Source organism: Neolamprologus brichardi, chromosome 11, assembly GCF_056152115.1.
Source record: "Neolamprologus brichardi isolate AB-2024 chromosome 11, ASM5615211v1, whole genome shotgun sequence".
NCBI lineage: Eukaryota > Metazoa > Chordata > Actinopteri > Cichliformes > Cichlidae > Neolamprologus > Neolamprologus brichardi.
In genome coordinates this window covers 22,586,589-23,111,953 of record NC_142114.1, presented here as the reverse complement: position 1 = coordinate 23,111,953, position 525,365 = coordinate 22,586,589, and the positions used below count along the sequence as shown (strand labels likewise).

Below are 525,365 nucleotides of genomic sequence, written 5' to 3'. Positions count from 1 at the left end.
GAAACTACTAATATTACTATACTGTTTTCTCGTGATTCCTACAAGTCAACCAAAACCATACTATAACTAGTAATGTATTAATATTTAGGTAAAAATGGTATGGACTCGTTTATCATGTCCATATTGCAAAACAAGAAAATAAGCCCGTTGGTCTCCTGGTTTGGTATTTCCAGTCAAGAGGTTTGGAAATGAGCAAACACTAACATTGGCTAAAAATTCCATTATGTAAACTGCAGGTTAGTCAGCGTGTCTCTTTGGAATACATGCACTGCAGATGTTCCACTGAACATGTATTACAGTGCCTAACATAATATTCTAACACAATATTGAAATTCTTTTTCAAGTTACAGCATTTTTCCATCATAGACTGAGTTTTAAAGTGTTGACTCTTACCCAAATGCAACAAACAAAGACGTTTGTTACATTTCCTGTCTTCAGTTTGATTAAACTCAACTAGTCCTATCACAATCAGAAGACTTGTAAGTTGGTAAGCTTCCAAAAAAAAGGTCTAAATGTAAACTTGCTGCTGTACAATCTTTACTGTGTACAGTCATATTTTATCGAACATGATATAACACACCGTCACACATGAAAATCAACTATCGTTTGTGGATCTTTAACATTCACATAATAAAACTCTGTTTTGACAATTTACTTTTCCCCCCCTGTTCATTTCCTGTGTGTCCTGTTTATCAGATCAAACCATGCCAATAACTGGCTTGAAAATCCTTAGTCTGCATGTCGTTTGCTGTTTCCTGTCTGCAGTAACGGCAGCGGCCCGTAGCAGTGTAATTTATCAGTGCTTCAAAGATTTCAAGTGACAAACAATCTAGTTCTTCACACACATTTTCCCCTCTGTTAGAGATTAAATCAGGCACGTGCGTGTTTGCCTCATGCAGGAAATCCCTCTGAAGTTTGCAAAAATGAGAACTTGTGTGCTTGTGTTCGTTTTATTATCATTCGTAAAAGCAAAATGAAAACTTTCTCAAGCCTTTGATCACAGACTGGAGGGGGAGAGGAAGCAAGTGAAATGACGTGAAGTGAAATGACATGCAGAATGAAATCAATTTAATATGTGAGCCCAAAAAAACCCAAAAAAGGCTCCCATCTGTGTTCAAGAACAGAGCTCGGTGCGGTATGAAGTTGTCCTGCGTTGTGACAACGGAAATTGAAGTGAAACCAGAAGTCTGTGGTTCTGTTCTGGTACAAGAATCTCAAAGAAAATACCATTGGCATTACTGAAGAACTAACTTTGAACAAAACCACAATAATGTGTATTGTGGCTTACTTCATTTTCATATGTTAAAATAGTACTTTCTTGAATAAAGTCCCATTTTTTTCTTGAATTTTAATTCTTCTTGAAATCTCCACTGAAAAATATTTCTCATTAGTCCTTGAAGTCTAGAAAATGGCATCTTCGTGGGACCTTCATGAATGAATGGATGGTAGTTGAAACCTGTCTGTGGTAACAACAGAAGGAGAAGACTGAGCACTGTGGAAGTTTAAAAATCTGAGTGTAGTGTAGTATTTTCCTGCAGAAAACCAGGGCACGTTAAGACATCTGGTCTCATATTTCAGAGTGCAGACTGAAGCGTACGGTCAGTTCAGTCTGCATGTATTTCAGCCTGAAACAAAGCAGCATTTCTTTCCCTTTTTTAAGCAATCACAAGCAGAATTTTTTGATCAGCTTGACATTCTTGTGTTTGCAATTTAGCTTAAGTTCTCTGAAGCTCATGTAGCAGTGAGCCACTGCTTCAGGTCTCAGTTTATTCGTGCTGATTTGCCTGTGCAGACTCGCATGCACTAGGGCGACACGATGGCTGCACATTCAAGTCAATCGGTCATGCTTCTTCAAGCCCTCTATCAGGAAACAACTAAAAAGAGGAACCTAATTTGAGTTACAAAAAAAAAGTCAAAACCTCACTGCACAAATCAGGTATAATGCTCACAGAGAACAACAACAAAAAAAAAATTGTATGAGTGGCTCAAACAGAGAGGCTAAAAGCTTGGAAATAGGCATGCAGCTCCACTGTTGATGTTCCCGTGCTGTGTCTTCAGTTGGTGGATAAAATATCACAGCAACATGTTGAGTTTATAAATGACGGATGGAACGTGGCTGAGCAGGTAAATCCTTCTTACACCTGTGTTAACATTAGTCATAGTTGATTGGATTGAAGGAGGTTGGTGCCAAATCCCCCTAAAATATTTCAGTCTTCCAAACCAGCCCAGCTTTAGAGAATGACAAGCAGTGCTGGCTTGCTTTTTGAAGAGACTTCTGTTGCAGTAAAGCAGAAGAGGTGTGACGGCTAATGATCTCAACCATCATGGACAAAGGACAAACCACAAACTTTATTTTAAAACCTTCAAATAAGTTGAAGTTTTGATCTTCAAACATCTCCTCGAAAACAAAATGTCCTAAATCTCAAAAATTTAGTTGTAGTTAGTTTTGACTAGCATAGGTCCTTTAACAGCACACATTCTTTCATCTGCATGATATTGTCAAAATTAGAAAAATCCTATCTCAGAGTGATGCTGAAAGTCCATCCATTTATTACTACATCTATTACTTGAGCTACTATAATTCATTATTATCAGGTTGGCATAAAAACTCCCAGAAATGTCTTCAGTTGATTTAAAATGCTGCAGAGAACATAGCTTCTATTCCTTGGCCCCCTGCTAATTCTAGAATTTAAATTCTTGAATTTAAAATCCTTCTCTTCATATACAAAGTCATGAATAATCAGGCCCCCTTCTTATCTTAGCTCCCAGTTTGGATTCAAGACACAGACACCCTTCCCACTGTTAAAATAAGGCATGAAAGGCATGAAAGACATGAAACAGCACATTTTTAGCAGATTTTATACAAAATTAAGAGTTTTGTAATTTATTTTGAAAAAAAAACTTGACTACATAACTAATGAGTTATTTTCCTCAGTGGCCGCAAAACTATTGTGGCATCACTGACTGCATCACTAGTTTGGTTAGTGCAGGGGTCTGCAACCTTTAACATTAAAGAGCCATTTGGACCCGGTTTCCACGCAAAAGAAAACACTGGGAGCCGCAAATACTTTTTGACATCTAAAATGAAGATATCACTGATGTAAACATTTTTATTTCTGCTGTTAGGTTGTTATAATTGGACATTTTCACATGTTTTAAATGAGACAAAATGTTCACACTTCAAATGTTTTGTTAAATTCAATTGTTTATTTGATTGGTTGATCGTAGTTTTTCATGGGTAAGATGTTATAATACCCTGGTTCACTCAGTGACTACTCCGTCTCCTAAAAATCTTCTTTAATTCAGTTCAATTCAGTCCAACAGTATTTACATACAAATGAATTGAATTGAACTGAACTAAAGAAAAAACCCAACAATCCCCTATGAGCAAGCAATTGGCGACAGTGGGGAGGAAAAACTACCTTTCAAAAGGTAGAAACCTCCGGCAGAACCAGGCTCAGGGAGGGGCGGCCATCTGCTGCGACCGGTTGGGGGTGGGGGGGGGTGGAGCCGACGACAAAGTTATACACAACTAAATATTAAAGCAAATATGCTTTAAAATGGGTGTTTTGGCACTGGAAGTGACTGATAATATTTAGTTGTATATTACTGTGATTTTATAGGGGACGGGGTGGAAGTCACTTAAGTGAAAAGTCTCCAAAACCAGTTGCGCTCCTTTTTCTTTTTTGGTTTTTCTTTTGGCACTTGGTCATCTCGGGCCTCTGGACTTTCTGGTTTGGTAGCGCTGGCCTCCTCTTTTTCTGGCTGATTCTCCTGGAGTGTCTCGTTTTGGGCTGGAGAATCTTCAGGATTGGCAACGTTGGACTGGTCTTCTTGCTTTTTTATTGTCTCTTGCAGAGACAGCAAAAACTCCTGAAGTGTGATCTTTTCTTCCTCTGTTTGCCCGAGTTGGTTGCGGATTGTTGTGTTCTCCAGGTTTTGCTCCACGATTTCCTGGTGGGAAGCTTTGTTTTTCTCCAGCTCTTCTTTTAAATTTTGCACCTTCAAATCATTTTTTTCACAAAGAGCCTCACTGGTGCTGAGTTTGTCTTTCAGCTCAGCAAGCTCACAGTTGGCTCTTTGTTCCTGATCTTTGCGCTTTGCAACTTCCTCTTCAAGATTCTTTTGAGTTTTGAGGAGCTGCTCACGGAGTTGTTCGATCTCTTCTTGCTGTTTTTTGCACTGGACCTCCAACTCAGCTTCTCGGACAGTTTTTACGTCTATAGAGTCTGTGTGTGGAGCTTCTGCAGTTTGTGTTGAAGCGTCCACACTCAGCTCTGCAGCTGTGACAGCTGCGTTGCTGTCTTCAACAGGAGCCTCACTTACCTCAGGGGTGAAGTTCTCCTCAGGTGTCTTTCTACGAGCCTCTTCCAGCTGTTTTTGGAGCTCAAGGATGGTTTTTTGAGCGTTTTGTCTGCAGCACTGTAGCTGCAGACGAACCCAATCATTCTGAGTTTTAGCTGCAGCAGCTTTGTGGTTTGCAGCTGTCATTTTATAAAGATTGGTTTTGCACATGTGCTGAGCCTCCTGCAGGTGGAATCTCAGCGCACCCAGTTCATCAGTCTCATTGTATGGACGACTGCCATCATTTGGTGTTAAGTGAGGCTGTGGCTGAGGTGGCCCATCGTTGGTGTTATGGTCAGGATGGGGCTGATGTGGCACAGGCCCTCGTTTTGGCAAAAACCATGGATTTTGCCAGTGTTGCCCAGGCCCATTATTGGGTTTAAAGTGGGCATTAGGCTGATGTTGCACAGGCCCTTGTTTTGGCAAAAACTGTGGATTTTGCCAGTGTTGCCCTGTCCCATTATTGGGTTTAAAGTGGGCATTGGGCTGATGTTGCACAGGCCCTTGTTTTGGCAAAAACTGTGGATTTTGCCAGTGTTGCCCAGGCCCATTATTGGGTTTAAAGTGGGCATTAGGCTGATGTTGCACAGGCCCTTGTTTTGGCAAAAACTGTGGATTTTGCCAGTGTTGCCCTGGCCCATTATTGGGTTTAAAGTGGGCATTGGGCTGATGTTGCACAGGCCCTCGATTGGGTCCAGGGTTTCTGGCTCTGGGGTTTGGGTTTGCATTTTTCTGCATCTTCTTCTTGTTTGCACCCTTTGGTTTGGCAGCATCAGATGGAGTCCCCTCATTTGGTGCCTTGTTTTTCCCTCTTGGGTTTGGGTTTTGCTGCTTAGGGCTAACAGCGGCCGATGAGGTCCCTTCCTGGGGATCAAGGTTTTGCTGCATATGTTGCATTTTTCTTGTCTTTTGTCTTACAATGTCGAATGATATGTTTTCTATTCGATCGGGGTTTGGGTTTGTGTTTTGTTACATACACTTAACGTGTCAAATCTTTGTCTAAAGGTTGGCTCGTGGTGTGTTCCTATACAGTTGCACAGTTCTGAGACATACTGAGAGCACGCTGGTGTCCTATTTAAGGACTTTTGAGAGAATGTTATTGCTCAATTTCCCTTTGATCCTTTGATCTGGAGTGTGATGTCAGGGAGTGCAAATGGAGTGTGATGTCATCCACTTGGAATGCAAAATGTGATGTCATCAACTTAGCAGAGAGTCTTGTTTTTCTTTGAAATAGAATTCTACCAAACTTAAATAAAAGTACGGAGCCCCGCAGGGGACATGGGAGAAAAAAAAATTAAGACGGACTTTTGCGAGATCTCGCAAAACTTTTGCGAGATCCCGAGTTAGTTTTGCGAGATCTCGCAAAACTTGTGCGAGATCTCCCAAAAGTCCGTCTTAATTTTTTTTTCTCCCATGTCCCCTGCGGGGCTCCGTATAAAAGTCTTTAACTTTGTACGAGATGTTAAATTCCCAATCGAAAGGCCAAATGTACCTGAGAACTTCAGGAGAAGATTACACAAATAGCTCAGAAGCTTCAATAAATGCTTCAGGATCAACATGTTTTCTATATACACCTTTGGGATGTTGTATCTTCAAAAAATAAAAATGAAATGACTGAGCCTCACACAGGCTTATTTCTGCTGCTTGTACCCGTGATCTCGTTCTTTCCATCTTTAAATCAAGCTTATGACCATAGGTGAAGATAAGGACGCAGCTCAGAGAGTAAATTGAGATCTTTGCTTTTAGACTCAGCTCTGTCTTCACTTCAAACTGGGAGTTTAAGATCTTCTGAACCAGGGCCTCTTTCAGATGTCTCCAGCTCAGCTCCTCTCCTCACCTGAGTGTCCAAACCATACAGCCGCAGATCCTGAAGCTGTTTATTGAGGTCAGTATCTCTCAACCCAAGATACTAACTCAGGCTCCCTCCACAGTGTCCCGAGAGGTGACATTTCATGTCCCACTCATCAGCCACTGATAGCTCTGACCACCGTCCGACAAACAATAATGTCATGAAAGCATATTTTAATAAAGGGCTTTGCAAATATAGCTATTAACTTTTCGACAGTCCCGCCAGGCACACGACCTGGCCACCCGTGTATCCGGCAGGGAAAGTACCTCCAGGACACTCAGGCCCACCCGAGCCCAGGCTTCTTGTTGAGAAGAGGGTGTCAATTGCATTCAGGGAACAGATGATGATCAAATTCATTATTGATGAGATAGCAGAGTAAAGTTACAGCAAATGGAAAGTGCTCTGTACAAAACCTGGAGCTGTATTCAACTACAATACTTTAGACTTTTTTTTCAAAAGGCATCAACAGCACAGACACAGTGGATATCATTCACAGAACAATGTTTTATATATTGTTTTTTTAATTTTATGCTTTGTGTGAACAACTAAGGTGTGTTGCTTATGAAATCCACGAAGTGCTACAGAGAAAATTACATTTTATGTATGTAATTAACACATTTTTAAGTCTTAAAAAAATATAATAAAAGGAAAGACACCCAGCTGAACTAAAATGATCCATGTAGCAAACAAAAACCGTTGTGAGCCGCCATCCTTATATCGCCTTTGGGCTTTTGGACCCTTGGCCTGACTTTTAAAAAATAATTGGAAAAAAAAGCACTATGCTGCTAAAAAAGAAAAATAGATATTTGAAAAATTCTGCCTAAATATGTATTTTACCTGGTTAATGTGTGTGGTGGGGCGTGGTCTGCTGCGCCGCTGCAGGGGAGGCGGACGCACCTGAGCGGCACCCGCAATCACGCCTTGCCGCCTTAACGTCTGTGCTATCTGTGCTGTTGTTGGTATGTGTCGGGCTGTGAGCTGAAAAGCTACAGCCGGCTGTATGCGTACAGCAACCGTGTGTGAAAAGCGGTCAATAAAGAGATGCTGAAAAGCATGTTCATGCAAACATCGTCGGGTCTGCCGTGGTATGTTTACAATGGGACTTCTGCTCCTGAACCTCTGCGCACAGCGTCTGCAAATCGGGGCTGTACGAAGTCACTTTCATCTTTACGCAGGACTGTAAGCTGTCATCTGTGAGGCGTGAGCAATGTTTGTTTGTAACATAGTTCACGGTGGAGAATAGCTGCTGACATAATGTGGATCCGAAGATCCATAATTGGCCTACCTGAGGTTGAAAGTCTCGATAAATGCATGGCGTTTCGGCAGGTACACCGGCTTCCGCAAGTGTGACGCTTATTTAGAGCGATGAAAAAATTATAGAATATAATTTTATTTTTATATGTCAATATCACAATAATCTTCCAATTTAGAACTACAAGTTAAAAAAAGAACTAACATAAATAAAATACACTTCAGCTAAATACGTCTAATTTATTTTCCCAAACCACGCAGAGCCGCACTATAAGGACTAAAGAGCCGCAGGTTGCCGACCCCTGGGTTAGTGGATGGAGCTCCCCCAGTAACGCTTGTTTTATTGTACAGCGGTCATGTCCATTTGCGTATGCATTTGCCTATGGAAAGCCTAGAGACAGGGGTTTTCAACCTATGCAAACATACTCTATGCAGCACTCCAAAACCCAAATCTGTGCAAAGGTTGAATGCTATTTGGTTAACAAGTGGGTTGGAAGGGGGAAGGGCGTGACATGCTTCTTCACCAGCAACAGTAGCGGCATGAAAAGCACAGACAGTGGCTGTAGCAGATACCTTTTATTGCTTTTAACAGTCAGTTTCCTTTCAGGTCCTTTTATGTTATAACTGCGCTCTTCTCCACGGTTGGCTGATGGTCCAGCAGCAGCACAGTCAGGAGTAGCATACAGGCTGCTTGTTCCTCGTACTTTGGACACTGCCTCCATCTGGCAGAACAAGGTCTCTGCCGGTAGACAGGCTCACTACCGTCTGTTAATGTAGTGTCAATGGAGAACCACGTTGTGCTGCTCTGGATCATTTGCTTAAAGATTTTCCCTGCTTAAACCTACCCACACTTACTAGACAATTTTCTGTGAGTTAGGTATTTTGGAAGTGGCAATGAGTTCACTGTGCCAAGTACATGTGGAGACCATCAGCTGCAGGTACACCTATCTGTTGCCAACAATCTAACCTCCAATCTAACTGTCCCATGTTTGAAATGTTGAATGAAATTATGTAATCTAAACAAGTCACTTTACGATTCATATCCATAGTTTCTATTTGACTAATAAGGCATAAACATTAGATCAGACACCTATAAGTATTTTTTATAGTACTTTTAATCAAAGACAGTGTAATATTACTGACTTTGTTTTGTAGAAGTTACCATTCACTTGTTTGTGACTTATATTTTGACTCAGGTTACTTCACAGAAGATGGCAGAGTCTGTGTCACTCTGTTCAGATTAACTTTAAATAGACATGTAAGTCATGTCATACTGCTGCTGCTTTCTGAGAGGCACAATCATTTACACCTGACCTGTGAAAATAGAAAAAAATGTCAAATACAAAAGCATCCAAAGTGGCCTTTCCCCTATTATGCTAATCCTCATCTCTCTGTTCCTGTTACACATATCTACACACAATAATGGTCGGGATTTTCAAAAGAAAAATTTAAATATCCTGGAGCTGGGTTTTGTGCACAGTTTAAAACTCTTGAGGTGCAATTTCAGTATACCAGCAGGAGGGCAGTGTCAGAAGCTGTGTAAAATACAGTAGGTTGTGTGACAAAAGAGCAAACAGCACATAATGGTGGGGGAAGGAGTTAAATCCACTGATTTCCTGTTCTTACATGTGGAGAGCACCTTTGACAGCATGTTTGTATTAATACTTATGCCGTCTTCTCAAAGACAGGACTCCAGCTGCATTCCTTTCTCATGGACTGGAACTGTGATTTAGACGTCCGTGGTGAATCTTTGTCGACACTACAACATAACCTACATAAGTTGCCAATACCATTATCACCATTTGTGCTTTTGTGTGGTGTCTTTATATGTTACTTTCCATTTCATATTATTATCTTACTGGGTGGATTACTTTATATTATAATTGTGGAAAACTACAGCATACGAGGAGCAGGAGGCAAATGTAAGGAAAGTTTGTTTTTGTTTGTTTGCTTTTTCCCCCCAGAGAGATATTAATGAGTATTAGGATTTCTGATCATGCCACAATAGGAAACTTAGTTATGGTTGTGACATAATGCCAATGTAGCAACCTATTATCTTGTTAATTTAACTGGGGGTAACTGTTAATTTAAATAGTACTGATCACATCATGTGGACCTATGCAAAAACAATACGGACATGTTCTCATTCACACATTCTTCATCTATATACTGATCTGCTTTGGTTTTAGTTTGTTGTTTTCCATTGAGTAATTAGTTCCTTCTCTAATTCTTCTCTCTAATAAGCAGCAACCAACCACCCAATCAACCCAGTGACATCATACTCTCTTACTTCAGTGCTACACTTAATACACATATTGTTAAATCCAGTTTTTCAAACAATGTTTAGTCTGTGACAGGAGTAGGTGTACATTAGGGTTAATACTTTACTTTACTATACTTTAGAGTAACAAGAATGTGTGTAAGAGGTGGGAACTCATAGCTTTTTGTGACTGACGCTGTTGCATTAATATTTCTGGGAGTTCCTTTCTCAAAGCCCAAATACAGGCAGAAGAATATTTAAATAAACTGCTGATTAACTATTGTTTGGGACAATTTACTGCTAATTGCATCAACAACACAGAAAAGAATTCTTCCTGTTAAAAGGGAGTTTTTCCTTCCCACTGTTGCCAAGTGCTTGTTTATTGTGGATCTTTTGATTGTTTGAGCTTTGCTTCTATTGTTACAGGGTCTTTACATAGCAATATAAATCATCCTGAGGTGACTATTGTTGTGAATAGGTACTACATAAACATAACTGAATTGAATTCAAGTTAATTTATGTAAAGGTGCTGACGCCTCTTCAGTACAATTTACCTTATTTTAGAGCACCGCCTCATTTTCTGTAAGTGCCCGCACATGTATGCATTTATTATAATTTTTTAAGTCCCTAAATATAAATGTAATGCCCTCATTAGGTTTAAGTTATATAAATATCTGAAGTAAAGTACAAAAGTTTTCTCAGATTTTCTAAAAAGGCTTGGTTTTCCAAAATTTGCAAAAACTTCCCATTGTTAGAGACCTGCCCATGTTCTACCCACGTTAAATTAGTTTCAGTATTTCAGTTGTTAAAGTTGCCCAGATTATGGAAGCAAGTTGGAAAAGGTTTAATAAACCAAGGTGTCTTTTATTCTGGTTAATTACCATCTCAGACTTTATGGGAAACTGTATAGTATTGTTCCATAACATGCCATAACAGGCCTTGGCTCAGTTACACTCACTGATGATATATGTTTTTACCCAGCGGCAGCTTTGCTAAATATACCCGTTGTACTACACGCACCTTGACAACCTGCGATCACACTGGGCTCATTTCATTATGCTGCATGATGGGATTTCACCACATGCAAACGGGTTTAATTAAGCCGAAAGTTATTAGTCAGTGGAGTGTGAGTGAATGGATATGTAAATGTGCAGTGGTGCAAAGAAAAATCTGATCGCATGTATAATTGGATGCAAGATAAAGAGGCTTAATAGCACAGTAGTGAGCTTGCAGTGTGTCATTAGCTGATAGATAGATACAATGTAAACATGATTGCCTACAAGTTTATTCAGACAGAAGTTATCGGATTATCTGAAATCATTTTCACAACAAGGTAAAGACAAAAGGCCAAAAAGTTAAAATAAAGATCTAGAATTAATAAGATATTTCATTTCAACAAGTTTCCTCTTAACCTGTAAAAAGTTCAGAATCACGTTATCGAGACTCTCCCTTGTTCTCTCCTGCCGAGGAGAGAGGAAAAAAGCGAGTGAGCTGTGATGAAAGAGTGGACTGAGTGGTTTTGACAGGACATTCGACACCGTCTTCTCCGTCACACTGCTTCACTGTAGGCCTTGACTGCGGTGATTTGGCTTCAGACAGCTGTCAAGTACAGAGTAAGAGGAAGGCGGAGGAGGAGTGGGTCGGAAAGGTGATGGTTTAAATCCCCAGACTGAATAGGGGAAAGGTAGAAAAGTGAAGGTCTCTAAAATCAAACTCCAGAACCTAATTTGGTTTGATAGACACATCAAATCAAACTGATGTGGTAATGCTAAACAGATGTGAATTGTTAAAAGAAGGTTCTAATAATTTGCATGATAGCAAATTAACAACCAGTTAACTATAGCTGATGATCATTTATTGCTTTACCAGATGCTTTGTAGCCCTCATGCAAGCTCCTACAAGCTTTCAGTTCTTGAGGGGAACAGACCAAGTATATGACAGTGATACTGACAGAGAGAACATTTTGTTTGCTCCACACTTTGGAGGGAAAAAAACATTATCGCTATGTACCTTGCATTTATTTATACACTGAGACATGCCTTCGGTATGATAAAGGGAGCCTAAATCGACAGAGGATCTTCATGAAGTGCACAACTGGTGCTGACTGATGCCTGACAAACTGTCAGCCTGGGTGTCAGACAGGACGGATCAGTTCTTCTGACCAGTGGACTAGTCAAGTATTTCCCTGGACATGGTGTTGTTCTGTTGCTGTTCGGTCCCACTGGTTTGCTTATAAGAGATCATCTGATTGTTGGGATTTTCTTTGTTTTCTTTGTATTATTGTAGGATCTTTACCTCACAATATAACATGCCTTGAAGCAACTGTTTGACTAACAAAATAAATAAATAAATAAATGGATAGATAAATAAAAAAATAAAAAACAGATAACAAACACAAGAATATATTTAATAAGTTTGCTTTGCCTCATTCCCTGTATTGAAATCTCCCAACCACACAGTCAGACATGATCATTAGTAGCACCAACACTCTTCCCTATTATCTCATGAAAGGTCATTGTTTATTTGTAAAATTTCTTTCATGAAGTTTTGTGCTAGGCTCATCATAGGACCGAGGAAGTTTTTAGAGAGGAGTCTCAGAGGTAATATTTTCTGGGAATAGAGCTTATGATATTCACGCAGATATGAACAAATGTGCACTTGATTTCAGCCAAATGGCAGAGAATGCCGATCACACAGATGGACTGAGGAGACCACCAGCAGCTTTGTTGGAGTTAGTGGGGCTCAACACATGTACAGTGATATGAATACCACAGCTATCACTTCCTGTGACCTACATAAATAGATACAAACATATCTAGATATCCATCCAGCTTTCTTTATTTTCTTTTTTTCTGTTCATTAACATAAATATCGAATCTGCCAGTCACATGACAATAGCTCCATATATTTGAGCATCCAGACATGGTCAAGGCAACCTGCTGAAGTTCAAACAGCAGGGGGAAGAAAGGTGATTTCAGTGACTTTATAGGTGCCATGGTTGCTGGTGCTGATGAGCTGGTCTGAGTATTTCAGGAACTACTGACCTACTGGAATTTATTTATTTATTTATTCATGGCGCGATATGGCAGCCTCGCTTCTGTCAGTCTGCCCCAGGGCAGCTGTGGCTACAACTGTAGCTTGCTTCCACCAGTGTGTGAATGTGAGAGTGAATGAATAGTGGAATTGTAAAGCGCTTTGGGTGCCTTGAAAAGCGCTATATAAATCCAATCCATTATTATTATTAGTATTATTATCATACTGGATGTCACAGCTGATAATATGAGAATGAGGTTACAATTTCCCTGGGTCATGGAAACTGAACAATAGAAGACTGGAAAAACACCTTGTACAGAACAGAGTAGGCATCAGTAACGACAGATGTGACATTGGTTGCCAGGTGGCTTGCAGAGCATAGCAATATTGTAGGCAGGTGGAGAGGGGTTAAATAAGTGCAGTGCATGTGAGACTTGATGATAGGATCAGGGTCCTTCAGCATTTACCTGGAATTAGGGAACCCAGAGCCACCCACCATTATATAACATGTAGTGGTATTGTAACAAGTTACTAAGTGCACTTACAGTATTGCTCAAAACAACAGGAAGTAATAGCTATACTTTAGTTATCATAGTGTATCTAGGTTATAATCATAAAAGCATAAAGTTTAAAAAATCTTGGTTTTTGTTAAATTACTTTTAAAATCTGCCACACTTGGAGATATGAGAGCAGTGGTAAAGTTAGCTTAGTGCCAGATCAGGCGCCAGTGAACCATTATGATCATCCACTCAGTCAGCACACATGGTTTAAATTAAGAAGAGGAAGACGACTAGGAGGAAGGTGAGTGACAGTCATCCTCCACCCTCCATCTGTCCAAAATGTCAGGCAGCAATCTGAGAACCATCAACCTGACGGACAAGTGAGGAACACGTGTGTGTGTGTGACCGTGTGTGTGTAGCAGATGAATTACAGGCTCCAAGTGACATTTTCAATTGAGTGGTATATCCCTGTAAGTACAAGGCTGAATCTCACTGCAGCAGGTGAGTGACGAGTTTCTGACAGTCACAAACTATGTAATTTCTACTCTCTTTCTTTCACACATACACACACACAGATGTGCACATGTGCGCGCGCACACACACACACACACACACACACAATTATGACTAGCAACAGTAATAATTATGGCTGATGAATGAATAAAAAAAGAGAAAACTGGCAGAGTAAAACACTTGATGTTGATGGCCATTTAACTCTTCAGTGTTGGAACAGAGCCAGCACACACACACACACACACACACACACACACACACACACACACACACACACACACACAGAGGATTCTTTGAAGCTATTTCTTCCCACCCTGTGTTAATAATGGTGTTTTTGAAAGTGCTGTCAATCAACTGGTGTTTGCGCTGTGCACCAACAGAAAGACGGGTATAGGATGTGAGATTTCGGTGTTAGTTTTGCATTCAAAAATAACTTTGGTGATTTGTTTAGACGGGCGAAATGGAAATGCAAAAATGTAAAAATAATTTACTCTGTCACTAAAAAGTTTTTACAACAACTTAAATTTGAAACAATGTTGAGAGTGTCAGAAAACTGGATTCAAACAATGCCTGATAGTCACTGTGGTACAATGGACCCACAGTGCATTTCTATGGATAAGCAGCTGCACTTGTGGATGCACTCACAAGATGGGAAAAATCTTTAATAGTTATTGAGATGATTCCATGATTTGAAAGTGAAAAGATATCCTCACCCCTCTTCTCTGGTAAAGCAGATATGCACTAGTTCATTGTTAATCTTTCTTTCAGAATTTTTTATTAATTGTAAAAACTGAAGGAAACAAATTTCCACCGTTTTTAGGGTTACATAAATCCTGTCATCTGGGGCACCTTCAGGCCACGTGCGGTGGAAGGGACCAGAAAGAGAAAGAAATGTCAAAAGTTGGATTAAGACAACAAGAAGTCAGATACCTGGTTTCCACTGACACAGTGACAGTGTGGAGACAGTTCTGCCTTAGCGCATTTTCAGAAGCAGCCCACATTCGTGTGTGTTTGAGTACCAAATGTTACCCAACATTACACAGCATTAGTTAGTTGGGATTATTTCATTGGCAAGAAAATTGTGGTGGACGGCATCTGTGGGCTGCATGTGAAAAACATTTGTCAGTTATCCACTGCAGCCCCACCCATTCCCACTGACATCAGTGGTTCAGCAGTGAAACCAGCAGTTTTGTGATTCAGAGCTGGTATTGTGAGACGAGCTTAGAGAATGTATTTCCCCCTTTTCCATTTTTACCTTTGGCTGGAAAGCACCGTGAAGCTCATCAGTCTCTCTACCAGAAACACAAGAAAGAAAATTTGGTAAAAGAATCAAAAACAACTTTTCAAAGTCACACTCCACAGTGCCACACTTGTTAGTATTCAATAGTTTGTTACACACTGTATCAGGTTGCTGTGCACTGTCAGCACTGTGACTTCGACATCAGCCTAAACCCTGAGCATCTGTAACATCTGAAGAGCAGGAAGTGCCCCTCCAATAAACAGTGAAGCGTGCAGAAAAACAGAGCTGCAGGCCCTCTCTTCTTTTTATGGGAGAAAAGTGACAGAGTCAGTAGATTCTATATTAAGGTCTTTTCCAGTCAGTGTTCCTACCCTGAGTCATCTCTCTCTCCTCTGCAGGCCATCCCGCTGCTGTCAACATGAGGCCAGGCTGAAATATCAGACTGATGGCTGTTTTTAAAAGTCTCACACCAGCCAATCAATCAGCTCCTGATATATTCTCGCACAATCTTTTTTTAAACATTTCTTACAAAATCACGCGTCAGGTTATTCTCATTCACTGTGAAAGCCAAAACATCACAGAAGAAGGTACTCTAGCCAGAAGAGTATTTGTCCGTCATGGTAGGAAAAAGCATGATTTTGGCAACACTGCTGCACCGTCTATAAGCTTGGAGAGCTGCAGGCTTAAAGTTTGCACTATATGGGAAAACCAGAAATGCATTTCCTCTGATAATGTAACATACTGTGCTCTATTAAAGTGAATTGTAACCTGTATATGATGGTTCCAGCATTTGAAATGGAAGGAATTATTATTCTATATTTTTGGTTTGTAACAAATGTTGTCAAGGTGTCTTTATAACTGTAACACAAATTTCTCCTGTTTTACAAAAACATCAGTTAATCAAGAAAATAACAGATCTCCTTAACAGAGCTGTTAAAATCTGCAAAAATAACCTTGTCTATGCTTACGCATGAGTAACAACAACATCTGTACAGGAGGTGACCGCTTTTAAGTTTTTTTTTAATCTTGAAATGTGTTATACAAGTGAAACTGTAAATACAGGTCTTTTATTAGTGATACGCAATTATTTTTTGCAGTGCGGCATTGTATTTGGGTAAAAGCTGTGAATACTTACATCAGAAAGAACACCCGGTGAGAATGAATCAGTACAATGTGGAGTGTTTTGATGGTAAACTCTGCATATTTATGCTTGTACAGTTCCGCTCTGCTATTTGTCAGATTTCTCTCAATAATCAGCTTTTTACCCTCAGACCCAGTTTTCAGCAGCGCTCAGCACCATGTGGAGCTGCAGAGCCCGCAGGAAGCTTAATGACCGTGGCCTCCTGCTCCCGGCGGCCGCTGTGACTGACGGCCTGACGGCTCTTGATGAATGATGTTCTCCGCCTCGACAGACTGAAACCAACGGCAGGCGGTGGGAGGTGATTCAGCTGCTAAACATCAACTCTCCATCCTCTGAGGCCCTGCCACTGTAATGAGCCTGCCGCTCGGTTCAGTGGAGGGCCAAGGGGGCCGAGGCCAAGAGATGAGGGCCGAGCGTGACAACGTGATGGAGCGCAAGCAGCAGAACTGGTAAGGAAATGAGGGAAAGGGGCATGTCACTGCTGTCAGGAGAAAAGCTAATTTCTCCAGGTTTCTCTTTCTAACCTTTAGCCACGGAAACTAGTTTAGCTCCATCTGTCTTCTCCTACTTTATATTCATACACCAGAGCTGCTTTCAGTGTTTCTGATATATCAACTAATTACACAGAGTTTCTTGAAAAAGAATTACAAGGAGCAAGCAAAATTGTGAATAATTCAGAAACGAACAAAGCTGCAAGTCAAATGAACTAGTTTGTTGTACTTTTCACCAAATGAGCCATTAACTATTCTTTATGTTACATTTTTAAACAGGTCAATACAGTTAAAAAATTCTATTGTGTGTTTCAGGACCTTAAATGTTGGGGAAATAGTGACCATCAGTGTGGACAGAATAAGCAGAGCATGCACTAATGGAAAAACTAAATGACCAAATGAAGAAGGGGTTTACCAATTCATAGAACAAATACCGTTCACAAGCTGTCATTCATAAGCTCAGGCCATGTTAGATATCTTATTTTTAGACACTACCTGGACCTCCATAATTCAATTCAATTCAATTTTATTTATATAGTGCCAAATCACAACAACAGTCGCCTCAAGGCGCTTTATATGATATCAACAAATGTATTTATTGGATGTTAAATGCTCTGTATTGACGCATATTCCTGTTTTTCTTGATGTAAGGACAGCTGCAGACCTCGGCCATTAGCCACAGTAGTCCTACAGTCCTGGCATGAAATATTTTCACCCTTGAGGACTGCTGAGCTATAAAACATTTCTGTTGTCGACGTATAGTGTCACTACTCAGACCATCAATTCTTCACCATCTGCCCTTGATTAGCTCAGATGCAGAAGTCTGTGACCTCTGAGAAGGAAGTCAAACTATTAAAACTCCACATGAGCAGATGCAAAACACCAACCTTTTCTTTCTGTCTTTCTGCCTCCTCACCTATTCGCCTTCAGAACTGATACTCAGAGAGCAGATTCAGATTTATTGAGTCTATGTTGATACAGTACTCACTCACTCCAATTATTCTTCCTCTCCATATAAGCTGTGAAAAAAAACTTCATGGTGACTAGATTGTATTTGCTTGCTAAGCCACAGAGGAGATATACATCCTTATAATTGCATAGGCTGGACAAGATCCAGGGTTGCTAAGATGAAGGTGTCAACATGAGCCTGCCTTTTATATACAGTCATGTGAAAAAGCAAGCACACTCTCCTTCAATTATAAGGTTTTTGGTATCAGGACCATAAAAGTCATCTGGTCCCAAAGGTTCTAAAACTATTTAAATACAAGCTCAGACTAAGCATAACAGCTGACATATTACACAATGTCATTTATTTGGAAAAGAACTAAACTAATGCCGTGATTCAGTATAGATCCACATATAGCAGAGACACATTCAGCAGCAATGACTTGAAATAATCATTTTTATCAGTCTCTCTCATCATTGTAGAGGAATTTCGGCCCATTCTTTATGAAGTTGCTACAGTTATTTGAGTTTTGCAGGCCTTTGTATATACACAGCTTTCCCGACTGGGACATTGTAACATTGCCCTCTTGCAATAACAAATTTTGGCAAATCTTGAGCTGTCAGACAGATGTCCTAACATTTAACACTAGAATATTTTGGTACACAGAGGAGTTCATGGTCGACTCAAAGACTGCAAGGTGCCTAGGTCCCATGGCTGTAGAACAAGCAAAAATCCTCACCCATCCAACACTTTGCTTGACATTTGGTATGAGATACTTGTGCTGATATGCTGCGTTTGGCTGGGGCCAAATGTAGTACAGTACATTATGTCCACCCATCTCTACTTTAGTTTAGTTTAGCCAAAAGACATTGTAACAGAAACGTTGAAACTTAATGACAACCCTTCCAAACAAGCCGTACATATTCAGCATTTTTCTAATTGATCTGTCATGAACTTTAACATTTAACCTGGAAACTGAGGCCTATAGAGTCTGAGATGACACAAATGAATGATCAAAACCAACAAAGTGCCCAAACCTTTGCTTTAATAGAGGTGCTCACACGTGCCAATGATCAATTAATCAAGCGCATTTTATTACCAGCAACTAGTTACATTTTAGTTGTGTTTTTTTATTCTCATTCTTGCATAAAAACACACTGATGAATTTGTGCTGATTGTTTCAAAGTACTGTACATTGTAATACATTTGAAGATTTGCTGGTAACCTAAATTCCATCCCTTATTTTTTGCCCATCAGTGCAGAGTTATTTGATCCACTGTTAATGTGAAAAGATATTGATTAGTGAAGCTTTAAATGCAGGACAGCATGAACGCCACACAACTAATAAATGTGGGCCCACCCAGGAGATAATCCATCTGTGACACTCTGCTGTTTGTCTTGGCTTTCCTCAGCTTACACTTAAACATCGACTTTTGTATGACCGGCTTAAAAAAAAGCACATAGCTCCCACACTAACACTCACATACAGATCTGGATAGAGTTACCTTCACTCTTAAGTTACAAATGTTGGCTTTGTGTGCCCTTAAGTCTTCTTTACAACACTTTCACAAATTACTGTGGTCAAACAGAAAAATCTGCAAAAAATGTGATGCAGTGTGGAAAAGGAATGTGGCTATTACAGCAGTGACTTTAGGGATACAAAGTGGAGGTTTTAACACCTTTCTGGGACTCGGGGATCATTAAATCCTCAATGGGTTAAATGGCTGAATGAAAAAGAAAAATACAGAAATTGCAGCTTCACTCTTTCCACTCTATTGTAGCTTATTATGTTTCCACTCTGTCACTGAACAGTGCAGCTGCGGAGGGTTTTTATTATCCCCTGTAATAAAAATGATAGCCTGTTATGTCCGAAAGAACCTCAGACATTCACGTTAAAAGCCTGAACAATCAAACGCGAGCGCTTTTCCGTCAATAACTCCCAACAAACCGGAGAAGGATTAATGTTCCTGCTTTATGGCTGCTGTGTTTGGAGTGTTTAGTTTTGCCATTACAGAGAGGTGGGTGGGTATTAGGGGGCTGAATTTAAAAGCACCTCGTGTGCCTGTGGACAATAAGAGTGATCACACAATTATGCTTTTGAGTTTAGTGGAAATTGGTTGTTGTGAGTTTAGCGATAAATGTGTTTGATGTTCCCAACCCAAGGCTGTTAAAATAGGAACTTCAATCACATAACATAAAGGGATTAAATGGAGAGCTGTTGGCTTCACTTTTTCATAGCGTCACACATCTATAGTGTGAAATTAATGGTGTATGCTTATGTTATAAGAGACTTTACAAATGTGTGCTTGTGTAGCTGTCCTCTCTAGCTTTTAATGTGACTTGTGCAAAGAGCAGTTTTGTCACTTCCCACCATTTTATTGCTGTCAGAATTTAGCATTGGACTACCGTAGAGTTCTTGTGGGGTGAGTAGGTATGCAACACAGGGAATGTGTTGCATACCTATCTATGGCTTTCTCAGTTATATTTCCAAATGACATGTTCAGAAGATATCTAGAAGTAACAGGTTTTACAATGGTGGTCTAGCGGTGGCAGGACACAAGTTATAGGCTACTTCAGATATACATGATCCTGTTGGATATGTAACCCATTAACAAGGTTCTCTTTAAGAGATTGTTGTCTATAAAGTGGAAACAGACAATGTTAAAAAGCAGTGCTTCTCAGTACCCATGTGCCACAAAAGAAACGAACTTTAAAGAGCATAGCATTAGCAAAAACATAGCATTTCTTTCTACTATGAAGTCTATTGTGTTTGTTGTTTGTTATAGCCACAGAAAAATTACACCATTAGCATTTAAATTAAATCTTCAGATTTGCTTTTTTCGCAAAGAGGAAGTACATGAGGATTTGTGCAAACATGAAACAGGAAGTGGAGATATCAGTGGATAGCTTTGGTTAGCCAGGATGGCAGATATATGAACCTTTGTGGAAAAGGACTACTTTATCAGATGAAGCAAAGAAGATTGGAGGGAGAGCGACAGAGGACAGGAGAAAGAGTTGACACTGATCAAAACAGACAGCCATCTGGTATTATTTAAACTCTATGACTAAATGACAACACCATCCAGCCTGTTAACCAGCTTAGTATTTTTATTTGAGTGTACGATTCCACTGAAATGTGTCATTAGATTTGAAAGGGCATTCTTAGGATTTTGAAATGTTTGTGGGCTACAGTATGAATGCTGTTAGCATTAACCATGTCGCTAGCTAGTGGCATTAGCATGAGTTTTAACCTGAAAACAAACAATAATTACATAACGTAATAAGAACATAATTACATCATTTCCTTAGGGATTAATGAAGGATTTTGATTCTAAAGAAATATCCACAAACAAACAATGAATGTCCTGTATTTATGAATTCAGTTTTTTAAGGGAATTTTGTAATAATTAGCCATGTCATTAGGAAAAATTACTGAATGGCTTAAATTACTTAAAAACACACGCAAATATTTGCTAATTAATTATTAAGATCATCATCAAAAAGTAAGAAAAATAAGGGGAAAAAACAAGCTGACATCTGAATATATGGGCATATGTGTGAAAAACCAACAGACAGTGTGTGTCTCAATATTTTGGGGGCAAAGCCATCAGCCTCTTAATCCCTCTGTCACTTTTTCCAACGGTCATATAGTGAAGCCATAAACTCCGTCTATTGTCTGTCCCAAACCTCCACCCCCACTACACCCACAAATAAACACACACACACGGAGTTTAAGCCTGTCAGTCTGTTTCCTGCTGCCCTTCAGTGTGTGCTTTGTATGAAAGTGAATCACCAACATATGTGAGACCTGAGCAACTGACAGGCTGTTAATCCTTCACCTCCTCCCTCCTTCTTCCTTCTCTTCCCCTCTCACCCTCCTCTCCCCATCTTTCAATTTCCATGCCTTTTTTTTCTCTCCCCTCCCAGCTTTTCCCTTTCACCTCCTTCTTCCAGCCATCACCTCTTTTGTAATCTAACCTTCCCAATCTATCTGGCCTGTCTTTGATCTCTCCTTCATCCTTTTCTTTTTCTTCTCCTTTATCTTCTCTTTTCCTTCTGTAGCTTTTTCATTCCTTGCTGCTTTTTATCAGGCTTCCTATTACTGCACCTTTCCTTTTGTCTCATTGTCCCATCCTCCGTCCCTTCTTCCCTTCCTTCCCGCTTCTCTCCTCTGTATCCTGAAAATAGATGCACCAAGCAGACAGAAAGTAAAGTGTTTAATCTCGAGAACTAAATGTTTTAACAGTCCACTTCCTGTTCAGCATCCACAGCTCTCACATCAAACAGAAGAAATAATTCACACTCATTCGCCTATAAATATAAAATCACACCATCTGATCTTCCTTCACCGTCTCCGCAGCTTATACCAGTGAATGCACCGCATGTGTTAATACGCCGTAATATGTTGAACAAGACACGGCCTTGTTAAACTCAGCTTTGAAGATGATGCAACACGATGGACAACTGAGACACTTTTCAAATGGGTGAATTCAGATTTTTTTTTAAATGCTCTCTGGCAGAAAATCACTCCAGATAGAAAAAGAAAGCTGAGGAGAATATTATATGAAACTAACATGTTTTTCAGAGGTACTCTGTATTTGCAGAACTTAATTTTTTGTAGAAATACTTCAGTGCTAAAGTATTTTTATGGACAATATTTTTTTTTTAAAAAAGTACCATAAAAAATAGGCCATGTTAGTACTGTGAAAATCGGCGACCTGTCCTGCCTCTCGCACAGTATTAGCTGAGATAGGATCTAGCACCCATGCGACCCTGAATTGGATAAGCATAAGACAATTGATGGGTGGATCATTTAAAAACTACATTTTGCGTTTACTCGGGTTATCTTTGTCTAACAGTAAAATGTCTATGATGATTTTGTGAAATGTTTTTTACAACTCTGTATCTGCACAAAATGCCTATACAAGCTATGACTGTACCACGCCATCTAAGACTGGTAGCTCTGCTGATAATTTAGTCTTCCACCCTTTGGCCAAAAATGATTACTTCTTGCTTTTTTTCTTCAAATGCACCCAAATATCGTGGTTCTGTGAAGTTTATATGAATCCTTAACTGCAAAAAAAAGCTGTCTCTGTTTTTGTTCATGCTTTTTTTTTTCTTTGCACTGTTTGAAAAATCAGTTTTAGCTTACAGCTTTAAGGTTTTCCAGTGTTTTTAATAAAAGCATGCATTTAGAGAATTAAAAAAAAAAGTAGTACTTTGCAGATTGTTTTTTCAGCTGCTGTCTTTTTTATATGAAAGCATAAACCCACACGGATGTCCTTGTCTGAGATTATAACGACTTTACTGCTTCATCACCATCATACGCCCATAATCGCATTAAAAATTGCCCTCTCTGGTGTTATTTCCATAATGTGCATGAGTTAAATGTGCCCTATTGTTCTGAGGCAGCCAGGTGGAAGAGCAGGGGCGTTTCTTTCACATTAAGACGATGCTGTGGGTGTTTGTGGGTGATGGAGCCACGTAGTACACCGACCTAGCTGACATGATGGGAGAGACAGGCAGGACACCAGCTCTGGGCCTAGTTACTCAAGCTCCATTAAGCTTCATGCTTAAATTATACCCTAATACCTGTTGTCACGGTGATGCACTGGACTGCAAGCGTTTATCCGGGCCACAGGGGCTAAAAACCGCCCACGCGTACATCACTGTTGGCACAGAGTACACAAATACACTTGCAAATGTTTCAGGCTTGCTGCCTCAAACATTTGCCTGAAACATTTCATCTATGTTACACCCTGCAGGTCTCACAAACACACACAAGCTGCTCTGAAAGCATACACAAACTTAAATACATTATCATTGACACATTATCCAAAACACCCTTTGAGACTTGCTCCCCTTTCCATTAATCTGACAGCAATTTAACATGTTTGCCTCATCTTCATATTGGTTACACTCATTTTTCATTGAAGGTCACAACAGGTCAGAACTACAGTCACGTGAAAAAGAAAGTTTTCTAAATACTGTGTGGCGTTCAATGAAAAACTAAGTAAACGCTTGGCGTTTCCATAGGAATTAAGAGGGTAATTGATCATCAGCACATGTGACCACCTCTAGAAAATCACAAGTTTTGGCAGATTGTCAGTCTAGAGCGCTGAGATGTATATTAACATAGTGGTACAATCTTCCCATGAGTGGATGTCCCAGCAAATTCATTCCAAGGTTAGGCCATGCAGTGCTCAGAGAAACTCAGAAAACCCATGGCTTTAAAGGTTTTAAGTAGCATGTTAAATGCTAAAGTTCATGACAGTCCAATTACATAATGACTGAATAATGTTTTCTTGTTTGGAGAAGTTGAATAAACCAAGACTTCTAGGACAATGTCCCTTGGACAGACAAGACAAAAGTAGAGTGTTTGGGCATAATGTGTCAAACACATACACAAAACCAGCCACAGCATATCAGCACAAACTTCCAATGCCACCTGCCAAGCACTTTGGTGGAGGGATAATGATTTGGACTTGTTTCGCAACCACAGGACTTGGGCACCTAAGCCATCATGAACATCCTCTGAATACCAAAGTACTGAGTCAAATCTGAGTCCATCTGTCCGACAGCTAAAACTTGACACAAATTTAGTCATGCAATATGACAATGATCCCAAACACAGCTGCAAACCTGTAAGAGAATGGTTGAAGAAAAGAGTCAAAGTCTTGCAATGGTCCAATAAAAGTTCAAATTGCATCAAAATAAAATTGGTCCTCCTTTATTGTCTAAATTCAGTGCATTGCTGAGAAAAATATAAATAAAACGAAATTCTGCCAAAATTTTACACAAAATGAAATCAATGGGGCACTGCTTTCAATTTTATGCTGTGGTAGTATACTATAAATAAATCTTTATAAATGATGACAAATAAGGTTTTTGTATTTAATGCATCTTAGTGGGTCTCCAAGAAGCAAAGTAAAGTCTTCATTCATTCAGTCATTCAATGCAGCTGCATGATGGATGTGGATAAAACTCCTAATTGTGAGATCCCTCGACATTTCTCCTGTGATGCTTTGCATACATGCAGGTTTTGGCACTTTGGAACAATGACTGTGGATGACCGGTTAAGATGACCATTTCCCCAAAGCCTTCGTTACTCACTTTTATTGGACACATATCTTTTACCAGTACACAATTGGATTGCAATGGCAATTTCAGTGTGTCTTTACCTTTTTCTTGGACTTCATTTGTCCATCACACTGCTGTTGTTGGATTTTTTGTTGTACAGCTGTCTTTTATCACAGTGTTAGACCTCTAGCAACTATAGATCAATAAAGCTTATGAGCTTTGGCAAAGAGTTGCTGAGACTAGTTTAAGAGAGAGAGGTCACAATCAGTGAGCACCAGTATGGCTTCATCTGCAGAAACAGCACCACAGATGTGATATTTGCTTTGAGAGTGTTGATGGAGAAGTACAGAGTTGCACCGTGTCTTTGTGTAACTAGAGAAAGGATATGATAGGGTGCCAAGAGAAGAACTGTGGTTTTGCATGAGGAAGTCAGGAGTGGTAGAGAATAATATGAGAGTGGCGCAAAACATGTGGGCATGGTGAGAAGTGCGGAGTTACAAATGGGTTTAAGATGACAGTGAGATTACATAAGAGGACTTCTCTGAGCCCCTTCTTGTTTGCAATGGTGATGAAGAGGTGGACAGATCAGGTCAGACAGGAGTCTCTGTGGCATCTAATGTTTGCAGATGACATTGTGGACAGTAGTGAGAGCAGAGAAGAGGTGAAAGAAACCCTGGAGAGGTGGAGGTATGCTCTGGAGAGAGGAAGAATTCGATAGGTGGAGAAATGAAATCCAGTAGCGAAACAGAACGTGTGTGTGTGAGTGAGAAGGAAGCAGGTGGAAAGGTGAAAATGCAAGAATTAGAGGTAGTGAAGGTGGATGAGTTTAAATATGTGGGGTCAAGCATGCAAATCAGTGGATGGGAATAGTGCATTGGGGGTAAGGCAGAGTGAAGGCACTGTGGAATGGGTGGAGATGAGTGCCAGAAGAATATGAGTAAGTCAAATGGAAGATTTACAGCAAGCTAGTGAGATCTGCTATGATCTATGGTTTGGGGGTGGCACCAAGAAAAAGACAGGCTACAGAGCTGGAGGTGGCAGAGTTGAAAATGTTACGATTTTCATTGGGATGGACAGAAATGAGGACATCAGGGTGACAGCTCAGGTTGAGCTGAGTTGTTTGGACATGTTCAGAAAAGGGAAACAATGGAGCTCACAGGTAGGAGGAAAAGAGAAATGGCACATAGCAAGTTTATGGATGCAGTGAAGGAGGACGTGCAGAGGCTTGTTGTAAAGGGAAAGGCATGTTTTGGATTGCAAAAAGGCACTGTTTAACAAAAATGTCTGAAAATTAATCTCATGCTCCACCTTTAAAATCAGGGTAAGATACCCAAAGAGCTACAATATACACAGCTTCCTGGGCTGTCTATTCTCACATGTTAAGCTCCATTAGAGTAGGATTTATTTCTCTAACAGCGGTGGGGCGATTTTAAAATTACCTGCCCCGGTCAGTGATTTTAATTCAGTCCAGAGTGTTTATGTGAGTAATTTTTCACTCTCTGCCCATAAAAGATGACAGCTGAAATTGCTTCCTGTTTTTCAGCTACCTTGCTGCTCCTCCTTTAATTTATTACGAACTTTACTTAATCAGGTAGTCTCATTACCAGCCATGACAGTGATCTTTGTATGGTTTTCACTCTTAGAGTGTGTGTAGTTGTGTCTGTGTGTACGTGTGTGTCTGTACATGGTTCATCATGGCAAAATGTTATCCTTGAAACTCGTACTGCAGTGGGAGCTAACCTGCAGGCATTTAAATGTCTGTTTACTTCTATGGACAGATATTGTCAGCACAATAACATCACAATGATTCAAGATGCATTCAGACAATATATTAAATTCAAATGAAGGCAGAGTTTGACATAGTGGAGTGAAGTTTGAGATCTCTTTTACTAAAGGGATTTGGAGTAGGAAACATTTATAATGTAAGAAGCAAACAGTGAAAATGTAGGCACAACACCTGAAGCCAGACAAGTCAATAATGGGCATTTACTAGAATCATAACAAAAACACGCACACGACAAATTTACAGAATGGGAAAGTGTGAGTTAAGTGAAAATGGTATATCCTAAGAAGTATAGTATTTAAATATGTGTGTGTGTGTGTGTGTCTGTGTGTGTGTGCTCGCTCTGACACTCAGCCAGTCTGTTTTATCAAAGCTCAGACTTTCATCTCTGCAGCAGAGCTGAATGCAGAAGACAGACTGGGTGACGCTGACACCAAGGGGTCCCATCAACTCCCGTCCTCTATAATTCAGCCAAAAAACCCTGAAATCTCTGGATACCAACATGACTTTCACACACACGCACTCGGAAAAACACACACGCATAAAAATACACACTCACTTTCATTTGTACAGATGAATCCATCGCAGATGTCGCACCCCGTTTCGTCACTTCAGATTCAGTCATCATACATTTCTGCATACCGATTTGATTTTTAATATATTTTTATGTGGCTGCCTAGTCTAACATATCAGCAGTAAAATTATATTCTGGCCTATGTAGCGATGACACTGGAGTGCGATCCTCCTGGTACCTTTAAAATCTCAGTACACTTCATTATTGTTCACAGTGCTACTTGTTTATTGCTAATAAAGCAAGGCAAAAAATAATCATCATTGTTACAAAATTGGAATTTTAAGTAAGAAAACACAATAATCTCGAGGCACTTTTTTTAGAAAGCTGGGCATGTAACAAAGTGTGACAACTACTACTTATGAAAGTACATTAAACTTACTGAACTTGCCTAACTGCTGTACTGCTGCTGATTGGTATTGATTGCTGACTGCTGTGCTCAGCAGTGAAAACCTCCTCACTTCTTGTAAACACTTGTGTTATAACTCATGAACTATTTATTGACTAAGCGAGGCAACACCATAGCCTTCATAGTTCAGGTTTTTTTTAAATTTTAAGTTGACATTCTCCAAGTTAAGACTCTGTGCTTCTCTTTTAATGGAGCAGAAAAGCACTTTGGAGGAGAATAATTTGGGGGCTCAGCTTGGCAGTTCAGCACATGAAGCCACCTGACTGCTCCGTGGTCGGCTCGGCATCAGTCTGACAGAGGGGAAGCGGGAGCCTCCATAAAGTGGGTCGCAGAGGGTAAAACTGCCGGAGGGCAGGTTGGCTGACACCCCACATCTAAATCAGCATGTTAAGCACCGGTGCACGACAAAGAATTACGGGGAAAAAATGCAAGAGTGGGGAAACTGCATGCATTATGTGTTTTAATATTCAGAGTTTGGAGAGTGGATGAGATCAGTGCTGTGGAGCAGAGCCATTTGGCTTCCCTTCAAAGCAACGGACGCATGAAGGGTGCCGACCTGCTCAGGTTCAAACAGAGCTGTTTTTCCGGTTCCAGATGAATCCTCACCTGAAGGTCGTCACTCAGTAATTGTTAAGCTGACAAAGGGTTTCAGGCTATTTGTTAAACTAAAAGCTAAAGTTAAACTCAGTCATTAAAGCCGCGTCATTTCTTAATTCAGTGGATTTTTTTTTACTTATTAGAGAGGATTCATAAATTAGGTTTCATAAACATAACCCACGGGATTAGTACTTTAAGCCAATTAACTAGCAAATGTAGAGTGTCAACCAAGCTGCCCTCCTCTGATACATTTAGTTTATTTTGTCTGTATTAAAGCACCTGTAATGCTAAGAGGTGATCACAGAATTTCACTGCCTTAATAACCCCCCCCCCCCGCCCCCCCCCCCCCCACCCCCTGCTCTTGTGCTCCTCTGCACTTTTAGTGAACTAGGTAGTGTTAGTGAAGAAGGTAGTGTTAGTGAACTGCTGCCTAGCCTCAGTACCAATAGCTGATTCACTAGCAAACAAGGCTCCACACTTCTCAAGCACAAAGGCTGTTTTATAACCTGTACTCTACCATCACACCAGCAGGGAATGACAAGGCTTTGACTTAATGTTTTTCAAAAATAATTTTAATTGTTGTGCATAAGAAAAATGAAAAATGAAGAGATTCAATTACTGGTCTTAATAAGGAAAACCAGATGCACCATTAACTCTCTATTTAGCTCACACTGAGCTGCTGCAGCCTTGACTTTAATCTGATGGCATTAACTTCAGACTTATTCCAAATGTAATGTTTGATCTGGTAAGAAATCACTTATTTGGAGTCTTATTTGAACAACAAACCAGAGTCTTAAACTGCCATTAGATCTATGCTGAAGGCTTTAGGTAATTTTTCCTGTTCTTGTAGGGAATGGTAGATGGACTGGTACTTATACACTGCTCTATTCAGAGCACTCAAAGTGCTTTTTTACTATAAGCCACACACAGTTATACAGCAACCTTCAAGCTGATGAACGGCCCACTTTACCTCTTTACCACAGCAATCCAAAATCACTGCTTCTGGTTGTCTCTGCATTCTTTTCTACATCCACAAATGGGCTAGAGTGAATCCATGGGCAGGGGGACAGGGTACTGTATTTTGTATTTATACCTACAGCCAACTCAGAATCATCTAGTTCAACATGCATGTCTGTGGACTGTGGAAGTAAGCCTCGCCGCCTGGAGAGAACCCACACAGCACAAGGAGAAGTTGCAAACCCCTCATAAAAAACAGGCTCAAGCTATCCTGCACCATCTCACTGCCTTGATATCTCTGTGAATTTATACAGTTACATATCAATAACAACAGTATGATACTAAATAACAATTTAAAAATGACTTACTCAACCCGATCTTGTAATTTTACCTAATTTTATCATATTTTTTATTTTTGTTATCCTAAGATAAGCCCAATTCACATTTTACAGAGTAACATCAACAAATGCATTGATTTCTCTTTCTTTGGCATACAGACTTACCTAAACATCAACCACACCATCACACTCAGTATTAGATTGAAGGAGGTGTGTGTTTTGAAAACGAGGTCAGCTGCACTGGTTCCAACACACTCCTCTCTGTCTCTGTCTAACCTTTAGAGAATCCTGCCGACACTCAGATTAACTCTCACTGAGGGTAAATCCTGGACGACAGCTCACACAGGCGCATGCAAAAGCAATGTAATACCTTACACATACGCACACAAATGCTTGACTTCTTGCTCAATCTCTCGCACGCACACACATACACACACACACACACTGAATAAAGTAAAATCTCAAGCACACACACAAGCTCTCAATCTGTCTTTAACTCTCTGGTGTGCACTTGCACACATACTGCTGCTCATGTACCATCACTTTGCAAATGTGCATACACAAGCTCTCTCTAGTTTCCATACACACACATACAGACACACACACACAGACCTGTCCTGAACTTTTGGGATCTGTGGGTAAAAAGCTGACTTGATGTGACGGGAGGTGTGCAGACTCGGCAGAACTGTGGTTTTGCAGATGGTTGATGTGAACCTGCAGCAGCTGTCAGATCTCTGTCAGAAACCGTCGCCGCGCTTTTTATTCTACAAGCTCTGCCTCTCTCCCCACCATCCACCCTCCACCCTGCCTCTCTCCACAGGAGTTTGTCAACCAATCCTCCATATGGGCCATAATAACATACCAAACATCTGCTTCAATGCTGCAACAGCGGCTCGTTCAATTAGAATCAAATTGGAGGCGTTGCAAATGTTTACAAAGAGTTTTTGACAATTAATTTGTTTAAAATCAGTTATTCTAGTTTAACAGAGGATCACGAGTACTTATGTGAAAAGTGTTGATTTTTGAATTCATTGAGGATTATCACTCTGCAGATTCTGGCCTTAACTGCGCTTTACCTACTCTGCACTAAACAGGAGACAGACACAGAAACTAAATGGAGTGGAAAGTGCAACAGCCAAATATTTGTTTTAATAATACGTGCTGACCAGAGGTAAAAGGAGACTAAATACTGGACCTAGACAGAAACCTATAAATTTATATTTTCCTACAATTATCCAAGTTCCCTATAGGGACACTTTAAACAGTTAAACCTCTTTGAATTAAAGCTGAAAGTCTGGGCTTCAATCAAATCTAAAAGATAAAGAAGATAGATAGATAGATAGATAGATAGATAGATAGATAGATAGATAGTAGGGGTGCAACAATACTCGTATCGATATTGAACCGTTTGATACAGTGCTTTCGGTTTGGTACGCATATGTATCAAACAATACAAAATTTTTAATTTATTTTATCAACTTTCCTTCTGACGGTGCTGTCTGTGTTGAGCGCTCAGTGAATCTGCGCTTGACAGTGCAGCCTAGGCAGAGTAGTCGAACGCAGATTCACTGAGCGCAGGGCAAGCTAGCAAGACAGAAGTCAAGCTCGTTGCAACATGGCAAATTGAACCTCCCCCACCCTCATTCAGATGTGGCGTTTGGAACTATTTTGGTTTTCATGTGAAGTATGACCCTGAAGGTAAGCTGTCATGGACAAAAGTAAAACAGTATGTTGGATGTGCCATGCAATGCTCAATTACATTGGTGGGAACTAGTCTGTTAGCAGGTTAGCTCGTTAATGTGTTGGCTGTCCAGCCCCACGCACAGGGCGATCTGCGGTAGCTCGTTAACAGTTGTGGCATTAACGTCATTTCAGATTAACGATGACAGCACTATTGGGAACACAACAAATATGACTGCACATTTACTCAGACATCATCCTAGTGCAAAGACAAGTGGAAGCAGACAAAAACAACAAGCACGCATGCTACAAACTTTACCCGAGTCATTTAGACAGCCGTTAGCACATGATTCTCCTTATGGGGACCTGATATGTTTAACCACTTAAGCCCCACGCCCAGGTATGGGGCAAAAAGGAGAAAGGAGGAGATCACCTCATATAAACCATTTCTACAACCACCAAACACACCGAAAACAAGCCGTGATTAAACGAGCAGTTACATAAATGCGCAGAAGTCAGCTAAACAAACAAACCAACCAGAAATTCTTCAGACTTCCTGTAACCGGCTAAAGATGGGCTGGTTAGCGTCCAGAGCTATCACTGACTCCACACACCAAGTTTCACCACGATCAGACCAAAATTCACTGAATGAGCCACAAAAGAAGACCACAAAAACACACAGCAGCACAAATGCGCTAAGACAGAAATTGGCTTACCTTCCCGATTTCCTCTGGTATTTTCGCTGGTAGCCGGTAGCCACGTGGTTAACAGTAGTTGCCATGCCTACCTAGCGCATCAGAGCAGTTTTCTGTCAACAACCTCCATTTTAGACCCACCTACAGACACGTGACTGAACAGACGCCACATGCAGTAAATTTGGGTCCACATGGGTTTTGGTATCCCAATGTCTGATTGGTTGAAGTGACCTGAACATGGCATTGTCACTGTGAATCTATTGGCTCAAACATTAAAAAGAGGTGTCAATCACGCAAATTGACCAAAAGAAACCAAAGTTACAGCCCCTCGGAGTTTAAAGGGCCAGAGGCCAATCAAACGCTCTATAGCTGCAGAAAAGGGCTGTTGCCATGTAAATGTGTGGTTAATTCTTCAAAAATATATTTTAAAAAAAAGCATGTTTAGGCCTGTTAATAAAATTTATTAATTTCTGCTCTTTAATACCTAAAAAAAATCAACTGGCATGGTGTCCAATTGTGTGCCGAAATTGGACATTTTTGTACAACGTCTGGATATTCATGTATTGACAGCGCTGTAATTTTTCACGATTTCACTTTAGAAACATAAATCTTTGCACAGATGATGTTTATATGTTGGTTACTGGATTTCTGGAACCAAATGTGATCTGAGGCATATTCTTCAAAGGGTTATATGCTAAAAATTAAAAAAAAAAAAAAAAATAGGCCAGGATCTACTTACTTTTTCTGTGTTCCAGTCTCAGTAACTTTGACACTGTAATATCTGATTCCATATTTACACCTCTGATGAAATTTCCCACGTGTTAGCTTTATTTTGATACCAAGATTGTAAGGACAGAGTTTGTAATTGCAGAGAAATAATCAATTAAATTTGGGCATTACATTTTCGAGCAGGAAGCTCAGAACCCCCCTTGGGGCTTAAGAGGTTAATATGCTGCTGAGAATATACCCCAGAAGAAGTGTATAGTATAGCTTTTATTTTGGAAAGAGCCATTTCTCTGTAATAAACTCTCTTTTCCAAAGATAAGTGATTCCTCAATCAGATATGAATTTTTTTTATTACTTTGTTGTTTCAGCAACATTAAATTTAAAAACTGTACTTTTGAGTTAAAATATATATTTATAATTTTAATAAATGACAAATTAAAAAAGCATGAACATTTTTTTTGTATTGAAAAAATATCGAACCGTGACACCAAAGTATCGAACCAAACCGAACCGTGAATTTTGTGTATCGTTGCACCCCTAATAGATACATAGATAGATCATTTTCTCCAACAATTGATCAACTAATTTGTGGAAATTTGTAGAAAGTCTCAGTTCTTCATCCAAAGAGCTGCCAGTTTTAAGTTAGTTGACCAACCAGTTATAGAGCTGAACTTAAATAAGCTGCTTGGTGGTTTAATATAAATGTATGCAAACATATACAAGTCTAAGTGTTTGCTCATAGGGGGCCATATGATAGTTGGGGTTTTCTGTTTTCTCTGTAATATTGCAGGGTTTTACCTATAAAGGGTTTTTAGCTATATAAATAAAATTGAATTAAATTAAATATCAAACGTGTTCTTTAACCTTTGTATAAAAAACAAATCTCAATATGTCCACTACACCTTTCACTGTAGTTGCCATGGCTTCTTAAAAAAAAAGACTTTGACTGTGAATTTTGTGGAACATGGAGACTGCAATGAAATGGGCTTCCAGCTGGCAAAATACTCAGATTCATTAAGATCAAACCCAAATGAAATGCTCATTATTTTACCTCCCGTTGTTATTTTTATTAGCACAGCCCAATTTTGATAACTTGCAGGTAATGTTAACAGCTTCTCATTTAGCTGGCACTAATTGTTGCTTTGTCTTATTGGAAATGTTGAAAAAATTCATAAATGCCTTTAAATGGAATTCAACTTTAGAAAAATGCTGTCAAACCTGCATCCTGCAATGATACGTTTATGAAACCATAGAGTGACCTGAGTTTATAGAGAGGCTGTTTACTGCACCAGAAAAGTTATGGACTTAAGTTTAGTTCAATGTCAAGCTCATTGCATTGCCATTGTGCCTTATATTCTTCCTTTCTATCAAGCCGGAGCTCCCTAGGTTCCATGTAATCCAATCCTGAGGCTTTAACACAAACCGTCCAACAACAATGATTCCAGTCACTAAAAACTCACATTAAAATGGCTGGATTTGAGAGATTTTCTTTTCTACAAAGTAATAACTTCTGGATGCCACCATGGGATTGTCAGACACTTTCGAATAACTACCTGGGTTCAGAAAAAAATGATGTTTCTGGATTGTTTTTGCTTTTTCCAACCACAATTCACGTAAAGGTTGCACAATTGCTGATATGCTTGAAATCAGACCTACAAAGCAAGAATTAACAATACAAAAAACTCCTCCACTGCTACTCAGTATCAATGAGCAAAATGTATTTTATTAATATTAGTGCAATCAGACCTCCAACGTGTTTCAATTCACCGTCCTCCTCCTCTTTGTCTTGATCTGATTATTCTAGTCGGCAGTGTGTCTGCTGCCTCTCGTCATTATAAAAACTGGATTTCTGTGTCAGAGGACTGGGATTTTCCAGCTCAGATTCCCACTGAGGAAGACGTGGGATATGTTTATCAACTGCAAACATACACACGATAAAGTGCCTTCATCACACACTGTGTATGAAAATGTAAATGTGCGGATATTCACACACGGAGGGGTAATATGATACCAGGGATTTTTCTCCTCAAAAATGCCTGTAAGAGGGCTGCAAATATCTTGCTAATACATACACACACACACACGGGTGTGCACACACACATGCATAAATTCACAACACATGTATACTGTACACACACATGCACACAAACACAAGGATTATTATTATTATCACATATGCACACAGACACACACATGTAGGAAGCTTAAAACTGTTTTTTTTTTTACTCACAGTCAGGTATCATGCCACACAAACACACACACATACACACACACACACATCTCCTGCATTGTCTAATCTCAGGAAAAGGGAAGCAGGCTGTGAAGCTAAAGCAGCAGCAGCTAATGTGGATTTACAGCATCTTCGTCCTCAACCACCTTCCTCACAGCATACACACACACACACACATACGTACACTCACATACTTACACACGTGTCAGCAGACTGGGTTTATTCAGCAGTGAAATAAATCTGGCTTCCATGTACGTCTGAATTATGGTCCTTCTGCGCTAGAAAATGTCAGGCATTCTGGAGTGAATCAATTTAAAGGTGTTTTTACACTTTTACTATTTAGTCCATTCAAAATGAACACTGGTTCATTTCCCCCCTTGGTGCAGTTCGTTTGTGCAGATGTGAACATGATAATCATACTCAGGTGTGGACCAAAATAACTCCTCTGAGACTCTTTGGAGGACGTGGTCTTGTGAAACCATAGGAAAAAGCTACAGCACATCTACTGATTCAGACCTGGGCAAATGAACTGTAGGTATGAGGACTGCCTTAAACTCTTAGATTTCTCCTCAAAACAAATATTGGTGCGCCCAGAATCAGACAAGATATTGCTTATAACCTTCAAGGCTGATGCTTGTGTGGTTTAACAGCACTTGACAGTACAGTGAGGACAGAATAGACCTTAAAACTGATGAATCGACTGCGAATACAGGACTTTTGAGATGCAGCGCGACCATTACACCCAGTGGTAACCAAAAGCTGTAGCAGTTACTGCAGATGTGGTACATTTTATTTAGCATTTTAGCTGATTGAAATTTTTAACAGTGACCACTTATGTAATTAAACATACTCCTTTTTTTGAAATGATTGAAAAATCTAGCAACATTAATCATGCCATGACACATGACATAACACAGCAACTTCCGATTTTTGTTATCCCAATACTGGGGTAACTAAATACTTTAAAGGCTGAATTACTCAATAAACTAATAAACCACTACTTGAAGAAGGGCTTAATATCCCGTTTTTATATTAACGTCAGAGATGGCTCTGATGAAAACATCCTCAGAAAACAAAAGACTTGCATGGTGTCAAGATTTAAAATGTAGAATATCCGTAGAGGAATGACAGCGAGCCTGATTGAAAGCCCAAACACAATCTGCCCAATGCCCAACTATAAATGGCTAATGAGAACATATGTCACTCAAACATTGCTAAACAAATTTGATTTTAATATCCCAGACATATGTGTTAAATGCAAGGCCAAAGGCACACTGATGGATTGCTTATGGGAATGTTCAGAAATTCAAAGTTTTTGGAAATAACTTTCTCTTTCTTTTGTGTACTTCTCTTTAAAACATCTGAAAAATCAATAAACACATTTTTGGCAAAAACAAGACAAAAAATTGCTTCTAATGCTGCACACTCTGTGGATAACCTTGGTGTGCTGATGTTCTTGCTAATCAAAAACAGTATTTGATCGAATTTTCAAAAACATACAACCTCCCTGGGACAATTATTTGTTTTAAGGGTTTAATGATGTCACCCCCAGCAAAAGAAAATGCGCCAAAAGGAAAGAGCTTTGGTTACAATTCTTTTGAATCTATACTGGCTTATACGTTTTAATATTCTATTATACCAATGGCATTTTGCCACTTATTGTGTACAGACTCAAATATCTGTAAAACTATCCATGAATCCATTTTCATTTTTTCTTCCGATTATCCAAATCAGGGTTGGTGGGACAGTGGGGGCTGTTCCAGCTTGCAGAGGGTGAAAGGCAGAGTACACCATGGACAGGTTGTTACTCCAACACAGATACATTCACACTCTCTTTCACACCTACAGCTAATTTAGAATCTCCAATTAACCCAACCCCATGCATGTCTTTGGATGGTGGTAGAAGGCCAGAGGAGTACCTGGAAAGAACCAATGCAGACAAGGGGAGAACATGCAAACCCCACAGAGAAAGGCCCGATCCAGGCTAAAACAGTTGATGGTGGATTTAAACCCAGGACCTTCGTGCTGTGAGGCAACCGTACTGCTCTTATCTGTAAGACTAAAAATTAATTATGAATTTTGTTTAGATATCTGCAAGTCCACCGAGGATGATCTTCACTTACTTTGTAATACCTCAGGTCAAAACCACTCAGTTTGGTCTCCTTTGCTTAATAATTACCGTCCCTTCTGGAAATGATAAAGGAAATCTAAAAGGTATCATCTCAATCATCCGAATACCCAAGGAGCTCCAACTGTCACTTATCTGTAACGTTGTCCAAGAAACAAACTTTTATTTCTGGATCAAGAGGTGCTTAAAATAGTTTTTTCCATTAAAATGTTGAAACTTCAACTTCTGAGTAAAAATGGCATTGCATGCTGCTAAAATCTTAATTGTTTTCCATTTATTGTATTTTTATCTCTATCTTCTCCTTTACTGCTTCTACAATGACTCAGGATTTGATAAAACTTTAATGATCCCTATGGGGAAATTGGGTCCCTGTGTCTTTTCTGAAGTTATATAATACAAAGAGCTTTTACGAAAATAACAAGGACCCACTTCATACTTGCTGCCAGTGAAAAGAAAAGAAATAGAAAGTTTCAGTTATTTAATCTTACTTTACTTTATTTAACTTAAATAACAAACCTCGTTTCTCTGAAATCTTCGGAAAGCTCTCAGATTTAACTGACAAACTAATTTCTGTTTCATCGTACCATAGTGTCAGTTTTAATCCACTTTTCTTCATATTTTAATTGTATTCAGCCACGTGTCCCAGCACACAGGCTCTTATCTCATTTTAATATGGATTTTAGCACAGTCTGTTGGTTTCAATGACTTCTTAACCAACAGATCCCAGAGGGTCTAGGTTAATATAACCGTGTCCACTAAGCTCTCATCTTCCACATGATTCCCTCAGGGCTGCGTGCTTTTACCACTATAATTCTTTTGCATGCCAACCGGTGTTATAGTAATCATGTATCAAGTCTGTTCTTCAGTATGCCAGTGGCTCTACAATTGTGAGATCTTCTGCAAGCCACGGAACAAGGTCAAATTTGTTCATTTTTCTTCCACCTAAATGTGACTGAGAGCAGAGAAGGACCAGAGGAGGCTATTTTCTGTGTTCCTGAACCTTGTCTTATTAAAGGTCAGCCAATGGCAGCAGTACAGATAATATTTGGGCCCCGTCCTACATGTGCTTAATCCTTATGAAATGCAGATGCTGTATGCAAATTTCCCCAAGGGACACTTTCATGACTGGCCTTTATTTATATTGAAAATTATGTTAAATTATGGTAACATATATAGAATTGCCATCACCAGTGAGATGTACATTGCTAGAACTGAGCTGGACCCCTTTTTGCCTTCAGAACTGTCTTTGTGTCATAAACTTAACAAGGTGCTGGAAACATTCCTCTGAGATCCATGCTGACATGATAGCATTGCATAGTTGCTGCAGATTTGTCAGCTGAACATCTATGATACAAATCTTGTGTTTCTCAAAGATTCTCTAATGAATTGAGATCTGGTGACCGTGGAGACTATTTGAGTACAGTGAACTCATTTTTATGTTCAAGAAACAAGTTTGAGATTATCTGAGCTTTGTGCAGGAAGCAGTCATTAGAATATGGTACACTGTCATCATGAAGAGTGAAGAGAGACTGTGGCATGTTAACAATGCTCAGAGGATAATAAAGGAGGCAAAGTATGCCAAGAAAATATCCCCCACACCCAATCAGAGGCATCCGGAACTGTTGATACAAGGCAGCATGAAATCGAGCTTTCATGTTGTTTATTCCAAATACCTGACCCTACGAAACTCATCAGACCAGGAGACACTTTTCCAAACATCTATTTTCTGATTATGGTGAGGCCCTGCGAACTGTAGCCATTGTAGCTGATCTACATCAAGGTGTCATGTATTCTGCATTCAGAGATGATTTTCCAATTATAGTGATTGTAGTAGGAACTTATTTGAGGTACTGTTGGCTTCCTTGACCTTTGGTATCAACAAGGCATTTATGGCCAAAGCAAAGACAGTGTGAAGTACTGAAGCAGATTACTCTTATAGTTTACCCAACAGACTCTTTGGTAGAAAAAAAGAAGAAAAAATTATAATTTCTTAGCAGCACTTTGCAACAAACAAACAAAAAATGACACTAATACATCTCCACCAGCTACATATAACCAAAATAAATAAATAAATTCAAGTGCAGCTGGTTAAGTTGCACAGAAGTAAATATCAGCACTCGACTCCCAGTCTCCTCAATGAAAGGGCATCTTTAAGAGCCTGCAGGAGAGATGTGAATGTAGCCTTTTGATAGGCTGGAAACCTGCAATACCACCCATTGTAGGATAGGCCTCCACTTCCTGTGACCCTGAACAGAATAAATGGGTAAAGAGAATTCATGTCTGAACGAAGTGAAGTGAAGTGAACTGAGTTTAATGATCACAGGAGCTGTCGACTGAGAACTAGAAAGACCAAACACACACACTCTGATATGCATGGCTGGACACACCACAGAGACTCTTTTAGAAAAATACCTAAGTCAGAGAGATGAGCTTCCTCTCCTTCCTTCTACTCTCTTCTCTCTCTCTTCTGTCTATGATTTAAAGCTCCAGTTTGTTGCCTTAAAGATTCAAAGCCTCAGCGCTCCCTCTAAACAGATGTGCAGTCTATATCGGCATTAAAAAAAAATCATCCAGGTGTTTTAAATTTAAGCTAGTGAAGTGTTAAACCTGCTGCCCAGGTGTTCTCAGCTCGTCTGGCCGATTGCTAACTGCAGCAGTTCAATGTTGTGTAATTTGGTTTTGCTTATGTGATTTTTTTGATCGTCATTAACTGTTTGAATGTCTGAAGCTGACACGAAACAGACCACATAATCTGATCCTTGACCAGCTCTTTCTTAACATTATTTTCAATGTCATATGCAGATAACACAAATTTAAGTCAGAAGGAGTGTGTGTGCCAAATGTGACCAGGAGAATCAATCACACAACTGACCTCTGATCAGTCTGAGCTCACACCCGTCAGTCATCTCCTGTCACCTTGGTAACAGGAGCCATACTGACCTTCAGCTGCTATAATCACAAACAGACTGCTGGTGTCAACCGTGTGTGTGTGTGTGTGTGTACCAATCCGAGTTTAGACCTTGGGAGTGAAGAGATTTCGACATTTGGCAAGTTTTCACACCTTCAAAGGGCCGTTTGAAGGTTGATACTTAGTTTTAGTGCTCAGCTTAAAAGCAGGTTTTGGGTTAGAGTTGGGGGTTAAAATATAACAATAATTTGTTTAATTTAGGTAATGCATTACCTCAGTGAGAGTCCTCACAAAGACTAGTGTGCAAATGTTTGTGTTAGCATTTTTTAGCAACTTATGGCTTCATTCAGGTTACAAATGGTTAGATTTTTACGCAGTGTGTTGACATCAGCTTCAGTGATAATGTGTGTGTGGGTCTGTGTACTGCTTTTGTTTCACCGTGATTTAGTTTTATTGTTATCCTAGGATGCAGAAGGAGGAACCATACTGACAGTAGGTACTACAGCTCCCCCTAGAGACAAAAAGTGAGAAGTGGAGATAGATGGCTCGACTTGTACTTGAAAAAGGGGACATGTTGCGCAGTAAAAGCGGGAATATGGGAATAAACTGATATATAACAAAAAAAATGTTGTTTTATTTTATATGTTATTTTATTTTAGTCAGTCTCCAGTGAATTGCTTTCACCATGAGAGAAAGATATGTTCTTGGTATATAACATCTCTTTTTAATGAAGACAAGATGCTTTAACACTGAATGTAATTATTATTTGTTAATGTCTTTGCAATCCAAACATATGGTGTATTTTGAGTTTGATAGTTCTACTAACCAGAACATATTATAATTATGTGATTAGGTAAGCTACTCCATGCAAAACAGTCATCTGAATTTTCAAAATATGTTCTTTCCTTTGTGTCTGAGCATTGCAGATTTTTTTTTCTCATACATGTTCCTCTTTTTGTTTTACACAGAAAAATATAAAAACTGGTGCTTTTAAAATCACCATCTGAAGGCAATTCGGTTTTTAGGCCCAAAAGTATTCACTGTCCATTTTCATTTAGACATTTAGAATATCTAAACATTTTGACCACCTTAGTGTTACACCATGTCAAAGAACATCTGATTTGGATAGCAAATACTGCTCATTTACACTAAAACTCAATTTAGACACAGAAATTTAATGTGTTGGGAAATATTGCACGCCTTTGCAGATTAACTTTAGTCTTTTTCTACGCATAAGTTGTTTTGAGAAGCGCATCGACAGCGGTGAGAACTTCAGAAATGTTTCCAGAAATATGCAAAAGTGATTAAGGAAGGCTGTCATTTTATTTGTTTACATGAATATTAAATCTTGTTTATGCTGTTTCTGAGTGAAGACTTTCATGCCATTCTCTTTTATCTGATAGCAGAGGTTGTTATGATGAGTCTATGGTAATGAATATGTCTCATGATGCCATTAGACTCATACCGATTGAACTTGTTATTTCTGACAGATAATCCAGTAGAACGAATCTAAATGTGATATTTTACTATCATATAATGCTATTTAAGTTGTGTCCAAAAAGCAACTGAAAAATTAGGATTCCCTATGACCTGGTTAGTGTTAAAATCATAAGTCAATTCTAGTAAAACATGGGCTGACTAACAGAGATGGGCAGTAACGCGTTACTGTAATCCAATTATGTTTTTGAAGTAACGAGTAAAGTAAGGGATTACTATTGCAAAAAAGGTCATTAGATTACTGTTACTTTCCCGTAAGCATGCTGCGTTACTGCGTTACTAAAGCCGTGATTTTTTTTGCGAGTGTCTCATGACAATGACGTAAGCGAGTGCGACGTTCGTGGCAACAGCTGTGTGCAGATCAACAATGGATAATATATCGAGTGCGGGAGAGAGTATGACCGTGCGGCGTTTAAAGCGTGGAAGTACTGACCTTACTTTGAGTTTGATTCTGTAAAAAGTGACAAAAACATTAGCGTCCGCTGCTCACTGCGTGGGAAGAAAACTTCTTTTTACAGCGAAAAAACCCCCTAAACTTCTGAGCAAGCACCGAGTGCGCTGCCAGGGAATGGGAAATTCACAGACAAACTCATGGATTCTTCCACTGACCGCTGCGACACACCTACACCAGGGTAAACCTCCGCCTGCCTCACTCCTGCTATACAGGTGAAAATAGAGCAACCGCTGAGTCTTTGATTTTATTTATTTTCTGCTGTGTTTCACTTGCATTTATTTGAAAGAGTGAGTGTAAACACAAAAACTTGTTTTATTTTATGTGCTGGAATGTGCAGAAAATAGGTTGAAATGTTAAACAAATTTCTTCCAGTCAGAGAATGTTGCATATAATTAAATTTTTGCTTGATGCATAAAGTTAAAAGATTAAAACTAATAAAACAAGTTTTAAAAAGAGACTTTTCCATTTGATTACATTTTGTATGATGGATTATGCAGAAAAAGTAGAATTGGGCTGGAAGATTTATTGCTTTATTACCTATTCAGGTTTAAATCATGTTTTTAAAAAGTAACTAAGTAACTAATTACTTTTGAAAATAAGTAATCAGTAAAGTAACGGGATTACTTTTTTGGGGAAGTAATCAGTAATTAATTACTGACCAACTTGACCAACACTGCTGACTAACAGTGCACCCTTACAAACATTCAGTTATGAAAAAACCTACATAGACACACTTCCACACAAAACATGAAGAGTAGTTACACACAAGCACACCCACTCAGCTCATCCGCACAAGTGTCACCTTAAGTCAGATGTTAGAAACAGACAGAAAAGAATCTATGAGCAGAAACGCCATATCTGTGCGATGAGAAGAGACAGACGGCTGGCGAGCGGCTCACAGTGACACACACACACACACGACTCATGCATCCCTAACTTACACATGTTTGTCACATCAGGTAAGTGAACTACACGCATGATCGCTTAACTGTGCTTGGATGCGAGTGCATGTTAGATGGACGCCGATGTGACACTTTCAAGCAGACGCAGCCAAATCAAACAAACATGTCAAATCAGCTGTGAACCTCATCCTGCGTGTATGCATATTTGTTTGTGTGTGTGTGTGTACGTGTGTGTGTGTGTGTGTGTGTGTGTGTGTGCAAGCTGTGCATAGCTTGTATTTTTTACCTATTCTTTCAATTATTTTCTTTGACTCGCTCATAAGTTTAAAGGCAAACATGAGCCTGGCTTGAGTTCTACAATATGGTCATTTCTTAAAATAGCCCTGGACATTGCATCTGCACAGTCATGTGCAGGTAAGACCATCCACATTTCGTCAACCGAGCATTTCTGTCTGGAGTTTGCATGATCTCCTTGTGTCTCTGTGGGTTCTCTCCAAGTTCTCTTCCTCACAAAAAATTATTAAAATTATATTAAATATTAATTTAGTTGTAGGTCTGTCAGCCTGTCCAAGGTGTAGCCCACCATTCACCCTAAGTGGGATAGGCAGAAGATGGATGGGTGGATGGATAGACGGTCTTCATCAGCTGCTTATAGCACTCTGCAGTAGATGAAAGCTTGGTTTTGCACCAATCACACTCCTTAATCCATCACCACTCTGTGAGACTTGATATTACAGGCTGACACACAACTGACTGACCCAAACCTTAGTCACCTCGTATACCAGCTGTACTGCTGAAGCTGGTTTGTCTTTGAGGTACCAAATCTTAGCTGAGATTTGGCCACACACTGCAGAATGCTTGATACATTCATCATAAAAGGTTCAATTGAATGTTAGTTTGTGGTTAGTTGTAACTGAGCATTCTTCAGTGTTTATGTTAAACACTGCTGGCCTTCTTTTTTTTTTTTCTTTAGGGTCTTTAATGACAGTTTCACCTATCATCTGAAAGACTACTGGTGGGAAATCACAGTTATTTAATGCCTTTTGGGACTGTCACCTTGGAGGTAGTGCAGAGAGTCACTGACCCAGCCTGTCATCATGTGAATCATTAAGGTCACATAGGTCAAGTATGAGTGAATTGCTTTGGAACAGATCTTAAAATGGCAAATTCAGGGCTATACTGTACGTGGACAGTTTTGAAATTCCTTCCAAGGCAATTCAACATCTACTCACACCATGACCCATGTTATCAGCTGGTGGCTCATGCAACCCTGTGAATTGACTCTTGTGTTTCTTTTTGCTTAAAAAAATCTGTTGTTGCTGTTGTCTTCTGTTGGTTAAATGAAGATGAAAAACTCTGATGGTACTGGGTTTTGCTCCTTCTCAGTATTTTCTGTATTCCACAGCTCCCATCTAGTTTTGCATTTAGAGCAACTGTGTAGGACTTAAAGAGCTATGAAACAGAGCAACATCATGTTCATGTAGATAATGTGTGGGTGCAGATTGGAGTAGGGTTGTACAAAAAAGAACCCAAAACAAAAAGTAAAAAAATTGATACTCAGATGCTAATTTATGGAGCAATTTAGATACTCATTTGTAACAGTATCAATACCAACAGTGCCTGTCTTCACATCCTCTACCTGAGGCACTTCACACAGTACTACTGGAGACAGGCAGGCATCATTATAAGTTAATTATATTATTCCAAGACTCTAGTTTTTATTTTTATTTTAGTAAATTAAAGTAATTATGGTTTACTGACACTAAACTAAAAATCTAGTTTATTTTGTAGTTCAGTTTAGTAAGCTATAGTAATTTTGCATTTCACCACACTGCAGCGTTTAGCTAGCACTAAGAGATAACAAAAAGGCATTAAGAGCACAAAGTCAGTGTAGAGCATTCGATTGTTTCCCTCTAGGGGCAAAATTTAAGTAGATTTTGTCTCTATAGAAGCAAAGGTCAAAGTTACAAAGAAAAAAAGAATAGTAATAATTTCAAATGGTGTAAAACTGCCAAATCAAAATGATGTAATAATATATTTGTATGCTAGCTACATGACGTTTGCTTGTCCAGTGTCATCTCAAACAGCTCTTTTTCAGGTGTTGTATAACACAACAAACTGGATGCATATGTTCAGTGTATCAATGAGTACTTTCTATGTTGTACTCATTTAAATAATGCTTCTTAATGTCAAATGATAATATTGACCAAAACTTTCTTTAGATGAAATATAATTCAGCATGCAAATCCAGTTCTTGATATACTTGCAAGCAAGTGTGGTTATATGTTATTTTTATGAATTTAGCAACTTGGAGCAACTTCAGCTGATAAACCATCTTTTCTCTCCATTTTCTCTGCACTTTCTTGTCATCTGATGTCAGTGGCACCAGAGGAGTGTGTTCACTGTGAACTGTGTTGAGCTGTGGAAGAATGGGAACTTGCTACCATGCCATCCAAACGAAAAATTGTAATAAAATTTTTATGCTTCTTTCTTTGCAAGAACTATTAAAATCTGGAAACAAGGAAACTCTTTCTTGGGTACTGGATTTGTATATATGTGTGTCTGCGTGCTAAAGGCTATTTTTAACAATGTGTGCATGTGAAGTTAGGTAATTGGCTTTGTTACTATGTCCATGTGGGAAGTTTGGATGTGGATGTGTGTGCGAATTACCCAGGGGAAAATTTTCAAAATGCATGAACCCAAGCATAAAGGTATTTATCTGTCACACCAAGACCTATGATTCTCCCCCTCGTTACCCATCAGCCCTATCACACAGCCGACCCGGCAATGGTTACACAGCTGACTGAGTGAGTGGAGCGGCCTTGTTGAGCGCTGCTTTTGAAGATGATGCAACACGATGGACAAGCAAGCTTTTGCTTTAAAAGAAATGAATCTGCTGTTTTATTAAAGAGCTCACTGCTTGTCATGCAGCGTGAAAAAATCCAGCCGGGGGATGGAAGTCTTGAGAAACACGATAAAAAACGGGATAAAATCACCTGAACACGACTTCAATATAGTGGCGGTACAGCAGTTGATCCTGGGGTTTTACAAAGGAAAGAGACTGTGAAGTGTAAATGAGCACGCATCACACCTTTCCTGAATGCTGATGTTTAGTACTGTAGACATTTAAACATGTAAACAACTTCAGGCTGACGAATCAAATCAATGTAAATGTATCAATTATTTTAAATTGCAACATCACATTTATGGAACTTGTATAACTCAAGCATCTAAAGACGTGGCATAATTGAAATAACCATGTGAGAATAGGCAGAGGCTAATATTTCACCTCAGTCCAGCTAAATTAAATGGCTATTCTATTCTATTCTATTCTATTATGGCTTAATTTACCAGTAACAAGTTTCTCCTGTATTTCTAAACCATTTCTAGCATTGCACCATTTTATTCTTTGTGGGGAAAGTGTCCTAGCTTGAAAGAGCTTCAGACAAGAAGCAGACAAGAATGATTAGCTTTCTTAGCTACACCTAGTTCAGCTGTTGCTGCTGTTTTACTTCAGCTCTCTTGGCTGAAAAGGCACAAAACATAACAAAACAAAGAGTTTTTCCTTCCCGCTGTCTCCAACTGCGTGCTCATAGAGGGTCGACTGATTGTTGGGGCTTTAAGTTGACTATTGTTGCGATTTGGCATTAAATAAATAAAGCTGAACTAAATTGAATGGGCCACTTTATTAGGTACACCTTGCTAGTACCTGTATTGGATCCCCTTTTACCTTCAGAACTGCCTTAATTTTTCATGCCATAGATTAAACAATGTGCTGGAAACCTTTTGTAGAGATTTTGATATATATTGACATAATAGCATATAACAGTGTAAATTTGTTGTTTGTCCCATTCTATCACATCTCAAAGATGTTCTATTTGATTGAGATCTGGTTTCTGCAGAGGACATTTGACTCACTGTTGTGTTAAAAAAAAGCACTGTGAGGGGATTTGTGATCTATCTTCATGGACAAAATACAGACAATATTGTGTTCAAAGGAGCTTGCAAAGAAAAGCGTCTGGACTTCTTTAAGTTACTTGAAGACATTTCACCTCTCATCCGAGAGGCTTCTTCAGTTCCAAGGTCAAATGGTGGAGAGTCCCAGATATAAACCTGGTGGGAGTGTCCCCCCACAGAGGGACAAAAGGACCCCCTGATGATCCTCTAATCGCCTGAGCCAAGGTGTGAAACTGGGTGTGGGTCCCAATCAGCCAGAGTTTCGGGTGAGTTCATTGTGAAACCTGGCCCCACCTTATCAATGCGAATTCCTGAGGTCAGATGGCCCAGGGTGTGAGTGGGCGTTAAGGCGTCTGGGAAGGGATCTCAAAACTGGATTATAGATGGCAGAGAGTTGGTGTCGTAAACCACCGCCTCTGTTCAAAGATGGTCGCTCACAGTGGACATAGATGTTTTCTTTCACTCCTCTTTCAAACCATCTGTCCTCTCTGTCCAAAATGTGAACATTGGCATCCTCGAAAGAGTGTCCTTTATCCTTAAGATGCAGATGGACAGCTGAGTCTTGTCCTGTGGAGGTGGCTCTTCTATGTTGTGCCATGCGCTTGTGGCTGTTTGGTCTCTCCAATGTAGAGGTCTGGGCATTCCTCGCTGCACTGTACAGCAAACACCACATTGTTAAGTCTGTGTTTTGGCGTTTTGTCTTTCGGGTGAACCAGTTTTTGTCTGAGTGTGTTGCTGGGTCTGAAGTACCGGGATGTCATGCTTGGAGAAAACTCTCCACCATTTGACCTTAGAACTGAAGAAGCCTCTCGGATGAGAGGTGAAACGTCTTCAAGTAACTTAAAGAAGTCCAGACGCTTTTCTTTGCAAGCTCCTTTGACTACGATGACCTGGATGACTGAGAACCTTCACAGACACAATATTGTGTTGACAGTGCGTAATGTAAATGGTCAAATTTAAATACAAAGTGCCATAAACTACCAAAAGCCTGTTTCTGGTAACCCAAAATAATATTCTGAAGAGGCGAGGCTGCCGGACACTGGCGCCACCGGGCCCTCTGACCACCACCAGCAGGTGAAGTGTCTTGCCCAAGGACACAATGACCGAGACTGTCCAAGCCAGGGCTCGAACCAGCAACCTTCCGATTACAAGGCGAACATTTTAGGTACAAGGTAACGTGTACCTAAAATTAATCCATCACTGAACACAGCTTACATGAAATAATAATGAGACTGGAAAAGCTGTCCAAATAATATATATATATATATATATATATATATATATATATATATATATATATATATATATATATATATATATATATATATATATAAACAAAGCCTTCCACATTTGAACAAACGTGTCTCTAGAGTGGATTGTCTTTGCATCACATTTCTACCTGAAAATATTTTATAGGCAGTATTATGTACTTTAAGACATGCAATGATTATTTTAATTGAAAATAGTAAGACACAATCACCTTATAGTCAAAAATCATTAACAGTCTCTCCCTGTCATTGGTTACTACTAAAACAGACAAATGCACTTATCCAAAAATCCAAAAGAGGGCATACTATAACCTCATGTGGCTGCCAAAGCAGTCACCGATACAGAGTGCATGTCCATACTAATCCAGTCTGTGGTGTGCTTGTGAAAAAAATTACATTTGAAATGAGATAACAGAAAATCTTAAAATTATAATAAATGTGATAATAATACCAAACCTAACTTTGTTTAACTCACCCACATCTTGCACCACATCATTATCTAAAATGGAGCTAAGAGGCAACAATACAAATATGCATTTAATGCTATATTTAAAAACACACGACTTACAGAACCAGGACTTAATACAACTTGTGTAATTCTTCACGAAGCATTGCTAATTCACATGACATTCTACATAAATAAAAGTTGTCAGTTGCTCAGCTTTACAAGGAAACCACACAACCCACTTCCTTGATCCATGTGGCTAAGATGGACTGCAGTGTTAACAGATGTAGAAACAACTGAAACCAAACGGCAGTTGTTGACCTAAGTTTATATTTAACCTCAAATCACTGATCCTTTACAGGTGGTCATCTAAACAGTGCCACGGTTTCAAGGAGGAAGCCATATGTGAAATGGTCCCAACAGTGACAGTAAATCAGTCTCAACTCAGAGCTTTCCGAGCCCATTCTCACTCCCGAGGCGTAACATGCCGACGTTTTGTCACGTCCCGCGGCGTTGGGCTTTCCCCTTCAAGCCGTGAAAAAAAAATCCACACAGACTGCTAAGAGCACATATAAACAATAAAAGCAACTTTAATGCTGATGTGTACAACTACATGAGATTGGAAGATGTACTTTATTACTGCAAGAGTAATTACAAAAAAATTAAACCAGGTTCTTCTTGTTCTTGTAAACGGGGTGTGGACTAACACATCACCTTTGTTCACTTTGAAGTGTAAAGAGCAGTGTAGCAAGAACTTCTGCAACACAATAGCATCAAATTAACCCAGCAACAAATAACTTGTTGGTTCCAGCAACTCAAAGATAAAGATTGCTGGATTTATTTGTCTTACTTTACAGTCATTTAAAAAAAACAAAAAAAAAAAAAAAAGATTATCAGACACAGGAGATTCTGATGCACAGTACAGCGTAACGATTAGATCACTAGTTAAAAAAAAAACAGCAGACATATTAAGTAGACAATACACCACAGACCCATTCTGTATACCACACCCACATTCCCTGCCCTTAATTTCTCACAGTCATTTATTTAACCAAAACTATCAAAACACATTTCATATGTAATCACCATTGCACATTTTAGCCAACAGAAAATATATATAACTATCAGTTTTTCAATTGGAGATAATCTCATTACAAGTCTCACTCACAGAGCTCACAGTGAGCATAATGCATACCAAAATCCATCACATCTAGGTTTGCATTTGAAATAGATATTTTTATAAATAAATTTGGAACTAAGCATACGCTAATGGAAAGTTTTCATTTGGAAATAACTCAAAACTAATCAATTCCTTAAAAAAAAATTATATCCTGCTACATTCCATGCAATGTCTACTGCACCTAAACTCAGTCTACTCTTTAAGCTGAGTGAACATACAACTATTTTGTAACTCTCCCAGATACTCTCATTTGCTGTTAAACTTGACATCATCAAACTTGACTATCTTTCCATCACGAGTCACCACCTCGGTCTGCTCCCATGAACCCATTTCCCCGTTTTTCTCCTCAAAACGCCGCACCACCACCCTCCCTGTTGTTGGCAGGTTGCAGGGAAGATCCTTGGCAGCTTCTTGTAACAACTTCATTTTCACGAGGTCCTGTGCGAGTTCTAATCCCCCTTTCGGCGACAGATTGAGATTTTTGTTCTTGTCCTCTGGCCTCTGCGGGGAAGGAGGAAGGTGCACTCCAGTTCGAGGCAAAGGTTTTATCTCTGGTCTAGGAGAACGTTCAAATATCCGCCCTGTAGGCTTATTCATAGGTGACTGATGTATGTCAAACTTGTTTAACGGTGATGGATCCCTGTTGTCAAACTTGTTTAACGGTGATGGATCCCTGTTAAGTGGAGAAACACCTCGGTTTATCGGTGATAAGTCCCTGATTAGCGGAGATGCAGCTCGATTGATTGGTGATGGGTCCCTGATTGGCAGATGTGCATCTCTGTTCGGAGGTGATGGAGACGGGTTTCTGGCATTAATGTGAGGTGTAGGTGGTTTAAGAAGCTCTTTTTGAATGGGTGTGTTGGTGACAATGCCCTTTCCTGCAGCTCTTCGAATATCACTAATGACCCCGCCCATAGAGGCCCTCAGAGATGGGTTCTGCTCCACCATCCTACACACAGCAGGGCAGTATGGTTGGTCCTTTAAAACATCCTTGATTTTCTCAGGAGAGACGCTGGGTGTGAACAGACGAATCCGGGCACAGAACTCAGCTATGATTTTTCCCATGGCCCAGACGTCTGAACGCTGATCTCTCTGGCTACCCCTCTGCAGCACCTCAGGAGCCGAGTAAGCCTCGTTCCCCATGTCCATTGCAGAGTTTAGACCACGTCTGAAGAACTTGGCCAGTCCCAGATCAATAATTACCGCTCTGTTCGTGTTATGCTCCACCTAAAGAACAAACATTGTTCAGCAAACATTAAATATTGAATAAAAAAATACACCTCATACAGCTTTATAAGATGGATAATGTACAACCAGCTTCTGCTCAGAGATAGTTTCTCTGAAGTGTCTGCACAGAATTACCAGCTTTTCTAGTTATTGATTTTTATCTGGTTCTGTTGATCTTTAGCTGACTGTCTTTTCAGATGCTTGTTTTGTTGTTAAAGCATTTTGTAATCTTGTGATTTTGAAAAGCGACAAAGAATATGGGATGTTGTTTTTTTGCCACGATCAGTTTTATGATACCAGCCACACGTATGTCTTTAAAGTTTTGAGACAAGTATATGCGTAACGAGACATGTGACAGACGCATGTGCTTTGCCCTACATTACTTAATCTCAGAGACAACCAAAGCTTGCGTAAGTTGACTTTGACATTGCAAATAAAAAAGAAAAAACAAACAAATGACAAAAACTTCTTTATCTACCAGAGGGATAAGACTTATTCAGAGTCACCATATGCTCAAATCTGCATGTTAAAAAGAAACATTGTGATAAAATATCTCAATTTCCACTCACCATAATGTTTTCAGGCTTGAGGTCTTGATGGACAATGTCTCTGGAGTGTAGATGAAGCAGCCCTTCACACATGCCGACAATGATTGTGCCTTTATTAGCTGGAGTCAACTGTGTGGTAAAAATAAATATGAGACCAGTTTTAGGACGACCAGGGTCACATTGACTTTCATGCTTACCTGAGTTGGAAATCTTTAAACTACTTATTAAAGTGTGAAATAAATTAGGCAATTGCATGCTAAAATACATAAAATGTTACACAACAGAAGATAATAGGTAATATTACAACAGCAATTGTTCTTTAAAAATTTGGTTTATACCCTACACAAAACACACAGCAAAGCAAAGGAGTGAGTCAAAGGGCAGTGGTGACCTGCAAACCATGTAAACAATTTTCTTAATGTCAACTTTCATTTCTTTTGTCTTTTTCCTAGTAACCTCACCGATATTTTAGACTTTGACGCCTTGAAGATGGTGGTCTCCAAGTCCTCTCCGAAGACAAACTCTAGTGGAATGATCCATTTTCCATCTTTAAGAGTTATTTTGCCCAGAAGCCTCACTATGTTGGGATGTTTTGACTTGCTGCAGATCAGTGGTAACAAGTCATGGAGAAAAGAAGATTTTGACAAAATCAAAACAAAATAAACTGGGCGTTTTCTTTTTCTAAAACATTCAAAACCACCTGGATCATCTAGCATCAAGTGATGGAATTCTGTGCAAACATTCAGGTTTTGATTCAGAGGCCACTAGATGACTCTCATGAAGTCTGTTTCTGGTTGTATTGATCAGATTGATTAATCAGAGACATTCACATCAGTGGCCTGCTGGAGATCATTTTGTAGGACTCTGGCAGTGCTCGTCCTGTTTCTCCTAGCACAAGAAAGAGCAGATGCCGGTCCTGGCGATGGGTTAAGGACTTTCTACGGCCATGTCCAGCTCTTCTAGGTATTGATGTGCCAATCTGTTCAACCTCTGTAGGGTCGAGGTATCGCCTCATGCTACCAGTAGTGACACTGACCCTAGCTAAATGCAAAACTTGTGAAAGAAAAATTGGTCAGAAAAGCTAAAGAGGAAAAAGATGTCAGTGTCCTCCACCTGTAAAACCACTCCTGATTTGGGTGTTATCTAATTGTTGCTCCTCTAGTAAAGCTGTTGTTAATGTCATTAATACTACAGCAGCTGAAACTGATTAACAACAACCTCTGCTACTTAACTGGCCATATCAATACCCCAGACGTTTAATTGACTTTATGCTGTACTCTTATTAAATAGTATTACTTTAATTTTTTAGCAGTTAATTAACACATAGTCAAGATCACCTGATGAAGATAAAACAGAGCATCAGAATAGAGAAGTTGATTAAAGTACATTTGAAAATGGTGTGGTTGGTTGATGGCAGTGTTTCAGAAACTGCTGATCTACCCCTTCTGTCAACAAGGCCTTGTTGATATCAGAGGCCTAAGGAAAATGGTTAGACTGGTTCAAGCTGGCAGGTAGGCAACAGAAATTCAAATAATGAGCTTGCTTTGAATAAGTACCTGGCAAGAGTGGGAAGGGAAAACTCCCTTTTAACAAGAAGAAACCTCATAATACTGCCTGAGTGAAGACATAACAATGTAGGTAGGTAGATAGATAGATACCCTTATGATGATCTAAAGAGTGACCAGAACTCATTTTTTTTTCTCAAAGCACCTCAAGGTTGTGGTGCAAAAGGAGATTTTGATCATGGAAGTACAGATCTGCAGCACATGTGTGAAGCTATGATGCCAATATCAACAAAAATCTCTGAGCAATGTTTCAAGCACTTTGTGGAGAGAGTTTAAGGCAGTTCTGAGAGTTGAAGGCCGACAAGTCTTGGCCAGTAGGTGTTTGTGCAATTCACATTTTTTAATATTATGGTTTACACCATGATGCTCTTTTGTTATAGCCCAGAAATGACAATGCTAATATGTAGTAAATAGAAGGTATGAAATAAATACTTACCGGGGACCCATGTAACCAGTTTTAAATCAATTATCAGTGATGTGACTGTTAATGCATAAAGAACATGCTTTTTGCCTATAAAAACATGCAGAATGATAGTTTTCTCTATTGAGCAATAAAAAGCATATGAGCATAAACAGTTACATTTAGTTAAAAGCAAGCAAAAAATTATTAAATGTCTGTCAGCAATTACACCGTCTGCCATATATTTTACACAACTATGTTTTGTAATAATGTCATATTGCTGTTTTTGTCTTTGAAAATATTAACCATGCTTAATATGCTTACTTGTACACTTCACTCTCTCTCTCCAGATCCTTCCAGCTGATGAGATGCTGAGGAACTTTCTTAATAGCAGCCCAGGTATCATTGTACTTCTCCTTGTACACTTTCCCAAAACAGCCCTCTGCAAGGGTGCTGGTGGAGTACGCCATCTAGGAGACGCTGTGAGAGCCTTAGAGTGAGGGGAGGGTCATTTTACTCACAAAACAAACAACGATAGAATTGATAACAAGGACATAATAGAAATACAGTTTCTGCAGTATATTCAGGTTTGGTGACAACTACAATGTTTAGTTATGATATAAGCTTGAGTAATTGTAATACAAGCCAGTAAATATTTATGTTTGGTGGAGAACGATTGTGAGTAATACCCTGTACTTTCAGTGCTTTTGATGATCTTGAAATCACTCTGTTTTGTTTCTGGTACTAGCTGCTGTGACTTTTAGTACTTTCCACTTTAGACATTGACAAAACAACAATTCAGCAAAGCAATTCAGGACAGCAAGGTTATTTTAAGGGCTATAAAATATGACTATAAAATATAAAATATGACCGTTTAAAGTTACTTTCGTTTCACTTGGATTTATCTTCCCGAATTCAGGGTTTAACATTATGCTTCTTAAACCACATTGTGAGTATCCTTAATGATCAAGATTAAATATAAAATATTAGTAGCTAACATAGCAGTAACTATCTGGAGATATATAGTTAGGTAGAAAATATTAATCCTTTTCTCCATCCAGCTTGATAAATAAAAGTAAAAGTAAGAAGCAAATAAACTCAGGTCATTTAAACAGCACTGACTATATTTATGTTTAGGGTATTGCCATTTTAACTTACAGTAAATAAAATGTGTTTACCTTTTTCATCTCACTGAGATTTCGAACTTAATCACAAACAAACTGAGACTGAAAAACTGCTCTCACTCACCTTTCAACCTAACATTCATTGGTGTCAGCAGACTGTCAGAGCAACATAAACATCAGTTAAAAAAAATATTCCCTGGAAGGGCGTTACCACTCTTGAGTAATACCGTAGATTCCTTACTGGAAAATTCTTAAGAAGAATGAAAATGTTCCACAGACTGATAATCTCACTGAACTACCATTTTGTTTCCCTCAAATAATAATTAATTAATTTAATTAGAAATACAGTTTGGGCAGTGAGCACCTGAATAGTAAAGTTCAGGCAGGCTGTTCTCAGTAACTCAGCTGTAACTGAAGCTGTTGTATAAATAAAGACACCAGGACCCTGATCTACAACCAAGCTTATCATTTCAAATATTCTGACAGCAGAGTGACTTGATGTCAGCATTATACAATGGGTTTTCAAAGAGACAGAGAGCTGTGTAGTCAAAACAGGAAGAAAATGTTGACAGGCTGGTCAGTCCATAAGAGAAGAGATTGAAGAAGGCAGTTTTTAACTTCAAAATAGTCCTTATTATCAAGAACATTTGCAGTCACCGTATCTGAAGGACTAAAGTTGATCACAGTATAGCAAATCATTTTCACTTAAGACAAACTCAATGTTTTACAAACATACATAAAAAGCTCCTCAGGAAACACACTTTTCAATTACTTAATTGTACTTAAATTTAAAACCATTCAAAGCTAATATATATATAATATATAATCTTTGATCTTTTTTGTTCTTGAATCTCTAAACCACAAAAGATTCTCTTCCTACCTTTGTGCTGTTGAGGGAATGCAGCTGTGTCAGGTCTGAACACGAGTTGACATAGTTATCTCTCTTTAAACCTGTTCCACACCTTCCTGAATCTGATTCATGGCCCCAAGCAAAGCCAGTCCTATCCTGTAGCACACTAATTACAAGTGAAGAAAGAAGCACAGCGTAAATACAAATGCAGGTATGAGATAATGTTTGATAAACAGGACACGTGCTGTCACAGTGGGAGAGAAGATAGAGCCAGAGACCAGGGTTTTAACATTTGGATGACCGTGTGGAAAACAAAATAGCAGCAACATCCATAATAAATATAACAGCAGTGCTAGTGGTTATATGTATACATATACATGTGTACATCTAAAAATGCTAAAATGAAAAAGAAGGGATGATGAAATATGCAGATACATCCTTATGCAAATTATTAACTGGTACAATTACCTACCAAAATACTTAGAATACCATCAGCCTTAGCTGTTTACACTGAAACTGCTGAATACAAGCTGAGCCAATGTGAGCACAAAAGCACGCTAGTGTTAGCAGGTTTTTAACTATTATTAGGTTTTTAACAAAACTATGAATGAACACATATGGAATTATCTAGTAAACAAAAAAGTGTGAAATTACTCAAAACATGTTTTATTCTTCAAAATAGCCACCCTTTGCTTTGATTACTGCTTTGCACACTCCTGGCATTCTCCCAATAAGCTTCATGAGGTATCTAATAAAACAGAAAATGGTTTTCCAACAGTCTTGAAGCAGTTCCCAGAGTTGCTGAGCACTTGTAGGCGGTTTTGCCTTCACTCTGCTGTGCATGTCACTCCAAACCATTTCAATTTGGTTTAGATCAGGTGAATGTGGAGGAAAGGCATCCATCACTCTCCTTCTTGCTCAAATAGCCCTTACACAGGCTGGTGGTTGTCTGTCTCTGTACGCTAACCTGTCCAGGGTGTACCCTGCCTCTTACCATAAGGTAAGAGGCAGGGTACACCCTGAGAAGTAAAGCAAGTGTGTAAGTTCATCTCTGAATGTTTGTAAAGCATTTCCATGTTAAGCTTAACAACCGATATATGGAGCGACTGCCTCTCTCTCTCCTGCTGCTACTTCAGTCATGACAATGATCAATGATCGGCTTTTCTGTCACAAGTCCGTCTCTCTTGTTTGTTTATCGCCCACTTTGCACCACAAAGAGGAAACAAGCAGCAAAACGACAGCAGCAGCACGTTTTTGATAAGCTGTTGTTAGAATTTATTTAATACTACTTTCTACACCAGGATCCTTTTCTACGCAACTGACAACTGGTAACTGTACACGGGCGAGTCTAGCAAAGCTTTCAGGTAGGGCAGTAACAGGGAAAAGGGGGGCATCAAAGACATACTTTTTTTTTTCTTATTCTCATTTAAAATGTCTAGCTTTAATAAATAATTATCTGAATCTTACAACCAAAGTTTTCATCTCATGCAAAATGTATAGAAGTCCATTATTGTATATAGCAACTATTAACTTTCTGGGGTCGATCGGCCACGTAGAACCCGAGTTATGATAAAAACAGTCAAAACAGTGGTGTTTACAGCGGAAAGAAAGAAAAATGGCATTTTCTAAGGACAGCGTTAGCAAACACTCTCCGCTTGCGAGTGAAAAAAGAAAAAGAAAAAACACCTCTTCCCTATTGGTGTAAAAGTGTACCTAGTCAACCAATCAAAAAATGGTATGGTAACATGTGGCATTTGGTTGTTTAGGAAGAGGGGGAAGTTTTAGGAGTGATGCCAGGAGAGAAAGCGGGCGAGTGAAAGTAAGAAAGAAAGAGAGAAAGTGCGTTTTCGTGAGACATTAGTGATGTTTAGCGTGTTTGGAGGCTATAGTTAGTGTGTGGTGTAGTCATTGTTTTGTTTTGTGTGTCAGTTACACTGATGGATGTCACGTTTGCGCCAAAAAAAGCCACCAAAGGCAAATTCCAGTGTAAACACCGTCTTCACATGTAAAACTGGACTGATACAGCTCCTGTTGACAGACCTGCAGGGTTTAGGCCAGTGGTATTCTCCTCTGTCTTATAGTGGACAGAAACATCTTTTTTGGAGTGGCACAAGTAATTTTTGTGCCTTCTTATTTGATGCAGAACACCTGATTGTTCTGTAAATAGATTTAAATGGTTATATAAAAACACCTGAGGCCTTGGCTGCATTTTTAGGTAAACAGTTCCATATAACTTTGTTGTTTGCAAAACGTGTGCATAATTTTTTAGAAATGTACAATTTCTATTTGCATTTTAAGTTATGAAAATGATTCGTTAAACATGTTTGTGGTTTTTACTGTAAAAAATATAACTTGTTTTCTACTTGGATTTTAATTTTGTTGTCTAAATTTACATTTTAATTGTGTAAATATAGTATGTCAAAATGAAAAAAATAACTCACATTTCAGATATTAGAGGTTGTGCTGAAAATAATGATACCAAATAAGGCAACATAAACAGTTTTTAAAGGTGAAACATAGAGGTAAAATCAAAAGTCGTCAAAAACGGCCAATTATGCCCTGGACGCCAGAGGGTTAAGTCTAATATATACCCTAGTAAGCTATATTTAACTTATTTTTTCCTTTGGGAAAAAAGCTTATTAGCTTGATCAGTATTGCTGAACTATGAAATATTTTGTGTGCAGTGTATTTTTAGCATACAGGCATATCAGAATAGTGGTAGTGTTTTGTTTTTTAAAACTTGAGTATGAACTTGTCAGGGTTGTGGTTCATTTTGACCCAGCATTTTCAGTTTCTTATGTTTTGGTATTCTTCTGTATTATGATTTATGTTCTGATTCTTTTGTTATCCTGTTTTCAATATTATTTTCTATGTTTCAGTTTATTCTGTTTAACGGTTTAGTTCAGCGTCAAGTCAGCTTCCTTGTTTTTGTTTCTTGTTTCCTGTTTTATAGTGAAGGTCCGTGTGTCATGTGAGTGTATTCAGTTTTGCTTCCCCTGTCTCGTCTTGTCAATTACTTCCTTCTGTGTTCCCCACCTGTGTGTAATCTCCCTGTGTTCTTCTGTGTGTATTTAAGTTGTTTCTACTTGTGTAATAATCGCTGGTCTATCTGTGAATTAAGTGTGTATTCTCTGTGTGTTTTCCCTGCCATCCACCTTCATATGTCTCTGCTCACCCTCCTTCATGTTCGTGTTCATGTTTGCTGTTTAGTAGTTTAGTTTTTCCCAGCTTAGATTATCTTTAGTTCCATTTTGCCATTTTTCACCTTGTGCTTTATTTTACAATAAACCACCTTCACATCTCAGCAAGTGCCTGCCTCATTTATTTTCTCCTCATAGCTCATCCCATTTGCCATGACAGAACTTTTACAAAATGCAGCAAGATATTAAAAAAGACAGTTTTATTGATTATAAAATACACTATATCTGATTCATATCGGTATCGGCAGACATCCAAATGTATGATATTGGTATCGGTATCGGACATAAAAAAGTGGTATCGTTATCGTGCCATCTCTAGTAGAAAGTAGTAAAAAATTAAGAAAAACATTAAATAAGAAGGCGTGTCCAAACTTTTGTGTCTGGAGATGGAGCAATACTGGAAGACCATATGGGAGAAGGCTGCAACACATAACAGTGGCTAGTGAATCTAAGAGCAGATCAGACAGACCTCCCTGAACAGGGTCCAGCAACCATCACAGTGGCAAAAAGGGTTCTTCATTATGGACAAGTTGGACACCACAAGGCCTCGACATAATTAACGTCTACTGGCTGAGGAAACTGACTGCACTCCATGAACATCTGGTAGTACAAATGAGCAGGCTGCTAATGGATGAAACACACCCAGAATGGCTAACTGCTCAGTCCTGATCCCCAAGAACCCCCAGAAGGGATTGGTTCCATCCAACTACCGGCCTATAACCTGCCCCAGTACCACATGGAAGTCCCTATCAGGCATCACAGCGCTAAGATGAATAGGCACATGACTCAATACACGAGTGGGGCACAGAAAGGAGTTGGCAGGAATACCAGAGGAGCAAAACACCAGTTCCTAGACAGAGCAGTCACCCAAGACTGCAAGACCAGACTGACCAACCTGTGCACTGCCCAGATTGAGAAGGCCTATAACTCAACGCCCCACATTTGAGTCGTGGAATGCCTAGAACAATACAAGATCAACAGGACCCTGAGAGCCTTCATCAAGAATTTGATGGGAATGTGGCAAACAACACTGGAGGCCAACTTCAAGCCTATAGCACAATACACCATCAAGTGCGGGATCTACCAAGGAGATGAGTTTTTCCTGCTGCTGTTCTGCATAGGCCTGAACGCAGGTGAATAGGAACCATGAAGAGGCCACTAAGAAAGCTGCAACCCCCAAGTACCTGCAGAGGGTCAGGCAAGTCCTAAGGAGTCAGCTGAATATTAGGAACGAGATCTGGGCTATCAACAGCTACTGCCTGCCAGTGATCAGGTACCCTGCTGGAATAATAAGCTGCCTAAAGAAGGAGATGGAAGCCAGTGACATCAAGACAAAGATGCTCCTGACTAAGCACGGAAGGTATCACCCCAGTTCAGCACCCTGAGAGTGTACGCTGAGTGTAAGGAATGATGCCTGGTACTGGTGAGTGTCAGAACCACTGTCCAGGATGAGACAATGAAGAGTTTTCTCATCCACGTACTCAGTGAACACCTCAGGCAACAGAAACCCAGTAAAGTAGAGTAGCAACTGGAGGAGCCATCATGGAAGGACAGGCCCCTGCACGGTAAGTACCACTGGCGGATAGAGGAAATGGCTGACATCTAGAAATCCTACCAGTGGCTGGACAAAGCTGGACTGAAAAACAGCACAGAGACACTAATCATGGCAGCACAGAAACAAGCTCTAAATACAAATTCCAGAAAAAACGTAACAACATAAGAAAACTTGTGTTGTGTTCACGCTTACTCTGAATTTTAAAGGCTCTGTTCTTGATCTTGTATCTAGTTGGCCTGTGTAACAGTAATAATAAAGCCATTTAATTTGTTCTCCATATTTTCAATTCTATTACAACCAATTTCTCATTCATTTGAAATATTTCTTTGTAAAAATGATTCTATAATTGAATGCTATGGTTACCATATGCATGTATACATATGAACATGTATATACTGTATATATGACTGTATGTATAAGCAGTCTATTGTAAAGATTTCAACATTTCTGGATTCAAACTTCATCCTACTGTTCTCTTGATGTCATATTTCAATAAGTTGCAGCTTAGAGAGTTTTGTAAAAATGTTGTAGGAGATTCAAAACATGGTTACTCGAGCATTTTACTTTCTATCTGCAGTTCACTTATTATTTTTCTTCATTTCACATTCATGGAGTCAACTTGAGACTTATTTAACTTATTTCTTTCAAATGTAAAACTATGAAAATGTTGTGGTTTTCTAACTAATGTGGTGACCCACCGGGTATACAACTCCTATTGAGTCAAATCATAAATATATGGTAGCAGAAATCCCTCTAGTATATATTCATACATCACACCGATACAAAATTGTGTACAAGCAAATAATGTACAAGCTCTCTACTGTAGTGTGTGCTGTCATTATAAAAGTAAAACACACTGATTATACTGGAATGACTGTATATAATGCATTGAGGATTTCCTTGCTGCTACTACTAAAAATCAGAAATATGTGGTGGGTTTCTGAAACTTTGGGTTTTAGCAAGGTGTATCACAAAAAAACCCCAAAAAAATGATTAAGAAGAAAAACCCTTTGTTGTTTATAGAGAACGATTTCTATACTACAGTCGATTCATACTTAATTGTTTTCAGGCTAACAAAAAAAATGTGTAAGAACTAGTTGGACTTTCATTCATTGCCTTTGTGAAGGAGAAAAACAACATTAACTGAATAAAAGATTGTTATATAATTTGAAACTTACTGGCGTTAACCACTTGTCCAATTCAGGGTAATTGGAAGAGAAGAGACACACGTCCAAGACAGGCAACTAGTCACACTCACAACAATTGCCATTTTAGCATTACCAGCTAATCTGTTATGAACTGTAGGAGGAAGCTACAGTACCCTGAGAGAGCCACAGCAAACCACACCCAAAGGCCTCAGCTGGCTTGCAAATTCAAATCAGGAACGTCTTGCTGTTAGACAATAGTGTTAGTCACTGCAGCAGTGCAACATTTTCACTGAATAATTATTTAAGTGTATATGGATTTCTATTTCACCTCTATACGTTTAAAATCCTGGCTGTAGCATTGGCTGTAGTTTTACGTACCGCACTAGAAGGTTTACAGCATTTCTTGTCAGTATTTCCTTTGTTCTGTTTCAAATTGATCTCAAATAAATCTCAAGGGAACACTTTTTTCAGGATGTTTCCTTGCACTTTACCTTTTGGTTAAATTTGTAATCTGTGATACAGAGGAAAAAGTGAGCAAAAAGGAAAGCGACAAAAAAGAAATGAAACTTTTTGGTTCATTGGTTTTTGTTTGGGTAAATTGTACAGCTTTAAACTAGTGGCTCTATAGTGTAATGATTAACACAAGTACCTAACATTTAAAAAAATCCCCTGCTTCATACCAGGGGAAAAGGGAGACGGCTGCATCAGGAAGGGCATCTTGTACATGCAGACTGAGCTCCTGTAGCGACTCCTTATGAATAAGAAAGAAGCTTAAAACAGTATAACTTTAAATGAAATACTCACCATTACATACGTTCTGTAACAATGCAGCACCAAGACAACATACTGCTGTGCTGAAATCCTGGGACAACCTTTGAGGAAGAAAAAAGAAAAAAAAACAGCATTGTTTTTGGTTGCATTATCAAATTATAAACTGGTCTCTCATGCTGTTATTTACTCATCTATTTTAATGTAAGTCTATACCAGCAGTAACACATTGTGTCTTGGCACTGTTGTTATGTACCAACACTAATATAGATATTTTCAATTAATCTCCCACCACTTTTGCTTTTGGTTTACGATACCTGGCAGGAATTCCTTCACAGAAACAAGAAGAAAAATGAAAGCTAACCAAAACTGAAAGCAATGACTAAAATTAGATCAGGGCGGGGTGGGAAGAAAAAGAGAAGAGAAGAGAAAAAAATCATTTTGAGAATTAAGTACAAAGGACTTTACAGAATACAATAAAATAGCTAACAATGAGGAAACCCATTAAAACGTGTGAGATATAGAATGCTAAACTAAACCAAATGTCTGCTTGCTCAGGCTTCACAATTAGAAGCAGGTATATGACTGAATCAAATGCTGTTGCTTAGGATTTCTTTAAGCCATCCTCTAAATACAAACTGACTGGCAGAAAAATCTGTCAACCCCCCCCCCCCCCCCCCCCCGAAAAAAAAAAAACAACAAAACAAAACAAAAAGCCATTGCGAAACAAGAAGACGGGCTATCTACTCATATACAGCAGTTCTCTAGCAATGAGCCCATAGTCCACATGCTGACGGCTGCTGTGTGAAGAATTCCAAGCATGGCCGCTTGGTTGCATTAAAAAACTGAAGACCAGACGTCCTTTAAGGTTTTGTTTAATTAGTTGTAACATTGTGAGTGAATAACAGCAGTGGCACGTTGTGGCTTTGGGACATGCTGTGCCATTGCTGTTATTTACACTAATTGTTTTTGTTAAAAGAGAAAGTTTGAGGTGTTAATAGTCCAGTTTAATTCATTAGGTGCCTAATGCCATATTTAAATTTAAAAACAGAATAAAATTTGAATAGATAGATATTTAAATTGGTATTGGACATTTACACCTTTCTGGTCACTATGTCCTATCCATTTTAATGGACTTCAGAGAATTACAGACTTATTAAAACTATAACATATATTTCTTTACAGTTATGTTTTCTTTTGTGTTCTGTAAAGCACTTTTTAACTACGTTTTTCAAAGCGGTAAATGATAAATAATATCATTATTATTATTACATGGATCAGTAAAGGTTCACTATGCAATCAACCTCAGTCTTTATACCACCATCTAGTGGCAAAAAAAATATATATATATTATGACGTACATTAGCAGTCATAGTCATTTCATTTCCTACAGCTCTCGTTTGAGGACAAAACCTGTACGGGGTTATCTGTGGAACTATTGCTCATCGTGAGAAAATGGTCTATCCGTCGGATTATTTGCCCCACTTTCAACCACGAGGTTAGTTTGTTTATTGACACGGCATTATTTAATATTTTTAAAATGGCGGCAAGACAGTTGTTTTTCCTCTTAGTGTGCTCATTTTTGAGGCTCTTCATTCATTCTCTCCAGCAAAATGGCTGTAGTTGCATTTCATTCCAGGCTTTCTGAGACTGAAATTTACAGGCTGCATCTGGTACTTTTACTCAGATCACCACTTTTATTCATTTTTACGGCACCGAAATTTGTTTTGTTAACTTTTTGCAGCTGAAGTTATTTTGTAAGAAATTACAAAGTAAGAACAGCACGTGCTGCTAATGTACTGCATTGGCAATCCAGGAAAACAATGTGCAGTGTTGCTATTTTACCATATTACCTAAGTGCTGCACATTATGCTGACTCATTAAAAGAATTTCCTTAAAAAGGAAAGAAAAATATGCTTGTATTTTGGTAGTTAAATATCTAAGGACTGTAAAATGAACTGTTTTGCATATGAAAACGATTTTCAGTAGACTAACTGTGTTATGTTTTCACTTAAAGATGGTGATAATCTACACACTCAGGAGAGCGGGTATGCTTTTGTCATGGTTTTTACAGTTCTTTAATAAAATATGTTTTTTACACTTATTGTAAAAATGGGAGAAAAAAGCAATATTTTTCCCCTCTATATTACAGTGATGCAGGTCTCTCTTCTGACATGGTGCACAAGTTTTGTTACAAGTATGAAGAAAGTGCCCTGCCTGTAACTGACACAGGGAGTTGTGTGAGGCCCATTCCTCACATGAAGCAGTTCCCCATGTTGACAAAAAGCAAGCCACACCCATACCCGCCTGAGTCAAGACCTATGACAGAGGGATTCTTAATCAAGTCCAGTTTGGCTGGGATGCAAAGTGAGCCGCAAAATAACTTCAATTGCCAGACATACACAGATCGTGAAGATAATAGCAAGGGAGAGGAAGTAGTCAAGCCTTTACCCGGAACATCAGCCATTACAGAGGCACTCATGGAAGATGTAGAAAATAAGGGTAACATCATGGATGCCAACACAGACGCCAAAGAAAACCCAGGAAGCGCCGCACCAGTGGAAGAAGTGACGGCCCAAAACCGCTACAAGAAAAGAGCTGTTGGGAAAAAATGGAAAGGTAATTAAATTTCCAATATGTATCTGTTAAAAACTGCCATGCATACATTTATTGCAAATATTACATTTTAAATCATAAAGATCGATATATTAAATGCCAAAAAATCTAGCATGTTTAACACTGAGGACATGGTTAAAGTTGTTGTTGTATTTTATTGCAGTTCTGCTGAGGCATGTTTCTTTAATGTTACATTTACATGCATGATTAGACAAAATACTGGAAAGTCTTATATGATGCAATCAGTGTAACTGCTGTACCTAAATAAGTGTATAATTTTATTTAAATTTCCATGTGGAGTAATTCATAGTGACTTTTTCCATGAGTAAGTCTGCCTCGTACTTTTTCTTTCCAGTCTACAATCTCTGTGTGGTGGCAGTTCTAATCATAAACTTTCCTGCCTGTAATGGATCTAATGGTATGTTGTACTTCATATGTATTTAAAGGTTTATTTATATCTAGTTTATATACATGTGCAGTTTTTTTAAACTATTAATTATATTTTTATATTTTTGATCAGTTTATTTATATAGTCTACAGCACATCTACAGTGTTAAAAACGTGAGTAAGCTAAGCTGTAGTAAGTTTTTATTCAAAAATTGGTAACACTTTGTAATACAACACCCCAACTGAGGACGTAATTACCCTGTAATTAAATCTGACTTTAAATGAGCCACTTTATTTGCAATTTTATTGTACCGGAAAGTGAATATACATTATATTTTCAAGTTACCATGAAAGTAATTTAATTACACTATAATTTATTTTTAGGTACACTGTAATTGTATGGTAATTAGCAGAAAAACAAATATTTTTCCATTTTACATCGTAGGTATGCCTTACTTTTTAGGGTGTGCATTGCAGGGTGACTTACAACAATGTTATAAAATGCAATACTAAGAATTATTTTAGGTCCCATCAGCATGTAATTTTAACTCGCATGCATTTACACCTGAAATCATGTTTATATTTATATTTTCCGTTTCTCTAAATGCAGATGGGCTAAACTGTGTGGTCTGCAAGGATCAGGACAAGTGCTCCAACCTCAACACAATATATGACGAATGTGACAATATCCTGTACCAGAGAGACAAGAGAGAGAAAGCTTTCCCAGAATGCTCTCAAATACCACCGCCTGTGCCTAAGACTCCTAAAACCTGCACAATATGCCAGTCCAATTTTGTCTTCATTACCTGCTCAAACGACACTAATGAAATCCAACCAGAAGCAAAGGGATCACTCATTCAAGACATCCATAAAACATGTATGTAGACCATTAAGGCGCCATTCTGCGCTGGCTTTGTTGAAATGCTGGTTAAAATATACCTGGACGTCAAGTTTCAAAGTAAAATTTAAATAGAATGTGCATGTTTAAAAATATTTAAATAACATACATCTAATACATTATAAAATCACTGTGAACTGTTAAGACAACTGTGTAGATGAGGTTAAAAAATCAGAATGGGAAACGACGATCAACACAATAGCGCCATTACTGTTGTCACTGTCGTTAGGGTGCTGCATGTTCCGCTGGTTTAAACTCAGCAAGCAGTATTAAATAAGGGTTGGGCGAAAAAGCCTCAAAAGGATACCACAATATTTCAAGAAAAAATTATGATAACAGTATTTCTGACGATATAGAAAAATATATATTATGCATCTAGCTTGAAGACAGCAGCATTTATAAATGTAAGAAAATGAATTTTCAAACCTTCTTTTCCAATGAGGAGTCTGGGTGTTGTTTCCCTGGACTTTTTAAGTATAAAATAACACTAAATTTAGAATAAACTAAATAACCATGTGACTCTGCAGGAGCCTGATCCAATATAGGCATATAATAAAGCTCAAAAATATTTTGTACCTGGGGTGTTACATAGAACATTTTAATTGGTTGTTTAAATCCACCATTTGCCTCTATTATCAGAAGGACCGCAACTGGTGAATACTCTTGCTCTTTGTTTAGTTGGGTCGCACATCACCAGCTGCAAGTTCCTCCTCCTGTTTTCTTGCATACTTTGCTGGGAACTGTGCTCTGCTGTCTATCGTCCCTTTTCTGTGTAACTCATCATCGAAGTCGGACGCTCAGCTCTAACTCATCTCTCAGACATGCCCGGACTTGTCTCTTTGTGGGAGGATAATGGGGGAGGGCATTATGGTCAATATGATATGGCACAGACTTACATTAAATGCACCTGTTTGAATCGGTACAGTCTAATGCAGTCTGGATACACTCTGTACATGCGAAATATTATTTTGGAGGCTGTAGATTTTATTGCTATTGAATTTCTACTGTGCTGTGTATCAAACTGGTTAAAAGGCATATATGTGCCATCTGTGCCATCATGAATTCACAGTAACGAGTCGTTCTATTTCTAATCAAAATATATGAATTATTTAAATGTAATTAGCTATTCATACAGAATTATGCTACTTAAATGTATTTTTTCCTCTTTAGGCATGCAGTATAAGACTTCTGACCCGATGCCCAGCAGAGGGACTTCCCATTACAGTATGTACTTTATTTTCACATAGAGAAAAAAAGGTTTTAGATAATCCTTTATGAGCTGGATAGCACAACAAGGACTACTGAGAACATCACAATATTGTGATGGAACTGAAACTAGTGGCGGTATCCACTACAGGTTGGGATGTTAGAGTAGGAGTTAAAGTAGATAACAGCATGTTAAATCAGTATTAGCGGATGTGGGCTCATTCCTAGTGGCAAAGCCTTATAATTTCGTATGATTTAGCACATTATATTGCGTATTAATATCATTTCACATAATGTATTTATTCCCAGTGGGTCTGCCAAATCGGATGGATCCTCATATTTGATTATTGAGCTGCAGATTTAACATTCTTGGTGACGCAACCCTCCGATTTTCCCATGCTGCACTTGTTCACTGAGACTGGGTTTGTCTCCTCCTGGTCTCAAATCGTAGATTTGCGAGTCAACAACATCCGACAAATTCATAACTGCGCAGTTTCGCAGCGGGTACTTAAAGGTCAGTTTTGCTACTGAAAAATGTAACGCCGTTTTTTGGCGATCCGCCTTTTTGTGATGATTAATATTTTTGTTATACAAATATATTTAAAAGTGAGAGAGAGGGCGAGAGAAGAATTACGCCCAAGTTACGTACCCAGAGATCGCCCCAATCCCATAATCGCAAACTTCAAAAAGAAAAGGCGCGCACTCACTCGCATTTCAGGAAGTGGCCACCCGGTGCGCGCGTTTACAAGCCTGTCAGCGCGATTAACAGATTTCTATTAGGTTGCCATAATCCCACCGCTTGGATCCTCGAACTTTGAGCCAACCACATAAACCCACCGTCTGACATCCCAGCTGTTCCTCCCTGAGAGCCCGGGCCCCACGTCCCATCAAGTCGGAGAGCAGCAGCGCTACCGATCCAGACAGTGAATGTAAGAGGGCAGCAGTGCACATAAATAATAGTGAGGCTGTAAAACTTGTAATCTGTCCTGCCACCATTTGTTAATCGCTACATAAGCCATATATACATGCATACAACTATTTAAATACCGGCAATCATTTGGGCAAATATCAGAAATCCCTTTTTGGCACAGCGAGTGCACAGCGAGCGCGCTCGTTGCAGTATTTCTTTAATAGAATGATAGATGTCGCTAGACAAAACCTCCACATCAACACGATTGGTAGAAGAAGTCATAACCGGAAGTAAAGGAACAGCAAAGTTTTGTTTTGAAAGGGGGCGTTCGAGTAGTCCAAAAAGCACGTACTTATAGGACTTTCCCTTTCAAGGGGGAAATATTTACGCTGCCGTGATTTCCAAAATTTGTAGTAGTTTGTAGTTGTGTTAGATGCTTCTAGGAGTGACTTTTTATTCAAACAGAGGGCAGATGATCAGAAAGGAACGCGTCACTGACGAACTGGAAAGCTTAAGTCTGTGAGCGCAGTCGCGGTTAACCCACGTTATAGCCGAGCCCCACTTATTTCTAGCAAAACTGGTATTTTGAATAAACAGCAGAAATGGTCCGAACGGAGTTTCCCCCGGAAATGTGCACACATTGAGCACAAACGAGCAACCTCTATTTGTTGAATCTGTAATAAAAGCCGAAGTTAAATGTTTGTCAAAATACAACTAATAATTAAACTGCTTTAGTGGATGAGATTATGAATGTAACAATACAGCTGGGGAAGAAAAGAAAATACACCAATGCGCGCTTTTATACACTTGGCACACTAAGAGTATCTTAATTATGACAGAGGTTTAGTGATATGATGATATCTTTCATGTTTATATGGTGAAACAGTTTGTAGCAATCCTGTGCTCTAGGTATAAAGGGCTCCATATACCCTCACATACAGTGACACACTCTCAAAGTGAAGTTATATCTGCTGACCCGAGTCACGCTTTGGTGTCCTTTCTGCTGGTCCTTCACCTCTCAGTTTTCTAACCTTGTTGCAACTTGGCAGATAGCGTGAATCTATTATTGTGTCATTTTTCAATTTCAATTATATATCAATACAGAAACTTAATTCCTAGATTATACAGAATTAGATGCTGCAACAGTTTGAATAGATCAGCCTTTCTGGAGACAGCATAAGCCAAGAAAAAGGTGCCAGTATACTCTTTGCATTGGTCACTTAACACACAGAGCTGATATATAAAGAGTCAAAACCATAGGCAAAGACATTGCTGGGTGTTTTCTTTTTTAAGTATTTTTCAACCCACAGAGTCTCACGTTTTCAAACTGTCTTAACCTCTCCCTCTGTATAATTTGTGAATCTCTAAACTTCTGTACTAATAGACCATATCACCAAAAGTTTTCACTCATCTGCCTTCACTTCCACTTTGTTATAATACCACTAGATTAACTAGAAAAGGAAAGGAAATTTCATGGCTGGACTTGTTGCACGGGTGGGGTCCTGTCATTCAGTCTGCATGACTAGGTGCCTTTTTTTACACTGGTGCCCACAGAAGTGACTGGAACACCTGAATTCAATGATTTGGATCGGTGAGTGGATACTTTGGGGAGTATGGTGTATATCATTAAAGTGGTGTTAAAAGCAAACACGATAGTAGCACATGTCAGGTTACAAAAATCAAGAGGTGCATGCCAGCAGATGTGACGCCATATTTGTATATATTTGTCGCACAGTGCCGTGCACTGGGTAAAAAGGCTACTTTACAGTCCAAGGCGGACACGAACAGCTGGGGACCCGATGGCCAAATTCCTGTTATACTTCTTTGACATAATGGATAACAACAATAATTATATTTTAGCATTAAATATATTTATGTAATTTATTTAATAATAATTAATACTGTTAATTTACTGCAGCTGCAGCATAAACCTTACACTGGGTGATGATCCAGTAAATTACTTGAGTACTGTACATACATAAATTTCTGTATTGATGTAAATGTATTAATACATTAAAGATGAAGGTACATTTAAAAAAAGATAAAATAAGATAAGACACTTAAATTCCTGATTCAATCTTAATTTGTCTTTTCAGATCCTGGCCGTGGACCTACTGGATTGATTTTAATGGCTGGTTTGTATAAATAATGATACTAACCTACAATAGTCACTTAACAATGAAGTTAAATTGCCAAGAGCCGGGTTTTGCTGACCTTGACTGAACAACAGCAGTCTGTAGGGTTTTTTTCTTCTTTTATTTCATAGTTCTCTTTCTGATTGCGATTGGAGCACTGTGATCTTCTGAGTAAGTGTGATTTTATTTTAACAAAACTTTCATCTTAGAAACACAACTTCCTTATATCAGGTCCCTTGAATAAGTTCATGAATGACTAAAGCTATAGACCAACCCCCCAAAAAATATTTCACACCATTTAATCCATTATACATTTTAATACAGTTCCCCAATCTTAAAATAGATGATTTTATTCTTTCCTTTTAGTGCTGTAAGAAAAGCTTTGTGATATATTTGAAAAAAAAAAAACAAAACATGAATTCTCAGTCCCAGTAAATCTTGAATTGGAGAATATTTTTAGTTCAAATATTGAAAAAATGGAAAGGGGCTACAAGCAGACTGTTTTGTGGTTCTTTTTTTTTTTTTTTGCTAAATGCATTTTCACTTAACACACTTCTCTCTTTTTTCAAACAGGACTTTGGATCTTCAACATTTATCCCTCAGCATGAAACATCACGCTGAAACATAATTTTTTTACTCATAGATACTTACTTTCTGTCTTAAAATGTTTTTAACTTTTTAACAGCAAAATGGCTAAATAGGATGTGTTTTATTGCATATGCTTAAGCCCAAAGAAGTCAACTTTTTTTTAGAAAAACAATTTCCATAATAACTGGTTATTTTTCTGTAAATCACCTTCATGCTTATTTGGCTTATCAGACTTCAGCTTTACTTGACAGCAAATAATTATGTTTGAAACTCATCTACATATCTGGCCTTAATTATAAACACATCTGCATATCAAGCTGCATATGGTTCATGTTCTTTTTCATAACAGACACTGGAACAGAATGTAATGTGCTCAGTTAATAATCAGAAGAGTGTACATCATGGGAAATCCCTCAGCTGCTAGGGCTTGCAGGATCAGTGCTGCCATTTCACTGTGGCAGATGTAGTGTATTTTGTGCCCATAACTATATTTTTGCTTAAAAAACTTTTAATGCACAGCTATATGAAAGGTTATTTTTTTTGTCAGAACGCCATAAAGACAAACATCTTCAATTTATGGTCTCTTTCAGTTAAACCTGGTAAATCAAATTTTAAGATTCCCATGGTCTGATAAGACCATGGAATGGTCTTATTATATGTATAGAAGCTCTCTGATCCACAAGCAAAACCTGGACTGTGAAAGTGAAGTGTGGAAAAACAGGGAACAATGAAGTCAAGATAAGAGTTGAGCCTTCAAAATGAAGTCAGTTGTAAGCAGTCACTTCTGACATTTATAGGTCTATTCCCAAGCAGTAAAGTTAAAGTTCTGTACAATGGTAGTGTAGAAACTAGACTTGTTTGTTTGTTTTTCTTTTCATACTATTAAGCTAATTTTAATGTTCTAAATCACATAAAAAGCGCCCGCCCCCACGAAATAGGTCACGCTCCCTCTCTCCCACAACCTGGGTTTAAAATTAACAAACAGCGCTTTCATGTCGTTTATCAGTTTCTAGACTGTACCATCTAGACGGTGGGTAAAACACGTAGCGTACTTCCTGGTTAAAATGTCACTTTAGCGAACACAAAATGGGCAAAGACGTAAAGAAAACGCCTTTTTTAAAAAATAAAAACTTGGCCATTTCTCACGACTAGGGTTCTGTAGCGAAATTAATGCGCCGTCAACCGAAAAATTCAGCAACCACCTGTAAAACAACGACTTACATACGTCCCCGTTTTTCGCAACCTGTCTCTCGGCATACACCTGCGGGGCGTTCGGGTCCTCCCAAGTCTACAACACACAAAGACACAAAATGGAGGTGTTACTATCTGTCTGAGGAAAATTACATGTACCTGAATACGTTTTTGTTTGTATATTTTACGAATTAAAAATACTTAAGTCTACCGAGACCGCGAGGAAGCAAGATTAAACATGTTCTGGACGATAATCTTCGCCGCTCTAATGGCGACAGGTAAGTTGGCCTGTATTTGTCAAACAGGGTGGGGGCCGGGAAAACTTTGATATACAAACCGCCTTTCTAAATACTCTAGCTTTTCCAAAATTATAACTTTTTGTGGGCATTTTTCTTGTACTGGTGGCTTGAGGTCTTTTAACGTTTGTGTTTTGGGGGAAAACGTTTTTTTAAAAAAAATTGACAACAAGGATTTTGAGACAACCTGTTGGGACATAAAATTAAAATGGCTCTTTCTTCTCGGTAGTTTTTAATATAATGCACTCACAGACAAACAAAAATAAAATAAAAAATAGATTAATGTGAATAAAACAATTTATGAATCCTATTTTCAAAGTAATTCTTTTGTTATTATTATTACTGATATTGTTATTATTCGACATATTTACAAAAAACAAACTTTTAGTTGAAAAAAATGCGGGTAGAAAAGGTTTTTTTTGTTTTTTTTTGTTGTTGTTTTTTGCTAAATACACCTTTTTGAAGCCTTGTGGGTTGATGTTGGTTTTATTTGTAAACTTTAAATATTGGGGAACTAAATTTGATTGAGAGGAAGCCGAATTAGTATCCAACGCATAGCCTTTGGATAAAATAATATAACTCATAATTAAGTGCAGTAGAAATGCAGATGAAAGCGGAGGGAGCTGAGTAGTTTTTGTATGATGTTGCATACTTATAAACAAAAACTTCCACTATAACTCATGTGTGGTGATTTAAGGGTTGTTGAGGGCTGCATCTGGGCCTTACGTAGGGCTGTATATAGTAAACCTGCTGATTGTGTGTTGAATTATAATGTTACTATCACTAACTAGTCAACATCTTCAAGTATTGCATACTTGGATAAAAAAGTATTTGTTTGTTTTTTTTAACTAACTGTAAAGACATGACACAGAGTTCAAAACTTCCTTTAATTGTAGTTCTGTGTTATTAGAACGTAGCCATCATAATCTAAAGCGGTAGTGGTTGGAGCTCATGCAGCCAGACTCATTACAGATGAGGTGACTCATTACATGTTCTCTCGGTGATACTAGAAGTGAAGAAATGGTGTTTGGCTCATGACACGCCTTAGTATTAGGGGAATACTAGAGCAGCGGTCCCCAACCTTTTTTGCGCCACGGACCGGTTTATGCCCGACAATATTTTCATGGACCGGCCTTTAAGGTGTCGCGGATAAATACAACAAAATAAAACTAGTACCAGTACCGAAAAAAAGAAAAGTTATTCATAACACACATGAAAAGACCCAGGAAAACCGAGTAAACGATAAAAACGATAACAAAATAACGCTGAAAACCAATAAAAACCCTGAAAACCATACATTTCACACCTGGTACCGGGCTGCGAGAGTTGAGGCTCGAGCCTCAACTCTCGCAGCCCGGTACCAAACGACTCACAGACCGGTACCGGTCAGAGGCCTGGGGGTTGGGGACCGCTGTACTAGAGGATGTAGGATGCCTTTTTTTAAATGTCAGAAACATGATCATGGTAATCACAGCAATAATACATAATTTGAGTCAATCTTCATTGTTAAGTTATATTTTTGTTTTCTTTCTAGAATCTACTATGGGTGTATCAGTTCAATGTCCTACCAAGAGGTATGTCGTCATTCTCTTCCAGCCTGTCACCCTTACCTGTCAGTATCAGACAACGGCCACTCAGCTCCCTATTGTAACGTGGAAGTATAAGTCTTACTGTCGGGACCCGGTTCAGGCTGCACTCAATCCCAGCAGTGCAGACAACATTCTGTCTCAAAACAACCCCAACTATAACCCCACCATTGAGTGTGCAGACAGTCAGAGGACAGTGCGAATAGTGGCCTCCAAGCAAGGCACTGCAGTTACCCTCGGCACTGAGTACCAGGGACGCAAGATCAGCATAGTCAACGGTAAGTTGATTAATTAATACATTGAAATCCTATTAAGACATGTAAGAGCCTTGGCACGACATGTTAGTCTGTCAGTAATACCAAAATGTTGATTCTGTTCACCTGAACATCACATTTTAAAAACTTGGATGAGTGATGAAATATTTCAGATCAACATTTTGGGATTTCCTTACCCAGATGATTGAGCTTGAATCAAGAGGTCTGTCAGTAATACCTTTTTCTGTTGTAATTAATCTGGAAAATGCGTAAACACTGCAAGGGGTGTACATTTAATTTTCCTAAGGGGCCACAAGAGAAATTGGGTCTGTTGTGGAAGGCCATACCAATAAGATTTAATAAGATGAATTAATATTGAGCAGAATTGAGTTCAGTTTAATGGTGGGGACCCTTCACAACAGTCCCAGTTTCTCATTTAGCCACTTGAGAAAATAAATTGCCTGTCTCTGCAGTAATTTCACATAGGGCTGTGCGATATGACCAGAATCTCATATCCCGATATAAGACATCTATCGTCCCGATAACGATATAAAGCACAAAAAAATTAACATTTTCTGTAAATTCTGTGAATCTCGGGCAGCTCGACTTGCGGGAAGTGTTTCCAGCTGGGCGTCATGTACCTGGAGTCGAGTGTTTGAACCGATGCATGAAACTATATATTTTTAGACTTAAGTCGTAACGGCCACCGTTTTCTTTGTGAGTATTTATTACATGGCGTGCTGCGGGGAAAAGCCTGTCCTAACGTTTGAGTCTAAGGTTTATTTTTTTGCACCTGGCAGCCCTTTTTTTTTCCTTCTGATCCGTAAATACTCTGCATACTCTTTCACGTGATTCAGTTTATTTTGAAAAGTCTCAACAGGATCTTGAGCTTTATTGTGAAAGGTTTATGTGGAAAATAAACAAGCGGACACACAATGGTTTTACCATCGTTGTTGCTAATGACAAAGCATAAAAACAGGCACTTGTCCATCCGTAGTGTGTTTAAATTAAATATACGAGAGAGAGAGAACTTTAAGAAATCAATATAGCCACTACAGTGACCATCAAAACGATGAAACATAAACGTTTATTTTGCAACACCACAAAACAAACGATAGCGTAAAATGAAACATAGATGTTTTTATATCGTCATCCGATATATATCGTTATATCGAACAGCCCCAGTTTCACATTACATGAGAGTTATATATGACTTTTTTCTATTATATGTTCTGTTCAGATGTACTGAATTTGTATGAGAAAAGAAAGAATACTCATGTAAAGAATCTTACTGTTCTGTAGTCTTAAGTCTTACTATTCAAAGATCTAGCCGTCCATGCATCCATCCATCCATCCATCCATCTTCTTCCACTTATCTGGGGCCGGGTCGCGGGGGCAGCAGCCCAAGCAGAGAAGCCCAGACCTCCCCCTTCCCAGCCACCTCCTCCATTTTTTCCAGGGGAACACCCAGGCAATCTGAGGCCAGCAGAGAGATATAATCTTTCCAGCGTGTCTTGGGTCTGCCCCGGGGTCTCCTCCCGGTGGGACATGCCTGGAACACCTCACCCAGGAGGCATCCTTGTCAGATGCCCGAACCACCTCAACTGGCTCCTTTCAATGGAGGAGGAGTGTCTCTACCCTGAGCCCCTCCCGGATGGCTGAACATCTCACCCTATCTCTAAGGGAGAGGCCAGTCACCCTTTGGAGGAAGCCCATTTCTGCCGCGATTTTGTTCTTTCGGTCACTACCCACAGCTAGTGACCATAGGTGAGGGTAGGGACATAGATAGACTGGTAAATTGAGAGCTTCACTTTTACACTCTGCTCTCTCTTCACCACAACAGACCGGTACAGTGTCCGCATCACTGCAGCTGCCGCACCAATCTGTCTGTCGAGCTCCCACTCCCTTCTTTCGTCACTTGTGTACAAGACCCCGAGATACTTAAACTCATCCACTTGGGGCAGGAACTCGTCCCTGACCCGGAGTGGGCACTCCACCAATTTTCTGGCTGAGGACCATGGCCTCAGATTTGGAGATGCTGATGCTGTGAACCATTCCAAGGCGAGCTGGAGGCCAACAAACCCACATCATCCGCAAAAAGCAGAGATGAGATCCTGAGACCACCCAACTGAAAGCCTTGCACCACTTGGCTTTGCCTAGAAATTCTGTCCATAAAAATTATGAACAGAATCGGTGACTTTGTCAAGGATCTATTTCACTCTTATTTTCAATACAAAAGGGATGGCATATTTCAGTCCAATTGTTTGTTTGTTTGTTTGTTTGTTTTTAAACTTATTTGAAACATTGCTATTTTTGATGGGCTCACTCATTTTCTCATAAGTTGAACAGTGCTGCTAGGTTACTGCTCTTTTTTTGATAAATCTCAGGGTAATGAATTGCTAATAACAATAGTCTGTAGCTGTACTGTTTATTTGCTGTACGTTAGAGTGTGCTGAAGTATGATGGGCACTGAGTAGATATAATTCTAGAAAAAAATCACAGTAAGGTGATGGATATGAATTCATTTCAGTTCAGGTTTATTTATATTGCAATAAATCACAAGGCAACTCAAGGTACTTTTAACTCCAAGATAAAGATCCCTAGGGCTGCTCAATTAATCGAATTTTAATCTCGATTACGATCTGGGCTTTCAACGATCATTAAAAATGACTGAACCGATTATTAGCCCCTCCCTCGTGCTTTACTCTCGCGCTGCTCCGTGTGGCAAATCGAGCGCACCTCTCTGTATTCCGAACACATGTCACAACAATTAAGAGCAGCGGTTTCCAACATTTTTTGCGCCACAGACCGGCATATGCCCGACAATATTTTCATGGACCGGTCTTTAAGGTGTCGCGGATAAATACAACAAAATAAAACTAGTACCGGTACCGAAAAAAAGAAAATTTATTCATAACACACGTGAAAAGACCAAGGAAAACCGAGTAAATGATAAAAACGATAACAAAATAACGCTGAAAACCGATAAAAACCCTGAAAACTATACATTTACACCTGAGCCTCAACTCTCACGGCCCGGTACCAAACGACTCACGGACCGGTACCGGTCCGAGGCCTGGGGGTTGGGGACCGCTGATTAAGAGAACCCGAGGGAAGCTCGGAAAGCTAAGCTAAGTTGGTTGAAAAGAGAGGTAAAAAAAAACTTCAGTGGTGTGGAAACATTATGGGTTCGCGGAGTCAGACGTGGATCAAGTAGACATAGTGTGTAAACTTTGCTACAGTGTCGTAGCTGCACCACAGAGCAACACTGCAAAGTTCACTAAACATAGATGTTTACATTTTTCATTTATTTTTTATATTGCAAACATTTGCACTGTTATCAGTATTTGCACATTATTTTATATTATTTTTGACAATCTTTAAAGTCATTATTCAATACATTGTTATTGTTAAATAAATATTGTCAAATAATCGAGATCTCAATTTCAGTGAAAATAATTGTGATTATCATTTTTGCCATAATCGAGTAGCCCTAAAGATCCCACACTATTCAGAAGAAAACCCTAAGAAACAGACAATCCTCTTTGGGCAACTACCTGATAACAAGTGAAAAACTTCCTTTTAAAAGAAAGAACCCACGAGCAGAACCAACCCAGCTGCCCTGCACGTGCCCTGTGCCACGACCAGTTGAGTGCTTAGTCATAGCTGGATACCTGACTTGCTGGGGCCTTCGAAATGAGCAATGGAGTCTTAAAAAATATTCAGTGGTTTAAAAAAAGTCAAACAACAATTCTAATGTTTTAATTGATTTGACTGAGTCAATTAAACCACATACCTCTTGAGGGTCAGCTTGAATTTGGTAGTGTATAGTTCATGTATTTGAGGGTCATCTGGTAGACCCACAGTTTTTGAATAACAACTATCGAAAAACAATGACAAAAAAATGTACTAATATTAATTGTTACCCATAGATGCAGACCTGAATATCGCACAGACTGCATGGGGAGACAGTGGTGTCTACTTCTGTTCTGTCATTTCTTCTCAAGATGTTACAGGAAATAGTGAAGACTACACAGAGCTCCTCGTACTGGGTAAGTTAATTCCATTTATAGCCACTGCATTCAGGTACAGGTATACTCTATGCAGACACTTCTTCCTTTTGCTTTCAATTTCTTTTTCCCCACCCACAATCTTGTGCTTACAAATTAGAATATTTGAGAACAAATGCACAAAACCATTGGCGTGACAGACTTTTGAAGTGGCTGAAAGGATAGGAGGGTATTTGTCACAGGTTGAGTTCTTAAAGGGTTTTTAGAGTCACAGGTTGCAGGTAACAAAAGCAGACCACATAAAAATAATTGTGGCTTTGTCTTTCTTTCACAGAGAGAAAGTCAAATTCTTCTGACCTCCTGCCTGGCATTGACTTACTGGTTATGGAAGGTAGTACAAGCCTCTTGATATAGCTCAGCCATGTTTCAGTCCCACAGTAGAGGCGTATGAACTATTAGGTTTAACCTAAAGAACAGGAGCGTAACAATGAGGTTGGAGTAATGAGTAATTCCTTGCAAGAGTACAATTGGCTTGTGTGCTTTTTTAAAAACGTAACCACTATTGACTCATTTTGCTAGAACAAATTATCTGACACATGATAAATTCCTTTTAAGGGCACACTCCAGAAGTGCCTTTATATATAGGAAGAAACTGTGACTCAATTTGAAAAAAGGCTGCTATATTTAAGGGTCAGGCATCATGTTGTGGGTAGAAATATAGGTTTATGCACTGCTCTGCTTGCTGTTTACTGGCATCCTTAATATCCCATATCCCATTATGCTGTTATCTGCCTTTGTTTCTTTCTTTAGTTCAATTCACATGTTTGTATATCTAACTTTCAGTGTGAGTACAGGCAGCCTGTTACCAAAGTACATTCAGCCCTCATTCCCTTTTCTGTGTACACAGCCCAATGTTTTTCACACTGCTAACACAGTTTGCATTTTAGTTGATTCATTTCCATATACAGTGTCTTCCTTCTCTGTTGTTTTTTTTATGAGCTGCATGTATAGACTTGTGAACCGGCTTTACCGGTTTAAACCTTCTAAAAGTCACTATGGTTGCCAACATGTGTTGTTTATGTAAATGACAAAATGGCATTTAAGTCTTATCTTGTGGAACTGACAAGTCACGCACGTGAACTGCTTTCTTTTTGACTGTTGTTGTTAAGAAGCATTTACATATACAGTATAGGTGTTTTCTGTTGTTGATGTAATACACAAATAAAGGAAATGTGGACCACTGTAACTGTAGTTCAGGTTCACATGAATTTCATGTGTTTTATTTTTTCTCCTGGACTATGTCAGCAATTGAAAAAGAAATGTCAAATCGTAAATCTTTAAATAAATGCATTTAATTGTTGGTCTTTTGCAGACTGGCTCCTGGTTGTTTTGGTGGTCCTTGGCTTCTTTCTGCTGGTCCTCTTGATTGGGATTTGCTGGTGCCAGTGTTGTCCACACACCTGCTGCTGTTATGTCAGTTGCCCCTGCTGCCCGGATCGCTGCTGCTGTCCACGAGCATGTAAGTATCAAACGGAAAAGCCAATAAAATTGTGCATAATTTTCTTTAACCACATTTATTATTACTGTTTAATCCCATTTTAGACTCAAACGTGTCTGTTCCATTGCGTATCAGTGCATTTTGAGATCATAATCTTAATAGTACAGCGTACCATTCACTATAGGGAAAGTTCTTGTACGCCAGCTTGCACAAATTTGTGTGTGGGTCTTTCTTTTTTTGAGGGGGGGGGGGGGGGGGGGTTGAATTTTTTTCATTGATGTATTGGTCACATTAATTTAGTAACAGTAATTTTATGTCACTTGGTTTCACTATGTCTGTTTCACACACATTACACACAGTTAGATGGTGGGAATTGGATGAGCATTCAGCTTTAAATTTATTATTATTATTATTAATTTCCATAACTATGTTTAAAATGTAAATATGAACCTAAAGCCAGGAAACTGTTCACTTTAGTTTGGTTTCCTATCGAGACAACCCTGTACAAACTGGAGGGGAAAAGTTTTGAGGGTGCCTCCTAGTCAATTTTGCCTGTTAGCAAAAGAAAAAAAAAATAAAAAAGAGAGAAAAGAAAATGACTGTGAGCTTATTTTGTGGTGGAAGCCTATACTAATAAATCGAACAGAGGAAACATTTTGACAACTTCTCTTTTAGTAGAGTGCGTGTAATGCTCAGCCAACAGCATCATCTTGTTAACATATTTTAAAAGCTAACTGGACTTCAGGTACTGAAATACTCAACTGGAAAAGTCATTTTCTTTTAGATTTTTTTGAAAAAACAAGTTTAAGGTAATGCATTACTGTTTCAGCCCTCATTTGCATGTCTGTAAGCCAGACTGTTTTCCCCTCCAGTGGGCATGGTTTTTAAAGCACTGAGTACACTGACTCAATGGGAAGTTGGGGTATTTCCTAAAAGGGTTAACAGAATACCTCTATTTATTTAATGGAAAGACAGTAAACTATTATCTGTTCTGTTTTAACTCTCAACAGAAAAATCACAGATTTTAAACTGCTAATAATTTTACAGTCTCCAGCAGTTGATGTCATCTTTCACCAACATGCTTAAAACCAACTCTGTTCCATTGTCTTGCAGTGTATGAGGCAGGAAAAGCAGTAAAGAAGGGTATGGGGAATCAATATGCTTCCACCCTCTATGCTCCAAGTATGTATGGTCAGCCACCATACATGCAGCCTGGTATGCCTCTACTTCCTGTACCTAATGGGGTTGGAGCCCAGCTGCCTCAGAGTGGTTACGGTCATGAATATGATGGTGCTAGCTCAGGTAGGTGATACAAATTACAAACCTGAAAGTTCACAATGATTACTTTCTGTTGCAGTTTTCATAATGTGTTGTACTTCTGCAGCCATGAGTAGGAAAATTCAGTTAACTGTTGAATATGAGTTTCATAATAACAACGCAGAGGTTTTTACTTTGTGCAGAGATTAGCTTTGTGGAGTGCTTGTTCAAATTTGCTTTGTTTTTGTTCTCTATGTAGTGGGACACGGCTCCCAGGTACCTTTGCTACGTGAGCAAGACCGAGGGGACAACAGTGAGTAGAGTGTGTGTGTGTTGGGGGGAGGAATTAACCCACCCACACCCAAACAGGTGTACAGTACACTGCGGTGTGAATGTTTTTTTTTGTTTGTTTTTTTTATGTGGGTGGGGTATTTTTTTCTTATCAGTATTATCTCTCAGATTTGAGGAATTCCCTCACTTGAATTGAACTCAAGTGAGAAGATACGTTTAAAACCTCACCTCACCTCACCTAAAAGAGATTCTTTGCATTCTTACTCTCATCTTACTTTGATGTGGTTATGTTCACATAACTAGTCGGATTCCACCCACAATATATGTGTGCATTTAAAAAAAACTGTATTTGTGTGACATATTTTATGACACAGCTGCTTAGTCTGTTCACATTTTTTGATATAGGTGGATATTTGTGTTTGAAGTTCTCTTTTAAATGTAAAATTGATTATTTGATTTTGTTGTATACATTTTTTAAACATTTTGTTATATTTTAGGATTTTATGCATCTACTTTTGGAAGAGCTCAAATATCTTTAAATCTGTAGAACACCTTTTGATGCATATTAGCTTAGCATGTTGCTAGGCCAGTATGCTTTATCTGCTTTGTTCAGGTCTCACTGTTGCATGACTGTCTTTATACATAAAGTTATATGTAAAGTAAAGATTAGCAGTGAATTGTGTGTAATGCAAATAATTTTGTTTTCTATGCGCTGAGAGCAGAATTGGGCTGTCAAAGCTTATATTTACTCTAATGTTGCAATACTGACAAAATTATAAAGATTTTATAGTTCTCTTAGTTCCTCTAATAGCATCGTGCTGACTCTGGTGTTTCTTCACCCAGAAAAAAATATCACTTTTGGTAAAAAAGTTTTGTAAACAAAACATCTTTGTTGATTATACTCTTAATCAAATCTCAATAATTTACAGCTTCTCATAAACAAAGCAGCGCATATGAAAGAAAAAAAAAACAATGTATTACAAGCCTGTGCAATAAAGGGATTTCAACTTGTCACAAATATGAAAGCATTTTTTGATGGTTTTGATAAGAGTATGCAAATATTGAAAGAAGCTGAAATCATTCACTATATTTGAACTTATTCTCCTCACTTCAGCTCGCAGTGGTTTTCGAATCCAGGTGGACCCTGACGGGAACGCAACGCGTGCCATTTACTATATGGAGAGGGAGCTTGCCAATATGGATCCATCCAGGCCTGGCAACTTTCAGCGCTGTGAGTAACTGATTGCTTCCTATTATTCCTGTGTGGCAGACTATATTAGATTTTGTGGCTGGAAGTCCTATATACATTGATTGGTTGAATTTTGGTTTAAGTGCAGTAATCTTTATTCAACAGGGATAATATATATTTTTACATGAATCAGAAAAATAAAAATAACTGCAGATAAAAATCTTAACTTCGGTTTTCGTCCTCATAATTTGGTTAAATAATACAGTAGATTATGGTCGTTGAAGCCAGTAATCGATAACAAGATTCAACTGAAAGTCAGATAAATACATAAAAGTATGTAAAATATGTCATCAACACTCATCAAGATTTTTGCTTTGTTAGAACAGACAGAGAGAGACTGATTGTCTTACTGTGGAATTGTGGTTTTGATGGGGAAAAACCAGTATGTGATGTCATGTGTTTCACTTTTCATTTGTCATTAACACTTTCTGCACTTGTGGTTTGTAGCTGTTAAATGTTACCCAGAAAACAATATGTTACAGGAACAAATTTTAACATTCTGCAGTCATGTACGTGAAAACTGACTGCATTTAGTAATACAAAATAAAATTACATAAATTACAACAATTGTTACTGATTGTGGCCCATTGGTAGCTGCAGAGCTTTCATGTTGTTACTTTTCAGATCCTTCTACTAAACTCAGTTTTATTTCCTCTGACCTGCATTTCTTTTTCAATTTTCCTGTCTCAGTGGACAACATGACTGAAGTCAGTTCCTTGCATGACAGTAGTGGATCTGAGCCTCGAAGCCGTGGAGGTCGTTCCCAGCCGCCGCATCTCCCCACAGTTTATGACCGTGATGAAGCTATGAGCACCATCAGCAGCGTTTCCCAGCAAGGCCGCCGCCATGATGATTACCCGCAGCAAAGAGGAGGTTACATGGAGAACCGCGTACGTTCTCGCTCGATGGACAATCTTGACGATATTGGACGGCGATACCCCAGAGACGACTACCAACCACAACGCCACCCAGATTCCAGAGGAGGAAGAGGGTGAGTGTTAGTTTCTCCAGTAACCTCCTTGTTGCCATCATCACATCATTTAGCAGAGTTTTTTTTTCAGCATAATCTGTACCATGTGCAGCATCATTGAAGTTTCACAGCAATTGTCTTAGTATAAAGATGAACCATGTACATACATCTCTCATTACAGGATCATTTATTTACCGTTTCAAAGTAAAGAGAGACATGTGCAAATTGTTTAACTGAAATGTTCAGTCACCCACACATAGTGTCAGTTCATCCGCAACCTTTCAGTATCACAATGTTATCACTTTATCAGACTTAAATATATAAGAATAAATTAGATATCTTGGCACAGAACTTCTAGCAGGTCTTGTGTCATTTTTGTCCAAACAATCAACTATGTCTGCCTAGTTAAGCCTTGGCTCAAGGTAATTTCCAAATGTGTTTCATCAGAGTGAAGGGAATTGTAAACTAATTTAGCCCGATGACAAAGTGCAGCTGACAAATTTGCCCTAGTTTGTTTTGTTTTTTTTTTGTTTTTTTTGCGGTTTACATCTTCGGTAATGCATGTACTTTCCACGCAAGCTCACTAAAGAAAGGATCCATATTAGCATATCACACCATTCACCTTTCGTAAATGGTGTGATATGCTAATATGGCTTGATGTTTGAAGATGTGTGCAGCAAGTCATTTAGTAAAGTTTCACAGAGATTTCAGACATCACTATTAGTCATAAGCTCAAAATTAATTTCTTTGTCGTGTTCTCAACACTCAACACCTTCAGCGCACTAATTGTTGTTGGGCCTTGGTACCCAATCTCAAACTTGATGTCCTTCCCCCCCACCCCCGTCCATAGCATTTGTGTTGTACCTCATTGATCTCTAGTTGTGATATCAGTTGCCTCTTCCAGATGTTGCACTGAACTACTAGTTGTTTCACAGTTAGTCTAGATGTCAGGTATAGAAGATTCCATAATTCCCACATCCTACACTTTTGCAGTTGGTCAGGGTTCCTCCTGCTGTATAAAAATACCGGCCTCATGTGGCGAACGTATGTAGACAGTTCCTGGACAATGAACTAATTGATACCATTGCCTGGCTCCACACTTGCCTGACTAAAATCAAAGATCATCGTCCTCAACATCTCAGTGACATTATGTTTCAATCCATTTGACGCCACCATTTTGCACGCCAGACTGTCCAGGAGCTCAGTGATGCCCTGGTCCAGATCTGGGACGAGATACCCCAGGACACCACCAGTCTCATTAGAAGCATCCCCTGAAATTCTCAGGCATACATACAAGCACATGGGGACCATACAAACTACTGAGTACCATTTTGTGTTGCTGCAATGAAATTTCAACAAAATGGACAAACAAAACTTTTTTGGGGTGTGTTTGAATTCAACCCTCTGTAGGTTGATAATCGTCATTTCCATCAAGCGATGTGGTTGGTATCGTTTCACTCCTAGCACATGATCCAGTCTAGTATGTATACCCAGTTCTGTATACAGATCTCAAGTTTTCCTTTAGTTTTTTTGTTTTTTTTAAGCAAAGAAGATATTTATATGTAATGTTGATAAGACATACGGACATTTGGGAACCATAACCTCCATCCCACGTAGAGTCTCAGTATCATGAGTAGTTAACCTGTTACCAATTACAGATGCAATGTTTGGTTGTAAACATCACCTGAACTTTAAAGTGAGACTCGGAACACGACAGTAGCTGAAAACCGTTCAGCAAATTCAATGTGCTGTTTTGTGTTTCTTTAGCTCTGATGATGGGTGGAGCAGCAGTGCCCGGAATGGCTATGATCGTGACTATGATGACCGCAGACGTCGTGACTACTCCCCCGATCGCCGGAGAGGAGAGGGTGGAGCCTATGGGGATCTCCCAGGACGGCGCAGCCACAGTCGTGACGATCTAATGGATCTGGAGAGGGATCGCCGGTATGGTGGTGGTGCGAGGGGCGGGCGCGAGGATTACGATGACAGTTTTCTACGAGAAGCCATGGAGAGGAAGAGGATGGGGGAGCAGCAGAGGGCGCGGAGCCAGGAGCGATTGGACAGCGAGAGCGACCGCTCAGATCGGGGGAGAGGGCCACGTGGGCCACCTCCACTACCTGTGAACCCACCCTCTGGAAACCCTGGCCGGCACAATGACTACCCGCCTCCACCACCACCGCCTTACAGTGAAGATGAAAAGAAAAGCAACCTCCGCAAGGTGAGTCACAGAAGTTGAGATTGCTGTAAGTGTATTGGTTTGATGATAATCTATGTTCTTACTACTTATGAAAAGGCCAAAGTCAATACTGAAATTACTCTATTAATACATCTTCAGGGCCAATGACACATTGCTTGTTTTTGATCAAAAGAGTCTGTTTTAGTTTATTGGGTGAGTTAATGAGTGTTCTTGTTTTGCAGAATGGAGCTGTGAGTCGGGAGAGCCTGGTTGTGTGAAATAAAAACCTAAAGAGAACAACCAAGTACAACAAGGATGCAGCATTGATCTTTAAACAAAACAAGAGAGCGACTGTAAATATTTATTGCACTGCTAATTTGTTATGTTGATTTAAAAATGTCATAATTAGTCCTAAATGTGATTGTATGCTTTTCAAACATGGAAGAGGTTTGCCTTTTCATGTACACAATATTTTGGCTGCCACAAGTGCCTTACAGTGTACATAATTTTATTTTTAGATAGTTAAAAATATCTCATCTCAACAATTAAACATATTCAGAAGTTTTATATAGTTTCATTTAGCTGATGCAGGTATTAATGCAGTTTTATGGATGTCTGTTGTTTTTGCATTTGTGAAAAGTAAATTGACTTTTTTATATAAATCTGTGTACATTTAAAGGAATTTGTCTAGCTTTTTTGTTATTTGTCGTATTATAGTGTTCACTCGTTTTAGATTCCTTGTGGAACAAAATACTCCAGAGACTTTCTAACACTAAATTACAATTTTAACCTTCAGTATGTTGTACATAGGCATCTGGAAAAACATATTAAAACTGCAAATATTCATTTTGATGTGTTGAAATCTAATTTTAAAATAAAGATCTTCTTGCCAGGCCACATTGTTTGAGCTAAAAGTGTTTCACCACTAGATGCCACCATCTTGTTAGTATGCTGAAGCAGTGATGCTGTTTTAATGCAGCATTTTCTCTGTCCAACAATTATTAATTCCTATTAGATTTAGAAATGTTAAGACTTTGATCAACCTTGCTTGTTGTTCAGTAAGAGATGATCAAATTGAGATTATTTATTTGTACCATTGTGAATTTAGTACTTTAAGTATTTTGGTTTCTCCCTCTTTTAGAAAAAGAAAAAATGTTAAAAACTATCTTCTTTGTCACTGTATTTGTTACGACATATTGCTACAAACAGAAGCAAAGGTACAGTGTAAACGAAACCATCATTTTCTTTTTTTAAAGAAAAAAGATATAGAAACATGATTTAAGATCATACCTGTGTGTGTGTGAGGGACCTATTCAAACATCACAAATCACAGTGTTGAATAATAATCCGGACTTGCCACTGCCTCCTTGGCTGTCTCAACATAATTGAAATGTAGACTTAATAAAGAAAGGATTTATTTCAGAGGTGTTGCGTCATCTTTTAGATATAGTATTATTTCAGTTGCCAGTGGCTCCTCTGACGGTTGCTAAATATAAGTAAGAATGCCTGACTTGTAGGGCCATACCATAGGTTTAACATAAGAAAAGTGTCAAGTTTCAGTAAGTTTCAGTGGTCCGCTCTTAAAGTGACGCAAGCTGGGGGGGGTTGTTTTTTTTTAAAGCCAGTCCACAGTCTTTGCCTCCTTCACCTAAAAAAAGATTTCACTACGAGTAACAGGTAAGAAGACCAAACCAACTTTTATGTCAGATCACCTGAATAGATTCTATAAAATAATCTTCCTGTTCTACAGGTTTCTGGATTTCTGCCACTTTGTGTTTGTCCCTACTTCATGGGTGATGTATCCTCCTCACACTACGTCCTCCTAGCTGTTCAGCAACACACTGAGGTTCCTTAAGGGTGTTTACAGTGGCCAAGGTTTGTGCAAATAATTCTCCTTTGATCACACAGTGTCAGATGTCAGAGTGGTTACGTGCTTGCGGCAAGAAGTCATGTTGAAATCTTTGTTGCCATATTTGGTCTCTTATCACTTAATGAGAAAATCTAATTCTGACAAGTAAACAATCTATCACTCTGAATGAGAAGTGGTGTTTTGATGCAAGTTTTGCCAGGCCTTCCAACTTGGTGCTAAAGTTAGACAAGATCCAAAGCCTCTATGTGTAGGGTTTGCGGTGCTTTTGCTTTTTGCTTGTCTTTTCCCCCCCAATTATTAGCTCTCTGTGACTGCATTATCAATGACTCAGCTGCTGCATTTTCTACAGATTTGGTAATTTAAAAGTATTTTAAAACTGTGAGAATACCTAACATGTGACTGAGAGGGAGGCAGGGGGAATGGTGAAGATGCCAGTTAGTAAAGCCAACGCACAGTGAATAGAGGTGAAGAAGTGAGTGCAGGTAAGATTGAGGGGGTTGAGGGCAGTGTCAGAATTAAGGATGCAAAGATTTTCAGTGGACGTGACCTCAATAGGCAGGGTGAGAAATGAGCATATCAGAGGGACAGCTCAGGTGAAGTGTTTTTGAGAGATAGTTAAGAAAGCAGGTGGTAGGGATAGAGTAAGATGGATAATCTGCTGTGGGCCCCCCCACACAGCTGAAAGAGGAAGTGCACATTCTAATGCGAAGGTGTTTTTTTGTTGTTGTTTTTAACTTAGCGAGGGAATCTTAAATCCAGAGAAAATCATGAATTACAGTTTTAAGGTAAGATCCTTTTCAGTAAACTCTTCTGACACAATTGAGACTGCTTGCCTTAAGCAGCTAATTGAGTAATACAAAGTAATTTACAGAAAAAAATATATATATATAAAATTGTAAAGTTTTTCATTCAATATAATAAACATCCTTACTTTTCAGACTTTTAATTATCTGCATAAACCATATTCAAACATCTGCCACCATTGCTTTAATTGGGATACACAAAACAGAACTACTTAAACTGCAAACCATATTACAGTTGTGATGGTACTCATGGTTTCTTTTCAATACTGAGATCCAGCTTTGAGAAAACCAGTTACATGCACAGTAATCTCAAGAGAAGCAGTTCAAGTTCATCAGATGGAGCCGCTGCATATTAGTAAAAGCACGCAATATAAATGTGTTATAACTTGTTTATTTAAGTACTGTGACAAAGATGGGTACAATGGAGGTAAGAAAAGAACAAAACATACATTTGCTAGCCAGGAAAACAAAACGTGTATATATATTACAACCCACAAGAAACAACATGTGGGCTAATTTATTGGTCAAAAAGTAATTCCTATGCAGAAAGTGCACAACTTACTTTGACTTTTCCGCTTTCTTTTTAGTGCATTTTAACATGTGTACTTTACATGTTTTAAATTATCTTGATATTCTTTCTCATATCTATGAAAAAGTGAGTGTTTTGTAGCCTGTTTTAAATGTTTTTCATGCTCTGCCTGTGTTCTGTATCTCCAGAGGTCTTCCAGAGGCAGTTGGCTGGCATTTTTGTCTAAATCCAATAAGCAGAATATTCATATTACACCCACATCAGGCACACTTGACATGGCAGTAACAAATGATGCTAATGTGCATTGTTTGTTATATGTACAAAATGCTCCGATGGAGAAAACTCTGAATTTTAATTTCCATTTATACCACTTCACTACCAGTTTAGTAATATTTGTTACACTGGACACTTTGGACACATCATTCAGTAAATATCTGGTCTTTATGAGTCCTGATAGATGATTAAAGGTAAAGACAGTAGCAATCATCCGTGCTACGCATCTGACACAACTCCTCTAAATAAAATAAGGCTCAGCTGGCTGGTTTGTGAATATTTGTGAATACAGTTGCAATCATTTAAGTCATTTAAGTTGCTTTGTAAGTTTTTGTTTTTTGTTGTTCTCTGGCCAACACCAGTAGGTGGTAGGGTAAAGTGTCTTGCCCAAGGACACAACGACCAGGACAGAGAGCCCGGGGATTGAACCGGCAACCTTCCGGTTACAGATGCGCTTCCCAACCCCCAGCGCCCCAGTCAGAGTTTGCTTGAAATAAACTAGTTCCCATGACACGTAGTCTCGCCAAAAGTGATGGAAACACAATGTGTGTGTGTGTGTGTGTGCGCGCGCGCGTGCGTGTGCATGGGGTTAGGGTCAAATGTTGGATATTTTGGTGTTTTATTGTTCTGTGAAATGTTTACATTGTTTATTTGTTGTGCATTTATTTGTTCATCCTTGTTGTACTAATACAACTTATTATAGAATAACTTGGCATTTTACTACCCTTGTCGCACAGTGTTGCCTTGAAGCAACAAACCAATATCTGTTTGGGGGGGGGGCATCAATCATAATAATATGATTGATATATTATTAGGGACCCTATTATTATTAGGGACCCTAAAGCTCCCCCAAAATTGAGAAAAATATTTTTCCCCCAAAATTCTGACAAAAAGTCATGCGGTAGAGGGTTAAGAAATCTATTTCACTGGCTACAGTGTTGTCATAATGATAGAAATGGCAGCCAAATTGTAAAAAATTAAAACGGAAAAAACAGAAACAATCTTAAATTAAATAAAATAATCCTCAGCTGGCCTCCCAATCACAGTTTTTCTGTGCCAAAGATCCAATCTGCTGACAGAGAGAGCGAAAGAGAGGAGGGAGGAGAGAGAGCAGTGGAGAAAGCAAATGTTGGAGAGAGACGAGTCTCCTCAGTGGCGTCTGATCAGCTGATAAGGTAAGAGCTCTGCTGTTCTCTGATCTACAATTGTGAGCAGTCAGATTAGGTTTTTCAACTATGTGATTACTCTTTTTGTCTTATATCATATGGATTTGAAATTCTCACTTAAAAGACTTGGCTTTGCAACAAAATACCAGACAGTGAACTACTGTGGCAACTCTGAAAGGATACGTGTACATTACAGCAGTGCTGTGTATTTGATTGCATGTTATAATTATTGCATTATAATTAAAGGTGACCCTGTCACATTTTAGCAGGTTATCTATTTACATCTAAGTATGATACACAGGGGAAATTGGTGATATGTTCTGTTTGATATCCTTGCATTGTGTATTTCAAACATTTTGACCAAAAGATAAAAGAAAAAAAAAATAAACCACTGAGCTTCCCTATGTTCTTAACAAATTATCAGCTAATTATCATTTAATGTTCAATGGTTTTTTTCACGTTGGAGCCATGCTGTCCTTTTGCCTTTCAGTCATTTTAAACACAGTTTTAACTATCTGTAGCGTCAAGTCGAAAGACAAATCCCGTTTAGGCGATTTCAACAGAACACAGACCCAAAAACAAGCTTCAAACAAACAGTGACAGGTCACAGGTTACTATTTCTCTTTTTAAATCAAAGTAGCTGTCAATAATATGTCCAGTTTGAAAAAGTTAAAATTTTAAATACGTGGATTTCCTAATGAGGGCCTGCATAGACACAAACTGAACATCAAGCACATTACAAATCCAAAGCCGCTCCATGACAGTTGGAGCACAAAATGGGAACTTAGGACAAATTTGAGATTAGGTGGACCTTTGGGAATAAAAATCCCTTGCAACACATGTTGCAGCTCTGTATCCAACCTCCTAAATAGGGTCAACATCCCTTTAAGAATTGCTCATTTTCATTCATTTGGCATTAATACCAAACCATATACTTTACTTTACTTTACTGGGAAATAAATGACAAGTTAAATTTGTGAGTTTCACCATCTTTCTGAGCAAGACTTTTTTCTCTTGGGACATTAACTTTGAAATTAAAATTCTTTCTGTTTATACAAATGAGAGGAAACTCAGTGCTTAAATACCTGAGCAGCTGGTACACTTTGTTTAAGCAATGCCAGTTTTAAAGTTAAATGCATTAATACCAGATATAAAACAACTTAGGTGAACATCTGCTAAGTGTAATAACAGAAACATGAAATCATCGTGTTTCACCAACTCTTCATCTATTTGCAAATGGTAGCTATCTGCTACTGTCCAGTGAAGCGAAGAGAGACACAATGGGTCCATTCTCAGAGGCTTATTCGGTTACTAGTCTCTGTCCAGTACAATCCCAGCCCACACACCCCCTCTATATCGCTCTCTTACCATGACACCCTCAATAGTTACACTAGAATGCTGTAAAAGTATGTCTTTGTGTGTTTGCATTATGTAGATTCTGGTGTTTTTTTACTCTTAACATTGCTAAAGAGTTAGAGCATGTGTGGATTAGACGTTTTGGCAGTAACACTGTCCACAAAAAGTGACTCAATTTTTGGTTGCACACCTACTTTTAATCCCAAACTAAACAAACCAGCCCAATCTTGAGCTGCTTCTCTATGAAATCTCCAGCTAAGAATAACATTTTAAAACCTTTAACATGCAGGTGTTTAGTTTCTATGGCTCAAGCTGAAGGTGGCAGAGCCTTTCGATTCTAATAAGAATAATAAATGTTTGATATGTCCAGACTCAAGAAATGTAACAGTAGAGTGAGTGAAGTGCATCTGTGCACACTTACAAAGCCCAGATAAGAAGTCCAATTAACCAAAACAATCATAATCGCCCGTGTGGTTTAAACATGGGTGTACAGGGCTTTTTTTATTAGTTCATTAAACAAGATGGTAAATCAAAGAGAACAAACCAGTTGTTGGAGGGAGATTATAACCATTATCAACCATTTACAAGTTAACTTGTTAAAGGAAAAAAGAATTCTTCACCATTTGTTGGGTGGCTTTTGTGAAACAGGCTCCAGGATTACAAAATAATAATAATAATGGATTGGATTTATATAGCGCTTTTCAAGGCACCCAAAGCGCTTTACAATTCCATTATTCATTCACTCTCACTCTCACACACTGGTGGAGGCAAGCTACAGTTGTAGCCACAGCTGCCCTGGGGCAGAAGCGAGGCTGCCATATCGCACCATTGGCCCCTCTGGCCAACACCAGTAGGTGGTAGGGTAAAGTGTCTTGCCCAAGGACACAACGACCAGGACAGAGAGCCCGGGGATTGAACCGGCAACCTTCCGGTTACAGATGCGCTTCCCAACCCCCAGTGCCACGGTCGCCCCAGTCAGAGTTTACTTGAAATAAACTAGTTCCCATGACACGTAGTCTCGCCATGTCTGAAATGTAAAAGTGCTCATAGCTGAGCAGTCACAGCTGAATGGAAGGTGAAATGGCAGACGTCCTTGAGACAAGAGACAGTAATCTTTCAAATGGAGATGAGCTTTCATACTTTCAGACAGTCTTTCTGCAAAGCCACTCTTGGTTTGCATTTGTTCATGCAAAAAGTAATCAGAATCATTTCATAAAAAGGTTTCAGGAAAGTTCAATTTCTGCCTCCACACATGGCCAAGTGCTGCATGCACCATGTGTGGATGTCTGACCTCATTTGAAGTGCTCACACCTCGACAACAAGCTTTTTGTTCCTGAGATGGAGACAATCATTATTTTCAATGCCTCGAGATAATACGTGTCCAGAAAACCTAAATTTCATCATTTTTATTTTTTTCATCATTTTTGAAAAAAACTGTTAAGGAATGAATAAAATTATATTAAGATTAGAACTCAGCTTTTGACACTTTAAATTTGAAACCATCAGTTTTTGTCCATTTTCAGCCCGGCTTGTGGCCAGTCAAACTCGCTGAAAGGCACAAGAATTACAACCAAGAGAGAACAGTCGAACAAGAGACAGAGACAAATGAGCGAGGGCAGAGAAAAGGGGATTGTTGTGATTAAAAGACAATTATCTGTGCACATCGACTTCCCAGTGTTGTGCGGTGTCAGGCTCGAGCTGAGCTTGTTCTGTCCCAGAAGGCTTTGGGAGACAATGGCTACTGTGTTAGGGGGAGGGAGGAGGTTTGTTTGCAAGTCTTGGGGCTTCATGACACGGTTACAGCACCATGCTACTGTCTAAACACTCGTAATTCCACATAGGCTTAATAATGCATTTTCTAGTAACAGCAAGGAAGGAGCAGTTGGCAGTTTTATAGGTCAGCTAGCATCACCATGCAGGTGTGCTTTCTAACTTGAAGCAACTTAAAGCAAGTTAACAGAAATGTGATGAACTGACTTTGGACAAAACTTAAGCAGCAATAAAATGCTAATGTCACAATTTAGTTACCCAGACTGTCTTTATGTTGCTGTTGCTTGTTATGTGTTAGGGTGGCTGAAAAGTTGCAAAGCAGAACTATTACACAGACTGCACAGGTAGAAAATGAATGCGTTCAAAAACCACTGCACAGTGACCTCAGATCACTGTGTGGCCCTTCTAAAGGATATAGAGGAGGAGTCTGCTGTGTCCTTACTCACCAAGGCAGAGGAGATGGTTCTCACACACAAATCATCAGCGTCAGCTCTATGGTAAGATGTAGGGGGAAAAAAGCCAAGCCCAATAATTCTAGGGAAAATCAACCATACTTTAAACAACGTAGACGAGTTATGATGTCATAATTACTGTTTAATTGGCCCTAGTGCTAATTTCATGCCATATCAGGAGCATTGTAATTCCCAGTTTCCAATTTGTTAAGTATCTTTTTTTATTAATAATAATGTATATTTTATTAATCCCCATGGGGAAATTGAACCCATTCGCTCAGTGAAGCAGTGGGGAGCCACCAATCTAGCACCCAGGGAGCAGTGTGTAGGGACAGTACCTTGCTCAGGGGTACCTCAGGGTAGCCGTTCAGTGGATTCGAACCCCTGACCTTCTGATCATGGGGCCACCACTGAGCTATCCCCATTCTTTTGTTAAGCTATTGCTTAACAAAACAGTAGCAGACCCTTTAACATCTAAATTGCCCTTATCTTAGACTCCATATATTCATTTTTGGACTTCATAGTTCAAAATAATCCTTGTGTTTCTTATACCCCCCCCCAAGCACAGCCCCATAGATCACATTTACGTCATTTCTAGCTCATTTTTTTCCTGACTGGCCGCCAACCAGCCACTCAAGCAAAAGGTTTGAACATCAAGTGGGTGGGGCTTCTGTACTTATAGCCAGCTGTGTGTGAAGACCATATTAGGGTATCGGTGATTGCTGACATCATACGCAATAGTAGGAAAAAACACTGTCTAAAACAGAGCCTGAATCCATAGCTTTTACCTCGTAGGGATTTCTTGTACATCCACTGATATTAGTGTTTGAAGCTTTGGCTCTGTGAAAAAGGAACATACACTATTCTAAGTGTATAGTTATTTATTTATGGGGTAAAGCATTCTTTATTTTTTCTAGCCTCTGATTCCTAGCGTTATTTGAGGTTTTTAGTCTCTATCAATGACAGGCTTTGAATGAGCCTCATAGGATTCCTTTCTCTTTTCACTCATACCCCTCTTATTCAGCCTCCCTCCCAAACTCATTTCCTGCCTTGTGCTACACTGACATCCAGAAAGAAGTGGATCGCCTCTCCATCAATCCAAAATGATCAAATATGCTCAGTTCCATCCAACCTAAACCAAGTCATCATGTTGGACAGAAAGGCCTTGGAGCTCAAAGTCTCACCCGTATTTGTCGGGGTGAGATGGAACAGAGTGGCCCTTTGTGGCCCCATGTGTATTTATGAATGGCTGAGCCTTGGGGCAAAGCTTGGGAACAATGCTGCTACACTGAAGGACTCATTTTGAGATGGGCGGGGGGTGGGGGGTGTTGTTGGTGATGATGGTTGTGATGGTGGTGGTGGTGGGCAGAGCACTTTATTTCCCACTGTTGGGGCTTGGTACAGAGGGTGGCGAGAGGTCTTGGTGGTGCGATGCTTTGCATGTGAGTGTGGCTGCTGAAGCTGCTCATACAGGAGCTATTGAACGTTTGGAGGTCGACTGTGGTCACCTACACAGGTGAGGAGCATTATTTGTGATTTTTATCCTCTTTTGAGGTTTTTATCTTTTCCTGAGAGAAAAAGCAACAGGATACAGATTTCTTCACATGGGGATTGAATTTTATTTAATCAGTCCATTAATCTGATTTTAACAATTTTGTTTTTTAAGGTCAAACACTTACGGACACGGTGAGTGAGCGCTTGCTTGCGTGAGCGTTCATAAATGATATGATGCGTGACCGAGGGTGTGAAAAAAGTGAGATGTGCTGTATGAATCACAAGTTAGACCAAGTTAGGTAATGAGTAAGTGTGTGTCTATGCATGTGTACACCTCTATGAGCGCTTGCGTGATTGAACGTGTTTGTGATGATGTGTAAGCGTGCATGGATGAGTGAGTGTGTGTGTTTTGAACATTAGCGGGGGATGCTAAAAGCCCAGCCAATTATTACTGGACAGATTTTACTGCCTGTGCCATTAGCACTGAGCTGTTCCTGCAAATGCCACAACATATTACGGTCTAATCAGACATGTGGTGCCAGGTAGAAGATTCTTCGATTACACACCAAGCAAAACATTTTTACAAGTCATTTAACAGTAGTTTGGATGTATATGCTTTCTGTAATGAGACTGCGAGGAGCTGGAGTGATTCCTTGAATCTCAAAGAGGATGTTTTGTTTTTTTAAAGAGAAAAGTGGAAACAATCATGTTTAACCAAATGTGTTTCTCGTATAATTCAGAGTGCTGCTTCAGGAGTTGAGGAGAGCATAATGTTGGTTAATTATATACCAATTAGTGATTTTTAAAGAAGATCGCAGAGCCACAAAGAGATATTAATTTATGCTAAATCACACCGGCTGTCAAGAAACATTTGAATTTCTCACCTTAAACTTTGTGACACTTCTAGGTTTAATGGATATGTGAAGAAAAATTTGTCCTTCCAATTAAACTGTCGCGATTTAGAAATTTTCTGATTAATCTAAACTAGCCTCACATTTCAACAATGGGAATACCTCCTATTTTTAGATTTTTACTAAATCCACACCTGGCATTTTATACACACTGTTTCAGGACATCAAGTCAAATGGAAGGTTTTAGGAAGCATTAAGATGGATCCACATATGCATTGTCTGTGTGGCTGAACAGGTGATGGCACTGTTTGTCGCCCCCTTTTGTTCAGAGCGGAAGGGAGAACGCTGTAAAGAGAGAGGGCCTGTGGCTTACCATCTGCACACAGGGATCGGGATTGCCAGTAGTTGGTTTTGCCAGGTAGCTGAGAAATATAAGCTATTGGTGCTCCTGGTCTCTTAGTATGTTGGTGGTCTGCCAAATAAAGCTTGCTTTAGTATCCTGTGGGTGTGTTTTGCTCTTGGTAAAAGCCTCCATTTATAATTATAATCTATCTCTGTGTGTTGTTTGAGATGAAAGTGATGGTACACACCCACAAACTCATGCAAATACCGGGAAAAACACAGGCCATCTTTCTGTGGTTTCTCACTTTTGGGTATATGATACTGCCAGCAGAAGATTCCTGCAAAAGACTTCAGATAAGAGTAAAGCATAGCTAAAATGTACCTAAACACTAAAATAAGTACATACATGATGAGCCTTATGTATGAGCCATACATACGTCCAGTCTTTTACTTATGCCAACACTCTGCAGTACCTTGGACAGAATGTGTGACTGGATGTTGGCATATCTCAGTGTTTATGTTTGTATCTTGTGCACATGAGTGTGTGTGTGTGTGTGTGTGTGGTGCGCTGGGCTCATCGCAGCTCAGCGCGCCATGTGTGGGAGGGGGAGCAGCCATGTTTTAAGACCATCTGCTCTTCTGAGTATTTTAGTGGGAGCCTTAGCTTGTGGCGGATCAACGCGCGTCACAGGCAAGCAGCAAAGCACAAGCTGTGAGCGGGCCTGTTCCGGAAAAATTCCTTCAGTTTCTCACTTGGACAATGAGCAGTGTTCTGCATACAAGGTTCCCATTCTTTTTCTCTCTGTCCAAGAGCTCTGGTGATGCTCGTATAGATGTGGTGCAGATGATATTCACAATGAAAATGTTCTTCTTGGCAAAGCGGGGTGTTCGTGTAAACCTTTTGGTTTGTGTGAGCAATTTCAGTAATATGAAATGACTCATCAAAGGTGTCGTGGCCTGATTTAGCAGAACTGATTGTTTAGATAGCATCTGTATCCCCGAAGTGTGATGGGGAATAAATGATTACGTTGAAGTTTGATTGCCTCAGATATTAGAAAAGGACCTTTTGCACAAGGCATCACACAGATTAGATGAAGCTAAACATGTTTGATTACTCAGAGTTATCTTTTACATTTAAACTATTTTTAATTGCTTCTCTGTAAAGTTCCCTCTGCTTCTTTTTTTGAGATAAAGGACCAGAGAAGAAATGTGATACATTTTAATAAGTTACCCTTTGAGTCTTTAATGTGCATGCACTGTATAGGCAATGATTAGAGTCCCAGCAGGACAATGGAGCATGCTCATCTTACAACCAGCACCAAGGGAAGCAGAGGAAGGTCGCATAGCTCCACACCCCACACTGTGGAGTGTGCTGGCATGCCTTATGCTGCATGTGTGTGTAGGGGTTATGGCATGCTGTGCATTCATTTGTACATAGCTCCATAGCATCAATGCAACACTGTCTTCTTCAGACTCTCTCCAGTCTGTTTCTAGAGGGATTCCCTTGAGGTTATCCACAACTCCTTCAATGCCATGACTTGGCCTGTGGCCTAATGGCTCTTGAACAGTGACTCACTCTACATATAATAATAAGGGTGAGAAAAAAAACTTCCTTACTGGAGAGACAACTTGCCTTTGTTATATTTATACGTCAGCTAAGTAGACCTCTGAGTGGATCCATGCTTGTACTACTGCCTACTAACATTCCTCAGTAGGGAAAATATTACTGCAGATTTGCATAAGGCTGGAAAGATCAGTGATCATGCCCCGAGGACTCTTAATTTCAGAAATTTAAATTCATTTAGACATGGTTTTCACAAATCTAATTGTGCGCTTTAGACTATTACTCTATGCTTTCCCACACACATCTGGAAAACGGTTGCATTGATTATGCAGTCATGGTGAACACAAATGAACCCTAACATCACAGCGAAACTAACATCAAGTTTCATGTTTCATGTTCTCCCTAAAGTTTAAACGTTATTTTACTAAAACCAATAATGAGTCATCTTTCCTTCACCGAGCAGCTTTGGCCCTTGTGTCTCAGTCACAACAACAAGTCTGTGTGAACAAAGTTCAAGAAATGTCAAGAAGTCTCAGAGGTTGAAGCATAATGTAGGCTCAAAGTTCAGGGCATCAAGGCACATAGGACAGTGCATGGAAGTGGTGGAAAGTAAAGGAATGCTGAGTGGGCCTGCAGTACACATATTCAGATCTGCCCACAACACATGTAAACCAGAGCTCACACAGACTCCTCTCTTCCCCTTGTCTGCTTCAACATATCTTTTTATCTCCATTTTCTATCCTTTCCCACAGACAGTGGCATCTGGGAAGCAGGGCAAGAAAACCAACTCGGGGAGAGCAAAAACAAAGGAAAGACGAAGAAAAAGTCAAGGCTGGGAGGCAGCAGGAGCCTGGTGCTGAGGCTGTTATGAGGCAAGTGTTTTCTGTGTGCATTGCGTGAGTCGCGTATATAAAAGTGTGCACACGTATGCTGTGCTCTGTGCCAGCCATTTGTCTATCCCATCAATAAAGCCTTTGTTGGTAAGGTTGGTGGTGGTGTCAGTGGCCCTGCCCAGCTGCTGTGCTCTATTCTCTCCTATGTTGCTGATGCATGGCCTCTCACCCTGGACACACTTACTTAGCTCTTGGCTTTTTGTTGCAGTGCAGATGTCTGAGGTTGACGCAACGTTGGAGAAAAGTTTGAATTGTCCCAGCCAACAGTGTGACATTATTGGCCAAGAATTCAAAGTCTGACCCTTTCTACAATATAGATATTTGGGTTTTTTGGTAGCTGAAATATATATAAAAAAGGTCCTCTCACTTACTCGGAGTTTATAATTTGCTTGTGCAGTTCTGAGACTGTTTAGGTTCACTTTCATCACTCTCAATAGCACAGTTTTCAGTTGCAGCAGGCAGCTGTTGTTTTTTTTGTTTTTGTTTTTTTGCTAAAAAAAGGTTTAAAAATCCCTCAGCTTTACACCACACACAATTTGCATCAAGTTGGTTAGCATAGTGGACAGCAGAGTGTTTAGAAACGGAACAGTAATTTCCCTCAGGACTAGAATCAAAAACATAGCTAAACAAGACACACCATTGGGATTACATTTACCAGGTGGCCAGAAAATCAAATTCAAATGATTATGCTAGTTTACCAGAAATGAAAATGATTAAATATTTGGTAACAACTTCATGATAATACTGTGTTCCCAACCTGAGTCCACTGCTTCCAGGTGCCCAAAATAACCAGATACGGTAGGTTTAAAGATCACAGGCAAATTTAAATATAAAGTGTAAAAATAAAATTACATCCTCATGCTCCTAGGAATTTGTGACTGTGACTGACTAGTTATTGGACTGCATGATAAGTGGCACATCCAGTGCTTCTTTCAGTGTAAAATCAACTGAATTTTCCCTTCTCTCTAACAACAAGGCTAATATTGGTCAAGGATTCTCTGGGGGATGTTGGGATGTGTTAATCACGAAGCTCTAAAACACAATCCACTCTCAGACCCGCCATCTGCACACACCGGCTGCTGCATCGTGAGGCTGAAATCCGCTGCTTCTCCTTCTACAGGCATTTATTCTACGTCCAAACTAACAGTCATCATACTGGTGTACATCTCATTTGTATGCCACATTTAGACAAATAGATTTCTTTAGGAATAAGAAAACAACTGTGAACTCAAAGTAAATAATACAAATATAATGGCATTATATTGCACTTTGGATTGTAAATGAGTGAATTATGATAATTTCAGAGTACATTGCAAGCATATGAAAACTCCAGGCTTATGAGAAAATGGCTATTTATCATCTCAGAGAGGAGCAATATGCAGACATTATGGTGCATAATTTAATGTAAAAGCCTCAATAAGGGGGTCAGAGCACATGCCATTTTTACTGCATGGTATCTTCCTTCCCACTCTACTGTGCATCTCAACAGCATACTGGAAAATAAAGGCAAACATATCCAAAAATAACAGAGAAATAGTCCAACAAGCCTTTATTAACATATGTTATTACATGTCAACATGACTATTTCAGTTGAATTAGAAAGGGTAAGATTCAGTAATATGAGCTTTTTCTTGCAGTCTGTTTCTGCTGTTTGGTGGTGAATTTAAGGACAATGCATTTTTTATTGCCTTCTGAGCACCACAGTAATGGGATGTATATTTGAATTCTGACCCCAGTACTCTTGAAATGGCCATGATTTTATTAGGATATCAAACCTCAGCTATTTTTGCATTTACAGTGCAGGTATTGCCAATAAAATAAAATATGACAGATTGAATTTATATAGAATAATAATAATAATAATAATAATAATAATAATAATAATAATAATAATAATAATGTATACTTTATTGATCCCCATGGGGAAATTACTCTCTCTGCATTTGACCCATTCACTCAGTGAAGCAGTGGGAGCAGTGTGTAGGGACGGTACCTTGCTCAGGGGTACTTCAGGGTAGCTGTTCAGTGGTACTTTAATATTATTCATTAGAGCTCATAATAGATGTGATGAAAATTTATATGAACTGATTTATTTCAACCTGAGGGTTGATATTCCAGACTATAAAGTGAGCAAAGGAAGTAAACAACACAAACAGCTTGATTCTTCTGTGGTAATGTGCTTTTGTTTCTCACTTTCTCATTATCTCACTTGTTTTCATACGCTTTGATAAGTGAATATTGTCTACTCGGATTGATTTGTAGTACAGCACAGAAAGTACCAGTAATCCACTAATGACATGATGTGTGGTGACTGGAGTTTGGCTTTGTGTCAAGGCTCAGGAAACAGTGAGAGCCATTCACTGAATCGGCTTACGTATGGCAACAATAATGAGAGTGACTCTACTGAGGGGGAGCAAACAGGTGCTGACTGATGCTGTGTTTGTGTGACTTACTATTGGTCTGTGCAAGCGAGTGGGCTGCGAGTGCTGTAATCGCCTGGCAATGCTGATGTCACTGGTATTTTCTTTCTTTCTTTCCACAGAGACGGAGGCTGTCAAGCTGTCTGGGTGTGAGTGAACACCCTCTAGTGGAACTGCTGAAGATTTGTTCTCAGACGTTCCATTCGTTTTAACCATCCGTATTTCAAGGTAAAACCACAGTAGTTCAAAACAGTAAGACCTATTTTTACTTCTTGTATACGAGGTGCTTTTTCTTTCTAAGAATGTTCACACCACAACCCAATCTGATAAAAAGCCAAAACTCTCCATATGAGCAGTTTTCAACTTGTGACTGAGCCTTTGCAAGCAGCACTAACTGCACTTAATATACATATTCATAGACATAGCTCAAGTTAGGTTTAGCTCTACATCTTTTAAATGTAGGACATGACAGAAAGGACGTTGACATTATTATATTTTTCTGTAGTATTCACAGTATAGCAAGAAGGAATGTATTATCTTTTTGGATGTTAATGACACTTTTCAGTCCGTATACTGTAACGTGTGGTCCATGTTGCACACTAAATATTGCAGAAATGTCATGTCATGTTTTGTGCCGGACACAAAAGTAAAACCTGTGGGACTTTGATACAACTGATACTCTGATCTTTGTTTTTCTTTGTTTTACTGAAAAGTTCCACGTTGGGGTTTTTGATAGAGGATTGCTATGATATACTATAAAACCAAGAAACTGTGAAACATTAAGAACATCTTGAATTTGTTTTTTAGAGGTCTGTGCGGCGTGTGAGTCATGCAGCAGCATCAGTGGTGGAAACGTGATATTTGTGTGTATGTGTATGTTTTTCTGTTGATGACTGACAGCATGGTGTCTGTTTCAGAGGTCTATGGTCCAGTATTGAGCAGAGACCATGTGGTGTTTAGAGCTGCTCCTACCACTGCTGTTGTTCATCAGTGGTAATACATTCCTTTACTTCTATATTTTTATGATGATAGACAGGTAGTATTCCTATGTGTATCCTGTATGTTGAAGAGTCCACTGAGCCTCTGTCTCTTCCCCCAGATGCCAGTTGCCAGTGGAATGTTTGGTTACCTCGGGATATCTCAGCCATGACAAACTCCTGTGTGGTCATCCCCTGCACCTTTATGTATCCGTCTGGAATAAGGCCGAGCCGTGGCATTCATGGTATCTGGTATTTTGGGCAGCCCTACCCACAACTCTTCCCTCCTGTAGTCTTTAAATCACGTACAGACGTTGTGCACGAGAGCTACAAGGGCCGAACCAAGCTGCTGGGAGATCTGCACCAGAGGAATTGCACTCTGCTCATCAACAACATTGGCACCGAGCACACGGGGAGATACTACTTTCGTGCAGATCTCGGTGGAGCCAACATCTATACATACCCCGATTTCACTGAGCTCAAGGTTCTGGGTAAGTGACTGATGACAGGACGATCGGAAGTCGTTTTATAGCTGAAAATTTATAGCTATTAAAAAAGCCATAACAATCATATTTTCCCTTTATATTTCTGTCTCCAGATCAGCCCAACATCGATGTACCAGAGGAGATTGTTAGTGACGAGAGCTTGGAGCTTACATGCTATGCTCCTGATAACTGCCCAGACATGACTCCAGAAATCCAGTGGATGTACACGGACTACCTGCCCGACCCAGAATTCAGCACTGACCTCGTGGAAGAAAGCAACACAGCAGTCCTCTCCAACACCCTCACCTTCACACCCAGGCCCATGCACAATGGGCAGCTTCTAGGTTGCAGGGTCTATTACCCCAACACAACACTAGCCTATGAGAGGCTCATTAATCTAGACGTCAAGTGTAAGTAAAAAAAATAAAAACATCAAACTGAAAGACTGAAAAGCATTCCACTATGTTAGTATGGCTGCAAACGGGATGTTGAGCCTGACAGTTTGCAGTGAAGTGAGTTGAAGTGGATCTTTTTCTCAGAGATCACAAAACTCAAGCATATCTTTATGTCAGAAAGTTGATTCTGGATTCAGTTTTCTGGGATTCCCTTACCTGGATGATTGAACATACATTAAGAGATATCTGTATGGTTTAGAAAAAAAATAACCGAAGAGCTTAAAATGAATTGTTAGTTAACACGGAGACATAGTACAGCTGATTTCATAGGTGCTATGACAGTATTTAAGTAGTCACTGAGGATGACAAGAAATCAATAGCCTACAACTTTTTTTTTCATCTAAATCTCATGTATGGAATGACCTCAGATCAAGACAGCATCTTTGCAGTTTCTGTTCTGTTCCTATCGTGATAGATGAATAAACCTTCTTAACACTGATAAATCTGAATTAGCAGTAATCCCACTATTATGAAACAGTACAAAATATTCCAGTTCAAATTACCAAAGTGTGAACTCATATTATAAACTATTGTTCACTTCACTTTCGTTTCACAAAAACCGATCTAAAAGTTGCTGAACCATTTCAGCTAACTGCTGACTAAAACTGTCACTAGCATGGTTGAAAACAATATCTGGTGCTTGTACAGTATTTAGTACAAAACATCAATCTGCATGTTTCACTTTTATTTAGATATAATTTGCTTTGAAGTCCCCTCAAGTTAAAGAGCTACCTTTCAACCTTTATTTGAGGGTGTAAATTTGTCGATTTCTTTTATTGAAAAGATTAAATCATTTTTTAGGAGACAGTTATTCTGTGAATTGCAGACATCATTTGAGTTCTTGGAAAATAAATTCCCTGTTATATTTTTCCTGGCAGATGCTCCACGCTCTGTGTGGGTGAATGCCTCTTCAGAGGTGATGGAAGGCAGCTCTGTGACACTGCACTGTGAGGTAGACAGTAACCCTCCTGCCAGGATCGCCTGGATGTTTGGAGACCAGGAGCTGCTGTGGGACACAGCATCCAATGTTTCGCTCATGCTAGATGATGTGACACCTGCAAATGAGGGAATTTACACCTGTGTTGGGGACAATGGCTATGGCATCATGAACACCTCACTCTACCTGGCTGTAAAGTGTAAGTTTTTGAGATAGCAAATGACTCCCAACCCCAGCATTTGTAAGCATAAGCGAAAATCTTTTGAATGTCAACCCCCCGTGTGGATTCATAATACAGTTGATCTAAACAGGGACTCACAACAAGAATGTTTTCCAAACCATTGCTACTTTACTGATAAGATTTCATTTAATAACCACCATTAAAACCCACAATAAAATGTCAATGTATCTGGTCCATAGAGCTTAAATGTTCTTTTTGTTTTGGTACAAACATTGGGTGAGACAAGGCAAAAATTTTGATATCACAATGTTTCCGCCAGTTCAACTTGTACTGCAATACTGCAGTAAATGAATGTACTACAAAAACCTGCTCAGAATCTGTATTGCATATTTTTAGATATATCAAAGTCACTGTTTATTCATTTAGGTCACTGTGTGTCCAAAAGAAAAAAAAAAAGATATTGTGGGTTTTATTTAATTCTGTGCCTTTGAAATGAAGAAGGATCTTATGTAAGAATTATAAGATAGAGGTTTTCTTATATGAATAGTAAACATAACAAATTCATTTTCTCTTCTTTGTTGCAGATCCTCCCCATGAGCCTATGGTAAATGACTCCATTACAGTAGTAGAGGGTACCACTCTGGCCCTGCACTGCAGCACACGGGGAAGCCCAGCACCCACCCTCACCTGGCTGAAGGATGGGCAACTGGTGGGCACCATCACTGCGGATGAGCTGTCAGTGCTGACGATTGCAGAAATCACGCCGCAGGGAGATGGACAGTACCGCTGCCTGGCAGAGAATGAGCACGGGAGAGCCAGCAGCTCCCTCAACATCACTGTCGAGTGTGAGTGCGTCACTTTTCTGTATTATATTTTTAAAGGGAGTCTAAAACTAGGTCAAAGAATAAAGCATGTTGGCAGCAAGTGATACGTTTGTGTAACCCTCCAATGTACGGTAATGTGCTATCTGTATGGTGAATTGCACTTTGTAGAATTCCACAAAACTTCTTATTTCCTTTGAGTAAAAACATACTTTAACCTCCTAGAACCTGGCGTCCACATATGTGGACATCACATTTTGGGTTATTTAGACCAAAATACTCAATTTTGCTCTACAAGGGCCTGATATCCACTCAGTTTGGGTCTTAGGAGGTTAAAGGAAATCTTGACCAAAGGAGTATAATTTGTTACTAGTCAACAGCTATCTGATGTAATCATCTCTTGCCCTCCCTCATTAGATGCCCCTGTGCTTCTGGAGGAGTCAAAGTGCACAGTGGTGAGGGAAGGTGTCCAGTGTGTCTGCATGGCCACAGGGAACCCTGAACCCACTATCGAGTTCTACCTGCCTGACCTGAACATCACCATCAACGAAACAGATGGCCGGTACAACTTCTACACGCACACAGACGGGCACACGTCCACAGGAATGATCAAGCTACGGGAGAAAGGTGAACGGGTCGACAACGGCAGCCCTGCTGTCAACGTCCACTGCAGCATCTCCAATGCATATGGAAGAGAGAGCATACTTCTGGAGCTGCAGCAAGAGAGTGAGTAGACAACTTTACTTAGTATTTAGTTTGACACTAAGTATTGTGGGATTGTGTCACTATTATCACATCCTATTTAAATTGATATGACACTATAATAAAGATTTTAATACATGTCAGATGTTATTTCTGACATTTATCTGTACTTTACGAGTCAGCAATGCCTGCTTATGACTATTTCCTGTTATGTGTCATGAAGCTTAAGGCAATGGAAATTTTTGTGCTTTTCTACTAATTACAATAAACTTAAACACCGTAGTCAATTTTCAATCAATCCCACTTACATTGACCCATTTCCATAAATTAAATGTTTATTGATTTGCTACAGAAAATGGACCCGAACAAAAAAAGCACAGTTTTCTCCTATTTGATTAGCAGTTAAAAATTCCACAATGGTCAGCAGTTTAAAAAAAAAGTCTTCTTCTTTTTATATCTTCTTCTATACCTAAATCCTCTAGACTATGCTATAAATACTCACAACATCCACTGCCTACTTTATTAGGTATAAATAATACAAGGTTGGACCACCTTTTGTCTTCAGACCAGCATTAATTCCCAGGAGTTGCTGAAAATATTCATAAGTTTTGCTCCGTACTGACACGATAGCATCTCTCATGAAACCTGTTTTAGATGATTTGAGCTTTGAGACATTATCCTGATAGAAGCAGCCATCAGAAGATGTGTACACTGTTCTCACATAGGAATGAACATGGTCAGCAACAATACTCAGGTAGGCTGTGGCATTTAAACAATGTTCAGGAAGTCAGAGTGTGCCAAGAATTTATCCCCCACACCATCGCACCACCGCCACAGCCTGAACTGCTGACACAGGGCAGATTCTGATCATAACATCCAAATGCCTTAGCAGAAATTGAGACTCATCAGACCAGACATTTTTCCAATTTCTTTGTGTATTGTAGCCTCAGTCGTGCTTCTAGCTGATTGTGTGTTCTTGTGCTGCTGTAGTCTATCGTCTTCAAGATAGTATGTTCAAAGGTGCTCTTCTACCTTGGTTGTAATGAGTGTTTTTTTTAGTTACTGTTGGCTTCCTATCAGCACAAAGCAGCCTGACTATCACACTCTGACATCTAGCATGAACAACACATTGTTTTTTCAGAGAATTGCTACTCACTGGATAATTTCTTTTCTTTTCTGACCTTTCTCTGTAAACCTTAAACATGGTTGTGTGGGAAAATCCCCATAGGTCAGGACTTTCTGAAATACTCGGAGTCACTGAAATACAAAATCACCTTTCTTCCCCATTCTGATGCTTTGTTTGAACTTGAGCAAGCTGACTCGAACATGTCTACATGGTCTTAAATTCACTGAATTGCTGGAATGTGATTGGCTGTTTAGACATCTGTGGAATGAGCAGTTGAACAGGTGTACCTAAAAGAGCTGCCAGTGAGTGTATATGGCTTGTTAGCTCGGTGGGCAGTTTCTCCATGTGTTACTCAATGAAGTTTACAGTAATTCACTCCCCTTCATTTTTGTTTTTACCACCTCTGTTTTCAGAAAAGTACATGATGGCAGTTATAGTCGGCACCATTGGAGGAGTGGCAGTCATAGCCTTCATCATTGCAGCAGTTAGATATGTTGGTCACAACAACAAGAAGTGAGTATAAATGACAAACTAATGGAGAAGCCGTTGCAAGGCAGGAGTAGTCAACTTCCTTACTAAGCATTTTCTGAAATCCAAGGAAACACTTAAGCCTAGTCATCCATTCTAAAACACATGGTTGCACACTGTATACGAGTGAATGTGGGACCGATGTGGACGTGAGAATTATTTCTCCTGAGCAATTTCAGTTCATTTGCAGTGACAAGTCCTTGTTGAAATCCTTGGAGATCTACACTGGCTGCCTTGTGGAGTTGGTTAGCAAGCTGGACTAACCTTATATTTTGCAGGCACGATTCCCTTCTCTGACACTGCTTCTGTATCCTTGACCTGCTATGCTAAATACAACTCGAGTAGCCCTCTTAACCAAAGTGCTTTATTTTAGCCTCAAGGCATATTTGGACCTCCAAATTTGCAAGCTTTCTCTGGCCCTGAAGTGGGTGTGATCTCAGCGACTAAACCCATAAAATAACCACGTCACTCACAGCCACGGTTGGCCTCCAGCATAACCTTACAGAGCTTGTTGTTTTAAAATGGATGCCCAGGCTTGGCGTGTCGCCCTGCGTTAGTGGCAGTCGAGACCGAGTCTGATTATGTGACTCCGTCCCCCAGAGAGAATGGCAACCCTAGGCAGGACGTGGTCCTGGAGAACCCAGCTTTGTACTACAGCGCAGTCAAGAAGGACAAACAAAATCTGAGGAAGAAAGTGGTGAGACATGTTGATGTCAATGATTATGATTATGATTGAGGATGGGTTGGATTACCATTCTCAGATTGTTTGGGGTTAAAGTTTTGTGTAATGAAAAAGTCGTACAGTCATGATAAGACCCCGTGTTAACCTCTGAAATGAGGTACCAGAAAGAATCTGTCCCACTAGCAGTCTAGTAGCTCCAACCATGACCTTTCCAAACACTGTTTTTCTCTTGCTTTCATCGCTTCTCTGCGTTTTTCTGTGTGTTTTTCTCTCCCCTAACTCTTGCACAGCTTAAGACAGAGCTGTTGGGCTCAAAGTTTAACTCCATTCTAGAGGAGACTACGGTAAGGTTCCCCTACAAATCCCCATTAAACCAACAAACCAAAAAACACAAGCCTCAGTGACAGATGCATCTCCTCGCATATCAGCTTCTGTGTTCTGTACACTGCCGTTTGTTTCCAGTACTGCCTTCTGCATGGCTGCCTCATTGCTAACACAAACTGCCAGTCTAACAGGAAACATCTCAGACTCCCTCTCAGTATGTCGACCAGTAATCACTAACATCTTTTCTTTAGTGTCTGTCGCGCTCTTCTGCAATCTGAGGTGTCACTGGCACCTTGCCGCTGATTTTTGCCGCTAAACTGTGTTTCTGTCTGCAGGGAGAAGACGGGGATTATCAATCTGTGGGCTCTATGGCAGGACTGGAGAGGCAAGAGCTGAATTACGCTTCCCTGGAGTTTATCGGGGCAAGGTCCAGGGAGGGGGCCTCAGGGAGGAGGGATGACGGCAGCAACTACACAGAAATCAAAGCCAAATGAATCGCGATCCTTCCCTGATCCCTCGGCTATGCGAGATGCAGTGGCAGCCCTATATTACACACATCATCTGCCCCGTAAACTGTGTAATAACCCCACCTCTTCTCCTGGATTTCACTCTGCATATGACTCTTTTGTTCCCCCCTCATTTTATCAAATTTATCACATGTAATCTGCTCTGTGGCAGTTTCCGCCGCTATGGACTGCCCCTCCTCCATGGGATCCCCCGTCACATACCACCATTAGGAAAAACTGGTATTTCTGGTGGTTTTGAGCAACACCAACTGGACAATGTAAAACACATGTTAATTTCAAGCCTAGTTCAAGTTGCAGTACATTGTCTCTACACACAGCGTTAAACGGTGGCCATATTTTTATTCTTTTCTCCTTTTGATTGCTGTTGTGTCTGTCTCACCGTTTGCTCTCCATCTATTCTTTTAACTGTCACTGTGTCTGCTGCCAGTCGAAGCATCAGGGCAAGGAGTAACTGCTTTTTGTTGTCTTATCTTTATGTGTCTGTGTACTGAGAGCGAACCCTCTCCTATCTTGTTGTGTCCTAAGAAGATAAGTGTAAGAAGTGAGAAAAGGAGATGCCTTTAGATTCTACATAATTGTATTTAATGTGTGCTGTGACACAGTAGCCTCTCATTTTAAATGGAAAAAGTCACCATCACTTTTGATAGTAAGTCTGTAAATTTAAGCGACACACTTTCCAGTTCTGAAAAAGGTCAAACCTTGATTCTGGCATTTTTCGTGTAGGTGTAAGAATGAGATCTGAGGGGATTTCTTCCACTGTGGCCAACGCAAAGTGTCTCATTTTCTACTTCTTTTCCACAATGCACGTGTGTCTTCAAAAATATTCGAGTCAACTAGAAAATACAGACCTGAAGCACAACATACTTGCTTGTGAGTGGCCAAAGTGTTATCTCCTATAGACAATGTGTGTATGTATGAATGGGTGTGTGTATTCAAATTGTGCTGAAAGATCACTGGACACTGATTTCTGGGGTCTTTGGGAAGTTTCAGCATCGCCTCACTAGAGGTCTGTGCTTTGTTCTCACAGGATTGCGTCAAATGTTTGAATGGCAAAAGGTGATGCTGACAAGCCATCTGGTTGTGCTACTCAATGACATTTGATGAACCTGTGGTGTATTATTAAAGCTCACTAATAGTCTAACTTGATAATGATGGTGTCAATAATATATTAATTTGATGTATATTGATGGTGACAGGGATTCTAGTTTGTACAGTAAACATCCTGCATGATTCTTTTGCCAGCAGGCACACATTCAAGTATTGAACAGCAGTGAAAAGCCAGACTGACAAATGAAAAGCAGTTTTGTCACATGTCACTCAGCCACTCTGACTGAACACTGTCTTAATAGAAGGTTAGAAAACAGTTCCCAACCTCTGACTACATGAATCTACATGAAGTTAAATCAAAGGCTGTGTTTTCTGTATTGTTTCCATTAATCATTAAGGGAGTACTTAGTATTTTAGCATTGCTTATCCATTGAATGTATTAACTCACAAGAGACAGGGTTTTTTTCTTCTTCTTTTTTAATAAATGGCCAAATTCACAGGAACCATGATGTCCAGAGTTTGGTCCCTGGTACTTGTTTAGTTCCAATTATAGTCATAAGTTACCCTTAATGCAAGCAATAGCTTAATGGAAGCAATCTTTACCTTTGAAGCACCATGCCTTCAGATTTTCTGAAGCTAGTTGAGAACATTGTATTGTGTAGCTTTTTACTTAGTACAGAGCAAACCTCATACCTGATCTAAACAAACCAAGAAGCCTACTACTTGTCAGTTTACACCATGTCTTATAGAGTCATCTCTCAGACTTGCACACACACTGTAGCCATAACTCCCTATACCCTATCATTTTGCATAAGAAACTATAGATATTGATTGTAATTTTGATTTAAATTGGTATTTATTGCACTTCAGATTGATTTTAACAATGTAACACAGAATAGCAAATATGCAATTTTTAATGTACATTGTTAAATGTATGTAAAGATGTTTATGGAAAAGTCAAGTGGAAAACAAAAGAAAAAAATGGAGAAATAATCTCTTTGTGAAGATTAAAATTTCTTTGGATATAAATATAACGACTAAAGGTTTATAAAATCCTATTATGAAATTCGGTTTGGTTTGTTTGGCTGTCTCATTTAAAATGATGGAGTAAGTTGACTGAAGCAGCAGAGTGTTTATGTGAGCTGTGTTTAAATGGTTTCATAATCAGCAGAGCAAAATCCACTATAGGCCTCAAACTACAGTAATTTTGTACAGGTACAGACATCTCTAGAGGGGAAAGGCATTGTGAAACAAAGAATGATACATTATAAGGAGCACTTCAGTTTTAACTGTTAAACTGAACTGAACCCAAATGAATCTCTCTGTCAAAATGAATAAACCATGATGATGAAACTTCAGATTAAGTTTGGTTTTAACTACAAGTGAAGACCTGACGTTTTTCTAACTGGATGCTCTTCCGTTCTGGTAATAATATGCAGGTATAATTTTTACCTGTAGCTTTATGATGAGAAATGAGACATTTTTTTTAAAATTAAATTTCACTGATTAAGACTTTTAATCAATGCTGGCCTTTTATTAAGACACTGTTCTCTTAAATTATAGATGAAGGGTTCCAAATATGCAAGCTAGCATTCCTAAATTGCCTGCCTGCACAGAGTCATTAACCATTCACTGTCTCCGATCTCCTCATATTCTTATTTATTTATTTTTAAAGCAGAAATATCACATATGTCTTATCTAATCTTTGCCACAGCGTGCTGTAAAGAAAATGTGTATGTCCAGTACTTTGTGGTGATCATAATAATTATTATGGAGTTTTTGTTTTTACATTTATGATTATATAATTTAGATCGGGGTTTGCAGTCTCTGCAAATAAGCACTGTTGTAATGACTGTAGGTTTGTCACCAATGATGTAGTTTGCTTGCTCTTTTATTTTAAAAAGTCCTTGATGCCTCCAGCAAATTCATTTGTCTTCAGTTTCCTGCAAATACAAATAAAACAAAGACAACACCGTATGGAAACAGCTGTTTATTGATAGAAAACAACTAGTTTCTGTCTGTTTATTATTCTCTTTTGGTGTTCTGAAATGCAAAAATGTATGGCACATATTGGTTTTATTTCTCGGATTAAGTTCTTTTAATGGCTAAAGAACTTTAGAAAATCTAAACACAGAGTCGAATACATTAAGCCTCCAGTGCTCATCCAGCCTGCAAGCGTGGTGTTTTGTTAATGTTTTAATCTGGAAACACATGATTCATTACTGCTTCTGTTCAGCCATTTAGTGGCCTGATAACATTAGAAGCAGATGCATTAGGGGTGGGACTTGGCACACAGATAATCTCAAGTATGTGTTATAATTGCATACTTTCCCAACTTCTAACAAGTATTTGTGCCCAAAGAAGATTATATATATATATATATATATATATATATATATATATATATATATATATATATATATATATATATTTATTTATTTATTTATTTATTTATTTTCTCCATGTTGAAATTACAGAGACCCACCGGTTCCAGTAAGAGGCTTCTCAAACATGCATGTCTAGAAAGAATAGCAAGGGGAGGAAGACCAGACCTTCCATTTTAAATCCATCCAGCTAATTCCCACCTACGGGTCTGGCATTAAAAGAAGCAAACCTGTCTCAGAGACTATCAGTGTGTGGCAGGATAGGCATAAGCAAATGATGAATGGGCATGTTTTTCAGCTATATAATAATACTGACATTACTGCAGAAGGGATCACAGGGTAATTAATTTTAGTGACAATACTGCGGTTCGAAAAAGAAACCAGTATGATATAACCAAACATCAAAGTCTAGATCACATTTAAAATTAAAGATTGCATCAGATGAAAAGAACAGGACTCCCGGAGCAATAATGTAATTAATGGAAGCTGTTCAAAGAGAACTGAAAAAGGAAACTAAAGGAAGCAAGAGGGCAAGCCAGTCAACATGTTTGAACCCCCCCCGAAACAATAACAACTATGGGATACATTCATACAAATACACTGAATTATTTTTGCAAACATGGTGATTCTGCTGAGTGTAATTGTATCACTGATTATAAAAATCTGTCTGCTATAGTATCTCTTGACACAAACGTAACTGATTCAAGTATTGCAAAACTGCAAACTATAAACCTCTGCCAAGGCAGCTCACTTGCTGGAGAGTATTCACTTTTAAGGGAATAGTGGTGTAATTTGTATATGAAAATATGTATGAATATGTAATGCATAATATGTATTGATTTACAAGTAACTGGATATGAAATACTGCAGTATGTTTCTAACTCAACAGGCAGCTCATTTTCTTCCTCTTTGTAAAACATTCTTTAAATATAGAATACAACTGGGGCCGACTTTAAATAACAACAAATGTGAAATGTAAAAGTGAGATCAGAGGGGAAATGTGATAGGATATTTAGATGCAAACTACAGTCATATTTAGAATTCCCATATAACAGTGTATCATTTCCTAAATGGTCCCAATGCAAACAAAGGCAGCAGACTTTTTAGCATAGTTTTAAAGATAAAATGTGTTTTATGAAAGTCTGACATAATGAAACTTTGACCGTAATGAAGAAAGGGTCCAAACTAACACGATATTTAGAATTTCCATTTATCAGTCTTTATATATGCCTATGTGTTGTCAGTACAAATAATTGCAGCAAAAATCTGGACATATATACCATTATTATCACTTTAACCTTTAGATCAATCTACAGAGCTTGAAGGAGAGGTCAGAGGTCAAACATAGCATGATGTTTTCAATTTTATACGGTCATTTCTATATGTTGACAATACACACCACACCTGTAAGAATAATAGTCTCTAACCTATGAGCCTTTTGGTCCATGTTCAACCATCTTCAATAAAATTGACCTTCAAGAAATTGGTGGATGTACATTTTAATGGATTATTAGCATGACTTCACTCTACAACCCTACAAAGTTTTATCAGAAAGCATTCAAAACTTTTCCAGCTTTTATATTTACAGACATGCAGACACTTCAAAAAAACCCAACCTCCTTGCTGAAAGAAAATATATGCTAAAGTAAAAACTGCTTTTAATCTTCTTTTGGGCTTTCCGCCTTTGTTGACAGCCTAGCAGTAAAGAGTAAACAGGGGAGGACACAAAGCAAGGAGAAACAGGACATTGCATTCCAGCCATAACACATATGAGTGTCTGCTAAACCAGTGAGCTAAACCACAAAGACCTAAACTGCTCCAGGTCTGTGTTCTGGATCTGTTTCTGAAATAGCCAGTATCCTACAAAAAATAGGAAGCATTACTGTTTTGAAGTCAGAGAATCAGACTGCTGTAACACAGACACACAGCTCACCTTTCAACTGAAAATCCACATCACCAACATTAGTTGTAAAATTCACAGACTCATGTGTGAAACAACTGTAGAGGAATCTTTGATTCTGAATTTTGAACATTTTACTATTTTATTTTTTTCTCTATCTCGGTAAAAAAACACAAACGGTAAATTAGGGAAGCTCTGCAAGCGTGACTGTTGAGTTTATGGGGGTTTTCCTAGATGTGAAGGACATAATCTTGTATCACTCGTCATAATTAATGTTACACCACACAGGATCTGCCACATGTTTTGGTGTGGATGGTTGAGTATTTGTCAAATTTTGGTAATAAAAATGTGCAATGAACACAATAAATCATATTCCAAGTTATACACACAGACCTGGCTTGAGGTAAAATTACAGAGACCTGCTGGTGCCAGTACAAGACTTCTCACATGTTCGCATGATTGCATGAGAATAATAAGGGAAGGAAGATCCAACCGTCCCTTTGAAATTCATCCAGCTAATTCCCACCTACAGGTCCAACAATAAAAGAAGCATATCTCTCTCAAAGACATGGACATGGATGCCTGGGACACCTTTTCTTTCCATTAATGTGCATTTTCACTGAAATTATTACATTTTTCATGGAAGTCTTTCAGAAAGTTGTGTTATTCCAGTTGACATCTGATTTTTTTGACGGACTACATTAGAGCACATTTGAGTGCACAACTGAACTTTGTATAAAAAAAAAAAACAAACAATATCTGCAATCCATATCTAGCCTTAAACTGTAGCTAGAAATTTGGACTGGTAGCAACTGTTTTATGCATTTAAAGAACCAGGGAGTTCTACTTTTATCAAGAATTCTGTTAATACTTCTGTTTTTTGTTAATTAGGTTGCAGCTAGCTGCTGTGCTTGCCACATTGTTCTTATGGCACACGTGTTCAGTTACACTGCTAATGTTACAAGTGCAAAAAGCTAAAAACTTATTTCGCCATATTGCATTAACAAAAGAAATTGCTGTTGTAGAAAACAGACAAATAATAAACTTTAACCATGTTTTGTGACATTTCTTTGTTATTAGGGCAATTTATGCTGAAACATGTATTAGAGTGGCTTTTGTGTTATCTGTTGAATCAGGCAGAGGGCAGTGTCTGACTTTCTAATGATAAAACTATGACGGTTCAGCTAGTATCTCTTCTCAGGTTAGACTGTATTATTTAGTATCATCTACAGTTTTTGTCTTATAATTACAATTGTGGTGTTTATGATAATATTAATGCCGAAATATGTCGAGATATGCATTCTCTGGACCTACAGAGATATTTGAATATTCTACTTACACCTGTATGTATACAGCATATATGACGAATGTGCAGGAGTGAAAGTGTTCAGGACAACACTGACATCTACCTTTGTGTGTAATTAGACAGCATCACAGTGTGACAACATTCAAACCACTCCAGGAATAGTGGGAAGCAGCGTAATCCACCATAACACTCAGTTTGAAAATATATGTGTTTCTGAAATAAAAGCCACCTTACCTATGAGTATCCAGGATGGTCAGAGGCCCAAAATAGCTTAACTGTGTGGTGGAGCTCTACACTGAGGCCCTCTGTTCCTGTTTAATTTACACTAATCTTTATTACAAATTCTGTCTGCTACAGTATACATCACTATGCTGCTTTAATCGATTTTAGGTAATAAGTCAAAACATTTTCATCATAAAATATCTTGACCAAACACAGTGGCTGTAATGGAGAAAACCACTCAGTTACAACTACACATTTTTGCTTTGTCATGTTAGCAGTTTCAGCTGTGAACATGTGAGCTAATGTTAACTGACCGAGAGAGAATGTCAGCAGTATGAGGAAACTCTGCAGTCTTTCAGAGTCGTATTTTAGTGCATTTAAGTGAGAATGGGAAGTTGTCAGACTCTGTGTGTACAGTGATGCCACATATGTATATATATGTGTATAAATATTTATAAACATCATTATAAAAGACAAACATCCATGTACTGAAATAGAGACATATGTTTCTTAATTTGCAACAATTTATGCACTTCTGTAACAGAAGTTGTATCTTTTCGTACATGGATGCATGAATATAAGATTACATGTAAAATGTATGTACTCAACTGTCAATACAGACTTTGTAATAATAAAATTAATACCTAAGTATACTTTACATGCAATATCTGCATTGCATCTAACATGAAATGTCATTGTTCATACTTTACCAAGCTGATATATGTTTAATAATGCAGTCAGTACAGTATGAGCAGTCTTTATTTTTCATAAACTGCTGAGTTAATCAGAATCGATAAGTGACATCGATAATGGAATCAGAGTCTGACTGCTACAGCAGCATCATCAATGATCTCACCAAGTTAGACATTTGGCAGAATTTCCTGATACTTTTCCAACAAAAGACTAAAAATGACTAAAAATATCTGCTTATTGATTAATGATGAAAATGCTTTCCAGATGGTCTCAGTGTAGACACTGTTCAGCACAGCTTGTGCGTCATATCCACAGGTTATCACACTTATCACCAACTTCTGAGCACTAGTTTTCTTACTTGATATTTTAACAATTTCTGGCTATGAACTGTATGTTTAATATTTCACAGACTGCAAGATTAAGACCTCCCATATCCAACAATTCAGTTTTCTTAATCCCAGTCTATAACACTGTTCTGTCGATGAAACTTTATGAAAACTATTATAAAAAGAAGCTAGGACCTATTTAGTCACCCCAGACTTTGCTTAATTGCTTGATGATTTAACCAGATATTATTTGATATTATTCTTTGAAACTAAGGCTACACGTTAACCCAAAACAGGCCCAGTATCTTTTTAAACTTGCCTCTATAATGAAAGCTGTAAGACATGATGGGATTTTACATGCAAAGCTGGATTACAGATGATGTTTTTTCTGCCATTTCTGTTCTTTCTGAGACATAAACAGTTGGATGTTGACTCTTTAAATTATATCACTTGTTTCTTTCAAGTAGGACTCAGCAGGTTAAGGCCAATAATACTGCCTCAGCTATCAGTACTTGAGCTCCGTTAGGCTCTTTCATCTTGTCTTTACTCAAGTTTTCACAGAATTATATATTTAAATGCTCAGACCACTCTGCTAAGTTAACCTTACGCTTTAATGCAAGATTCAGATTAAGAAGAAAAGCAGTTTGTTGACCTGCATGACACCAAAAAGCTATTTTGAAATGTAAAAAAAAAGAGACTGAAGTTATTTTTAATCCACATAATGTTGGCGATCACAGCTCTGTGGATCCATCTTTGTAGGGTCACCGTTATACAAATTGCTGCATGATTCATAGATTAAAATCTTGCACGTCCGTTGCAAACAAGAGGTTTCATAAATACAGAGAACTCAGCCATGTCTTATTCAGTGTTAAAATAAGAGTCCACAGCAATGGAACAAACCTTGAAAAAAACAGAAGTGTTTGCAGACAAACTGTTGAAATGCTGAGACTGCTTGTCTTTCGAGTTCTGTAAGCTCTTTAATGCATTTAATTTAAATGAAATTAAACTTAAAGTAATCTTTGTCGAGTAAAGTATTAGTAATGTTGGAGTAATGTAAAAACAGCCTAAATGTCATATACATGTCAGGTTTTCACTCTAATATTCTGGTCCTTAACTTGCTGTGTAAAGAGCCACTGACTGACATTTTGTGATAAAAATATAAAACATACATTGTGTGATATAAGATAATAATTGTATCTGTTGTAGTGCTTATGGGGGTGGTGACAAACTTTCTGAAATGTTGTTGCAAGAAAAAGGAAGAAACAGAAAAGAGAGGAAGAGAAACTTCAGCTCCAAAAAGGCGGCAGATATCAGTGTGGAGAGAAGACTGACAAAGACCAAGACGAAACACGTAAACTGTTTAATATATTTCAAAATATCTTTTTAAAATTTTAAATCTGAATGTAAAGGTTTTCATATTTATAGCAGTGCTGGTAAAATTAAGAGATCTTATGCATTCATTAAATACGGTTAACAATATACATATATTTATGATATGAGTGGTATTTTTACTCTGTAAGGATCATTTTTATTCATTAATTAATGTTTCAGCAATAGATGAATTAAAAGAAGATTTTTACCATAAAGATCTTTATGGCAAATTACTACATAACTAAGCATGCACTTCATTTACTGAGTTGTGAGAAGATGACTTTTCTTGTGTTTTAAATATTGTTTTAATTCCTTTATACTTCTTTAATTTGCTTTATCATCTTGATTAGTTATTCTGTGGAGGGAGAGACTGAACGTGTTGAGCATCGAATATCAAGGATGTTTGTTCTCATCTGGTCAACTCTGTTGTTCTCTGTAAGAGGCAGCAATGCTGACAAAGGTTTGCATCTGATAATTTGTAATTTCTATTTCTGCAAATATGATAGTATAATATATTTAGCATATATCTGTATGTGAAACTGTTTTCCTGACATGAATCTAGATAATAAGCATTTATTCACACTCACACATAATTTAATAGTGCCATTGCTATCAGTTGACTTGCATGTGATAAATAAATATTTTGTTAACTGCACATATAATAGAATAAGAAATGTGAAACCTTTCATCTTTTCCTTTCCTTAACAGTTACCTCAGTCTGGGGACGACAACACTGTGTTGGAAGTTACTGTGTGACTCCCAGTGAGCGAGAACTAACAGCAGAGGCTGGACTCTGTGTTGTGATCCCGTGTTCTTTCACTACTGCTAAATATTTTACAGCCAAACATACAGTTTGGTACAAATGTGAAGCATCTAAAAAAAGATGTAGTGATGCTGACATAATATTTTACAGCAACAAAAACACAGACAAAAAAGCTCAGTCTGGGTTTGAAGGACGAGTCTCACGTTTGGAGCCTGATGTGAGTCAGAAAAACTGCAGCATCATCATTAATGATCTGAAAGAGTCTGATTCAGGATCATATCAGCTCAGAGTTACTGGTGTACGGAACAGAACACAAGATGTATTCATATTTAATCAGAGAGTGACTGTTATAGTTAAAGGTATGAAAAGCTATTCCAAGATCAATCATGTAGAAAAACAATATTCAGTCATGTACAATAGCTCATTTAGCATTTTTATGGTGTTAATGAAGTATTCATTTTTTTTGGAAATTGATGACCTCTATGGCAGCTGCTAGGAACTGCTGCAGTTCCTGATAAAACTTGTGTTTGCCATTAACCATTTTCACCAAATATCTTATTATCTGAGCCCAAATCCAAGTAGTTAATAAACTTCAAGCATTTCACTTGATTTCATTAATGCCCAGTATTTCCATTAGGTATTGAACAGAAGCCCAAAGTAATGATTCCCACACTGACAGAGGGACAGCAGGCCACACTGACCTGCACTGCTCCTGGTGTCTGCTCTGGATCTGTTCCTCAAATCACCTGGACATGGAGAGGAGCAGGAGGGACTGAATCTTACATTACAGGAAACAGCACTGATTACAAGACTGAGAATCTAACTAATGTTACACGGAGACACATCTCAACTTTGACCTTTAACCCTTCAGCTGAACACCACAACACCAATGTCACCTGTAAAATCCACTTCACAAGTGACGTGACTGCAGAAAAGACTTCAGGTTTGAAAGTAAACTGTGTGTACTTTTACAACCTTAAGTTGACTTTCCCCCCCTAAAATCAATTTTATTTTACAGGATCATCTTTTCACTTGCAAGAATTTTATGGAAACTACATGATTGTGATTTATGTGTATTTGTTTCATAGATGTGAAGGAGGTTAACATCACTGGTGTTACAACTGTCAGAGACGGTGAGTCTCTGAATCTGACCTGCAATGTTCACAGTTTCCCTCCATCTCTGATTATTTGGTCTAAACTTGGTTCCAATGAAAAGCTTCACGCTGACACTGGATCACCCAATCTTGTCATCACCAATGTAACAGCAGGAGATGCTGGACAGTACGTCTGCACAGCTAAATATATGAATAATACCCTGAAGGACAAAGTCAACGTCACAGTAATATGTGAGTACACAGCTTTATGCTTTTGGACAGAATATATTTCTAGCAGAAACACACGCCTACATCTGGTTTTTGTAAGTATACTAAAATATATCCATTACAAAAAAGTGAGCTGAATTAAAAATTTGATGATTAGCGCTAATATCTACAGGTAGGATTAAAATCAAGGAATGAAAAATGAAGGTGGAATGTTGGCAAAAAAGCTGTTTAAACATAACATTCAGACATTTTCATAGATGCTGATCTGAAGTTGTTGGATTAGCCTGAGTTTGATCAACTTGCCTGTTTTATGTTATCGGAAGTCGGCACAGCTGCCGTCCCGTCACCATCATGGTCATAGCTTTCATTTTTAATGTACTAAAGGAGTTATTAATGACTTTTCATACTCCGTTTTCTCTGCATCTAACCAGTTGGCCAAGATGCTCATCTAGTACAATGCTAATCTTGTTTACTTGCTAATGATAGCGAAAGGCGAGTCAGCGGTAGCTTGCCTCACACACTGTACTCATTGTTTACTGTGAAAAACCAGAGTTTTAGACCACAATACATATGCGAAAATTACCAGAATAAAGGCCTCTACATGCTGGACGTGCAAAATCAGTTTATTTCATGCATTAAATTTGATGGACACAAATATTCTCAAAGCAGCCATTCACACCCACTGCATACTTACATAGGATGAATTTGCAATATTTATTTATTCATTTTTCAGCTCCAGTTGAATTTTCCTGATGTTTTGGAGGGGAATAATTCTGACTAATTGCAGCACTATCTAATGGTGACACAATCAAACCATACTGTAACATGATGGAATATTTGATTGTCATTGAACATTGTCTTGTATACCATACCATACCATACCACCTTTATTTATAAAGCACTTTAACATAAAACCAGAGTTCACAAAGTGCTGTACATGAGATAAGATAAGATAAAATAAATAACTAAAAAACTAAAATAAATTGAAACATGTTAAAACAAGTCAGTAACAATGAACAAGGGGAAACAAGAGAAAATCTACTCATCCGTAAAAGTTTCCCTGAAAAACATGGTATGGGCTACAGTTCTGACCCCTGCTTTCAATTTTTTATTAGCACATTTCTTATGATGACCAATGTTTTTAGACGATAATGAGTTCATGTTTTGCATGTACTTCGTATTATTCAAAAAATAACACGGAAATTGACTTTTTCCTAACGTTTTTTCCTTTCAGTTCTGTGCAATTATGTTGTGGTTGTTGTAGGAGTAGATCAGTGCTGACAAGTTGTTGAGCCAACCCTTGCATGGACGTCTTTCAGAAAGTTGTGTTATTCCAGTTGACCTGTGACATTTTTTGACTGACTACATTAGAGGACATTTGAGTGCACAACTGAACTTTGTATAAAAAAAAAATCTAACAATATCTGCAATCCATATCTAGCCTCAAACTGTAGCTAGAAATTTGGACTGGTAGCAACTGTTTTATGCATTTAAAGAACCAGGGAGTTCTACTTTTATCAAGAATTCTGTTAATACTTCTGTTTTTTGTTAATTAGGTTGCAGCTAGCTGCTGTGCTTGCCACATTGTTCTTAATGCACATGTGTTCAGTTACAAAGCTAATGTTACAAGTGCAAAAAGCTAAAAACTTTCACCATATTGCATTAACAAAAGAAATTGCTGTTGTAGAAAACAGACAAATAATAAACTTTAACCATGTTTTGTGACATTTCTTTGTTATTAGGGCAATTTATGCTGAAACAGATGTTAGAGTGGCTTATGTGTTATCTGTTGAATCCAGCAGAGGGCAGTGTTTGACTTTCTAATGATAAAACTATGACGGTTCAGATAGTATCTCTTCTCAGGTTAGACTGTATTATTTATTATCATCTACAGTTTTTGGCTTATAATTACAATTGTGGTGTTTATGATAATATTAATGCCGAGATATGTCGAGATATGCATTCTCTGGACCTACAGAGATATTTGAATATTCTACTTACACCTGTATGTATACAGCATATATGACGAATGTGCAGGAGTGAAAGTGTTCAGGACACACTGACATCTACCTTTGTGTGTAATTAGACAGCATCACAGTGTGACAACATTCAAACCACTCCAGGAATAGGGGGAAGCAGCATAATCCACCATAACACTCAGTTTGAAAATATATGTGTTTCTGAAATAAAAGCCACCTTACCTATGAGTATCCAGGATGGTCAGAGGCCCAAAATAGCTTAACTGTGTGGTGGAGCTCTACACTGAGGCCCTCTGTTCCTGTTCAATTTACACTAATCTTTATTACAAATTCTGTCTGCTACAGTATACATCACTATGCTGCTTTAATCAATTTTAGGTAATAAGTCAAAACATTTTCATCATAAAACATCTTGACCAAACACAGTGGCTGTAATGGAGAAAACCACTCAGTTACAACTACACATTTTTGCTTTCTGTCATGTTAGCAGTTTCAGCTGTGAACATGTGAGCTAATGTTAACTGACCGAGAGAGAATGTCAGCAGTATGAGGAAACTCTGCAGTCTTTCAGAGTCGTATTTTAGTACATTTAAGTGAGAATGGGAAGTTGTCAGACGCTGTGTGTACAGTGGTGCCACATATGTATATATGTGTATAAATATTTATAGACATCATCACAAAAGACAAACGTCCATGTACTGAAATAGAGACATATGTTTCTTAATTTGCAACAATTTATGCACTTCTGTAACAGAAGTTGTATCTTTTCATACATGGATGCATGAATATAAGATTACATGTAAAATGTATGTACTCAACTGTCAATACAGACTTTGTAATAATAAAATTAATACTTAAGTATACTTTACATGCAATATCTGCATTGCATCTAACATGAAATGTCATTGTTCATACTTTACCAAGCTGATATATGTTTAATAATGCAGTCAGTACAGTATGAGCAGTCTTTATTTTTCATAAACTGCTGAGTTAATGAGAATCGATAAGTGACATCGATAATGGAATCAGAGTCTGACTGCTACAGCAGCATCATCAATGATCTCACCAAGTTAGACATTTGGCAGAATTTCCTGATACTTTTCCAACAAAAGACTAAAAATGACTAAAAATATCTGCTTATTGATTAATGATGAAAATGCTTTCCAGATGGTCTCAGTGTAGACACTGTTCAGCACAGCTTGTGCGTCATATCCACAGGTTATCACACTTATCACCAACTTCTGAGCACTAGTTTTCTTACTTGAGATTATAACGATTTCTGGCTATGAACTGTATGTTTAATATTTCACAGACTGCAAGATTAAGACCTCCCATATCCAACAATTCAGTTTTCTTAATCCCAGTCTATAACACTGTTCTGTCTATGAAACTTTATGAAAACTATTATGAAAAGAAGCTAGGACCTATTTAGTCACCCCAGACTTTGCTTAATTGCTTGATGATTTAACCAGATATTATTTGATATTATTCTTTGAAACCAAGGCTACACGTTAACCCAAAACAGGCCCAGTATCTTTTTAAACTTGCCTCTATAATGAAAGCTGTAAGACATGATGGGATTTTACATGCAAAGCTGGATTACAGATGATGTTTTTTCTGCCATTTCTGTTCTTTCTGAGACATAAACAGTTGGATGTCGACTCTTTAAATGATATCATTTGTTTCTATCAAGTATGACTCAGCAGGTTAAGGCCAATAATACGACGCTATCAGTACTTGAGCTCCATTAGGCTCTTTCATCTTGTCTTTACTCAAGTTTTCACAGAATTATATATTTAAATGCTCAGACCACTCTGCTAAGTTAACCTTACGCTTTAATGCAAGATTCAGATTAAGAAGAAAAGCAGTTTGTTGACCTGCATGACACCAAAAAGCTATTTTGAAATGTAAAAAAAAAGACTGAAGTTATTTTTAACCCACATAATGTTGGCGATCACAGCTCTGTGGATCCATCTTTGTAGGGTCACAGTTATACAAATTGCTGCATGATTCATAGATTAAAATCTTGCACGTCCGTTGCAAACAAGAGGTTTCATAAATACAGAGAACTCAGCCATGTCTTATTCAGTGTTAAAATAAGAGTCCACAGCAATGGAACAAACCTTGAAAAAAACAGAAGTGTTATCAGACAAACTGTTGAAATGCTGAGACTGCTTGTCTTTCGAGTTCTGTAAGCTCTTTAATGCATTTAATTTAAATGAAATTAAACTTAATGTAATCTTTGTCGAGTAAAGTATTAGTAATGTTGGAGTAATGTAAAAACAGCCTAAATGTCATATACATGTCAGGTTTTCACTCTAATATTCTGGTCTTTAACTTGCTGTGTAAAGAGCACCATATAAATAAAACAGAGCGGAGTGTAAGAAACTTTATTTCGTACAACTACAGGGGTCTCATTTTCTTAAGATGGCAAGATTTTTGAGGAATCGAAACATCCACTGACTGACATTTTGTGATAAAAATATAAGACATACATTGTGTGATATAAGATAATAATTGTATCTGTTGTAGTGCTTATGGGGGTGGTGACATACTTTCTGAAATGTTGTTGCAAGAAAAAGGAAGAAACAGAAAAGAGAGGAAGAGAAACTTCAGCTCCAAAAAGGCGGCAGATATCAGTGTGGAGAGAAGACTGACGAAGAACAAGACGAAACACGTAAACTGTTTAATATATTTCAAAATATCTTTTTAAAATTTTAAATCTGAATGTAAAGGTTTTCATATTTATAGCAGTGTTGGTAAAATTAACAGATCTTATGCATTCATTAAATATGGTTGACAATATACATATATTCATGATATGAGTGGTATTTTTACTCTGTAAGGATCATTTTTTTCATTAATTAACCTCCTAGGAACTGGCGTCCACATATGTGGACATCACATTTTGTGTTATTTAGACCAAAATACTCAATTTTGCTCTACAAGGGCCTGATATCCACTTACGATGACATTATACTGCTACTGTTCTATCAACATTTTAAACAAATATCCTCATATGTGGATCTTATTTTTTTTAAAAACAAAAATAAGGTAAAAAAAATCTGGTGATTCTTTGTTTTTACATTCATCGGGCCCCAATGTGACCAAATATCAGAGAGAAATTAAAAATGCATGCCGTGGAAGAGTTCGGGTCTTAGGAGGTTAATGTTTCAGAAATAGATATCACAAAGATTTTTACCATAAAGATCTTTATGGTTAATTACTACATAACTAAGCATGTGACATCATTTACAGAGTTGTGAGAAGATGACTTTTCTTGTGTTTTAAATATTGTTTTAATTCCTTTATACTTCTTTAATTTGCTTTATCATCTTGATTAGTTATTCTGTGGAGGGAGAGACTGAACGTGTTGAGCATCGAATATCAAGAATGTTCGTTCTCATCTGGTCAACTCTGTTGTTCTCTGTAAGAGGCAGCAGTGCTGACAAAGGTTTGCATCTGATAATTTGTAATTTGTATTTCTGCCAATATGATTTTTAGTAAATATCTCTATGTGAAACTATTTTCATGACATGAATCTAGACAAAAAGCATTTATTCACACTCACACATAATTTAATAGTGCCATTGCTATCTTTTGACTTGTATGTCATAATTAAATCTTTTGTTAACTGCACATATAATAAGTTAAGAAATTTGAAACCTTTCATTTTTCCCTTTCCATTAACAGTTACCTCAGTCTGGGGACGACAACACTGTAGAGGCAATTGTGTGACTCTCAGTGAGCGAGAACTAACAGCAGAGGCTGGACTCTGTGTTGTGATCCCGTGTTCTTTCACTACTGCTGCTAACTTTGCACCCAAACATATAGTTTGGTACAAATGCAAATCGTGTAAAAAATATAGTGATGCTGACATAATATTTCACAGCAACAAGAACAACAAAAAGGTTCAGTCTGGGTTTAAAGGACGAGTGTCACGTTTGGAGCCTGATGTGAGTCAGAAAAACTGCAGCATCATCATTAATGATCTCAAAGAGTCTGATTCTGGATTTTATCAGCTCAGAGTTACTGGTGTACTGAATGGAAAACAAGATGGAGTCACATTCAATCAGAGAGTGACTGTTATAGTTAAAGGTATGAAAAGCTATTCCAAGATCAATCATGTAGAAAAACGATTTTCAGTCATGTACAATAGCTTATTTAGTATTTTTATGGTCTTAATGAAGTATTCATTTTTTTTGGGAATTGTTGACCTCTATGGTAGCTGGTAGGAACTGCAGCAGTTCCTGGTAAAACTTGCCATTAACAATTTTCACCAGATATCTTATTATCTAAGCCCAAATCCAAGTAGTTAATAAACTTCAAGCATGTCACTTGATTTCATTAATGCCCAGTATTTCCATTAGGTATTGAACAGAAGCCCAAAGTAATGATTCCCACACTGACTGAGGGACAGCAGGCCACACTGACCTGCACTGCTCCTGGTCTCTGCTCTGGATCTGCTCCTCAAATCACCTGGACCTGGAGAGGAGCAGGAGGGACTGAATCTTACATTACAGGAAACAGCACTGATTACAAGACTGAGAATCTAACTAATGTTACACGGAGACACATCTCAACTTTGACCTTTAACCCTTCAGCTGAACAGCACAACACCAATGTCACCTGTAAAATCCACTTCACAAGTGACGTGACTGCAGAAAAGACTTCAGGTTTGAATGTAAACTGTGAGTACTTTCATAACCTTAAGTTGACTTTCCCCCCTAAAATCCATTTTATTTTACAGGATCATCTTTTCACTTGCAAGAATTTTGGAGTTATGGAAACTACATGATTGTGATTTATGTGTATTTGTTTCATAGATGTGAAGGAGGTTAACATCACTGGTGTTACAACTGTCAGGGACGGTGAGTCTCTGAATCTGACCTGCAATCTTCACAGTTTCCCTCCATCTCTGATTATTTGGTCTAAACTTGGTTCCAATGAAAAGCTTCACACTGACACTGGATCAGCCAATCTTGTCATCACCAATGTAACAGCAGGAGATGCTGGACAGTACGTCTGCACAGCTAAATATATGAACAATACCCTGAAGGACAAAGTCAACGTCACCGTAATATGTGAGTACACAACTGCTGTTTTTGGACAGAATATATTTCTAGCAGAAACACAAGCCTACATCTGGTTTTTGTAAGTATACTAAAATATATCCACTACAAAAAAGTGAGCTGAATAAAAAGGTTGATTAGCGTTAATATCTACAGGTAGGATTAAATTTAGGAAAGAAAAATGAAGGTGGAATGTTGGCAAAAAAGCTGTTTAAACATAACATTCAGACATTTTCATAGATGCTGATCTGAAAGTGTTGGCTAAGCCTGCAACTGATCAACTTGCCTGTTTTATGTTACTGGAAGTCGGCACAGCTGCCGTCCCCTCACCATCATCGTCACAGCTTTCATTTTTAATGTACTAAAGGAGTTATTAATGACTTTTCATACTGTTTTGTCTGCATCTAACATATTGGGAAAGAGGAAGGTCATCTAGTACAGTGCTAAGCTTGTTTACTTGCTGATTGTAGTGAAAGGTGAGTCAGTAGTAGCTTGCCTCACACAGTGGTCTCCCGGTTTACTGTGAAAGACCAGAGTTTTAGACCACAATACGTGTGTGAAAATCACCAGAATAAAGGCTTTTACATGCTGGATGTGCAAAATCTGGTTTCAATGGACTCAAATATTCTTAAAGCGGCCATGCACACCCACTGCATACTTATGTAGGATGAATTTGCACAACAACTCAGGATGAGGATAGCTGTGGAGCTTCAGTGCGACAATGGGTGGGTTGATTGCAGTGTTTTTAAACTTGTGCTAATGCTGCTCCTTGTTGTTTATAATGTGACAAAAGATTATTCTGTACAGTTCGTCTGTATAGCAAAATATTTGAACATGACTCTTACATTATATCTGAATGTGTCTGTGTCTTGTAAGTACGTTAACCTTAATTCTGAGGTTTATATGCACAGTAAAGGTTAAGTCTGTATTTTTTTTTTAAACAAAGTTTGCTTATATTTAATAATTCTTTGAGTTATTTTCTAATTTCTGATCTTAAACAAAATATTGTCATTTCTTCAACAGATAAAAGGATACCTCAAATCATTGGAAACACAACTATCAAGGAGGGAGATGTCCTGAATCTGACCTGCAGTGTTGAAAGTTTCCCTCCATCTCTTATTATGTGGTCTAAATTAAGTTCCAAGGCAAACCATCATAACGACACTGGATCTGCTACACTAGTCATCCCAAATGCAACAGCAGAACATTCTGGACAGTACATCTGTACAGCAAAATACATGGACAGTGTCCTGAAGAAAGACACCAATGTAACCGTGATATGTAAGTACACAACATCGTGCTTTCCAGCAGAAAAAGTATTCTTGGCACAGTTTCCCCCATCTGACAGCGGAAACTGCCAGTTTAGAGAAGCCCAGGTCTTTTGAATAACTTCTACAGTATCACTCTTTCAAATATGTGATGCCATCTCAACATTGTGCATTGTGCAGTCAAATTTGTAGACATTTTTAGATTGTTGGCCTTGACTGCTAGCACTAAAAAGCAAACAAAAAAATACATATTGAATAAAATGCAGACAATGTAAAATATACAATAAAATGAACATTCCTGACAAACTACTTTAATAAAAAAAAAATTACAAATGTGCATTTAAGAACCATTTGAATTTACTTATCACATTCTACAATAAACATTTTAAAAGCTGTTGATATTTGTGGCACTTGACAGTAGGTATATAGTGTTACAAACAAAGATGGGTAGTAACACGTTAAAAGTAACACATTACTGTAAAGCTATTATTTTTTCAAGTAATGAGTAAAGTAAGCGATTAATATTCCAAAAAAAAGCTGATTTGGTTTACTGTATCTCATGACAATGACGTGCGAGCGTGCAACGTCCATGTCACAATACGGCTGTGTGCAGGCAAGAGTAGGACCCAAACGCAAACTCGCAGAGACAAAAAGTAAACTCAAAACACACAGCTTTATTGCTGGCGCGGAGTGGGACACAAAAAACAATACAAAACTAAACTAAACTGGGAAAACTAAAGCACAAGGAGCCACAGGGAAAAATCACACAGCTATGAGGGAGGACACAAAAACCGACAAAGAGAAACATGGGGCTTAAATACACTGAGGGATAACGAGGGGGAATGAGCCACAGAAGGAGAGCACAGCTGGGAGTAATTAGGCAGGACGAGACAAGGGAAGCAAAATTAGAAACATTAACATAGGACAGACTGTGAAAGTAAAACAGGAAACGCACTGACGGAACTCAAGACATGTAAACTTAACAGACTGGGGAGACAGAACATAGGGACCTGAAACATGGAACAGAAAGGCACAGTAGACACAACATGTACATAACAACGCCACAGGGGAAGAGTAAAACAAAATGCAGGAACACAGGACCTCTTTCAAAATAAAATGGGAAACATAATGAAGTGCAAACATGACAACATAAGAAACACAGACATGAAGCACATGAAGGACAAGGGAGACTTAACAGGGGTTGGATACCAAAGGGGAATCTAATAAACAAATGAACTTAGAAAACCTAATGAACAAAATCATGAGGATAGCTGTGGAGCTTCAGTGCGACAATGGGTGGGTTGATTGCAGTGTTTTTAAACTTGTGCTAATGCTAATGCTACTCCTTGTTGTTTATAATGTGACAAAAGATTATTCTGTACAGTTCGTCTGTATAGCAAAATATTTGAACATGACTCTTACATTATATCTGAATGTGTCTGTGTCTTGTAAGTACGTTAACCTTAATTCTGAGGTTTATATGCACAGTAAAGGTTACGTCTGTATTTTTTTTTTTTAAACAAAGTTTGCTTATATTTAATAATTCTTTGAGTTATTTTCTAATTTCTGATCTTAAACAAAATATTGTCATTTCTTCAACAGATAAAAGGATACCTCAAATCATTGGAAACACAACTATCAAGGAGGGAGATGTCCTGAATCTGACCTGCAGTGTTGAAAGTTTCCCTCCATCTCTTATTATGTGGTCTAAATTAAGTTCCAAGGCAAACCATCATAACGACACTGGATCTGCTACACTAGTCATCCCAAATGCAACAGCAGAACATTCTGGACAGTACATCTGTACAGCAAAATACATGGACAGTGTCCTGAAGAAAGACACCAATGTAACCGTGATATGTAAGTACACAACATCGTGCTTTCCAGCAGAAAAAGTATTCTTGGCACAGTTTCCCCCATCTGACAGCGGAAACTGCCAGTTTAGAGAAGCCCAGGTCTTTTGAATAACTTCTACAGTATCACTCTTTCAAATATGTGATGCCATCTCAACATTGTGCATTGTGCAGTCAAATTTGTAGACATTTTTAGATTGTTGGCCTTGACTGCTAGCACTAAAAAGCAAACAAAAAAATACATATTGAATAAAATGCAGACAATGTAAAATATACAATAAAATGAACATTCCTGACAAACTACTTTAATAAAAAAAAAATTACAAATGTGCATTTAAGAACCATTTGAATTTACTTATCACATTCTACAATAAACATTTTAAAAGCTGTTGATATTTGTGGCACTTGACAGTAGGTATATAGTGTTACAAACAAAGATGGGTAGTAACACGTTAAAAGTAACACATTACTGTAAAGCTATTATTTTTTCAAGTAATGAGTAAAGTAAGCGATTAATATTCCAAAAAAAAGCTGATTTGGTTTACTGTATCTCATGACAATGACGTGCGAGCGTGCAACGTCCATGTCACAATACGGCTGTGTGCAGGCAAGAGTAGGACCCAAACGCAAACTCGCAGAGACAAAAAGTAAACTCAAAACACACAGCTTTATTGCTGGCGTGGAGTGGGACACAAAAAACAATACAAAACTAAACTAAACTGGGAAAACTAAAGCACAAGGAGCCACAGGGAAAAATCACACAGCTATGAGGGAGGACACAAAAACCGACAAAGAGAAACATGGGGCTTAAATACACTGAGGGATAACGAGGGGGAATGAGCCACAGAAGGAGAGCACAGCTGGGAGTAATTAGGCAGGACGAGACAAGGGAAGCAAAATTAGAAACATTAACATAGGACAGACTGTGAAAGTAAAACAGGAAACGCACTGACGGAACTCAAGACATGTAAACTTAACAGACTGGGGAGACAGAACATAGGGACCTGAAACATGGAACAGAAAGGCACAGTAGACACAACATGTACATAACAACGCCACAGGGGAAGAGTAAAACAAAATGCAGGAACACAGGACCTCTTTCAAAATAAAATGGGAAACATAATGAAGTGCAAACATGACAACATAAGAAACACAGACATGAAGCACATGAAGGACAAGGGAGACTTAACAGGGGTTGGATACCAAAGGGGAATCTAATAAACAAATGAACTTAGAAAACCTAATGAACAAAATCATGAGGATAGCTGTGGAGCTTCAGTGCGACAATGGGTGGGTTGATTGCAGTGTTTTTAAACTTGTGCTAATGCTAATGCTACTCCTTGTTGTTTATAATGTGACAAAAGATTATTCTGTACAGTTCGTCTGTATAGCAAAATATTTGAACATGACTCTTACATTATATCTGAATGTGTCTGTGTCTTGTAAGTACGTTAACCTTAATTCTGAGGTTTATATGCACAGTAAAGGTTACGTCTGTATTTTTTTTTTTTAAACAAAGTTTGCTTATATTTAATAATTCTTTGAGTTATTTTCTAATTTCTGATCTTAAACAAAATATTGTCATTTCTTCAACAGATAAAAGGATACCTCAAATCATTGGAAACACAACTATCAAGGAGGGAGATGTCCTGAATCTGACCTGCAGTGTTGAAAGTTTCCCTCCATCTCTTATTATGTGGTCTAAATTAAGTTCCAAGGCAAACCATCATAACGACACTGGATCTGCTACACTAGTCATCCCAAATGCAACAGCAGAACATTCTGGACAGTACATCTGTACAGCAAAATACATGGACAGTGTCCTGAAGAAAGACACCAATGTAACCGTGATATGTAAGATATACGTAAAATAAACTCAAACTTAAAACGCTGGGTCAAAAGACCCAGGATCATGACAGTCCATAGCAGCAACAGACGTGTGTAGATGAACAATGGATTATATGGAGGGTGGGAGAGAGTACGACTATGCAGCATTTAAAGCTTGGAAGTACTGAGATTACTTTGTTTAATTCCGTAAAAAGTGACAAAAACATTAGTGTCCATTGTACACTCAGCGTGGGAAAAAAACTTTCTACAGTGAAAAATTAAACTTAAAATCTGAGCAAGCACCTAGCACCCTGCCACAGTGTAACGTTGAATTGTGTTCATTGGTTGAGAGGAGGCGGTAGAAACCTTAGCAGGATAGTAGGAAAAATACGCAATCACACTGGTACTGGGAATTCCACAGCATATCCTTTAATGCACCTTTTCTTCATCAACCATACAAGGCCCGGTTGAACGGCTGTTGCCTACGAAACATGACACACAGTGTTCATACAACCCGTAACATTGCAAAAGTTCCTGAAGAGGTAAAATATATAAAGTCTGTCTTTTTCCATGCACTCGCGTGCAAACATTTTGTTCATGTCACTACCCGATCTGTACCAGAAACCCGGTCAGTACCACACATGCGCAAATCTTACATCACTTCCTCTCTTTGCCAACATTGCAACATTTAATATATTTGAATGACACTGTTAGCGCCCAGTTAGCTCCTAGCATTTCTCGACAGCTCTGCCTCTTTTTTGACTGCCCGGATATTTAAACAATGGATACCTCCATATACAAACAAATTCATGCATTTCTCCTCAACGGAAAGCGTCCCCCGATTGAACAACAGCGCCGTAAAATAAGAAGAATGGTGCCTAATTACAGACTTAATAATACAGACTTAGTTATGTGTCATGTGAAGATTCATCAGCCAGATTAAGTGTTTACTGACAAATGACAGTGATAGGGGACATCATCATCACTATTCCAACAATCCTCTCCACACAGAGAAGCAGAAACACACTCGACTATCACTAAATCAAATTTAACACGCATACATGAACATGATTTGTAATGATGCAAGTTCAGTTTACAATAGGGCTCATTTGCTCGGTCAGCAAGTGACAGTATTCTCGTACACTGGGGAGTAAACTGCCATTAAACGAAACAGAAGAAGAAGAGAACATCTGCACATGCACGGTACGGATCGGGGAGTCCTGATCCGTAACTATCTTTTGATTTTTTGTTTTTGTCTACATTATATTGAAATGTTTCATTATTGCCGACATTTTCCCTTGTGGGACAATTAAAGGATTATTCTATTCTATTCTATTCTATTCTAACATTTTAAGAGATACGTATTATTGTTAACATCTTAACAGATACTCTGACCTGTAACTATTATAAAATGCTTTGAGCGGAAGTAGACGCCTTTCGCACATGCGTGGTACTGATCGGGTTTCCGGTACGGATCGGGTAGTGACAGTTCACAGTTAAGGCAGTGGCTAATACTAATGACATCATAAACCCCTGACTTAGGTTGCCTTAAAAAACCACCACACAATTATGACTGTTATAACGGGAATGCAAAATTCACAGAGAAACCCCCGGATTATTTTGTGCTTCTTATTATTGTTCTAGCATCAACACACTACTTTTCTTACATGTTCATGTCTACACAGCTGTGCAGGGTATCATTACACATTTCCATAGTATAATGTTTGTATGACAGTGTTCTTTGAATGAACCACTTAAATGTGGTTTTTAGATACAAGGAACCTTCACATCATTGGGAATACAACTGTGAAGGAGGGAGATGTTCTGAGTCTGACCTGCACGTTTGAAAGTTTCCCCCCAGCTGTTATTGTGTGGAAAAAAAAGTAGTTCCAACACAGACATTCATAGTGGAACCTACATTGAATTGCACAGTGACACTGGATCTGCTACACTTGTTGTTTATAATTCTGTTTATAACATGTTTATAACATTCTGGACAGTACATCTGTACAGCAGAATATTTATACACGACTCTTAGATCTTATCTCAATGTCACTGTGTCTTGTGAATAGTTTAACCTTGAATCTGAAGTTTATATTTTGGGTTAACTTTCCCTTGTTTTATGATTCTGATCATGTGTTTACAGGGTTTTCAAAGATACAGACGGGCTCTGGATGTGTGCTTCAGTCAGAGGTTTTGACCTGTGTGTGTATCAGTGAAGGGTTTCCTTTACCTACTATCAATTGGCCGCTACTGAAGAACCACACTGAGTACTCTGTCATTACTACTGTGTCAAACCACACAGTCAACAGCACTGTCAGTCTGACTGTAAAAAGCCATGACAACAGCACTGTTGAATGTGTGAGTAACAATGGAAATGGAGAAGAAAGAGAAATCCTCCTTATCCATCAAAACTTGTCTGAAAAACATGGTATGTGCTTTTTCAAATTATCACCACTACCACTTTCTATATCAAATAATATCAATATCTTTGTAATCAGACATTGATTAGTTAGTTTTTTTTCCCATTTACTCTATGTAATATAAAGAAAATGTATTAAGCTTTTTTATGTTGTTTCCTTTGGTTATAGAGCAATCATCTGTTGTCAGGCTGGCATACCTGAAAGTCACCATTGCCTTTTTGACTGGGGTACTTTTTTCAGCAGTCCTTTGCTGTTTGGCCACACATTGTTACAGGTACAGCATTTACTTTTATAACTATTATTAGGATGGATGGATGGATAGATGGATAGACAGGTAATTACTTTTTTTTTTTTACTATAAAATTACTCTTTTCTCCAGAAACAAACAAAAGACTTCCAGAAGTTTGGAGATGAGGACACATCAAGATGATAAAGTGGTATTTATGTTCATTTGGCTTTTTTTTTTTTTTTTTTTTTTTAAATATACTTGCTTTTTAGCTAGTTAATATGTATGCTCTCATTTGTCATCAGTCAAGATTTTATTTTGTAAAGACACTTCCTGTTATGTTGCTGAGAATAAGCGAGAGTTTATTAAAAGTCTTCTTCATGCTCTCCATTAATGCAGTTTCTGCTGACCTGTCTGCTAATGTAGACACTAAAATTCAACAGGAATAGATGAACAAAGTTTTAACAAAACAAATATTCTTTGTACACTAAAATATCATCCAGTCCTGCGATGCAACTGTCCCACAACCCAGGACCAATGTTCCTTATGTGTTTACAACCAGGAGAGAAATTGCCCTTCCACAGTGGGGACCACGTCCCAGGTGGATGAGGAGATCCCTCCTATCCTCATCTTGCCCCTCCACTATGCTAGTCACACCACAGCTCAGCTCGCACTCTGCACTTGAGTCTGTCACTCGATTCCACTGCGGCTTCCCTCGTGGCATTGCTCTTAAAAACAGACAAATCAGAATGAAATCATGCAAATAAAAACCACACACAAATAAACAATAAAAATCTATTATAAAAGACAAATACAAATTTCCACTGTGTGACACTAACACCTGTTAAAATGTGTTTTTCACATCCTGATCCAAGGTTCTACAATGTTACAGTAAAACAGTTGGGTCAGATTCATGCCACAATTATTTGGTACCATTTATAAGATCAGCCTTCATTTTCTTGTTGAGTTTAATTCAGTTCAGAGAGGGAGGTTTTGGATAATTTTGCTAAAAGACAAAATCTACTGAAAACAGTTGTTTTAGTAGGAGAATAAAAGTATGAGCATAAGTTCATGTATCTTACTTGATGTTTGAATGTTTTTTATACTTTAGTCAGTTATATACTATTAGAGAATGTTGCCGTGTTTTTGATATGATAATAAAGTTTTGTTTGTTTACCAATTCCATTGGAAGCTGGGAATTCACCACAATACAAAATGCAAATATAATTAACTGGCACAAAACGATCTGCTCTTTGGAGGGGCTTCCAGTGTCTGAGAAGGAATAACTCTGCTAAAGAATTATTCCCTTTTAAACACACCGCAGGCATATATAGACATTAAAGCTCTGTTTAATCAACAATACCAAAAAGACACAAAAAGAACAAAACAAGCAAACATAAAATGCTGAGTACATTGTGAAAGATTACAACCAGTACCTGTCAGTAACTAAAGGTTCAATTCTTACACCAAACTGATAAAGAAAAAAAAGTAAAAGAAGAATTTTGTTCTGTATGTAGCAAAATGTAAAAATACCAGACAGACGCAAGTGACTGACTCTTTTTATTTTGTACCTAACAGGTCTATGACAGCCAAGCATTACAGGACAATCTGACTCTTAACTCAAACAGCGGGCCAAAAGAAGTGGAGTATGCTGACATTAATTTTTCCTTGTTGAAAAACAATGGTGCCAGAGAGGCAGCAAGGAGGCAAGAGAGCACAAAGACAGTATATGCTGAAATTAAGAAAGCAGTCGAAGAACGGGAAGATGATGCTGAAGAGGAAGGTGAAATGCTGGAGGCCAAAGAGGACGAGATGGTAGTGGAGATGGAGATGAAATACCGTGAACCAGAAAAGGAGTTAGAAATGGGAAAGGAGAGAGTGTACGCCACTGTGAATGATGTTACTGATGAAATTTGAGGAATGTTTTATTGTGGAGATGATTGGGATAAAGAATCTCTCATCACACATTATGAACACCACGCCTTTGCATACAACGACAGCAACTATGCAAACATTAATTTACCGAAGTATGTGTGTGTGTATAAAATAACCTTTCTACATATAACCATTTCACCTAAGAACCGCATGATTCTGGTACATGAAGAGTGCACAGTAATTGCTATTAACAGTAGAGACACTGCACAACAAAATAGGAACAAAAAAAGCTTAAATATGCAGAAGTGTTCGCAGACAAGCTGTATGCAGATGAAATGACGAAATGCTAAAAGAGGGTTTTTTTTCTTTTCTTCTTTAAGCTCATTAATGCATTTGATCTTTCTAAGGAACTTCCTTCTTTATTTATATTACTGTTTACTAATATATGCGCATATGAACCATTAGGAAAGCAATGAATTAATGGCAATACAATGAGCCAGTAAGTGCTGAATGCTGTTGAAGTGATGTGAAGACAAATGGTGTGTATATGTTATATTTTCTGTCTGATATTGTAGGCGCTTTATTTGACAATGGAAAGACTGTTGAAGTGATTGAAATACAATAAAACTGAAATTAATGCATAAATTGTAATGAATTCATTTTACTGAAATTTCTGTTTGTTAAGATAATAAGAGTTTTCAGGACTAGGTCTGCACTGTAATGTTCCTCAATGACTTTTTAGATCCTGCTTTCTATTGAGCTTAGCTATTTAGTTTAGGTAACAGCTCCTTCTGCTGAGGTTGTCTCTCTGAGTTGCCATTCATAAAAGATAACAGTTCTTGGATTAGCTTGATTGCCTTTTCTGCCTCTTCTAGTTTCTCTTCTGCCATTTTAATGAGCATCCACCTACTCTTATTGGCAACAGCTTCGTCTGCTAGGTAATTACAGACCTCCACCATTCTGTCCTAGTTTATTTGGCTCAATATAGAGAAATATAGAGGAATCTCCAGATCCACCTCACTTATTTTGTTTTTTTCTCTAGAGAAAAAAGTCAGCTCTCCACACAGCAGAGCATCACCAGTGAATCATCCTGTACAGTGCAGTTGACTCTCACTTTATATGGCACAAAATCCCAATACTCACCTCAAGGTGTTTTATGTTGTAAAGTAAAGATTTTATAATAGAGAGGAAATCCCAACAATCAGATGACCCCCTGTAAGCATGGACTTAGTGACAAGCACTGTATTCCCACACTAACAGTGGGACAGCAGGACACAATGCAGCACAGCACACTGACATTGCTCCAGGTCTGTGTTTGGGATCTGTTTCTGGAGTCACATGGACATAAATCTTATGGGACACATCTCTGTTTTGACATCAGAGAATCTGACTGGTGTAACTTAGATATACAACTCAGCTTTGACCTTTAACCTTTAAGCTGAAAACCACATCACCAACGTTACCTGTACAATCAGCTTCACAGATGAAACATCTGGAGAGACATCTTCAAATTTCAATTTTTGAAAATCTTACTGATCTCATTTTTCTGTCCATGTGAAAAATCAATTAGAGAAGATATTAGATTGCTGAATTTTTCAGTTTTTTTTTTCCGTAAAACTGCTGACGATACAAGTGTGAGCGACGGTGAGAATGGCTGCAGTTTCAAAGTTTCACTGCATTTCTGATTGTTCTAACACAAACCTGCACAATGAGACTGGGCCACGGACAGTTGTCATGATTAATGCTACATCAGCCATAATTAACACTTTGTTTGTCATGGCACCACACGTATTCATCACAAAAGGCTGTTTTTAAAGATGGACAGTCTTCAATCTTAACAGTCAGTCTTAACTAATGACTAAAAATTATTAAAATGATTAAAATAATCATTTTATTACATAATGATAAAAATGCTTATTAATTGAAGGTCTCGTTTAGCACAGGTTGTTCAGTCAAAAAGTCAATCTTCACATTTATTACCAACTTCAGAGCACATCAAGAGTACTATTCTCCATACTTAAGATCTTTATCCTTTGCAATCTGTAACCGACTATTAGCAATATGTTAAAGGGTATTTTTGGTCTCACATAATGTTTCTGATCACAGCCTTTCTCTCTCTCTCACACACACACACACACACACACACACAGTGATATATCCTTACCGTTCTTAGGTTAAAATCTTGCACCTCATTTGCAAACACTTGGTTTGCACAATACAGAGAGAACAGCTGTGCTTTACACAATGTTAAAATAATATTTCTCAACAATTGCTAATAACAGTACAGATATTGCAAAATATAAATAGAAACAAAACAGCTTAAATATGCAGAAGTATTTGTAGAGAGGCTGTATGCTGACGTGGGGAAATTCTGAGGGAAAAAGAAAATTTTGTTTTAATTTTAGAAAGGTGCATTGGTTTAGTGCCCCTCGCTCATGTATATGTTGTGTACTTCAGTTCTATTGTGTTCACAGTGAACTGTCAGATTATTTGTACTTTATCAACCTATTATATGTCTAACAATGCAAAAAATGCAGTCTGAGTTATCTTACTTGATCAACATTTTTTTTACAAACTCAACTTCATTTGTCCTTTTTTAGTTCTTTCCTTTTTCTAGTTTTAGGTGTGAAGATGAGTGATCCATTCTGTGCAAAGAACACATACAATATCACTCTGAATAAAATACATATAACAGCTGAGTCTGGAGTATGTGTTTTTTTTAACCATGTTATTTTACTACAGAAGCTAGTTTAATATCAAAAGTAAAAATTTGACCTTTAACCCCCCTGCTAGAGTCTGACCTGAAAATGAGGAATGGTAGCATCATCATCATCCTCAATGACCTCATCAACTAGACTGGATAATATCAAATAAGAGTTTCTGTTACCAAGAAGAGGAACTAATAACTAAAGGACTTATGACAGCTGTTAACCCGTTAAAGCCTGGACCATGAAATAAATGGCAGAAAAATAAAAACAGTAAAATATATATAAAATTCCCCGCTCGCCCCTGCAGGCGGTCTATCCTTCAAGCTCAGGCCTGGAGCTTGAGGGTCCTGTGCGGTATCTTAGCTGTTCCTAGGACTCTTCTGGACAGAGATCTCTGATGTTGTTCCTGCACCGCACCGTGCTCCGATTACCCCTGGGACCACTGTTATCTTCACCCTCCACATTTTCTCAAGCTCTTCTCTGAGCCCTTGGTATTTCTCGGTAATGGTGGCTGTAGGTATCGTCCGTAGTGCTGCGTTAACATCATCTAGTTGACCTTCTGAGGGTACTTCACGTAGTCTTGATAACCGGCTATGTGACATACAGGTGTCAAGCTTGGCCATGATCCTATCTTTAAGGTCAGTTTCTAATGCACTCAACGATCCTTCTATCGCACTTGGGGCTTGGTACCCAATCTCGGGTGGGAATGACATATGTATTTAATTTGATATTAATATCTGTTGCACTTCTTCTTCCTATTGACCTCTCACTTCCTAAACGTGATGACCTCTCATCACATTTAGGAAGTGAGACATCCTTCAGCATCGTTCAGTGAGATACATTTCCTGGTCCCTATTCCAGGAAGCATGTTCATCAAACTGAGTGTAAAAATAAACTATGACTTTATTAACTCTGAGATCAGCAACTCAGAGTTTCAGAGTTTCGTTTCAGATCAGAGTTTTGTGTTCAAGAACAGTTCACCATCGTAAGTTCAATAAAGTTCAGTTCAGTTTAAAAAATAAAAATAAAAACAATTTTTGTTACAGACTGGTTGAGACTGGTTCCTGGCCCACGCCATGTGTTGAGGTGCACCTGACTTTATCTAGTGGTCACATCTTAAACCTCACACTCAAACATCATCTCCACCAGAGAAGTGATGTTTCATATCCCAGTTGTCAGCCTTGATATTCAGACATCAGACCACCAAGAACTAAGGCCTTTGCTGGCCTTGATACACACTGCACCCAACCTCTATAGCATCTCCTTTGGGTAGTGACAGTGAGCGAGAGAGAAAATTAAATTTAGTTTTTTTCACTACTGGCTAAAAATGCTTCATGAGATTTGCAGAATCTAATCTAATCTTAGCCTTCACTGATAGATAATAGCAACCTTACAGCTATACCAGGAATGTTTTGCTGACTGATTGGTAATTGTTACACTTTGTTTCACAAGCCAGCTTTCCAAATCTATAATGACTCTGAAGTTTTATTGGTAATGGTAAACATTTTATAGGAAATGCCACAGCTTTTATAGATTTTAAAGATTTGAGTCTAATTTTTGGAGAATGAGTTACTTTAAATAAAGAAAACAGGTTGTGCTTGGGAAAAAGTATGAGGCGTTATGAATGAATCTGGACAGGATGAACTCCAACCTGGACCTGGGCATCTATGGACTAAATCTGTGATCCTGATCTATTTTGGATCCATCCAGTCAAAGAAAGAAAAAGAAAAGTATAATCCCCTGTTTGAGATTTTTTTTTAATGGCGGCCAGTATTCTATCATCACCGTCATTATTTTGTAGAATTTTGTAGAAGAGCACTTGTTTTCTCACTTGAGATTTTTCTGTAATCTGTAGCTGGCTATTAACAATATGTTAAATGTTTCACAAACTGCAAGATTAAAACCTGTATCTATCCATCCATCCATCCATTCGCTTCCGCTTATCCTTTTCAGGGTCGCGGGGGGCGCTGGAGCCTATCCCAGCTGTCATAGGACAGGTCGCCAGTCTGCCGCAGGGCCACCTGTATCTAATGATTCAGTTTTCTTCATCTCAATCTGTCTGAAGGACCAAAAAAAGGTATTTTTAAAAAATTATTATTTGTATGACACAAACAACTTTATTGTAAATGTGCAAACGACTGAAGTTGCTGTTGATGCAAATAATGTTGCTGATCATGTGAAAATTATATTGCTGTATTATTACTCATTATGCATTATGAGTCACTTCCTCTATCTCTGTCTTTCTCTCTCTTTCTTTCTTACAAAAAATTGTTACACAGTAAAAATTAACCAATGGTTAAATTAAGGATAGATAAAAATTTTGCACCTCAAGTGAAAAACAAGAGCTTTGCATGATACAGAGAGCACACCAGTGCCTTACACAATATTAAAGTAATATTGCAACACACAGTACAGATATTGCACAATATAAATAGAAACAAAAAAAACCCTAATACTTCCTATGCAGAAGTATTTGCAGAGAATGGGAATAAAATGGAGAAATGCTAAGAGAGAAAGTTAATTTCTTTAAAATTATTTGAGTTCTTTAATGCACTTAACCTTTCTCAAGGAACTTTTTTTTTCAAATATCATTGTTCACTCTTTTAATATATGCAGATATGAGGCAGTAGGAAAGGCATTCCAATTACGCTGTACATGTTTTGGGGGTGTTGGAATGATGTAATGATGCTTAATGACATGCGCAGCTCATATTTTCTCTTTAATATTGTACAGTCTTTACAGTGTAAAGACAACAAAATTTAAAAAATTAATGGAATGTCTGGAATGTCAATTTCCCAAGATAATAATAAGATTTTTCAGGGAATAAGAATTAGTCAGTGATTAACATTTTGTGTTAAAATATACAACATACACTGTGTGATATGAGATGAGAGATAACTTTATTGGGCAAAGAATAGTATTTGGTCACTTAAATGGACATCAAAACTGGCCTCCCTGTGACTCACTGTGAGGTTGTTGAACCACATGAATTTCTCCAAGCTAATCAGCAAAGATCAGATTATATGAAAGGTAAAGTGACATTATTGCATCTGCCTGGTAATGACCCAGAGGATGTCAAAATTCAGTATTCTTCCTGAATTCAAGAAATCTGGCTTTTCATACCCCCACACTTGTGGTCATAACATCAAAACTAACAGTGATAAGATGATGAAACCCACAGATTGTGTAGTTTAATAACTGTTTAAAATTTTCTGAAAATATACACCAGTATGAATCTAGAACAACAATTAATACAATGTTGGATGCTGTCACAGCTTTTCATAACACTATGCAATGATCCAGCAAGAAAATAAAACTTTTATAGACATTTTCAAAGTAAAAATGCTGAAATATATGATTTAATTTTTTTTTTTTTTTTGTCCTTGTGGCAGATTTTTATATAACTAAATTGCATATTTGTTTTGATTTTTGTCTTTTTCTGGTAAAATGAATTTAGTAATACAACTTAATGTGATCAAATGCATATATTTAAATATAAAATATAAGGGGTTAAAAAGTTGTTATAACGCTGTTTCTGTTTTCAGTAGACTTAAAAATTTCCTTCAAATTGGGCTACATGCTGACTAATAAGTGTACTCAGTGTTTTTTTTGGGGTTTTTTTTCTGGATCAATCTATTTGGTGTCCTGGTGAAAAACACCGGTGTGTTTATGAAACGGACCCAAAACGCAGACACAGGAGAAATGAACTGGTGTTTAAACAAAAAATGAACCTTTACTGCGGGTGATACAAAAAACGGAAAACAAGGGAGAAAGAAAACTGAAACCTAAACTGGGAAAAACTATGACCATCTATGAAACCTAAGCCATGGGACATGAAGATGGAACTGAACAGGAACATGCAAACATAGCGAGAAAAAGTCTAAACATGAACATGAACCTGGTAACAGGTAACAGAGGACTTAAAGAAACAGAAGGGTAATGAGGGAAGTGAAAACACCTGGGGAAACACAGGTGACACAAATGAACATGTCGCCACGGGGGAAATAAAACAAAACAAAGTGAACATGGAAACACTACAATCTTCAAAATAAAAAATAAAATATGGAGAGACGTAGACATGACACTCGAGCTTGACAATGTGGACACAACACAGACATGAAACACATGACAGACTGGACAGGAAACATGACACATAACCAAGGAAACATGGATTAAAAAACAAAATCCAGAATAAAGCTCAGCTAAATCCCAACTAATAATAACACAAGAAGTTATTATCACCAACTTAACATGAGAAAATCAAAAATCAAAAATAATCTGAAAACACTGGGTCACAGACCCCGCCCCTGGCATTTGGTTGCTTAATGGAAGACAGCCCATCAATTATCATACCACAGCATAGCACAACACACAGTAGATTGTATACACATGCTAAATATGGTGAATTAACTTAAGTGAATTTTATTCTGTGAAAAAAGTTTAAATGCTTTCTCACATTATCTTACTTACCATCATTAACAACTGACAGGAGCAAGTACTGCATTTGTGTAGTATTTGTGAAGTGTGTATCAAGAAAAATGTTCATAAAAATGTTCCTTTAAGTTTATGTGTGCTTTTCCCATAGTTTTTATATACTGTACATACCATATGTAAAAATGTATACTTCAGTGACATTGATTGACATCCTAAAAATAAAACATTTTGAAATATCACACAAGTAAAAAAAAAGTCCTTTCGCACACTCTAGTTACACTCTAGGGTTGAAATTTTGAATGTCTGTGTTTTGCAATGATTGCCCTATAAAAGGCTGGAAAGCCAGTTGGTAAAGTTCATTGGTGTGACGAGAAACTTCCTGAAATTGTGCTACAAAAAGAGGGAAAAAAACAGAAAAGAGAGAGGCGAGAACAGAAACTTACTTTTAAGTAGTCAGCGGACATCAGTGAGGAGAGAGAACAAGGCAAAACAGGTAAGAAAAAATTTAATGTGTTTTAAAATATCTTTTTAAATACAAAAAAGAAAATCTATTTTTTTTTTTTTACATCAATAGCAGTTTTGGTAAAATAAAAATACCATTATGCATAGATTACATGGATGATATAATGCTGCCCTGTTATATGGCAGGTATTTTACATTTATTGCATAAGTGTCGCTGAAGCACTGTAAGAACATTTTTATTCATCAAGTAATGTTTCAGGATGGATGACACAAAGATTATTACTTTTTAAGGTAGTGGTGTAATCACAGGTGTGGGTAACAGATAGATAGATACACAGGAGCAAATAACTGATCACGTTTAATCGATCTGAATTGGTGAATTTGATTTTTGTTTTTATTCCTGCATGTTTACGGCATCATCTATATTAGTTATTCTAAGAAGAGAGAGACTGAATCTGTTGAGCATCGGGCATCAAGGATGTTTGTTCTCATCTGGGCAACTCTGCTTTTCAGCAGTGCTGAAACAGGTTTGTGTCTATTTTGTTATCAACCTGTAATTCAGCCAACATATATATTTCTTTCATAAATTTGCAAGTGAAACTGTTTTTCTAACATACAAATCATTATTTATTCTACCAAGACTTTATCATAAGTTAGTAGTGTTACTGTTATCTGTTGACCTTTATGCCATTTTATATAAATCTTTGTAACAAAACTTACTTCAGGCTAAGGAATATGTAAAATTCTGATTGTTGTATATACTACACACAAACAAGCAACATATGTAAAACAGGAAAGCTATTGAAGTATATTTATTAAAAATCATATTTATTGCTATAAACTAAACATTCTCTGTCACTATGTGTATCTCCCTGTTTGTGCCTCAGCCTGGGGACGACAACACTGTGTTGGAAGATACTGTGTGACTCTCAGTGAGCAAGAACTAACAGCAGAGGCTGGACTCTGTGTTGTGATCCCGTGTTCTTTCACTACTGCTGATGAGTTTACACCCAAACATACAGTTTGGTACAAATGTGAAGCATCTCAACACAGCTGCAGCGATGATGACATAATATTTCACAGCAACAAAAACACAGACAAAAAAGCTCAGGCTGCGTTTGAAGGACGAGTCTCACGTTTGGAGCCTGATGTGAGGCAAAAGAACTGCAGCATCATCATTAACGATCTCAAAGAGTCTGATTCAGGATCATATCAGCTCAGAGTTACTGGTGAACTGAATGGAAAACAAGATGGATTCACATTCATTCCAAGAGTAACTGTCTCTGTTAAAGGTATGAAAGCTATTCCAAGAAGAATAATACTGATTTTAGATACTCAGTCTTGTGAAAATCTTAAATGAAGTATTATTTCATTTTGTAAATTGGTTGATCCTCTGTGGAAATCTAATAGGAACTGCAGTAGATCCAACTAGTGGCCAGCAAAATATTCCGTTCATCAAGGCTAAATTTGATTCCACTAATGCCCAATACTTCTATTAGGTCTTAATCAGAAGCCCACAGTAATGATTCCCACACTGACAGAGGGACAGCAGGCCACACTGACCTGCACTGCTCCTGGTCTCTGCTCTGGATCTGTTCCTCAAATCACCTGGACATGGAGAGGAGCAGGAGGGACTGAATCTTACATTACAGGAAACAGCACTGATTACAAGACTGAGAGTCTGACTCCTTTCACACAAAGACATGTGTCAACTTTGACCTTTAACCCTTCAGCTGAAAACCACAACACCAATGTGACCTGTAAAGTACACTTCACTGGCAAAATAATGAAAGAAGAGACTTTGGGTTTGAATGTGAACTGTAAGTACATTTATAGTATTAAACTAGCTTTTTTTTTTCTTTTTTCTGAAATCTGTTGAGTTTTGCAGTGTCAGCTGCATTCTTCTAGCAAGAAAGTCAGAAAGTTAGGGAAACTACATGATTGTGTAATTTATATGTTTTGTCTCATAGATATGAAAAAAGTTCAAATCACTGGCATCACAACTGTTAAAGAGGGAGACAATGTGAATCTGACCTGCAGTGTTGAAAGTTTCCCTCCATCTCTGATTTTATGGTCTAAACTTGGTTCTGTCACAAACCTGCACAATGACACTGGATCAGCCAAACTTGCCATCGAGAATGTGACAACAGAAAATTCTGGACAGTACATCTGTACAGCAACACATCTGGACACAACTATGACTTCTTATGTCAATGTGACTGTGACTTGTAAGTAGGCATTATCGGTTTTTATTAATGCCTTGATGCATGCTCAATCATGCATTGTTCACTGAAGGAACAATGGGCTGGGAGGTCAGTTCCTTGATCAAAAATGCAAATTCTCATTAATTATCAAGGAACTGACCTCCCAGCCCATTGTTCCTTCAGTGGTGCTAGTTTCAGCCATTATGCAAATGTACTGTTTATAAAATTGGGGAAACCTGAAGCCAGCTGAGACTGAAGAAGTCACTTGGATGAGTGATGAAACGTTTCTCCCACTGAAAACGCTACATCCAAATGAACGAAATCAACTTTTGGGGAGTCTTTATTAATCTTGTATTTGACAGCCATTCTAAACTTCTTTTGACATTCTACAGAAACCAATTTGCTGAATTTTGGCACTTTGCTCAGGGAATATATATAATGTTACACATGTAACACATCAACCTACTTTAGCAGCTTTTACTGCAGAACTGCATATTGTGTCTCATCACCATGATCTATACAGTGTTAATTTCTCCATCTTTAAAAGATTTAAATACACTCCACAGATAAAAGGAAACCTCAGATCATCGGGGATACAACAATCAGGGAGGGAGATGTTCTGAATTTGACCTGCAGTGTTGAAAGTTTCCCTCCATCTCTGGTCATGTGGTCTAAACCTACTTCTAACCCAAGCCGACACAATGAAACCTACACTGACCCGCACAATGACACCGGATCATCTACAGTTGTCATCCCAAATGTGACAGCAGAACAGTCTGGACAGTATATCTGTACAGCAACACATCTGGACACAACTGTGACCTCTTATGTCAATATGACTGTGACTTGTAAGTAGACATTACCAGTCTCATTAATCTCAAGATATAATAATAATAATATTGATTCTTAAAATGAATTAAACATCATGGAGATGAAACATCATTCTTCCTTCTCTGGTGATTTGATGATTAGAATGGTGAGCACTGGTGGGGGAAATAAAACTAAAACATGCCAACCAGTTAAATACCTGCACAACATTGTACAAATATTAGAATCCCTGACTGTTCTGTGTGGACCAGGTTTCCTTTATTTTCTTATGTTTTTTTTTGTGTTTGGTTCGTTCTTAATAATTCTTTGAGCTGTTTCCTCTCCTGAATAAAATGCTGGTGTGCTCCACAGACACAAGAAAACCACAGATCATTGGAAATGCAACTGTGAAGGAGGCAGATGTCCTGAATCTGACCTGCAGTGTTGAAAGTTTCCCTCCATCCGTGATTGTGTGGTCTAAACTTGGTTCCAACACAAACCTGCACAGTGACACTGAATCAGCCAAACTTGTCGTCCTGAATGTGACAACAGAAGATTCTGGACAGTACATCTGTACAGCTAAATATATGAACACTACCCTTAAGGATAAATTCAACATAACAGTGATATGTAAGTACAAAACCTTATGTTTTTGGACAGAATATTTATAGTACTGTTCATTTCTCTCTTCCTATCAGGTAACTGAAATTGTGAATCACAAGGAGAACAAACAATGCAGTCACTATGCAAATGTGCATCTTGTTTCTTTCAGTTTAAGGAAGCACAACAATTGTTGCATGTGTATAATTGTATTTCAAGTGCAGCTAGAGTTTGGCACTTTGCTCAGTGAATATACATAATGTTACACATGTCAAACATTAACCTATTTTAGCAGCTTTCACTGCAAAACTGCAGTAGCAGTTTCTCATCACCATGATCTGTGGCAGTGTTAATGTCTCCCTCTTTAAAAGATTTAAATACACTCCACAGATAAAAGGAAACCTCAGATCATCGGGAATACAACAATCAGGGAGGGAGATGTTCTGAATTTGACCTGTAGTGTTGAAAGTTTCCCTCCATCTCTGGTCATGTGGTCTAAACCTACTTCTAACCCAAGCCGACACAATGGAACCTACACTGTCGCGCACAATGACACTGGATCAGCTACACTTGTTATCGCAAATGTAACAACAGAACAGTCTGGACAGTACATCTGTACAGCAACACATCTGGACACAACTGTGACTTCTAATGTCAATGTGACTGTGACTTGTAAGTAGACATCGCCAGTTTTATTAATCTCAAGATGTATGTATATGATATAAAAAGCTAATTGTGGAAAAACAAAATAAAATGTCTTATTATGAGGCTGGAATACTACAGCTACAGTCCATTTTAATATTGATTCTTAAAAAACAATAGAAACATGGCAGCCAGTTAAATGCCTGCACAGCATCACAGAATTATTATTATTGTTCTGTGTGATCAAAGAACATAAGAACTTTATTTTCTTATGTTTTTGTTTGTTTGTTTGTTTGGTTCATTCTTAATAATTCTTTTAGTTGTTTTCTCTCTCCTTATCCTGAATAAAATGCTGGTGTGCTCCACAGATACAAGAAAACCTCAGATCATTGGAAACACAACTGTGAAGGAGGGAGATGTCCTAAATCTGACCTGCAGTGTTGAAAGTTTCCCTCCATCCCTGGTTGTGTGGTCTAAACTTGGTTCCAACACAAACCTGCACAATGACACTGGATCAGCTAAATTTATCATCTCAAATGCAACAGCAGACCATTTTGGACAGTACATCTGTACAACTAACTATATGGACTATTCCTTGAAGGACAAAGTCAATGTAACAGTGATTTGTAAGTACACAACCTTTTGCTATAAGACAGAACATTTATAATGCAGCACAGTTATATTTTCCCCGATCTGGTAACTGAAATTGTGACTGCTAGCATAAAAAATACATAAAGAATAAAATGGAGATGATGTGTACATGTGTTCTTTGTAGGTACAGAGTAACAAAAAACAAACAAATGAAAACACAATGCTATGAAATAATATGCAGAACACAAGGAATATTGTGGGGGAAACAACTTTGCAGAGTTTAGAAAACCACAGCAAATGTTGCACGTGTATGCAAATGACATCTGCAAAAATCAAGATGTATTTTCAATGCTGCTGAAATCTGTTTCACTTTGCACTGTGCATGTAATATTATACACGCAGTGTCAGATCAGTTTGTGAATAATATTATCAGTGCCAGTATCAAAAATCTTATTTCTTTTCTTTTCAAAATCTCATTACAAATTTTCACAGAAGGGTTATCTGCCAGTGTTCCTTTCATGGTGCTTATTTAAGTTACTGAAATGTGCTCTACAGATAAAAGGAAACCTCAGATCATCGGGAATACAACAGTCAAGGAGGGAGATATTCTGAATTTGACCTGCAGTGTTGAAAGTTTCCCTCCATCACTTATTATGTGGAAAAAACGTAATTCCACCACAATTCTTCAGACCAGTGACACTGGATCAGCTACACTTGTCATCCAGAATGTGACAACAGAACATTCTGGACAGTACATCTGTACAGCAACACATCTGGACACAACTATGACTTCTTACGTCAATGTGGCTGTGACTTGTAAGTAAACTTTACCAGTCTCCAGGTGTCTATAATGTATGTACATAATTGTTTTTACGTCATTGGTAGTCAGATATTTTGGTCTTTACGTTTTACTAGCCATAATGACGTGAGGAAATATTTTTTAAAGGATGCAGTATAAATGGTTATCAAATTGCATTACATGAAGATAAAACCTGCTGGTTAAAGTAAAGGAAACATTAAAAACCAAAAAGTGTTGTATTCTCACAGTGGTCCAACACATGTTGTTGTAACAGGCATTGATTCTGCAAGTCTCTTAAAATCTGCTTGAGGGATCAAATATAGTGTATAGTGACTGTAGTGGGGAGCAGTACAGCAGTGATAGGTAAAACCCTGGAATACTGTTGTCACCCTCCATATCTTAAATAAACAACTGAGCTGTGCTCCACAGATACAAGAAAACCTCAGATTACTGGGAACACAATTATCAAGGAGGGAGACGATCTAAATCTGACCTGCAGTGTTGAAAGTCTCCCTCCATCTCTCATTATGTGGTCTAAATTGACTTCTGTCACAAACCTGCACAACGACACTGGATCAGCTACGCTTGTCATCCCTAATGCAACCGCAGAAGATTCTGGACAGTACATCTGTACAGCTAAATATATGAAAAACACTCTAAAAGAGGAAGTCCATGTAACAGTGATATGTATGTATACAACTTTTTGCTTTTACTATATGTTTAAATGTGTGATGCCATCTAAACATCTTTGCATATTGACTATTTAGGCAGATTCTCTTGTTGGTGATCATAAAAAAAAAAATCTGTTGTCCCACAGATAAAAGAAAACCTCAGATTATCGGGACTACAACTGTTAAGAAGGGAGATGTTCTGAATTTGACCTGCAGTGCTGAGAGTTTCCCTCCAGCTCTCATCATGTGGAAAAAACGTAGCTCAAACACAAACCTTCTGAGTGGAAATTACACTGACCTGCACAATGGCACTGGATCATCTACAATTGTCATTCATAATGTGACAGCAGAATATTCTGGACAATATGTCTGCACAGCTAAATATCTGGACACAGCCATTACTATACATGCCAGTGTGACCATGACTTGTAAGTGGAACGCAATGATCTTGAATCTGAAGTTTATATTCAGAGTAAATGTACACCTTGCTTTGTTTTATGATTCTAATCATGTGCTTACAGGGTTTTCAGAGACCCAGGATGGCTCTGGATGTGTGCTTCAGTCAGAGGTTTTGACCTGTGTGTGTATCAGTGAAGGGTTTCCTTTACCTACCATCAAATGGCCGCTCCTAAAGAACCACACTGAGTATTCTGTCATTACTACGGTCTCTAAACACACAGTCAACAGCACTGTCAGTGTAACTGTAAACAAACATAGCAACAGCACTGTGGAATGTGTGAGTAACAATGGAAATGGAGAGAATAGAGAAAACCTACTGATCCACCAAAACTTGCCTGAAAAACATGGTATGTGTTTTCCATCTAAACACCTTTCACTGCCACTTTCACTTTTTACGTACCACATTTTCTTAATGCAACCTCATTTATAGTTTGTATTTGCTTTATCTAATTCAAAACAACCTGGACCATAATTTTTTATGTTGTTATTTTTTGGAGTGCAGAGCAATCGTCTAATTTAAGGGTGGGATACATGAAAGCCATCATTGGCATTTTGGCTGCAGTACTTCTTTCAGCAATCGTTTGCCGTTTTACCAAAAATTGGTACAGGTAAAGCACTTGCTTTTATAATTATTATTAATATTAGTTAGTTAGTTGTTGTTTTTTTTCTGTAGATAAATTTGAACATAAATGTACTTCTCTAAAAACACCCCTTTCTATAGAAAAAATCAAAAGACCTCAAGAAATTCAGATGAGACTTTGGAGATGGAGAAACATCAAGATGATAAACTGGTATTTATGTTCATTTTACTTTTTTTTGGTATGATTTTCTACACAAATGCTCAGAATACTCAAGTGTCCATACTCTTACTATACATTCACATATAAAGTGGCCCATCCTGCTCCAAGTTTCTACAAAAGAAAAATAAATTTGGTCTGAGTCAAAACACAATTAGTTGGATGTTTTTACATACACACCCTTTATCTTTCTACCTAGTTTAACGCAATTCAGAGAAGTTGGTTTTGTAGAATTGTCCTGAAACACAGACTAACTGCACAATGATGTGTTAGAAAAGGAGTACGTTATCATGATGCAATTTTGAAGTAAGTCTGAGAAGCAATGACTCTGTTTAGGCATCAATGCCCTCTAAACACCAAACAGACAGAATACACAGACATTTAGTTGCTGTTTAATCAATGATACTAAAAAAAACACAAAAAGAAGTAGGTTGGTATAAGAGTGACAAAAGTGACACAATACTATACACAATAAACACAACAATATGAATGAACAACATAGGTTATTCGTTTTGCCATAAACAGTTGATGAACAGGTCACTGATGTTTAAGCATGAATGTAGCTTCTAAGTTGGTTAACTCAGTGCAAATACTTGCAACATGCTGACAGTTAATTTTTCCCTGTTGAAAAGCAGCAGTGCCAGGAAAGCAGCAAAGAGGCAAGAGAGGACGAAGATGGAGTATGCTGAAATCAAAAAAGCAGTAAAAGCAGAACACGTAGAAGATGCTCGAGAAGGAAAGTGAAATGTTGGAGGTCAAAGAGGAGAAGGAGATGGAGTTGGAGATGAAACATTGTCAACCAGAAAAAGAGGAAGGAGAAGATGAAGCTGTGTACTCTACCCACTTATTCTACTGTCACTGTGTCTTTTTTCTTTAAATAACCCAAATAAAGTTCTCTGCAGGTAGTTAGACACTTCATTAAGACACTGAAGTGTATATGTAAGATCCCAAGAACCACCTCAATGATCTGTGCCCTAAGATATAATAAGGTTTTCTTTTACATGTTTTATTTGACAAGAATAAATCTATACTTAAAATGTCCATCTAGTCAGAAAAAACAACTTTGTAGGGCTAATATGATTCCTTTTTAGAAATGTTATTTAAGACTTAGCCTACAGTAAACATCGAGATTTTTTTATATTACAAAATCTTGACATATATGTTGGTGACAATACAGTGTCCAGACAAAGACCATATACTTAAGATTGTAAGATTGTAAAAAGAAAAATCAATTAAAAACATTCTAGAAAAGTGTGACCTATACTTTTGGTGGTTTGGGTTGATTTTTAATGGTCTCTGCTCATTTTCATTTATTATTCTTTGTTTGTTTTGCTAACAAAAGAAGACCTTTTTGCTTTCTTTGGCCATTCATTGTGCTCACCAGAAAGTGGCAGAGTAAACCCATTACCCATGTGAAATTATAAGTCAAGTAGATGGTGTGGTCTGTTATCACGGGTGCTGCCTGGCTGCAGATTTTGTATTTTGCCTGGTCTTGTATGATGCATTAATAAAAGTGAGTATTTTATACATCTCTAATTCTGCCCAATGCTCTGAATGGTGCATCACAAGCAGGTTTCTATATCATAACATGAAATAGAGCTTTAATTTCAACCTTGAAAATTTCAGCATATTTTCATCATTGTTTAGACACTGGGTTAAAATAAAATTCCCACTCATGGTATCTACAATTGTGAATTATTAACACAACAACAACAACAAAAAATCACACTGTAAAGCACATCTTAGCATGATCTGGTCAGATACAGTGTTTCAGATTTGTAATTAAGTTATAGAAATTGATTCATAATCAATAGCAGTACACTCACACACCAAAAATTAGGGCATTAGAGTACCTTACATTTTTGGCGATACTGGCCCTCTACTTACTTGGTTACAAAATTTTAAAATGTTACACAACATGACAATGAGCAGTTGTTAAAATTGAAAAAATGTGATGCAAACAGGAAGCAGAGAAAAAAATCACATTCAAAGCAAAAGTTGTGGCTTACAGCAAAAACCAAGATGTAATGAATGGTCACCATTTCACACTCTTCACAGTTTCAACACCTCTCAGCAAGTAGAAAGTGTTCACCTATAATTTGGTGTCTTCCATACAAGCTATGGCTGAAGTTGTCAGCCTCTGCTAGCAACCAAAGTACAGTGAGGTTATCAGAGCAGCAATATCAACAGTTTCACTTAGTGATGGAAATATCAACCATATCAGACAACATGACCCAGAGTCATAAAACTACAGTAAAGCAGGGGGAAAAGCCCCAAGAAGGAAAAGTGATGTTGTGTTACAGTTTTAAGGCAGAGGAGGGTGAGAATGGTAAAATGCAATAAAAAGCTCACCCTGGACTTCCCACTGCGAGCACTTACATGAAACCTTGTATTGGATGAATTTCATCTTGACTGTTGTTCATTTTTCTTAATTTGTATTCTGACATAGCACAATGTTGATAATTTGTTGAGCTGACCCTCTGAAATGAGATAATAGTGTAACTTATATGTTATTATACTAGATGAAACTTTGCACTTTCCTTTCCTTTATTCATACTTTTCATTAGACAACACAGCAGTAGCTGAACATACAAAGATACACTGTCAATTTGAATTGGAATCTTACGGCAAATGGAATGCTTCTCTTGACCACTGCTAATGTATTTATGTGTGGGAATGTCATCTTTATATATTCCATCAATATTTTGTGTTTTAAAGGTTCTATAGTGGCTCCTTTGAAGACCCAGGCTTTTTTTTTCTTGCTCAAGAATCCCAAGGCCAAAGAGGGAACACAAGCATCTGTTGTAGCTGAAACAGAGTTTTATACCAGTTTGGAAAACTGAAACTGAGTTTAATCAAATTCAAATTAAATCAGATTTCTTTTTGGATTTTGATTTATTTGATTTTCGATGACAAGAAAAACACGTTTGCTGTCAGATGTGCTTCAGAGATGAGAGCCAGTTCACCCAGAGCACATCTGACAGACATGAAAGGGTCTTGAAAAGCCGTGAAGAATGTTATATTGTACCTGTAACATTTTTCAGCGTGTCCGGTTTGGCAGTGGTTTCATGCAGTTAGATTATGCAGGAGGATGAAGGAATTGATACTACTGACGCACCCACCAAGCTCTCCTAACCTAAATCCAACAGAACACCGTCGGGACATTCCGTTTTGGTCCATCCAATGCCACCAAATTGCACCTCACACTGTCCAGGAAAACAGAGATGCCCTGCTCCAGTTTTGGGAGGACACTCCCCAGCGTCTCATTAGGAGCAAAGCCTGACATGGTCAGGCAAGCATACAAACATGTGAAGTCCATACAAACTACTAAGTACCATTTGAAATTGCTCTAATGAAATTTTGTCAGATTAGCCTGTTGCATAATTTTTTCACTTTGATTTTCGGGTGTCTGTGAATTCAACCCTCCGTAAGTTAAAAATTTTCATTTCCATCAACTGATGTGGCATCCTTTCATTCCTAACACATTACCCTAGGATTACTACGAGTCAAAGACTAGAATTAAAAACTAAAAATTAGGTGTAGATACATAGAAATCTGAGCTTTCCAATGACTGAACAATGGATCTGGCCAGCCAACTAATAAAGCAGTAAAATATTTGTTAGGGCTTCCTCACCCACCCTGTTGAGCCATGACAGCAGCAAGGGCACATCCAGGTAACCTTATTAATTTCCATTTTCATGTGCGACCTAGCACAGCTAATATCGAGGCACAATTAGCAGCACTTAGCTGGGAACTGGCAGGATCGGCCCAAGGCTAGCCTGGGTTCTCCAGCACTTCTGTGTAGCTGCCACGACGACCCACATCCATCGGTCCCTAGAGCAATGTCTTCTGGTGACCTCACATTGTTGGATGATGTTATTGCACATTTCATGGATACTGAAGCGTTTTTCAGAGCAATGTGTGTCCAGCAGAGGGCAGTGTTTAACTAATGACATAAATATTTAGCTATTTATTTTCAAGTCAGATTGTATTATCTGCTGGTATCCACATTTTTTTTGTTTTTATAATTCTAATTGTAGTATTTTTGTGATTTTCTAAAGTGTGCAGTAACAGAGAGAAATTGTACTACAGTGTCTCTTACTTCTAACTGGACAGTATTTTATTCAGGCAGCACCACACCACTTTCAAGACACGCTGTGCAACAGCATAATTCACTAACACTTATATTTGAGATTTTTCTCACTTATAATACAACATGCACATCAGTCAGATATGCATGTTTCTTGGCTTTTTACAGTTGTGAAGTGATTTCTCAACCATTCTGCTGTGCTGAAACTGATTCACAGCTTAACAAATTAATTTAATCTACTTTGCCTTAAAGTTTAAGTTTAGTTTAGTTTCAGTGGTGTTGGATTTTCAGTGGCTCTTTCTGTGTCTTTTAAAACACATCCTGCATTTCTGAAACGAAATGAATGTATAACTCTAATAGAGTATAGAACGAGTGTAGAGTGTAGAAATTTCACTTCACCTGGTAATATTGCAAATGGTGAAAGCCAAAGCAAACCTTAACCTGATGTTTGGAGTGAATTGTTTCTTTAAGTTTGAACCCAAATATTGCCTCTAAATCACAAATTAAGGTGAACAGTGTACTGTGTACATTACAGTGTACAACAGTGGGAATTGTTGACATGCAAATATTTAAGTCAGTGACCGGTTACAACATGGTTTTGCTGTTGCGTCATTAGTAAACATACAGGTTGGCAGTGATAGTCTGACCTTTATGTTAGAAGAGGAAGTACTTAGTGAGTACAGTGATACCATATAAGGTTATGTTTAAGTGATCACAGTGGTAGAGGGAACAAGTATTTAAAGCATGTTCATATTTATAAAAGGCAACATGTTTTCTCTCTGTGGTATGTTTTCTCCTATTGAATTACCATAAAAACATTTATTTATACATATACAGTGCCAAATCACAATAACGGTTTTCTCAAGGCACTTTATATTGTAAGGTAAAACCCTACACTATTACATAAAAAGCCCCAATGATCAGATGACCCCCTGTGGGGAAGTACTTGGTGACAGTGGGACGGGAAAAAAATCCTGTTTAACACCAAGAAATTCTCAGAATCTCATCATCATCATTATCACCTTTATTTATAAAACACTTTAAAACAACCAAACAGGCCAGCACAGAGGTTATATGGTCTCTTTTTCAAGTTCCTGTTTGCAGTTGTGCAGCGGTATTTTGAACCAGCAACTGAATGACCCCCACATAAAGTTACAGTAGTCCAGATTGGAAGAAATAAAAGCATGGATCACTATTTCGAGGTGCTGCCCTTTCACTCTTGCCAGTCGCTTTAAATGATAAAAACTGGACTTCACCACAGCTCTAATTTGGCTGTCCAATTTAAAACCAAGGTCAGTAATAACAGGTTTAAAATAAACTTCCAAGGCTCCCATATCAATAAAGGAGGACTCACAGGGACCACTGAGTCCAAACACTAACACCTCTGTTTTCGTTTCATTAAAATCGAAAAAGTTTAAAGCCAGCCATGCTTTAATGTCATCTAGAGGTTTTATGGTGATGACATCCTTCTGCTTTAGTGACAAATAAATTTGGCAGTCATTGGCATAACAATGAAACGTGATCCCATGCCTTCTAAGGATGGAACCCAGGGGCAATAAATATAATAAAAACAGCAGTGGCTCTAAAATTGAGCCCTGTGAGACAACACATGGCAGAGAAGCAGAAGATGATTCAGAACCAAGAAGGCATCAGATGTGCAGCTAAATTAGAAGCAACTTCCTGATAGCAGAATAAATAGCAATAAACAATTAAATATGTGTGTGTGTGTGTGTGTGTGTGTTGGGTCTATGCGTTGTATGTGTGTGAGAGGTGCTGACGTGTTGGGGAAGGGTGCGTGTGTGTGTTCTGTAGTGTGGTCGCGTATGGAAAGAAACCTACCTGAGGGCAGCAAGTACAACAGGTGGGCTGCAGGATGGGTGGAGTCTCTTGTGATCTCCTCAGCTCTGAGGCAGTGGGATGTAGATGTGAAAGAGGGGAGGGGGCAGTCGATCTTCTACGCTGTGTTGACCGCTGTGGAGTCTCTTCTGTTGAGTCTGGGTACAGCGTGTTTGTGAACCATGCCTAAGTAAATTAATCAATGGTATTTAAATACTTTATCAGCTCCCCTTTATCTCAGGGCACACTAAAGCAGATTGATCAGTATATTTGGTGCAGCCTCCTCCATACAGTGGGGCAAAAAAGTATTTAGTCAGCCACCGATTGTGCAAGTTCCCCCACTTAAAATGATGACAGAGGTCAGTAATTTGCACCAGAGGTACACTTTAACTGTGAGAGACAGAATGTGAAAAAAAAAATCCATGAATTCACATGGTAGGATTTGTAAAGAATTTATTCGTAAATCAGGGTGGAAAATAAGTATAAAGTCCGTGTTGCTCGGCGACAGCCCCAAAACATCACTGCTCTTGAGAAGATCTGCATGGAGAAATGGGCCAAAATACCAGCTACTGTGTGTGCAAACCTGGTAAAGACCTATAGTAAACGTTTGACCTCTGTTATTGCCAACAAAGGTTATGTTACAAAGTATTGAGTTGTATTTTTGTTATTGACCAAATACTTATTTTCCACCCTGATTTACGAATAAATTCTTTACAAATCCTACCATGTGAATTCATGGATTTTTTTTTTTTCACATTCTGTCTCTCACAGTTGAAGTGTACCTCTGGTGCAAATTACTGACCTCTGTCATCATTTTAAGTGGGGGAACTTGCACAATCGGTGGCTGACTAAATACTTTTTTGCCCCACTGTATATATGAGCTCAGAACAGGCTGTGCAGGTGATCTGGGAAACTTTTGCATACAAAGATGTATTAATAAGTTTTCCTGAAAAGGCTTGGTATAAAATGTTTACATTTACATTTTTGAAGTATATGCTTCTGAACAGCAGTTGAGCAATGTGATAAAACTACTTGAAACTGCCCACAAAGACAGAGGAAGTACATTAGAGATACTTAAGAAAGAGGAAGTGTTAGTTGAAAGCAGAGACACTCTATAACAAGACACAAGGATGCCCACACAAACACGCATCAACACGGAAACACTGAGAGGGAAGCAGAGGACAGAGACACAAGGACACATAATAAACAAGAATCTAAACAGGGAATAGAAGAAACTCAAAACTGACCAACTTTGAACTACTAATGAACCTAAAACTTAAACCATTATATAAAATATCACTAAACCTCAAAAAGCTGGGTCAAAAGGATCCAGGACCATGTCACATATATCATCACCCATGAACTAACTTCACAGCTGGTCAGAGGTTTCTGTGCTGATATGCTTTTTGAGTCAGAGTAAGTTGTTTGGCCTTGGTGGAGAAGATTTGGCAAGTTTTTCATAGATACAATCTATACACTCAACGCTGCTGCTCAGCATACAAATGTGTGGGGTACAAAACAAAACAGGCTTTTTGACTATATAAAATTTCCTGCCAAAAAGGATTGTTACAACAAAGAAATAACTGACCCAACACAAATATTCTCATTTTTTGTACCCAAATTTAAGTGGCTGATAAACACAAATACACAGCTCGCTTAACGGTTATCATAATCATAATACCATAACCAGTACAACTTGTAAAAGGTGCTAAATAATACCTAAGAAACATGAAATACAAAAGCCAAAACCATAACAAAGAATCAAAACAAAGAGTAAACAAAACCTAACCACAGAGGCATCTGACACACACACAAAAAACTGTTACACTGATCTTTGTTTAAATGGTTAAAAATAATTTTCACAAATACAAAGTACCCACCAATGCATTAATATAGCAATGTTAAAATACGATTGCATAGCAATTACTAAGAAAAGCAGAAATGCTGCACAATATAAATGGATACAAATGAAGCTTTAAAGAGCTCTTGCCCTTTAAAGCATTCAATCTGTCTCAAGGAACATTTTTTGACTACATAAGAAACACTTATAAAGATATAATGATTTTAGATATGTTGTATGATGTTGAATGTGATGTAAAGACAAGCTAAATGCAATATACAGATCAAGTTTTCACTCTAATATTGTGGGGTCTTTACTTGACAGTGGAAAGGGCCATGAGGTGAATGAGGTGAATATATAAAACTTATTGGAGCACCATTACTTGAATATCAAAATCTCAAGATAAGAGTATGTTTTAAAAGGGTAAATTATTTAATAAATAATGAACATATAGCATACAGAAAAACTTGAATGTCAGTCTGTAAAGTTGAGTGGTTTACTGAGAAACTTCCTGAAATGTTGTTGCAAGAAGGAGGAAGAAGACAAACAAAAGAGAGACGAGGCGAGAATGAAAAACTTCAGTTTAGAGAGTGAGCAGACATCAATGAGAAGACAAGTTTGAAGAATAAAGTAAAACACGGAAAAATGTGTTAAATGTGCTTAAAAATATCTTTTTAAAAGAATGAATATAAAGACTTCACATCTGTAACAGTGATTGTGAATAAGACCTCATCTGGTCGGCTCTGTTTGTCTCTGTAAAAGGCAGCATTGCTGACACAGGTTTGTATCTTCTCCTTTCCTGTAATTCTGCTATATTTGTATTTGTATTTATTTTAATATTTGCATGTGAGATAGATGAATTCATCATAAATGTGTGTTTTCACTATCATGAGTTGGCTTGTGTGCCATTTTAAATTAATCTTTTGTTATATTGTTAATCATTATCCAGGAATATTTTATAGCCTGGATATAACCATAGTAGTTGTGTAGACTACAACACAAACAAGCAGCTTGTGTAAAACATAAAAGTTACTCTAATATCTTTAATTAGATATCATGTTTATTGTTGAAAACTAAATAGTTTTTCTCACTATATTTACCTTTCCCTTTGCATTAACAGGTGGACAACAAGTCTGTAGAGACAGAGGTACTGTGTTACTCTCACAGACATCATGATGACTTTTTACTATGCCTTCCTGGAAAGCATCATGACCTTCTCCACTCCCTCAGCCTTCAGAACAGGAACAGACTGCAGCACACTCCATCAGTGTGCTCTAAAATCATTGGACTGCCTGTCAGAACTCTGGCACAGGTTTTCAGCCAACACGCCCTTAGACAGGCAGCCAAAATCATCAACGACCACTCTCACATTCTTCACCCAACATCTGCGGCTGCATTTCCTGCAGGACTGAGAGAGGGAGAGCCACCTTTGTCCTCAAAGCCATTCTGCTCCAGCCGATAAAAACATTTCCCACACCAGAAATATAAACTACATTCTTCTTACACTACTGACACTTTATTCACTTTTAGTCACTTGCGGTTATTTATTCACCTTCAGTCACTTTAATTTTAAAACTGTGTAATTTTAAAACTGTATATTCGGTGTATTTATTATTTCACTCCTATTGCCTGTTCTTATTGTCCTTATCTTCCACGTATGCTGCTCAGTTGTTTGTTAATTGCCCCTTGGAGATAAATAAAGTCTCCTGATCCCGATTCTGATTCTGATATGAATATATAAAACTTGTTGGAGCATCATTATTGGAATGTTAAAATAAGATAACATTATGTTTTAAAAAGGTAAATTATTTAATAAACAATGTTATAATTACATATAGCATACAGAGGAACTTGAATGTCAGTCTGTAAAGTTGAGTGGTTTACTGAGAAACTTCCTGAAATCATTTTGCAAGAAGGAGGAAGAAAAAAAAAAGAGAGATGAGGATGACAAACTTCAGTTTAGAGAGTCACCAGTCATCAGTGAGAAGAGAAGTTTTGAAGAACAAAGCAAAACAGGTAAAAAATTTTTTTTAATGTGGCTCAAAAAAGCTTTTAAAAGAAGAAATGTAAAGACTTTTTCACCTCTGTAGCAGTGATGGTGAGTAAGACCATTATTTATTAATCAAATATTATGAGTGACCTAATGCTGTCCTCTTATTTGGCATTTAATATACATTTATATTCTATTATATATATTATACATCTTTTATTGAGCTGTGTGATGTGAACTGTTGGCTTTTTCTTTATTTTATTTTTTGTTATGATTTCTTTTTGCTTCATCTGCTGGATAAGTTATTCTGTGGAGGGAGAGACTGAACGTCTCGAGCATCGAACATGTTTGTTCTCATCTGGTCGGCTTTGTTTGTCTCTGTAAAAGGCAGCATTGCTGACACAGGTTTGTATCTTCTCCTTTACTGCAATTCTGCTATATTTGTATTTTAATTTTTTTATATTTGTATGCAAAACTCTTTTTCTGAAATTTGTCCAGATAATAAGAATTTATTATTACCCACAGTTCATCATAAATTTGTGCCTTTGCTATCATCTGTTGGCTTGTGTCCCATTTTAATTTAATCTTTTGTTAAACATGTCTTGAGATATTGCCTGGATATAATAGCAAAATTACAATGTAATTTTAATTAAAATGTAAAACACAGTAGTTGTGTAGGCTACAGCACAAACAAGAAGATTGTGAAAACATAAAAGTTACTGTGGTATCTTTAATTACACATGTTTATTGTTGTAAACTAAATATTCTTTATCACTATATTTATCTTTCCCTTTGCATTAACAGGTGCTTCAGCCTGGGGACAACAACACTGTGATAGAAGATACTGTGTTACTCTGAGTGAGCGACTAACAGCAGAGGCTGGACTCTGTGTTGTGATCCCGTGTTCTTTCACTACTGCTGATGAGTTTACACCCAAACATATAGTTTGGTACAAATGTGAAGGATCTCAAATATGTCGCAGTGATGCTGACATAATATTTCACAGCAACATAAGCACAGACAAAAAAGCTCAGTCTGGGTTTGAAGGACGAGTCTCACATTTGGAGCCTGATATGAGTCAGAAAAACTGCAGCATCATCATTAATGATCTCAAAGAGTCTGATTCTGGATCATATCAGCTCAGAGTTACTGGTGAGCTGAATGGACAACAAGATGGATTCACATTCATTCCAAGAGTAACTCTCTCTGTTAAAGGTGAAAAAAGCTATTTCAAGGACAATCATGTTGAAAAAGAAGATATTTGTTCATGTACAATAACATATTTAGTATTTTTAAGGCCTTAATGAAGTATTCATAATTTGAGGGAATTATTGACCTCTATGGTAGCTGGTAGGAACTGCAGCAGTTCCAGTTAAAACTTATGATTGCCATTAACCATTTTCATTAAATATCTTATTTGAAAAAACAGATTGATGTACTTGATGAACTTCAGATAGTTGATGTGTTTCTATAAATTTTTCCCATTAGGTCTTAATCTGAAGCCCACAGTAATGATTCCCACACTGACTGAGGGACAGCAGGCCACACTGACCTGTGTTGCTCCTGGTCTCTGCTCTGGATCTGTTGCTGAAATCACCTGGACATGGAGAGGAGCAGGAGGGACTGAATCTTACATTACAGGAAACAGCACTAATTTCAAGACTGAGAATCTGGCGACTTTCACACAAAGACACATCTCAACTTTGACCTTTAACGCTTCATCTGAACACCACAACACCAGTATCACTTGCAAGATCAACTTCACATGTGGAAAAACTACAGAGGAGACTTTGACTGTAAAAGTGAAATGTGAGTACCGTATTTCCCGGACTACAAAGCGCACCTGAATATTAGCCGCACAAGCTAAAATCAGGGGAAAATCCTGTTTTGTACATACATTAGCCGCACCTGACTAAAAGCCGCAGGTGTTTCAATGTTGACTTATCATATGTAAGAGAATATGCACAAAGGGAATTGTCAGGAAAGAGATGGCTGTTTGGAGACACACCCCTTTTATTAATATTTTGAAAAACAAGTTATGGGTACATATTTGCATAACTTTTTAGGTATATGTACAAGTAGCGGTAATTACAAGTACAAAACATGTACTGTGCTTCATAAATGAGTAACAAATGTAGTACATAACAATAACCTACAGCACACCAGAAAAATAGATTCGGACTACCTTTTAGGCTCAGGTGCAGTGACACGGCTAGAACAAGAAGAAAAGTTAGTCATTCACCACCATCTTCCTGCGCACTAAAACCACCAAAGTCCTCTTCTCCAGTGTCGGATACGAACAGGCTCAGGATGGCTACATCATCCACTCTCAACTTCTTTCCTTCGTTGTCACTTTCAAAACCAAACAAATCCTCGTTGGCAGTGTCAGAGTCGAACACCCTCAGAAGGGCCGTGGCGGTGTCTCCATCATGCATCAGTCCAGCCCTTCGAAATCCGTTGGTGATCATGGATGTTTTCACACTTTTCCACGCTGTCAGATTCCACCGGTGGAGTTGAGCATATCTTGCTTTTCGCAAGTTTATCGCCGCTCGTCATCCAGCGCTACTTTAAAGTTTGTTTTTCGCGCTACTTGTACGGCACTATGTTGCCTGGCGGATGGACATCTGACCAACATACCACTCTTGAACCCGATACTGTGTGTCTGATCCATGGTCTGATCACATGCCCTTCCGCCAGGCAACATAGTGCCGTACAACAGTGGAACAAACAAAACAAATCGTCTTACGATATGACAAAAATCATGGACAATCCATAGAAAAGCCGCACCTGACTAAAAGCCGCAGGGTTCAAAGCTTGTGCAAAAAGTAGCGGCTCATAGCCCGACAATTACGGTACTTCGTAACCTATTGTTATTGTTTATATCTATTTATTTATTTGAAATCTATTGGATGATCAGTAGAGTCTGAAAAGGAAACAACATGATTGTAAAATGTATATTTTTATCTAACAGATAAGAAAGAAATTGCAATCAGTGGTGTTACAACTGTTAAGGAGGGAGATTTTCTGAATCTGACCTGCAGTGTTGAAAGTTTCCCTCCATCCATGATTGTGTGGTCTAAACTCGGTTCTGACACAAACCTGCACAATGACAATGGATTAGCTTCACTTGTCATCTCTAATGCAACAGCAGAACATTCCGGACAGTACATCTGTGCAGTTACATATATGGACAATTCCCTGAAGAAGGATATCAGTGTCACAGTGATTTGTAAGTACACATTTTTTTTGCTTTTAAGCAGAACATTTTTAGCAGTGGCCACATCTTTTATATATTGATGTAGAGTAAAACTTTATTCAGAAAGAGAAACAGTGTAGACTGCACTATACAGGGGAAGTAAGAGGAAATGTATTAAGAGCCTTTTGAAACCTATTATGATGTTGTACGGTGACCAAATTGTAATTAGCATTTTAATGACATTTGTGGCATTTTACACTTTGCATTTATTAAACTCGCATTGTTATCATTTTTATCCTTCATTTGTTTGTGTTGAATTATTACATGTCGGTGTAACTTGCCCTCTCCTTAAATATACCACTGAAATCACTGAAATGTATTTTACAGATAACAGGGCTGCTCAGATCATTGGGAATACAACTGTGAGGAAGGGAGATGTTCTGAATCTGACCTGCAGTGCTGAAAGCTTTCCTCCATCTGTGATTGTGTGGTCTAAATGTTGTTCTAACACAAAGCTGCACAATGACACTGGATCAGCTACACTTGTCGTCCATAATGTGACATCAGAACATTCAGGGCAGTACATCTGTACAGTTAAACATCTGGACACAACTCTGAAATCATATGTTGATGTAACTGTGACTTGTAAGTAGATGCCATGTATTTTTAACCTGAAGTTTATTAACATTATAGCTTGCAGCATGTCCTGTTTTATGATTCTGACTACATGTTTACAGGGCATGCAAAGATACAGAATGGCTCAGGATGTGTGCTTCAGTCTGAGGGTTTGACCTGTGTGTGCATCAGTGAAGGCTTTCCTTTACCTAACATCAAATGGCCTCTGTTGAATCACCACACTGAGTACTCTGTCATTACTAGTGTATCAAACCACACAGTCAACAGCACTGTCAGTCTCACTGTAAAAAACCATGGCAACAGCACCGTTGAATGTGTCAGCAACAATGGAAATGGAGAAGAAAGAGAAAACCTGCTGATCAATAACAACTTGTCCAAAAAAGATGGTAAGTTTTGTTTGGTTGTTGCTGTTGTTTTAAATGAAAACCCTTTCTGTAACACTTTTAACCACTTGACATTTTTACTACCATTTTTTGACCCATGTAATCTATGACCTATGTAATTAAGACAATCATTAGACTAGCCATCAGGTGTGCTGTATATAATTCAATATGTGAGTTAACAGGTTTTTCATGTTGTTTCCTTCGAGTGCAGAGCCATCATCGGGTCTTAGGTGGCGATTTCTGGAAATTATCATTGCATTTTTGATTGGTGCAGTTCTTTCCTCAGGTGTTTGCTTTTTGGCCAAAAGGTGTTACAGGTAAAGAATTATTTTTGTAGTTATTACTAAGGTTTCTCTGTAGATTCAATTTAACATTCATTTCAACATCGTTTCTGTAAATATGCCCTTTTCTACAGGAAAGAAATGACGAGTTCTGGACATTTGAATGACACTTTTGTGATGCTGACACGTCCAGATGACCCACTGGTATTTATGTTAATTCGTCTTTTTTGATATAACTCTTGAAATAGTTCAAATGAATTTCAGCACAAATATCTCACATACATATGGTGGAAGTCTCATTGCTCATGGTAATCCAGTGTCGCCACCTTTATTCTGCTAGGCTTAACACAATGCAGTAAGGGACAGATGGAGAGAGAAACCATGCAAATAGGATGGTTTGACTTAAAATATGAGACATCTCAACTTTCTGTTACAGTAAAACTTTGATCTTTAATATTCATGATAAAACAAACATATAATAAAATAAATAAACAAATACACAAATGGAAACCAGAATTAAAGTAATGCAAAGTTCCTTTTTTGTGTAAAGCTAATTTTCAGGCCACCCAATGAGAACTCAAACCCTTTGAAGCATGAAAGACTATATACAAGATAAATTGATAATATTCACAATGTTTGGCTGCCTGTAGCTGATAAATGACTGAAACTATTTACTTTGTACCTAACAGATATATGATGGTCAAGCATTACAAAACAACCAGACCCTGAACTCAAACAGTGGGACAAACGAAGTGAAATATGCCACCATTGATTTTTCCCTGTTAAAAACACACAGCGGCAGAAAGGCAGCAAGGATGCGAGAAAGCACAAAGACGGAGTACGCTGAAATCAAGAGGATAATAAAAAAAGAACAAGAAAATGATGGTGGAGACGACGGTAAAATGTTGGAGGGGGAGATGAAACACTGTGAACCAGAAAAGAAGGATGAGGAAGATGAGGCAGTGTACTCCACTGTGAATGACATAATAGATGATAATTGAGGAATTCTTTTGTATAGTTGCTAAGGATAAATATTGATCTCTTCAGATGTAATGGATGGATTGATGGATGGATGGATTTCCATTTTGTGCTGGAATAACAAACTGTAGGACAATTTTCTCTATACTGTAAACTTCACAAATATTAACAAATCAAATCTTACAGAATGTTAGCTTTGAATATAATGCTCTGCAGTAGTTTAATGATTACAAATATTAGAAAAATGTTATGGTTTAGCAAATTTTAGATACTTATACTGCTTTACTATAAAATCTTGCCCAGTGACATTTAGTAGTAGCAGTAAATATAGTGGCTTATCTTTTTCTTGACTCTATTCTTGATGTATTTTGCAGATTTTTAATGGTTTAAGTAATACGATGTATTGTGTTTTGTATTCTTCCAGAAAAACATGTCATTTCGTTAAGTAAATGCATTTCTTTCCTCTTTTGCATGAGATCATTTATTTTCTTTTTCAGTTTTTATCCGGCACCATCATCAGGTTGACCGAATCATTTGTTCTATACCAATAATCCATTTAAAACTTTTGATATAACTAATTTCAGTAGTTCTAATGCTAATGACAAAAGTCCCCAAACACTTCTTAATTATACAATAACAATCCCAGAGTATTGATCAATAAAAATGACAAGTTTTTCTATTATTTACTTGGTTTAAAACCTCTTGAGAACAACAGAGTTCAACACTAAATATGTTTTATTGCCACCCCCCACAGGGCACCTGGGACCCTGATAAGGATTAGCGTAAGAGAATGGATGGATGAATGAATATGTGTATTTTAATCTCGGCGTTTATGAACATTTTGAAAAATAATGACTACCTGCTTTTAATAAATCCATTAATGTCATGGTCCTGAGTCTGAGGACTCGGTGTTTTGTGTTTCTTTATATTCTTGTTTATTCTGCCTTGTCTTTTGTTTAGGTTTGCTGTGTGTTAGTGTGTTTGTTTCATGCCTGCCTGTGTTCCCTCTGTCTGTCCATGGTGTCACTGTGTCTGCTCGTGAGTCTGCCTGCCAAGTTCAGTGTCCGTTCTGGTTCTCTGTGTCTGTTAGTTTCCTGTTTTATTCTGAAAGTTCATGTCTCATGTCAATGTGTTCAGTTTTACCTTTCTCCTATCTCGTTAGCCTAATTTCTCCCAGCTGTGTCTACCTCCTGTTGCCCATTTCCTAATTACTCCCCTGTGTGCTTAAGCCCTGTGTTTTCCTGTGCTCCCTGTCGCATCGTACCCTCAACTTGCTGTGTGTTTGTAATGTCCAGTCCTCCAGCACCTCGGTTTAGAGTTTTATTTTGTGAATCATTCCTCCAGCAATAAAGCTGTGTTTTCAGTTGATTACCGTCTCCCAGAGTCCTGCAATTTTGGGTCCATCACTTCTGCTTGCCTGCCACACAGCCAAAAATGAGTTGCATAGCAATACTAAGAGCAGCAGAGATGGTGCAAAAATATAAATGAATACATAAGAAGCCTAAATATGCAGAAGTGTTTGCAGAGAGGCAGCAAACACTTCTGCATATTTGGACATGAAATATGACTAAACATGCAGAAATAAGGGGAATGAGAGAGGGGAAGTTTATTTTAAATTCTTAAGTTCTTTAATGCATTCAATCTGTCTCAAGGAACTTTTTTTTATGACTACATAAGAAAACATTTAAATAGCAATAAAATGATGTTGTATCGGTGGTATGATGTTGAAGTAATGTAAAGATAAGCTAAATGTTATATACAAGTTATGTTTTCACTCTAATCTTGTGCGGACTTTACCTCACAGTGATAAGGGCCATGAGGTGAATGATGATGATTTGATGCTATATGAATATATAGAACTTGTTGGAGCACCATTACTGCAATCTTAAAATCTCAAGATAGCATTATGTTTTAAAAAGGTAAATTATTTAATAAACAATAAACAATGTTATAATTATATATAGCATACAGAGGAACTTGAATGTCAGTCTGTAAAGTTGAGTGGTTTACTGAGAAACTTCCTGAAATCATTTTACGAGCGATGAGGGTGACAAACTTCAGTTTAGAGAGTGACCAGTCATCAGTGAGAAGAGAAGTTTGAAGAACAAAGCAAAACAGGTAAAAAAAAAAATTTAATGAGTTTCAAAAAGTCTTTTTAAAAGAAGACTTTTTCACATCTGTAGCAGTGATGGTGAATAAGACCATTGTTTATTAATCAAATATTATGAGTGACCTAATGCTGTAAATGGTAAATGGCTTGTATTTGTATAGCGTTTTACTAGTCCCTAAGGACCCCAAAGCGCTTTACACATCCAGTCATCCACCCATTCACACACTGGTGATGCTGGTAATGCTGTCCTCTTATTTGGCAGTTAATATACATTTATATTTATTATATATATTATACATCTTTTATTGAGCTGTGTGATGTGAACTGTTGGCTTTTTCTTTATTTTATTTTTTGTTATGATTTCTTTTTGCTTCATCTGCTGGATAAGTTATTCTGTGGAGGGAGAGACTGAACGTCTCGAGCATCGAACATGTTTGTTCTCATCTGGTCGGCTTTGTTTGTCTCTGTAAAAGCCAGCATTGCTGACACAGGTTTGTATCTTCTCCTTTACTGTAATTCTGCTGTGTGTGTGTGTGTGTGTACATATGTGCTTAAGTCTGATGGTTTGACATGTGTGTGCATCAGTGAAGGCTTTCCTTTACCTAACATCAAATGGCCTCTGTTAAATCACCACACTGAGTACTCTGTCATTACCAATGTATTAAATCACACAGACAACAGTATCAGTATCAGTGTAACTGTAAAAAAAAACATGGCAACAGCGCTGTTAAATGTGTTAGCAACAATGCAAATGGAGAAGAAAGAGAAAACCTGCTAGTCCATAAAAACCTGTCTAAAAAACATGGTTTGTGCTTTTCATCTAAACACTTTCCACTTTAACATTTTCAGATTTTTTAGTCCTGTATTTTTAACACAACCTCTGTATTTGCATGTACTACTTATAATTCAGAAACCACAGATATTAACTTTTTTATTTTTCCTTTCCATTTTATTTCCCTCGAGTGCAGAGCACCTGTCTAGTTTTAGGCTGGAATTCCTTAAAGTCATTAAAAGTCATCATCACAGTCATCATTGGTCAGGAATTGCTATAGGTGCAGCATTAACTTTAGTAATTATTATCAGGTTTTCTCCGTAGATAAATTTGAATATTTTCTTGTTGACTTGGGTGAATAATAACCACAATTTTTTTTCCAATAGAATTTATAGTTTTTAATATCGATTTTTACCAAAAATACTTTCAAAATCAAAAAAACAAAAAAACAAAAAATAGCCCAAACAAAGGAAATATTTACAATAAACATTTCTGAATCAGCATTTCTGAATCAGCATTTCTGAATCAGCATTTCTGAACGACATTCTACAGACTGTTGTATCAGTCAACGTGACGAAATATGTGCAGTATGTTCACAACTGTATACATGTAGAGCAACCAGCAGCTCACTGGACACATGTGGCTGTTTAGCCTCTCAGCTGTGGCTCCTGGAAGCGCTAAAATTACAAAAAAAGCTAAAGTTACATCTGTGATCTGTCTGTGCCCCCAAAGCATTTTAGCCCCCACGTGTGTGTGTGTGTGTGTACATATATAAGATACATAAAATATGTGTGTGCATGTGCTCTCTTCTGTCTTACAGCAGCTCGTGTGAAACTTTGTGGTTCTTACAGTACACTTCTTCCCTGGATTGTTGCCGGTGTATCTGTCACTTTGAATGCCTTCTGCATAACCTACATATGGTTCCTTTGGTATGTTTCTCCACATGTATTTTTATGTTTTTTTGACTCTTTGAATACAGTCAAGAGTTTTAGACAATAATTGGCTTCTGTTTCTTCTTATTAAAGGAATTCAAGAAAAAAGGTGAACCTACATCAGGAGGAGAGAACCTACATGTCACTGCAAAAAGCAGATGTATCATCAGATTATGATGTTATTGCACACCATATAAACTAAAAAGTCAGGTTTCAGATAGCTGTGTGATTGTAATTGCAGCCTGTTGTCAATACTTTGGTGATTTAATTAATTCAGTTTCATTGTCTTTATTAAAGCAGATACTCTGGTATTAGAAATTTTAATTTAAATTAGCTATTAAATTAAAGCTTAATATTTGTTAATTTTTTACATTGCATTGTAAATAAATGAGATTGTTTTATATGTAACAAATTACACTTTCTATTTCAATTTATACATAGAGTTTAATAAAATTGTTCACCTGTCTACAGCTGCAAATTGAGCTTTTTTTGTTCTTTTCTTTTATCTTTGTAAGTTCAGCAGGTTGTAGCTAACAAGGCTACAACTATTCTACCTCTTTATCGTTCAGATCAGTTCACTAGCTCTCTGGGGTCAGTCAGTTATAGCACAGTTTTTCTACTGTTCCTCTTTGCCATTGTTGTGGAGGAAGTGTTAGTTGAAAGCAGAGACACTCTATAACAAGACGCAAGGATACCCACACAAACATGCATCAACACGGACACACTGAGAGTGAAGCAGAGGACAGAGACACAAGGACACATAATAAACAAGAAACTAAACAAGGAATAGAAGAAACTCAAAACGGACTAACTTTAAACTAATTAATAACCTAAAACCTAAACCATTATACAAAATATCACTAAAACACATGAAACTCAAAAATCTGGATCAAAAGGATCCAGAGCCATGGCACATATCATCACCCATGAACTAACTTCACAGCTGGTCAGAGGTTTCTGTGCTGATTTTTGAGTCAGAATAAGTTGTTTGGCCTTGGTAGAGAAGATTTGGCAAGTTATTCATAGACGCAATCTATACACTCAACTCTGCTGCTTAGCCTACAAATGTTTGGGGAAATATAGTCAGAAAGCCTGTTTATAAGATTTACTGCCAAGGATTGTTACAACAAAGAAAACATCAACCAAACACAAATTTCCTCATTTTTTGTGCAACGTACCCAAATTTATGTGGTTGATAAACACAAATACACAGCTCAGTTAACGGTCATCATAATACCATAACCCAGTACCACCTGTAAAATTAGCTTAACTTGTGAAACAAATGAAGAAAAAATGTATGTGAACTGTGACTGCTTTTACTATTTAATATTTTTTTTCTATCTTGATGAAAAAATGAGAAAGTTATGGAAGTTATGTGATTGTCAGTTTGTCCCTTTTTTCTCTCATAGGTCTGCTCATAGATATAAAGCTCACTGGCATTATAAGTCTGAGGAAGGGTGAGACTCTGAATCTGACCTGCTCTGTTAAAAGTTTTCCTCCATCTCAGATTGTGTGGTCTAAACGTAGTTATAACCAAGGGCGTAGATTTGGCATGCACGGAAGGGACATGTCCCCACCAATATCCTGTGATTATTGAATTGTCCCCACCAATAATTTGATAACTTATAGTAAAGAAAAACAAAACCGATTGAAAGAAAAAAAACGATCTGTCAAAATTTTATTCACCTAACGGTGCAGAAAGAGTTAAATTACGTTCTCTACTGGAGTCCTACCTCATGTGACAAATATGGCCAATGTGATTGGCTGTGCCTTTTGGGGGGCTCTGTTTAGTTTTAGTAGTGGCAAGCCTGCGCTGCGAGGACCCGCAAGGAGGAGAGGACGATGGCAGCAAAAAGGAAGAACCTGGAAGAAACCTGTAAGTCACTTAAAGTCAAGTTCACTCATAAAATGTGTCCGTCATAATAACATTACAGGCTATGCTAGGCCATACGTGCCAACCCTCCAGATTTTTCCGGGATAATCCCGAATTTCAGTGCCCCTCCCAAACATCTTCCAGAGCCACGATTCTCCCCAATTTACCCCAATTTTCCACCTGGACAACAAAATTGAAAAACCATATCCAAGATTGGCCCAGCCAATTCCAGTTTCCAACAATGGCTGCTACTACTGCAGCTACTTAGTTTTAATATTACTCTTATCACTCTTTCTGGGTCGCAAAATAAACTTTTAACATATTTTCAGGCGAGAATGTAGCTGTGTAAACTTCAAATATCTGAGGCAATGAGAACAGCAAACTCCGGGCACATTGTTTTCAAACGATGGCCTGGGTCTGCCCCGGGGCCTCCTCCCAGTGGAACACCTCACCCAGGAAGCATCTTTGTTAGATGCCTGAACCACCTACTCTACTGTGAGCCCCTTCCGGATGGCCGTACTTCTCACCCTATCTCTAAGGGAGAGGGTAGCCACCCTTTGGACGAAGCCCATTTCTGTGCATAATTTTATATTGTTGTTAATAAAAAATTAATTAAAGCAACCAAACAACCTGAAGAGCCGGTTGGGAGCCGAAAGAGCCTGATCTTTTTAGTGAGTCGAGCCGAAAGAGCCGGTTCTCTAAAAAGAGACGGAAATCCCATAACTAGTGGCAATGTGTCCTTCACAGTGCTATGTGTCTCCTTCTCTGGGCGGAATCTGACCTTGACTCTCCTCTGGAGAAACTACTCTTCACACAACTACTCTTCACCTGATTGTCAGCTAACCAGTGTTAGTTCTTACCTATTACCATCCCAGCTACAGGTACAGCTTGTTCACTAACTCACCCAGACCTCCACAGTCTAGCTCCCTCCTTTCATGTACCTCCACCTGCCAACAAGTAAGATGTTAAATGTTACCTGTTTGGATCAGTCACATCAACCCCCTCTCATTTTGCTCTCCCTCTGTGGGTTTGTTTTCCAGCTCACTTACCCCTGTTCCCTCATCATATCCAATATCCTCTCTGGCTCCAAGCTCTAGATTTGGAGACCCCTTTACATCATGTTCATGGTTATCTGTCCCTAAGTTATGTTCATAGTCAATGTGTATTGTATATAGCGCTTAGCTCACGTTCACAGAATCTAGCTCTACCTGATTTTTGGCTCTAGTTCATGTTCATTATTTTGCACATAACCACGTACTTCTATATAGCCCTATCCATGTTATTGTTAATCACTGTTACATTTGTTCTTGTAAATAACTTTATTCACGTCAATTTGAGTCATGGTCTGAATCTGCATTTGGCTCCATCTCGGGTTCTGGCTTTTCCAGCTGTGACACCATGCCTATGTAAATTAATTAATGGTAATTATGTAATTTATCAGCTCCCTTTTATCTCAGTGATCAGCATATTTGGTGCAGCCTCCTCCATTTATTTGAGCTCAGAACAAGGCTGTTCGTGAGACCCGGGAAACATTTTCATACAGTATTAAGAAGTATTAATAAGTGTACCTGAAAGAGTTGGTATAAAATGTTTACATTTAAGTATAAGCTTCTGACCTGCAGTTGAGCAATGTGAGAAAACTACTTGACACTGATCACAAGACAGAGTACAGTAGAGGTTCATAAGAAAGAGGAAGTGTCATTTGAAAGCAGAGAAATTCTGTATCATTGTAAAAAAAAACAAATTTTAATGATTATATTAAATATTACATATAAAATATAAACTTAAATCTTAACAGGAAAACATTTTTCTGCTTCCAACAGAATGATCAGTGTTTTAAACACACATCGTCCTTTTATTTTAACTTTAGCTCAAAGCTAATTGTGGTTTATCGCCTTTTATTATATTTGGCATTTGCAGAGAGGCTGCAACACTTCTGCACATGTGGACATGAAATATGCAGAAGTGAATATTCTTAAGCTCTTAAATGCATTCAATGTTTTAATTCAATCATTTAAACTTTTACACTGAGTAAATAAGAAAGTACTTTGATAGCAATATAATCACGCTGTATGGGTTGTATAAAGCTGAGGTAATATAAAAATAAGCTATGTCCTATACAAGTCTTTTTTTTACTCTAATATTGAATTGAATATTGATTTATTGATTTGCATTCAAATATCTCCGTGAATATAGAATAAAGATCTACCACAAAGCACGAAAGAAAAAGACAAGGCTAATCAAAAGGTATCGGCTGAAGCATATTCTTATTACGCATATTGAGGGTGTAAAGTGCCTTGAGGTGAATGATGATGACTTGATGCTATATGAATATATAAAACTTGTTTGAGCATCATTACTGGAATATCAAATCTCAAGATAACACAGTGGGTTTAAAAAAAAAGGTAAATTATTTAATAAACAATGAACATTTTATAATTATACCAGAGGAACAAGAATGTGAGTCTTTAAAGTTGAGTGGTTTACTGACAGACTTCCTTGTTGCAAGAATGAGGAAGAAAAAGAGAAGAGAGGCGACGATGAAAAACTTTAGTCAGCAGACATCAGTGAGAAGAGAAGCTTGAAGAACAAAGCAAAGCAGGTAAAATAAGGTTTAAAGTCTTTTTATCTTTTTAAAAAAAGAAATGTAAAGACTTTTTCACATATGTAGAAGCGCTGGTGAATAAGACCATTATTTATTAATTAAATCGTATGATTGACCCAATTCTGTCCTCTTATTTGGCAGTTAATATAGATTTATTTATTATTACAAGTGATTATTATTGTGTTATATTATTGTATTGGTGCTATTGCTGCACTGTGAGGATAATTTTTATTTTTTAAACAATATTTGGAAACAGATGTCACAAAGGTCTTTTTCATAAAGAATGCTGGAGTATTGGTATATATGTGTCACAGTTTGTAAAGGACACATCGTTTTGTCTCAAAGCTAAGCACGCAACATCTTTTATTGAGCTGTGATTTGAATTGTTGACTTTTTCTTTCTTTGTTTTGATTTCTGCATGTTTGCTTCATCTGCTGGATAAGTTATTCTGTGGAGGGAGAGACTGAACGTCTCGAGCATCGAAAATGTTTGTTCTCATCTGGTCGGCTCTGTTTGTCTCTGTAAAAGGAAACATTGCTGACACGGGTTTGTATCTTCTCCTTTACTGTAATTCTGCTATATTTATTTGTATTTGACTTTTTAAAATATTTGCATGTAACACTCTTTTTCTGAAATGTATCCAGATTATAAGAATTTTTTATTACCCACAGTTCATCATAAATTTGTGCCTTTACTATCATCTGTTGGCTAATGTTTTGTTAAACGTGCTCCGAGATATTGTTGATGCACATCCAGGGAGGTTCCATAGCCTGGATATAATAAGCTGTGACATGAGAACATTATAGTAGTTGTGGAGTACAGCACAAACAAGCAGCCCGTGTAAAAGATAAAAGTTCAATATCTTTAATTAGACATCATGTTTATTGTTGTAAACTAAATATTCTTTATCACTATATTTATCTTTCCCTTTGCATTAACAGGTGCCTCAGCCTGGGCACAACAACACTGTTACGACGAAGGATACTGTATTAATCTCACTAGGCGGGAACTAACAGCAGAAGCTGGACTCTGTGTTGTGATCCCGTGTTCTTTCACTACTGCTGATGGCTTTACACCCAAACATATAGTTTGGTACAAATGTGAAGCATCTCAAAAATTTTGCAGTGATGCTGACATAATATTTCACAGCAACAAAAACACAGACAAAAAAGCTCAGTCTGGGTTTGAAGGACGAGTCTCACGCTTGGAGCCTGATGTGAGTCAGAACAACTGCAGCATCATCATTAATGATCTGAAAGAGTCTGATTCTGGATCATATCGGCTTGGAGTTACTGGTGAACTGAATGGACGACAAGATCGATTCACATTCATTCCAAGAGTAAATGTTTCAGTTAAAGGTATGAAAATCTATTCCAAGGACAATCGTGTAGAAAAGAAAAACATTCAGTCATTTACAATAGCATATTTTGTATTTTATGGTCTTAATGAAGTATTCATTCTTTTGGGGAATTCTTGACCTCTATGGTAGCTGGTAGGAAATGCAGAAGTTCCTGAAAAAACCTGTGCTTCCTATTAACCATTTTCATTTAATATTTTAATATTTAATCCCAGATTAATGTGATAGATCAGACCTTCCCAAAGTGTGGGGCCCGCCCCCTAGGAGGGGCACAGAGCCATTGCAGGGGGGGCTTGGCATGAAAAGGGGAAAAAAAACAAAACAACGCTTGGACACTGCTAGCACGGCGCGCATACACAAACGCAAAGCAGGAGATGAAGCATAGCTGAATATGTTTCCAAACCAACTTCATTCTAAGCCAAAGACTAGAAAATATGGTGAAGAAGGGCCAAGGTAGGTCTCCCCTGCAAAACTGGTTTTCCCTTCGTCTGGAGCATCGCTGGGCTGTTCAAATCATGGACAAACAGTATCCCACATTCTTGATTTTTAGTTCACAAACACTTCTTGTGATGACTAACTACTCCTGACATTTTGGAGATGTTAGCTTTTTATACAGTAAAGCTACAGTGGGATACAAATAACATCAGGCTGATCCTGCCACGATTTGTTCCCCGGTTCAAATCACGGACGAACAGGATCCTACAGCTGTTTATGTTTTTAAACCCATTTTGCACATAGAGACATTTTTTGAAAAATGTATTGATAGCAATGTTGAATATTATTACACAGGAAAAAAAACAACTACATGTAAAATAATCACACCGTGAGCTTCTGCCTTTCTAAATAGAGGGACAGTAACTGCATGTGTGTATGCAAGCGTGTAAAACCTAAAGATAGAGACAAAATACTGTTAATCTGACTATCTGCCAGTCTGCAATTCATCTTATGTAAACAATAACGTGGCGCACAGCTGACGTGAAAAAAGGCGCATTTGACGGTGAGTGACGAACTCTGTATTACTCGTCCACACGTAAACGCAAAAAATGAGTTTTAAAAAATCTCAGTTTTCGGTGATTCCAAACGCCGTTTACGTGTGGACGAAACAGCTGCATTTTCAAAAATACCCGTGTAGGTGCGGACGTAGCGTAAAAGAGTTAGTAGTTTATTTCCTTACTACCTGCAGATTACTTGTATTTGCTTAATTGTTTACTAAATGTTTGAGGTGTGAAATAAACCACAATTGAGCAAAATATGGGTGCGAACATTTTTCTTGTAAAACAAAGGGGGGCCCAGCGGAAAAAGTTTGGGAACCACTGTGATAGATTAACCTCAGGTAGTTAATTTGGTTTCATTAATTCAGTTTATTTCCACCAGTTCTTAATCAGAAGCCCAGAGTAATGATTCCCACACTGACTGAGGGACAGCAGGCCACACTGACCTGCACTGCTCCTGGTCTCTGCTCTGGATCTGTTCCTGAAATCACCTGGACATGGAGAGGAGCAGGAGGGTCTGAATCTTACATTACAGGAAACAGCGTGGATTTCAAGACTGAGAATCTGACTGATGCAACACAGAGACACATCTCAACTTTAACCTTTAATCCTTCAGCTGAACAACACAACACCACTGTTACCTGTAAAATCCACTTCACAGGTGAAACAACTACAGAAGAGGCTTCAACTTTGAAAGTAAACTGTGAGTTCTTTTACAGTCTCATTGTTTTTGTTTTTTAAATCTACTGAAGTTTACAGCTCCATGCAAGCTTTGCAAGAAAGTCAGAAGTTAAGGAAAGTACATGATTATGTACTTTATATTTTTTGTCTCACAGATATGAAGGACGTTGAAGTCATTGGGGTGACAAGTGTGAGGGAGGGAAATGTTCTGAATCTGACCTGCAGTGTTGAAAGTTTCCCGCCAGCTCATATTGGGTGGAAAAAAGTTCCTCCCAACACAAACCTTCAGACTGAAAACACTGACCTGCACTATGATACTGGATCTGCTACACTTGTCAGTCCGAATGTGACAGCAGAAAATTCTGGGCAGTACATCTGTATGGCAAAACATCTGGACAAAACACTGACTTCCTATGTCAATGTGACTCTGACATGTAAGTGGATGATATGAATATTGAATCTGAAGTTCATATTTGCATGAAAATGACCTTACCTTGCTTCATGATTCTGGTTACATGTTTATAGGGCATACAAAGATACAGGATGGCTCTGTATGTGTGCTTCAGTCAGAGGTTTTGACCTGTGTGTGTATCAGTGAAGGGTTTCCTTTACCTAACATCAAATGGCTGCTCCTAGAAAACCACACTCAGTATACTCTCATTACTATTGTTTCAAACCACACAGTCAACAGCACTGTCAGTCTCACTGTAAAAAACCATGGCAACAGCACTGTTGGATTTCTTAGCAACACTGGGCATGTAGAAGAAAGAGAGAATCTAATTTCAGTACTGGATTTTTAATATGATCTCTGGTTTGCATGTGCTACACATAATTTAAAACAACATAAACAACAACACTTTTTCCTTTCCATATCATTTCCTTTAAGTGCAGAGCAATTATCTAGTTTTATTTTAGGATTCCTGAAAGTCTTCATTGCCTTTTTGACTGGGGTACTTTTTTCAGTAATCGTGCGCTGTTTGGTCAAAAGTTGCTACAGGTACAACATTAACTTTAATAATTATTATTAGGTTTTCTCTGAAGATAGATTTTTACATATATTTGTAAACATATTCTATAAAACCTGAAATTTCTCCATGAAAAAAAAGACCTCCAGAAATTCTGATGAGACTTTGGATATGGATTTTTGTTTGTTTGTTTGGATACTTATAGACTTGGATGACTAATTACCACAATCTTTTTTTGTTTCCTATAGACCTTATAGTTTTTTAATATTGATCTCTACCAAATGGTTGAGATATCACTTAATGGTTTACTTATACGTTATGTAAATACAAGTACAGTAGATAATACAGTTGCAATAAATGAAATAAAATACCAAATTATATTGAAATTAATAACAAAAAACTATCCAGAGCATTTATTTCTGCCACTAGAGCTCATTTATTTCTAGTAGTATGCCACAGAACATCATTCCAGCAAAGGAAAATATTGTATCAAACAACAAAATAGTGCATTTCTAATTTTTTAACATTATATGCATCTCTGTTAAACTGCAGCAGCAGAAAAGTCTCACATTCTGAACAATGGTAATTGTATCACACGCTGCAAAATCATGTGTACTTTCAAAAACAAAAACAAACAAACATCCAAAACAAAAATTTGAGTGAAGCTTTAAACATTCTCAGCACCTTTCTACACACTAAGTATCAGTTAACGTGACAGAAATATGTGCAGTATGTACACAACCGTATACATGTAGAGCAGAGGTTGGCAACCAGCAGCTCACTGGACACGTGGTTGTTAAGCCTCTCAGCTGTGGCTCCTTGAAACATTCAAATAAAAAAATAAATTAAAAAAAAGAAACTATTTGACAGTACATGGGGGGGAAATACAAAGCTAAGCTTATATCTGTCATCTGTCTGTACCCCCACAGCATTTTAGTGTGTCTGTGTGTGTGTGTGTGTGTTTACATATATAAAATATGTGTGTGCATGTGCTCTCTTCTGTCTTACAGCAGCTCATGTGAAACATTGTGGTTCTTACAGTACACTTCTTCCCTGGATTGTTGCTGGTGTATCTGTCACTTTGAATGCCTTCTGCATAACCTACATATGGTTCCTCTGGTATGTTTCTCCACATGTATTTTTGTGTTTTTTTGACTCTTTGAATGCAGTCAAGACTTTTAGACAATAATGGGCTTCTGTTTCTTCTTATTAAAGGAATTCAATTCAAGAAAAAAGGTGAACCTACATCAGGAGGAGAGAACCTACATGTCACTGCAAAAAGCAGATGTATCATCAGATTATGATGTTATTGCACACCATATAAACTGAAAAGTCAGGTTTCAGATAGCTGTGTGATTGTAATGGCAGCCTTTAGTCAATACTTTGGTGATATAATTTATTTAGTTTCATTGTCTTTATTAAAGCAGATAGTATGGTATTACAAATTTTAATTCAAATTAGCTATTAAATTAAAGCTTAATATTTGTTAATTTTTTACATTGCATTGTAAATAAATGAGATTGTTTTATATGTAACAAATTACACTTTCTATTTCAATTTATACATAGAGTTTAATAAAATTGTTCACCTGTCTACAGCTGCAAATTGAGCTTTTTTTGTTCTTTTCTTTTATCTTTGTAAGTTCAGCAGGTTGTAGCTAACAAGGCTACAACTATTCTACCTCTTTATGGATCAGATCAGTTCACTAGCTCTCTGGGGTCAGTCAGTTATAGCATAGTTTTTCTACTGTTCCTCTTTGCCATTGTTGTAAAATGTGGCATGGTGGAATAACTGACAGAATCTCCCATGAAACATTAGGTGAGGAATATTTTCCTGTTTAATTATTGGACGCTTTTGTTTGTGTTTGTGTAAGATATAAGCCACACGAATGTGGGAGTGAAGATTTCAGTCTAGTCCAGCTGCCAGCTATTTTGAGTTGAGTACTGGGAATAGTTGATTGGTCTAGCTTGTGGCCCTTCTCTATAAAAGGAGGAGTGTGGAAGAGAAAGCAGGAAGGAGAGAGATGGTACTAGTGATGGGTAGATGAGGCCTTGTGAAGCATTTCAGCACATTCCCCAAACTGTATCGATACTGAGTCGACACAGTGTTGCTGTTTTGCTCCATACTGTCACCTGGTGGACCTTAAATATTATTGCAGGCAACTTACTTGAGACTCACAACAGGCACTGACTCAATGACCTAGTCATACTTGTATACACTGTAAGGTATTGTACTTTCCATGGAATCATTTTATATTTTTTACATTGCAAATATTGTAGACATATTTAAAATATATTTAGAATGACATTAAGTGAAAATTAAAATGAAGGTATTGTGAATGTAACATTACCCATTTAAATGTATTTGACTCAGAGTTTATTATAAATTTCTATTCAGAAAAATAAGTTTATCCAATGTTTTTTCCATTGCGTTTTTGACACCATTTCCTCAGCTTTGGAAAACACACGCTCATAGGGCACAGATGAAGCTGGGGTACACAAAAACTGTAAAGCCAGGTGGAAAAGGTTCGGATAAGATGTCTTCCTATTCCCCCCGGTACGTTAAAGGATCCTCTGATCTTGGAATGTTTTTCTCCAACACTCTCCACAAGACTAAGGGATTGTCTTTTATAAAAAAAAAAAAAAAAATCAGGACTGCCTGGTCAAAAACAGTCTTCCTAGATGCTTGATTTCAAAAATAATGAAACATATATTAATGATGATAATGCTGCTCAATGTCTATATAGGCCTACCTGTGTTCATTCTCGGTGTGTTTGTCTCCTCATTTTCATGTTTGGCTCTGTAGTGCCTAAACATTGAGGATGTGCTTTTGTTTGTGTAAGAAAGCGCTGCAGAACAGATGCAACATTTAACCTGCATAAAATGAAATAAATATTTTACACTGCAGGTCACATTGCTGTTTTTCCTATTCTGATAGATTACACTGAAACAAAGACAGACAAACAGTTACCTTATTTGCAGTTAAAAGATCGAAATGATCCCACACAGCAGAAACTTTTCTTTTTCTTTTGGGCTCCATTTTTTATGGAGAGATATGTATTATCTGTTTCTTTGCGAGAGTAATTTTGTTTTTGTTTCTTTGGTGGCGACTCATTCCGTTGACAGATGCAGATGTGGTACCTTTTAAACACAGTTTAGAGCGTTGGCAATGAGCGATACAGCAGCTGTATCGATCACGTGACTTTTTCTTAAAGCGACACACACACCGATACAGGTTTCGCTCTGTGAGCTTGATACATGCGCCAGTGCGTCAGTGTTGCTGGACCCTTCACTAGGTGGTACAACACAGTTGCATCTGGTTGCAGCAGCAGACTCCAGTGAGAGAGAGGAAAAAAGTAAAGTAACAAAACTGAAAATTACAAAATAAACTCACATAGGCACACAGTATAAGATGAGGGTAAATCGCAACACAGACAAACGAAAACACGGGGCTTAAATACACAGAGGAGCAATCTGGGAATGGGAGACAGGAGGGAAACAGCTGGGGCGCATCAGGGCTGACGAGACAAAGGAAGCAAAACCAGACATGCTAACATGAGACACGGACTTTCAAAACAAAACAGGAAACACAGACTGAACTTACAGACAGACTCACAAGCAGACACTGCAACAGAGTAGTGATGGGATTTCCGGCTCTTTTTAGAGAACTGGCTCTTTCAGCTCGGCTCGCTAAAAAGAGCCGGCTCTTTCGGCTCCCAACCGGCTCTTCAGGTTGTTTTGTTGCTTTAATTAATTTATTATTAACAACAATATAAAATTATGCACAAAAGGTATTATTAATGTAAAAAAAATAAACCGTGGTTTTATTTATATATGTTTACATACGGTGGCCCCTAGAGACAAAGCACGTACAAACTCCAAAACACATTTCTAGTGTTAACTGAACTTCCCTGAGTATTTTTTTAAGTAACAATGTTACTTAAATTTTATAGGAAGGGAAACGTCTGTGTGTGTCGTGCCAAACACAGCCACAGCATTGAAGCACAGCTGGACAAAATATGTGACTTGCATCATTTTGCCAACATGAAAGCCAGTGGCAAGCTGTTTCTCTGAACTACTTGGTGGTTCAAAGAAACAGCTAAACACACACAACTGTCTATTCAACACTTTTTCTCTTTCAGCTTAAAAGAGGATGTGAAAACACCCTTTGTCTTGACCATTAAATTTACTGTACATGTTGCTAATTTTAGTTATTTTTGGCTTATTGAATATTGATATTAAAATAAAACGGTAACATAGACATTGTGAGATTTCCTTTTAAATACAACTTATTTTGAGGCACGTAAAAATATTACTTATGTGAACTCTGCAATATGAATGCGTGTATGAAACTTTGAAACCTGCTAAATCCCCAAGAATGTCAAAGTATGTGATGTGTGCCAGGCAGGATGAAGAACCCAAAAGCAAGACTCATACACAAAGGAATAAACTCAAAACGGCAGCTTTATTGCTGTAGAAAAACTTGAAAATAAAATACAAGAAAACTAAACTAGAAACTCAAAACGTGTAGCGCAAACTAGAAAACCAGGAAACAGAGAACCAGAACATTACCAGGAGCATGGAAGAAAAACACAGCACAAAGAGCAAAGGAAGACACATTAAATACACAAAGGATTAACGAGGGAAAGAGAAACAGGAGGGAAACATGTTTCTTATCTTTCTTGAATTTACACACCACTGTTGCTTGTGAAGCTTTCACTCACATGTGCTGTACCAGTGTGCCAGTAATGTGATTTCAGATAATTTGCGGCCTACAGTTGGGTAGTTGCCTTTGGATTTGTTGCTACTTATGTTTTGAATGTATACATACAGTGAGACATTAAATGCAAGTGGCAGCAAAAGATCAGCAAAGTACACAAAAAAGAAACTTTATGCCACAGCCAAAACTTGCGGCCACGACTGTGCATGTATCACACACTGTCAGTTACATGAGGTTTCTTCACCAGTTCCAATTCCTTAATTTTTACCAGCTTCAAGTTATCGAGAGAAGAAAAAAGAAAACTCTCTATGCAGAGATTCAGCAGTAGAGGGTCTTTTTTTAAGCAAATAAAACAGCAGTATTTCTCAGTGCTTAAGTGAGAAATACATTTACATAGTGTGATATAAGATGGTCCTTTTGCCAGTCTTGCTCAGTAACATTTAAACGTGTGCTGAGAAACTTCCTGAAATCTTGGTGCAAAAACAAGGAAGAAACAGAAAATAGAGACGACGAGGGCAGTCAACTGAGATCACTGTGGAGAGAAGAGTGAACAAGAAAGAAAGGAAAAAGGTAAAAAATAAATACAATTCCACCTTTTCTTCTATATGGCACTGCTGACAAAAGTTACTTGTGCTGGACAAAAAAAACTGGTGGACTGTTTCTACATTTGTTTCTGTTGTTGTATTAATTAAATGATACATGATTAAGATAGAGTTTATACATATGACTGCTAACAAATTATGTGACATCCTTTAACATATATTATGTAAAATGTGGACAATCCCTTGTTTTAGTTCTGCATCTTTACATCATCTGCGTTCAAGTTTCTCTGTAGAGGGATAAACTGAACGTGTCACACATCGAACATTTGTTCTCATCTGGGGTATTCTGCTTTTCTCTGAGAGCAGCAATGCTAAAAACATTTTGATTCTTCTCTTCTGTATTTTTGTAATTAGGTTGCAAAACTGGTGGAAGACAGCAGTCTCAAGAATACTGTGTTATCCTTTGTGAACAAAAACTAACAGCAGAGGCTGCTCCTCTGCTGGACAAGTTATTCTGGGGAGGGAGAGACTGGACGTCTAGAGCATCGAACATGTTTGTGCTCATCTGGGCAAATCTGTTTTTCTCTGTAAAAGGCAGCATTGTTGACACAGGTTTGTATCTTCTCCTTTCATGTAATTCTGCTATATTTGTATTTGAATCTTTTTTTCCTGAAATTTATCCAGATGATAAGATTTTATTAACACTCACAATTCACCATAAATTTGTGCCTTTACTTTCATCTGTTGGCTTGTGTGTCAATTTTTAACAATTAATTTAATCTTTTGTGAAACATGTCTCAAGATACTGTTAACTAATATTCAGGCAGATTTCATAACCTGGATATAATACGCTATGAAATGTGAAAACTATAGTTGCTGTATATAGCACAAACAAGCACCTTGTGTAAAAAATACAAGTTACTCTGATATATCATTATATTCATCTTTCCCTTTGCATTAACAGGTGCTTCAGCCTGGGGACGACAACACTGTGTTGGAAGATACTGTATTACTCTCAGTGACCAAGAACTAATAGCAGAGGCTGGACTCTGTGTTGTGATCCCGTGTTCTTTCACTACTGCTGATGAGTTTACACCCAAACATACAGTTTGGTACAAATGTGAAGCATCTCAACACAGTTGCAGTGATGATGAAATAATATTTCACAGCAACAAAAACACAGACAAAAAAGCTCCGTCTGGGTTTGAAGGACGAGTCTCACGTTTGGAGCTGGATGTGAGTCAGAACAACTGCAGCATCATCATTAATGATCTGGAAGAGTCTGATTCTGGATCATATCAGCTCAGAGTTACTGGTGAACTGAATGGGAAACAAGATGGATTCACATTCATTCCAAGAGTAACTGTCTCTGTTAAAGGTATGAAAAGCTATTCCAAGGCCAATCATGTAGAAAAAAGTCATATACAATAACATATTTAGGATTTTTATGGTCTTAATGAAGTATTAACTCTTCTGGGGAATTGTTGACCTCTATGGTAGCTAGTAGGAACTGCAGCAGTTCCTGGCAAAACTACCATCTTCACTAAATAGCTTATTATTTGAACCCAGATTAACGTGCTAAATGAACTTCCGGTAGTTAATTTGGGTTCATTAATGCAATTTATTTCCATTAGGTCTTAATCAGAAGCCCACAGTAATGAGTCCCACACTGACAGAGGGACAGCAGGCCACACTGACCTGCACTGCTCCTGGTCTCTGCTCTGGATCTGTTCCTCAAATCACCTGGACATGGAGAGGAGCAGGAGGGATTGAATCTTACATTACAGGAAACAGGACTGATTTCAACACTGACAATCCGACGTCTTTCACACAGAGACACATCTCAACTTTGACCTTTAATCCTTCAGCTGAACACCATAACACCAGTGTCACTTGCAAGATCAACTTCTCAGGTAGAAAATCTACAGAGGAGACTTTGACTGTACATGTAAACCGTGAGTACTTTGCAACCTCCTATTTATTGTTTGCATTTTTTAAAAATCTATTGAATCATCAGCAGATTCTGAAAAGGAAATAACATGATTGTAAAATGTGTATTTTTATCTCACAGATATGAAAGAAATTACAATCAGTGGTGTTACAACTGTTAGGGAGGGAGATGTTCTGAATCTGACCTGCAGTGTTGACAGTTTCCCTCCATCCATGATTGTGTGGTCTAAACTTGGTTCTGAAACAAACTTGCACAGTTATTCTGGATCAGCCAGGCTTGTCATTGAGAATGTGAAACCAGAACATTCTGGACAGTACATCTGTGAAGTTACATATATGAACAATACCCTGAAAAAGGATGTCAATATCACAGTGATATGTAAGTACAAAACTTTGTGCTTTTAAGCAGAACATTTTTAGCAGTGGTAATATTCAATTCAATTCAATTCAATTTTATTTATATAGCGCCAAATCACAACAAAAGTCGCCTCAAGGCACTTCATAGATACAGAGAAAAACCCAACAATCATATGACCCCCTATGAGCAAGCACTTTGGCGACAGTGGGAAGGAAAAACTCCCTTTTAACAGGAAGAAACCTCCGGCAGAACCAGGCTCAGGGAGGGGCGGCCATCTGCTGCGACCGGTTAGGGTGAGAGAAGGAAGACAGGATAAAGACATGCTGTGGAAGAGAGACAGAGGTTAATAACAGATATGATTCAATGCAGAGAAGTCTATTAATACATAGTGAGTGAGAAAGGTGACTGGAAAGGAAAAACTCAATGCATCATGGGAATCCCCCGGTATCTGAAATGGTGAGTTTAAATTAGTGCTATTCTTTTGAATAACTCTTACAGCCACACCTCGTTAAATATGTGATATCATCTCAACATCTGTGTATATTGGCTTTGAAATGTTTAGATAGTGATACCACTGACGACTTGTATTTTTCATAAATGTCAAAAATGTCATTTAAAATAAGTTTGAAAAGTTGAAGACGATGTTGTCATGCGGTGTAGTAGGACTCAGGCGCAGAGCAGAGTTCAGGGGAAAACAACGTTTATTTACACAGTCACCATTTGCAGATATATACAGTCAGGGGAACGGTGGTCCTAGGTCCGAAAGGGATGTCCGGGATTGGGGTCACACACACGCTAGCTCTTCTTCTTTACAGTGGTTGAAACAACAGGTTAGTTAAGGGTCCGGGGAAAACTGTGCACAGGAGAAAATAAGGTTACACAGAGATCGCAGCAAGTTTACAAAGCTTAAGGATTTGAGGCAGAGGTTCACTGACGTGTCTAGCATAATCATCCAGTGGTGAGGCTGTCTGCGTCCCGGCCTTAAGAGTCCAACCCGTAATCAGAGCCTGACGAGATGCAGGTGTGTGCCAAGGGCGGGAGCCTGCAGTGAGCTCCGCCCTGGCGGGGAGGAGAGAGGAGAATGTACACCAAACACGTGGCCTTGTGGAGCTGGCCGGGCAGACACGGGGACCATGAGAGATGTACAAATGTATATCTTTTATTTATAGATGTAGAGTAAAACTTTGTTTAGAAAGAGGAACACTGTCGACTGCACTATACAGGGGAAGTAAGAGGAAATGTATTAGGAGCCTTTTGAAAACTATTATAATATTGTACAATGACCAAATTGTAATTTGCATTTTATTGACGTTTGTGGCATTTTACACTTTGCATTAATTAAACACACGTTGTTATCATTCTTATCCTGCAAGTTAACATCTACACAGCTTTGAAAGATGTGATTTTTTTTTGGTGTTTTTTGGGGGGCGTTTGGGCATTTTTCTGATTGAACAGAAAATGGCAGTGCCATCTCCTTGCCCTCTCCTTAAATATACCACTGAACTCACTGAAATGTATTTTGCAGATAACAGGACACATCAGATCATTGGGAATACAACTGTTAGGGAGGGAGATGTTCTGAATCTGACCTGCAGTGTTGAAAGTTTCCCTCCATCCATGATTGTGTGGTCTAAACTTGGTTCTGAAACAAACTTGCACAGTTATTCTGGATCAGCCAGGCTTGTCATTGAGAATGTGAAACCAGAACATTCTGGACAGTACATCTGTGCAGTTACATATATGAACAATACCCTGAAGAAGGATGTCAATATCACAGTGATATGTAAGTACACAACTTTGTGCTTTTAAGCAGAACATTTTTAGCAGTGGTCATATTCCTTTCATCTGGTACCTGAAATGGTGCATTTAAATTAGTGTAATTCTTTTGAACAACTCTTACAGCCACACCTCGTTAAATATGTGATATCATCTCAAAATCTGTGTATATTGGCTTTGAAATGTTTAGACAGTGATACCACTGACGACTTGTACTTTTCAAAAATGTCATTTAAAATAATTTTGATAAGTTGAAGACGATGTACGATCTTTTATTTATAGATGTAGAGTAAAACTTTGTTTAGAAAGAGGAACACTGTCGACTGCACTATACAGGGGAAGTAAGAGGAAATGTATTAGGAGCCTTTTAAAAATTATTATGATGTTGCACGGTGACCAAATTGTAATTTGCATTTTATTGACATTTGTGGCATTTTACACTTTGCATTAATTAAACACACGTTGCTATCATTCTTATCCTGCAAGTTAACATCTACACAGCTTTGAAAGATGTGATTTTTTTTGGTGTTTTTTGGGGGCGTTCGGGCATTTTTTTGATTGAACAGAAAATGGCAGTGCAACTTGCCCTCTCCTTAAATATACCACTGAACTCACTGAAATGTATTTTGCAGATAACAGGACACATCAGATCATTGGGAATACAACTGTTAGGGAGGGAGATGTTCTGAATCTGATCTGCAGTGTTGAAAGTTTCCCTCCATCCATGATTGTGTGGTCTAAACTTGGTTCTGAAACAAACCTGCACAGTTATTCTGGATCAGCCAGGCTTGTCATTGAGAATGTGAAACCAGAACATTCTGGACAGTACATCTGTGCAGTTACATATATGAACAATACCCTGAAGAAGGATGTCAATATCACAGTGATATGTAAGTACACAACTTTGTGCTTTTAAGGAGAACATTTTTAGCAGTGGTCATATTCCTTTCATCTGGTACCTGAAATGGTGCATTTAAATTAGTGTAATTCTTTTGAACAACTCTTACAGCCACACCTCGTTAAATATGTGATATCATCTCAAAATCTGTGTATATTGGCTTTGAAATGTTTAGACAGTGATACCACTGACGACTTGTACTTTTCAAAAATGTCATTTAAAATAATTTTGATAAGTTGAAGACGATGTACAAATGTATATCTTTTATTTATAGATGTAGAGTAAAACTTTGTTTAGAAAGAGAAACACTGTCGACTGCACTATACAGGGGAAGTAAGAGGAAATGTATTAAGAGCCTTTTGAAAACTATTATGATATTGTACAGTGACCAAATTGTAATTTGCATTTTATTGACATTTGTGGCATTTTACACTTTGCATTAATTAAACTCGCATTGTTATCATTCTTATCCTTCATTTTTCTGGATGAATTATTACATGTCGGTGTAACTTGCCCTCTCCATAAATATAACACTGAAATCACTGAAATTTATTTTACAGATAACAGGGCTGCTCAGATCATTGGGAATACAACTGTTAACGAGGGAGATGTTCTGAATCTGACCTGCAGTGTTGAAAGTTTCCCTCCATCCATGATTGTGTGGTCTAAACTTGGTTCTGACACAAACCTGCATAATGACACTGGATCAGCTACAATTTTCATTCAAAATGTGAAACCGGATCATTCTGGACAGTACATCTGTACAGTTAAATATATGAACAATACCCTAAAGGAAAACTTCACCATAACAGTAATATGTAAGTACCACACATTGTCACATTACTGGATAACATCACCAGTGATGTCATCAGCAGCCTTATCATCTTCCAGGTTAATTTTGCAGTCGAAGCTGTGAAGAATGATTACATGCCAGTGTTGTGTCCGAACTCCTTAAATAAACCACCTAAATATTCTCCACAGATAACAGGGCTGCTCAGATCATTGGGAATACAACTGTGAGGAAGGGAGATGTTCTGAATCTGACCTGCAGTGCTGAAAGCTTTCCTCCATCTGTGATTGTGTGGTCTAAACTTGGTTCTAACACAAAGCTGCACAATGACACTGGATCAGCTACACTTGTCGTCCATAATGTGACATCAGAACATTCAGGGCAGTACATCTGTACAGTAAAACATCTGGACACAACTCTGAAATCATATGTTGATGTAACTGTGACTTGTAAGTAGATGGCATGTATTTTTAACCTGAAGTTCATTAACATTATAGCTTGCAGCTTCCCTTGTTTTATGATTCTGACTACATGTTTACAGGGCATACAAAGATACAGAATGGCTCAGGATGTGTACTTCAGTCTGAGGGTTTGACCTGTGTGTGCATCAGTGAAGGCTTTCCTTTACCTAACATCACATGGCCTCTGTTGAATCACCACACTGAGTACTCTGTCTTTACTAGTGTATCAAACCACACAGTCAACAGCACTGTCAGTGTAACTGTAAAAAACCATGGCAACAGCACCGTTGAATGTGTCAGCAACAATGGAAATGGAGAAGAAAGAGAGAATCTGCTGATCAATAACAACTTGTCCAAAAAAGATGGTAAGTTTTGTTTGGTTGTTGCTGTTGTTTTAAATGAAAACCCTTTCTGTAACACTTTTAACCACTTGACATTTTTACTACCATTTTTTGACCCATGTAATCTATGACCTATGTAATACATGTAAGACAATCATTAGACTAGCCATTAGGTGTGCTGTATATAATTCAATATGTGAGTTAACAGGTTTTTCATGTTGTTTTCTTTGATTGTAGAGCCGTCATCGGGTCTTAGGTGGCAATTTCTGGAAATTATCATTGCATTTTTGATTGGTGCAGTTCTTTCCTCAGGTGTTTGCTTTTTGGCAAAAAAGTGTTACAGGTACAGAATTATTTTTGTAGTTATTACTAAGGTTTCTCTGTAGATTCAATTTAACATTCATTTCAACATCGTTTCTGTAAATATGCCCTTTTCTACAGGAAAGAAATGACGAGTTCTGGACATTTGAATGACACTTTTGTGATGCTGACACGTCCAGATGACCCACTGGTATTTATGTTGATTCATCTTTTTTGATATAACTTCAAATAATAAAATGGGTTTCTGCACAAATATCTCACATACATTTGGAAGAAGTCTTACTGCTGATGGTAATCCGCACTGGATTCAGTGGATTAACAGCAGCTGGTAGTTGCACATAACCTGATAAAACTCATCATTTCAAGGCATCAAAATAAAAATCTTTCACATCTCTTTGCTACAGAAAGGCAGATGTATATGCATAGTATGTAGATAGGAATCTCTCTCTCACACACACACACACACACACACACACACACACACACACACACACACACACACTTAACCATCTGTTATATTAAAACAACCCCCCCCACAAAACGAACCACTCACTGCACAGCACTATCAGGTGAAACAATAATAAGTCAGCTCAGTCCACCAGGACTACACTAAACAACAACACACAAGACAGTGTCAGGAAAGATGATTGTTTTCCAGAAATGAAAAGCCAATCCTTTAATGAACACTACGCATTATACAACTTTAGATAGGTGCATTATTGAAAACATGGGCTGACAACAAGGCATAGCTGTAATGGTAGGCAGAGGCTTCAGAATAAAGTGACGCTGCCTTTATTCTGCAAGGTGGCGTTTAACACTGCCTAACAATTTACAGGTGCACCCCTAACACCAGCACAATGCAGGTATAGGGACAGATGGAGAGAGAAACCAAACAAATAGGATAGCTTGACTTAGAATATGGCGCAGAACTCACACCCTTTGAAACATGAAAGAATACACACTAGATAAATGGATAGTTTGCACAATGTTGGGCTGCCTGTAGCTGATAACTGACTGAAACAATTTACTTTGTACCTAACAGATATATGATGGTCAGGCATTACAAAACAACCAGACCCTGAACTCAAACAATGGGACAAAAGAAGTGGAATATGCCACCATTGATTTTTCCCTGTTAAAAACAAAGCCAGCAAGGACGCAAGAAAGCACAAAGACGGAGTACGCTGAAATCAAGAGGATAATAAAAAAAGAACAAGAAAATGATGGTGGAGACGACGGTAAAATGTTGGAGGGGGAGATGAAACACTGTGAACCAGAAAAGAAGGGCGAGGAAGATGAGGCAGTGTACTCCACTGTGAATGACATAATAGATGATAATTGAGGAATTCTTTTGTATAGTTGCTAAGGATAAATATTGATCTCTTCAGATGTAATGGATGGATTGATGGATGGATGGATTTCCATTTTGTGTTTGAATGACAACCTTTTGAACAATTTTCTCTATGTTGTAAACTTCACAAATATTAACAAATCAAATCTTACAGGGATGAAAATGTTACCTCTGAATATAATACTCTGCAATAGTTTAATGATTACACATATTAGAAAAATGTCATGGTTAAGCAATTTTTAGATGTCTATACTTCTTTACTATAAAATCTTGCCCAATGACATTTAGCTGTAGTAGTAAATATAGTGGCTTATCTTTTTTTTTACTTTATTCTTGATGTATTTTGCAGATTTTTAACGGTTCAAGTTTCCAGGTGGCAGATGGCCAACGCTGACATTGTCTGGCCACATATATTTGAAAGTGTACAGCCAAATGACCTTTGGAGTTTCCTTTTAGTGCTTTCACAAAATGCCCTTTTAAACCATGTTTTTGTGCTTTGTATTCTTGCTGAAAAATGTACGTCTTTTTGCTTAGTAAATTTATTTTTTCCCTGTCTTGCATAAGATCATTTATTTTCTTTTTGAGTTTTTATCCGACACGTTCATCAAGTCAAAATGTTTATTTTGACCAAATCATTTGTTCTATACCAAACAATCTAATTCAAGCTAATGATATAACTAGCTTCAGTGGTTCTAATGCTAATGTCAAAAGTCCCCGAACACTCCTTAAGTACACAATAACAATGCATGTGTAAGGGTTCTTAAAAACAATATACAAAAGTCTTTACAGCTTAAAATTACAAGCAGTGTGCTTGCTCACTTTCAACAAGCACACTACAGTTTACATATTATTTGGGGCTGTTTTTAAGTTGCTTGCTCAAACAACAGTCTTCTCATTCCAGCAGTCAAAATCAGGTTATGACAGTAATGATGAAATTCCCCTTTTTCAGTATGATAACGTGTTTTCCTACAAAACAAAGCGTGCAACATTTTCTTCAGGAAAGGCATATCAGCTCTAAGACATGGCCAACAAGTGCTTAAAGTGCAAAGAATATAAACAATTTTTGATTTTATGGCTACAAAATATCAACACTCTTTATATATTCATATACTATTTATTTTCATTTACTTGCCTCTAACAAGGTTTTGCATTCATCCTGATCAGTATGCGCCATCTAGTGGCATCTTTGAGTAACATAAGTCAAGTACAACCGAACCCAGCATCTGCACTTAAAGACACAACAAAATTTTAAAAACTCATCCTGCTTTTAACTCAATGATCTTGTACAAAATTATCTGTGATTTTTACATGATCATAACCATAAATATTTTTTATAGCTATGTTTTTAATTTATCCATCTTGTACACATATTATTAACCCTTAACACACTATGTATGATTTTAACCCTTAGCGTTATATTCCTGGTGTGTCATGGTTCTTTTATACTTTACAGATAAGTGGACCACCTCTGCATCCTCACTAAGGGTGGCTCTTTTATGTTTGTTTCAGTTTTCAGCCCCTGAAGTTGCTGCTTACTCTTTGCTTATAGCTTCTTCTGCAGAGGTCCTCATTCCCATCTCCTCCAGATGTAATTTAGGAACTAGGAATTCCTTTAAGGCAACACACTGAGATAAATTTCCAAATTACAGGCAGAAGGATGGAGAAGAAAGAAATGGAAGCATAAAATGTGAGAGAAATGAGAAAAGCCCACACTCTCAATAACATCCATCTCCAGATTTAAATGTCATGAAAATGTTATTCATGCTTTTGTTTTCTCTAAGCTACTGTAGATGACTTCAGCTCTGTTCAGCAGCACATTTTCTCATTGGTATTAGAAAATAGACCAACATACTGCAATCCTGGCTATTGACTTGGAATTGTCACTCATTCTTTTTAAAGCATGTGGTGTCTTGGCTCCAAGTTAAAAGCACCACACGTGTTGACCCTATAGCAATCTTACATTCTCCCCTCAAGTGTTGTTTTTAGGGCTATTCCAAAATAAAAGCCTAAACAATGTTTTTGCCGTTAGGGCTCCTAACTTTGGAATAACCTGGACATAACATTTTGTCGCTACCCCAGTTTCCTCTTTTTAGTCCTTCTGTTTAGTTTTATTCTTTTTTTTATTGTTTTATTTCTTTTTTACTTATCTTATTTTAATTGTACTTGTCAGTCTTTGACTTTCCAAGTACAGTGGGGCAAAAAAGTATTTAGTCAGCCACCGATTGTGCAAGTTCCCCCACTTAAAATGATGACAGAGGTCAGTAATTTGCACCAGAGGTACACTTCAACTGTGAGAGACAGAATGTGAAAAAAAAATCCATGAATTCACATGGTAGGATTTGTAAAGAATTTATTCGTAAATCAGGGTGGAAAATAAGTATTTGGTCACCTCAAACAAGGGAAATCCCTGGCTCTCACAGACCTGTAACGTCTTCTGTAAGAAGCTTTTCTGTCCCCCACTCGTTACCTGTATGAATGGCACCTGTTTGACCTCATCATCTGTATAAAAAACACCTGTCCACAGCCTCAACCAGTCAGACTCCAAACTCCGCCATGGCCAAGACCAAAGAGCTTTCGAAGGACACCAGGAAAAGAATTGTAGACCTGCACCAGACTGGGAAGAGTGAATCTACAATAGACAAGCAGCTTGGTGTGAAAAAATCAACTGTGGGAGCAATCATCAGAAAATGGAAGACATACAAGACCACTGATAATCTCCCTCGATCTGGGGCTCCACGCAAGATCTCATCCCGTGGGGTCAAAATGATCATGAGAACGGTGAGCAAAGATCCCAGAACCACACGGGGGGACCTGGTGAATGACCCGCAGAGAGCTGGGACCAAAGTAACAAAGGTCACCATCAGTAACACACTACAACGGCAGGGAATCAAATCCCGCAGTGCCAGACGTGTTCCGCTGCTGAAGCCAGTGCATGTCCAGGCCCGTCTGAAGTTTGCCAGAGAGCACATGGATGATACAGCAGAGGATTGGGAGAATGTCATGTGGTCAGATGAAACCAAAGTAGAACTTTTTGGTATAAACTCAACTCGTCGTGTTTGGAGGAAGAAGAATACTGAGTTGCATCCCAAGAACACCATACCTACTGTGAAGCATGGGGGTGGAAACATCATGCTAAGGGGACAGGACGACTGATCCGTGTTAAGGACAGAATGAATGGGGCCAAGTATCGTGAGATTTTGAGCCAAAACCTCCTTCCATCAGTGAGAACTTTGAAGATGAAACGAGGCTGGGTCTTCCAACATGACAATGATCCAAAACACACCGCCCGGGCAACAAAGGAGTGGCTCCGTAAGAAGCATTTGAAAGTCCTGGAGTGGCCTAGCCAGTCTCCAGACCTCAACCCCATAGAAAATCTGTGGCGGGAGTTGAAAGTCCGTGTTGCTCGGCGACAGCCCCAAAACATCACTGCTCTTGAGAAGATCTGCATGGAGGAATGGGCCAAAATACCAGCTACTGTGTGTGCAAACCTGGTAAAGACCTATAGTAAACGTTTGACCTCTGTTATTGCCAACAAAGGTTATGTTACAAAGTATTGAGTTGTATTTTTGTTATTGACCAAATACTTATTTTCCACCCTGATTTACGAATAAATTCTTTACAAATCCTACCATGTGAATTCATGGATTTTTTTTTCACATTCTGTCTCTCACAGTTGAAGTGTACCTCTGGTGCAAATTACTGACCTCTGTCATCATTTTAAGTGGGGGAACTTGCACAATCGGTGGCTGACTAAATACTTTTTTGCCCCACTGTAGCAGTAGCACAACTCTGATATTTGATATTTTTATGCCCAAGCAAATAATATGCTGTTCTAGTAATTTAGTATTTTCTTCTTGTTCCTTTCTAACTTTCAGTTGTTAACATGATAACTGTGTATCATAAAGAGAATGCTTACATTGTCAGTTTGAACTGCAGGTTATCATCGGACAAATACTGTCATTGTCTTGACCTACGACAGATGCAGGAAGACCGATACAAAAACTGTGCTATCCTTCCTGAACTGAATATAATCTTCATAATCTACATTATGTTTCTTTGGTGAGATATTACATCTTCGTTTATTATTTTAAAGGCTTTTTTTCATGCATGTGATATCACTCACTTTCTATTTTCTTATACAGGAACTCAAGAAAAAAGTTCAACTCAAAAAAGGAAAGGAAGCAAACTCTGGCCTTTCTGTTCCAGAAGGAGAGTTCATTTAAACCCTGAGTCAGTCACTGGGGTACTTTAGATCATCTGAAATTGTCCAACGATTCACATACATTTCATCTGAGATTTTAGAAGCTGCCTTCTGGAAAAAGTACCAGAGCATCCGGGCCCTCACTATGAAACTACGGAAAAGTTTCTTCCCCCCAAGCTGTCAGACTCCTGAACACTCAGGGACTGGAATGACACACACACACACACTCACACACACACACACACACACTGAATTGTTACATTATTCTTACAATGTTACACCTCAAGTTTAACAAGAGGTTTCCATAGATACAGCGAGCACGTCAGTGCCTTATATGGTGTTAAAATACACAGTACAGCTGTCACACAATACAAATACGTTACAAAAAAAAATTGCTGAAGTATTTGCAGAGATGTTGTATGCAGCTGAAACGGGGAAATGCTGAGTGGCATTCTTTATTTTATTTTGGGCATTTTACTCCATTTAACCTACCATTTTAATACATGCAGATGTTAGTTTTTGACAAAGCCCATTAATGGCAATACAGTTGTTCTATTTGTGTGTTACTCTGTTAAAGTCACGTAAAAAAAAACAAAAAACAAAACAAAACACAAAAATCACAATGATATGGTTTTACTGGTATTTAAATTCCTCAAATATATTTTTCCTACTAAACACTAATTATTCAATCAATGAAATGAAACATATGTATATCATACAGAGTGTGATGTAAAGTTCAGTGTTATGCTGATAAACATCTGGAAATCCTGTTGCAAAACGAAGGAAGAAATAGAAAAAAGTGAGGAACAGAAACTTTGAATTAAAACGTCAGCACAGATCAGTTTGGACAGAAGAGAGAACAAGAACAAGACAAAAATAGGTAAAGATGGTTTTCAAGTATATACTTTAAACTGCAGATGAACCATATTTTGTTATATTATTTAACCTGTTTTTATCTTAATTATTTTATACTAAAATATTATTGATCTCACTGCTGTAATAACTATGAGTTAACTGTGTATAATACTAACATAAAACTGTCCTGTTGAGTGCTTAACTATATAAAGATTAAGTCTTTGGAGCAGCCGTAGTCCTCGGTAAAGGATGTACACATCATAATTACAACATAAATAAGCATGTGACATAAGATGTGACTTTCATGAGATGTGTGACTGTAGCTGGAGTCTTTCCTTTGATGTAATTTCTGAATGTTTATTTTTAGCATTAATACAAATTTGTCCAGTGGAGGAAGAGACTGAACGTGTCGAGCATCGAATATCAAGCATGTCTGTCCTCATCTTGGTCGCTCTGCTTTCCTCTGTGACATGTAGCAGTGCTGACATAAGTTTGTATCTTCTTCTAAGTAACCTCCTAATTCAGCTGATATTCAATAATCTTTTAACATTTGCATATAAAACTGTTTCATAACATGTATCCAGATTATAAATTATCTATTATCAACCAGAATTTATCATAATTTAGTATTACTACTGTCTCAAGTAGTAATGTATCAAGGATCAGACATGATCTTTTACTGTTTGAAACTAAAAACTGTCTATTTTTTTATATTTCCCTTGCATTAATAGGTGCCTCAGCCTGGGGACAACAACACTGTGTCAGTGGATACTGTGTCACTCTCAATGAGGGAGAAGTAACAGTAGAGGCTGGGCTCTGTGTTGTGATCCCGTGTTCTTATAGGACAGGTGATGGCTTTACACCTAAACATATAGCTTGGTATAAATGTGAAGTATCTGAACCAAGATGTGGTGATCCTATCATGATATTTCACACCAACAACAGCATTAAAGTTCAGTCTGGGTTTAAAGGGCGAGTGTCCTTTTTGGAGCCTGAGCTGAGCCAGAACAACTGCAGCATCTTCATTAATAAGCTAAAACAATCAGATTCTGGATCATATCACCTCAGAGTTATTGGTGAACTGAATGGAAAACCTGATGGATTTTCATTCTCTCCAAGAGTGACTGTTTATGTAAAAGGTATGAAAATGTAGACTAAAACAAAAACATGCTTGAAGTCTTAAACACCCAAAATGTATAACCAAAAATTAAAAAATGTATTGTTTCCCCATTAGGTTTTAAGCTGAAGCCCACAGTAATGATTCCCACACTGACAGAGGGACAGCAGGCCACACTGACCTGCACTGCTCCTGGTCTCTGCTCTGGATCTGTTCCTGAAATCACCTGGACATGGAGAGGAGCAGGAGGGACTGAATCTTACATTACAGGAAACAGCACTGATTACAAGACTGAGAATCTGACTGATGTAACACAGAGTCTTGTCTCAACTTTGACCTTTAACCCATCAGCTAAACATCACAACACAAACGTCACCTGTAAGATCAGTTTTACAGGTGAAACAATTACAGAAGAGACTTCAACCTTGAATGTTAACTGTGAGTACTTTGCTACAAACATAAAATGTTGTGAACCTTGTTGAATTGTACTTTTGGGGGGAAATGTAAAAAGTTATTTTTTGTCTTTTTGACTCATAGACTTGAAAGAAGTTAAAATAAGTGGTGTTACAAGGGTGAAGGAGCATGAATCACTGAATCTGACCTGCAGTGTTGAAAGTTTCCCTCTATCTCTGATTAGGTGGTCCAGACTTAGTTCTGACACAAACCTGCAAAGTGATTCGAGATCAGCAACATTTATAATCCGAAATGCAACAGAAAAACATGCTGGACAGTATGTTTGTATGGCTCAATATATGAACAATACTCTGAAGGAGAAAGTCACTGTAAGGGTGATGTGTAAGTTCACAATTTTGTGCTTTTACAGAAAAAATTTTTTTTAAACGTCTTCTGAAAAAGCGACAGCACTACTTTCATAAAGAACATTCCTGGAAAATGAATGTAGTCATAGAAATGGAAACATTGTAAATATTGTGTGTATATTAAAGAGAAAACCTCCAGTGAGATTCTACAATAATCAAATTGTCCTTTAAATGCTGATTGATGGAAAATAACTGTGCACATGTTAAAGACACTGTATCAGTTTAGTTTGTTGTTAACATTAGCATCTACAATTTAGTGCAGAAGCTCACTCATATTTTTGTGGTAAATGGTTATATGGTATTGTCTCTTTCCTTAAATAAACCAAGTAAATGTGCTGCACAGATTACAGGAAACCTCAGATCACTGGGAGAACGGTCGTTAAAGAGGGAGATGTTCTGAATCTAACCTGCTGTATTGAAAGTTTTCCTCCAGCTCTTATTGTTTGGAATACGTTGACTTCCAATATAAATCCTTACAATGGAACTAACACTGATCTGTACAATGACACTGGATCAGCTACACTTGTTATCCAGAATGTGGCAGCAGAACATTCTGGACAATATGTCTGTGCAGCAAAACATCTGGATACAGTTCTAACTGTAAATGTCACCGTGACTGTGACTTGTAAGTAGACGGTAATAATCTTCTCAAATCTGCAGTTCACTAATACACATAAGTTTATAAACCTGACAGGTAGTCAGCTTCAGTATTGTTTCTGATAGATGAAAGACCATTCTTCCAAAAATTCTACCTCTTTTTGGTGTTTCAGTGACTATAGTGGAGAGCACTATTAGAGAAAAATAAAGCCAAAACAGAAAATTTCCCTCAGTGTGAAAAATATTGGATTCCATCACAGTATTACATTTATTGTTTCATCCCACTTTACTTGTGTGTCCCACAGATAAAAGGAAACTTCAGATCACTGGCAATACAACTGTAGAAGAAGAAAATGTTCTGAATATGACCTGCAGTATTGAAAGTTTCCCTCCAGCTCTTATTGTGTGGAAAAAAATGAGTACAAACACAAACCTTCATAGTGGAACTTACCTGTATAATGACACTGGATCAGCTACACTTACCATTCCAAATGTGACAGCACAGCATTCTGGACAGTACATCTGTACAGCAAAACATCTGAATACCACCGTGACATCTTATGTTAGTGTAACTGTGACTTGTAAGTAGACAGTACTAATCTTCTAGTAAAGTTTAGAATTTCACATAATTGTATAAACATGATAGGTAGCCAAAAACCTTGATCTGTATTGTTACAGTAAGCCTGTTTTAAATGTCATGACATAAAGATAAAGGTGGGTAAGAAAATAGAAATACATTTTCAAAAATAAAATAATAGTTATCAGGCCACAATGCACTGCCAGAGCAGCTACTGTACAATTTGGCATTGTTTCTCTGGAAAACTACTGGAGCAATGGAACAGTTTTTTGAAAGACATTCCCTCTTTTTGTGTTAAATTTATATTAAAATATTTTTGTTTTAGCCATTTCATCCTTTCTTAACTTAAATAAATTACCAAAATGTGTTTCACAGATTCAAGGCAACCTCTGATCATTGGGAATAAAACTGTTAAAGAGGGAGATGTTCTGAATTTGACCTGCAGTGTGGACAGTATCCCTCCAGCTCTTATTGTGTGGAAAGAACCTAGCTCCAACACAAACCTTCATATTGGAACTTACACTGATCTGCACAATGACACTGGATCAGCTACACTTGTCATTCAGAATGTGACAGCAGAACATTCTGGACAGTACATCTGTACAGCAAAACATCAGGACACAACTCTGATTTCTTACATCAATGTGACTGTGACTTGTAAGTAGACAGCACTAATATTTCACTATAATATATTGGAAAAGTAGCCATAATTTTATTTAAAGGTTTAATAAAGTGTAAGGAGAGATAGAGGTGAATTGGTAAATTAAAAGAGAGATAACATAGATTATCTTATTATGACCCTTCATCAATACAAAATGTAATATCATCAAAAGTCCACATTAATTAAAACACTTCCTAAAATATTTAGACCAAATTATGACTACCTTACCAGCATATGTAAGTACTAAACACTACCCCAAGGAAACTTATTATCGATTGATTTGCCACTGTATTAAACAATGGATTTTAATTGCATTAATGTTATTAATGACATTATTAACTATTATTCCCAAGGATATTCCCTCTTTTAGTGTTTTGATGTGAATGATACTGAGCAGTATGAGGAACAAGGAAACTTAAACCATGCCAACAAAAACATGCTCCCTATTATACTTGAGAATAGTCAGATATCATCTTATCAAAAGATATTCCCACTTTCTGTGTTTAGGTATCTTGAATAATTATTTTGTTTCCCTCCATACTGTAAATAACGACGACACTGGTGTCCCTCACTGCATCATCAAGGCAAAAATAAAGCCGAAACATGCTAGCCAAAATGCCCCCTACATGGAAAAAGTATTGTACAAAATCACTGTCTGGGTCAAAAGTTTAGTCATCCATTAGAATATACAAATATTTTTTTATTTTAGCCATTTCATCCTTCTTTATCTTAAATAAATTACTAAAATCTATTCCGCAGATTTAAGGAAACCTCTGATTATTGGGAATACAACTGTTAAAGAGGAAGATGTTCTGAATTTAACCTGCAGTGTGGAAAGTATCCCTCCAGCTCATATTGTGTGGAAAAAACCTAGCTCCAACACAAACCTTCATACTGGAACTTACACTGATCTGCACAATAACACTGGATCAGCTACACATGTCATCCAGAATGTGACTGCAGAAGATTCTGGACAGTACATCTGTACAGCAAAACATCTGGACACAACTCTGACCTTATATGTTGATGTGACGGTGACTTGTAAGTAGACAGTACCAATCTTCTACTATATTTAGTTCAGCTCTGTTCTCACCTGTTTCCATTCATCGTCAGTATCCAGTGTATTTAAGCCCTCAGTTTCCCTCAGTTTCTTGTCTCGTCATTGCCTATTCCTTATGTGTGTTGTCAGTTCAGTCCACTTAATCAGTTTAGTTTACCTTCCATGTCTGGGACTCTCCACCATTTGACCTTAGAATTGAAGAAGCTTCTCGGATGAGAGGTGAAACGTCTTCAAGCAACTTAAAGAAGTCTAGACACTTTTCTTTGCAAGCTCCTTTGACTACGATGACCTGGATGACTGAGAACCTTCACAGACATATCTTCCATGTTCTGTTCATCCCATCTTTATAATAAACACCATGCCCATAGTCAGTCAGTATGTGCGTCCTGCATTTGGGTACTCTCTTTCCATTCCCAAACACCTGACTCTCAAGAAAGAGTTCCATAGCACAGAGTGTGATTTGCCTTCAATGTTTGAATTGGGAAAAGAGAAATACAAGTGAATTGAAATCTAATTATGGATGAGATACCAATATTACTTCTATTCCCAAGGATATTCCCTCTTTTAGTGTTGGGATGTGAATCATGGAGAGCAGTATGAGGAACGAGGAAACTTAGTCTTTCATGATTCTTTAAAGGTTATCTTGAATAATTCTTTTTTCACCCTCCATATTATAAATTGCTGAATTCTGTTCCACAGATAAAAGGAGACCACTGATAACTGGGAATACAACTGTTAATGAGGGAGAGGTTCTGAATTTGACCTGCAGTGTTGAAAGTATCCCTCCAGCTCTTATTGTGTGGAAGAAAGTTAGTGACAACACAAATCTTCAGAGTGGAATTCACACTCATTTGCACAATGACACTGGATCAGCAACACTTTTCATCCCAAATGTGACAGCAAAAGATTCTGGACAGTACATCTGTGCTGCAAAACATCTGGACACAATTGTGACCATAAATGTCAGTGTGACTGTGACTTGTAAGTAGACAGCACTAATCTTGAATCGGAAATTCATATTCATACCAAACTCACAATTTACTTTGTTTTATGATCTGGCATTTCTTTTTACAGGGCTATCAAATATTCAAAATGGTTCAGGATGTGTGCTTCAGTCACAGGTCTTGACCTGTGTGTGTATCATTGAAGGGTTTCCTTTACCTACCATCCAGTGGTTGCCCCTCAAGAACAACACTGAGTACTCTGTCATTACTGCTGTGTCAAATGACACAGTCAACAGCACTGTCAGCCTAAATGTAGAAAAGCATGGCAACATCACTCTTGAATGTGTCAGCAACAATGGAAATGAAGAAGCTAAAGAAAAATTCACAATCCACAACAACTCTAAAAAATATGGTATATGTTTTCAAATAAATACTTTTTGACCACTACAATTAGATTTTTGTAGTAACACATAAGAAAACATTTAACTTGTGCAAAATATAATAAAGTAAAAATATGCTTTTTTTCCATGTTGTTCCTTTGAGTGCAGAGCAACCGTTAGATTTAAGCAAGGGATACCTAAAAGTCATCATTGCCTTTTTGATTGGGACACTTCTTACAGCAGTTGTTTGCTTTTTGGCCAGAAAGTATTACAGGTACAGCATTTACTTTTCTAATTATTATTAGGTTTTCTCTGTAAATAAGGCTGAACATGAATTTGCTTATTAAAAAATATAATTCTCAGAAAAAAACAGAAGAGCTCTGGAAACCTTCATGAGACTTTGGAGATGGACAGACGTCAAGATGATCCACAGGTAGTAATGTTCAGCTGGCATTTTTTATATAACTGGTAAAATATGAGTTTTTGCTCACATGTCTAGAATGCTGAAGTGGCCATATTTACACTTTATTGATTAATACTTTGTAATTGTTTTTGTACTACTAAAAGTCTGCAAAGTTGCAAAGATCCAAAGCTTTTGAAATTAAAAACATCAAAACCAATTTGAAACCATTAAACAAGTACTGCATGTGGATTATAGTGAAGTTTCAACTTTTTAAGCATTGAAAGAAGTTTCATTTAAACTGTAAAAAAGGTTTCTACAATTTGAAAGGAAATGGGCCATTTTCATTCCACAATGAACTGATTTCTTTTACATACCCACCATTTGTTTGTCCGCAAAGTTTAGTTCAAATTGAGAAAGTTCATTTGTGCATAATTTCACTAACGGATCAACTGAAAACATGTGTTAGAAGAGAAACAACTGCTCATAATGCCAGTTATTTTGCAAGTGTTTAAGCCTGAAAGCATTTTTATGAATTGTGTTGGGATTCAGTTTGAAATGTGTATGGTCAAACTATAAGGTTTTGTTACCCATACTCATAGAGTTATGACTACAGATACAGTACAATCAAGATTGTGTGCCAACCAGACACATTCACTAATCATAGCAGTCTGGACTTGCAGACTAAGCAGGAAAAGAGATGCTTTATAACACTGAAACCTGCGCACTTATTCTGGTGAACCAAAATCTAATCATGAACCTATAAATGAGCAAACATGCATCTTTAACAGCCATGATCAAAAACAACAAATACAAAAACTGCAAAGCATGACAGTAATTCAAGATTCAACATTGCATCAAGTTGATTGTCAAGCCAAAAAAAAAAGTCACAACAATTTAATAACAAAAGAATGTAAAGATACCAGATAGAAATGAACAACTAATATTATTTACTTTCTATCTAACAGGTATATGATGGTTCCCTATTAGAAGAAAATCAGACTCTCAACTTAAACCGTGGACCAAAAGAAGTGGAGTATGCTGACACTAATTTATCCCTTTGAAAAGAAATAGTGCCAGGGAAGCATTAAGGAGGAAAGCAATAAATGATGCTCACATTAAGAAAGTAGTACAAGAAGAAGGTGGAGATGATGGTGGAGAAGAAGGTGAAAGTGGAGGTGGTGGTGGTGGTACTGGAGATAAAAGACTGTTTTCCAGAAAAGGAGGACGACATAAGGATAAGTATTTGTTTTAAATGTCCATCTGGTCAGAAAAAAGTGCTTGTGGCCAATATGGTTCTCAGTTTCAGAAAATATTAAATAATCAAATGTTCCAGTGTCAGCTTGTCTCTCAAATTATCTGAAATAGCATGATATTTTAGAAAATGTCATGGTTGATACAAGTTTTAGATATGTCTTTATTATATTAAAATCTCCAGTTCAATGTTAGTCTTAAATCTGTATGTTGTGGAATGATTTTTCCTGTTTTATTGTTGACATGGCAAATGCCCACCCTGAGATTGTCTTGTCAGAAACATTGAAAAGATATAATTAAAAGTGTGTACATTTATTTACGAATAAAAGTTGCTTTTTTACCATACAGCTACTTAATATTTTGTTCTCAGTATTTTGTTCTCAGTAATGTATTTTTCCCAGTTACCAAACTTCATATCTAAGGTCATGTATTTTCTTTTCTCTGAAAACCTCCAGCTTGTAAGAAATTTCCTTATGTTATGTTGGCATGGGTATCCACCATATTGTTCCAGTGGCATTTAAAATTGAATGACATAAATTTAATTTATACAGAGCCAAATCACAGTTGCCTCAAGGCATTTAATATTGTAGGGTAAAAAACCTAACATATAAAACTGAAAAAAAAAAAACCTGTGAGATTTGACACTCTCTACCCTTCACACCATTCACCAATAGGGGGCAGTGTAAACCAGCAGCGGTACACGACAACTCAGATACTGTGGAGTTGTGATCCTGGTGCTGCTGCACCATGTCTGATGATTTAATCAAAGTCAGAACACCTATTCATGCTGTAGCAGTCTGAATTGTGTAACACAAGCAAATACAGGACCACATGTCATAGGTATGTAGTGGAGAGGAGGGCCCAAATCTCACAGATAGACAGAGTGAAACAAACAAGCCGTTTATTTAGGATGATGACCAAAATACAAAAAAGGTGAAACACAAAATACAAAAGGGAACTGAAAACCTCTACTCACAGAAATTGGAGAATAAACACTATGGAAAGAGAGCACTGGAGCTGGAGAAAGTGAACTGACAAAGGACAAAGGGAAAGAGAGCAGACTTACCAAAATAAAACAGGAAGGGAGATAACTGAAGGGGGAAAACAGTCACATGAAAAGACTAAGTGCACCGGGCTTGAGACAAAGGGGGGAATAAAACCAAGGCAGCTGCTAAGAGGGTAACTACATTGAGTAAGAGGGACAAATACAAGAGTCAACATAAACATTAGGCAAGCCAGGAATTTATAATACTTAAATAAACTAAACTGGAAAACAAACCCAGGACCATGTCATTGCAATCAGTTTCTGATTTTATGCTTGTTTGCACTGCAGACTGTTTCAACATGCAGGTCTAAAAATCACGGGGGGGATAAAATAATTTAGCAGAAAGCAGGGACATGCAAACTGACTCTGACTGAAACCTAAAACTATATTTAAAAAAAAACAAATAATTTCCAGAGAAATAATGAAAAGCTGAACCGCTTGCTAAGAATTCAAAACCACAAACCCAAAGAGACATAACCGAACAGAGAATATTTAATAATAAACATAAATTCAAAGTTGAAAAACTGTTTCAGTCATGGATGATCTTGCCTTTGTTTTTAAAAAGAAAATAAAAGTTTGGGGTTTTTTTTGTAATTATGAGTTGATGATGACTATTTTATTATATAATATAGAGCATATATAGTGTTATATACAGGGCTGCACATAAGTGTTGCGCATTCGCTGTCAAAATAAAAGACGCGCACTAGATAAGAAGTTGCAACGTGCGTTTGCGTACATATAAAAGGCACTGTTTTTGTCTGCTGGGATTTTCACGGCATATTCTGCACCACATCTCTGTGCGTTCATCACTTGTTTGAGAGCCAGCTCATCTCCTGCAACCACTTTTCCTAGAATATGCGCTTCTTTTGCGGTTCGGGCTCCTTCTGACATTTCTTTGGAGGTGGAGGAACACCAAAGTAATTGCTTAAAGGAGCTTGCTTCTTTAAGAGTTCTAAACAATTGTCTGTCCTCCACCAGAAAATCCTATTTACGCAAACGCGCTTTCTTATCTGGTGCGCGTCTTTTATTGTGACAGCGAATGCGCACCTGCGGACCACTTATGTGCACATAAGATAACTTCATAAAAGTGAATGTGTCATAATCAAGTTTGAATGTATCATACACTTCCTGACATCTTGCTGTAAAAATACGGAAGAAAGGAAAAAGAGAAGCTTGAAGATTAAAAGTCAGCAGAGTTTCACTGTGGATAGAAGAGTGAAGAAGAAATAGACAAAAGAGGTAAAAAAAACACAACAACATTCATTTAATGTTTTTTTCAAAATATCTTTAAAACACTAAACAATATTGTATAAAGGTGTTGACTGTGCTGGTCAAAAAATGTGTTAGTTTGAGAATCCACTGTTCACAGTTCTCCAATTCATTAAATCATGCAGATGATCTAAAGTTAAATAAAATACAGTAGTAACAGTTTTTATTGTATTAGTGATCTTGTTGAGCTGTAAAAAATATTTTTGCTTTGATCATTTATCTTTTGAGAACAGATCTTTGTTTACCAGGAAAACTTTAGGGTAATGATGTAGGCATACATAACTACGGAATAACCAAGCGTGCAACATCCTCTATTGCAATGTGTGATGTAAGATGTTGAATTCCCTTAATATCTCTTTACTTCATTGGCTCCAATAGAGTTTCTCACTGCAGGGAGAAACTGAACGTGCCGAGAACCAAGTCAGGATGTTTGTTCTGATCTGGGCATCTTTCTTTTTGTGTATAAGAGTCAGCAACGCTGAAACAGGTTTGATTCTTCCTCTTTATAATCTTGTAATTCTGCTTTATCATTGCTTTGTTTTATAAGGTTATATGTGCAGGTGTGTGTGTGTGTGTGTGTGTGCGTGTGTGTGTGTGTGTGCATATTAAAAGTGGTTTTTTGAAACGCATTCAGATTATAAGTATTCATTCTTGAAGTAGAATTCATCATAAATTAACCCAACTATTCAAATGAACCAAACATTATTTTTCTTTTTTTTTACCTCTTCCTTTGTATTAACAGGCACATCACAACAATGCCCTGGAGAATACTGCATCACACTTAGTGAGACAGTAACAGCAGAGGCTGGACTCTGTGTTGTGATCCCGTGTTCTTTCACTACTGCTGATGAGTTTACACCCAAACATATAGTTTGGTACAAATGTAAAGCATATTCAAGATGTGACTATGATGATGAAATAATATTTCACAGCAACAAAAACAATATCCGTGTTCAGTATGGCTTTGAAGGACGTGTGTCACTCTTAGAGCCTGATATAAGACAGAACAACTGCAGCATCATCATTAATAATCTCAAAGAGTCGGATTCTGGATTGTATCGGATCAGAGTTAATGGTAAACGGAAATGGACAGAAGATGGATTTGCATCTATTCAAAGGACAACTGTATCAGTTGAAGGTACAAACACTGCATCAAAAAAGGATGTTGAGAATAAATCTTGGTTTTTGTGCTACTTTATTTATTAATTTTTTGTCTCAAGTATGAAGTGATTTTGCACATTTATTTACCCCTGTGTGCTGTTAGAACAAAATACAACGCTTTATGTTCCACATCTACCTGTTTAACATAATTTCCTAAAATTTAAGCCAAAATATATCTAGTTGATGAACTTCAGGCAGTTAACCAGATTATTCTTACGTTCTATGTTTCCACTAGGTCTTAGTCAGAAACCCAGAGTTAAGATTCCCACACTGACAGAGGGACAGCAGGCCACACTGACCTGTGTTGCTCCTGGTCTCTGCTCTGGATCTGTTCCTGAAATCACCTGGACATGGAGAGGAGCAGGAGGGACTGAATCTTACATTACAGGAAACATCACTTCTTTCAGGACTAAAAATCTAACTGCTTTCACACAAAGACACATTTCAATTCTGACTTTCAACTCCTCTGCTGAATACCACAACACCAATGTCACCTGTAAAACCCGCTTCACTGGGGAAAAAACTACAGAGGGGGGTTCAACTTTAAAAGTAAACTGTGAGTATTTTTACTATTTAATTTTGCATGCTGAAATCTTTTGAAAGCAGTGTGCTCTCAGTCAGATGGTCTTACAGGAAAGAGAAAAAGAGAAGTTTTATTAATATGTCATTTGTATTTTTGTGTAACAGATGTTAAGGAAGTTAACATCACTGGGGGCACAAATGTGAAGGAGGGTGAAACTCTGAACCTGACCTGCAGTGTTGAAAGTTTTCCTCCATCTCTGATTATGTGGTCTAAACTTGGTTCTGATATAACCCTGCACAATGACACTGGATCAGCCACATTCTCCATAATTAATGCTACAACTGAACATTGTGGACAGTACGTCTGTACAGCAAAACATATGAACAATACCCTGCAGGAAAACATCGATATAACAGTGATGTGTAAGTAAACTGCTTTTTTCAGTCAGGTAAGCAGCAACACTGCATCCACTATGGATGGCTTTTTCTGTCCTAACACTTAACTGATGTTACACATTAATAAAGTACAAATAAGTAGTAATATTTATCTTGCCAACTAGCAAGGGCAACATTCATTAATAGAGTTGACAAATAGACATTTTTCACCTAGCCAAGCGTCCGTGTACCTACCTCTCAGATGTTTTGTTAACATGGAGCCAAACATCCTGATCAACTCGTTGTATGTGTCAGGGTTTCAGGTTTTCTTTTAATTTACCACCAGGCTGTTTTCTTTCTTTTCTTTTCTTTATATATATATATATATATATATATATATATATATATATATATATATATATATATATATATATATATAAACAAACCTTAATAAACCAAATGTGTGTCACAGATAAACGGAAACTTTAGCTCAATGTGAATATAAGTGTTAAGGAGGGCAAAACACTGTCTCAGCTACACTTGTGATCCAGAATGTGACAGTACATCGTACCAATGTTGAATGTGAAGTTAATATTTTCACTAAAAATCATATTTTACCTTGGTTATTACGTTGTTTATATTTCTGATCATGTGTTTTCAGAGTTTTCAAAGATCCAAACTGTGCAAATCAAAGGAAACATTTGCAATAAACAAAATATCACAAAAACATTCTGCACAGAGATATCTACAGTAGCTACACAACAGTATAAATTTAGAACAGAGGTTGGCAACCTGCAGGGAGATGTTTAGCTTCTCAGCTGTGGCTCCAGGAAACATAATTTATATATATATCAATATATAATCATATACATTTTTATTATATCTATCTTTGTGTGTTTGGTGTGTATGTGTGTTTGCATGTGTTCTCTTCTGTCTTACAGCAGCTTGTGTGAAACACTGTGGTTCTTACAGTACACTTCTTCCCTGGATTGTTGCTGGTGTATCTCTCACTTTGAATGCCTTCTGCATAACCTACATATGGTTCCTCTGGTATGTTTCTCCACATGTATGTTTATGTTTTTGTTTGACTCTTTGAATGCAGTCAAGACTTTTAGACAATAATGAGGTTCTGTTTCTTCTCATCAAAGGAATTCAAGAAAAAAGGTGAACCTACATCAGGAGGAGAGAACCTACATGTCACTGCAAAAAGCGGATGTGTCACCAGATTATGATGTTATTGCACAACATATAAACTGAGAAGTCAGGCGTCAGATTTCCAGTCACAAGTTTCAGAAAGCTGTGCTGTTGTAGTGGCAGTCTGTTATTGTTTTGTTAATTATTTTTTACATTGCATTGTAGGGAATGTTTTATATGTAATAAACTACTCTTTTTATTTCAACTTATACATAGAGTCCATTAAAATTGTAAACAAAGGAGTCTGAAAGGCAGAACAACAGAAGACCACTAAGATTTATAGCACATAAAATGGATGCTGATTGGCTCAGAGAAGGCCGGCGTGATCATCCAATGATGTCAGCACTGAGTTTGACAGCATGACAAGGTAGAAATTATGAAAAGAAAAGACTAGCAGCCAAATATCCAGAAAGTCAGGCAGAGGAATAATTACAGAGATGAATATATCACCTGGAAAATGACACAAAAAAGTTTACTACTCTACCTTGAACTTTTCCTAAGAAATCATCCACAGGTACAAATTAGAGGCAACAATCTTTTTAAATCAGGGGTCTCAAACTTGAGCTGTGGGCCACTGCTGGCACTCATTGGATTACCACTTAATGTTTAAGTAATACAAAAAAACCTAAACAAACAAGAAAACACCTGCCAAACTTTTTGAAAATGTGGTGTTTTGTTTGCTTTTCTAAAAAAATTTTTATAGTTTTATTTAAAAAGCAAAAATAGTTTTTTAACCTCAGGCCAATTAAAGGTGATGTGGGCCACAAGTGGCCCCCACTCCGCACGTTTGAGACCCCTGGTTTACATGGACTAATCACAGAGCATGCCTGTTTTATGATTATGATATGCTGCATACACAGTTTGTTATTAATATCAAGAGAAAACTGTCATTACACAGTAAATAAATCTCTTTACACTATGTGTCCAGTATGTTAAAGTGGAGCTAAAAGCAGACTCAGTGGAGAGAATAATAAAGATTTTAGTGAAAGTAGCTGGGTGAGCATCTGGCTGAATAGCAGGGTGTGTAAAGGAAAGGTTCCTTATATTTCCAGTGATCCAGTGGAGAGCAGGGCCATAGGCATGTGAGAGCGGTGAGTTTGCAGGCTGACTTGGTGAGTTTTGACAGCAGCGACCAGCATCTAGGTGATTGTACTGCAGGTGAGTTGAATCAGAGTCTTTGGCAAGAGAACTGAGGCACAAAGAGACAAAAGTAAGCACGAGGCAAAAAACATGAACAACAACTAGCATGAAAGCCTGGGTACCACCGTGAGGTAGCTGACAACAGAGTGAAGGGCTGAGCTTGTCTTAAATGTCATTCTGCTGATTGCCATTGATGGATCACTGGCTGCAGAAGACCACTGAGAAAGGCTGCAGCAGATGGCCCCGCCCCTCCCTGAGCCTGGTTCTGCCGAAGGTTTCTTCCTGTTAAAAGGGAGTTTTTCCTTCCCACTGTCGCCAAAGTGCTTACTCATAGGGGGTCATATGATTGTTTGGGTTTTTTTTCTCTGTATGTATTATTGTAGAGTCTACTATACAATATAAAGCTCCTTGAGGCGACTGTTGTTGTGATTTGGCACTGTATAAATAAAATTGAATTGAACTGAATTGGTGGGAGAAGCAGGTGAGAAAATAGGGCTACACCCTCATAGATGGGCACAGGAAAACACAGTGCCCAAGTCAAAAAACACCAGACACTCAGTTTTCTCTTGTTCCTTCCTTACCATTGCTAACTAACATATTAAGTGTATTGCCAAGCAAACACTTGCAAATTAATGTCAGAGTTTCACCTCTGATACAGCTGGATAAACAGAAACTCATTCAGGAACGAGGTCACACAGAGCTCTGGTTTACACTCACCGCGAGGGAAGCAGTTGTCTCCAACCCACTTCGACTTGCTTCCCCCTGCAGGTTGCTTTTATTGTTTACATACATGAATATTCATAAAGCTTGTTGCTGTGTTAACTAAGACAAATAACTATATATGTTGACAAAGTGTGTTGTGCAAGCGTGGTTATACGATGTGAGTGGTTATATGATGTGAGTGCAGTCCTACCAGGATGTTGTTGTTACCTTGTCCCGCCAGGTGGCTTCCTTCATTGAGTGGAGTCTGTTCTTCTCAAGGCAGATTTTTCTCATTATGAAGGTCGTGCACATACTCATATGCGTGGGTTACATAGGGAGCAAACAAAAGCATTCTAGCTTTTTAAATGACAACCTACAACACATTAACCCTAACATTTATAGTCCTCTATTCTTACTACAGCTCATCATTTGTCAGTGCTTCTCTTTACATTTCTGTCCTCATAATTGTGCTCATTTTCATTTATGTTATGTTTGTCTGGTAAGTTTGTATGCTTATTACATATAACTGATGTGTAATTTCTCTTTAACCCCCTTTAAATTGAAAAGCTAGATTAAAAATGAGCACTTAAAAAGTATGTTTTTCTTATCTTAATGGGGGGTTTTGCACATTTGTCGACCTCTGTGGGCTACTAGAAAAATTGCATTTCTTTACAATGTTGTGAAACCTGTTGAACTTTACAGCTTTTTGGACAAGTGTCAGGCAGTTATGCGCGATTCCTTAAGATATGTGCAAAAACAGACTCACAGACTCTCACATTTAGAAGGGGTTTCTTCAGGGGGCGTATGTGATGTTTGATTTGGCAGATTTTTACACCGGATACCCTTGCTGACACAACCCTAAAGGGATGTGTGTTTTCTCTTTCAAAGCAAACACTGCTCCTGAACAACTTGCTTGTAGTACAGGCTATTCGTATGTAAAAAAAAAAAAAAAAAATCTGTGTAATTCAAACACATCAAAGTCATCAGATTTATGTGGTCACAGAGCAAGGTCATGATAAAAAAAATAATGCTGATGGGAAATCAGAAACGGAAACAGTAAACAGTGACGAGATTACAGTTGCAGTATTTTGTTGTCCTTAAGGGCACATCCTGCTTCAAGGTTCTGTAATTTTAAACAAAAAGGGCCACTTGTATGTCAAAATTCATTTGCTCCTTTAATATGCACATCCTAGCTGAAAGCAAGTTCAGTGAAATTCAGTAAAAGAATTTTTGCATAATCTTCACAAAAGACAAACTTACTGAAAACAGATGAATTGAAAGAGGAATAAACAAGTAATGTTTAAAAGATTAAGGTCATTGTATATTAACCTGTGGACTGCTTAATACATGAACTGCGGCTCACATGTGTATGATTAAACTATAAGCTGTTAGAGAAGAAGTGCTGCAGCAATGTACATTTTTAAAAATCCATGTTTTTTTAAATACATACAGCTTTTTAACTTAATTTATTTATCCAAAATCTAATAATTAGGGATGCACCGATACCGATACTGGTATCGGGTATTGGGGCCGATACTGTAAAATGTGTGTGCACTCATACTCGTAAAAGTTAACCGATACCATGAACCGATACCAACTTATTTCATTAATCAGAGGGTGGCTTGTCATTTCTGTTGTAGTTTTTTAGATTGGCCACTAGGGGGGCAATTATTATTTTATTTATTATTCATTTTATAATAATTATTTTGTTTGTTTGTTTACAATATGGACACTCTGCAATAATTTAAAAGTTTAATTTATTCGCAAACCTAATTTATATTTATTTTATTCCAAACAGAAGTGTTTATTTATTATTCTGAAAGCTCGAGACAGTGCCAATAGTTCAGTGATATTTTGTTAAATTACAGTGTGGAGACTCTGCAATAATTTAACAGAAGTGCTTATTTTTCACTTGAAATGTTTTTGTGGTCATTTTTATTAAGATTTTATTTTTTTATCGGCAGGGAATATAATAAAACCTGTCTTCCAATTCATTGCATTTGTGTGTGTGTGTGTGTGTGTGTGTGTGTGTGTGTGTGTGTGTGTGTGTGTGTGGTAGAAGTATCGTTTTTTTGTACTCTGTATCGGCAAGTACTCAGATCCAAGTATCAGTATTGTATCGGTTTGAAAAAAATGGTATCGTTGCATCCCGACTAATAATGAACCAGCAAATGAGCAAAATGCGGACACCTAAAATTACTTTAAGTATTCCCTTTACATAAACAACAACACATCTTTCTTTCTTTTTATATTACAATAGAATTTTAGTAATGCAGATTTTTACAAAATGCTAATGTATTTTAATTGGCACAAAAGAAATTCTATTCTATGAAGGGAATATGATTGAGTCTGTGATGCAACAACCCTGCCAGGAGGAGAGTTTCTTCCTAAAACACACCCACTAGTATACATTAAGTAGACATTTAGTATTTGTTTGATCAAAAAAGACAAAAGTACAAAAGAAGGAGGCTAGCAATAATAATGATGAGAAAACCTGTTTTAAAGGCTTCTTAGTAAAGCTGTATTGTTGTCAAAAGGTTGATACACAGATCCCTAATGTTGAAACATGAAAGAAGCAACCATGTTGGTCAACTCATGGTAGTGCAAATCCATGCAATATTCATTTTATGTATAAACATTTCATAAAGTAGTGAAGGTAAGATTACAGATGAGTGTGTCACATTCAGTCATCATGACTTTTTTGAAGGATTATTGTGATTCAAAGTTCAGTTCTTGTTCTTCTCAATTGGTCCACACTACCCTACAAGTATAGCACATGTAAAATACGTTTTAATGATATCTGCCCAGTTTAATTTATATTAACACATATTTATTGTGTAGTTCTCTTCACGACAACACAGACACAGGTTGGTTCTTTGAAACAGGCGTTTATTACTTGGGCTTTCTCTCCTCCTTAGCTTCACCATCGCCAGTACACCAGTATGCCAGTATGCAGTGAGAACTGGTCAAAAGTGAACAGTACAAACCAATTAGCAACTTTACAGTACAAGTATTAAGTCCAAACACAAATAAAAACATTTCTCAAATGACAAATACCTCGTTGACTGCTTGTCCTGAAAAGACGTCTTTAAATCCTTGTGTTGCTTTTCTTTCAATAAACCTTTAGCTTACCCCACAGACAGACAGCATTTGGGCAGAACGTCCCTTCTGGCCAGGGTGGCCATCTGTGGAACAGTCTTCCTCAATTTATTAGAAAATGCTCAACATTCAACTTGTTTAAGGCACAGGTTAAAAACTGGTTATGGACAAATCAAGTGTGTGATCATGTATAAGTTGTATAGTTTTAATGTTTTATTTGGGAATAGAAAAGTCTCGTGTGCTCTCGTTAAGGGTGTTCTCACGAAAAACTAGCTCTTACACTTTACACATGTACATTTCAAATAAAGACATTTTTAACACTAAATATATATTCGTGAAATTATGTAACCCATTATAAATCATTCACACACATCATGAACTCTACACAGAACGTTCTTTAACAGCATTTACATATTATAATATGTTCTTTTTCTTTCTCTGCATATTTATCATTGCTAAGTAATGCAAAAGTAATGTAGCAAGTAGTATAACAAATTACTTTTTCTGACAAGTAGTTAACTAATGTGCTGCATTACTTTTAATAAATGTAACAAGTAATGTGTAATAAATTACTTTTTTAGAGTAACATTGAAGACACAGTATAAGAGGATACTGGGGAAGCTTGGACAAACTCACACACTATCAAACAGAAGCCAAAACTGAAAAAAAGCAACAGGAGCTAATCGACTAAGAAAGAACTGATACAAGTTGAAGATACAAAACATGCTTGAATATTAAGAACAACAGAATCAACTAGAAAATACACAAAACTAAAAAACAAAATAACTATATACACTGTATATCTATCTGAACTACACTTTCACGTAGAGTCTTAAGCACATGGTTTATTAAGGTGGTACAGTAACAGTGCAGTTAATGTAAGGGGAGAGTTCTCCTGAAAAGCTCACTCTCCAACTCCGGTAACTACACACTCAACATTTTTCATGCAGCACAGCCAAAACAGTAACACTGTAACAGAGATCTTGAACACTTCATGATAAAATATCATATGATATAATCACACACACACACACACACACACACACTGTAAACCTACAATAAAGTGTTTTTATATATGAGAATCACCATGTTATGCATGTAACCTATTGTATAAGATAAGATTGTGCCACTTGCTGTGTAAGATATAATAATTAGGATTAATGTGCGATGTTTGACCGTGTCATGACCTATTGTGATAAGAAAAAGCCAAAGGGTCCTGACTGGCCTCTGGACGATTCAGGACGAGTGGGAAAGTTACCCAGCAGCAGGGGGTGGGGATACTGGTCACTATATATTAGGGGACCAGATGACACCCCAGCACTTTCTTCCTGCTGCTTCTTTCTGTCCATCTCTGTGTTGCTCTGCTGTCTGTGCTTGAGGCTGTACACCCCAGGGTTTTGCTTTGCTTGCTTTCTGCTATGTAATTCTCTTGCTAAATGTCTGCATGTATTTTTCCTGCTGTTCATGTGATTCAATGTATTAAACTCAGTTCCAAGAATTCTACTTTTTTCCAGAGCATCTTTTTGAGTGCTTGATTTTAATTGGATCTAAAAAAAAAAGTTGAATCTCCACATTGTTGGTGGGATAAGGTTATCAGGATAGCTTCAAAATTTGCGACCGCATCTTGTCTGATTAGGTAGAGGATCAATAGGGTGCCCATAAAACAGGGGGACACTCCCATAGGGTTTAAAATCTGGGACTCTCCACCATTTGCTCTTAGAACTGGAAAGTCTTCTCGGATGAGAGGTGAAACATCTTCAAAAAGCTAAAGAAGTCCAGACGCCTTTCTTTCCAAGCTCCTTAGACTAGAATGCCCTGGATGACTGAGAACCTTCACAGACAAAATAAACAGAAGGCAAATCAAAAGAGAACATGAACCCAAAACCATTAAAATAGTTATTGTTTTATAAGTATTGAAGACATAAACAATCACACTAGCAACCAAACCAAACCAATGAAACCAAAATCTAAGGAACATAACCAAACTGAGAGTATTTCATGAATTTAACATTCAAAAAATACTTCTGTCAATGTCCGAGACTCTCACATATCCTGCCTTTTTCTCTTTTTCTCTTGCACCTGTTTTTGTATTCATTGTATCTAACAAACCTGGAAATAAACCTACTTAACTTTTCCCAGTGCTCAGCAACAACCTATCTTTATAATGTTTCAGTCATGGAGCATCTTTTTGTTGTTTTTATAAAGGTTTTTTTTTTTTCATTACTTGATGAGTATTTTATTAGAGCATATATAGTGCGATATAAAATAATAACTTCATAAAAGTGGGTCTGCCCTAATTCAATTTGAACATGTACTCACACTTCCTGAAATCCTGTTGTAAAAAGAAGGAAGAAAGAAAAAAAGAGAAGTGAGGAAGAGAAACTTCAAGGATAAAGGTCAGCTGAGATTACGGTGGAGAGAGGAGTGGTGAAAGACCAGACAAAAGAGGTAAAAAAACAAACATTTAATGTTTTTTGTGGAAAATATATTTTAAAACACTAAATGAGCCGCAGGATTATATAAAAGTGTGAACTGTACTGGTCAAAAAACTTGCTAGACGGAAGCCACTTCTTGAATTCATGAAATGATACAGATGACCTAAAGTTACATGGAATACGACAGAGAATATGCAGTTCTAACAGTTTGTATTGTAATAGTGCTTTTGTTGACCTTTTTAATCTTTTGAGAACAGATCTTTGTGTGTGTTTACCATAAAAACTTTAGGGTAGTGGTGTTGGCACAGTCGGTAAAACTGGTACATAACTATGGAATAACCAAGCATGCAACATCCTGTATTGCGATGTGTGACGTAAAATGTTGCATTTCCTTTGTTCTAATCTCTCTTTACTTCATTTGCTGCAATACAGTTTGTCTCTGGAGGGAGAGACTGAACGTGCCGAGAAGCAAGTCAGGATGTTTGTTCTGATCTGGGTGACTTTCCTTTTGTGTGTGTGTGCTGAGACAGGTTTGATTCTTCTTCTTTATATTCCTCTAATTCTGCTTTATTAGTGTTTTGTTTTATGCGGTTATGTGTGCGTGTGTGTGTGTGTGTGTGTGTGTGTGTGTGTGTGTGTGTGTGTGTGCATGTGTGTGTGTGTGTGTGTGTAGAGTAAAAGTGTTTTTTTGACATGCAATCAAATTATAAGTATAAATTCATGTAACAGAATTTAGAGTTCACATAAATTAATAAGATCACTGTCACCTGACTTGTGCATTATATAACTATTCAGATGAACCAAATATTCTTTTCCTCTTTTTTTACCTCCTCCTTTGTATTAACAGGCACATCACAACAATGCCCTGGACAATACTGCATCACACTTAGTGAGACACTAACAGCAGAGGCTGGACTCTGTGTTGTGATCCCGTGTTCTTTCACTACTGCTGATGAGTTTACACCCAAACATATAGTTTGGTACAAATGTAAAGCATATTCAAGATGTGACTATAATGATGAAATAATATTTCACAGCAACAAAAACAATATCCGCGTTCAGTATGGCTTTGAAGGACGTGTGTCACTCTTAGAGCCTGATATAAGACAGAACAACTGCAGCATCATCATTAATGATCTCAAAGAGTCGGATTCTGGATCGTATCGGATCAGAGTTAATGGTAAACTGAAATGGAAAGAAGATGGATTTGCATCTATTCAAAGGACAACTGTATCAGTTGAAGGTACAAACACTGCATCAAAAAAGGATGTTGAGAATAAATCTTGGTTTTTGTGCTACTTTATTTATTAATTTTTTGTCTCAAGTATGAAGTGATTTTGCACATTTATTTACCCCTGTGTGCTGTTAGAACAAAATACAACGCTTTATGTTCCACATCTACCTGTTTAACATAATTTCCTAAAATTTAAGCCAAAATATATCTAGTTGATGAACTTCAGGCAGTTAACTAGATTATTCTTACGTTCTATGTTTCCACTAGGTCTTAGTCAGAAACCCAGAGTTAAGATTCCCACGCTGACAAAGGGACAGCAGGCCACACTGACCTGTGTTGCTCCTGGTCTCTGCTCTGGATCTGTTCCTGAAATCACCTGGACATGGAGAGAAGCAGGAGGGACTGAATCTTACATTACAGGAAACATCACTTCTTTCAGGACTAAAAATCTAACTGCTTTCACACAAAGACACATTTCAACTCTGACTTTCAACTCCTCTGCTGAACACCACAACACCAATGTCACCTGTAAAACCCGCTTCACTGGGGAAAAAATTACCGAGGGGGGTTCAACTTTAAAAGTAAACTGTGAGTATTTTTACTATATAACTTTGTATGCTGAATTCTTTTGAAAGCAGTGTACTCTCTTAGTCAACTGGTCTTGCTGAAAGAGAAGTTTCATTATTGTGTAATTTGTATTTTTGTGTAACAGATGTGAAGGAAGTTAACATCACAGGGGGCACAAATGTGAAGGAGGGTGAAACTCTGAACCTGACCTGCAGTGTTGAAAGTTTTCCTCCATCTCTGATTATGTGGTCTAAACTTGGTTCTGATATAACCCTGCACAATGACACTGGATCAGCCACATTCTCCATAATTAATGCTACAACTGAACATTGTGGACAGTACGTCTGTACAGCAAAACATATGAACAATACCCTGCAGGAAAACATCGATATAACAGTGATGTGTAAGTATGTCTGTGAAGGTTCTCAGTCAACCAGGTCATCGTAGTCAAAAGGAGCTTGCAAAGAAAAGCGTCTGGACTTCTTTAAGTTACTTGAAGATGTTTCACCTCTCATCCGAGAGGCTTCTTCAGTTCTAAGGTCAAATGGTGGAGAGTCCCAGATATAACCCTAGTGGGAGTGTCCCCCCACAGAGGGACAAAAGGACCCCCTGATGATCCTCTAATCGCCTGAGCCAAGGTGTGGAACTGGGTGTGGGTCCCAATCAGCCAGAGTTTCGGGTGAGTTCATTGTGAAACCTGGCCCCACCTTATCATGCGAATTCCTGAGGTCAGATGGCCCAGGATGTGAGTGGGCCTTAAGGCGTCTGGGAAGGGATCTCAAAACTGGATTATAGATGGCAGAGAGTTGGTGTCGTAAACCACCGCCTCTGTTCAAAGATGGTCGCTCACAGTGGACATAGATGGCTTCTTTCACTCCTCTTTCAAACCATCTGTCCTCTCTGTCCAAAATGTGAACATTGGCATCCTCGAAAGAGTGTCCTTTATCCTTAAGATGCAGATGGACGGCTGAGTCTTGTCCTGTGGAGGTCGCTCTTCTGTGTTGTGCCATGCGCTTGTGAAGTGGCTGTTTGGTCTCTCCAATGTAGAGGTCTGGGCATTCCTCGCTGCACTGTACGGCATACACCACATTGTTAAGTCTGTGTTTTGGCGTTTTGTCTTTCGGGTGAACCAGTTTTTGTCTGAGTGTGTTGCTGGGTCTGAAGTACACCGGGATGTCATGCTTGGAGAAAACCCTCCTGAGTTTCTCTGATACACCGGCTACATAGGGGATGACAATGTTGTTGCGTCTGTCCTTCTTATCCTCCCTCGCTGGTGTCTGATCTTCTTTTCTGTGCCTCTTTGCTGACTTTAAAAACGCCCATTTAAGATAGCCGCACGTTTTGAGTGCTTCCTTTACATGTGTGTGTTCCTTCTTTTTCCCTTCAGGCTTAGAGGGAACATGTTCTGCCCGGTGGTGTAGGGTCCTAATTACTCCAAGTTTGTGTTCCAGAGGGTGATGGGAGTCAAACAGGAGGTACTGGTCCGTGTGTGTGGGCTTCCGGTAAACTTCGATGTTGAGGTTGCCATTCTCTTCAATGTGCACAGCGCATTGAAGAGATCCCACAAGAAGTGGAATCCTTCACTGCGCACATCAACGCTGTGGATAAAAACATCAAGTTCACCAGGGAAGACACGAAGGATGACTGTTTGCCTTTCCTGGACTGCGCTGTGCACATTGAAGAGAATGGCAACCTCAACATCGAAGTTTACCGGAAGCCCACACACACGGACCAGTACCTCCTGTTTGACTCCCATCACCCTCTGGAACACAAACTTGGAGTAATTAGGACCCTACACCACCGGGCAGAACATGTTCCCTCTAAGCCTGAAGGGAAAAAGAAGGAACACACATGTAAAGGAAGCACTCAAAACGTGCGGCTATCCTAAATGGGCGTTTTTAAAGTCAGCAAAGAGGCACAGAAAAGAAGATCAGACACCAGCGAGGGAGGATAAGAAGGACAGGCGCAACAACATTGTCATCCCCTATGTAGCCGGTGTATCAGAGAAACTCAGGAGGGTTTTCTCCAAGCATGACATCCCGGTGTACTTCAGACCCAGCAACACACTCAGACAAAAACTGGTTCACCCGAAAGACAAAACGCCAAAACACAGACTTAACAATGTGGTGTATGCCGTACAGTGCAGCGAGGAATGCCCAGACCTCTACATTGGAGAGACCAAACAGCCACTTCACAAGCGCATGGCACAACACAGAAGAGCGACCTCCACAGGACAAGATTCAGCTGTCCATCTGCATCTTAAGGATAAAGGACACTCTTTCGAGGATGCCAATGTTCACATTTTGGACAGAGAGGACAGATGGTTTGAAAGAGGAGTGAAAGAAGCCATCTATGTCCACTGTGAGCGACCATCTTTGAACAGAGGCGGTGGTTTACGACACCAACTCTCTGCCATCTATAATCCAGTTTTGAGATCCCTTCCCAGACGCCTTAAGGCCCACTCACACCCTGGGCCATCTGACCTCAGGAATTCGCATGATAAGGTGGGGCCAGGTTTCACAATGAACTCACCCGAAACTCTGGCTGATTGGGACCCACACCCAGTTCCACACCTTGGCTCAGGCGATTAGAGGATCATCAGGGGGTCCTTTTGTCCCTCTGTGGGGGGACACTCCCACTAGGGTTATATCTGGGACTCTCCACCATTTGACCTTAGAACTGAAGAAGCCTCTCGGATGAGAGGTGAAACGTCTTCAAGTAACTTAAAGAAGTCCAGACGCTTTTCTTTGCAAGCTCCTTTTGACAGTGATGTGTAAGTAAATAACTTTGTGCTTTTAGACAGAACTTTTTTTTCACTCAGGCATCTGAAAATATGAGTTCAGAGAAATTAAACAACTGTAGTCAGACACTTAAATATGAAGCTGTCCCACATGTATTAACCTCTTAAGCCCCAAGCCTACCTGATTTCCTGCCTTGTGTGTGAATTGGGGCTTAAGAGGTTAAAGAGCCATTGGAACCCATTTCTTATATTTTAAAATAATAGGCACATTGTGCTTTGGATATAATGCTTAGCATTGCTGTCGTGAGCTTCCAGCATCTATCTTAATGTCTTTCTTCATTGCTTATAACTTCCTGTCACAGACAGCAACACTGACATCTGCTAATGGTGGATGGCTTTGTCTGTCCTAACACTTAACTGACCTTGCACATTAATAGAGTACAAATAATTAGTTAAACTTGCCATTATTTCTGAAGCCAACCAGCAAGGGCAACAACATTTATTATACAGTCGACAAACAGAGATTAGTCACCTAGCCCACCGTCTGTGTACCTACTTCCCAGATGTTTTGTTAACATGGAGCCAAATATCCCAATCAACTCGTTGTATGTGTCAGGGTTTCAGGTTTTCTTTTTATTTACCACCAGGCTGTTTTCTTCAGTGTTGGGCAAGTTACTTTGAAAAAGTAATTAATTATAGTTACTAGTTACTTCTTCAAAAAAGTAACTGAGTTAGTAACTGAGTTACAATATTCTAAAAGTAATTAATTACTTGAAAAGTAACTATTGCTTTACTTTAAAAAAAAATGTTTAACCCTCTGGGGTCCAGGGTATAATTGGCCATTTTTAACTACTTTTGATTTTCCCTCCACATTTTACCTTTAAAAATGATTTACTTTGCCTTGTTTGGTATCATCCTTTTCAGCACAACCTCACGTGTCTGAATTTACAGTCATGTTTTCATTTTGACATACTGTATTAACACAATTGATCTAAAATCAGACAAATAACATAAAATCAGAGTAGAAAAAGTTATATTTTTACTGTAACAACCACAAACATGTTTAATGAATCATATTTCATAACTTTAAATGCAAATATAAATTGTCAGTTTTAAAATCATATGCACAAGTTTTACAAACAACAAAGTTATTTGTATCCATTTACCTTTTACCTTGATTTTTTAAATAACCATTTCAAACTATTTACAGAACAATCAGCTGTTCTGCATTCAATAAGATGCCACACAAATTATTTGTGCCACTCCAAAAAAGTAATTTCTGTCCACAAAGGAGAACATTACAGCCTGATACCTGCAGGTCTGACAGCAGCAGGTGTATCACTCCTGTTTCTACCTGGAGACAGCAGTCGCCTCATTGTTCTGACACACAACACAAAACTATCCACAACACAACACACTAACTACACAAGAAAACACATTAACTACACACTCCAAACACGCTAAACGTCACAAATCTCTCACATCTCAAATCTCTCTCTCTCTCTCTTTTTCTGCTCTCTCTCTCTCTCTCTCTCTGCGTCACTCCTAAAACGTCCCCTGTTTTTTTTTTTTGTTGTTGTTGTTGTTGTTTTGCTCATAAGCAGAGAGTGCTTGCTAGCGCTGTCCTTAGACAGTAAACGTGACGAAACTATTGAGGAAAAAACACACCTATATATTGTTTATCATGACTCTGGTTTTACGTGGCCTATCAACACAATTTAAAAACTGGTATATATCACCTTGTTGCTTTGTCTTTAAGTGGTCGTGTGATTGGATTACCACGACTACTTAATTAATTCTTCCTCAGTCAAACAGCAGCACCCATGCCATTGTTTTGCCCCCTTAGCTCCAGGTGTTGTGCTAGACAGTGATCGTGAATACCGTCCACGGGAGCGCACGCAGCTGTTTAAAGCTGTAGCGCGCAGATTACTTACATAGTCAGCTACTTCCGTGCAACTGAAATAAGGTGCGGTAAGCTGAACACAGCTTCAATCGTCTGTTTGTTGAAAAATAGTAACGGACCGTATTTTCTTGTTAGTAACTGTAACGGCGTTGTAACGATAGGAATAGTAATTAGTCAGATTACTCGTTACTGAAAAAAGTAACGCCGTTACTTGTAACGCCGTTATTCCCATCACTGGTTTTCTTTTCTTTTTTAAAAAAAACCCCAAAAAACTACAATAATTCTTTGTGATTTTTTACGTCCTTAATAAACCAAATCTGTGCCACAGATAAAAGGAAACTCCAGATCCCTGGGAATATAACTGTTAAAGAGGGAAGCACAGACCTTTACAATGAAAATTACACTGACCTGCACAACACTGCATCAGCTACACTTGTCATCCAGAATGTGATAAGAATATTGTGTACTGTACATTTGTACATCTGTACAGCAAAACATTTGAAGACAAATTTGTCTTTACCAGTTTGAATGATTTTATGATGGTGGTTAGGATCACCATGGGGAACAACTAATCTATTTACTTTTTCCCTATTTATTTCAATTAGATTCTTCCTTCTAAAAAAAACTACTGTAATGTGCCCCACAGATATAAGGACACCTCAAATAATTGGGAATACAATCATAAAGGAGGGAGGTGCTCTGAACCTGACCTGCAGTGTTGAAAGTTTCCCTCCATCTCTGATTATGTGGTCTAAACTTGGTTCTGATATAACCCTTCACAATGACACTGGATCAGCCACACTCTACATAATTAATGCTACAACTGGACATTCTGGACAGTATGTCTGTACAGCGAAACACATGAACAATACCCTAAAGGAAAACATCAACATAACAGTGATGTGTGAGTAAGCAATTTTATCCTTTAGACAGAGCTTTTTTTCACTCAGGTAAATAAAAATATCAGTTTAAAGAAATTAAACAACTGTATTCAGACACTTTTAAATATGCTAAGCTGCCTCAACATCTATGTATTAAAGAGCCATTGGAAACCATTTCTTATTATTTAAAATAACTTTATAATAATAATTTAATAATAATAATAATTTTCTTCATTCTGAAAAAAACTACTGCAATGTGCTCCACAGATATAAGGACACCTCAAATCACTGGGAATACAATCATAAAGGAGGGAGATGTTCTGAATCTGACCTGCAGTGTTGAAAGTTTTCCTCCAGCCCTTATCATGTGGAGAGACCTTAGCTCTAAAACAAACAGCAAAGATAGTGGAGCTTACACTGCCCTGCATAATGACAGTGGCTCAGCTACACTTGTCATCCAGAATGTGACAGCAAAAGATTCTGGACAGTACACCTGCACAGCAACACATCCAGACACAACTGTAACATCATCTGTCAGTGTGATTGTGTCTTGTAAGTAGATAGTACGGTTGTTTGATGTGAAGTTCATATTTACACTTAAAATCATACCTTACCTTGTTTTTTATTTCTGGTCATGTGTTTTCAGGGTTTTCAAAGATCCAGGATGGCTCTGGATGTGTGCTTCAAGCAGACGTTTTGACCTGTGTGTGTATCAGTGAAGGGTTTCCTTTACCTACCATCAAATGGCCACTCCTAGGAAACCACAAAGAGTACGCTATCAAAACGACTGTGTCAAACCACACAGTCAACAGCACTGTCAGTCTAACTGTAAAAAACTATGGCAACAGCACTGTTGAATGTGTGAGCAACAATGAAAAGGGAGAAGCAAAAAAAAATCTAATGATCCGAAGTGTGTCTGATACAGCGGGTATGTATTTTAATTTTCATAAGTGAGACCTTTGCATTTATAAAAACATTAGAAAATCAATTAATTGGACTGTGTATAATTGAAAGCATCTTTGAAATGACCTTTTTCATGTTGTTCCATTTGAGTACAGCTCAGTCATCGGTTTTGAACGTGGGATATTTAGAAATCATCATTGCCTTTTTGATTGGAGTAGTTCTTTCTGCAGTTGTTTGCTGTTTGATTAAAAAATGTTCAAGGTACGACACTTATTTTTATTATATTTTCTTTTTTTTAAATAGATGTATTTACACTTGACTTTAATAATGTAAAACCCTTTTATTCAGAAAAAAAACAAAGAATTCTGGAAATTTGGATGAGACTTTGGAGATGGTAACAAGTCAAGACGATCCACAGGTATTTATGTTCATTTGGCTTTTAAGTATTTAATATTTAATTGTGCACAAATATCCTCAATACTGAAATATACATATTTAGTCTTTTGGTTTTCTATATAGTTTTAACGTACTAAAAGATCTGCAGGGATAAACAAGTACTGGAGGTAGGTTACTGTGTATTCATGATGCCGTTGAACTACAGTCCAACCTCTATCAGTCTGTTTCATCAGCATTTGCTTAAGGAAAATATATCCAATAAAAGAGGACAGAGAAAAAGAAAACTCATCTTGCTTCAAAGTTTTGCAATTTTAAAGAAACAGGGACAGATCAGTACCAAAATGTAATTGGTTCTTTTTATAAGCCCACCCTTCATTTCTCCACCAAGTTTCATGATACCCAAAAGGGTAAGTTTTGCCTAATCCTCCTAAATTACTGAAAACAGATAAATCAACATAATCCCAGTTATTCTCATTAAGATTATTTCATAAAAACACTGTGGACATAACATAGGAATGCTGAACCACATATGGGTCCATAATTTGTTGGATAAACACAGAATTTCTGTAGTTTTGCCTCTGTACACAGCCACATCGGATTTTTAATCAATGTAATTGAAGGATAGACTTTCAGCTTTAATTAGGAGTTTTACCAAAAAAATGCATAAATTGAAGTTTCTGTTAGATAGTATGTTTTATAGTACAGTCAGCACCGTGACTTCTTTCTTTCTTGCTGCTATTTCAAACACCACGACTTAAACTTAATGGAAAAATGTAAGGAATGTGTAAGCATTGTGAAAAAGTAATTTAAGTTTGAATCAACCTGATTTTCAACCCACAGAAAAAAGAACTGCATGACATGATTTTGACATTAGTATTGCAGTATTGCAGATTACCCAGATAGACACAATCTAATGTGCAATACTGGGTTTTTGGAGGCTGGTAATTGACTTGTATCATTTACGTTGTACCTAGCACATATATGATGGTCAAGAAACACAAGACAATCAATCCGAGCCACAAGAAGAAGTTGAAGATGAAAGTGTGGCAGCAGAGAAAGACATGCCTGAAATCAGCGGTGCTCCGCAAGAAGTGGAGTATGCAGACATTGATTTTTCCCTGTTGAAAAAAAACAACAAGTCAGAGAGAAAGCAAGAAAGCACAAAGACGGAGTATGCTGAAATTAAGAAAGCAATAAAAAACAAACAGGAAGGTGAAATGGTGAAGGGCGAGGAGGAGGAGATGATGACAGAGATGGACCTGAAACAGTCTGAACCAGAAAAGGAGAAAGAGGAAGACGAGCCAGTGTACTCCACTGTGAATGATATAATCAACAAAATTTGAGTTTCATTGTGGGTTTCCCTCGGATGAATGTTCTTTGATCTGGTGGTTTTGTGTATGAATAATTCCACTTTGAAACATTTTTCTCACACTGTCATCTCCACACATCTGTGTCTTAAAGTAGGGGCTCTGCAAAATAAGGACTGGAACTTGGACATAATTTCCTAATCCCTCTGTTATTTTGCTGTCATGTTTTTGGTTTAATAACCTTTTCAGGTAACATTTTAAATGTTTTATTGTGCAAGGGTAAGTGTGCGTCTTTGGACTGAACACATTTGCTTAACATGTAAAAGGTCCCCAGTCAGGACCAAGAGAAGATAGCAGGCACAAACCAAGCCTCAGGGCATCACAGCTAGTGTACTCCTAGTTTCCATCCCAGTCCATAAAATCTGAGCCAAATCATATCAGTTGTGGCAATACTAACTTACCTAGATTGTTTAAGGATAAATACTTGCTTTAAACGTCCAACAGGTGAGCACTTTTTAATGGCCAATATTGTTCTCATTCTGGGAAAATGTTACTCAATAAATTCTTCCCGGGATGCTTTTCTCTCCGGACATTCTGTCATAGCTTAATGAGATTAATAATTTTGAGTATAAAACATGTCCACTGTAGGTTAAATGCCCTCTGCACATTTGTTACACTCACCAGCAGAGGGCAGAGTTAACCCTTAAGTCAGACTGTAACTTGTGGTCTGTCATGAGACTGTGAACCTGGTGCTTCTGCTGACAGCTTGTATATTTTTGCCTGGTCCTGCTTGGTGAGGTAAAAATAAATAAAGAAAAAAAACATTAGATTTTCTACACCTCTGTTTCTCTATTTAAATTGTGTAAAACAAGCACATTGTAAACTGTTAAAACTGGTCCATATTTTACTCACCTGTTTCATATCATTTGTATTTTTTCTGTGTGTCATTGTGTGGTGTAAATGTCTTCAACTTTTTTAATTTAAATAATTAATATCTAATTTAATTAGTAAATAATTAGTAAGCATGCACAAATCACACTTTGTATTTGTTTGATTCCTTATGTTAAATTATGCTGGACTAATTCCTGATAGTGTCTGCAGAACACTCCACCAAGGACCAACTGTCCAACTGTCACTGTGATCCACTGGTCTAAGCAAAAGTAGTAAAGACACAAATACCATTGCAAATTCTAATACTACAAATTATTGCAATCATATTGCCTGCTGACTGTGGGTTAGTGGTAGTGATGGGCAAAGCGAGGATTTGCAGAACTCTGAATCCTTTGACGCATTTATGCAGGACTTAAAAATAATCTGACACCCATCTCCACAGTGACACACCTTCACCCACTCTTTTACTAATCGTCACATTTTGATAAAAGCTATCTGTGGCACAGACAAGCACTGCACACACACACACACACACACACACACACACACACACACACACAAAACTGCGCATACTCATTATTACCACATGTTTGGGTGGATGGATTTTTTTCCGTTCCGTTCATTCACAGTAGCAATACTCCTGCACATGGGAGTTAGAGCTGAAAATTTGTGCCTGTTTAAGTTTTCTCCCTGAAAGCAGAGGCAGTTTCTCTTGAGATAATTTAATACATTTTCAGCACAATGCATTACTCTCTCTTTCTGTGCTTGTGGAAGTCATTGGAGTCAGCAGGGGAGCTGGTCCCAGGAAGGGACTACTTTCTTGTCCCCACCCCAGGGAAAAGGGTAACATCTCCTGGGTCTAGGAGCTGATTGTCTCTCCGGGGTTGAGGGTATCTAGACCTGGGTTATAGAGTATGTTTGGGGAGTGTGAGTGTGTGTAAGGTGTTGATTTCTGTTTGTCTCCACGTTGGGTGAGTGCTGAGTATTTGTATATGTGTTCATGAGGGTGGGAATGCATGTTTGTGTCCGTGTGTGCCTGATTGTCTCTGTCTATATCTATGTCTAAATCCTGTGGTAAATCATGTTGCTTCATTTTTTTCTTTTTTCTTTTTTTTTTTGTTAGTGGAAATTAAGTCCTGTTTGATTATGGAATGATATGAGGCCTGAGTGAGGCAGGAAGATATTTGTGGAAGTTTAGTCATACTTAGAGCTGTCAGCAAATGACCACCAGATATTAGAGCAAGAAGATGAAAGTTCAGGCAAAGGAAAAAGCAGCTTTTGAGGAGCCTGAGAAGTCCATTATGGATAAAAGGAATTGTATAAGCTAGCGCTCTGAGGTTATGGGATTTGGTTTGTAAAGCCCATACAGGACACCGGCCTGTGAAGGGAATCTTTTCATAGCAGCTTTGTTGAAATCTATTTAGGAGAGCTCTCACTTTCCAGAGGGCTTTATTATTTCCCCCCTTATCACAGAGGTCAAGATCATTTGTTACTTTGACAGGCTGCCAAATGCTGAAGAATCTGTCTCAACTTATTGACCTGTTATAACTAGGAACCATTAAATTTTAATATACTGATGAATGTTTCAGTTCCAAAATGTTTTCAGTTTTAATGTTGCTTTCAGAAATGAACATCTTCCTCTTGTTTGTGTGCTCATTCATTTATTGTTTTTTTTTCTAAAACCTTGTTGCTTGTTTTATGTTTGAGATCAGAGGTCCACTTATTTGATGGTCGTGGGCCGCATTTCCTGTTTTCCTGTTTTATAAAATGAATAAATAAATAAAATTTCAGGTCATTTGAAGACTGGCATTAATGCTACTTTCCCTTCAGAAATGGGCACCACCCTCTGATTTGTGTGCTCTGATTTTTTTTTTCTAAAACCTGGTTGCCTGTTTTCTGTGTGGTGTAATCAGACGACTACATGTTGGTGGTTGTGGTTGTGGTTGTGGGCAGCAGTGTCCTCTTTTCATTTTTCAACTAAAACAAATCAATAAAAAAACAACCCAATTTCAGTATGTTGAAATTGAATTAATAAAGACAGGAGAAGTATAATTTAATGTACTTTAGCATATATATTGTGTGTGTGTGTGTGTGTGTGTGTGTGTGTGTGTGTGTGTGTGTGTGTGTGTGTGTGTGTGTGTGTGTGTGTGTGTGTGTGTGTGTGTGTGTGTGTGTGCATGCGTGCGTGCGTGTGTAAATTCAACTAAAATTTTTTTTATTTCTTCTAAATATTGCAATGCCCAAAAGTTTCAGAGCCTATTAAACAACAACGTGAAGTATGGACGATGGCTGAAAATGTGAGGTAGAGGAGTAAATGTTTTGTTTTGGAAGAGGTAAAATAACTGTACATTTATGAGATCCCACTAAATGAAAATTAAGACTCTTTTTGAAAAGAAAGCCCATGTGGTACAAATATGACCTCAATAGAAAAACAAATGGTGGTTGACGTAGTGTTCTCAGACTCATGTCTCTGACAGAGAAGAAAAAATTGCTTGGTATTAAGAGAAAATAGGGCGACGTTAATAAAGTTATTGATACTCCGACAACTCGAATTAAAGTTTCACACAATGACGTAATGTGACAAGAAGTTTTAGCTCTGCATCTAGTACCAAACCAAGAAAAAATAATCTCCAACAGAGTACAAAACAAACCTTCCTGGGAACAAGTTGAAGTGCAAAGAGAGGTAACAAAAGAGGAGGAGGAAGAGACGAAGAGTCAGTTCAAAGCAGACACGCTGCAGAGATCATTTCATTTCTTTGTAGTATTCTCTCTTCAGTACTATCATAAAAAAGTATTTCAGAATGAGCGGTGTATACTTAAGAAGTCCAGAGCTGGCAGACTTTCATTTAGTATTTTTTAGCCTCTCCACACTCCAGATATGAAGAAGTGCTTTAAATTTTGATATTTCAAGATGTGGGTGGCTGTAGCTCAGGTGGTAGAGCAGGTCATCTACTGATCGGAAGGTTGGTGGTTCGATTCCTGGCTTCCCCTAGTCTGCATGCCAAATATCCTTGGGCAAGATACTAACCCCAAATTGCTCTCCGATGCATCCATCGGAGTATGAATGTGTGTGAATGTTATCTAGAAAGCACCTAGAGAAATGTGCTTGTGCGAATGGGTGTGAATGGGTGAATGCACAAGTTGTGTAAAGCGCTTTGAGTGCTCAGAAGAGTAGAAAAGCGCTATATAAGAACCAGTCCATTTACCATCCCAGCCAAGTTTATTGATTATATGGAACTACAGAAATAATACATATATCATTGTAATGACTTGGATTTATTTTATCATCCAGTGAACTTTCTGTGTGTTTGTGCTTTGAAAAGACCAAAAATGTATCCTGTGGATGGAAGCCATGCTAAATTGTGAAATCAGAATATTAACTTTCATCTGGGTGATTCTGCTGTTCGCTGACAAAGTTATAGAAGGAAATTTTATTTAAATCTGAATTTACAAAGTGTAAAAAAAAAGGAAAGTAATGTCTTTCAACTTCTTTTTAAATATCAATAACAATGGCAGTGAACTGCAGGCATTTGATTTTTCACAAACTCAGCAGACTCTCTCCTTGTTCGTTTCTTTTATTTTTGCATTTTCAGGTTTTACTAGGAGCACTCCTCCAGTCTGTACAAAGAGCAAAGACAATGTCACGTTAAGTAAAATAAATATAACAGCAGAGGCTGGACTATATGCAGTGTTACCATGTTCTTTTACTACAGAAGATGGGTTTGATGCCAAAAGAATAACTTTGTACAAACATGGTAAAACAATATTTGACTCCAGTGATGATAAAAAAAAAACAACAACTCTGAGTTTCAAAGGCAGGTCTCACTACTGGAGTCTGACCTGAAGATGAAGAACTGCAGCATCATCATTAATGACCTCACCGAAACAGACGCTGGATCATACCAAGTCAGAGTGTCTGATAACAAGACGGAGAATGGCTGCACACTGAACTTCACAGTCACAGTTACAGGTATCAAATCTTACAGCAAATACCTTCAAATTCCTAATAGCGATAGCTTCACTAAATTATAGAAAGGTATATCAACCACATCTGTGTCACATCATGAGGACATTTTTGTTTTATAGTAGGTGCTTCTATATTTAAATATGAAACTGAAATGGTTCTTAACCTCCTAGAACAGGGGTGGGCAACTCCAGGCCTCGAGGGCGGGTGTCCCTGCAGGTTTTAGATATGTCATTCAACCAACACAGCTGATTTAAATGGCTAAATGAGCTCCTCAACATGTCCTGAAGTTCTCCAGAGGCCTGGTAACGAACTAATCATGTGATTCAGGTGTGTTGACCCCAGGTGAGAGCTAACCCTGCAGGACACCGGCCCTCGAGGCCTGGAATTGCCCACCCCTGTCCTAGGACCTGGCGTCCACATATGTGGACATCACATTTTGGGTTATTTAGACCAAAATACTAAATCTTGCTCAACAAGGGCCTGATATCCACTTACGAGGACATTATACTGCAACTATTCTGTCGAAATTTCAAATGAATATCCTCATATGTGTCTGTCATTTCTCAGAAACAAAAATTAGATTAAAAAAAAAGAAAAATCTGGTAATTCTTTGTTTTTATATTCATCAGGTCCCAATCAGCCCAAATATCAAAAAGAAATTAAAAAATGGAAGAGTTCGGGTCTTAGGAGGTTAAATCATTACCACACAAAAAATGTTTTTTGTGAAAAAGATGCAGATTAAGCACAAAGGAAAGACCCTGTTTTCTATTTTTGGACAGTTCTAATAAAAAACTATGTACTAACATAAAACACAAATGGTAACTGTTGAATCTGCTTTTTGTCAGGTATGAACTGATGTCTTAGTATACCTCGGTGGGGAGAGAGCTTATATTTGTCACAGAAAATCTTGTACTTAATACGACCACTTTTATTCTAAATCTCAGGGGCCTCTTACATGCTGTGCTAGAATCCCATCTAGGGAACCCTAAATCAGATTCTGACTTGTTTAAGTCATCATTCATTTGTTTGTTCATTTTTCTGGCACTTTTTTTTTTTTAGATCTTCAGGAACTAAAAATCAGTGGAAGTACAGTTGTGAAGAAGGGTGCTTCACTTAGTCTAACTTGCAGTGCTGGCAGTTTCACTGCATCTTCTATCAACTGGATTAAATCTGACACCAACAAAGACTTGAACAGAAAAATTGAAAGTAAAACCACAAAAGGCAAGGGGTCAGCCTCTCTTACCATTTCTAATATGACACCAGAACTTTCTGGACAGTACAAGTGTATAGCAACAAACAAGAACAAAATCATTATGAAAACCATTCATGTAAAATGTGAGTACATTTTTTCATATTTATTAATAATGAATAAAATCCTGTCTTCCTTACTGTTACACATATGGAGGACATTTCTGTTCATGTGAGTTTACTGTGGATTTGACCTAATGTTGAGATTCATTTTCAGTATTTGCAGCTGGTCCAAGAATTTTGAATAGTGTGAGGTTCAATCAGAGGTTCTGTGCTGTATGTGCAACAGTGAGGAGTTTCCTCCGGCCACCATAAAATGGCCACATTTGAAAAGCCATATTTTCATAAAGTTTTAACTCATCTTATATAAAAACGCATAAAGGCAAGTTAGTAATTGTTAATAAATTGTGATTCCTAACTAATCAGGACAATATACATAAATAAAGCATTTTTTAAAATTACATGTAAGAATCAATATTTTTTGTCTTTGAGGAACCAAAGTTATCACAGAAAACACCCAAATTATGTGAACGTCTGGGCTTTTGTGGGGTCTTCAGTAATTTTCATTTCTATTAATTAATTTCATTCCAGAAAAAAAAAAGACAGAAGAGCTCTGAAAACCTATCTGAAGACCTGGAGATGGTGACCATTGAAGCTGTTCCATTGGTAATGTAATGTAACCATAACAGGTGGACAGTGCCAGAAGGCTGGCAGAGAAGCTGGGACTGATTGGTGTGATCAGTCCTGCTATTTCAGTTACCAGCAAGGACCAGAGAAAGGAAGGCTGCGCTAGGAACACGTCAGCTGAACAGCTGCACAGAGCAATTTAAAAAAAACTTGCAAATGAAACGTAACCAGCCCTTGAACAGCCTGTACATGTGGGTCCTTTGTATCACAGATTATTCTTATTATTTTATTTTGGTTTTGCTTTGCTGCTGCTAAATTGCTTTAATAAAATATTCTATTTAAATTGTGGACATTCTCTTTTTAACCCTTTGTGAAACAATAAAGGTAAAATCCTGAGTATCAATCCATTCTAGTGTGAATAGCTCTTACAGGTTACTTTAGCCCTTTAGAAATAACAGACTCTTGAGGCCTTATGTCCAGGCCCCTAAATTTAAGTACACCAGTCTAGAAGGGAGCTGCCATTAACGGATATGGCTGATGGAGGTTGGGCCTACAAGGCTACTCCTGTCCCTGGTTTTTATCTGAGACAACCGGGGTAGAAATTCTGATCATTTTGAGGTAGTTAGAGCTGGGCGAATCGCCTCATCCACATTTGTTCTATCTAAGCTCTGTACAGACTGTTGGGTAACACTCATATGTCAGAGGGTAGGACTCTTTTAGCAGAGAGACAATTCAGGCTTCCTGTATTGGGTGCTGGTTCCACCAGATCGACATCACCTCTTATGTTTCACTATATATGTACTATGTCTATAAAGTCTCCTTGTTCTGTTTTGCATTTTCAAAAATACACTCACAATATCCTCATAAACAAAACTTTCTTTATCAGACAAGTTTTTAGATAGCATCGGAGCGTGGGCAGAAGTCATATCAGGTAACTTCATAAAGCTATAAAGGAGCAAAAGCAGCCTTATTTTATACATGCACATAGGTATGAAGTCTTTACTACTGATGAGGACAAACTGTATTTAGATTGAAACAACTGTGACCTTAAAATAGTAACGTGTCAACAGGAACTTAGAGTGAATAAAATTATACTATATGGGGCAACATACTAATCATAATAATTGTCCAGAAACCTTTTAGAACACAGTGTAAATCCCAAAAAGCTGATTCTTTTTAGCTGGATGTTTTCAGTGGGAGAAAAATTTCATCACTCACCTAAATGACATTTTGAAACCCAGACACAAGTTCTTTCAAATATCTGTGGGAGTTTCTCTTTTCATATTAATAAAAATCACAATTAAATATGTGTCTATTATTTTCTTTATTTAAGTTGCACCAAAAACATTATTCACATAGATGCATATATCACAGTGATATCAGATGACTGAGTCAAACTAAATCTGCAGAACTCCCTGAATCTTCCAAATATTTCAAAGCTTCACACTTGATACTAAAAATAATCCCTGATTTCATTGCTGTTAAAATGTCACATTAATGGTGGTTTTAGCTCTAAGTGTGGCTGCAGTCTAAGAGGAAATAATGGTGGACAGAGTATAGAAGAACTTCCTGGAAACATGTTAAAGATGCAAAGAGAAGTAAATTAAATAAATAACAGCAAAGGCTGGACTGTGTTGTTTTGTCACGTTCTGTTATTACAGAAGATGGTTCTGATGTCATTTGACACAAACATCATGGAAGCTCTAAGAAAGCAGTATTTAAGTTTCAAGGGAGGTTGTCAGTGCTGAAGTCAGATCTGAAAAAAAGCTTCAATGACCTCGACGAGTCAGACTCTGGATCATATCGAGTTATTATTGTTAGTAAGATGAAGAATGTCTGTATGTTGATTTCTGATGCAAACGTCACAGTTACAGGTATCAAAAACCTACAGCAATACTCCCACAAAGTTGATTCTGAGAAACGTTTCATTACCCATCCAAGTGACTTCTTTAGTCTCAGCTGACTGCAGTGTGGACTGGTGGTCATGGCATATTAATGATCAAGAGACTGACCTCATATTTAGCAATGAGACGCTAAATGTTTTCTCTTATGTCTGTGTCATTCTGACTCGCTCTCTTCACGTCCAGATGATTTCAGGAGAATTTCCAGAGCAGTGACCAGGAGCAGTTGAGGTATTGTTTCAAACGGTTTAAATATCTGTAGATTTAAAGACAAAGCTTCTACATAAATGCAGTTTCATGTTTGATCTGTATATTGTGGTATGAATTAGTATAATCTGCAGTTACTGTTCTCGCGAGAACTAAAGTATATATTTATGTACTTCCTAAATAGACATCAGTATAGTTTTAGTCTGGCCAAACATGTTCTCAGAGTTTACCACAGTAAGACACTATAACAGTCATCTGCAAATTCACACAATTTTTCTGTAGGTTGCAAAAGAAAACTGAAAGAAACTAAAACTACTGCAAGCACCTCTCCAGGGTTCTGTTTTTGTGGAGATGAGAAATAGCCTGAAGGACTGAGCTGGACTTTTGCAATAGCAGGATTTCCAGGTGTCCAGCAGAACACAGGCATCCCTCGACTGAGAGGCACCAAATCTAGAAATAGCTGAAATTTTCTGTGGCCTCAAAGTACACAGCATGTTTACTAGTGTGGACAGAACATGGAGAAAGGAATCAGTGTTAAGAGGTGAACAACACTCAACATATGGAGCAAGTCCTGAGCTTTGACCTTGACAGCTTCTGAAACTTGAAAACAAAAACAGTGAAGGTGTTCTCGCTCACTGCAGCACAGACAGATGTGGAAAAAGTACAGAAATTCTGTAATTAGTAATATTACAGAATAGAATATTAGTAAATGAGAAAACAAATTAATCTAAATTTTAATTACAATTCTAATGAATGTACTCAGACTTAATCTGTTATTTAAAATATACATTTTCTGTTGCGTGCATGATGTTGGGTGGCTTTGCCTCCACACCAAAAAACAGAAAAAAACAGTCAGTGGTTAAAGTGACATTTGGCAAGTGGGGGAACAGTAAGATCTGTTTTAGCAGCTCAGTGTAAAATATTCACAACTCACAATAATTTCTAATGTGAGCTCCAGTAGATTTTCTAAATGTCCTGTTCTCACAGTTTACCACAGTAGTAGACTATAACAGTTATCTGTGAAGTCACACGATTTTAAGCCATAAAAGAAAACTGAACAACAGCTATTACAAGCATAATAATTATCACATTTACTTTGAACTTAGATTTGAATTTTATTGAAGTGATAAAACAAAAACTGTTACATGAAGCTACTGATTTTACCTGATACAGACATATGTGAAATGTACAGGTGCTTTTTTGCACACAAGAACGTCTCCACAAAGATTCACATGGTTTCACTTTGGTTATGCTTTTGTTGAAGTTGGAGTTTATAAGTAGATTTTTTACATTATTTACACAGTATAGTTGGCACCTCAAAGTTTCCTTGTAATAAACGAAGTGGAGTAGCATAGCATTAGATCAAGATTCCATGTCTTGATATCTTTAGCTGATCCCCACTAAGGACTGCCACTTACAAGAAGCCATCATATGAGCGTGTGTTTTATGAAAACCTCTTTGCCAGGATGTACATATATATTAGAAACCCTGTTATTGTTTTATTTAGACTGCATTAAAAACCACAGCCTAATATCTGAATGATTTTTCTTTTTTGTAAGTGCTGCAACAACACATGATCATCAGTGTCCCTTTTTCTGTCTTTATTTCAATATATTCTGTTTCTCCTCTCCGTCCTGGTTTTTACTGCAAGACGTCATTGTCAACGTTGTCCACCTCTTTGGTGTAATGTCATCATCGTCACCAGTGATGCGTTCTCACATGACTAAGTTTCTCCTACAGCTGCCTCTCGCTCATGGATCCCATGATATACTGTTGCTTGATCAGCATCCAGCTATCAGACACATTGCAGGATAATTTTTCAGCTAATAAAAGTTAAACATCTGTATAATTAAGCTACATGACAGAAGGCTAACTAATAATATACATTACCATTGGAACTGCTTCAGTGGTCTCAGTCTCCAGGTTTTCAGACCTCCTCCATTTTTTTCTGAGAACAAATCAATTAATATGAATCCTTGCAGAAGGTCCCACAGCAGCTTGCAGCAACAGCAGGGCATTTACAAAAACTAAATTTTTTCTGTGATCACAGTTTTTTTTTTTTTTGATTTGTTTTGCTTTTTTCATTTTTCGAGGGAACAAATTATATCTTGAACCATAAATTCCAATTTATCCTTTTATGTAAATATGATATGTGCATTACTTATGTATACTGGTCCCATTGGCTAGGAATTACAGGGTATTGGAAATGACAGATTGTCAAACTAACTATACAGGATTAGCCCAAACATTATGACCAAATGAAGGATATAAACATTATGCTAACAATGGTGAAATCAAAAATCGGCATATATTAGAAAATGTGTGACTGACAGATGTCATCCATAACTGGTGGAACACTGTGTGATATTTTAAAAACTGTTTCATGTAGCTGCAAGCTAAGAACAGCATATAAAGCAATAAAAAGCAGCAACTGTCAAAATGTTTTGTCTCATCAGGTTTGTTATTATATTGTTTTAAAATAAACCAATGTGTGGATGTTTATCGCTAACAAAACTGCATTGTGATACAATGAAAGAGGTCATTTGCATCAAATATATAGGAACATTTCTTTTTTGTAATATAATAGGATTGATGTTAGAAGTAGATTAAATTCTTAGATTAAAATAATCTATATATATTTACAAAAATAAAAAAAAAAATCTTCGCATTCCAAAATTAAACTCTGAAATGTAACTGTACCTGTTGGATTTTGTTACCAAAAAAGCAACGACTGCTGAAAGAATTATCCCAATAAGACAAATCAGAAAGCCCCTCAATGTTGCAGCAATAACTTTCGGATCTTGTTTGTAAAGATCTGAAATCACAAGGTTGAAAAATGTTTTTAGCTTATGTTATATAAAACATGTAAAAACAGGAAGTGAATGTCTTATATTTTTTGATAGCTCTAGTATAGGAGAGATATTTCACTTGTAAATACTTACTAACTCCGTTTAACTTCTTTAATATAATGCTGTGATTTAGTTGTCCAATACTATTGCTGCTTACACATTCAATAGTGGAGTTGTCTTAAATTTGAGTATAGGGGAAATATTTAACTCGTAGATACTTACAGTTATTTTCTGTATCGTTTAATGATGATGAATTAGCATTGAACTCATTTATTATAAGGCTGACACTTGATGAGGTATTTCCAATACTATTACTGCTGACACATTCAATAGTGGAGTTGTGACAGTGATCTTGGGACACAGTGATGGTGCTGGTGACTCTGGTGTTTGACACATTGGTTGTTACAGAGTACTCAGTGTGGCCCTCCAAGTGTGGCCATTTGATGGTGGGTGAAGGAAACCCCTCACTGATACACACACAGGTCAAAACCTTTGACTGAGCGACACATTTAGAGTCATTCAAGATTCTTGGTGCATCTGCAAAAACAGAATAAGAAGCTCAGCATCAAAATTACAGTAAACTCATAGGAACATAAATAGTCTTAACACGTTGCTACAATATGAGAATATCTGATACTGAAGAACACAACAATGTAATTAATATTACATTTACTTTCCAGATTTGAATGAAAACTGCTTTTTAAGTAAAAAATGCAAATAATAAGAGCAGACAAAATATAATGTCAGTTATGAAAGTTTTACACTTACAGTAATTACAACATTATTATAATTACTGCTACTACAACTAATACTGTAATAATGATAAAATATACTTTTGCCAAGAGTAATACTCACACTTGACATTGAGAGTTTTTGTCTCATTTGTTTTGACATTTTTGAAGGTGACCTTACAGGTGACGTTACAGGTGACCTTACAGGTGACCTGACCACCGTTGTGTTTTGTTGAAGCGTTAAAGGTCAGATTTGACTTGAAGGGAGGCATATTCTCAGACTTGAATTCAGTGTTGTTTTCTTTGATTTCATAGAGCTTTTGTCCTGATCCACTCCATATCCAGGTGATATTAGGAGTGGATCCAGAGCAGAGACCAGGAGCGCTGCAGGTCAGTGTAGTCCGCTCTCCCTCTGTTATTTCAGGAATCTCCAGTGTGGGCTTTTCACTCAGCTCTAATAGGAAAGTAAATGAAACAAGACATTATAATGAGCATAGAAACCACTGCTAATTTAAAGTAGATGTATGATCACTTTGTTAATAACTTAAATTGTAAAAAGTACATGATAAGGCTGAAAAGTTCCAAGACAGATGCAAGCTCTGTGAGGTATACCCAAACATCAGTTTATGTCTGACCAAAGGAATAGACTAAAGGACATTCAGCAGTTTCTGTTTTTCTTTTTCACTTTAGCTGACATATATGATGAATGGAGACACAGGACCTGCATTACAGGAAGATGTTGTGCCTTTGTGTTAATCTGAGCATCATGTTTATTCACAAAAATCTTTGGAGTAATGATTTAACAACTCTTAAACTCACGTTAAACAAACATGTACTAGTGCCATAATGCAGCTGTAGTTAATACAGCTCATTGTAATTTAGTCGAGCTAAATCATTTAAATCAAACATGATAACGTGGTCACTGTGCATGGAGTATTTGTGGTAGGTTTTGATACCTGTAACTGTGACTGTGATGTTTGCAATCAGTGTGCAGTGAGTCTTTGTCTTAGCGACAACGTGATATGATCCAGAGTCCGACTTGGTGAGGTCATTGATGATGATGCTGCAGTTCTTATTTTTCAGGTCAGCCTCCAACAGTGACACCCTCCTTTTAAACTCAGGGTCAGTTTTCGTATTGTTACTGGAGCCAAATATTGTTTTAGTTATGTTTCCATCATGTTTATACCAAGTTATATTTTCAACATCCTTATCCTTTGTAGTAACAGAACATGCTAGAACAACACACAGTCCAGCCTGTGCTGATACATTTTCATCACTTAGTGTGATTCTGCTGTTGCTCTTTGGACACTCAGGAGTCCCAGAACCTGAACATGCAAAAACAAAAGAGACAAACCAGAAGAGAAGAAGCTGAGTTCATGAAAATCAAAAAACGATGGTAACCAACACCATCAGTTTACATCGTTTACAATGTTTATATTTATAGATGCCTCTTTTACTTCTGCTGTTAACTGATATGACTTATATAAGCGATGCAGTTCACAGCTGTCGCTTCCCATTTTTAATTTAGTAAATTACATTTTCAAACACCGCTGTCTTTGAAACTGCAGTTTTCCTTCTTTTTGTAGTTTCCTTAAATTCATATATTGATGAAGATTTAAATAAGATTTCTTTCTGTACCTGTCTCAGCGAAGAGCAGAATCACCCAGATGAGAGGTAACATTCTGATTCGAATGACAGCACGGCTTCTCTCCACAGGATAGACACTTTCTTTTCAAAGCACAAACACACAAAAGGTGCACTAAAAATATAGAAAGTTCAGTGGCTGATAGAATCACATACAGGATATTACACTTACACATTTACTGTTTTAATATATTTTTTCATGTGACCAATAAACTTGGCTGAGATCTTGAAATATCACAATTTCAAGCATTTCTTGATATCTGTGCCATCGAGAAACTAAAAATTATGAATGGAAATCTCTGAGCCTCAGACTTCTTCAGTTAAGTATACACCAATCATTTACAATCATTTTTATGAAATTACTGAAGCAAGAATACTACAGAGAAAAATGGATGAAAGTGTTTTACCCTCACTCTGTGTGAATCTCCAGCTTTTGTTTCTACACACTGATCTCTGCAGACTGTCTGCTTTCAACTGACTCTTCTTCCTCCTCCTCCTTTGTTACTTCTCTTTGCACTTCAGAAAGTTTCGCTAAGTTTAGCTTTACTCTGCTGGCCATTATTTCCTCTTAGACTGCCACCACACTTACAGCTAAAACCTCCTATCACATTATGATGTTAATGTGAAACTTTAACAGCAGTGAAATCAGAGATAATCTTGAACATGAGGTGCTTAGCTTTCAAATATTTGGAGGTTTAAAACGGTTCGACTGTTTTAAAAACAATCGCCTGACAATTATGCATTGTAATGCATTGTAATACATAGATGCATGTTAATGCTCCGCTTTATAGTGTCACTTTGATCTTTGAAATAACTTCTGTATTTGCAAGAGGAAGATTTGCTGCTTTGTAAAATGTTTGTACTAAAGAAGATGAGTGATGAAATGTTTCTCCTACTGAAAACTGAAGAAGCTGAACAGAATAAACTCTGTGGGATTTACGCATTCTTATTAACATTATTAATGTTGTCCCATATGGTAGCACTTCATTCTCTCCGAGTTCCTGTTTACACTGTAGTATTTTAATATTACAATTATTTCTGTGTAAATACAATTTGTCCTAATCAGTCATTGACAGCACAAACTAATGTAACCTTTAGACAGCACCACAGTGTGACAGAGAAGAACGATGTTGTAACTGACATGTCCCTCAAACATGCTTTCTGTTTTAAAGAGTGACACATTGCTTACTCTGACACTGTAAGTCAAGAATATTCATACAGTACATTTCTGAAAGAGGAAGTAATCCCTGACATACAGAAAAACAGCAGAGCAGTGCCGAAACCTTGCAGCAGGCTCTGGATGCTGGGGCTTAGACAGAACAGGGTTCACAGGGGGCCCTAGCCACCTTCAAAACTGGAACGAATGCAGAGGAATGCAGGGTCTGAACCGCCCTGGGAGCAGGAGCAGGTGCAGGAAGAGAGACAGGTTCTCGGATGATCACAAGAGGAGAAAAAAAAATTATTTTCAGGAACATAAAAGTCCTTGATGAGTACGGAACAATTGTTATGGAAGCAGGCTGATAATGAACCTTCTTCTGATAGTCCAGCACGGGTTCACAATAAACAGTATTCGATTTTTCTGGGCTGCGAACAGCAGTCTTTGCGTTCTATGGAGACGGTGGGAGCATGCATTGAACAATACAACTCTTATTTAAATTTGTTTTATGATCTGAATCATTCAAGTGTGACAAAAATACAGATAAAATTGGAAACCAGGAAAGTGGCAAACACTTTCTCACACCACTATACTTGAACATTCACCTGAACGATGGACTGGAGGAACAAAAATGATGCTGTGTAAGCAGGGAATGAGCAGATTCTACTTTCTAACGAAGCTCAGATGCTTTAAGGTACCCAGCAATTGTTGGAGCTCTTCCATGCCATCTTCCTCTGCTTGTCCACCACTACCATGTCTGATTGGTTGATGTCATCCATGTAGAAGAGGTGGTTGATGATTGCTCTATTCCGGTATTGCTGTGAAATGTGTTTCCTTTCTGTTCCTGTTATAAACAGCTTTATGTTTTCCACAATTTACATACAATATACTCATTAATTGTGCACAATATTTGACTTTTTTGTCAAATGGCATTTAAGAGTGGTCAGAAGCCATATTAGTTAATTACAAAGTGAAAAAGCAGCAAAAGCTTTTTGTTCAATACATTCGCACAGGTATGGCACCTATGTTTTTAAAATGGTATCCTCTTTATTTTCCTGTATATTACTCTTTGTTTATATTACTTATTAGCTGCTATTTTGTTTCGTATGTACATTCTTCCACTCACCTGTAGGGGGCAGAGTAAACCATCTACAGCACAGTAGTCATATGGTGTGGTCCAAGCCTGGAGCCTCTGCACAGACAGGTTGTATACTATTATACAACCTCATGTAATACAATTACAAGAGTTAATACTATGCATAAATGGACCCATGCACCCATATTGGCAATGAGTGAGAAAAATTATACTTGTGTGTTAAAATAGACAATTTATCGTTGTCAAAATGTTCGCTTAATTTTCAATATCAGAGGCTGACAAATTCTACCCTATTAAACGTGATGACACCAGCTCATATAGTAGATTAAGCTATTCACACATTTACTAGAGGTTGCAAAACTTCACCACTGCATACAGTGGGACAAAAAAGTATTTAGTCAGCCACCGATTGTGCAAGTTCCCCCACTTAAAATGATGACAGAGGTCAGTAATTTGCACCAGAGGTACACTTCAACTGTGAGAGACAGAATGTGAAAAAAAAATCCATGAATTCACATGGTAGGATTTGTAAAGAATTTATTCGTAAATCAGGGTGGAAAATAAGTATTTGGTCACCTCAAACAAGGAAAATCCCTGGCTCTCACAGACCTGTAACGTCTTCTGTAAGAAGCTTTTCTGTCCCCCACTCGTTACCTGTATGAATGGCACCTGTTTGACCTCATCATCTGTATAAAAGACACCTGTCCACAGCCTCAACCAGTCAGACTCCAAACTCCGCCATGGCCAAGACCAAAGAGCTTTCGAAGGACACCAGGAAAAGAATTGTAGACCTGCACCAGACTGGGAAGAGTGAATCTACAATAGGCAAGCAGCTTGGTGTGAAAAAATCAACTGTGGGAGCAATCATCAGAAAATGGAAGACATACAAGACCACTGATAATCTCCCTCGATCTGGGGCTCCACGCAAGATCTCATCCCGTGGGGTCAAAATGATCATGAGAACGGTGAGCAAAGATCCCAGAACCACACGGGGGGACCTGGTGAATGACCTGCAGAGAGCTGGGACCAAAGTAACAAAGGTCACCATCAGTAACACACTACAACGGCAGGGAATCAAATCCCGCAGTGCCAGACGTGTTCCGCTGCTGAAGCCAGTGCATGTCCAGGCCCGTCTGAAGTTTGCCAGAGAGCACATAGACGATACAGCAGAGGATTGGGAGAATGTCATGTGGTCAGATGAAACCAAAGTAGAACTTTTTGGTATAAACTCAACTCGTCGTGTTTGGAGGAAGAAGAATACTGAGTTGCATCCCAAGAACACCATACCTACTGTGAAGCATGGGGGTGGAAACATCATGCTATGGGGCTGTTTTTCTGCCAAGGGGACAGGACGACTGATCCGTGTTAAGGACAGAATGAATGGGGCCAAGTATCGTGAGATTTTGAGCCAAAACCTCCTTCCATCAGTGAGAACTTTGAAGATGAAACGAGGCTGGGTCTTCCAACATGACAATGATCCAAAACACACCGCCCGGGCAACAAAGGAGTGGCTCCGTAAGAAGCATTTGAAAGTCCTGGAGTGGCCTAGCCAGTCTCCAGACCTCAACCCCATAGAAAATCTGTGGCGGGAGTTGAAAGTCCGTGTTGCTCGGCGACAGCCCCAAAACATCACTGCTCTTGAGAAGATCTGCATGGAGGAATGGGCCAAAATACCAGCTACTGTGTGTGCAAACCTGGTAAAGACCTATAGTAAACGTTTGACCTCTGTTATTGCCAACAAAGGTTATGTTACAAAGTATTGAGTTGTATTTTTGTTATTGACCAAATACTTATTTTCCACCCTGATTTACGAATAAATTCTTTACAAATCCTACCATGTGAATTCATGGATTTTTTTTTCACATTCTGTCTCTCACAGTTGAAGTGTACCTCTGGTGCAAATTACTGACCTCTGTCATCATTTTAAGTGGGGGAACTTGCACAATTGGTGGCTGACTAAATACTTTTTTGCCCCACTGTAGGTCAAAGGTAGCTGCTTGCACGAATGATCTGTCGTGTTATTTTTTAGGTGCAGGCTTGTACAACCTGCCAAAGCTAATACATGAGCTGGAGAAGCTGAGGGACTATATTTTTCAAAGTTAGGCTTTCCATCTTCCTATTTTTTTCTTTATTACAGTGGAAAGATGAGGTGATATGCAAATTTAATGATGAAAAAAACCCCACTTCAGATATAATAGTTTATAGTATTTAGTGATATTTCTTTTGCATAATAAATGTTTTAGAGAGTTTGCCTTTATGATTCTGTTAAAGTTGTTCTATATGTCAGAGGTTACTTCCCCTTTTAGAAATGTGCTGCATGAATACTCTTGACATACAGTATCGCAGTGAGCAATATGTCACTCTTTGAAACAGAAAGCATGTTTGAAGGACATGTTAGTTACAACATCTTTCTTACCTCTGTCACACTGTGGTGCTGTCTAAAGGTTTCATTAGTTTGTCCTGTCAGTAACTGACAAGGTCAAATTGTATTTAGACAGAAATTATTGTAACCTTAAAGCAGTAAAGTCTAAACAGGAACTTAGAGAGAATAAAGTGATCGCATTTAAGAATGCGTAAATCCCAGAGAGTTTATTCTGTTCAGCTTCTTCAGTTTTCAGTAGGAGAAACATTTCATCACCCATCTAAATGACTTCTTTAGTACAAACATTTGGCAAAGCAGCAAATCTTCCTCTTGCAAATACAGAAGTTATTTCAAAGATCAAAGTGACACCATAAAGCGGAGCATTAACATGCATCTATATATTACAATGCATTACAATGCATAATTGTCAGACGATTGAACCGTTGTGAACATCCAAATATTTGAAAGCTAAGCACCTCATGTTCAAGATTATATCTGATTTCACTGCTGTTAAAGTTTCACATTAACATCATAATGTGATAGGAGGTTTTAGCTGTACGTGTGGTGGCAGTCTAAGAGGAAATAATGGCCAGCAGAGTAAAGCTAAACTTCCTGTAAACTTGCTGAAGTGCAAAGAGAAGTAACAAAGGAGGAGGAGGAGGAAGAAGAGTCAGTTGAAAGCACACAGTCTGCAGAGGTCAGTGTGTGGAAACAAAAGCTGGAGATTCACACAGAGTGAGGGTAAAACACTTTCATCCATTTTTCTCTGTAGTATTATTGCTTCAGTAATTTCATAAAAATGATTGTAAATGATTGGTGTATACTTAACTGAAGAAGTCTGAGGCTGAGAGATTTCTATTCATAATTTTTAGCTTCTCGATGGCACAGATATCAAGAAATGCTTTAATATGATGCTTTAATGTGATATTTCAAGATCTCAGCCAAGTTTATTGGTCACATGAAAAAATATATTAAAACAGTAAATGTGTAAGTGTAATATCCTGTATGTGATTCTATCAGCCACTGAACTTTCTATATTTTAGTGCACCTTTTGTGTGTTTGTGCTTTGAAAAGAAAGTGTCTATCCTGTGGAGAGAAGCCGTGCTGTCATTCGAATCAGAATGTTACCTCTCATCTGGGTGATTCTGCTCTTCGCTGACACAGGTACAGAAAGAAATTTTATTTAAATCTTCATCAATATATGAATTTAAGGAAACTACAAAAAGAAGGAAAACTGCAGTTTCAAAGACAGCGGTGTTTGAAAATGTCATTTACTAAATTAAAAATGGGAAGCAACAGCTGTGAACTGCATCGCTTATATAAGTCATATCAGTTAACAGCAGAAGTAAAAGAGGCATCTATAAATATAAACATTGTAAACGATGTAAACTGATGGTGATGGTTACCATCGTTTTTGATTTTCATGAACTCAGCTTCTTCTCTTCTGGTTTGTCTCTTTTGTTCTTGCATGTTCAGGTTCTGGGACTCCTGAGTGTCCAAAGAGCAACAGCAGAATCACACTAAGTGATGAAAATGTATCAGCACAGGCTGGACTGTGTGTTGTTCTAGCATGTTCTGTTACTACAAAGGATAAGGATGTTGAAAATATAACTTGGTATAAACATGATGGAAACATAACTAAAACAATATTTGGCTCCAGTAACAATACGAAAACTGACCCTGAGTTTAAAAGGAGGGTGTCACTGTTGGAGGCTGACCTGAAAAATAAGAACTGCAGCATCATTATCAATGACCTCACCAAGTCGGACTCTGGATCATATCACGTTGTCGCTAAGACAAAGACTCACTGCACACTGATTGCAAACATCACAGTCACAGTTACAGGTATCAAAACCTACCACAAATACACCATGCACAGTGACCACGTTATCATGTTTGATTTAAATGAGTTAGCTCGACTAAATTACAATGAGATGTATTAACTACAGCTGCATTATGGCACTAGTACATGTTTGTTTAACGTGAGTTTAAGAGTTGTTAAATCAATACCACTCCAAAGATTTTTGTGAATAAACATGATGCTCAGATTAACACAAAGGCACAACATCTTCCTGTAATGCAGGTCCTGTGTCTCCATTCATCATATATGTCAGCTAAAGTGAAAAACAGAAACTGCTGAATGTCCTTTAGTCTATTCCTTTGGTCAGACATAAACTGATGTTTGGGTATACCTCACAGAGCTTGCATCTGTCTTGGAACTTTTCAGCCTTATCTTGTACTTTTTACAATTTAAGTTACTTAACAAAGTGATCATACATCTACTTTAAATTAGCAGTGGTTTCTATGCTCATTATAATGTCTTGTTTCATTTACTTTCCTATTAGAGCTGAGTGAAAAGCCCACACTGGAGATTCCTGAAATAACAGAGGGAGAGCGGACTACACTGACCTGCAGCGCTCCTGGTCTCTGCTCTGGATCCACTCCTAATATCACCTGGATATGGAGTGGATCAGGACAAAAGCTCTATGAAATCAAAGAAAACAACACTGAATTCAAGTCTGAGATTATGACTCCCTTCAAGTCAAATCTGACCTTTAATGCTTCAACAAAACACAACGGTGGTCAGGTCACCTGTAAGGTCACCTTCAAAAATGTCAAAACAAATGAGACAAAAACTCTTAATGTCAAGTGTGAGTATTACTCTTGGCAAAAGTATATTTTATCATTATTACAGTATTAGTAGTAGCAGCAGTAATTATAATAATGTTGTAATTACTGTAAGTGTAAAACTTTCATAACTGACATTATATTTTGTCTGCTCTTATTATTTGCATTTTTTACTTAAAAAGCAGTTTTCATTAAAATCTGGAAAGTAAATGTAATATTAATTACATTGTTGTGTTCTTCAGTATCAGATATTCTCATATTGTAGCAATGTGTTAAGACTATTTATGTTCCTATGAGTTTACTGTAATTTTGATGCTGAGCTTCTTCTTCTGTTTTTGCAGATGCACCAAGAATCTTGAATGACTCCAAATGTGTCGCTCAGTCAAAGATTTTGACCTGTGTGTGTATCAGTGAGGGGTTTCCTTCACCCACCATCAAATGGCCACACTTGGAGGGCCACACTGAGTACTCTGTAACAACCAATCTGTCAAACACCAGAGTCACCAGCACCATCACTGTGTCCCAAGATCACTGTCACAACACCACTATTGAATGTGTCAGCAGTAATAGTATTGGAAATACCTCATCAAGTGTCAGCCTTATAATAAAGGAGTCCAATGCTAATTCATCATCATTAAACAATACAGAAAATAACTGTAAGTATCTACGAGTTAAATATTTCCCCTATACTCAAATTTAAGACATTTCAATACCTGTTTTCAGCTTTAGGTAATCAGCACGGTTTATCTCATTTGATTTCAGATATATTCACACAGTTTTTAACGATTATTCTAGAGAAGAAAGTCTACATTGCAGTGTTGACGGGGTTTGTGATTGGGATAATCCTTTCAACAGTCATTGCTTGTTTGGTAACAAAATGTCGCAGGTAATATTACATCTATGTGGTATTCTCTATTTTTGACATCAGTGTTTTTGTATATTTTATTTTATAAAAAGGAATATTATATTTTCTGAATTGTTCATATTAGTGCTCACCATTTTCCTGGTATACTCGAACGATTTCTGTTTGCACACATGTAAATTTCTATTAGGTCATTTTTATATAAAGTTTATTATATACTGTTAGAGGTCCTAAATGGTGACTTAAGTTTTTATACCAGAACCTTCCACATATAAATACCATTATAGATGGGAAAGAACTGAAACACATATTGTAAAATATCAAAATTGTCAGATATTGTATTGTCACCATTATCATGCTGCAATCAGTATTTACTTATTGTGAGTTTTCATAAAGTTTTGGCTTATCTTACATCATCAGACACATGCCATCATATTTATATGTAAAGATAAAGTGCATTTTTTGATCCAAGATATTTTTTCGGCTTTTAACATGAGAAAAACCAGATTGAGCACGGAAAATAATCAGATTATGTGAACTATATGAGGGTTTTTTTTTTTGCCACGACACAACACTTCTGGTCTGCTGTGAGACCTTCACTAAGCTTCATTTCTATTAATTAATTTCTTCCCAGAAAAAAGTGGAAGAGGTCAGAAAATCTGTCTGAAAACCTGGAGATGGTGACTACTGAAGCTGGTCCAACGGTAACTTAAATAAGTACTTAGCCTTTGGTAACATGTCTGAATATGATATTTATTTTATGATATTAGTTTGATTTTAATTATATTTTTGGTCAAATATTAAGCTAGTTTGGTTTCTGTCCTGTTATTACATCATTATTGTTTTTTATAAGCTGTCAAATTACCTGTAATTGCTGCCTTGTGCTTGACAGATGGATGCTGATCAAGCAGCAACATATGATGGGATCTGTGAGCCAGAGGAAGCTGAAGGAGAAGCTGAGTCTGTTGCACAATTACCATCCAATGGAAACTGCACAAAAGAGGTGGAGTACTCCGACATTAACTTCTCTGCACTAAGACCCAAGAACCCTGAAGAGGCAGCAAACACGCAGGATGCCAGAGACACAGAGTATGCTGAAATTAAAAGAGAAGAAGTGAGACAAGAAGACGCCCAAGAGGACAGTGAAATGTTGGAGGGCAATGAAGAGAATGAGTTCATGAGTAAAAAGGACAATGAGGAAGGTGAGGATGTGGCGCTGTATTCCAGTGTGGAGGAATTAATGGGTTAATTATGAGAGCTGTGAGATCTATCACATTTGGAGAAATTAACTGTGAAGCATCACACAACCATTACAAACAGAAGATACATGCATGCTGCAATCAACGTATGCGTTGAGAATTGTGTGTGCTTTGTTAGATGAGATGGAATTTCTGGGATTTTTCAATTACGAAAAATATAAGCATGTATGTAATATAAAAGGATAAACGTGTTTCCACAGGACTTACAAAAATGGTAAAAATATCAGGATGTGGTGTTTAATGTGGTCTAAACAGAAAAATAGTGGGTCGACTAATCAGATCCAGGTACTGACAAAAAGGTTTTTATCAAATATCCTCTCATGTTATAACTTCTTTCTTTGGTATGTAAGTGGCAGTCGTTAGTGGGTACTCCACTTATTTAATACAAGGAAATATTCAGGTGTCAGCCATACTATGTAAATATTGTAATAAATCTTCTTATTTACTTCACCTTCAAAAGACTGTTCCACAAGAACATAAGGTGAAACTTTTTAAATTAGGGGTGTCAAACTCCAGTCCTCAAGGGCCGGTGTCCTGAAACGTTTCCATGTGTCCATGCTGCAACACACCTAGATAACCTTAGTATGTCATTTGCAAAATTCTGTAGAGTTTGACTGTCTGCTGAGATGGCAACCCCTAACCCGAGTCAAGTAAATTTAAATAAATGAAGTGGAAAATGTACGTGTAAAAGTACTTTTATTGCACTGTGTTCATTCACTTATGAGCTGCTGTGAATCAAATGGCTGAATTCCCCATCTCAGCATGCTAATGACCTACTAATGTTATTCAGGTGTGTAGCAGCAGGGACGACCCTCGAGGACTGAAGTTTGACACCTGTGGTTTAAATCATGAATATAAATGTTAAATCTTTCTGAAAAGGTTTTTGTATGCAAACAATATTCTTTACATTTTGCATATCTCTGTATGATACATCAGGTAGAATTAGCAGCTTCATGTAACAGTCAAACATTTCATCATGTTAATAAAATTCAGTCATAAATAAGGTGAATGCAACTGAAATCAAATTCAAGCTCAGAGTGAGAATTTATTCAGTTACATTATTTAGTTTGTGGAGGAGGGGAGAGAACACCTTTGCTTTGTTTTAAACCATGAAAAGCTAAAGGAAAGCACACCCTGGTAAAGCTTTTGTACAAATTCAGACCACGCATGGCATTTTGTAGTTTGACGCCTCTCAGACGAGGGTTGTCTGTGTTCCGCTGAACTGCTGTAAATAGTGCAATTGCAAAAGTCCAGCTCCACCTTTCAGGCTACTTCCCAACTCCACAAACACTGGACTAAGGGGGTCATAATATTTAGATTTCAGGTTTCTTTTACAGCTTAAAATTGACCGTTATAGTATCTTACTGTGTCAAAATGTGAGAACAGGAAGATTAGACCCACCGATAATAGAGTGATGCATAATAAGGAAGTATATATATATATATATATTCATCTGTGACTCTTGTGAGAACAATAACTAGTTCATGAATACTGTACATAGATGACAGGTGTTAGTAGATGAATGCTCAATCTTTGTGTTTGAATCTGCGGGTATTTAAAGCATCTTTTAAATAATATTGTTTTAATCATATATTTTTTAATATCAGTAATCGCACACCATCATACTTTAAACAGTATGCACTGTGTCAGCTATTTCACAGTTTAAAGTGCTGATGCAAAGTGAAGATAAGGTTGTTGTTGGTTGGTTGGTTAGCATGACAACAATTTGTTACTCCTGTTTTTAGCAACTGTTGTGTACTTCCTTTTTTTATGATTTATGTCACTTATAGTCATTGCTACAATGAAAATACCTTTTTGTGCTCTTTGTTACATTTATTTTTAGCTTACTGTGATAGCCTGAGATTGAGGAATTACTGTAGTGTGAGGAGAAGAGCAGTTATACTTTGCAGTAAATGTTTGTGCAGGTTTTGTTTTGTTTTGTTTGTTTGAATAAATGGAAGCAAATGCTCATAAGTTTTTTCAGACCTGCCGTTAAACATGTTTTGGGTTTGGGGGGGGGGGATCCAAAATTGATTCCCAGGGGGACTGTGGTAGTAAAATGTAGTCACATCAGTATGGAAAATATGAATTTGCAACATCCTGTAGTGGCATCTGTGTTAAACCTGTTTCCTGTGCAGTTTGCTTCCTGTACATTTCTTGAGCATTCTTCTGTTAATAAAACTATTGAATTTTTAAAGAAAAAAAAACCTGCCTCTTGTCTTTCCTGAGAAGATTTCTCAACATCCGGACGAGCCTGCTCTTTAAAATTAGGCGCAACAAACAACACAGGAACTGAGTTTATGTTGTGGGTCCTCACTCGAAAGTTTATTTCTCTTTCAGTACAATTTTGACCTCATCAGCACTGTTTTCAGAAATATGTAACACACTAAATTTTCTTAAAAATTGCAGTGGTTATTTTCTTTTTCTTGTTTTTTCTATTAACTATAGCACTTTAATTAACTGCTATTTAGTATAGCGGTTCATTAAAGTGCAACACTTTCCACTTTAGCATATGTAAGAATGACATACTTCTTAAACACTGCTGCAAATAGCATTTCCTCTTTCAGGGCTTAGGTAGAAGCCTTGCAAACTTAGATTTGAAGAAGTCTGTCTTCAATAGTAAATACATTTCATGATATATTAATAACATTTTCAAGTCTTCTGTCCCTAAGGTATCCTTCTTCTTGAACATTGGCCTTTTTTGTTGAGATTTGGTGTTGAGTTCAGTGCATGGCTTCTCTGGAGGCAGCAGTGTGCAGTGTTGTTGAACTGCATTAAGATATTACTGGCCACTTCATGAAGTACACGTTGCTTTTGCACCTTGGATCAATCTTTTGATTTTAAAGTGTTGTACATTCAGAGATGTTCTTTTGCATTCCTGGGTATAAAGAGCAGTTATTTGAGCCTCTGTTGCCTTTCTATTAGCTCAAAAGAGCGTGATCATTGAGCTCTGACATCAGGCAAGGACGTTTTTAGCCATTTTCTGGATATTTTCTCTTTTTGAGACCAATTTTATAGATCTTTCTATAAACATTAAAGACTATAAATAGTACAATTCAATCAGGACCATCCTTAAAAAAAAATGCTGAATAAGTAAATTATAAAGATAGATAACTTTGTAGGGGTGTAGGGTGGGGTTATGTTAACCATAAATTAAAATTTGTCTTCAACATGGATGAAAATTGATAACAAGCCTCATAACTAGAAAACTCTGTTTCTTACAACTTAACTTTATCTTTATATTTCTATTTACGAGGAGTAAAAGCCAAACTCCCGGAGGAAACCTGTCAGCGAGCACGTTTAGTTCACAGAGTGCGCCACCCCAATAAGTGACTCAGAAGTTTGCTCTATTTCTGCATCAGAAAACCCACACTTACCTTATTTCACAGTTAACAAACTCAGTTTGACCTAAACGAGCTTTTTGGAACAACAGGTCTGACTTTTAATGGCTTTGACACAACACAAATGGCACTCAAACAGCTACACAATGTGACAGCAAAAGTAGTCTGGACTGTGCATCTGCCAGCAAAACATAATATTTTTCATCATGTAGCCTTAGCGCCGCATTTAAATATACAAGTTACTTTTACTTTAAATAAATAATATTGTGGTCACCTATTCTGCTCCACATATTTATTCTTGCAGTCTATTAGCAGGAATCATACTATAACATAATCACTGTCTGTCATATAATGAGCTTTGATGCAGTGTTTGGAGCAAACATTTTCAGCTCCTTTCCCTTTAAGACTACCTGCCATTTACCGTAACCTTTTCATCAACAACAGCTTTTAATAGTACGTCAGGACTCTTAGCAACAGAGCTGTGTGCCTTGCACACACAGCTCATTATATATGATCAAGACTAGAGAAAAAAACAAATGTGTGTTTAGAGAAGGGTAAAGCCTGACATTTTGGCTCACAAGGATTGCTTGCAGATAAGCTGACCTCATTATTTAATATTGATCATGTCTGATATCTATTTTGAACATTCACCATTGTGAGTCATTCTACATGACCAAAAACAAGGAAAAGGATCACAGGTCTGCTTTTGAGGTTTTATTTCCTTCTTTGGTTTCAAGCTGTATTTAACAATTTTATCTGATCTGTTACAAGCCCACTGAAAGCAGCCAGGGTGTTTACGTAACATTATATAAAAGTAAAATTTTCAAAGCAGAAAAAACTGTTTTTCAAATTCATATAATTCAAAATATTGCATTAGAGACATGCAGTAAGAGTAAAGACTATGAACAAGGATGATTTCAAATGGAGATAAAAACTGACTGGAAGAATGAAACCTCAGCAGTCACTCTAATAGTGACCTGCACAACATACGTAGCTCTAAAGCAACATGTCACAACCCAGATCTATGCATAGAAATGTCTCTTGAAAAGAGACTTATGGCTACCTCCGCCGTTGATGTTGTGATTCAGCGTGTTTGCACTGCGACCAAAGATTCTGCAAAAGCCTGACCTTTTTCATCAAAATGCCACTATTAAAGAACTGCACTAAATCTGCTGTCATTTCTGTCCATGAACCACGAGGTCAACAGCACCGTCACCCTTACTGTAAAAGATTAAAGCAGAACTTCTGCTGCATGTGCGAGTGGAAATGAAAAAGGGAGAAATAAAAGGGAACCTCACCACAAAAAAAGTAGAAGAAGGCGGTCCCTCATCATCATTTCTAATTATATCTTCTTCTTCTTTTTTGTTACCACCACTGTTTCTTGACATTAGTTTGACAGTTTTTAAAATCTATATCTTTATAGAGAAACAAACCTATTGTATGTAAAAAGAGAAGCACTTCAAACGAAGAGGAAGAAGTTGATTAAAAAAGGGTTCCGTAAGTCAAGTGTGACAATAATTAAGAAATGTTACATCTATGTTGTATTTTAACAGTTGTTGCTATAGTGTAGCTTAATAAAGGAATGAACTGCAAAGACAGAAATAAACAAACAACAAACTGATGACTTATGTCAAGAAGATTGACTAGTATTCTAGTTTGTGCAGCACAATGTGTTCCGTGTTATTAAAGGCTGCTGTGGTATTTTACTCTATGTTGACATCTAGTGGTTCTATTAGGAAACTGTTGTAAACAGCAGTGCAGGAGCCTATGTGACGGGTTTTAAATGTATCAGGTGTACCGTACAGGTGATGAATGGCTCACTATTTGTCACCTCTCAGGTGAACGGCTGATTCAAATGACAGGTGAATGAACAAATCATTTGCGGACTTCTCAGAAAGTGAGTCTCCTTGTTGATAAGCAAAGCAGCATACAGGGAAAAGAAAATGGACCAAAGAGAAGGATAATGGTGAAATTTAGAAAAGAGGTGGAAAGGAGAGACCAGAAGGAGATGGTGAAGAGGAGATCACAGGTGAGGATGACACAGTATTTTAACACTATGGAGCAGTAAAGTGAGGTGAGGGCAAAGTTAGTCACCTCAATTCAAATGATTGGGATAGTTATAAAGCTTTCAATTTCAAATCTCATTCTGTTTCTGCCTACACAGTTTACACAGGATGGTCACACTCTATCAGGGTCTATATTAAAAAAAACACACAAAGTCCATGTTAAATGTCTTAAACCTGAATTATTTCAAATGGACAACAGGGGGCGACTTGTGTGGTTGCAAAAGAGAAAGTGTCCAGCTATTTAAAAGTCTATCTTCAGAAAAAAATTAATTTAAATGGAGAAGACATCAGTCAGCAATCCATTTTCTTCTACTTCCACATCTTTGACCAATTTCGAACCATCAATTAACCTAAAGCCCTGCATGACTTTGGACTGTAGGAGGAAGTCAGAAGGTTCAGAGGGAACCAGCAGAGAACGTGCAAACACCACACAGAAAGGCTCCAGGCTGGTTTCAAACCTAGGACGTTTTTGCTGGGCGACAACGGTGCTACTGACAGCACCACCCTGTACGTCTTTTTGATCAAGTACAAAGACAATAAAAAGCTGTGAATATATAATGTAGAATTTCATTTTGCTGCATATTTGCAGTTCAGATTTTTGCATTAAGATGGACTAGTGTATACTGTACAGGGCTGCATCAGCTGGCATATCATGTGAAGAAATAAGTAGCATGTGCAACTAGCTAAGATCATACTGTGGCTTTAACCCTTTCACGCATAGTGGTTTGTATTCCAGCACACTTGCACATAGATCACTACACTGGACACTGATGTGTCACTCCCTACCCTGCCACCCAGTCAGAACATATGTTGTCCACCTAAGTGGACATGAAGAAAACTAAATGTTTAAAAAAATGAAGTTCAAAAATCTTGTTTGCATGCATAAAGATGAATAAAAATACTTTTAAAAAACTGATTGAGGTTGTCATATGCATGCATGAAAGGGTTAAAAAGACTTTAAGCTTGACTAAGAAATGTATGTTTAATTAAAGTGAACATCAAAGTTCATGTTCGTGCACTATTCGTGCGGTGGGCTATTTTGAGAACTTTGCTTTTAATAGATAAGATCAATACCACAGACACAGGCTCACAGCTTACATGTTGTATTGCAAAGACGAAAGCGACTGCTCTGTTTGTCTGCCCAAAGTTCAGGACTATAACCATACGTTTTGTTTTTTTAATCCACACAGAAACAGACATGTAAAAAACAAAAAAAACAAACTGTAACACATTAACTACATCTTGCCCAAAGGTTTCCTAGCAACTTGGTTCTAATGTCAAGTTGTCACCCAGCTGTGACAGTAAGTTATGGTTGAGAAAATCTGGTATAGAAGTAAAACAATAGTCCCCTGCTGTCAAATAGATGAGGAGTTACTCACAGATGGAAAATAACATCTGACGCTTAGCAGGTGCTAGTTATTTTGCATACAGGGTTTCTCTAAAAATAAGAAGGGGGAAACTCTGTATCATTTTTCATGACTTTTGAACATGCAGTACTGCATAGCTCTAACAGTTTTAACGGTTGTTCCTCTTTATTAGTAATGCCAAAAAAGAATTTAATAAATGAAAGAAAAACAAAACTGTCAGGTTGCTCTTTCACTGTGTCAACACTGATAAAGAAAGAAGCAGAGGTACAGAAACAGATGCTGGACTGTAGCACTACCATGAGGACATCTCCATATCATTCAGTGTTGTTCTATATACCCTAAATAAATCTGCTGGTTTAGGGCTTAACCTCAAGTGTAATTTCCAGTCAGATCTTATAATCTGAATTATAGACAGCTATCGGGGAATATTCATAATCTTTATTATTAGTTTATTAAGTGTAGGTTCAAACTGTGGTTTGTATAATGATGATTTACTTTAGTCAAGGTCATAAACCCAGTTACAGTGCAAAAGATACAATCCCAATACAAATATATAGTTAGGTTGTAAATTGAAGCTTCTCATTTTAAAATGTATGGCAATCACTGACCTTTTGGTGGTATAATGTCATCCTATTTTTTGCCTGACATAGGATTATAGCTGCTCAACAGTGCTGGGTCTTCTTTGCCATATATATATATATATATATATATATATATATATATATATAAAAATAAATATATATATATATATATATATATATATTTATTTTTATTTTTATTTTTTTTCATATTATGATGCACAACTGTGCAACATGTTTGCAGCTGGTGAAACATCTGGACTGTAGGCAGAGTCTTTAGTAGTTTAGCATTGTCTTGCTAAAATATGCACAGCTTTCCCTGAACAAAACATTACATACATGGGAGCATTTATTGCTCTAAAACCTGTGTATACATTTCAGCACTGGCGGTACCTTTCTAGATGTACAAGCTGCCAATTCCACAGGCACTGATGTACCGCCATACCACTAATGGCTATGAGCACTAATAACAAGGTTGATTGTCCTCTTTAGTATGTAGAAAGTTTTATCTGTTTGTTTTTTTTAAAAAATTCTGAAATAGTTCCTATATATATATATATAGATACACATGTATAAAATATTAAGATGTAATTCTTGGCCCGATAACAGTAACTATTTGTGACATTTTGCTTATTTTGAAAAAGTATATATTACACCTTAAATAAAATGCTATTACAAAGTAAGTTCTACAGCTGTATCTTATTTATATTCTGGCAAATACCTTTGCCTTCTAGTGGCTAACATATGTTAGCCACTAACTTTGCACATTCTGTTTAATCATGTATGTGCTTAAAGTCATTTTGGATTAGGGCTGAGTTTATAGGATTAGAACTTTCCACTAGCTGGATGGAGCCTTAAATAGATCAACCTGAAGCTGTCAGTGCTTCAGAGCTGTGGGAGAATCGCTGTTTGACAGCAAAATATTTCAGCGATAGGACCATTTCTGTTCCAGACGTGCAGGTAGGTGTAGTATTGTTGACTGGAATTAACAGCAATGTATTTTTAACATTTCAGCATTTATCTTCATCAATTTTATTCTGTTAAGTCTTTATCTTTTTTTTTTTTGCCTCTGTGGGCTTCACACTATCTATGAAAACAGATGAGAATATTAGAGAGGACATTTCTGTCAGTGAAAAGATTTCCTGCATGTTTGTATATTGAACCATCAGAAAACAACAGCAGATTTGTTTATTGATTATACCTTAAATTAACACTGTAGAGCAGATAGAAGAAAACAGAAAACTGATGTTTTTAAATCATCAAAAAATACTGGGTACAGCTCTTTAGTAAGTCGTTTTCTCCTCCTTTCTGTTAGCCGAAAGTTATTATTGAGTTTGATTCATGGTTGCTTTTTCAAAGCTACCCTTTATCAATTTGCCAGCTGTGATAATCTCTATTTTTATACTTCAGAAAGATAATAAAGTGTTTTAGAGCTGTATTCTTTTCTTTTTCTTTTTTTTTTTTTTTTTTTTTTTTACAAAATATTCACATTAACTTTCTATTTCAAACATTTTTAAGGCCTTTTTAAATAATTGTACTTTTTGTCTTTCTTTAGCAATGGCTGATGTCTTCAGAGGCCTAAACCTCCTTGAAACCCTTAAGGAATCTATTGAGAGCAATAGGTTATCAGATGTTAAGGACGCAGTGGAAGACCTCCTTATCAGCAGGATCAATTTGGGTGTGGTGGGGGACCGTGGGGAAGAAAAAGCCTCTTTCATGAACTCCCTCCGTGGTCTTGGGGCTGGCGATGAGGGAGCAGCTCCTTCTCCAGCTTCTGTTCCTCCAGATGGTTTAGCAGGCTACCCTGACCCCAAACACCCTGACTTTCGCCTGTGGGACCTGCCACCTGTTCCAGACATATCTCCATTTGAACCAGAGGGATACATGGATAGATATAAGTTCCTCCGCTACAATGCAGTCTTTATGACATCCACACAGACAGTCCAACCCAACAGTGTAGATGTTTTCTTGGAGGCCCTTTCCCTGCAGCGACAAACGGTGTATTTCATTCTCTTAGCTTCAGTTAAGGACTCAGAAAAGATCCTGGAAGAAAAAAAGAAAGCCAGTCTGGAAGTGCTGAAATCAAAGGGTATGGCACAGCCTAAAGTCTACCTGGTCGGACCAGCTGCCCTGGAGAAGTTTGACTTCCCTACTCTATTAGCAGATATGAGTAATGATCTTCCAGAGATCCGAGCACACGCCCTTGTCTTAGCTCTACCAACACTCACCTCAGCTCTGGTCACTCAAAAAAAGGAAGCATTCAAAGCACTAGTATGGGCAGCTGCCTCACTGTCAGGTGGGGTATCAGCAATTCCTGTTCCCCTTGTTGCATCCATGGTGGACTCAAGTATAGGAGTGCGAATCTTGACCAAAGCACGGTTATCTCTTTGCCTGGATGATGAATCCGTGGAGCGATTAGCCCAACAGCGAGGCATGGAACCTACAAAACTTAAAGAGTTACGAAACTCTGTGTTGTCAGTGGAGGTTAGCAAGGGTGAAGTGAAAAGGAGGTTGGCGGCAGCAGAGAAGGACTTGGCCACTGTTTCGTCGAAGCTGCTGGAGATGGCGATGCCTAGAAATGCCCGTTCAGTCAGCCGCTCCTTTGCTGCTATGCTGCGGGCTTTAAACAGTGCCATTGATGAGATGGCAGCTGATGCTCAAAACATACTAGCGGCTGTTCATGCAAAGGGGAAATGAAGGCAAATGTTTGGGGTTTTTAATGTTATGTTCAAAAGTGTATATTTTTCATTTATAGTACAAAAGTACACTGTTAACACCATGTGAGCATAAATTCTGCAAATAAACGCCAAGCACTTTAAGATTATCTGTTCCTGTTATGAATAAATACATAAAATAAGCTTTCCCTTTTAATAGTTGGCTCTTTAAATAGATGAAGTGGGAGGAACTGAATGTGTACTGTAACAGGCATGTTGAAAATTTCGCCTTCAGATTCTCCTCTAGCTTGACTGGGCATGCAAATATTTTCAAGATTTTAAGTCAACTGTGAAAACTTCCTTTTTGCTACTTTAGAAGAGATCATGCATTCTGCATACTGTAAACGGGTCCTCTAAGGTAAGAATATGCTTTTTTGTACTTTTTATGAAAAGCTCTTCTACACTTCCTCTACTTATGAACTCAGTTGATAAAGTTATCTCTGTCAGCAATCGTTGTCCTTTTCAAACATTTCATTAACCACAAAGGTACCAGAAAATGCAATAGCTGTCTCAAAGCTGTAAAAAAAAAATTTCAAAGTAGCTGATTTGGATTAACCACTAAATGCTACTTTGTACATTATGACTTGATTGCATTAAAAATGTTCTGGGATCTGCCAAAGTGTGTACAAATTATTGTTTATTTTTTCTATTGCAGAGACCAGGCTTTAGCCCATTGTGAAAATGAACGCTCATACTTTTGACTGGTTGCTGTTGCTGACTCTAATAAAAAGTAGGTGTTTTATGAGTCCTTGATGAGAACTTTTTTCAACATCTCCACTGGGGTCACATTTGTTAACAAACTTCCACTCTTTCTCTCATCACTATAGGTTTTTCTTGTAACCCCTTCAGTCTAAAAGACTCTATCCTGACAGCTACAGAAGGGTCCTGCATTGAAATTGAATGCACGGTTTCAACAGTGGTCGACTTTAATAATGCATACTGGTTTTGGATGAAAGACCCAGTATATGAAAACCGACAATATAATGCCACTATCATTTACAGTTCATCGAAAACAGAACGTCCTGTCAATCCACAGTTTGTAAACAGAGTCAAATATGTTGGCTCTGAAGATACAAAATGGAAAAATGTTCCTTCAGGCTCACCAGAGAAATGCAGTGTTTTGATCCACGACCTAAAAATAACTGACAGTGGAAACTATTCTTTTAGATTTGTAGGAGAAGGTACTTATAAATGGGTAACTAAGCCATTTACAAGCCTCACAGTTGCAGGTAAGTACAAAGATCAGAATACTGAAAATAATTTACATATACTTAAATTTATACTCTATACTTACTCTATGACTATAGAGTTTTTAAAATGCATTTTTATTAGAATGGAAAAATTGTGGCTTAATAATAATAAAATAAACTGGAAAATGTTAACATTTTTACTTAGCAAAGATGCCTTGACACATATTTTATTTTGATAAAATGGTAAAAATAAAACTACAATACTATCTCTCCACTTTTCACATCTATTTGGCCTTTTCATGAAAACCAGAAATAAATTGAATGATCATTTCAGTAATGCTCTCTCTTGTCATATTTTTTTTTACAGTTTATCGTATTACCTATTATATTATTCTTGATGTTGTCTTGTATTGGCAGATAATCCATGTCTACTCACTTTTGAGGAACCAAAAACTGTTACTGAAAATGACAATGTAACACTTACTTGCCACACACTGACCTCGTGTACTTCAGACCCAGAAATCAAAGCTTTGGGACCACTTTCGCCATCATTAATACAATCAAAAAAAAGTCCTAATACAGCCACACTGAGTTTTAAAGTCACTTGGGAGGATGATGGGAGGATGTTTTCATGCCAAACAGAGAACAATACAGATCCATGTTTGATTCGGAATATCAGCCTCACTGTAGGATGTAAGTTCATAACCAGAAATGTTTTCTACTGAAGTGTGGACATAATTACTAATTATGCATAAGATATGAATGAGGTTGAATGAAGGGTCCAACATGGACTAAAATAATTAAATTGTTACTTTATTAGGAAATTGGTTTAATGAACAATAAAAATTTCAACTCTTTGTTAGCTGGTATTATTTCTCTTAAAAAAAAAATAATTATCTGCAAAAAATCTGTTAATTCTGTGTCAGAATCAGATTAGAAGAAAGTGATAAAATTTTCTAAGTTGATTTAAGATCTACCACCAGAAAATGATCTTGTTCTGCTACAAGATGAAAAATAGAAAAGTTTTTCTGTTTTTTCTAAGTCATTTCAGAAAACCTGAATTGGTACAGTGTGACACCTGCGTTGTAATAAATGTGATTAGCTATTTTCACCTTGCTGCATTTGTGAATATATGGATGTATCTGAAATCCAATACTTGTTCTATTCTGTATATTTCATTTGTGTAAACAATCAACACACTGTGTACCTGTATGCACACTATTTACTAATCTGTATTGATTTGCCTTTTGAACAGATGCTCCCAAAAACATGTCTGCAAATATAAGCTCTAACGTTGTAAAGGAAGGAGAGTCTGTCAGTTTCACTTGCTCTGCTAAAGGACAACCTGAGCCCACTTTTAAATGGACTAAAGATGGTCGAGATCTTGACTCAAATGCCAATTGGATGATCTCATCAATTAATGCATCACAGAGTGGATCATATACCTGTAAAGCTGAAAACAAACATGGGGGTAAAGAATTAGTGGTGACTGTCGAGGTTATTTGTGAGTATTGTTTCACATTAATTATGTTGATCTATTCTTACAAATTTTTAGCAAATGTCATCATACCTGAATGCCTTTTAATGGGTTTGTATCTCAGTGGTTTAAACTTATGTTGGTGCAGTTTAAGATATTGTCGTTGTATTTGGCATAAGCCTTTATTTTTTATGAGAATCCTGAATTTTAGAATTTTTTAGTTCTGATTTATCAGCCCAGTATTTTCAGCGCTGATTATTACAATGAATCAACTTTACCAAATACTGACATCTTCTGTTATAGATCCCCCTGATGTTGACATAGAGATTTCATGGGAGACTAAAAGAAGGACTATTATACAAGGAGATAAAGTCACTTTTACATGTTCTGTTAAGAGAAGCAACCCATCATCAGACTCTTTTACTTGGCTGAAAGACACAACACGTATTGGTTCAAAACAGATAACTGTTGTTGAAAACATACAGCCAGAAGACAGTGGTAAATACACATGTAGAGCCAGGAACAAAGTGGGCTCTGGATCAAAAACTCTTCAACTTATGGTTCAGTGTAAGTTTTACACCTCTGTGTTCCATATGTCTATGAACATAACAGAGAAAATAAAAAAAAGATTAGTGCTGATGCTGTATTGACTGTTTCAGTATCAAAAGTATTCTGAAAGTTATTTACTGTTTTCCAGACAAACCAAGGAAAACTAACATTTCTATCCATCAAACAAGTGTGAAAATTAATACAGCCGCCGCATTCACTTGTTTAACTGATGCATATCCAGCCCCTTCAAGCTATTCCTGGTTCCATTATAAGCAGACTGACATCTCCCAGAAGAAGATGCTCATGGTTTTCAAAGAAACTCTTCACTTAGAAAAAGTAAAAAGAGCAGATGAAGGATGTTACATATGCAACGCGAGCAACAGCATTGACACAGGGAACACTAGTAAGCCAGTGTGCATAGAAGTGTTGTGTAAGTACTCTGCTGACATATTAAAGTTTCTCTGCACTTTGTTTTAGGACTGATTCACTTTATCAATCAGTACCATCAAAAAAAAAATGCATACCTGCTTTTTCAGATCAATGTGATTATTACTGTTGTAGCATAGCGTTAGATGAAGCTGCACTTGCCTAATGACAATTACTTAGTATGTTAACTGTCAAGCAAACTTGTCGGTGTCAAATTAAATATTGTAACCCAAGTAAAAGCTCAAATTTGACTTAAACTGCAACTTTTATACAAAGAAAATAAAAACATACTGCGTCATTTAGTGAATGCTGGTTCAGAATAGAGCTGACATTCTGTTTAAGGACTGATCTTGTAATACCATTCAGCATGTTAAAAATGATGCTCACAGGTGCTTCCTCTCCACAGTTCCTCCCAATAATACCAATCTGTACATGACTGAGTTGGTCACTGAAGGTGAGCCTGTCGAAGTCAACTGCTCTGCTGAAAGTTTCCCACCGCCAACTTTCACCCTGGCAAGATATTCTAAATCAAATTCTCAGATTCTAGAATGGATAACTTTAGACAACTCCTACAAATTTAAGGCAACTTCAACAGACGCAGGCTTTTACACCTGCAAGGCCTCAAACAGCGAAGGAAACAAGTGGAGCTCAAAAAAGCAACTGGTGGTGAAATGTAAGCAATTGAGTGATGCATGTCTTTCTCATATATATGTTACATCCAACACAATTATATTCTGATAATATTCAATCATCTAATAACTGGACGACAACTTCAACTGAAATGTGATTTTAGTACAATTTCTCAGGCAGCAAAGTTTAGCTGTTCCATACTTTCAAGCTCCTATTTTTTGTTTTTGTTTTTTTACAAAAGACACATCATCAGCTCAGGAAACAGTGTTCAAGAAGCATGGGGCATTGTTGTAATATATTAACTACTGTTGTTTTTCTTTATTAGCAGATTAGATTATTTTACAGCTGAATTTCGGCTATAATAGAATTTGAGTTGTAAATAATTTAAATATTAAGGTTGTGATTTTACAGAAAGACCTTGTGATTAAAAACAAACAAATAAAAACATCATCTCACTTCTTTGTTTATAATTTGCGTTAAATGCAGATAGCCCCAGAGAGGTGAAAATAACAGGTCATCCTGCTCTTATTGTAAAAGAGAATGAGTCATTAACACTGGATTGCAGTGCCAACTCGTACCCATCAGTAAGCTCCTTCACCTGGATGAAGATGATCGATGGGACGATGGAAACCACTATAAGCACTGAGACACCGTTCATTGTGGATTCTGCAAGTGTCTCTGACAGCGGGAAGTACCGCTGTACGGCCAAAAATGAAATTGGAACGGGGAAATCAGTGCAAGTTGAAGTTAAAGTTAAGCGTGAGTACACTTGAATATTTCAGTTATTGTTTCTCACCAACAACAGAGTATCCACACGTCTGATACTTTGCTTTGTAATTATTTACTCGTTTCATCTAAACTTCAAATATGACATGGACTCTAACAAGTGGTTGATTTTACTGGTTTTAGTTTTTCATTCTGGGATAAGTAAAAATGCTTTAGAAAGGTCATTCAGGTTGTGCCACATGTGCGCTTTGGACCAGCAACTAAGGGATATGAGAAAGGAACATTTCTAACTCTAGATGAAGCAGCTTTGAATAGAGCAACTGTACATTGTCATTTTAAAACTTTCCATATTTAGCTATACTGTCTGTTTTTGAAGTCATTATTTTGCATTTCCATTTCTTCTTTTTTCCTCTGTTTAGATGCTCCAAAATTCACAAAGATTGAAAAAGAAAAGGAAGAGCAGCATGATGAAGAGACAAGAGTGAAACTGAGCTGCATCAGTCAGTGCTATCCTGAAGTCACACAATATTCATGGTACCAGAGGATAAACAAAAAAGAGAGCAAAAATGTAGCAAACGGTACGGATATTTTTGTGAGATCAGATCAGCCTGGGGAGTACTACTGCGTCGCAAAAAACGAGATTGGTGAAAGATCATCTGAGCCAATAAAGCTATTTGACGGTGAGTGAATTCCAAAGGCATTGACCTGTATCTCTACTGTGCATTATTTTTTATATAATAATACATTTAAATTATATTTTTCCTTTTTTTAATACGTATATAAAATTTTGTAGTGGTGTAGAGTGGGGTCATGTTAACAAGCCATCAACATTTGTTTTAACAATATTACATTATTTAATAAGCTCAACTTATTCATGTCCAGGTATTTACAAATCAGTGCCTATTATCCATCACCTACTCTTGCATAATGTCTGTGTAATCAAAGTAAACATGTGTCAGGTTACCCTTATTTGAAAAGTACATTTAAACAGAACAAAGAAAAAAAATCATACACACAATGTGTGTATGCCCTTAAAAGTAACACTGCCCATTGAGCTGTCTTGGTGGAGGTTTGTGCTCTTTGGGTGCTTTTTGTTTTTCTGTGCTACCTGTTCACAAATCTCTCTATATACTGATGTTCTGTCTCTTCTAACCACAGACACAGTTATGAAGATTGTGAAGATCTTCTCGCTTTGTCTTATTTTTCTAATTGTATGCATACTCATCTTTTTGTACAGGTAATATACAAAGTAAATAACAAATAGTTTCCATTAGAGAAACGTGATCGGGTGATTGGCCTGTATGACTGCTCTTCTGCCCCTTTGTTTACAGACGCAGAAGGAACAATTTAATTCAACAAAGAACTACAAATGTGTGGTCCTGCAGTAGTTTTCTGGTATTAACTCATATGTTAAATCTTTTGAATTGTTAGTGAAATGAAACAAAAATGATGCATTTCCATCTGTAAACTGAATCAGGGTTCCTGGAATGGAGTCAGCAGGAGCAGCGGCAATCAGAGTGGTTTGGCAGAGCCGTTCAGGAGCAGAGATGACCTCTTGCTAAACCAGCCATTTCAACCAAATGCCCAACGACCCCAGCGTCATCCAGACAGCACGTAAGTCTGCAGCAGTTCGCACTGTCCAGCTCAGAACAAGGGACTCATTGTTGGCAGGGGAGCTGGGTGCTGCTGCTCACTCTTTCGTCAAAGCACCCATTTAACATCATTCAGTTATGAATGGCACACTGAGAGTCTGCTCAGCTTTTGAATGGTTCTGATTCTGAATGTGCATTTTTTATTTTTAACATCATTATTTTTCCACAGGACTGCATCCAACGTGAACACCGTTTACTCTGCTGTGAATCTGCCCAAAAGCAAACAGGTGATCCAATCATATCAGAGCAAGCTCAACAAAGACAAATCCATTTACAAATGAATAAATAAATGAAACTTTAATAGTGACAATATTAAAGTATAATGAAAGTATACTGAGAATTGGGTATATTTCAAAGATTACCCGTTCCTGTTTTACTGCACAGCCTCTTTTCATTAAATAGACATAAAACACTGCACAACTGGAAAAATCAAATGTATATATTATATACATTTAAGTTAAACATATATTGTTAACTCTTAAAATGTTATTAACTTCTAATTATGCCAGTGAAAAAACATCCTAATGTTTTATAAAAATCATTCAGACAAATGACCTTTATCAGCAATGACCTTTATTAACCACTAAAAACATGTTTCCGTACTTTAGAGGCTCTGTAGAAAATAATAAAATTAAAGGTCAAGAGTAGTTTTATCTCCACTAATCCAGCCTTATGCTTATGCTGTCCCTTAATGTTAATATATATCTGTCAGTATAGTTATTAATTATCCTTCATGTAAGGCATGAATGAACTGATTCAGTTGCTACTCTACATTCATTGACATTCTCTCTGCATTTGCTCAGGCTGCCTCTGCACAAAACCCAATCAAAGGACATGGTGGAAACATGGGAAATGATTCTCTCAACTACGCTTCTGTGTTCTTTGTGAATAGAAAAAAGTGAGAATTCAGTTTTGCATATAAAAGGAGCCTAAATGATATGTTATTACGTGACTTCTTTTATGACTATATGTTTTTCCCAGGGATCCAGAGGAGGATGCTGAGTACTCTGTGGTGTCAAAGCCTAAGAAGTCAAAAGTGGTAAGAAAGCTCAAAATGCCTTTTTTTCCCCTGTATCTCATTCGGTTTATTAGCTTATTTCATTGTATTTGTATTGTATTTGTATATCATATACTCATTGTATATGATATACAAATACAAATAAAAATAATTGTAGCAAGGAAAATTAAGTTAAGGCAAAGTAAAGAATGAAAATGATCTTCAACAAGGGTTATTTTTGTACATCAAATCCAGACACTTTCAGAAATTATGACACCGTTTTGTCACTTTTTGTCATCTAGACAGAACAAGAAGTGCAGGAGGACTATGAGAACATCGGCGAAGAACTTCCACCCAAACCTCCATATACATATAACTTTGACTCAGACACAGATACCAGTGAAGATGAGGTGGAGGTCAACTATGCTCATGTGAACATTAAGCCAAAGTCTGACCACCAGCGAGCAAAGAAAGACTCCAGCAGCAGCAGCAGCAGCGAAGATGAAACTCAGTACTCTCAGGTCAAAATTTGACTAAAAATGCTTTGATCCTATTCAGACATCTCTGCCAGTTTGTGCCATGGACGTTCTGAAATATATTTGCCAGGCTAACTATACTGAACAAGGCTTGTATTACTTCATTGTTTCTTTTTTCCTTCCTGGGATATAATTTTAGCTTTCCTTTATGTATAGTAATAAGTCCCCACAAGTACACAAACCTATCTTTTTATCATAGATGTAAGACTGTTGGGGAAGTGTATATGGATAAGTGATAAAATGAAATGACTGCTGTTGTAAAATTGTGCTCCCATCCTCTGAGTTTTTTAATGTATATATCTGTATTGAAATGAAAGTACTTTACTGTATGCATAGATCCATTTCATAACCTGCTTTGACACAAGCTGTTGTTTGATGGCAAACTTGACTGCAGGGCCAGTTACTCTTTTAATCACATAATAATACAAAGTTGTCAATAAAAACAAGTGCCTAACAAGTTTTAGGTTGTACCTGCTTCTTACACACTCCACAAAGGTTTTTTAGAATTAGACAAAGGTTAGTCATATGCATATGTTAGTCAGATTCAACCTCAGCATACAGATATGTCTTTTTTTTCTGTCACACAATTTTTACTAGTAAGACAAGAGAAGAATTTACAGTCGAGGATCAAAACCAGGGCCGGAGGGAATCTCCAAACTCCTGGGCTTCTGCTGTCAATTCCTCTAAAGCTAAGTGACCACTTTCTCATCAACCCTTCGTGTAAGTCCCTTAGCATCTTTCTCTCTTCCCAAATGAGCATCTGCAAGTGTTTCTTCCTACTTTGCATCTCCTCCATTGCTTGGTGCTTCTCGACGGATCTCAGAATCCACACCAGTCTTAGAGGCCAGGCCTTTGATCTCACCTTCCCCGAGCTTACCCTCTGACCTGGCCTGAAGTTGAGCAAAGTCCACATCAGCATAATGGAGAGAGTCATCCTTGTATTCTGCTGCTTCCGCCTCAAGAACGGCTTTATTGACATAAATCACATCTGCCTTTGAAGAGTTTACAGAGAAACCACAACAGTGTGTTTCAGTAACACAGAAAAGATGTGTTTTTTTCTATTTCAATAATGAGGTTCACTTTAACTGTGTTTTTTTAAGAGCATATGTTTTGGCATAATATATTCATATTTACTATGCAAGAAAACGTTTATTTTATCATTCAAACAGGACACACGATTAGCTCAGAGAGTCAGAATATGTTTTGGAGTCTAAAGAGCTTGGAAAGAAAGAAGTTTCTTGAAGACGTTTCTTTTCTCAGCCAAGAAGCTTCTTCCTCTTTCCAAGCTCTTTAGACTTGGTCTTTAGACCACGATGACCTGGATGACTGAGAACCTCCACAGACAATATGTTTTGGTGTTTAAATCACACTGACACATTGGCAAGTACACAGGAAGAGCTGAAGGCAAACTCATTCTACCACAAGTGGGGTTTTTTTTCTTCATCTAACTCATACATATGCATCAACATAAACTCACCTCATTGGTGACTAAACAGTCTGAAATATCCACAAGTCCCTTGTCAAGTGAAACATTGCCCTTCCTTTTCCTGCAACCATCACAGAAAGGTGAAAGGTTTAATTCACATTAAAGATTTTACATTGAAATATGCTTTAGGAAAAATACTTTCTCCTGGAAAATTCCTTGCCACAAGATTAAAAACTCTAAAAGTCGTTATCCCCCTGATAATGTTTTGATTTTGTCATAATTCATGTATTACACGTGTGTTTTCAGCTTCAAGGTGGGCAGATAAAGTTTCATCAGAAGGGTGCCTTGTTGGTAATGATTTGTGGCAGCTGTGGTTACTCTATAATTAGTCAGCTTAAAAAAGGAACCTTGAATTATATATTATCATTATATATGATAATCGTAACCTACTTTGAAAATATCTGGTACCAGTGTTCTGTGTTCCTCACCTGCAAAGGCATATCAGTAGCGGTATGAAAACCAGCAACATCCCCAGTGCTCCCACTCCAGAACCAATCAGCAAAGAAAGAGTATGGAGGACTTAAAAAAACAAAACAGTCATATCAATCACTAAAAGATGCAAATGACACAACAGAAAAGCCAAATATAAAATGAAGCTTCCTACAGATTTCTTTACCTAGCTGAGTTTCACTGGAGGATATATTGAAAGCTATACTATCAGACCCCAGGGAGTTGCTGCTCAGGCACACCAGAGAGGGCATGTCTTGGCCCAAGTAGTACAGAGTGATGACGCTCCTCACGCTCGTGCTTCCCAGATTTACTTCCCGAATTGGGATATCAGCAGAGTGATTGACAAGCTCGCCAGCCAGCTGCCAAACCAGGGAGGGAAGCGGGTTCCCCTGAGTGTTACAGGTACATCGGATCTGGGACAAAATCTTCACACAGCGGGAAGAAAATAGGATCTCTGGAGCAACTGAGACAAAGAAGGTAATGGGTTAACAGAATAGGCTTATGGGCGCTTTTCTTGGGGAAACATAAAGGCTTCAAAGGAATGAAAACAAGAATAAGAGTCTTACATGTGACATCAATGCTGACAGGCTCTGAGCTTTCAGCTCCATGGACATTCAGAGCTTCACAATGATACTGATCATCTGAAAGTTTGGTCACATTGAAGGTGAAGTGTTGCTCAAAGCCCACCGCTTCCTTTTTCCTTCCTGCCACCTGAAACCAGGTGAAGTTCACCGCTGCTGGATTGGCGATGCTTGTGCAAGTCAGAGTCACAGAGCTGCCATCCAGCACAGGACCAGAAGGATCAACAGACACTGAAGTATTTTTAGGAGGATCTGAAAGGAAAATAATATTCCTTGTTAGTATTGCATCCGAAGACTTTTTTTTACTTGTTTGGGAATGCATATTCAGCCTTTCAGAAAATATATAAATTAGGATCTTCTGGTGCAAGTTTTAGGACAGAAAGTTATTAATTGATATACATAATACTTTTTTTCTTTTTCATTGTGATTCATATTATTCCTTTTTGATAGAATTAAATGTGTTTTGCTTTGGGGGGGCTTTAATCATACTTTTCTGTGCTCTTACAGCTTGATGAGGACACAAATTAAACAAAACAGCTACACATACATTCAGACACTGGCACACATGTGGACACAGTGGAGCTCAGTCATGATGGACTCAGAAGGTTTTGAGGTTGTCACGCAATATGACAATGTGTTACTGTCCATAGCTCAGACACTAGTGTTGCCCTGTTAACAAGTCTTGGCCCCAGATCATGTTGGGTTGAGCACAGCTGGATATACAGTAGAGCCATGTTCAGGACGTGAGCACACTGTAGACATACAGTTCTGTTGTTTGTTTTCGGTGTAAATCAATGTCTTTACTGTGTTAAATTAACTCACACTGAATGTCCAGCTGAATTGCTGCTGACGTTTCCTCTCCCAGATCATTTTTGGCTGTACAGTGGTAATCACCGCTGTGGCTGGTGTCGGCACCGTCTATGACCAAGACTGGTCCGAGCTCCTTATCCATCTCATTATCTCTGTACCAGGTGTAGTTGGTCACTGGTGGGTTAGAGCGGCTCGTACAGATCAGAGAAACAGAGCTGCCCTCCAGAACTGGACCAGTGGGATCGACGATTACTGTTGTTTCCCTCGGGGAAACTGGAAAAATAAACAAGCATGGGTTCAGTCTATGCTGTGATCCAACATTTATAATCTGTCTTTTTGTTTCAGGGTCACTTACACTGTACGTCAATCTGAGTGATAGAAGAATTCTGGCTTCCATGACTGTTACTGACTCCACAAAAAAACTGACTGTCAACTTCTGACACTGTGGCTGAAAACTTCTTCTTTGATCCCACCACTGACACCTCATCTCCATTCACTTTGTACCAGGTGTAGCTGTCCACAGCTGGATTTGCATTAGTGTTGCAGGTCACGGTCACTGAGTTGCCTTCTTTTACAGGACCAGAGTAACTAACTGATGTGTTATTTGGAGGATCTGAAGGAGAAATATGAAATTGTTAATACACAATCTATCTGCACAGACAGATTTTTTGGGCCACTCATAACCAGTGTCAAGCCTACAACTGGAATGATAAACATTTGTCTTTTCACATCAGCAAAATTGGATTTGTGTTTCTGGAGACCTGCCAAATGTTTACAATGTAACCAAGGGTCTATCCCAGCTGTAGAGCTTGATTGCAACTTGATTGAATGGCAAAACTGAAGCTCATTGAAACAGAGTGACTTTTGAAACTATACAAAAAAAAACCCTAAACCATCTGATTAGATGTTCTTTTATAGGCTTTTTATTATCCTGGAGAAGACGAAATCAGATAATATCAGACCATAAATAAAATCATGTTATGGCATGAACGCAAACAATAAAAGAAAAGGTGATAAAATATACTCACAAAGAACACTTAGCGTCAGAATTTTTTCATACAGAAGGTCACTTTTCCCAGCTTGTCGGTTATAGACGGCAGTGCAAGAAACTTTTTGTTCATTGTGAAGGTGAGAAGCTGTGAAGTTTATCACAGAGGTCGCAGGATTAGCTTCCACTTCCTCCTCTGTGTCACCTAAAGCGGGCGACCATGTCAGAAGTGGAGGAAGAATGGGACAGTGAGAAACAGCGGAGCAGGTCAATGTCACTGCAGTTCCTTCTTCTACCTCCAGGTTCGATGGAGTTATGGTAGGTTTAGGCAGTGAATCTGAAAAATAGAACAATACAAAAATGACATAATGAACTAAAATGTAGTAAAGATGTGGCTTTATGTGTAGAATAGCAAGAGGAGGGGACAAACTTTGAGTGGATATGAGGACACTTGAAGGAAAGTTAAACTTCAAATCATTGTCACACTGCAGTCTGAAGTAATAGTTGTCATAATGGCGTGGTGGCATGTTGTTGAAGATGGTGGTGCAGTCTTTGTCACGCAGGATCCCAGTCAGGTTTCCTTGCTGGATATTTAAGCTTCCACTTGCACCAGTGAGGCTGGAATCAAACACTGGAGTTCTACTCCAGCCTTTCTTCCAGATAGCTTTACATGAATCATCCAGGAATTCCTCCCATTCTGGGGGCAAGGTGAATCTGCAGCGGATCAACACGCACGATCCACTCAGTGCTTCTACAGTCTGAGGCAAGAAGACTGCCCAGTTTTGGCATAAGCTACCTGAGTTGAAGCAGCAGAAATATGACATTAGGTAAAATAAAGTAAACATTCTAATTACTGCCAACGTAAAGGTTCTGCATTTGCATCTACATGTGAGGAAAGACTGATAAGTCCCTGGCAACATGACTGAAATTAAAATAACATACCTTGAAGTAGACTGCATATAAAGAAAACCTTTATTGCAACCGTCATATTCGTCTGATGATCTGAGTGAGGTACTGCAAACAGGACACTTTTATTGCTTGCTATAAATGTTATTGTATGGCTAACATTCAAATATGAAAATGCAATTTAGTCTTTAGGACAAGCTGAGAGTCACACTATATCCATTCTACAAAATGTTGATGTTTTGCTGAAAATAACTAAAATATTGTTTTAAGCCGGTGAGACTTTGTTTGCTTCATTGTTTATGTAATTATTCTTTATTTGCATATGGTAATTTCCCTTTTTTGAAGGTAATAATTAACTAAAAAGAGGAAGCAATATAAAAATCATCCATGATCTTATTCTTTATCCTCAACAATATTTCATATAATATTTAGTACATTTATTAAGGTAACATTCTTACCTTAAAAGCCAACAGAAGTGTTCAGCATACAGTGTCTTTTCTGGAAAGAAAAAAAAGTTTTAAAAAAACTCATTTGAGGTCACAAATCCTGAGATCATTTTAAAGTATACAATGATAACATTAATATTAATAAAGTTCAAATGAAGGGTTTACAAGCATTTAACCATCAGTGGTAGTAATCCAACAAGTGAGTCATGTCAGACTGGTAGTGTGTCTGGATGTCGCACACAGCTCTTGTCAGATGTGTCCGGGGAGTGGCGTGTAGCAGAACAACAAGGTTTTGATACTCTCTCTGTATTTCAGCTGTTTTAACCAAGTGCAGAATTGTGCATAATAATGCATTATTTGTATAATGCATTTGATCCCACTGAGAGCTTGAAATGGGAAAGAAAGGTGAATTATGAGCTGACGTTAATATTCTATGGCACAAAGAATAAAGACAGTTCTGGTACCTTGTACCAGCAACGTGTACCTAATAAAGTGCCTGGTGAGTGTACACAGTGATGTGCTTGGAAATAGCTCGACACTAAACTGATTTTCATATGTATCTTGTATATGTATCTTCTCTTATAAAATGATTTATTATCCATAATCAGAAGTCATCAGTGAACTCATATACATGGTTCCACTGGGGTTAAAGAGAAAAATTAAGATTAAATGATACATTTAGACGATGAGAGAGAGGAGGCTGGATGGAGGACAGTTATGAAGAGGGTGAAGAGTGGAAAGGTAGATGGGTCAAATGATACATGTGGGGAGATATACAGGTGTCTAGGAGAGAAGACAGTGGACTTTTTAACCAGACTCTTTAACACAATCTTGGAAAGTGAGAGCATGTCTAAGGAATGGAGAAGAAGTACAGAGGTGATGTTTTTCAGGAGCAAGGGTGATATACAGAACTGCAGTGACTACAAAAGTCAGCAGAAGCAAGACGTGTGTGGGCAAGGGAGACACGTGGAAAGCTGTACATGTTACGTACGAGGTAATGACGGTGAATGAGTTTGAAGTATCTGGGGTCAACCATCCAAAGTAACTGAAAATGCACAGGAGAGGTGAAGAAGAGAGGGTGAAGGTAAGGTGGGGTGGAGTGGGTGGAGTTCAGTGTCAGGTGACAAGGCAACGGGAAGGTTTACAAGATGATAGCGAGACCTGCTGTGTGGTTTGGAGACGGTGACACTGATGAAAAGACAGCAGGCTTCGCTGGAGGTGGCAGAATTGAAAATGCCAAGATTTTCACTGGGAGTGACCAGAATGGACACGACTAAAAATCAGAGTGACAACTCAGGTTGAGCAGTTTGGGGACAAAGTTAGAGATAGTGTAAACATTTCAACCTTGCAGAGAAGCAACAGTCGCTAACAGACAAAGGATGTTGTTGATGTAGTGAAGGAGGACATGCAGAGGGTTGGAGTAACACGGGAGGATGCCAGGGACAGGGTGACATGGAGCCAGATGATCTGCTGTGGCAGCCATTAAAGGGAGCAGCCGAAAGAAGAAGATGACAAGAAGATGACAAACTGGATCATATCTGTAACTTCCACATTCCTTCGTCAGAATTATTTATTATTGCAACCATCTTACAATAAAAATTTATTATGAATAAATGCAGAGAAAACATTTTTTTTTTATGAATAAACTTTTAATAGTGCATAACAGTGTATGTCTTCATTTATTTGAAAATCAAACCCATAAAAATTTCTGAATAATAAATAATTTTAAAAATGTCATTTACAATGTATCTTTAATAAAAACTGAGAAAAATTTGGACATTTTAATGGGAACATCTGACAATATAAAGCAATCCAAAACATATTACAACACAAAACGGTCACAGTGTTTAACCTCGACGTGCCTCTGTAATTTAAGTACACTTATTTTTGGACTGTTACAGTGGAATGCATAGTATTGCACAGGAGTTGTTATTATGTTCACCACCTGTTGTAGTGTATTATTGCGTAGTGTACATCATTCTTGTAATGCTGGATTGTGACCAGGAGAGGGAGGTAAAACTCAGCTTAACACCTCCCAGTAACAGACACCCATTGTGCAAGCTGCTGAGTGAAGCTGCTTGTGGATTGCAGCTGGTGAACCTCTGTCGCCATCAATCACTCTGTCAGTAACAGTTTCCACAACTCAGTTTAACCACATCTGTATCTCGTGCACTTTATTCACATATTCATGAGTCCAGGTATAGAATGAGCTCCTGAGGTGGATCTTCAACAAAATTGGACCTTAGACAGCAGGGAGGGAAACACAACCCTCTTGCGCTGCCTGCCTAGAAGCAAGGATTGTAAATTCAAAAGTTAATAACGACTATGCTCGTCTGTTGCTGTGACAATAACATCCATCCAGATCCGCATGGACACTGCACTGGAAGCCACCAGAAAGAACAGTCGGTCATATGTCTTCACACAGAACGTCAGACTGGGCCGTGGTGACTAAAAAGAAGGCACAGACAATGAAACCGTCATCAGCTGATGAAGAAGCAGCTTTTTTTTGCTTGGTGGTAATGTTTTTTTTGTTTTGTTTGTTAAGATATACCAGTCAAAATTTTGGACACACCTTCTATTTTAATTGTTCTTCTTTATTCTTATGACTATTTACATTGTAGATTCTCACTGAAGGCATCAAAACTATGAATGAACACGTGGAATTATGTAGCAAGCAAAAAAAAAAAATTATATATTCTCCAAAACAGCCCCCCTTTGCTTTGATTGCTGCTTTGCACACGTTTGGCATTCTCTCGATGAGCTTTATAAGTCATCTGAAATGATTTTCCAATAGTCATGAAGGAGTTCCCAGACATGCTGAGCACTTTGCTTTCACTCTGTGGTACATCTCATTCTGAACCATCTCAATTGGCTTTATGTCAGGTGACTGAGGAGACCAGGCCATGTGGCGCAGCACTCCATCACTCTCCTTCTTTGTCAAATAGTCTTTACACAGCCCGAAGGTGTTTTTGGGGTCATTGTTCTGTTGAAAAATAAATGATGGTCCAACTAAACGCAGACCGGATGTGATGGCATGTCGCTGCAGGATGCTGTGGTTGCCATGCTGGTTCAGTGTGCCTTCAATTTTGAATAAATTCCCAACAGTGTCACCAGCAAAACATCCCCACACCATCACACCTCCTCCTCCAAGCTTCATGGTGGGAACCATGCGTGTAAAGAACATCCGTTCAGCTTTTCTGCGTTGCACAAAGACACAGCGGGTGGACCCAAAGATCTCAAATTTGGACTCATCAGACCAAAGCACAGATTTTCACTGGTGCTAATGTCCATTCCTTGTGTTTCTTGGTCCAAACAAATATCTTATGCTTATTGCTTTTCATTAACTTGCGGTTTCTGAGGCTGGTGACTCAGATGAATTTATCCTCAGCAGCAGAGGTGACTCTTAGTCTTCCTTCCTTTCTGTTGTTTCCCTTTACTTAGCTGATTGGTTCTTGCCATAATATGATTCTAATAGATGTCAAATAGGGCTGTCAGCTGTGTACCAACCTAATTTCTGCACAACACAACCCCATTAAGAAGGCAAGAAATTCCACAAATGAACCCTGACAAGGCACACCTGTGAAATAAAAACCATTCCAGGTGATCATGAACCTAATTGAGGGAAGGTCAAGTGTTTTCAGCATTGTCAACAAAGCAAACAGTGGCTTCTATCAAGAATCTAAAATGCAAGGCGTATTTAGAGTTATTTATCTTTTTTTTTCTTTGCTAGATAATTCTATCTATCTATCTATCTAGATAGATAGATAGATAGATACCATTAAATGAGAAGGTGTGTCCAAACTTTTCACTGGTAGTGTATATCCGAGTAAAACCGCTGCCCAGCAGAACAAAAGTCTGGTAATAAGAGATTAATGTTACAATAATGTTTGCACTTTTTAACCATCTTTCTAATTTCTGTCTTGCAGCATTAACTTAGCCTCTATTTGTTGTATAAGTGCAGACTGATAATCACCTGCACACAACTAAGAAAAGAACAAGATCTTCTGACCACAAACTATTTCCCTGAGGATTTTCTTTTCCTCATTTATTCCTACATGGTGAATAAGGTCACTGTAAGTAAGAGGGTTGACACTATTACTTTCTTAGAAGATGCCAGTGAGCACCAAATAAAAGTCTTACTAAGCAGTACTAATGTTACCAACAACCTACCTTTGATTTCTAGTCTATTCAAATACGATGGTACATGTATCAGGTCATATCATATAAACAAAACTATTTGGAAATATAAGGTAGCAAAACAAATTTTGCAACTGGTTTACATACTACAATAAACTCAAATGCACATGTGTGTACCTGTGATAGTCATCTTAATTCTACTTGAGTTGTTTTGTTTGTGTTAACTGTACGTTTCAGGAGAAAGAAAATATTTATTGGACTTCCTCTCTGCGCTATATGTAATATATTTAATAATCATTATAAATATTGGTCCTGAAAACATTCTGTAAAGAGATTCTAGAAATATTTTTTGAAAGTGTTTTGGCGGATTTATGACTGGATGACACGTCAAGAAATGACTTTAGAACGTCTACAAAATGAGTCCAGTGCAGTTTAAGCTACATTTACAAACTGTTGCCCTTCTGATCCAAGGTCTGTGCTCAGGAACACGTGAAAAACTTCACAGATTTATTTAAAGTCCAGTTGTGTAAAATATGAGAACTCACAGAGGTGCCTGTTCGTAGATGGTCGTAGTAAACTTCCTCTATTGCTTGGAAATAAATGACTCCCTTTAGCTTCCTTTCATCACAGTCTGCAGCAAAGGTAAAAAAGGAATTTTAGAACATTAATATTGAATATTTAAGTCAATGTGAATTTAAAAAAAAATAATTCCTTGTTCTTTCTACAAAGCACAATAAAAAGTAAGAAAAAAGAAATTTAAAAAATGTTTAGAATAAAAAATTTGATGTGATGTAATCTTATAATAAGTCTGACCACCTCCTAGCGTGACAGAGAAAGGTTCATTCAAACAAAGAGGCAAACACAGAGTCAGCGAGCACACCCCTCCAACCAGTCTAACCTGTATAGTAGGCTAGTCGTCTATGGTCCATGTCAAACAGGAACCATCTCTTCTTCCAGGTTTTGACCCTCCCCCCTCGTTTGGTCAGGAAGCCCGCACAGCGTCGAGACGTCAGCCGCAGTTCCGTGCAGCCAGTCACTCCATGACCCAGAGACTCCACATGGGCCCTCAGGTCAAAGTTTGGAGAGAGGAAGAGGGGCAGGCTACGCTGCTGGAAGACAAATGGACTTTAAAGAAGCTTGAAAAACACAAAACAAACAGTCAATTTACCATGATAGACTGACTAGTTCCTATTGGAGTTTATAGTGGTTACACTTGTTTTAGGTCCCCAAAACCCCAAGGATGAGATGATAAAAATGTAAATGTCTTGGTTAAAGATGTTGGAAGTCAGTTAGTTATAAAATCATGAAAAATGAAACAGAATAACAACAAAACAGGTGACATAAGCGTCAAAGCTTGTCTTTTGGTACTGCCAAAGAAACATTTTATCCATTCTCCTTATCAGGGAAGGAGTCAGGGTACCCGGAGAGAACACACGCAAACACGGGGAGAACATGCAAACTGCACACAGAAAGGCCCCAGCCAGTTGGTGGATTCAAACCTCTTGCTGTGAGGCAACAGTTCTCAAAACTAATCTAACAATCCCGCATTACAGTTTCGTGGAAACTCCTTGTATTGTGGGTAATGTCAGCATCAAGTCTCGACAAGAACATCGAGAATACATGGATTAAAAGGACTACATATGTGTCTGTTGCATTAGGTTTAGTCATTTTATAAGGAAAACAAAATATTTTTTTCACTAACTTATAGTTTGAATTTCATTCATACCTCAGAGGAGTTTGGGGAAGAGATGACCCTTTGTTGCTCTTCTGGCTCTGGTCTTTGTGGGGTCTCTGGTTCTGGTGGTTCTGTTCTGGAAGAATTAAGCTCTCTTTGTCTTCTCTCCTCCAACAGCAACTGTCGCTGATCTTCCTGAGTTCATCGCACATCAAAACAAATTATTATCCAAACCATTTCCAAGGTAACACAGTAAGATGGAAACGACACTGGTTTAACCCAGCTGGAGGTATGCATCCAAAAGCATAAAGGAAACTGAAATCAGAGTTGCACTATAAATCCTCCCATTCCTTTTTTGAAATTCTTTGAAACTCTTAGTCAAATGCATGCACATTTTTTTAGTTTCTCCAACTGCCAGTGCTACAAACATGCATTACAAAACTCCAAACATCTGCTGTCTACTTTCCTGGAGCTGAGTGGGTGTCAGTAATCAGACAGGCGTATCTAATTCAGTGTGTCGCTGATGATTAGAGGTGTCAGCGAGTGTTTCCCACAGCAGGTGACTCACCCGCTCTCTGAGCAGCCTCTCTCTCTCTGCTTTGGCTTCCTTCAGTTTCTTCTCAATCTCAATGAGATCCAAAAGGCATGGACTGTAAGAAAAAAGGAATAATATAATTGAGTACAAAAGCCTTATACAGTTAGTTTAAATTAAAAAAAATATTCTTTAGAAAATGATCCAATTAGCTGTATTTGTTTAACAAGTTATCAGTAGAATTAAATGAACATATGAAGCATAATTAACCAGACTCAAGCTTATCATCAGCAAAGATTGAGCTAGTGTTTAACAGGATGCGACAATGCAAAAGGCCAAATCATGTCATGTGCTACATCATGAAGTGCTCCTGAAACCCATCATGTAGTACGTCCAATACTATTCAATGAACAGACTTGTAACACCAGTGCAATCACCTCAACCGACACCTAACCTTATCTTCTGCTGCTGCGCAAGCCCCATGTTCATTTGCAAATGTTTTATCATTAACAGACAGCTCTACACCCCGTTTACTTCCAGTAACACAACAAAGTACGCCTTCAACTGTTGCTGCTGTTGTATGCAAGTTCACAACAGTGTTGCTAACGTCGTTTGTTAGTAAGCCAAAAAACATAAAATAATCTGGTCATTTTGGCCCAATATGAAATCCATCCTTTGACCATTATTCCAACTGGAAAAATTTATAATGCAATATAGTAAAACTGCTCAACCAATTACTGAATCTAATATGGATAGAAAACAAAACAACAGCCGTGGGAAAATGGTTAATAGCAAAATGTGGTTGCTCCCACTTTGATTTTACACCCAACGTGGTTTATATTGTGTGTTTATGCAATTTTGGCCTGATTAAGAGGGTTTCTTGTTGCATTTTGCTCCCACAATGTGTTTGAAAGTATCCTAATTTATCAAAAATGGTTTTATCTGCTATAGTAAAGACATAACAAACAGAAACTGTGGTCATGGAGCAACCTGATGCCAAGTGGTTATAGTACCTTGTGTGTCTGAAAATATACTTGATGACCACAAACCAGGACCCACTAATTAATAGTGTCAAATTATATATACATATTTTTTGTATTAAGAATGTGAATTATGGTGCAAAAACCCTTCACAAGCTACATTTCTCCACTCAGTGGGCCAAAAGAATAGCAATTAAAATCCATTCTGGTTGCATGTGAATATAATTATTTAGTACATGAACTTTGAAAAATGCATTAAAGAGCCCCATTTGCTTTTTAAAAAGTGAAGACACTGACCTGGCAGCACGAGAGCTTGTTGTACTATTACATGGAGTTAGGACTCCACCACCATTGCTGGTCCCAGGTCTGTGCCCATTGCCGTGCCCACTGCTGTGCCCATTGCCGTGCCCACTGCTGTGCCCATTGCCGTGCCCACTGCTGTGCCCATTGCTCAGTCTATGGGACAGGACAGGGGATGTGAAAGCATCTGGGGCCTGGCTGTCAGGATGCATCCTTACCAGCACTGAAAGTGGAAGGAAATACAAAGAGACATGTGAGAACAGCATGCATAGGTCAGCATAAATAGCTTTTTATATTTTCGGCGTGAGAGAAATCCATCATGTGGTATCAAAATGTTAACTCACTCATTTTATATTTTACATACAAGAAGAGTCAGTTATGATTTTCAGGAAGAGACTTAGAGGATTAAGAAGAAGAGCAAACTCCTGACAAGACGTGACATGACCCTGAAGATCCGGCTACTATTAAATGACAGATAGATGGGCATGTGAAAAACAGATACAACTGGGGAGATTTTAGGCTTAAGTATATGGGTGATTCTCAGGCTCATCTGGTCTGCACAGGCAAAACCAATGTAATAACGACCTGCCAACTCTACTGACACGCCTTTGATTTGACTAAAAGGGAGGGAACTGAGCAAACAGACCAGACAAAATGAGCACGAGGGTGCAGAGAGAACATGTTTATTGTTCCATATCACAAACATCTCAGCCTGAGCAATCAGGAGGACAAAGCGAGGTAGAAAAATTGGACTCACCCTGTGCTGACACCGGCCTGTCGTTTAGTCTGTTATTGCGATGCGAGCTTCGTCTCCTGGGCAGACTGACACCTTCTTTGCTTGGATCCTAAAAAAGAAAAAGACAGTGTGCTTAAAGTACATTCAAAACACAGACACTGTCATCTCAGATCTTTCTGTTAGCTATCAGCACATGTTTTGGAAATCAGTAATTGAATTAAAGCACAAATGTCAATTATGACATTAGACCAACTGATGAGGTTAACTGTTGCAGAAACAAAAAACCAAACCTCTGTGACAAGCTGCATACCTGCGGAGGCTTGTGAACCGTCAGAGGAGAAAGAGACATCATGCAGGGAGCTGAGCTGGTGATGTCAGACCAGTCGGTGAGCGGCTTCTTGTCTTTGCGAACCTGTTTGAAACCCAGGTTTAAATTCCAAACCTCAGTAAATCATCTGTGATCAACACTGGCTACAGGGTACAAATACAATCTGTTCATTTTCACCAACTGTAAACGTAAAGCAAAACACATTCTCAACATACCACATCTGCCTGAGAATTAAAACTTCCAGGAGGGATCGTAATGAGTTAAAAAATTATCACAGCTCCACTATCTTCCCCTCTATCCCTCCCTCTCCCTGCTTGACTCACAAACACATGAGCAATTCAGTCACAACATGCAGTCCACTGTTTAACCCTTGTCCGTCTCTTTCACTACTCAGCACAACAGCACATGCTGGCAGCAGAAGTGTGGCTGTTAAACATGTGCTGCACATACATCAGTGTTGTTTTCTAAGGGATTTGGTAAATATTCAAATGCTTTCTTGACACAATACGATCCAACTGTTTTCACAAATAAATATACAAATATACAAAGACACAAACAGCTCAGAGCACTAAAATTTCCAACACATCTGTGACAAGCAAACCACATCCTGCATGCAGTCATATTAAAGTCATACACACTTGGCCATGTTGTCTGACACTGCTTCTCCCTCTCTCCTCCTCTGTACTGCCACTCCCTTCTGCCCTCCCTTTTTCAGTCCCCTCTCTTATTTACAACAGCTGATGAACTTCACATTAATCCAGTTTCATGACGGACACTATTTTAAAGACCCTCAGCCACGCAAATCAACTCGAGTGCAGTCATTTTACTTACCAATCGCTGCAAGGATGTGAAACTTCTCCCAGCTTGCCTTCTCTCTCTCTCTCAGACATCCACACATTCACAACTGCAGCACCCTCCCTCACGTTGCTTACTCCTCCCCCTCTATCCCTTTCCCTCCCTCCTTTTAGCCTGAGTTAATCTCGCTCTCTCTTACTCTCTCTCTTTCTCTCTTCCCCTCCTCGCTCACTCTCGCTTCCTCCCTCTGCTTGTCTCATTTTCCCTTTTACTCATCCAGATCTTGTCTCCTGCTCTTTTTTTTTTTTTACTGGTGCAATCATAACTCCGATTAAATGCAAGCCACTGACTGTGTGATGAAGCCACAGCATAGTTTAATGAGTCACTGAGTAAATCACACACTTTGGGGCAGAAAGTACTAACAATGAAAACACATAACACATGGCAGCGTGGACTATACTCAGAGCTGTATAGATGTTTCACGAAACTGAACTGAAAAGAAAGAAACAGGTCATGGACACATGTTAGACTTTTGGAAATCCTTCACTACTCACAAGTGATTTTGAGATTTGGATCCAGGTTTAGTTTTGCTAGCAGTGCAACTCTTTTGATCTTTGTTAAGTTGTCCTCAGATTGAATAAAAACATATTTATGCACTTAAGGAACTGTAACCAGTAATAGAGGTTGTTTAATTTGTTTCAGGTTTTTAATACCTAACTTAATATATAGGTTTATGCTACTGCAACAGCAGCATTTATCTGGAGTCAATCTTCCCTGTACATTACAAATAATATTGACTCTCGTGTAACTTTGTTTTTCTCTTTACTGCCTCACGGTGTTAATATGTTTTCTTTAATCTGCTAAATGCTCTACTTCAATCATTAACTAGCCACCAACTTTCTCTGCTGCTTGGTTTTAAGGTGTTAATCCACAGTTTGCCTAGGCTTTATTTAGTGCCTGCTGGGGCTTGAAATAAGGCTGATGAGAATGGTGCAAGTGAACCAAAAACTGCCTGAAAAGTGCAGTCTTTGTCTGTACGAGGTGGAAGCCCAACTGTTAAGGCGAATTTGTAGAAACTGTCAGGAGTAGATGTGGGTTTGAATTTCTACAATTTAACAAGTCTGGGAGGTTTGGCAGTTGGCCCACCATCCATACAAGTCTAGTAGACCAGTCACGTGGGAATGCCAATGTGGTAACCTATACAAATGCTATACAAATTCAGGGTAGTAGTGGGACACCAGCTCAGGGCTTCCCCCACAAACAGGTTTTAAAGCTATTTTTAGACCTTTTCAGACAGATAATGCTTATTGGCCTTATGTAGACAAGTACGTTAGAATGAATAACATGTTCATTTGCAGCAGTTGAAAGATATTAAAGCAATGAGGGGATCTGTAGGGTCATATGATAGCCCTCTGCAGGTTTGTCACTATGAACTGAAATCTGCAGACAGATTCTGTGCTGCTTAAAAAACATTTAACTCATATCTGAACTCACTTCTTGGTTTACCTCGTTTACTATACTTTGTATAACAAATGCTCATCATAACATTTCTTAATCAGAAAAGTAGAAAACTGTTGCTGGCCTGCTGGGTCTTGATTTCTGCTGAGATTGTGGGATCACAATTTGGTGTAAATAACATGAAAGCATGGATCCATCCTGCATTGTATTAGTGGCTCAGGCTGCTGGTACTGTAATAGTGTGAAATCTGCTGTAGCTGTATGATGATGCCATCTCTATATGGGGTGTTTCAAGCACCTTGTTGAATCTATGCCACCAAGAATTAAAGGCATGACGATGTCAAATGTAAAAAATTCAAATATAGCCACCGTCATTAGGAGGAGCTAGCTGCCTGCTGTGCCTTAACCAAATAATCAAATACTGCTTCCAGCATATGAAACATCAAGAACAGGCAACACAAAAAAGAAATAAACAGATCGGTAAAACAGAAAAATAACAGAACTAATAAATGTGGCCATCACAATAGAAACTACACCAGTTAAATAAAGACCAAAACTTAGTAAAACCCACAGTATGACAAATCCCACCTACCATTTGGGTGTGTATGAGCTCCCTCTTCTCTTTCCTCAAGGCATTCATCTCTCTCTCTTTCTCCTTTTCCATGTCCCGCAGCTGTCTCTCTAACCGTTGGACTTGCTCCTGAAAATTCAGACAATCATTCCCATTAGTGCGAACTGGATATGGCTTCCTGTCCTCCGAGATAATGTCACATGCTGTAGCTGATTCCTGTAGCTGGTCTGAGTTTACCTTATCTTTTCATTATGCTGTGATGTAATATTGAGTAAATATCCCCCGATGTGACAGTGCGTATGTCGCTGTGAGTAAATACAGGTCACTAAGCTGAGTCGATCTCTTCAGCCGAGACACAATGCAAATCAAATGGCCATTTTGCAAGTTAATGAGAGGCACAAGACTGACACAGGAGAGCAGGACTGGAGAAGCAACTTAAATGAATATATGGCTGATATAAAATCACCACTTTAGGGCAGTAAGTGTGTCACAATAAGAGAGTAAGAGATGTCATGTGCATCGAGGCCACAGTGCAGCTGAGTCAACTAGCATCCCTCTCACACAATCCCAGCCTTTATCTCCGGGGCTGCGCTCCTCCTCCTACATTCTGAAGCTAATTGAGAAACAACTGAACATTATTTTCATCATCTATGTTTATGGAATTGTAAATTTTGGAGGAAGAACAGCTTTTTGGAACAGCCAGCATTAAAATATAAGTCAAGACTACCGGTGTACAAAGTAACAAACTATTAAGAATTTAAGTTTAGCTCTTTTAGCTATCCTAGCATGTCATGTTTGGTTGGTTCACTTTGAAATATCTTAGCAATTACTGACATGCAAAAAAAAAATTTCCCAAGATCATTAATCCCTCTTTGGTGATCCTCTGACTTAAAATGTCAGCAATGTTGTTTTTGTGTCATTCTGTGTAATTGGTGCGTTTCTTTCCTTTTATAAAAAAATATTGGACATAATCTGTGAGAGAGTATAGAAGACTTCTAAATGAGGCATAAGATCTTTAATCACGTTAACTCCACTCTGGCACACAGTTTGGTTAGTCAGGATGAGTTTTCAGTCAGTGTCATCATCAGGTTATATTACAAAGCACATGCTGCCTGCTAAAATCAGCATGAGATCATTACTAGGGTCTGAACATTAAGCTCAGAATAAGCAGCACCCAACCATGATAGAAAAATGACCTGACAACACAGAAATTGCACTAGGAATTAAGGCAGGGGTGGGCAACTCCAGGCCTCGAGGGCCGGTGTCCCTGCAGGTTTTAGATGTGTCCTTGAACCAACACAGCTGATTTAAATGGCTAAATTAGCTCCTCGACATGTCCTGAAGTTCTCCAGAGGCCTGGTAACGAACTAATCATGTGATTCTAAAACCTGCATGACACCGGCCCTCGAGGCCTGGAATTGCCCACCCCTGAATTAAGGTGAAGTCCACATACAGACTGCTGGTTTCCAAAGTTCAGTTACTGAATTAGAAATTAAAATAATAATAATGGATTGCATTTATATAGCACTTTTCAAGGCACCCAAAGCGCTTTACAATTCCACTATTCATTCACTCTCACATTCACACACTGGTGGAGGCAGCTACAGTTGTAGCCATGGCTGCCCTGGGGCAGACTGACAGAAGCGAGGCTGCCATATTGCACCATTGGCCCCTCTGGCCAACACCAGTAGGTGGTAAGTGAAGTGTCTTGCCCAAGGACATAACAACCAGGACAGAGAGCCCGGGGATCAAACAGGTGACCTTCCAGTTACAGATACGCTTCCCATCTCCTGAGCCATGGTCACCCCAGTCCATAAATAAGAGTACACACACCCAACATGTCAGTTGAACAATTGAATTTAAATTCAAGTGCCAACATGTTACAGATCTTTTGAAACTGCCATGGGAATCCTGATCTGAAGAGTTTTGTTGTTTTAATGTTGCTAAAGGGCAGAATAGCTAATCTCTTAAAAAATACCCTCACAAATAAGCATGATTTCAAGCATTTTTAGTCAACAATATTGTCTTTCAGTCACGATTGTGCAACCCTTCTTTTTCCAAATCTCCTCATCTTCTTTAATCTTTCCAGACTCTCCTAATCATCTCTCATCTTTTGCTTTCATGTGTTTTGCTCTATAATTTTTCACTCATGGTGGCCTGATTAAGCTTCTTGTATAGCGTGTGACATAATCAGGGTGACGTTTTGAGGTAAAGAGCTCAAGCTTGTGCTGAAAGAAGGAGAGCAAGCCTTAAATCCATAAAAACAAGCATGAACTTTAACTGCAAAGAGAGGTTATGTGTACAGCAGAACAACCCATCTAATGTGGTGATTAATGTGATTAATTTCACTTTTAATGTGCAACAGCCCTGAAATGCTATCCGAGTCAGATTTATCACTTTGTTGTTTGATGCCAACAACTCTGTGATTATTGTTGGAGGAGCACAAATTTGTGGTTCTTCCGTTCACTTTCTGGTCGGTCTTCTCCTCATTTTAACTCTCAAAAAGAGGAAAACAGATTTCAGCAAAAGCTAGGAGCATGGTGCAACACATTTTAGAAAAAAAACCCCACAATCTTTATGTGTCTCTAAAAGAAACATGGAGACTGTCCAGACTGTGATCAAAAAGAACTGGGTCCTGTTTCTATAGATCTTTTGCAAAACTGTTGTACTGGTATATATTCAAGTGTTAGTTGTTCCTATCATTTCATCCACTTATTGTATGCACAAGTATGACATCACATGTCTGCACGGAATTTATGTGAGAGTAAACAGTGAAAAGACGCGCTGTTTACCTGTGCAACGTTGACCAAAAGCTTCTGGCATGAGATTTCCTTTTCAAGCTCTCCTTCACTCTCTCTCTCCTTGCATTTGCTCTCATCCTCTTCAACAATGCCGGTCTCTCGCTCCAGAAAATTAAACTCCCAATCCTCAAAGGCCCGAACTGATGCCTCCATCGCCTCCTTCTCCTGCAATGAAGACAAAAAAAAAATATTGTGTAAATAAATGTGTTTTTTGAGGTTATAATCATCTTTGACCTTTTTATTGTGAACTGCTTGCTAAAATTTGTCTTGTTCTGGAGCCTAAGAGAAGGTTTATGAATGTAACATCCCCAAGAAATTTATGTGGGAAAATCAAAAGTGAATGGATGGAGGGGAGATTAGTGCAGATCCATGTATGAGTATGGTCACCTTTAAAGGCTGATTCATTCTCTTACAGAGATATTTTAACTTTGTGCAGAACTTTTTAAAGTTTGGCAAGCCTCGTTCCATCGTCACTTTACATGACAAAAGAGTTTACTAGAGAGAAATCAATCGACAATGCTACACTTCCTTTGAGAAGTAGTTTAACACTTTTTATCACACAGCTAGTAATATCAAACTGACAATTGCTGGCACAATGCTGCTACTCACAAATGCCAAATTAGCTTATTTATAATCTCCAGGTTATTTGTATTTCTTTATTATCATGATCTCACGATACTTCTCAAACATCTTGTTGTGACTCAAACTTTTTAGTGTACAATCAAAAGACTTGAGTACATACTTATGTGGACAAAAGTTAACTGAACCTAAGAGCTTCATTATTCTCAAGGTTTGGCAACCGGAGGCACACTTCCAGTATAAGCACAACATTCAATGCTTCACTGCCTATTGAAACACTCAACGGCCTCACTGGAATGCCTGCTCTCTTAGTGCTGTGCAACACGCACTTAGGTCCTGTTTGTGTGCATGTATGCAGCTTTTTTTCTGTGAAGCAACTTGTGAAAAACCTGTTTTCTAGAAGCCCTTTCCAAATAAATCTGACAAGTTACCACAGAAAGGAACCAGCTACCGGACAACACTAAACCTGTCATTAAACAGTGCGATTTAAACAAAAAGGTTTCTCATCTTGTTCTGTTACATTCACAGGCAAAACACACATCCTGTGTTTTGTTTAGGTGTGGGTAAACATTAGCACTTCAGGTTGAACAGGTACCGAACAATCACTCACTGTATTCAAGACAATATTATGCGCAAGACTCGCGCTGTCAACACACCTTCTGTATCTGTATCTGAGACACTGTGATATATCAAAACAGCACACCGAGCATTAGCTGCAGTTTTATGTTTTATCTTTTTTTGTCTCTCTCTATATTTAAAAAAGGCAGGATTAGACATTTAAAAACAGAAAACAGAAAACACCCAGATGTGTTTTTGGGTGGTACTGGAAATCTTGAGCATGCAGTTTTTAAAAATGATTTACAACCCACACCCTAAAGTAGGAAACAGACGTTTGATTACCACAACTTCAAGGAATCTTATCTGGCTAAAGCCCGCTGGTCAGTTTTGTGTTTGTGTTTAACATATTTTGAAGAATCATCATTGTAGATGAAATGACAATGATGCTGGCTCTGTTGGTTTTGCGGATGTTTTTATTGAAGAAGAAAAAAAAAAAAGAACATTGTGGATCACCCAAATGAGTAACTGTAACTGTCATCCTCCACCCATGCTGAAAATGTCCTACTCGCCTTCTGCAGCTGCAGCATTAGCTGTTCTCGCTGACTTTCTGGCTGACTCGGGATCAGTTTCTCTTTTTCTTTGCACCTCCTCTTCAGCTCCTCCACCCTGCGCCGCTCCTCTTCCAGATTCTCTCGTTCCTGCATTTACAGACAGTTAGAAAAGAGCGAGCAAAAAACTGAAATGCAAAACAAAAACTCTGCCTGAAAAGAAACAAGAGCAACAGGTCTATTAACCTTTGTTTACAATGAGGGCTGGATATATTTATCTTGAAAACATGTCACATGTTTGACATCTAACAGTTAATGCATGGGAGCTGACTTATCACTGACATGATCTTGTGTTGACTTTAGCTGCACATTACTGAGCCTACATGCCAGTTTCTTCTGGGGGTGTAAGTCCTACACTAAGACACTCGAAGTGGAGGTGGGCTTGAAATATGAAGGTGTGGCATTGGAGGTTAGGGGTTAAAAAAAACCCATAACATCTGTCAATTTTTAAGTATTTAAAAAGAAAAAAAAATACTAAAACTGTATTAGATAATATCACATGTATCTTTTACCTTTTGTCTGTCTGTGTGTTTGTGCTTCTCTCTTTGCCCGGCCTCCTCCTGTAGATCTTTCAACTTCTGCGTGTGTTTGTGCAGCCGGTCTTTCTCTGTCTGCAGCTCTCCTTGTAGCAAAGCAATCTCCAGCTGCAGCTAAGAGGGTAGAAGACGCGACCGAGGTGAATCATACTGACCTAACCTTATGCAAGTCAGAGTTAAGCATTCCTTTATCGTGACTGTAGTGGAGTTTGGAAACGGCGTTGCAATTTCAATGTGCATGCATCAGCAGAAACATCAAAACCACTTTTACAAGTTTCGCAATTGACCTGATAATTCCAAGTCAATTTTCTCAATCAAATAACTGGAATAACATGTTAACCCTATCAGCTCTTTAGCGACTTTATTCAGCAGTTGTTTTTGCACGGTGACATAATGTTTTTGTCCAGATCATGTGACATGCTCACCTCAATGTTTAGCTCTTCCTTCTGCTGTTCGATCTCTGTGATTCGCTGTTGGAGCATGGAGGGTGATGGCAGGACCCTCAGTGAACCCACCTCCAACTTTTTAATGGAGGTCTGACAGAAAGCAGGAAAAAGAATGAGCAGACAGAGTGACCACATGCAGGCTGTTAGGCTGGGAAGGGCTCACACCAGCAATGATGATTCATTGTTTTAACCAGGATTAAAAGGTCTAACAAACGACTACATCACCACCATAGACAGCTTCCTCTCCCTCACCTTCTCGCCCTCTGCGCTGCTACTTTCTGTATCGGACTCTGCCCCTGAGGAGGCGGGACTCTGGCCTTCAGTCATTCTGGTGATCCACGGAGGCCGCAGACCCTGCTGCCACTGACTCCTGGAGTTTTCCATATTGTGTTGGGGCATTTCTATAGTCTGAAACAGAGGAGGGAGTAAATGAGAGCTGGAGAGTGTGGGGTTGGAGGGGTGTCTGGTTGACTTTAGTGAGTATTGTAGTAATCTAATATGCTGCATGGCTGAAGGTGTGTGAGGGATCAGGTGACAGTTTGCTGAGGGGATAGGATGGTTGAATAAAGCAGCATAAGCAGAGAAATCCCCTCCAGCTTCCAGAAAACAGTCTGTGAAAACACCTTGCTTTGAAGAGTGGAAGTGAAAGAGCGGAGTTAATATCCTATATGCGTGGTGGTTTGTGGTTGGGTTTCAGGGTCTCTCTCTTAGCGAAGGACTATCAGCGTGTGTAGACACAAGCGTGATAAACAACAGTATGTTCTGCTGAGGCTTAAATGGTCATCAATTACAATTTGAAAGGAGCAAGATCAGAAAAGGCTTTGAAGTACTGTTATATTGTACTTTATTATCTTCTCTGTCACATTCATGTGGATTTACTGAAGAAAATATTGTTACGTACAGAGCATATGATCTTGCTACATCAAAGAGCTTAGGAACATGTCAGCCTACAATAGGCCTACAATATCCTAATCTCTTCATTATGTTTTGTGCTTTCACCCTCATCTTTGTGGTCTCTCTCTCTCTCTCTCTACACACACACGCACAAAAAACCCCTAGCAGAAACACCCATGTGTGCAGAGGCCAAAACAAATTTGTGGGAAAATACTTTTGATTACTATTGTCCAACCTTTTCCCACCATCTTCTCTCGCCCTCTGTGCCCTCTTCCTTTCCCTCCATGCAGACCTTATTAGGTTGCAGGGAATGCACGCTGAGCAAAAGTAGAGATAAATTTAAGCCAAGATATGAGTGAGAGCTTCCAAAAAACCACTGGCACACTGACATCCAGAGAGGGGGGGGGGGGGGGGGGGGGAGCACTGGGGAGAGATGAAAAGGCATGGACAGAGAGCAGCACAGAACAGCAAGGGGGTGGCACATCTCATTTCTAGTGATATAATGGATGGAAAAAAAGCTGATGGCTATAGATTATAATAATGTTCATAAAACAAACATGTTACGTCTTGACAGTGAAAAAGTAGAATTTGCACCTTTAAAATAAAGACTAGATCACTGTGACTCATCTACCTTTTTAAGAATGTAAAGTGGTCTGTGGAGGAAACACAAATAAATGTAAGCGTTATCTTTTGATGTGGTATGTATACAGGGTATTTCCCTAAAATAAGCTGAAACTGCACTTTCCGTTTCAGGAGTGATATTTTACCACTTCTGGTACCTAAAAGAGAAATGTGACTGATGACTATTAATGGTCTATGACGTGTGTTATTTTCCCCGTGCAGTCACAGTTTACAGTATGACACTGATATATAGGCTCCCACGAGACAGAAGCTATTAAAAAATAATAATAACATACATTTTACATGAAAACAGAAAAACAAACAAATAAAAACACCAAGAACCAACAGCCCAATGAAAGGAGGTCCAGACAACTAAGCAAAGTAACAAAACTTTGACATAGATTGAAAGTTAATTAATATTAATATTTTTGTAATATTATGTGCATATGCTTGATTACACAAACATTTCTAATAAATTGTATGTAACAATATTGAATAATTAAACATTTTATTCACTAATGAAGTCATCTATTAAGATAGTGATTCAGCATTTGTCAGGACGGGATAACTATGTCAAGGGTGGGCAAGAGTACTACAAACACCCAAACACACATTTAGCTGTTGTGAAGAGCTAAAACAATTTAACACACTCAAGTTATTTTAAACATTTTCTTACACGGTACAGTATTAAATAACAGAAATATAATAATAATTTAAAAACATATTAGTTTTAGATTTTGGCCAAATTGTTGCTTTAAACATACGTATCAGCCTAGAATACCTATCACCATAATGAGTCTTGCACAACACCTCATTTAAGACCTGATTGATGAAATGTTCATGAATAAAAACATCTGTAAAAAAAAAAAAAAAAAAAAAAAAAAAAAAACCCTGAACATTAGAGGCACCATAAAAGAAATCTGTATCCTATATTAGACTGGACTACATAAATTATTTGGCCACTAAATAGGAGTATACAGGAGTATTTTTACTCCAGTATACAGGAGTAAAAATGCAAGCAAAAAGAATTAAGACAGTATGCTTTGTATCATAGTTTGGGCAATTACAGTAACACACAAAGAGAAAAAGTTAATGTGTAAAATGTTGGGTCCTCGCTCTCTGATCCTCTGATGTCCAGTGAAAGCTGTCAATTTCAGGGAAAACAGGACAGGGAGAGCGTCACAGTGAGTTACATCATGATCCAAACAAACATTAGTGCAAGTGTTTGACCTCTAACTAAAGTCCAGCAAGATACCCTATCAATGCTAGAGCCAAGACATACAGGAGTAAAGTCCAAGCCTCCATGTTAACACGGTGGTTTGTGTAAATAAAACAATCAAAAAGGCAAAAGAACCACTAATGAAACAAGATGGAGTGAGACAGTAAAAAAAGGGGGAGCAAAGCTCTGCCTGAAAGGCAGATCAAAGAACAAAGCAGAGTTTTGTGCCCAAAATAATTGGACTTGATTACGGGGAGGGGAGCGCCTCTGGAGAATAAGATGGCAAAGAAAGGGAGATGCAGTTCAGGATCAAGTGGGATCGTGTGTGTATGTGTGAGTGTGTGTGCGTGCGTGTGCGTGTTATGTAAGGAATCCCCAGAGCAAAAACAAAAACATAACCCTCAGAAATCGGCCTGATCATATACGTTAACTTTTATTGGTTCCAAGTATCAGTCACAGATCATTTATAGCCAATATCTGATTCACCACAACACAAACAGTGTGAAGGGGTTATGCCTGTTCGACAACATATCAAGCAGACATGAGAAAAATGCTACTCGTGTCACTTTATCTCACACAGCATGTGTGTTCACTTCAGAAAGGTTTTATCTTGCTCTTTTACTGTGATGCTTCTCCCTTCGTTTGACCCCAATTTATCCAAACAGAAGTGAGTCAGTATGTGGGTTTGTGTCCCGATTCATGACTAACCAGCAAATTGGATTTTTTCTGGAACATTTCATTTGCTGCCACTGCCTGTAATTTTAAGAACTTATAGCAGTTTTGGTATGTGTGTGCTCCTGTATGCTGGAAGCAGCTAACACAGCCTTGAGCTACAAGACTTACGAGGAGATAAGGAAGTCACGGAAAACTGGTGAGCTCACACCTTTCCAATCCTGCACTCCTTCAATCCCAACCAATGCTGACTCACAGCACATTACTTGAAGATATTTATCAGACTTTGCACAGCTCCCTCTGGAGCCACAAAAGCTTTTATACAACTTGTCCGTGTATGCAGAAGCACTCCCAGCGAGTTGTAGGAGACTTTGCTTGTAACAATCTGTGGAGTTTCTCATTAAGTCTGAAAGCCTGAGCCAAGGTAACCTGATGATGTCATAAGTGTTTTTTTAATCAAACTGTAAATGAGTCAAAGTTAATATTATATAATGTTGAAATCAATAGTTCTCCACGTGACGTGTAAATTGAAGAGTAAAATGTATGCCTCTAACCCACTGGTTTAACAAACAAAGGCTAACCTTATCTAAATTCAAATAATCTGTTCCTGAAACTAGAATATTTTTTCTTTTGCTTATTCTTCAATTCAGCCGAGACTGGAGGCCACCCAGGGTTCTGCTCAAGATTTCTTCCTGTAAAGGGATCCTCCCAACCCCACCACCAAAACAGGGACTGAAAAGATCCCCACACCTCCCCTTGGAAGCTACACGTTCACTACGTATACACACATTTTACACACATGTGCTACTTTATTATTGGCTTAATCAGAGTCCCGACAAAAGCTGAACCTTTAAGAACTTTAATACCAACAGCTTAATAAAACAGGGAGAGCTATGTCTGTCAGTAAGACCCTCTACTATGTGCATGTGTCAGTGCAACAAAATGACTGGCTTTTATGTTTTCTGTTTCAGCTTTGGATCATATTTAGTAGCTTTGCTGGATTTCTCTCCATAATAATAATGTAAGATTTATCTGACATGTAAAGTGCCCCAAGTGACTATTATTATGAAGTGGAGCTTTATGGTTAAAACTGAATGTAACAATTGAAAATAAACTGAATGACGCTATTCCTCCCTCTCCTCCTTATCAGGGTTCAGGTGTATAAGCAGAGATGCCAAGACCTCCCTCTCTCCAGCCACCTCTTTTACTCATTCTAGGGTACACTGAGGCATTCCCAAGCATGCTGAGACACATAATTACTCCACCATATCTTGTGTGGAGAGATTATGTCTGTGTCTGTTCCAGGGCCTTCTGCCTGTATCAGACACATGCCCAAAACACCACATACAGTGGGGCAAAAAAGTATTTAGTCAGCCACCGATTGTGCAAGTTCCCCCACTTAAAATGATGACAGAGGTCAGTAATTTGCACCAGAGGTACACTTCAACTGTGAGAGACAGAATGTGAAAAAAAAATCCATGAATTCACATGGTAGGATTTGTAAAGAATTTATTCGTAAATCAGGGTGGAAAATAAGTATTTGGTCACCTCAAACAAGGAAAATCCCTGGCTCTCACAGACCTGTAACGTCTTCTGTAAGAAGCTTTTCTGTCCCCCACTCGTTACCTGTATGAATGGCACCTGTTTGACCTCATCATCTGTATAAAAGACACCTGTCCACAGCCTCAACCAGTCAGACTCCAAACTCCGCCATGGCCAAGACCAAAGAGCTTTCGAAGGACACCAGGAAAAGAATTGTAGACCTGCACCAGACTGGGAAGAGTGAATCTACAATAGGCAAGCAGCTTGGTGTGAAAAAAATCAACTGTGGGAGCAATCATCAGAAAATGGAAGACATACAAGACCACTGATAATCTCCCTCGATCTGGGGCTCCACGCAAGATCTCATCCCGTGGGGTCAAAATGATCATGAGAACGGTGAGCAAAGATCCCAGAACCACACGGGGGGACCTGGTGAATGACCTGCAGAGAGCTGGGACCAAAGTAACAAAGGTCACCATCAGTAACACACTACAACGGCAGGGAATCAAATCCCGCAGTGCCAGACGTGTTCCGCTGCTGAAGCCAGTGCATGTCCAGGCCCGTCTGAAGTTTGCCAGAGAGCACATGGATGATACAGCAGAGGATTGGGAGAATGTCATGTGGTCAGATGAAACCAAAGTAGAACTTTTTGGTATAAACTCAACTCGTCGTGTTTGGAGGAAGAAGAATACTGAGTTGCATCCCAAGAACACCATACCTACTGTGAAGCATGGGGGTGGAAACATCATGCTATGGGGCTGTTTTTCTGCCAAGGGGACAGGACGACTGATCCGTGTTAAGGACAGAATGAATGGGGCCAAGTATCGTGAGATTTTGAGCCAAAACCTCCTTCCATCAGTGAGAACTTTGAAGATGAAACGAGGCTGGGTCTTCCAACATGACAATGATCCAAAACACACCGCCCGGGCAACAAAGGAGTGGCTCCGTAAGAAGCATTTGAAAGTCCTGGAGTGGCCTAGCCAGTCTCCAGACCTCAACCCCATAGAAAATCTGTGGCGGGAGTTGAAAGTCCGTGTTGCTCGGCGACAGCCCCAAAACATCACTGCTCTTGAGAAGATCTGCATGGAGGAATGGGCCAAAATACCAGCTATTGTGTGTGCAAACCTGGTAAAGACCTATAGTAAACGTTTGACCTCTGTTATTGCCAACAAAGGTTATGTTACAAAGTATTGAGTTGTATTTTTGTTATTGACCAAATACTTATTTTCCACCCTGATTTACGAATAAATTCTTTACAAATCCTACCATGTGAATTCATGGATTTTTTTTTTTTCACATTCTGTCTCTCACAGTTGAAGTGTACCTCTGGTGCAAATTACTGACCTCTGTCATCATTTTAAGTGGGGGAACTTGCACAATCGGTGGCTGACTAAATACTTTTTTGCCCCACTGTATAGGAGGTGCCCAGCAGGCATCCAAGTCAGATGTCTGAATTACCTCAACTAGCTCCTTTTGACATGGAGTAGTAGCAACTTTACCTTTTCCTAATGATTAATCTCCATACATTAATTGCCATCTTATCGTGGGGGAGGGGTTTGCGTACTTTCTTGATCCTAGGAGCTATGTTTTCTGGGGCAATTTGCCCCCCAGTAAGGTCTAAATTGGTCTTAGGTGTGCCCAGACTAAGAGGCATTCGGGGGGGAAAAAAACAACCTTAGGAAGAAGTAGTCACGGTCAACTGCTAATCGGCCTGCCATAGGGTTATCATTGCTCCACCCCAGAGCTTCATGGACTTGGTTCAAGGGTGGGTGCTCGCAGGAGAGTGATTGTCAGGCCTTAGCCTACGGAGTCTGGGCAGGAACAGCACAAAAGCTGTGCATCCACCAACTGCAGGAGGAACACGGAGCATAGAGGAGCAGTTTGATTCCTTTTTGATGGTTCTAAGGAACTGAATACAGTATATAGTTTGACTCTAAACTCAGAGCTGTCTGTGACAGGTTTACAATTCATTCCAATAACACTCCAAAATGACCTTGTCCTCATCCGGACCCCTCATTAGTAAGTGGCTAACGAAAAGTATGGGGATAACCACAGTGTACACAAAACCATAAAGTCAACACTGACAACAGCAATATTCCACTAGCTGTTCAGGACAAAAGAGCTCTGACCATGGCATGCCCTGTGTGGGTGTGAATGCTGATTACAGCCTGTCACTGTGTGTTCAATGCAGGAGCGCTATAGGGAAAACGTCACATGAGCAGCATTTGAGCTCAAGTGCCTTGTATAGAGCAGGGTAGCTTACAATGCCAAATTAATCCACACGAGGAAGGCTTAGAGGTGAACTCACTCAGTTCATTCATAATAGTATAGCAATGCAGGTCTGAGCAATAAAAGTGCATCAGTTTCAAACTAATTTTACAGACACAATTAAAAACAAACTGAGAAGCCAGATCCTTTTGAATGAGCTGACCCAGCTTATACAGTGACAGTTTGATTTTCAGCAGTTAATATTTGCCCAGGCAAACAACTGTAGGGAATTTATATGATTTTATATACTAAACTGGGTATGATCAAAACACTTACCTGTGCAAGTTTTTAGAGCAGAACAATTAAAAAGCAGCAATACCTTTAAAATTTAAACTCAAAAACGTCATTAATTCTGTCCATTTAAAGGATCGATCAGTTATAAAATCAGTTTGGCTTTACAAAATATGCATACACTGTGACTTTACACTGCATGGTAGCGTCTTGTACATTGGCATGACACAAATCAGAAGTGCATGTTCAATGGCCATCATAAAAGGCTTCTCCAGTTAGTTGCTGTCTCTCATCTTTTGAAGGAAAAACATCAAAACCAGCCATTAAGCCTTGCAACCTATTAGGACAAGTCACATATTCTTTTTATTAGCCACAATTACAGGCTGTGGCTTCGATCACACAGTCCAAATCACCAGACCTTATAGGGTTCTGCTCAATGGCAGGCCTGACATCATTACATCACTATCTTATTCATAGAAGGTTTCCAGAGAGCAAAAATACATTTCCTATTTTATTGTCAAAAATGTAAGCACAGAAGTCCCACTTTTTACCACTTACTCGCACTGGCCCTGCTACACACTCTGGCTCGCAGCAAAGGAAAAAACAACAACAAAAAAAAACCACTTAAAGTGATGGTCTTATTTTAGAAGAATTAATTTTGGTTGGAAAATCTTTTGTTTAGTGCTCCAGTGCTGGCTTCAGCCAGAGTGCAATAGGTACTGCTTTATATGTGTGCAATGCACATTTTAAATGTTTATGCACACTCATTAGCCTTCATGAAGCAGAGGAAAACGTATTTCTGGACATTTGGGCCAAAAGCATACTGAAATTTAACAGAGTGAATCCTGTGGATGACTGCAGCAATCTCTGGATCTGCTGCATATGGCTCCTGCTGGCTCAGCACAGAGGACCCGAAAGCTGTCATCGCAATACAAGTTTCTGAGCAGGAAGAGCAGGTGAAAGCAGTCCTGGCCGTCACCCAGCTGTTAAGTGTGGAGCGGTCTTTCCTGCCTGACACCTGGGTTGGCAACGCATATAACAAAAGCAGTGATGCAGCTAAAAACAACAACAACATAGATTTCTGCATCTGAATTATGTATTTCACTTGTGAAAAATGGGCTGACTAGAGAAGAAAAAAAACTGGGAAAAGCAACTGTTACTGGAAATTTCACTGCAGAACCACTGTTGTTTACACATTCCAGTGGAAAATTTCCTGACCAGCTAATGTCAGTTTTAGATATTTTTTAGTGATGGCAATGGGAACTTGACAAGATGAAGCTTTTTTAAAATTAGTTTCAGTTGTCATTCGTACATTCCAGATGGTGCGAGGCATGCTAGAGAATGGAAATGCAAGGCTCTTCTTCAGAACTTGGCTTCGAGATCAGAAAAAAACAAAGTAGAACAAACAGATAAGTGGTTTCTGTAGCCAAGTATGGGCACAATTTTAAATGCTTTAATCCAGTGCCAACACTATGACAAAGTATTGTTGTGAGTACTTCAAATACTGTGTTTGAGGGATAAAAGATATGTAATATAAGCTCTCTAAACAATAAAGAAATCTATCTAATATGAGAAATAAACAGACAAGAACTTTAATTTAGCTTTTTTAGCCGATATTGTTTTGTTTTCTGAACTTTTATACGGGTTTTTTCTGCTTGTAATGAGCCCTAACTGAGCAGAAACATGGTGAATTATTTTAAATCAGGATATTATTCAGGGGTCAACATTATTCTTTTCACTTAAAGATAGTTTCAACAAGTCAAGCTCTTCTCAGTTTTTAGAGTGTTCGTAAGACTAAAACTTTACTGCAGAAACTAATGAAATTATGATTGGCATGTTACATTTCTTTTAGCCAGACTTTAAAAAACAGATTTTGGATTTTGAAACCCACGTGTCATGATGGCAGGAATCCTCATTTTCAAAATCCTGATTTTGTGATCACTGTCACACCGTGTATTAGAAGACGTTACTAATAACACCTGAGCTTTGTCGCAAGTTCACAGCTGCACTCAAACTAAAATACTGTATATCACAAACAGAACTGTTGCCTTAAATAAGACCCACACATTAGAAAGTATAAAGCAAATGCAGGCATTAAGGTATAATGTGAGAAAATCTCTCAAGGCCCTTGTGATTTATCTGCTACTGTGTTTCAGTTCCTGGCATCAAGGCAAGTTCAACTGTATTCACAGCAGTACTTTGGTCTGAGTAAATCTGTGGGAACTGTGATGCAAGGAGTTATCCTTTAATGACTACCCGGGACACTGGGCTCAGACACAGATTTGTCAAATGTGCATTCAGACAAAACATGTGTGATTGAGACTGGGGAGTAAAAGCCAAAGGCAGAAGACTCCAGACAACAAATCTTCACAATCCCACTTCAGCCCGCTCTCCCACCCACTGTTTACTTTGAGTACTGATGGAACGATAAAAGGGGAGGCATCCCCGGGTCGTTGTAAACAAAAAGGGGAAATTGATATAAACTCTGAGAAATTTATCTCAGAGGACTTTGCTGTGGATATTTTTAAAAATAAGACGTGAGTCAAAGCGTGGGATGAAACATTACGAAACATTATCATTTTATTAACGCAGCCCAGGTTTCAAGCAAGAGGACAGTTTTGCTTTGAGGAAGCTGTGTTAATTTCTCTTTTGTTCTGAGTGGAGAGATTATATACTCTAGAGATTGTCGCTGGTAAGTTGGTAACAGCACAGTAATGTCAAGATTGAGGTTTAAACACAGCCTGCTGACTAAGGCTCTCTGCCAAGAGCAAAAACTGTGTGCTGGAGAGGTCTGCTGACTTGCTCCTAAACAACAAAATCGATTCAAAAACAAAAACACGGCTCTTACCTGATAAACGTGGTCCAACTTCAGCAAGACATGCGGGTCCTCCGACGAGTCATAGCAAAGTGACAAAGCCGAACTAAGTCAGAAGGGAAAACACGAGAGGGGAAAAAACAGCGAAGAGTCCCTTCAGTAAACTTTTTTTGAACGCTGTTTCACTTTCAGGTACTGTCAGCGTTACTTTGACCTCGCCAGCTGCTGTCTCTGTTAAACCGACGGTCACTTTATCGCATTATTTCTGGTGTTTAATCCTCACCTGGTTTGATTCAGTCCCTTCCCAGCAAAAAGAAAAATAATGACAGATGAGCGCGAGCGGTTTGTCGGCACCAACAGGTGAAAGCACGCGGAGGAGGGCGACGACAGAGAAGGCGGATGCCGACTAATTAAAGTGTTACGGCTAGCGGTAGTCACAAACCAGTACGCATACCTTTTTTCTCGACAGACCTCACACCCGGTTTCTGCGCTGTGGAGACCTCAGGGAGAGTTTCGTTCAAGTCTGGCACTGAAATGGGATTTCTATTCTGGGAACTGACGGGGTTTCTCATTGTGGAGTGATCTGGGCATGCTGCCATACTCTGCGAAGAGACTACTTAAATACATTTGATGACATGCTCCTGTGGGAATAATATAATAATATACTGATACAGAAGAGGCTGAAACAACTGCACAGGCAGTGGACACCAACGGGATTTGTCCAAATTTGTCACAAAATTCATTAAACCAGTTTAATCTAATAATTTGTGCTTCTGAACAAAAGTTGTCCAAACTTGACCCCCATAGTTTCATTTAACTGAACACAAGTTTAATATCTATTGACTGGTGTCCAGGTATACAGGGTGAAGATTTTTTTACAGGGTGAAGATTTTTTTACACCCTCTTAATAATAGTACATGGTTGAGTTTTGTGCATTTAAAGACCTCGGTATGATCTTGTGATACTTGGTTAGGTTCAGAAAAGAGGTCGTGGTTTGGGTAAAAATGCAACAGTTGCAGTTTTTTCTTTTGAAAGGTTTATTTTCTTGGTTGCCAGGGTGACACTAGCCCACTGCAGCAGGCAAGAAATTTCATACTGAAGCACATTAGTCTCAAAGTTGTGCTTAATGTAATGAAAAATAAAAGTGGCAGTTTATGTGCATGAACACGAATAAACAGATTGCTTTTCCATGATTGTTTTGAGACTTTGTTGAACCTGCACACAGATAATATATACTTCATGGGGTATGATAGCTAAGTAAATTTGCTTCATTTGATACATATTTCCAACAAATTAATCAAATTATTTAAACCCAAATCATAAGGAGGGGTCTCTGGTCATCTCTACATTTTGGTAGCCTACCCTTGCAGGGTAGGAAAGGAAGCCTTTGTTTTGTTATAATATACAATAAAGACATAAAACCTCAATAAAGTGTCATCAGAAGCATGTCAACAAACCACAGGATTCGACATGATCTCGCAAAAGTTGCTCTTTTATTAAAGTTTAATAAAAACAGGGGCCTTGGGATGCCAATATGTTCACCAGATTTTGGGGTGTGTGGAACATAGGAATCATAAAACACTAACACATAAACAGTTTAAAACTACATGTTCACACTTTAAATTCCTAAAAAGGTTCCTGAAAATAGTGATACATATACAAATGATGACCATCAACACACAAAGGCTCAAAAACTTAAGCTTGTGCTACAAAAAATAACCCCTTGACCTAAATCACTGCGCATATGCAAAAACATATGTAGTGCTGTAAGAGCATATCTATGTCTGCTTTCTGGCAGATTTCTACTCATTCTTGTAGAGACTGAAATACCATGAAATATTAAATCTCTGACATGTTACTGTGATACAGTATGCTACTTGGTGAGCAGAAAATGCTAAAATTTTAATGTAAACACTCTAGTTACTTATAGAACATAAAATAGCACACTGAATTCTGGACCTACACACCACAAATTTACTTCCGCATGTTAAATAGTGACTTTTCCCAGAGGCAAAATCCACTCCCTTTACTCTGAGGGCTTTATCACCCTGACTGGCCTCTTTACACATCTTCTTGTGAATGAGCCGATAGTGTAATAGATTCTTTCCAGTGACATGTGGCTGTGTGAGAGAGAATGGGCAGCAGGTTAATAGTGACATAGTGTAAGTGGATTGAGAGGGAGCAGTTAAAAAAAAAAACAGTGGCTGGCAGATGGGTGAGAAAGAGTGGGTGAAAGGACAGCTGGCACATTGATTCCCAGCAGTAAAAGAGCAAAGACAACATTTTAGTTGCAAAGTAACATATCTTCAGCCTGATGGCAACAATAGTCACATACACCTCCTGCTTTGAATAAAGAACAATGCAGGTGTCTGTCAGCGAGTACACGAGGTGAGGTGGAATAATAATAATGCTGTTTGTCTGGAAGGCAGACAGAGACAGCTGCTAGATGGTGCTTCACAGTGTTAACTTGCATGAAATAAAGCAACACCCAGCAAAAGTAAAGTTTTCTCTAACTTACATGTTTTCCTTTAATATTAGTAGGAACATCAATAGGAATTGGATCCAATATACGTCAGACCAGTATAGTGTAACAGGACCATATTGGACTTATCATTAGATAGAACTCACTATTCCAGTATTGTTTCATTAACAGTGTTGGGGAGTAACGAAATACATGTACCGCCGTTACGTATTTAAAATACAAAATATGAGTAACTGTATTCCATTACAGTTACCGTTTAAACAGGTGGTATTTAGAATACAGTTACTTTGTTGAAATAAATGGATTACACGGTGGTACTTCCCTGTTTCATATTGTGGCCATTGTTTTCTACAGTCAATTGCTGTGTCCCAATTCAGGGTCTGCACGCTTGAAGTACGCACACTACGCGTACTACGTACGGTGCGTATTATAAGTACGAGAAGTGCGGAAGTTAGAGGCTTGTGAAATGGGACGGTCTAGCCTACGTCGCGCTGTTCAGGTTGCCTAGCAACCATGATACTAACCGCGAGAAACGTTACATACAGCTTTGTTTGACAGAAATGAAGGAGAAAAAAATGTTTTGTTGGTCATTCATTTTTGTAATGACATCACTGTGATTAGTTGAGTATCTGAGGCTGAGACCACGGGACTGTAAAACATGATTGTTGGGCTTCATTTCTGTACCAAACAGTTATTTCAAGAGTAGTTAGTAAATAACAATTAGCTAATGTTGTTCATGAGACTAGAATCATCTCACTGTGGCAATGTAAATATAATATGGCCAATATTATAGTTCTTGTCAGATTATTATGATATATATATATATATATATATATATATATATATATATATATGGCTTTACAACTAAGTTAACGCTGAAAGTACAAACATCACTAATGTCCCACAACTTTGCCAGCAATGTTTTAATGTTCTTCGTTATTAAACATTTGCACATAAGTGACATCATATTCAGTACTTACTTTTGACAGTTCACTCTTCGGCAGCTCCCTTCTGCCATATTTTGCAGCAAAATTATCCACACCCACCGCTGCGCTATGAATTGTGGGATATATGGGACCACGAAGCGTGCACCGGACCACGCTTGCTATTTGGGGAAATCGACGGCGCATTTGGAGTATGCATTTGAAGTACACTTTGAATTGGGACAGCTGTCGTCGCGTGGCAGTGAGGTAATCACACTTAAAATGCGTACTTCAAGCGTGCAGACCCTGAATTGGGACACAGCTAATGGGTCAGGCCTGTTTGGGTTTTGTTTGACAGCTACGTTTTGTAGTTCCAGGCGGCAGCGTTGCGGTTGCCATGGTTACAGGGTGACGCTCTCTTTCTACGTGTTTCCTGGGTGAGAGGGGCCTTTTTGTTGTTGTTGTGCTAAGCTAATAGGCAGAATGCTACTGGTATAGCTCTAAAGAATGTAGCATCATAGGCAGTGTAGTCCGTGCTGCAGGGAGAATGGACTGTCATACACGTTATGTGTCTGTGAGCGAGGGAGGGAGAAAAAGGAAAAGTACATGCTGTCATCGAGCAAAAACTGGAGCTGGAAGCATGTAAATATAATAATAACCACTGCAGCCAAGAAGAGTGCCTGACCAGCCCGGTTGTAAGTAAGCTATTAAGACTCGACTGTACACCGTGTTCGTGTTTTCCTCGAAAAACAATAAGTTCCGTTGGAGCAGCCTTTCAACGCCTCTGTCTCTCGCTAGCAAAGTTGACCCAGACAACAAAGTAAAGCTAATTTTCGGCTACGAGCCCGACACAGAACCCACCGTATTAGCCAGAGGTCCCTTTACTACGGAGCCGCGGACCTTCAGTAACAGTAATAAATCACAGCAATAGTACATTCACGTAGTCGTAAACAGCATGATAATATATTAAGTAATCCAAAGTATTCAGAATACGTTACTCTCATTGAGTAACGTAACGGAATACGTTACAGAATACATTTCGGGGCATGTATTCTGTATTCTGTAATGGAATACATTTTAAAAGTAACCTTCCCAACACTGTTCATTAACAAGTATTTGTTTGCTTAGTAAAATCAGAAAATTGTTCTATAAATAATAGGGGTGCAACGATACACAAAAACCACGGTTTGGTTCGGTTCGATACTTTGGTGTCACGGTTTGATATTTTTTCGATACAAAAAATGTTCATTCCTTTTTAATTTGTCATTTATTAAAATTATAAATATACATTTTAACTCAAAAGTACAGTTTTTAAATTTAATGTTGCTGAAACAACAAAATAACAAAATAAATAAATAAATCTGATCGAGAAATCACTCATCTTTGGAAAAGAGAGTTTATTACAGAGAAATGGCTCTTTCCAAAATAAAAGCTATACTATACGCTTCTTCTGGGCTATATCCTCAGCAGCACATTAAACATATCAGGTCCCCATAAGGAGAATCATGTGCTAACGGCTGTCTAAATGACTCGGGTAAAGTTTGTAGCATGCGTGCTTGTTGTTTTTGTCTGCTTCCACTTGTCTTTGCACTAGGATGATGTCGGAGTAAATGTGCAGTCATATTCATTATGTTCCCACAGGTGCTGTCAGCGTTAATCTCGTTAAAATGACGTTAACGCCATAACGCCGCAAATCTCCGTTAACAAGTTACCGCGGATCGCCCCGTGCGTGGGGCTGGACGGTGTCAACACGTTAACAAGCTAACTGCGCTAACGCACTACTTCCCACCAATTGAGCATTGCATGGCACATCCGACATACTGTTTTACTTTTGTCCATGACGCGCTTCCCATCAGGGTCATGCGTCACATGAAAATCAAGATAATTCCAAAGGCCAGATCTGAATGAGGGTGGGGGAGGTTCAATTTCGGCTAGCGTTGAGGTAGTTGTCATGTTGCAACGAGCTTAGCTTCTGGGCCTTTCTCAATATGCGTACTTGTGCGTACTTGCGTTCTCGTGTACTCATGATACGTCATCAGTCGGAGACCAAGTACTGTTCCAATTCGAAGTACGCATCAAGCCGAGAACGCGAAAAAGTCCCGGATGTGTTCTCGCTCCGCCCGTTTTATCGAGCATGCATCGGTGGTGACTTGTGTGTACTTGGTACAGCTAAATATCCCAGAATGCATTTCGTCCAAAACTCAAACGCGGCAATGGCGGGCGAGCGGGGCTAAAATCTTTTAAATATTACTCTTTCTGGGTCACAAAATAAACTTTTAAGTTCTTTTCAAGCGAGAATGTAGCTGTGTAAACTTCAGATATCTGCTCGATTTATCAAGATATCATATATTTCCAAACGAGCTCCGACGTTTTCGGAGACGTCTGTGACCCGCCAGCTCCATAGCAGACAGCGAGGTCGAGGATTATTACAGCCGGCGAGAACAGCGGACTCCCGGGACATCGTTTTCAACCCCCCCGCGGTCTTTTCGCTACTCAGGTTAAACAAACCCCAGACCCCAGTAGCTGTCTATTGTATTGAGTGTCCACTAAAATAAAAATAAAAGCGTTCTAACATCTCACCTGCTTGTTTTTATTAAGGTATGTACACGTATGTACATGTACACTATTTTTATTAATAGAGATTTCACTACTGAGGTTAAACATGATATATAAGTCACTTAGATCACTTCTAAATGTTAATGTTTGGTTTATTTCAGTGTTTTATTTGTTCCTGAGTAAACCGGTTTGGCTGTGATTAGAGTTAAGCTTAATAACATATTACTCACAGTTAAATTAAGAGGGGAGTAAAAACTTCGGACCTGTGACATCATCAAGTACGCTGGTGTTCCAATTGTACAAATCGCGAGTCCGTACTCCCATGCGTTCTCGGCGAGTACGTACTCGCCGAGTACATACTCGCGTACTTGAGAATTGAGAAAGGGCCTCTGTCTTGCTAGCTTGGGCTGCGCTCAGTGGATCTGCACTCGACAGTGCAGCCTAGCCGGAGTAGTCAAACGCAGATCCACTGAGCGCTCAACACAGACAGCATAGTCAGAAGAAAAGTTGATAAAATAAATAAAAAAATTTGTATTGTTCGATACATTTGTGTACAAACCGAAAGCACTGTATCGAAGGGTTCAATATCGATAAGAGTATTGTTGCACCCCTAATAAATAATAATCCATTTGCTGTTTAGATTTTTCAGTTTCCTGCTGATAGGAGTGCACTGTTGTCCTCATGTTTTAGACCTGTGCAATTCACTGTGTAAAACCAAAGAACTTTTAGTAACTTACCTGGATGCTTATTTTGAAGCACTGGTTTAAATTCATCTTAATGTCATTAATCACCATGAAAACTACAAAAGTGGCAGTTTAACTTCTTTTAGATTTAACTTGAGTGCCATGTCTCCTCTTCTTATACATCTATATGTCTCTGGTTTAACTCACCAAATAGTTTTTACTGTGTTAGTAACTCAAAGTAACAGGCTACTATGGCATTTAATCTGGATTGATGGCACAACCTTAAACATCACACATGCTTCATAATTCTATATCAGTGCATCTTGTTTAGGTTATCTCTTTGTAAACAGACGGCTCTGCAGAATCATGCTGGACTAGAAATAGTGCTCTTTGGGATATTATTTTTGTATTATTAAGAAAAGTTTAAGGGCTATTCATGTGATTTAATTGCACTTACATAATGTAGAGGTATTTAAAAAATGGTCAGACACACATTTTGACTATTAATCCCTGCAGATGTAACTATATTTTCCATAATGCTACTCAAAGCATGTATAATGTTGTATACAAGAGACTTGGGAAACATGGTAGATTCCAATTGTTCATTTTACCAGGATGGTTGTGTCTTTTTTTAGCAGGCTATTTGAGAATACAAATACAGTAGAACACAATTTTCATTTATCTTGAACTCTGTTTTGTTTCATGACAGTATGGAGCATTCATATGTTTTTCAGACTACTGGATATTAAAAGTGCCAAACCACTTAGAAATTCCAGATGTATCAACAATAATGATTCATCTTTACAAATAATCTGTTAATTGTGGAAGTTCCTCAAACAAGTGTGGGCACTTGAAAACAAATATTTTGACTCAGGCCCCCAGAGGCTCAGGATCAATCCTCAGACGATCACACAGCTAACTCCCACATGAAGAAGTTTCTGTGACTGAGTCAGAGGGCAGCACGCCCAAACAAACCTGTCTTGCGGGCTGATGATCTGTTAACTATGAGAACAGCTTGCACAGTCATTGGAAAATCTGGAAGCAGTTCTGATTCCTGGCATGAGCTCACTTTTTTGTACCTTCCTTTGATGATAATAAACATTAAAAAAAAATCAAATTCCTGTTGGACATCTAAAGGAACTTATGAGATCACAAACAGATTGCAATGGCACATTGTGCAAGGAAAACTTGCCTTTATTGATTGTGAATGCAAATAGTGTAGTTTTAGTTCCCTGCTATGCAAAAAAGCCATTGCCTACACAAGACTGAAAGAGTGTGTGTGCATGCCTGCGTATCCTTGGCTAGGGGAGACCGGAACCACTGAAAAGGCCATGTGGAAGAACTCATTTGTCCCAGTTAAGCATTCATGAATACTAAATCAAACCTTGAATGGAACATTCCTACCCCAGTTTTCCTGCTCATAAATTTCCTTCCCAATTCACAATAACACATCTGAATGAATTACTTACATAAAAATGTAAACAACTTTACACCAGTATACCATTACTGTTTTTAAAATGCATTCATAAACAGCTAAAATAAACATAAATATACATTTTTAAATATAATGTAAGTAGCTTAACAGAAAATGATCACAACAGTTCAAAAATTAACTTTTACATTTACACAGGGAACCACAAAAGAGCACTCTATGATAAGCAATTTCGATTAAAATGTAAATATCAATCATTTTGTGGTGGTGCTCAGGACTTTAGTAGAAGCCTTTTTCATCCATTCAAATGCTGTGCACTCCACAAACTAGATTAGCAGGCACTGAAATATCTGCAAAAGTAGATGGAAAATATGTTTTTAGTAAATGTGACATTTGATGCAGCCAAACCAGTGCAAAAACATATTCTTTGGGACATGACTTAAGAATTGTGTTTACTAGCAGACAGAGGTGGTTGTTGGCTTAAATCCTGATGCCACTGTCTTTCATACCTATTTTTTTAGGCTTAGGGAGGTTCAGGTTGTTCATGATCTCCACAAACTCCTCCATGCTCTTAGTCAAGCGTGGGTTATACTTGCGCTCCTCGCCCACTGTAGAAACCGTCTGACCTGAAATGCAAAATTAGATGCAGACCAGCATGACAGTTTTAGTTTTTGTAGTTCTAAATTCTGCCAGATGTTAAATCTGATCACTTAAAATATTTACAAAGAAACAACTTCTGACACACAACACATGCACTGTAAAAACAACATATATACTACATCTGTACCAGTTCCTATGAGTGGGAAACAAATGGCCGATGTGGCTGAGCGTCAAATCTGTGCTGTTCAAAATTATTCACATCAGTGACTCTTAAGATATGCAATACACATTTACAAACATTTGCGTGTGAATGTGTGTTTTCAGCCAACCTAAGTAGTCATGTGCTGGGTAGATGAGGCACTCATCAGGCAGGGTGAAGATTTTCTCATGGACTGAATGGTAGAGCTTTTCGGCACAACCTTTATAAGAATAGCTATAAATCAGACAATTGCAATGGAAAACATATGAAACACTGCCCCCTTGTGTTCATTTAGAAGAACCACAAAAGAGTGCATGCGTACCCTGCTGGAAGTCTGTCCTTCCACAGCCTCTAACGAGGAGAGCGTCACCAGTGAAAGCCATGCTCTGATCCCCAGTTACCAGTGTTATACACCCGTCAGTGTGTCCTGGTGTCTCTTTCACAGTCAGAGACTAAAGAAGAAAATGTAAATATCAAATCAAAGCATGTCAAATCAGTTTTATCAAACAACTGTATACAACACCTACAAACACTATTATAAACAAAGAGTGGTTTTCTTCTTACGTGTCTTCCAAAGGGGATATTGTCTCCCTCTGTTAAGTGGATGTCAGCAGTGGCACCACTGAATTTGGAGATGGCACTCTTCAGTCCAGCCACTCTTTGCTTCATCAGGCCAGTGCTTGTTATGTGGTCTGCGTGGCAGTGGGTGTTAACTACCAGAAAAATCACTGCATTTATCACCAATTGAAAGATTTAATATTGATTATTGGTATAAACTTATGCAATGTGTATATAGGTGAGACAGTCAATGTCCAGTTTATTAAGTACACTGGTTTCATCGCTCGTTATTGCCAATACTTAAGCAGCCAATCACATGGCAGAAAATTAATGTGTTTAGATATCTAGGCATATTCAAGCCAACTTACTGGAATTCAGACTGAGCATCACAGTGAGGACCAAAGGTGATTTAGGTGACTTTGAATGCAATACGGTTGATCATGTCACGTGGGCTTGTCCACCACTCATTACAACCAAGTTATGTGGAAGATGTGGTGGAGATCATGGATGTACAGCTGACAAATCTGCAGCAACTGTGTGATCTTATCATGTAAATACAGATTAACATCTCTGTTAACTTTTTAAAATTCAATGATAAAAAGACAGAGGTGATGGTTTTTGGTAGCCCCACTGAGACCCCCAATGTGTATGTAGATTCCCTGGCACAGTATGTTAAGCCAACTGTCACAAACCTGGGGGTCAAAGTGATCTGAAGTTTGACAATCAGATAAAAGCAGTGGTAAAATCTAGCTTCTTTCACCTCAGGCAGCTGGCAAAAATAAAGCCAATTCTTTCACGGCAGCACTTTGAGACAGTGATCCACGCCTTTGTTAGCACTCGGCTGGATTACTGTAATGCACTTTATATTGGGGTCAGCGCATCATATATTAGTCATCTACAGAGGGTGCAAAATGCCGCAGCTCGTCTTTTAACTGGCACTCGAAGGTTTGAGCACATTTCCCCTGTTTTAGCTTCACTTCACTGGCTGCCCATTTCTTTTAGGATTCATTTTAAAATTCTTTTATTTACTTTTAAAGCTCTCCATGGCCTAGCTCCATCTTATCTCTCTGAGCTGCTACAGCCTTATACACCCACCCGCTCTCTCAGGTCAGCTGATCAGCTGCTCCTGAAGATACCCAGGACTGGGCGTAAACTTAGAGGAGATCGTGCTTTTGCTGTAGCAGCTCCAAAACTGTGGAACGAGCTTCCTTTAGAGATTAGACAGGCCAGTTCTTTATCTGTTTTTAAGTCACTCTTGAAAACCCACCTCTTTACCCTGGCCTTTGACACAACGTGAGATGTTGTTTTTTTATTTTTTATTTTAGTTGTTTTTAGGTGATTCGATGCTGTTTTATCTTGTTTTTGTTTTAATATAGGGCTGTTTTAATTTTATGTTTTATGTGTTTTATTTATTTATTTTGCTGTTTTCTGTTATTCTATTGTTTTAACTTATTTTCTGTACAGCACTTTGTTCCTGTGCTGGGTATTTTAAAGTGCTTTATAAATAAAATTGGATTGGATTGGATCTCTGAGGTATGTTTTCAGCACCTTGTTGAATCTATCCCATGAAGAATTAAGGCAGTTCTGAAAGCTAAAAGGATTCAGACATAGTACTAGCAATGTGTATCTAATAAACTGTCCAGTCAGTGTATGCTTTAAATTTGGCCTTTTTTAATTACTATTTTTAGACATATCCCCGCAGCCTTGTCTGCTATTGTCTACACTAAACAACGGTCACGGGGCAAGGAACGGACACACAGTTATTTCTTGCTCACTGCCATAATACAGATTAGTCTAATATTACATTTATGTTGCCTCTAATGTAAATGTATTTACAACATGGAGAAGATAGGACAAACATTTCATATAACTGTCATAATTTATCGTTTAACTCTACCCTGGGAAGGTAGATACCTGCCACTGTTAGATTGAGTCCAAGTTCCTTTATGAGCTTCAGGTCCCGGTCAATGGTCTCCAGCACAGGATCAATGATGACAGCCTCCTTGGTGTTCGTGTCCGCAAGCAGGTAGGTGTACGTGCTGCTCTCTGACTCAAAGAGCTAAATGAAAAAGAAAACTGAACAGTGAACAAAGCACAGGTGTGATTCAGCAATAAATAATAACAGGAAAGGCACAGTAAACATCGTGTCCTCACCATACTTAGACAGGGTGTGTCTGAGACACCACAAAACATGAGATGAGAGATGAGATGAGATGAGATGAGATAGCCTTTATTTGTCAGTTGCAGGTCTTTTGCCCACAACCGAGATGACAGACCTTGCCAACTGTACATACAATACACAAACATCACATTGGGGAGACAGGTCAGGCTAGGTAGCGAGGAAAAAAAACATCGAAATGTGTAACACAGAAGGATAATACAGGAATGCACAGATATCAACACACCATAGCACAATAAACACAGACAAGCAACATGGGAAAGAGTTCCAGTGTGTACATCTGATCTGGGACCGCTGCAATCTTTCGACTGCGCCTCCAACTGACCCGATGTCCACATCAGAGGGGAGGTAAGCGTTGGAGGTGGCGTTGGATCCGGGGTAGGGAGGGTGATGCGTCAGTGAGTGCTTATCAGTATCAGTATATGTATGTGTGTGCGTGTCCATAGTTCAGCTGAGACAGTGTCCTTCGCCCTTCCAGGCTAAGTAAACAGTCTTCCAGCCAACCCAGGTGGCCTTGCATGGAATGGGAAGGAACAGACTAAACAGTCATTATCAGGGTGTTTTGTTCAGCTCCGGCCTTGCAGCTGGCACCAAAGGGGTATCCGCATGAAGTGATGGTATTTTTTTACTTTAGTGCGAACAGCTCATATGAATTTCAAAGCAGTTCTACAGTCCAACACTGGTCTCTCAATCTCCCGTTGGAGAGCCGCGAGCTTCGCCATACTTGCGTTCTGTGATGTTGTCATTTCTTGTGCTCAAGGAGCCAATTTCTGAGAACTCACGGCAGTGTGCCTCCCCGAGATGTCATCCAATTTGCGCCGAGAGATGTTATTCCGGGCTAGCCCTTCCGAGATGTATCCAGTCTGCAGTCAGAGATCTTATTCTGAGTATTCACAGCAGCCGTAGCCTCTCCAAGATCTTATCCGTGCTGACTCAATGAGCCCATTTTGAGAAACTCACGCCTCTCCCATCGTTCCAATCCCAGCGGGCAGTCTTGTGGGGGTTTGAACAGCCAGTTCCACTTTCTTAATTCTTCGACAAGTCAGGGCCAAGCCAGCTCCGATCAGCCAGAACCCTGTTACCATGGTTGCGAATAGGTAGATACCTTCAGCAATCAGGCTCACCCAAGCCCAAACTTCTCGTTGAGAAAGGGGTGTCAATTGCATTTAGGGACCAGTTGATCCAATCCATAATTCCTCTTTTAGGTTTTAGAGAACAGACTGTGAGAGAATGTTCCAGGAAAAATACAAAAAAACCATGAGACTAGACAAGGACATAAGCAGGGAAGATAAGGGAGAGGAGAAAAAGTGCGTCCGCCTCCTCCGAGAGCCAAAGAAAACATAATAAGAGACAGAACAGATCACGGTATGAACTACAGTCAACAGTCACTTTATTAGGTATATCTTGCTAGTAACACCCCCTTTTGAATTAAAAACTGCCTGAATCCTTTCTGGCATAGACTCAATAAGGTGCTAGAGATATATTGCACCACACTGACATGATATCATCACATAATTACTGCAGATTTGTTGGCTGCACACCTGAGATTCGAATCTCCTGTCCCAAAGGTGCTCTACTGCATCAACATCTGGTGACTGTGGAGTTTACCTGAGTACAGTAAGCTGATTTTCATGTTCAAGAAACCAGTTTAAGATGATATGAGCTTTGTGACATGCAGCGTTATCCTGCTGAAGGCAACCATCCAAGTATGGGTATGCTGTCGTCAAAGATGGATGGATAATGATCAGCAATATAACTCAGGCAGGCTGCGGTGTTTAACAGATTTTTTTAATCTATGGTTTTGTAGGGCAATCCATTTAAATCAGCCGTTTCTTAACTTTCACATAAGCTTGTCTGCCACATTTAAAGACACTTAAATCACCTTTCTTCCACATTTTAATGCTCTGTTTGAACTTAAGCAGGTCATCTTAACGATCTACATACCTAAATGCACTGAGCTGCTGCCATGTGATTAGCCGATTAGATATTTGTGTTTGTTCAACAAGCAGGCCTCCGTAAAGGGGCTGGTGAGTATCTCAGTAATCAATGCAAACTGTTTACTTCTTAAACATTTACCAAGTTACCCATTAATTCTGCGTTTATGACCACCTCAAAAGGAAATTGCAGTTGGCGACAGAATCACTTACTGATATACTTGCTCATTGTGATGTGTCTGGGCATATCACACAACAACTTCAACAATTGTTAAACAAGCAGGAGTTTTCTTTCTTGAAATGCCTTTTTTTAAAGATGGCATGTGATCAATTTATCAGCTGGTTTCAAATATTAGAATTAAAAAAAATGTAGGGTCATATAGCAGCAATTTTCATCACATGATGCATGCACATGACGTATACTTCATTAAGCATTCCATGCAAAGCTACTTTCTACATCTATATGTTTTTTGAAGACACATACTTTGCTGTTTTGCAGATGTAGGTAGTAGTAATAGTGTAGCTATATGTAGCTGCGCTACTTTTATTTAAGTACATCTAACGCATTTTGTTTAGCAATTATGGAAAAGAAACTTCAAAACTTTTGGGACTTTTGCTCAGCCGTCATTTCCTTGTAATACCACTTTTATCAGGATGCAGGACACCACACAAGAGTCTGAAAATCCAAAATTTGTTTGGATAGACAGCTGAGCACAAAAACCCACCTGAACTTTAAAGGAACTAATGCAGAAAGGAACTTCATAGAAAGAAAACAAGATGCTAATGGCTAAAGCTACGGAGCTCACTTCCCACAACACCGGTGGTACAAAAAAACTACAAGTACTCTTGCCTCTTCGTTACCACATATGGTTGTAAACAAACAGGAGCAAGCCATCAAAATATGCCGACAGACTACCTGTCTGAAGAGGAGCCCTTTCGTCTTTGCCATCCTGGCTCAGTGCGATCTGCTGGTAACCCGTAGCGTCTGAAAAACAGTGCTTCAACCGGGACAGACGCATCTGTTTCGTTTCCTAATTCGAGTCCCCTGCATTTGTCCTGAGTCGTCCCCTCGAATGTCAACAAGCCACACCCAACAACAATCGTGGATCAGTGACCACACCCACCTGCCTACTTACCTACCTCCCTAACAGTAGTGATGTGCGATACCACTGATTTCCTTTCCGATCTGATACCAAGTAATATTCAGGGTGGCATCGACGATACTGATCCGATACCGATACTTTGTACAAAAACGTATTTTATTTATTGTATCTCAAATTATAGCATCATAATGATTACAGGACATCAGATTTCTTGTTCTTATCACTTAATAATGCAGAGTTATCATATAGAAATAAAAAACTGAAGTTGTGCGCTATTTGAACACGTTGCCTGCCTGCAGCACTAAAGGACTCCGTGAGAGACGTCTGTCTCGCCCTAGCAGCACCTGTCCGTACTTTTATTTAAGTTTGGTAGAATTCTATTTCAAAGAAAAACAAGACTCTCTGCTAAGTTGATGACATCACATTTTGCATTCTAAGTGGATGACATCACACTCCATTTGCACTCCCTGACATCACACTCCAGATCAAAGGATCAAAGGGAAATTGAGCAATAACATTCTCTCAAAAGTCCTTAAATAGGACACCATCGTGCTCTCAGTATGTCTCAGAACTGTGCAACTGTATAGGAACACACCACGAGCCAACCTTTAGACAAAGATTTGACACGTTAAGTGTATGTAACAAAACACAAACCCAAACCCCGATCGAATAGAAAACATATCATTCGCCATTGTAAGACAAAAGATAAGAAAAATGCAACATATGCAGCAAAACCTTGATCCCCAGGAAGGGACCTCATCGGCCGCTGTTAGCCCTAAGCAGCAAAACCCAAACCCAAGAGGGAAAAACAAGGCACCAAATGAGGGGACTCCATCTGATGCTGCCAAACCAAAGGGTGCAAACAAGAAGAAGATGCAGAAAAATGCAAACCCAAACCCCAGAGCCAGAAACCCTGGACCCAATCGAGGGCCTGTGCAACATCAGCCCAATGCCCACTTTAAACCCAATAATGGGCCAGGGCAACACTGGCAAAATCCACAGTTTTTGCCAAAACAAGGGCCTGTGCAACATCAGCCCAATGCCCACTTTAAACCCAATAATGGGCCAGGGCAACACTGGCAAAATCCACAGTTTTTGCCAAAACAAGGGCCTGTGCAATATCAGCCCAATGCCCACTTTAAACCCAATAATGGGCCTGGGCAACACTGGCAAAATCCACAGTTTTTGCCAAAACAAGGGCCTGTGCAACATCAGCCCAATGCCCACTTTAAACCCAATAATGGGCCAGGGCAACACTGGCAAAATCCACAGTTTTTGCCAAAACAAGGGCCTGTGCAACATCAGCCTAATGCCCACTTTAAACCCAATAATGGGCCTGGGCAACACTGGCAAAATCCATGGTTTTTGCCAAAACGAGGGCCTGTGCCACATCAGCCCCATCTTGACCATAACACCAACGATGGGCCACCTCAGCCACAGCCTCACTTAACACCAAATGATGGCAGTCGTCCATACAATGAGACTGATGAACTGGGTGCGCTGAGATTCCACCTGCAGGAGGCTCAGCACATGTGCAAAACCAATCTTTATAAAATGACAGCTGCAAACCACAAAGCTGCTGCAGCTAAAACTCAGAATGATTGGGTTCGTCTGCAGCTACAGTGCTGCAGACAAAACGCTCAAAAAACCATCCTTGAGCTCCAAAAACAGCTGGAAGAGGCTCGTAGAAAGACACCTGAGGAGAACTTCACCCCTGAGGTAAGTGAGGCTCCTGTTGAAGACAGCAACACAGCTGTCACAGCTGCAGAGCTGAGTGTGGACGCTTCAACACAAACTGCAGAAGCTCCACACACAGACTCTATAGACGTAAAAACTGTCCGAGAAGCTGAGTTGGAGGTCCAGTGCAAAAAACAGCAAGAAGAGATCGAACAACTCCGTGAGCAGCTCCTCAAAACTCAAAAGAATCTTGAAGAGGAAGTTGCAAAGCGCAAAGATCAGGAACAAAGAGCCAACTGTGAGCTTGCTGAGCTGAAAGACAAACTCAGCACCAGTGAGGCTCTTTGTGAAAAAAATGATTTGAAGGTGCAAAATTTAAAAGAAGAGCTGGAGAAAAACAAAGCTTCCCACCAGGAAATCGTGGAGCAAAACCTGGAGAACACAACAATCCGCAACCAACTCGGGCAAACAGAGGAAGAAAAGATCACACTTCAGGAGTTTTTGCTGTCTCTGCAAGAGACAATAAAAAAGCAAGAAGACCAGTCCAACGTTGCCAATCCTGAAAATTCTCCAGCCCAAAACGAGACACTCCAGGAGAATCAGCCAGAAAAAGAGGAGGCCAGCGCTACCAAACCAGAAAGTCCAGAGGCCCGAGATGACCAAGTGCCAAAAGAAAAACCAAAAAAGAAAAAGGAGCGCAACTGGTTTTGGAGACTTTTCACTTAAGTGACTTTCACCCCGTCCCCTATAAAATCACAGTAATATACAACTAAATATTATCAGTCACTTCCAGTGCCAAAACACCCATTTTAAAGCATATTTGCTTTAATATTTAGTTGTGTATAACTTTGTCATCGGCTCCACCCCCCCAGCCGGTCGCAGCAGATGGCCGCCCCTCCCTGAGCCTGGTTCTGCCGGAGGTTTCTACCTTTTGAAAGGTAGTTTTTCCTCCCCACTGTCGCCAATTGCTTGCTCATAGGGGATTGTTGGGTTTTTTCTTTAGTTCAGTTCAATTCAATTCATTTGTATGTAAATACTGTTGGACTGAATTGAACTGAATTAAAGAAGATTTTTAGGAGACGGAGTAGTCACTGAGTGAACCAGGGTATTATAACATCTTACCCATGAAAAACTACGATCAACCAATCAAATAAACAATTGAATTTAACAAAACATTTGAAGTGTGAACATTTTGTCTCATTTAAAACATGTGAAAATGTCCAATTATAACAACCTAACAGCAGAAATAAAAATGTTTACATCCTGGTTGAAAACAGGGGTGATTTTAGCCCATTTTTGGGGGTGCTTAAGCACCCTCAAAATGAATCAAAGCACCCCCAAAGATTTCTTACTTTTTTTTGACAATATTTGCTGTTTGGGTGACACACTACTAAAAATATAAAAAGCATATAGTGCTGTACTTGTTTGAGACGTAACATTTTAACAACAAAAGTATAGATAACCCCCCCTCCCAAAATGGTTTGTTCCAGCTCGCCTCTCCCCTACTCTGGCTCTAGCGCTCTTGCTGGCAGCAAGTTGCTGCCAGATAGTGATGTGCGATACCACTGATTTCCTTTCCGATCTGATACCAAGTAATATTCAGGGTGGCATCGACGATGCTGATCCGATACCGATACTTTGTACAAAAACGTATTTTATTTATTGTATCTCAAATTATAGCATCATAATGATTACAGGACATCAGATTTCTTGTTCTTATCACTTAATAATGCAGAGTTAGAGGCTGAGAATAAAGTTATTAGATTAGATTAAATTAAAATTAACTTTATTAATCCCTCGGGAGGGTTCCGTCAGAGTTTACGTCAGCGCCCGGTTATATTTTAGATAGCAAGGCGCAGACTGCAGAGTTTCACTCCGCCGAGGGAGCTCGTGACGTACTACCCGGCTTCCTTTAGACCGCAAAGGCCGGGTCCTCAGGTGGAAGCAGCCTCTGAATTTGGACACCCCCGCTGTTTCCGGGCCGGCCAATAATAACGGTGACATTTAACGTATTTTATCCGATAAATAAACACTGTAAAATGTATTTATCACCGCCCCCCCCCCCCCCCCCCCCCCCTCCCAACAGCCCTTTTGAATGTCTCCCTAATTCTGAGGTCTCAAGGTTGGCATGTATGGCCACAACACCTCACTTTTTTGCCACATGTATTGCAAACCACGTCTCAGCTGTTTGTTGAGGTAAAATACGTCCGCACAATTACGCTCAGTCATTATTGTGAGTGCGCAAGCCAAGGGGCTGCGAGTTATAATGCAGCCGTATTTCGCACATGACTATGAAAGGCGGAAGAGGAAGTAGTTCCTTTGAATGTAGACAATCCGAATATTATAGTTTCTTTCCACTGTGTTCCTGTTAATGATAAACTACCAATTTACCCTAAATTACTAAAATATCGATATTTTAATGTGAGAATCGATTCTAGAACATAAATGACTGGTATCGGAGGAATCGATATTTCAGGATCGATCCGCACATCACTACCTAATAGTGGCTGGTTTCGATATGGGAGACATGGGCCATTGCCCAGGGCGGAAGCGTGGTGGGGGCGGCATCATAGCATCGGCAAAAAAAAGTTGCTCGCATCCACGCTGCCCCGACATTATGTCAGTGCATTTTGGGGATTGCATGGGCACCGATCGGTTTTGCATTGCCCATTTGCGAAGAGTAAGGGCGCCCTCCATTTACGAGGTGCGGCTGCTGCCAGCTGCACAGGGAGGAGAGGGGCGGGACGGCGGGGGATTCTCTGGCTGGCTCACAAAATAAAACTAAATAGCAACAAACCAACAAACTAGGGCTATTAACGTTAACAACGTCATCTCGATTAACGCAATCAACCATCTGGAGCGCAGAATGACTTAAAATCCCTGAAATGTCTCTGTCTCAGTCGACGCATTTCGGGCAGTTTGTCCATTCTGCGCTCTGCTCCAGATGGGTTGATTGCGTTAAAAATGTGTGAATATGGGTGAAGCCTAAAGAAGCCATATTTAGTAAGAAATCTTTATGGTTTTGGAGGTTTTCTTTTGTCAGTAGAACATGATTTGGCTAAAATGATTTTAAAGGTGAAACATGTAGAGACTGCTTGTAAGGCACTAAGTGTTGGAGAATGAAAGGACAGCCAGAAAACTTAAAATAAATGAAATGTGAAATAATATTAATAATAATAATTAAATGGATTTTATTTTAAAAGAGTTTAACAGACCCTGTTAATAGCATAGACACAATAGTAGTCATAACAGGAAACAGTAAGGTAGCCACAGAATAGTTCATTAAATCCAGAAAGTCCAAGAGAGTCGTTTTCTTTTAGTATTGTAGATATGTGTGCCTATCACCAAGTTTGCATGAAAGAGACTCTAAAACATTTGTTGAAGGCTGATTTTAATATTTATGAGATTTTATTTTAAAGGTCTATAAAATGTGGTGCCATTTACACAATAACAGCTTTGTTTTAAAACTCCTTCATACACACCCATTGGATGAGCCATCATGAGCATTAAACTGAGAAAGTGTGGCATCACCACATATCTGTGGGGAACGGTTGCTATGAAAAACAAAATGATAGTAACTAAAAAATAACATTAAAATAGTTTTTTTTTTCTAAATTACTTAATGATTGAAATCCAACTGAACAACATGAAAAAGTACACCATCTTTCAATTCTAAGCTTTTACATATCACATTATAATTATCTGATCTCTAACAGTTCATGAAAGTAGATGAAATATAACCTCAGATAATCAACACAACATGACTATGATTCAGTGTCATTATTTATTTAACAGAATCTAAACCAAGTTACAAAGTTTTTATAGTAAGCTGTTATGTCCTGCTATGCAAAAAAGCCTTTTCTTGCACAGAAGCTTTCATGATTACTAACCTAACCTTGAGGAGAATGTTCGTATAGAAACTTTCCTGCTCATAAGTAATTCATAACAAATCATCTGAAAAATTTGCTTACATTCAAGAAACTCTATTAACCTTTGTTCTTACATAGATACATTTAAAATGTATTGAAATAGCAATTCAAGTATATAGCTTACATATATATACCATACAGAATCATTAAAAATCACTTTATAGTAAACATTTTGACCAATGTCCCACAAAATAGAGATGCAACTGTTAATTACTCTACAATTATGTGTTTTCATTATTATCCTCTTGTGGAGCACATTCAGTCCACACATTTAGTCTTGCAGTCCACAAACCAGATTAGCAGGCACTGCAGTTGCTGCAAAAAAAAAAAAAAAAAAAAGTGCTTTTTACTGGAAAGCATAGTTGGTTGCAGAACTGTAAATATGATAGTTTCTTTTTTTCTTACCCATTTTTTTGGGATTGGGCAGGTTCAGGTTGTTCATGATATCTGCAAACTCCTCCATGGTCTTTGTTAGGCGTGGATTAAACTTGCGCTCCTCGCCGACTGACGAAGCCATCCGACCTGAAACACAAAACAGATGGAGACCAGTGTATCAGCCAGATGCTACACCCTGGACATGTTTCCAGTCCATTTCAGAGCTAGAAAAAATGGAGCTGGCGCACAACAGCTGCCCTGTAAAAACCTAAAAACAGAACATACTATACAGATTGCAGAGGACCTGTACTGACTCCTGTCAGCAGAAAACTAATGAATTTAATTTCGCTATGCTTTTATATATGATCTAATGCTTACTACACAATACACAATAGTACTATACAAACCATTCCCTTCGGTGACTTTGTAACATGTATAAATATTTGGGGATGTGTTTTCAGCCAACCTAAGTAGTCATGTGCTGGGTAGAGGAGGCACTCATCAGGCAGGGTGAAGATCTTCTCATGGACTGACTTGTAAAGCCTTTTGGCACAACCTTAAGAAAATAAGGCAAAGGTTAGACAACTGCAAAGGAAAACTGATACTGTACTCCCCCCTTTTCCAACAAGAATAAAAATCATAGAAACGCAAAATGAACAAAAACACAAGCATAAAGCAAAAAGAGTATGTGTACCCTGCTGGAAGTCTGTCCTGCCACAGCCTCTAATGAGGAGAGCGTCACCAGTGAAAGCCATAGTCTGATCCCCAGTTACCAGTGTTATACACCCATCAGTGTGTCCTGGTGTCTCTCTCACAATCAGGCACTAAAGGAAGGAAAAGAAGAATGTCAAGGCATGTTAATTAAATAGGTTTTATCAAGCAAATGCAACAAAAGCTTTTAGGTATTTACAAAATAACTGTACGCACACGATATTGCAAACAAATAATGTTTTTCTTCTTACGTGTCTTCCAAAGGGGATCTTGTCTCCCTCTGTTAAGTGGATATCAGCAGATGCACCACTGCATTTGGAAATGGCACTCTTCAGTCCAGGTACTCTTTTCTTCATTGGTCCTGTGCTTGTTATGTGGTCTGCATGGCAGTGGGTGTTAACTATCAGCAAAATAAAGATAATGTAGGTCAATATAAAGCTGGAATATAATTGAGCCTTGTGGTACACCCTCCAATCAGTTTAGCGAGTAGGGAGTTGGACACTTTTTTCCTTTTCAGAACACCTTTGATTCCTCGTCACACAGATTCAACTAAGTGTTAGAGATTTTGGTCCATGTAGCATGCAGGCATGACAGCATCCCACTGTTACTGCAGATTTGTCAGCTACACATCCATGACGCTAATCTTCCTTTCACCACAGTCTATTGAATTAAGACCGTGTGACTCTGGAGGCCATTTGAGTACAGAAACCAGACTTTGTGACTTGCCTTATTATGGTGATTTAAGCAGCCATCAGAAAATAGGTACACTGTGATCACAAAAAGATTGACATCAGTAACTCAGGTAGGCTGTGAGGTATAAACGATGCTTAGTTGGTAGTAACGGGCCGAAAGTGTGCGAAAGCCGAAAGCCCATATGCGTCAAGTTTCTTTGAATCACCTTTCCCCTTTTCTGATGCTTGGACTGAACTTCAGGAGGCTATCTTAATGATGTCTACATGCGTAAATGCACTGTTTTTAAATATGTGTATTAAATAGGTGTATCCAATGAAGTGGCTGGTAAGTGTATTTCCAATTTGGAAAGATATATGTATTACACTAGCAGGAGTCCTTTCATACAAATAGCACCACCTACACTTAACAACGTTTTTGGGTCAGAAATAAACAATCATTTCTGAACCAGGTAAAATATTTATGCTGCTCCTAATTTGTACTTGCAGGTTGAGAAAGATGGGATTCTGTGTTAATTTATGTAGATACCTGCCACTTTCAGTTTGAGTCCAAGTTCGCTTACGAATTTCAGGTCCCTGTCAATGGTCTCCAGCACAGGATCAATGATGACAGCCTCCTTGGTGTCTGCGTCTGCCAGCAGGTAGGTATATGTGGAGCTCTCTGACTCAAACAGCTAAATGTTGGAGGGGAAGCACACAGCAGCAATCAGCAATAACTAACAATAAATGGGAGCGGTAGTAAAGGTTACATTATTATCATTTCTCCTCACTTGTGTTTATAGATAACATGTGCTTTGTGTGTCTACGGTAGCCAAAGAGAGACATTTTCATACGAAGCTTGAAATAAAGTTTTTCAATTCAATTCAATTCAATTTTATTTATATAGCGCCAAATCACAACAAAAGTCGCCTCAAGGCGCTTCATAGATACAGAGAAAAACCCAACAATCATATGACCCCCTATGAGCAAGCACTTTGGCGACAGTGGGAAGGAAAAACTCCCTTTTAACAGGAAGAAACCTCCGGCAGAACCAGGCTCAGGGAGGGGCGGCCATCTGCTGCGACCGGTTGGGGTGAGAGAAGGAAGACAGGATAAAAGACATGCTGTGGAAGAGAGACAGAGGTTAATAACAGATATGATTCAATACAGAGAGGTCTGTTAATACATAGTGAGCGAGAAGGGTGACTGGAAAGGAAAAACTCAATGCATCATGGGAATCCCCCGGCAGCCTACATCTATTGCAGCATAACTAAGGGAGGATTCAGGGTCACCTGGTCCAGCCCTAACTATGTGCACTTTGTACTCTACCACATTTATTCAGAAGCTATTAGCATTAGTTATATGGCAGGGATATAAATTATTAATCAACAAATAATTTCTATTTTAGATTAAGATGCTAAGCAGAGCATCAGGTAATTCAGATTTGTTCTTTCATCAACTTAAAAGTAATATCAAACATATTAACAATATGATATGCATCTCTGAAGTGGGTAATTTGAGCAGGTTTTCTTTCACTTAAGGTACTTTATAGTGATGCTATTGCTTTTTAGACAAACAAACTTTTTATATTTTGTTTTCTGCACTCCTACTTTCACTTTAGTAGAAGATCTAAACACATCTTCCACCACTATGTAAACTGGTTCATCTAAACTCAACAATTTTGAACAATATTTCTTTTTTCAGAACAGATCGTTTTAAACAAGTGCAAAACATCCAAATATGTGGTGAACATACCTGTCTGAAGAGGAGTCCCTTTACCATTGCCATCCTTGCACAGTATGAGCAGCTGGTAACCGGCAGCGTTTTAATCGGGACAGAAACACAAACTCTGGGTTGCTGTGTAAAGCATGACTATTTAAAACCTTAACCACACCTACCTGCCTACCTACATACCTGCCTACCTGCCTTGGGAACGCCCCCAAATTAGAATAATTTTCAGAAGTCATCATGATAAAAAGGAAGAACATCACGTACTGCACACTATCTTTATGATCATCATCAATAGTATTATTGTTAATATTACTGATAATAAGATGAAGAAGAATTTAAACACTTTTAAGTGTTTTACTTTTATAAAAGTTAGACTTAGAGAAGTATCTTTGCTGTTAGAGCTTTTTCCCATATAGATTTTTCAGTCACATTTCTCCTTATAATGGCTCTCTAATTAAACTAATTTTAACGTAAAGTCACTCAAGGTCACAGACCACTGCGGCTCGCCGTTTTATTGGGAACAACCACAACTATCTATTTAATAATGCTCGTATCAGTACATCTTGTTTTTTTTAGCTATTCACTGACTGTGAACTTGATCATAAATCTCTGGGTCAAGCAGAGATAATTTGACTTTTATTTCAGATCACACAGACACAATACTGAATCCTAGATTTTACAATGTGCTACTCAAAAGCACATGCAATGTTGCATTCAAGACACTTTGAATGCACAGTAGAGAGAGGCGTTTACTGAGCAGGCTGTTTGAGGATTGAAATACAGCTCTACACCATGTTCATTCAACTTGGAATTTATTTAATGACAATCTTTGGTGAATATGAGACATCCATATTCACTCAGGCTCAAACCATCATCACCACAGGGCTTCATCCATAGCAGCAAAAGATATAAAAAGTCGGAGTTAACCTGGTGTTCCCCCATGAAGAGAGAACCAGAATTGATACATACAACTGATTTGGTGCTCTCTTAATAAAAGGCAATAGTAAAAAGTTATATTCACATGAAATCACTTGTTTATGAACATTTTGATTCTGGCCTCCAAAAACCTCAGGCTCAAATTGTCACACAGCTGCAAGTTTGTGTGGCTGAGTCAAAGGGAAGCACTCTAAAACAAACCCGTCTTACTGGCTGAGGATCTGTTAAATACAAGAACAGCATGCATGGGTCACTGCAGTCTGATTCCTTCTTTTAGAGATAGAGAGTAAGTAATAATCATCATTTTCAACATATAAAAGGAACCTGTGAGCTCATAATGCTATGACATGTTGTGCAGTAACATCTTAGCTGTTATTGGTTTTAAATGCAAACAGCATAAGTTTTATTTTCCTGCTATTAAAAGAGGCTACTGCTTGTGGTACTGTGAGTGTGTGAGGCCTTGACTACACGACACAATTGTACCTTTTAAGCATTCACAAATTCTAAACTGAACCTTCAGTGTAACAATCCTATCCAAGCTTTCCTCTTCCTCCCCAAATTTACACATAATAACAAATCTGAATAAAGTCAACTTACTTTTAACTTTACACAGTTAACAAAGGGTACCATTACTGTTCTTTCATCAAATACAGATATTAATTATTTTGAATATCCAAAATAGAAGCAGATTTATTTCAAGTACAATTGATCAGTAGCTGCACTATAAATGATAACAGCAATTAAAATATACAGTTTAGATTTAGACACAGAACCACAATAAGGCACTTTATGGCAAGCAGTTTGATTAATTCTGCTAAACAGACACAGAATGTCTATCACTGTGCAATGATGTCATTGGTATTGTCTTTCGTGCAGCACATTCAAACATGGTGCAGTCCACAAACCAGATTAGCGGGCACTGAAATATCTGCAACAGAACAAGGAAAAGATGTTTATAGTAAATGTGACGCTCAGCACATAAAACCTGTGGTGACGTCTCATAGGCATGAGAACTAGAAATGTGGAGATGACATGGATAGTGAAAGGCTGTAGATACTATTGTTAAATACCTAATTTTTTAGGCTTAGGGAGGTTCAGGTTGTTCATGATCTTCACAAACTCCTCCATGCTCTTAGTCAAGCGTGGGTTAAACTTGCGCTCCTCGCCCACTGTAGAAACCGTCTGACCTGAAACGCAAAAACAGATGCAGACCAGTGTGACATGTTTAGTCTTCGTGGTCCTGATTTTTGTCACATGTTAAATCTGGTCAATGAAAACATTTATAGAGAAACATGCTTCTGACACACAAAAGATGCACTATAAAAACAACATGTATACAACATCTGTTCCAGCTCCCATTAGTGGGAAATTAATAGCTTTATGTTTTCAATGCTTTTAAGCACAAGCCGAAAATGTGTATTACATAAAAACATTCACACTAATGACTCTATAAAATACATAAATGTGTGTCTGCATGTGTTTCAGCCAACCTAAGTAGTCATGTGCTGGGTAGACGAGGCAGTGGTCAGGGAGGGTGTAGATTTTCTCCTGGATTGACTGGTAGAGCCTTTTGGCACAACCTTAAGAAATAAGAGAAAACTTAGAAAACTGCTAAAGGCAATGGCTGTAATACTGCCCCCTTGTGTTCATACAGAAACACTACAAATGAAAATGAACAAAAACACATAAAGCAATAAAGCCAAAAGAGCATGCGTACCCTGCTGGAAGTCTGTCCTGCCACAGCCTCTAATGAGAAGAGCATCACCAGTGAAAGCCATAGTCTGATCCCCAGTTACCAGCGTTATACACCCATCAGTGTGTCCTGGTGTCTCTCTCACAGTCAGAGACTAAAGAAGAGAAAAGACAAGTGTCATGTTAAATCAGTTTTGTCAAGCAAACAAAACCAAACAGGTATGCAACACCTACAAACACTCCATCATAAAAAAAAGAACTTTTTTTTCGCCATACGTGTCTTCCAAAGGGGATCTTGTCTCCCTCTTTTAGGTGGATATCAGCAGATGCACCACTGAATTTGGAGATGGCACTCTTCAGTCCGGCAAGTCTTTTCTTCATTAGGCCAGTACTTGTTATGTGGTCTGCATGGCAGTGGGTGTTAACTTAAAAAAATAAACAGAAAGTTTGAATGCGAGTCATAAGAAGAGTCAGTGGAACACAGATCACTGCAAATTCATTTCATAATATTTACTCTTAGGTATTATTATAATATAATATATACATACATACGTGTATGTATATATGTATGTATATAAATACACATTAACGTATATTGGCTCAGGGACAGAGACTCAATTTCAATTTCCCCCAGAAAACAGACGTTTAAAGAGGGAAATACAAACAAACAAGTCCAGTACTATATTTATTTTGGCCCCAAGGGTAATAATGAAGTATGTTTTCATAAAGTTCATTCAAGCTTTAAGTAGGGCTGATCTGAAAATGCATCTTAGTGTCAGGGTTAGGAAGATGGAGCACATTTCCTTAAGTTGTTATGTTTGAACTCAACTTTGGGAAGGTAGGTACCTGCCACTTTTAGACTGAGTCCAAGTTCGCTTACGAATTTCAGGTCCCTGTCAATGGTCTCCAGTACAGGATCGATGATGACAGCCTCCTTGGTGTCTGCGTCTGCCAGCAGGTAGGTGTACGTGCTGCTCTCTACTTCAAACAACTAAAGGGGGGAGGAGGGAAAAAAGGTGAGTACACAGGTGTGACTCAGTAATAAAAAAAAAACAATAGGGTTACACATCCATTCATAGATGATGTTTGTAAGAGACCAAAAAACTGAAAGAAAGAACAGATTATAATATAGAGCAACTTGTTATCATATAAAAACATCCGTATCAACTGTGTCAGGAAGCATTCAGGGGTCATATGCCCCTGAAAGATTAGCTGTCAAGTTTTAGTATCCGAAACAAAACTGCGCATAGATCAACTTAAAGGGTTGTTTGACTCGAAAATGAACCACATAATTCATCCAACAACCTAACTTGGTCGCGCATTAAAAGAACTAAAATTAAATGCTGCTTAACAGAAATATAACAATGAGCTAAATGCTACCTCACTTCCTACTTAACGCTGTAAAGACGGTTGCAAAAAATCCTAAAGAAAATGTCGTTTTCTTCCTGAATGCAGGAGGATCCAAACATGACAAGGTATAATCATTTATAACCTACCTGTCTGAAGAAGAGTCCATCCGTCGTTGCTATCCTGGCGCAGTAGGATCTGCTGGTTACCCATAGCGGCTGAGCTCCAGTGCTAAAGCCGGGGCAGAAGCGCCTGCTCTGGGCTGCCGCGTAATTCAAGCCGTCAGCGTTTGTCCTGAGCCGTAGCATCGAAGCCAGGGCCCGCTGAACGGGCTTCACTCTGCTTATTACCGAACACATAGTCGCCGATTTGTCCTGATTTGAACCTCTTGATAGCGGGCAACACTACCGCACGTACGCGTAGGTTCCGCAGAGAGACCGTGGGTAGTAGCACTATGAACTCTGTGTTACCTGCCGCTTATCACACTGACTGTCAATCAGTCCTTGGAAAAAAACAACACTCCACTGTCACCAGCTGCTTTTACGGGCTGGAGCCATGCCAACTTGTTTCTTATTAAGCGGTAAAAATGGGTTAATGGGTAAGTGAAGCTGCCGGCTAACTTCCTGCACAGCTGAGTACCGTCTTCGCCGTCCTCAGTGAGACGCATGCGTCCTGGAATGAGGGGCCTGGCAATGTACACAACAACGTAGCAGCGGCCTACGTGACATTTACGCTGTCAGGCAAGTAAACATCGTCCAAACACAACCTTGTATAAAACGCTCAGTCATCCGCTTTAGTGGAGTAATACGCATGGAGAACAAACAACCAAAAAAAAGCTTTGTGATGACCTACATGAAAACAGTATTTGCTCCCTTTGTCGTTTTTTTAAGTCTAACTTGCATGTTTCAGATCCTCAAACTAATTTTGATAAGATCATGCAAGTAAATACAAAATGCATGTTTAACTGATAATTTCATTGGCAGCAAGAAATGCAATCAAGCGTTTATGATAACTGGAAATGACTCTTTTATATCACCATAGAGGAGTTTTGGCCCTTTCTTCTTTAAAGAATTGCTGTAGAAAGTGCTTAAGCATGAAGGGCTGGTTTAAAGTCATATCAAAGCACCAAAGTCCAGACAGTAACTAGGCCAATCAGACTTGCTGGTGAGTTTCCGATTATTGCCCGATCATAACTCAAATGCCTTTGATCTTCAGAGCACGAAATGATTCCTTTAGGATCTTTTGGGAGAGAGCAGAATTCATTGTTCATGAATACTGGAAGTTCTCCAGGTGCTAAAGTAGTAAAACAGTCCCATATCATCAAGCTACCACCTCCACGTATGACTGTTGCTACGATGTTCTTTTTATGAAATGTTGTGTTAGTTTTCTGTCAGATGTAATGGGATTTGAACCTTCCAAAAACTCCAAATTTGTCTCAACAGTTGACAGAACATTTTCACAAAAGTCTTGGAGATATTCAAGAGGTTTTTTGGGAGGGTTTTTGGTCAGCTGTGGTTTTTGCCTCTGAACTCTTTTTCCCACTCTCTTATGTATTGATGAACGATCAATCATTGACCTTAACTGTGGCAAACTCCTGAACTCCTGAACGAGCTGCTGATGTGTAGTAGTTGGCTGCATATGGCCCATAGACTCTAATGAGTTTGCGACTCCTGTTATAAGGCCACTGAACACACGTAAAGAGTGTGAGAAACATAATATAGGTTTTCAAAACGTAATTATTATTCATTTGTTTTGAAATAATGAATAATTGGTTTTATTTATAATATCTTGTTCATCTAGTCTTACTAGTCATACTAGTCTTTAGTACTAATATTTATATAATACAATCAAAGGAAAAATATCAGAAACTGCTTGGTTCTACAGTTTATCAGTACTTCAAATTTAGCTAACATTGGTTATCAGGTCATTTTCATCTAGTGTACCTTGAACCTGACAAGTCACACTAATCTATACACCAGCAATTAAATTGGTGCACTTAGACACTAAAGAGGCGCCATGCGCTGTGATAACTGTTAACATTTGTGGTCAGCAGCCGCGATCAGACAGGAATACGATCCCATTTTCACTTTGATTTATTTGTTGTTTTGTCAGCTACACTTTCATGCCAGTCCTGATAAACGTTTACAAATGTATCATTACTGGCAGTAAATTTCTACTACAGATAATAGTGTTTCTATATTTCTATAACTGACAATAGTGACAGTGCACGCTATCGTAGAATGAACAACACTGATAGGTAGATAGATGCAAGTCGATCTTTATTGTCAGTTATCTCATTGTCAGATTTTAAGGTGTTGCGGGAACAGCTGTGGTGGTCTCGGCCGAATCCTCTGCTTTATCCTGCAACAAAAAATATTAAAACAAGGACAATTTAAAAAACTTTATTGTATATTTCGCAAATGACATTAATTTGTCATAGTGCATTGTGGCTATGAAAAGTCCTGCAGGGTATTAAAAGTAATCACATTTCCTGCATTTTACTGATGTATTCTTTTACTAATGCATCTGGTTTGCCTCCATCCTTTAAAGAACTAATATGTATTGAAATGTTGGTTCGATAACCTTCAACAGGATTTAACATTTAACCTTTAAGTTTTTTTCTTCTTTACTGCTGAAGTTTTATTATCTGCTATATGGCCAAACTGCTTATCTGTCAAGGGTTGTAGTTCAAAATGAAAATAGAAAAGCATTTTTAGATAGACTGTGACACGGATGCAGTAAATAAACTATCAGAACTTTCTCTTCGAAACAGAGCGACAGATAAAGATAGGTTTTTACATTTACAAGCGGTGAGGAAAAGTGCTTCCCATACCTATATGTCCTTGTAACTTTCAATCCACTGAAGCAGTTCAGTTACTCTGCTGTAGACGCCTGGTTTATTAGGCCGTGCGCATCCCTCTCCCCAACTCACCACGCCTGCCAGCTTCCAATCCCCTTTAGATGTCTTACACACAAGTGGTCCACCACTGTCCCCCTAAAGAGAAAATCATTTCACAAACAAAATTTGTGAACATCAAATGGGAGAAACCCAACTCTTGATAGATTGTAAAGTATATTGTAAAAGTATATAGATTGTAAAATATATTTTATATTCTTCATGAACCTGTGCTAGGTTTGTGGAGAGGAGATTTCATCTCTGTGGGTGTGTACCTGGCAAGAGTCAACCCCTCCATCCATGCTCCCAGCGCAAATCATTCGAGGAGTTATGAAGAGACCATAGACACTCAAGTCGTAGCAGATGGATTGAGCTATTACCTTAACATGAGCCTGCCTTAACTCTTCCGACACATAGCCTGACAGAAAATGAAAAAATCAGCAGCAAAAAGTGAATTAAAATAAGTAGAAAGGGTTACTTGTAGGTGACTAGTGGAAATGTTACACAGTTCAAAAAATAATGAATGGCAGGAAAAAGAAAAAAGACTTTGTTTTTATACTTAATATTTTTTTTTTTATCTAGTAATTAAGTCTAATGTCTTAGACAAATATGGCTCTTTAAAAAGGTTTTGTCCTACTGTTTCCAACTCTGAAACTATGAATTTGAGTTTTTGAAGGTATTTGAAGCTCCAACTTAAATTATACTTGCGTTTTCAAATCACTTTCTTTTAGAGCCCAAAAGACCATAGCTCAGTTGTTAAGATCACAAACTGTAGCAAAGGTATCTGTCTTTCAGTGCAGTGCACCTGTGTTTTCATTTACGTATCCCCAGCCTGTGATCCAGCAGTCTGCTCCATCAGGAAAGGACTCGGTTGGACTGGGTAAACAGACCGGTCGGACCCCACCTACAAAGAGCAGCAGTAAAGTGATAAAGGTTAGCTTTCTCTCGTGGTTATGAAATCACATATTTCCTTTTTTTCCCCACCCACGTTTATGATACATTGTTGTAATACATGTTTTTCTCTTGACTTAAAAGTAAGTTTCACTTCTGACGATTTGGTTTTTGTTAAGTTTTTAGTTCGTTCTTTCTTTATTATTTTAAGTTTTGGTAAAAATTAAATATTTGTTTTGGCAATATGACAGCGATTGCAATGATTAGTGCAGTGATGTAAGTGCCCCTAATCTCCCCCTCAAACCCAAAAGGGATTACACTTCTTGAAATATTTAATCTGTCCTGACCTTAATCATGATAAAAGTTTAAACGTGCGTCAGGTCACATTAAGTTCTTTTCATGAGTCAAATGTAAGTAAATACAGTTATAAAAAGAGACAGTGAAACATTGTCTGTTTGTCTTGTGTGACATAAATCTGGCTAGTTTACATACATTCAACAAGTTACTAGACTCCAGCATTCATTCAGCGTAAAGAAAAACAAATGATGTGGTTTTCGTTGCCCTGATGAATGATAGCGCAATCTGTCTCTTACTTACTCGTCATGTCCATGTCAATTATGGTGCGCAGCAGTCCCACGTCATAGTCATTGTGCATAACCTTAAAGTTAGGGTGGTAGAGGATCTGCAGTGCCCTGTAGTGTTGCCCCAGAGAGTTGTGTGCAATGCTTACAGTGCCTGCCACCACCGTCCAGTCAGCTACTTGAAGCATGTTATTACTGCAGAAGAGTGACAGAAAAGTTAGTAGATATAGTTCGGTTTAAGTAGCGGTGTGTGTGCCCACTAATTTTCACAGTTTTGTTTTTCAATGTTTTTTCATAATATCATACAACCTCCAGCATTATTACAATCACGGTTTAGGCCTCAGCCATCGCCAAATTACATGTATTTCTATTTTCATTTTAGCCTTGCAAACATTAGGAGCTGCTTTTGGTTTGTAGTTGTGCTCAAAAAATCTGCACCCATTGCTCATAATCCAAGATGAACACTCACGGGGAACAGAGAGCCCCTTTTACAGAGCTCCATTTGTGATGTGACCAATAAGCTCTGCTGCAAAAGGTGCAAAAAGTTTTTACTTGACCCTTTACCTGCTTTTGACTTGAACATAACAGGAACATGGTGTTACCTCAGACTGAGCAGGTGGTCGTGACTACAGCCTTTGCTAACTGACTGTACAAGTAACACTTATTTCTTGTCATTCCTCGTGTCTCTCTTACTCAACAAAGCAGTGTGCTGCAGTGATCACCCAACGAGGAGAGATGATGGCACCACCACAGACGTGTCTTCCCCTCCACTGCATGCTGACTTGCCAGGCCCACTCGTTCTTTGTAGCTAAGGTTCCTCCAACAATACGCTGACCATTGCTGACCAGAACTGAGCAGTCTGGATATGAGATGAAGAACATGAAATCAAGCAAAAAAAAAAAAAAAAAAAAAATGCAGAAGCTCTTTTTGAAAAAAAATAAGATGACCATATAGGTGGTTTAATTAATTTTAAGAATATAAGGTGTTTAATGTGAGAAATTATTATGGTAATATTCTATGAAAACCTTTTCCATGAAAAGACATAAGACATAAGACACAAGACATAACTGCCAGATGCTTGATGGATATGTAAGTAGCATCTTTTGTTTGAGAGATAAGCAGTAAATTGGAGTGGCAGTGAAGATTGCCATCCTTGGAGCTTTGGAGACAAAATGCATTAGTTACTATGAAATTTAAATTCTTTACCTGCAGTCATATTTCCTGTCTGGTTCACTGGATTCTTGGACAGAATGGGCCTCTGGGTTGGGACAGTGCAGCTCCCTTTCCCACCACAGAGAGGAGGTGATTCACCCACCTCAGAGGGAAACAGCAAGAACTTAACTAATTTGAAGAGAGAAAAAAACATTCAGATGACACAGTACAATGTCTCAAGTGGGTAGTGAAACATTAACATTAAAAACTCCTCACACTGAGATCAGTCTTAATAGCTGCTGGTTTCAAATGTGGAACCTCAGCAAACCATTTTACTCTATCTTTGTATTTTGGTTTCACTTTTTCCAACAATGTAATTTATTTCCCAGACGGAGGCTTCATAGAGCATTTAATAACTGGCATAGTGAATGTTCAGAACTAATTAACTTATTTTTTTCTCATTTCATTTGAATTTAATCGTAATCGGAGAAGCCTATTATGTATGCTCACTGATGTGTTACAGAAAGCAGTAAGGCTGAATGACATAACTGGGTTTTTATTACAGTTATTATACTAAAGTGGCATATTATGATGTAGGACATTTTTGATTCTTTTTGCATCTGGCAAAAAGTCTGCAGACTTAAAACTAGATTTTCTTTTTGCAATATTAGTGGTAACTGCATGATGAGAAGGTTTGTTTCTTAACCTCCTAAGGCCCAATCTCTTTCACTGCATGCATTTTTAATATCTCTTTGATATTTGGGTATATTGGAGCCCGATGAATGTAAAAACAAAGAATTACCAGATTTTTTTTAATCTTATTTTTGTTTTTAAGAAAAATAAGAGCCACATATGAGGATATTCGTTTAAAATTTTGATAGAACAGTAGCAGTATAATGTCCTCGTAAAAGGATATCAGGACCTTGTAGAGCAAAATTGAGTATTTTAGTCTAAATAACCCAAAATGTGATGTCCACATATGTGGACGCCAGGTCCTAGGAGGTTAAACACTAGAATTCAACGTGCTATTGATGTACTGGAGGTACCTTGCTTTTCAGAGTGGGTTACCTAAAAGAGCAGAAGCGATAATCACTTTTACACTGACAAAGATTCCCACAAACATTAACAGGTCACGAGATGTATAGGCATGGGATCTTGAATCTGCAAACAAACAAGAAATAACAAGAAATATTAAAACTTTGCAAGGAGCTCTGAGCTCCAAGACATCCTGTCTTCATCATCTTTATTAATTGACTGGGACAGTTGTAGTAAACCAAACTAACTGTGAGGTTTTATCATATCATCATACTTTGACAAATGTGTGCATTTTGGAGATCCCTTTTAGATTTTAGATAGGTGCAGTTTAGGTGAGAACAAGCCAAAGATGATAACCGTGCACATTTTCTTAACAATTTATCCAAATGAGACCTGTAGGGGGCTGGAGTCTATATTAGCTATCACAGGGTGAAAGGCAGGCCACCAGTCTATCACAGGGTTAACTCAGAAATACAATGCAGCTGGAGGAAACCCATGCAGCCACAGGGAAAACACGCAAACTCCACCCAGAACCTGCCAGTGGATTCAAATCCAGGATCTTTTTGCTGTGAGGCAACAGTGCCACCATATGTTAATAAGCTATCTGGCATCATTTGACTATTATGCAAAACTGCTGTCTGTAATTTGAGTTGTATTGTTATTGTGAATATACAACCATCATTATTAAACATTTATTGAAATGTTGGTTCAGTCAGTCGAATTTGTTTTACTTGTCTTACATGTGTAAATTCTTCTGTGTGTAACTTAATGTAGTGATGCATAAAGGTCGAGGATAGAAAACACTTGTGCTCAAAGCTGTGATTATAGGTTTGAACATACGGCAAACAGGTGGTGTAACCATATGTTTTGGCTACATTTACAGTTAAAGTATTTAGCAGTTAAACTATTTATATTTTATTATTTAAGTGTGATATAAAACTTAAACCAGTTGTCAAGGGCGATCAGTGTGAAGGTGAATATGCATCTCTGGGACAAAAGTTCTGCTCAGACAACCTCAAAATCCTGAGGACAGAACATATCCATAATATGTAAAGCGTGAGTTGCATGAAATATAAATAAGGCAAAAAAACAACAACTTTAAATCAATTTTGTGTTTCACTGATACAATCAAGATGGATTACTACTAGTGAAATGCTGCGTTCGCATCGACAGGGGAACAAATGGTAACGTTTTGGCAACAAAATCATGAACTCCAGTAGATAATTTATGCTTTTTCTCCAAAGGAACTATTTTCTTGTTTCATCTATATAACACTGCAATGCTGTCTACTGTGGTGTATTTGTAATACTATGATGACGGCACAGTGTAAAAAATACAGACTGAAAAATTCTGCCACAAGTTGTTTTTCCCTTAAATTAAAATGGAAGAGAATGGAGAAGCTGATAAGCTGAGCTTATCTTCAACTATACCTGCCTGAAGGTGAGACAAATGAGAAACTGAAACCAAAGCGATGAATTCTTTATAATTCTTTGCGAATCATGATCAGATAAAAGGATCGGCTGATGGAGTTGGAAAAAGAGGCAACGGCCTGTTTAACATGCTGCATAGTACTCTGATATGTCATTTTTATTTTTAAAGTTTAATTGCAAGAACTTGTTGCATTATATATTTACAGCCTTGCCAAACGCTAATGACAGATAGCATAGATGCATAAATAATTAGTCATCGATACAACTGACAGTATCAGTGACAAATATGAAGCAGATTTAAAATTACAAATGAATTTTCTTTTATTTTTATTATTATTATTTCTTTTATTATTTTCTTTGCTTTTTTTCTTTCTTTTCTTTTCTTGTCCTGCTTTCTATTTGCCAAAGGCAGTCCAAGAAAAAAGATCCAGTCACCGCAGTAGGAGACCTTTAAACTATTTCATGCACAACGGCACCAAGGCCACTTTGAGGTCAAAAAGTAATAAAGAAAAAAGATTGCACAGGAGCAATAGCTCACATGTTATTACTGAGAATCTAAACAGCTGCCTCAGCAGTCTGTGTGTTAGAAAATCTATGTATCTCATCAAAGTTATAGTAAATTGCCAAATGACTGTGGATGGAAGCGGGTGCTGGAGTGAGAAACGTGCTATTTTTCAAAATCACATTAAGGCTGCTTCCTCATGAGTGGTTCAGAGTATGCAAGAAGAAATTGCAGATACTTTGAGAAGTGAGAGAACAGTGTGCAATGGAAACACTGCTTTAAGGAGCATGGTAGTTATTTGTTCTTAAGAAGAAAAATCTGGCAAGACACAACAAAATAAAGCTTGAATGGAACGGTGTATAACACGTTTGAAGCACTGGTGAGGCACACAATCATGATACAGTAACTTTGGGTTTTATTTAATGAATTCTGAACAGATATATTGTCTTCTAAATCAGCAAAATAGTCTCCTCACACGCTTCATGATTTATAATCATTTTCACTTTTAACCTTTAGGATGTAAGATGCATTCATGATTTAGTCAACCAGTCAATATGTGCAGTGCTGTGTTAATGTGTCGCTTATTGATGTGTTTGTCTTCAATCAATCCTCAAAGGCTAAGAGATTTGACTAATATAAGTGAAGATTGATTAAATATTAGTTAATTACCAGTGCACTGGTAATTAAAAATCTCAATTACAATGACTAAGTCATCTTTTGGGATTCACACACTTTGCTAATAATATTTGATTTAAATCAGTTTTCTCCCATAAAACAAAAAGTTACACCTCACCTGTAAATAGCATCTAACACAAGTACTGTTGATTGCATCAATGTAAAGCTGGATCATTCAGTTTCATTTTGAAAATATATGCTTATCTAACTTTTAGGTTTAACGCTAACTGATGGAGATTATGGACAATGCTGGGCATCCTCTGCACACGGTCGTAAATAATCAGAGGAGCCTACTCAGGGACAGGTTGCTTCTCCCAAAGTCAAGAACCAACAGACCTAAAAACTCCTTTGTCCCACATGCCATCAGACTGTTTAACTCCTCGTTGGAGGAGAGAGGGAGGGGAAACTGACTCACTCGAATGTGCAATCCACTGGTATTCCTATTTATCCCTATTATATATTCTGCATTTATATATGTGTATATATGGCATATTTATGCTTATATCCTTACTCTCATTCCCCTTTATTGTATCTGTAACATGCAACTTCTGCTACTGGAAACTGAATTTCCCGGAGGAACCCACCGAAGTGATTAATAAAGTTTCATCTAATCTAATCTAAATGGGTACAGTATAAATGGGTACTTCTAAAATGCCAAACCTTTCCGTATCTGACATGGTGGTATTTTTGTAAAATCTTTGTGTAATTTTTTCTAAAATGCTTTCAGGATTTTAGGATAGGTTAATTGGATAATAATGTGGGGACAGGTTAATTGGATAATCCAAATTGCCACTAGGTGTGAATGTGCGAATGGTTGTCTGTCCCTGTGTGTTGGCCCTGCGACAGACTGGCGACCTGTCCAGGGTGTACCCCGCCTCTCGCCCTATGACAGCTGGGATAGGCTCCAGCACCCCCGCGACCCTGAAAAGGATAAGCGGAAGCGAATGGATGGATGGATGGATGGATTTTAGGAACAGTTTGTCGCCACTTTACAGCTTCCTGTGAACAATATAAACTCCATAAAGTAATTTTTTTTAAGCTTGTGGAAGGAATACACTGGCCTACACAGAACCCCGATCCCTGATACAACCACATACATTTCACTATCAGTGTACTTTTGATCCTGTGTCAGCTGGGCTCAAAGATCTTATGAAATGCTTTCTCAGAAAAGGAGAGGATGTTACACCAACAGATAAAGCAAAGCGTGTTGGCCCCCTGTTTCAAAGTGTGATTTTTCCTGGCACATTATCAAAACTGTACATTGAAGTAACACCTTCAATTATTACATACCTGGCACTCCATCATGTAGCTCTTTTGGAAACATGATACCTATTGATGTGTCCTGCAGTGGACCTCCATCTGTTTGAATCCTCTGCGGAACTTCTTGAGGATTTTCACTACAAGGAGCCGCTGACGTCACATTTTTTTGATCTTGGGCTTCTGAGGACACTGAACTAGAAGGTGATGCTTCAAGAGGTTGCAGCTTTGGGGTCTCATCAGAAAAGGGCAGATCTTCTGGATGTGGGTTTCCATTAGTTGTGGGTTTATACTGGGGTATGAATGTGAGGACTGTAGAAGGGACCAAAGACGATATACTCGATACTTCATGACTGATTGGACTTTGAAAAGATGTTGATGTCCAGTGCTGAGGCGATAAAAAGTTTGGTGCATTCGCTTGATGACAAGAGCTGGTGCTGTCTTTCTGAGCCATACTTTTTAGGTTTTGTTGCCAACAAACACAGAAACCTTGGCTAGAACCTGCAAAATTAACAAAGTTATGACAAAACGTGAGCTTCCAACAATGCATCTGTAAGAAATACTCTGACATTCTGATGGATTTTGACTGCTAGAATTGACACATAATATAATGTATATTAAATTTACAATGGGCAGTTAGACTGCAATATGTACTGAAACTATTAATTATTGACCTAAGAACTACCGAAACGCAGGCATGGTACGATAAAAATACTAATGAATCCATGGAAACGTTATTCAAAGTTATTCAAAATGCAAAGTAAGATAATAGCACTCTCAAAAATTAGTTATATTAAAAATATGAGTGGATGCAACTTTTCTGTGATAAACGTGTGCAAGAAAAGACACCTGTTACCCACATTGTTCATAACACAACAACTTCTGTGACTTTCTTGTGTGTCAGTCTCATCAACATATATTTTCAAGAGCGCTCACCTGAACGTCACCCATGGAGATTTGCATGCATTGGCTTCATTTGTATGCATGGGATTATTTATCCACGCGCCTCCTCCACTTATTAAACCGGCTTGTACCACAGCCAGGAAAAGAAATGCATCACCGTCAGTGACAAGACTCCAAAGGTGCCTGCTGGCTCCTGTGCATCTTTAATCCAAAGATATCTGCTCTCCTACTGTGAATCCATCCTCTTCAGCTCACGCAGGTTACAGTTTGTCACTCCCGCTCTTGTGATTCTGCAGCTCACCTCGTCCTCCCACTTAATCCTTTCATTGTGTCACACCCTTCAGCACCTTTCTCCTTCTCCTTCCTCTCCTCTCTCCTCGTCCTACTTCTCCAACTCCAACGAGGCTGCAGCAGTCAGGCCAGTAACAGATATGTTGTTGCTGGCAGTCTATGAAATATGCATGGGGATAATTGTGCGCTTAGGTCAGAGTTTAACAACAGAAGATAATCTGCATCATACCAATGAGCCTCTTCCACTCACAAGTAGGCCACAGTGTGAGTACAGATACAAAAACATAGTTCAGTTTCATGCAGATGAAGTAGATATGTATCTAAGAATAAAGGTCCCATTATGAATCTGAAGAGGCAGGATTGTTTCTGTGTGTCTTTTTGTGGTCACTCTTTTCAGTGGTATTTTGTTCATCCTATCAAATTACGGCATGAGAGGGCGCAGAGTGGTGGCAGTGACAACTGACCCGTCGTAGTGTTACCTCACCTGTTCTAGGTTACAGTGACTTTACTTCTGGGAGCAAACATGGAACATCGGCATTGGACAGGTAGACACACAGCGCCTCAGCCAATCATCAGGCTTGAATGTTTCTCTAAAGAGAGGCAACGACTGCACAGTCATGCCATACAAAATAATAGTTTAGAGTAAAAAAACAAAAATTCAAAATTCAAATAATAACTGTGCCGCCGTGGTTTTAATTGTATCAGTCTCAAAGATTTCAATTTGTGCATGTAAATGGAGAATCTGCCTCACATAGAAAAGTTTGTGATCTATAAGGATCATGAATATCAGTTCCGTCTGGACTGACATGTTTGACATATTTTGTGGCTACCTTAGAAAAAACGGAAAAAAAGTAACAAAATGAAGCAAACAATTTGTAAATTCAAAATATAGACCCTACAAAATACGATCCTCTTGAGATATCTTGTTTCTGTGTTATTTAGCTGAGCAAACTGTCACTGCTTTCTCTACTATTGGAGCAACTATTGTGATTTTATTTTTTCATCAACTGTTCTATGTAATGTTTCATGGTTTGGTATTGCTTAGAAGCACTTGCTTGTTGTAAATAGTTGGAGTAGTTTTATTGTAGTTTTTTTGAGGAGCTTTAGTACCTCTGCCTGCTCATGAGACTGACAGGATCCATAAATAAATAAAGCACGTACACTTTGTTTGTTTCTGCATTCCCGCATCGCCTTATTTACTCCATACAACTCGCACCAATCTCAGCTTGTCAAACAGACACAGCTCTGCCAGCTTCACCTCCCAGAGGTATCAGTCAGAAGAGGAGTGAAGGAACTCGTGTTTGCCGTCTTGGCAGTGGCCCTCGAGGTACAGCAGCATTTTCAACTTAATAGTATCATTTTTTTATCCAGTGAAGAAAGACACATCAGCTATTTAAATGACAGAATGGCAGAGTTACTGTCAGGAAGCTGCAAGTCAAACACAGAGTGTATTAAACTTGGGTTTGTTTTTCTATCACAGCCAAACTCTGACAATTTGGATCTTGAAGCATTTCTTTTATTAACTACACGTAATTGCAGAGATACATGTATTTGTCATTTGTTTTCTAAATTTCCTACATTGAATACTGAAAATATTCACACAATGGATTTTCCTTCTTGGTATTATTGATTTAAAGGAACAGTATTGACTTGCACTACAACACAGGTTATGCAAATTATTCTTTAAATAGTTTGATATTTTGATTGGAGGTGGATGGGAAGACTGATGTGACTGTCGCTTCCACTTGGTAAAAACTACTAAAAGGCTAAAGAGCCAACGCTGTAAGCTGGAGTTACAGTGGAGGTAATAATAAATTGTTCCTTTGCTGAATTTGCAATTTCTTATTTTATGCTAGTTAATCAACCAAAACCTCCCTAAAAAGGATATAAAAACTATCAATTGATTTGCATAGCACTGAGTGAAATAAGTATTTGATAGCTAGCTCCCACATACCGGTTTATAGTCAAGCAATCAGATTTCTGTAGATTTATGCGGGGGGGGGGGGGGGGGGGGGGGGGGGGGGGTATATTTTGCTTTGGTGAATCCTCTTTCTGTCTTCAAAGAATGAAACTGCTAAATTCTTTGTAAGTGAGTAAACTTACAAATTCAGGAAGGTATCAAATAATTATTTCCCCTGCTCTACATCAAAGGTCAAAGAATCAAAGTATGTGAAATATAATATATCTGTGTATCTTCTCAATCATCCAGATTATGGTGGTCTTGACTTGAGGTGAAGGCCCATTTTGGAATGACGGTCAGTGAACAGGGGCCTTGGACTGTGGCAGCCTACAATGCAGCCTTAAGATCTGGTCCCAGGTTAATCTAAATGAGTAGTCCTGTTGCGATGAGTTATTATAATTAGCGGGTTATCAGAAGAATCAGGCCAGGTAACCTGCAGAGATTTCAAGTTATGACCCAAGAAATAGCTCATGCACGAACCTCCCTGAAAAAACCTTGTGGTGTTCAGAAGTGCTGGAAAGCAGACTGATTTAATCTTTTTCACGTCCTTTGACCCTTAACACAAAGAACAACATGCATTTTTCTTAAAATATCAAATGGTCCATTCATTTTCTTGATCATTTGTCCAGTTCGGGGTTTCACAGCATGGCACACCTTAGACAGATTACAAGTGTATCACAGGGCCAACACAGAGAGACGGACCATGTTGACATTTACTCCTCCCAATTTAGAATCACCAGTTAATCTAACATGCATGTCTTTGGACTGTAGTCGGAAGCTTGGGTACCTGGAGAGAGTCCACCCAGGCACAGTGAAAACATACAAAAATGGCCCCAGATAGCTGATGGATTAAAACCCAGAACCTTCCTGCTGAAAGTGACTAAACCAATTCCTCAACAGTGTTTCAGGGCAGAATGTGGGTGTGTTTGAGTCAAATCAATACTATAAAAAATATATTCCATGGATGCAAGTGCCAAGGAAATTTTAAATAATACACAACTCTCCTAAATCTTTTGAGAAGAAGCAGTACACACATATATGCAGAAAAATGTCCACACTGCTAGAAAACGGCTCATTCAAAATTCTCAGTGTGCCTTCACAGTCCTGTCTCACTACACAAGACTTTACACAGTCACCATCCCTGTGACACTGACACAGGATGTAAGTTGTACTTTACAATCAAGTAGGGAAAGGACTGGCCTATACTGTGGAAGTGATTGTATTTTTTTTGCACTGTAATTTGACAAAAAAGTATATTTTTCCATTGCGTAAGATGGTAGTGATTTTAAAACAACACAAGTAATGGATGAAAATGATTTTTATTTGATTATTTGTACATCACACAAAACTTTAAAGCAACTATTTACAACACTCACCTTTACATTTATAAGCAACTTATTTAGAGCAAGAACTGTACATATTAAAATGCATGAAAGCTGTCTTGACTGTTACTGCTCAGTCACCAAATCAATAATTGTTACACAAAGCAATGGGGATTTTTTAAAAGAGGTATGAAATATTATTGATCGTTGGCTGTCAGAGTTTTAAGCTGTTTTCCCCCCTTTCCCCTGACTTATTCCAGTCCTCTGGGAAAGACAAGCACATGTAAACTGATAAGGTGCTTTTTGTCAACGATACAAGAAAATACAAGTACAACTTAAGTCTTCCAGTAAATTGGAAAAACAGTCACGTTTCTTGGAGTCCAACTTACGCTAAGTTTTTGAGTCAAGCTGCTGCTCTGAGATTCCCGGTCCTCAGTAATTCTCTTGACAAGCGTATTATCTGTACAACACAGCACACGTCTTCTTTTCTTTGAATACCTCCCGCTTGTTTGTGTTTGTGCACCTGTCTTCTACTTGTCACACGCTGTTTTGTGATTGCCTCCTAGTTTCTTTCTTCAGTCTTGTGTAAGCTATTTGCTACATTTCTCTTGTCATTCACTTTCTGAAAAGTTTGTCCCACTTCAACTTATCAGCTCTCCACTCTTTTGTCTCACTTCCCATCTCTGCACATCCAACCTGCCACACACTTCTTTATCTTTTCTTTTTACTCAGCTCTTTCTCACCTCAGACCTCAAATTGATGTCAGGCTTTTTATTTTTTTATTTTTGGGCAACTGACACCTCTCATCCTTTTGGACTAGCAGTGCAGGATCTTGATGAAGGCTTTGCGAAATTCAATGTTGAAAGTGGTGTATATGACAGGGTTGACGGCACTGTTGAGGTATCCCAGCCAGGTAACGGCGCTGTACAGAGAGGGTGAGATGCAGCAGCTTCTGCAGTGGGCCTTCAGTACATGGGTCAGAAAGAAAGGCAGCCAGCAGATAATGAACACACCTTTGAGAGAAAGACAAGACGGGGGTTATGTCTTTGAGTGTCACAGAAATCATTCAAGGATGTAATTTATTAAATATCTTGTCTACTTGTACATTTGTAGTTTGCACACCCTCATAAAACCACTGAGTCAGTAAATACACAGAGAGAGGATATCATCTATCCCAATTTCAGAGTCAGAACTGCCAAGTCTCATAAATCACACAACAAATGAGCTTGGTGAGAAAAATACAATCAAGTCAGAAGTCATAAATAATGAAGGCCATAAAAACTGCTGCTGTGAATGTTAACATTCATCACTGTTTCTCCAACTGAAATAAGGAAAACTTGCTCCAAATTTACATTTAAAATCTTTCATCTGGAGAAATCAAATTATTTTCAGTTATTCAGAATAAAGCCCTCGGGACATATTTAGTCTTTTATTGCTCTCTGTATGCAATCTCAGCAAACTTGTGAAAATACCTAAATAAGATGAAGGCATCTAAGCAAATGTGATGATACATGGGACAAGCTTCAATCAGCTAAGAGAACCATCTCCCGTGGAGCCATCGCAGGAGACAGACACCTCTGCTTTTAAAGATAAGATAAGAAACGTTCCTTTTTCATAAAGTTTATAGTTAAAGCTGGATTAGATGTCCATGAACGTTCCTTTAGTTATGCTGCTATAGGTTTAGACTGCTGCGGGACTTAATGTGATGCATGAGCACTTCTTCCAGTCTCACCTCTTTTCACTCTCCACAAGTTTATATACCAGCACACACACATACACCAAAAAAGACAACAAACATACAACAGGACAAAGCATGGAGACAAAGAACAAAGAAATATCATTAATCAGTGTCATCATATTTTTGTCTAATCACTCTCATGTTTGTGTTTTGTCCTGTTTCTCTGTGTTTTACTTTTTCTCTTCTCATTAACCTCCGTCGCTTGATTGATGCAGTACTGATATATAGTATAGTATATATCCTTATAGTACACATTGGCGCTATATAAATAAGCCTTAATTAAATTCAATTAAATTAACTTTGTTCTGTTAGCGTAGATGTGTTCTGTGCCTTCACTAGATATAGAAGGATATCTTGAAAAACAATGTCGTAGACACTTAGGAATGGTCTGGATTTCAGGTAGAAAGAGTTTGCGAATGCACCAGCGCACAGTGTGACAAACTACAAGTGAAGATTGAGCATGCACACGTGGTGCAAAGAACACCTCATTAATAAGTCTGCATTTCCCACTGCTTACCGAGCACAATAGCAAGCATCTGAGTCGCCTTTCTCTCCTTCTGCTGTGACAGCCTCCCTCTCACCCTTTCCTTGGTGATGCCCCATTTCTCTTTGCCTATGCTGCGCTCCCTCCACCCCTCACGGCCCCTCATGCCATCCTCAAGGGTGGGAGGACGAGGTGTCAGAGCCGATCGTGTCACGGTTGAGGGGAGAACAGGAGCAGGTCCAACCGAGATGGACAGGGAAATCCGGGGTCGTCCAGATTTCGAAGAGGCCTGAGGAGGAGGCGGAGGAGCCAGACCTTGCTCATTCTGTGGCAGGAAATGACCTGGCTCCACCTCAAGAGGGTGAACCACCGCCTCTTTAACCAGGCTCTGTGTGCGAATTACATAAAAATGACAATAAAAAGAGAATCTGTTTGGACTGAGTGCTGGCTTAAGTTATGACCCTCACCACTTTCTTGCGCTGTGGGGTTGCAGAGGCAGGTCTCAGGATCAGGGTGCACAGCTTCACATCTTCTGGTTGTGTACACTTATTCTGAAATGGAAGAATGCCACGTATATTGAAAAGAAAAGATAATGCAAAAAAAGAACTGGAAACTGATATCTCACAGTAAAATATATTTGCTGGTAGGACAAGAATCTAGTGTGATCTAATGGAAACTACACTGTGCATGAGATGAAGTGTGTGTTACAAAAGTGTTTTTCAAATATGATGAAGACTGTTGTTGACTTCATCTAAACTTTCTATCTCGTTACAATTGCAAAGTGGCTGGAAGAAAACTCAAACTTGACTCAAGCTTGATAAACATTAGTTTGGTATGAAATCTACCTTCCTGTGTCGGTGACCTTCTGCTTCAGCCGCACCTTGCGCAAGCAAACCGTGTCTGCGTGGCGGGGCAGTGCGTCTGCCGCGTTTGCGCAGCACCAGGCAGATCTGCGCATACACCAGCAATGTTACAATGAAGGGAACGTAGAAGGAGGCCACAGATGAGTACACCACAAATGCCGGGTCTGCAAAGCTGCACGTGGTGCCTTCACGATTAGCTAATGTGCAGCAGAAAAAAAGAAAAAGGGCAAAGAATGGATACCTTTAGGGATAATTGCAAGATTTATCTGTCTATGTGTAAAGTACAAAATCAAAAGGCAAGAGAGGTTAACCTAGGATTTAAACTGGTGCAAAATTTAACTATTATCAGAGCAATTATAAAGACAAGTGAGATGGCACTCAAGTAATCCCAAATAGGAATCTGTGGCTCTGCTACCGTAAAAACCGATGAACTGTCCATCTCAGAAACATGAATCAGTTCTGTTGCACTGATGCACAGTTGAGGTTGGCGGTGGGCAAATCTACTCTATGATAATCATAGTAAAGATGTATGGAAGAGTACAACATATTCAATTATTCTGTATTAAAGGTGCTGTTAACTTTGGTCATCTGTTTCCACTCGTTGTCAGCTGTAATAACCATCAGTTGAATTTACCATTAAACTCATTCATTTCTTCTTGATCTTGAAACTTTTTGGAGCGCTTTAAGAACACCATGTTAAAAATATTAACTCATGAAGTAAAACGCTGTTTTCGTTAGAGTTTCATCAAACCCACATTTGCAAGCCACCAATGATGCAATGTGATCCTTTACATTCAAACGCTGGCGCTGGAACCGAATGAAAAGCAATGCACAGAGCACCTTTCAAATGCCGTGCTGTAATCTACGAGCAACACATTTCTGGGGAAAGAGAATATTTTTCAGTTTGACTTACATCATTTGGTATCTTGCTGCATTTGGACCCACAACTGAGGCTGCCGGATGCCTCATGCTCACCCTCGCATTACTCTATGTTTCCCCACTTATTCTCAAGTGGCCGCCTTTGAGTTCAGTGTGAGTGCTTTGAAAGCTGAAGTCCTTCATCACCAACTTGTGCTCACTGCAGAGTCAAATGGACTAGACAGCACCAATTCCCAGTGTTTATAGATAAGAAGGAGATGGGGGTCTGCCTGTACCTAGAGGTGGAGCTGGACTATGCTTCTCTACCTCATAGCTCTCCAATAAGGTTAGCTGCTGGGCACCTTCCCTACTGCTACTACTGTGAAACAATTTTAACCATCGATGATGCCAACATATTGAAATGTCACAGCATTATATTTTTAAAAGACGAATAATCAAATTTAAAGACAGTTTGGAAAGACTGTTTTTGTATTAAAAAAAAGAAACAGTTCTATAATTTTAAAGAAAACAATTTACAGCTGAGCACCGAAAAAGTCAAAAAGTATCAGATGGCACTGTTACCAGTGTTGTTCAGCCCAAACAGTAAAGGGCAGGAGATGGCAAAAGAAAGGAACCACACAACCGAAATCATCACCGCCACCCTCCTCCTGGAGCTGTATCTGGTGTTGTAGAGCAACGGCATTGCCACAGCTGTATATCTGCAACAATACATACACACAGACACATTAACACGTCTCCTACACGTTCACTTATGGTTCTTGTGTCTTGACATGCACGTCAATGCAGAGGAAACAAATGCATTTCTGCACCTAATTGACCTCCTAGGACCTGGCGTCCACATATGTGGACATCACATTTTGGGTTGTGTAGACCAAAATAATAAATGTTGCTTCACAAGGGCCTGATATCCATTTACGAGGACATTATACTGCCACTGTTCAATCAAAATTGAAAACAAATGTCCTCATATGTGGATTTCATTTTTGTCAGAAACAAAAATCAGGTAAAATATAAAAATCAGGCAATTCTTTGTTTTTACATTCATCAGGTCCCAAACAGCCCAAATAGCAAAGTTCAATTTCGGAAAATGAAGCCTAAAGTAAAATACAAAATAATGACTCCACACTAGCTGGACAATCATTATTTGGATTTGTCCTATTTCTTATTTTGCAGAATACACTGGATGACTTTGCATACAAAGTGCTCGAGTTAATTAAATCACAGCACTTTACCTCACCTCTGTGTCCTTGTAATGTGTCACTTTTGGGGCTTTAAGCCCTGACAGCTTTGCTACTGCATTATATATAAATGACTCTCTGTGGATTCAACAAAAACTATTTAGAGACTATCCTTAGATGCTATAACAAATTACACAAGACCAAAGTGGTGCAGTCTAAATGTGTTACTTTGTCAGAGGAATTAGGACCCAATTGCAGACTGTCTGCCCGCTGGGTGTCTGGCCACCTCTCGCCGGACCATTAAGAGGGCATCAGGTGGAACACTTAATCAGGTTTTTTATATGGTTCCACTAAAGCAAATACTAATTAGTGTCGCAACTGTGAAAACCTCTCATTACAAGGTGGACAGATAGATGACTGCAGCAGAAAGAAGTTTTTATTTGGCTACTCAGTGACAGCTGGATGATGGCAATGCTTTTAGTTAAGTTTTTAATGGGGTTTGTATAGGTAATGTATGTAAATGCATGCTCTTTGGTTAGCGTTTATTTGCGTAGCCCAGCCAAAAAAAAATAAAAATAGAAAGGTCAAGATTAGGTGGAAGAAATACTATACTGATTTACTGTCATGTTATTTGGTTAAAAATGACTTATGTAATATCAAATAGTTTATAACAGAATAACTTGTTCTCCCGCTGAAAGGGAATTCTCAAGAGGAAGATAAATTGTTAGAATAGAAGTGAGGTGAGCTCAACAAATAAGAGGAGACACAAAGAGAAAAGAGAACAAACAAGCAGTAAAGGTGATAATGTGAGAGTAATTTTTAGGCAAGCGTCCACCTGTCGATGCTGATGGCGCAGAGGTTGAGGATACTGGCTGTGCACATCATGACGTCCAGGGTGAGCAGGATGTCACAGTGGATGAGGCTGAATCGCCACTCTCCCACCACCTTCAACAAAGCAAATAAGTTTTACTCACTCATAACTCACTTTCATTTTTTTTAACCTGGTATCATGTTTTGTACATTTTTATTCATGTGCAGCACATCAATATTAACCAGGCTGGTTCAAACTTTTGCTTCTTATTGGATAATTCAATATTTAATTTGAGTTTTAATAGTTTAATAAAGATCATTACTTCCTTTTGAAATTTAACTAAAAAGACTGTCAAAAAGAAAAAGACAAAGGCTTTGTGTTTACCTAGTAAATAATGCAGAAATAAGTATTTTGCACTCTAACAGTGATTGCTGTGCACCAAGGGATTTAAAACAAAATTCAAGTAAGTCCCTTGGATCTAAAAAAACAATAATTATTCTTGACTAAAACAGAGTAAAACAGTATTTATAATTACTAAATAATTAATCAGTGATATAATCAATAGCCAATCTGATATGTGACAAAGGTATGTGTTATTTAACAGCCAAAAATGCCAAAACACTTATTGATTCAATCTTTCTTTGAGTAGGTTATAATAAAATAAAGATAAGGAACCATGTAACATTACGTTGACTGGTCTTGTAAATGTGAGTGGGTGTTTTTTTGTTGTTTGAAGTTCAAAAAGAGGACCCAATACACAAAACACAGAGGCAGCACCTACACAAACAAAAAGATAACTTTAATTAAACTCAGGACAAACAAAGGGAGATGGTAGGACAGAAAGTACCCGGAGAACTGATGACAGCTAAGACAAATTTCAGAATTAATTAATTAAAAAAAAAAAAAAAAAATCAAGCAAAATAACTAACAGAAAAAAAAATAAAAAAAAATAATTAAAACACCGGAAGCATAATAAGCAAAGATACACAAGGGAAGCTTTTTTTTTCCTTTTGTTAATAAAACACAAAAGGCAAACCAAAATGTGAGAAGACCTGACAGGTTATTCCAAAAGAATATGCGCATTATTAATAAGTCCTATTATTGTCTTGATTACCATACCAATCTTATCCATAATGTTGTTCTGTTAACTTCATACTAACAAAAATGTATTTGTATTGTTCATTTTCAACCAGCAGTCCACAAACTAAAGCTATTGAAATTACTATAAGAAGCTAGACAAAAGAGCATAAGTGAAATTCTGGAAGGCTGGTTATCAGTCGGCTCATACTCTTCAGCAGAAAACTAACTTTTCTGCTGATTATCTAATATATTACTGGTCTCATTTGCTTTGTGTTTGTTCGAAAAAGGCTGAAAACTACCGAACACTCTTATCCTCTTGATTTCCATTGCATCTTCTCTCTTTTTTTTGTCTTTCTTCTGAACCACAAAAAATTAAACAAGAAAAGAAGGGAAAACAAACACAAGTACACACACCTCCAGGTATACGCCCCAAGGCATGACCAGCGTGGCCAGCAGCAGGTCAGAAACCGCCAGTGAGACGATGAGGTAGTTGGTGGTGGTCTGCAGGGCGCGTTCTCGAGACACCGCCACGCACACCAGCACATTACCAAACACCACGCAGAAGATCAGGAGGACTAACAGCACCGCATAGAAGTTGTATGGCGGAGAGTAGGGTGAAGCAGAGCTGGTGCAGTTGGTGGAAGTCAGCAAAGAGGAAGAGGATGTGGGGAAGGATATGGGGGAGTACGAGGGGTCATTGGTGACATAGACAGAGAAATTATGTTCAAGGGAAGAGAGAGGGAAGGAGGGAGAGGAGGTGTCGTCTGACTTGTTGGGTAAAGTCATCTTGCTCCAGTGAACATGGTCAGGCTGAAAATTAATGACACAAAAAAGCAGGAGAAACATAATTACTGTGGGGCCTTTCATGGCCCACTGTGCATTTGATTCTGTCTTTTAAAATAGCTCCAAAGATGAGTGGCTACTTTTTCTGACAGGAAAGGAGAACGAAGGAACGCTTATTATTGGAACTTTGTCTTTGGTCTCACCTCAGACAGACAGCTTTGTAACCACACAAAGGGCACAGAGTAAAGGAAAAGCATTGGAAGTAACAAAACTGCACACTCAGTTTTTTATGTTAGTTTTTAGTTAGTTAGTTTTGACGCTCCCATTATTGCCTGGATTTCTTCCCGCTGCTGTCTGCAGGTGGTTATGGTGACAGTGATGACAGAGTTATGCTGCCAGAAAAGGTGCCACACAATGTTTTCTTGTAAAAAGGAAAACTTATTTAGCTAATCATATTATTTATATCACAGACAATCAACTTCCACTTAACCCTATAATGCCCTTTATAATATATATATATATATAATATATGATATATGAGTTTTTGAGACCTCTATCTCATCAACGTATTCATAATTTCAAAATGTTATGGACAAAATTCTCCTTTTTTGTCTAAAATTAACATTGTTTTTAACAAAAAGTTGCCAAAAATGCCCAATGTATCAAATGTGATACAAAATATATATAATAAATATGTAATAAAAATATATCATACACCAGCGGTCCCCAACCCCCGGGCCTCGGACCGGTACTGGTCCGTGAGTCGTTTGGTACCGGGCCACGAGAGTTGAGGCTCAGGTGTGAAATGTATGGTTTTCAGGGTTTTTATCGGTTTTCAGCGTTATTTTGTTATCGTTTTTATTGTTAACTCGGTTTTCCTGGGTCTTTTCACATGTGTTATGAATAAATCTTCTTTTTTTCGGTACCGGTACTAGTTTTACTTTGTTGTATTTATCCGCGACACCTTAAAGGCCGGTCCGTGAAAATAATTTCGGGCATAAACTGGTCCGTGGCGCAAAAAAGGTTGGGGACCGCTGGCATACACAACATGATAAAGCAAAAAGAAATTGTGGATTTTGTTATAAGGGTTAATAAACATCTCAATTCCAAAGAATTTGAATTTTCTGGCTGTTTTTGATAGGTTGGGTCTTACAGGGTTAAAAATTATGCAAAGACAGTGTTGAAAATACTGCAAATCATTCTGGGTTTATGTCTGTGTATGAATTAAGAAAGCTGAGGCCCAAACTGCAAAGCAGCATCTCTTTGTGTTTCTCTAATGATTGTCAGTAATAAATATTAACTATGAGACCCAACTTTATTCCTTGATTTTCTTTCTCTTGGCAGCAAAAAATTTATTGTTCTGAAAGCATTGATATATGATCCTAAAACACAAACCCCACATTGTAATTGGTGATGTGATCAAATTTTTACCAAATCTGTTTTCATATTCAATCCTTACTCTCAAACTCTTAAACAACAGGAAGTCTGCAGCTGCCAGAGCAAAAACTAAAACTGTCAGGAGCAGGTTATGGTCCGAGGGGGTTAAAAATCAGATGGAAGCCCCACCCCATGTTTTCACTAATTCTTTTATTTACAGCATGTTTTAAGTGTGATATAGATTCTCTGCTGGGGGTGTACCTTTTATATGTGTAGCTTCCTAAAACCACATGAAACACAAACTGTGCATTGCACTGTCAGAGGAATACGTTCAAATTAGTTTGATGCTGTAGAAACCGTATAAAATGTTAGTGTACTTCCTTCTAATCTGCTGCTTGAACTCTTTTACACCACTAAACTGCAACCGTTGGAACATAGGATAATGCCTCTGTGTTTTCTATGGAAAAAGAGTAATATGATCCATGAATTCAGCTTTTAGATTGGTTCGTTGCTGCCAACACGACACCTTTCATGTAAACGCATAGGGGAAATTAGACACGCACGAGTTAAAGCAAGCCATCTACTAACTGCCTGCTCCAGTGTGCATGCAGTATGCTTGTGCAAGATACTGAACCACAAGTTGCTCTCCAAACCATCCATCAGAGTATTTGCTAAAAAGCACTTAAGTGTAGGAAAAAAGTGCTTGTGTGAATGAGGTATTTTGTTTAAAGCCTTTTTAGTAGAGGAGAGTGCTATAGAAGAACCACTTACCACTTACATGTGTAATGTAATACTAACTGAACATCCTGATACTCACTGAGCAGCATGCTTCTGAATTAATGACGAGACACACACACACTTCATATATAAACTATAATTGCACTGTGACAGCTTATAGCATTTATAAGCCGTATGGATGCTCATCACTGAGTCAGTATTCTGTTTGTTCTGACATGCCTTCCACCCATGAAAGATTTAACACAGTCAGTCATATTTGATCAATTATGTATGTATTATCAGTGTTCAATACATAAAGGTTTTACCTACATAACCTGTCCATAGCATAAAAAGAATTATTGATGATAGGTCAGTGAGAGAAACACTAATCCACATGTGCAATGCATACATCAGTGTGTTGGATGAGCTGTGTGAAAACATTAGTTTATTAATCGCCTCGTTTTTGTTTGTATTTTTAGGATGCATTATTCACTGACTGCTGTCTATAAGCCATGCTCTCTCTTGGCGATATTGATGCACAGTGGTACTGTAATCCACAGCTAGTTGATGTAATTCAATTTGAAGGGTGAACTAAGGACGGTGCAATTCTTTTGACCAAAGGGCCATCAGGAGTAGGGTGTTTGTGCAAGCTGTTGCTCAAACCCAATTTGTGGGCTGTACAGAATAACTCATGAGAAATTGCTCAGAAATAAAGTAATGCTCCATATTTTTGGGGGGAAGAAATGTGGATTGTTGTTAGCATACAGATGAAGTGCTGAGAAATTGATTTTTGCTGCACAAGTTTTGCATCATAATGTTACAATCTTTCAATCTTTATGAGAAAAAAACCCCTGTCAATTAGGTTTCATGTGAAGACTTTATTCTAATGTCACACTGAATCTGATGGCAGGTTATGTTCTGTAAAAAGATGCAAATGACAAGCATGTTCTTTAGGAATCTTTGTTTTTAGGGGAATCATTAGACTCAGCACCCCAGTATCCTGAAATGACATGTAACACTCATTTGTGTGCCATCAAAAGAATTTATTGTTTGTTGAATGTGGTTTACAACCCAGTAGTGTCGACTGATGACGATCTCAATCATGAGCCGCACCCTAATCCTTACCATAAAATGACATCTGAGATCTCAAAACATCAACATCAAAGAGCAAGATGCCCCAAGACAGAGTGCAAAACTAGGAAAAAAGCTATTTGCCAGTGACAGACTGCAGTGCTTCTGTAAAGCTGCTGAAGCACTGCAATAATAAGAATGAGAAGATGAAGTCTTCAAACAATGCTGGGGCAACTGATTGTTTATTTTATTTTTTTCTTGAACTGAACAACAAAAGTTACATTGAACCTCGAATACTTTTAACACAAATTATCAAGAAAAAGATTTAACTTGCGAGGAATATTTCATGGCTAACAATCTAATCACAACATAAACATTTCCCAGAAGCTTTATTCACAGAATTATCTCCTGTTTTTAAGCAAAGTAATTCTTGTTTTGCAATCCAAACACAAAGTGAGACCTTGGGCTAAAGATGCATTATAGTGTAAAGAATCAGCTATGTTCAGCTATGTCGTTTTAAGAGAGGAGGCACATCACATTGGTAGCTGGGGAAAATAAAATGACATCTGAGATCTCAAAACATAGTCACGACTCATGAAACAGCAGGCTGTTAGACACAGCAAATGAGTATAAATGAATTTTAAACCCATTTGAAACCGAAAGAGAACTTTCTCTGTTGTTTTTGTTGCCGTTTGTTGCAGAAAAAAATCTTAAAACCAATTCCAGAGGGTGTCTGTTGCAGAGAACAACCTTAGCTTTGTCATTTACTAAAACAGACAAATATTTAGCTTTAGACAAAAGAAAGAACGCAATAAGCTTAATTAATGAAAACATTAGTAACAACACATCTCATCTAAACTAGCCTTTTCTTTGAAACCTGTGATTAGTAACCTGGTACTGATGTCTTTTTGCAGAGAGGAGACATGATATAGATATATAAGAACTTCTCTTCCCCTCGCTTATAAGTCTTTGGCTCTCTTCTGTTACACTCAAACACAGAGGCTGTACCACAGCATGCAAAAAGCTGCATGAAATATTTATCGGCAACAGGAAGTTGAAACGGACTACTGACTGGCAGCATCACAGTTTGAATTTTCTTGTTAGTTCAGAGGTCATGAGTGAATTAAGTGAGACTTTTACCACCTTAGCACCACCCGCTCCGTCATGTGCATCACATTACAACAACTGACTGACTCTGACCTCTACTCTGCATTGTTAATCAACCCATATCCTAGACAAGTTCAACTGAACAAATCAATAGACAAACCACTGGCAACAGCATCTAAAGACATCTCATGTGATTGATTTCACAAGATACAATCAGAGATCTATATGGCAAATTTCCAACCCCCTTGACAATATGAATAGTATAAAAGGTGGGTTTGGTGAGTAAATCTAAGCAACATTATCACCTTGAATTAAATGTATGTCTTTTAGCCTTGATTTAGCCTAACTGGTGCAAGGGAGCCAGCCCAGCGCCAGTCCTACACAGCACATCACTAACCTTTTTAACCTGCACTAAACTTCTTAACACATATTTTATGCAAACACAAATGATTCAGTTAGTTTTTCAAAACATTCAAAAAGAAACTTGATTCAGCAACAGATCATGCATAGATCTAAAATCTGGTTTAAAAACTCCAAAATGAATTAGCACATGAATGACATAAGATTTTAAAATCCAGTTTATAAAATTGCAGTCCTTTCCTTTGAAAATAGTTTCATCTCCCTCCTCTGTCCTCTCTTTCTTACAATTTTCTGTATCACTCAGGGTTTCACAATAACATGTTTTTCCCACTCAGAATGTGCCTGCCACTTTAAAAAGGCACCTCTTCTGCCTATATACTGAAGTACCACAACCACAAGTTTATACCTGCATGATGTGCTCAAGGTGTAAGCAGGCCATGGGATGTCATTATTTTCTTATTACTGAGTAACTATCTCCATGCAGTCACTGAAAGCACATGAAAAATTCATTCATTCGACAGTATGTATTAGCCTGCCTATCAGATTTTATTGCCCATTAACTGAAATTGTCAGATTGCTGTTCTGGATTGATCTGACCCACTGTAACCTCTGTATTTGTGTGTGTGTGTGTGTGTGTGTGTGTGTGTGTGTGTGTGTGTGTGTGTGTATATATATATGTAGTAAATGCTGTAAAAAATGCAGGAAAAGCAAAATGGTTTTTTTATTCAAGACGATTTGTAGATGCAGCTGCAACATAAATTGCAATAAGATGATTGGGAGATCATGGAAAGACTCTTTAATTGCAATCTTCACTTGCTCACTAGAGAATCACCTGTTTGCAGTACAGATTCTTAGCCAATTTCCTTGACATCTTCCTTGCTCACTCTCTCAACACCAAACACTTAAAGCAAGAATATTTAATTAAAACATTTGTTCTTCAAAACCAAACAACTTTCCTGCAGTCATATTTGAGCAACTGTAAACCCAGCTCATCTAACCTCAGTCTCTTTCACAAATTAGTTTAAAAACATCAAAGAGCAAGATGCCCCAAGACAGAGTGCAAAACTAGGAAAAAAGCTATTTGCCAGTGACAGACTGCAGTGCTTCTGTAAAGCTGCTGAAGCACTGCAATAATAAGAATGAGAAGATGAAGTCTTCAAACAATGCTGGGGCAACTGATTGTTTATTTTATTTTATTTTATTTTATTTTTTGAACTGAACTACAAAAGTTACATTGAACCTCGAATACTTTTAACACAAATTATCAAGAAAAAGATTTAACTTGCGAGGAATATTTCACGACTAACAATCTAATCACAACATAAACATTTTCCAGAAGCTTTATTCACAGAATTGTCTCCTGTTTTTAAGCAAAGTAATTCTTGTTTTGCAATCCAAACACAAAGTGAGACCTTGGGCTAAAGATGCATTATAGTGTAAAGAATCAGCTATGTTCAGCTATGTCGTTTTACGAGACGGAGCACATCACATTGATAGCTGGGAAAAATACCAAAATTTAAAACGTTGCACCTACTGCAACAGAGTGGTGAAAAAAATGTGCCCCAAAGCCTAAAATCATAATTAATGTGTGATTGATAAAAACATTGATGAAAACTTGAAAACTCCATGTGACCATGACAGATTCTTCTATAAACCCAGATAATCGCCTTTCATTAACTCTAACATGCCTATTCACTCAAAAATGTGTTTTCATGAAGATGTCTGGGCAAGACATCTTCATGAATATGTATTCATTCTGGATTTTTCAATTTGTGATGATAAGAAGATGTAATTATAAGAACTGTTTATTTTTAATGAATATCTTTGTGGAAAAATCCCTATGAAGAACATTTATGTCCAAAAACACGCCTATCTAAGAAAAGCAACGTAAAATTAAGATTCAATAAAAGATTTATTTGCAATTAAATGTTTTTATAAACTTCTGAAAATATTATTTTTATTCATTATTTTATATTATTTATTTCAGTGTTTGTGAATACCACTGCTGTCTCAACCATTTTCTCATAAAACAGTCAACTTCTGCAATGTGAAACTTAACAAGATATTAATTAAAATGTAAAAAATTCAAGCAGGATACAAAAGGAGAGCCTTAGTGGTTAAAATTATAAATAAGTACGCTTATTTGGCTCTGTCTAGTACATGTTGTTTGACCTACTGCCAAACTAAAGTGATAAATTGGGCAGATTTCAGTGATTGGAATTAAAAGGCCACCATTAATCAGTGCATTGGTTTTACTTCACATTACCGTGCAATCATGTCTACTAGCATAAACTCTTCTTCACAGAGAAAAGTAAACCATGCATACATAAATACAGCAGCCTGGTTCCCTAAGGTTCCCACTTCCCAGACGAGATCTGCAAAGAGTGGTGCGCTCAGCCGAACGCATCATTCAATCAGAGCTCCCTGACCTGCTGTCCATCTACACCAAGCGGTGCAAGTCCAAAGCTAGGAAGGTTATGATGGACCTCTCCCATCCCAACAATGGACTCTTCTCACTGTTGAGGTCTGGGAAGCGCTTCCGTTCCCTTAAGGCCAAAACAGAGAGAATGAGGAGGAGCTTCTTCCCCCAGGCTATCCGGGCCCTGAACCAGGTGTAGGACTGGACTCTCCCACACACATCACTATAAGACTGGACTCTCACACACATCACATCACCACACGCACCACCACACATTTCCTATAATGTATAATATTTATAATCTCTTTCTGCTGTTTGCACATTTTTTACTGTAAATTCCTAAGTTAATTTGTAAATTTTGTAGTAACCTGTAAATTGTAAATACTGTAAAACTTTTTTTCTGTCATTTAATGGTCGGGCATTGTACAGCTACAAGCATTTCACCCCCATGTCATACTGTGTATGCTTGTGTGTGTGTGACAAATAAAATTTGAATTTGAATTTTTAGTACAAGCTTGACAATTTCTGGAAATGGATGTTTGTATAACTTATTATACTATATTTATCATCTTGAATTGAAATGATAAAGTAACTTCTATTATCACTTTGTCCCAGTGGTGTATATTTTCTCTGATTCATTTTTATTTACGCTCACTGGCCACTTTATTTGTGCAGCAATTCAAGTCCTCGTCAACACAGCTATGTAAACAGCCAATCACATGGCAGCAACTCGATGCATTTAGATATAGAAGCAAGGTTAATGCAACCGGCTGAAGTTCAAACTGAGCAGCCGAATGAGGAAGAAAGATGACTTTGAATGTAGAATGGGTTTTCGTCCCAGACTTTCTAGAGAACAATCTGAGCAGAGAAAATATACAATAAGGACAGCTCTCTGGGCAAAAATTCCTTTTTGATAACAGGGGTGAGATGAGAATAGATTGCTTTGAGCTGAGAGGAAGATAACAGTAACTCAAATAACCAGTTGTTACAACCAAGGCACGCAGAAGAGCATTAAATCTTGAAGCCCCAGCATACTAAGTATTGTTGTTGGCCAGATCCATCTTCTGTTTCAAATAGGACAACATGCCTTGTCACAATGCTCAAATCATCTCAAACTGGTTTCTTGAACATTACAATGGGTTCATTGTACTCAGATGGAAGATTCACATTATCGATGTGAAGCTGACAAATCTGCAGCAACAGTGTGACGCCATCATCTCAATATGGACCATAATCTGAGGAATGTTTTAAACACCTTGTTGAATCCTTACCACAAAGGATTAAGGCCATTACTAGTTATGTGTCCTGTGAGTGTATTTACTCACTATAAATGACAATTACAGCCAGAAAAGCATCCATCCTCTTCTCCTAATCAAATTCAGGGTTGCAACTGGGCTAGAGCATATCTCAGGGTGAGAGGAGCCATACACTGTACATATTACCAGTCTAACACAGAGAGACAAAGAGCCATTCACACCTACGGCCACTTTAGAATCAACAGTTAACCTTATGTGCACATCTTTGGACTGGTGGAGGAAACCGGAGTACCTGAAGAAACTCACACAGACACAGGGAGAACATCCAAACTCAACACAGCCACGAATCCTGGAATCAATCCCTGGATCATCTTGCTGTGAGGCAACGGTGCTAACCATTGCACCACCATGCACCCTATTTTTGACAAACACAGATGAGCAATGCCACAAAGCATGGGAAATGGAAATATAAAAAAAAGTGTAGAAAAAGTGGAAGTTGGTTTGAAATCCTTTCCAGTTAATATTATCGTAGTGAAAGACGTCTTATTTGACTTACCTTAATACAATTAAGAGTATCACAACAAAAATTAAAGTTGTTTCCAGATAAAAAGTTAACAATGTGGTGGTTTTCAGATTTGTACCGCAGAAGTATCTAATCCTGATTTAAGAATTTGAGCGCATTTGTCAAACTGTAATGAGACAGTTATGTTCATGCAAGAAGCAACAAAGTGAGACACCCCAGATGTTTCTTGCTAAAAACACAGAAGCCAAGAAACACTCAGCTGTGATTCAAGCAGCTATTATGATGCAGCACCTTTGACAGTGTTGCTCATTAAAACCTTGATTTACTTTGTGCAGATTCACATCCATGATGTGTAACCTGAGTCTGAGCAACATGAAACCTCGCTCTCTCACATTCATTGAAAGTTTTGTGAGAAAACATGGTTGCACTAAAAAGCAGGGTCATACATTTCAAATTCAGAAAGAAGCATCAAACAGACACAGTGCGCTTGGAGATAAAAATGTGTGAGGCCACTACATGTAAAATAAAGCAAGAGCCAATTTAATAAGGGAAATTAATTCAAAATGTGATTAATCTCTTTTTTATTAGTGAGCTTAATTTAGATTACTGTGGTGGTTTTTCAACTGTTTTATTATGAACTAAGACAAAGTAACCAGCTTCATCTCATCTGCCCCCAACCCAGCCTCAGGCTCCACATTTGGGCCATGAGTGCTTCAATGGACCACATGTTTAAACATTCATGAGTTAAAATGCATAATTAAACATGGATGGAAACCTGTTTTCCCATATGGTGCGCTATAGGATGTAATGAGACTGATGTGAAAAGACATTAGTAATTTGATCCTGCAGGTTACATTTAGTTTAGTTTGACTCTAATTATCAGGGAAAAGTAAGCACAGGTAACAGATGTTTTTTTTTTTTAATATTATGAACTAATGATACCCAATTGTTGCTGCAACAGTCAAGTTTGTTACGTTTTGTGGGCTATGTAATCAGATTCCAAGTAGGCAGTTTTACTACATTATTTAATCAGCTCACTCTTTCAAAACCATGCTGAGTGATGCCCTTGTTGTCCCAACTCGGTAACATTCACAAGCCCTTTTCTCTCTTATCTCCCTCTCCTCCTGCCCAATCTCCTGCTTCTCTTCCTCTGCTGGTTGCTCCTCTCTGGAGATGCTTGACAGGTCTATTACATTCTTGGCCTTGTCTGCCCCCAATTCAACGGCAAAAAAATACGCATAGAAGAGAAAGAAAAAAAAAATATGCGTTCAAATTTTCTCTCAGCTTTGCTAAGGCTGTGAGTTGGCCAGCTATAAATCTTTCATTTCTTTCACGGAGAGGGAGGAACAAGTTCCAGCCACTGGGAATGGTACGGATGTTCAGCTGCAGTATAATCAGCTCTCTGCTGAGATGAAGCCAGTAAATATTCAGCGTCTTAACCCTACTTCAGCTCCCAATTACTCCCTGAACTCCCTTGCCTCCTTTTTTCATATGTTTTTAACGAGCAGCTATTGACTTTTGGAAACAAATAAAATCGCAGCATGGTCTATTTGTGTATTTTGTTACACAGTGGAGAAAAAAAAAAATCCTTTTTAGTACTTGAGCCACGAAAGAAATATATATATATATATATATATATATATATATATATATATATATATATATATATATGTAGAGAGAGAGAGAGAGAGAGAGAGAGAGAGAGAGAGGGTTTTTTTTTCAATTTGTTAGCTTGTTTAAGAAGGAAACTTTAACTCTAGTTAAAGAAGTCATTAGTATATTAGTGCTGCAATAGGGATTCACAGCCCGCTTATGGTAATATATGGTCAGTCAATAAGTAATAAGAATCTTGTGTGTGGTAGAAATACCAATAAATTGATTAGCAATTGGGAGAAGGAATAATTTGCACCAATGTGGCACATGAGAAGATGTGATCCCCGGGGTGACGCTCCAAACCAAAAACAAACATCTTTTATTCAAGAAGCGATTCGACATCTTCTCCATCTTCTCCATCTTTTATTTAAAATGAGACACTGCAGCGTTTGGAAGCCACTTCTAAGCGACTGCTGAGGATAAACAGTTTCAGTGTGAACAGACTGATAACAGCATCCTCTCCATTTCATTAAGAGTCAAATTTGATTTGTCACAGTGTCCATATTGCACAAATATTTAAAGTGTCGACATAACCAGGGTTAGCTCCTGTTTACACACTTAACCACCCGTCCCCTGCCAAATCTACAAATTTTCACCATTCTAAAATGCACATTTGAGGGAATACAGCATTACTGAAACACATCCTTCAGCTGTTGAGAGAACTCTAAACAAATATAATGTCACTTTGCAACCACTAGAGGGTATCCCAAATGAGAACTTCAGATATACAGTAAGATCTGTTTCTGCAATTCATGTGGAGGCAAGTTGATTTTATTTCTGCAACATGCGAAGACTGAGGTAAAATAAATAAATAAATAATAATAATAATAATAATAAAAATAAATAAATATATATATATATGTATATATATATATATATATATATATATATATATATATATGTATATATATATATATATATGTATATATATATATATATATATATATATATATGTATATATATGTATATATATGTATATATATATATATATATATATATATATATATATATATATATATAATTGTTATTATTATTTTTTTTTTTACATATATATATGTATATATATACATATATAATAAATGACAATATGGTAAAGTTGACAATCATGCTCAGACACTCCAATAACAAACTAAGGTGAGTAAATAAATTTCAAGCAACCTATAGAAGAATAGTGACAGGCTAAAATAACATTACAAACATCTTTTACCGACATATCTGAAAATACATCGGCAGGAAAAAAAAGAATGTAAACTATATAAAATGTACTATTTTATATATATATTATTTATATACTATGAATCATACAGCTACTGGAGTCTTTCTATAAGACTTTCTTTGACAGGACTATTATGGAACAGAGCGAATGAATATGTAGTTTTTGCAATCAGCATTATTATTATTATTTTAATAACGGAAACAGGAAAACTTCAGTGTATTTATGAAAAAAATTAAAGCATTAAATGAGCAATAATACGAGACATACCTTTTGAGGCATGCCTTGACTTTATTTTGAATCCCGGGTAATAAGCACTTATACACTCATATGATTCCAAACACGTATTAACTCAAAATGCAAGCCGTGATTTTATTTCAAAAATAAAATGTCACCATGCCCCTGCTGGCGTTCATCCGCACAACGAACTTGTCAATCTTGTATATTGGAACCAAGAAAAAGCATGAAAAATCACAGAAAAGCGTTGAAAGCATGGCAACAAGTTCCCCCTAAGACCCTGCCATTCCTATCTGAACTGACAAAGGTTTCTATATTTAAAAGATAAAATAATTAAAAAAAAAAGAATAAATCTGCTTTTCAATTTGGTTTAAAGCGGTTACTTACCCTATGGTGCTTCAGGTGCTCACATTTAGCTTCGCTCTCCTCTCAGGAACAGCACCGGCGAGAAATTGGCTGTCCGTCCGCGGCATCCAATCAGCAATTTCCGGCAGACCTTCCCCTAGGTTGACCTCAGTCGGTGGGCGTAAACACCATCAGGGGTAAAGTCCCCCTCCTCTGTCGGGTCAGTGCTGCGGGGGTCTGACAGGAGATGGAGATGGAAACAGTTTGAGGAGAGAAGAAGAAGACGAAGAGGAGAGGAGGGGGTCGTGTAGGTTTCACAGTTTCAGTTAAGGAATAAATCACAGAGCCAACTTGCGCTCACAGCAGACAGACTGTAATTCCATTGGTTCAGGTTGATATTAAGGGGCGGTGCAAAAACCAAATCGCTCCTTGCATTTATATTTCTGTTCTATCATTTTAACTGTGTGGTTTGTGCAATGTTGTTTTCTGCAATTGCTTATTTTGGTTTAAGCACAGGGTAATTTGATTAATAATGAGTTACAGCATTTTAATATCATTCCTTCTAATATTTAGGTTCTTCATTATAGGTACTTGGACTAGATGACTTTGGTTTCTACTGTCCCCACGATATTACTGAATGTAGGTCAGGATGCAGAGTAAGTTAAGTGCATAGTTTATTGTATTTTTTAAAATGTATTATTATTTTTTCCATTAATATATATTCACCCAGCCCTAAGAAAGAAAATGGTGAACACTACTGAACTAGAAATCAGGGCTATAATATTACTATCCAGTGTTGGGTGGCATTACTCTTAGTGTGTTGTTATATTCCAAGCTCCTATTAAAAAGTAATTCATTCTATTTCAATTTTATTTTATTTATAAAGCGTCAACTCACATATTTTGCCGCATGGTGTGTAATATAGATTATAGGTTAAAGACCCTAAGATATTAGAAAGAGAAGAAAACCTCAACAATAAAATGCATTTGGAAGCATTTGGCAACCATGGTGAAGATAAAACTAACTTTTAACAAGAAGAAACCTTCAGCAGAACCAGGCTCAGTGAGGGGCAGCCATCCGCCATGACTGGTTGGAGGTGAAAGAGAAGGAGAGCAGCAAGAGACATGACAAAAAGCACTCTATGGGAGAGAGAGAGTTCAAACTAAAGTTTAAATGCAAATTTTGTGAAGAAACACAAAGAGATTGAAAAGAAATGCTTAGTCATGGGATTCTTTACTGGTAAGAATAAGCTTGTTCATTTACCTCATGAGAAACAGCTTCAGCCAAACAAAAAGCTCCTCCTCAGCAGGCATTGCAACCAGTGTAATGGAAATACTTGTAGGTACTTCCTCAAAATGTAAACCTCTTCAACAGCCGAGAGACATTTTTTATAACCCCAGCACAGAATGATGTAAATACACCCGTCCTCTCTGCCGTCACATTAGTTGACCTGACTGACACAATCATACCTTCCAGTAGTACTAAAGTCTATCTTTTCATATTGTATTTATTATTTATGTGTACCAAGGAGGCAGGAAGAGACAGAAATATTGCATTTTGTCTTTTGTCACAAGAAAAGAAATGTGGAAGCATATTTAACAGGACTCATCTGAAAATGTAACTGAAACACGGATAACAGCATAATACCTGTTATAACAAAAAAGTAATCTGAGTATTCAAATGCATTACTTTGGAACAGTGTTGAGTGAGGTACATTATACCAATACTATTGTATTCAGATGGAGAATCAGATAAGATCATCATATCATATATATCATTTAAATTTAAACGAATAACATCTTCAGCCAACAAAAACAAATAACTAGGAACAGTAACTTCCTTGAAGTTGACACCAAAGTGACCAGTCTGTGACCAGTCTGACTGACTGGTCACTTTGTTCCAAAAGGTCACAGTTCCTGGGCCAATTCACTAAAAAAGAAAAAAATGGCAGTAGAATCCCATAAAAAGTGCCCAGTTTTAGAGCAGGACTAATTATGTTTGTTTTGCTTTAGCCTAATTCTTATAGCTAATGTCTGCTTTTATTACAAGTCCCAAAAAGCTAATTCTGTTCATCTGGATGTAGCATTTTCAGTGGGAAAATTATCCAAAATCAACTTTTTGGGATTTCCTTACCTGGATGATTGAGCATGCATCAAGACATTTTATTGCAAGTGGGTTTTTTTCCTTTGGTTTTCTTTTTTTCTTATCATTTTTTACTCTTTAGGCTTAAACTTATGCTTTATCGCTGGATACAGAGTGAGAAGCAGTTTCCAATACAGGCCGATAGAACTAACTGGAGTCAACTAAACCGAGTCTCTCTTCTGTGTTTGTGTTTTTATGAAGTTATCTGACAAATAGCAAAGCAGGCTTTGTTTTGAGTTGCAGAACAGCCTATTCAAGAAATCAGTGCTTTAGTTTTGGTAAGTAAGGTATTGGAAAATATAAAATAAATAATAAATACTGGCCAATGTCCTTCCAGGAGGACGTACTGAAGCTCAGCAGTCTTCTTGAAATTGTATCTGCCAGTTATTGGCTTTTTTAAAAAAAATTAATTTACATTTAAAAATAAACAAATAACATTAATGATAGCAAATGCACAAATACTGCATGCATAGAATAACCCATTACCTCGGATCTAATTTTCTTTCTTCAGGATCCTTTGAGTGCCATGTCTCTTTCTTATAACATTTCTTTTTTTTTTTTTTTTTTCTTTTTGCCTGTCCGTTTGGCTCTTTTGCCATCAGAATTATTGTCTAAAGGCGAAGAAAGATGCCCAACGGATTTACTTTACCAAATGGTCCATTTGATTCACCTTTTATTGTTTATTTTATTTTCACTTGCTGAATACGGGACAGACTTGACTGGGGGAAAGAAGGGGAGAAAGAAAGAGGGAAAGAAAAACAGCTGAGAAGAGGGACGGGGGAGAAGGGCAAAAAACAAAAACCAACAGAATAAGCAGACAAAAAAAAAATACATATATCGATCACCTGGATCACCTGTTGAGAAAGAAAAAAGAAAACAAGCAGAAGAAAACGAGAGTAATAGAATAAACAACATCACAATGATATATGGGAATATTACAGTAAATACTAAATATTAAACATTATTGTGCAGCACGTAAGATCGACAGCGCACAGTGTGCTTTGGTAGGAGCCAAAAAGGGTGTAGTTTGGGTGTGTGATCACCCGTGTGTTACACCTTCTTATAACATTTCTAATATGGTCAGTTCTTGGTTGCATAAAACCAAGACTGTGACTGATGAAACGCACTCAGCATACCAATAAGTGACATCTGAATAGCAAACTGTGGGACTTACTGGAGGAAATTACTACCTTGTGCAGAAGAACTCAATACTTTATTCAGTCAGCTGCTTTTCATAAATATCCATAATAGTATTTATAGGATCAAGTAAAAAGGTTTCATTCACTTTTTTGACAAGTAAATGTTAATATGAAGCAATGAGTTGCCCTTTATGAAAGCTGATGAAATTCTGCTCTTCATTTATTGTGATGGATCACTTTTAATGATAGGTTTAAAAAAATGCTCCAGAGATTTGGAGTCGAACAGAAATATTAGAGTCCATATGGCAAATCTGATTTAAAAGTGCCATGCAGGAGAAACTGCCACAGCTGTCATGATAAAAAGAAATCACAGTGGAACCGTCCTTCAAGCTGGTGAGTCTTACTATCCCTGCGAGCTGGGGGGAAAGAGGAAAACCTGAGTGGAAAAAAATTGGATCTATGATCAAAATATAAACGAGTTTTAACAAAAATGCAGTATATGGATCCATGAAGCAACACATCAATGAATCTAATCATCAAGTCAAATATGCATATGGCTTTGACTGAAGTGACACTCAGGTTATGAATCAGCTGTCACCACCGGTGAAAAAAAGGTAGTAGTAGTAGTAGTACACTTATTCAGGTAATGTCAAGTGTAGTTTTGAAATGCTTGCACTTACATGAGTAACTTTCATTTTATACTCAGGCCTCTTTAAGGATTAAAATAAACACAGACACACCAGCAGCAATATTAAAGTGACAGATGAATGAATGCGTCACCAATTATAATAAACTAATATACACTCACCAGCCACTTTGTTAGGTACATCTTTCTGCTTCTGGCTGGAGTCCTGTTTGTCTTCAGGGCTGCCTTAACTCATTGTGACGGAGATTCAATAAGGTGCTTGAAGCATTCGTCACAGACTTATTGACCATATTGACATGATAGCATCATACATTTGCTGCTGATTTGTTGGTGGCACATGCCAAAGGTGATCTACCGGATGGAAATCAGGTGACTGTGGAGGCCATTTCAGTACAGTGAACTCATGTTCAAGAAACCAGTGTGGGATGATCGGGGCATTGGACCCTGCTGGAAGCAGCCATCAGAAGATCGGTACAGTGTGGTTATAAAGGGGTGGACGTGGTCAGCAGCAATACTCAGGTAGGCTTTGGTGTTCAACTAATGTTCTGTTGGTACTAAGAGGCCTAAAGTATGCCAAGACAACATCTCTCACACCAGTACAACACCAGCAGCATGAACTGGATCCACAAGGCAAGATGGATCCATGCTTTCACATTTTTTGACAGAAACCATTCAAATGTTGCAGCAGAAATTAGGACTCATCAGACCAGGCAATATTTTTTTGTTTTAGTTTCTCAGTGAGCCCTTGCAAATTGTAGCCTCCGTTTCTTGCAGGCTGACGGGAGTTGCTTCCAGTGTGGGGTTGAAGGTTAAACAGTCATATTTTCTCTTTTTCTGCCCATTCTCTTTAAACCCTATAATGCCTAGAAATAGTCATGTGGTCGTCTCCCAGATCGGCCTATTTGGCACAAATTCCACGCCACATGCAAACTGACCTAAATGACTTTTATTCTCTATTCAGATTGAACTCTGACAGCTCATCCTGACCTGATTAGATGTTTGTGCTAATGAGAAGCTGAAATACAAACAGTACGTTTGGACTTTGTACACCAACTTCCTCCAAATTAACAATCCATCCCAAAATTCTGACTAAAACAACTGGAATTAATATTTTATGAAAGTTTTAACATTTTTAACGACCCATCAGTTCAAAACCCCAGCTAACTCATCAACAGGCAAACTTCCTGGAAGAGCTTTTCAACATCTTTTCTTTTTTTCCTTCTATTGAGTGAAATCTAATATATGAGAAATGCATTTTCTGTCACTGTTGTTGATAGTCTGTTGACCACTCGTGAATTTGTTTCATGTGTATGCAAATTAATCTTATTGTGTACTACAGGTTTAAAGATGATTGTGCCATAGTAAGATTGCTAAACAGTTATCTAAGAAAATTAATTCAAACAAGAGAGAGAGAGATGGAGGATTTATAATATTTAGAGGGAAAACATCCATCACCTTAATCCAGTACTGCATGGCACAGATAAAGAGGACTAGGTCTACAGAGTTAAACAAAATATTTCGGGAGCCAGAGAGAAAAGTTTTTGTCAGGAAAAGTCATTGCCTAAGATTCAGAAGAGATATAAAAATGCTCATGGGAATGAATGAATTTGCCAGGAAGAAATCAAGGTGACAAGAGTAAGGTGGAAACCGCTATTTAACAAAGTCCACCTGTCAAATTTGAAGGTTTAAAAGCAGCCAATCCTTCCCGCTGTCTCACAGACAGCCTTTCAGTGAAATATGACAAATATTCAGTCGACGCCACTTGCTACCGTAAATTTCACCGCTTCGAGACCTGAACGGATTTGACCTTGCAACTCTTTCTTTCACAAGAAACAAATAAGTTCCTGCAACAAAGTTGCGATGCTTCACACTTGGTAGTATGTGTGTGACTCCACCTTAGACAAGAACTGTACGAGAAGACAATCCAATAGTTGGCCACTTTAAAAAAAAAAAAAAAGAAAAGAAACACAACGCATCCTTGCTGAGAATCCAAACCTTTTCATCTTTCCTGCAGTGTCTCTCCCTATAACCACCACTCCTTCACCTGTCTCTCATGCACATAGCATCTTTCTAATCCCCTTGACTGAGAGAGCAGAAGACCCAGTGGCTCCAGGGCACAAAACAGGAGGAGAAGTAAATTAGAGAGGAGAGAGGACTAGAGATCACAGAAGGAATGAAAAGGAAGAGTGCCTCTCGAGCTGCAAACACAAGTGAAGGCAGAGAAAGAAATGAGAGCAGCTCAGTGCAGAGACAGTTTGATTAATAAAAAGAAAAGAGAGCAAAGTTTTTAATTAAAAATCTTTTTTTTTTATTTAGACAAAATAATTAGGTATTACAAGGAGAAAGAAGTTTGAGACAGAGAACTGAACAAGCCACTTTGGCCAAGCAGCAAAGGAGATGTTAAGCTGGACACTTGCACTTGAATTAATGAGAATCTTAAAAAGGACGCCGACACTGATGTCTGTTTTATGTCCTCAGCCTATAATAATGTTATCCCTTTTTTAAATAAATCAAATAAAACGAAGAACAAAAATGTTCAGTTTCTTCTTTTTTCCCATGGCCGTAACCTTCCATAACTGACATCTTTCACCTGACTTTGGGTCATTTTCATAATAGTCTTCCCACTTACACAAATGGTGCATTATCAGTGCTGCTGGCTGTCAGGACAGGGTGATAACTCATTTCCAGACAGTGCCTGAGGTAGCCGAAGCGAGCAGCAACAAACTGCAGCACAGGAAGTGAGAAATTCAAACAAGTCCTGAGCCAGAGTGTCTGCTTCATTCACAAAGCCCAAGAGACTCAGCAGCACATGGATGATGATGATGATGGTGGAGATGATGAAATTGGTTCCTGGCCAAGCTGGGGCTAACGACCCTCGAGAGCGCAATCTAAAAATAAACCTATACTTAATCCTAACAATAACCTCAAGAAAGAAACACTATGTAGTGGACAGTCTGCAGAGCTTGGCCGAAAGTTGAAAACATTTGCAGAGAGAACTGCTTGAGGTGGAGAAATTATATGTATATCAAATATGAAGTCCAATATAAAGGCATCGATAATAACAAACAGTTGACTTATTGCTCTTTGAAAGTGTAGCTGTTTATCTGAAACGGAAAATGTGTTTATGGCTTTCCCTGCTGCTCCTTCATCAGGATGAGGGGTGAGAGTGCGGCCGCACGCTGCATACAGTGTATAGTTCAGGGGACGACGGTGTAGGGCTGATAGGGCAGCATCTTTTGTCGTGCACTGATTGCATAAATCCATTCCGGTTTGACAAAATTCAGATTGGTGTTCTCCATCAGCGCCTGCGAGGAAGTCAGAGCAAAAGCAAGAAGCGCAGTCACGTCATGTGCTTGCATTACAAATGGTCAGTCAGGCTGAGGTGTAAAGCCTTTAAAACCCTTCAACCTGTACCTAAGCTGCAAATTCAAATGCTAAAAAGGCACGCAAATGGCTGGAAACCATAGTAACCTACACTTGAAAGGTACTAGTCCCCACTGCTGCTGAATTTGTCCTGGGAATGCTAAAGTGCTTCCCAGTTTGCTTCAGTACTTTTATATGATTACACCTTGCAAAATAGTAGGTGTATACTGCGTAAATGAAAAGGCCTCAGAACTCCGGGCTGATAACGCTTGGAGTGGAACATTTAAAGGGTGTTTCCTTTCCCTTTTTTTATTTTTAGCTGTGCACACTGTATAATAAAGCAACACTTGACAAAAAGTTAAGTGAAGCAATTTCCTTTACAAAATTGTCTTGACTGTGGGAGTAAAAGATAAAAAGCTTCCACACACGGGTACACCGAATATGAAATCTTTTTAAGCCCCTGTTAGACATGTTTATTTGGTTGTGGCTGCTTATTTTCAAAGAAAAAGAGAAAAGACGGTACGACTCACGTCTTCAAAGGAGTCGTGCCACCCTTCACTGGTCACCACGAACTGCACCTTCTCTGTCATATAGTCCTCGATCACTCTGCAGCAAAGATAGGGACATAAATTACAGTTATAATTGCACAGATTGTCTTTTTTTGTCCATTGGGAATAACCACTGAAAGTCTTTCTTACCCATTAAAGGCAACAATGTATCGTAATAGCAGTCGTCTGTCGTTATTGGGGAATTTACCGTAGAGGAAAAAGTGTTTTCCGCTTAGGAAATCTAGAAGAGAAGACAAAGTGGGAAGCAAAAGATCAAGAAGAGTGGAACACAGTCTGTAGGAAAATTATAAGAAAAGAGGAGGAAAAATAAAGAAAGCAAAACACAAGCTGCCAGGAGCTGGATGGGAACTAATCGATGCATACCTGGGAGCTCGGGGATGGGATGATCCTCTTCAGCTTCAGCGTCTGTGTTTTCATCCGTCGACCCCCCGTACGGATCCTCGTCCTTCACCACTGTTCCTTCTGTTGCTGCTTTCTTCTGTTTTCTCCCCTCTTCCACCCTTTCACAAGAACAAACCTCTTTATCCTACATCTTAACAAGCCTGCTCTCAAAAGATGTTTTTTTTTTCTTGGTATTGTGTGGCCACGTTCTAGCAGGGGCCACAGGTCTGCTGTCTTTTTTACACATTTAATGAATCTTTTCATTATTTTCGCTCAGGAAATCCAGGGAATCTCGCTAACGGATCAGCTAAAGACCATGGAGAAATTTTAAAAAGGATATAATGTTGTTTTAACTGCATTTAGGACTAAATGTAACAAGTAAGATATACATATTATATATAACATCAGCAATATAGTCATAAAGTCAATATAGATTTAGTCATGACAACACTATAGGCTACTTTAGTACAGCAGTATCTCTTTTAAAGGCTAATGTGCCCAAAACTGTTTATTAAAGAGCCGTTCTGGTTAAGAATATTATGTCTTCTCCCATAAACATCTTGAGGGAGCAGATAGACTCCTAATTTATTCAGTAGAGTGTCTTTGCAGAAAGCTAGGAGTTCATTTAATCTGCTGAATGGTGCTGGAAAAGTAGCATAAAGCGGGTTTTTACATTACATCATATGTTTTTACTGCAACGTCTGCAAAAACGACGCTGATTACGGCAGTAATGCTGAAGGAAAATAGTAAAACTGCAGCTCATTGTGACCTAAAAGACAATGAAATGCTCTGGAAACAGCAGGAGAAAAACTGGCTCGGTGAGAAAGAAAACACGTTACTGTAAAATTATTAATCAAAATAAGACTAGAGCACCCTAACAATCAAATAAGAATTAGTTATCGAAGAATGAGCATTACAAACAGCATAATCAAAATGATTTGTCCTGTTTACCTCTGCAGCTCATCCTCTGTGTCCACTGCAGATTCATCATCATCGCCTCCTGGGAGAATGAGACATTTTTTTTTAATAAGTGTGATTAAACTCGCCAGGTTTGCCTGAAAATGTTGGTAACGAGTTTTGTATTTAACACAATTTTGCCTTCACTGAGTTCACCGACAACACAAAATACTGTGACCGCTCTATGACCCTAATCTTAAACTAATGAAAAAATTTAAATTCTGGTCACCTGGAGATTGAGATTGTTATGCTGCCATTATGCTTTCTACAATTCTCATCGAGCACAGATGGGAGCGAAAAAACACACCAGGCGAATCTGCTTTTTAATGAGTACCCGAGTTCCAAATAGCGAGTAGCCATTTCTGCCAAAAAAACTTTGACAGCATCAATGTTTCAGTTCTCTTGCACCCCGCTGGAACGATGAAGCGCCATTCTTCCAAAAGATATTTTCTCATTTGGTGTTTGGTGACGACTGGGCGGAAAGCCGTCTAACACTCGCAAAAGCCACAGCATGGGATTTCCATCATTTTTAGCCATTTATCGACTCTCTGTGCCACCGCAGAATAAAGGTCATCTGAGAACAAATCTGTGAGGTTAAGTGGACCAAGTGACGCCGCCCCCCCCTGACAGCACAAGCCATCAGATCCCGTCAGATCAGGTTTTTCCTTTAATTTGCACATTAGAGTTTGAGTAGATGTAAACTTGCCTGCAACATCTGCCACCACCGTATAATCCTGTGTTGTTGACGGGAAAAGGAGAAGGTGGTCTAATTAAAAAGCTGTCTGTCATCATGTACGTGTTCGGTGGGTCAGCCCTTGCTGTCTGTCCTCTCTGATGCACCTCAGCACTTTACTTCTGGCTCTCGTATTAACATAGAAATGAGATTCATGCTCAAGTCCCTTTATGGTGATTACATTTTACCCCTGTTCTTTTTTTCCCCTCACCTCAAATTGCATCTACAGTAAGTATGTTGTTCCTGTTCTTTTTATTTATTTATTTATTTTTTAAAATGGCAGTGCTGCCATCTCATCCATTTCCAAGTGCTTTATAAAGGCCGTCCCTTTTGTCTAATCCCTGGGCTCTCAAATTGTCCCCTGGCCTCCTCTCTATCCATTCTGTCCTCTTCAGCTCACGTGTGACCCTCCTCTCCATCTCTAGTTATTTGAAACAGAATGAATCATTTTCCATGAGTCTCAGCTCCCAGATCTTTTCAATGCAGATATACAAATGAAGGTTTACTTGTTTATTCATTAAAATGAATTTAATTAACAAGTATGCTTTAAATTTAGAGTTCCAGACCTTTAGGTTTGTAGTTTCCTTCACTGTGATTGATTCTCACAGAGCAGGTCTCAGTAAGACCTCTGATAAGTTTGTGTAGATCAAAAGGTCATGCAGGGGGATCCTGATGTAATATATTCAAAATCTTAGCTGCTAAATTTTTAAAGAAAAAAATTGTTATTGTGTTTTTACTGAAATCTTATACAACAGATGAGGAAACAGGGCTGTAAATGATATTACCCGATAAGCAGACTCAAAGATACACTGACACAGGTCTGTGCATGACGCTCTAATGTTGGAAGAGAATACTTTCTTTTTCCTTTTTGCTTGTTTTTGGTTTTTGTTCCTATTTCTGGCACTTGATTCAAACTGTAATTGCCTGTTTAACTTGGCTGTCATTTTTCAATTTCGTCCATTTCACCTGATCATTGAACCGACCATCCCCATCCCGTCATTTCCTTCAGTCTATTTGTCTTGGGCAAACCTTGGTTCTAAGTCAGCTGAATAACATTAAAAAAGGTTTTACATTGCTTTCATTTTGTAGATGTTTCTGCAATGATGTGCTCGACTTTTATCCCTATAACAGCCTTAAAGAAAGTTAAGCCGAAATACTGATGCTGGCAGAAATGTCAGGTAAAGTTCAGTCACATTAAAAAGCGCTTGATGCAAACCTGGTTCATCCACATCAGTGGAGCCAGCATACTCATCATCTTCCTCCTTCTTCTCTGGCGTCTTTTTGGCCGTGACTTGTTTCTCCTTCTTCTGCGGCGTCTGCAAAGCAGCAGGGAGCTTTAAACCTGACATTCGATTATATTTATATGCTCACTTAAAAAAACAAATTTACCTTTGTGTTCATTTCCTCTTCGCTCTCGTCGTCCACTTCCATTTCACTCTCTGAGCTCGATTCGGGTCCATCCATCAGAAACCTACAGAAAAAAACAAAACAGTGTCAGGATGATTAAAGACCAAAGAGTAAAGTACCTTTGCTCAACATATCTTGTTCCCAATCAGCTCTACTTGTGCCATGACTCAAACTGCAACAATCCCTTGTCAGATGAGTGGGAGAAAAAAAAACAAATTTCAACAAGATGGTAATATTTTTTTAGCTGACAGATTAACGACCTAATGTTTAAAACATTACCACAGTCGGTGTATTACATACTTTGAAGTTTGCATAGTGGGAGAAATCTAGTTCTCTACAGGGGGGACAGAAATACAAAAACTTCTGTCCCAAAAAAACAAACAATACATTTTCCTGGGCGGTTGGCTGGTCTTTTTTTTTTTCACCAATTACTCTCAATCACAAGTGGATCATCTGAAGCACTCAGTGAAAACAACTTCAGTTTTCTATGTGAATTAAGGCAACCTATCTCACAAAGATAAGAGCTGGCAAAGTCATAAATCACACTCATTTGTTCTTTAAAATTCCTTCCTGCTTTATTTGTTTTTCATTTAGTAAAACAATACAATAGTATAGTTTTTAACAATTACAGCTGTTACATTTCTAAACTCCTTTAATCTGTATTAAAAAGGTTTAGTGTAATATGATCTAATTATGCAACAGAAGAGTTGAAACTGGGAAGAAAAGCTCTTTTAGTTTTGTTCTGACCTGCTATATTACTCTACAATATGGACTGTGGAGAAATGCACTATCAAAAAATGCACTTATCATTGTGGAGCAATGAGGGAGAAGGGTTTAAATTAAATAGGGATCAATGGAGCCCTATCCCCAGTGGTCTGATGACTCCAGATTTGTCCTTTTTCGGAGTGATGGGGGGCATCAGGGTGAGGAGAGGTGGATGAAGTGCTGCACCCATCATTTCTAAAGCCGGCTGCACATGCCTGCAGGAGCAGTGTTATGATCTTTGGATGGTCAGGATCGGTTCAGCAAGATGTGCTAAAAAATGAGTAGCTGACTAACCGACTATACTGAATGTTCAGGTTTTTCCATCAATTGATTTTATTTCTCTCCTTGAGGCATGGGTATATTCCAAGATAACAATGCCGGGATTCAATGGGCTTAGACTGTGAAAGAGCGATTCAGGACCCATGAGACGTCATTTTCACGCACTGATTGACCACCACTGCATCCAGAGCTCAACCCCACTGAGACTGTTTGGGATGTGCTAGAAAGAATTTAAGCAGCAGTCCAACTCTGCATCAATACGAGATCTTTTATGAAATATTAATGCAAGTTTGGATGAAAATAAATACTGAGAGCTGATCAAAGTGATGCCACAACATGTGTGCAATTATTTTGACCTTTGCTTTGGCTGGGCAGTGTATGATGATTAGTCTAGATCAGTGTTTCCCAACCTTTTGGAGCCACGGCACGTATTTCACATTAGAAAAATCACACGGCACACCAACAAACAAAAATATCACCAACAGAATATGGCATATTCTTTTCAAATATTTATCGATTGCTAAGCTGAATTGTCCCACTTGCAGCATGATTATGTAATTTCTTCTTCGTCTTCTTCTGTTTTACTGGCAGTTCGCAGCCCATTTAATTGGATCAAGAAGTTGCACTGTCCTCTGGTGGAAGAGAAGGTAATTGTTCTGCCCGTTACTCAAGCAGGTCGCTTAAAGTGCTAATCAGGTGGAACCAGATAATCTTTCACGGCACACCAACAGTGACGGGAAACACTGGTCTACATGTACGCATATGTTGTTGCAGCGCAATAAAAAGATATCTACATAAACATCAGCTGTAGTTTGCTCTAAAAATTAAAGAACTACGGGAACGGATCAGTGATGAAGTCCACCTTTTTTAAAACATACATGTAATTAAATTTGTGATTTTCTGTACTTTTCATACCTACAAAGAGCAAACGGATTCAGTAAGAAAACAAAGGCAAATGATTACAGGAGTCGCACCACTCTCTGCTCTTCCATCTGTGCCACATCTACTGTAGCACCAGGCGGACGACACTGCCAACTACAAGGTGAATAAGTCTTCTCACTGACACTCAACCGGACCAAACACAAAGATGCAATCATGATTTTCTCCATCTTGTTGTGAATGTTATTGTGATGCTAAATGTCATTTCTATTGGCAGGGCAAAAGCTACCAAGAAAAATACCCTCTTGGGCAGATACCAAGCACTGCCATAGCTATACTACTGCTAAAATTACTCCCAGTCAGACTCTTAAGAACAGTTGGATTAGTCTAAATTCAAATTTCTGTTTAACAGACTGGTAAAACGAACATCTAGGAACATTTCCAAAAATTACTTCATTGTTAAAATGTTTTCTGAAAACTTTAAGAGATTGTACAGAGAATAAATAAGCTAAATGGTCCAATAAACTCCACCGACAACACCTAACCTGTGCAATACCTTTTGTTAATAGTCAACGGTGCAATAGACCTCAATACTTGAAATGTGCAATTCACTTGTATTTTTATTTCTATTTATGCTATTTATCCCCTTCATATAAATAGGAAGCGTCCAGTGATAACGTTTTATTTCTGCCCACCTTTTCTGCATTTTCCCTCAAGCCATATAAATTCAGATGGACTTTATTAGCTTGGAAATGTGAAGTGCAGAGAGTTGAAATGCCACAGTTATGGTGTAATCGTTTCCACAGGGAGTTTTACTGACCTATGCTTACTCGTGTTATAAAACTCAGTGTCCAGAAAATTGGATAAAGAAAAAGGACAACGTGGGCTAAAGAAACAACTGAAAAATGGCTTCTTAAGATAGCGAGAGTTGTTAAGCAGCTCGATCTGCTCAATAATGAAAAGCTGATACGTAACTTTACGTAACACGAAATGTAAAAGAATAAACACTTTTATATTACTGACAAAAATTCAATGATTTTTTATGGAAGACTTTTTAAAAGAAAGAATATGTAGCTCAAGGTTTAACCTCCTAGGACCTGGCGTCCACATATGTGGACATCACATTTTGGGTTATTTAGACTAAAATACTCAATTTTGCTCTACATGGGCCTGATATCCACTTACGAGGACATTATGCTGCTACTGTTCTATTGAAATTTTAAACGAATATCCTCATATGTGGCTCTTATTTTTCTTAAAAACAAAAATAAGGTTAAAAAAAAATCTTTGTTTTTACATTCATCGGGCCCCAATATACCCAAATATCAAATAGAAATTAAAAATGCATGTCGTGGAAGAGTTCGGGTCTTAGGAGGTTAAAAAAAACAAAGAATTTATTTTTTAAACGTTCAAGTAGGTAAAATTCCCTCGACTAGGAAAGCAATGCATAGCAAAAATATCAACTTTAATATATCACCTTGCAGTCGGGGTTTCGAAAAGGGGCATCAAAGAATTTATCATTAATCGCTCAAAGTTTTAAAAATAACAGACACACTTCTTTGCCACTGCTTTTAGCCCAACATGATACTCTGTCAATATCAGCGTCTTTCAATGAGATTGTGTTATCAAACCTTTAAAGTCACAATGAATGAGGCAGAAATGCTGTTGATTTTTTTTTTTTTTTTTTATCTTAAAGCTTCTCATCTGTGAGTCCTTAAATTTCTACATTTTTTTTATTTTGTGAATATCTTATTTTTGTTTGTTGGTGGAAAAAAAGGTTTCTGATACGAAGAATTGTATTGTTAAACTAATTTTTAATAAATAGATAACCTCACTTGATTCACTTCTATGCTTTTTGCAAAACACGGTGCAGTGAAGTGTTTGAAAGAGCTTTGTGTTTTAAATTAATTAAAATGCAATTCCGTTGCTGTGCTGGCAGCAATATAGCAGTATTCTCCAGGTCCTCCTTCAGACGTTGCTAAAAAGCAGTGATTAATTGAGAAATATATTTACTCACTGAGTTCTTTTTTGATTGGATGCTTTGGATCTAAATATGCACCTTCTCTCCTCCTCTGCCTGGATTCTCACTGATTGGGTAATGAATGTGCAGAAAGCATTTCTTGGGTGCTTAGCTGATGTCACAGGTTCATTAACAAATACATGACATGATCCGCATGCATGTCAGGAAACAGTGAAGGTGAGCATTCGCCTTCAGACGCTCGGTGTTTGCGTGCACGTTGAGAGCAACAGTTTGAGTGGGAGTGTGCGTATTTGTTTGGGTACTTGTCATCATCAAAGTAAGTGGTCCCTTTAATTACCCATAGCAGATGCAGCTTTTAAATAAAAGATACATCAAAGCCGCACACTCCACAGGCTGCACAATAGCGGAGCTGGGCAGGGGAATGGATTATTCTGACAACGGGAGAGGGGGAAGCAGACTGGGGGCGAGAGATCTTCTCTACTATCACAAATTGATACAGAAAGGGGAGCGTTAGGGCGAATGACGACACAGGCTGCAGTCAACTTTTCATTTGAATTTACTTTTTGAGAATCGTAAAATAAAGATCAGATTTTTCCACGTTGTGCCCTTCAGCAGTATTTTATTTTAAAAAGCTTTCCTCAATCTCTCACATTCTTCGCGTGCCTCATATGCAGACTGTAGCTGTCTAGAGAAATCTCATCACACCGCAACTCTGGCCACTTTCATTTACAGCTTTGAAGTTCGACGTGAAAAATATCAGATTTCAGCGCACCTGTTTTATCTACGAGGTATGCCCTGCCGCATCGCCGCGACGATCTCTGAGAACTGACAGTCACACCTACTGATAGTCACACCTAATTATAAGCAAAGGAGGGCTCATTAATTACATCTGAGACATTCCCGGGTGCATTCCTGGGATGCAGACAGAGCCGAAATCTGACGCTTCTTTTCCATTATGGAGTCATTTCATTACATCGTTACTTATATATTATGTAATTATGAAAACTCTCATGGTGTTACAAACGAGGTTTGATGCAAACATAACAAGGTCATTAGTGAGCTGACATTTTCAGTTTTAATGATGAAAACGTTAAACTAGGAGCTCACTGTGTAAATGTGCACTGGCATTCGTGCTCAGTGTAAAAACAGGCAATGAATGTGAATCTTTGATTTAGAGTATCTGCAGGGTTTGAATGATTAGGAGGTGCTGATGACTATCATCAATCACCATGCAGATCCACAATTAATTCAAGTACAAGATACGTTTTTAAATCATTGATTGATGCTGCCTGTGACAGAACCCTGAACACCCTTCCCTTGATGTCATTACTTTCCAAAGTAATGACATCAAGGATGTTGCATCTGGATGTTGCAGCAGCAGTCATCTAGTCCTGATTTTGTGGAACAAAGCATCAGCCAAAGAAAAAGTACTATCAAATGATCACTTTTCAAAAAATCCTCCTGTCAACTCAACATGAAATTTAACTTTGACTACATCGAACAGTAGCGAACCACATCGCATCTTATTTTATCTTCAGCCATGCAATCCTTCCTGTTTGTGATGTTATTTTCTGAAAAAGTCTGGACAGCTCAGAGAAAATTATTTCGAATACGACACGCTTTACAATTATTGGATTTTCGTAGTTTTTATTATCATGTAAGCAGTTAGCTGAAACTGCGGGTAACCAAGCAAGCTGCTTAAAGCACATTGGTGAATGTTAACACAGCAGGCAGTGTTAGGTGAAACCCGTAAAGCCTGATGCAGAAGCAGACAGCATATGAGGAAATAATCTGAGAAGTCTTCAATAGTTTGTTTCGTCCCCACTGCTTGTCATTTGGTGGTGAGTCTCATATTGTGTACGAGGAGTTAAACAGATAAATGTAGGCCATTAAGAGTAGTCATCCGTCTTTGTCAACCATAAAGTGTGTAGATAAACTCAGGCTGCAGTAAAGCGGCTACAGAAAGGGAAGGGGGTCAGAAGTGTATCTCTTACTATAACTGTACTGCCACTGGGTTGTTTAGGATATTATCACATGTCTGATATTGATGCGATATCAGGCACTGTGCACCCTAGACAGGTCCCAGGTCTGCTGCAGAGCAAACACACAGAAAACTTCACTCTCACACTCACACAAACCTAACATGCATGTCTTTGGCCTGAGAAAGGAAGCCAGAGCACCCGAACAGAACATGCAAACGCTGCACACCGAACCCCAAATCCTAATCCTTAGACATCCGGTGGATTCAAACCCAGAACCTTCTCTTTACAATATCAGTTCTGCATTAAATATCATGGTTATCATCAGTACTGCGTTACTGCAACATACCTCTATTAGACATACACTAAAGGGCAGCTGCCCCCAAGTGTTTTTGCGCCACGGACCGGTTTATGTCCGACAATATTTTCACGGACCTGCCTTTGTGGATAAATACAACAAAACCAGTACAGGTACCAAAAAAAGTTAGATTTATTCAGAACACACGCAAAAAGACCCAGAGAAACAGAGTTAACGATAAAAACGATTTAAAAAAAACCCCCGCTAAAAACTGATAAAAACCCTGAAAACCATAAATTTCACACCCGAGCCTCAACTCTCGCGGCCCGGTACCGGTCCTTGGCCCGGGGGTTGGGGACCATTGCTATAGGGTATGAGTAATAGGTGTTTTTACATATATTCTGTCTTCTTGACTACATTCAAGATAAGACCCTTTAAAAAGGCAGAACAGTTCAGTAAATTCCCACAAAAAAGCAGCAATGGAGTACAGTATTTAATATTGGGCTCTCAGAAACCACTAGCCCCACCTGCCCATTGTTTTCAGTATAGTAACATTATTACTATACAACACAGGGATGAAGCTGATTCATTAGAGAGATGTACACAAAACTACTTACAAATAACAGTAATTAAAATTAGTACAGCTTATAGAATACCAGGTTTCATATACTCACATATGCCTGAGCTTAATGAACCTTGCATGACTCGACTTCGAACCAGAGGCAATCACTGCCAACAAAACAAGTATGAAAGGACTCCTTATATTATAAGGCCCAGCTACATAAAGTAAATTGCAGTCCAATCCCAATTAATTTGGGCCATCCACTGCCTGAGATGAGCATTCAGCTCTACATTATTCAGCACACACAGATTTGTGTGGAGCGATGACAGAAGGACCTTGATGCTGCTAAGGTTCCCCCTATAATGAGCCCTATAATTAGATAGCTGCTGGAGTTGGGTGGGTTAAATTTGTGATCACAGCAGGGATCATCTGTTCAAGGTTATAATGTTCTCTGCAGCAAGCGGCCAACACTGCTGTGAGGGGTGTATTTTGGGATGATTTAATCAATCAGAGTGTTTTGCATAGACCGTGTGATGTAGAGATGCAGACGTGGCCTTAATCAGATGCGGATTCAAATGTTGGACACATGTTCCAGGTTATAACCCGGCTGTCACTGAGTGGAAGTGCCCTTTTAAAGTTCCTGTAGTCAAGCTTGAGCCACTGTCTGTTATTAAAGTGAAATCATTTCTTTATATAATCCTCTGCATTTTTCACACTCACCTTTTGTAGGAGATTTTCTGCTTCCTCTTGTGGCAATCCAGCACCCAATCCTTGTGTACGATGATTCCACCCGCTGATTTCACCTGGCTGTACTTGGGGGTGTTAGCGAAGGCACAGCTGCAGATTAATGGGTCGAAAGAGATGCACGGACACACGGAGACACGTATGGTTACATCAGTAAAGAGACGCTAACAAGAGCAGGCTGTTCTGACAGCAGAGATCAAGATGCAATCAAACTGAATTACTGCGAGTGCTGACAGGACTTTTACACAAAACTCTGATCTTTTTCAAAGATGATAATCGAAATCACACACACACACAAACCCATCTGAAACAATTACAACAGAGATCTCTTGCAAGGCACGTTTGAAATTTTGTTGAAAGATAACGTGATCTCGTTATTTACCGTGATTATTTTCAGAGATCATTATGATATTGCAGCTTGAACGTCTCACTCAACATTCAATTTTAAAACTATTTATAAAAAGCATAGCTCGAACACGTTTTCCTTCTGCTTATCTCCCTTCATTTTTATCATGTGCCAACTTTCTGCAGTTTCACCACAAATTGATCTTTTGCCTTATCTGCAGCTCTTTTGCATTTGCTCATTTATCTCGGCGCATTCTCTTGGTGAATCTTATATTTGTGAGTTGTCCTTGACACCAAAGGACAGCAGTAAACAACGTCCTTAACAGCTTGAGCTGATGTGGTAAAATAAAAGCCATATTTTAGTAAAACTAATGTTGTGTTGGTGGTGCCAACTAAACCCAACAATGCTGTAAATGAAGTGAGTTTTTGCACGAGGCTAGGAAAAAACACCCCAAATGTCCTTCGGAACAGTAGGTACTATAAATTTTTACTGTTCTAAAATCCTAAAAAATAGCAGAGAAAACTGATATAACTTTAATGTCTGTCCATAAAGCATAAGACTAGAGGATAGAGCCTGCAGCTGTTAGCCCACCACAAAGACAGAAATACCAATAAGTTATTCAGAAGTTTGGATAAGCAGGTTTTGTTAACCTTGAACAGTACCAGACTCCCCGTTTCCCACTTTTTGTATAATACACTAACCACCCGCAGGCTTTAGCTCCCCATTCACTGAGCAGACACGGACAATGGAATAAATCTTTTCATCTAAATTCAGTAGTATTAAATTCAAGTATTAAATTCAGGGGTGAATTAAAGTTATGAATGCTAGATTATGCCAATCCATTCCTTTCAGCAACTTACATAAGATGTGTGGCGTCAGGCGTCCAATCGGGTCGATACTTGGCTCCCATTTCCAGCGCTTTTTCCCTCAGCTCCCCTCGGAAGGGGTTCTGAAATCCACTGAGGACAAACACCACCCCCTCCATGAGCCGGGTGAATGGGACCTGCTGCTCTTTCTGGGATTTTGCCTTCTGTTTAGTTTTAGGCTCAGGTTTAGACTCACTCTCCCTCTTCCTGTCAGCAGCCTTCTGAACTGGTGATGCTGTAGAGATTATGAGAAAACTCAAGGAAAGTTCTCCACATGAATAAATAACTTCTTGCAAAGATTCCGAGACTGTGTTACCTTTGGCCGTGCTTGGGCTGGGTGTACTGACTGAACTCGGCTTGTGTTTGGGGGTTGCGGCTTTACCCTCAGGTGAACCAGATGGACTTTTTTTCTTCGAGGGAGGAGGGCTGGGGGCAGATTGTCGCTCTTTGCTGAATTCAAATTTCCTTTTTGCTGGTGGCTAGAGGTGACAATTCAGAGTTGAAATTACTATTTCATGCCTGAAGTCCGCTAACACCTTGTACCAGTTTATATTATTACTATAGTCTATAGATAAAATCAATGAAGTCATGGGGAAAGCAAAAGAATTATCGAAGGATCTGTGGGAGAACATAGTGGAACTTTATATATAAAGGAATAGAGAATCAGCACTGTTCAAATTCTATTTAACAAGTGGAAAATGAGGGACTGACAATGACAATGAAATCAAAACAAAACAGAAAAATGATCCAAAGCCAGAAACAATCAGAAATTTCACCAGGATTTGTAAACTTAGGTGCACAACTGTATCTAACAGGGGTAGCTTTCAGCTGGCTTTACTATGCACAGGCATGTATTTGTGCAGCTCATCGCAGCAGGTGGCTTTTATTCAATTTTCCTTTCAAAAGCCAAAGTGACATGCGGCTGTCATTTCCACGTGTCTGAGCCCCTCCTACTTTCCTTCTCAAGGTGTCCTCAGGCAAAATAACAATGGTGCATTTTCATGTGTGTCATGTACACATGAAAAAAAAATACACAATGTATTTTAGGCTTTCTTGGAGGTGAAGGTAAATTTATTTCACAACAGTTTCCTATTTTTCAACCATATGGTTTTGTCATGATAATAAACCGGGGAGCACACGTGTATTTCTCTTTCAGTCAAGCTGCCTTAGCCTAACGTTACTCCAGTTTAAATACGTGCATTTACAAAATAGTTCATATCAATGCCCTCTATGAGGTAAAGTCGGTTTCAAGTATTCTGCCATTGTTGCTATTGATCGACACCCCAGAGGCTGTTCAGAGTTTGAAATTTAAGTTTTTTAAGGCTCCCTGAAAGTTTAAAATACTGATGTGCTGGTACTGGCTCATTACCTTCTAATATTTACTGTTAAGGGGAAAGAAAGAAGAAAGTCTTTGTTTTGGGGTCTCGGCCTTACACTGAAACTTGTGCATATTCAGACCCTTTAATTGTGATTCTGGGAACTTAATCACTTCTGTCACCAGCTGCTTCTCGCACACTAAACAACAAGGGAATTATATCACACACAGGTTCTTAAAGGGGAATGGCTGTGCTGGTAACAAGAGGTACCCCTCCATCTCAGATTTAAATTTCCTTATCAATGAACCATGAGGACTGTGCATGTCGTCATGTGGGGAAATAACTCAATGAAACCAGGATCTTCAACCGATGCAGTTCTATGAAAAGAGGTGCTCAGTAACAATGGTTCCAACCTTGACCTATTTTTACTTCAGTTATTAGATCAAAAGCTTTGATGGAAGTGAAACTCTTAAGATTAAGAAGCTGCCACAGGCAGCATTAACCTGGGATGTTTTTCATTCTCATCGCAGCTCTCAAAGAAAACCTGTGTGAGCATGGGGACAACATGTAAACCCCATGCAGAAGTAGGGATGGGTACCGGTATCGTTCTGACATAAACGGTAGTAACCAGACCGAAAAGCAGCGCAGATTTCGGGGCTTTATTTCAGTGCTTTTTTTTCCTGAGATGTCACACACTTTGGATTCTAGCCAATCATTTTACCTTTGCATGCGTAGTAGGCGGGCCCAGGTACGTACGTTCTTTTAGAGCAGAGCTACAGATTAAAAATGCCCAAGGCGAAGCGGTCAAAGTCTGGCTGTACTTCACAGCAAAAGATGCAAACTCAGCAGCCTGCAACAAGTGCTTTAAGGTGATACTGTGCAAAGGAGGTAACTCCTCAAATCTGATGAAACGCCTGGCGACGTATAGCATTTTGGTAAAACATCTACTGCGGGTGTGGTGCCTGTTATCGGACCCAGAGTTAGCAACATTCCCGAAGAACCTGAAGAGGAGAGTCCTGGCCCCTAGCCCAGCCAGTGTAGCAGAAATGATGACGGATGATGATGCAGCAGCAGCCGTTCTTCTCTGCGTGAGTAGCTTAATGTTGTTCGTGTGTAATTTACTTACGCTAACCACGTTATTAAATTAATGCATGTAAGCTGAACTAGCAAACACCGTTGTAGTTACATGCGGCTGTCTTCTTGTTTCATGGCAGATACTAACTTCACCCTGGCCAAAAAGGCTAAAATGACCAAAGAAAAAGTGGAAAACAGTTAAACATGAGAGGATTTTGGACAAAGTTTGTGTTTTTTCCATTGATTGATTGATTGATTGATTTTTCCATTGATTAAGCACTGCTTCCAACCAAGAGTGATACCATATATCCATAAATATATACAAACATATAGCCATAAATCCCCCCATAGCTGCAGAAAAGGCTAACATTGTTATCTTTTGACAAAAAAACAGCTGAACATGAGAGGTTTTTGGACCAATTTTGTGTTCTCCATTCTTTAAGCACCGTTTAAGCACCGTTTAAGCACCGGCACCGTTTCAAAAGTACCGGTTTGGTACTGGTATCGGATAAAACCTAAACGATACCCATCCCTATGCAGAAGTGACCTTTCTGGGTTTGAAACCAGAACCCTCTTACTGTAAGGCAACAGTGCTAACCACTGAGCCACCATGCTACTGTATCACATGATACCACAGATCCCAAACTAAAACAAACTATCCACTTTCATGTGGTCAAAATATAGAGAAAATCCTCCTGCCCATTAAGTGGAGGGCGGGGGTGTTTACTACCTGTGGTGAGGCAGAGGTGGAAGACGAGGCCTGGCCTGATGAGTGGGAGCTGCCGCTTGCTTGCAGAGCAGCAGCAGCGTAGCTTATCTTCTCACTCTGAGGAGACGCTACAGAGAGAGAGGTGCAGAAAGCAGCCTGATCATAAAGAATGTCTTTGAAATCACTTCTTTTAAAACTAATTAGTGCTCTGTTGACTTTTTATTATTTAACAAAATTACAATTTTATTATTACAGTGAACATAAAGAATTTAACTGGCCTCGAGCAGCTGGTAAACTCAAATAATTGGATTTACCTTTGAGTGAAGTGCTGGACTTTGTTGCGTTCTCCCGACTGAAGAAGAGACTGCCAGGTTGAAGGCTGGGCCCGGATGCAGGAGACTCATCCTTCACCCTGAACTGTCCCAGCTTTGTCAGTTTCTGACAGGACAGAAGAAGGAAGACTTCAGAGGCAATAAGGAAGATAGAGAGATGGAAGTGCATTTCCCCTAATACAGCAAATAGGCTGTAACATGACAAATGAGTCCATGAGTAAGAAAGTAGATTAATATCCAGGAAGTGCTAAAACAAATGCGTCAGGCGTTTATGCTGAATTCCCACTACAGCATAAACGAAAGTAAAAAAACATAAATCAAGTAAAAATTCCCGTTCAAGTAAAAGAGTACCTCACCAAGCACATTTTGAATTTTACTATAACAAAGTCGCACAGATTATTAACTTGGAGTGTGATTTAAAACATTTGAAAGGTGATGGCATTGAAGAGACACAGAATTCGTGAATGAACATCAACACTTCAACAGTTGTCACCGTTCGTCATCATCAGTTGCTAAAAGAAAAACAGATGTGATGAGAAGGGCAGCGTGTCACAGTGGAGTTTCATACCACAGCTACATTTTGAAATATAGTATGACCAGACTAACATTTTAGTTAATATGATCCAAAAACGAGTCAGCGAGCCCATACACTTGGAAAGTGTGAGGTTGAGACAGAGAAAGCCGTTATTGTAGCCTTCTGTAGGCCTGGAAAAATTCCATTTCAAGGCACGTCAGAATTTTTTCCAATCCAAAAGCTGCGTTCATATTTTTTACTTTCTATTAGTGTAATAGAATATTAGGCTTTGTAAAGGCTAAAGTACAGTAGCTTGTCTGTGCATTGATGACCCCATCACGTCTTATCCTTCCTTGAACGACTTTTGATAGATACTGACCGCTGCAGAGTGGGAACACCCCAGAGGAGATGCAGGTTTGGAGATGTATCATCACAATCTGGACAGTGTCAAACATTTTGCTTGCCCATTTTTCCTCCTTCTAACACATCAACTTTGAGGGTAAAATGTTCACTTGCTCCCTAATACATCCCACCCACTAACAGTTGCCATGATGAAGAGATAATCGGTCTTATTCACGTCACCTATCAGAGGGCATACTGTTTTTCCTGATTGGTGTGCATGGTCTCAGTGGAGTACTTACTGGGGAGGAAGTTGGAGGAGGATCGTTTTTGTCAGGTGGCGAATGAAACTTAACAAAGGCAAGCCCATATGCAATATTCTATAAAGAGCAAAGACAGATTCACATTATATTTCCATCAAAGAGACACAATTCAAACTCCATTACAACTTCAAACGGTGCCTCAACAACAGGATACCTGAGACAAAGGATCTGGAAAGATCATCTCAGCGCTTATATTTTATTGCATAATATAAAGTTAGCGTAACTGGAAAACCACGCTGCACTGCTACTCGCAATTACGTTGCTTTCATTTGACACTATAGAACAGGTCCTGTTGCACTGCTGTATTCAGACACTGTCATCATTCCATAAACGTCTTAATTATAGATATATTTGCTAATTACAAAGGGCTTGTCACTCTACACATCAAACACTCTTAGACACTTACCTTGCTGTAAGGCTGGCTACACACAATTTTCACTCTGTCCCACTTCTCCTGAGCTGTGCTCTTTTGCAGCTGGTTGGGCCCAAAGAAACGCACACGGTTCATGTTGGTGCCACTGCGGCTCTCCGTGGGCGACATGAAGGAAGACGTAACCAGGAGAACCTAAAACAGTGAGATTAAAATCAGACTGGATGAAATGAAGTCATTACAGCATTCAGGAAGTGCGATTATTATTATTTGTAAGAATACCTCATAGTCTTGATCTCTGACAGCTGAAGAATTTCCCACCAACACCTCAATGAAAGCTGAACCTTCATTTCCAATATCAATGCTGTGCACCTGCTCTTCCTTTTCAAACTGAGGGAGAAAAGTAAAAGTTGCATGGTAATACTTCCCAAGGAAGCACAGGACACACTTCCAAAAGAGAAGAATCAACACACTATTAATTAATCAAATTAATCTAAAACCATGTGGTGCTGGCATTCAGCCGTCTGATCTCTGCACAATAAAGACAAATTCAGCTTTTTCTAGATAAATGGAAATATCACCAAATTTGTCTGTATGGTAAGAAAGACATGCTTAATAACAAATGAAATGTTAAAAGTACCTGGATGTATCAGTATACGATTTTATTTGGTGATGTAACAAATAAATACATTATTTAGAGCAACTCAAAGCATAACTTTAAATATGTTTGATCATCATTATCTAATAACAGTAGCAATAACTTTATTTAATAGCACCTTTCAAAACAAAATTACAAACTGCTTCAATTCAGTTTGATTTATACAGCACCAAATCACAACAACAGTCACCTCAAGGTGTTTTATATTGTAAGGTAGATCCTTCAATAATACATACAAAGAGAAACCCAACAATCATATGACCCCCTATGAGCAAGCGCTTTAGTGACAGTGGGAAGGAAAAACTCCCTTTTAAAAGGAAGAAACCTCCAGCAGCCATCTGCTGCCCCTCACAAGGCAAGATTGGGAAAAAAAGCTAATATAAGTGATTACTTGGAGAAAGTGATGAAACAATTATAACTGAAGGTGAGGGTACAGAAAGCATCTTTATAATATATGAGCACTTAAAAATATTTTTTAAAAGTAAAAGCAGAGATTTGAAAGATGATTGCGAGCTTGCCAACTGATCTTTTCAAGGAGACTATTCGTTGAAGAGTGGGCGCACTAGCAGAACAAGCTTGATCACCATTAGTTCTCAGTCGTGATTGTGAGATTGGCAGCAGAGACAGCGGACCTCAGATTATGACCAGGGACGGTAACACACCGTCTGAAATTCACTTTATAATTATAATTTGCATGTAAACTTCTTTTAGTGTAAAGAAAGCAAATACAAAAAGTTTGCTTGAATTCAATAGATTGTATGATTCTCCCAAAGTTACATGTGTGTAATTTGGTGTTTATGTAATATATGTAAGTATCTGCCATCTAACTAATCTAATCAACGAGACCTCACATTTTATTGAATTAGTTTGGTGTCACTTGAACACACAAAAACAACAACAAAACAAACCTGGAGAATGACTGATATCTGCTTCTCCCCGGGTCTGGCTGCTTTCCACTTTCTGTACGTGTCAGAGCTCAGGAGGTTGTCTGCCTTGTGCGTCTGTTTTTGTAACACAACACACGTGAGTATGAAGCAGCCTCACAGCTCAGCTTTCTTCATACAAATCTCACAAAAGCAATACATCATGTTGAACTTACAGAGTCCTCGGTGGTGCACGACACGACGTGCTTGAGTTTGATTTCTGGCATATCGTTGTTGTTACTGATGATCGTCAGGCTAAAAGCTGATCGATTCACTGATCAGTCACATAAACCAAACGGGCGCGTGCCTCCCCACGAAGCGATCGCAAACGGCTAACAAATCATAAGACACATCCAGTTTCTCTCCACTGGAAGTGATTTAATCCTGAAAGTTTAATTTCTTATTGGTCAGATAAACCGATGACTAACATGTTAGCATGCTAACAAACAATAGGCAACTCTCCCTAATGATTTTGGTGACTTTAGCACACCTAAAGGGCTGTTCCGCGTAATTTGTTCACAGCGTTATATGCATGGCATATATCCGTTACTCTGCTGTTACAGAAAATTCATACTACAGATTTTGATTATGAGTTAAATGTGCGTAAAGGTGCACACATTTTCCCACCAAAAGCCTGTAAACGCCAGGATATGACGTACCTTCCGACTAACGACTTTTCTATCCAATCAGAGGTTTATTTTCTTCTTCTATGATTGAATTGTTGTGTCACAGAGGTTTATATTGCCACCAGTCGGTCACCATGTGAAGAGGCATTCAAAGAGAGCACTTATTCTTGAAATCTTTTCCAACCCTGCGCAGTTTGTCTCTTTTGTGACAAAATATACACTTTTAAACGTCGTGAGCAAACACTTTAAGATCTCAGAGCAGGGAGAATGTACATTAGACTTGTGAATTCATAGTCTTTCAGCTGTCAGTGTTCGATAACACCATATCTGCAAAAATGCATTACACCAGCAACAAAAAGAGCCCAAAAATAGGTTGTGTTTTTAAATTGAGAGTACATCATAAATCAAACTGGAGATCAGCAATATACACATAATTACAGAAGTATAAAATTAGCTAAGAAAGCTCTAGAAGATGTAATATAGGATGATACTGATTCAGTATGCATACAAAAAAAGTGAAGTAAAAAAAGTTCATATTCAAACATGTAAATAAATTTGACTTTTCGAATAGATGAGCATGAAAGGAAGGATTCTCTGCATTATTCTTTTTTGTTGTTTACTGTTGAACTCTGTGTGTGTGTGTGTGTGTGTGTGTGTGTGTATACACTCAAGCTGATGAAGCTGATGAACACTAAGGGAAATTAGTTAAACAATAGCCATAAAGAAGTCATTAAAGTTCTAAGACAAGAAAAACAAAAACTTCCAGGTATGCTTAACACAACAGAGTCACTGCTGATGTAATGAATGTTATAAATTCATTACATCAGCTGGAGCAGCTCTTTGTCCTTCCAGAGAAACTTTTAAAGCTTCCTGAGGATCACTGTTGTGCTCCAGCTGCTTTTAGAAATGCAACTGAGTGGTCTGGTCAGACTACATCAGATTTGAGGGTCTGTTTTCTTTTTTTCCTCACGGGCTTCACAGATAAAATGATGAAAACTCTTTCATCAAACCTTTTCATCTCCCTTTGCTCTTTTTTTTTGAAGAGCAAAGCACATCTCTGTCACTCGATGGCAGAAATTGTTCAGTTTAGAAACCAGAAGAAAGATAGACCAACCACAGATCAGAGTGCAATGTTATCAAATGCAAATGACATATATACAAGTATTGATTTACAATGTATGCAATATCCTGAGAACAGTATTAATCCAATGTACAATGTGACTGTAATTTAGCTTTGTGATCAGAGAATTTCCAGGTAGATGCCCGTCTCTGCATCTTCCACAGCTGTACCCTGCACCTCTCTTACGCCTCTGACTTCCTGACCAGCTTCTTGGTTAATTCTTCCACTTGGTCCAGGTCTTCGTCTCTCCCCACCTCTCCTGCCCATTGGACGGATCTAAAAAAAAAAAGGGAGAGCAGCTGTTTTCACTGGAATAAGTTTAGAAACCAGAAGAAAGATAGACCAACCACAGATCAGAGTGCAATGTTATCAAATGCAAATGACATATATACAAGTATTGATTGCTATTTCCTCTGGAAAAACTGTGCACTGAAAGATCAAGGTTATCAAATACCTGCTTAGTGCGGACAAAAAGAGGCGTGCAGTTCTGGTACACAAGCTGGTAGCTGCCATTGGTGTAAACATGAGTTACTTCTGTGCAGTTTATATATAGAGGCATCCTGTCCTGATAAATTTCCAATCCTCCAGGATACATGGTGGGATGTCTTCTTAGAATGTGCCTGAGAGAAGGAGAACAGGTATTCGATAGACTTGATAATTAGGCGTGACACAATCCAAGCAAACTTTTAACAGGAAATGTTTCTGTACATACTTTCTAGCTCTCTTTTTGCAGCAGTAGACAAGAAGGGCCAGGAGGAATATGACCAGGACAGCAGTGACTGCAGGTAAAACCAACCACAGGAAAAATGCTATCTCTGTATGTGGACCACAAGAGCAGCAGTGGATCAGCATATAGTGTCTCATCACTGGATTATATCAACTTCAAACTTCAGTGCAAATAAGAAAAATCAGATTTTCCAATCATAGCTCAAGAAAATTATTTGGTTTTCTTTGCAGCTTCTTTTCTTCTACTTGTGTTTTTAAGCTGCAGGCATGCTGCACAGAAGTTTCAGCACAAGCAAGACATCAGAGTGAATAAACAAGAGGCAGGGCTGTTGTCTTTCTTAGTATGAAAAAGCAGTGCTTTGAACACACCTTCTTCTTCCTGCAGCAAGACCAGCGAGTCGTTTCCCAGAGCGTTGAAAGCAAAGCAAATCACCATCTGAGGTTTTTCCATTTGCCCTCTCAGAGTAGCCGTTAGCACACTGGGCTCTGATGTTACAGACTCGTTGTAATCTTGAGGTGGAACAGACCCATTAACACTCCAGGTGATTGCAGGTTTGGGGTTGGAGTCGACCGAACACTGGCACACCACCTCTGATTCCTCTACAGTACAGGTAGAGGAAAGCTGGATGATGGCCGGCTTATCTGGAAGAGATAATACTGTCATTAGGTTCTCAATAATATTTATGAGGATATATCTACACAAAACACAGGGTCTAAGGATTGAAAGGCAATTTTATAATTCTTTGAATGGGTTGGATGAGAAATTTACAGAAAATGAGTTGCCTTCTAGCCTAGTTGACGTATGTAAAAACAACAGTTCATTCACTATTTATTGGCTGTGATTAGTGTCTTTACAGGCCTTGCAGACTGTTTGGTCAGTGAAATCAAATAGATGCATGCAGACGCTCCGCATTTAACTCTGTGTAAGACAAACTCATTGGGATTTAATTGTCCTGTTTATCACCCAGTACACATAACAGTGTACTGGGTGATAAACAGGTTTTTTGCCCTTTATTTTCTAATCCATCCTGGTTAATTTATAATCATCTGTTTTTTTGTTTCTCTCAATAGCTGCTCTGCAGTCTATCTACAGTTTGCTCTATCTTCACACAACAAAAGCTTATTGTCTTTCCCTTTATTTTTGTGTTTCAGTCATGGACCAACCTACTTACATGACTGAAACTTGCTTGCTTCTTCTCCTGGGAGAGTTCAAAGTTCAGATTTCAGTTTTTACTTGTCAGTTGGATTTGAATTATGCAGCTGTAGTTGTTTTATTTTCCTTTTATTATCCCCCTCATCTGTTTTTATCAAGCTCATTTTTATACTTGTTGAACCTTGTTAATTTGATGCCAAATAAATGCCTGGTTAAATCAAATCCTATGGTTTGGTTAGTTGGGTGCAACCTAACAACACGTATATATGGGATGCAGAGAGGACCAAGAAGCGGTAGAATTACATTGTATATTAAGAGTTGTGGGTCGCGATTCTCCTCGGCCAATCAGGTTCTGAGCTACGCACCGGACCCTCATATCTCGAGTCACGTTGTACAGCCGGACTGTGTGTGTTCGCTGGTTGAGGTGCACAGTGCGCCCATGTTGACTATAGGACCAGTGGTACTCTGTTGCTGGAGGGTCAGCTTTACATGAGCACATGAGCAGTGCATTGCCCCCCTCCTTCACTGTCAGCGTCTGGACTTGAATCTTCACATCTTTTGGAGGAACTAAGAGCATTAAAAGGGAAAAAGAAAGGTTTTAGCTTACTGAGCCAGGAACACAAATACACGTGTCAAATCTATACTTACACGTCACATGTAGGTCCTTCAAAGTGGATAGTTTGAGGTTTGAAGTTTTAGGGCCTGGGAAGATGACCTGACACCTGGGCTTCACCTGGTGTGTTACAGTAAAGGTCAAAGAGGCCAGTAAAATTTTCCTGTGGGGATCTGGGTAGAGTGTCTGTACTTCCCCAGGTTCAGTTATATTCTTCTGGGCTCCTCGCTCCCACCTCCACTGCAGATCAGGCAGTCGGGAGGGGCAGTGGTAGTTGACAGAGCAGTTCAGGGTGACCAGTTGTCCTTCTGTGGCTGACATGATGCCGCTGATGACAGGAGCTTCAGGGGTGTCTGCCAAGAAGGAAAATCTCCATCATTATGGTTTTAACACTTTAGTGTATTAAAAACATAAAAATCATACAAGCAAAAAGACAAATTCTCTTACAACAACCATTAGTGCTAGAACTACTGACCAAATCTACTCATATGTGATAGAAACAAGACTGTTTAATTAATAATCCCATATTTCTTCTTATGTGTTTTTCCTGTAGTTGATATTGATTCAAGTTTTTCCTTCCCAATCTCATGGAGTTCTTGCTAAGATGGCGCTGTGTGATTGTTAGGGGCTTTTACCTTACAATATAAAGTGCGTTGAGTGACTATAGTTGTGAATTGGCGCTCTATAAAGAAAATGTGAATTTTTATTTATAAATGTAAAGATAAAAAGAAATGCTTAATGCTCTTCCTGTAAATTTATTTTAGATTTACGAAAATATGTTTTCACGGGAAACATTTTAAAGTTTATTTAATAGTTAATCTGCTTAAGCCACATATGCACTTCATGCAGCTTATTATTTTTTTTTATATATAACTTTCCATGTGGGGGATTCTCTATTGTCTGATTATACTAATAATTCTTCTATGCAATATTTATCATGTGAAAAACAATCAAAGTGTTTTAAAAAGTAGAAAAGAGGACATGCATTGTTTTCCTCACTCACAAATACGGTCCAGATTGAAGCTCCTTGGCTTCCCCCAGAGTGAGTCGCCCACTGTCTTCAGAGAAATTTCAAACACCTGGGGGTCATCCTCCCTGATCCTTTCGATTTTCACTGAGCAGTCACCATTTGCGATTTCGCCAAAGAGGGATGCTCTGCCTTGGAAATCCCTGCTCACTTGGCCTTTGTCCTGGCTGTTAAAAGCGGTGCTCTGAAGAGGAAAAAAAGGGCCACCACCTCTGAACCTTAGCCGCACATCCACCCACTGCTTCCTTCCCCTAATAGGATGAGGGGCTGGAGGTGTAAAGGAGCAGGGAATAACCACACAGGTGCCCACCAGAGCCTGGACACGGTCAGGGACTGAGGGTACAGGAGAGACAGCCTGCACCCCCCTCCACAATGTTGCTGTTGTAAAGAAAGCACAGAAAATCATTTATCCAGCATTATTTGACAGTAGATTGAACTTTACATAATTGAGACACAATAGTGATATTTCACAGTTTTATTATGACAACTAAAAAGCATAAGAGAATGTCTCAAGGACACACCTAATAATATATTTCATATATTTAAAAAAGAAGCTGTAAAAGCTGTAACAGCATTCATTTCTTGAGACTGTGTAGAAAGGTCATCTTAAAAACTAAACTTTATATGACAAGAGGTTTGTGCTATCTGGAAATCTTACAAATACCACACTGTTTTGCAACAGTTGTATATTTAGAAAGAGGAAGAGAGCAGCTGGAGTTTTAACTCTGTTAATAGTTAAATCTACTATTCAGACTGCAAAACATGTCTATGTTTTTGTAATGAAAAATATTTATTTTAAGTTATAAAAATGTAGAGCATTTTATTACAGAAATACAATATGATTTGTTAATATTTAATTTTCATCAGCACAAAATATTTTGCAGAAAGCATTCAAAAGACAAAAGAAAAGTACTTAAAATAAACCTCTTATATTGATCATTTAGGAGAAGCCAGTGGAGCACAGGGATTCATTAAATTACACCACATAGCAAACGTCCCCCAAACGCAGCCAAAAAGCAACTATGTTAATTTTTTGGAATTTCTTTTTTTTTTTTCAAGAAAGTTTAAAGTGAATTTAAAATGATCAATAATTTGTTTAATTACTTACCAAAAATCAGGGGACACACAAGGAAGACGATGTCTGCCTGCATGTCTGCAGCCCTGCTCTGATGGCTCAGACAGGGAAGGATGAACAAAGGAGCAAAGAGGGGGGAAGCTTGATTGTTTCATTATGCAACTGGTACTATGACTTCCTGTGATGCCCCCCTCAAACGTCCATTATCAAATGAATGTTTATTATATTTGTTTATTTTACCTTCACTCATCTTTGTCGCTCATAGTGTAATTATAAAACAAATAAATCATGGGGTTATAACTTTAGAATATATAAAGCTTATAAATGATCCAAAAATCATTAAAGTGCTGAAGTTCTTTTTGCAAAGGAAAGAAAGACCTCAGCAAGCAGCTATGAGACAGCACATGACAGTGAGTGAGTCACTCTCATGCTGTTGCCCAGTTCCTCAAAGGGACTAGCAACTCAAATCTGATACATTTCTCATTCCCTGTATCTATACGGACCAGCCAAACCACAATAGTGAAAAAAAAAGTGTGGAAAAAAGAGGGGTTTGAATATTAACTTTTTAGTGACATATTTGCTATGCTGTTGACAGCAAATGTCTGCATGTGTGTAAGTAGGTCACCACGGATGAAGGGAAAAAGTGTAATATTGAAACTTTATGAAGTTGAAGCATTTAAATAAGAATTGTCTGTGAAGGTTCTCAGTCATCCAGGTCATCGTAGTCTAAGGAACTTGGAAAGGAAAGCGTCTTAAAGAAGTCCAGACGCTTTTCTTTCCAAGCTGCTTAGATTAAATAAGAATTGTTTTCTCTATTATCGTACATTGAGACATATTTTGTAAACTGAATTTGGCATAAATAATTTTAGGGCACTTTATTTAACACCTTTTAAAATGATCTGACTGAATATATTAATATGAGCAATTTCATTTCCATGCAGTGTGTAGTGACAGAGGAGATATTCAACACAGACTACATGTGGAACAACTTTTATAACTTATTTTAAATTTGTTTCCACTTTGTTGCAGTTATTGCCATTATCACCTTGAGATAAATTTTTCTTCAGGCTCAAACAAAACCAAGTAATCAGAGTCAGGTACAAAGGCTTTAACTGCTTGAACTCTGGACCCTTTTAAAGCTTGTTTGAATTGCTGCTTGCACCTCCCTGCTCCTTAGAACAAACTGCAAACTGCCTTCGTGCCAAAACTCAAGACTGCAATGGCAACACCAGATGTGGCTTAAAACCACAGCTTAATGTAAAGATACTACAGTGCACGGATAAGGTATGTGTTGAGAATGGTACCGTTTGTACAGAAATCCTTATTGTTGTTCATGTGCATAAATGCAGTTTGGTATATGTGTGAGAACTGAAACATCAAAGTTTGGGTCTTCTCTTATACTACTGAATGCAGTAACTATTCATTTAAAGCTTTGATTATTTTTTTGCTTTGGGGGTCAGCACTATTGTAAGAAGTTATGAGCTCAGCTCAGCAGCTGCTCCGTTCTCAGAGAGACTTATTGCTGAAGTGGACATGTGACCATCCAGCACCCTTGCTGCGTTGGCTGCGGGATGCCGAGGTGCTTTCGTCTGCCTGCTACCTGTCTTTGCTGGAGAGGTCGCCTTCCAATGCTGTGGCAAAGGCACTGGAGACAGTGTGTGCCACAGAGGAGAGCAGCCAAAAGTTCCTGCAGGTGTTGAGGGAAGTGCAGGATTACTACTGCAGAGATCTGCAGGTCTGGGTCGAGAGACACTGCAGGAACGATGCAGTCACTAAATCAGCACCTACATCTGTGAAAGTTGAAGGTGAGGCTGCTTTAATGTGCTGCTGTTGGTTTTTACATAAACAGGTGTAACTGAAGTTAATCTTCTTTGCAACCTTGAGCTGATTGTGAGGGGCTGTTAATAGAAGACAACTTTTACAACCTATTGAGGACAGACATGAAAGAAGATTAGATGCAGGGTACAATCAGCTTTGATGCCTTGCCAGGATTTTTATTTATTTTTTTACTTTGGTGAGAGTTTTAAGAGATAATGGACATTGAGCTCAACTATCATGAGTTAAAATGTGTCAGTGATTTGGATATCTGGATCAGGTATTCATAGTTCCCTGATGATGAGACTCAGGGATATGAAAATGCTCAGTCAGCAGAGTCACCTGTGAATCTGACGTTTTAAACAAATACATATAAAATAACTATAAATTATTCTATGATTTCAACAGACAAGAAGTCCAAAAGCCCCATTGCTAAACTGTTTAAAGCGAAGAGCAAAGGATTCACCCTCACCACTGACGTTAATGGTATGAATTCATTGTTTCATCAAAAAAATTTTTTACATATGAATTATATAGTAGTGTACGTTATTTCTGGTATGTTTTCTTTATAGAGATAAGCAATAAATGTTGTCCTGTTTTTTAATTTATAATTCCTGGTTTCATTTTTTGCTGTATATGGAATATGTGTATGGATATGAATGTATGCCTTGATTTACCGCTATACTGTAAAAAAGGGTTATTTGGAACTGTTAATCACACAAACTTCTCTACTTGAGTCAATAAAAAATGTATATAGAGCTGGAAATGGACATAATCAGTCAATTTAAAATGTAAACTGACATTAGGCAAATGCAATTTTTCGTGATTTGATTCCTGTGCTTGCAATCAAGTAAGGAGATCTGACTTTCATATTGCAGCTAAGGAAGAGCCAAAATCTTGCAGAAGTCTAAAGTTGGCCAGCATCCGAGGTAGGATGAAAACAGGTCAACTGAATTCAAGAAGCCACAATCTTTATCTTATAAAACACTGCAGAATAATGTAATTTAGTTTTTAAAAAAATATCTTTATCTTCTATTCCAGTTTCAATTTCTGCCCATAAAACAACCTTACTGAAACGCACAGAGCAGTTAAAATGTTACTCAGAGGGAAACAGGGAGGCTTCAAACTCAGCTTCTCACATCGAGATCCGCTACACTGACCTTTTTGTGACGGAAGACAATGACTTAGTTGACAGTAGCCAACATGAGTACTTTGCCTTGGCGGGCAGACGTGCTCGCATCTATGTCCACCAGGCCTGCCAGCGTATCCGGCCCGGTCATCTGTTGAGCCCCCAAGAAGCATTGGGACGAGCCCCTAAAAGGGTGAAAGTGAAGGGTATTGCAGGTATAGGAAAGAGTGTGGCAGTACAGAGATTGGTCTACGAGTGGGCAATTGGGAAGAACATGCGTGAATTCACCTGCATTTTTGACCTACGCTTCAGAGAGCTCAATCTAGTTGATAAACCACTGAGTTTACTGGAGCTTCTTGAACAACGGTTCCGATACCTGAAGGAGGCTCTACCTGGCCTGCTCACCACACCAAGGTCATTGCTTTTCATCTTAGATGGTTTAGATGAGTTTAAATTCCCTCTGAACTGGAATAGTCCAGACAAAAACATTGATGTAAAATCAAACGTTCTGGTGTCAGAGCTGATGGTGGCTTTGATAAAAGGAAGCCTTCTTCCAGAAGCATCAGTCATAGTTACAACAAGGCCATCTACAGAAGCTCCCAAGCGTTTCTTCCAGAGATGTTGTGTGGTGCTGGGCTTTGAGGAGGACCAGGTGAAGGAGTACACCACCAAGTTTTACAAAGACAGTGAAGTTGCTCAAAAGGTGTATGATTACATTGTGAACAATGACAACCTATTTGTGCTTTCCTTCATCCCTCTTTATTGCTACATCATCTGTACCGCTATGGCTGAGTTCTTCTCTTCACAGACTAACAATGCAGGTGAATCGAAGTCTCTGGAGTTAAGCCCACCCAGAACAGTCAGCGAGGTTTATTTCTGCTATTTGTTTACAGCAGTCAAACACCATGGACTAAAAGGGAGGACAGAGAGAAGCACACCTAGATCAGAGGTTCTTAGCCTAGCTAAACAACAACTGATGAAACTGGGGAAACTGGCTTATGAAAACCTTCTACAAAAGAAGATATTGTTTGATAAAGCAGATTTGGAGAACTACGGTGTCACACCTGCTGATGTTCAGAGCACCTTTCTCTGTCATATCCTCCAGCCTATTAAAGAGGAGACAGTGGAGATGTTTTCTTTCTTCCACCTTACTGTTCAAGAACATCTGGCTGCCTTGTACTGCGCAATCAACCTCTCCAGCCAGGACGACATAATACAAGCTCTTGACTTTTGGTGCTTCGGGGTACGTCCATCGTCCTCTACTGCTGCACCCCTTCAAAATTTACACCTTAGCATGGATAAACTCGAAAGTCTCCAAATGTTCACACGTTTCTTCATGGGAATGCTGCGAGCACGGTTGTCAGGTCATTTAGAAGGTCTTGTGCATTCTCCCATCAAGCAAGAGGACAGCATCCCCAACAGACTCGGTTTGTGGTTCCGAGATCAGTTTAAAACCAGGGAGCTGGAAAACCAGGTAGCCCTAAATCTTCTCCACTGTCTGATGGAGTTCCACATGAAGGAAGCCACTAGCTTTGCAGCACCAGAGATCACAAAACTCAACCTGTTTAAAATGAAGCTCAGTGTTGTGGACTGTGCAGCGATACACTACGTGCTGCAGTTTTCCCCACACAAGCTGCAAGAGCTCAACTTGGGCTACTCTAACATCGGAAACCGAGGACTCAACAGACTGAGACCAATTCTACATCGATGTGAATCTCTCTAGTGAGTAGCTCGTTTTATATTCACTTAAAAATATATACTGCAGTTAAAATAAAATAAAAATAAGTTGGGGTTTGAGCTTTCCAACTGTTTGATGCCATTCTGTGGGGAGCTTGCATATTCCCCCCGTGTCTGCATGCTTCTCTCTATGTGTGTTAGCTCTGTGATGGATGTGAACCCTGCCTTCTGTTTAATGCATGCTGGGATGGACCCAAACCCCCTTACATGTAAGACGGCCAAAAACAATGTTAACCAAAAGTTTCTTTCTTTCAGTTTGAGATACAACTGCCTGGACAAGCAAGCAGCTATTTTAGAATCTGCCATTCTGAAATCAAATGAGTGCCAAGTGAAGAAGCTCTTGTAAGTCATTTAAAATATTCAACACTCAGGTGAAAATTATTTTTTAGAACCTACAGTGTGTGACTGCCTTAAATGTTATGTTTTAGCCATTTACATGGAAAGTAGTCCAAAAACATATTTATCATAGAAATATTGCATAGCTGCGTTGTGAAATGCAGGAGGACTGGACGCAAATTCAGACTGGACAGTAAGTTAACAAAAAACAAGCCCTTATTAGAGGTGATAATATCCTAAACACAAACCTTACAGAAAAGAAGAGCGCTGGAGAAAAAACTGTGACTGCACCATGAACTAATAACACAGGGACAAAGTATGATGCGAAGGAAAACACGGGCATGGTTGGACACAGAAACAGGAGGGAAACTAAACATAGCTGAACATCACTGAGATAAACACAAGAGAGAGAATCTAATGAAGTAAAACAGGATTTTAAAAAAGACTCAAAACTCTGGAAGATATACGAATAAAACCAAAAACAAATCAGGAACTAAAACTTAGCTAGAAATAAATTAAAAACTAGGAACAATAATTAAACCCATAATTAAACCCATCCATCCAGCTAATAAAGACTACTAAATAAAGATGCGCAGACAAGAGACATATACAGGGATATTGGAGGAGGCTTGGGAAATAAATCAAAATACAAAGAATCTGACACAAATAAACTCCAGAGACTTTAACGAAATTAGATTTGAAAAGTGGAAAAAACTAAAGGCCAAGCATCCAAAACACTAAAGGTGTAACTCAAAGGCAAAACTCAGGGGCCAAGACAAACTAATTAAAAATGACTTTTATTTCTCAAACTCTTTTGCACATACACCCTACATATACATGAAATTTGTAATGCAATTTAATATATTTAGTTATAGTGTGATTAATCAATTAATGTGTCCTGAACTCAGAAAACTAGCAGAGAATTAATGGAAGCAAGCAACCAATTAAAACTTAATTGATTTAATCCAAGTTTTTTGCTTAAACTGATGCTTTCCAATTATAGGATAATGACACTTCTGGTGAGTAGTGTGAGATTTGTAGAGAATGTGTTTTTGATTGCCACAAAAAATGCTTTTCCCCATGACTTTTCAAAACCTTGACATTTTTTGATATAAGCAGCACACACAGAATATGTTTTCTGCTTCTGTGTACAGTATGTGCGGCAACAACCTGGGTCCTGAGGGGGGTTTGGAGCTGTGGAATGCTTTGGAGAACAACAACACTGTGGAGGAACTTTATCTGGACATCACCGGCATCACAGAGAGAGGAACAGAAAACATTGTCAACTGTCTCAGCAAAAACACTTCTCTGAAGACACTGACGTAAGGTTAAAAAATAAATCTGCATGTGTCCAATGCACTCCATGTTATAGCACTGCCATCTTTAATCTGGTTCCCTTTTTTTTAATGTTAGATAATAACTGAGGGTTGTAAAAAGGCATGTCCAAAAATCTGTTAACCAATGATTTCTTCATTGTACAGCATTGTTGGAAATGACATTGGAGCAACTGGGAGGAGAAGACTGAAGGAACTGGAGAAACGTCGGCCGGAACTCAGGATCATTGCAAACTTTGTGGATGACCTTGGGTTACTTCAGGCATACCTGGATTGGGTGGAGGAGATCCGGACTGACAGAGACCAGATGGACTCCGTCAAGAATGCGGATGCCCTGCAGTCAGTGCTGAAGGGGCTCCAGGTGGCAGGGACAATGGAAAAGGGGGCGAATGCAGAGAAAGCCAAAGAGCTTCAGACAAAGATTGAGGAGCTACTGAACTATTCTACAGAAGTGATTAGAGGAAAATGATCACACGGAAATGAACCATCTCAACCATTAAATCTTACGGTCTGACTTCAAGTTGTGAAAGTAGATCCTAAAAACCCAGACAGGTGTGTTAATAACTTAAAACTACCTGTAATACTGCTTAATCATCTGGAGAATTAACAATTTCAACCTGATAACATGCTTTAGATGTTTAAATTGTCATTGAACCTGAGAGAATTTTTAATAGATTAGTATGTTCTTTGTGATTAACCTTTTATGACTGACAACACTGTACCTGCACATTTTTTTGAATGGTCAATTGGACTCTAAATACAACTAATACTATTATTAGTTAATATTACAAGATTCACATAATTACAATGATTTTTAAGTGTTTTTAAGTGTCAATGTGATAATTTAGAAGTCGGTTCTTTTCCAAACTCAGTTGGAATTAATAAATTAACACGCTGCCCTCTAGTGTCCACATGTTTTACACCAAAGAGAGAAGAAATTCTTCAACATCTCAGAAACTCTGAGCTTTAAGTAAAATTCAGCTCGAATGACAAATTTACTTAATGTTTCTGTAAATCTTTTTTTTTACGTCTTAAAGAGAAATAAATTGTATTCATTTAAAAAAAAACAACAAGAGAATGGAAAGAAAGCAGAATGCACAAGAAAATGTTTCTATTATTGTTTACAAGGTAGCCCATCCATTCACTTTCTTTGTTGTTAAAATACAAATAAAAAACTTAGTTTTCAAATAAAACTTCCAATTTTTCCATAATTTGTTGTCAAAGACACAACACCAGGGACCGAAAAAATCTGACTATTCATGTCAACACACAATATTACTATTAGCTAATTGTCATAACAGTCAAAGTTAATTCAGCAATGAATTTTAATTGTGACTAGTTTTTAGCTTATATATATGGAAGTCAGTAAACAAGTCATAATCATATCCATGACACTGCTGAACAATTAGAAGTCTCCAGCTCAGATCTCGCATATGAACACACTACCACCTAGTGTTAGGATAAGGGGTTGTTTGTTGTTTCCAGTTCTTAGTTTCTAGTTTCTGAGTTTTCTATTTAGTTTGTGTTTCTAAGTATACAGCAATAAAGCTGCCTCTTTTCATTCATCCTGTCCTTTATTTGGGTCCTCATCCTGCCTGCCACACAGCTACACTTGACATAGCAGTAACATGCACCAAATAATGACAAGATAAGATATGATAAGATAAGATAAGGCTTTATTGGTCCCACAGTGCGGAAATTTGTGCGTTATCTCAGCTCAGGTACAGATAGCAGAAGAAAAATACAAAAATACAAATAAAATACAAACAAATACAAAATAAGTAATAATACACTATACAATGGTAGCATACACAGTATGTGATTATGGATAGAGGGTTGTGGAAATATGCAAGACATAAATTTAACTATTTTACCACTACTATTACTATGTAAGTAATAGATATTCCTAGGTATCTATAAGTATAGACATGTACATGATGTATTTTATTTGACTTTCTTTTAGTGGTTAGTGTAATGCAGAGGAACATTATAGCTACTGTTGACATAGCAAACGCAGGAAGTTTTGGACAGAGAAGGGTTTGATTGTCATGGTTTGGTGCTGATTTGGGGTTCTTCTGTGGCCTTTTATTTATTAATTTTTTTGCCCTATCTATGGCCGTTGCTCTGGACTCTGCCTATTGGTGTAGCTTCCAAGTTCACGCTTTGCATTTGTCACACTTGCCTTCTATCTGATAAGTAGTAACTGGGTTTTCAAGGACCAGCTTGAGCCACCGCTCTCTGCCACATTCCTTGAGAAGAAAACTGTGGAAACTTGCGTGTAATACATACCTGCCTGTCCACCTTCCACTGCCGTCTTGTCAGTCTAATCCTACATTGTTGCTTTTCTCTGGAAAGTATCAAGTAACTACTAAAAAAGATTAAGTTATTTAAACTAACCTCTGCTCCAGCTTACCACTTTCACCTCTTCTGACAGAACAACCACTTGAACTGAATCTTGTAAACCCCAGTGTTTCCTTGGGCTCAAGTCTTTGCTGCTTTGAGGTTTTTTTTTTTTTTAACAAACTTTTTAATAAAACTTGTTGAGTAGCACTCTGTTGGTTGTTGGGCTTTTGTTGTCATCAAAAGTTAATTTGTGACTTTGGATTTTAGTTGTGGCTGACTATATTTGTATTTCAGTGAACATTGACAATATAATAACTATATGGAAGCCGGAAAAAAAGCCACAAACATGGCCATGACATTGTAGAACAATGAAAACGCTCCTGCTCAGAGACAGGACAAACTAACCCCCGAAAACACTCCCACCTAGTGTCAACTTGTGTAACTGCCAAAGATGAAAAACATTAAATTCAATTTCTGTAGGCGTTGATAGAAATTTTAATTTATCTGTGCACGTGACAGGTGAACACACCTCTCACAGGATGAAGCACGGATTTTTGTATTTTCATATTTTTGTATTATACCTCCATGCAGCTGTTTTTGTTACATTTATATTGTACATATTATTTATTAATGAAATTTACACAACATCAGTCTCACTGTTACTGTTTTTAACTTTCAGTTTCTTGTTTAGAAAATAGAAACATTAATCTACTTTATTCCTTCAGCCAATTAATACAATAAAGCCAAATAGTGAACATTATTACTAGGAGTGGGTTTTTATAATCGATTTATCGATTAAAATCGATTCTGGCTTGGATAACGTAAAATCGATTCATTAAAATCCTGAATCGATTTTTTTATATAAATTTATTTTGCCCGAAATGCCAGAATCTCTGGTGAAATCTCACGAAATTTCAACAACCACCAAACAGCTAAGACAGTAAATGAGAGCAGGAACACGGATTCTGCACAAAGACACACAGCTCAACCTGCGGATCAGAATCAGTTAGATGTCGCCTTTCTCACGGTCGGGGCTGAAAGCCGACAGCTCCCTGATTCTGATCTGTCGGCGGGTCCGCGCTTTGTGTTTACGCCCTTTATGCGCTGATTCTAAAGCTGTTAGTTTGATGTCTTTCCAAACAATATTGACCGAACCAGCAGCAAAAGAAGATCCAAACTATGCTTCACATAACCATTGTCATGTATTCACTCTGACTTTTACTGTTTTGCTTCCACCACGATAAAATCACACTTCATGCACAGCTCTCTCTCTCTCTCCAAGAACACTTTCCCGTCTAAAAATCTGTTTTCTTCATTATTCGCTTGCTTGTTACGCACAAGTCTACCGTTGTTTAGAACACTGTCGGCTGACTTTTTTTTTTTTTTCGTTTTATATACTTCTGAAAAGAAAACCTAATTTCTGCCGTTCAATACTGAACAAATTTAAACTTTTTAAAATTATGCAAAATGCAAAACGCTTAGCTGTGTCTCTAATAAAACCGCTGTAACTTCAGAGGTAATGTTCATGTGTTGATTAATGGTTTTCTTTCGTTTTTGATGTACTGCAGAATATTTTTATAAAATCCCAGAACAGGAAAATCACCTTCATGTTTTTCTGTGTTTTATCCTCAGCTACTTTGACACAAAGGGATCTGCTGTGATGCTTACACCTTTGATAAAGTCTTGCGTGTGTCAGCTTCCTTTTTATAGATACAAAAATATGTAAATGTACTGATCTGAATTATAATATTTCTGACTGTCAAAATTTCCCAGATTCAAATCGAATTGAATCGAATCGAATCGAATTAAATCGAATCGTGGATCGAATCGATTCGGGACCTTGTGAATCGGAATTGAATTGATTCTAGAAATCAGTGACGATACCCAGCCCTAATTATTACTAAGTGAATAGAAATGCTAACAGCACATTCAGTGGTGCAAGACGTGTTGTGGAGATCGTGGTCAGAAAAGAAGGTGGTACTGTTAACAGCCACTTCTGGTAAAAGCATCTATCTAATATTGACACTCATACTTTTGTGTTATTTCCTCTTTTTATATCGCTTCCTGAACACTTCTTAAAAAACCTCACATATGTGGAAATGACTTCTCTATGAAGCTCGTAAGAATGTAAGTTTTTATATCTTAAATATCAGAGAAATATCAAAGTCTTATGCAAAGATAACATTTCTATCATTCTTTGATTCACTGCGATTTAGATTAAACATCATATTTGTCGAGGAAAAAGTTCCACAGGAAAAAGGTGAAGAATTTTCTTTTTCTCTCGACTATCATGTTTATGAACATAACTTATATATCATATTTTAAAGGTGATAATGAGCCCTGTTACTGAGTGAAAAATATATGCTGTATTACACTGTTATCTTGAACTAACACACTAAAAATATTCTCAAACATCATTTGAGAGTTTTAACAGAATACATAAAAAAATAATTTACTTCACTTTTCACCATAACAGCTTGTCACTGGTAATGTTTAACAAATAATCATGTAAATTGTTTCATGTGCAAACTTCAGACTCCTTTAAACTTCACTTTTTTGTAACAAGATGGCTGGAACTCTGACTTTTCTTCTCATTAGTTTTCTGCTGCAGGGTGAGTGAAAGAAAATCAGCATCATGTAAAGATTATTGTGTAAAGATTATCATTTAACATGAAACATCTACTAAACTACAAAGGGTGTCCATTTATTAGATATTTAACAGTAAAAATATTTAGCATTTGTACCTGAATTAAACACTGAAGTCCTAGCAGCAGTGATAACTCTGGATAAAGGCTACAATAATTAAAACTGCACTGTTGCTATAAATTACTGTTAGCATTTTTTCTTTTTTTACAATTCATTGTGTTGTGTTTCAGGTGCACTGTGTGGAATATGGGAGGTCAAAATGCCAGAGAATATAAATGTTTTGAGAGGATCCTGTGTGACCATCTCCTGCCCCTTTGATGTAGAGAACACGCATGAAAAGAACTTAGATGATTCATGTAAAGCATATTGGATTGATTCACCTTCATTTAACAGTAACAATGCAAAACTAAAGCCAACTAAAGAAATGACAGGAGACTTAACAAAGAAAGACTGCACCACAACTTTCAATAATGCAAATCTTCTTCAAAGAAGTAAATACTACTTCAGACTGGAGTGTAATAATGCACTGATATACACTTTTATACAAGCTGGTGTAGACATTTCATTCATAGGTAAGTTTTTATATCCATATAAAGACAATTCATGTGAATAAATGACACTTGTCAAGCTGCTTTGACTTTGACATTGTGAATTTATTGGATTTTACACAGTAACCCCCCCCCCCCCCAATCCCTGAAATTAATTACTGCTCATTTGTTTATTGACTGATGAAAATATTTCTTCCCACCACAAGATCCTCCTTCACCGACTCTGACTCCATCCACACTGGAGGTGAAGGAAGGAGCCTCAGTGAGTCTGACGTGCTCTGCTCCAGCTCCATGTTGGTCTCATCCTCCAGCTCTGACATGGAGCCCTAACCTGGGTCAGAGTCAGGAGACACTGCAGGAGAATCAGGACAAAACTAAAGTCAGGACCTCTGTTATGAGTTTCACTGCTTCTCACCTCCATCATGGAAATAAAATCTCCTGCACTGCTGTCTACCAGAAACAAGATGGTAGCCCTGATGTCACTGCTGAAACAAGTTTAACTCCTGATATTTCATGTGAGTTTATTTGTTCTCTTCTCAAATGAAATAAATAGTAATAACGTATAAATAGTAGTAGTAATGTATTTAGTAATAAATACAGTTATCTAGATCTGTTATTTATTCTCTCTAAGACTAAAACTACATTTAGTCAGTCACATTTGACAGTTGCTTTTCACTTTACAGTTTTCAGTTTCAGAGTTTCACTTACTATATATATTATCATGTATTTTCCCCAAGTTATGATATTTGTTTTGTGAAGAGACAACCAGTAAAGCAGAATTATTAAAAAAAATATTCAGATAACTGTTATGAGATGTGAGAATGAGGCCCCAGTTCCAGACTCAGGCCACAGAAAATAAATAAAAAAATCAACCTTTGTTCAGGTGTAGCAGAACAATCCAAATGGTAGCCAATAAAGTCTTTGAATGCAAACCAGGACAAATGTGAGTGAGAAAATGAATATTCAACAGTTCAATGCAACAAAGAAATGTGTGTAGATAGAGGCAATAAATAGACACTCAGTAAATATGGATAATGAACACAACTGGGTAAAGTGGGACTGTAGCTCAGGGGAGGTGAGGTTGGTTGGCTTTAGCTCAGGAGGGTTGGCTGGGGTGAGTGTAGCTCAGGGCTGTGCAGAGATGTTTAAAGGGGTGGTGCTCAAAGTTAAAAAAAGGGGCACATAGAACCAGGCTGAAGCCACACCCACCAACCATCAGGAATCTAATATGGAACATCATCATACTATATCAATGTCATCAGGTGGGGACAGTGCAAAGCAAACTTAGCCCATGTTTTACCTGATGGGTAAAATGTTGTTGTTGAGGGGTCGCTGCTGCTCCTGGTGCTGATAGTGCTGGAGGGCAGGGCTGTGTTGGTCTGAGACTGTAAAAAGTCCATATGAGAAATGGTTGCTGATTAAACAAGTGTTATGAGATAATAATAAAATGCAAAGATTGGTGACAGCATAAGGCAATAAAACTGTGAGAAATAAACTAGGCTCTGCCTGTGAATCACTCTTTGCCTCTCTTCTATCTCCTCATCTCATCTATCACTCCCCACTTGCTGTCCATTTGAGAACAAGGCGCACTTTGCTATTGCATTAATCTATTATTTAATTATCCACACTTAACAACTCTTGCACCTAATCTGAAATAAAGTAATGATAGAAAATGTTATAGAACCAAAACATTGTGTTTATTATTATTTTTATACTTGAATACCTTTGCAATGGAACAGCTGTACATGTGTTATTGATACCTGTGCTCTTTTTAATGTAGCTGGTGAGAGATCCACTGCCTCACACAACTCCTTTTAACACTGTTTTCTCCTCATGTCCTTACAGGGCATGTCTGGACAATATCATATCATGAGTTATAATTTTAAAAAATTATACTCATAAAAAACCTTCTCCAGAATACTGTATATACTATGGCCACAAGTTTGCATCATGGTGCTGATCCAGAATAATTCCCTCATTATTTATTCCAAGTGCTATAATAATGAAGTGATGAAAATAAACAAATTAAGTAATAAACATAAAATTTATGAGGATTCAATTTGTTTGACTGTACACTCTGTGCAGGCAGAAAGCTTATTAAATGTTTAAACTGTAAAGATACAATAATTTTGTAAAATCAGCATTTTGTCATATTTGAAATGTAAATCTAATATATGTTGTTTCTTAATGTATTTTCTTTAATAACATAGGGTGTGTTTTTTAAAAATCGTAATTATAATAATCCATAATTATTTGGATATGCGTATTAGATCGTTTTTAGTGAAATATAAGTCCTCCAGGAAAGCTTTGTAACTTACTTTAAAACTAAATATGTTCCCTAAAACGGTGGACAGAGCTACAGACCCTTACCCAGTTAGCTGGCAGCTAATGACCAGCACTACTTGTGCAGTTAATAAAAGGACAGGTAATGTTTGTCGCGCTGTTGCACACACAGCATGCTCATCTGTTTCAATATGTCAGTTGTCACAAGACAACTTACCAACATGTAATAATAAGCTAATACATCTCTGTGCTATAGACTATGTGTATGCTGTGTATGCATACTAGGTGTACGCTGTACACCTACTTACTGGTTTTTGTTGCATCAGTCTGCGTCTCCCTTTTAATTTGCTTCTTCTACAGCTCTGCATATGGTAAGCCATTTCAGCCAAATATTGCGAGTTTTCTAACACATAAGAAATGGCGTAACAAATGCAGTTTAACGCCATGGGGAAGGCCCTGCATAATTTCAAGAAAACAGTGTTTTAAACGCCTTCACAGCTGACACTGAACGCCAGAAAAAAACAGTTTTTAATCTGTCTTTTCTGCTGAGCGGCGTTCAAAGACAGGTAAAAGTGCATTTTTTTCTCCGCCGTTCAGAAAGGGCGCCAATAAGACGCCAATTCCTGGTGTAAAATACGGTGTTCTGTCAGGTCAACGCCATTAAACAGTGTTTTTTACAGCATTTCTTAACCAGACGTGTTAGAAAACTCGCGTAGAAAACTCATGGCTGAAATGGCTTGTCATATGGGCACCGCTCAAACAGCAAAAAATGTGCGTCCTCTTTGCTCGTTCCAGGTGTGGCATGGGTGTGGTCTCTGGCCAGCTGCAGAGGAGGGGTGACACAGTGAGCTCCCGGGGCGGCGCAGGGGCGGGGTGAACAGGTGTGCTGGGATCTGACATTGATTGTGTGTCTTTTTATGTTGGCAGTGACAGTCGGAGCGGGGGCGGACGTGACAGCACAAAGAGAGCGGGAGTGTCTGTGAATGAAACGACAACTTCCGCTCTGTTTGTGCCGCCCCTGCGCCGCCCCGGGAGCTCACTGTGTCACCCCTCCTCTGCAGCTGGCCAGAGACCACACCCACGCCACACCATCCTACCCAATGTTTCTGCGCAGACGCGCTGCATGCACACAACACCAAAGCCGAATTAACTTCTTTTTCTCTCACCCATCCAGAATACTTCTTAGGGTTATGGTTAGGGGTAGGGTTACCAGCTCGTAACCAACGTGCTCTGCCGTCAGGGGCTATCATTGGTTAATGGTAGTCATGTGACTGATGCAAGCCAGATCTTTTATTTTGCAAAATAATTAATAGTTAAATATTATTGTTGAGAGGCACAGGCAGGACTCATTCTGGCACGCACACGTCTCAAGCAGTGGCGTGTCTAGAAAAATTTTGTTGGGGGGGCCAGGTACGGGCACAGATTTGGAGAAGGGTGGCAGATGTAATTGGCAGATAATGTTAAAAACAATTCTACCAACCGTTAACCATAATTCAATAACCCTATAAACCTAATAACCGAATGCGCTTTTAACTCTTATTAGAATGAGATTTTAACCACTACGGTGCAAAGTTTTTAGATACTGCGTTGATAAAGTACAAGAGATACAATCAGTCAGTGTTTATTCAGCAGCCAAGGACATCAATATTTGCATAGTATTTTTACTGACATGTAGTGCACATATGTTTTGGGCAAAAACATTTTTGAATATTAAAATACGAACATTTTTAACATACAATTGGCAAATTAGCCAAGGCCAATGCAAAACCAATGCCTATTAAAAAAAAGATAATCTTCTCACAAACTGGTGTTTGATTTTGAAACAGGAAAAAAGTGGGGAAACAAATGAAAAGACTAACATTTGAATCAAACCTGAAAGCAAGTAAATACTTTATATGCTGCCTTATGGTAAACTTTGGTAATATTGATGTATGAAGAACAACACTGGCTGATGATGAAATACAGTCAACTGGCATGGTGACACTGCCAATATTAACCTGCAGGGCTGGACTGGGACAAACAAATGCTGTTGTGACAGTGATGTACACTGTCTTTTTGGTATATGTATGATTTCTATACATTTTACGTCAGATAAAAACTTTGTTCGCAAGATTCAGATAATTATTTAATAAAAGCTAGATATTTTAAATGAGAATAAGAAAGAAAAGTATTTTTTTGTGCCCCCCTCTCCCTGTTAATGCCCTACCTGGCCCCCTGGCAACACTTTGCTAGATCCGCCCCTGCACAGTTATCAGCTGTCAGCTACTTAGAAAAGGATCCGGGTGTTATTTGTCTCTCAGAAACAGTTCATAACTTCCCTTCAACTAATTTATGTCACCTAAAAGGTAAACCTCTTTCTCCATCACCTGTTCAGCTCTGATGATTCAATAAGGACATCTCCTGGTTTCATCTTCATGTTTCCCTCTCACCACATATACAAACCGACATCATGACCAGCAGCTTTACAGCTGTGGCTCGAGCAAACATCAGCTGATACTAGAAATTAATATTAAATGAATTCTAATAACAGCTGATCAAGCTTAAACGTGCTGCTGTTGTTTAGCGTGACATCCGCTGGTTTCCTGTTTCTGGCGCAAAGTGGGCGATAAATAAACAAGAGAGAAAAGCTGATCAGCTGATCATTGATCAGCTTCATGATTGAAGTAGCAAGGGGGGGGGGGGGGGGGAGATGAGAGAAGAGGCAGCTGTGCAGCATAAAGACAGATTAACTCCAGCTTTGTGTCTTTTTCCATTCTAGCTAAAGTCTGGGACAAACTGCGTCTCTTCTCAGCTCAAAACGCATAATATTTTCTCTGAATGAGGGACCATTCCATTTTTAAAGAGCTGTTGGCAACTCTACTAACTAACCTTATGAATAAAATAAAGTTCACTATCAGTAACATCATAGCAACCCAACAGCTCTATAGAAACTCTGTCATGCTAGCTCACGCAGTACAAGTTATTGTAACTGACTGTAAAAAGTTAGCACAACGAAAATAAACTACCCCTAAACTTGGTTTATATCTGACCCAGATAGACTGCAGCTCATAACTTCTTACCTGAAGTTCAGGTCTCTCCTCCTCCTGCCTCCCCTTCCCTCATCCACCTGTTGCCTCTGTGGAAACTCCGCCATAGCCACCACCAAACAACTGAGTTATTTTTACACATCGGCCAGCATCTGGCCAATCCACCACCTCTCATTGTTCATGCCGATACAAAAAAAATAAATAAATAAGTCATCAGCCCACCGTGCAAATGTCCGATGGCTAGTCCAGCTATGTTAACTTGTTAATCTTTCGCTGAAAATATATTTTCTGCAGTGCCGAGCTTGGCTCTCCTACCTTTGCTAACATGATGCTCATAGTGCAGAAGCCGGTGCTGCATTCACTTACCCTCGGATATCTGAGCTTCACTGTGAAACCATAATCGTACATTTGAGTTCAGTACAATAGCGGTATGTAAGAACCAGGGCATTTATCATTTCCATGGGGACCAAACTCTAAATAAGACACAGAAAAAAAGAAGTATCAAAAAAGTTCCACCATCTGGCTGGAGCCTTTCTATGTGATGTTTCTCTTCCCACCCACAGAAGGAGGGGTAGGTTTACTGGAGATTTTAAATTGCCTACAGGACAGAATCACTGTCTGTGTCAGTGTACACTGCCTCTCACCCAGTGGCATTTGGGCTAGGCTCCAACCCCCCTGGAAGATGATGAATGAGTAGTTTTTGACACTCAGTAAAAAGAAGTATAAAGTTGGTGAAGTTACTGTAAGTTGCATTGTTCAGTCAGTCAATATAAAGACAAAGAAAAATCATTTTTTATTGGATACATCAGTATTTAGAAAGAAAGGGCCAAAGCAACTTCTTACTATCACTCTACAAATTTCCTTGATTAAAGAAAAAATGAGTAAATTGGTGCGGTTTGCTCCCTTCTCTCCTGTTAGATGTGTATGAGTTATTAATTTAATGGGAAATATATATATATATATATATATATATATATATATATATATATTAGGGGTGCAACGATACACAAAATTCACGGTTCGGTTCGATACTTTGGTGTCACTGTTCGATATTTTTTCGATACACAAAAAAATGTTAATGCCTTTTTATTAATTTGTCATTTATTAAATTTTCACGACACATTCTGCACCACCTCTCTGTGCGTTCATCATTTGTTTGAAGCCAGCTCACCTCCTGCAACCACTTTTCCGAGAATACGCGCTTCTTTTGTGGTTCGGACTCCTGACATTTCTTTGGAGGTGGAGGAACACCAAAGTAATTGCTTAAAGGAGCTTCTTCGGCATCTTTAAGAGTTCTAAACAAATGTCTGTCCTCCTCCTGAAAATCTTATGTATGCAAACACGCGTTGCAACTTCTTATCTTGTGCGCGTTTTTTATTTTGACAGCGAATGCGCACCACTAATGTGTAGACCTGGTTATTTAGCTCGTCATATTGCAGCCACAGAAATTCTTTTTGTCCATGAAACCATAAAGCTGCACTTTCTTTTTGCCTTATAGTCTGATTTGTCATAACTTTTCCGTTTTGTGGTAAGCTTTTCTTTGGCTGTCACGTCTTCACCCTGACCTGTCTTATTTGGCTCAGCAGAACTAAAATATATATCCTGCTGCTTTTACACACGCACTCGATAACACTCAGCGATTCTCTGCGATCAACCTCTCACAAGTTTAAGCTTGCTGCGGGAGATTTCACTTGTCATGTTTGCATAGTAAGCTAACGATTGATAACACGATGTCAGAGGAATTGGTGCGCAAATTATCATCACTCACCAATCAGTGCTGTCGCTCTCTATACACAGTTCGCGCGATTGCAAAGTGAAAGCAAAAAACAAGCGCAAATTGAAACGCGATTTCAATATGTCACATATTGACAGTGGCTCACCGACGCCAATGACATAATTACCCAGCTACATTTCCGAAAGAATGCAAAAGCATTGACATATATTTTTCCTTCGTACGATAGCCCGACGAGCAGAGCAGGGTAGCCCGACTGGAAAAATCGCTAGCCCCAGGACGTCGGGCTAGCGATTTTGCGAGCCCTGTATCTGATTGAGGAATCACTCATCTTTGGAAAAGAGAGTTTATTACAGAGAAATGTCTCTTTCCAAAATAAAAGCTTTACTATACGCTTCTTCTGGGCTATATTCTCAGCAGCATATTAAACATATCAGGTCCCCATAAGGAGAATCATGTGCTAACGGCTGTCTAAATGACTCGGGTAAAGTTTGTATGCGTGCTTGTTGTTTTTGTCTGCTTCCACTTGTCTTTGCACTAGGATGCTATCGGGTAAATGTGCAGTCATATTCGTTGTGTTCCCACTAGTGCTGTCAGCCTTAATCTGAAATGAGGTTAACGCCACAACACGGCAAATCTCCGTTAACGAGCTACCGCGGATTGCCCCGGGTGTGGGGCTGGACAGCGTGAACACATTAACGAGCTAACTGCGCTAACATACTAGTTCCCACTCATGTAATTGAGCATTGCGTGGCACATCTGACATACTGTTTTACTTTAGTCCATGACACGCTTACCTTCAGGGTCATACGTCACATGAAGACCAAAATAGTTCCAGACGCCAGATCTGAATGAGGGTGGGGGAGGTTCAATTTGCCATGTTGCAACAAGCTTAACTTCTGTCTAGCTAGCGTGCCCTGCGCTCAGTGAATCTGTGTTCGACTACTCCGCCTAGGCTGCACTGTCGAGCGCAGAGCCACTGAGCGCTCAACACAGACAGCACCGTCAGAAGGAAAGTTGATAAAATAAATTAAAAATGCTGTATTGTTCGATACATATGCTTACCGAACCGAAAGCACTGTATCGAACGGTTCAATATCGATACGAGTATCGTTGCACCCCTAATATATATATATATATTAAAGGCATTGTACCCAATTTATAAACACTACTTCTGCAAAGAAAACTGTCTTAACATTTCAGTTTGTATGTTTTATTCCTTATTTTACAGATTCACCCAAAAACATTATAGTTTCAGTCAGTCCTTCTGGTCTAGTACCAGAGAACAGCAATGTGAGTCTGACCTGCAGCACTAATGCCAACCCACCAGTGTGGAACTACACCTGGTACAGAGCTGATGGAGACCAGGAGACGTTTATTGGAACAGGAACTAGTTTAAACATTAATGTCTCCAGAGACAGACGGTCATTTTTCTGCAAGGCTGGAAATAAGATTGGAGTTGAATGTTCCATCAGCATTCAAATAGATGTTCAGTGTAAATATCACATTTCACATCTGCTTTACATATCATCAGTATTACCCAGCATCAAAGAGTCATTAGAACAGAGTTTTATACACTATGTTTTTCCAATACTCAGCAAATAGAAACAGTGTATTTTTTTTAATTAAAAAGTTACAGCATTCTTAAACTGTTGTTTTAATACATAAATCAGACTTCGTGAAATACACGTTAATATCCATTACATACAAGTGATTGTGTTATTGCTTTTTTTTGAATTCAACTAAAATACCTCAGTTTTTGTCTGATCAAAATGATCTTAAATAGTTCTTTAGTGTATGCGCAACACTTCATTGTTTTACACTTTATTTTCAGAAGAGTTAGGCAGTGCTAAAATAAGGTGCAAGCATTCTTAAGATGTCATCTTTTTAAATAAATTCATAAGGCTTTATGACAGGTAGTGTAATACCCAATGTACAATACACAACTAATTACAGTTTTAGTCAGTCCTTCTGGTCCAGTACCAGACAACAGCAATGTGAGTCTGACCTGCAGCAGTAATGCCAAACCAGCAGTGAGGAACTACACCTGGTACAGAGCTGATGGAGACCAGGAGACTTTAATTGGAACAGGAACTAGTTTAAACATTCAAGTCTTCAGAAACAGACGGACATTTTTCTGCAAGGCTGAAAATAAGCTCGGAGTTGAACGTTCTAATGTGACTCAGCTTGAGATTCATTGTATGTATCTCAAAATTAAATTATACTATTTTTGTTAGAAATTGTAACAACACATTAGTGTTTTCCATTTTTCTGACATTTCTGGTTATCTACAGTTAGATCCTTGATAGCCAAATATTGTAGCACAGATTAGCACAGACTAAAAATATCCCCATTCATAACAAAACAATCTTCGGCAGTAAAACAGGACAATCTTTGCAGTGTGATTTTCTGAAATAAATATAAAAAGTCTGCACATACTTTAATAAAGTTTGTGTTGGGCAATGCATTATGTAGATCTGTTTTTTGCACAGGTTAAAGCTATTTCAAGAGCAATAAAACACTCCTGATAATGATAAGTATTGTAAGTAAGTATGTTCAGAAAGGACTTTAGTTTGAGACATGACCATCTTTACACACAGCATTTTACCGGCCACTTTGTCAGTTCATTTTTTTTAGTAATTTTTGCAAATATTTTTCAATCATCAAGGTTATTTTTGTACTGACTCCTCTCACTTTCTTTCAATGACAGTTCTTCCACAGATCCTGTTTTCATCAGATTGTGTTAAAACTGCAGGTCAGGTTAACTGTTCCTGTGACTCTGAGGGAAACCCTTCTCCTGCTGTACAGTGGTATTTGAATGGAGAACCTGTCAATCAGTCTGGCGGATTTGAAATATTCAGTGAGACTCTAAACATCACAGTTCACAGGAGCTCCTTCATTCTGAGTCAACCACAAGTGAAGCATTTTTCCACCCTGCTCTGCCGTAGCTTCAACTCTCTGGGATCTGCCAGTCAACAATTTTGTATGAGCGAGTTTAAAAGCTCTGCAGAACCTGAAGGTTTGTATTTGGTGCAACTGTAAATACTCTTGTTCAACCCACATACAATGATATCCTGTGCTCTACAAAGCCAGTTAAGAGATATTGTCAAGATTTTTTCTCCTAAATGTTAGTATTCATTTACAATAAATTTACTGTCAATAACTTTAGGAATTCCACTAATCCACACAAGCAGTTAGGGTTGGGTTAATCCAGCTACAGTCGACTCACTACCAGTTTCATAAAATATGTAATGTTTTGCAGTACATTTATCTCATTGGTATTGTGCTAACACACTCCTGAATGCTCAGGACCAGCAAACTGCCAAAACATATGCTTCTACAAACATGGTCACAATTACTGATGGTCATTAAATGAAGTGTGAATGTTTAATAATCAAGGCCTTGATTAATCAGCATTAAAAAGAAAAAAATGTATTATCATTCTTAAACTGTTGTTTCAATACAAAAATCAGACTTAATGAAATACATGTCAATATCCAATATATACAACCAAGTGGTTGTGTTATTGCAGTTTTTTTTTTACATTCAAGTAAAATACCACACTTTTGTCTGATCTAAATTATTTTAAATAGCTCTTTAGTTCATGCATAACATTTCACATGCATAACACTTTTTTATGCAGAAGAGGCAGTAGGCCAAAGTAAGGTCCAAGCATTCTTAAGATGTCATCTTTTTAAATAAATTTATAAGGCTTTATTTTAGAAAGTGCAATACCCAATGTACAATACACCACTAATTTTCATTTTTTAAAACTCATTTTTCCAATCCACCTGAAAACATCACAGTTTCAGTCAGTCCTTCTGGTCCAGTACCAGACAACAGCAATGTGAGTCTAACATGCAGCAGTAATGCCAAGCCAGCAGTGAGGAACTACATCTCGTACAGAGCTGATGGAGACCAGGAGACTTTATTTGGAACAGGAACTAGTCTAAACACTGTAGCCTCTAAATTCAGTCAGGTATTTTTTTGCCAGGCTGAAAACAAGATTGGATTTGCACGTTCTAATCTGACTCAAGTCCAGTGTATGTATCACATTTTTAGCCATTTCTATTCATCCAGAATTTTAGCAACACATAATCCCCCTCTCATATAATAATTCACCTCTAATAATTCATAATTCATAATTCACCTCTCTTATAATCTACAACTACTACACTGAATGCCACTGTCCCTTGCTAGTAGCCTATTTCATTTTTCTGACATTTCTGGGTATCTGGTGTAAGTATCACAGCTCACCAAAGACTATAGTACAGATGATTTTAATGTCTCAACCACTATTTATAACACCACAACTTAAATCAGAAAAACAAGACAATATGGTTTACATCATTGCAATGGGATTGCCTCAAATAACTATAAAAAGGCTGGATATACTTCAATAATAACAATGATGCATAGTACAGTATGTAAATTGTTCACTTTGGTTTATGACCACCTTCACTGACATGTTACCAATTGTTGTGTTGTTACATCGTTTGTGTAGGTGTACTAAACTGTATTCAGCTGGGTTTGTTTGACTGATCCTCTCACAGTGGTAATTCAGTGGGCTACCTGTCAATCAGTCTCATAAATTTAAAAAATGTATCCTTCCATTTTCTTCTGGTTATCAAATTCTGCGGTCTGTAACTTGGCAAACACAGAGAGAAAAAATTGATTCACACTCACATCTATGGTCAGTATTGAATCACCAGTTAACCTCACAAATTAAAGAAAAAGGAATCAAGAGTGGCTTACCACTCTACAATTTGTAGAGTATTAAATCTCTTAAATCAGCCTGACTATACTGTTTAAGACTTTTTTTAAGACATTAGAATGTGCTGTTCATTTGGTCCAGTACCAACAAACACCAATGTGACTCTGACATGCTGTAGTACTAACACATATAACAGATATACTTTATAAATTAAAGCATTAAAGTTGATGCTACCAGTGTGCAAGATTTTGTCAAGGCCCATGATAGTCAAGAGGGTCTCAAGTGTACTCCTAAATATTATTAATTATGGTAAAAAAAACCAAACAAGCAAACAAGTTGACAATGATAAGATTTGTTCTGTTGGAGCTGATCCATGTCATGAATGCCAGAATAATTACTTGTAATTTAAGTATTAGTTGATTAGGAATATAATGTCCATGGCTTTATTTCTCATGGCAGGATCTGAAATGCACTGTGGACTTTACAGTGGGGTCGTTCCTTGGGTCCTCGCTGGCGTGTTCTTCAGTGTCAGTGTCATCTGTTTGGCATGCCTTTGGTATGTTAGTATGTTCACAATGGAAAGCCTACTGATGTTTTTTATAGCATGCTTTCAAATAATTCATTTGTTTCTTTTTTTGCAGCAAAGTACGGAAGAATGTGAAGCCAAAAGAAGAGGACAGAACTTATATGTCACTGAGCGGTAGAACCGTCAGCTCTTCAGAGTATGATGTCATTAACACAGCTCCAAAGAGTCAGTGATGCTGACCTTGAAAATGATCATATAGATAAGATTTTTAGCTAACCAACCTAGCCTAATAGCATGCTTTATGTGATGGAATCTCTTTAAGGGGTTGTGGTGAAAGCTGAGGGTGAATGAGCATTCAAGGAGGAGATAGTGGAGGGATGCCAAGCAGTCTTACTTCACAGTTATATTATAGCTTTTACGCTCTGACAACTTTTGGCTGATTTAAACAACTCAGTAGTTGACTACTATCTACTGGGACAAAATAGCCTCCAGCCATCTGCTCAGTACAGTCTACTGAACAAAAGAGAGGGCAAATTTAGGAGTGTGGAGCAGAGGTTCCGCACAGAGAGCCTTTTTCACTCAATTAAATGCCACCTAGCACTGCTCTGTCCACTGCACCACATCTGATGCAACTTCTCAGGTGAGGTTGGTCAGGGAGCTGGTCAGAAGTAAGAGTTCAGGAAACAGAGATACCACTGATCAACAAATCTGCGCTTTTTCTGTGTTTAAGAGGGAGATCCTGCATAGCTATGATGCATTGTTCCATTGGCAGATGTGCAACCCTTGTAATCTCCTGTACTACATGAGAGTGTCCTGTAAATTTACAGTTATTAAATGTAATTGTTTCTATCTATTCTCCACAGCCAAGAAGATGTAATGCATTTTTGGAATAAACTTTCTAATCATTCTAAATCTATATATCTAATCATTCTATATCTAATCGTCTGAATGCCTTGTAGTGACAGATGAGCACAACAAATGATTTGAACTGCTTAAACACTGTTAAACAAAGTCCATGATTACTCAGAACACAGGATAGTTGTACACACACCTGAGTCTGCCTTAAAGAAGCTCAGGCAGCAGCAAAATACCAACATTTCCAATACAGTTTAATTTTAGTACATCAGAGTTTCTCGCTCTAATTTTTGTTTGTTTTAAATTCATAGTGCGTGAAGTTTCCATCCTTACTGTCATGGTCCTGAGTCTGGTGATTCAGTGTTTATGTTTTTGATTATTAATATTCTTTATTTCAGTTAGTTTCTGGTTATACTTTAATGATTTTTAGATCTTATGTTTTGCACTGTGCCTCCTGAGTGTTACATGTGAATTTACAGCCTCTGGTGTGTGACTGTGGGTGGTGATTTAGAAAGACATTTTTTAGTATGCATACTAAATCATTTGTTTTCTGAGCATAGATTACTTATTCTATACTAATCTATTCAGAAAGTCACAGGATCAAGACCAGCACGGTGAAAGATTGGAAGCCAAAGCTTAACACAGGTAGTACACCGCACATACAACATGAAATGGATGAAGAAGGGCTATTGTATGGGGTCACAATGATGCCAGATTAGAATCAATGTTAATATTTTCAGTTTCAATGTTATTTGTCAGTGTCATTTTAAGCTGGCATCGTTTTAACACCATAAAAGGGATGTAAAAAAGACTTCCTAATTATTAAGAATAATTTTTGTCTGCATTACTCTGCAGATTCTTTTTTCTCCTCAGTGCTCATGTAAAAGAACTGAAATGTGTGTTCAGTGTAGAGCATAGGTGTCAAACTCTGGCCCGCGGGCCAAATTTGGCCCGCAGCCTAACTACATTTGGCCCGCGAAGCCATACCAAATTACTATTAGAGCTGGCCTACTGGTATTATACAGCTAATATATATATTGTTTAGTATTAAGCTTTGCTTGTTCCATATTCAGTTTTTCAGCAAAACTTGTTTGAGTCCATAAGAAAAGATTCATTCTTATATCTAGAGGAATATTTTTTTTTTCAATAAATATTAACGTTAGCCCGCGACTTTTTTCCAGTTTTGAATTTTGGCCCACTGTGTATTTGAGTTTGACACCCCTGGTGTAGAGTCTCTATGTGACACTGACTTTTATCAGAGAACTCCAAGTCACCAATCATCACTGTATTACTGTGAATATCTTTAACCCTCTACAGCACAGCCCTGCCCCAGGTTAACAACACGTTTTTTTTTTTTAGCCTAATGCCCAGTACATGTGAAATTATTCCAACCAATCAGAGTGTTTGGAAAAGTATCAAATTTCAGTCCAGTAAGAGGTTTGAGTCAAGCATCAATCGAGATGTTAAGGCTGGGCATCCTTTTCTGACACATGGTCATATGACCGCATGGTGTGAGAAGAAGTTAAGAATGGTTGTCCTAGTAATTACACAGTAAATGGACTGGTTCTTATATAGTGCTTACCTACACTTCTGAGCACTTTACACAACTTGTGCATTCACACCAGCACATTTTCTTAGTGCTTTCTACTAACATTCACACACACATTCATACTCCAATGGATGCATCTTGTCAAAGGATATTTGGCATGCAGACGAAGGGTAGCCAGGAATTGAACCACCAACCTTCTGATCAGTTGATGACCTGCTCTACCTCCTGAGCAACAGACACCATTGTCATCATAATCATTATTTAGAATGACATAAACTGCAAATCAAAAAATATATGTGAGTGTAAGAATATGTATAGAGGGTTTTTGTCAGGTTTTATGAAGGGCTTTTTAAATTTATTTTACATTACCACTTTCACCTCTTCTGACAGAACAACCACTTGAACTGAATCTTGTAAACCCCAGTGTTTCCTTGGGCTCAAGTCTTTGCTGCTTTGAGTTTTTTTTTTTTTTTTTTTTTTTTTTAACAAACTTTTTAATAAAACTTGTTGAGTAGCACTCTGTTGGTTGTTGGGCTTTTGTTGTCATCAAAGGTTAACTATAATTATGACTTTGGATTTTAGTTGTGGCTGACTATATTTGTATTTCAGTGAACATTGACAATATAATAACTATATGGAAGCCGGAAAAAAAGCCACAAACATGGCCATGACATTGTAGAACAATGAAAACGCTCCTGCTCAGAGACAGGACAAACTAACCCCCGAAAACACTCCCACCTAGTGTCAACTTGTGTAACTGCCAAAGATGAAAAACATTAAATTCAATTTCTGTAGGCTTTGATAGACATTTTAATTTATCTGTGCACGTGACAGGTGGCACGGATTTTTGTATTTTCATATTTTTGTATTATACCTCCATGCAGCTGTTTTTGTTACATTTATATTATACATATTATTTATTAATGAAATTTACACAACATCAGTCTTACTGTTACTGTTTTTAACTTTCAGTTTCTTGTTTAGAAAATAGAAACATTAATCTACTTTATTCCTTCAGCCAATTAATACAATAAAGCCAAATAGTGAACATTATTACTAAGTGAATAGAAATGTTTACAGCACATTCAGTGGTGCAAGACGTGTTGTGGAGATCGTGGTCAAAAAAGAAGGTGGTACTGTTAACAGCCACTTCTAGTAAAAGCATCTATCTAATATTCACACTCATACTTTTGTGTTATTTCCTCTTTTTACATCGCTTCCTGAACACTTCTTAAAAAACCTCACATATGTGGAAATGACTTCTCTATGAAGCTCGTAAGAATGTAAGTTTTTATATCTTAAATATGGAAGAAATATCAAAGTTTTATGCAAAAATAACATTTCTATCATTCTTTGATTCACTGCGATTTAGATTAAACATCATATTTGTCGAGGAAAAAGTTCCACAGGAAAAAGGTGAAGGATTTTCTTTTTCTCTCGTCTATCATGTTTATAAACATAACTTTTTGAAATAAGAGCTCTACGCTGGTATCTTAGCAGATTTTTTGAAGCTGAATAATTATCCTCGTAGTGACAGTAGTTACATGGGAACGCTGGGCTTTGCAAAATTACCATTACTGTCATTGTTACATATTTTAAAGGTGATAATGGGCCCTGTTACTGAGTGAAAAATATGTGCTGTATCACACTGTTATCTTGAGCTAACACACTAAAAATATTCTCAAACATCATTTGAGAGTTTTAACAGAATACATAAAAAAAATAATTTACTTCACTTTTCACCATAACAGCTTGTCACTGGTAATGTTTAACAAATAATCATGTAAATTGTTTCATGTGCAAACTTCAGACTCCTTTAAACTTCATTTTTTTGTAACAAGATGGCTGGAACTCTGACTTTTCTTCTCATTAGTTCTCTGCTGCAGGGTGAGTGAAAGAAAATCAGCATCATGTAAAGATTATTGTGTAAAGATTATTATTTAACATGAAACATCATCTAAACTACAAAGGGTGTCCATTTATTAGATATTTAACAGTAAAAATATTTAGCATTTGTACCTGAATTAAACACTGAAGAACTAGCAGCAGTGATAACTCTGGATAAAGGCTACAATAAATAAAACTGTACTGTTGCTATAAATTACTGTTAGCATTTCTTTTTTACAATTCATTGTGTTGTGTTTCAGGTGCACTGTGTGGAATATGGGAGGTCAAAATGCCAGAGAATATAAAAGTTTTGAGAGGATCCTGTGTGACCATCCCCTGCTCCTTTGATGTAGAGAAGAAGTATGAAAATAACTTAGATGATTCATGTAAAGCATATTGGAGTGATTCACCTTCATTTGACAGTAACAATGCAAAACTAAAGCCAACTAAAGAAATGACAGGAGACTTAACAAAGAAAGACTGCACCACAACTTTCAATAATGCAAATCTTCTTCAAAGAAGTAAATACTACTTCAGACTGGAGTGTACTAATGGACTGATGTACACTTTTATACAAACTGCTGTAGATATTTCATTCATAGGTAAGTTTTTATATCCATATAAAGACAATTCATGTGAATAAATGACACTGGTGAAGCTGCTTTGACTTTGACATTGTGAATTTATTGGATTTTACACAGCACCCCCCCCCCCCCCCCCCCCCGAAATTAATTACTGCTCATTTGTTTATTGACTGATGAAAATATTTCTTCCCACCACAAGATCCTCCTTCACCGACTCTGACTCCATCCACACTGGAGGTGAAGGAAGGAGCCTCAGTGAGTCTGACGTGCTCTCCTCCAGCTCCATGTTGGTCTCATCCTCCAGCTCTGACATGGAGCCCTAACCTGGGTCAGAGTCAGGAGACACTGCAGGAGAATCAGGACAAAACTAAAGTCAAGACTTCTGTTATGAGTTTCACTGCTTCTCACCTCCATCATGGAAATAAAATCTCCTGCACTGCTGTCTACCAGAAACAAGATGGTAGCCCTGATGTCACTGCTGAAACAAGTTTAACTCCTGATATTTCATGTGAGTTTATTTGTTCTCTTCTCAAATGAAATAAATAGTAATAACGTATAAATAGTAGTAGTAATGTATTTAGTAATAAATACAGTTACCTAGATCTGTTATTTATTCTCTCTTAGACTAAAACTACATTTAGTCAGTCACATTTGACAGTTGCTTTTCACTTTACAGTTTTCAGTTTCAGAGTTTCACTTACTATATATATTATCATGTATTTTCCCCAAGTTATGATATTTGTTTTGTGAAGAGACAACCAGTAAAGCAGAATTATTAAAAAAAATATTCAGATAACTGTTATGAGATGTGAGAATGAGGCCCCAGTTCCAGACTCAGGCCACAGAAAATAAATAAAAAAATCAACCTTTGTTCAGGTGTAGCAGAACAATCCAAATGGTAGCCAATAAAGTCTTTGAATGCAAACCAGGACAAATGTGAGTGAGAAAATGAATATTCAACAGTTCAATGCAACAAAGAAATGTGTGTAGATAGAGGCAATAAATACACAATCATTAAATATGGATGATGAACACAACTGGGTAAAGTGGGACTGTAGCTCAGGGGAGGTTGGTTGGCTTTAGCTCAGGAGGGTTGGCTGGGGTGGGTGTAGCTCAGGGCTGTCCAGAGATGTTTAAAGGGGCGGTGCTCAAAGTTAAAAAGGGGCACATAGAACCAGGCTGAAGCCACACCCACCAACCATCAGGAATCTAATATGGAACATCATCATACTATATCAATGTCATCAGGTGGGGACAGTGCAAAGCAAACTTAGCTCATGTTTTACCTGATGGGTAAAATGTTGTTGTTGAGGGGTCGCTGCTGCTCCTGCTGCTGATATTGTTGGAGGGCAGGGCTGTGTTGGTCTGAGACTGTAAAAAGTCCATATGAGAAATGGTTGCTGATTAAACAAGTGTTATGAGATAATAATAAAATGCAAAGATTGGTGACAGCATAAGGCAATAAAACTGTGAGAAATAAACTAGGCTCTGCCTGTGAATCACTCTTTGCCTCTCTTCTATCTCCTCATCTCATCTATCACTCCCCACTTGCTGTCCATTTGAGAACAAGGCGCACTTTGCTATTGCATTAATCTATTATTTAATTATCCACACTTAACAACTCTTGCACCTAATCTAAAATAAAGTAATGATAGAAAATGTTATAGAACCAAAACATTGTGTTTATTATTATTTTTATACTTGAATACCTTTGCAATGGAACAGCTGTACATGTGTTATGGATACCTGTGCTCTTTTTAATGTAGCTGGTGAGAGATCCACTGCCTCACACAACTCCTTTTAACACTGTTTTCTCCTCATGTCCTTACAGGGCATGTCTGGACAATATCATATCATGAGTTATAATTTTAAAAAATTATACTCATAAAAAACCTTCTCCAGAATACTGTATATACTATGGCCACAAGTTTGCATCATGGTGCTGATCCAGAATAATTCCCTCATTATTTATTCCAAGTGCTATAATAATGAAGTGATGAAAATAAACAAATTAAGTAATAAACATAAAATTTATGAGGATTCAATTTCTTTGACTGTACACTCTGTGCAGGCAGAAAGCTTATTAAATGTTTAAACTGTAAAGATACAATAATTTTGTAAAATCAGCATTTTGTCATATTTGAAATGTAAATCTAATATATGTTGTTTCTTAATGTATTTTCTTTAATAACATAGGGTGTGTTTTTTAAAAATCGTAATTATAATAATCCATAATTATTTGGATATGCGTATTAGATCGTTTTTAGTGAAATATAAGTCCTCCAGGAAAGCTTTGTAACTTACTTTAAAACTAAATATGTTCCCTAAAACGGTGCACAGAGCTACAGACCCTTACCCAGTTAGCTGGCAGCTAATGACCAGCACTACTTGTGCAGTTAATAAAAGGACAGGTAATGTTTGTCGCACTGTTGCACACACAGCATGCTCATCTGTTTCAATATGTCAGTTGTCACAAGACAACTTACCAACATGTAATAATAAGCTAATACATCTCTGTGCTATAGACTATGTGTATGCTGTGTACGCATACTAGGTGTACGCTGTACACCTACTTACTGGTTTTTGTTGCATCAGTCTGCGTCTCCCTTTTAATTTGCTTCTTCTACAGCTCTGCATATGGTAAGCCATTTCAGCCAAATATTGCGAGTTTTCTAACACGTAAGAAATGGCGTAACAAATGCAGTTTAACGCCATGGGGAAGGCCCTGCCTAATTTCAAGAAAACAGCGTTTTAAACGCCTTCACAGCTGACACTGAACGCCAGAAAAAAACCGTTTTTAATCTGTCTTTTCTGCTGAGCGGCGTTCAAAGACAGGTAAAAGTGCATTTTTTTTCTCTGCCGTTCAGAAAGGGCGCCAATAAGACGCCAATTCCTGGTGTAAAATACGGTGTTCTGTCAGGTCAATGCCATTAAACAGTGTTTTTTACAGCATTTCTTAACCAGACGTGCTAGAAAACTCGCGTAGAAAACTCGTGGCTGAAATGGCTTGTCATATGGGCACAGCTCAAACAGCAAAAAATGTGCGTCCTCTTTGCTCGTTCCAGGTGTTCTGGGAATCCATGTGTGGCTTGGGTGTGGTCTCTGGCCAGCTGCAGAGGAGGGGTGACACAGTGAGCTCCCGGGGCGGCGCAGGGGCGGGGTGAACAGGTGTGCTGGGATCTGACATTGATTGTGTGTCTTTTTATGTTGGCAGTGACAGTCGGAGCGGGGGCGGACGTGACAGCACAAAGAGAGCGGGAGTGTCTGTGAATGAAACGACAACTTCCGCTCTCTTTGTGCCGCCCCTGCGCCGCCCCGGGAGCTCACTGTGTCACCCCTCCTCTGCAGCTGGCCAGAGACCACACCCACGCCACATCATCCTACCCAATGTTTCTGCGCAGACGCGCTGCATGCGCACAACACCAAAGCCGAATTAATTTCTTTTTCTCTCACCCATCCAGAATACTTCTTAGGGTTATGGTTAGGGGTAGGGTTACCAGCTCATAACCAACGTGCTCTGCCGTCAGGGGCTATCATTGGTTAATGGTAGTCATGTGACTGATGCAAGCCAGATCTTTTATTTTGCAAAATAATTAATAGTTAAATATTATTGTTGAGAGGCACAGGCAGGACTCATTCTGGCACGCACACGTCTCAAGCAGTGGCGTGTCTAGAAAAATTTTGTTGGGGGGGGGCAGGTACGGGCACAGATTTGGAGAAGGGTGGCAGATGTAATTGGCAGATAATGTTAAAAACAATTCTACCAACCGTTAACCATAATTCAATAACCCTATAAACCTAATAACCAAATGCGCTTTTAACTCTTATTAGAATGAGATTTTAACCACTACGGTGCAAAGTTTTTAGATACTGCGTTGATAAAGTACAAGAGATACAATCAGTCAGTGTTTATTCAGCAGCCAAGGACATCAATATTTGCATAGTATTTTTACTGACATGTAGTGCACATATGTTTTGGGCAAAAACATTTTTGAATATTAAAATACGAACATTTTTAACATACAATTGGCAAATTAGCCAAGGCCAATGCAAAACCAATGCCTATTAAAAAAAAGATAATCTTCTCACAAACTGGTGTTTGATTTTGAAACAGGAAAAAAGTGGGGAAACAAATGAAAAGACTAACATTTGAATCAAACCTGAAAGCAAGTAAATACTTTATATGCTGCCTTATGGTAAACTTTGGTATTATTGATGTATAAAGAACAACACTGGCTGATGATGAAATACAGTCAACTGGCATGGTGACACTGCCAATATTAACCTGCAGGGCTGGACTGGGACAAACAAACGCTGTTGTGACAGTGATGTACACTGTCTTTTTGGTATATGTATGATTTCTATACATTTTACGTCAGATAAAAACTTTGTTCGCAAGATTCAGATAATTATTTAATAAAAGCTAGATATTTTAAATGAGAATAAGAAAGAAAAGTATTTTTTTGTGCCCCCCTCTCCCTGTTGATGCCCTACCTGGCCCCCTGGCAACACTTTGCTAGATCCGCCCCTGCACAGTTATCAGCTGTCAGCTACTTAGAGAAGGATCCGGGTGTTATTTGTCTCTCAGAAACAGTTCATAACTTCCCTTCAACTAATTTATGTCACCTAAAAGGTAAACCTCTTTCTCCATCACCTGTTCAGCTCTGATGATTCAATAAGGACATCTCCTGGTTTCATCTTCATGTTTCCCTCTCACCACATATACAAACCGACATCATGACCAGCAGCTTTACAGCTGTGGCTCCAGCAAACATCAGCTGATACTAGAAATTAATATTAAATGAATTCTAATAACAGCTGATCAAGCTTAAACGTGCTACTGTTGTTTAGCGTGACATCCGCTGGTTTCCTGTTTCTGGCGCAAAGTGGGCGATAAATAAACAAGAGAGAAAAGCTGATCAGCTGATCATTGATCAGTTTCATGATTGAAGTAGCAACAGAAGGAGGGGGGGGGAGAGATGAGAGAAGAGGCAGCTGTGCAGCATAAAGACAGATTAACTCCAGCTTTGTGTCTTTTTCCATTCTAGCTAAAGTCTGGGACAAACTGCGTCTCTTCTCAGCTCAAAACGCATAATATTTTCTCTGAATGAGGGACCATTCCATTTTTAAGGAGCTGTTGGCAACTCTACTAACTAACCTTATGAATAAAATAAAGTTCACTATCAGTAACATCATAGCAACCGAACAGCTCTATAGAAACTCTGTCATGCTAGCTCACGCAGTACAAGTTATTGTAACTGACTGTAAAAAGTTAGCACAACGAAAATAAACTACCCCTAAACTTGGTTTATATCTGACCCAGATAGACTGCAGGTCATAACTTCTTACCTGAAGTTCAGGTCTCTCCTCCTCCTGCCTCCCCTTCCCTCATCCACCTGTTGCCTCTGTGGAAACTCCGCCATAGCCACCACCAAACAACTGAGTTATTTTTACAAATCGGCCAGCATCTGGCCAATCCACCACCTCTCATTGTTCATGCCGATACAAAAAAATAATAATAATAAGTCATCAGCCCACCGTGCAAATGTCCGATGGCTAGTCCAGCTATGTTAACTTGTTAATCTTTCGCTGAAAATATTTTTCCTGCAGTGCCGAGCTTGGCTCTCCTACCTTTGCTAACATGATGCTCATAGTGCAGAAGCCGGTGCTGCATTCACTTACCCTCGGATATCTGAGCTTCACTGTGAAACCATAATCGTACATTTGAGTTCAGTAGAATAGCGGTATGTAAGAACCAGGGCATTTATCATTTCCATGGGGACCAAACTCTAAATAAGACACAGAAAAAAAGAAGTATCAAAAAAGTTCCACCATCTGGCTGGAGCCTTTCTATGTGATGTTTCTCTTCCCACCCACAGAAGGAGGGGTAGGTTTACTGGAGATTTTAAATTGCCTACAGGACAGAATCACTGTCTGTGTCAGTGTACACTGCCTCTCACCCAGTGGCATTTGGGCTAGGCTCCAACCCCCCTGGAAGATGATGAATGAGTAGTTTTTGACACTCAGTAAAAAGAAGTATAAAGTTGGTGAAGTTACTGTAAGTTGCATTGTTCAGTCAGTCAATATAAAGACAAAGAAAAATAATTTTTATTGGATACATCAGTATTTAGAAAGAAAGGGCCAAAGCAACTTCTTACTATCACTCTACAAATTTCCTTGATTAAAGAAAAAATGAGTAAATTGGTGCGGTTTGCTCCCTTCTCTCCTGTTAGATGTGTATGAGTTATTAATTTAATGGGAAATATATATATATATATATATATATATATATATATATATATATATATATATATATATATATATTAAAGGCATTGTACCCAATTTATAAACACTACTTCTGCAAAGAAAACTGTCTTAACATTTCAGTTTGTATGTTTTTTTCCTTATTTTACAGATTCACCTAAAAACATTACAGTTTCAGTCAGTCCTTCTGGTCTAGTACCAGAGAACAGCAATGTGAGTCTGACCTGCAGCACTAATGCCAACCCACCAGTGTGGAACTACACCTGGTACAGAGCTGATGGAGACCAGGAGACGTTTATTGGAACAGGAACCAGTTTAAACATTAATGTCTCCACAGACAGACGGTCATTTTTCTGCAAGGCTGGAAATAAGATTGGAGTTGAACGTTCCAGCAGCATTCAAATAGATGTTCAGTGTAAATATCACATTTCACATCTGCTTTACATATCATCAGTATAACCCAGCATCAAAGAGTCATTAGAACAGAGTTTTATACACTATGTTTTTCCAATACTCAGCAAATAGAAACAGTGTATTTTTTTTAATTAAAAAGTTACAGCATTCTTAAACTGTTGTTTTAATACATAAATCAGACTTCGTGAAATACACGTTAATATCCATTACATACAAGTGATTGTGTTATTGCTTTTTTTTGGATTCAACTAAAATACCACAGTTTTTGTCTGATCAAAATGATCTTAAATAGTTCTTTAGTGTATGCGCAACACTTCATTGTTTTACACTTTATTTTCAGAAGAGTTAGGCAGTGGGCTAAAATAAGGTGCAAGCATTCTTAAGATGTCATCTTTTTAAATAAATTTATAAGGCTTTATGACAGGTAGTGTAATACCCAATGTACAATACACCACTAATTTTCATTTTTTAATACTCATTCTTTAGATTCACCTAAAAACATTACAGTTTCAGTCAGTCCTTCTGGTCCAGTACCAGACAACAGCAATGTGAGTCTGACCTGCAGCAGTAATGCCAAACCAGCAGTGAGGAACTACACCTGGTACAGAGCTGATGGAGACCAGGAGACTTTAATTGGAACAGGAACTAGTTTAAACATTCAAGTCTTCAGAAACAGACGGACATTTTTCTGCAAGGCTGAAAATAAGCTCGGAGTTGAACGGTCTAATGTGACTCAGCTTGAGATTCATTGTATGTATCTCAAAATTAAAATATACTATTTTTGTTAGAAATTGTAACAACACATTAGTGTTTTCCATTTTTCTGACATTTCTGGTTTTCTACAGTTAGATCCTTGATAGCCAAATATTGTAGCACAGATTAGCACAGACTAAAAATATCCCCATTCATAACAAAACGACCTTCGGCAGTAAAACAAAACAATCTTTGCAGTGTGATTTTCTGAAATAATAAATAAAAAGTCTGCACATACTTTAATAAACTTTGTGTTGGGCAATGCATTATGTAGATCTGTTTTTTGCACAGGTTAAAGCTATTTCAAGAGCAATAAAACACTCCCGATAATGATAAGTATTGTAAGTAAGTATGTTCAGAAAGGACTTTAGTTTGAGACATGACCATCTTTACAGACAGCATTTTACCGGCCACTTTGTCAGTTCATTTTTTTTAGTAATTTTTGCAAATATTTTTCAATCATCAAGGTTATTTTTTTACTGACTCCTCTCACTTTCTTTCAATGACAGTTCTTCCACAGATCCTGTTTTCATCAGATTGTGTTAAAACTGCAGGTCAGGTTAACTGTTCCTGTGACACTGAGGGAAACCCTTCCCCTGCTGTACAGTGGTATTTGAATGGAGAACCTGTCAATCAGTCTGGTGGATTTGAAATATTCAGTGAGACTCTAAACATCACAGTTCACAGGAGCTCCTTCATTCTGAGTCAACCACAAGTGAAGCATTTTTCCACCCTGCTCTGCCGTAGCTTCAACTCTCTGGGATCTGCCAGTCAACAATTTTGTATGAGCGAGTTTAAAAGCTCTGCAGAACCTGAAGGTTTGTATTTGGTGCAACTGTAAATACTCTTGTTTAACCCACATACAATGATATCCTGTGCTCTACAAAGCCAGTTAAGAGATATTGTCAGGATTTTTTCCCCTAAATGTTAGTATTCATTTACAATAAATTTACTGTCAATAACTTTAGGAATTCCACTAATCCACACAAGCAGTTAGGGTTGGGTTAATCCAGCTACAGTCGACTCACTACCAGTTTCATAAAATATGTGATGTTTTGCAGTACATTTATCTCATTGGTATTGTGCTAACACACTCCTGAATGCTCAGGACCAGCAAACTGCCACAAACATCTGCTTTTATAAACATGTTCACGCTTGCTGATGGTCATTAAATGAAGTTTAATAATCAAGTGCTTGATTATCAGCATCTGGCTGCTACCTATCCTTGTGATTCCTATGGAAGCAGTAAGAGTGCACAGTTTTAACACACCGCTTCTGAAATTTGGATTAGTTTTTGTTTAGTAATGACACAGTATACCATGTTATGTTTTGTAGTTCAGCTGAGGCTGTATATATGTAATTTTAAGACCTGGTAAAGAGCAGGTGATTTTCAAAAAAAAAAAATCCAAAATATTTAAAACCTTGGAATTTGAAATAAGTTTGTTTTACCACATAATTTTATGAGTAATATGGCTAATTAACCCTCTGGGCTCTGTGGTGGCCAGTTTTGGCCACGAACAAGCTGAAGGGGTAGTAGTTTGGAACAAACCCAGAGGGTTTAAAAAAAACAAAAAACATATCATGCATACAATTAAAAATTAAGTAGGGTGATTTTTTATTTGTAATTTTTTTTTTTACATGGTATATTTTTACATTTATTTTTGTTTTGCTCTTTTAGGTTCAGTTCTGTATCCAGTGATCGTCTCCACTCTTGCAGTGTTACTATTAGTACTAATGTGTGTTCTGCTGTTTGTTATCAGGTATGTACACAATTTGGTACTTAAAATTGTTCAAACTACCGACAGCATTTACTATTTACTAAGTTGTATCTGGCCTGATTTTCTGTGATCTTTAACTGAATACTGATACTGTGCAACTACTGTGTATATTTACGCTTGATCCATCAGAAAACATACTCAACATTGGTAACACTACTGACTAATTTTAACATCAGTCTGAGCTGTTTATTGGACAGTTCATGTCTAAAAACACTGACACATTATATGTTTTCATTTTCAAGACCTCTGTATGATAACATTCAGATTAGTTTTCACATAGCAAGCTGTAATACACCACTATATATCATCATGAGTTTATCCTGTGAACTAAAAAGTGAGCAGTAAAAAAACTGCAGTGTATGATTTATATTTATATAAATATATATTTGATATTTTACTTTATTTTTCAGAACTCAGACGAATCACTGTAAGCCGAAAGTTGGGTTAATAGATGAAAACAACACAGTTGCGATGATTCAGCCTCCGACTGAAGAAGGAAATGCGGTACTTTAACTTTATTTTTAAAGCTTTTTTAAAGGTGTGATACTTTTACATTTACACAAGAAAGAATAGATGATCTTCACCGGAATGTTCACTGAAATTTACTATGCAATTTTAGGCACCAAACACAACAGAAGAGAGCATTTATGCAAATGCTGAAAGGTTGAGAGAGGCAGGCATTGTTGACCCTAAAGTAGTTGCTGAGCCAAGTAGCACCAACTTGCCAAGCGCTGAGCCAGTGGGTGCAGGAGGAAGCAAAAACTCTAAGAACAAAGCCGACAAGTGTGAAGCAATTTACTCTAGTGTGAACTGGAAGACCAAGAGCAAGAAAAAGAAGGAAGAAACCTCTGTGGACTTTAATTCACCTGGTAGCTATTATCTGGAGGAGGAGAAGTGCATTGTGGAGGGAATTAACAGAAATTTTGTGAGCAATGCACTAGAGATGGGAGGCCTGTATGATGAAGTGGGGGGTAAGAATGTGAAAAAGGAAGTGGAGTGTGAATATGCCCAGGTAAAATTTAAAGACAAGACTAAAATGCAAAAGTAGTAAACTTCTGTTTTGTTGAGCTTACTGCTAAAAACATAGCTGTCCAGCTGTACATGTGTAGCTCGCTGCATTTAGTCACACTATGATAAAAACATTTAAGATAGGAATAGAAATACAATTACATACCCTTTAATGATTAGCCTTTGAATAGTTACTAAGAAATATTTTTTGTTGTGTAAATATACCATTGCTTAACTGGCCCTCATATGTACCATGGCACAGCCATCTTCTTTTGTGTGCGTTTATTATTGAATCTGGTACAATATCTCAGACACTGCTTCAAGCAGTAAAATATTAGGTTAAAGCTCAGGAGCCAACTTATAACTCCTTAGTGACTATGCCTGTCACTGCAAATTTCAGACCTTTGTTTAGGAACCTGTGCTAGACCCACTGATTTGTAGTTCCACTGAATATCATTTGTTGGTAAAAGAGCAAAAAGACCAGACTTTTTGTTAATAAGGTGTTTTTTTTATTTAAAATTTTGTATGTCATGCGATGACATTGTGTCATCATTCTGTCTCAAAATAAAAAGTCTGAGACATAATAAACAAAATTATATACCATAAACCATCAGGAGAAGCGCGAGGATCAGCAGGAAAGACAGAATTGTCACTCACAGTAGCTGCGGTATTGTGTACAGAAGTAAAAATTGTTTGTATATTTACAAAATATTAGTGTGTTTACAGTGTTTTGATGTTATGAGACAGCCAGAAATATAAATATATAATGAGCGATAATTAAACACAACATAATTACAATTGCTTTTATTTTGGCAAACATTTTTAAAAATTAAGTACAGCTGTGAGATTTGTCTTTTATGAATATGTAGTTTCATTTTCTTTTATGGGTAGCTATTTATTTACATACAAAGTAGCTATTGGGTGACCCACTGGTAGCATATGCATAAAAGTGTATCTATCTAGTTGGTTTTGTTCTTTTTGTATGCTCCATATTAACATCCTTTAGGCAAGCTTAACATAATTCCGCTGGCTAGCTGCATATTATATTGTATTATTGATTTAGGGTTTTGTTTATTGCAATATATATGAAGCTCAATACACATGGATGGCATTATTTTTAAAAGCACTTACCATTTAGGGCCTAAATCCTTAACATAGTACAGCATGTTAGATGCATCTAACCTTTGAGGCCATGCTTTAAAATTGAATGTACAACAAATATTAAAGAACTTTCATCTTCCTTCCAGGTCCTGTCTTTCTTATATCTTCTTTCGGATAGTGTTGCATATTGACATTAAATACAGCAGCTGTAGCTTTAACTAACAGACAATTTGACAAATTGTGCCGACACAATTTGCATGTATGCTGTATTTTCAGGTGCTTGAAAAGTTCCATTTGGAATTACCCAACTCTTTAACTTATTAAAAAAAAGGACTGAAACAGACAAATTAAATGATGAATGGTTGTCATGAGTGAAAGGAAAAACAAAAAGGTTCCCATCATGTTTAATGCTATAAACAGCACGTTCAGACACAAGATATACTGCAGAGATGAGAGTGAGAAAATAAGGTGGTAGTGTTTATGGTCCCTTCTGGTAATGTTTCTTAACATTCACACTTTTTGTGTGAGTTCATCCTATCACTTTTTTAAACACCTTTTTAAAAATGTAACCTCACTTTGCTCATGCACTCATCGTGGGCATGAACATTATGGTAATTCTGGGCATTTTAATGATTTCTGTGAACTGTTCTTTTTCCATGGTGGAACAATTGTACAGCATACATATTTAATAACTTTTAAAGAACAAAAATGGGTGCCCAAGATGAAATTTATTTTGGATCTTCTGAAATCCACACATGGTCCAAAGTATACTATGCTTTGGACCATGTATACTATGCTTTGTACCACTGTGTTAATACTTACACAGTAAGTATTTAGAAAAAAAAGTGGGTTTTATTTACACACAAAATGAAAAAAATATACAAAATGAACTAACAGTACAGGTCCCTTAAAAAAGGTCAAATAAATATAACTAAACTTAAGCCAAAAACAGCAACTTGCAAACAAAACTAACCTAACCCACAAGAAACAAAGGGGACCTAAATCCTGGCTGATCAGACCAAGTTGACACATAGGATGTATTAACACCAAACAAACCAATGCTTAGTTTTATAATCACTTTAATTAAACACCCAAAAGAATACTAAGCGAACAGACAATTCATAAATCAAAGAGAAAGCACAACATTAAAAATTATTTATTTATTGAAACCCATGAAAGAGCTGCACATGGTATGTCCCAATAAACTCTTCCCATATATAACACAGCTGCATCTTTTGCCCAACTTCAGAGTTGTGACGCTGCAGGTGTGGCCATCACACATACATAGAGACTAGAAACATATGCGCTTGCTCACTTAAATATTTTAACAAGTGGTGTTGAAGGCCTATTATCTTCTTGTTAATGATCATGATTGACTAGAACTGGTAGTTTCTCTTTACCGGCATAAAATGATTTATTGGACTGGTTAATAGTCAGAACAATTGGAAAGTCCAATTGAGCAACTCACTGACAATTCAAGAAGAAGAAGAACGGTAGAGTTGCACATGTTGGGAGGGTATCTTGGGGGCATTTTTTAAACAACTGTAGATTCCAAGATCATTGGTTCAAAGAATTGTACATATGGATGTTACTTGGATGTGGCATGACTTTGCCATAGTCTGGTAGAAAACCCTCTAATGATAGGAAACTGATTAGGATGTTCAAACCTGCTATGAACTGGAAACAGCATCACTTTCCACAGTAATCTGAACTGTACATCATCATGGATTCAGATGGTGCCAACCAAGAAAGAACCCCCACTCCAAACACCTTCAACTAAAGCTCAACTTAAATTTGCAACAGGTCGCATGGGCAAGCCAAATGCCTTCTGGAAAAATTTTAATGGTCAGAGGAGACAAAGATTCAGCTATTTGGCCACAATGACAAGAGGTATGTTTGGAGGGAAGACATGAGGCTTTCAAACCTAACAATACTGTACCGTCCTGTAATATGAATACACTCTAATATCAGTTTGTCAATGTCCGTAACATCCATTAGTGTGAAAGATGCAGCAAAATACTGTGGCTTACATAGTATAAATATTTTCAAACATCTGCAACGCCAGTTCTTCGGATGGATATTCACTTACATTTACAAAACAGGAAAGTCATGCTATGCTTTTCCCCAGAGCTCGTCTATGGTGGGATGACCTTGTCCTATCAGAGCAGCCAAATATGACCAAATTACAGTGCAGTTTTGGAAAACCAGCCACATATATACCTGCACAAATTTCTCAGACTTGGTGATCATGATATTTCTGCAATACCACATTTGTCACACAAGGGAGACAGTGCCAAATATTTTGTTACATTATCTTGAATGATTGAGCCTGTGTGAGACAAGTGCTGACAGAACACCGTTGGACACTAAACGGGCTCTCTTCCCGAGTTTCATCTTTAATTACAAAACTCACAAGTAACTCATTAGTTGGAGTAGCGAAACCTTTAACAAACTGAGAAACAAAATATTTAGCATTTAGTTGCACTGAAATGACTGTTGGGCTTAACAGGGATGCACCCCTTTAAAAAGGGTCTGATTTTAAGGTGATGGAAAAAATGTGACTTGATTTGAAGCTGAGAAAAGGAACCAAAGCAGTCACTGATAAAACAGTTGGGATAATGGGATGCAATTCCCTCTTTGTCCAGTCTAGAAAAATTCAGTGCTGGCGAAAAAAGATTGTTGTTTGTTAATGTGGAGTGAACAGAAACATTTGTGTTTTGATTTGATTTAGAATTTTCAGAGATTCAGAAAATTCATTTGTCACTGAGAGATGTAGAGGAATAAAGTTACAGAAAACAAACAAAGCCGGGAGAGAAGAGTTTAGTGTAGGTTAAAGTTTAACTAGAGTGCTGCTCACCGGACATCATCAGGCGAGATTGTGAGAAATAAAGTGAGAGGTGTTGTATTAGAGGTGTTGTATTAGCAGCTAAATGAAAGATTTTTTTTTTTTTAAGGGGGGGGGGGGGGGGGGGGGTGTTAGGTTTTTTTTTTTCAGTGACACTGGTAGTTCAGGTCAGCTCAGAAACAGTTACAAGAATAGCAGCAACACCATCATTGTTATAGGATTGATATGGCTAGTTATAGAGAAATAACTTCCAGATATCTGTTTTTAACTTGTTTAGTTTCAGAAAAAGTCTGAAATTCCAAGGAATTTAAAAAATTGAACTGGTAGCAAGTTACTTGAATTGTGAAAATGTCTATAAATGCATATAAATGCATGAAGGAGATTGTGTGGAATGGCTGTTGCAGGTCATTTACCAATTGAACGGTTTGTAGTTCAATCCCTGGCTGCTGTAGTCTGCATGTCTAAGCACCATGAGCCAAGAATCCAGATTTGCTTTCAAATGCATTCATTGCTGTGTGGGACAGGAACCAGATCTAAAAACATGTAAATGTGACAAAAAATAATGAAGGGGGAAAATATTTTTTAGCAGCATTTTGAATGTTTTCAAGTTGTTTCAGGTCACTGTACTTTTAGGAGTGTGAGAGAAAGCTAGAAAAGACTTTGGGAGTTGAGGTCCTGTGGAATGTAGAAAACTGTCACAGCTGCACTGGGAGCCCATGGGGATGAGTGAAAGAAGGGCCCAAATGCAGGACCCTTCAATGTAAGCAGTGTGTTTATGTACAGTGACGTAAATAATACACAACAATAAATCCCCGTGACCCCCAGATTCCCATGCTGTGTCTTCCTCCCAGTGTCTGTGCCCTGTGTCCTCACTTTCAAGTGTCCATGCACCCCGTGCTTGCTGCACTCTCATTTCCAGGCTCCTCCTGTGAAATAACAGAGGCGGACGTTAGACACTTTCCAACTGCAGGAAGCTTAAGCTTACTGATATGTTGAAAACACTGACGGGTAGTCACATAATGATCAAGCGTCAAAGAGAGCTCCACCCCACTCCTAAGTAGCTCCTCTGACGAGGCTTGATCAGCTGCAGGTGTGTGATGATCTTCAGGTGTGGCCAACCACCTGGCAGAGTCACACACACCAGGCCTGAAGGTGCCTGTCACAGCTGCACCCACACAAGCACACACACCTGCCTATTTACACACACAAGCGTGAACAACAGGGACAGCAGCACAGAGCAGCAAAAACACATATAATATGATACAAGTCCATAACTGCTCAGGGACCCTGGGTCGATCAGATCTAGGTCCCTGACAAAACATGAAACCACAGCTTGGGGTATGTATAAGTATGCACAGAATAGAGTAAAAGCAGATGTATGTCATGAGTATACAATGTCTCAGTAAGATGTTAGTTTGATGAATGTTTATTCTCACTACTAATCACGTGCCCAACATCCACTCTGCATTAGTGATGGGTCGTTCGCGAACGAAATGGCTCTTAGAGCCGGGTCTTTGAAGTGAACGACGCGAGCCGGCTCCTTATTGGGAGCTGTGAGGTTTTTTTTTTTCTCTTTCTCTCACCCTCTCTCTCGCCCTTTTTTCCGCTAAACTCCGCATGCGCGGCCTGTACTTTGCGCTGGGCAGAGGGGGGGAGGGGCGTTAGTTACACTCGCTGTAGCACAGGAACAGAGCCAGATTGAAAGAGAGCGAGGGACAACAACGTCACATTAGAAAGGTATAGTAATCATCCACTATTTTCAGTTGCAGATGATAAAGGATTCAGAAATCCTGCAGGCCCATATGACAGAGCATCTTCTTTTTGTTTTAATATTTTAATTTATATTTAATTGTGTTGTGGTTTGCAGTGTTTTGTGTTGTTTCACTTTAAATTTGTTTAAAAGGAAAAAGCTTTAAATTTATTTTTTATTTAAAAATTTTAAATGTAAATAGTTGTTTTTTGTATTATATGATTTATTTATTACATTTTATGTGGAGTGAATAAATAAAGTATATTTATGGTGGCCCTTAGAGACAAAACACGTACAAACTCCTAAGCATGTACAAACTCCAAAACGCGTAAAAACTCAGAAGCACGTACAAACTCCAAAACACGTAAAAACTCAGAAGCACATACAAACTCAGAATCACGTACAAAAGACAACAGAAGTGCTCCAGGATGCTACAGTGTTGAGCTTTTGTTACCTAGTGGCTACACAAGCCAGGAAGTATCAACAACCGGATTTGGTGTGTGGCAGTAACAGGTAAATTAACCTTTTTTTTTTTAATTATTTGAATAAATATGAGTGCTTGTCTATAAATACACAAACAATACACACATGCTTTCAATTGTGTAATTTAAGTGATCTGGGTAGCTCTGTTTTGGAAGTTCAGTAAACGCTAGAAATGTGTTTTGGAGTTTGTATATGCTTTAGAGTTTATACGTGATTTGTCTCTAGGGGCCATATATAAACATATATAAATAAAACCACTTTTTTTTACATTAGTAATTCCTTTTCTGCATAATTTTATATTATTGTTAATGATTAAATAATTAAAGCAACAAAACAACCTGAAGAGCCGGTTCGGAGCCGAAAGAGCCGGCTCTTTTTAGTGAGCCGAGCCGAAAGAGCCGGATCTCTAAAAAGAGCCGGAAATCCCATCACTATGCAATACGGCCAATGGAGAGGCCTGGGTTTGAATCTGTCCCAGGATCAATTATTGCATGTCTTTTTCCCAGCTTCATGTCCTTTGTCCATAAAGTGTATTTAAAACAAACAACTTAATTTAAAGAGACTAAAATAGAGAAATACAACAAAATAGTGTTGTCTAATTACTTCCTTTTGTTCTAATCAAACAGGGACATCATGGACAGAGCCTCAGAGTCATGTCGTCACACAGGGAATTTCTTCAAAGAATGTGACTTTGTGAGATCACGGTTTCTACTTGCAGGATCACGTCAGTTTCTTCACCAGATCCATCTCCACTGAGCTGTGATTGAGGAACTGCATGCTCCATTTTCTACAGTGCAGCAGTGTTTTGTTGGTTTGGTGCACTGATCTTTCAATAACAGCTTGTATCTGCATGTTTTAATGGTAATGTCAAGTGATGTAATCAGCCCTCAGAATCCTATGAAAAAAAATGTTTGTTTTTTCAAAAGCCTAAAACTCAGCACTTTACATCTGGTATTTGTCTTTCAATAAATATTGCTTTGCATCATCTCTATGTGAGTGTGTGCTTAAATCCAAAACACAACAGCTTCAATCTTATAAAGCTTGCCTATTACTTCCTATTTATTCAAAAGCATCACATGACAAACCATGCTTCGTAAAACGTTGTTGCAACCAAATGACTAAAAAATATATTTTATTAACAAACGAACCAAGCAATCACTCACTACGAAAACCATTAAAATGATTCTCATATGAAATAAAACTGGAATAATGTGAGGTATTTAGAAAGAAAAGCTCTTTGTGAGTATTTTGGACCAAATGGTAAAAATCACATTTAACACATTCTGTTGACGTTGGCAGATTAAAAACCATCCCTTCCCACCTAACCTACATGTACACCTAACCTCAGGTGACCTCAGTGGCTTAAATTATGGATTATGGTGGGGTTAGTCTAAATAAGGTTTCATTTGATGGCCACCTGATCCATACCTTTTTTTTTTAACACTTTGGCTATCATTGCAACAACAGTGTGGTTTGCAAGTCTGGTTACAAAGACGTTTCACAACATAAAACAAGCAGAGAACTTGAGAAGAATATCATGTACAGATCCACTATTTTATTCATAAAATAAAATGAATGAAGACATTTCATATACAATTTTAATTTCCAGTTCATTCCAGTTCTGTTTCACTGAGTGAATGGGTTAAATGCAGAGTTTCCCCACGAGAATTAATGAAGTGTACATTATTATTATTATTATTAATCACTTTGCTAAGCATGTTTTATAGGCCGATGGATTGTCATCCAAAGAGCATAAAAATAGTTAAAATAGGCATTTGTGGATGTGTCTGGAAAACTACTTTTGAAATTACTTGCCACCAGAGATGGGCAGTAACGCGTTACTTGTAACGCGTTACTGTAATCCGATTACTTTTTTCAAGTAACGAGTAAAGTAAGGGATTACTATTGCAAAAACGGTAATTAGATTACCGTTACTTTCCCGTAGGAACGCTGCGTTACTGCGTTACTAAAACCGTGATTTTCTTGCGAGAATGTCTCATGACAGTGACGTAAGCGAGTGCGATGTTAGTGACAACAGCTGTGTGCAGATCAACAATGGATCATATATCGAGTGCGGGAGAGAGTATGAGCGTGCAGCGTTTAAAGCGTGGAAGTACTGACCTTATTTTGAGTTTGATTCCGTAAAAAGTGACAAAAACATTAGTGTCCGCTGTGCGTGGGAAGAAAACTTCTTTTTACAGCGAAACCCCCCCCTAAACTTCCAAGCAAGCACCGAGTAGCTACGACGTAAAGAGAAACTCACAGAGAAACTGCGGTATCCTTCCACTGACCGCTGCGGCACACCTGCACCAGGATAAACCTCCGCCTGCTTTACAGGTGAAAATAGAGCAAAAGGACCGCTAGTCTTTGACTTTATTTATTTTCTGCTGTGTTTTATTTGCATCAGAAAGAGTGAGTGTAAACACACACACACACACACACATATATATATATATATATATTTTATGTGCTGGAATGTGCAGAAAATAGGTTTAAATGTTGAACTAATTTCTTCCAGTCAGAGAATGGTGCATATAATTAAAATTTTGCTTCATGCATAAAGTTAAAAGATTAAAACTAACAAAACAAGTTTTAAAAAGAGACTTTTCCATTTGATTACATTTTGTATGATGGATTATGTAGAAAAAGTAGAATTGGGCTGAAAGATCTATCGCTTTATCACCTATTCAGGTTGTAAATCATGTTTTTAAAAAGTAACTAAGTAACTAAGTAACTAAGTAATTAATTACTTTCGAAAATAAGTAATCAGTAAAGTAACGGGATTACTTTTTTGGGGACGTAATCAGTAATTAATTACTGATTACTTTTTTCAAGTAACTTGACCAACACTGCTTGCCACTTTATAAAAAGTAGCTACATTTATCTTTGTTTTCACTCGGTAGCTCTAGCTAAGCGAGGCAAGTTTTCCTGGTACTTTCAGTCTCTCGCTTTCCGTTCTGTCTTGAGTTGTCTGTATCAGTCTCTCACTGCTGATGTGACTGTGAATGCAAGAAGATAATTCTTTTTCAGAAATTTTGGAAGCATAAGCGCAAATGGGGAATATTTCAGAAACGCACCTCACAGTTTCTGAGAAGACTGAGCAGATATCAGCTTGTATGCTGACATGGTTTCGAAACATTGGGGGTGGGAGTGGCACTAAAACTAATATTAACAAAACAGGCTGCTTTAAGGCATGACTTACCTTGTATAACCTTGTGCCAAATATTTACATTTGATTGCAATACAATTGACTCCCAGGTGCAGCATAGTGTTGCAGAAGTAAATAGTTGAGTAAACATTTTTAAAGACACTTAAGACCCCGATTTCATCACACCGTAACAAGGCTATTGTTTAGGTGGACATTGAGTGAGCTGGTTCTTCTGAAACTAAATATCATTGTTATTGTGTCCCTTGTGTTTCAGACTTCCTGGAAGCTTGTGCTGTCATTCAGTGTGTTTAGGTAGTGACACAGCAAAAATAACCATGGCAAACTACTTAGACTAACCCCTTCTGCAATCTGTGTTAGACTGGAAAACTTTGCCCCAGAAAGAGAATAATATACCTGATATGTTTGTTCCTCTGCATAGACAACAGCTGTAACTGGGAATTCCCCCAAATTCTGAATTAATAGGAGATTCAAGGAGATGTCGCTACAGCTTTCTAATAGACAAATATACTAAAGTGTATCAGGGTCATGTTTCCTGATCTGCCCGTGAATAATCCCTCTGGGTTATGTTATTTGATATTCAAGTCAAGGAAAGGTTTAAACGTCATGCTCCGTAATCATGAGTATTTTCGCATGTGGGCTTTTGTGTATGAAATACATGCTGATCGGCGTTTCTGCCACAAGTCCCGTCTCTCTTGCTTGTTTATCTCCCACTTTGTGCCAGAAAGAGGAAACTAGCGGAGGTCGCGCTAAACAACAGAAGCACCTTTAAACTTGATCAGCTGTTGTTAGAATGTATTTAATATTAATTTCTAGTATCAGCTGATGTTTGCTGGAAGCACAGCTGTAAAAGCTGCTGGTCATGATATTGGTTTCGATATGTGGTGAGAGGGAAACATGAAGATGAAACCAGGAGATGTCCTTACTGAATCATCAGAGCGGAACAGCTGATGGAGAAACAGGTTTACCTTTTAGGCGACATGAATGAGTTGAAGGGAAGTTATGAACTGTTTCTGAGAGACAAATAGCTGGTAACTGTGCAGGGGCGGGTCTAGCAAAGTTTTGCCAGGGGGGCAGGTAGGGTGTTAACAGGGAAAGGGGGACATAATAGATATGTTTCTTTCTTATTCTCATTTAAAATTTCTTGCTTTTAACAAATAATTATCTGAATCTTACAACTAAGGTTTTTATCTGGTGTCAAATAATTTGACAAGTTTTTTTTTTTCCTTCAGGGTCCCAACTTAATTTCTTCAGAAGTACTGTATATGATGCCAGTATTTTCCCATATTTATTTATACATATTTTCTAGATTCTGTACCAGTACTGTGTATAAAATGCCATCAAAAAGTCAATTAAGTTTTATTCTTTCTCACCTGTCTTTCTGTCTCGTTTCACTTTTTAAAGGTTGCCATGTTAGAAAAAATATTTTGCCCTGCCAGGCTGTTTATTGATGTGGCAAATAAATAGTTTATGAAAATATTACTAAATTTGCCATTTATTATTTTTAATATTCAGTAATGGTCATGTCTCACGTCTAGTCTTCTCTGTCTTAATTTCAGGTTTCCACTATAGATAGCTCAGGAGGTTAACTCAACAAAGCAGTCTCTGGGTTTCGGCTAAGTACTGTTTAGAATAACAGAATATGGAGGATGGTGTAGGTTTAAGTTTATTAGATTGATACATATATACCAACAACACAGTGTACATCACTGTCACAACGACGTTTGTTTTCATTCTAAGGCTTTATGGTTTTTCCTATAATACCTGGTGGGCCGGTCTCCAGTCAAAATGCCCAAGCTGATTTTTTTTGTCCCAGCCCAGCCCTGCTCAAAGCACTTCATATTGTAAGGTGAAGGCCCTACATGACAAAGGCACACTGTGGAAGAGATTTATAATACTTAATAATTAAATGCAGAGAGCTGTTTAGACACAAGGTGAATGAGAAAGGTGACTGAAATAAAACATGGGAATCCCCTAGCAGCCTAGTCCTATTGCAGCATAACTAAGGGAGGGTCAGGGTCAACTATACACTTTGAGTAAAAGGAAAGTTTTAAGCCCAATCTTAAAAGCAGAGAGAGTGTGTGTTCCCAAACTAAAATCTGACCCTCTTCCACAGAAGAGGGGCATGAAAGCTGAAGGCTCCCGCCTCTGCAACTGGCTAGATACTGCATTTCTAATATGGTTAGGGCCTAATTCCATACAGAACTTATCATATGCACTCAACTTTCACCCTAAAACACTACCAAGTTTCCCCCAGGTGCACGCCTGAACTACAGCTTATACTAGCACCCACTGTTAATCAGTTGTGCTACTTTCAGTCATTATGCAAATGTTTATAAAGCTGGGGAAATCTGCAGTTAGCTGAGACTGAAGAAGTCATTTGGATGAGTGATGAAATATTTATCCCACTGCAAATGTTATGTCCAGATAACATACAACAGAATCCACTTTTTGGGATTTCCTTACCTGGATGATTAACATGCAACAAGACACAAGTGCCGTAATTAATTCCTCTCTTTCCACTACTGCTGTTCATGCATCTCTTAAAATAACCTCAAAAAAAAACACAACTGGTCTAAATTCCAGCAACCCTTACAATGTTAGGGTCATTTCCAACCCTTAATTTTCATGTAAGTCTAAAATTCCAGCATGAATCATGCTGTCATTTGATGCCACAAAACAATATGAGCCATTTCAGACTGTTTTCTATTCAAGACAATGCTTAATCAGCTTTTATTAAAATCACCAATAACCTCTTCCTCTCATCTGATGCTGGCCTTCTCACTGTTAGTCTTACTCGCTGTGTTTGACACCATCTCTCATTCTCTTCTGTTAGAACAACTGCCTTAAATCTCTCTGACAATTTGTTCGAGGTAACACTGTCTGTGGTCCATTCCCTGGCTATTAGATTCCCTGCCTCTATTGATAATGGTGTTTGTTGCCACAAAAATCCACCTTTATTCCCCTGCTTGGGCCCCCAGGCGCACAGCTGCCTCTGTACCCACATCAGCCAACACCAGGTCCCAGGCACAGAATGTTTTATTCCCTATCTTAGCTGTTGCTACACCCTAAACAGAGAGTAACCCAGAGCCAGAAGATCCAGAGTCTAAGCAACGTTCACCCATTCCATATCCAATTGTAAGGGCGGCCAGGGCCCAGCCTCCAGAGTTGGCTGTGAGCAGTGTGTAGCACCAGCTTGAATCCTGAATGTCCCAAGAAAATGCTGGAATTAGTCCCAGGCATTATAGATGTCAATAGATCCTGGATCCTCTTCTTGCACTAGAGCAGGGGTGGGCAACTCCAGGCCTCGGTGGCCAGTGTCCTGCAGGTGTTAGATGTGTCCTTGATCCAACACAGCTGATTCAAATGGATAAATTACCTCCACAACATGTCTTGTAATTCTCCAGAGGCCTGGTAATGAACTAATCATGTGATTCAGGGTGATATCTGAAACCTGCAGGACACCGGCCCTCAAGGCCTGGAGTTGCCCACCCCTGCACTAGAGCTGAGGGGAGATGAGCCCAAAATACAGAATCACAAACAGAGACATTTAGGTCCAGCTGGAAAATGACAGCTGAAACAAAGAATTAAATACAAACAAAATGGCCATGAACAGAGGCCAGATTCCTAAAGTTAAGAAGGCCTGAGAGCATAAATACTAAACAGACAGAAAACCAAACAACAACAACAGGACTAAACAAAGGCATTTCCACTAATGAGAAACCAGAAAACTAAAACAAAACTCAAACTATAACCAAAAGTGCAAAACAATAAAACTGGGTAAAAAAAACTGAGGCTCATGGTATGTTGATTCAGGAAACACTACGACAGTACTTAACAGCACATACTGCTACTCATTCTGGGCATTTACCTAGTCTTGACCTGGGCGAGTTTCAGCTTTTGATTGCTTTCAATCTTATTCGAAGGACACAACCTTCTCTGTAAAAATTGGTGAATTTTCTCCTTTTGTGACCTTTGGGGTAATTTTTAGGCAATAGAATCTTTCTTTTCATCTTTCTGGTGATGACATCTAGATTTATTCTCTTATGAAATCTAATGGTCCCAGTTTATTGCCGGTTTTGTTAAAATCCATTTGACCTAAAGAATTGTTTGAACAATTTTCTTCATCTTAATGAAATCAAAATCGCTATGCTAGGTTGTGCTGACCGCCTCTTTTGGCCATGTATCCATCAATCTTTTAAAAATCTAGATGTGATTGTTGACATCTGTCATGATCCAAGCAGCCAGGAACACACAGGCACAAATGTAATCTTCAAAAAAAAAAAAAAAAATGGGTTTATTATACCCCCAAAAAGGACAAGATGATTACAAAAATTCAAAATAACAAAAATAAAGTTTTTTAAGAACCAAGTGGGCCCATAAAAGAGGTTAACTTAACAGAACGCTACTCAAAAGTCACAAAAACATAACTCAAACTGACCTGCCCAAATGAGAAACAGCTTTAGTTATATAGCAAATGAATAAACCATTATATACACCAAAGGTGAAAACTAAAGAGATAACAGCTAACCATCATTCAAAAAGAACCCCATTCCCCCTGCATGCATCACTATAGATGGTCCAGTCCACTTTATTGGCTTCCGCATTTAAACCAGCTCCACCCTCAGCCAAACAGGAAGGACTGGAGCGGAAGTCAGGTAACTCAGAGCAGAAATATAATCAATATAATATACCTATATAAAATAATAAACAATGCAAAGCAAAGTCTATGCCACCATTTGGGCTATAGCTTAGTGCTGTCATGCATTACAGGTAAACTCAAAATATCGAATTAGTTAACTTATGATCACAGAAGCTTTAGAGCATAATGTAAACATAAGACAAAAGACCAAATGAATATTACCTAAGTATCTCAATTGTGTGGTTGCATGCAGCCATCACACACTCCCCCCCTTCAGCAGTGAGCTGGAACAGCGAGAGAGATAGTCCGCTGTGCAGTTGTTCTTGCCTGCAATATGCTGAATGGTAAAACGGAATGGCTGCATTGCAAGGTACCACCTGGTGATTTGTCCATTCGTATCCTTCATTTTCTCCAACCACTGGAGCGCCTTGTGGTCAGTTTCCAGTGTAAATTCCCGGCCTAGGAGGTAATACTTGAGGGAATCAAGTGCCCACTTGATTGCTAAAGCCTCTTTTTCCACCGTTGAATATCTCATCTCTCTTGGGAACATTTTACGGCTAATGAAAGCCACTGGGTGTCGCTCATTGGGTGGTCCCTGTAGAAGAACAGCTCCCAGACCCCTGTCAGAAGCATCAGTTTGAAGAATAAAAGGTTTCTCAAAATCTGGGCTATACAAGACTGGAGTCTTACTGAGGGATTGCCTGATGTCCTGGAAAGCTGCCTCAGCCTCCTCCGTCCACTGAATCTGGTTAGGGCACCTAGAACCTGTTAGATCAGTGAGGGGAGACGCCCTGGCAGAGAAATGAGGGATAAATCTGTGGTAGAACCCTGCCATGCCAAGAAATGATCTAAGTTGTTTCCTTGTCTGTGGCAAACTGCAGGATTCAATGGCACCGATTTTGCTCACTTGTGGTTTTATCACCCCATTGCCTATGACAAATCCCAGGTATTCAGTTTCAGCCTTGGCAAAAACACATTTTGACGAATTAGCAGTCAGCCCAGCTTCTCTGAGACGCTCTAGTACCTTTTCTAGAAGTTTGAGGTGCTCCTCCCAGGTTTGGCTGTAAATCACAATATCATCCAGATATGCTGCCGTGAACTCTGACAAACCACACAGTACCCGATCCATCAGCCTCTGAAATGTTGCAGGGGCTCCATGCAAACCAAAAGGCAGGACTGAATTGGAATAGCCCCCATGGTGTGCGGAAGGCTGTCAGTTCCCTTGAGCGTTAAGTAAGTGGCACCTGCCAACCTCTACACAACATATAAAACAAAGTTAAAATATTACAAACACTGAGACCCCCACTCTGCATCCACTGGGCCATTGGCCTCTTGTTGTCTTACATTTACAGATAAGCATGTGAGGAGTCTCCTGCAAACCTACTTCTAACAATTATTAGTCCTCTACACTTTGGCATAGCCATAGAACTGCTGGCACAGGCCGTAAGACAGGGTGTTTTAATTTCTGGTATTCGTGTTAAAGAGAAGATACATAAAATTTCTTTATATGCAGATGATGCGTTGGTGCTCTTATCCCGACCTGAAACCTCCCTCTCCCCGTCTTGTTAAAGTAATTTCATCTTTTGGTGCATTTTCAGGCTATAAGATTAACTTTGCCAAGTAAGAGGCTATTGTTGACATTTCCAGTTACAACTGTTCCCTTTCCATTTTGCTGGTCTCCTACTGGGTTTACTTATTTGGAAATACGGGTTTCTCCCTCTTATCATCAGCTGCTCAAGCTCAACTTTGTCCCCCTTTCTGATCCCTTTTTCAATTAAGGGTGATCTGGAGCGCTGCCCCCCCTCCCTGTTTCATGGCTTGGCAGAGTGGCCCTGATCAAAATGAATATTGTACCCAGACTGCTATATACTCTGCAAATGATCCCCATCTTGTTATCTAACAAGGTTATTAAGCTTTTGGAGGTTTAGTTAAGTGCTTTGATATGGAGCAAAAGGCGGCCCAGATTTATTGTAGTGGCGTGAATGAGGGATAACCGGGGACGGTGACTAAGATGTTGACAACGCCACCTGGGGAGGGAGTTACACCCCAGGAAAGATTTCTTTAGCCAATGTAAGCATTACACTAGCTACCAAAGTCCACAGACTCATTATTAAGAGCAGAGGTGAGATAGATGAATTTTACAAATCAAAATTTATTAGGAAGAACTACTAAAAGCATAAAACTGTAAAATCAGGAAGGTACCTAAGGTAGCAGGGTTGGGATGGCAAGACAGTTAATTAAAACACTTTATCAACAACTGATGATTAAAATGACCAGACTTGCTACCACAGTGCTACCATAGAACAATCACAGCTTGATTTATTTAAAAAAAAAAAAAAAAAAAAAAAAAAAGGGGTGGAGACCAGCCACTTGTGGAGGCAACCTACGGGGAGGAGTGCCCAAGGGTGCCACCAATTACTCACCCGTGTAGTTCCACTGCAGGCCTCACTGAAATCTAAATGGTGCAATCTACCGATGGCTGGTGTGTACACTCTCTTGCATCGGGGAGGGGATTCCACCTCACGTGCCTAGCCCCTCAACAAGCGGCCGCATCTCCACTAAAGCAATAAAACAAAGCATAAAACCTTAAACAAATTATTAAAATAGATCTACATAAGACAAATACACCCCAAGTTACTGTTCTTTATAAAAGCATCACATAACAAACAAAAAAAGCATAAGACAAGACAGCAGCAGTATGGCACAATCCTGTAACAAAAGAGGGAAACAGTCATCAAGGTCCACCCTACTATATGCCACATTATGATAAACCCACTTACCACTCTCTAAATGGCAATACTAAAATGAGTAGCTTTCCTGGCGAGATCTGCAGTGCTTAACTGCCTAATGCTCTTAGCCACTTTGGATGGAACAAGACTGCCAAATGCCTATGTCTGGTAGTGAAGCACAGCTGTTCCTTATAAGCCCACTAATTGTCAGCTGGGAAGGTAAGGATGTTAGTGCTGCATTCGTGGACATCACGTAAAATCCTAGCCCAGAATCTACTTCACTACATTAAAATGGCCACAGTCCAGATGTCCAGTCAAGATGGAGGTGTTGATTTAGCCTCCAGTAACACTGTGAGGAACCTTGGAGTCATTTTTGACCAGGATATGTCCTTCAACACACATATTAAACAAATATGTAAGACTGCGTTCTTCCATTTGCGCAACATCTCTAAAGTTAGAAATATCCTGTCTCAGAGTGACGCTGAAAAACTAGTTCATGCATTTATTATTTCCAGGCTGGACTACTGCAATTCATTATTATCAGGATGTCCAAAAAACTCACTGAAAAGCCTTCAGCTAATCCAAAATGCTGCAGCAAGAGTACTGACAGGGACTAGAAAGAGAGAGCATATTTCTCCTGTTTTGGCTTCCCTTCATTGGCTTCCTGTTAAATCCAGAATTGAATTCAAAATCCTGCTCCTCACATACAAGGTCCCCCCCATCTTAATGACCTTGTAGTACCATATCACCCTATTAGAGCACTTCGCTCTCGCTCTGCAGGCCTACTTGTTGTTCCTAGAGTATTTAAAAGTAGAATGGGAGGGAGAGCCTTCAGTTTTCAGGCCCCTCTTCTGTGGAACCAGCTTCCAGTTTGGATTCGGGAGACAGACACTATCTCTACTTTTAAGATTAGGCTTAAAACTTTCCTTTTTGCTAAAGCATATAGTTAGGGCTGGACCAGGTGACCCTGAATCCTCCCTCAGTTATGCTGCAATAGACGTAGGCTGCCGGGGGATTCCCATGATGCATTGAGTTTTTCCTTTCCAGTCACTTTTCTCACTCACTATGTATTAATAGACTTCTCTGCACTGAATCATATCTGTTATTAACCTCTGTCTCTCTTCCACAGCATGTCTTTTATCCTGTCTTCCTTCTCTCACCCCAACCGGTCGCAGCAGATGGCCGCCCCCCCCTGAGCCTGCTTCTGCCGGAGGTTTCTTCCTGTTAAAAGGGAGTTTTTCCTTCCCACTGTCGCCAAAGTGCTTGCTCATAGGGGGTCATATGATTGTTGGGTTTTTCTCTGTATCTATGAAGCGCCTTGAGGCGACATTTGTTGTGATTTGGCGCTATATAAATAAAATTGAATTGAATTGAATTGAATTGAATTGAATTTACCCAGTCTGAGACTTTACCAACTTGCTATTAATTTTCAGTGATTGCAGACTGGCTCAGATGTGACTTTATCTGACTTGATATTGAATTCTCTCAGTCCAAATGTCCCCTGTTTAATTTGTTATTCAACAGGGGACATTATTATAAGTCAAAAAACTCTCCAACAATCCTATTACTCTACGCTCTGTCAGTGCCTGGAAGTCTATGTGTGCTTTGGAGGGTCAGGCCCATTTGACATCCTCCCTGGCTTCTGTTATGAATGGCCCTCACTTCTTGCCTGGATGTCTGGACCAGGGTTTTGTGGTCTGGTCTAATTTGGGGCTGGTTAGCTTGGGTGATTTGTTTAAAGGCCAGACCCTTCTTTCCTTTCAGCAGCTTCAACAATGTTTTGGCCTTCAAAATGTGGAACTCTTTAGATACCTGCAACTGAGGCACTTTATAATTAATGACACCACCCTATTGTTGGACCCTACTAGGTCTGCAGTGGAAGATGCTTTGTCCTCCCTGCAGTCTGGAAAATCCATCAGTTCCTTTTATAAGGTTCTTAACTATGGCTCAGCCCCTGATTTTGAGGCTGCTAAACAGGTCTGGGAAAGAGACCTAGGCCGCTCAATAAATGATCCAGACTGGCGGGAGATTTGGGTCTGTGCCTCTATCTGTCTGTAATTGGGCTAAATCAATTCAGTTAAAAATCAATACAAAGTAGTGTACATGTGAGAAAATCATACATGATTCCAAACATTTTTTACAAACAAATAACTGAAAAGTGGGGTGTGCATAATTATTCAGCCCCCTTTGGTCTAAGTGCAGTCAGTGGCCCATAGACATTGCCTGATGAGTGCTAATGATAAATAGAGTGCACCTGTGTGTAATCTAATGTCAGTACAAATACAGCTGCTCTGTGAGGGCCTCAAAGGTTGTCTAAGAGAATATGGGGAGCAACAACACCATGAAGTCCAAAAAACACACCAGACAGGTTAGGGATAAAGTTTTTGAGAAATTTAAAGCAGGCTTAGGCTACAAAAAGATTTCCCAAGCCTTGAACATCCCACGGAGCACTGTTCAAGCGATCATTCAGAAATGGAAGGAGTATGGCACAACTGTAAACCTACCAAGACAAGGCCGTCCACCTAAACTCACAGGCCGAACAAGGAGAGCGGTGATCAGAAATGCAGCCAAGAGGCCCATGGTGACTCTGGACGAGCTGCAGAGATCTACAGCTCAGGTGGGGGAATCTTTCCATAGGACAACTATTAGTCCTAGTGGCAAGAAGAAAGCCATTGTTAAAAGAAAACCATAAGAAGTCCCGTTTGCAGTTTGCCACAAGCCATGTGGGGGACACAGCAAACATGTGGAAGAAGGTGCTCTGGTCAGATGAGACCAAAATTGAACTTCTTGGCCAAAATGCAAAACGCTATGTGTGGCGGAAAACTAACACTGCACATCACTCTGAACACGACATCCCCACTGTCAAATATGGTGGTGGCAGCATCATGCTCTGGGGGTGCTTCTCTTCAGCAGGGTCAGGGAAGCTGGTCAGAGTTGATGGGAAGATGGATGAAGCCAAATACAGGGTAATCTTGGAAGAAAACCTCTTGGTGTCTGCAAAAGACTTGAGACTGGGGCAGAGGTATAAAGCCAGGGCAACAATGGAATGGTTTAAATGGCCCAGTCAAAGTCCAGATCTAAATCCAATCGAGAATCTGTGGCAAGATCTGAAAACTGCTGTTCACTGTCAGAATTAATAATTTAAGATTGTCATTTATGCTTAGAAATATTTAATCATCTGTATGCTGATAAAGTATCTTATCCTTATTAGGTCTGATAAGATTCTGTGGGCACTTGTGTAACATGAGATGAGAGGAAGCAGTCTCAATGTCATAATTTCCGTTATAGCTGTAGAAACGAGACTGTCTTGTTCGTTATCTCAAAGTGTAAGACTTCACACCTTTAAATGTCCTATTGCAAGTTCATGTTTTTATATTTTAGCAAGACATTTACTTCTGCTTTTCTGCATACAGGTTCAGTTCATTGAAAGGTCATATGTCTATGTATTGTATAGCTGGAAACACACACACACACACACACACACACACACACACAATAGACACTGATGTTGCCTAAGAATGTCACATGTAATTGTATATTCTTGAATGATTGCTTGCTGACAATAAAAAGGGCTGTAGCGAAGGAATCAGTTGAAGTTGGCTAAGGACAGGTGAAGGCCTAGGTGACTTCCCTCGCGAGCCACAAAGAGCTCTGTCTTGCCCTGTTTTGTCGTGCAGTTAGTGGTCTCGTGTTCCAGCAGGGTTTGTGCCTTGATAAACCCAATATTCACAAACGCTGTCCATCTAGTCTGACTGAGCTGGAGCTGTTTTGCAGAGAAGAATGGGCAAGAATTTCAGTCTCTCGATGTGCAAAGCTGGTAGAGACATACCCTAAAAGACTGGCAGCTGTAATTGCAGCAAAAGGTGGTTCTACAAAGTATTGACTCAGGGGGCTGAATAATTATGCACACCCCACTTTTCAGTTATTTATTTGTAAAGAATGTTTGGAATCGTGTATGAATTTCATTCCACTTCTCAAGTGTACACCACTTTGTAGTGGTCCTTCACGTGGAATTCCAATAAACTTGATTCATGTTTGTGGCTGTAATGTGACAAAATGATAAGTTCAAGGGGGTCAAATACTTTTGCAAGCCACTGTAACTGACTGCTAGATTTCTTGACAGGAAGACAGCAGACAGTACGGGTCAGCAGCAACACCTCGAGCACTATAACACTGAATATGGGGGCTTCTCAGGGATGTGTGTTGAGCCGCATTCTCTTCACTCTGCTCACCCACAACTGCACACCATCACACAGCTCCAACCTTTTCATCAAGTTTGCAGACGAAACAACTGTGGTAGGTCACATCAGCAACAATGATGAGATCTACTACAGGGGTGAAGTTAACCATCTGGCAGAGTGGTGCAGCTACAACAACCTGTCCCTAAATGTGGAGAAGACCAACAGCGACTCTACTTCCTCTGCAAACTGAGAAGCGCAAGAGATTCAACCACCATTATGAGCACCTTCTACATCCTTCAACAGCTTCTTCAGTTTGCTGCCATCAGGAAGGATACTGAAGAGCCTCCGTGCCAGAACCCGCAGACTGAGAGACAGCTTCGTCTATCAGGCTGTCAGGATGCTGACCATCTCTGAATTGAGAAGGGGGGCCCAAGGGTACATCTTTCGGCATATTACAATGCTGTGATTGCAGCCATTCCTCAACTCTCTGTGAATGGTACTCATGGCCATTCGAGAATCTGTGTCTTTGATTAGCAGTCGTTGATCAATGGTCATAAGAATTTGCATACTAACAATCATGGAACTAACCCCCCAGCCGATTGTTCATTCAGTGGTGCTAGTTTCCTTCACTGTGCAAATGTACTGTTTACAAGATTGGGGAAACCTGCAGTCAGCTGAGATTGAAGAAGTCACTTGGATGAGTGACAAATAGTTTCTCCCACTAAAAATGTCCAGATGAACAGAATCAACTTTTTGGGATTTACTTACCTGGATGATTAAGCACGCATCAAGACATTATTTTGTTAATATTTTTGAAATGATAGCAGCACAAAAAAGTTTGCAGCACAAACCAGCACGAACATACCACAAATGTTTGACATCAAATTTGTTTGATTGATTTAACGTGGGAGAGCTGGTTGACCTTTTGACCTTTACACTTTCATTAATATCTTTAAAACAGAGGCAGCACAAACCAGCACAAAAGTAACACAGTTGATTGACACCAGTTTTGTTTGATTTAATTAATGGGTGTTGGGGGGGTGACCTCTGATGACCTCTAGAAATTTTCTGGAATATCTTTAAAATGATAGCAGCACAAATGAAATTTATTGCAGCACAAACCAGCACAAACATTTTATGCCACTTTTGTTGGATTTAAAGAAGGTGTGGGGGGGGGGCAACTTTACTCACATCTTATATTGGGAGTAATGGACAATCTGGTTATCAAAGGCAAGCACAAGAGACTGTTCCAGCTGTTATCTTTTGCGGCCAGGAAGAATATCCTGCTCCTCTGGGGCAGGCCAGCAATCCCAACTAAGAACATAACATTGTTATGGACTGTATTCCCAATGAATATATAACTTGTATGCTCAACTCCACCTTGGACTCTTTCCACAGAACCTTTGACCCACATCTGAAATACGCTGGACCTGTACTGTCATCCTCGTTGTTGCGGGGCTTTCCCAAAATGAATTTATTTGTATTAATAACAAAAATATTAAAAAAAAAAAAAAAAGTGGTGAGAGAGTTTGTGGTCCGGAGATCTGGTGGAAGTGCTTTCCAACGTCTTGGGACAGAACAAGTAAAGGCTCTGAGTCCCATGGCAGTCAGGGGAGCAGGTGGAACAGACAGAAGGGAAGCTGAAAAAAAGTGAAGTGTACAAGAGGATGAGTATGTATGGAGAAGATCAGATAAATATGGGGGAGCGAGATTATGAAGCGCTTTGAAAGTAGGAAGCAGGATCTTGAAATTGACACGGAGGTGAAATGGAAGCCAATGGAGCTGTTTAAGAACAGGTGTTAAATGTTCATTAGTAATTCTCATTCATTTTATACACCTATATTGTTTTTACACATACGTCACTACTAAAGATATTTTCCTGTCGTGTTGATGGACTTTTGACTTGAATCTGACTACTCATCAAAACAGTTTGGACTTCTGTCAGTCACAACTTTAGATCGCTCACTTTCCTGACTACTGTTGATTACTGTTTTCAAGTTTTGTTCAAATATGTACACAATAGCAGATCTACCAACACACTGTCTAACAAAAATACATAACTGATGATCCCTTGATGATTTCTGATTTAAGATAACTCTTTATTGTCATTGCACAGTAATACCTAGCACAATAGTACAAGGAAATTGGAAAACCATTCTCCGTAACCCCTGGTGATCATTGTATGGGAAAATCCCAGTACATCAACAGTCTCTGAAATCAACCCTCCTGAGATCAACAACCATGCCAAATTTAATAATCTTTTTTTCAGGTTCTCAGGTACATGTATAAATTCTCTGAGTTGCTGCTGATGAGAAAGACTGATTAGGTATTTAGATTACTGTGATAAGCAGTGGAATAGGCATACTTAATAAAATAGCTGTTGAATGTATGTATTGTGACTTCCCACTGGATGTCAGCTGGACATGCAGATCATGTATATATTGGGTATGGCGGTCCATGACCAGTTCTGGACATCTAATTAATGTCCAAACTAGGTCCACAATTTGGGCGTCCAACCATGACCCAACTTGGACATCAATATGGTGTTCACAGTTTGACTTTGGTCTGGGTAATTTTAGACGTCTATGACATGTGCAGGAAATATACAGATTAATAAGATATTATACACAAATATCAACATGATGAAGTGACTGACTGACTAATAATGTTTTGACAAATGTGAAGAAGACTTTGATTATTGTGTCTTTTGTTTTCAAAAACACTCCAATTTTTTGAGAACTCCATTAAAAGTGGTGAGAATGACCTTTCTGCTCTGACATATCCACCAGGTCAGTTGAGAAAAACTGAAATTACATGTTATTACACTATCTGTATTTAGACAAATTAACGATATTTATATTTAATGAATCCAAAAGTAGATTTTAGTATCCTGAACAAAACTTTTTGGATGTTGGCAAAAAAGTTTCAAACTATGGGCATGGCTGTGCAGTAAGCTGAAGTACCAGCAGAGGGAGAGATTTTATTTCAATCAATATTATATTTCAAGTCAAGCAGCCTTCCTTTTTGAAGTTTTATCATTATGTTGGTACAACAGCTGTTGCTGGGAATTTCTTCAAATTTGGCTTTAACGGTCAATTTGATGTCCAGTGGGCAGTGTCACTGTGATCTGTTCCATTCTTTGTCAAGAAAGAAATACAGTCTACGTGAAGCAAATGCACAAATATATTGACATTCATCAGGTTCACATTGCCTTTACAGTGAAACCACAAAATTCAAAGAAGCCTTCTCGCTGGCATGCCCCTGAATGAGCCTCTTGGGTGCTGTCATTTGATAGTCAGGTAAATGAAAGCTTTGAATGTCATGTTCTGGTTCTGGGTATTTAGTGTCATGTGGACATTTATGTATTGTTCATCAACATTAAAAATGTTCCTTTCTCAGGCGAAACTTCCCAGACAACAAAGACAACAGTAAAACAGGCTGGCCCAATGGTCAAAGGCATCATATATAAACTCACAGGTTCTGTTTGCAAACATACACAGGGGGACATTTCTCTCAGTCAACAGTCAATCAGGTTGATCAACGTGGTAAGGAAGAATTCTCTTCATTATTTTAATTGTTATCACTTTGTTTTGTTATATTATGTAAAAAGGATCAATTTTATTTACTGACAATTGTTTTGTTTTTTTTTCTTAAATTGGCATCTTCATTGTAGGGTTGTTGAAAATTATTTGGGCAAAAAGCATAATTGAAAATGAGAAGTTTTTAATGAATTTCAAAAGTCCTGCAGTTCAACTGGGTTTGCTTTTTAACATTTTAGCATTAATTATTAGCGATGTTGACTCTTGGTAGTGGAGAGTTTTGAAGAACATATGATAATTAAAAAAACAAAGATTCCTCCACAGAAAGTGCTGACATGAAGCTTGGGTTGCTTGTTGTGGTGGCTGTGGCAGTTGTGCTGCCCAGCTTTTCTGAGAGCAGGATTGTCTCCAAATGTGAGCTCAAAGACAAGCTCGGGAAAATGATCGATCTGCCCAGAAAATCAAAGGAAAAAATCTTGGCAATAGGTGAGCTTAAATGCATTTGTTGTGTTCAACTTTCATGACCTCCAAACACACATCACTTGGCCACTGATTAAAATCAGTGGTAAAGCTGAAATATCCAAAAGTATACTTCTGATGTATTGAAGTTCACTGCTATTTTATGATTCTTCTCTACCAGAGGAAAATACTAACCCCATTTTAGATATCTGGACTTTAAGTTACTGTTTACTGGGAAATTTGTAGAATTTGCAGAATAAAGTCAGCAAATTAACTCTGATACAATATAAGCAGCGTGTAATTTTATACTTACATATACTTTGTTACTTTATTGCTATTACATATTACTTTAGCAACTGGACCAAAAATGTAATTGTATCAATAATCTATATATATATTATATATATTTAAAAGTATCCATTCAAAGAAAACAAAGTTCAAGTAAGATGATAAGTCTCACTATCACCTTTTTTTAATCTACTCCCTTTTTTGTTTGCATTCTGACATCTGCTGATACACCTGGCTTGCTGCAAATGTCTGTGAGCTGAATAGAAAGTCCCATCTGAATGTCAGCCTCATCACAATGTTTGATAAAAAGCATATCAAAATGCCCATGAAAAGATAATAAAATAAAAATAGATAGACTATGTCAAAGAATGTCTACTTTAAAGAATTGCCTAAAAAACTCCCCCAAAAAACTCCTTGTAAAACATCAACTTAGTGGTATTTTTTTTGTCTCCTTTAGTTTACACTTGGCTTCTGTGAAGTAGCACTGCAACACCTGGACTAATTTCTCTATTCATTTGCTGATAAAACTGATGTACAATGTGCTATTTTTGATTGTTTACAGTAGCCACTAAAATAAAACTAAAAGCACACATATTATGGAAGGTAAAAGAAAACAGCAACAACAACTCTTACTGAGTATCATATTTTGTTCTTTTTTTTGTCTTTCTTCCCTGTTTGGTCTCTTTGTGTACATGACTGATTTGCTGCAGTTATCTGTGACGTGAAACGGAGGTCTGATCTGAACACCGCTTTGGTCAAATCGTTTGAAAAGTGCACTAACACTACTACTAGCCCAACTACTACCAACTCCACCATCAGCTCAGTGAACACAACCCTTGTGTCAAACAGCATAAGTAGCAGTGAGGAAGACAGCAGTGAGGTGGAGAGCGGGCAAATTGGCGACCTTTACGGGCTCTTCCAGCTGTCTGACAGGAAGTTCTGTGATTTGGGGTATTGCCCGTCTGAAAATTTGTGTAATACCTCTTGCACAGGTGAGGTCCTACACCAAAAAGAAAACACAGATTTATTAGGTAAGTTTTGATTTTTATCTTGCGTATTAAAAATAGTTTCTTTTTTCTTGCAGCCTTTACCGACGAGGACATAACTGATGATATTGCTTGTGTTATCCAGACTGGATACTGGAAGTAAGTTTCTGGAGAGCAAAACAGACATAGGTCAGATAAATAATCAAACCTTTGAATAAATATGAGATGACTGAGCGATACATCAGCTAACTGATTAATTTAGATATGCGAAACAACAGTTGACAAATGACAGGAAAATCTTATCGACCTTTTGCATCACAGCTTCGGTGCTCAGTGGCCTTCTGTCTTTAGCTTTACTCTGATGTTTGAACACCATTGTTTCAAAATATTTAATCTAATTTGGTGCTTTCATGATGGTGGTGGAGACCACTGTCTGACATTCGGGTTAGGATTTCTGAGGGGGATCAGGATACTTTCTGTGTATGAAGGTACATCAAAGTGAAGATTCCTTCTCATATTTAAGTGTTACATTCAAAAGCCACACATGTGTGCCAGTTTAGCTCCCTGCGTAGAACAGGTGATCATTATGTCATAAGGTTCATGCAGAGGCCTGGGTTTAAATCTGCCACAAGGTCAATTATGGCATGTCTCCCAGCTATCCCTTCTTCTTATCAATGTTCAGAAAGTGTACTTAAAAAGAAATATACATATAAATGGATGTATGGAATAAAACACTAAGTTAATCCAAAGAAAACTACAACAGAGAAATACAAAAAAAATTGTGTTGCCTAATAACTGCCTTTTGCTCTAATCAAACAGGGAGATTGAGATGACAGCCTCAGAGTTATGTCGTCGCAACTGGGATTGCTTCAAAGAATGTAACTGAATGGCTGTGAGATCACTGTTTATACGTGCAGGATCACAACTATTTATTCTTCAGAACCATCTCCTGTTAGCTGTGATCAATATGTTACGAAGCACTATTTTCTTTCTTTGGTGGGGGGATCTTTCAATAAATATTACTTTGCAGCATGAATGTATATTCTCATAGTAACACCAAAGCTCATATTCTGATGCTCTTCTTATCATATAACATGAAGAGCTGTGTAGGAAACAGAACCCACCATAAATGATTCCCATATGAAATTAAAAAAAAAATAGAATAATCTAAGATATTTATAAAGACCTACTTGTGAGCCTTATTTTTGATCAAATTCTAATACTTACCCTCAACACAAAAATTAAGGGCTAGGTAGGTTATGATAGCTATTTTCCTTTAATAAATTAAATTTACATTTAAAAACTGTATGTTGTATTTAATTTGGTTGTTTTTATTTATTTAGTTTTTCAATATGTAGTGTGACAAATATGCAAAAGGAGAAAAAAGAGAAATCAGATACAGGAGAACAGTTAATGGGGAAATTTGGATACATAAATAGGTTATTTGTAATAACAACACTTACCTGTAAATGCACTTGAACAGGGGGCAAACAATGTTTTTACAGGGAAGAGGAAATATTTGTACTGTAAACAATTCAGTCATGTGTAACAACATCTATTTAACAGGAAAGAAATATTTATGCTGGAAACAACTGTTTTAAAATCTAAGAGACCATTACATCAATGCTCGATCCCCCCCTCCAGCAGATCCAAGTACTAACATAAGGAAATTATGATGTAATTACTGATGGAAATTGAGCCCAGTGTCACAATCATAAACTGGATCAGATTAAAACATACCATTTGTACTGCCTGTCTTGACTCTACATGGACATCTTCAACTTTCTGCACATCTTTCTGGCTAAAGAATTGTAATATATATTCTTTTTAATAGTAAAATACATATTTACCATATTACCAAACAAAATTTACTATTAGCTGAAAATGACAAGTGGTGGAGGAAATTTTAAACCTTTCTAAGAGAGATAAGATAAGATAAACCTTAATTAGTCCCACACTAATAAAAAAACTTTTGGTCATGGCAGAAAGTACAAGTTTAAGAGCAGTAAAAGTTGAGAAAAACACAATGGAATAGGATAAGATAAAATAGAATAACATACTATATAACATAAAAGACATTGAAAATAGCTCAGTATAGACAAAATTGTATTACTGGAAAACTGTGCCTAAAATATTAAATATAAAAATAATAATTCTCCATAAAAATGTTCCCCGTCTGCAGTAGATGGATTACTAACTGCTGAATGTGGCCAAACTTGAGCTTGTTTTATATAGTTTATATTCTATTTTATGTCCAGCATTATAATTTATAAATCATATGTTTGTGGCTGTCCTGTGAGTACAACATAACAATGAAAAAAGGCCCTGGGCTAGACCCAGGACTCTCTGGAGCAATTATATCTCTCAGCTGGACTGGGAACGCCATGTGTTCCTCTGGATAAGCTGGAGGAGCTTCACCTCTTTTTTAAAAAAAACTATTGAAAGGAACATTCTCTGGCCTGTCTCTCTGATGACCTGAAGAATTTAAAAACATACATTTTTTGTAGATAATTTTCAAATTAAAAATAGTGAAGCATTTAAAATTTACAATACAAAATTTTTAGAATGACACCATCACAGGAACCAAAAAAATGTCTGACTCACATTCTGCTGCTGCAGGTATGTAAGTAAAATCAGAAATTCCCCATTTCACTAAATTATTTAGATGAGAAAATATATATTTGACATATTTGAGGAAAATAATAATAAAATAAAATACATAAAATAAGTGTTCCCTTTAGAAATCTCTTTTTTTGCTCTTTTTTTGCTCTATAAAATAGGTGTTTTCTTTTTCAATCACTTATCTTAGCAGTAGGATTTACATGAAAAGAGAAACAAATTAAGTTTGAGTGAAAATGTACATTTTTTTCACTCTCTGGACTCAATGACTCAAATGACTCAAAAAACCAGATACATTTTTATGAGGTGCCGTAAGGGACATTATTACTGAAACGCTCTCACACACACAACTGAAATTTTAGCTCTCACACACACTACTGAAACGCTCTCACACACACTACTGAAATGCTCTCACACACACTACTGAAATTTTAGCTCTCACACACACACTACTGAAACGCTCTCACACACACTACTGAAACGCTCTCACACACACAACTGAAACGCTCTCACACACACAACTGAAATTTTAGCTCTCACACACACTACTGAAACGCTCTCACACACACTACTGAAATTTTAGCTCTCACACACACTACTGAAACGCTCTCACACACACTACTGAAATTTTAGCTCTCACACACACTACTGAAACGCTCTCACACACACTACTGAAATTTTAGCTCTCACACACACTACTGAAATTTTAGCTCTCACACACACTACTGAAACGCTCTCACACACACTACTGAAACGCTCTCACACACACAACTGAAATTTTAGCTCTCACACACACAACTGAAATGCTCTCACACACACTACTGAAATTTTAGCTCTCACACACACTACTGAAACGCTCTCACACACACTACTGAAACGCTCTCACACACACTACTGAAATGCTCTCACACACACTACTGAAATTTTAGCTCTCACACACACACTACTGAAACGCTCTCACACACACTACTGAAACGCTCTCACACACACTACTGAAACGCTCTCACACACACTACTGAAACGCTCTCACACACACAACTGAAATTTTAGCTCTCACACACACTACTGAAACGCTCTCACACACACTACTGAAATTTTAGCTCTCACACACACTACTGAAATTTTAGCTCTCACACACACTACTGAAACGCTCTCACACACACTACTGAAACGCTCTCACACACACAACTGAAATGCTCTCACACACACTACTGAAACGCTCTCACACACACTACTGAAATTTTAGCTCTCACACACACTACTGAAACGCTCTCACACACACTACTGAAATGCTCTCACACACACTACTGAAACGCTCTCACACGCACAACTGAAATTTTAGCTCTCACACACACAACTGAAACGCTCTCACACACACTACTGAAATTTTAGCTCTCACACACACTACTGAAATTTTAGCTCTCACACACACTACTGAAACGCTCTCACACACACTACTGAAATGCACTCACGCACTCCACTGAAACAGAGGCATTTCCGCTGAACAGGAAGTTGTTTCCTGACAAGGAAACTGATGGAAAAAGTGGTATATTTCAAAACACTACAAGGATGTCTACTCAGCAACCTGCTAGTACAGTAGTTCACAACCTTTTTTGTGCCACGTAAACAATATAAAAATAAAAAAAAATGATAAATACCATGAAAACCATGGATTTCAAACTCAAGCCTCAACTCTTGCGACCCGGTACCAAACGACTCACAGACCGGTACTGGTCCAGGACCTGGGGGTTGGGGACGGCTGTGCTTGTAGCCTAAGTGAAGCAGCCGCATTACTTAACAATATTTTAGCTTCCTTGAATCAAGGAATGGATTCAAGGTGCAACAGGGAATTTGGCAATTATGTCCTGTTTCCCCTAAGCTTTTTATATTGGCAACTCAGTTGTTAACACTATTAATCAAAAATTCTAACGACATACAAGGAATATCAATTTTTAATAAAGACTTCAAAATAAGTCAATTCACAGATGATACATCTATGTTTTTGAAAGATAAATACATGGTAGAGAAAACTAAAGCTTCTCGTTTATCTCTCAGTATCAAAAAATGTGAACTTCTCCCGATTCATACAAGCTCTGACTCCTCAATAGCTTTGGTTAGAGTTGAATCTAAAGTTAAATATATAGGGCTGATAATATCTAAAAAACCCAATTAGCAGAAAAGACACCAATATTTCTAACTGTATCATCGAGATGAAGAAATCACTTAGCCACTGGTTAAGCAGAGACCTCGCTTTTTTTGGCAGAAACATCCTATCTAAAGCTGAAGGCATCTCCAAATTGATTTATCCTTGTCACTCTCTATATATCTCCTCTAAAAGCATTAATAAGGCTAACACAGTAATTTTCGAATTTTTGTGGAGGAATAAAACCCATTACATATAAATATATCAGCTTGTGAAGGAATACAATAAAGGTGGTATCAAAACTCCAGAATTAGAATTTATGGATGGCACCCTTAGAATTAAATGGTTAAAATCTTGTCTGTCACAGCCAGACTCTACTTAGCTCCACATCCTATGATCCTTGTTTAATAAAATAGTATACAGGATTAGACTTTATTTTGAAATGTGATTTTGCGGTAAATAAAATCCCCATAAAGATATCAAACTTTCCAAAACAGACTGTGCATTTTTGGGAAAATGAGATTTACCCACAACTTCTCCCCATAATTCAACCTTATGGAATAATAGGGTAATAACACTTAATCAAAAATCAATTTTCAAGAGTGACTGGTTTGAACAAAAAGATTATATTCATAACAGATTTGTTGGATGATAACGGTGTAATTCTAAGTTACCCAGACTTTTCAGAAAAATATTGTCTAAACTGTTCTCAAAGAGAATATAACAAATTTTGTGAACTGGTCCCACTGCCTCTGCTTCATTTGATTAAAATTTTTATGATATACAATAATTTCTCATCAGTGCTCCCAAATTTATTGCTAGGGCAATGTCAGCTGTTTGATAAAAATGCAATAAGAAATTTGTTAGTAGTTTCTTCAAAGACAAAAATATTTCATAGTTACAACAGAATGGTTACATTGCATGGTTCTAATTTAGTTATTTCATATACACTGGATAAAGCATACTAAAAATTTATGAAATAGCCTATTCTACCTAAAGTTAAAGAAACACACTTTAAAAAAAATTAATCCTGTGGCAGAATTTCTAAAAAAAGAGATTTGGCTTTGAGGTGGATCAGTGTTCTTTTTGTACTGATGAAAATGAAACCCTAGAACATCTTTTTTTTTCTATGCCCTATCACACAATGTATTTGGTGCAACTTAAAAAATTGGATTTCCCTAAATATTAATGATGTGCCACTATTTGAATTACATCATAATTTTTTTTATATGGATCATCTAGCATTGGGTGTCTCAGACATTATTAACATCATCATACGTTTGAGTAAATATCATATCCATTGTGTTAAATGGGGGAACGCTAAGCCTTCTCTCCCTGGTTTTATTGATGATTTTAAGATATTTTTTTCTTTGCTAAAAAAGACAAAAAGCACATATGCCAAAAAAAAATAAATAAATAACCAGGATAATGCCCATCTCCTGCTATTCTAAATTTTGACTTATGCTGAGGCTAATATATTTTTAAGTAATGCAGCTGTCTCACTAAGACTAAGCTGTCTAACTTATCGTTCCATGATTCGATTCAATTCGATTCGATTCAATTCAATTCAATTTGATTCTGGGAAATTTTGACAGTCAGCAATATTATAATTCAGATCAGTACATTTACATATTTTTGTATCTAAAAAAAGGAAGCTGACACACGCAAGACTTTATCAAAGGTGTAAGCGTCACAGCAGATGCCTTTGTGTAAAAGTAGCTGAAGATAAAACACAGAAAAACATGAAGGTGATTTTTCCTGGCCTGGGATTTTATAAAAAATATTCTGCAGTACATCAAAAACGAAAGAAAACCATTAATCAACATATGAACGTTACCTCTGACGTTCCAGCGGTTTTATTAGAGACACGGCTAAGCGTTTTGCATTTTGCATAATTTTTAAATGTTTAAATTTGTTCAGTATTGAACGGCAGAAATAAGATTTTCTTTTCGGAAGTATGTAAAACGAAAAAAAACCAGCGGCCGACAGCGCTGTAAACAACAGTAGACTTGTGCGTAACAAGCAAGCGAATAATGCAGAAAACAGATTTTTAGACGGGAAACTGTTCTTGAAGTACAGAGAGAGAGAGAAAGAGAGAGCTGTGCATGACCTGTGATTTTATCGTGGTGGAAGCAAAACAGTAAACGTCAGAGGGAATTCATGACGATGTTTATGTGAAGCGCAGTTTGGATCTTCTTTTGCTGCTGGTTCAGTCAATATTGTTTGGAGAGAGATCAAACTAACAGCTTTAGAATCAGTGCAAAAACGGCGTGAAAACAAAGCGCGGACCGCCGACAGATCAGAATCAGCCAGCTGTTGGCTTTCAGCCCCGACCGTGTCCTTGCCATCGGGTGAGAAAGGCGACATCCCATTGATTCTGATCCGCGGGTCCGCGCTGTGTGTTTACGTCTTTGTGCAGAATCCTTGTTCCTGCTCTCATTTACTGTTTTAGCTGTTTGGTGGTTGTTGAAATTTTGTGAGGTTTCACCTGAGATTCTGGCATTTCGGGCAAAATTAATTTATATTAAAAAATCGATTCAGGATTTTAATGAATCGATTTCACGTTATCCAAGCCAGAATCGATTTTAATTGATAAATCGATAATAAAAACCCACCCCTAACTAGCAGGTTTCTGAGTAGACATCTGTGTAGTGGTTTGTTTGAAATCTACCACTTTTTCCTTCAGTTTCTTTGTCAAGAATTAACTTCCTGTTCAACTGAAATGCCTTCCTGTTCAACTGAAACGCCTTCCTGTTTAACTGAAATGCCTTCCTGTTTAACTGAAATGCCTTCCTGTTCAACTGAAACGCCTTCCTGTTTAACTGAAATGCCTTCCTGTTCAACTGAAACGCCTTCCTGTTTAACTGAAATGCCTTCCTGTTCAACTGAAACGCCTTCCTGTTTAACTGAAATGCCTTCCTGTTCAACTGAAACGCCTTCCTGTTTAACTGAAATGCCTTCCTGTTCAACTGAAATGCCTTGGTTTTTCAGTAGTGTGTGTGAGAGCGTTTCAGTAGTGTGTGTGAGAGCTAAAATTTCAGTAGTGTGTGTGAGAGCTAAAATTTCAGTAGTGTGTGTGAGAGCGTTTCAGTAGTATGTGTGAGAGCGTTTCAGTTGTGTGTGTGAGAGCGTTTCAGTTGTGTGTGTGAGAGCGTTTCAGTAGTGTGTGTGAGAGCTAAAATTTCAGTAGTGTGTGTGAGAGCTAAAATTTCAGTAGTGTGTGTGAGAGCGTTTCAGTTGTGTGTGTGAGAGCGTTTCAGTAGTGTGTGTGAGAGCTAAAATTTCAGTAGTGTGTGTGAGAGCGTTTCAGTAGTGTGTGTGAGAGCGTTTCAGTAGTGTGTGTGAGAGTGTTTCAGTAGTGTGTGTGAGAGCTAAAATTTCAGTAGTGTGTGTGAGAGCGTTTCAGTAGTGTGTGTGAGAGCGTTTCAGTAATAATGTCCCTTACGGCACCTCATACATTTTGGTGAGTGTCTCATTCAAACTTGAATCAGTAAAAATAATCAAATTTACCATCACTAGAGTCTATTGTGTAACTAATGCCACCAACATTAATAAGGACTCATACATTAGAGCCTCTTATTGCGTGTTTTGTTTGGGTTTCCGACAATGTGTGGAATTACCAAAATTAGAGAGGGGATAGCCTAACATATAAAACATCAAACGACCACTGTATAATCCATTTATTTCAACAAAGTAACTATTCTAATTATCACCTATTGAAGTAGTAACTGTATCAGAATGCAATCACTCATATTTTGCATTTTAAATACATAACACAGGTACGTGTATTCCATTATTCCTCAACACTGATAATTATTTAGCCATATTATTTACTTTCCCAGAAACCCTCCAATACTGACTTGAAAAAAAAATACATTTACTGAGTCACATCTGACGACTGCTTTCAGTTTAAACTGCAGATTTCATGTACGTCATATTTTCATGTTTTTCAGTCAACACGTGAGTTTGTGTACTGTAGGCTTTTAGATTCACTCTAATGCTCAAACAAGAAATTAGAATTATAGAAAATGTTTGCTATTGTCACTTGGCTTTGTGGTTTGCAGTGGGGTGTGTCATTAACAGTTCAGACCAAAAACAAAAAAAAAAATAGCTGTGATGTATCTCTTATATTATATTACATTTAACAAATTCTCTTTCAAGTTTTCTGTTTTTTGTGAAGATGTCACAAACAAAAGATTTTTGCACTTACGAATACTACAAAAACTATTTTTGTCCATTTTTTCCCAGATTCACTCAAAGATGGCAGAATTTCCATCAGTCCTTCTGGTCCAATAGTAGAACACCAAACAATGACTCTGACATGCAGCAGTAATAGGCCCTCCCTTCGTCTTATAAGAAAATCTTTACCACCCGCCGCCCAAACACATCCTCCAACCACACCACACACACCCATATTTTTTTTCAACCGCCATTGCAGTTTATTTCACACCTCAAAATTTTTCTAAACAATTAAACAAATAAACAAACTGCAATAAATTACAGGTTGCAATAAAATAAACCACTAAACAAACCATCTTTATGGTGTAATTATTTTATGTATAGTTATGAAATATGAAGTCTCTCAAATTGAAGAAACTATTAGCTTAAGCAACTGAGTGATAGTAACTAGCAGTAGTAATTTGGACCTTACATGACATCTTAACAGCATTTCCTTGGTTAACAAATAATCAAAAAAGTGTTTTCTGTGTAAACTTCAGATTCCCTTGAACTTCACTCTCTTGAAACAAAGATGGCTGGAACTCTGACTTTTCTTCTCGTTAGTTTGCTGCTGCAGGGTGAGTGAAAGAAACTCAAAATCTACTTTGTGTAAGATGATTAAAGTTGATAATAATACACTATTGTTATTTTAAATGATTTACTTAAATTATCTGACATCACTATTCAAGATGAATGTGCAGTAAACTACCAAGGCTTTTTATTGATGAGATATTTAACAGTAAAAGTGTTTTGTATTAGTATCTGAATTCAATACTGAGTCGTTGTAACATGATAAATATGAAGGAAGAGATAAAACTGTTTGGGTTTTTGTTGTTATTGTTGTTTATTATTATTGGGTTGTGTTTCAGGTGCTCTGTGCGGAACGTTCAACGTCAATATGCCACAGAAGATAAATGTTTTGAGAGGATCCTGTGTGACCATCCCCTGCTCCTTCGATGTAGAGAGGAGATTTGAAAATAACTTAGATGACTCATGTAAAGCATATTGGAGTGATTCCTCTTCATTTACCACTGAAAATGCAAAACTAAAGCCAACTAAAGAGATGACAGGAGACTTAACAAAGAAAGACTGCACCACAACTTTCAATAATGCAAGTTATCTTCAAAGTGCTAAATACTATTTCAGACTGGAGTGTAATAATCCACTGAAATACACATTTAAACAAACTGGTGTAGATATTTCACTCATAGGTAAGATATTTGTTTTATCCATTTACTGACAATTCATGAACAAATTACACTTGTGGAACTGCTTTGAGCTTGCTCTGAATTCACTGGATTTTACTCAGCATATAAAAACTGAAACTGCTGCTCATTGACTGACCAGAATGTCTTCCCACCAGCTGCTCCTCCCTCACTGACTCTGACTCCATCCACACTGGAGGTGAAGGAGGGAGCCTCAGTGAGTCTGACGTGCTCTGCTCCAGTTCCATGTTGGTCTCATCCTCCAGCTCTGACATGGAGCCCTAACCTGGGTCAGAATCAGGAGACACTGCAGGAGAAACAGGACAAAACTAAAGTCAAGACCTCTGTTATGAATTTCACTGCTTCTCACCTCCACCATGGAAATAAAATCTCCTGCACTGCTGTCTACCAGAAACAAGATGGTAGCCCTGATGTCACTGCTGAAACAAGTTTAACTCCTGATATTTCATGTGAGTTTATTTTTTCTCTTCTAAACTGAAATCGCAATAATATACTTTCATGACTTGGTTTAAATTAGACATGTCACGATCTGAGGAGACAGACCGTGCGGTGGTGTGTGTGGTGGACCCAGGTGCGAACACAAGAGAGTAGACCGGAGTAAACTTAAACTGAAAGCGAGCCTTTAATATGGCTGATGACAGGTCTCACACAAAGCAGAAACACCGTGACTAAATTGAACTTAGCTAAACTGGGAAAAAGATACTGATAAACTAAGAAGACTCAGAGGACCATGATGATGACTGTAAAGACTGACCGTGAAGACATGGAGGGTGGGAATACAGACAACGCAACACTGACTGCATGAAACACAGAGGCTGTCTCCCAATTCAGGGTCTGCAGCCTCAAAGTACGCATTTCAAGGCCGATTACGTCACAGCGGCGCGCCGAAGGCTGTCCCAATTCAAAGACTGCTCGAAATGCGGCCCTGAAATGCGTCCTTCATTTCCCTGAATTTTAAGGCTGTGGCAGTGTAGACTTCGTGGTCCCATATATCCCAGAATGCATAGCGCGGCGGTGGGTGTGGATAATTTTGCTGAAAAAAACAGCGGATGAGGGGCGCCCGAAGAGTAAACTTAAGTAAGTACTGAATATTATGTCACTTATTTATGTGCAAATGTTTAATAATGAAGATCATTAAAACATTACTGTTGGCCACATGTCGGCAAAGTTATGTGACATTAGTGACGTTTGTACTAACTTGGTTTTACAGCCTTTAAAATATACGCTGTTCAATAGCTGAGCTTAATCTTACAGAGAATGATCAAAGCTCATGTAGAAACAAACAAACAAATGAACAAAAGATTTTATCCGTAATTTCTGTCAAACAAAGCTGTATGAAACGTTTCCAGCTGTTAGTATCATGGTTGCTAGGCAACCTGGGCAGCGCAACGGAGGCTAGACCATCCCATTTCACAAGCCTCGCACTTCCGGCCTTAGCGGTCTTTAAGTACGCGGCCCTTGAGGATCGTTGAGGCTGCGTACTTTAAGGCTGCAGACCCTGAATTGGGAGACAGCCAGAGACTAAATACATATCAGGGATGATCAGGGGAAGTGGCCACACATGGGAGCACAGCTGACACACATGAACCTAAAGACAGGACAGGAGAAATGATTCTAAATACACTGACATTGAATACAGACTTTCAAAGTAAAACAGGAAACACAGAGATTAGACATGACATGAACTAAACATAACCACGCAGACATGATGCATGACAGGTAGACGCACAAACCAGGGAGACTGAGTACAGGGGGAGATGACATAAACAACTAAGAAACAAAGGGCTACACAGCACTCTAGAAATTAACTAGATGACCTAAGCTAAAGCATAAATAAATACAAAAGATACATAAAACTCCACAAGACTGGGTCACACGACCCAGAACCATGACAACACATAAAATGGTCAGTCAATTGCAGTTATTTTATGAGTATGCCATAACAACGTCTTTGGGTTTTATAAAATATAATGAAGACTTTTAAAGTTTGAATTTAATTCCATACATGCAGACTTTGCTCTTCAAACTATTTTTACTGATGTGTGATCATGTTAATGATTTACATCTTTCTTTTTCTAGCTTTGTATTTCACTTTAGGATGTCTTCAAACTGACTAGAATTGCAGAAAAGTTTTACTTTTGACATTTGGCTTTGTGGTCTGTAATAAGAAGTTCTATTAATAGTTCAGCTAAAGTGCAAAATGACCTTTGATGTTTGATTTACATAATATTACATTTAACACATTATCATAATACTCATTTTTAGATTCACCCAAAGATGTGCAAATTTCTGTCAGTCCTTCTGCTCCAATATTAGAAAACCAAAAAGTGACTCTGACCTGCAGCAGTAATGCCAACCCAGCAGTAGAAAACTACACCTGGTACAGAGCTGATGGAGACCAGGAGACTTTTATTGCGACTGGAAGTTCTTTTAATATTACTGTTTCAACAATCAAAAGTACATTTTTCTGCAAGGCTACAAATGCACTTGGATTTAAACGATCAAGCAACCTACAAATAGATGTTCAATGTATGTATTCATTTTCCATATTTACTCTTTACATATCACAACTAGAATTCCATTAATAGGATTGAAGGATGTACAATACATGAATTATTGTAATGAAACTATAAGCAGTAACTGATCTTTGGGGTGGAGTTAAATAAAGACTGACATTAATCACATTACAAGTAGTTAATTTCAGCATTGGTTATTAAAATTAGGGATTTCTGACAGGCACTATATTAGGAACATAGTAAGAAGAACTAGAAATTCAAACTTTTATCAAATGACTCTAGAACTTCCATCAATAAATCAGCAAAAAAAGATAAAGACAGAAGAAAAAGTTATTTTATTGGACATGAACAGAGTCTTTAGAAAGATACAAGCCAAGAAAAATAACATGCATTTTACTCTTCAGTTTGAAAACTTTATATCGGTGTGGTTTGCTCTCTACTCATACTTAGAGCTACAATATTGTGTTAGGCACTCAAGAGTATTTAATATTGTCTTTAAAAATATCTTTTGGGGCACTACTGTATTACAAACATTCACACTTAATCTGTAAATATAACTGCCTCAACATTTCAGTCTGCATGTTTCTGTGCTCATTTTTCAGATTCACCAAAAAACATCACAGTTTCAGTCAGTCCCTCTGGTCCAGTACCAGAGAACAGCAACGTGTCTCTGACCTGCAGCAGTAATGCCAACCCAGCAGTGAGGAAGTACATGTGGTACAGAGCTGATGGAGACCAGGAGAATTTTATTTTATTTATTAATATAGCTTAAACATTAAAGTCTCCAGAGACAGACGAAGATTTTTCTGCAAGGCTGAAAATGAGATTGGAGTTGGACGTTCTAACCTGACTCACCTTGATGTTCAGTGTATGTATCACACAATTAAAATATTTAAAAGTTTAAGCATAACTTGAGCAGGTTTAACATGTACATCGTATCACTATTCATGGCAGATTGTGAAACACAGTGTGGATTTTACAGTGGAGTCCTTCCTTGGGTCCTTGCTGGTGTGTTTTTCAGTGTCAGCGTGATCTGTGCAGTATCCTTTGGTATGTTGGTTCCTTTGGTAAACTGGTTGTTGATTAAAACTAAAAGTCCTGCAGATGTTTCCATAAAATATTTTTCAATACTTGTTTTGTATTCTTGTAGCAAAGTACAAAAGAATGTGAAGCCACAAGAAGAGGACAGAACTTACATGTCACTGAATCGTAGAAATGTCAGCGCTTCAGAGTATGACGTCATTAACACAGCTCCAAAGTGACCTTCACTGATCCTTCAGGAGCTATCTAATTTTGTTTTATTTTGTGTTTTTGACAAATAATTATCAGTCATACTTGTCTTTACTGAAATGCATTTAATAGCAACTGAGCTCTTATATATCAGTTTTTTAAAGGGTGCTGGAGTTGCTCAATTTGGTGGGATTGCACAACACCTGTAGAAATTTCTTCCTAAAGCTTTGATACTGACTATAATCCTGTTTGCTGATAATGTCAAAGGTTATAGTGTTTCTCTTTGTTTTTATTTTTGATCATATGTTTATTCTGCATCCAATGTGAAGAATCGGGAGCAGGGACATGTTTATGGAATTACATAATTTATGCAGTTTAGAGTAGTATTCCAGTCACTGTGCAATGTTGCATTAGGATTGTGGTGAAGTTACTGTGAGTAAAACAATAATGCAATTACACTGGTAACTTACTATATTCTGTTCTTTGTGTAGGATTGGACGACAACCTTGCGTGGGTGGCAGAGGAAAACTGCTCAATGAACAACAGGAAAGACAGATTTGTAACATGGTGATGGCAAATAATGCCATCACATTGAGACAGATCCGTAATGCCATCCTTCAGGACAATCATATATTCCAGAATATAAACACAATAAGCATCTCCACAATAGACCGGGTTTTGAAGAAGCATCAGATGACAATGAAACAAATCTCCAGGGTACCATTTGAGAGGAACTCTGACAGAGTGAAGGAGCTGCGCTACCAGTATGTAAATGTAAGTCAGTTACTGGTTGTCTCTCATTATAACCTTACCTGTAATCACAGTAAGCAGTAGTTCACTTATTTGGTTTCAATACCTCCTTTACCTGATTTCAGAATCAGTATTTGCTCCATCTGACTTCACCAATTTCAACAGAAAACTGCAGTTTACTGTATGATACGATTCTCATTATAATCCTTATTTTGTTGTCTCCCTATCAAGTATATCTAATACTGTAGGTTTTACTGTAACATCTCAGTAAGTCATCAGTGCAGTACTTCCTCATAGGCCTATCACTAGTTTAGAACCACTGGAGTAGTGGCCTGTAGTATATTGAACCTGTGGGGGAGAACATGTAATTGTCTAAATGTAGCATATGACTCTTCTGTATGACTGATTTTATGTTCTTTACTCTATTTTGGAGAATAATGGCATTGGAAGGACATGAGACCCCTCACATCCTGGTGTTTGTGGATGAAGCTGGCTTCAACCTGGACAAGGGCCGAAGATGTGGCCGTAATATTACAGTTTTTCTCCATTGGTTTGGCTCATTTCTTGAAACAGAAATTACATTCTCAAAATAACATGGACAAACCTCCAAACCTCTTGGCAAATGTTCACAACAGAATGGCATTTCTCATTCATTTTATCAAATGGCAAATGCCTTAGTACATGTCTCAATTGTCTCAGTGCATCTTTGCAAATGATTAAGTACAAGTAGCCTACAGTTATACAGTTAGCCCACATGTAGCACATTTTCCAAATGAATAGATCTTATAGATCAAAACTGATTAGTTGATTCTCAGTCTAATGATCATTCTCTCCAAAACATGTCAGCATGATTTCTTTGTATAAGTACTCGCATGCATAACCGTCTGTTCAATTGTCAAAATTGGTCAAGAACATAATACCACGAATACCATATATGAATTTCTTTGAATATTTGATAAATTGATGACCGTCATTGACAGTCAGGTGAAACTAGGTGTCACACACAGGTGTGTTCCATGATTGTGTGCTGCCAAACACAGGTATATAGAGCTTGACTAGAGCCAGTCCGATCTCTGAACATGGATAGACAAGGCCAAGCAAACGGACAAGGGGAAGTTCTTCCTCAAGGAAGAGGAGGAAGAAGAAGAAGAAGAAGAGAAGGACTGAGAATGCCTGGTGGAGGAATAGGGGGAAGAGGAGGCCGAGGAGCACGAAGACACTGTGCTGTCCCAAATGAAATTCGGGCCACAATTATAGACCATGTCATAAACCATGGCCTCACAATGGCAGAGGCAGGTCGTCGAGTGCAGCCTAATGTGCCTCGCTCTACAGTCTCCTCCATCATCCAAACCTTTCGCAGGGAAAACAGGTACTCTATGTAATCTATAATGGAATTATATGTTGTATAGGACAGGGCACTGTGCGTGAGGCAAAAAATGTATAACTTACTGTAGAGATTTTGTGTGCACCTGCCTACAGTGGTAGGTCTATACTAGCAGGTGGAGAGGACTAGTGGAATGTTTTGATACTAAATATGACAAGAAATATATTGAACAAATTACTGTCAACTATGGAATTACATAATTTATGCAGTTTAGAGTAGTATTCCAGTCACTGTACAATGTTGCATTAGGATTGTGGTAAAGTTACTGTGAGTAAAACAATAATGCAATTACACTGGTAACTTACTATATTCTGTTCTTTGTGTAGGATTGGACGACAACCTTGCGTGGGTGGCAGAGGAAAACTGCTCAATGAACAACAGCAAAGACAGATTTGTAACATGGTGATGGCAAATAATGCCATCACTTTGAGACAGATCCGTAATGCCATCCTTCAGGACAATCATATATTCCAGAATATAAACACAATAAGCATCTCCACAATAGACCGGGTTTTGAAGAAGCATCAGATGACAATGAAACAAATCTCCAGGGTACCATTTGAGAGGAACTCTGACAGAGTGAAGGAGCTGCGCTACCAGTATGTAAATGTAAGTCAGTTACTGGTTGTCTCTCATTATAACCTTACCTGTAATCATAGTAAGCAGTAGTTCACTTATTTGGTTTCAATACCTCATTTACCTGAGGTTTACCTCAATACTTCATTTACCTGATTTCAGAATCAGTATTTGCTTCATCTGACTTCAACAATTTCAACAGAAAACTGCAGTTTACTGTATGATACGATTCTCATTATAATCCTTATTTTGTTGTCTCCCAATCAAATCTATCTAATACTGTAGGTTTTACTGTAACATCTCAGTAAGTCATCAGTGCAGTACTTCCTCATAGGCCTATCACTAGTTTAGAACCACTGGAGTAGTGGCCTGTAGTATATTGAACCTGTGGGGGAGAACATGTAATTGTCTAACTGAACTATATGACTCTTCTGTATGCCTGATTTTATGTTCTTTACACTATTTTAGAGAATAATGGCATTGGAAGGACATGAGACCCCTCACATCCTGGTGTTCGTGGATGAAGCTGGCTTCAAACTGGCCAAGGGCCGAAGACGTGGCCGTAATATTATTGGCCACCGGGCCACAGTGGATGTCCCAGGTCAGCGAGGGGGCAATTTCTGCCATTTCTGAGAATGGTGTGGCCACTCACATCCCCAGTCTTGGCCCATACAACACACACAAGCTCCTCATCTTCTTGGATCGCCTTTATACCAATTTTATCCCTGAAAACGAGAGAGGTCTCATAGGGCCTCACCTACCCATTTATGTAATTGTGTGGGACAATGTCAATTTCCACCATAGCCCACTCATTAGGGGCTGGTTTGCAACGCATCCAAGGATGGTCATGGGGTTCCTACCACCTTACTCTCCTTTCCTCAATCCGATAGAGGAGTTTTTCTCTGCTTGGAGGTGGAGAGTGTATGAGCATCATGCTCAGGATCAGCCGTCCCTGCTCCATGCTATGGACGCAGCGTGTGACGACATTACAGGAGATCAATGCAGGGGATGGTTGTGGCATGCACGCCGTTTCTTCCCTCGTTGCATCGCAAGAGAAAGTATCCGCTGTGATGTGGACGAGAATCTGTGGCCAGACGGACAACAGCGTGTAAATAATCAGGAGGGTGAAGACAAGGACAAGAGCGGGAGAATGAGTACAGCGACCACTGAATAAGTCCTTGTTTTTTGATTTTGTGTTTATACAATTTACTACTGTAATGTACATTTTCTTTTTACATATGTATGAAACTTTCTTTGCGTATGAATAAAAAATGGTTATCATTTCCTTGGTAGTGTGAGTGCAATCTGTGATGTCAAACCTTGGAGGCTACTCTTTTCTGTTGTATATTGTTGGTCCTCTGCCATAGTGACAAAACATCTAAACATTTTGTATGGCAGTACTCACACAATGCCAAAGGGACGATGCATTTTGGGGGCACTGACTATTCAGATTAGAAAGAAATGTAGGTTTGACACATGAGTGAACTGTTTTAGGGGAGATATGAGCTTTTGCAGGTGGACCATGTTGTTGTGATCAACCATCCAGGTTTATTTTGACAAAAGCAACAAGAATGATGAGAATGTCCGATCTGTGTCGAGAAATGAGCCAAAGCTATTGAGAAGGATCTTTGTCATTTTGGAGACACTGACTGTTTAAATGAAAAAGGGATTTAGATTGAAGCCTGAGTGAACAGTTTTGGATGAGATATGAGCTTTTGCAGGTGAGCTATAGTGTTGTGCTAAACTGTAAGAGTGTTTTGCCAAATGATCTTAGAGTTTTGAGAATGTAATTTCTGTTTCAAGAAATGAGCCAAACCAATGGAGAAAAACTAATGTGGAGTGATTGCAAATGTTTACAGCAGTTTCTATGTTGCAGAGATTGTGGAAAGAAAAGGTGACAGTTACTTCTAGTCATGTTCACACTCACTGTGTCTTTTGTGTAAGTTCCTCATTTGACATCTTTTTTGAACACTTCTGTAAAAACCTCACATCCAAAGAACTGACTGCTCGACAAACATCATGAAATCATGTAAGTTATCACATTTTCACTATGATACAAATATCAAGGTTTTAGGAAAATATGATGTGATTTTCTGTAGTTCTTTGATTCACAGATATTTAGATGAATTGTCATATTTTTGACATTTGTAGAAAAATTAATCCAAAGAAAATTAAAAAGTTTATAAGACTATTAAGACATGAATTCGCGGTCTTTAGTAGAATTTTTCAGAAATCAGAAACATAAATTATGTTTAATTGTTGAAGAATATTTTTAATAAATTGTATAACTGCTTTAGACTCACACCTTCCTCTTTCTTCTCTTTCATCATTTAATGATTAAACTTTGTGAAATCAACACTGTATGTATATACTCTGTATAAGGCTGAACATTTATGTATCTATATTTTTCAAAGTGACAATAACTAGCAGTAGTAATTTTGACCTTACATGACATCTTAACAGCCTTTCCTTGGTTAACAAATAATCATGTAAAGTGTTTCCTGTGTAAACTTCAGATTCCCTTAAACTTCACTCTCTTGCAACAAAGATGGCTGGAACTCTGACTTTTCTTCTCGTTAGTTCTCTGCTGCAGGGTGAGTGAAAGAAACTCAAAATCTACTTTGTGTAGGATGATTAAAGTTGATAATAATGACACACTATTGTTAATTTAAATCATTTACTTAAATTATCTGACATCACTATTCAAGATGAATGTGCAGTAAACTTCCAAGGCTTTTTATTGATGAGATATTTACAGTAAAATGGGGCGATCGTGGCTCAAGAGTTGGGAGTTCGCCTTGTAATCGGGAGGTTGCTGGTTCAAGCCCCGGCTTGGACAGTCTCGGTCATTGTGTCCTTGGGCAAGACACTTCACCTACCGCCTACTGGTGTTGGCCAGAAGGGCCGATGGCGCGATATGGCAGCCTCGCTTCTGTCAGTCTGCCCCAGGGCAGCTGTGGCTACAACGGTAGCTTGCCTCCACCAGTATGTGTGTGTGAATTGGTGGATGACTGGGTGTGTAAAGCGCTTTGGGGTCCCTAGGGGGGACTAGTAAAAGTGCTATACAAATACAGACCATTTACCATATAAAAGTGTTTTGTATTATTATCTGAATTCAATACTGAGTCATTGTAACGCGATAAATATGAAGGAAGAGATAAAACTGCTTGAGTTTTTGTTGATATTGTTGTTTTTTGTTATTGTGTTGTGTTTCAGGTGCACTGTGCAGAACATTCAACATCAAAATGCCACAGAAGATAAATGTTTTGAGAGGATCCTGTGTGACCATCCCCTGCTCCTTTGATGTAGAGAACACGCATGAAAAGAACTTAGATGATTCATGTAAAGCATATTGGAGTGATTCACTTTCATTTAACTGTGAAAATGCAAAACTAAATCCAACTAAAGAGATGACAGGAGACTTAACAAAGAAAGACTGCACCACAACTTTCAATGATGCAAGTTATCTTCAAAGTGCTAAATACTATTTCAGACTGGAGTGTAATAATGGACTGAAATACAAATTTAAACAAACTGGTGTAGATATTTCATTCATAGGTAAGATATTTGTTTTATCCATTTAGTGACAATTCATGAACAAATTACACTTGTGGAACTGCTTTGAGCTTGCTCTGAATTCACTCAATTTTACTCAGCATATAAAAACTGAAACTGCTGCTCATTGACTGACCAGAATGTCTTCCCACCAGCTGCTCCTCCCTCACCGACTCTGACTCCATCCACACTGGAGGTGAAGGAGGGAGCCTCAGTGAGTCTGACGTGCTCTGCTCCAGCTCCATGTTGGTCTCATCCTCCAGCTCTGACATGGAGCCCTAACCTGGGTCAGAGTCAGGAGACACTGCAGGAGAATCAGGACAAAACTAAAGTCAAGACCTCTGTTATGAGTTTCACTGCTTCTCACCTCCATCATGGAAATAAAATCTCCTGCACTTCTGTCTACCAGAAACAAGATGGTAGCCCTGATGTCACTGCTGAAACAAGTTTAACTCCTGATATTTCATGTGAGTTTATTTTTTCTCTTCTAAACTGAAATCGCAATAATATACTTTCTTGACTTGGTTTAAATTAGACATAAAATGGTCAGTCAATTACAGTTATTTTATGAGTATGCCATAACAATGTCTTTGGGTTTTATAAAATATAATGAAGACTTTTAAAGTTTGAATTTAATTTCATACTTTCAATTCATACATGCAGACTTTACTCTTCAAACTATTTTTACTGATGTGTGATCGTGTTAATGATTTACATCTTTCTTTTTTTAGCTTTGTATTTTACTTTAGGATGTCTTCAAACTGACAACACAAAACGACATTTAGTGAGTCATGTTGGACAGTCGTTTTTATTTAAAACAGCAGTTTTTCGTTTACATCCTATTATAACATTATAGTGTTTCTAATTTAACACATGAGCTTGTCGGAGCTCTCAGATTCACTCTAAAGCTCGAACAAGAAAGTAGAATTGCAGAAAAGTTTTACTTTTGACATTTGGCTTTGTGGTCTGTAATAAGAAGTTCTATTAATAGTTCAGCTAAAGTGTAAAATGACCTTAGATGTTTGATTTACATAATATTACATTTAACACATTATCATAATACTCATTTTTAGATTCACCCAAAGATGTGCAAATTTCTGTCAGTCCTTCTGCTCCAATATTAGAAAACCAAAAAGTGACTCTGACCTGCAGCAGTAATGCCAACCCAGCAGTAGAAAACTACACCTGGTACAGAGCTGATGGAGACAAGGAGACATTTATTGGGACTGGAAGCTCTTTTAATATTGCTGTTTCAACAATCAAAAGTACATTTTTCTGCAAGGCTACAAATCCACTTGGATGTGAACGATCAAGCAACCTACAAATAGATGTTCAATATATGTATTAATTTTCCATATTTACTCTTTACATATCACAACTAGAATTCTATTAATAGGATTGAAGGATGTACAATACATGAATTATTGTATGGAAACTATAAGCAGTAACTGATCTTTGGGGTGGAGTTAAATAAAGACTGACATTAATCACATTACAAGTAGTTAATTTCAGCATTGGTTATTAAATGTAGGGATTTCTGACAGGCACTATATTAGGAACATAGTAAGAAGAACTAGAAATTCAAACTTTTATCAAATGACTCTAGAACTTGCATCAATAAATCAACAAAAAAAGATAAAGACAGAAGAAAAAGTTATTTTATCGGACATGAACAGAGTCTTTAGAAAGATACAAGCCAAGAAAAATAACATGCGTTTTTACTCTTCAGTTTGAAAACTTTATATCGGTGTGGTTTGCTCTCTACTCATACTTAGAGGTACAATATTGTGTTAGGCACTCAAGAGTATTTAATATTATCTTTAAAAATATATTTTGGGGCACTACTGTATTACAGACATTCACACTTAATCTGTAAATATAACTGCCTCAACATTTCAGTCTGCATGTTTCTGTGCTCATTTTTTCAGATTCACCGAAAAACATCACAGTTTCAGTCAGTCCCTCTGGTCCAGTACCAGAAAACAGCAACGTGTCTCTGACATGCAGCAGTAATGCCAACCCAGCAGTGAGGAACTACATGTGGTACAGAGCTGATGGAGACCAGGAGAATTTTATTTGGACAGGGACCAGCTTAAACATTAAAGTCTCCAGAGACAAACGAAGATTTTTCTGCAAGGCTGAAAATGAGATTGGAATTGAACGTTTTAACCTGACTCACCTTGATGTTCAGTGTATGTATTACACAATTAAATATTTAAAAGTTTAAGCATAACTTGAGCAGGTTTAACATGTACATCGTATCACTATTCATGGCAGGTTGTGAAACACAGTGTGGATTTTACAGTGGAGTCCTTCCTTGGGTCCTTGCTGGTGTGTTTTTCAGTGTCAGCGTGATCTGTGCAGCTTTCCTTTGGTATGTAGGTTCCTTTGGTAAACTGGTTGTTGATTAAAAGTCCTGCAGATGTTTCCATAATATATTTTTCAATACTTGTTTTGTGTTCTTGTAGCAAAGTACAAAAGAATGTGAAGCCACAAGAAGAGGACAGAACTTACATGTCACTGAATCGTAGAAATGTCAGCGCTTCAGAGTATGACGTCATTAACACAGCTCCAAAGTGACCTTCACTGATCCTTCAGGAGCTATCTAATTTTGTTTTATTTTGTGTTTTTGACAAATAATTATCAGTCATACTTGTCTTTACTGAAATGCATTTAATAGCAACTGAGCGCTTATATATCAGTTTTTTAAAGGGTGCTGGAGTTGGTCAATTTGGTGGGATTGCGCAACACCTGTAGAAAATGTATGATATGTTTATCACTAGGTCACACTCAAATTGAAGAAACTATTGGCTTAACCCTTTGAGGTCCTCACCAAGAAAAAAGTAATGGAAAGTTTTTTTTGTTTGCATTTCTTATTGATTTGGGTGAGTAATAACCACAATCAATTTTTTTTTTTCAATAGAACCTGTAGTTTCTAAAATATTGATCTCTACCAAACGGTTGAAATGTCCCTTTATGGTAAAAGTATGAAATGTCATGCAAATAGAAGTACATTAGATAATACAGTTAAAAAAAATCAAATAAAGGGCCAAATTATAATTAAATTAATAATAAAATCTATCCAGGGCATTGGATAAAGTTTATTTCTAGTAGCATGCCAGTGAACATTGCTGTTTTCATTCCATCAAAGGAAAGTATTATATCAAACAACAAAATACATAGTTTTTTTCATCTGCAAATGTGAAAAATGTGCTACAGCACAAAATACTCACATTCAGGCCACTTCTGATTGAATGCTACTGTGCAAAATCAGTTAACTGTTTAACTGTTAACTTGGTTCAAACACAGCCAGGTGGAACCCTTTTGAAAGCCATCGGTTTCTGGTCCAGTAGGGCACAGTCCCTCTTGTAGAACAGGGTCCAAGTCAAGGATGTATCAGAAAAGTGGAATATGCCATCTCCTTAACTTGTAACTTATAACTTGTCTTATACAGGTGTAATAGCATATCAGAAAGTTTAATTTCTCCCGCATGCTAATTATATACAGGAATGAGTGATGGGCATGGAATGGTGATCTTTGCATTGGACTCTTTGCTCCACCGTTTGACCGATGAACCCACAGGCATTGTTTAGGAGGTTGACACATTTCTTGTCAAACCATTTCATTGCAATCCGACCTTCATCAGACCTGTAATAACAGGCTCCTTGGCCCTTCTTCATCAGGTCTTTGTTTGCCATCAGGGGAGCTCCACCAGTGCAGTTTGGTCATACAGTACCAATGCACCTGAAACCCAAGGAGGTGTGCAAGTTCTGGACCAAGCTGAAACTTGTGAAGAACTGAGGTTCTTTTATGGGTTTGCAAAGTGTTTTTTACAACGTTGGCCCCTTAGAGGTAGCTTCTGTTCCTTTTCACTCAGGGGAGCATTGAAGAATGTAGACCCCCCCTTGATACAGTAGTCGTGGATGATGCCAGATGAACTTGCTTGGCAGAACAATTTAAAGTCCCACTCATCTGGTTTGTTGGCAATATACTGGTGGAGAGTGCCAGCCCTTGTGGCTTCATATGAAACCATGACCTCAAACACACTGTGTGTTGAAGGTGTGTTGCCTGGTGGAAGAATAGGGGGAAGAGGAGGCCGAGGAGCACGAAGACACTGTGCTGTCCCGAATGAAATTCGGGCCACAATTATAGACCATGTCATAAACCATGGCCTCACAATGGCAGAGGCAGGTCGTCGAGTGCAGCCTAATGTGCCTTGCTCTACAGTCTCCTCCATCATCCAAACCTTTCGCAGGGAAAACAGGTACTCTATGTAATCTATAATGGAATTATATGTTGTATAGGACAGGGCACTGTGCGTGAGGCAAAAAATGTATAACTTACTGTAGAGATTTTGTGTGCACCTGCCTACAGTGGTAGGTCTATACTAGCAGGTGGAGAGGACTAGTGGAATGTTTTGATACTAAATATGACAAGAAATATATTGAACAAATTACTGTCAACTATGGAATTACATAATTTATGCAGTTTAGAGTAGTATTCCAGTCACTGTACAATGTTGCATTAGGATTGTGGTAAAGTTACTGTGAGTAAAACAATAATGCAATTACACTGGTAACTTACTATATTCTGTTCTTTGTGTAGGATTGGACGACAACCTTACGTGGGTGGCAGAGGAAAACTGCTCAATGAACAACAGGAAAGACAGATTTGTAACATGGTGAAGGCAAATAATGCCATCACGTTGAGACAGATCCGTGATGCCATCCTTCAGGACAATCATATATTCCAGAATATAAACACAATAAGCATCTCCACAATAGACCGGGTTTTGAAGAAGCATCAGATGACAATGAAACAAATCTCCAGGGTACCATTTGAGAGGAACTCTGACAGAGTGAAGGAGCTGCGCTACCAGTATGTAAATGTAAGTCAGTTACTGGTTGTCTCTCATTATAACCTTACCTGTAATCATAGTAAGCAGTAGTTCACTTATTTGGTTTCAATACCTCATTTACCTGAGGTTTACCTCAATACTTCATTTACCTGAGGTTTACCTCAATACTTCATTTACCTGAGGTTTACCTCAATACTTCATTTACCTGATTTCAGAATCAGTATTTGCTTCATCTAACTTCAACAATTTCAACAGAAAACTGCAGTTTACTGTATGATACGATTCTCATTATAATCCTTATTTTGTTGTCTCCCAATCAAATCTATCTAATACTGTAGGTTTTACTGTAACATCTCAGTAAGTCATCAGTGCAGTACTTCCTCATAGGCCTATCACTAGTTTAGAACCACTGGAGTAGTGGCCTGTAGTATATTGAACCTGTGGGGGAGAACATGTAATTGTCTAACTGAACTATATGACTCTTCTGTATGCCTGATTTTATATTCTTTACCCTATTTTAGAGAATAATGGCATTGGAAGGACATGAGACCCCTCACATCCTGGTGTTCGTGGATGAAGCTGGCTTCAAACTGGCCAAGGGCCGAAGACGTGGCCGTAATATTATTGGCCACCGGGCCACAGTGGATGTCCCAGGTCAGTGAGGGGGCAGTTTCTGCCATTTCTGAGAATGGTGTGGCCACTCACATCCCCAGTCTTGGCCCATACAACACACACAAGCTCCTCATCTTCTTGGATCGCCTTTATACCGATTTTATCCCTGAAAACGAGAGAGGTCTCATAGGGCCTCACCTACCCATTTATGTAATTGTGTGGGACAATGTCAATTTCCACCATAGCCCACTCATTAGGGGCTGGTTTGCAACGCATCCAAGGATGGTCATGGGGTTCCTACCACCTTACTCTCCTTTCCTCAATCCGATAGAGGAGTTTTTCTCTGCTTGGAGGTGGAGAGTGTATGAGCATCATGCTCAGGATCAGCCGTCCCTGCTCCATGGTATGGACGCAGCGTGTGACGACATTACAGGAGATCAATGCAGGGGATGGTTGCGGCATGCACGCCGTTTCTTCCCTCGTTGCATCGCAAGAGAAAGTATCCGCTGTGATGTGGACGAGAATCTGTGGCCAGACGGACAACAGCGTGTAAATAATCAGGAGGGTGAAGACAAGGACAAGAGCGGGAGAATGAGTACAGCGACCACTGAATAAGTCCTTGTATTTTGATTTTGTGTTTATACAATTTACTACTGTAATGTACATTTTCTTTTTACATATGTATGAAACTTTCTTTGCGTGTGAATAAAAAATGGTTATCATTTCCTTGGTAGTGTGAGTGCAATCTGTGATGTCAAACCTTGGAGGCTACTCTTTTCTGTTGCATATTGTTGGTCCTCTGCCATAGTGACAAAACATCTAAACATTTTGTATGGCAGTACTCACACAATGCCAAAGGGACGATGCATTTTGGGGGCACTGACTATTCAGATTAGAAAGAAATGTAGGTTTGACACATGAGTGAACTGTTTTAGGGGAGATATGAGCTTTTGCAGGTGGACCATGTTGTTGTGATCAACCATCCAGGTTTATTTTGACAAAAGCACCAAGAATGATGAGAATGTCCGATCTGTGTCGAGAAATGAGCCAAAGCTATTGAGAAGGATTTTTGCCATTTTGGAGACACTGACTGTTTAAATGAGAAAGGGATTTAGATTGAAGCCTGAGTGAACAGTTTTGGATGAGATATGAGCTTTTGCAGGTGAGCTATAGTGTTGTGCTAAACTGTAAGAGTGTTTTGTCAAATGATCTTAGAGTTTTGAGAATGTAATTTCTGTTTCAAGAAATGAGCCAAACCAATGGAGAAAAACTCATGTGGAGGGATTGCAAATGTTTACAGCAGTTTCTATGTTGCAGAGATTGTGGAAAGAAAAGGTGACAGTTACTTCTAGTCATGTTCACACTCACTGTGTCTTTTGTGTAAGTTCCTCATTTTACATCTTTTTTGAACACTTCTGTAAAAACCTCACATCCAAAGAACTGACTGCTCGACAAACATCATGAAATCATGTAAGTTATCACATTTTCACTATGATACAAATATCAAGGTTTTAGGAAAATATGATGTGATTTTCTGTAGTTCTTTGATTCACAGATATTTAGATGAATTGTCATATTTTTGACGTTTGTAGAAAAATTTAACCAAAGAAAATTAAAAAGTTTATGAGACTATTAAGACATGAATTCACGGTCTTTAGTAGAATTTTTCAGAAATCAGAAACATAAATTATGTTTAATTGTTGAAGAATATTTTTAATAAATTGTATAACTGCTTTAGACTCACACCTTCCTCTTTCTTCTCTTTCATCATTTAATGATTAAACTTTGTGAAATCAACACTGTATGTATATACTCTGTATAAGGCTGAACATTTATGTATCTATATTTTTCAAAGTGACAATAACTAGCAGTAGTAATTTTGACCTTACATGACATCTTAACAGCTTTTCCTTGGTTAACAAATAATCATGTAAAGTGTTTCCTGTGTAAACTTCAGATTCCCTTAAACTTCACTCTCTTGCAACAAAGATGGCTGGAACTCTGACTTTTCTTCTCGTTAGTTTGCTGCTGCAGGGTGAGTGAAAGAAACTCAAAATCTACTTTGCGTAAGATGATTAAAGTTGATAATAATACACTATTGTTAATTTAAATCATTTACTTAAATTATCTGACATCACTATTCAATTTGAATGTGCAGTAAACTACCAAGGATTTTTATTGATGAGATATTTACAGTAAAATGGGGCGATCGTGGCTCAAGAGTTGGGAGTTCGCCTTGTAATCGGGAGGTTGCCGGTTCAAGCCCCGGCTTGGACAGTCTCGGTCATTGTGTCCTTGGGCAAGACACTTCACCTACCGCCTACTGGTGTTGGCCAGAAGGGCCGATGGCGCGATATGGCAGCCTCGCTTCTGTCAGTCTGCCGCAGGGCAGCTGTGGCTACAACTGTAGCTTGCCTCCACCAGTATGTGTGTGTGAATTGGTGGATGACTGGGTGTGTAAAGCGCTTTGGGGTCCCTAGGGGGGACTAGTAAAAGCGCTATACAAATACAGGCCATTTACCATATAAAAGTGTTTTGTATTAGTATCTGAATTCAATACTGAGTCGTTGTAACGCGATAAATATCAAGGAAGAGATAAAACTGTTTGAGTTTTTGTTGTTATTGTTTTTTTTATTATTGTGTTGTGTTTCAGGTGCTCTGTGCGGAACATTCAACATTAAAATGCCACAGAAGATAAATGTTTTGAGAGGATCCTGTGTGACCATCCCCTGCTCCTTTGATGTAGAGAGTAGATTTGAAAATAACTTAGATGACTCATGTAAAGCATGTTGGAGTGATTCACTTTCATTTAACTGTGAAAAGGCAAAACTAAAGCCAACTAAAGAGATGACAGGAGACTTAACAAAGAAAGACTGCACCACAACTTTCAATAATGCAAGTTATCTTCAAAGTGCTAAATACTATTTCAGACTGGAGTGTAATAATGTACTGAAATACATTTTTTCACAAACTGGTATAGATATTTCATTCATAGGTAAGATATTTGTTTTATCCATTTAGTGACAATTCATGAACAAATTACACTTGTGGAACTGCTTTGAGCTTGCTCTGAATTCACTGGATTTTACTCAGCATATAAAAACTGAAACTGCTGCTCATTGACTGACCAGAATGTCTTCCCACCAGCTGCTCCTCCCTCACCGACTCTGACTCCATCCACACTGGAGGTGAAGGAGGGAGCCTCAGTGAGTCTGACGTGCTCTGCTCCAGCTCCATGTTGGTCTCATCCTCCAGCTCTGACATGGAGCCCTAACCTGGGTCAGAGTCAGGAGACACTGCAGGAGAATCAGGACAAAACTAAAGTCAAGACCTCTGTTATGAATTTCACTGCTTCTCACCTCCATCATGGAAATAAAATCTCCTGCACTGCTGTCTACCAGAAACAAGATGGTAGCCTTGATGTCACTGCTGAAACAAGTTTAACTCCTGATATTTCATGTGAGTTTATTTTTTTCTCTTCTAAGCTGAAATTGCAATAATATACTTTCTTGACTTGGTTTAAATTAGACATAAAATGGTTAGTCAATTACAGTGATGTTATGAGTATGCCATAACAACGTCTTTGGGTTTTATAAAATATAATGACGACTTTTAAAGTTTGAATTTAATTTCATACTTTCATTTCATACATGCAGACTTTACTCTTCAAACGATTTTCACTGATGTGTGATCGTCTTAACAATATACGTTTTTCTTTTGTTAGCTTTGTATTTTACTTTAGGATGTCTTCAAAACTAACAACACAAAACCACATTTAGTGAGTCATGTTGCACAGTGGTTTTTTATTTGAACAGCAGCTTTTCATTTACATCGTATTATAACATTATAGTGTTTCTAATTTAGCACACGAGCTTGTCAGAACTTTCAGATTCACTCTAAAGCTCGAACAAGAAAGTAGAATTGCAGTTTTATTTTAGACATTTGGCTTTGTGGTCTGTAATAAGTTCTATTAATAGTTCAGATAAAGTGCAAAATGAGCTGTGATGTTTGATTTACATAATACTCATTTTTAGATTCACCCAAAGATGTACACATTTCCATCAGTCCTTCTGCTCCAATATTAGAAAACCAAAAAGTGACTCTGACCTGCAGCAGTAATGCCAACCCAGCAATAGAAAACTACACCTGGTACAGAGCTGATGGAGACAAGGAGACATTTATTGGGACTGGAAGCTCTTTTAATATTGCTGTTTCAACAATCAAAAGTACATTTTTCTGCAAGGCTACAAATCCACTTGGATGTGAACGATCAAGCAACCTACAAATAGATGTTCAATATATGTATTAATTTTGACTCTAGATCTTACGTCAATAAATCTGCAAAAAAAGATAAAGACAGAAGAAAAAGTTATTTTATTGGACATTAACAGAGTCTTTAGAAAGATACAAGCCAAGAAAAATAACATGCATTTTACTCTTCAGTTTGAAACCTTTATATCGGTGTGGTTTGCTCTCTACTCATACTTAGAGGTACAATATTGTGTTAGGCACTCAAGAGTATTTAATATTATCTTTAAAAATATATTTTGGGGCACTACTGTATTACAGACATTCACACTTAATCTGTAAATATAACTGCCTCAACATTTCAGTCTGCATGTTTCTGTGCTCATTTTTCAGATTCACCAAAAACCATCACAGTTTCAGTCAGTCCCTCTGGTCCAGTACCAGAGAACAGCAACGTGTCTCTGACCTGCAGCAGTAATGCCAACCCAGCAGTGAGGAAGTACATGTGGTACAGAGCTGATGGAGACCAGGAGAATTTTATTTGGACAGGGACCAGCTTAAACATTAAAGTCTCCAGAGACAGACGAAGATTTTTCTGCAAGGCTGAAAATGAGATTGGAGTTGGACGTTCTAACCTGATTCACCTTGATGTTCAGTGTATGTATCACACAATTAAAATATTTAAAAGTTTAAGCATAACTTGAGCAGCTTTAATATATGCATGGTATCATTATTCATGGCAGATTGTGAAACACAGTGTGGATTTTACAGTGGAGTCCTTCCTTGGGTCCTTGCTGGTGTGTTTTTCAGTGTCAGCGTGATCTGTGCAGCTTTCCTTTGGTATGTTTTAAAACTAGTTGTTGATTAAAACTAAAAGTCCCGCAGATGTTTCCATAAAATATTTTTCAATACTTGTTTTGTATTCTTGTAGCAAAGTACAAAAGAATGTGAAGCCACAAGAAGAGGACAGAACTTACATGTCACTGAATCGTAGAAATGTCAGCTCTCCAGAGTATGATGTCATTAACACAGCTCCAAAGTGACCTTCACTGATCCTTCAGGATCGAGCTATCTAATTTTGTTTTATTTTGTGTTTCTAGATAAATAATTCTCAGTCACACTTCTCTTCATTAAATGTATTTAATAACAACTGAGCGCTTATTCATCTGTTTTTAAAGGGTGCTGGAGTTGCTCAATTTAGTGGGATTGAGCAAATCCAGCAGAAAATGCTCCCTAAAGCTTTGATACTGACTATAATCCTGTTTGTTGATAATGTAAATTTATATTAAACTTAACAGGTTATAGTGTTTTTCTTTGTTTTGTTTTTTTTGATAATATGTTCATTTTCCATTCGATGTGAAAAAGCTGGGGCAGGGACATGTTTATCAGTAGGTTATATAAGCTTTTAGCAGCACAGTTCAAGAAATAGAAAAATTAATGATCTACACGGCTGCTCTTTTCTATGTTTAAGAGAAAGACCTTGAATATTTAAGATGCCTTGTGAGACCAGCCACATATTAGTTTCCTGTAAATTTGCGCTGTTATCAGTATTTATGTTTCTCACACATGATTGCTTGAATATTTCCTCCTCAACCAAGTTTATTGCACTAAATGTTTAGAGCAAGATATCCTGTCACCCAAATGCCATTCATGCACAGCTGAACCTTGTATCACCAATATTACCACAACAAATGAATAAGTTGAACTGGTAAACAGTTTTTATTTTATACCATGTTAAATGTTTTCCATGGGTAACCATGCATAGTAGTATGTTTAGTAGATGTATTATTAATTATATATATCGACAGAATAAAAGAGGAAATAAAACTTTTAGCTGGTGTGTGTTTGTGTGTGAATTCTACTGAAAAAGTTCTTATTTCCCCTTCTAGATATTGTAATGCCTGAAATCGTCAGAGTGCATTAAACAGTTCTCAATATGGACACTAGTTTCTGTCACACTGTCTCTTTTGCAACTAAGATTTCAACTTCCTGCTCTGATATCTGCCCCTCCTCCACCTCCTCCCCTGACAGCTGTAAGACTGACTCTCCTTCCACAGTGTGGAGTAAAATCCTTTCTGCCAAAACCTACCCTCTGCTTCCTGAAGTACGGACACTGGTTGAACATATGAGGTCTCATATTTTCAAATATGAAGTCTCAACAGAGTGAGCAACTGAGTGATAATATCTGAAAAAATAAACGGATCAGTTACTTCTCGTGGCCATAAATTGTTGAAGCTGCAATTTCATAATTTTTAAAGAAAGTCCACGTCCTCTGTTAGCTCAGCCCCTGCAAATGTAGTCTTAGCAGAAAGCCCATGATGTCCCTTTGACAGTACAGCAGCAGTCACATAGATGCATAAACGGTGCTCAGCGTGGAGGCCTCAGGCTCATGTCCCGACAAAGAACAAAAATTAATTGCTGGATCTTCCCGTTTGAATCTCCATTATGAGACTACATGCACAGATAAAGACAAAACCTTGACTGATGAAGCGTAGTGAGGGAAACATGTACCTAACCAAAGTCTACTTGCACATGAATTGACAACCCGATTAACGCTTTCATGAGAAAGTTGCAGTTTCGTTCAGCTTCATCCTTATTCAGATGCTAAAAGTGAAGATCTTGGTTAGGGTCAATCTTCATTTGTAAATATACGTTCTCAGTGATGATACAGATACAGATCCTCTCTCGGTGACGATCACCTGTCCATCACCCTTTTCATTTTCACCTCAGATACTGAACCTGACTTTAAAGCTCTTGTTAAAGCCCCAAAAAGATGACACAAGAAAACAGAGCTGAAAAACTGAAGATGAAGCAATCAAAATACAAGCAAACTACTAGGCTGCAAGCATTAAAAGAAAATGGATGAAGTGCTATTGCAGCTGTTTCAGACTGAATAAGCTGGCAGTCCTGCCATGGTCATCCTGCATCACAGCATCAGTCAGTAGTTATCACTGCAGGTGATGATCTCCTGAGTGAATCAAAAGTTGTAACTTCTCCATCTGTGGCTGTAGTTCAGGAGGTAGCAGGTCATCTACTAATTGGAAGTTTGTGGTTGCAGACTGGCTGCTCCAGGCTCCATGCAGACTTGGGCAAGATACTAACCCTGAGTTGCTCTCCGTGGCATTCATTGGGATGTGCATGTAAGATACAAAGCACTTGCGCAAAAAAAGTATATAAAAAAACTCTTTGTATAAATGGGTGAATGAGGCCAGCTGTATAAAGCTCTTGGAGTGTTCAGATAGAGCACAAAAGTGCTGGATATAAACCAGTCATTTTACCATCTTCTTTGTCTAATCCTCTTGAGTAATGTGGTCTGTGTGTGGATCCTTTTGGAGCAGCCACAGTTGCTGCAGGTGTCCTGAATTGATTGGTGGCTTTTCTCTTCTGCTGAGAGCCTTCTGCCAATAACATGTGAGAGAAGAGCAGGTGTGATCAAACAGAATCCATAAATCATGACAATAGTTTGATTTTTGCTGTGATAATGACATTTAGATGATTACATTGTCTGTCATTAACAGTGGGTGTAGCAGGAAGCCTGGATGTCAGATGTCTTGATGGAGACAGACTGTCACACCTGACTGGGTCACTGAAAGCTGTAATGCTCAGAGAGTGTTCTGCTCAACTCTTTCATCCATTTATTAATATAATCACTGATGTTGTATTTCATAGACACAAACTCAACATAAGCAGCTCAGCCTGTCTCAGGCAGTGTTGAAGTTCACCTTTATCACAGACACAGCATCATCATCACCATACAGATGATGTAATGACCTCTTAGCAGCTTAGTGCATGTTATTTGATTCACATTAATAGAGAGGAATAAACGCTTTTATGAGTTGTATCATCCTCTCATCATCTCATATAGGGGTGGGTTTTTATAATCGATTTATCGATTAAAATCGATTCTGGCTTGGATTACGTAAAATCGATTCATTAAAATCCTGAATCGATTTTTTAATATAAATTTATTTTGCCCAAAATGACAGAATCTCTGGTGAAATCTCACAAAATTTCAACAACCACCAAACAGCTAAGACAGTAAATGAGAGCAGGTACACGGATTCTGCACAAAGACTTAAACACACAGCACAACCCGCGGATCAGAATCAGTTAGATGTCGCCTTTCTCACGGTTGGGGCTGAAAGCCGACAGCTCGCTGATTCTGATCTGTCTGCGGGTCAGCGCTTTGTGTTCACGCCCTTTATGCGCTGATTCCAAAGCTGTTAGTTTGATGTCTCTCCAAACAATATTGACCGAACCAGCAGCAAAAGAAGATCCAAACTACGCTTCCCATAAACATCGTCATGTATTCACTCTTACTTTTACTGTTTTGCTTCAACCACGATGCACAGCTCTCTCTCTCTCTGTACTGTTTTCTTCATTATTGCTTGCTTGTTATGCACAAGTTTACAGCGCTGTCGGCCGCCGATTTTTTTTTTCGTTTTATATACTTCCGAAAAGAAAACCTAATTTCTGCCGTTCAATACTGAACAAATTTAAACTTTTTAAAATTATGCAAAATGCAAAACACTTAGCCATGTCTCTAATAAAACTGCTGTAACTTCAGAGGTAATGTTCATGTGTTGATTAATGGTTTTCTTTCGTTTTTGATGTACTGCAGAATATTTTTATAAAATCCAGGCCAGAAAAATCACCTTCATGTTTTTCTGTGTTTATCTTCAGCTACTTTGACACAAAGGCATCTGCTGTGATGCTCACACCTTTGATAAAGTCTTGTGTGTGTCAGCTTCCTTTTTATAGATACAAAAATGTAAATGTATTGATCTGAATTATAATATTTCTGACTGTCAAAATTTCCCAGATTCAAATCGAATTAAATCGAATCATGGATCGAATCGATTCGGGACCTTGTGAATCGGAATTGAATCGATTCTAGAAATCAGTGACGATACCCAGCCCTAATCATACATCGTTTCAATCATTTTCAGGCTCTAAACATATAAACTAACAGTGGGAGAAGTCGCCAGAGTCGTTTACACGAATAAAACAGCTGTAAACAGCATTAATGCTACCCGGTTAACACAGCAAACTGACCAACATTGTACATGATGAGTTACAACCAGTAAAGTGAATAACTCCGACGAGAGCAGCCGACGTGTTTCCAGATGATCTACGGATCACTTCAGTACGAGTCGTTTATTAACACACTAAAACAGCATTAAGGGCATTTGGTTAATGAAACACAATGACCAACAGACTTTATAAATATTTTGACGATATCAAATTAATAGCTGACTGTGTAGGACTGCAAGTCCTCCGCAGGCAGTGTTGGGAAGGTTACTTTTAAAATGTATTCCATTACAGAATACAGAATACATGCCCCAAAATGTATTCTGTAACGTATTCCGTTACGTTACTCAATGAGAGTAACGTATTCTGAATACTTTGGATTACTTAATATATTATCATCCTGTTTACAACTACGTGAATGTACTATTGCTGTGATTTATTACTGTTACTGAAGGTCCGCGGCTCCGAACCGTAGTAAAGGACCTCTGGCTAATATGGTGGGTTCTGTGTAGGCTCGTAGCTGAAAACTAGCTTTACTTTGTTGTCTGGGTCAACTTTGTTAGCAGAGACAGAGAGAGGCGTTGAAAGGCTGCTCCAACGGAACTTATTGTTTTGGAGGAAAACGCGAACACGGTGTACAGTCGAGTCTTAATAGCTTACTTACAACTGGGCTCGTCAGGCTCTCTTCTTGGCTGCAGTGGTTATTATTATATTTATATGCTTCCAGCTCCCGTTTTTGCTCAATGACAGCTCGTACTTTTCCTTGTTCTCCCTCCCTCGCTCACAGACACATAACGGGTATGGCAGTCCGTTCTCCCTGCAGCACGGACTACACTGCCCATGATGCTACATTCTTTAGAGCTATACCTGTAGCATTCTCCCTATTAGCTTACCACAACAACAACTGGCGCTCTCTCACCCAGGAAACACGCACAGAGAGCGTCACCCTGTAACCATGGCAACCGTAACGCTGCTGCCTGGAACAACAGAACGTAGCTGTCAAACAAAACCCAAACAGTCCTGACCCGGGACAATATGAAACAGGGAAGTACCGCCGTGTAATCCATTTATTTCAACAAAGTAACTGTATTCTAAATACCACCTTTTTAAACGGTAACTGTAACGGAATACACTTACTCATATTTTGTATTTTAAATACGTAACGGCGGTACATGTATTCCGTTACTCCCCAACACTGTCCGCAGGTATGTTAGCCGAAGATCGTGAATTCACAAAGTCACAGAATAGAAACAAAATAGCTGCAAAGTCTGCCGACTGTGAGTCTGAAATATTATTTTTATTTCTTTCTTTTTTTTTTGCTGTTATTAAAATTTTAAAAAACCAAAGGACAATGAATGAGTCAGTACAAAAACATGAAAACACTGCCTCCTAGCGTCAATTTGTTTTATTACACCAAATCCATGATGGACAGTGTAAAATGTCGTTGGAGTGATAAATAAGTTCAATTTTTGTCAACATTAATAGTTAAATATATAACAGAATATTTATTTGCTGAAATAGTTTGTTTTAACTTTTCTCTCATTTAAAGAAGAAGTCATCACTTTTTTCACTTCAGTCATTTAGTCAATTTTTGCAAAAAAACAAACAAACCCAAACCCAAATGCAAGTTATTAATGTGGAGCGATTGCAAATGTTTACAGCAGTTTCTATGTTGCAGAGATCGTGGAAAGAAAAAAGGTGACAGTTACTTCTGGTCATTTTCACACTCACTGTGTCTTTTGTGTTAGTTCCTCATTTGACATCTTTTTTGAACACTTCTTTAAAATCCTCACATCCAAAGAACTGACTGCTCGACAAACATCATGAAATCATGTAAGTTGTCACATTTTCACTATGATACAAATATCAAGGTTTTAGGAAAATATGATTTGATTTTCTGCAGTTCTTTGATTCACAGATATCTAGATGAATATGTTTAGAGAAAAATGAATCAAAAGAAAATTAAAAAGTTTATGAGACTTTCAAGACATGAATTCACGGTCTTTAGTAGAATTTTTCAGAAATCAGAAACATAAATTATGTTTAATTGTTGAAGAATATTTTTAATAAATTGTATAACTGCTTTAGACTCACACCTTCCTCTTTCTTCTCTTTCATCATTTAATGATTAAACTTTGTGAAATCAACACTGTATGTATATACTCTGTATAAGGCTGAACATTTATGTATCTATATTTTTCAGAGTGACAATAACTAGCAGTAGTAATTTTGACCTTACATGACATCTTAACAGCTTTTCCTTGGTTAACAAATAATCATATAAAGTGTTTCCTGTGTAAACTACAGATTCCCTTGAACTTCACTCTCTTGCAACAAAGATGGCTGGAACTCTGACTTTTCTTCTCGTTAGTTCTCAGCTGCAGGGTGAGTGAAAGAAACTCAAAATCTACTTTGCGTAAGATGATTAAAGTTGATAATAATAATACACTATTGTTAATTTAAATCATTTACTTAAATTATCTGACATCACTATTCAAGATGAATGTGCAGTAAACTACCAAGGCTTTTTATTGATGAGATATTTACAGTAAAAGTGTTTTGTATTAGCATCTCAATTCAATACTGAGTCGTTGTAACGCGATAAATATGAAGGAAGAGATAAAACTGTTTGGGTTTTTGTTGTTATTGTTGTTTTTTTATTATCGTGTTGTGTTTCAGGTGCACTGTGCAGAACATTCAACATTGAAATGCCACAGAAGATAAATGTTTTGAGAGGATCCTGTGTGACCATCCCCTGCTCCTTCGATGTAGAGAGGAGATTTGAAAATAACTTAGATGACTCATGTAAAGCATATTGGAGTGATTCACCTTCATTTACCACTGAAAATGCAAAACTAAAGCCAACTAAAGAGATGACAGGAGACTTAACAAAGAAAGACTGCACCACAACTTTCAATAATGCAAGTTATCTTCAAAGTACTAAATACTATTTCAGACTGGAGTGTAATAATGGACTGAAATACACATTTAAACAAACTGGTGTAGATATTTCACTCATAGGTAAGATATTTGTTTTATCCATTTAGTGACAATTCATGAACAAATTACACTTGTGGAACTGCTTTGAGCTTGCTCTGAATTCACTGGATTTTACTCAGCATATAAAAACTGAAACTGCTGCTCATTGACTGACCAGAATGTCTTCCCACCAGCTGCTCCTCCCTCACTGACTCTGACTCCATCCACACTGGAGGTGAAGGAGGGAGCCTCAGTGAGTCTGACGTGCTCTGCTCCAGCTCCATGTTGGTCTCATCCTCCAGCTCTGACATGGAGCCCTAACCTGGGTCAGAGTCAGGAGACACTGCAGGAGAATCAGGACAAAACTAAAGTCAAGACCTCTGTTATGAATTTCATTGCTTCTCACCTCCATCATGGAAATAAAATCTCCTGCACTGCTGTCTACCAGAAACAAGATGGTAGCCTTGATGTCACTGCTGAAACAAGTTTAACTCCTGATATTTCATGTGAGTTTATTTTTTTCTCTTCTTCTAAACAGAAATTGCAATAATATACTTTCTTGACTTGGTTTAAATTAGACATAAAATGGTCAGTCAATTACAGTGATGTTATGAGTATGCCATAACAACCTCTTTGGGTTTTATAAAATATACTGAAGACTTTAAAAGTTTGAATTTAATTTCATACTTTCATTTCATACATGCAGACTTTACTCTTCAAACGATTTTCACTGATGTGTGATCGTCTTAACGATATACGTTTTTCTTTTGTTAGCTTTGTATTTTACTTTAGGATGTCTTCAAAACTAACAACACAAAACCACATTTAGTGAGTCATGTTGCACAGTGGTTTTTTATTTCAACAGCAGCTTTTCATTTACATCGTATTATAACGTTTTCTTACATTATCATGTTTCTAATTTAACACACGAGCTTGTCGGAACTTTCAGATTCACTCTAAAGCTCGAACAAGAAAGTAGAATTGCAGTTTTATTTTAGACATTTGGCTTTGTTGTCATGAATCGCTGTGCGACAGGCAGGAGTTGGACCCAAAATGCAGACACTCAGGCACGAGGTTTTAAACACAAAGAACTCAGCTTTATTTGCTGGCAGGAGAAAGGCATACAACGTAAACTAAACTCACAAACTAAACTCACAAGGGAGACACAGGAAGATCCACACAGCAAGAGGGACGACGCGACACTGACTCAGAGAAACATGGAGTTTAAATACACTGGGAAGTAACGAGGGGAATGAGACACAGAAGGAGAGCACAGCTGGGGGAAATCAGAACTGACGAGACAGGGAGCAAAGTAGGATACACTCACATGAGACACAGACCTTCAAAGTAAAACAGGAAGACGCAAACTTGACTAGGGGAGACAGAGCAACTAAGAAACACAGACAATACCAACAACAAAGAGACACAGAGGGGAGCTACTAGATACTCAGAGAACTAAACAGAATACAAGAAAACCAAACAAAGACACTACACTAAAGAATAAGCTGGGACAACAAAGTGAACTAAGAACATAATACAAAAAGGCACAAGAAACTCAAAACACTGGGTCACTGACCAAGGACCATGACATTTGTGGTCTGTAATAAGTTCTATTAATAGTTCAGATAAAGTGCAAAATGACCTTTGATGTTTGATTTACATAATACTCATTTTTAGATTCACCCAAAGATGTACACATTTCCATCAGTCCTTCTGCTCCAATATTAGAAAACCAAAAAGTGACTCTGACCTGCAGCAGTAATGCCAACCCAGCAGTAGAAAACTACACCTGGTACAGAGCTGATGGAGACAAGGAGACATTTATTGGAACTGGAAGCTCTTTTAATGTTACTGTTTCAACAATCAAAAGTATATTTTTCTGCAAGGCTACAAATGCACTTGGATTTAAACTATCAAGCAACCTACAAATAGATGTTCAATGTATGTATTAATTTTCCATATTTACTCTTTACATATCACAACTAGAATTCCATTAATAGGATTGAAGGATGCACAATACATAAATTATTGTAATGAAACCAGAAGCAGTAACTGATCTTTGGGGTGGAGTTAAATAAAGACTGACATTAATCACATTACAAGTAGTTAATTTAAGTATTGGTCATTAAAATTAGGAATTCCTGACAGCCACATTATTAGGCACAAAGTAAGAAGAATTAAAAAAATTCAAACTTTCTTCAAATAGCTCTAAATCTTTCATCAATAAATCAGTTAAAGATTAAAGACAGTTAAAGTTAAATACAGAAGAAAAGGTTATTTCATTTGACATGAACAGTCTTCAGAAAGAAAAGCCAAGAAAAACTTGTCATGTTTACTCTTCAGTTTCTGCTTACGATGAAACATTTATATTGGTGTGGTTTGCTCTCTGCTAATATTTAAAGATACAATTTTGTGTTATGCATTCAAGAGTATTTAATATTATTTAAAAAAAAACATTTGAAGCACTACTGTATTACAAATATTTACACTTATTCTGTAAATAAAACTGTCCTAACATTTCAGTCTGCATGTTTCTGTGCCCATTTTTTCAGATTCACCTAAAAACGTTACAGTTTCAGTCAGTCCTTCTGGTCCAGTACCAGAGAACAGCAACGTGACTCTAACCTGCAGCAGTAATGCCAACCCAGCAGTGAGGAACTACACCTGGTACAGTGCAGATGGAAACCAGGAGACTTTTATTGGGACAGGAATGAGTTTATCTATTAAAGTCTCCAAAGAGAGACGAATATTGTTTTGCAAAGCTGGAAATGAGATTGGAGTTGGACGTTCCAGCAGCATTCAAATTGAAGTTCAATGTAAATATCACATTTTACATCTGTTTAACATTTTCTCTATCCACATCTAATTTGCATGTACATTTGTATAATATTACGATTCAACAAAAAAAAGACAGAGAAAGAGGCAGACTAATTCAATGACAAAAATGACCTTTGCTTAGCCAGAGCAGGAGACAATGTAAACAGAGTACAATGCCAATAATCCAGCAAATGAGGAAAAACGGGTAATCTTAAAAACTGGCACAAGCACACCTGGACCAGACAGGACCAGACTGCAGCAAAGTACAAAGCACTATATGCACAAAGGGTAATCAGTTAATGAAACACAGGAGGGTCACAAGACGCTACCACAAAGATTCAAGACAATTAATGAAGAAGAGACAAGTAAACCTAAGAGCACTACACAATTACTAAGAAAAGGTTAGGAACCATATAAAATACAAAAAGGGAAAATCAGACAGAAAACTGAAGGAAGGAAATACAGAGAAGGAAAACACAGAAATACTGAGCGAAATAAAAAACTCTAATAAAAATAGAAACTGTAACTAGGAGAACTAAATACATGATAATGAAGATGTGATAAAGTAACTACTAGCCAAACAGATGATTTAAATAATATATTAGAATTTAAAGTCCATAAACTCACAACTGTGTGTGTGAAACCCAAGACCATAGGAGATCTGATACCAACAAGCAGCAATGTCACTCTGACATGCTGGAGTAATGCCAGCTGAGCAGTAAGAAAGTATTTGTGATGCAGCGCTAACAATAACTGTGAAAACTGATGGGGAACAAACACATTTTATGAATCAAAGATTTAAAGTTAACAGTCTGTTTAGCTCAAGTCTGAAAATTATGTCAAAGTCAGTAAAATTTAAAGCATCCCATGTTCAAAAAGGATTTCGCTTCATATTGATAACTATGATCAGTGCTTCTTTTTGGTAATTTCTGTAAAATTTATTCAACATGATTGTGACTAACTCATCTCTCTCTCCTTTCAATAATAGACCCTCCACAGATCCTGTTCTCATCACACTGCACCACAACAGAAAGTCAGCTCGACTGTTCCTGTGAGACTCTGGGAAACCCGTCCCCCAATATACACTGGTATTTGAATGGACTAACTGTCAATCACTCTAAATGCGAAATATTCAATGAGACTCTGAACAGGACAATTCTGAGGAGCTTCTTCACTCTGAATCAGCCTCATAAGAAGAATCATCTCACCTTGATTTGTCGCACCGTCAACTCTCTGGGCTCGGCCAGTCAACAATTTTGTGTCAGCACCCAACAAATTTCCACAGAACATCAACGTATGTCTTTTGTACACATGTAAATATTATTGCTTAAGTTGTATGTGTACTAAAGTGGAGGCCAAGGATGTTTGAAACCTTAGCCAGTGATACAGTGTACTCTACAGACCCCACAAACAGATAATGTTAGGATTACATCTATGCTCCTCTAGGATTCACTTGCAATCAATTTCTTTGTAAAAAGTTTTAGTTACCCTTTAATCCATATGAAGAATGAATCTGTTACTTCAGTCCAGTTATAATAGACACACTAGGAGTTTCATAAAATGTATGTTGTGAGTTCAAACAAACCTTATTTTTTAAAGACTACACAATTAATATACAGGTATTTTTCTTTTTCTTTTTTTAAATTCAGTTCTGTATCCAGCGATAATATCCACTCTTGGAGTGCTACTGTTAGCACTGTTACTATATGTGTTTTTTATCAGGTAAGTAAACAACATGAGACTTTTTCAGAAAACCTTCACACTTTACTGTAACAGTAAACTTTATTTGTCCTGATTCTATTTGACTAAATGCTGATAATTACTTTGTTTATTTGGGTCTTCGTTTGTTAAAAAAACACTTTTGCAGCTGATTTAATACTCAACATTGGTAACACTATTGATTAAATGTAATATCAATCAAATCTGTTCATCGACAGTCCATATGACATGCTACTGGTGGTTAATATTTGCATGTATTCATTTTCAAGACGTCTGTTTACATTGTCTGTTAACATTCAGTAATGCATGTACAACTGTATTATTGCTTGCTAGCAGACAATTAATCTATTCATGCTGTGAACTAAAATTTAAATAGTGGCAAAACTACGATGTATGAATTGTATGCATATATGCTTGATATTCTACTTTATTTTTTAGGGCTCAGAAGAGTCCCTGTAAAAATGAAGGTCACTTAACAGATGAAAACAACACAGTTGCAACAAGTCAGCCTCTAACTGAAGAAGGGAATGAGGTGCTTTAAGTTCCTTTTAACAGTGTTGACAAATGCTGATGCTTTTGTAACTATACAGCAAGAAGTAGATTATCTTTACCACTGATATTTTCTATGTAATTGTAGGAACCAAACACAACAGAAGAGTGCATTTATGCAAACGCTGATGGGCTGAGAGGGGCAGAAAATCTTCACCCTGCAAACATCGCTGGACCAAGCAGCACTGACTTTCCAAACTCTGGGCCAAACCATGCAGAAGGAGGATGCAAAAAATCAGACAAGAAAGAGGACGAGTGCGAACTGATTTACTCTAATGTGAACTGGAAAATGAAAAGCAAGAAAAAGAAGGGTGAAAAGTCTTTGGACATGAATCCATCTGGTAGATCTTATTTGGAAGAGGAGAAGTGCATGGTGAGGGGAGTTAACACAAAGTCTGTGAGCAATGCAGTAGAAATGGGAGGCCTGTATGCTCAGGTGGAGCCTATGAGGAAGGAAGTGGGGTGTGAATATGCACAAGTCAAATTTAAAGAACAAAGCGCTATGCAAAAATAGATATATAGTGCTGTGAAAAAATATTTAACCCATATTTCCTGATGTCTTGCTTTTTGCATATTGGTCACACTTACGAGTTTCAGAACATTAAACTAATCTTAATATTAGGAAAAAAGGCACTTTTTATTTAAAAAAAAAAGTCAAAATCTATTAAAATGTTTTGATTATCTGAAACATTTTAATGTGACAAATGTGGAAGGAAAAAAGAAATCAGGAAGCAGACAAATACTTTGCATAGCATAATGCAACCTTTTGCATTGTTGAGCTTACTACAAAATAAATAAATAGCTGGTCTGTTCTCTGGGTGTGTCCTTGACACATGTAGTCACTATGTGGCAAGGCCATTTAGCAATACAATTACAATCCCTTCGTTCAGGCTTCTCTGGCACAGTATCTCAGACACTGCCTGATATTTTCTTAAACTTGGTAACTACCAGGTGGCTACAACTGGTCCAAGGAGACCTGTTAGAGAAGCTAGGAGAAACTCTGGACATGCAGTTTGCATGCTTGAAATTTGGTGGTAATTCATTTTAGTCTGATTAGCCTGCAACAAACACATGGCTCTGAGCATGACTCAGTTATAGTCTAGCTTCATCTGGGATGTGATAATGCCTTCCTATGATTGAATGCTCCAAATTCCAAGTAATAAAATGCAAAAATGTTTTAGTGGCCAGCTATAAATAGTCTATGCTCAAACCATTTCCAGCTTTCATCAAAGGATTGGTGTTAAATTTGGAGAACATGATGAAATCATTTTTGGAAAAATCTTCTAAAATAATTAAATAAAAAAAGATTAAATGTAAAATAATTTAAATAATTTAAAATATAGAATATAACTACACAAACATCTCAAACTTATCATTGTTTAGCTGTTTTGTTTGTTTGTTTTATTAACATGCAATTGCAGGAAAAGTGTTGTTAACTGTTCTGATAATTAGTTATTGTATTGTGTACCCAATCACACACTGTCTATAGAGGTGATATCAATATATTTATAGTATCATGATATGCAGACATGATAATTATGAAAAATACTAGGACCATTCACACTCAGTTGTGCTTGATTTAATTTTTTGTCTTGCTGTAGGCTATAAATATAATGAAGTATATTTAAACATAAATACAAGTGATTCATTTTCTTGTTTTGTTTTTTCAATATATTATTTTGTCAAAGATTTTTTTTAAATTCAGTGAATCTGGGAGTTTTTTGTCTTTTGTTAACGTGCACTTGTGCTTTCGAGTTCACTCGTGGATTTGCTCTTTCATATTCATAGAATGTATTCACTTGCTATGACACACTAGATATGGGGGTGATTGATGTCATTTCACTGATTAAATGTTCTGGGTTGCATTGCATTGGCTGATAATATTTGTTCATCACCGGATCTAACCTGATTTTGAGTTCCTACGTTCCTCCTTACTGCATTATGAAAAGTGATGTATAAATATGTATGTAATAATTTTTCTAAGCACTTACGTTAACACAGGAATCTGTCCAAATCCATCTAACCTTTGTCACACTGCTTTGGAATTTAATGGACAACATGTGATGAAGTGTTTAGCAAACTGTAAATTCAGTGAAACAAACAGAGCCCTTCTTTCCGAGTTTCTCACTTTCAGACTGACTGCCTTAAATGAGCACTGCAAGTTTCCTGTTTGAGGCTGAATAGCAGAGAGTGGCAGAGCAATTTAGGTTGTGGTCAAAAGGTGGACTTGAGAACAGAAACAGACTGGGACATCACAAACACAGTGAAGCAGCATCTCTCTGGCCAGGTACGTTTCTCATAAGATATAAAGATTGAACTTCCTTTCTGAAGATCTAAAGCTGTATTACTAATGTAAAGCTAAGTTTTATGCTTTGTTCAACCTGGAAGAACTTGAGGATTCTAGTGTAGAAAAATCAACTGTAGTACTATACACTTCCTCAGTAACTGATTTTGTGTCAGTGTATTATGACCTGTATTATAAATACAATGTTACAGCTGCTGCGTTTCAGAGGTTGAAAGGCCAAAGGTGACTTATCGGATGCTGTAAAGTGACTGCTGTCTTCATGGCCTCTGTTCATCTGCTTAGACTGCTGAGCTTGATGACTGGTAATAATGACCTGTTTCTGTCTCTGGTTCTGTTGCTGATAATGCTTTTAAACAGTTTGTGCAATGTAAAAACAAGTGTCAACGTAGAATGACTGCACCATATGAGTGAGAGAAAAACAATGGGAAAAAAACAACATAAAAGCTGCACAGGTTTTACGAAAATCTTATTTCCATACTATTGGTATTACTGTATTATTTTCCTGTAGTAATACTTTTGGCTACTTTGATAGTGTGAAAAAGTCATAATCGTGTAACCTCATCAAATTAATCTTTAGTAATTTTGCAGTAAAGGTAGGATATATTCCTTAGAATTTGAAGACGGAAAGCAGAATACAGGAAGACAGAACATCCACTCATTTCATTTTTAATGAGTTGACAGCAATATTAGGTTGATTTCTGAGAAGTCACTGGTGGTTTTTTGTTATTTTTATAGGGTTGATGTCTCTTAGTGGTTAGCCAGCTTTCATAATAGCATCTCTCTGTGCATCAGAGTTTCTATTTGTGGGTCACCTATTTTGTTTTATTATTCGTCAGCAAAGATATTATTACAACATTTTGGGGTTTTGTGATGTTTTTGACCTTCCCTTCTGCTCTACTCTTCCTCTCACCCTTTTGAGGTACCTCACTTCTCCAGCAGGTGAAAGGCTTCAGCGTTAGAGTACCCAAAACAGTTGTTGCTGATGAAGGAACCTGTGTTGTGGTGCCATGTCAGACAGAACCTTACAATCGAGTTATCTGGTACCAGTATCATAATCTAAAGTATCCTGTTGTTTATGATGGACTTTATTCTAATAACGTGGAACAGCAGTTCAGAGGACGCACCAAAGTATCTGGCAAACCTGCAGAGGGAAACTGCACCCTGAAGATTGACAATGTGAGCACAGCTGACCATAACCTACGTGTTTATGTTTGGATCAATCCAGACTCTCAGACAACTCAGACATTCCATGATCAAACTGTAACTATCAGTGTTGGTAAGTGAATATTGGCAAACTTCCATTTAAGTCAAACTGACCAATGTTAGGTGCCAGTTTAGCTCAGTGGATGAGTAGGTGACTGGGCAACCACATGTGTTTAGAGAGCGGCACCCGGGTATGGGTATGAGGCCCTTTGTTGCGTTTCTTCCCCTCTCACTCTCTCCCCCCTGCCTCCCTGTTCATCTCACTGCAATATCACCATAAAGGCAAAAAGCCAAAAAGTATTATTTAGAAAATGACTATGATTGCAGGAGCTTAATTAAAAAATATATAAAAAATTCTGTGAAAATGTAAATAAAAACAACTAAAAACTAGTTCTGACAGAATTTGGAAAACTCAAAATCTGTTACAGCATCCAAGAAACCCAGCACATAACATGGCTACTTGGTTTAAGTGTACAATAGCAATTTGCCATACAGTACATGTCATTTAGAAAATTCTAAATCTCAAGATATACAAGACATTTTTTTCTCTTTATTACGTTTTGTTTTTTGTTTTTTGTTTTTTAACTTCTAGAAAGAAAAGCTCCCATAATCTACATACAGAAGCAAATGGTGGAAGGGGAGAATTTCCAGGCCAACTGCAGCATAATCTACTCTTGCCCTTTCTTACCTCCATCCCTTCAATGGAATGCAAACACACTTCTGGAAAACTACACTTTTGTGGATTTCCATATGGAGGTGCATGGCCAGTGGTTCTACCAAAAAACACTGCGAGGAGTAGCAACATATCTGATGCATAACAGGAGGATTCGCTGTTCGGCTAAGTTTAAAACCTTTACCATGGGAAGTGAAATGACACTCAACATTTTATGTGAGAAAAGCAATATGTGCTCCAAATACAGTAAATCGTAGACCTACATTTATTTATCTTAACAAACTGCCTTGTTGTTATGATTTCCTATATCCACAGATAAGCCTGTCACTGTTACAGTGAAAAAGGAAAAGAAAGTTGTGGTGGAAGGTAACAGCATCAACATTGAGTGTGTTGCTAATAGTAACCCCCCACCACACAAATACTTATGGTTTATAAGACAATTAGACCAGCACAAGATAGAAAATTCAACTCAGAGTACAAAGCATTTCAACAACATTGCACGAGATACATCTCTGTCCTGCATGGCTCAAAATGCTTTTGGAGTGCAACAGTCCGTCTGGGTGGATCTGGATGTTCAGTGTAAGAAAAAAAGAAACACACACACACACACACACACACGCACACACACACACACACACACACACACACACAACAAATCACAATAACATAATAAAAATAGGCTAATCATCCTAGAAAATATATCAATATTTGTCATCTTAGTAGGGGTGTGGAAAAGGTATATTATATTTTGAATTGCATCACTACAAGGAAACCAAATATCAATATTTTATTTAATCAATTAAAATAATCTGGGAATAATTAAAACAAGAAGTTTCAGCTCACACACCACCATCCAAAGATAACTTTAGACAAACAAGGGTATGTTAAATCCGCTCAACCGAAATAAGTGCCCAAAACTGGACACACAATTTGACGAAGCTACTTCATATTTAAGAACAAGTCAGTTGCTCAGTCATATGAGTAAAAATAGAATAGCAACCTCCTAGTGTCAGTCAAAAACACCAGTCCCTGTAAATTGAACTCTTTCACGATGAGAGGAGGTGGAGAAAAGATAAACTCCAGTTATCTTATGAAATCCTACGTGCCAGCCGCTCGAAATTCCAAACTGCTGCAAAAATGGCCAAAGCGGGTTTCCTATCAAAAATTATCCTGGCTAATGGTCACAATCCCCGAACGCTATTTAAAATTTTTAATTTAGTGGTCAATCCCTGCCCTGTTATCCCGCTGGCGTGCTCTCCGGCTCTTTGTGAACAATTTTTAAATCACTTCTTAGATAAAGTTTCATCTCTTAAGTCTTCACTTCCTTTAATGTCTAGCCCTGTTTGTACCCCTGGTTGTTCGTCTACTTTCCAACAGTTTGAGCCCGTGTCACTCCTTACTCTTAAGCATTTAGTTGAACAACTGAACAATACTAATCCTATACATGATACCCTCCCATCTCGCATAGTTAAGGACTGCTTCGATGTAATTGGACCCAGTATTTTATCGCTATTGAATTCTTCCTTACTCTCTGGCTGCGTCCCGTCAGCTTTTAAACATGCTATAGTTCAGCCTGTTCTTAAAAAAAGGAACCTTGATTATAATCATTATGTGAATTACAGGCCGATCTCTAAGCTCCCGTTCCTGTCCAAAATCCTCGAGAAGATAGTTCTTCTACAACTCCAGGCGTACCTGGATGAGAATCACATTAATGATAAATTCCAGTCTGCCTTCAAACCACATCATAGCACTGAAACAGCGTTGCTTAGAGTCCTCAACGATCTTCTTCTAATTGCTGATACTGGACGCTCTGCAGCCCTAATTTTATTGGATTTATCCTCGGCCTTTGATATGGTAGATCACAACATCTTATTAGCGAGGCTTGAGCATACTGTAGGCATTAAAGGTGTTGCCCTTGATTGGTTTGAATCATACCTCTCCAATAGGTCCTTCTCGGTCAATCTGGGCACCTGCTCTTCCTCCGCTGCACCTGTCTGCTGTGGCGTGCCTCAAGGATCTGTGTTGGGCCCTACTCTTTTCTCACTGTATATGCTCCCTCTACGTGCAATCTTTGAGAAATATCGCACCGCCTTTCACTGCTATGCTGATGATATACAGATCTTCTTTGAACTAAATGATGATCTTGCTTTGTCCTTGCACTGCTTTCAAGAGTGCATGCGTAAGGTCAAAGATTGGCTCTTAGCAAACTCTCTTATCCTAAATGATAAGAAAACTGAAATCGCGGTATTTGGCAGCAACGTTCCTCGTGGCCAACTTTGTGATGCCTTTGGTTCCCTTACCAGCTCCCTTTCTGACACTGTTAGCAATTTGGGCGTGTTGCTTGACAGCTCGTTCAAATTCGATAAACAAGCGTCTGCTGTAGTTAGATCTAGTTTCTACCAACTGCGTCTCATCTTTAAGGCTAGGCACTATGTTCCACATAAGGACCTGGAAAATCTCATCCACGCCTTTGTGACTTCTAGGCTGGATTACTGCAATTGACTGTATTTCGGTCTTCATTCTGCCCTTCTTCATAGACTGCAGACAGTCCAAAATGCTGCGGCACGCATTCTGACCAGAGCTGGGAAGTTTGCCTGTATTACCCCTGTTCTAGCTGACCTGCATTGGCTACCCATTAAATACCGCATCCAATTTAAAATACTGCTGCTTACGTTTAAAATTACCAACAACACAGCACCGAGCTACTTTAGCAAACTCCTTAAATCGTATGTTCCTGCCAGAGCATTAATATCATCTACTCAGTTACTCTTGGTGCAGCCTAGATCTCGGCTGAAGTCTAGAGGTGACCGGGCGTTTGCCCTGGCTGCACCAGAGTTGTGGAATAACCTTCCGATTGTGATCCGGGCGTCCGATTCTATCCAATCTTTTAAATCACGGTTAAAAACCTATTTGTTTAATCTCGCTTTTCCTGCTTGTTAATGCTCGTACCTGATTCTTAGACTTACTCTATTTTTCTTTATACATATTTTTTATGGCTTGTGCTTTTACTATGTTTTTACTTGATATGCATTTTATACTACCCCTGTGTATTAGTGGCAATGACCTGTGACTATATTTGATACTTTGTTGAGGCCTTATAATACTCATGTTACTTTTCTGTCTTTTATGTTAAGCACTTTGGTATACCGCTGGTTTTTAAATGTGCTCTATAAATAAAGTTTGTTGTTGCTGTTGTTGTTGTTCTGCAACTGACTGCAACTTGTAGTGACTAAACCCATTTGTAGGCATGTTTTGGTCATGAATGTGCATGATACGATTTTAGAGCTTTGTTGGAGATGTTAGTGTATGCCCAGTGAAAGTGTCTGCATGCATGTAGACAAGCATGAACAATTTAAACTATGTTTTACTCACTTACTGTTGTTAAGCAGTTGTAGGATATTTATATTTATCATATCTCTTTGTCATTCCACTTGTCTTCTCTTTGCCATAAATAATTTTAAGCTTCAAAAACCTTAAAACTTACAGTGGCTAAAATGCATGTAAATAATCTTCATTTCTGCCAGAAACTAATTTTTAGCAGAAAGACATCATGGTTTCCTTAGACTTCCACCACTCTTCATTATAGGGAGTTTTGTCAAAAAGGGCCTTATAAATTGTAAGTTTAGGCCAAGATGATAAATAATTTTCATGTTCACTGAAAGTTATAAACCACACATATCCAAGAGGTTCGCATAAATGTGATGTAGTAATATTTATATTTGGTCTTTTTAGATCGCCCTGTAATCCTACCTGAGACCTCGTGCCACCTTACAGGAGACCTTCTGAGGTGTATCTGTTTGGTTGATGCATCCCCTAATGCTTCTATATACTGGATTATAAATGGAAATTACACCCATTTGTCCTCATTCGCCTCTGCTTTGACAAATAAGAAACATGTAGTCTTTGGGGAAATAAAGATTAAAGTTAAAACCCAGACCAATGTATCATGCACAGGCAGAAACCAACATGGAAGTGACACCAAACAGATACCTGCAGTCAGTTTGTCAAAATCATGTAAGTAGCACTCAAGACTAACAGTGTGTATATGTTTGTGTATTCAGGCATGAATGGTGTTTACCCAATTTCCTTCGGAGTCAACCTTCAGGATCAATAAAGTTTTATTGAATTAAATTGAATTGAATTGAATGTGTGTCTGTAAAAAAAAAAGTTTCTTTGTTTTTCAGCCCCTTTGCTGTGGCTCATGCTCCCAGGAATGATTTTCCTCTTTGGATGTGCTGTTCTCATTTACAGAAAATATCCTGTAAAGAGGTTAGTAAACTGTGTTTCTTGTTATTGAGTTTTGTGCTTAAGATGTAAAAGTATTAACACAGATTTCTTTTTAAATACTTGACAAACATATATTTCAAATTTACTGAATTCAAATATCTTTTAGATTATTTTTTGGAGGAGGTCATGTCCAGCAACAACAGATAAACAACATTTTTCAGCGGTGAGGAAAATCATTTCAAATGAAGTAGCTACCTCAGTTTTGATGATGTGTTGTAAAGATGTGATAATTAGTATGCAATAAGTAAAGTAGCTTTATTTATCTGAGCAACAAAAACCTTTTCACAATGATCGGGGGTCAGTTGCTGCAGAATATAACATGGTATGTCTCTAAATGAGCAAAAATATTTAAAGTTTCTGGGTGGCTTTGTAATATTTTTCTTCTAACTTTTGCTAGCTCACAAAATGAAGACACACAAATACACCTACAGAGACCTGACAGAGACCTGGAGATGGAAAGACTTTCCTGTGTTTATGACAATGATTTCCTGGAAGAAATGCAAAGATCGGCGAGATCTCAACACTACCAAAACAGTGAAACACTTCTCCAAAGCAAAAATGAAACAGAGCCACTTGACAAGGTTTTACCACAGAAAATACTCATTTCAAGTGTAAAGCATATGAAATCACACTACATGTATCAGATTGGAAGTTGATGTAGATCTTGACACATATAATCAAATTGCTCAAATCCGACTGTATAGTTATGTTATGCTATTGTTTTTTTTTAACTATTGTAATTTCTCAAACATCTAAAAGTAGTAAAATTATATATTTTACTTCCCACAAAATTTGTATTGCAACATGAGGGTTTATCTGGAGTAATGACCAGAGGGAATTTGCTGCTGTCTCACACAGTGGGTTCCATTGTTGTTGGAGCAATATAGTCTACTTGCAATGCATATTAGAGTGACATACTTTTGTACTCTCAGTTTTCTCTTAAGCAATTCTGTTAGACTTGTCACTGTTAGACTAGACTTTGCTTTGCCAAAGCATCAGTTATATTTTTGAACATATACATGTCTATCTTTATTTCCTGTTGCAATCTTAACGTGTTAGTGTTCCTAATGCTAACAAACAAGGAAATCAATATTTAAACAACAGAAAACTGAATTGCAAGCAGAAGAATACTTGTTCTTTACTCCACTGCAAAACTGACAAACATCTATAATCATGCCAAGGTGGGAATATATTCAAATAAGGATAATTAAAATATTGTGAAAAACAATTTCTTACACAATGCCCTCTTCTATGAGAGGTCTAAGTTTGAATATAAAATATATTGAATATATATATATATATTATATATATTTGAATATATAAAAGTTTATGATTATAGAACTTCAGACAAAGAGGGGCCAACATCAATTGCAGTTTTGCATTTGAGTTAATATTAACTCACTGGTAGCTGCTATAGCTTTTTGTAGTCCCCTGTGTGTTTGATGGAGCTTGACTATGACTCAGTGTTTCCAGTTTCTCACATTTTATATCAGCTTGTCTTGTCTTGAACCCACGAGTTAACCTGTAAGTCTTTCATGAAATACAGCCGGAGTCAGACTAGTTGTAGTTTTAATCACAGCATTTTGGAATCTTCTGCTGCTGCGTAAGTAAATTTATTTACCTAATGAAATGAAACATAGCAGAGCCTGCTTGCAGTTAAGAAATTAAGCAATTAAAATCATATCCAAAAGTTATTTTAACCATATTTTTAGAAAACGGAAACAGGATCACAATTACAACTGAGGTTACAACTGCATCTATTGCTCAAACGTCATCATGCTGATCTGAATTCTTTAAAATCAAATGTCTGTGACAGAGAAAACAAATTATATGCTGATGATATTGTAGTAATAAGCAAAGATGCTATTCATTCTGTGTCAGTGTTATTAGAGGTTGTTGAAACAAACTCTAAACATAGCATTAACCCCATACTATATAAATTATTTAGTTATTTGCATCCCTGTTGTATGAAATGTGCCTCTAACAAAATAGAAACAACAGAAGATCTTAGCTGCCAAAAAGGCTGTGACGTGTGATGTGTCATTATTTTCAAAAATGGAAAATTTGTCTGGGAAGCAAGAGGAAAATTTATCCAGTATAAAATAATTGTTCGGTATTACCACACTCTTTCTAGACAATGTAAGTTTATTCAAGGATGCTTTGTGAGGGATTTTTAGGACAGAAACAGGTATAAAGAAATGGTATAAAGAAAAAAGCTAAGCTACTTCTTTTTTGGACAACAACATGCTTACACACAAAGTTGTTCCAAGTGGAAAAATAGAAAGTAATTTTAAAATGTCATTTGTCTTTCTAACCACAAACATTTCAGTTGATATGTGTTTCTTTTTTTTTCTAAATGTTGATTTAGGTCAATAATGGTGTCTACAGTGAGGATTGAGATCATTCTCTCAGTTTACATCATTTCATTCCTGATCGGCTTCCCCTGTAATCTCTTGGCTCTCTATGCATTTAGTACCAAGGTCCGTTCCAAGCCACGTCCAACAGACATCCTGCTGCTTAATTTGACCATCTCCGACCTTCTGTTTTTGCTCATCCTTCCTTTCAAGATGCACGAGGCAGCATCTGGTATGAAGTGGGATCTGCCCAACTTCATGTGCTCCATCACTTCCTTCACATTTTTCTCCACAATCTACACCAGCTCCTTGCTGCTGATGGCAGTCAGTGTGATCCGCTACATAGGAGTAGCATTTCCTATCAGCTATCATCTACTGCAGAAACCTGTGTATACAATTGTTATCAGTGTTGCTGTTTGGCTCATCTCATCAGCACACTGCAGCATTGTTTTCGTCATCCAGCATCACCCATCTCTGGCCAGTAATAACTCCAATGCGTGTTATGAACAGTTTTCAGAGAAGCAGTTGAAGATCCTCCTCCCAGTACGTCTGGAGTTTTTCTTTGTACTCTGCCTCATACCTCTTCTTATTTGTGTTTACTGCTACTTGCGCTGCATCTCGATTCTGTACAGCCGTCCCAGGATATCCCAGATGCAGAAACAGAAGGCCGTTGGCATGGCCTCAGGGACTCTTGCTGTGTTCCTCATTTGTGTTCTGCCATACAATTTATCTCATTTAGTGGGTTACATCCAAGGACAAAGCCCAGAGTGGAGGTACTACACCTTTCTGCTTAGCTGCTTCAACACTTGCATTGATCCAATTATCTTCTACTTTTCCTCGTCCACCTTTCGCTTCTCAAGTGAAACATTCATTTTTAGGAAGTGGTTCACTTTATTAGGACTGAAAAGGAACAACAGCACCACTAACTAAGAGATGGAAAAATACTTTTTCAAAATTAAATGTACCATTAACACATTTAAGTTCACTGCTGATGATGATCTAATATTTTTCGAGAGGACTGTATTTTCCTTTTGAAACCATTTTTCCTGTTTTCTGCAAAATTCAAAGACATGTTTGTTGCATATGAAAATTTCAAAACTTTATTTTATTTTTTCATTCAAGTGCAAATATCAAAATATAAAATGAGCCCTGCTGTCCTGACACAAAACGTCCTCTTTTCTTTATTTTGGACTGCCCACTTTTCTGCATTCATGCAGTCTGCGAGTTATTTAGAAAGAGGTATGTTGTTAATTACAAACCACACACATTAAGTAAGAGGTGATGGCACTTCTAAAAGGCACCTAAATCAGGTTTTACATTTATTTTAGCAAACGATAAGACACATTTTTTTTTGTCAGTGAAATATGTGGGATTTAAATGATTGGAGTTTTTTCATTTGTTGTGTTTTTGCTCTATTTTTGAAAGCTTTTTCATATAACAACTGATTTTCTTTATTATTATCAATATATGGTAATTTATTTAACCTTATATAACATGCAAAGCTCATATGTAATATATATCACTGGGATATTAGATGCTGTAACTACAGTTCTCTACTGGTCCTGAACTTTGGACTTTAATTCACATCCAAATATCCGTCAGTGAATTTAAAAGCATTTGAAATGAGTGGAACTGTGTTGTTGTAAGTCTTAATGAAATAGATGCTAACTATGGAACCTTGTTAATATTGTTGAGATTATCCAAGCTGTCATAGTCCTGAGTCATTTTGACCCACTGTTCTTGGTTGTCTTGTGTTTTTGTCATTTATTAGTTCATTATTTATTCTAAGATCCCGAGGTTGTTCCGTTTAGTTTATTGGATGCCCCCTTGTATCTCTGCCCTCTGTATCTCCCTGTGTGTCCCTGTTTCACATTGTGGTGTGAGTTCTTGTGCTGTGTTTCCCTTCGTGTTTTAATCTGTTATGTTTTCCACGTTTCCCCAGCGCGTCATGTCTGTGCTCTCCCTCGTGTTCCCTCGCTCCCTCGTCTGCCTCTCCTCCACTCCCACGTCATGTCTCCTGTTTTATTGTGAAGGTCCCACGTTTTCATGTTCATTCTGGTCAGTCCAGCCTCCCCTGTCTCGTTATGGTTATCCGTGTCAGCTGTGTTCCTCGTTTTTGTCACTTCCTTGTTATGCCTCTGTGTATTTAAGCCAGCATCTCCCTCAGTCCTCTCTCCTCCTTCATGCTGTGTGTTCCCATGTGTGCATCTCTGTAAAGTTTAGCTTATATTTTCCCAGTCTAGTTTAGTTTTGTATCATTTCCTTGAGTCAGCAAATAAAGCTGCTTTTTTAGTTCATTCCCGTGTGTTGCAAGTTTTGCATTTTGGGTCCAATCTCCTGCGTGCCACACAGCCATATCATGACACAAGCTCCTTTTAGTCAGGTGCAATCTTTAATTTGAAGTTATGGTGGATCCCAGGAAGTTGATTCTGTTCATCTACACAGAGCGTTTTCAGTGGGAGAAATGTTTCGTCACTCATCCAAGTGATTTGTTCAGTCTCGGCTGACTGCAGGTTTCCCCAAACTTATTAACAGTACATTGCACAATGACTGAAACCAGCACCGCTGCATGAACAGTGGGATGGGAGGTCAGTTACCTGGATGATAGAGCATGCACCAAAACAAGTTATGGTGGTCTACAAGATTCCAAAGTTTTACCACAAATAAAATAAAAATTTTAACATTTTTGCATTTTTTTCTTCCCTGGAGCTGGATTTTCTCATGTTGAGGAAGAGCTTTCCAGATGTTCAGTGTTATGGTCCCATCTTTGCTTAGGACCTACCATTTTTCTGTGCTTGACCCATTTCATTTCATTTTGTGGTTTCTCCAGTGCATGCATTTGTGTAATAACTCTATTTCCCCAAATTGAAGACCTAAAAAAGACTATTTACAGCAGGTGAACAGTATCTGAAAGTTGTTTAATTAAAAAACAGGAAAAAACTGACTTAACGACCTGGTAAATGCATCTGGCTCTTCTGTTGATCCATCTGTTGTTTGCTAAAGACTTATCAGAAATGTAGTCATTGGAAGGGTGTCTAAAAATTTTTTTTAAGGATGGAAAATAAGAAGAAAAGGATGAGGCAGTGGTGGTCCTAGCTTGTTTGGCGCCCCGGGCGAACACTCCCTCTGGAATTTTGAAAAAACATTGGTGCAAATTATAAGTCTGTATTATAATGTCTGGTGTTTTCGTGTTTGTTGTTTTGTTTTTATTTTATTTTATTTTGCGAGTTGGTTATTAGATGCTGCTCCAGCCAGCCAGAGAATACCCTGCCACCCCGCACTCTCCTCCCTGTGCAGCAAGCAGCAGGTACACCTCGCAAACGGAGGGCGCCCTTACTCCCAGCAAATGGGCGATAGAAAACCGATCGGCTCCAATGCCATTCCCAGTACACGCTGGCTGATGTCGGGGCAGCATGAGTACGAGCAATTTTTTTTTTTTTTTTTGCCGATGCCCGTGATGCCGCCCCCCACCACGATGCCGCCCCGTGTTGCTGTATCAAAAACCGCTAATGGGATGAGGTATACCAAATTACACAACAACTGAAATGAAAATCAGTGACAATGACTTATGGGGTGACCCATTGCTGAACCATTAGTTGAATTGCTGTGAACCATTGGTTTGGTTCACATGTTGCAGAGAACTAAAGAAGTCAGGAGACACTTGTCTCCTAACCTCTTTACTTAGAATAATCTTCATTTAGCCTGGAAAAAGAGTTTGTTGTTCTGAAAAAAAAGACAGGTCTGTTTTCAGCACTGAGCTAGGCTGACATACTGTAGAGCAGGGGTTGGCAACCCTGGGCACATGTGCCACAGCTGGCACGCGAAGGGTTAACTGATGGCCCGACCATTGGACTGGCCATTGGGCATTTTCATTTTTATGGGCCGATAATTTTTATTTTATTTTTTTGTAACGGTATGAACAATGAAAGGTGTTGGATTTGGCCAGATGCTGGCCGATGTGTAAATAACTCAGTTGTTTGGTGGTGGCCATGCCGGAGCTGCCACAGAGGCCTGCAGGTGGATGAGGGAAAGCGGAGGCAGGAAGAGGAGAGACCCAAGGCGGCCGCCAGTCCGAGTATCAGGTGAACTGAACTGAAATCAGGTGAACTAAGCATTTCACTGCATATCGTACTGTGTATGACTGTGTATGTGACAAATAAAATTTGAATTTGAATTTGAACTTCAGGTAAGAAGTTATGACCTGCAGTCTATCTGGGTGTCATGAATCGCTGTGTGCAGGCAGGAGGTGAGGACTCAAAATGCAGGACTCACAACACGGGAATGAACTCAAAACGGCAGTTTATTGTAGATGCAGGAAAAAGATACAACTAATGAAGAACTAACCTAGACTGGGAGAATATAACCAAACGTTCCACAGCGAGGCACACAAAGGATCACACAGCATGACGGACGACGCAACACTGACTCAGAGAAACACAGGGTTTAAATACACTGGGAAGTAACGAGGGGAATGAGACACAGAAGGAGGGCACAGCTGGGAGAAATCAGAACTGACGAGACAAGGAAGCAAAGCAGAACACATTCACACAAGACACAGACCTTCAAAGTAAAACAGGAAGTATAACACAGAGACGCGAACTTGACTAGGGGAGACAGAGCAACTAAGAAACAGAGAACAACAACAAATACTGAGAAAACTAAACAGAATACATGAAAGCCAAACTAAGACACTAGACTATACAATAAACTGGGGCAACAAAGAGAACTAAGATAAAAGTACAAAAACTCAGAGACACAAGAAACTCAAAACACTGGGTCACCGACCCAGGACCGTGACACTGGGTCAGATATAAACCAAGTTTAGGTGGAGTTTATTTTCGTTGTGCTGACTTTTTACCATCAGTTACAATAACTCGTACTGCATACTAGCTAGCATGACGGAGTTTCTATACAGCTGGGTGGGTGCTATGATGTTACTGATAGTGAACTTTATTTTATTCATAAGGTTAGTTAGTAGAGTTGGCAACTGACCCTTAAAAAAAGAATCGTTCCGTATTCAGAGAAAATATAACGCATTTCGTATTGAGCTGAGAAGGACTGCAGTTTGTCCAGTACTTCAACTAGAATGAAAAAACACAAAGCTGGAGTTATTCTGTGTCTTTACGCTGTCACCTGCATCTTCTTCTCTCATCCTCTCCTCCTCCCTCTCCTGTTGCTACTTCGATCATGAAACTGATCAGTGATCAGCTAATAAGCTTTTTCTGCTTTGTTTGTTTATCGTCCACTTTGCGCCAGAAAGCAGAAACCAGCGGATGTCGCTTTAAACAACAGCATCACATTTAAGCTTGATCAGCTGTTGTTAGAATGTATTTAATATTCATTTCTAGTATCAGCTGATGTTTGTTGGAGCAACAGCTGTAAAAGCTGCTGGTCATGATATCGGTTTGGTTATCTGGTGAGAGGGAAACATGAAGGTGAAACCAGGAGACGTCCTTACTGAATCATCAGAGCTGAACAGGTGACGGAGAAACAGGTTTACCTTTTAGGTGACATGAATGAGTTGAAGGGAAGTTATGAACTGTTTCTGAGAAACAAATAACACCAGGATCCTTTTCTAAGTAGCTGACAGCTGGTAATTGTGCAGGGGCGGGTCTAACAAAGTTTTGCCAGGGGGGCAGGTAGGGCATTAACAGGGAAAGGGGGGCACAAAGAAATACTTTTCTTTCTTATTCTCATTTAAAATGTCTCGCTTTTAATAAATAATTATCTGAATCTTACAACCAAAGTGGTCATCAGACGTAAAATGTTTAGAAATCATACATAAATACTAACAAGATAGTGTACATTACTGTAACAACAGTGTTTGTTTTCATTCAAAGGCTTTATGGCTTTTCCTATAATACCTGGTGGGCCGGTCTCTAGTCAAAATGCCCGGGCCCATTTTTTGTTCCAGTCCAGCCCTGGGCACGACACGCAGTGAATTAATCTGAGAAGGTGCATTTAAAAATAAATTGCCGGGCCAGCTGTGCACATCGCAAATTAGCTCGCATAGACACATTAGTTGTGCCGCTTCTTAATGACGGTATTTTAGCTAACAACTACCAGATTCAATTTGTAATTGGATAAAAATAACTTTAGCCTACCAGTGAGAGGGACATTGCTAGCTTGCACTTTTTTGAAGTGCTGTTGAAATTTCCAACACTTCAACTGCTTCAGGAGCTTTCCACTCAGCGCAACATCAGCACCACGGGAATGCATCTGTAGACTCTAGACAGAATTCACAATGGGTTTTCGGGACTTTCAGGTGTATGGACCAATGTTTTCTTTTCTGATCAAACCAGAAAGCTTCAATCAGCAGCTGGATTTGTCTCGCATTAACTGGCTGAGTTAATGCCAGAGGAGACCATAAATAGCATTTGCATTTTCTGTTGTACAGTTCAATTGCTGTTATAGAGTTCTTGTTATGGATAAAAAGTGTCCTTTTTTTTTCGTTTCAAAATAGCTTTGATAACTAAGCTGCCAACATCTGCGAACAAATATAATTCTGTAAAGTTGTTCTATATAGTGTGTTATTATAGAGTGTTATTAAATTTATTGCTAATGCAATCATATGGCACATTGACTTCTGAGGGAATTTTAGATGGCACTCGTCATCAGAAAGGTTGCCGACCCCTGCTTTAGTCAATATACTTCATTTGGTCTTACAATTTCCATTTTATACTGGTGTGAATAAAGTTCTTTAGGAAAATGTTATTTTATGACTTTGACTGCTGATCAGTCCCAAACAAATGAGGCAGGCAGCTCTCAGAACCAGCTACAGAATTTCAATAGTAAATAGGATCTGCTATATTTAGTTTTACAAGGTAAATGTGTGTACTTAAAATTTGTCTGTATCTTTCATCAAAGACTTCCATATTGTAACTTGTGAGTTCAAAGGTGAACTGATATAAAATGTCACACACAAGTCACATTTGACAAACCTCTTTACTCATCCTATAGTAGCCATCAGTAGGTAAATCATGACTAAAATGCACATTTTTCATCATGCTGTCTTTGGTATGCTAGTAAAAGACTTCTTCCCACTGTGTCTGCTGGAATAACTTTTGAACTTGATAATCAGGTATGAATTTAATCATGCCATGTGCCTGCTTGTAGTCAAAGTTACACTGTACACTGTGTTAAAGTCCAAGACACCAAACCATCACTGAAACACAGTTGCAATTTACAATGGATTTAATAATTA

General features: G+C 38.2%; 31 protein-coding genes and 1 pseudogene across 52 annotated transcripts; 20 read left to right on the top strand and 12 right to left on the bottom strand.

Annotated features, from left to right (window-relative positions):
• Positions 1 to 3,187: 3,187 nt before the first annotated feature.
• On the bottom strand, positions 3,188 to 5,065 carry LOC148100562 (uncharacterized; annotated as a pseudogene).
• A 43,733-nt stretch (positions 5,066 to 48,798) lies between these two features.
• zmp:0000000881 (uncharacterized) lies at positions 48,799 to 67,970 on the bottom strand. Of its 3 annotated transcripts, none has more exons than XM_087848378.1 (8): positions 67,573 to 67,970; positions 64,210 to 64,356; positions 61,795 to 61,862; positions 55,118 to 55,253; positions 53,438 to 53,603; positions 51,610 to 51,748; positions 51,170 to 51,277; positions 48,799 to 50,600 (listed from the first exon to the last, which is right to left on the bottom strand). In XM_087848378.1, exons 5-8 carry the CDS (start codon positions 53,581 to 53,583, stop codon positions 49,620 to 49,622), a joined length of 1,374 nt encoding a protein of 457 aa, XP_087704504.1. In that variant the 5' UTR covers positions 53,584 to 53,603; positions 55,118 to 55,253; positions 61,795 to 61,862; positions 64,210 to 64,356; positions 67,573 to 67,970; the 3' UTR covers positions 48,799 to 49,619. The 3 variants fall into 3 exon arrangements, with proteins under 3 accessions (XP_087704504.1, XP_087704502.1, XP_087704503.1); XM_087848376.1 differs by having other exon boundaries at positions 67,703 to 67,970; XM_087848377.1 differs by having other exon boundaries at positions 53,438 to 53,593; positions 67,703 to 67,970.
• On the top strand, positions 62,582 to 70,905 carry LOC118454236 (uncharacterized). The gene is made up of 10 exons (XM_087848379.1): positions 62,582 to 62,626; positions 63,152 to 63,256; positions 63,776 to 63,806; positions 63,911 to 64,377; positions 64,730 to 64,792; positions 65,372 to 65,638; positions 66,830 to 66,883; positions 69,872 to 69,910; positions 70,042 to 70,081; positions 70,484 to 70,905. The coding sequence occupies exons 2-9, from the start codon at positions 63,214 to 63,216 to the stop codon at positions 70,071 to 70,073; spliced, it is 996 nt and encodes a 331-aa protein (XP_087704505.1). The 5' UTR covers positions 62,582 to 62,626; positions 63,152 to 63,213; the 3' UTR covers positions 70,074 to 70,081; positions 70,484 to 70,905.
• Positions 70,906 to 71,004: 99 nt separating this feature from the next.
• lsr (lipolysis stimulated lipoprotein receptor) lies at positions 71,005 to 86,173 on the top strand. Of its 2 annotated transcripts, XM_006791744.3 has the most exons (11): positions 71,005 to 71,967; positions 73,520 to 73,849; positions 77,758 to 77,877; positions 78,170 to 78,226; positions 79,208 to 79,354; positions 80,447 to 80,635; positions 80,850 to 80,903; positions 81,996 to 82,112; positions 82,821 to 83,121; positions 84,868 to 85,318; positions 85,519 to 86,173. In XM_006791744.3, exons 1-11 carry the CDS (start codon positions 71,928 to 71,930, stop codon positions 85,552 to 85,554), a joined length of 1,842 nt encoding a protein of 613 aa, XP_006791807.2. In that variant the 5' UTR covers positions 71,005 to 71,927; the 3' UTR covers positions 85,555 to 86,173. The 2 variants fall into 2 exon arrangements, with proteins under 2 accessions (XP_006791807.2, XP_006791808.2); XM_006791745.3 differs by lacking the exon at positions 78,170 to 78,226.
• Positions 86,174 to 89,863: 3,690 nt separating this feature from the next.
• On the top strand, positions 89,864 to 110,917 carry mag (myelin associated glycoprotein). Of its 5 annotated transcripts, none has more exons than XM_087848374.1 (13): positions 89,864 to 89,926; positions 98,499 to 98,618; positions 101,182 to 101,287; positions 101,977 to 102,052; positions 102,159 to 102,527; positions 102,635 to 102,931; positions 103,855 to 104,112; positions 104,679 to 104,939; positions 105,333 to 105,641; positions 107,157 to 107,256; positions 107,872 to 107,968; positions 108,244 to 108,297; positions 108,613 to 110,917. In XM_087848374.1, the coding sequence occupies exons 4-13, from the start codon at positions 102,007 to 102,009 to the stop codon at positions 108,769 to 108,771; spliced, it is 1,950 nt and encodes a 649-aa protein (XP_087704500.1). In that variant the 5' UTR covers positions 89,864 to 89,926; positions 98,499 to 98,618; positions 101,182 to 101,287; positions 101,977 to 102,006; the 3' UTR covers positions 108,772 to 110,917. The 5 variants fall into 5 exon arrangements, with proteins under 5 accessions (XP_087704500.1, XP_035764055.1, XP_006791803.1 ...); XM_035908162.2 differs by lacking the exon at positions 89,864 to 89,926 and adding an exon at positions 94,889 to 95,011 and having other exon boundaries at positions 101,977 to 102,049; XM_006791740.3 differs by lacking the exon at positions 89,864 to 89,926 and adding an exon at positions 94,889 to 95,011.
• A 7,069-nt stretch (positions 110,918 to 117,986) lies between these two features.
• Positions 117,987 to 136,837, top strand: LOC102796464 (cell adhesion molecule CEACAM5-like). The gene is made up of 13 exons (XM_087848369.1): positions 117,987 to 118,033; positions 118,404 to 118,513; positions 118,762 to 119,175; positions 119,454 to 119,774; positions 119,905 to 120,162; positions 126,944 to 127,201; positions 128,213 to 128,470; positions 130,060 to 130,317; positions 131,907 to 132,164; positions 134,284 to 134,568; positions 134,729 to 134,834; positions 134,940 to 134,997; positions 136,365 to 136,837. Exons 2-13 carry the CDS (start codon positions 118,453 to 118,455, stop codon positions 136,701 to 136,703), a joined length of 2,874 nt encoding a protein of 957 aa, XP_087704495.1. The 5' UTR covers positions 117,987 to 118,033; positions 118,404 to 118,452; the 3' UTR covers positions 136,704 to 136,837.
• A 7,906-nt stretch (positions 136,838 to 144,743) lies between these two features.
• Positions 144,744 to 152,669, top strand: LOC102780308 (vascular cell adhesion protein 1-like). Its single transcript, XM_087848373.1, has 15 exons — positions 144,744 to 144,792; positions 145,153 to 145,557; positions 145,765 to 146,085; positions 146,236 to 146,493; positions 147,036 to 147,317; positions 147,649 to 147,906; positions 148,267 to 148,548; positions 148,887 to 149,144; positions 149,665 to 149,925; positions 150,338 to 150,595; positions 150,726 to 151,007; positions 151,101 to 151,385; positions 151,541 to 151,646; positions 151,760 to 151,829; positions 152,468 to 152,669. The coding sequence occupies exons 1-15, from the start codon at positions 144,744 to 144,746 to the stop codon at positions 152,522 to 152,524; spliced, it is 3,432 nt and encodes a 1,143-aa protein (XP_087704499.1). The 3' UTR covers positions 152,525 to 152,669.
• Positions 152,670 to 161,582: 8,913 nt separating this feature from the next.
• On the top strand, positions 161,583 to 167,851 carry LOC102780024 (sialic acid-binding Ig-like lectin 16). The gene is made up of 10 exons (XM_087848371.1): positions 161,583 to 161,699; positions 161,894 to 161,996; positions 162,396 to 162,806; positions 163,080 to 163,400; positions 164,563 to 164,820; positions 165,175 to 165,432; positions 165,525 to 165,809; positions 166,018 to 166,123; positions 166,222 to 166,291; positions 166,777 to 167,851. Exons 2-10 carry the CDS (start codon positions 161,936 to 161,938, stop codon positions 167,086 to 167,088), a joined length of 2,082 nt encoding a protein of 693 aa, XP_087704497.1. The 5' UTR covers positions 161,583 to 161,699; positions 161,894 to 161,935; the 3' UTR covers positions 167,089 to 167,851.
• A 7,470-nt stretch (positions 167,852 to 175,321) lies between these two features.
• LOC102796163 (sialic acid-binding Ig-like lectin 14) lies at positions 175,322 to 180,683 on the top strand. The gene is made up of 7 exons (XM_087848372.1): positions 175,322 to 175,354; positions 175,801 to 175,903; positions 176,299 to 176,715; positions 178,089 to 178,409; positions 178,543 to 178,821; positions 180,363 to 180,475; positions 180,568 to 180,683. The coding sequence occupies exons 2-7, from the start codon at positions 175,843 to 175,845 to the stop codon at positions 180,679 to 180,681; spliced, it is 1,305 nt and encodes a 434-aa protein (XP_087704498.1). The 5' UTR covers positions 175,322 to 175,354; positions 175,801 to 175,842; the 3' UTR covers positions 180,682 to 180,683.
• A 4,481-nt stretch (positions 180,684 to 185,164) lies between these two features.
• LOC102779741 (sialic acid-binding Ig-like lectin 16) lies at positions 185,165 to 192,850 on the top strand. Its single transcript, XM_087848370.1, has 10 exons — positions 185,165 to 185,225; positions 185,578 to 185,991; positions 186,248 to 186,568; positions 186,685 to 186,942; positions 190,156 to 190,413; positions 190,577 to 190,834; positions 190,927 to 191,211; positions 191,425 to 191,530; positions 191,629 to 191,698; positions 192,551 to 192,850. Exons 1-10 carry the CDS (start codon positions 185,165 to 185,167, stop codon positions 192,848 to 192,850), a joined length of 2,331 nt encoding a protein of 776 aa, XP_087704496.1.
• Positions 192,851 to 198,319: 5,469 nt separating this feature from the next.
• LOC102795858 (immunoglobulin superfamily member 10-like) lies at positions 198,320 to 205,816 on the top strand. The gene is made up of 13 exons (XM_087848368.1): positions 198,320 to 198,405; positions 198,647 to 199,054; positions 199,150 to 199,470; positions 199,570 to 199,827; positions 200,194 to 200,475; positions 200,753 to 201,028; positions 201,400 to 201,681; positions 202,445 to 202,726; positions 203,445 to 203,726; positions 203,820 to 204,101; positions 204,238 to 204,343; positions 204,433 to 204,502; positions 205,438 to 205,816. Exons 1-13 carry the CDS (start codon positions 198,345 to 198,347, stop codon positions 205,531 to 205,533), a joined length of 3,006 nt encoding a protein of 1,001 aa, XP_087704494.1. The 5' UTR covers positions 198,320 to 198,344; the 3' UTR covers positions 205,534 to 205,816.
• A 2,122-nt stretch (positions 205,817 to 207,938) lies between these two features.
• Positions 207,939 to 229,476, top strand: LOC102795555 (sialic acid-binding Ig-like lectin 10). 2 transcript variants are annotated; one of them, XM_087848367.1, is made up of 12 exons: positions 207,939 to 208,007; positions 208,416 to 208,524; positions 208,780 to 209,175; positions 209,434 to 209,754; positions 209,886 to 210,143; positions 220,612 to 220,869; positions 225,756 to 226,013; positions 226,258 to 226,542; positions 226,637 to 226,918; positions 227,049 to 227,154; positions 227,242 to 227,311; positions 228,264 to 229,476. In XM_087848367.1, the coding sequence occupies exons 2-12, from the start codon at positions 208,464 to 208,466 to the stop codon at positions 228,630 to 228,632; spliced, it is 2,664 nt and encodes an 887-aa protein (XP_087704493.1). In that variant the 5' UTR covers positions 207,939 to 208,007; positions 208,416 to 208,463; the 3' UTR covers positions 228,633 to 229,476. The 2 variants fall into 2 exon arrangements, with proteins under 2 accessions (XP_087704493.1, XP_087704492.1); XM_087848366.1 differs by lacking the exons at positions 207,939 to 208,007; positions 208,416 to 208,524; positions 208,780 to 209,175; positions 209,434 to 209,754; positions 209,886 to 210,143 and adding exons at positions 219,103 to 219,195; positions 219,513 to 219,908; positions 220,167 to 220,487.
• Positions 229,477 to 239,160: 9,684 nt separating this feature from the next.
• LOC148100561 (B-cell receptor CD22-like) lies at positions 239,161 to 243,093 on the bottom strand. Its single transcript, XM_087847947.1, has 8 exons — positions 243,069 to 243,093; positions 242,656 to 242,745; positions 241,974 to 242,342; positions 241,142 to 241,471; positions 240,509 to 240,823; positions 240,138 to 240,252; positions 239,328 to 239,385; positions 239,161 to 239,229 (listed from the first exon to the last, which is right to left on the bottom strand). The coding sequence occupies exons 2-8, from the start codon at positions 242,696 to 242,698 to the stop codon at positions 239,161 to 239,163; spliced, it is 1,299 nt and encodes a 432-aa protein (XP_087704073.1). The 5' UTR covers positions 242,699 to 242,745; positions 243,069 to 243,093.
• A 5,467-nt stretch (positions 243,094 to 248,560) lies between these two features.
• On the top strand, positions 248,561 to 252,861 carry LOC148100560 (uncharacterized). The gene is made up of 7 exons (XM_087847946.1): positions 248,561 to 248,576; positions 248,752 to 249,120; positions 249,621 to 249,926; positions 250,245 to 250,559; positions 250,666 to 250,789; positions 251,400 to 251,469; positions 251,658 to 252,861. The coding sequence occupies exons 1-7, from the start codon at positions 248,561 to 248,563 to the stop codon at positions 252,012 to 252,014; spliced, it is 1,557 nt and encodes a 518-aa protein (XP_087704072.1). The 3' UTR covers positions 252,015 to 252,861.
• A 7,404-nt stretch (positions 252,862 to 260,265) lies between these two features.
• irgq2 (immunity-related GTPase family, q2) lies at positions 260,266 to 262,073 on the top strand. Its single transcript, XM_006791736.2, has 2 exons — positions 260,266 to 260,336; positions 260,932 to 262,073. Exon 2 carries the CDS (start codon positions 260,934 to 260,936, stop codon positions 262,071 to 262,073), a length of 1,140 nt encoding a protein of 379 aa, XP_006791799.1. The 5' UTR covers positions 260,266 to 260,336; positions 260,932 to 260,933.
• Positions 262,074 to 262,749: 676 nt separating this feature from the next.
• si:dkey-24p1.1 (B-cell receptor CD22) lies at positions 262,750 to 270,722 on the top strand. Its single transcript, XM_035908111.2, has 16 exons — positions 262,750 to 262,820; positions 262,918 to 263,319; positions 263,698 to 263,973; positions 264,536 to 264,784; positions 265,061 to 265,324; positions 265,455 to 265,736; positions 266,139 to 266,405; positions 266,849 to 267,121; positions 267,508 to 267,768; positions 268,247 to 268,325; positions 268,420 to 268,483; positions 268,566 to 268,702; positions 268,910 to 268,967; positions 269,544 to 269,638; positions 269,722 to 269,779; positions 270,040 to 270,722. The coding sequence occupies exons 1-16, from the start codon at positions 262,772 to 262,774 to the stop codon at positions 270,268 to 270,270; spliced, it is 3,045 nt and encodes a 1,014-aa protein (XP_035764004.2). The 5' UTR covers positions 262,750 to 262,771; the 3' UTR covers positions 270,271 to 270,722.
• On the bottom strand, positions 270,678 to 276,131 carry LOC102794517 (myelin-associated glycoprotein-like). The gene is made up of 9 exons (XM_035908149.2): positions 275,019 to 276,131; positions 274,629 to 274,925; positions 273,956 to 274,213; positions 273,613 to 273,873; positions 272,776 to 273,042; positions 272,376 to 272,672; positions 272,188 to 272,278; positions 271,751 to 271,820; positions 270,678 to 271,265 (listed from the first exon to the last, which is right to left on the bottom strand). Exons 1-9 carry the CDS (start codon positions 275,545 to 275,547, stop codon positions 271,050 to 271,052), a joined length of 2,286 nt encoding a protein of 761 aa, XP_035764042.2. The 5' UTR covers positions 275,548 to 276,131; the 3' UTR covers positions 270,678 to 271,049.
• Positions 276,132 to 277,620: 1,489 nt separating this feature from the next.
• On the bottom strand, positions 277,621 to 303,820 carry phldb3 (pleckstrin homology-like domain, family B, member 3). 6 transcript variants are annotated; one of them, XM_035908153.2, is made up of 16 exons: positions 303,696 to 303,762; positions 303,275 to 303,347; positions 293,232 to 293,387; positions 292,959 to 293,069; positions 292,510 to 292,647; positions 291,959 to 292,087; positions 290,244 to 290,417; positions 287,473 to 287,580; positions 284,611 to 284,712; positions 284,322 to 284,409; positions 283,562 to 283,787; positions 282,321 to 282,402; positions 281,804 to 281,947; positions 280,976 to 281,186; positions 280,623 to 280,708; positions 277,621 to 278,388 (listed from the first exon to the last, which is right to left on the bottom strand). In XM_035908153.2, exons 3-16 carry the CDS (start codon positions 293,376 to 293,378, stop codon positions 278,254 to 278,256), a joined length of 1,881 nt encoding a protein of 626 aa, XP_035764046.2. In that variant the 5' UTR covers positions 293,379 to 293,387; positions 303,275 to 303,347; positions 303,696 to 303,762; the 3' UTR covers positions 277,621 to 278,253. The 6 variants fall into 6 exon arrangements, with proteins under 6 accessions (XP_035764046.2, XP_035764045.2, XP_035764047.2 ...); XM_035908152.2 differs by having other exon boundaries at positions 303,525 to 303,741; XM_035908154.2 differs by lacking the exon at positions 303,275 to 303,347 and having other exon boundaries at positions 303,696 to 303,820.
• Positions 303,821 to 311,083: 7,263 nt separating this feature from the next.
• Positions 311,084 to 317,867, bottom strand: ethe1 (ETHE1 persulfide dioxygenase). Its single transcript, XM_087848362.1, has 7 exons — positions 317,704 to 317,867; positions 314,589 to 314,733; positions 312,681 to 312,829; positions 312,439 to 312,568; positions 312,247 to 312,336; positions 311,827 to 311,943; positions 311,084 to 311,667 (listed from the first exon to the last, which is right to left on the bottom strand). Exons 1-7 carry the CDS (start codon positions 317,734 to 317,736, stop codon positions 311,621 to 311,623), a joined length of 711 nt encoding a protein of 236 aa, XP_087704488.1. The 5' UTR covers positions 317,737 to 317,867; the 3' UTR covers positions 311,084 to 311,620.
• Positions 317,868 to 318,131: 264 nt separating this feature from the next.
• LOC148100559 (uncharacterized) lies at positions 318,132 to 320,740 on the top strand. The gene has a single exon (XM_087848361.1). The coding sequence runs from the start codon at positions 318,605 to 318,607 to the stop codon at positions 320,291 to 320,293; it is 1,689 nt and encodes a 562-aa protein (XP_087704487.1). The 5' UTR covers positions 318,132 to 318,604; the 3' UTR covers positions 320,294 to 320,740.
• Positions 320,741 to 323,657: 2,917 nt separating this feature from the next.
• On the bottom strand, positions 323,658 to 327,086 carry LOC148100558 (persulfide dioxygenase ETHE1, mitochondrial-like). Its single transcript, XM_087847813.1, has 7 exons — positions 327,006 to 327,086; positions 325,801 to 325,945; positions 324,834 to 324,982; positions 324,566 to 324,695; positions 324,338 to 324,427; positions 323,902 to 324,018; positions 323,658 to 323,811 (listed from the first exon to the last, which is right to left on the bottom strand). The coding sequence occupies exons 1-7, from the start codon at positions 327,036 to 327,038 to the stop codon at positions 323,768 to 323,770; spliced, it is 708 nt and encodes a 235-aa protein (XP_087703939.1). The 5' UTR covers positions 327,039 to 327,086; the 3' UTR covers positions 323,658 to 323,767.
• Positions 327,087 to 327,776: 690 nt separating this feature from the next.
• On the bottom strand, positions 327,777 to 331,683 carry LOC102780409 (persulfide dioxygenase ETHE1, mitochondrial-like). Its single transcript, XM_087848360.1, has 7 exons — positions 331,106 to 331,683; positions 330,456 to 330,600; positions 329,886 to 330,034; positions 329,635 to 329,764; positions 329,408 to 329,497; positions 328,988 to 329,104; positions 327,777 to 328,845 (listed from the first exon to the last, which is right to left on the bottom strand). The coding sequence occupies exons 1-7, from the start codon at positions 331,313 to 331,315 to the stop codon at positions 328,799 to 328,801; spliced, it is 888 nt and encodes a 295-aa protein (XP_087704486.1). The 5' UTR covers positions 331,316 to 331,683; the 3' UTR covers positions 327,777 to 328,798.
• A 1,543-nt stretch (positions 331,684 to 333,226) lies between these two features.
• LOC118454235 (transmembrane protease serine 5) lies at positions 333,227 to 342,326 on the bottom strand. Its single transcript, XM_087847945.1, has 10 exons — positions 342,312 to 342,326; positions 341,409 to 341,667; positions 337,545 to 337,637; positions 336,531 to 336,665; positions 336,018 to 336,183; positions 335,341 to 335,519; positions 334,658 to 334,756; positions 334,128 to 334,270; positions 333,790 to 333,951; positions 333,227 to 333,317 (listed from the first exon to the last, which is right to left on the bottom strand). Exons 1-9 carry the CDS (start codon positions 342,324 to 342,326, stop codon positions 333,790 to 333,792), a joined length of 1,251 nt encoding a protein of 416 aa, XP_087704071.1. The 3' UTR covers positions 333,227 to 333,317.
• A 3,700-nt stretch (positions 342,327 to 346,026) lies between these two features.
• Positions 346,027 to 366,123, bottom strand: drd2l (dopamine receptor D2 like). Of its 2 annotated transcripts, XM_006791731.3 has the most exons (8): positions 365,988 to 366,123; positions 353,299 to 353,694; positions 351,829 to 351,938; positions 350,377 to 350,513; positions 348,919 to 349,133; positions 348,541 to 348,624; positions 348,107 to 348,461; positions 346,027 to 346,864 (listed from the first exon to the last, which is right to left on the bottom strand). In XM_006791731.3, exons 2-8 carry the CDS (start codon positions 353,668 to 353,670, stop codon positions 346,668 to 346,670), a joined length of 1,470 nt encoding a protein of 489 aa, XP_006791794.2. In that variant the 5' UTR covers positions 353,671 to 353,694; positions 365,988 to 366,123; the 3' UTR covers positions 346,027 to 346,667. The 2 variants fall into 2 exon arrangements, with proteins under 2 accessions (XP_006791794.2, XP_087703938.1); XM_087847812.1 differs by lacking the exon at positions 365,988 to 366,123 and having other exon boundaries at positions 353,299 to 353,751.
• Positions 366,124 to 372,332: 6,209 nt separating this feature from the next.
• xrcc1 (X-ray repair complementing 1) lies at positions 372,333 to 393,222 on the bottom strand. Its single transcript, XM_006791730.3, has 17 exons — positions 392,716 to 393,222; positions 392,525 to 392,617; positions 391,241 to 391,348; positions 390,995 to 391,153; positions 390,568 to 390,645; positions 389,395 to 389,518; positions 389,102 to 389,208; positions 386,298 to 386,460; positions 385,976 to 386,216; positions 384,746 to 384,862; positions 377,265 to 377,346; positions 377,092 to 377,191; positions 375,137 to 375,185; positions 374,168 to 374,304; positions 373,934 to 374,024; positions 373,766 to 373,841; positions 372,333 to 373,177 (listed from the first exon to the last, which is right to left on the bottom strand). The coding sequence occupies exons 1-17, from the start codon at positions 392,764 to 392,766 to the stop codon at positions 373,070 to 373,072; spliced, it is 1,884 nt and encodes a 627-aa protein (XP_006791793.2). The 5' UTR covers positions 392,767 to 393,222; the 3' UTR covers positions 372,333 to 373,069.
• A 576-nt stretch (positions 393,223 to 393,798) lies between these two features.
• Positions 393,799 to 398,982, bottom strand: psg4 (pregnancy specific beta-1-glycoprotein 4). The gene is made up of 8 exons (XM_006791729.3): positions 398,913 to 398,982; positions 397,781 to 398,182; positions 396,813 to 397,130; positions 396,468 to 396,731; positions 395,381 to 395,653; positions 394,998 to 395,100; positions 394,740 to 394,905; positions 393,799 to 394,561 (listed from the first exon to the last, which is right to left on the bottom strand). Exons 1-8 carry the CDS (start codon positions 398,953 to 398,955, stop codon positions 394,406 to 394,408), a joined length of 1,725 nt encoding a protein of 574 aa, XP_006791792.2. The 5' UTR covers positions 398,956 to 398,982; the 3' UTR covers positions 393,799 to 394,405.
• Positions 398,983 to 400,082: 1,100 nt separating this feature from the next.
• LOC102779172 (NACHT, LRR and PYD domains-containing protein 3-like) lies at positions 400,083 to 405,856 on the top strand. Its single transcript, XM_087847811.1, has 8 exons — positions 400,083 to 400,163; positions 400,340 to 400,684; positions 401,103 to 401,180; positions 401,573 to 401,623; positions 401,736 to 403,545; positions 403,816 to 403,902; positions 405,051 to 405,218; positions 405,378 to 405,856. The coding sequence occupies exons 2-8, from the start codon at positions 400,357 to 400,359 to the stop codon at positions 405,697 to 405,699; spliced, it is 2,844 nt and encodes a 947-aa protein (XP_087703937.1). The 5' UTR covers positions 400,083 to 400,163; positions 400,340 to 400,356; the 3' UTR covers positions 405,700 to 405,856.
• A 4,283-nt stretch (positions 405,857 to 410,139) lies between these two features.
• Positions 410,140 to 423,281, top strand: LOC148100557 (sialic acid-binding Ig-like lectin 5). Its single transcript, XM_087847944.1, has 8 exons — positions 410,140 to 410,185; positions 410,450 to 410,791; positions 410,974 to 411,282; positions 419,040 to 419,069; positions 419,771 to 420,007; positions 420,519 to 420,827; positions 422,982 to 423,078; positions 423,164 to 423,281. Exons 1-8 carry the CDS (start codon positions 410,140 to 410,142, stop codon positions 423,279 to 423,281), a joined length of 1,488 nt encoding a protein of 495 aa, XP_087704070.1.
• Positions 423,282 to 427,293: 4,012 nt separating this feature from the next.
• LOC148100556 (sialic acid-binding Ig-like lectin 5) lies at positions 427,294 to 438,180 on the top strand. Of its 2 annotated transcripts, XM_087847809.1 has the most exons (8): positions 427,294 to 427,339; positions 427,600 to 427,941; positions 428,123 to 428,431; positions 435,088 to 435,351; positions 435,864 to 436,172; positions 437,033 to 437,114; positions 437,543 to 437,636; positions 437,752 to 438,180. In XM_087847809.1, the coding sequence occupies exons 1-8, from the start codon at positions 427,294 to 427,296 to the stop codon at positions 438,178 to 438,180; spliced, it is 1,875 nt and encodes a 624-aa protein (XP_087703935.1). The 2 variants fall into 2 exon arrangements, with proteins under 2 accessions (XP_087703935.1, XP_087703936.1); XM_087847810.1 differs by lacking the exons at positions 427,294 to 427,339; positions 435,088 to 435,351 and adding an exon at positions 434,339 to 434,602 and having other exon boundaries at positions 427,794 to 427,941; positions 437,039 to 437,114.
• Positions 438,181 to 482,961: 44,781 nt separating this feature from the next.
• On the top strand, positions 482,962 to 487,106 carry LOC148100555 (sialic acid-binding Ig-like lectin 14). Its single transcript, XM_087847808.1, has 8 exons — positions 482,962 to 483,000; positions 483,488 to 483,565; positions 484,188 to 484,529; positions 484,682 to 484,993; positions 485,600 to 485,863; positions 486,455 to 486,718; positions 486,804 to 486,900; positions 486,995 to 487,106. Exons 1-8 carry the CDS (start codon positions 482,991 to 482,993, stop codon positions 487,104 to 487,106), a joined length of 1,479 nt encoding a protein of 492 aa, XP_087703934.1. The 5' UTR covers positions 482,962 to 482,990.
• A 5,576-nt stretch (positions 487,107 to 492,682) lies between these two features.
• On the top strand, positions 492,683 to 509,620 carry LOC118453547 (B-cell receptor CD22-like). 5 transcript variants are annotated; one of them, XM_087848356.1, is made up of 10 exons: positions 500,285 to 500,480; positions 500,954 to 501,108; positions 501,583 to 501,660; positions 501,955 to 502,296; positions 502,449 to 502,760; positions 504,807 to 505,070; positions 506,060 to 506,365; positions 506,721 to 506,793; positions 507,229 to 507,322; positions 507,428 to 509,620. In XM_087848356.1, the coding sequence occupies exons 2-10, from the start codon at positions 501,099 to 501,101 to the stop codon at positions 507,851 to 507,853; spliced, it is 1,905 nt and encodes a 634-aa protein (XP_087704482.1). In that variant the 5' UTR covers positions 500,285 to 500,480; positions 500,954 to 501,098; the 3' UTR covers positions 507,854 to 509,620. The 5 variants fall into 5 exon arrangements, with proteins under 5 accessions (XP_087704484.1, XP_087704485.1, XP_087704482.1 ...); XM_087848357.1 differs by having other exon boundaries at positions 500,285 to 500,552; positions 501,024 to 501,108; XM_087848355.1 differs by having other exon boundaries at positions 500,285 to 500,973; positions 501,077 to 501,108.
• Positions 509,621 to 509,852: 232 nt separating this feature from the next.
• LOC102792375 (free fatty acid receptor 2-like) lies at positions 509,853 to 519,569 on the top strand. Of its 3 annotated transcripts, XM_087848353.1 has the most exons (9): positions 509,853 to 509,946; positions 510,564 to 510,920; positions 511,440 to 511,736; positions 511,836 to 512,099; positions 515,253 to 515,534; positions 515,705 to 515,789; positions 515,914 to 515,970; positions 516,205 to 516,388; positions 518,176 to 518,272. In XM_087848353.1, exons 1-9 carry the CDS (start codon positions 509,904 to 509,906, stop codon positions 518,203 to 518,205), a joined length of 1,599 nt encoding a protein of 532 aa, XP_087704479.1. In that variant the 5' UTR covers positions 509,853 to 509,903; the 3' UTR covers positions 518,206 to 518,272. The 3 variants fall into 3 exon arrangements, with proteins under 3 accessions (XP_087704479.1, XP_087704478.1, XP_087704480.1); XM_087848352.1 differs by lacking the exon at positions 518,176 to 518,272 and having other exon boundaries at positions 516,205 to 516,987; XM_087848354.1 differs by lacking the exons at positions 509,853 to 509,946; positions 510,564 to 510,920; positions 511,440 to 511,736; positions 511,836 to 512,099; positions 515,253 to 515,534 and having other exon boundaries at positions 515,760 to 515,789; positions 518,176 to 519,569.
• The last annotated feature ends 5,796 nt before the right edge of the window (positions 519,570 to 525,365 follow it).

Bases quoted from the DNA above. Each gene is read 5' to 3' on its own strand.
- ethe1 (XM_087848362.1), bottom strand. From the start codon at position 317,736: ATGGCAAAGACGAAAGGGCTCCTCTTCAGACAG. The intron at 312,830-314,588 runs GTATCTACCTTC...TTTTTCTGGTAG, and splicing joins ACTCAATCTAACAGTGGCAG to TTAACACCCACTGCCACGCA. The intron at 311,668-311,826 runs GTATGAAAGACA...CTACTTTTGCAG, and splicing joins CCCTAAGCCTAAAAAAATAG to ATATTTCAGTGCCTGCTAAT.
- lsr (XM_006791744.3), top strand. From the start codon at position 71,928: ATGTTCTGGACGATAATCTTCGCCGCTCTAATGGCGACAG. The intron at 79,355-80,446 runs GTAAGTATCAAA...ATTGTCTTGCAG, and splicing joins CTGCTGCTGTCCACGAGCAT to TGTATGAGGCAGGAAAAGCA. The intron at 80,904-81,995 runs GTGAGTAGAGTG...TCCTCACTTCAG, and splicing joins GCAAGACCGAGGGGACAACA to CTCGCAGTGGTTTTCGAATC.
- LOC102796163 (XM_087848372.1), top strand. From the start codon at position 175,843: ATGTTTGTTCTCATCTGGTCGGCTCTGTTTGTCTCTGTAAAAGGAAAC. The intron at 178,822-180,362 runs GTAAGTGGATGA...TCTGTCTTACAG, and splicing joins TGTCAATGTGACTCTGACAT to CAGCTCATGTGAAACATTGT. The intron at 180,476-180,567 runs GTTTCTCCACAT...TTCTTATTAAAG, and splicing joins ACATATGGTTCCTCTGGTAT to GAATTCAATTCAAGAAAAAA.
- LOC148100559 (XM_087848361.1), top strand. From the start codon at position 318,605: ATGCAACATATGCAGCAAAACCTTGATCCCCAGGAAGGGACCTCATCG.
- LOC102795858 (XM_087848368.1), top strand. From the start codon at position 198,345: ATGTCTGTCCTCATCTTGGTCGCTCTGCTTTCCTCTGTGACATGTAGC. The intron at 198,406-198,646 runs GTTTGTATCTTC...TTGCATTAATAG, and splicing joins ATGTAGCAGTGCTGACATAA to GTGCCTCAGCCTGGGGACAA. The intron at 204,344-204,432 runs GTACAGCATTTA...TATAATTCTCAG, and splicing joins TTGGCCAGAAAGTATTACAG to AAAAAAACAGAAGAGCTCTG.
- zmp:0000000881 (XM_087848378.1), bottom strand. From the start codon at position 53,583: ATGGCGTACTCCACCAGCACCCTTGCAGAGGGCTGTTTTGGGAAAGTG. The intron at 51,749-53,437 runs GTAAGCATATTA...ACTGATCTGCAG, and splicing joins AGAGAGAGTGAAGTGTACAA to CAAGTCAAAACATCCCAACA. The intron at 50,601-51,169 runs GTGAGTGGAAAT...TTTGTTCTTTAG, and splicing joins TCAAGCCTGAAAACATTATG to GTGGAGCATAACACGAACAG.
- psg4 (XM_006791729.3), bottom strand. From the start codon at position 398,955: ATGCAGGCAGACATCGTCTTCCTTGTGTGTCCCCTGATTTTTG. The intron at 395,101-395,380 runs GTGTGTTCAAAG...GTCCACATACAG, and splicing joins CTTGCTGCAGGAAGAAGAAG to AGATAGCATTTTTCCTGTGG. The intron at 394,906-394,997 runs GTATGTACAGAA...TCCTTCTCTCAG, and splicing joins TGCAAAAAGAGAGCTAGAAA to GCACATTCTAAGAAGACATC.
- LOC148100560 (XM_087847946.1), top strand. The intron at 249,927-250,244 runs GTGAGTATTACT...CTGTTTTTGCAG, and splicing joins AAAAACTCTTAATGTCAAGT to ATGCACCAAGAATCTTGAAT. The intron at 251,470-251,657 runs GTAACTTAAATA...TGTGCTTGACAG, and splicing joins CTACTGAAGCTGGTCCAACG to ATGGATGCTGATCAAGCAGC.
- xrcc1 (XM_006791730.3), bottom strand. From the start codon at position 392,766: ATGCCAGAAATCAAACTCAAGCACGTCGTGTCGTGCACCACCGAGGAC. The intron at 391,349-392,524 runs GTTTGTTTTGTT...TTTCTCCCTCAG, and splicing joins AGATATCAGTCATTCTCCAG to TTTGAAAAGGAAGAGCAGGT. The intron at 391,154-391,240 runs GTATTCTTACAA...TCACTGTTTTAG, and splicing joins TCAGAGATCAAGACTATGAG to GTTCTCCTGGTTACGTCTTC.
- LOC148100557 (XM_087847944.1), top strand. From the start codon at position 410,140: ATGGCTGGAACTCTGACTTTTCTTCTCATTAGTTTTCTGCTGCAGG. The intron at 410,186-410,449 runs GTGAGTGAAAGA...GTTGTGTTTCAG, and splicing joins CATTAGTTTTCTGCTGCAGG to GTGCACTGTGTGGAATATGG. The intron at 423,079-423,163 runs GTATGTTAGTAT...CTTTTTTTGCAG, and splicing joins ATCTGTTTGGCATGCCTTTG to CAAAGTACGGAAGAATGTGA.
- LOC102796464 (XM_087848369.1), top strand. From the start codon at position 118,453: ATGTTTGTTCTCATCTGGTCAACTCTGTTGTTCTCTGTAAGAGGCAGC. The intron at 119,775-119,904 runs GTGTGTACTTTT...TTTGTTTCATAG, and splicing joins TTCAGGTTTGAAAGTAAACT to ATGTGAAGGAGGTTAACATC. The intron at 130,318-131,906 runs GTAAGTACACAA...TTTCTTCAACAG, and splicing joins CACCAATGTAACCGTGATAT to ATAAAAGGATACCTCAAATC.
- irgq2 (XM_006791736.2), top strand. From the start codon at position 260,934: ATGGCTGATGTCTTCAGAGGCCTAAACCTCCTTGAAACCCTTAAGGAA.
- drd2l (XM_087847812.1), bottom strand. From the start codon at position 353,751: ATGAAAGGCCCCACAGTAATTATGTTTCTCCTGCTTTTTTGTGTCATT. The intron at 351,939-353,298 runs GTGTGTGTACTT...GCTTTGTTGAAG, and splicing joins CTTGGGGCGTATACCTGGAG to GTGGTGGGAGAGTGGCGATT. The intron at 350,514-351,828 runs GTGGACGCTTGC...GTATTGTTGCAG, and splicing joins TGCGCCATCAGCATCGACAG to ATATACAGCTGTGGCAATGC.
- LOC102794517 (XM_035908149.2), bottom strand. From the start codon at position 275,547: ATGCAGTCTACTTCAAGGTATGTTATTTTAATTTCAGTCATGTTGCCA. The intron at 274,214-274,628 runs GTGAGTATATTT...TTTCTCCTTCAG, and splicing joins TCTGACGCTAAGTGTTCTTT to ATCCTCCAAATAACACATCA. The intron at 271,266-271,750 runs GTGAGTTTATGT...AACTCTTCAAAG, and splicing joins ACTGTTTAGTCACCAATGAG to GCAGATGTGATTTATGTCAA.
- LOC118453547 (XM_087848355.1), top strand. From the start codon at position 500,897: ATGCAAGTTATTAATGTGGAGCGATTGCAAATGTTTACAGCAGTTTCT. The intron at 500,974-501,076 runs GTGACAGTTACT...TCACATCCAAAG, and splicing joins AGATCGTGGAAAGAAAAAAG to AACTGACTGCTCGACAAACA. The intron at 506,794-507,228 runs GTAAGTAAACAA...TTTATTTTTTAG, and splicing joins CTATATGTGTTTTTTATCAG to GGCTCAGAAGAGTCCCTGTA.
- LOC148100556 (XM_087847809.1), top strand. From the start codon at position 427,294: ATGGCTGGAACTCTGACTTTTCTTCTCATTAGTTCTCTGCTGCAGG. The intron at 427,340-427,599 runs GTGAGTGAAAGA...GTTGTGTTTCAG, and splicing joins CATTAGTTCTCTGCTGCAGG to GTGCACTGTGTGGAATATGG. The intron at 427,942-428,122 runs GTAAGTTTTTAT...TCCCACCACAAG, and splicing joins TGTAGATATTTCATTCATAG to ATCCTCCTTCACCGACTCTG.
- mag (XM_087848374.1), top strand. From the start codon at position 102,007: ATGTGGTGTTTAGAGCTGCTCCTACCACTGCTGTTGTTCATCAGTG. The intron at 107,257-107,871 runs GTGAGTATAAAT...TCCGTCCCCCAG, and splicing joins GTTGGTCACAACAACAAGAA to AGAGAATGGCAACCCTAGGC. The intron at 107,969-108,243 runs GTGAGACATGTT...ACTCTTGCACAG, and splicing joins AAAATCTGAGGAAGAAAGTG to CTTAAGACAGAGCTGTTGGG.
- LOC102780409 (XM_087848360.1), bottom strand. From the start codon at position 331,315: ATGTGTTCGGTAATAAGCAGAGTGAAGCCCGTTCAGCGGGCCCTGGCT. The intron at 330,601-331,105 runs GTAGGTTATAAA...TCCCCCCTTTAG, and splicing joins ATGGACTCTTCTTCAGACAG to TTGTTTGAAGTAGAGAGCAG. The intron at 329,105-329,407 runs GTTGGCTGAAAC...TTTGCGTTTCAG, and splicing joins CCCAGCACATGACTACTTAG to GTCAGACGGTTTCTACAGTG.
- LOC102779172 (XM_087847811.1), top strand. From the start codon at position 400,357: ATGAGCTCAGCTCAGCAGCTGCTCCGTTCTCAGAGAGACTTATTGCTG. The intron at 400,685-401,102 runs GTGAGGCTGCTT...TGATTTCAACAG, and splicing joins TACATCTGTGAAAGTTGAAG to ACAAGAAGTCCAAAAGCCCC. The intron at 403,546-403,815 runs GTGAGTAGCTCG...TCTTTCTTTCAG, and splicing joins CATCGATGTGAATCTCTCTA to TTTGAGATACAACTGCCTGG.
- LOC102780024 (XM_087848371.1), top strand. From the start codon at position 161,936: ATGTTTGTTCTCATCTGGTCGGCTTTGTTTGTCTCTGTAAAAGGCAGC. The intron at 161,997-162,395 runs GTTTGTATCTTC...TTGCATTAACAG, and splicing joins AGGCAGCATTGCTGACACAG to GTGCTTCAGCCTGGGGACAA. The intron at 166,124-166,221 runs GTAAAGAATTAT...CCTTTTCTACAG, and splicing joins TTGGCCAAAAGGTGTTACAG to GAAAGAAATGACGAGTTCTG.
- LOC118454236 (XM_087848379.1), top strand. From the start codon at position 63,214: ATGGTCTATCCGTCGGATTATTTGCCCCACTTTCAACCACGAG. The intron at 64,793-65,371 runs GTATGTTGTACT...CTCTAAATGCAG, and splicing joins TGCCTGTAATGGATCTAATG to ATGGGCTAAACTGTGTGGTC. The intron at 65,639-66,829 runs GTATGTAGACCA...TTTCCTCTTTAG, and splicing joins TCAAGACATCCATAAAACAT to GCATGCAGTATAAGACTTCT.
- si:dkey-24p1.1 (XM_035908111.2), top strand. From the start codon at position 262,772: ATGAACGCTCATACTTTTGACTGGTTGCTGTTGCTGACTCTAATAAAA. The intron at 262,821-262,917 runs GTAGGTGTTTTA...TCATCACTATAG, and splicing joins GTTGCTGACTCTAATAAAAA to GTTTTTCTTGTAACCCCTTC. The intron at 265,325-265,454 runs GTAAGTTTTACA...ACTGTTTTCCAG, and splicing joins TCTTCAACTTATGGTTCAGT to ACAAACCAAGGAAAACTAAC.
- LOC118454235 (XM_087847945.1), bottom strand. The intron at 336,666-337,544 runs GTAACCCACTCT...TCTTCAAATTAG, and splicing joins TATCGCTTCTGCTCTTTTAG to TTAAGTTCTTGCTGTTTCCC. The intron at 336,184-336,530 runs GTAAAGAATTTA...TCTCATATCCAG, and splicing joins GACAGGAAATATGACTGCAG to ACTGCTCAGTTCTGGTCAGC.
- LOC102792375 (XM_087848352.1), top strand. From the start codon at position 509,904: ATGGCCTCTGTTCATCTGCTTAGACTGCTGAGCTTGATGACTG. The intron at 510,921-511,439 runs GTAAGTGAATAT...TTTAACTTCTAG, and splicing joins AACTGTAACTATCAGTGTTG to AAAGAAAAGCTCCCATAATC. The intron at 515,971-516,204 runs GTGAGGAAAATC...AACTTTTGCTAG, and splicing joins ATAAACAACATTTTTCAGCG to CTCACAAAATGAAGACACAC.
- LOC148100558 (XM_087847813.1), bottom strand. From the start codon at position 327,038: ATGGCAATGGTAAAGGGACTCCTCTTCAGACAG. The intron at 324,696-324,833 runs GTAAGAAGAAAA...TCCTTCCTTTAG, and splicing joins AGATCCCCTTTGGAAGACAC to TGCCTGATTGTGAGAGAGAC. The intron at 323,812-323,901 runs GTAAGAAAAAAA...TTTTTTTTGCAG, and splicing joins GCCCAATCCCAAAAAAATGG to CAACTGCAGTGCCTGCTAAT.
- LOC102779741 (XM_087848370.1), top strand. From the start codon at position 185,165: ATGTTTGTGCTCATCTGGGCAAATCTGTTTTTCTCTGTAAAAGGCAGC. The intron at 186,569-186,684 runs GTGAGTACTTTG...TTTATCTCACAG, and splicing joins TTTGACTGTACATGTAAACC to ATATGAAAGAAATTACAATC. The intron at 190,414-190,576 runs GTAAGTACCACA...TATTCTCCACAG, and splicing joins CTTCACCATAACAGTAATAT to ATAACAGGGCTGCTCAGATC.
- LOC148100561 (XM_087847947.1), bottom strand. From the start codon at position 242,698: ATGTTACCTCTCATCTGGGTGATTCTGCTCTTCGCTGAGACAG. The intron at 241,472-241,973 runs GTATCAAAACCT...CTTTCCTATTAG, and splicing joins CATCACAGTCACAGTTACAG to AGCTGAGTGAAAAGCCCACA. The intron at 240,824-241,141 runs GTGAGTATTACT...CTGTTTTTGCAG, and splicing joins AAAAACTCTCAATGTCAAGT to ATGCACCAAGAATCTTGAAT.
- LOC148100555 (XM_087847808.1), top strand. The intron at 485,864-486,454 runs ATATGTATTAAT...TCATTTTTTCAG, and splicing joins CCTACAAATAGATGTTCAAT to ATTCACCGAAAAACATCACA. The intron at 486,719-486,803 runs GTATGTATTACA...TATTCATGGCAG, and splicing joins GACTCACCTTGATGTTCAGT to GTTGTGAAACACAGTGTGGA.
- phldb3 (XM_035908150.2), bottom strand. From the start codon at position 293,486: ATGCAGCATATTAGATTACTACAATACTCACTAAAGTCAACCAGACAC. The intron at 293,070-293,231 runs GTGAGGGAGAGG...GCTTTCTGTCAG, and splicing joins GCAGCGCAGAGGGCGAGAAG to ACCTCCATTAAAAAGTTGGA. The intron at 284,713-287,472 runs GTAGGTGGGATT...GGTTTCAAACAG, and splicing joins AGCTCATACACACCCAAATG to GTTCGCAAAGACAAGAAGCC.
- LOC102795555 (XM_087848367.1), top strand. From the start codon at position 208,464: ATGTTTGTTCTGATCTGGGCATCTTTCTTTTTGTGTATAAGAGTCAGC. The intron at 226,919-227,048 runs GTATGTATTTTA...ATTTGAGTACAG, and splicing joins AAGTGTGTCTGATACAGCGG to CTCAGTCATCGGTTTTGAAC. The intron at 227,155-227,241 runs GTACGACACTTA...CCTTTTATTCAG, and splicing joins TTGATTAAAAAATGTTCAAG to AAAAAAAACAAAGAATTCTG.
- LOC102780308 (XM_087848373.1), top strand. From the start codon at position 144,744: ATGTTTGTTCTCATCTGGGCAACTCTGCTTTTCAGCAGTGCTGAAACA. The intron at 144,793-145,152 runs GTTTGTGTCTAT...TTTGTGCCTCAG, and splicing joins TTTCAGCAGTGCTGAAACAG to CCTGGGGACGACAACACTGT. The intron at 149,926-150,337 runs GTAAGTAAACTT...TGTGCTCCACAG, and splicing joins CGTCAATGTGGCTGTGACTT to ATACAAGAAAACCTCAGATT.